Genomic DNA, 509751 nt, shown 5'->3' on the forward strand with positions numbered 1-509751 from the left:
GCGGTTGCCGGGAGGCGCGCGCCGCGGATATAGGACCTCCCTGCCTTGGAGGTGGCTGCGGGTGACAGGGGGAGTGCCCCTGCGGCCTGTCGAGGAGGAAGGAGAGGTGGCGCTGGATAGGGGGGCCATCGACGGTCTCGCTGGGCCTCCCCCCCTCCCCATGCTAATTAGTGGGTCTGGCTGGACGTCGCACGGCTGTGAGGCCTTCCCGCCTTGGAGGTGGAGACCGGTGGCAGAGAGGCCCGATTTGGAGGAGGTCCGTGGAGGCCCTTAGGGTGGTGGAGCCTTTGTGGTGCAGGGCCCCGTGAGATGCAGGCTGGAGAGGGCCCACCTTCTGTGGCCTAGTGGGAAGCGGCATTGAATTGGACCTCGGGCGGGGAGCCCCTGCTGAGGGGGCCTGCACTTCATTATCACTGGCCGGGTCGGGCCAGAGGGGAGCCTAGCGGGGGCCTTTCTTCTGTTTGGCCCCGCATTTGGAGGTGGTGTGTTCACTGCTGTTGTCCACTGCTGCCTATTGCGGGTGCCGGAGAGCTGCTGGCTCCCTTCTCTTTGGTGCTTGTGGGGAGCTGAGGAGGCACTTCGGTTACCCCGCGTGCACTTGAGAGGACGACTGTTGGTGCTGTGATTGTTGGACACTTACCTCCGGAGGAGTGCGGCTGTCGGAGGGGGTGATCTGATCAGTGACTGGAGAAGTTCATGTGCGTTGTCGGTTGCTCTTTGCTTGCTGCGGGCCCGCCTGCCTTTGGGTACCTGGTGGAGTGTCTAGGGCCGGGCCTTCAGTGGAAGCTGTAATGGGTAAGGCGGAGCAGCGACAGGCCAAGATCTCCTTTGAGGGTGATAGGCGGAAGGGAGGTGCTGCCGCGCTGCCATCTGGTCAGTTGCAGATGGAGGATGGGCCTCCTGAGGCTTCTGTCAAATCCATGTTCATGGATCTTAAGAGTAGCTTGGCCGGAATAGACGCTAAGTTGGACCATTTGGCAGAGCAGATGGACCGCATCAAGGCTCGGGTGGATGAGCATGCTGCTCGGTTTGAGCAGCTGGAGTCATGCACTTCGGAGATGGAGGATCAGCGGCACGGGGAGAGAGAGCACTTGTTGCAGATGGAGCGAGTGCTGGAGGTCATCAGGGCCAAGAACAAGGACTTGGAGGCGCGGTACCGGCGCAATAACTTTCAGTTGCTTGGCCTCCCTGAGACCACGGACATGGGCAGGATGGAGGACTTTGTGGAGCAAATGCTTGCTGATTTGTTTCCTGGTGAGCTTTCTCATATGCCAGTGGTGGAGAGGGCTCATAGGTCCCTGGACCCCAGGCCCCCTCCTGGGACCCCACCGCAACCTGTTATCTTTCGTCTCTTGAATTATCGAGACCGCGATGCTGTGCTGCGTCTGGGTCGGGACCGCCGCCCGGTGGTGTATAGGAACACTGAGCTGCAATTCTTTCCGGACTACACTCAAGTGTGCAGCGGTGCGTAAGGCGTTCTTGACGGTTAAGCGCTCTCTGAGTTTGACTGCAGCTCGTTTTTCGCTTATCTACCCGGCTAAGCTTCGGATACAACATGGTGGAACATTGCATTTTTTTACGGATCCGAAACTGGCGGCCAAGTTTGTCAAGACGCTTCCTCGGCATTCTGCAGCTGAACAGTCTGGAGCTTCGGGCTCGGAGCAGGCACGCCTTAGTGACACTGATTGACTGCTCTGCGGTTGTGATGACGGCTGGCCCTGAATCATGGCGGGTGTCATCTTGGTGGTGCCTCTGACTTCCTTTTTGCAGTGCTTCTGAATCAGTTTATCTGCCTTTTTATTAGCCCTTTGTCCCTTCCAGCCTGTCTGTTCTTCGGATGGGCTGGATGGCTAGCCTTACGACCCCTGGATGAGTCCTTTCTTCTGATGTGGGGTTGAGATCTTCTCTGTTTGGGGGAGGGGAGGTGTTCTGCTTTGACCCATTTGGGGGGTCCGCATGGATGGGGGTGGGACTGGGTCTTGTTTTATTGTATTTGTGATGTTAGACTTGTATTACTGTTCTGTTGTGCTGGACGGAGCTGGCTGGGAGTGGCGGTTGGATCTGTAGCGGGGCGCCTGGAAATGGTGTTGGGAGGATGATGGGGGCAATGACGACGGTCAGTTGCCTTACATGGAATGTGCGTGGTTTGAATGATCAGCGGAAGGTGCGTCGGGTCTCTGCTTACATCCAAAGGCATCGTATAGATGTGTGTTTCCTTCAGGAGACTCATTTGGTGGCGCAAACTATGAAGCGGCTGAGGGCAGGGTGGATTTGAGAGTGTCATGGAGCGGTGTTTTCGAGCTATGCTAGAGGGGTGGCGGTTTAGCTGCGCAGGGGGCTGCAATGGCGCACGCATCGTGTGATAGTGGATCCGAAAGGGCGGTATGTGCTGCTGGGTGGGACATTGCTGGACAGGCCCTGCCGGTTGGTATCAGTGTATGGGCCAAATGTGGATGACCCTGGCTTCTTCTGCGAGGTGTGGTGGTTGGTGGAATCATTGGGCAGTGGCGCTATGATCTGGGGGGAGATTTTAATGTGGTTTTGGATCCGGGGGGGAAATGAGAGAGTTCGACTAGGCCTAGGTATTCTACTGCTGCTGCTGCTTTGAAGAATGTGATGAGTGATGGTGCTTTGGTTGACTTATGGAGAGCTAAGCATGGAGATCAGAGGGAGGGCACATGCGTTAACTATGTCCATAGTAGCTGGTCTCGCCTGGATCGCTGGCTGGGGACCAGGGATGTGGAGATGTGGACCCTTTTGGTGTAGCATCTGGCCCGGACCCTTTCGGACCATTCACCGGTGAAGCTGCAGCTGTCGGTACCTGGGGCCCTGGATGCCGCGTTTGCTTAGCGCTTGCCGCAGGGAGCTCTTCGGGATGAGGTATTCCGTGAGGAGGTGCGGGAGGCCATTTTGCATTTCTGTGCTGAGAATCATGGGTCGGTGAGATCAGCTGGAACGCTTTGGGAGGCCTTTAAAGTGTTTATTTGAGGGGTGTGCCTCTCTAAGCAGCATGGTGTGCTTCGTGCCTTGGTCGGGAATTGGCTGAGCTGGAGTCTCAGATAGTGGAGTTGGAGGTGAAATTGGCGACGGGCTGGGCTGGTGGGACGTTGGCGGCTTTGCGGGATGCGATTACCCGATATGAAGAGGCCTCTGATCGCGAGGTGTGTTGTAGGAAGTTGGCTCTGTATATACTATTTCAAAGTAAGAAATAGTGTGCAAGGAGTCCAAGGGCTCCCTCTAGAGGTAAGATAGTGGCAAAAAGAGATAATTCTAATGCTCTATTTTGTGGTAGTGTGGTCGAGCAGTAGGCTTATCAGAGGATAGTGTTAAGCATTTGTTGTACACACACAGGCAATAAATGAGGAACACACACTCAAAAACAAATTCCAGGCCAATAGGTTTTTACATAGGAAAATATATTTTCTTAGTTTATTTTAAGAACCACAAGTTCAAGATTTACAAGTAATACTTCAAATGAAAGGTATTTCACTCAGGTAATCTAGGAACTTTGAATATTCACAAGAGAATGTAAATTTTTGACAAAAATGACAATAAGCTATTTTAAAAGTGGACACTGCAAAAATCAACAGTTCCTGGGGGAGGTAAGTAAATGTTAAGTTCACAGGTAAGTAAAACACTTACAGGGTTCAACGTTGGGTCCAAGGTAGCCCACCATTGGGGGTCCAAGGCAGCCCCAAAGTTACCACACCAGCAGCTCAGGGCTGGTCAGGTGCAGAGGTCAAAGTGGTGCCCTAAACACATAGGCTTCAATGGAAATAGGGGTGCCCCGGTTCCAGTCTGCCAGCAGGTAAGTACCCGTGACTTCGGAGGGCAGACCAGGGGGGTTTTGTAGGGCACCGGGGGGGACACAAAGTAGGCACAGAAAATACACCCTCAGCGGCACAGGGGCGGCCAGGAGCAGAGTGCAAACAGGCGTCGGGTTTTCAATAGGAATCAATGGGAAGACTCGGGGGTCTCTTCAACGATGCAGGCAGGCACAGGGGGGGTTCCTCTGGGTAACCACCACCTGGGATAGGTAGAGGGCCGCCTGGGGGTTGCTCCTGCGCTGGAGTTCAGTTACTTCAGGTCCTGGGGGCTGCGGGTGCAGTGTGTTTTCCAGGCGTCGGGGTCCTTTTAGCAGGCATTGCGATCAGGTAGAGCCTCTGGATTTCCTCTGCAGGCGTCGCTGTGGGGGCTCAGGGGGGTCAACTTTGGCTACTCACAGGCTCGCAGTCGCCGGGGAATCCTCCCTGTAGAGTTAGTTTTCCACATGTCGAGCCGGGGGCGTCGGGTGCAGAGTGGAAAGCCTCACACTTCCGGTGGGAAACATGTGGTCTTTAAAAGTTGCTTCTTTGTTGCAAAGTTGCAGTTTTGTTGAACAGGGCCGCTGTTCTCAGGAGCTTCTTGGTCCTTTTAGATGCAGGGCAGTCCTCTGAGGCTTCAGAGGTCGCTGGTCCCTGTTGGATGTGTCGCTGTTGCAGTTTTTCTTGAAGTGGGGAGACAGGCCGGTAGGGCTGGGGCCAAAGCAGTTATCATCTCTGTCTTCTCTGCAGGGCTTCAGGTCAGCAGTCCTTCTTCGTCTTTAGGTTGCAAGAATCTGATTTCCTTGGTTCTGGGGTGCCCCTAAATACTGAATTTAGGGGTGTGTTTAGGTCTGAGAGGGCAGTAGCCAGTGGCTACTATCCTGGAGGGTGGCTACACTCTCTTTGTGCCTCCTCCCTGAGGGGAGGGGGGCACATCCCTATTCCTATTGGGGGAATCCTCCAAAATCAAGATGGAGGATTTCTAAAGGCAGGGGTCACCTCAGCTCAGGACACCTTAGGGGCTGTCCTGACTGGTGGGTGACTCCTCCTTGTTTTTCTCATTATCTCCCCTGGACTTACCGCCAAAAGTGGGGGCTGTGTCCATGGGGCAGGCATCTCCACTAGCTGGAGTGCCCTGAGGCATTGTAACACGAAGCCTGAGCCTTTGAGGCTCACTGCTAGGTGTTACAATTCCTGCAGGGGGAGGTGTGAAGCACCTCCACCCAGAGCAGGCTTTGTTTCTGACCTCAGAGGGCACAAAGGCCCTCACCACATGGGGAGTTTATAAAACATTTATGACACCCATTGGTATGTATTGGTCACAATAACCACCCGCCACGGCGTAACAGTGAAGCATTAAATGTGACATTCTAGACCCATTCATCGAGCTGATCATCTGTTACATTTAAAAACTTTTGCCATTTGTAAAATTTTGCATGGGCAGGAATATGGGCACATCCAAATCCTTAATCTTTGCTAAGCCTAAACAACTTTTGTAGTACTTTTTCATTAAAAATATCATTTGAACAGGTATCGGGCATACTCTAAATAAAGCTTCCTTCCCCCTTATTTGCCAATTTATAGTTCCCCACACACTTTTTAAGTCAATCGACTTCAGCCAATTTTCATAGCCTTCTATAACCAACCGGGAAACAAAGGAATACGAATATATGAATTTCGTATCTGTTAATAATATGTGTACATTTTCCATTGATGGCAATTTAAAATAATATTACTCAGCATTTTTAACATTGTGCCCAGAAAAATATGCAAACTTTTCCGTCTATGTTTTAGAACTCTCCTGTGGTGGAGTCGGACAATGTTCCCATTGTGAGTAACTAAAAACAGTCTTTGAGGTACTTGCTCTGTGAATGAAAAGGTGCCCATAGTAATTATAGCAAATCATATCACCATAATTCTCTTTAATCCTGTAATTCAGTCGTCATGGAATCAACTGTTTTCACATCCCGGTCATCAGAAACAACTCTGGGTATTATTAGATCATTCATTGAAAGTTTAAACACATATGGTATTTGAATGGCCTCTGTCGGGCCGTATGTATCAAATGCTACTTTATCCCAAACAATCCTATCAGGAATTGGTATGGCAGAAATGTTCACAAAAGACAAGTCTCTGCGGACCTTGTGAGAAGAAAAATTGGGTTTTAGGACCTCATCCACCAGTTCAACGATTGATGTTTCAGGAAGAAAATGACCATGTATTAATAGAAAGAATGTTATGAGAAACCCAATCCAAAGGAGGAAAGGTAATATAGTCAAGGAAAGCCACAGATAGCTCCATGGGAAAATAAAGTAATTTTTTTTAAGTCAGTTTATCAGCTTACATGTTTTTGACAGTTCAGATGTAGAAGAGGCAAATGAGTCTGACAAAGTGTCGTTGATGTCGGCCAAGTATCCAGAAGCAATCCGTGCCAAAGCTGGAACCGTATTTGTCAGAGAACTGGTAGGGTTCTCCCGCGGTGGTTCATAGTATATGTCGGCATCCGTCTGTGTTGAGGTTGTGTTAAATCGATCAATTATTCTTTATTGTTTGTTGTAACAGATGTTAGTCGAACCAATGCAAGATAATTTTCCACCCTCCCCAAGTTCGGAAAGGTGTCAGCGTTGCTGCTCACAACTTGTAGAGGGACTTCTTGACCAGTATTCAGAGGGATTCTGGAACTACTGGCTGTTCCTCTTGGTCTGCTGTGCAGTATCAGCCACAAAGTGTAACTTGACATTGTTGATAGATGCAAGGCGGTTTTCTTTAGCACCAGCCAACGGTGGCAGAATGACAGTTCTGGTACTGTGTATTCCCAAGACTGGGACTGGTGCACGATAGGAAGGACCAAACTCCTTTTAAACAGCAACTTTTTCACTTACTAGATCCCCAACTTTAAGATTCTAGCCTGTAGGTGTTACTGGAACATCCTTAATTCTTGTGGAAGCAGCTCTGGCAGAAGCGTGGTTGTCACGGAACTGTTGTAATTCCTGCAAGACAGTGACACGTTCATTTATGTCAAAGGGTGTTTCTTCTGCCTCCTCGCCAGGGCCATCAAGATCTGGAACATACATTTGTGTACCGAACAGGCAATTGTATGAAGTATGACCCCTCAGGGACCTTTTTGGCAGATTGTTAAGTGCTGTCTGGACCCCATACAGTTGGTGAGGCCAACTACGACCCGTACCTAAGACTTTGACTATTAAGGACTGCTTTAAATCACAGTTTTGTCACTCCACAACCCTATTTCCCTCGGGATGAAATAGAGACAAGTAATGGAGTTGGACCCCTAATGAAGCCATGGCGTTCTTGAATGCCCTTGAAGCGAAAGCAGGGCCCTGGTCCGAGTGGAAAGCCACAACTGCATATGTACCGATAAAGCGTCACAAATATTTAATAACAGTCTGAGCGTCAGCCGAGCGTTGTGGCCACACCCATATAAATCTGGAGCAGGAGTCGACAGCGACTAAAACGTATGTGTATGCACTATCCGGTGTTAGGGGACCAAAATGGTCCTAGTACAGACTTTGTAATGGTTTGTTGGAAATTAGGAGGGGTGTCTGCGGTGGGCGTTTGACGGTGGAGCCCTTATTTTGTTGGCAGATGTCACAACAAAGGACATACTGCTTGGCCTGTTTGTATAGACCTGGCCACCAATAACGTGCTTGCAACAATGATATTGTAGCCGCCACACCAGCATGGGCAGATGCTACCTCCTCATGTGCTGCTTTAATCAACCCTGATTATATGTCTTTGTTGGGAATTACTCAAACCCCCACACCTGGTATTTTTACTTATAATAGGAAGCCTCCCATTCTGTAAGAATATTTAGCTGGAAATGCTTTTGGATAAGGCATGCCTTCAACCATATCTTTCGAGGCAGCCTATAAGTCTTCGTCCGGTTTCATTCCAGAGCGGGCTACTGCAGCAACAGTAGCCGTTGCTACTGCTGATTTCACGGCTTCATCAGCCAGTGTATTTCGAGCAACGTGTAATCCAGTAGCGTTTCCTTCAGACCTACTACTTTCCCCCACAGGAGTCTGTGTTCAACGGTGTTGCCTTTAGAATCTCTGAACCCATTCTGGTGCCGGTAATGCAGGTATTCATTGAAGGACTTGACACAATAACACGAATCACAAAACATCAGTGTTAACTGTGCAGAATCCGTATGTTCGAGTGCCATCACCAGAGCATTTAGCTATGCTAATTGTGCTGTTGGGGACAGAAGTTATTATCCTCCATGTCGCCACTCATGACTGCGCAAGCAGCAGAGTACTGATGTTTTGTGCCTACTGCAGGTTGTGCTGAGCCATTGGTGTACATAACTCTTTCATATTGATCAACAGGCAGTGTATTTTCTGGTAATGGGTATTCTAGTTCATATTGCATAAATTCTTGAGTTTGTAATTTTGGGTCAAAAATGTAGCCAATGTCAGTGGCCATCAAAGACCTTGCCCATTGACTCCAACGTGGATGTAATGCTTTAGCGTTAGCAATGCTGGCTTTGGTAACAGCCTCAAGGGCTGGAATTGGAGAGACGATAATAATGCGTTTGCTATGGGCTAGTGGTCTTTCTTTAATGACCGCCATCTGAACAGCAGTGAGAATTTTCTCAGTGGAAGCAAAGCCTTGTTCTGCTGCTGAATACAAATGTGATTTGTAGGCAATCGGGACTGTCTCACCCTCATTGAAATTTACCTAGGTGATACCAATGGCACCAGCAACTACTCTGATAACCAGATGTGTTTTGTTGTCCCTTGTTTGTAGGTGTTGTGCTGCAAGCATGTCTGTTTGCAAAGCTCTGAGAATGCGTGTGTGTTCGACTGTCCAAAATTTACTTCAAAAGTCAGGACGTATTAAGTCATATAAAGGTTTTATGCGTGACACATAATCAGGAATGTAAGTTCCGCCAAAATTTAGGAAACCCAATAGGAATTGGAGTTTTTTAATTGTATTTGGAAGTTGTAACTGTGAGCACTTTTCCAAGAATTGTGGTGCTAGGCTCTTTCCTTCACTCTATAGCTCATATCCCAGAAAGGGAAGGCTATTTTAGTTTTTTTAAAATTGAATTTATAGCCAAATTCGGCAAATCCCACAACAATGCAGGCTACCCATCTTATATGTTGCTGTAATTCATCATCCATGAGATAGATATCATCTACATAGGACAATGCTTCAGGGTCTATGTCGTGCAATATTGAGGTCACACAAGCTGCGAACAATCCTGGACTATTCTTGTATCTCTGGGGTAAACAACAGAATTATTTCTGGGAGCCTAGTGCGCTGAAACTTGTTAAGACTCTACTCTCAGGCGCTATATTTTGGCAGAAGAAACCATTGGAAATGTCCAGTGATGTTTTGTATTTTTTTGCGCACTATCTTGTCAATGAGTGCTGTGCTGTGTGAGTTTTGTATAGCATATGTGCGTGTATGACTGTTTAAATGTCTGTAGTATAAGACTATTTTGTATGAATGGTCCAGTTTAGCTACTGGGAATAATGGATTATTCATTGGTGAGAGACAGGGTTTGAGTACGCCCTTGTACTCTAGTTGTGTGAGGATTTCCCTCACGGGTGCATCAGCATCATGTTTTATTGGATATTGGGGTTGAGGTTGATTTTTAATAGGAATTACATGATAGACGGAATCTTTGTCCCATCCTACATGGTTGTGATATAACGCAGGCGCCTGCGCCAATGCCCAATCAATGGCGTAGGATTCTGCGAGCTCCTCAGGAACAAAGGGCGAGAAAGAAGGTTTAATAACATCTTCCCCATATGGGCATGTACGGACAAATTCAGGTCAGTAGAATATCATATATGTTTACGACACGGTCCCAAAAGATTGCACCTCCAGATGTTCTAGAAGATTCCAGGAACTATTGTGACCTATATCGCGCTGTCTAATAGCGCTTGTACCCACTTCTTGTTCTTCAAGAGAGCCCTCTTCTTGAGTGGCATGACGAACTGCAAACGGCTGCCACCTTTTTCTTTTTGAATTGTGGTTTTTGTTGAGGAAGTTTCTCTTCTTTTTTAATAGAAACTTCTGTTGAGCGTTGTGATTCCTGTCTCAGTTTCACGTACTCAGTTCTTCGCTCTGTCTGCCCACTTCTCTCATTGCGTTTTTACGATGAGTCCTGAAAGGAACGAGATTGGCGTGTATCAGTATATTGATATCTTTCAGGCATTTTTATATTATCTCTATTTCTGAGATTATATCTATTCTGTGGGGTCTCCGTAAGTGGAGATTCTCCCCTTTCTTTTTTAGGTGTTTGTTTTTTATCCCAGCTTTTCTTAGTACCCTCAAGAGCTTGCTTGGTAGAAGCTTTATTAGATTTACCTTGAAACTGTGGTTTTGTTGATCCGGCCCCCAGAATATCTCAAACAATGCTAGAGTACGTCTCTGCGATAATCTTTGGCAGCTCACTTTCTTGATCCTGTTGAGGAACCTCCTGGAGCGGCATGCTCACCGCTAGTGCGACCGCTTCCCATTTAAGGTTACTTAATATAATTGAGGATACTGTGGCAAAGTTGCCCATTAATTGCATCCCCAAGTCCAGGGCCGGGGCAGCCCCGTATTCATCTTGAATTTGTTTCAACACTTCCGGTAAATTGGCAAGTGTCGGCGTACCATGTGCGGTAGTATAGAGTGTGGCAAATACCGTGTCACATATATTACAATTATCTACAGTAGGAACCCTCCCAAATAGCAAGCACATGGTTAATAATCTATGTTTATCCTAAGGTCCCGTATGGGGAAATACTGCTTCCAGTGCATTTATTTTTTGAGCTAACCAAAACGGAATTTCTTCTTGTTTGTCTGGTACTTTACCAATGATCGAATGTGCAGCTGCAGGGTTAATGCCTGGCGTTACTGCATGTGGTAGCACCGGAGCAGCACGTGCTGGGTTTGTGTTTAATGTCTGCATTACAAACTGTACTAAGCGTCTGTATATTGCCGTCAGATCAGCGTATAAGCTATGGATTTCAGCTACCGCTAGGTTCGCTGCAGCAGGGTGAGGTGTATAAGTGGACAATAAACGCCAGGTAGGACCATCATTACTTAGAGGACCTAACCTTACGTGTAAAATTGTGTGGGGTAGGGCGCCATCAAGCTAATTATTATGTTCTTGATAAGATAGAGGTATCACTAAATATGCATATGCTCTGTATTGTGCAGGTACGTTTGCAGGTGTATAATGATGAAATGTATTTGTGTTCCCATCAACTGCTGGAAATGTGACCCAAGAATAAAAGTTCTGTTCTATAGGCTGGGTGTGCATCAACAGCAAATGTGACTGGACCCCCCTTAGCCGTTCGGCCATTTGCCAGTAAATGTGCATTACGGGTTGGTTGCATATTGACTACAATTGCTACCTGTTGTGGATTAGCCATCATAAATAGTAAATTTGTTCAGAGATAAGCATACCAAATGGGGATTATCCAGTTAGAGTTCAAGCTTGAACAACCTACTGCATTAGTTAGGTACTCCCTACTTAGCTGAGGAGGAAAACCCTCAATACCACAGACGTCTCCGTATATAGCACTGAGGTGTCTTTTTATGTAGTGAGACAGAGATACTCAGGAGGACCCGAAAATTAGAGCCTGGCCCCACATTGGGTGCCATGTCGCATAAGCTCCCATTGTTCTAATGAGACTGCTGGATCTGAGCGGCAGAATCGCCTGTGGTGTGGGGGACTGAGTCTAACCCACTACAGGTGACACCTGTCAGCCTAATCCGGGTTTTGCTACGACTAACTAGCAGAGCCTCTTCTCCACCTAAGAGCAGGGATGATTGGGCTTCCGAGAGCATGACACAACTGACTCCTCAGGGAAATCGTGGTCACTCAGATCTTATCCGTTTCTCTCAGTTACATTAGTCTCACATATACAAGGACAAGCAGAGGCAGTATATGTCTCAATAAAGCTTTTAATGAAGCAACTGCATCTTAGATGATAAAGCATGTACTGCAATACCCAGGACGATAAAGCATGACAGGATTAAAATTGTGACAAGGAGAGTGAAGCATGGAAATAACGCTACCATATTGTCACTAGAGTCAATAGACTAATTCCTACCTAGGCTATATTAGAGCACAGCTCCGCACCGATCCGAGGACCACTCTCAGAGGATCCCTCATCTACCGTCCTCCCGGGCCACGCGCCCCTTTCAGCGACGCCATCGCCGACTTCATCTCCCTGCACACCCTCGCCTCGCCGGACTACATCCTCCTAGGTGACCTCAACTTTCATCTGGAACAAAACAACGACCCCAACACCACCACCCTGCTCGACAACCTCGCCAACCTCGGCCTCAAACAACTGGTGAACACCGCCACCCACATCGCCGGACACACGCTTGACCCCATCTTCTCTGCCAGCAAACACGTCTTCTTCAGCCACGCCTCCGCCCTACACTGGACCGACCACAGCTGCGTCCACTTCACATTCCGACGCGAGACCCGCCACCTCCGCACCCAACCCATCCCTCGTCGACAGTGGAACAAGATCCCCGAAGAGCAAGTCCTCTCCGCACTCGCCGCCAACCAACCCACCCTCACCACCGACCCCAACGACGCAGCCCTCAACCTTGGTATGGCAGAAATGTTCACAAAAGACAAGTCTCTGCGGACCTTGTGAGAAGAAAAATTGGGTTTTAGGTCCTCATCCACCAGTTCAACGATTGATGTTTCAGGAAGAAAATGACCATGTATTAATAGAAAGAGTGTTATGAGAAACCCAATCCAAAGGAGGAAAGGTAATATAGTCAAGGAAAGCCACAGATAGCTCCATGGGAAAATAAAGTAATTTTTTTAAAGTCAGTTTATCAGCTTACATGTTTTTGACAGTTCAGATGTAGAAGAGGCAAATGAGTCTGACAAAGTGTCGTTGATGTCGGCCAAGTATCCAGAAGCAATCCGTGCCAAAGCTGGAACCGTATTTGTCAGAGAACTGGTAGGGTTCTCCCGCGGTGGTTCATAGTAAATGTCGGCATCCGTCTGTGTTGAGGTTGTGTTAAATCGATCAATTATTCTTTATTGTTTGTTGTAACAGATGTTAGTCGAACCAATGCAAGATAATTTTCCACCCTCCCCAAGTTCGGAAAGGTGTCAGCGTTGCTGCTCACAACTTGTAGAGGGACTTCTTGACCAGTATTCAGAGGGATTCTGGAACTACTGGCTGTTCCTCTTGGTCTGCTGTGCAGTATCAGCCACATAGTGTAACTTGACATTGTTGATAGATGCAAGGCGGTTTTCTTTAGCACCAGCCAACGGTGGCAGAATGACAGTTCTGGTACTGTGTATTCCCAAGACTGGGACTGGTGCACGATAGGAAGGACCAAACTCCTTTTAAACAGCAACTTTTTCACTTACTAGATCCCCAACTTTAGGATTCTAGCCTGTAGGTGTTACTGGAACATCCTTAATTCTTGTGGAAGCAGCTCTGGCAGAAGCGTGGTTGTCACGGAACTGTTGTAATTCCTGCAAGACAGTGACACGTTCATTTATGTCAAAGGGTGTTTCTTCTGCCTCCTCGCCAGGGCCATCAAGATCTGGAACATACATTTGTGTACCGAACAGGCAATTGTATGAAGTATGACCCCTCAGGGACCTTTTTGGCAGATTGTTAAGTGCTGTCTGGACCCCATACAGTTGGTGAGGCCAACTACGACCCGTACCTAAGACTTTGACTATTAAGGACTGCTTTAAATCACAGTTTTGTCACTCCACAACCCTATTTCCCTCGGGATGAAATAGAGACAAGTAATGGAGTTGGACCCCTAATGAAGCCATGGCGTTCTTGAATGCCCTTGAAGCGAAAGCAGGGCCCTGGTCCGAGTGGAAAGCCACAACTGCATATGTACCGATAAAGCGTCACAAATATTTAATAACAGTCTGAGCGTCAGCCGAGCGTTGTGGCCACACCCATATAAATCTGGAGCAGGAGTCGACAGCGACTAAAACGTATGTGTATGCACTATCCGGTGTTAGGGGACCAAAATGGTCCTAGTACAGACTTTGTAATGGTTTGTTGGAAATTAGGAGGGGTGTCTGCGGTGGGCGTTTGACGGTGGAGCCCTTATTTTGTTGGCAGATGTCACAACAAAGGACATACTGCTTGGCCTGTTTGTATAGACCTGGCCACCAATAACGTGCTTGCAACAATGATATTGTAGCCGCCACACCAGCATGGGCAGATGCTACCTCCTCATGTGCTGCTTTAATCAACCCTGATTATATGTCTTTGTTGGGAATTACTCAAACCCCCACACCTGGTATTTTTACTTATAATAGGAAGCCTCCCATTCTGTAAGAATATTTAGCTGGAAATGCTTTTGGATAAGGCATGCCTTCAACCATATCTTTCGAGGCAGCCTATAAGTCTTCGTCCGGTTTCATTCCATAGCGGGCTACTGCAGCAACAGTAGCCGTTGCTACTGCTGATTTCACGGCTTCATCAGCCAGTGTATTTCGAGCAACGTGTAATCCAGTAGCGTTTCCTTCAGACCTACTACTTTCCCCCACAGGAGTCTGTGTTCAACGGTGTTGCCTTTAGAATCTCTGAACCCATTCTGGTGCCGGTAATGCAGGTATTCATTGAAGGACTTGACACAATAACACGAATCACAAACAATCAGTGTTAACTGTGCAGAATCCGTATGTTCGAGTGCCATCACCAGAGCATTTAGCTATCCTAATTGTGCTGTTGGGGACAGAAGTTATTATCCTCCATGTAGCCACTCATGACTGCGCAAGCAGCAGAGTACTGATGTTTTGTGCCTACTGCAGGTTGTGCTGAGCCATTGGTGTACATAACTCTTTCATATTGATCAACAGGCAGTGTATTTTCTGGTAATGGGTATTCTAGTTCATATTGCATAAATTCTTGAGTTTGTAATTTTGGGTCAAAAATGTAGCCAATGTCAGTGGCCATCAAAGACCTTGCCCATTGACTCCAACGTGGATGTAATGCTTTAGCGTTAGCAATGCTGGCTTTGGTAACAGCCTCAAGGGCTGGAATTGGAGAGACGATAATAATGCGTTTGCTATGGGCTAGTGGTCTTTCTTTAATGACCGCCATCTGAACAGCAGTGAGAATTTTCTCAGTGGAAGCAAAGCCTTGTTCTGCTGCTGAATACAAATGTGATTTGTAGGCAATCGGGACTGTCTCACCCTCATTGAAATTTACCTAGGTGATACCAATGGCACCAGCAACTACTCTGATAACCAGATGTGTTTTGTTGTCCCTTGTTTGTAGGTGTTGTGCTGCAAGCATGTCTGTTTGCAAAGCTCTGAGAATGCGTGTGTGTTCGACTGTCCAAAATTTACTTCAAAAGTCAGGACGTATTAAGTCATATAAAGGTTTTATGCGTGACACATAATCAGGAATGTAAGTTCCGCCAAAATTTAGGAAACCCAATAGGAATTTGAGTTTTTTAATTGTATTTGGAAGTTGTAACTGTGAGCACTTTTCCAAGAATTGTGGTGCTAGGCTCTTTCCTTCACTCTATAGCTCATATCCCAGAAAGGGAAGGCTATTTTAGTTTTTTTTAAATTGAATTTATAGCCAAATTCGGCAAATCCCACAACAATGCAGGCTACCCATCTTATATGTTGCTGTAATTCATCATCCATGAGATAGATATCATCTACATAGGACAATGCTTCAGGGTCTATGTCGTGCAATATTGAGGTCACACAAGCTGCGAACAATCCTGGACTATTCTTGTATCTCTGGGGTAAACAACAGAATTATTTCTGGGAGCCTAGTGCGCTGAAACTTGTTAAGACTCTACTCTCAGGCGCTATATTTTGGCAGAAGAAACCATTGGAAATGTCCAGTGATGTTTTGTATTTTTTTGCGCACTATCTTGTCAATGAGTGCTGTGCTGTGTGAGTTTTGTATAGCATATGTGCGTGTATGACTGTTTAAATGTCTGTAGTATAAGACTATTTTGTATGAATGGTCCAGTTTAGCTACTGGGAATAATGGATTATTCATTGGTGAGAGACAGGGTTCGAGTACGCCCTTGTACTCTAGTTGTGTGAGGATTTCCCTCACGGGTGCATCAGCATCATGTTTTATTGGATATTGGGGTTGAGGTTGATTTTTAATAGGAATTACATGATAGACGGAATCTTTGTCCCATCCTACGTGGTTGTGATATAACGCAGGCGCCTGCGCCAATGCCCAATCAATGGCGTAGGATTCTGCGAGCTCCTCGGGAACAAAGGGCGAGAAAGAAGGTTTAATAACATCTTCCCCATATGGGCATGTACGGACAAATTCAGGTCAGTAGAATATCATATATGTTTACGACACGGTCCCAAAAGATTGCACCTCCAGATGTTCTAGAAGATTCCAGGAACTATTGTGACCTATATCGCGCTGTCTAATAGCGCTTGTACCCACTTCTTGTTCTTCAAGAGAGCCCTCTTCTTGAGTGGCATGACGAACTGCAAACGGCTGCCACCTTTTTCTTTTTGAATTGTGGTTTTTGTTGAGGAAGTTTCTCTTCTTTTTTAATAGAAACTTCTGTTGAGCGTTGTGATTCCTGTCTCAGTTTCACGTACTCAGTTCTTCGCTCTGTCTGCCCACTTCTCTCATTGCGTTTTTACGATGAGTCCTGAAAGGAACGAGATTGGCGTGTATCAGTATATTGATATCTTTCAGGCATTTTTATATTATCTCTATTTCTGAGATTATATCTATTCTGTGGGGTCTCCGTAAGTGGAGATTCTCCCCTTTCTTTTTTAGGTGTTTGTTTTTTATCCCAGCTTTTCTTAGTACCCTCAAGAGCTTGCTTGGTAGAAGCTTTATTAGATTTACCTTGAAACTGTGGTTTTGTTGATCCGGCCCCCAGAATATCTCAAACAATGCTAGAGTACGTCTCTGCGATAATCTTTGGCAGCTCACTTTCTTGATCCTGTTGAGGAACCTCCTGGAGCGGCATGCTCACCGCTAGTGCGACCGCTTCCCATTTAAGGTTACTTAATATAATTGAGGATACTGTGGCAAAGTTGCCCATTAATTGCATCCCCAAGTCCAGGGCCGGGGCAGCCCCGTATTCATCTTGAATTTGTTTCAACACTTCCGGTAAATTGGCAAGTGTCGGCGTACCATGTGCGGTAGTATAGAGTGTGGCAAATACCGTGTCACATATATTACAATTATCTACAGTAGGAACCCTCCCAAATAGCAAGCACATGGTTAATAATCTATGTTTATCCTAAGGTCCCGTATGGGGAAATACTGCTTCCAGTGCATTTATTTTTTGAGCTAACCAAAACGGAATTTCTTCTTGTTTGTCTGGTACTTTACCAATGATCGAATGTGCAGCTTCAGGGTTAATGCCTGGCGTTACTGCATGTGGTAGCACCGGAGCAGCACGTGCTGGGTTTGTGTTTAATGTCTGCATTACAAACTGTACTAAGCGTCTGTATATTGCCGTCAGATCAGCGTATAAGCTATGGATTTCAGCTACCGCTAGGTTCGCTGCAGCAGGGTGAGGTGTATAAGTGGACAATAAACGCCAGGTAGGACCATCATTACTTAGAGGACCTAACCTTACGTGTAAAATTGTGTGGGGTAGGGCGCCATCAAGCTAATTATTATGTTCTTGATAAGATAGAGGTATCACTAAATATGCATATGCTCTGTATTGTGCAGGTACGTTTGCAGGTGTATAATGATGAAATGTATTTGTGTTCCCATCAACTGCTGGAAATGTGACCCAAGAATAAAAGTTCTGTTCTATAGGCTGGGTGTGCATCAACAGCAAATGTGACTGGACCCCCCTTAGCCGTTCGGCCATTTGCCAGTAAATGTGCATTACGGGGTGGTTGCATATTGACTACAATTGCTACCTGTTGTGGATTAGCCATCATAAATAGTAAATTTGTTCAGAGATAAGCATACCAAATGGGGATTATCCAGTTAGAGTTCAAGCTTGAACAACCTACTGCATTAGTTAGGTACTCCTTACTTAGCTGAGGAGGAAAACCCTCAATACCACAGACGTCTCCGTATATAGCACTGAGGTGTCTTTTTATGTAGTGAGACAGAGATACTCAGGAGGACCCGAAAATTAGAGCCTGGCCCCACATTGGGTGCCATGTCGCATAAGCTCCCATTGTTCTAATGAGACTGCTGGATCTGAGCGGCAGAATCGCCTGTGGTGTGGGGGACTGAGTCTAACCCACTACAGGTGACACCTGTCAGCCTAATCCGGGTTTTGCTACGACTAACTAGCAGAGCCTCTTCTCCACCTAAGAGCAGGGATGATTGGGCTTCCGAGAGCATGACACAACTGACTCCTCAGGGAAATCGTGGTCACTCAGATCTTATCCGTTTCTCTCAGTTACATTAGTCTCACATATACAAGGACAAGCAGAGGCAGTATATGTCTCAATAAAGCTTTTAATGAAGCAACTGCATCTTAGATGATAAAGCATGTACTGCAATACCCAGGACGATAAAGCATGACAGGATTAAAATTGTGACAAGGAGAGTGAAGCATGGAAATAACGCTACCATATTGTCACTAGAGTCAATAGACTAATTCCTACCTAGGCTATATTAGAGCACAGCTCCGCACCGATCCGAGGACCACTCTCAGAGGATCCCTCATCTACCGTCCTCCCGGGCCACGCGCCCCTTTCAGCGACGCCATCGCCGACTTCATCTCCCTGCACACCCTCGCCTCGCCGGACTACATCCTCCTAGGTGACCTCAACTTCCATCTGGAACAAAACAACGACCCCAACACCACCACCCTGCTCGACAACCTCGCCAACCTCGGCCTCAAACAACTGGTGAACACTGCCACCCACATCGCCGGACACACGCTTGACCCCATCTTCTCTGCCAGCAAACACGTCTTCTTCAGCCACGCCTCCGCCCTACACTGGACCGACCACAGCTGCGTCCACTTCACATTCCGACGCGAGACCCGCCACCTCCGCACCCAACCCATCCCTCGTCGACAGTGGAACAAGATCCCCGAAGAGCAAGTCCTCTCCGCACTCGCCGCCAACCAACCCACCCTCACCACCGACCCCAACGACGCAGCCCTCAACCTCACAAACTGGATCTCCAACTGCGCAGACATCCTTGCTCCCCTCAAACGCACGCATCAACAGACCAACACCAAAAAACCTCTCTGGTTCTCTGACACCCTCAAAGAATCAAAGAAAACTTGTCGCGCCCTTGAGAAAGCCTGGCGCAAGGACCGCACCACTGACAACATGACCGCCCTCAAGAACGCTACCCGCGAACACCACCACCTGATCCGCGCCGCCAAAAGGAACTTTTTCACCGACAGACTGGACAAAAACAGACACAACAGCAGAGAACTCTTCAGCATCGTCAAGGAGTTCTCCAACCCCAGCGCCAACGCCAACGCCGTCACGCCCTCACAGGATCTGTGCGAATCCCTCGCCACTTTCTTCCATCGCAAGATTAGCGACCTCCACGACAGCTTCGGACACCAGACCCAACCAAACACCACCGAACCGGCATCCACGGCCATCACCCTCAACAACTGGTCCCACATCAACACGGAAGAAACCAAATCCATCATGAACTCTATCGACTCCGGCGCCCCTTCAGACCCCTGCCCGCACTTCATCTTTAACAAAGCCGACGACATCATCGCCCGCACCTCCAGACCGTCATCAACTCTTCTTTTTCTTCTGCTACCTTCCCCGAATGCTGGAAACACGCCGAAGTCAACGCCCTACTAAAGAAACCTACGGCTGACCCGAGCGACCTGAAAAACTTCCGCCCCATCTCTCTTCTGCCTTTCCCAGCCAAAGTAATAGAGAAGACCGTCAACAAACAGCTGACCACCTTCCTGGAAGACAACAACCTGCTCGACCCCTCACAAACCGGATTCCGAACCAACCACAGCACTGAAACCGCCCTCATCTCAGTCACTGACGACATCAGAACCCTGATGGACAACGGTGAAACAGTTGCCCTCATTCTGCTCGACCTCTCGGGTGCCTTTGACACCGTCTGTCACCGCACCCTAATCACCCGCCTCCGCTCCACCGGAATCCAAGGCCAGGCCCTGGACTGGATCGCCTCCTTCCTCTCAAACCGTTCCCAAAGAGTTTACCTCCCTCCGTTTCGCTCAGAACCCACTGAGATCATCTGCGGCGTACCCCAAGGCTCATCACTCAGCCCGACACTCTTCAATGTCTACATGAGCCCCCTCGCCAACATCGTATGCAAGCACAACATCATCATCACCTCCTACGGCGACGACACCCAACTTATACTCTCCCTCACCAAGGACCCCGCCAGAGCCAAGACCAACCTACAAGAGGGTATGAAGGACGTCGCAGATTGGATGAGGCTCAGCCGCCTAAAGCTGAACTCTGAAAAAACGGAAGTCCTCATCCTAGGCAACACCCCGTCCGCCTGGGACGACTCCTGGTGGCCCACGGCCCTCGGCACCGCACCGACCCCCACAGACCACGCCCGCAACCTCGGCTTCATCTTGGACCCTCTTCTCACCATGACCAAGCAAGTCAACGCCGTGTCCTCCGCCTGCTTCCTCACCCTCCGCATGCTCCGCAAGATCTTCCGCTGGATCCCCGCCGACACCAGAAAAACCGTGACCCACGTCCTCGTCACGAGCCGCCTGGACTACGGCAACACCCTCTACGCCGGGACCACAGCCAAACTCCAAAATCGCCTGCAACGCATTCAAAACGCCTCGGCCCGCCTCATCCTCGACATACCCCGCAGCAGCCACATCTCCGCACACCTGAGACACCTGCACTGGCTCCCAGTCAGCAAAAGGATCACCTTCCGACTTCTCACCCACGCACACAAAGCCCTCCACGACAAGGGACCGGAATACCTCAACAGACGCCTCAGCTTCTACGTCCCCACCCGCCTCCTCCGCTCCTCTGGCCTCGCACTCGCTGCTGTCCCTCGCATCCGCAGCTCCACGGCGGGTGGGAGATCTTTCTCCTTCCTGGCGGCCAAGACCTGGAACTCCCTCCCCACCAGCCTCAGGACCACCCAGGACCACTCCGCTTTCCGGAGACTCCTAAAGACCTGGCTGTTCCAGCAGCGATAACCCCCCCTTTTTCCCCTAGCGCCTTGAGACCCGCACGGGTGAGTAGCGCGCTTTATAAATGTTAATGATTTGATTTGACAGCATGTTAAGCTCTAGTTCTGCCCTTCAGGTTCCCTTGGGAAGACATCATCCCCCATACCTGAGCAAGGCCTGAAGTCTGCTTTAGCAGCTGTAGAAAAGCGTTCAGCAATCAGCATACAGTCATGGTCATCTGGCTGGAATCTCCCTCTAACGTGTATGGGACAGGGAAGTGTTTTTATAATAAAACAGTTGATGCTCTGAGAAAATGTCACTACGTAAGGATGTGTATGTTTCTATGAATGCCAGAGACAAAACGTTATCATATTTACTGGCAACCTATGTTACTGCAGCCTTGAGAGAAACACAGAGTGAAAGAAATGTCTTGTTTAAGAACACAGTGCTGGCCTAGGCAAAGAACAGCTAGATAGAGAGAAATAAAACAAGACTGCAAATGTGGCTATTGTTAAAATAATAAATGAATCTGAATAAAACATATCTATGTTAAAGTGCACAGCGGCAGGCCTAGTGTGCTAAAAAAATTGTGCATCGAGCTATAACTAAAATGGCCGACAACAATAGCAGCACCTTGCATGATACCCCAGGGATCTGAGGGATAAATATCAGAATGTGCTGTGCAGCTAATTTCTAAATTATAAGACATCTCCAACAGATATTAATTGGGAAATTAATTGCTGTAGACGGATTCCTCACCCTTAAATATCATCATTGGCTTTGGTAGAAAACCATGGTTAAAGTGGCGAACATGTTACCTACGACAGTGAGCCTGCTACTTTACACCACAGCAGTGTTATAGGCTTCTTACACAAGGTGTGCACACAGATGGAAACGTGATGGCAGAGTTTTATATGTTGGAGCCCACCCGTATTTCAAAACTCTACCGCACAGTATGTGGATGCTTTGCACAATTTGTTTTTATTTTCATGATCAGACCTGCCTTGATTTTCAGTCTATAGCAAGGGCCTTTATCCAATGACACCCTTCAACTTTCTGATGTGAAGCATGGAAATACAGCTACTTCAGGGAGCACCGAATTATGGGAAGTTTAAACAGCTAGAACGCCAGCAAGCAGGCTCAGCGAGTTAAGCGCTCACTGCTGATATGTAGTGTGATTTCCAGAGCATGTTTCTTGATTCGTAGAAATGCCATGTCAACGTTGCAACCTTCTAAGAATGTAAAATTCAGTATTATTACTCTGGGTAGTACTTAACCCCTGTTATTTACAGCGTTCAAAAAAGGAAACAACTGTTGTATTGCTGTCTACATAAAAACATATTGTACTATTGCTATCAACAATAGCAGTATTGATAAATAGAGAAAAAGTATCCTGTACAGTGAAACAATAACGTAACCATGCTGCTGACAATATAGTACTGATCCCCTTTCCTGTCCAATCATTTTTGATAACAAACTTTATTACCTTTTCATCATAAACCAATAGATTATGCTAGCAAAGCTTAGCACAAACCTGTTACCACTTATTACAATGAATAACAAACATGGAAGCACCAAATAGTCAACCCCCACCGTTGATAGGTGGAGTCCTAGGGAACCATTTCACCCACACTTGACCTGTTGGGCACACCATGTCAATTTCTCAGTGCCAATGGGCAAGGGTGGGAGGGGCTTGGGCTTTCCAATAAACTGCAATGTCTCACTTAGTGATTAGGAGGGCAGTACCCAGGAACGCTTGATCTGCTCTTGTACCTCCAATGATGTCTTGGACCCCCAGAAAAAACATGAGGGAGACATGCAGACCTCCTACCCCAGTACTTCGATGAGCTCACCCACTTTGGTGGACCAGTATTTGTTTTTGTGAGGACACACCCAAACAATATGGTAGAAATTGGCTGGGGTAAATCCACAGCGGGGACAAGCAGGCTCTGTAAGATGATGTGCTTGGTGCAATTTTTAAGGGGAGAGGTAAGAACTGTGCAGATAATAGGACTGGACCAGTTGCAAGCACGAGGAAATAGTAAGAGTCCTTAGTGCCATTAAAGTGTCTCTAGAATCCACCTCCTTGAAGGGGCCTATCCAGTTCTGCCAATGGCTTCTGAGGTGGCACAGAATGTCCAGTGTATTTATGATCAATATCCAGTAAAGTTGGGATATCTTTCCTTGGCCTAGTCCTCCCACAAGGAGTTTGGCTTCTAGGAGGCCGAATTCTGGAAATGAGTCACTACGGGGGATCTGAACGTGGGGGGCGTGAAGTAATTGAAGGTATTTATAAAACTGTGAGGTTGTAAGTGTGTATTCATATTGAAGATCTTGGAATTATCTTATGTGTGTCCCTGACTAGACACCCCCCAGCCGTGACAGAACGATGAGGTCCAATTTCTCAAATCTCTGTAGTCTTGCAGATTCATGAAGCCAGGTGCAGTGAGAGAGAGGTGTTTGTTGTGTATGTTTATTTATCCATTGTGTATGGGGCAGGGCAGCTCTACAGGCTAGTAAGACTATTTGGCTGAAGGGACAGTATCTTGAGGAATCGCAAAGCCATAAAGTATAGCCAGGGTTTGGGAGAAACCGATTAGGGACAGCTCTAGGCCTTAAACGGGTCTGACCAGCCTCTGTTAATGGGAGAGACTGACATTTGGTGAGGTCTTCCTTGGTTTTCTTCATCAATCGTTCCAGGTTTAAATTCTATGTAAGTTCAAGGAGAGTCACCCAGATGCCTATGTTTTTGATGCTAAGGTGATGGATAAGAATATCAGTTTGCCGTTTAAAGCAGTCTCAGGACTGGGCCAAGGGCATCAGCACTGATTTAGAGGCGTTCATTGACAGGCTTGAGGCCTCTTTAAAACAGCAGAGAATGTTGAAACATCGGGGACCGGTAATGTCAGGGTTGGCCAGGAGGACGTCATCTGCGTATAAAGAAATACGGTCCCCATTTCCTTCCTTCAATTTCAACATTGGAGCTGAGCATCTCTGCAGATCAGGCATGCGAGGTGCTTAATCATGAGTGGAAAGAGAAGGGAGATACAGGGCAACCCTGTCTGGTTTCCTTCCAATAGGGAAAGCATGTGATAGGGTTCCATTAATTTGCAACTGTGCTGTAGGGTTAGAATAGAGGACCGGGACAAGTTTGCGAAAATGGGGTCCCATCCCATCATGCACCAACATGGCTCCCAGGTAGCCCCAGTCCACTGTATCAAATGATTTCTCAAAATCAAGGGAAAATTAGTGCTAGATCAGAAGAGAGACAATGTTGGTAGGCCAGTGCCATGTGAAGGCGCTGTGTGTAAAGCCTTCTGCTACAAGCCAGTTTAATGCTGCATTGATCAGGGTGTATCAAGGTGGGAAGAACACTTTTAAGTTAAACCAAGCACCTGATATGATAGCAAATATGGTAACCTCACAATTAATTAAAGAGATGGGGCAGTAAGTTGTGCAAGGGGGATGTTATTTTGGGATCACAACAATTGTAGTTGTGTCTAGTTCAGGTGCGAAGGCACCTTTATGTTCTACCTCTTTATAGAGGGCTAATACTGTAATATTCAGGCAGAAAGCCATCAGGGCCGGGTTTTTCCCAGAGGGCATTATGGATCGTCCGTGGCCATTTCTGAGACTGAGGTACATCCAACATCCGAGTCTCTCTCTGGGATAGTCGGGGGATAACTAAGTCTGTGAGAAATTGTGTGGAGTAATCAGGGTAATCCTTGTATAGCTTGTGGTAGTAGAGGACAAAGTTGCACACCACTTCTCGTAGGGTGTGTACTTTGTTGCCTCAGTCATCAACAAGTTCAGGCATGATCCTAGTAGTCTGGTGATGGGAGGCAAGTGAGTACAGAAGTTCACCATTCTTTTCTCCCTAGCCGTATATTTTAGCCATTATAGCACGCCATATATGTTAGGCAGCTGGACAAACCTCTCCCTCTCGCCCATGGGCAGGGCGTCAATAGTCAAGATGCTGGTCCTTCCAGGGCTCAAGTATTTCTATGTGGTGCTACCCGTGATACCTGCAAAAACTTTCTTTCGGACTCTACGGGGCCAGGCAACTGAACTCATATGGGGAACGGGACACAAAACTTCAGCGCCCCTTGCTATGGATCCTGATATGGAAAGCTATTTTGTGGCATCCTAGCTGCAATGGCTGGTGCATTGGATAGCTGGGAATAACACGATGGAGGGTGCTATGATTCAAATCGACCCAGGTGGCAAATATATACTTGAGTGTCTCCTTTCCTAGGATTCACCCTCCAGCACCCTCGGACTGCTCACACGTACCGTGAAACTGGTATGGAACCATTTTATCTGACCTAGAAGGGCACCGACCATGTACTTCCCACAGCTCCCTTTGTAGAGCGTACCCCAGCTGCAGCACCTCCGACACGTACACAACTTCACACTGTGGAGAGAGGTGGGGGCTAACCCTCATAGGAGACCTAAATAGTGATGGCTCTTTACTGTCCTTTCAGAACCTTACAGATTTACATGATCTGGGACAGTTTCTCACACATTACGCCATTAGAACAGTGATTAGGGAAGTTTGGAGGACTGGCCCAGCCAAGCAATTGCCCCACCGAGGGCTACATTGTATACTGACTCATGTCTTCGTCAGGAGTGCATTTTCAATGCTCTATATGGCCTTGCAGGAGGTCCACAGTACCCCCTACCTGTGTAGTAAACCCAGGTGGGATGACTGCCTGGGTTTCATTTGAACAGATAAGCAGTGGTCAACGGCACCCTGGAACGGTTGAAATACATCTCACGCAATGCCAGACTAAAATTCTCGCAGTTTAATTATACCCATCAAACACACCTCACCTCATCGCCTACACAGAATATTTCCTGGAAACTGTCCCTTTGCCCAAGATGTGGCGATGATGATGACGCCTCCTTTATTCACATGACATGGGTATGCCCGCCACTCCAAACCACCTGGTCCCATTTGATGAAACATGTCTCAGAGATAATTGACACCCCCTTACCCCGGATCCACTCCTTTGCCTGTTAGGGATCACAAGCAGAACTAAACAGACCAAACACTACTTAAAATTTGTAGACCTCGCATTATTATTGCTTACACAGCTGATTTTCATGTCTTGGAAGGAGCCCCAGCCTCCCACAATTGATAACTGGTTATGGGTGACCTCACGTTGGGCCTCTGACACATGATCATAGGCTTTAGGGAGGGGGCTGGGTGGCCATGCTCTGGGACACATACTTGTTGAAGGTATCGGATAAGCTGACCTCCTGCACCACAAGGGATACGGGTGCAGGTAACGCATCCCTGGCTACTGAGGTGCGGATTCCGTCCCAGCCACAACTCCATCACCACTGAGGGTTTCGCACTACTTCCTCTTTACCAGACTGTGCCTGGGAGGGATCTGTCGTTGGAGGCCCAGGTAACCCCAGCCGCACAGCTGAGTGTACTCTCTGATATCCGCCACCACCTGCTTCCCACTAACTGAGATCCATCCCTGACACAGATTATCTCATGCGATACAGCACTGATATAATTTTACAGGATAGTGCCGTCTGAGACACAATTAGCTGTTAAATACCGCTCTTGTTCTTTCCCCATCTGCCCCTGTATATTTGACGGGGTTCTCCTTAGGCATGCTATGTTACATGAACGTATTCTGATCACAAGCATTAAGGCTCCAAATTGGGCAGAAGCCATCTCTGGGGGGGGCCGAGTTGAAGGAGGATTGGGGCATGATCAGATATGCCTCTTGGTAGGATTTGGATCTGAGTGATGCCTCGACAGTCCAGGGCCGACATAAAAACCAGATCTATTTGTGAGTGTGATGTGCTGAAGATGTATGTGTAAATTGCATGTGTCTCGGGTGCCATGTCGGCCACACATCACATAAGCCGAGCGAGGTGGTCCAGTCGATAAGGTGGCGTACTTTAATGCATCGGGATGTGGAAGGAGGTTTTGAGACATCAAGTTCTGGACCAAGGACCACATTGAAGTCGCCACCTATCAGGGTCAAACCCTGTTAGAGATCTAGTAGGTGTGTAGAGAGATTCTGAAGGAAGGTATAGCCAGCCACAGGAGGGGTATATATGCTCACAAGATTAAGGATGCGTCCCTCAAGTGATCCTGTGAGGGCCAAAAAGCAAGCCATGAGGGTCTCTCACTTCATGGGAAACCACCATGGGAAAGGACCGTCGCAGCAATGTTGCTACTCCTCTGCAGCCCCTGGCATATCCCATATGGGAGACCCTGTGATATTCTTTACTAGCTAATAAAGAACAGTGATTGCCCAGGAGGTGAGCCTCCTGGAGTAGTGGGACCACTGAGGAGTGTTGGCGTGTGTAAGTGAAAACTGCTGTACATTTCACCCTGTCTAACAGACCCTTAACATTCCAGGATACAGCTCAGAAGATTGCAACAGTGGGAGTGGTGTAGAATGTGGTGGTATAGTTTGAGGAGATATGGCATACCTCCATTTGTCCAGCGAGTGGTAGACAAGGCGGGTAGTATGTGTCACCTGGTTGCACCTGGACTGCATCTTTCAAAGTATGTATTAGGAGTAGTGTGCCTGCATGCAAATAAGTCCTATAAAAACAGATGATGAGTAAAGTTGAACTAAGAACAGATGGAACATTAAACATTTTCTGAATCCCAACCCCCGACACCCACCCCACACTTCCCCCTCAGAGGCATCTGCCGCCCTCCTCAGAACTGGAATGTAAGAAACAGAACACAAAGTGGAAAGGGGAGAGTGGTGGACCCATCCTCTAGAAAGGATAAATGTTGGCCATTCCACTTAAAAAGGTTTTCGGTTAGAGATAGTTTTCTGCGCCTCCAAAGATGGACCACTGCAAGGGGTCATAGTGTAGGACTGCGAGAGAGATCGGATTCATCATTGCAATCCATTGGTACTGGTGGTGTTTCATTAGGGATGTCCTCACGTGATGACTGGTGCTCCTCCATTCTGGGAAGTTGGTGGATGAATGAGGGGAATGGAAGGTTGCCATGGTTCCTGGGGGACCATTGGAGGAATTCAAGTCTGAATCACACTGCCGCTGCCATGAGTAGGTCTTGTGGCACTGTGGCTTAGGCTTTGGTCCCTTGGTGGCTATTGTTTGATTGATGGAGGATTGTTCAGGAATCTTTGCAGAGGGATGTGTTGTAACCATCTCAGGAAACACCGAAGTAAGCGTTTTGTGTTTTCTTTATTTGGCAATAAATCAATCATGAAGAGCGCAGAAAACGCGTCTCTTCGTCAGCTTCACCTCCGTTCCACTGTCACTCTGCCTCGCTCGAGCCGCCAGACGCGACCGAGGCAGAACGGGTTCGGCACGCGGAAGCGCGCGCCGAACCTGAGCATAACATATTATCTCCCTTTTTTTTTTTAACAAAAAACACTTACATAAATAAGAGCAAAAAACATAAGCGCATTGGACAAAAACCTATGAGCATTAGATAACCTATGCATTACATAACATTTAACATGAGGAATGTTCCTCCATGAGCCATTGCTAGGCCGCCTCTGGGGAATCAAAGAAGTTAGGTTTGTTTGCATGGATTGTTCTAAGCCTAGCAGGGAAAAGGAGATGATATTGGAGCCCCATTGACCTCAGTTTTCGCTTGACCTCCTTGTATGAGAGGCCTCGCTGTTGGACTCCGCAAGTATAGACAGGGAAGCGGTAGACCCTGGTATGTCCAAGGCGAAGGTCCAGGTGAGTACAGGCCTCATGAATCATGGCACTCTGTCACAGAAGTTGAGAACATCAGCTATCATTAACTGAGGAGGTGCACCAGACGGGGCCTGAAGGTTAGAGCTCGGTGGGCTAATTCAACTGCAAACCACGGAGAAAGATGATCGGATGGCATCCAGACTTGAATCCAGGCTTCCAAAAAGTCAGCAGCTTACTGCTGTTCCGTCCCATCAGGTATGCTGATCACTTGTATATTATTGCACCTGGACCGATTCTCTGCATCTTCAGCGCAACGATGGAGCTCCACTGTGCATGTGAGAAGGCTGGTCACTCCAATCATTTTAAAGATGTTAGTGTTGAGAAGGATGAATCAGAACCAGCCCAAACAGCATTTGGGATTTTCCAGGTTTTCACTGTAGCACCCTTTTGTTTGAACTTTGTACAGTTTATGTTTAGAATGGCAAAGTTAGCAAAAAACATGGACCTGAATGGGCACGGTAATTACAATTGACTGAGACTAATTCAAGAATGCCACCCATCAATTTTTTGTTTTTCTTACCTTTACATGGAGGCAATGAGAAGGGGTAACATGGCTCCTGCAGCCCCCGTTGTAGGGTGGGAGGCCCCCCTCATCTTACCTTGAAGGCAGTGGCATAACGCAAAATGATGCCCCCTGTAGAATGTTATGAGGGATCCCAGAGTCTCCCAGATCATACAGGTTTTCATTGGTCTTGGGCTCTATGGGGCCCCCCTGAAGCGTTGGGCCCCGCTATGCTGCAGGGGTCAGGTTAGAGAAGCAGAGTGGCTTTCCTGAGTGTTTAACAATTTCTTATTCCAAAGCATAGCATGCATTCTGCAAGGTATGCAATGGCGTTGCTTAGGCAGTGAGGTGGCCCTCTCCAAAACAAGGAACCCTAGGGTTTCCCTGCACTGAAGGAGCTGCAGGGGCCACAATTATTCCCCTGATTGAAGGGGGTCCATTACATCACAAGTAGTGGTATAACAGCCCTCGGACAATCATGTTTTGCACTTCACTAGATTTGAATAGTCAGAAAGCCACTAGTAGCTCAGGACTTTTAAAGTTAGAGAACTTAGCATGCATCCAAGTACTTAATGCATTTTTGTGCCAAGTCAGAGAAATGCTACGAATAAAATATCAGGAAAGCATAAGGCTTCTATCCTGTAGATGTTGTTTGAGTTTTATTCATTTTATTTAATTTTATCTGTTTTCTTGCAATGAACAGATTTGAATTTACATTTGATTTTCATTTCGACTGATGGGTTACTCCGTCACAATGAGGACAGATATCCATTCTGCTGAAATATAAATCCCATAGGAAAAAATGGGTTTTCTATTTCAGCAGACGGGATATCTGTCACCACTGTGTTGGAGGTAATAGTCTTTGGAAATCTAAATCAGGCCCATAGTCTCCTATTTTTGTCAGTTTTGCTTTAGGGAGGCAGTTTGCCTTCTTTGATTTTACTAGCTAAGTCATTCCTTACCCCAGCATAGTCTATTGTAGCCTTTTTAGAGTTCTTCCTGACCTCTTGATAAAGTTCAGAAGCACTTTTTAATTTGTTGAGTAAAAATACACTTCTTTTGCTGTTCCTCAGTGTGGTAGCAAAACCTTCGCCCCTGCAAAGTAGAGTGGGGTCCCACAGCATGCAGTGACCCTGCTAACTGACATGTTCAATTTTGTTCTAACAGGCAGTGTGCATAATGCACTTTCAGTGCAAGGGGTCTATAACGTGCCAGCCCACCTCGCACAAGCATTGGCTGCCTTTCCTAGCAGCTGAAAATGGGGCCCATCCAGCCCTGCTTCTTCACAAACTTTGCTGACCACAGGCTCTTAAGAACTGTGTTCTGTGCTACATCATTGTGCTTCGAAAGGGGGCATAAGATGGGCCCCCAGGGGCACAGAAGCCTGGATGGTGCTGCATTGCTGCAGCTGAGGTGGCCTGTGTTTTGCCCCTGAGGTAGGAGCCCTGGGACCTGCTGAGCAGTGACAAACTAAACCACCTCTTCTTCATGCAAACCTCGGTCAACTCCATGTCATCACCCTACATTGCCATGGCAATCTCAGCGGGCTACAAGACTGAATGACAGGACCGCCTTCACAAGCCAGTCAGAGGACTCATAGTCATTTACTAAGACTCCATCAAGTGTTCAATGTTCACAGAAAGCACCAGCCCATTCATGGAACCCCTGCACTTCAAGCAGCTCCGAAAACTTTAACTCAAGTAGAACGCTCGTCTACTGAACACCTGGACCACAAGCCACCATCACCCACCTCATCACCGACTTCATAACCACCCCCCACTGTCGTCTTTAGAGCCTTATGACTCCTTGGCAACATCAACTTCCACCAAGAAGAGAGAACTGACCCCCGCTCCATTGCACTCCTCAAAAGCAAACACATTGGACTACCCCAGCTTGTCACAGAACCAACGCACATCACAGGACACATACTGGATCCCATGTTCACCACCAATGCCACCATCAAGTGCAACTCCACATCACATGAACTGACCACTCCATCATTCACTTCCACATAAACACACCGCAAGTCAACATGCCCACCAGCGTACCCAGCTACTACTGGGGCAAACTCTTAGAAGCAGACTGGCTCAACATCCTCAGCACACAGCAACTGAACCTCAAGAACAACCTCAACAAAGTTACTACTAACTTCAACAACTGGAGCACGAACTGTGCAGACTCCCTACCACCCATCAAACACAACAAGCAGAGAAGAACCAACAGGCAAGCCAGCTCTTACACAAAGCAACTTCAAGATTCCAAATGGCACTGCACACAGCTAGAAAGATATTGTGGAGCCCGTCACAAAACCACCAACAGAACCACCTACAAGTCTGCACTCAGGCAGTACCACCAGCAACTGAGAGACAACAAGAAACAAGCGTTAGCTGAATGCATCAAGCGGAGTGCCAACAGCTGCAAGGAGATCTTATCAATCATCAAGGACTTCACCACACCTCTGGCCTCCACCAAAAGCACCACCACCTCCCAAGAATTCTGCGATGACCTATCAAACTTCTATGACAACAAAATTGCAAGCATCTAGAGCAGCTTGACACACCAACATAGCCCTAGCGATCTCATTGCCAGCCTGCTATTCACCAAAGGAGACAACCATATAACCAAATAGGAAACTCTCACCAGAGAAGGCACAGTGATGATCATCAAGTCAATGTACTCAGGAGCCCCTACAGGTTTCTGTCTACTCCACATTCACAACCTAGGGGCAGCACCAATCAGACCACCTTCACCAGCATCATCAGTACTTCCACATTTCCTGAAGACTGGAAGCTTGTAGGGGCCAATGCCCACCTTCAGAATCTGTCAGCTGACCCGAACCAGCTGAGTAACTTGTATATGATCTTCCTGCTCCCCTACCTAGCCAAAGTGACAAAAAAGGTTCACCAACAATCAACTCACAACCCACATCGAACTACATCACCTGCTGGGCAATAAATAATTAGGATTCAGAAAAAAGCACAGCACCGAAATGGCTCTCTTTGGGGGCACAAAACGACATCTGAACCATCGTGGACTTAGGAGAAACAGCCACCCTCATCTTGCTCTAGCAGCTTAGGCTGATAGAGGTAGCTATAGCAGAGCAACTTAGGCTGAACTAGGAGACATGCAAAGCTCCTACTATACCACTTATATCATATAGCACTATATCATAAGAACCACAGGGCCAGATGTATGAAAGCTTTTTGCTTTTGCAAACGGTGCGAATGCCCGTTTGCGAATGCAAAAAGCCATTTCAGAATGTATGAAAGACATTCTGAACGCAATTTTAAGGAATCGCTAAAATAGCGATTCCTTAAAATTGCGACCCTGATTAGAGAGTTGCAAATTGCAACTCTCTTAATAAGAAATCACAAATAAGGATTCCTCATTTGCGATTTCTTAGCACATGTATGAAGCAATTCCTAAATGCGAATTGGGCATTTAGGAATCGCTATTTACCACCAGGTTCAACCTGGTGGTAACCATGTGCAAATTTTAAAAATGCATTTAAAATGCATTTTTAAAATGTACATGCAAAGCACACATGCCCTTTTGCCATGTGTGCACGTTACATGTCCTAAAAAATTATTTTGGGGTGCAGCAGAGGGGGCCTTAGGCCCCAAGCACCCTGGGCTTTTGCATTTCTAAAATTGCGATTTCTAGTTAAGAAATCGCAATTTTAGAAATGCAAAAAATGTGCAGATATGGGCCAACAGTCCAATAGGTGCGAATGGGGCTGGTATCGCAATTTGCGATTCGGTAATAGCATTTGCGATTTTTAAGAAATCGCTATTACTGATTCGCAAATGTGACACATTGCATTTTGCGAATCAGATATAGCGATTTCTTAAAAATTGCATTTCCGACTTGCAAAATGCCTTCTTGATACATCTGGGCCACAATACTCAGAGTTACTAAAAATAAAGGTACTTTATTTTAATGACAATATGCCAATAGTAGCTCAGAGGATATACTCCCTTAGGAGGTAAGTAAAATACACAAAATATACACACAAACCAAAATCAGTCAAGTAAACAGTTAGAAAAGTAGTGCAAACGCTGTAGAACACAATAGAATGCAATATGAAACAATAGGCCTAGGGGCAACACAAAGCATATACTCCAAAAGTGGAATTAGAACCACGAAATGGACCCCAGACTTAGGCCCTCATTCTGACCTTGGCGGTCGGCGGAGAGGCGGCGGTCGGACCGCGAACAGTCCGGCGGTCCAAAAAATGGCATTCTGACCGCGGCGGTCACCGCCGCGATCGACCGCCACTTTCCCACTCCGACCGCCACGGCGGTCATGACCGACGGGCTGGAGTTTGCGCACTCCGGCCCGGCGGTCGACCCAAGACCGCCAACCGTATCATGACCCTGCTTACCGCCGCGGTTTTTGGCGGTCGGGAACCGCCATGCGAACCATGGCGGTAGGCACTATCGGGGCCAGGGAATTCCTTCCCTGGCACTGATAGGCGTCTCCCCCACCCCCCACTACCCCCCACGAGTCCTCCCCCCACACCCTCCACCCCCCCAGAGGTGGTACGAACCCCCTGCCCCCCCACCCCGACATGCACATACACGCACCCCGACATGCACGCACCCCCAACATGCACATATGCACACCCCCTACACACACACATACACAACGGGGGCACATACCCGCACACATACATGCCAACATGCGCACCCGCCGAACTACACACATTGCCCATAGGCACAGCAGCACCCCCCGCCCGCATGCACGCACTCACACACCCCCTCTACACACCCCCATGCACGCACACATCACACAACACCCCCCCACCCCCTCCCCTCACAGACGATCAACTTACCTTGTGCGTTGGTCATCCGGGAGGCGACGGGAGCCATAGGGACGTGACCGCCAACAGAAGACCGCCAACAGAAGACCGCCACACAGAAATGTGGGTCGTAATTCTGGGGGCGGTGTTCTGCTGGCGTGGCGGTGGAGGTTGACCAGTCTCCACTTTCCCGCCGACCGCCAGTGTGGCTGCTGGCGGTTTTCCGGCAGAACGCTCCCAGCGGTCAGAATACGCGCAGCGGCATACCGCCGCGGTCGGCGGTCTTTACCGCGGCGGTAACTCGGCGGTCTTGCGAAAAGACCGCCAAGGTCAGAATGAGGGCCTTAGTGTAGTGTGTATGGGGTCGCTGGGAGTGTAAGAAAACACTAAGGGTGTCCAAGATTCCCCACCCCAAGACCCTGAAAAGTAGAAGTAAAGTTACCATACTACCCTAGAAAGACAGTAAAGTTGAGGTAGGGGATTCTGCAAAGGCAACAACTGACTGCAAAGCACTGAAGACGGATTCCTGGACCTGAGGACCTGCAAAGGAAGGGGACCAAGTCCAAAGGTCATGCAAGTGTCCAGGGGGGGCAGGAGCCCACTAAACCCCAGATGAAGGTGCAAAAGGGCTACCTCCAGGTGGAAGAAGCCGAAGATTCTGCAACAACGGAAGGTGTCAGGAACTTTTCCTTTGGTCAGAAGATGTCCCATGGCGTGCTGGGGGACGCAGAGTTGTTTCCACGCAGAAAGACCACAAACAAGCCTTGCTAGCTGCAAGAGTCACGATTGAAGATAATGGGTGCTGCCTGGTCCCAGGAAGGACCAGGAGGTCGACCCTTGGAGGAGGAGACAGAGGAGGTGCACACCAATAGAGACAGCCCACGCAGAAGCAGGCAGCACCCGCAGAAGCACTTGAACAGGTGTTCAAGAAATCTGAGAATGGCAGTCGTCTCATCACAACAAAAGAGGGTCCCACGAAGCCGGTGGTCAGCTCAGCACGTTGAGCAATGCAGGACGGAGTGCTGGAGACCTGTGCTGTGCTGTGCATGAAGGAATCCTTGCAAAAGTGCACGGAAACCCTAGCAGCTGCAGATCACGCAGTACACAGGATTACTGTCTGGCGTGGGGAGGCAAAGACTTACCTCCCCCAAATTTGGACAGAAGGACCACTGAACTGTTGGGGTCACTTGGATCCAGCTTCTGTGTTCCAGGGACCACGCTCGTCAAGATGAGAGGGGACCCAGAGGATCGGTGATGCAGAAGTTTGGTGCCTGCGTTAGCAGGGGGAAGATTCCGTTGACCCACAGGAGATTTCTTCTTGGCTTCCAGTGCAGGCTGAAGGCAAACATCCCTCAGATCATGCACCACCAGGAAACAGTTGAGAAAGCCGACAGGATTAGGCGCTACAATGTTGCTGGAAGTCTTCTTGCTACTTTTTTTGCGGTTTTGCAGGCGTCCTGGAGCAGTCAGCGGTCAATCCTTGGCAGAAGTCGAAGAGGGAAATGCAGAGGAACTCTGGTGAGCTCCTGCATTCGTTATCTGAAGAGGAACCCACAGGAGAGACCCTAAATAGCCCTCAGAGGAGGATTGGCTGCCTAACCAGGTAAGAATCTATCAGGAGGGGTCTCTGACGTCTCCTGCTGGCACTGGCTACTCAGAGGTCTCCATTGTGACCTCACACCTCTGCATTCAAGATGGCAGAGGTCTGGGACATACTGGAGGAGCTCTGGGCACCACCCCTGGGGTGGTGATGGACAGGGGAGTGGTCACTCCCCTTTCCTTTGTCCAGTTTCACACCAGGACAGAGGCTGGGGGATCCCTGAACCGGTGTAGACTGCTTTAGGCAAGGAGGTCACCAGCTCTGCCCTTCAAAACATTCCCAGAGGCCAGGGGAGGCTACTCCTCTCAGGACCTTCACACCTATTTCCAAAGGGAGAGGGTGTAACACCCTCTCTCAGAGGAAATCCTTTGTTCTGCCTTACTGGGACTGGGCTGCCCAGACCCCAGGAGGGCAGAAACCTGTCTGAGGGTTGGCAGCAGCGGTAGCTGCAGTGAAAACCCCAGAGAGCTAGTTTAGCAGTACCCGGGATCCATGCTGGAGCCCCAAGGATGCATGGGATTCGCACCCCAATACCAGATTTGGCATGGGGATACAATTCCATGATCTTAGACATGTTACATGGCCATATTCGGAGTTACCATTGTGAAGCTACATATAGGTATTGACCTATACGTAGTGCACATGTGTAATGGTGTCCCCGCACTCACAAAGTCCGGGGAAATTGCCCTGAACAATGTGGGGGCACCTTGGCTAGTGCCAGGGTGCCGTCACACTTAGTAACTTTGCACAGTAATTTTGCACCTAACCTTCACTAAGTGAGGGTTAGACATATAGGTGACCCATAAGTTACTTAAGTGCAGTGTAAAATGGCTGTGAAATAACGTGGATGTTATTTCACTCAGGCTGCAGTGGCAGTCCTGTGTAAGAATTGTCTGAGCTCCCTATGGGTGGCAAAAGAAATGCTGCAGCCCATAGGGATCTTCTGGCACCCCAATAACCTGGGTACCTAGGTACCATATACTAGGGAATTATAAGGGTGTTCTAGTGTGCCAATGAGAATTGGTGAAAATGGTCACTAGCCTGCAGTGACAATTTAAAAAGCAGAGAGAGCATAAGCACTGAGATACTGGTTAGCAGAGTCTCAGTGACACAGTTAGGCACCACACAGTGAACACATATAGGCCACAAACTATGAGCATTGGGGTCCTGGCTAGCAGGGTCCCAGTGAGACAGTAAAAACACCCTGACATATACTCACAAACAGGCCAAATGTGGAGGTAACAAGGCTAGAAAGAGGCTACCTTCCTACACTCATTAACAGAGCTCGCTCCTTATTATCTACATGCACAAATGTAGGCTCTTTGCAGTTCACCCAGAGACAGAATAGGGTCAACATAAGACAAATCACCCTTCCCCCATGGTAGTAGGTCTTTAGCCACCAAAAAGTGGAAAAAAGAAAACCCATTGGTAGTCAGTGTGATTCAGTTACCTGTTGAGTGAACAAAAAAGGGATAATATTAGGAATATTTAGATAACAGATGCTGGAGAGGTCAAATGAGGGAGGATGAACAGAACAGGGAGAGTTTCTGGCCCAATATCCATTCCTGATCCTTACAGTTCCCAATTGGTTAATCACTACAGGAAGTTGCCTATAACCTTTTCAGACTTTACCTGAACGCTTTGGCTAGATGTCTTTAGAAGAGAGGTGAAAGAGGGTCACAAGGGGGGAAGGACTGTCTACTGTCTATGAGGCAAATTGCGTTACCTCCTGGGTGCCAATGAACTCCCACAACAGTCTGGCCTCTGGTGGTGGCCAAGGAGAGGAGGGTTAGGAAAAGCAAAAGGAACTACAACCTCCAAGAGCAATACAGGGCAAAGGCAACACTAAACAAAGCAAACAGCACAATGCAAATGATGAGCACGTCGAAAAAGTAACTGTATGGAATCTCTTTGGATGCTGGACAATCAAAATTATCTCTCAGGCTCTGATTCTTGCCAATCACACTGTTTGTAGATTGTATATTCTCTGAGACTTTTGCTTTACCTGAGGAAGACATTCTTTAATTCCCACTTGGAGACACCTACTAGTGAATGTGAGGAATGGTGGAGTATTTGAAGAAAAAGCTAGTATACGAATATTAGTGGGCACCAATTGTATGGCTAGGTATTTCAAATGGCAATACCAGAATTCCAATAGCTCAGAAAATTCATTCCAGATGGTAGCATATTTGTCAAACTGACACATTTGACATAATAATGATTTATCTAAACTCAGTAATGCTAATTAATGTAGCATCTAGTCTTTCATCTTGGCAATTATTTTCACTTACAAAGGCACCACTCGTTTAGCATCAGGTTCTTTGTGTTTCAAGCAGATTAGCGCCGATGATCTATCAAAATAAATTTACTTTGGTCTTCAATCATTTCTATTCACTCTCCTTAAAGAAGTCTGACCACAATTAGTCACATAAATAAACATATACCTAGACAATATCTTTTTCTGTCTTATAGGATCAAAATATATCACTCTCCAATAAAATCCAAAATACATTCAAATGGATCTACAGTATTTTCTAAATAATATACTTTATCATGAATATTTTAGGTGTGGGTCCAAATTGTATCCACAGCTGTTTTTTTGATAGTTGACCAGCACACCTTTATCATTAGCCCATGTAATTATTCAGTCTAAATAGCATTCATTCCTTTTATTCTCATCAACATTTGACTGGTTTACGTGCATCTTGTAAAATCCAGAGGCATACACAATTTCTAAGCCATTGGGAAATCTGACAGAACTAGAGCTGCAGGGTTCTTAGGAGGGGTGTGAGAATGAACGGCCAGGGTTGCATGAATCCAATTTGTCACATGGAAGTGAGATTACACACCCTTTGACCCCCACCCAAGACATCAAAGGGTTCATTCCACATTATTAAACACCACAGTCGCCTTGTATTTGCTGCTGAGAGTTTAGTGGAAGGACAAAGAATAGAAATTACTGAAGGCACGTGGCTCTTATAGGCAGTCGCAACGGCTACCAGAAAGGGTCAGGGTAGCACGCAGAGCAGGGATCATGTGGGGGCAGTAAAAATATAAATAAACATACCTGCCCCTCTATGATCCTCCGCTCGTCTTCTTCCCTCCCCAACTAACTCTGACCCTTCTCTCATGCTGTTACACAGAATGAAAACAGTACCGCAATTGGCCTGAGTGGGCAGAAATGCCGCTCAGGGAGGGAGTGGAGCACTGCGCTGGGTCTCCACCCGGCTGTTAAATACGGCCGGGTGAAGAGTTTCTAAGTGCGCATGTCAGTTTGGCCGGCCAAACTGACATGCGCACTCAGAAGCGCACCACTACTCCTCCTCCACTTGTTGACGTGAAGGAGACAGGCCCAGCCCTGCCCTACGAAAGCGGAAAAATAAAGAGATAATAAAATATTTTTACTATCCATTTTTTTCTGCTTTCAGCAGCAGGCCGAAGCTCCTCCCCCATGGCAGAGGAGCCACCCCTGCTTATAGGCAATTTTACATTTTCATCCTGCTGCTGCCTTCATGATCTCTCAGAAGCATAGGCAGTGCACATTACCAAAATGCATGTGACATGTGACTGCTGCCACCCGTGGCTACTCCAAATTGATGTCTGTGTGGATTTGATCCCTTAATGTTAGATTTCAAAATTCCCTACAATGATGAATACTGGGAGAATGATTCAATATGTTGCTTGAATATTAGCTTTTTGTAAGTGTAGAATGGACAGAGAGGTTGTTCCTGAAAGTCTTTCAATTGCCAGCGTAAATCTTTGATGCATTTATCCTGCCTCACAAGTAAGTGCAGTCTCTTATATGCTCGACATATGTGCCATTAAGAAAGTATTTGCACTTGTTTCTGCTTCTCATAGAACTCATAATTTTGTTCTTTATAGGTCTAATTCCACGACATACATAGCACGTTTCCAACAGTTTATGGTTGCATTGGAAAAAGTCAATCATATTTATTAGGGTGTCCAAGTTGTATGAAAATAAAATACATTTAATTTCTAATCCAATCTGTCTAAGGTGTAAGATTGTATTTTCTGAATTTGTTAAGTCCCCAATATAAAAGTTGAAGGAGGACGGGCAGAGGCTGTTCTCTCGTCTGACTCCCTATTTTTGTTTGGAGATCCAATCATGTTGCATGTTCATTGCGTGCACCTTACTGCTGATTGTGGCATGTATAGGTTGTATTATATTGCACATGCCTGCCTTATTTTTATATCACATGTTAATGTGTAGTCCTACCTACCTAACTCTTTTTGAAAGTTAATAAAGCATCTATGGTCCGCTGTTTATGTTCTTCAGGTATTTGTTTATCTAACACTTTAATGTGAAGGCCTGGCCTGTGTTTTTGTGTTTGGGCATGAAATCTTTCTATCTCCTAAGTAAATAGTTGCTGTTAACTTAGAATGTCTGAATTTTTGGTCCAAGAGTTTTAAGACAATATACTTATGTTACTGAATTACACAGATTTTACTGGAGTTGTTAGATTCGAAGGCATCCCCATTTTTATAGATAAAAGTGACATGTCCATCACACAACGTCTGCCCTTAGGTTGTACATTTTACTTCTACTTCTTGAATTAGGAATTCATTTATAATGCCCTCCTCTAATTTGTCTACAGTTACTAGCTTGCCTATATGTTCCCCTTGGTCTTAAGTGTTTCCTTCGAAGACCTTCAGATACGTCAGTCATTTTTCTAGCCCTCTGTGCGATTTTTGGTTGTAATGTCTTGGAATATGTTTCCAGTAGGGCCCTATGAAGAGCTGGACGCAGCTTCACGGGAGCTCTTGGGTTGGATGCAGACGGGCATGGAAGGGTTCTCTGGGGAGGGTATAAAAGGGGGTTGTGCTGTAGGATCGGCCTCTTCGGCGCCAGTTAGTCACGCTGCGTAGAGGTTAGAAGAGGAGAACGTTGGATCCGGTGTGAATGTGTATGAGGGGGGTGGGGACTTTCGTTGCCAGTTTTAGGGCAGGTTTCTCGGTGCGGGCAGTAGATGGGGGAGGGTGGAGAGTCAGATGTGGGCTTGTCCACCCTTCCAGGGGTGAAAAAGAAGCAGGTGAAGGATGACAGACTGGGGGAGGCCCGAGTCAGGAAGGGGATAAAAAGAAAAGGGGGATGTGTGGGAATGGAAGTGGAAATTGGGTGAGCGAAGGATAAGTGGTGGATTGATGTGAGGATGGAAGACGGGGAGTCACAAGGTTAAAGATGAAAAGTTGTTCATTTAAAGTTCCGGTTATGTTGATGTATTATCAGGATGAGCAAGCCTGTCCTAATAAATGGCCTTTTACACTAATCAATGGTATCGGAGTCCATGTCTCGAATATCTGCCCACATCTGGCTGTTTCTGAGAGCTAGATCTGATTTAGTACATATTTTAAATGTTTGCCATAGTTCCCAGCATCCAAATAGATAATATGTTTTTTCCTATTATCGAGTTATAGTGTTTGAATGTGCTGGGGAGTTTTGATTATGGGTTACTACTTCCTGGTTCCTTGTGCCTTCGGCTGGGCAAGGTTCAAGGTTTACTCAGGGTTATATGTCGGAACCACGGATGCTTCAAGCACCCGTGGTTCAACAACGAGGTCGGAACAACGACCTCGTTCTAACCACTAATGCCTTCACCACTGTTGGAGCTTAGCTCTTGTAATCAAAAGTAAACGTTAAGCTTTTGCTAGTTAATCACTAAGACGTAGTTAGCATGAGTCGGGCCTAGCTGCCCGGTTGTATATTAAATGTGTTTTTCTAACGTGCAGTGTGCTGACTTGCTGAAGGACATGTAGTCGTATTTTTCCAGAAGATGAGTGTAACTGTAGTAGATCCGTTCTCATGAGACTCGACTTGCTCAAGGAAACATTCTTGCTGAATGCAACAGTGTAAACTTGCAACAGGAACAAGGTCGCCTAAACCGGTATAGACAATGGAACTACTGACTGGGGGATGTGAGAGGACCACAAGAACATGAAATCATACCGGACATTCTACCCGTTGGAGACGTCAATCACAAGAACCAATAAACTACGTGAGAACTGTTATGAGGTGACAATTTTGATGGGACGATCAGTAAACTATTGGATGGAGATAGTGGTGCGCCAAACCTACCCAACTTGAAATTAGGGGACTGAACAACAGAAAAGGGATAAAATCCTTTGACACAAGGAACCTTGAGATGCCATTGCGAGCCATTCTTGCTATTACCCAGCCACTTTGTCATTCTGCCTAAAGACTTTGCTGTTTGACTCTTCAAACCATCCTCACCCTTACCTTGCCCGTTCTATTCTTCTCCTCCTTATGAGGGAAGTGTCCCTTCTTACCCCATCTTGCTGAACTTTGCTGTGTTTCCTGGCTGATGGCGAATCAACTGATGTCCTGAGGACGAAGACTGACTCTGCATGCTGACCCATTACGGAGGGTAACTATATGATGATGAAATTGTAATTGTCTGTTTGCCTTTCCTTTCTAGGTACCAACTGCTTCTTTTGACAGAGACCTTGTTAGATGTTTTTCAAATGTGTGTTGCTAAAACGTTTTGCATAAAGCCCAACATGCTAATGCTAATTTGAGGTTAGGTAAGGAATTCACTAGACGGACGCAAATAGACAAATGACTGAATCAATGCTTTGTTGAATAATGCGTTAATGATACTCTGCTAAGATTAATCCATGCTGACATTGTGCTATGTTCTAATGTTTATGATTCTTGCTTTGATGAAATCTTATTCGAGTTGCCATATTAGAACAGTGTTGATGTGTTTTATGGTTTTGAGACTAATAAACTTGCTGGTAGATTGTAATGATTAGGGAATAAAAATCAAATCCTTACAAATTTGGTGTGGTTATTCATGACTGAAAGGTCATGATGTGTCCTGATTCTCATTAATGTCATTGAATTAATTTGTTATGGTGAATATTGATGACGTTATTAACTTATTGATTGACATGTTGATTAGTTATCTCGTCTTAAGGTGTCTTCAATCAGGGTCAAAAGATTCATGGGCCTAAAACGAGTCCCAGAGTGAATAAATTATCTAGAAAGGGACGCGTTAGCAGTTCTGGTAGCAGAGGACGGTTTAGGCCCTTTGGGGCCCTAGGACAAGGGACCATTGTTTAAAAGTATTTTCAAAATAATGCAAATTGGAGGTATGATGTGCCCCTAAGTCCCAAATGACTTTCCCGGAATCTCGGAGCTTGCCTAAGTGAGTTGGGTATGTTCTCAGCATTCTAGTGATAGCATGTGTGGTGTAGAATTTGCGCTTGCTCAGCTTTTGCATATTGCAGGTGATTTGTGAAGTTTGTGTGAATTTAGGCCAGGTACTGTTTTAGTAGGAGTGGGCGTGCTCCTCAGTATGAGAGTAGGGAAGTCAGCGAACTTCATGTGAGTGTGGCGCTTTGTGCAAAAAAATTGTCCACGTGGTTGTTGGTGATGTGCGGACCCGTCGTGGTCTGAGACTCCAGAGTATATTGAGAAGTGTATGAGACACTTGGTTTATGTTGTAATTTGTGCGGTTTAAGAGGTCAATCGGGCGTGGTTGACAAGTCGGGTTTGAGTCAAAGTGTGTGAGTGAAAACCTTCGATGGAGATTTGGCAAGTTCTAAAGTGCACTAGAACGAACCATTGACAAGTCGAGAGTAGGATTTGCGGGTCGAATTCTGCTTGCGAGTGCAGGATCTGAGAAGGAGAGAGTAGCAGCCGAGGCTTCAAGTGAAATCTCCGTAAAGTTCTGAAGCAATTGTGTTACCCTTCCTGTAGTAAACTAGCAAATTTGAGTTTATTGTTAAGGTGCTCGCAATATATTGCTTTGTCAGCCGCAGTGTGTGTGAGTGTTAAGTCATTGGAGCAGTGCTGGGATAGGTCAGTTGCCGAGAGGGGTCGCGCACGGATTGGCAGCCGTCCGTGAGAGGCAATTGGTTGAGAGGGTAGGCGAAGAGTGTTCTGGGAAATAAAGTCACTTGATTGATTAGATTCTAAACAAAATAAAAGACGCAAAAATGAAGTTTTTCAAGGCTCTAAAGAGTGTTGGGGGAGACACATATATTACCGCAAGTGTGGGGGAGCCTACACCGCCAGAGGATACTCCGGCTTATACCGTAATGGAGGAGAAGGGAGTCGCGCCATGTCTTTGGCTAAAGCAGTGTGCAAAATGACAGAAAAGGAGGGATGTTTGGCGTTTCCGGAGTACGGAACGTTCAATATAAGAATTTTGGAAAATTTGCGGAGGGTGTTAGGTGAGAAAAAAACGCCTCCGAGACCAGCTCAGTTTGAGGCATTAGCGATTTGGGATTTAATGGCCATGCGACAGAGGCAGCAGAAATTTTAGAGGAGAATGAGAAAAGCAGAAAAGACTCTAGCGGAGGCTAGGTGGGATAGTGAGACCAAGATGTGGAGAAGGGGAATAGTAGACGGAATTAGGATGTTTCCGGCAATAACTCAAGAAGCCGAAACACAGGGAAAGAAGGCCACTTATAAAACAGACAAGGGCTCTAGTTAGCCAAAGGAGACTCAGAAGTCTTGGGCAGATGCAGATGATTCAGATGATGATGAGTTTCTTCATCAGTTGTTACATGATCGACCGCCACCATATGCCATAAATGATAATGGACAGAGTACTAGTGCGGGTCCTGAAGATTCAACACAAAATCAGGGAATCATGAATACAGTACAGACAAGCAATGCAGTTCTGATACAGAATGGTGCCAGTGTATCCACTGCACCAGAGACGCAGATGCAGTTGCAGGCACCACCAATTCAGAGGCTCTACCCTGATGTCCCAGTACTAGAGACAACTACGAATTTGATGGTGCTGCCTGATCTGGTATACACGAGATCAAAGTTAGTGCAGATCCAGCTAACTCCACAATTGCTGCCCCAGCCGCAGCAACAGGTGGTTCCGAATTACACTTCGGTCGCAGGACCGCAGTCAGCAGCTACAGCACCCATGATGAATCAAGCTATGGGAGTTAATGCTCCACAGGGCTTGGGAACTGGACAGACACCAGCTGCTATATCATTGCCAATTACTGTTGGGCCGCCAGTACCGTTGTATGCGCAAGCAAAGCCTAACGTATGCGACCAAGGGGTAATGACTCAAGAGGCGATAAGAGGAGGGTTCGCAGGAGGCTCCCAAGTGATGACGCAAGGAGAACAGACAGCCGAAAGGTCTAGATCCTTGTTGGACTTCAGTCCGATTGGGGTTCCTTTAGAGACAATGAGGCAAGCAGGGTTGGGTACACTAACCCCACAGGTAATGAGTACAAATGCGTCACAGACACCAATAATGCAGTCTGGAAATGTCTTGTTGCAAGGCTTAACAGCGCAACAATTGAACGAGTGGTTAAACAAACTCAACACTCTGCAGACTACTTCAGTGACTGCAGAGCGATCGGAAAGAGAGGAATACCTGAATTTTGTGAGGCTGGGTGTGGAAGCCACAGAGTTAGTAGAAGGAACGATTGGGGTGAACAGATTAGAGTCATACACTGAAGCAGAATTGAGGTTTCTGTGCCCCAAAATAACCAAAGAAGTGAGCAGGGTGCATCAGAGGTTGGCAAACCTAGCGGACAAATACAGCATAGACTTAGACAATAATAAGCATTTGAAGAGGAGTTATAGGTTAGACCTTGAACCTAAAGATTTCGATCACATGAGATCCACTGGAATGAAGGCACACCTCAAAGAGATATTGGGGAGCATTAGAGAAGTGGGAAGGCAGATGGGCAAAGAAGAGAGATAAATGGAAAAGTGACAGCCTGGAACCGCAGCAGGCAAAAGCTGCACCAGATACAGGAACAATAAAGATTTTACCAATGAGAGAAACAGTTGGAGGGGTTCTAGTCCATGTACCGTAGTCTGGAGGTGACATTCTGTCATTCACAAATGACTACCCCAGGTTGAGGGAAAAACCAATAGAGTGGTATCAGCAGAAGGACAGGTTTGTGAAGCTTGCGAAATGTCTTTGGGAAGACTTGAATACATTGTTTGAGATTATAGTCCCAGCTGACTTATGGCTTGAGTGCAAGAGGGGTGTGGATTGGCTGACAGTTGAGCCGACAAGGCTACTGGAGCACCGTCTCCTGATGTGATGAGGTATTACCACAAGGTGATTGAGTTTTTGAAACAGAAGGTGTCGCCGAAAGTTACTGATTGGCAGAAGATTGATTGAACAGCACAAGAAGGAAAGGAGTCGATACATGCTTACTATGAGAGGTTGTTGAAGGCATTCAAACACTATAATGGCACTGAGGTCATAGAACCGAAAGACATGAATCACCTTGTGTTCAGATTTGTTGAAGAGTTGAGGCCAGAGATTAGCCAGATGTTTAAGAATCATTTGATCTGTTGGCAAGCGAAGATTGATGAGGTGGTGCAGTATGCGAAATACCGTGGCGATGAGATTGAATTGAAGCAGAAAAAGCTGAAAGAGAAGGTGATGGTGATGCAAATTAGAGCAGCTCAAGCAGGGATGTAGGGAAACGGATTACAGCAGATGGTACAGCAGCAACCGCAAGGAAACAGGATGTTTCAGGCACAACGAGAGGATGAGGTTGAGGAGGTTTTGTGAACCGTGGTCCAGATTTGAATACTGTTGTGGTTCAGAATGATGTGCAAGGGATGAAAAAGATGTCACCATGCCATGCATGCGGGGGTGTGGGACACTGGAAGCGGGAATGCCTGATGGTGGTGCAGGATGGTGTTGTTCAACAAAGCAATGATGTCGGTACATTTCAAAATGTAAGGGGTCGAGAATGAGGGGTCCAAATCCAAACTTTCAGAATAACATGGTATGGATGCAGGGTCTCCAGCCTATGCAACAAATGCAAATGCCACGTATGCAACCAGCACAGATGCAGCAGGTGCAACAGCAGATTCCCATGGTTGGTACCTAGACAGAAAAATGCAGTTATCATTAGCTCCAATGGGACAGCAACAGGTGATGCTTCCTCAACAGGTCACAGGCCAAACAATGAGTCAAAATAATACAGTACAACAGTTCGGATGATTGTTCAGATAGTGAGGAGTGCAGGCTTGCAGCGTCCCTAGAAGTAGATCAGAGGGGACCTTACGTGCAAGGGAAAGTGATGGGTCACAAGGTTTCGTTCCTAGTTGATACAGGAGCTACACGCTCAATAAGTCAGAAGTGCAGAGGTTCCGAAATTGCCGCTTTTGGGGCGTACCATAAAGGTGGTAGGAGTAGCAAATCAGCTTTTGACTAACCCGATTACAGATCCGGTCCAAGTTGAGATTGGTACCTTCCAGGGATTCCATAGGTTTGTAGTCTGTGACTCGAGTCCCATATCCCTACTGGGAAGAGACTTAGGGCCTAATTCTTACCTTGGCGGACGGCGGAGGCCGTCCGCCAAGGTACCGCCGTCAGAACACCGCACCGCGGTCGAAAGACCGCTGCGGTGATTCTGAGATTTGCCCTGGGCTGGCGGGCGGCCTTTTGGCGGCCGCCCGCCAGCCCAGGGCAAATCAACCTTCCCACTAGGATGCCGGCTCAGAATTGAGCCGGCGGAGTGGGAAGGTGCGACGAGTGCAGTTGCACCCGTCGCGTATTTCAGTGTCTGCAAAGCAGACACTGAAATACTTTGCGGGGCCCTCTTACGGGGGCCCCTGGCACCCCCTACCGCCATCCTGTTCATGGCAGGTTTCCCGCCATGAACAGGATGGCGGTAGGGGGTGTCTGAATCCCCATGGCGGCGGAGCGCGCTCCGCCGCCATGGAGGATTCAATGGGGCAGCGGTAAACCGGCGGGAGACCGCCGGTTTACCCTTTCTGGCCGCGGCTGAACCGCCGCGGTCAGAATGCCCTTAGGAGCACCACCAGCCTGTTGGCGGTGCTCCCGCGGTCATTCGCCATGGCGGTATTTACCGCCAGGGTTAGAATGACCGCCTTACTGTGTAAAACGAGGTGTTCAATTACCTGTTCCAATGGAGGGATTGAGGTGCAGACAAACAGTGATGATGAAGGGGAGGATAGTCAAATCTCAGAACCGGAGACGGAAACCGTAGATGAGGAGTACCCTTTGATAACCTTCTTCTTGATGTTCACAATGACTGATTTGCCAACCGAATTACAGGGAACAGTGACAGAGAAAGTGTGGGACTTGACAGGAAAGGAAGTGGGACTAATAAAAGGAGTAGAACCAGTCAAGGTAGAGGTGAAGCCAAATGCAGTGTTTCCCCAAATACCGCAGTACCACATGGCACAAGATGTCCTTATACAGGTGACGCAGATAATCACAGACTTTGTGAAGCAAGGGGTTCTAAAAGAAGTGATGAGCGGCCCGTGTAATTCACCAATAATGGGTCTGAAAAAGCCTTGTGGGAAAGTTCGAATTGTCCAAGACCTGAGAAAAGTTAATGAGATTGTGGTAAAATGTTACCCCATAGTGCCAAATCCAGCCGTGATTATGTTTCAGGTTCCGTGCGATGCAGAGTGGTTCACAGTCGTGGACCTGTCTCAAGCATTCTTTTCGGTGCCACTTCATGAGGACAGCAAATTTCTCTTCAGTTTCAAATTCCTGGACAAGGTTTACAGTTGGTGTCGAATTCCTCAAGGGTTTTCAGAATCACCTTCCATCTTCAATCAGATATTGAAAAAGGACTTGGAATCATTAGAATTGCCTTTTAGTTCGACTCTATTACAGTACATTAATGATTTGTTGATAGCGTCCAAAACAAAAGATGACTGCAGGTACGATACTATTGCCTTACTGAATCATTTGGGAAAGAACGGACATAAAGTGTCCCCAAAGAAGCTACAGTACTGTCAGAAAGAGGTGAAGTACTTAGGCCACCTGATTGAAAAAGGGTCGAGGAAAATATCCAAAGAAAGGGTGACAGCCATATTGCAGATGAATCCCCCGACAACCAGGAGGGACGTTAGGATGTTTTTGGTAATGGTGGGCTACTGTCGACAGTGGATTCCCAATTTTCCGATTATCTCTAAACCTTTGGTGAGGTTGACTGTCAAAGAAATTAAGGATGGCCCGGGTGCCATAACCATGTCTGAGAAAGAGATGAGGGCATTCATTGAAATGAAGGAAAGCATGTGCAGGGCACCAGCTTTAGGTATGCCTGATTACACAAAGCCTTTTGTCCTTTTTTGTCATGAACGTGATGCTTGTTCTTTGTCTGTCCTGACACAGGTCCATGGAGGTGCAAACCGCCCAGTAGCATATTTTTCAGCTACTTTGGACCCAGTCGCAGCAGCCTTACTGGGTTGTTTTCATGCAGTTGCAGCAGTTGGTCAAAGCCTCACTCAGTGTGAAGGTAAAGTGATGGGACATCCCTTAACAGTAATGGTTCCACATTCAGTTGAAATTCTGTTGACCCGAACAAAGACTCAGCATATGACGAATGCTCGCCTGACTAAATATGAAACAATTATACTGGGGTCACCAAATGTATTTTTGAAGAGATGTACTGTGTTGAACCCGGCAACTTTGCTTCCTAATGAAAATGCAGATGTTGATGATGCTGAGGAGGTAGAACATGATTGTCTTGAAGTAACAGATCTGTGCACCAAACTGAGACCCGACATTAAAGATACCCAATTGGAAGAGAATGATTACATTATCTTTTTTGATGGTTCATGTCTGAGAGACTCAGTAGGAGTACTGAGAGCCAGATATGTCATGTGTACAATCTCTGGTAACCTAGAAGCATCCTGGCTCGAAAGAGTATACTCTGCTCAAGTGGCTGAATTGGTTGCTCTTACTAGGGCATGCCATGCTGCTGAAAATTTGAAAGTCACTATCTATACTGACAGCAGATACGGATTTGGAATTGTCCATGATTTTGGCCAGCTACAGTCACAGAGGGGTTTCCTGACCTCTTCTGGTTCTCCAGTGAAAAATGGGGAAAGAATTAAGGAATTGTTGCATGCGATTCAATTACCTCTTGAAATTGCCGTGGTGAAATGCAATGCTCGTGTTAAATCACAAGCCTTCGTGTCAATGGGAAATGGATATGCAGATCAAGTCGCAAGGTTTTGTGCATTGAACTGTATATCATTTCAAGACCAGTGGGAATTGTTACATGAAACTGAAAATGAAACATGCTCAGGTTATGCATTTAGGGTGGTTGACACACTGGAAGAGTTAAAATTGTTGCAGGAACGTGCCAGCAGAGAGGAGAAATGCTCTTGGCTCAAAATGCAATGTGTACAGAGACCTGATGATTTATGGGTTTCAGATGGGGGGGGAAATGGTTTTGCCAAACAGCCTTTTGTCACAATTTGCGAGGTTTTACGATGGTCAAGCACATGTTGGGAGAGACGCAATGATCAGGTTGTTCAAAATCGATTGGTTCAATCCAAAATTCAGACAAGCTGCAGAAGTTATCTGTCACAGGTGCATTATCTGTCAGCAGATGAATGCGGGAAAAGGGACCGTGGTGAATTTGAGCAACATTGGGAGAGCAGGAGGTCCATTTAGCAGAATGCAGATGGATTTTATTGAGATGCCTGTGTGTGGAGGTCTAAGGTACGTGTTGGTGATTGTGTGTATTTTCAATCACTGGATTGAACCTTACCCTACACATAGAAATGACAGTCACACAGTGGCAAAGCTGCTGCTTAAGGAGTTGATACCACGTTTCGGGTTTCCGAACTCTTTAGAATCAGATAGGGGAAGTCACCGCCCTTAGTGCTAATGTCAATGAGAAATACAACCGACAAGAAAACAGGACTGTCTCCTCATGAAATTCTCATGGGCCGAGCTATGAGATTGCCTGCAGTGCCTGCAGATGCTCTTGTGAATATCACAGATGATATGGTGTTGGACTACTGCAAGGGTCTGGCTGACGTGGTCCGCTCTTTCTCTCACCAGGTGGAAGCCACCACACTGCCACCGATAAATGATCCAGGTCACCCCCTGAAAGCCGGTGACTGGGTTGTTGTCAAGAAACACGTGAGGAAGTCGTGTTTGGAGCCACGTTGGAAGGTGCCGTATCAAGTGATACTGACAACTACTACTGCTGTAAAATGTGCAGGACTTCCAAACTGGATCCATGCCAGTCACACCAAGAAGGTAACATGTCCAACTGAAGAGGAACATGAGTTGTCGAAAGCAACAGCTGCAGAGAAAGAAGTCTCAGGGCCGGAGAGTAATCAAAGGGGAACTGAGACTGAAGGAGAGCCCGTTGAGGACGGCTTGGTCACTCAACCAGCAAACGAAATCCAGAGGGGTGACGGTGAGCCTGTCTCAGCTGAGGCGCCATGAGGACTGACCCAAAGAGAGGTTCTCCCAGAAGCAGACGGATACAGGTTTGAAGTTGAACCCTTGACAGACCCTGAAGGCGAAGGAGGTGAGGTAGAAGGAGGTCAAAGTGTTCTGACTTCTCCTGAGCTGCTTGCAGATCCATCAAGAGAAAACACCATAGCACAAGAAGAGGGCACTGGTCAACATCCTGAAAAGCCGAGCGGAAAACACTTAAAGGAGATAACTGGCCGGAACCACAAGCTGCAAAAGAGAAAGTGGTCATTAACGAAACAATAGTGGAAGAAGTTGACACAACAAGGAAAGAAGATCTCAGTGAAGGAGAGTTGCAGGGTGATCGCAAACTGAAAAGAAAGAGAGTTGCAAACAGGAGGTACGCATGTCCTGAATGGGCTTACGCGACATCAGCTGAGTGGCAACAAGAATTCTTGGCATTTTGTTTTGATCGTGAAATTCCAGGTCAATATTATGGTTGCCCACAAATAAGAGACTGTTAAGCTGAAATTGAATAGAGAGAGAAACATGAGAAAAGAGACTGATAAATTACCAGATGTGACACTGTTAACCTGAATTGACTCTGAAAAACCGATTATGACAAGCTGCTAACCTGATTTTACAAAGGGTCCTGGGAGTGAGTGAAACACTGTAAATACTTGCTAAAGAAATGCTTTGCTCAAAAATAACAAAAAAAAGGGGCTTTAGACCTTCCTCAAGTTGATTGTTTGCTTTATATTATTCTGCTCTCTGATTCTTTACAGATCATGAGTAACATTAGAGATAATGATAATAGGGGTAGGATTCGTAGATGGTTGAGTGTTATTTTGGGTGTTGTGTGTGCAATAGTAATTATAGGTGTGATTGTGGGAATGCCATTGGTGGATAAGAGTGCGATTAACAATGCTTCAATTCCTGAGAATGCTACACTAACACCATGGGAGAGGTTTGAGCAGGATATGAAATATTTGCATGGGGGAACTAACACAAAAAGGGAACTATCTACTAATGTTTTCTATGGCTTGTTGAATGAGTATGTTAAAACAATGGATGCGAAGAATTGTTATGTGTGCACGAAAATTCCTTTGTCAGTACAAGAAGGGTTTACTTACCATAGTTTGCCACTAACCTACGGCATAAGTTGTAGTTTGCTATTAACAAGGCTTTATAATCAGGAATGTATTCAGTACTTCTATTCTAATCTAGATGTAGTGTTTTCCTTTGTGCCTATAAATGAATATTTGAGTAAGATAGCTAGAGATCATAGTATAAAAATAGTTAGGGGTTTCTTTGAGCCTACATTGACGTTTGGCACAGCTTATGCACATCACAATAATCTAGCCTGCTTACTAACACCTGTAGAAAAGAGCTTTTTACATCACACTGATGATAGAAGAAAAGCTTTAAAGGAAAAGCTAGAAAAGAGATTAGAAAAACAAACGTTTGCAATTGATTATGCTTATAGTGCAATAAAAACGCAAGGCAAGTTAGCTATAGACGCATTACACGTAGGAAAGATTTGTATATATAGGCCAAAATCTGATCATGACACTTTATTTGTAGGAACGAGTGAGCGCAGACATGTGTTTTGGTTTCAGAGTAAGTGGACATTCATGTTAAATGTACAGGATCCAGCGATCCCTGGGATCTATTACATATGTGGACTTAATGCTTATTACTGTCTTCCTAAGGGATGGTATGGGACATGGTTTTTGGGAATAGTTTTTCCAAAGATTTACCAATTTGATGACTTAAGAAAGTTTCCTAAAATGTCTGAATTACGTCATACTAGACAGAAGAGAGAGACAGCGGCTGCTGTCGTAGGTGATATATTTGGAGCCATAATTCCTTCAGTGGGGGTTATCTTAAACTCCATAGCGATTCAAAAGTTGTCTACTATTGTGGATAACATGCTGACAAACTTCACAGGGGCTAAACTTCTGATGGATACTAAACTTGCTGCGGAGAGGGCTATGACTCTTCAAAACTGGCTTGCTTTAGACATGCTCTTAGCGAAAAGTGGCAGAGTCTTTAGGATGCTTAATTAGCGCCACTGTTGTTCATTTATACCCAACAATAGTAATAAGATTAGGAGTATGCTTGCTAACCTAACACGAGATAGTACAGATTTGAAAGAGCTGAAAGAACCTGGGGTTTGGGAAAAGGTTGGAAAGGGACTTGCCAAAGTAGGAAGTTGGTTTGGTAGTATTTGTAATGGGATACTTGCTAAAATAATACAGGGAATATTGATTGTTTTAGCTTGTTTATTTGGACTATGGTTATCATATACAATTTGTAAAAGAGTTATAGAAAAATTGGCAAAACGCAATAAAAGGAAGAGGAAAAGAAAAAGGAGAAAATATTCAAAGAAATTTATGAAGAGTCAAAAAGGGGGGAAGAAATTGAAATGCGTGAATTAAGAAAGTGAAAGGTTGTGAAGGGAAAGGTTTTGTGTGATGACAAGTGTCTTCAGAGGAGGGATTGTTGGAGCACAGCTCTTATAATCAAAATTAACATGAAAAGTTAATGCATATTAATGCTGAATTGAAAATATATTGCTGTGTTTTACTAAATGTGTGTTTGAAATGTGCCCACGTGGAGTGGCCGCCAATATATACGGTGACTAATAAAATTGACTAATAATGAATTATTGATGTACTAATGTATGACTTTGTATTGAGTATTAAGAATTATACGTTAAGGTTTTGCTAATTAATCACTAGGCCATAGTTAGCATGAGTCGGGCCTAGCTGCCCGGTTGCATATTAAATGTGTTTTTCTAACATGCAGTGTGCTGACTTGCTGAAGGACATGTAGTCGTATTTTTCCAGAAGCTAGAAGATGAGTGTAACTGTAGTAGATCCGTTCTCATGAGACTCGTCTTGCTCAAGGAAACCTTCTTGCTGAATGCAACAGTGTAAACTTGCAACAGGTACAAGGTCGCCTAAACCGGTATAGACAATGAAACTACTGACTGGGGATGTAAGAGGACCACAAGAACATGAAATCATACCGGACATTCTACCCATTGGAGACGTCAATCACAAGAACCAATAAACTACGTGAGAACTGTTGTGATGGGACGATCAGTAAACTATTGGATGGAGATAGTGGTGCACCAAACCTGCCCAATTGGAAATTAGGGGACTGTACAACAGAAAAGGGATAAAATCCTTTGACACAAGGAGCCATGAGATGCCATTGCGAGCCATTCTTGCTATTACCCAGCCACTTTGTCACTCTGCCTAAAGACTTTGCTGTTTGAATCTTCAAACCATCCTCAGTCTTACCTTGTCCGTTCTATACTTCTCCTCCTTATGAGGGAAGTGTCCCTTCTTACCCCGTCTTGCTGAATTTTACTGTGTTTACTGGCTGATGGCGAATCAACTGATGTCCTGAGGACGAAGGCTGACTCTGTATGCTGACCCATTACGGAGGGTAACTATATGAAGATGAAATTGTAATTGTCTGTTTGCCTTTCCTTTCTAGGTACCAACTGCTTCTTTTGACAGAGACCTTAGTTAGATGTTTTTCAAATTTGTGTTGCTAAAACGTTTTGCATGAAGCCCAACATGCTAATGCTGATTTGAGGTTAGGTAAGAAATTCACTAGACAGACGCAAATAGACAAATGACTGAATAAATGCTTTGTTGAATAATGCGTTAATGATACTCTGCTAAGATTAATCCATGCTGACATCGTGCTATGTTCTAATGTTTATGATTCTTGCTTTGATGAAATCTTATTCAAGTAATATTATAACAGTGTTGATGGGTTTTATGATTTTGAGACTAATAAACTTTCTGGTAGATTGTAATGATTAGGGAATACAAATCAAATCCTTACAAATTTGGTGTGGTTATTCATGACTGAAAGGTCATGATGTGTCCTGATTCTCATTAATGTCATTGAATTGATTTGTTATGGTGAATATTGATGACGTTATTAATTTATTGATTGACATGTTGATTAGTTATCTCGTCTTAAGGTGTCTTCAATCAGGGTCAAAAGATTAATCGGCCTAAAACGAGTCCCAGAGTGAATAAATTATCTAGAAAGGGACACGTTAGCACCACGAATGCGTTTACAACTATTTTACTGTTGTAAACACATTCCTGGTAAAGGCATTAACGATGAGCATGCACGGTTCCAGCATGCTTCCACCCCTTCCCCCCAACCCTAATCACCCCCAGCCCCCCACCCCACCCCAAAAACTAAAAATACCCTGAGTACCCTCCCCGTCCCTAAAACCTAAACACCCCATTCCCCAACCCACCCCTTAAACATAAACCCTGCCCCCTAAACCCTAATCACCTGAGCCCCCAACACCCCTACCCCTCCCAAAAAAACAGCCCAAGTCCCAGCCCAACTTACCTCCTCCTTCACCGCATCGACTCTGACTCCCTCCTTCTGTACCTTAACCACGCATGTACGTTGTTCAGACATGCGTGGTTACGGTACCAAAACCAGGAAGTCGTGGAAAACGAAAGCGTTTTTTTGCTTTCATTTTTCACGACTTCGTGGTTTCGGAGTCGTTGTTCCGGGTGTTTCCCTTTACTCGGTTCTCTTTAGACTACAAATCCGGCTGTTCGTTGTGTCTTGCATATTTTATCTGTTGTTATATCTGTAGTGATTTCACTGCTTCTCTGCAGAAAGTGTTTAAATCCTCTGACACTGGCTTCCTCTGTTTGGGCTGAGGTCTAACTGTGTATTTGTTGAGAATGCCACTGGTCATGATTCCTAGTTTATTCATGTGGCGGGCGGACATGAACTTTTCTCTCCTTTCCACTCTGCAGAGGAAAATAGGCTGGAAATTGTGAAGGGCCTTTGAGGGGGTTGTTTCTCTCGTCTAATTTAATGTAATAACTATTTGGAAAGAGTCTGAGAGTAGTAACTGCAGTTTGATTTAAAAAATCTAAATCTTCGAGAACGCTAGGTCGCTGTTAGCACAATCAGATGTGCTGCAGCCCTGTGATGATGTGAGTATACACTGGTGAAAGGATTCACCTACCACACCCTGCCATCAAGAACATGAAGGCCGCATCTTTTGCAAGACTGCAGTACATTTTCCCGTTTGAATGAGTGAAGTTTTCATAGATATTCATTTGTCATTGTGACATGTCTCCTTTGTAGAGTTAATAGTGTCTGAGTGTATGACAGCTCCTCTGATTCTGTGGAAGTATTCAAATGGGTGACGGTTTCCTGTCTTTGAGAAGCAGTATGTCTCAACAAGGTCTTTATTGCAAGATCGGGGGCAAAGTAGACGGAGTCCACAAGGGCATGTCGATTGTAAAAAAGGCATGGGGCTGTAAATGTTTAGATATCTTGATCTAGATATGTGTTTACCTTCCTCAGTGATGGTGAAAATAAAACTTATTTTATCTCTGTATCACATGAATAGACAATCCTGCACATCCAGCGGATGTCTATGTGACTTTTTAAGTATCGGATACAGAGAGTTTTCTGTCTTAACATGCCACGAGTTTGCTTTTGCTATTGTTCCCTAGCGCTATATAAAACTTATGAGCCAAACAAAGTGTCCTATTATTTTCAGCCGATTAGATGTGCCTAGGTCAATGCCCTTGCAAATCCTGACAAACGTAACAGAAGGTGTACTGTCACAAAGAGGGATAATCATATTATATGGATATGGTGCAGGTACCCGCTGTAGTCACATGTTGACTTCAGAATCACATGAAACAATCACCATTGTTATGAACTAGAACACCCCATGACAGATGCCAAAAAGCAGACCTGCCAACTCATACGGTGCCACCGAGTGTCAAACGATTTGAGCTTTCTTCACATGGTCATTCGGTAAAGAACCACACGGTGATCACCTGGTGAGTTGGAAACCCAAGCAAAAAGTTGATTTCCACGGGTTTCTAAATCATTTTTGGAGGCTCTTCACATCTGATTGTGTGTGTTTTATAACTCACAAATCCCCCACCATGAACAGTCTTCTCATCAATAATGTTACTGCAGGTGTTACAGTGATATTATCAATGATGTTATCAGAGATGTCATGAGTGTTGTAATATCTGGGGTAATTAGCAGTGCATGGCGAGGGCGTGAGTTATTGTTACATTAGGGCACGAGTTCTAGTTACTTGAAATAACTATAATTATAAAAGCTGGTTTTGTACATTTAAAATGTGGGCATAACTATAAAGTCCCTGTAACCTCAGTTTTTTAAGTGAATTTCTATGTTTTAAAAATTTTGCTTCCCAACTATAACGTCTCTGTAAGTTTTGTTTTTTTCAGTGAATGTCTATGTTTTTTTTTAACATAAAGTAATTTTAATTACTTTACTTTAATACAGCCACAGCCGTGCATGGCTCTGCAGCCAATCTCCTAAAACCACTCAACACAGCGCCACGCCGGGCCTTCAGTGTGAGTGGTGCCAGGCCCTTCAGCCAGCCCCCATAACCATCCAACCCCATGCCACACATGGCCTTTGGCCATGCTCAGTGATGGTTAGCCACAGGGCCTGGCCCTGTGGCCAACCCCCTATCACCACCCAACCCCACGCCACACATGGCCTTTGGCCAATCCCATGTAATTGCCCAACCCCATGCATGTGTTTGTGAGTGGGTACATGAGTGCTGAGGGGGGGTCTGTGAATGGGTGCATGAGTGTCTGATTGTGTCTGTGAGGGGGTGCATGAGTGTCTGAGTGGGTCTGTGAGTGGGTGCGTGAGTGCCTGAGTGGGTGCATGAGTGTCTGAGTGTGTCTGTGAGTGGGTACATGGTTCTCTGCGTGGGTCTGTGAGTGGGTGCATGAATATCTGAGTGGATTTATGAGTGGGTGTATGAGTGTCTGATAGGGTCTGTGAGTGGGTGCATGAGTGTCTGAGTGTGTCTGTGAGTGGGTACATGGTTGTCTGCGTGGGTCTGTGAGTGGGTGCATGAGTGTCTGAGTGGGTCTGTGACTGGGTGTGTGAGAGTCTGAGTGGGTCTGTGAGTGGGTGCATGGGTATCTGAGCAGGTCTGTGAGTGAGTATATGGGTGCCTTAGTGGGTCTGCGAGTAGGTGCATGAGTGTCTGAGTGGGTCACTCATAGTCTGATTAATGAATTTATTAAGGCACTTCCCAGAGCTCAAACAAAAGTATACAAAATATTAACATGAGCATTTGACTTGAATGCAGCAAATCACGTGCAGCTACTAAAATAATCACAGCAGTTGAATAATAATAATCAGAAAAAATGCAAGATATCAACAATGATTATGTATGCAGTGAATATATATATATATATATATATATATATATATATATATTTATGCATGCAAACAGTAAAGCTAGATAATTAAGAATTACTATTGCATCACCATGGGGATCGAATCCATCATCATCCTTGTCTTTGCCAACGTCAAGCTGTGGAACCCTGGACAACTGAGACAGGAGAAATTTTTCTCAATGGGACCCAGATTGTTCCAACCAACATGCTAACTTGTTAGCTTGAATATTATAAACAGCTAATCCTGGAACTCCTACTGCAGAAATGCTTAAACTCACATATTCTGTGATTTAGATGAAAACTGAATGTCAGAGTAACAGTCTTTGCTTAATTTAACTGTTTCCCTTGTACAGCGAGTATGTACAGAGTGAAATGGAAACATCATGATTCCTAACCACGTAAAAGCACACAGTCGATGAGTTATATTGGCAGGAATGTAGGTGTAAGTAGTATTTCCACAAGAGAAGAACCACTCTACTGGTACTTTGACATACTTGAAGTGGCTAGCAGCAGTCACAATAAGTTGGCAAAATATGCTATTGTCCATAATCATTTCTATGCTGACACAGTACTCAGTGTTCCCACAGGATCTCTTGAGGAGACCCCATTGTTGTTTCCTGGAGCATTTGAGCACATTTTCCAATTTTGTGAGAATCACAAATTAAGTTATAGCAGACATCACCGGTAGTACTATTGTAAGTAATCACATGGTTTAGATTATCTCATTTCTCATCCTTTACCTACTGGCAAAACCTGCAGTATTCTTACAGAGAAAAGTGTGACGACACATCACTTCTCCATCTTTGTTGATGGTATTAAAGATTTGCAGCAAAACACTGGCAGGAGATGGTATGGTGACCAAACAAGTAGTGTTGAGATGAATAGTACTTTGCCGGTTAGACATGCAAAAATCCGATCTGTTGAGCACGACTCGTTCCAGATGACTCAAAACATTTTCGGTCAAGTCCAGTAAAGGTTTCAATCAGTGTGGTCGGTCAATCATGTCGGAGCTGGGGGCTTTCGGTCCCACCAATCCCACATGCACACGCCCGAAGGGAGACCATGTAGAACAGTTAGCACAAAGACACCTCGTAGTATGATCTGTAAAAAAGACAGGTATGATAATTCTCACAAATAATATTGATCCGCTAGTATGTATTCCCATTTCTCATGCCATGGTTTCATGACTGTTAGACTTTTCATCCTTGGCGTGGTCTCCCTTAACTTTTTGCCTATGTTCTCCAGGTTGTTGATGTGTGCTGAACTCTGTTTTTGCTGTTTGTGTTACTCTGGGCACTTTACCACTGCTATCCATTGCTAAAGTGCAAGTGCTCCTGTACAAAATGTGTATGTAATTGGCTTTCAATGATTGGCATATTTGATTTACTGGTCCCTATTACAGTGCAGTAGAGGTGCACAGGGCCTGCAAATCAAATGCTACTAGTGGGCCTGCAGCACTGGTTGTGCCACCCACATTAGTAGCCCTGTAAACATTGCTCAGACCTGCCACTGCAGTGTCTGTATGTGCAGATGTTAACTGCCAATTCGACTTGGCAAGTATACCCACTTGCCAGGCCTAAACCTTCCCTTTTCTTACATGTAAGACACCCCTAAGGTAGGCCCTAGGTAGCCCAATGGGCAGGGTGCAATGTATGTTTAAGGTAGGACATATACTAACGTTTTTTATATGTCCTAACAGTGAAATACTGCTAAGTTTGTTTTTCACTATTCAAGGTCTATCCCTCTGATAGGTTCAGATGGGGGCTGCCGTTAAAAATGATTAAAGCTTAGATTCCCTTTGGGAGCGGATAGACATGTGGAGTTTGTGGTCTCTGAGCTCACAACTTAAAAACACATGTTTTATTAAAGTTGATTTTAAGATTGTGTGTTTGAAAATGCCACTTTTGGAAAGTGAGCATTTTCCTGCATAAACCATTCTGTGACTCGGCCTGTTTGTGGATTCCCTGTCTGGGTCAGTGTAAAGAAATGGCTCCCTGTTGCAGTTACCCCCCACTTTTTGCCTGATACTGATGCTGACTTGACTGAGAAGTGTGCTGGGACCCTACTAACCAGGCCCCAGCACCAGTGTTCTTTCACCTAAAATGTACCACTGTTTCCACAATTGGCACAACCCTGGCACCTAGGTAAGTCCCTTGTAACTGGTACCCCTGGTACCAAGGGCCCTGATGCCAGGGAAGGTCTCTAAGGGCTGCAGCATGTCTTATGCCACCCTAGGGACCCCTCACTCAGCACAGACACATTGCTTGCCAGCTTGTGTGTGCTGGTGGGAAGAAAATGATTAAGTCGACATGGCACTCCCCTCAGGGTGCCATGCCAACCTCACACTGCCTGTGGCATAGCTAAGTCACCCCTCTAGTAGGCCTTACAGCCCTAAGGCAGGGTGCACTATACCACAGGTGAGGGCATATGTGCATGAGCACTATGCCCCTACAGTGTCTAAGGAAAACCTTAGACATTGTAAGTGCAGGGTAGCCATAAGAGTATATGGGCTGGGAGTCTGTCAAAAACGAACTCCACAGCTCCATAATGGCTACACTGAATACTGGGAAGTTTAGTATCAAACTTCTCAGAATAATAAACCCACACTGATGCCAGTGTTGGATTTATAAAAAAATGCACACAGAGGGCATCTTAGAGATACCACCTGTATTTTACCCAATTGGTCTGTGTAGGCTGACTGGTTCCAGCAGCCTGCCACACTAGAGACATGTTGCTGGCCCCATGGGGAGAGTGCCTTTGTCACTCTGAGGCCAGTAACAAAGCCTGCACTGGGTGGAGATGCTAACACCTCCCCCAGGCAGGAGCTGTCACACCTGGCGGTGAGCCTCAAAGGCTCACCCCTTTGTGCCAGCACCGCAGGACACTCCAGCTAGTGGAGTTGCCCGCCCCCTCCGGCCCGGCCCCCACTTTTGGCGGCAAGGCCGGAGAAAATAATGAGAATAACAAGGAGGAGTCACTGGCCAGTCAGGACAGCCCCTAAGGTGTCCTGAGCTGAGGTGACCCTAACTTTTAGAAATCCTCCATCTTGCAGATGGAGGATTCCCCCAATAGGATTAGGGATGTGACCCCCTCCCCTTGGGAGGAGGCACAAAGAGGGTGTACCCACCCTCAGGGCTAGTAGCCATTGGCTACTAACCCCCCAGACCTAAACACGCCCTTAAATTTAGTATTTAAGGGCTTCCCTGAACCTAAAGATTTAGATTCCTGCAACAACAAGAAGAAGGACTGCCTAGCTGAAAACCCCTGCAGAGGAAGACCAGAAGACAACAACTGCCTTGGCTCCAGAAACTCACCGGCCTGTCTCCTGCCTTCCAAAGATCTCTGCTCCAGCGACGCCTTCCAAAGGGACCAGCGACCTCTGAATCCTCTGAGGACTGCCCTGCTTCGACGACGACAAGAAACTCCCGAGGACAGCGGACCTGCTCCAAAAAGACTGCAACTTTATCCAAAGGAGCAGCTTTAAAGAACCCTGCAATCTCCCCGCAAGAAGCGTGAGACTTGCAACACTGCACCCGGCGACCCCGACTCGGCTGGTGGAGGACCAACACCTCAGGGAGGACCCCCGGACCACTCTACAACTGTGAGTACCAAAACCTGTCCCCCCTGAGCCCCCACAGCGCCGCCTGCAGAGGGAATCCCGAGGCTTCCCCTGACCGCGACTCTCTGAAACCTAAGTCCCGACGCCTGGAAAAGACTCTGCACCCGCAGCCCCCAGGACCTGAAGGACCGGACTTTCACTGCAGAAGTGACCCCCAGGAGTCCCTCTCCCTTGCCCAAGTGGAGGTTTCCCCGAGGAAGCCCCCCCTTACCTGCCTGCAGCGCTGAAGAGATCCCTTGATCTCTCATTGACTTCCATTGCAAACCCGACGCTTGTTCTAACACTGCACCCGGCCGCCCCCGCGCCGCTGAGGGTGAAATTTCTGTGTGGGCTTGTGTCCCCCCCGGTGCCCTACAAAACCCCCCTGGTCTGCCCTCCGAAGACGCGGGTACTTACCTGCTGGCAGACTGGAACCGGGGCACCCCCTTCTCTCCATTGAAGCCTATGCGTTTTGGGCACCACTTTGAACTCTGCACCTGACCGGCCCTGAGCTGCTGGTGTGGTAACTTTGGGGTTGCTCTGAACCCCCAACGGTGGGATACCTTGGACCAAGAACTGAACCCTGTAAGTGTCTTACTTACCTGGTAAAACTAACAAAAACTTACCTCCCCCAGGAACTGTGAAAATTGCAGTGTCCACTTTTAAAATAGCTATTTGTGAATAACTTGAAAAGTATACAAGCAACAGAAATGATTCAAAGTTCCTAATGTACTTACCTGCAATACCTTTCAAACAAGATATTACATGTTAAATTTGAACCTGTGGTTCTTAAAATAAACTAAGAAAATATATTTTTCTATACAAGACCTATTGGCTGGATTTGTCTCTGAGTGTGTGTACCTCATTTATTGTCTATGTGTATGTACAACAAATGCTTAACACTACTCCTTGGATAAGCCTACTGCTCGACCACACTACCACAAAATAGAGCATTAGTATTATCTCTTTTTACCACTATTTTACCTCTAAGGGGAACCCTTGGACTCTGTGCATGCTATTCCTTACTTTGAAATAGCACATACAGAGCCAACTTCCTACATTGGTGGATCAGCGGTGGGGTACAAGACTTTGCATTTGCTGGACTACTCAGCCAATACCTGATCACACGACAAATTCCAAAATTGTCATTAGAAATTGATTTTTGCAATTTGAAAAGTTTTCTAAAATTTTTAAAAGACCTGCTAGGGCCTTGTGTTAGATCCTGTTTAGCATTTCTTTTAGAGTTTAAAAGTTTGTAAAAGTTTGAATTAGATTCTAGAACTAGTTTTAGATTCTTAAAAAGTATTCCAACTTTTAGAAGCATAATGTCTAATACAGATGTGAATGTGGTGGAACTCGACACCACACCTTACCTCCATCTACAGATGAGAGAGCTAAGGTCACTCTGTAAACTAAAGAAAATAGCAATGGGCTCCAGACCTTCCAAACTACAGCTCCAGGAGCTGTTGGCAGAGTTTGAAAGAGCCAACCCCTCTGAGGATGGCAACACAGAGGATGATGATAGTGACTTGGAGGGTGATTCCCCCCCACCAGTCCTATCTAGGGAGAACAGGGCTTCTCAAGCCCTGACTCCACAAATAATAGTCAGAGATGCTGGTTCCCTCACAGGAGGGACCAACAACTCTGAAATCACTGAGGATAACTCCAGTGAAGAGGACATCCAGTTAGCCAGGATGGCCAAAAGATTGGCTTTGGAAAGACAGATCCTAGCCATAGAAAGGGAAAGACAAGAGATGGGCCTAGGACCCATCAATGGTGGCAGCAACATAAATAGGGTCAGAGATTCTCCTGACATGTTGAAAATCCCTAAAGGGATTGTAACTAAATATGAAGATGGTGATGACATCACCAAATGGTTCACAGCTTTTGAGAGGGCTTGTGTAACCAGAAAAGTGAACAAATCTCACTGGGGTGCTCTCCTTTGGGAAATGTTCACAGGAAAGTGTAGGGATAGACTCCTCACACTCTCTAAAAAAGATGCAGAATCTTATGACCTCATGAAGGGTACCCTGATTGAGGGCTTTGGATTCTCCACTGAGGAGTATAGGATTAGATTCAGGGGGGCTCAAAAATCCTCGAGCCAGACCTGGGTTGATTATGTTGACTACTCAGTGAAAACACTGGATGGTTGGGTAACTGGAAATGAAGTGTATGACTATGTTGGGCTTTATAATTTGTTTATGAAAGAACACATTTTAAGTAACTGCTTCAATGAAAAGTTGCATCAGTATCTGGTAGACCTAGGTCCAATTTCTCCCCAAGAATTGGGAAAGAAGGCAGACCACTGGGTCAAGACTAGGGTAACCAAAACTTCCACTGGGGGTGACCAAAAGAAAGGGGTTACAAAGCCTCCCAGGAGAAAGTGGGTGACACTAGAAACAAAGAAAAAGAGTCCCCTGTAGGCCCCCAAAAACCAGACCAGGTGGGTGGGCCCAGAGACACAACCCAAAACAAAGGTGGGTACCAGGGTAAGAGCTGGGATGCCACTAAGGCATGGTGCCATAACTGTAAACAGACAGGGCACCACACCAAGGACACTTCTTGTCCCAAAAACAAACCCCCTAGCAAAATCCCAGGGGTAACCAGTGTAGCCATTGGAGATGACTCCTCAGATGAGGAGGTCTTCATAGCCTTCAACTGGAAAAAGGGCCCAACAGGTGAGTTGGAGATTCCAGAGGGAAATAGACACTTCCACCACCTACAGGTGAATGGAATCCCAGCCACTGCCCTGAGAGACACTTGTGCCAGTCACACTATTGTGCATGACAGGCTGGTGTTCTCAAACCAGTACATCCCAGGTGAGATGGCCAGAGTAAGAGTTAGCCCAGACAGGGTCACTGATAGGCCTGTGGCTTTTGTGCCCATAGAAGTGGGTGGGACTTTTAGCTGGAGAAGGGTGGTAGTCAGTACAGACCTCCCCCTTGATTGTCTCCTTGGAAATGACTACCCAGAGGTTAGTCAGAGCCCAAGAGAGGAACTGGTCCAGTGCCAGTCCTCTCCCAAGGATTCTGGAGTTCCTGCCTCTGCAGTAGATGCAAGTAGGCCCCAGAAGAAAAAGAAAAGAAAACAGTGTAGGAAGGGTGGACAACCTTTAGCCAAGGTTCCAGCCAGCCAAGGAGATTCTGCTCCAGTAGGGGAGAACTCCAAAAGTGGCACTAGTAAAGTCCAACCTGACCCACAAGAAGTCCTGGCTAGTCAGGCAACTGTTCAGCCTGAGTGGGTGGCTCCTCAGCTAACAGAAGAAAGAGTGGAAGAAGGGTGTTTACTACAAGATGTGGTAACCCCCCATTCTAATACAGCAGACAGGCACCCTGAACCCAAAGAAACCTGTAACTTAGCCCCTTCCCTTGTAGGTGAAGAGCTAAAGGTGTGGTTCTGGGCACTGACAGCTGTCAGTGGCCTCTGCTGGGTGTTAGCCTTTATGGCTGCACTATCCTTGGCATGGTGGTCTGACCCCATGCCAAATAGCAAGTTAGGCCCCCTGACCCTGTTGGTCATGGTGGGGTTACTCCAGCTCTGGGTAACCTCTTTGGGTAAGCTAGGGGTGACCCTGGCTAAGATAAGATTAGCAGAGGTGGATACCTCTAACCTCAAAATAGAGAGAATGGGTGGAGACATTAAAGACACAGACAAGAGGCAATTCAGACTAGGTCCTATCACTGTGGAAGTGGGTCAGTTCCCCAGAGGGAATGACCTGAACAGGAGGATGTAAGGCAGAGTAGACCCTGCAACAAACCAGCCTATTTCCTCTACTCTTCCTCGCCTGACAGACTAGGAAGACTCTCCCAGCTTTGGCTGAGTCTCCTGGCCTGTGGGCTGGGGGGGGCTTGTGTAAAGAAATGGCTCCCTGTTGCAGTTACCCCCCACTTTTTGCCTGATACTGATGCTGACTTGACTGAGAAGTGTGCTGGGACCCTGCTAACCAGGCCCCAGCACCAGTGTTCTTTCACCTAAAATGTACCATTGTTTCCACAATTGGCACAACCCTGGCACCTAGGTAAGTCCCTTGTAACTGGTACCCCTGGTACCAAGGGCCCTGATGCCAGGGAAGGTCTCTAAGGGCTGCAGCATGTCTTATGCCACCCTAGGGACCCCTCACTCAGCACAGACACATTGCTTGCCAGCTTGTGTGTGCTGGTGGGAAGAAAATGACTAAGTCGACATGGCACTCCCCTCAGGGTGCCATGCCAACCTCACACTGCCTGTGGCATAGCTAAGTCACCCCTCTAGTAGGCCTTACAGCCCTAAGGCAGGGTGCACTATACCACAGGTGAGGGCATATGTGCATGAGCACTATGCCCCTACAGTGTCTAAGCAAAACCTTAGACATTGTAAGTGCAGGGTAGCCATAAGAGTATATGGGCTGGGAGTCTGTCAAAAACGAACTCCACAGCTCCATAATGGCTACACTGAATACTGGGAAGTTTAGTATCAAACTTCTCAGAATAATAAACCCACACTGATGCCAGTGTTGGATTTATTAAAAAATGCACACAGAGGGCATCTTAGAGATACCCCCTGTATTTTACCCAATTGGTCTGTGTAGGCTGACTGGTTCCAGCAGCCTGCCACACTAGAGACATGTTGCTGGCCCCATGGGGAGAGTGCCTTTGTCACTCTGAGGCCAGTAACAAAGCCTGCACTGGGTGGAGATGCTAACACCTCCCCCAGGTAGGAGCTGTCACACCTGGCGGTGAGCCTCAAAGGCTCACCCCTTTGTGCCAGCACCGCAGGACACTCCAGCTAGTGGAGTTGCCCGCCCCCTCCGGCCCCGGCCCCCACTTTTCGCGGCAAGGCCGGAGAAAATAATGAGAATAACAAGGAGGAGTCACTGGCCAGTCAGGACAGCCCCTAAGGTGTCCTGAGCTGAGGTGACTCTAACTTTTAGAAATCCTCCATCTTGCAGATGGAGGATTCCCCCAATAGGATTAGGGATGTGACCCCCTCCCCTTGGGAGGAGGCACAAAGAGGGTGTACCCACCCTCAGGGCTAGTAGCCATTGGCTACTAACCCCCCAGACCTAAACACGCCCTTAAATTTAGTATTTAAGGGCTTCCCTGAACCTAAAGATTTAGATTCCTGCAACAACAAGAAGAAGGACTGCCTAGCTGAAAACCCCTGCAGAGGAAGACCAGAAGACAACAACTGCCTTGGCTCCAGAAACTCACCGGCCTGTCTCCTGCCTTCCAAAGATCTCTGCTCCAGCGACGCCTTCCAAAGGGACCAGCGACCTCTGAATCCTCTGAGGACTGCCCTGCTTCGACGACGACAAGAAACTCCTGAGGACAGCGGACCTGCTCCAAAAAGACTGCAACTTTATCCAAAGGAGCAGCTTTAAAGAACCCTGCAATCTCCCCGCAAGAAGCGTGAGACTTGCAACACTGCACCCGGCGACCCCGACTCGGCTGGTGGAGAACCAACACCTCAGGGAGGACCCCCGGACCACTCTACGACTGTGAGTACCAAAACCTGTCCCCCCTGAGCCCCCACAGCGCCGCCTGCATAGGGAATCCCGAGGCTTCCCCTGACCGCGACTCTCTGAAACCTAAGTCCCGACGCCTGAAAAACACTCTGCACCCGCAGCCCCCAGGACCTGAAGGACCGGACTTTCACTGCAGAAGTGACCCCCAGGAGTCCCTCTCCCTTGCCCAAGTGGAGGTTTCCCTGAGGAAGCCCCCCCTTACCTGCCTGCAGCGCTGAAGAGATCCCTTGATCTCTCATTGACTTCCATTGCGAACCCGACGCTTGTTCTAACACTGCACCCGGCCGCCCCCGCGCCGCTGAGGGTGAAATTTCTGTGTGGGCTTGTGTCCCCCCCGGTGCCCTACAAAACCCCCCTGGTCTGCCCTCCGAAGACGCGGGTACTTACCTGCTGGCAGACTGGAACCGGGGCACCCCCTTCTCTCCATTGAAGCCTATGCGTTTTGGGCACCACTTTGAACTCTGCACCTGACCGGCCCTGAGCTGCTGGTGTGGTAACTTTGGGGTTGCTCTGAACCCCCAACGGTGGGCTACCTTGGACCAAGAACTGAACCCTGTAAGTGTCTTACTTACCTGGTAAAACGAACAAAAACTTACCTCCCCCAGGAACTGTGAAAATTGCACTGTGTCCACTTTTAAAATAGCTATTTGTGAATAACTTGAAAAGTATACATGCAACTGAAATGATTCAAAGTTCCTAATGTACTTACCTGCAATACCTTTCAAACAAGATATTACATGTTAAATTTGAACCTGTGGTTCTTAAAATAAACTAAGAAAATATATTTTTCTATACAAGACCTATTGGCTGGATTTGTCTCTGAGTGTGTGTACCTCATTTATTGTCTATGTGTATGTACAACAAATGCTTAACACTACTCCTTGGATAAGCCTACTGCTCGACCACACTACCACAAAATAGAGCATTAGTATTATCTCTTTTTACCACTATTTTACCTCTAAGGGGAACCCTTGGACTCTGTGCATGCTATTCCTTACTTTGAAATAGCACATACAGAGCCAACTTCCTACAGTCAGTTTGACAGTTGGGCTGTTTGCACCTCTCTCTAGACAGTGACACAAAGGGAGCTGGGGTGTAGCTTTCATATCCTGATGAGCCATCTGTGCTAGGAGGGAGGAGAGGAGTGGTCACTCACACCTGAAATGGCTGTGCCTGCCCTCACACAATGCAGTCTCCAACCCCCTGGTGGGTGTCTGGGGCCTGGCCTGGGCAAGGCAGGATTTCAGAAACAAGAGAGACTTTCCTTTGAAGTAAGCCTACTGCAAAGGCCAAAATGGGTATAAGAAGAGCATCCAAAACCGGGTCATCAAGAGGAACCTCTGCCTGGAGAAGAGATGAAGAGCTGAGGAGAAGTGCTGCCCTGCCTGAGACTGTGCTTTGTGGAGCTATTCTGCAGTTGCTGCTTCAACCTGTGCAAGAGGACAAAGACTGGACTTTGTGTGCCTTCCTGCTTGTGAAGAAGTCTCCAAGCTTGCCTCTTATTGTTGAAGTCTCAGGGCCATCAAAGACTTCTCCTGCCAGCACCTGGACTCTCTGCTGAGACTCCTGCCCTGTCAAGTGGTGCCTATCCAGTTCCTGTGGCCTTGGAAGGTGAAGCTGGCAGACCAAGACTGAAAATCCATGCACAGACCGCCGTGTGGGGAAAATATTGACGCACCTTCCGAGACGCGGCTGTAAAATGACATGCCACCGGCTATGCTGCAGAAATCGACGCTCCACCGGCATCGCGGCTGGAAAATCAACGTACGTAGCAGGAAGAACGACACGCAACACCCGCTGACCGAGGCTGATAACGTCACATTGCGCAGTTCTGCTGATACTGTGCAGCAGGATTTTCTATGCAAACCTTGCTGGGTGCGGGAAAAACGACACAATGCCTGTCCGGACCCGAGTGCTGCACGGATTGATGCATCGCTCCTCTGCGGGGAGGAAAAACGACGCACGCCCACCCGACCGGAGAAGGAGAAACGATGCATGGTCTCACTTGCAGGTGAGAAATCGACGCACTGCTTACCTTTTTTGACGCACACTCGGCCGTGCCTGTTATTTTAACACTACCCAGGTACTTTTCAACGCTAACAGTGTTTTAACTGTTTACCAAAGGATTTAAGACTCTTTTTACTTTTTGATTAATAACTTGACTTGTGTATGTTGGATTATTGTCGTTTTGCTCTTGTTTTGTTTAGATAAATATTTTCCATTTTTCTAAACCTGTGTTGTGTCATTTTGTAGTTTTTTCATTGAGTTACTGTGTGTGTTGGTACGAATACTTTACACATAGCACTCTGAAGTTAAGCCTGCCTGCTCATGCCAAGCTACCAAGGGGGTGAGCGGAGGTTAGCTGAGGGTAATTCTCCTTTACCCTGACTAGAGTGAGGGTCCTTGCTTGGACAGGGGGTAACCTGACTGCCAACCAAAGACCCCATTTCTAACAATGACTAACAGACATTGGGGGTCATTCTGACTCCTGCCGGCCGCGGTAACCGCAGGGCCGGCGGGAGCCGCCGAATGACCGCACTGCGGTAAAATGACCGCTGCGGCCATTCTGGCTTTCCCGCTGGGCTGGCGGGCGACCGCCAGAAGGCCGCTCGCCAGCCCAGCGGGAAAGCGCCTTCAACGAGGAAGCCGGCTCCGAATGGAGCCGGCGGAGTTGAAGGCGTGCGACGGGTGCAGTGGCACCCGTCGCGATTTTCAGTGTCTGCTTGGCAGACACTGAAAATCTTTGTGGGGCCCTGTTAGGGTGCCCCTGCAGTGCCCATGCCAGTGGCATGGGCACTGCAGGGGCCCCAAGGGACCCCACGACACCCGTTACCGCCAGCCAGGTTCTGGCGGTAGAACCGCCAGAACCAGGCTGGCGGTAAGGGGGTCGGAATCCCCATGGCGGCGCTGCCTGCAGCGCCGCCATGGAGGATTCTGCAGGCCAGGGGAAAACCGGCGGGAAACCGCCGGTTTCCCTTTTCTGACCGCGGCTTTATCGCCGCGGTCAGAATTGGCCTGGATGCACCGCCAGCCTGTTGGCGGTGCATCCGCGGTGCCCGGCCCTGGCGGTCCATGACCGCCAGGGTCGGAATGACCCCCATTGTCTTTGCCCTTTGCTGTGATTTCTGCTGGTTGAGGACGATTTGAGGATTCTACCCACACCTTAGCACCAGGGTTTTTGTCAGTTGAGCCAAAGCCTCCCTTCCCACGCACTGCAAGAAGGCCTGGGGAAGTCCCCTTTTTTACTATTCCGCAACACACTGGGATAATTACAAATTGAGCAATAGTATCTCCAGGTTCTATTATCAAGTCAGTAGCTCCACTATTCAGGATTGATCACTCCCCCCAAGTTCTGAATACCTTTGAGTGCCAACCCAGATCTGGGAGCTATCAATCCGAAATGCTCCGTGGAGTCTGTATTCCAACACCTCTTTCTAGAAGTGCCATGTCTCTTGGTTTCAATAAGTGGGTTTTTAAGGCATGTAGATCAAGACCTGCTAATTCTGGTGTGGCTCATTAAGGAGCTAAGGCTCCTGGTTTTATTTCCCAATACATTATGGTGTTGGTTGCTACATGGGGTTGTATGTGTAACGCTGAGGTCAACATTCGCATTAAAGGGGTCTCTTCATTTGTCAATAGTCTGTTATTCAAAATTTGGCGGGCTTCATTTAAATGCTCTCCCCAGTTTCTCAAAGTTCCATCTGATAATTTTCAGAATTGGGCTTTCAGTAAGCCGTTCACTCTCTAAATCAGTCTTGTGGATAATATGGAATATGATAAATCCACTCAATATTGTGTTATGAGCAATATTCTTGCACCAATTTTCCTTTGAAATGTGACCCTTTGTCACTCTGGACTTGGAGTGGAACTCCGTAAAACAACATTAACAAGTCTAGAGTTTTAATGATATTATACTGAGTGGCACATTTACAAGGGATAGCAATTGGGTAACCAGAATAAGTGTCTACTACTGTGCAAGTATATTGGCACCCGCGACTAGTCGGTAGTGGCCCAATGTAATCAATTTGCATATCTGCCCCAGCAACTTCCCTCTCCCCAACTGACCTTTGATCATTTGCATGACAGATCTCTGTTCTGTGTGTTGACAAATAGGACACTGCTTGATCATGGTTTTTATCAAATCTAGGGGAATGTGCATCCCTCTAATCTCTGCCCCCTGTTATTGGCCTTCTCTACCAGATGTCCACATTGTTGGTGCTTCTACTTAGCAATCCCCACCAAGTCAGAATCCTGTGCAACCACTTCTGCCTCTGAGATTTTGGCTTTGTCGTCTGAAAGGGAACTAAACCATTGTTCCATTGAGTCGGTGGGACAGTGGGCATCTACATGATACAAAGTAACAGTACTTTGCTCTAGCATGTCCCAAATTTCTTCCACAACTCTTTGCACCCCACCTCCTTAGAATACATTTTCCAGTTCTGTGCATGCCATGTGGGAAGCCAGGTGGCTAACCCATTGGCGGTAGATCAAGAATCAGTATAAATTTGACATGTCCCAGGCAATTCTTGTTTCAGTGCCTGACATACAGCATGCAATTCCACATATTGACTACTCTTCCCTTCTCTTTGGATAACAACTTCTTGGAGACTGAATTATATGACACTGCCTTCAAATGTCTTTTGGCCCATCGGTAAACCATACATGCTTCCTATCATCAGGGGACAAGGATTCAAATGGCTCACCCCACCTCTCTGGTGACTCTTTTATCTCTGGTACCTCCTGCACCCTATCCTGTATGTACCACTTCCATAAAATTGTACTGGCCTCTTGTGCATGTCCTATGCTGTGAGTTTTAGGTGAACTTATCACCAACTGCATTATTGGAATCTCAGGTCTCAGAATCACATTATGACCTAGGGTAATTTGCTCAGTATCCACTAGAGCTGAGTAACAAGCAAATAACTGTTTTTCAAAGGGTGTATATAGCCCTCCAGCATCAGGTAACTTTTTGGTGCAGAAACCCAGGGGCACCCTCTTTCTTCCCTGTTTTTGCCACATGCTTCAATTTGCATATTGCCCCTGAACGGTTCCATGTAACTCAAAGTCTCCTTCATGTACTGGCCAGAAGTGTAAAGTCTGTTGAATCGCCTCCTTTGCCAAGTCAAATGCACACTGCTGCTGCTCTCTCCATTCAAACTCGTTTCTTTCTTGTCACTGTACAAAGCAGCCAAAATCTGACTCAAGTGAGGGATATGCTGATTTCCAAAAACCAAACAATCCAATGAATCGCTGAGTCTCCTGCTTAGTACGGGGAGTGGGAAATTCTAGGATCTTTTGTTTTACCTGCGGCATTACCTCTCTATGTCCTGATTCCACTGAATTCCTAGAGTCTTATCTGGAATAATCATCCATCCTTTGCTCTGCAAGAATGAAGCAACCCTGTCCAACTGAGTCTGAATCTGTTCTAGTGTCTCTCCCTGAATCATCTCATCATTAATATAATGGGACAATTGCACCCCTGGAATGACAAATACTTCTTCCAGGTGTTCTGCTACCGGCCGGTGTCAGATGGTGGGGCTATGTACATACCCTTGAGGGAGTCTTAGCATTCAGATTTGTCTGCTATTCCACAGAAAAGCCAATTGCTCCTGACTCTCATGGGCCAATTGTATAGAAAAGAAAGCATTGGCAACATCAATGTTTCTATACTAGGTCCCTTTATATTTTTTTATTCTCTCAATCAAACTGATGGCGTCGGGGACTGCAGCAGTCAAGGGGGTGTGTATGTATGTTCAGTTTGTGGTAATCAATAGTCACTCTATAGCACCCATTCGATCAGCACACAGGCCACAGAGGATTGTTCCACTTAATGGTGACGGGAGCCATCACACCTGCCTCCATTAACTTTTGTATAGTCTCACTTATTTCCTCATGCCATCCTGGAATACAATATTGTTTCAAATGAACCACTTTGGTTGCTGGGGCCACCTTCACTAGGGGCATCTTCAGATGACCCACCATCACTGCTGCCACTGAAATGTATCTCTTTGATCCAAACTGGTAGCAACCTTCATCCAAGTATAAAGTCATCCCCTTCAGAATCTCACTTCCCTATATATACTCTAGGACGGGCACAATCAAAACAGTATATTCTGTTTTTGGTGTTCTCCCTATTTTCATTTAAACAGTAGTCTGCACAGCGGGGGTTTGCTGTCCACCCAACCATGTGATGGTGTAGTGCTGACCTGTAAGCATTTTTGGATTTCCATAAATTAAAGATTAAAGAGGCCTCCGCTCTGGTGTCGATTAATGCCCGGACCCTCTGAACAGTTTTGCAGTTCCAGTGAATTTCTAAATCAACATGGGGCCTGTTATTTTTACGAGCCCATCCCTGTACAGGAGCTCGACCTGTTTCCTAATCTGATTTAAACCTGTCAATGTTTGCCCAAGTAAGGTCTGGATATATGCTCTCATATCTGTGAGGAGATTCTTCTCCTTGCCTGTTCTCAGCAGTTAACCAATTGCTGTACAAATCTTCCTCCTCTTTCTCTCATGAAGAAACATTTTTCTCCCTCTCCTTTCCTTCCTCCTGAGCCTGTGGCTGGCCCAGATTCACTCTTTTATTATCTTGCTAGTTGATTTTCCTGCTGCCCTCCTTTCTGCTCCTTTTTGACACTATCCTTCAGTAATGCCATAAATATGTCTCTCCTAGATCCCGTGCTTCCCATGCCACTGGATTCAAGCTAGCCTGGCTGATGAGGGGTGAAACCCCGAAACCGGTCCCAGGATGCTTGTTTCCAGTCCAGGGAAGACATGGCCTGGCAGTTCGGGCTGGACTTTTCCCATAGGGAACAGGGTCAAGACTGATTTGCATATGGCTGGGTCCAAACTGGAATGGCATGGGCAGCAAAAAAACGATGGATTAAACCCAGATCTGTGACTGGGGGTGAGTGTTTGCATTGTCAGCACTCCGTCCATCATCATTTTGTTTTGCTAATGTCGCCCTAAGTGGGAAGGGTATGCCCAGACGTGGGTCCCGTGCTTCCCATGCCACTGGATTCAAGCTAGCCTGGCTGATGAGGGGTGAAACCCCGAAACCGGTCCCAGGATGCTTGTTTCCAGTCCAGGGAAGACCTGGCCTGGCAGTTCGGGCTGGACTGTTCCCATAGGGAACAGGGTCAAGACTGATTTGCATATGGCTGGGTCCAAACTGGAATGGCATGGGCAGCAAAAAAACGATGGATTAAACCCAGATCTGTGACTGGGGGTGAGTGTTTGCAGTGTCAGCACTCCGTCCATCATCATTTTGTTCTCCTAGATACTCTGCAGTGGTCTGTTATTATCTGTGCGACCCTCAGACCTCGAGGCTCTCTCAGGTTTTGTCCAGTCTCCAAGCTCTCCTAACTCGCTAACTGCCTCTAATACATCTTTTAATGCCTGCCCTGTCTGATTAATTAGGAGAGTCATTATTATCTGCTTGCAAGCTGGAAAAGGAAGGTGGATAATTTTATTTCGCACTGACACAGAGAGCAGTCCATCTAACAGACGGTGAGCTTAACCCAGGAAAATAGCAGTTTTCATTCCCTCCTCCTCAATTTTCTGCATTGCATCTCTTAAAGTATACCAGGGCTTGTAATTTTGTGACCAATCTGATTCTACTGGATACTTATGGTTACACCCCATGACTGCTAGCTGCAGTAGGGTGATCTGTTGTTTACCCTGGTAACCCTCAAACTGTTCCTGCATTATGGGGTCAGTGCTAAGAGTACAAAACTTAGGAGCATCTCCTATTTCTAACATTATTCCAGAGACTCCTTTGTCAAATAATCGCGCCATCCATGTAAGTAATGTTTCTCCAACTCTCTGCTTGAATCTGTCTATAATATCATTGACTCCCTGCTGGGTGTAATCCAAGACAGAGCTGACCTTTCCATGCTATAAACATTCTCATCCTTGTACAATCTTATCATCATTGCATCGCCCATGTTATGTTCCCTTCCCTGTTGAGAAAAGCAAAAACACGTTCAATGCAGAGAACAAACTGTGCGAGAAAAAATACCTGCGCTGCCGGTGTGATTCGTTTTGAGGCTAGGCTAAGCACAAAATGGAGTCAGTGATCAAGATGGAATCGGTGATTAAATACACATAGCATTACAGAAGGTTAAGGTGATTTTGTCTTGTATTTGCTGGTGTACGTAGCGATATGACTACACACAAGAGCTACTGCCAGAAAAAAATCGAACCACACAGCACATCTTTGTCCAAGACCACATTGATAGATAGATTCAGCAAGGTATGCAGCTCTTCATTATCAAGGAGAGGCTCTTAGCTCATCAGAGGCCACCAGGAGGAGATGTATCCATGCAGACTTTTTATACTAGGAGATTTGCATAGTGCAACACACCTGCCAGGACCTAATACAACTAGGTGGCCCCTCTTTTCCCATATATTGTACTCAGTGTAGGGCCAGATTCAACTCCACAGCATTCATTTATCCCTGCGCTTTTTATTCAAGAGGAGTCCATTTAATGGGAAAGTTGAGACATGCAGAAAATCTACTCTACATATGCTGCAGTAGTAGTCAGTTGACCTTCCTCTGGGACCTGGCTTTCTTGGCTTCAGGCAAGATGCGAAGTGAGCAGCAGTAGGTGAGTCTTTTTCTGGCAGAACGACAGCCAATAATCTGGACGAAGACCTCTTCTGACAAGTGGTCAAGTAGTAATCCTTATACAGTAAATATTATCAGAAATTGTTTACCAAAGTCTGACATAGGTCATGTGCATCAAGGTACACATCCCAGACATTTCCTTATGCACACATTGGGTAAAAGGGCATCAATGTAGGCTACACTATTGTGGTTGTATGTATTTGTCTTTAACTTTGACATGGTGAAGAGTAGGCATTTGACCCAGATGAATGTAGCAATAATTGTTGTATCATTGTCATCAATCGAACGGCTTTAATCTTTCACAGTTCTTAGAAACATAAAGTCAGGCAACATCTGCATCTAATGGCAGACATGACAATGAATCTGCAAAAATCAAGAAAGATGGAGACTTTCATTTTTTAAAATATATTTATATTTTTATTTGCAGTTTTAGTATACCAAGCAAACAGTTAACATTGATAACATCCAGTCCCACCTTCTACACCTCCTGGGTCCCGCCCACCAAAGTTGGTCAGTCTAGTTACTTCTATATATGTGTTTCCTCGTGTCTTTTCCGCTGTTCTTAATTCCGTCCGCTTTTGTGTTTGTTATGTTTAAGGATTATGGTGGTCATTATGACCCTGGCGGTATTACAACCGCAGGGCCAAAACGACGGGAGAACCGCCAACAGGCTGGCGGTGCCTCCCGGCGTATTTTGACCGTGGCAGTAGCGCCGCGGTCGCACCGCCGGGGCCGGCGGTTTTCCGCCACAATGGCCCCGGCGGATGTAGTCCGCCAGGGCAGCGCTGCTTGCAGCGCTGCCCAGGGGATTACAAGTCCCCGACCGCCAGCCTTTTTATGGCGGTCTGAACCGCCAGGAAAAGGCTGGCAGTACGGGGAGTCGTGGGGCCCCCTGACAGGGCCCCATGCGGCTTTTCACTGTATGCTGAGCAGACAGTGAAAAGCGCGACGGGTGCAACTGCACCCGTCGCACGGCCGCATCACCGCCGGCTCCATTTGGAGCCGTCTCCTATGTTGCGCCCGTGATCCCTGCTGGGCCGGCGGGCGGAAACCAGGTTTCCGCCCGCCGGCCCAGCAGGGATCTCCAAATGGCCGCGGCAGGGGTGTGGCCGCATTGGCGGACGCATGGCGGTCAGATATTGGCGGGCAGCTGATGCCGCCCGCCAAGGTCGTAATGACCCCCTATATCTTTCATAGGCCTGCATCCCTACATGTTTCCACATCCCATCCTCCCCATATTTTTTTATATTTATTCATGCATCCTCTGACTTTATACACTTCTTTTTCAATAATCCTACAGTATTCCCTTCCCATTTCCCAATTCTGGTGTGTAGGGAGCGAGCCCGATCCCCGTCTCTATGCAATATTGATTTTTGCCACCATACATCCCAAATTGATAAGTGTATGGTGATAGCACGTGTGATATGAAGCTTCCGATATGCAGTAGTGCTATTCTTGGTGTCAGACATAAGGTTGTGCCTGTTGCTCCCCTGAGCCCTTGAATGCGGGGGCAGCTCCATAATATATGTATAAAGGAGCCTTCTAATCTGCAGCCTCTCTTACCTCAGTCTGGGTGTACTATAATTTTAAACATGGCTGCTTTCCCTAGCAAGGAGAGTGGCAGTGACTGCCAGTGTTCCACATCTTGTTCAAGATGATGCAGAAGAGGTGCCAGATTCACCTCATAATATTCACCTGAGGAGTGTGATATCTATATCCCTAAGTTTTTAAATTTGGTTTGCTCAATCCGGAGTGGTAGTGCGAGTTGGGTACCTAGCTGACCGTCTACAATGGGAAACACTAATGATTTATACCATTTAATCGCAAATCCAGGAGGTGCTCCAAATTTGTCAAATATCTGTCGGAGGCTGTCCAGTGTCCGTGTCGTGTTGGTTAAGTACAGCAGAATATCATCGGCGTATAACGAGATACAGTCGCCTTCCCCCTCCCCGTCTGGCCAGCGCCATACTTTTGTGTCCACTCTAATCCATGCTGCTGGTGCCTTAATAGCCAACGCAAATAGCATCGGAGATAGGGGGCAGCCTAGTCTGGTGCCTCTCCGGATACTAAACTTCTGTGAAGTATGTCCATTTACCTTCACCCTTGCTGTAAGGCGGTCATGAAGGAGTCTGACCCATTGCGTATATTTGGGCCCAAATCCCATCACCTCCAATATTCCAAAGAGGTAGACCCATTCTATCGAGACAAATGCTTTCTTAGCATCCAGTGAGATAATTACTTTCCCCGCTGGCGACTCCTAGGCCTTAGCTAGATTATAATGTAGGTCCCTAAGATTCAGCCTAGTCGAGCGACCCGGCAAGAATCTGTTTTTGCCCTGATGCACTAAATCTGTTATTAGTATTTTAAGTCTAGTTGGCTCACCCTACCTCTCTGGTGACTCTTGTATCTCTGGTACCTCCTGCACCCTCTCATTATCCTACACAGGGCCCTATCCTGTATGTACCACTTCCATAAAATTGTACTGGCCTCTTGTGCATGTCCTATGCTGTGAGTTTTAGGTGAACCTATCACCAACTGCATTATTGGAATCTCAGGTCTCAGAATCACATTATGACCTAGGGTAATTTGCTCAGTATCCTCTAGAGCTGAGTAACAAGCAAATAACTGTTTTTCAAAGGGTGTATATAGCCCTCCAGCATCAGGTAGCTTTTTGGTGCAGAAACCCAGGGGCACCCTCTTTCTTCCCTGTTTTTGCCACATGCTTCAATTTGCATATTGCCCCTGAACGGTTCCATGTAACTCAAAGTCTCCTTCATGTACTGGTCAGAAGTGTAAAGTCTGTTGAATCGCCTCCTTTGCCAAGTCAAATGCACACTGCTGCTGCTCTGTCCATGCAAACTCGTTTCTTTCTTGTCACTGTACAAAGCAGCCAAAATCTGACTCAAGTGAGGGATATGCTGATTTCCAAAAACCAAACAATCCAATGAATCGCTGAGTCTCCTGCTCAGTACGGGGAGTGGGAAATTCTAGGATCTTTTGTTTTACCTGCGGCATTACCTCCCTATGTCCTGATTCCACTGAATTCCTAGAGTCTTATCTGGATTAATCATCCATCCTTTGCTCTGCAAGAATGAAGCAACCCTGTCTAACTGAGTCTGAATCTGTTCTAGTGTCTCTCCCTGAATCATCACATCATTAATATAATGGGACAATTGCACCCCTGGAATGACAGATACTTCTTCCAGGTGTTCTGCTACCGGCCGGTGTCAGATGGTGGGGCTATGTACATACCCTTGCGGGAGTCTTAGCATTCAGATTTGTCTGCTATTCCACAGAAACGCCAATTGCTCCTGACTCTCATGGGCCAATTGTATAGAAAGGAAAGCATTGGCAACATCAATGTTTGTATACTAGGTCCCTTTATATTTTTTTATTCTCTCAATCAAACTGATGGCATCGGGGACTGCAGCAGTCAAGGGGGTGTGTATGTATGTTCAATTCGTGGTAATCAATAGTCACTCTATAGCACCCATCCAATCAGCACGCAGGCCACAGAGGATTGTTCCACTTAATGGGGATGGGAGCCATCACACCTGCCTCCATTAACTTTTGTATAGTCTCACTTATTTCCTCATGCCATCCTGGAATACAATATTGTTTCAAATGAACCACCTTGGTTGCTGGGGCCACCTTTACTAGGGGCATCTTCAGATGACCCACCATCACTGCTGCCACTGAAATGTATCTCTTTGATCCAAACTGGTAGCAACCTTCATCCAAGTATAAAGTCATCCTCTTCAGAATCTCACTTCCCTATATATACTCTAGGCCGGGCACAATCAAAACAGTATATTCTGTTTTTGGTGTTCTCCCTATTTTCATTTAAACAGTAGTCTGCACAGCGGGGGTTTGCTCTCCACCCAACCATGTGATGGTGTAGTGCTGACCTGTAAGCATTTTTGGATTTCCATAAATTAAAGATTAAAGAGGCCTCCGCTCTGGTGTTGATTAATGCCCGGACCCTCTGAACAGTTTTGCAGTTCCAGTGAATTTCTAAACCAACATGGGGCCTGTTATTTTTACGAGCCCATCCCTGTACAGGAGCTCAACCTATTTCCTAATCTGATTTAAACCTGTCAATGTTTGCCCAAGTAAGGTCTGGATATATGCTCTCATATCTGTGAGGAGATTCCTCTCCTTGCCTGTTCTCAGCAGTTAACCAATTGCTGTACAAATCTTCCTCCTCTTTCTCTCATGAAGAAACATTTTTCTCCCTCTCCTTTCCTTCCTCCTGAGTCTGTGGCTGGCCCAGATTCACTCTTTTATTATCTTGCTAGTTGACTTTCCTGCTGCCCTCCTTTCTGCTCCTTTTTGACACTATCCTTCAGTAATGCCATAAATATGTCTCTCCTAGATACTCTGCAGTGGTCTGTTATTATCTGTGCGACCCTCAGACCTTGAGGCTCTCTCAGGTTTTGTCCAGTCTCCAAGCTCTCCTAACTCGCAAACTGCCTCTAGTACATCTTTTAATGCCTGCCCTGTCTGATTAATTAGGAGAGTCATTATTATCTGATTGCAAGCTGGAAAAGGAAGGTGGATAATTTTATTTCGCACTGGCACAGAGAGCAGTCCATCTAACAGACGGTGAGCTTAACCCAGGAAAATAGCAGTTTTCATTCCCTCCTCCTCAATTTTCTGCATTGCATCTCTTAAAGTATACCAGGGCTTGTAATTTTGTGACCAATCTGATTCTACTGGATACTTATGGTTACACCCCATGACTGCTAGCTGCAGTAGGGTGATCTGTTGTTTACCCTGGTAACCCTCAAACTGCTCCTGCATTATGGGGTCAGTGCTAAGAGTACAAAACTTAGGAGCATCTCCTATTTCTAACATTATTCCAGAGACTCCTTTGTCAAATAATCGCGCCATCCATGTAAGTAATGTTTCTCCAACTCTCTGCTTGAATCTGTCTATAATATCATTGACTCCCTGCTGGGTGTAATCCAAGACAGAGCTGACCTTTCCATGCTATAAACATTCTCATCCTTGTACAATCTTATCATCATTGCATCGCCCATGTTATGTTCCCTTCCCTGTTGAGAAAAGCAAAAACACGTTCAATGCAGAGAACAAACTGTGCAAGGAAAAATACCTGCGCTGCCGGTGTGATTCGTTTTGAAGCTAAGCACAAAATGGAGTCAGTGATCAAGATGGAATCGGTGATTAAATACAGATAGCATTACAGAAGTTTAAGGTGATTTTGTCTTGTATTTGCTGGTGTACGTAGCGATATGACTACACACACGAGCTACTGTCAGAGAAAATCGAACCACACAGCACATCTTTGTCCAAGACCACATTGATAGATAGATTCAGCAAGGTATGCAGCTCTTCATTATCAAGGAGAGGCTCTTAGCTCATCAGAGGCCACCAGGAGGAGATGTATCCATGCAGACTTTTTATACTAGGAGATTTGCATAGTGCAACACACCTGCCAGGACCTAATACAACTAGGTGGCCCCTCTTTTCCCATATATTGTACTCAGTGTAGGACCAGATTCAACTCCACAGCATTAATTTATCCCTGCTCTTTTTATTCAAGAGGAGTCCATTTCATGGGAAAGTTGAGACATGCAGCAAATCTACTCTACATATGCTGCAATAGTAGTCAGTTGACCTTCCTCTGGGACCTGGCTTTCTTGGCTTCAGGCAAGATGTGAAGTGAGCAGCAGTAGGTGAGTCTTTTTCTGGCAGAACGACAGGCAATAATCTGGACGAAGACCTCTTCTGACAAGTGGTCAAGTAGTAATCCTTATACAGTAAATCTTATCAGAAATTGTTTACCAAAGTCTGACATAGGTCATGTGCATCAAGGTGCACGTCCCAGACATTTCCTTATGCACACATTGGGTAAAAGGGCATCAATTTAGGCTACACTATTGTGGTTGTATGTATTTGTCTTTAACTTTGACATGGTGAAGAGTAGGCATTTGACCCAGATGAATGTAGCAATAATTGTTGTATCTTTGTCATCAATTGAACGGCTTTAATCTTTCACAGTTCTTAGAAACATAAAGTCAGGCAACATCTGCATCTAATGTCAGACATGACAATGAATCTGCAAAAATCAAGAAAGATGGCGACTTTCATTTTTTAAAATATATTTATATTTTTATTTGCAGTTTTAGTATACCAAGCAAACGGTTAACATTGATAACATCCAGTCCCACCGTCTACACCTCGTGGGTCCCCCCCACCAAAGTTGGTCAGTCTAGTTACTTCTATATATGTGTTTCCTCGTGTCTTTTCCTCTGTTCTTAATTCCGTCCGCTTTTGTGTTTGTTATGTTTAAGGATTATGGTGGTCATTATGACCCTGGCGGTATTACAACCGCAGGGCCAAAACGACGGGAGCACCGCCAACAGGCTGGCGGTGCCTCCCGGCGTATTTTGACCGCAGCAGTAGCGCCGCGGTCGCACCGCCGGGGCTGGCGGTTTTCCACCACAATGGCCCCGGCGGATGTAATCCGCCAGGGCAGCGCTGCTTGCAGCGCTGCCCAGGGGATTACGAGTCCTCGACCGCCAGCCTTTTTATGGCGGTCTGAACCGCCAGGAAAAGGCTGGCAGTACGGGGAGTCGTGGGGCCCCCTGACAGGGCCCCATGCGGCTTTTCACTGTCTGCTGGGCAGACAGGGAAAAGCGCGACTGGTGCAACTGCACCCGTCGCACAGCCGCAACACCGCCGGCTCCATTTGGAGCCGTCTCCTATGTTGCGACCGTGATCACCGCTGGGCCGGCGGGCGGAAACCAGGTTTCCGCCCGCTGGCCCAGCGGGGATCTCCAAATGGCCGCGGCAGGGGTGCGGCCGCATTGGCTGCCGCATGTCGGCCAGATCTTGGCGGGCAGCTGATGCTGCCCGCCAAGGTCGTAATGACCCCCTATATCTTTCATAGGCCTGCATCCCTACATGTTTCCACATCCCAACCTCCCCATATTTTTTTATATTTATTCATACATCCTCTGCCTTTATACACTTCTTTTTCAATAATCCTACAGTATTCCCTTCCCATTTCCCAATTCTGGTGTGTAGGGAGCGAGCCTGATCCCCGTCTCTAGGCGATATTTCTTTTTGCCACCATACATCCCAAATTGATAAGTGTATGGTGATAGCACGTGTGATATGAAGCTTCCGATATGCCCAGTAGTGCTATTCTTGGTGTCAGACATAAGGTTGTGCCTGTTGCTCCCCTGAGCCCTTGAATGCGGGGGCAGCTCCATAATTTATGTATAAAGGAGCCTTCTAATCTGCAGCCTCTCTTACCTCAGTCTGGGTGTACTATAATTTTAAACATGGCTTCTTTCCCTAGCAAGGAGAGTGGCAGTGACTGCCAGTGTTCCACATCTTGTTCAAGACGATGCAGAAGAGGTGCCAGATTCACCTCATAATATTCAGCTGAGGAATGTGTTATCCATATCCCTAAGTATTTAAATTTGGTTTGCTCAATCCGGAGTGGTAGTGTGAGTTGGGTACCTAGCTGACCGTCTGCAATGGGAAACACTAATGATTTATACCATTTAATCACAAATCCAGGAGGTGCTCCAAATTTGTCAAATATCTGTCGGAGGCTGTCCAGTGTCCGTGTCGTGTTGGTTAAGTACAGCAGAATATCATCGGCGTATAACGAGATACAGTCGCCTTCCCCCTCCCCGTCCGGCCAGCGCCATACTTTTGTGTCCACTCTAATCCATGCTGCCGGTGCCTCAATAGCCAACGCAAATAGCATCGGAGATAGGGGGCAGCCTAGTCTGGTGCCTCTCCAGATACTAAACTTCTGTGAAGTATGTCCATTTACCTTCACCCTTGCTGTAAGGCGGTCATGAAGGAGTCTGACCCATTGTGTATATTTGGGCCCAAATCCCATCACCTCCAATATTCCAAAGAGGTAGACCCATTCTATCGAGACAAATGCTTTCTTAGCATCCAGTGAGATAATTACTTTCCCCGCTGGCGACTCTTAGGCCTTAGCTAGATTATAATGTAGGTGCCTAAGATTCAGCCTAGTCGAGCGACCCGGCAAGAATCTGTTTTTGTCCTGATGCACTAAATCTGTTATTAGTATTTTAAGTCTATTTGCTTCTACCTTTGCGAGTATTTTTATAGCTCCGTTGATCAGTGATTGGGGTCTATAAGAATCACAGCTATCCAGCGGTTTCCCTGCCTTTGGGTTCAATATTATCGTTGTAGTGAGCATGTCCTCTAACAGTTTACCTGCTTCCATTAGGGCAGCATGAAGTGGGGCAATTGTTTATTTTTGCAGTCTTTTGAATAGTTTAATTGGGAATCAATTCAGTCCGGGGGCTTTCCCTGTTTGCATCTGTCCCAAGGCCAATGCAATCTCCTCCACAGTAACATCTGCGTCTAAGGCCATTGTGAGAAAACAGGGCTGACTGCAAAGGCCCCCTAACTTTTTGCCCCCATTTTTCACATTTTGCCGGTGTCTTCCTGCCTCTAATGATGCCCTGATTACTGCTAACCAGTCCCAGGTCAGGACCTGTGCTCTGTATACAATAAGTATGCAAATTAGCCTAATTATAATTGGCTATGTCAACCTACCTATAAGTCCCTAGTATATGATAGGGCATGTAGGTTTAATGACCCCAGAATAGGTGGTACAACCATAGGTACACTGCTGAGGTGCCCAATGTCATTTTAAAGACAGGCCTGCCTTGCTGGCTGCTTTTAAATTAAAGTTACATGCAAATTCGACTTAGGAATTAAAAGCAGTTCCAAAGTCTAAAACAACCTTATTTTTACATATAAGTCACCCTTAAGGTGTGCTCTATGTGCCCCCAGGGTTGGGTGCCATGTAACTATAAGCAGGAACCTTATAAAAATAGTTTTATGAGCCCTGGTGAGGTAAAACAGCCAAATTTGTTTTTCCCTCATTGTAGTGAATGGCCTTCATAGGCTAAAATGGGGAGACTTTATTTTAATTTACAAAGTCCCCTTACGTGTCAGATACCTCAAGTTTGGTATCAAATGAATTGTTATAATGAATCCCACAACTTACAATTGTTGGAATAAATATAACTTGTTCAGGTAAAGAGTTTTAAACTTTACCTAAAAAGTCGCCAACTTCAGCCCTGTAGTGCTCTTCTCTGATTGGCCAGCCTCTTGCAGCCTGGCCAGGCTGCTTTGATGAGGTGTGAAGTAGCCGGGGCTGAACACAAAGGAATGTGCCTGTGGAAGGAGAACTCCCCTCATCAGATGGAGAAGCAGGACTGAGGAAGGGCTGCCAAACTGGTCTTCAGTGGCAGGGAAGGACATTTGGTGTAGCCTAGGACCTCCCTTAGATCCTGCAACCTCAGGTAATTAAGTGCCATCTTGATTAGATTAGGAGAGGGCAGGCAAGGGGTGTGTTTAAGATTTTTAGCCGCACCAGTGGGTGGGCTCAGCCAGATGTAACCTCCAAAAATCAGTTTCAGCCATGATGGATTTTTTAGGAATATTGGGCCAGATGCAGGAAACACTTTGCGACTCGCAAACGGCAAAATTTGCCGTTTGCGACTCGCAAATGCGTGTTTCCCATGCAGAAATGCATTTTGCGAGTCGGGACCGACTCGCAAAATGCATTTCCGAATCGCAAATAGGAAGGGGTGTTCCCTTCCTATTTGCGATTCGCAGTGGAATGCAATTCCATTTGCGACCGCATATAGTCGCAGTTACCATCCACTTGAAGTGGATGGTAACCCACTCGCAAACGGGAAGGGGACCTCTTCCCCTTTGTGAATGGACCCAAAACTATTTTTTCAGGGCAGGTAGTGGTCCAAGGGACCACTAGCTGCCCTGAAAAAATACCGAAACTAAAGGTTTCGTTTTTTTTTTTTAAGTGCAGCTCATTTTCCTTTAAGGAAAACGGGCTACACTTAAAAAAAAAAAACTGCTTTATTTAAAAGCAGTCACGAACATGGAGGTCTGCTGACTACAGCAGGCCTCCATGTTTGCTAGTGCCTATAGTCGCTATGGGGCCGCAATTTGCGACCCACCTCATTAATATTAATGAGGTGGGTCTTTGCGACCCCATAGCGACTCGCAGACGGTGTCTGAGACACCGTTCTGCATTGCAAATTGCGACTTGCAATTTGCGAGTCGCTCCGACTCGCAAATTGCAAGTCGCAATTAGCAATAATGCTACATCTGGCCCATTGCTCCCAGGGATTGATTTTTGCCACACTTCCCAGGAAGTGGTCATGACATGGGTAAGGACCCTGCACCTGGTTGGAGAACCAGGACCCCCCCTTCTTTTCACCCAGGAGCAAGGATAAATATAGCTGAGCTGCACACACACCTCAGATCCCTAACATATACCTAGAGGGAATAACTAAAGGAGAAGAAGGACTGCCCTGCTGGACCCCTGACCTGCACCTGGACACTGCACTCTGGAGGACTGCACCAGCTGCACATTTGGGCTTCACCACATGAAGGACTTTGCCTGGCTTCAACTGGTTCAAGGAGGGACTCCCTGTTTGCTACAGGTTCAAAATTGCTAACCAGGGTCCCCTGCACCAACTCCTGAAGAAACTGACCAGCTGACCACTGTCCAGTGGCCAATTTGGAGTTTGTGCTAGGTGCATTCTGGGGGTTGTAGTCCACACCCTCAAGGAGCATCTGAGAGCTTCTAGAACTTTGGGGTGAGCTGTGGACCTAAAAAAAACATTAAAAGAACATCTAGGAGAAGATCTAGAAGTTTGGAGAAGTTTGAAGAACTTTTGGAAAAAAGCTCCATAAAGGGACAGACTTGCAGGTTCAGTCCGGTGAAGAAAATCGCTGAAAAAGTGACTAAGTCAGAATGTAGAAAGTTGACCGTGACCTTCCAGGCAGTATATCCGAAGAGGGCTCCAAGGACGTAGGATAAAGATTCAGGTTTGCCCTGGTCAAAGAATTTTCCTCTCGGAAAAACAACCAAGTTCGAAGGGAAAAATCTCCACGAGGGCTCCTGCAACGCTTATCCGAGGAAGAGTTCAAGGAGGTCGGATTGGACTGACGACTTGGCCCCGCTGAAGGAAACCTTCAAGAAAACGACTAAGTCTGAAGGTAAACTTTTGACCGAAGCTTCCAGTGGGCTGTAGTCCAACAGGGCTCCATCGCGGTTGGCCTTAAACTTTGACTTTTCCCTGGTCGAGGTGCGACCAGGTTGGCGCTATTAGTTTATAACCGCTAAAAAACATTGGGGGCCTCATTACAACCCTGGCGGTAAATCCCGCTTTCCGCCGTGCAGAAGACCGCCAACATACTGCTGCGGCTGCGGAATTCCGCTACAGGTATTACGACCCACAGCTCGGAATCTGCCACAATACAGACACCCACGCAAGTCCGCCACACCAAAGGTCAGTGATAAACTGGCAATACCAAAACCGACACCGTCACGTCAACAAGAATACGCCCACACTATCACGACCCACGAATCAACGCGACGGTCTTTCAACCATGGAAATCCATTGGCGGTACACACCGCTGCACTCAAAATACACACAGACTTACAAAACACAACCACATTGGACAATTCGAAATACACACACCTGATCCACATACACCCACCACACCCACCCACCCAATCCAATATAAAGCACACACCCACAAGCCCTTACAACCAAAAATTTGAAAGAAGGCTAGAGGGAGAGACTACCTAAAACAACACCAGCATCCACAGACACACAACACCATCACTTACAAAACACCCACACACCTCAAACAACACACACCAACACATCCCCTCACACATCACAACAGACACCACCTCACACATCACCCACACCACATCATGGCACCTCAAAGACACCCCAGGTTCTCTGAGGAGGAGCTCGGGGTCATGGTGGAGGAAATTGTCCGGGTAGAGCCACAGCTATTCGTGTCACAGGTGCAGCAGACGTCCATTGCAAGGAAGATGGAGCTATGGTGCAGAATTGTTGACAGGGTTAACGCAGTGGGACAGCATCCAGGAACACGGGATGACATCAGGAAGAGGTGAAACGACCTACGGGGAAGGTGCGTTCCGTAGTATCCAGACACCAGATTGCTGTACAGAGGACTGGCGGTGGACCCCCACCTCCTCCCTCACAACTAACAACATGGGAGGAGCAAGTGTTGGCAATACTGCATCTTGAGCGCCTCGCAGGAGTAGCAGGAGGACTGGGCTCTGGTAAGACATATCTTTACTACTTTATCCCCCCACACCCCACCTGCATGCCATCACATACCACCACCCTTGCCCTCACACCCATCTCCCCAACAACCCACAGATGCCCCACTAATACAACCCACACATCCCAAAACCAAGCCTTGCATGTAACACCAATGCATGGACGCCCATCACCAAAGCATGTCCAGTACAGAGACTCACTCATGCCCCAAAATCACCAATCACACAAGGACCAAGTCAATAATGCAAGCACAGGAGTAGAGGGTCACTCACCCATTGCACAAGATGGCACACACAGATACAATAACTATGCATTTACACCCCAACAGGACCCATACCCAACGTCACCGGACAGGAGGTGCCAGACATATCCAGTCCCCCCACAGACGAGACCCACAGTGATGACAGCAGCTCTGCACGCCTGGATCAAGATGACCAGCCCGTCCCATCAGGGACCTCGGGACAGTCGGTTGCCCTGACACAGTCACAAACCACCACTGAACCTCCCCCCTCAGGAAACACCACCACAGCACCCACCCAGCAGGACCATACCTCTGTCCTCAGGACACGTCAATCAGCAGTGTGTCCACCACTACAGGGAACCCAGGCAACCTCACTAACACAGGACGATCAGGGACCTGAGGGCAGTGGCAGTGGGCACATGGTTCAGGGGACAGATGCACAGGATAACAGGGAAGCTGGGAGGACTGCTGTGCGACAGGGGGAGGACAGACCCAGGGAACCCACTCTCCACGGGGCACTCTCCAACATCATGGGAGCTTATCACCATTCCCAGGAGACCATGGGCACGGTACTGGCCAAGTTTCAGGAGACCCAGCCGCTGCAACAGTTTCATACCACACACACCTACCGCACCCCCCCACCCATCCAACATAGACTCCCCCTCAGACCCCCCCAACCTACTTATCACCTGGGCCCCAACCACCAACGAAGAAACTGAAAAAACAATGAATTCCATCCAATCTGGATCCCCCTCTGACCCCGTCCCCCATCGCATTTACAACAAAGCCAGCCCAACCATCGCCCCCATGCTTCGCGACATAATCAACACCTCATTCAACACTGCCACCTTCCCAGACCTCTGGAAGCACGTAGAAATCACTGCACTCCTAAAAAAGCCCAAAGCGTACCTGGATCACCTCTCCAAGTACCGCCCCATCTCTCTCTCCTCCCTTTCCCCCCCAAGGTCGCTGAGAAACTAGTTAACGCCTGCCTATCCCACTTCTTTGAGGAAAGCAACACACTCGACCCCTCCCAATCTGGGTTCCGCAAGAACCAAAGCACGGAAACCGCCCTCATTGCATGTACCGATGGCATCAGAACCAGAGTCAACAAGGGCGAGACCGTCGCACTCATCCTCCTGGACCTCTCTGCGGCCTTTGACACTGTCTGCCACCACATACTCCGCACACGCCTCCACAACACAGCAATTCGACACAAAGCCCTTGACTGGCTCACCTCCTTCCTCACTGATAGAACCCAAAAAGTCCGCCTCCCACCCTTCCACTCCACTGCCACCAAAATCATCTGCAGAGTCCGCCAAGGGTCCTCCCTCAGCCCCACACTCTTCAACATTTACATGACCCCAATCGCCAACATCCTACGACCACACGGAATCACCATCCTCTCCTACGCAGACGACACCCAACTCATCATCTCCCTCACCGGCAACCTCACTACCGCCCAAACCAACCTCCACGCTGCACTCCTTGATACCGCCACCTGGATGACAACAAATCACCTCAAGCTCAACTCCAACAAAACCGAAATAATAATCTTTGGCCCCAACAAAACCATATGGGACGACTTCTGGTGTCCCACCGCCCCAGGCCCCGCACCTACCCCACAAACCACGAATGCAACCTCTGCATCATCCTGGACCACCCCCTCTCCATGACCCAGCAAATCAATGCCGTTACCTCCTCCTGTTTCAACACACTCCGCACGCTGAAAAACACCTTGAAATGGATTCCCACAGAGAATAGAAAGACCGTCACCCACGTACTCATCAGCAGCAGGCTAGACTACGGTAACGCCCTCTATGCTGGCACCACACTCAAACTCAAACACAAACTCCAGAGAATCCAGAACACAGCTGCACGCCTCATCCTGGACCTCCCTCGCCGCGAACACATCTCACCACACCTCAAATCCCTTCACTGGCTCCCCATAGACAAGAGGATCGCCTTCAAAATCCTCATCCACGCACACAAATCCCTCCACAACACCGGCCCAACCTACCTCAATGAAAGAGTGAACTTCCACACTCCCACCTGCCACCTCCGATGTGCTGACCTCGCACTCGCCACAGTCCCCGGCATCCAACGCACCACCACAGGAGGAAGTTCATTCTCCTACCTCGCCCCCAAGGCCTGGAACTCCCTCCCCACTAACCTCCGCAAGACCGAAGACCCAAGACCTCATGCTTTTCAGAAAAACCTCAAGACATGGCTGTTCAAACAGTGATCCTCCTTCACCCGCCCCCCTATTTACTCCCCCAGCGCCTTGAGACCCTCACGGGTGAGTAGCGCGCTCTATAATTTTTTTTTATTTGATGTGAATCCACAGGCTCCACAGCTGCCACAAGACCACTATCTGGCCCATCCTCCTGCAGAAAAGGCACCTGGCGTCGCAAAGCCAGGTTGTGCAGCATGCAGCAGGCCACGATTATCTGGCACACCTTCTTCGGTGAGTAGTGTAGTAAACCACCTGTCATATGAAGGCACCGGAATCTGGCCTTCAGAAGGCAGAAGGTGCGTTCTATTATCCTCCTAGTTCGCCCATGTGCCTCATTGTAGCGTTCCTCTGCCCTTGTCCTGGGATTCCTCTCTGGGGTCAGTAGCCATGACAGGTTGGGGTAACCAGAGTCACCTGCAAATGTCGAGGGACAACTGTTAGACACACACTAACCCTTAGGGACAACCCCATACCCAGACACCTATGTCAACTGTATTGGGACCGTGGCCTCACCTATTAGCCACATACGGTACCTCAGGAGTTGCCCCATCACATAAGGGATGCTGCTATTTCTCAAAATGTAAGCGTCATGCACAGAGCCAGGATACTTGGCATTCACATGGGAGATGTACTGGTCTGCCAAACACACCATCTGCACATTCATCGAATGGTAGCTTTTCCGGTTTCTGTACACCTGTTCATTCCTGCGGGGGGTACAAATGCCACATGTGTACCATCAATGGCACCAATGATGTTGGGGAAATGTCCCAGGGCATAGAAGTCACCTTTCACTGTGGGCAAGTCCTCCACCTGAGGGTAAACGATGTAGCTGTGCATGTGTTTCAGCAGGGCAGACAACACTCTGGACAATTCATTACAGAACATTGGCTGGGACATCCCTGATGCCATGGCCACTGTTGTTTGAAAAGACCCACTGGCCAGGAAATGGAGTACAGACAGGACCTGCACTAGAGGGGGTATCCCTGTGGGATGGCGGATAGCTGACAGGTCTGGCTCCAACTGGGCACACAGTTCCAGGATTGTTGCACGATCAAGTCTGTATGTGATTATGATGTGTCTTTCTTCAATTGTCGACAGGTCCACCAGGGGTCTGTACACCGGAGGATGCCGCTATCTCATCACCTGCCCCAGCAGATGTGCCCTATTGAGGAGAACAGCGAGCAGAAAGTCATCCAACACTGAGGTATCACAATGTGTTATTTGCAGAAACGTTAGTACTCAGCCATGTGCTGGTATCTGTCTGTATTCCCGGCCTAGATAGGGGTGATGCAGTTTTCATCCATCCCATGTGGCCCCCTGAAATGGCGGCTGCCTGACCTGTAAGGTGGGACAAGGGGATATGAGGTAACTGCGCTGGCGTTGTACACCGTCGCGGTGGACGCAATTCTGCATTGGTTAACATTGGGCCCTATGGGTCCCAGGAGCCAATGACGATTTACGACGGGGTGACAGTACGCACCGCCGCAGACGTGACTGCCATTTTCTGTCTGTTCACTCACTTGATACCTGACCTTCAACAGGAGAGGACCTACACTGCAAGTGCAGCTGTGACCTGTGTCTGGAAGCGACAATGGCTACAGAGTTTGGGGAAAGGGCCCCTGCCTTCACTTCAGAGAAGCTGGAGAAACTAGTGGATGGGGTCTTCCACCAGTACACGCAACTGTACGGTCCTCCAGACAAACAGGTAAGTACACTGTGAGCATGCTGCATGGGCAATGCCTGCTTTGAGTGGTGTGGATGGAAGATACATGGGGGGAGGCTGAGGCCTGCATGTGTGGATGGTAAGTGTATGTGCGTCAGGGCATGGGTGGAAACTGGTGGGTAATGAGTATGACGGTACGGACGGGTGAGTAATTTTCTTTCCCCCTGTACCATTTCTCTAGGTCAGCGCCCACCAGAAGAAGGGTATTTGGCATGCCATAGCCAAGGACGTCTGAACACTCGGGGTCTACCACAGACGGAGCACCCACTGCCAGAAAAGATGGGAGGACATTCGCCTCTAGAGCAAGAAGACAGCGGAGGCTCAGCTGGGGATGGCCTCCCAACGTGGGAGGGGTACTCATCGCACCATGACCCCGCTGATGTTCCGGATCTTGGCGGTGGCGTATCTGGAGGTGGATGGGCGCTTGAGGGCATCACAGCAGCCACAAGGGGGTGAGTACACTCTCATTCTGCTGATTCAGCACGCATTGTAGGTGTCTGGGTGGGGGAGGTGGGCTGTGGGCTCCCCTAGGCCAGGGCGAGTTTAGTAGGCAAGGTCCCTTCTTAAGGCAGACCATGTGGCACCCCACCCCACCTGTGTTCAGAGCCAACTACACCAAGTCAGGCTCCTGTTACTTACATGTGTGCAGCAATCGGGCATAGGCCTTGTACCCCATGTGCCTGTGATTAATTAGGGAACTCAAAGTGCACGGCGTAGTGCAGAGGGCTTCTGTGTCTGTAATGTCGCTAACGATAGCGGTATTGCATGCACTGAACATGTTTTTCTTCTGTCTCCTCCCCCCTCTTTGTGGTCTCCCTGTTCTTGTGTGCATTAGCATCATCAGGCGGAAGAGCAGTGGCACCGGAGCAGGAGGGAGCTGCATCCCACATGGCCCTGGAGGGCGAGACAACGGAGTCTGAAGCCACCAGTGGGACGGAGAGCGAGGGGAGCTCCACGGCGGGGACAGGCGCTAAAGCCAGCCACACGGACTCCTCCTCTGATGGGAGCTCCCATGCGGTGGCGGGCCACTCTGTGCCCCCGCATCTACAGGTACAGCTGCCACCCCCCCTACCAGCACCACCCTCCCAGCAGCCCCTTAGCGTGTGCCCAGTGGCCGCTCACCCAGGAGGGTGGGAATCTACTTCGCTCTCAGCCCCTGCCCCAGTCAGCCCTGCTGCCCTGAGTGAGGAGGCCATTGACCTCCTCAGGTCCGTCACTGTTGGGCGGTCTACCATTTTGAATGCCATCCCAGAGTGTAGAGAGGCAGTTGCAATAGACCAATGCATATCTAGAGGGCATTCATTCTGGCCAGGCAGCCCAACAGTGAGCTTTTCAGACTCTGGCCTCAGCACTGATGGCAGCCATTGTCCCAGTGTCCAGCCTTCCCCCTCCAGCTTCCTCCACCCAGACCCAAACACCTGTACCTCAGCCTATCCCAAGCACACCATCAGACCAGCATGCACACACCTCAACACACAAGTGAAGCTCAGGCAAACATAAGCACCACACATCCCACAGTCACTCACGCAAGCATCATACCCATGCACACATACCAACATCCACTGCCTCCACTGTGTCCCCCTCCTCCTCGTCTCCCTCCCAGTCTCGTCTCCACTCACACCTGCATGCACTACATCTTCAGCCACTACCTCCATCACCAGCACACCCACCCCCACACCCCGTTCACTTGCACTCACCACCCCCACTACCATTCACACATCCCCTGTGTCCTCTCCCAGTGTGTCTGTGAGCCCTCCTCCCAAGGTACACAAACGCAGCCACACACCCACCCAACATCCATCCACCTCATGACAGCCTCCAGGCCATGCACCTGCACCCAAAGTCAGCAAACATACACCTCCTACAACCACCACCTCTTCCTCCACTCCCAAACCCCCTCCATCTACCAGTCCCAGTGTGTCCCAAAAACTTTTCGTGTCCAACCTTGACCTCTTCTCCTCACCTCCCCCACCCCTTCAGTCCCCTAGGGCCCGCATTTCCAGGTCCCAACCCAGCACCTCATCCACAACATCTGCAGGAACAGTGGTGGCAGTAGTAACCGGCTTCTGGAGTGCGCCAATGCAGCAGGGCAGCCAGTGTGCCAAGGAGCCAGACCACGGACAGTCCCCCACCTCAAAAGCACAAAAAGTTGGCCACTGCCCGGCGGGAGAGAGGCAAAACATCTACCACTAAAGCCTCTCCCAGGAGTACAGTTGGGAGGAGGAAGACAGCTGCGCCACCATCCAAGGTGGGGAAGGGGCACAGAAAAACAGGCAAGTCGCTGAAAACCTGCACAGCGGACAAGACCGCCACCAGCACCGAAGAACAGGACACTGCCGCCACAAGCACCGCTGCCAAGGACACCGCCGCCACAAGCACCACTGCCAAGGACACCGCCGCCACAAGCACCGCTGCCAAGGTCACCACTGCCACAAGCACCGCTGAACAGGACATCCCGCCGCCAGCACCGCTGAACAGGACACCGCCGCCACCAGCACCGCTTAACAGGACACCGCCGCTACCAGCACCGTTGAACAGGACACCGTCCGCCACCAGCACCGCTGCCAAGGACACCGCCGCCACAAGCACTGCTGAACAGGACACCGCCGCCACCAACACCGCTGAACAGGACACCGCCGCCACCAGCACTGCAGGCCAATGAGCGCCAAAAGCTCTGACGCTACTGAGGCCGCCACGAACAGGATGTAGCACTCTGGGCACAAAGCCCCCTCCAGAACCAGTGGAGATGTACATCCACTACCTCAGGCCTTGGCAGGATGAAGCACTCTGGGCACAAAGCCCCCCTCCAGAACCAGTGGAGATTTACATCCACTACCTCAGTCCTTGGCAGGATGAAGCACTCTGGGCACAAAGCCCCATCCAGAACCAGTGGAGAAAGGCATCCATTACCTCAGTCCTTGGCAGGATGAAGCACTCTGGGCACAAAGCCCCCTCCAAAACCAGTGGAGACTGTTATTCACTTGTGAGACTGTGGCTTTGCATTCCCTAGGATAGAGCAGTGGGCAAACCACCCACTGTAAAGACTTGAGAGACTGTGGCTTTGCACTCCCCAGGATAGAGCAGTGGGCAAACCACCCACTGTAAAGACTTGAGAGACTGTGGCTTTGCACTCCCCAGGATACAGCAGTGGGCAAACCACCCACTTGAGAGACTTGTGAGGCTGTGGCTTTGCACTCCCCAGGATACTTCAATGGGCATGGAGCCCCCTCGTGGATCTGGTGTCATGCACTCATCCAGCTGAGGTGCCCCCCCTCCCCTTCCCCCTGAGGTGCCTGTTGTACTTCTATCTGATGCCCCAGCAGTGTTCTCTCCGTTTAGATTGGGTATTGAGTGTGGGCCTCGCCCATGTATTTTGGGCTCAGTGGTCCATGGACTTTAGTGGTGGAATACCTTGGACTTGTATTCTTGGTGTATATATTTGTTTATAGTGTGTATATATATATTTTTTTATTACTGTATTTTAATAGATTACAATCGTTACAATAATTTCCTTTTGTCCTTGTATTCTTACGGGGGGATGGGGGTTGGGGCTTGTAACTGTAATGTATCAACATGTATTGGTGTGTGTGTTGTAGTGGGTGAGGGTGGGGGGGGTGTTGCGTGTTGCGTGTGTGTGTCACTCTTTTTTCCCTCCCCCCTCCCCTGTGTCGTAGGTGCAGTACTTACCGTGGTGTTCGCCGCCGTCTTTGATGTTCCTGGTAGAGGAGTAGGAAGACAAAGGCTGGGAGTATCTGGAGCTCGGGTTCCATGGCGTCCTGGTTCCTCGTGGGGTTTGTAGAAGTGAGCGTTTTCCCTTCCAAGTCCGGTTTCTGCCGTGTTTGTTTCGCCGGGAATCCGCCCCGGAAAAGGTGGCAGATTGGAGTGTTGTAATACAGTGGGCAGAACCTTGTCTTCCGCCTGTCTGTTGGCGGTTACCGACGCGGTGTTTGTTTGTACCACCGTGGCAGTCGGAGTGTTAAAGTGGCTGTCTATGTTGGCGGTTTCCGCCACGGTTGTGATTCCATTTTTTTTACCGCCGCCCTGTTGGCGGTTTTAACGCTGCTTTAACACCGACCGCCAGGGTTGTAATGACCACCTATGTCTAGTTTTTGTCTATTAAGCGTCCTCTCGATGAGGGCCCACTTTATCCTGCTTCCAAAGCCATTGTCATTCCAAGTCAATATTGATATTGTTTGCAGACGTGTCATGGTGGATTTAACCTGTGCAAAACCTCCTCTGTGGATTGATCGGGATCCTTGTTTCGCGTTTCTGTGCATCCTGGTGAACTGTAACTCCTTATAACTCACCCCCTCCTTACCTTACCATTGTGTGATACCTGAAACAACCACCCCACAAACTTATGGTATGTGTTTACCCCGAACTTAAACCATAACAAACATTTTGTGCAATTTCCACCAGGGCGTGGTGGCCGGCCTTTGGCATCCTTCGTTTGAGGAGTGACCCTCAAATCGTGCATTCCGTAGTGATTGTCTATGTAGAGAAGCAGCTCCTGGGGTGAGAGACTAGACCCTGATGCAGTTCCCTTCCTTTCCAGCCTGTTACTCCCTCTTTTCACCTCACTTCAAGTGTTCTGAAGTCATAGGCGTCACTTCTGGCAATTGTTCACCTTCTGTTTACTGCCCTATTGCCGTGGAGTCCAAATTGCTTTTGTCACCCTCAACAAGTAGTCCTATCCATCTGTTATCTGTTAGAGTGTTCATGGGTTGTTTCAGTTCTTTAACTGCCTGTTCCTGTGTCTCCTTCATCTGCTCTTTAGTGGGTGTTGCAGCGCTTTCCCCCCTTTTTGTTGATGCGGGTTCCCAGTCGCTCTTTTTGATGGAGAACCCAACCACAGTGCTTGGTCTTCCATCCATGCCCAGACCTCGCAAGCATTTTGCAGAAAATATGTTTTCTCTTTCAGTTCCACCCATAGTTTTGCTGGGTAGATGAGTGAGTACTTTAAACCTAGGTGTTTTAGTACTTATTTTATTGGTACAAATGCTCCTCTTTGTCATTGAACCAGGTTTGTATAGTATGGGTTTCATTGCTCTCAACGAACCATGGGCCATGTTTACTTGCCATCTGGAAAATCACATCCCTATCTCTGAAGTTCATCCGCCTTGCAATTATTGGTCTAGGGTGGGTCTCATGGGTTGGAATTCTATGTGCTATTTCCACTGATGAGAAATGGGAGGGGTTGCCTTGCAGTATATTGTTCGTAACCCAGTCTTTAATGAATATTTCGATATTATGTCCTTCTACTTTTTCAGGTACCCCCCACTAGCCTCATATAGTGGTGTCTCAACCGTCCCTCCGCATCTTCTAGTCTGTTTGTCAATTGCTGCAGCCCTTTCTCCAGGGCAATACACTGCATCAGGGATTTGGGGCAATGCTATCTCTGTTTATGCCTCTGCTTCTTTAACGCAATCTGTTTCGGTGGTCATCGCGCAATAGTCCTACTTCGATCGTCACTTCTGCTATTTGAGTCTCCAAGGACTGTTTTGTGTCCTTAATCGCTTGTAGTATAGTTGCTGTATGCATTTCCAGTAAATAAGAGTCTTTTCCTTATCAGTCTCTTATGCGCCCGGGGGAATGCCTTTTCCTCCAATTCGAGGCCTCACCATTTCGTTGGTTGGTGTGTTAAATATTCTATGGGAGGTTATCCTCGATCACTGCCTTGGTAGAGACATATTGAGCTGTCGGTAGCTAGGAGTTCTTAATGGGAGTTGTGGAGGGTCTCTGGGACCGACCCCCCCCCCACAGTACCCGTGCAGCACCGCGCTGCCCTGGAACCACCGACGCGGAGGGGCTTAATGCCTCTGTTCTCACACGAATGCCTTCGGTGCCCCTCAGCTGTGTTTCTTTGAGCAGTCTCAATCTCCCTTGTTACCACCACTCCGGTGGTTATCGAGCTTTCTCATGCATTCCCATCAGAGCCTCAGGCCCAGCCGAGCCATCTGCTTCCCTTGTGGCTCTGGTTCCACCAACTATGGTTATTACTAGGAGTTCTTTTTCTGGGAGATGTGATACCTTTCCTGTCTGTCTTTGTCTCACTCTGCACTTTCCCCAGTACTGTTTTCCCCCTCTAGTGGGCCGCTTCTGTATCCCTCTACTGCAAGTCTTCTGGGGTTCAGCTGGTATTGCAGGGGGTGGAGGTCATCTAAATTATGGGGTCTGCCTTCCGGGGGTCTGTTTGTCTTGATGTCTCCCCAGACACCCCCGAGTCCACACCCGCCGAAGTGTGCAGCCTGAGGGGGGAGGAATGCTCTCCAGAGGTGAGGGTCAGGGTCTCCGTCTTAGTGTTACCTCCATTATGTGGCCTTCTTACGCGGGGTACGCGACTTCTCCGTCTGTTTGGGTTCGCCCCGGCAAACTATCTGCCCACAGTCTTGTGCATGCTCACTGCCCCTCAGCGCTGCTCCCCACAAGTCAGTCCTGCAGCTACCCCCCAATCACGGCTCTCACCTTCGATGCGACTGCCTGCCTGCTCCCGCTGTTCCTTCTGTTCCTGTCCTCTGGGCTGCCCTGTTTCTCCTGTGCCTCCTCAGTGCCTGATGGCGGCTGCCATCTTGTTGCCTTGCTGCAGGGTTTTTCCCGCTCAGCGACCGCAGCTCTGTTTTATTTCACAAGGTGCAGGTTTCGACTGCGTACTTCGAGGGAATCAGAATCTCTATTTTGTGGGGCTGGAAGTCTTGCTTTCTCAAGATAAATGGGCCTCAGGGCTCCGCGTCTCTCAGGAGCTTCGAGAGCTGCATGCTACACCATGCACAGTCAAGCCACATCCCTCGACTTACACTTTTGAGAGAGGGAAGATAGCGACCCCCATTAGTCAGGATGAAGTCATGACCTACATCAAAATGGAGCTGAACCTTGGGGGTTTTAACTCAATATCATCAAACTATTTAATCATTGACAGGTATAAATAAAACAACATCAAGTCAAAAACATATAAAATCTGAAATGTTAGAATTCATACAAACTGATTGTAGTTTAGATAAATAGGTTGATGAGGACCACACATGCAGTGTGCTGTATGGCCAATTCAAGTATTGTACTTCTGCATAGCATTGTTTGGGGTTTGTTCTCGGAGAGATAGCTTTCTATTCTTTTTGAATAGGGACATAACCTTAATTAGTGAATAATAGGCATAACACAACGAAGGACACTACTGCTTTCGGTGCCCCACAACAGATATTAGCTGATTCTTTTCCAGGGGGAATTTCAGGCAGCGCAATGAAACTACTAGCACTGGTGGATGTTTAACACCATCTTACAGTTACACAGTAGGTGATGGAGGTTAGGTACTAGGAGTGACATAAATCGTATATTTTTCTATGCAAAATACATTTACTTTCCCTCAAAACATGTGTATTCTACAAATTGTTCATGGGCGATGTATGCCTAAAATTGTGTTTCGTGCATCCTATACTGTGAGGAACGGAACATCTGGTTGCATGACTCCTGCAAGCAGTGGCGTAGCGTGGGGGGCGCAGGGGGGGCGGCCGCACCGGGCGCAACATCTGGGGGGGGGGGGGGGGCGCGCTCGCACTCGCAGCTCTCGAGTGCTAAAATCCACGGGTTAGGGGGCGCAAATTACTTGCCTTGCCCCGGGTGCTGACAACCCACGCTACGCCACTGCCTGCAAGACATTTTTCTCTCAAACTAACCTCTAGAGAATGAAACTTGCACAAAAAGCATGAATCTGTGAAATACAAAAATTAAGATAATAAGTGTATCACAATATGTAAATCTCCGGTAAGAGAACTTTCACCAAGGCCTTCTAAAACTCAACCAGCCGCTGGTTTGGCACAGCACTGCACATGAGCAGTGGACATTCACCAGAATTTTTCTACTTATGTTCACAAACATTGGAAGCAAAATAGAAAATATATTTTCAAAGCAACATAACCGGCGAGTCAATGCTGCATTATTCATAAGTGTGTGGGCAACCCCGCACACCACTGAACATCTCTCGTTGCGGTCTTTGGAAGGCCCTGGAGAGATCTTTCAAAGGCTGGATGCTGAGACTTGTCCGGGATCTTGGTTGTGGTAGTTCTGAAATTAGGTCATCATACCTGGTAGCAATCTTGATCCTGCACCAAATATACCATGATATACATCACCTGTCTGCGCTGAAATGTTTCCTATAGCAAATCCTTCAAAGAATTGTTGTCAGTTGCCTTAACTGAATCTGTGCAAATTCGTAAACATAATTTTGCTGATATCTTTTTGACAAACCAACATTTTTTCTTGCAGCACAAAGAGACTTTGGCTGTGCTATTCCTACCCCTCCTGGTGCAATTGTTCTTTATAGAATAATATAATGTTGTTGGGGTGATAAATGGGTGTATTTACCTTGCCTGAGTGTTTGAGTAGTATATTTGGCATCCTAGATCCAGAAAAATAACTGAACAAGCTGTCTCAAGAAGGACCAGCTAAAGAGGCCAAGACTAGACAGAAGTACAGGATCGAACTGGAGCAAGAAATGTCCTGATAATGACAAAGAAACTCTGACTTTGTTCTGACCGGAAGCTTGAACTTCATTGCAACTATAAATATGTGGCAAGACAGCAATTACCTATGTAAACAGGTAATGCTGCCTCATGTTAGATGGGGCACCTCCGACCAGAAGCTCTAGCATGAATTAATATAAACTAATTAAATAGAGAGCCTAGCCTGGGAAACAGTCTTGAGACAGGGAAAGTTGTCTGCTGTACAATGATTTTTGAATGTGCAAGTTTACGTTACAAATTAATTATGCAAATTAGTGATTTGGAATATAGTTTATGGTCATAACCGATGTATTAGTGATGTTGCACATAAACTGACTGGATTATTTGATTAAAAGTGTAATCAGTAATGTAGTATAGTCATGCCACATATTCATGTGAGACAACGTTTATTTAAAATGGATGCAGTTTCTGGTCTTCTGCTCCTATTGCTCCTGCTCATTATCTCTCCTAATCAGAGACCTGCTGCAACTCTTCTCTCCTCACACTTTACACAGAGCACTGTGTGCTATGATGAAAAAGGGCAATTGTGTTAGAAATCATGTATTGTGAATTAAACTTTTCATTGTGTACTTGATGTATCATTTTGAAGGATTTCTGTTGGAAATTCTGATGCAGGCATGGAGAAGAACGTAATTCTATGACCTGTTGGTGGAGAAATGTTTCATATTATGTTGAACATCTCCAGAGTGCAGTTGCTGAGGAGGCAAGGGGAAGATTTCTCTTACCTTAAGAAATGGGTTAGTACTAAGTAACTTTAATACAAAGTTGTTCTTGCAAACTAACCTGAATCTCATCTGAATTGACAGTTTTTCTAATTGTTATAGATTGATTATGTGCAAAAAAAAACTAGTTTTCAAGGTTCAGGGACGACTTCTCATTTTCCTCCCAAGACTGTCCAATTATTTTAGACTTTCTTTTCCTCACTTAGGATGCTGTCAGTACTCTTCATGAGTTTGACACTTGGAATCTGGAGAGATTTAACTGCTTGAAAAGGGATGTCATTATGATTGTATGATTCTGGATTATGGATCTGAGCCTTTTTAGGAAAATTATGCATTTATTCTGTAGAGTTAATTTAGCAATTCTGATTAAACCTTTTAAACTTAACTCTGATCTAGAACTTCTTGAGTGTTCCCAGGTGCTATTCATAATTCTGCTCTGCTAAATAATTGTGTCACAAATGGGGAGGGTAGTGTCTTGCTGCTAGATCAACAAGAGATCCCAGAGCTGGGCTGCCTGAGGTAAAATTGGAATCCATGCGCTATTGGGGTTCAGATATTTGTTGGGGTTTGGCTCTGACACGGGAAAGCTGTCAACACTGGTCACCACCCTGAATGCCCCACAAAGTAAGGCTGCCAAGGAATGCTGACCTCCAGCAATCTAACATGGCATAGAGACCAAGTGTAATCACCCACCGGACCACACTGTAAGCCACCATTGTAAGGAATTAAGGATTGTGTGCCAAAAGGGCAGAGAATATGACAACTTACCCAGGACATGCAATGTAGCAAGAAACAACGGTGATGATGCATCTGGAACCAAGCCTCACTGAACAGTAAACCAGCGCCTGTCCGAGGCCAACAGTGTCAAGAGAGGTGTGGTCATAACAAGTTTAAAATAAAAAGGAGCTTTAGCCCCCCCTTCCAGTCTGTACAGGACCAGGGGGGCTATACACCCCCACCTTGCCCAATGTTTGGGATATTTGATTAATTTCCTCCCTGCCTAGGGGAGTGACGGATTACCCCTCCCCCATACTCTTCTGCTTTGCACAAAGACGAGATGGTAGTTTAACACTGTATGTGAAATTTACACCCTCCCTCTCATCTTGTTCATGTGCAGCGGAGGCAAACATTTCTCACCTCCTCACATTGTCCAAGATCTGGAGTTGACTTTGGACGGTCTTCCCCAAGGGTGTGTCGAGAGCTGTAAAAAAAATCAACACATGTGGTGGATAGTAATTGCCACGGCCCTCTGTGGAGACACACAGTCGGGTGCCAGCTGATCTCATCCTCCACAACCGGCATAAAGATGTTGGCCAAAGAGAAGGGAATCAAATACAACATGTCCCACCAGTGGGTTGAAGTCAGTGAATATGCATCGTATGGGGCACAGTCTTCAGACATGATAGTGAGAATAAGAATTTAACACCTTCTCAAGAAGAATTTAAATACGTGAGTCAGGAGAAGTGTTTGGTATCATGTTACATTTTTGCATAAGTGACATGGGAAAACAACTGTGTAGGAAATACACAAGGAAAAAAGGAAAAAAAAGAAGAAGAAAACAAGGAAACCCCCCCACCACCCTGTCCCTCTCTCTCACCCTCCTCCCTACAACTATCGAACTGAGAGGAACTGATGACGAAGAGCATCCATCCTCCAGCGGGGAGCATTAACTTATGTCAGAACCTGTTCAACATGAAGTTAGATGTATAGAGAACAAGAATCCGGTGAACTGAGTAGATTTTCTGAAAACACTAGAGGAAGCATATACAACTTTTCTTGGCTGGGTGCATTATAGAGGAAAGACTATTTGACATACAAAAAGAGAAACCACCTCTCAAATGATCCGAACTTACATAAGCTGTGTAAATATTGTAGTTAGTTTTCTGTATGAGGTGGGTCATGATCAAGTCACGAGACATGATATAAAAAGGAAAGAAGAGGAGAAAACTGAAGGTGTAATATGATAAGGCAACAGTTTTACCTTCTGAAATAACAGAACAATAAAGTCCAAATGGATTATAGTGTCTGGAGCAGTATGCTAACAGGTAACAAGGCCATACATCTTACCTAGATATTGGTTACAAGCAACTGCACAAGGCAATGATTATGAGTGGTCAGACCAAGCAGTATGTTAAGTAATATATGAACCGGAAGGTATAAGATATACTTATTCAATTTATAAACAAGTAGAGTTTGTAAATGACAGGAATGTGCACGAGTCACTTATGATTTTCTTTTATTGGATGACGATCAGGAGGTTTCCATTTTTTGTTCCATGATCTTGTCCAGAAAATTCGACAGGTCTTTGGGATCTTCAAGGTTATGGATTTACCTTATACCAGGATTTTGAATCTTTCTTGTCTGTAAAGGAGAATTGGAGTTTCCTATTTTTCAGTCTATCTCACACAGCCATGAATCCTTCCCTGGTTCCCACCATTGTTTTGGAGTAGTCCTGAAAGATATGAATTTTGTGGCCGTTCCAAGTGATATGGTTGTTCTTGCTCATGTAGGACAGTATTGTTTCATCATGTTGGTAACAGAGAGGCTTGCAGTCTATTGGTCTTGTTGTGTGACCATTTGATGGCTTGAAGGGTGGGACTCTATGACCTCTATCAAGTTCAAACTCTTTGGAGAATTTGAGACTAGTGACTTGTGGTAGCCAGATCTCGAGGAAAGATATGCAGGAATTAGAGGCACCCTCAGAGCCTTCAGGAATACCAGAAGTTCGTAGATTCCCCCTTCTGTTTAGATCTTCGAGTTCAGCAATGTCTTTTGTCATGAGTCTTTTCGATAGGTGGTGTGTCAGTAGATCTGTGCTTGTTTGGTAGATTGAGTCTTCTACAGTACCAATCCTTTATTGTGCATCTGTTGTTCAAAGTATTGATGTCCGCCCTTATTGCCGTCATTTATAGTTTTTTTCTAGTTGCATAGAGTCTGCATTTTGTTTTGTGGACTTCGCTAGATTATGTACTTCAGCTAGTTTTTTGAGCATCATGTCCATCATGTTATTGATGTCCATCTTGTTCTTGGCGGGTGAGTCTAGAGAGGGCGGCTCCCCCTTTGATAATTTAAAGTGAAGTTTAGGTTATTTATCCGACATCTTTGTTATCATGATGGACAGTTATGAGTATGACCTGTAATCACAAACTTTCTTTGGTGATGGATGAAGCGAGACTGCTGGTTTGCGATTTATTAGGAGGAGCTTGTATCCTCCAGTGATAATAGTGTCAATGTCTTCACTTGTTGTCAGGTATTGACAGTACTACTCCATCAAACCAGTAGGATGGGTGAGATTAAATTAGGACAGAGCTGGAGAATCTCTGAATGTATTGGTGTATCTTGGCAAGCCTCTAACAGAAAGTCTGACCTTGTTAAGCTTGTGTAACCTCTATTCCTCAACTGCTATGGTATATTAAGATGACATTGAGATCATATGGTCAGGTTTAGATCTAAATACGGTGTCTTCCAGCCACCATTTTATACTCAGGCAATGCTGATGGTAGGTCAAGACAAGGTGAAGCTTTAGCATATTAGTGGTTGACCATAAAATCTTGAGCAAGACAGTACCTTCAGTTTTATCAGATAAGGGAGACGCCCAGAAAGTAATTGTAAATTAAGCCTCTTGTTGTGTACCACTAGTGATGTTTATTACTACATTCACCATTTTTCAGATGTGGTGGTATGGTGGTACAAAACCTCTGAATAAGATGCATACTCACCGACTTACCCACACTGGTGAGGCCCATAACCCTTTAAACCTATTATCAAACTTAGGGACCATGTAACACAATATAATCCATTCTCTAACTACGCATTTGATGTCCCAAATGCACTTACTCAGCACTCTGATTCAATGTCAATCACCCCAGAATCATGAACGTCAAGGAGTTAAACCATACAGTTAAAAGATGTAAAATAATGGTTTACCTCTATAAATCCAAAGGAGACTTCATCCACTTTCAAGAAACAAAATTTACGGACAAAGAAGCCACTTCTCTTAAAAAGAATTGAACCACTGAAGTCTATTGCTCCCCCCCACAGTGCACAAAAAAATTGGGTTATTACTTTGATTCCTAAACGCTCCAACATTACACTTAAAACTAGTTCTGTAAATGAGGAAGGCAGCTTGATCATCACTACCCTACACAGAGGGGAATCGTTGTTTCATGTAATCAATATATATGGCCTTAATTAAGACAACACCTCCTTCTGGACTAAACTAGTCGATAACATAACACGTTTACCCCCCCCAATTAACTTATTGTTGTAGGCTGTTCAATCTCCTGCTCAACACAACCCTGGATTGTCAATCCACTTGTAGGTACCACCCACCTAAATCTCACCAAATTCTAAAAAACATATGCTCTAAATACGATCTCAAAAACACCTGGCTCCTGCAACATCCTGACTCAAGGGATTATACCTTCTACTCTACACCACATAATTCATACACAAGAATTGATTACATACTCATTTCTGACACCTATACACATTTGATAGATCAACCAAATATTTCTTCGAGACTACTCTCTGACCACTCCTGTATTAACACAGTGCTAGCTGGTACCGATCCCAAAACCCCCACTAAGATTTGATGCTTCAATAATGACTTTCAAATCAACCCAGACAACATAACGAAAATTGAGGAAACCATATAAAAAATGACAAACCCTTATAGACAGGATAGCTAAAATCAACAAATAAAATAACTCACTACTACAACTTAAGGAAGAAATTAAACAACTTGAAACAACACACATCAAAAATCTAGATAAAAATACTCTCTCCATACTCACACACATAAAATACGAATACAAAGAAATCTTAAGTGAAAAACCTTGTGTGTGGATTAACAGATTCAAAGTCCTCAAACTGTGTGAAGCTAACAAAGCCAGCAAAATGTCAGCCTCATACCCCAAACACAAGCAAGACCAAAAGAGAATAACCGCAATTCAGGATAATAGAAATGTAACTCATACTAACCTCTAGTTTTTCCTGGACACTTTCAGGCAATTTTATGAAACATTGTACTCTGATGCTCAAAAGTGCACTCCAGATCAATGTACCAATTATCTAAACAAACTGCATTTACATTGTTTATCTGAGGAAAACAAAATTTCCTATCCAAACCGATGACCCTAATGGAAATTACTGATGTAATTATAATCTTAAAGAAAACAAAGCCCCTCTTCCAGACGGCTTTACAGCCAAATTTGATAAAACATTTGCTCAATCACTCACAATGACCATGTTAGATATTTTCAAACATCTTGCACTATTGGTGGTTCCACAGCAGAGGCCAACATTGTAATGATTCCCTAGGGAGGGAAAGACCTATTATTCCCCAAAAACTACAGACCTGTCTTATTAATAAACCTGGACTGTAAAATATGCGTAAATATTCTTGCCAAACATCTTAACCCTTTTTTATCAAAACTAATAAGCAAAGCACAAGTCGGTTTCTTAAAAAAACACATGTCCAACGACAACACCCGACTCCTGTGCCATGTCCTGGATAAGGCGAAAACATCTACTTCAGCTTCTATAGCGATAGTATAAGACGCTGAGAAAACATTTCATTGAGTATTGAGGGCCTTTTTTTAACAATCCCTTAAAACATTTAACTTGGGAAACATATTTATAAAAATGATTATGGCCCTATACGGTAACCCACGCACCTGCATTTATACTAATGGATCCCTTTCTTAACCATTCAAACTCGAAAAAGGTACCAGACAGGGTTGTCCACTCTCCCCATCCCTCTTCTTGTAGGCTCTTGAACCTTTATGCATAGACATAAAAAACAACCCTGATATATCAGGAGTCAATTTTCACGGAAAAGTGGTGAAGCTGTCTGCATATGCAGATGACATATTAATTGTCATGGACAATCCTGAGTCCTCCATCCTTGCTCTTATGAAAACTATTGAATAACATTTGAAAGTCTCTGGTTGCAAACTAAAGAGGGACAAGTCAGAAGTTAAATCCCTCAATTCCTATGGTACCAAGGACATAATGGGAGACTGAGGTCTGTCTGGGCAACCCCATTATATTCAATATTTAGGCATCGAGTTCGGATCTGGCTTGATAGACAATATAAAGCACAATGAAAAACTCACACTTCAAAAAACATAAACCTATTAGAAAAGTGGTTCCCCAAATCCATCAGCTTGTGGGGCCGAATCAAAACTACACAAATTATGATTACCCCCAATAATCGCCTACTTAATCAGTATGCTACCTTTATTACTCTCAGACGACTTCCACCCTAAATTGGATAAATTAATCATGCATTTTATATGACACAGTAAAGAAGCTAGAGAATAGCACTGAAAAAACTCTGTGTACCCAATTCACTAGGTGGAGTTAATCTCACCAACTTTAGAGACTCCCAGACAGCCTTCTTAGCCAAACAAGGATCATTCTGCTTTCGCACACCTGACCATTATACTCGCACTTGGCTAGAAGTTGAGAGAGCCATCTTGAACAACTTAGACCCGGCAACTCTGCTGACCATCAACGGCAGACATCTCACCAATCTCAAGTACAAATTTAATAGCACTAGAAACGCCCTGCTAATTATTGATAAAAGAATGACCTTCATGAATGATTCTTTCTAACTAGCCTCTGTCTGGCACAATCCGAATATCACATATGAAGGTCGCACCCTCTATTGGGAATCATGGATCTCCAAAGGTATTTTTTTTCCACAGCAGCTAGGCTCCAACACTTCTTCCCTGACTTTCTTGAACTTACAAACACAATTTCAATTAGAAGATCAGGAATTCTACATCTTCCTTAAAATTAAGACGGACATTACCAAATCTAATCACCTCTACAAAGAACTGTCCCTCGCATAACTCATCTACAAGTTTAAAGTTACCAGGTTTCTAAAAACTATCACCTCCTACAACCTAAAACATTGAAAATAAATAACAAAATAACAGATTATTGGGACACCTACTCCTCTGACCACACACCTGAGACAGACTGGAATGCAATTTGGAAGTCAGTCACCTCACATAAAATTTCACCTGTACTTTCCCAGGCAAAATTGTGGTTATTACACAAAGCCTTCAAGCTTACATATGCAGAAAATCCTGGAAATCCCATCTGCTGGAACTGCAATAAGGAAACCGGAGACCTTGCATATCTAATCTTCCACTGCAAATCAGTAAGCACTTCCTGGGACAATGTTTTTTACTTCATCTCAGAACTCATTAACATACACCCCAAGAAAGAATTTTCATTTCTAATCACCCGCTGATCTTTTCCTACTTGATCTCTTATTGTCATCTGCATTCAAAACAATCACCTCTGATTGGAAGACCACTCATAAGCCTTCATTCCATACCTGGTTAAATTGGGTATCTCATATTAGGAGGTGCTGATAATGTTGCCCTCCAACATATCCCCTGGAAACCACAACATAGATCCATGTAGAGAACCTTAGATAATTACTTTGCTTCCAACAAACCACTGTAAACTGCTGGTTCTTGGTCCATATCCTAAAACTTGATATGGCTGACTCTCACTCGCCTTACTATGAATGATATGGAATATCCCATTAACATGGTTGACCTTTTCAAGTCTCTCCTTATCTTCCCTTTTCTGTATATATTAAATCCCACTATTTACCCACTCCGATGCAATATATGGAACAACATCTACGTTATTTACATTAACACATCTTACCGTCTATGTGACATGGGAACCATGTATGATTCAAAAACCTTGTCTGCTCTTTTTATTTATTTTAAGTTTTGTATTGTTCTTGTTAAGTCCTAAAAAAATACATATCATTTTGAAAAACAAATGCCACATGTCCCTGCACCTTATTTGGAAACATGAAGTGGGCACACAGACCAATAATACTGAAGAGCCTGGCATAAAGGGTACTATTTTTGGGAAGCCCATTGTTGGGCAACCTTAATCCCTCTACAATGCGGATTGGGCTGATGATGGTAAAATCATGTGTTGAATGACTTAGTGTGTCACACCTTGAAGAAGAAGGTGAATTGTATCTCCCTTGCTCTTAATAAGGAGAAACGGTAGCCCAAGAGAAAAGTCTGAGTGGGTAAGCAACTTGGAATTCTGATAAGGGGTCTTTAATGCTAGCCTGTAAGGGAAGAAAGAGGAATTGAAAGGGAATATTCTTGCATCTGACCCCTCTCTTTGGAAACACTTTTGAGGATGCTGTTGACACCTCTGGAAATGTTGGAGAATGTACTTATTTAAACAAAAGAACATAATAAATATATAACACTCCTCACTCTCTTCCTAATGAAATTAAGGCCTTGAAAGATTCCGAATGTGTGGCTCCAAAGAAACATGGAGATTTAAAGGTATTTAAATCAAGGTATGTGATTGCGGCGTCAACGTCCTGCATAGGCAATGCACAGAGTTGCCCGCAAACAAGTAATAAAGGTCACTGTGCTGCTGTTTTGTGGACTTTGGTGCAGCATTTGACAAAGTGGACAACAGATCGAGGAGATTCTATAGGAGTATCTGAGGATCCTTGGGAAGCCCACTAGATAGTTTGAGAATTCTCCCGTCAGCAGTGCACTCTTAAACAGACCTGCAACTTTGCTTCAGATCTCTCAAGTTTCTTTAAAATGGCCCAGCGTCTTTCCTTCCAGTATTGGATGCCACCAAAGTAAAGCACGGAATTGCGCAGATGATTTAGTAGTAAATTGCACATTGTCCTTCAGAGATAGCCTGATGAATTGAACACCTATTGTGCGGAAAATAGATGTATTCTCAATGATGACAACAATGATGAGGTGTTCTCAAAGTATAAGGTTACTTTTGCGTGACATATTATCAGGAAAAAGCTGTAAATTATGGAAGTTTAAACCGATTTTGGAGTTGTTTTTCAGCAATTTGTGAGTTGTTTGAGAGCTGTCATGGAAAAGACATCCAGTACTTAGAAAGCAGCAAACCGTTATAAGATGGTAGTAAGGAAATTAGATAATGTGTAGAGGGCATTGTGTGCTACCTCTGAAGAAAGCATATCAAGGAAAAGTAGTCCAGGAACACTTTCTGGGTGCCTATTGCTGCCTCCCAGTCGAGAAACGAATCACCTTCAAGCTACTCACCCACACGTACAAGGCCATACACAATGCAGAACCAGCCTACCTGAACCACTGCGTCTCCTTCCACACCCTTGCCAGATCCCTCCGCTCCACTGAGATGGCCCCGGCCACCATCCCTCGCATCCGCAAAACACTGCCGGAGGACGATCCTTCACCTACATCACAGCAAAGAGCTGGAACAACCTCCTCCTGCACCTCAGATAAAGCCTATCCCTCACCATCTTCAGGAAGAACCTCAAGACGTGTCCCTTCGGATGAGGCCTCTCCCCATCCCCACCCACGCCTGGAGACCCTTACGTGTGAGTAGCAGCGCTTTACAAAAACTGATTGATTGACTGATTGATTGGTTGATTGATACTGCTCACTTCAGATTACAACTTTAAATTAACACCTTGGAGTGTACATGTTGGTAATCTGCCCTGATCTTACCGAAAACCTCTGAATTCAGTCTATTAGACTTGAACTTTGCCTGAAAGCACTGCAAATAGAAACAGAGATACATTAGTATTTCTAGGTGCACACTGGACTACTGGTAGGGGCGCAAGTGTTGATGAATGTACTTATGAATTAAGCATTTGTTATTTAAAAGATCACCTGATAGTTAATGATTCATTTTACAGAAGAAGGATGTGTTTTTGGCCAGAAAGCGAATGTCCCTTTGATTCATGACGTTCAAGCCATGGGGGCAGCCTCTAGGTGATGAGTAGTTTAATTTGGCTGGTCCTGTTGTAGGTGTGGCACCTGTACTTTATGTTTTGACCCACGAGCAAAAACGTATAAGGCAGTTAAACTTGTGTGAAGACAATACTTGGTCCTGAATAATGATTTTAATAGAGGAAAAGATGAGTAATGATGCATAAAGAGAGAAATTGCAGTGGGTTATGTTCCAAAGACTGAAAACTCTAAATAACTAAATTAACTTTAACACTGATACCATTAAACTCTAATAGGAAAAATTAGACCTACAAAAAATGTAGGGTGTAGAAAAGTCCCAGAGTGGGATTTTCATCTGCACTGGAACCAGAAGGTGGGCCGCACCGTGAATGGACTTGGCCGGCCTAACTTTGGTGGGTGGACCCGGTAGGAAAAGTGACCTTCAGATTATTACGTGCAATGTGGCTCTAAAATGCTCCCAGCTGGAATAAGCTGCAGGCGCTGCTCTCGGATACTCTTAGCGTGGTCTCTGGTGAAGAAAACACAATCTCTGAAAGCTCATTGCGGGAAACAGGGCTTCTCTGCGGCCAGTAGTCAATGGGGGTTGTTAAACTGCTGCGATGGCATTTTTCCCTATTCCGTGTTCTGTTTCTTCAGCTGTAGAGCTCTTGCTGAGGCAGCAGCAACGGCCGCAAAGGTGAGGCTTGCAGGTCTCCTGGAGTCAATATCAGCGGAGCACGTGCTTGCATTCCAGAGTTGCTACAGGGCCAAAACGCTCTGCACGGGACGAATCAGTCCAAGAGGCCGAGAATCTGTCTTTTTCCGACTGAGGTTGCAGCTCCTGCCAGGCCTATATGCAAAGGCCTCTGGATCGTATTTATTCACCACTAACTAATTAGGATGTATTTCAATCACATAAAGCGTAGGATGTTATTAATTCTATTTATCATTTCGTCTCTAGCGCAATTCACCGAAATGCCTGGGGTAGCGGAAGTGACATCACACGCCTTTTGACCTCCACTTTCACTCTCACACAAATACATACACTCAAATTCACACTTTATCTCTTTTACATAAACACACTCTCACCCACAAGCACGCACGTAATACACACGTAAACGCATTGTTTACTTATCTCAGGTACCTTGGAATGGTGTATTCCAGCTAATTGTATTCCATTTTTATTACACTGATAGTTAATAATATATTATTATTCTCTATTAGTGTAATAAAAAATGACAGAAAACAAAGAGAGTGGAGCCCCAACTGACCTCCTTAAAGGCCAGCTGAATTTGCTACCTCTGAGGCCAAGGGTCTCAAAGGCAGCGCCAGAGGTAGCAAAGAACAAGCCAGACGACCCCTAAATGACGTCCATGCAGGCACCATTCCACATATTATTAGGGTGCATTATACAGATTGGAGTAGTCACAGCAGGCACCATTCCACATATTATTAGGGTGCATTATACAGATTGGAGTAGTCAACAGCATTTGTTGTTCTCCGTAGGTTACATGAGTTTGTGCTGAAATATTTCCATGAATTAGAGGAGAGTTGAACTTGACATTACAGTTTGCAAATACACTAGTTTGTAGTGTTATAGATAGTTAAAAAGTTTAGTTCAGAAGAGAAATATTAAGTACAGGTCAGTGCGTGATGTAAGGCTGGTAGAAGTTGACAATGAAGAACAAGCATTTGCAATGCAATGGATCTCGCGTTTGCTCGAGTTAGAGCAGTTAACAATGTTAATTCCTAATTGGACTTTTCTTGCAACTTAATGGAAAATGAAAAGTAAAACAGCTGACATAAGCGAGCCGATACAAAGCACCATGGCAGCCATGACCATGAGTGCGAAGGAGAGACACAAAAAGAAAAAGAAGTTCGCTCGCAGTCAAACGTATCAGCAATCCTGCAATTATCCATGTAATAGGGTTGATGTCCAAGGCAGTAACCAAACCGCCGTAAGGAGGGACAAACATAAAGCATTTACCAATAGTTACAAAGGATTTTTGAAAGGCAAGCCCACGAACGAGTGATAATGATGGGCATGCGGTGGGTGTGGTTAAAAGTCCACAGATACATTACAACAGGTCAGAGCGCTTGTGTGATCGACCTAAAAATGGTAAATGGAAAGCAAAATGGGGTTCTTGAAGAACGGAAGGAAGTGAGTGGCGTTGTGACAGCAGTGTATCCACGAACCCACTGTATTCCCACCAGGCTGTGCCCCGGAATATCGGAGACAGAATATCATTGTATGGAAATGTTGAGGACAAAATATCAAAACCAAACCACTGAAAGATAAATAAGTACAGATTTTCTATACCTAATATATATATCTCTTCAAGGTATGTAAAAGTGGAGTTAGGAATAGTAAGTCCTGGGCCAAGTTATCTGTTATCGGAAGAGGCTACATCCTCTATTTGTAATGGGTCTGGTACATTTGTTCTATAGTGGCTGTACCTCATCTCTGGGCCTTATATTGTCGGAGTGTGGAAGTAAAACATTATATATCACACTATCCGACCAGGTCCATGTCCCCCTCATGGGACACATCGACTTCCCACAGTTCCTTAAGGCCACCTGAAAGGAAATGAGAGACGCTGATGGACAGACACATGTTAAGACACTCTCACGGTCCTCTCGGCAAGCAGACGGGCAGCTGCAGCATGGATGACAGCAATAACATTATACCATCAAAATTGATTTGCACCAGAAATCCTGGTGTAGGTGCGCTCAAACCCTGGTGCCTCCAGGGGCTTCCAGAAATGTTGATGAAAAGACTGGGAGTGGAATTGTTCTTACTAACTTAAAAATGTGGGTTACAAGCCCTTATCCAGACTGACTAGAGTGTGCTGAATATTTTTAAAAAAATGCACACAATGTTTGAAGTACAAATATAGAAAGCTGCTGTCGCAGAAATGCCATAGCTCTGCATGGCACAAACATTAATTCAGCAACATATGGAAGAAACAAAATAATACTATCTGAAAAAAGGACGGTGCTAACACCTCACTGGGCTGGTGCCAGAACCACAAATATTCTTGCATCTGCCAAAACAGCACACCACAAGCACGCCCTTTGCAGTCCAGCCGATAAAACAAAGCAGGAGCTTATAAGGGTGCAAAGTGTATTTACTAAAACTGCACTAGCAAAACAATGAAAAAAGAAATCTTTATATGGACTGTGCACATGCTAAATTAACACAAGGTGAGCACATCCTATGCATTCCTGCCAATGAAACAATACAGCAACCTATAACGGTGGAAAAGTGTACTAAATAAAACAACAGTAGCAAAACTGAAATAAAATTTTATGTGGACTGTGCACGTGCTAACTAAATACAAGGCAGCCATATCCTATACATTTGTGCCACCGATGCAAAACAGCAACATATAACGGTTCTTAACTCTATTTAATAAAACAGCACTACATAGAAATAAAACAAAATCGTATTGACTGTACACATGCTAAAAAAACACATGACAATCACATCATGTTCCACTAAGAATAGTGACAAAGAAGATTGGATGGTGCGAGATGGTGTTAACGTCAATCATTGTGCAATTTATCGCTGACAAATTAAAATACCATTGCAGCTTTTACTACTGAAAACACTGCAGACACAAACCTATTCAGGACATAGACTCTGACACCCTTAGTTGTAGTGTAAAAGGCCATTTATTAGGACAGACTTGCTTATTATGATACACAACAGTATAACCATAACTTGAATGATAACTTTATCTTAAAACTTGTAACTCGCCTTTGTACATCCTCACATTAATCCACCAAGTATCCTTGCTCACCCAATTTCCCCTTTCATTCCCACACATCCCATTTTCTTCGTACCCCTGCCTGACTTGGGCCTCCCCCCTGTCTGTCATCCTTCACCTGCTTCTTTTTCCCCCCTGGAAGGGTGGACAAGCCTGCCTCTGACTCTCCACCTTCCCCCATCTACTGCCACCCAGCACAAATCCATTTGGCGTTTTGCTGCCCCACCAGCGAACCCAATGGCTCTTCATTCCTTGCACAGTGCCAAAGCCAATATTTTTCCCCCCACAAGTTAGTCAGCATGAAGCTCAATTCCATCAAGTAATGTGCATTCCCCATGTCCGAGAGATGCACACCGTTGTCCCTGAAAAACACGTGCGCTTCTTCTTTTAACCCTTCATGTGTCAATACCTTAATGCCCTGCGCCCAGCAGAACACCCTCATAGCATTAACCTTCCTCCGGGCCCTCTCAATGGCCCCATGTTTCTGTGCTCCCCTACATTTCCTTCTTTGCACAAATTCCGTCCATACTAAGCAAGTCCCATGCATGTTGCGCTTCATCAGTACCAAAACACGTAGCATGTGTTGCAGAAGGGTGAGCCCAGAGAGACGCACCAGGTCATTCTCTCCCAGATGTAAAACCAACACGTCAGGACATCCCCATGTTGGTAAAATTGATGTGAGAAAAGGAAGCAAATTGCCCCACCTCATGCCTCTCTTTCCCCACCACAGCACCTCATGCCTGCTGCTCGGGAGTCCCAAAGATCGTCCATAGACCTGTCTCTCCGCGAACATCGCTGCCCAATGAATGAAAGAATGTCCGACCAACCATGTGATCGCCTTATGTTTCTCTGGGCCACCAACGCAACCCTGAAAAGAAAGAAATGTCAGGAAGTAAACAAAGCTCCCCCCCCTGACCCTTCCGACAACATCACCCCTTAGGAAGCATTCTCTACTCCAAAATTCCATCCCTGTCCCCTCAACCGTTCAAGCCCTTACATATCTCTCTCAGCACTTTGAACGACCAATGTGCCTGATCCTACCTCAATCCCACCCCAACCTGGCAGCTTCTGTCTCCGCGCCAATCCTAAAAGAATGCTTACCAAAATTTCCCGCCTGTCTACCCAGTCATCTCAAACCCATTCTCATCACAGACAAAAGCTGAAAAGATGTAACCTTCGTACCATTCACATGAATAAACACACCATCCTTTGTGTCCAACCTGGTTTCCCTGAACTTGTCCCATTCCCGTACTGGGCATGCTTCTGACACTCCCCCTTGTTCCAACAATTTCCACTTACTCTTACCCAATTGATCTGTCTTTGAGCGCCGCAACCAGATACCTAACCTTTCACTGTGACGATGAACCTCACTAATTTTCAAACTGACCCCTTTCCCCACCCCCAACAGTTCAGACACACGAAACGCACCAAAAAACATCCACATCATACATAAACGAAACAATACCACTTCATTGGCCTTAAAACAGCAAACTGGCAACACGTGTAGTATCTCCAAGAGTAACTCAAATGTAATAGCTTCACTAACATGAACTACTTCTGCGCAAATTCTCCCCCACCCCTTCAATATCTTGCCCAAGATATCGTTCCGAGCAGGATCCCATCCAAAAAACAATTTCCCATAAAATACACTCCTGCCAACTTTCCCCCGATCGTGGCGGGCGATAGCCCCTTCCGAATCAAAAACACCACAAAACGCATCACCCTAGCCTCTAAGGTTCCCTGTTTCTGATTCCAAAACTTCCCCTTGTAAACTTAAAAACCCTGAAATTCCAGGCATGCCAGTTGGTAACTCCTGAGGGTTGAATCTGCTAGTGAACTCCCCACCAGTCGCATGACCGTCATGTGCCCCACTCCCAAATGTCTGCTGGGACCGCTGTCTTGTGTTATTCTGAGCCAGGCGCCAACTGCCAGAAACGCTGCCACTGTGAACGAGACAGGGAATCTGCAAAAGAATTGTTTACCCCAGGAATATGCGCAGCCTTAAATATAATATTTAAAGTTAAGCAACGTAACATAAACCTGAGCAACCGCAGCACCCTCAGATCCTTAGCTCTCTGTCTGTTCACCAATTCAACCACGATCAGATTATCAACATGAAACATCACTGACCTGTTCGCCAGCTCATCCCCCCACACCGCCAATGCCACTAGCAGAGGAAAGAATGCCAGAAATGCAATGCTCCTCCCCGCCTCAACCACTGCGTCGGCCATCTCTCCGCACACCAGCGACCATCCCAAAATAGTCCAAAACCAGCTGCACCTGACGCGTCCGAAAAAATCTGCTCCTGCCAAACTGTGTCCTCTTCCTGAAAAGACATGGAGACGCCGTTGAACTGCATCAAAAACAGGTCCCATACATTAATGTCTTCCCGCAGACCAATAGTCAGCTTGATCCTGTAATGTGGTAGAGATGCACCTGACATCGCCTACAAAAAGTCCTGCTGCCCCTGACCACTCTGCATGCAAAATTCAGAAAACCAAGCAGCTGCTGCGCCGCTCGCAGTTCGATTTTATGCTTCACCCTGATCCCCCTCAAAAATAGCAGAAGCGCCTCCACCTTTGCTGCCGGCAGGTGTGCTATGAGTTCTTCTGTGTCCAGTTCAATGCCCAAAAAGGTAAAAATGCAACTCGGGCCCTCTGTCTTTTTCGGGGCCAAAGGCACCCCAAAATCCATAGCCAGCCGCTCAAACTTCCGCAGAGCCTTGCCACAAGGGCCCGTCTGTGCTGTACCTACAAACAGGAAATCATCTAAATAGTGTGCTAAAAGCCTTAAACAGAGCACAAGAACTCACACACCCCAAGGGAAGTACCCTGTCCACATAAATAACCCCCCCCCAAACTCCATCCCCAGGAAAGAAAAATCATCGGGGTGAATGGGGAGCAGCCGAAAAGCTGACTTAATGTCACACTTGGCTAGTTCTGCCCCTTTTCCACAACTTTGGATGAGCCAAATAGCATCATCCACTGTGGCGTATACCACTTTGGTATCCTCCTGCGCAATGAAGTTATTCATCGACACCCCTTCCAGCCATTACAAATGATGTATCAGCCTGTAATCTCCCTTGTTCTTTTTCGGTACTACCCCCAGAGGTGAGATTGTTAAATTCTCACTCGGCCACTCATGAAAGGGGCCCAAGATTCTACCTTCTGTCACTTCCTTGCTCAATTTCGCTGCCACCACCTCTGGCATGGCTTTAGCGGACTGTAAATTTTGAGCCCATCTCCTTTGTCTTGGTCCCCGGAAACCATCTCTGAAACCCCATTCCAACTTCAGCGATGTGTCCGTATCCGGGTACACACGCAACCAATAAAGTAACCTCTCCAACCTAATTGGAGTAGGTGCCCTTTGGCCCAGTAGGTCCTTGTCCCCCCCTGCCCCTGGTAGACCTCCATTGCTCAGCCGGGCTGGCGAGGGAAAAACATTTAATGACTGGGTGCTTTCCCCCACATTTAGAACACTCATGTTTGAACTTACATGGGTGCCTGGAGAAAAACCCCTTGTTGAAATTCCAACACGCTCCCAAGGTGGATACCTGCACCCTCTGAGACATACCCGCCCTTCCCTTCCCCCCCCGGAGCGGGATGCTGCTGAAAAAGCTTATAGACTATCGGAAGACCACTAGCTGTGTGGGTGGAGGCAGCAGAATGTGATGAAGTCGTCCATTGCATCCACAGCTCCAAATCCACATCCCCCTAAGGTTTCTCAGGGTTTATGCTAACTCGGGCCTGAAACTCCTCATCGTAATTTAACCATGCAAACCCCCCAAAATGTAATTGGGCTTTCCTGATAATGTCCATATATTTAAACATGACAATGGCCCTGTCAATATATTTCTCACAGTATATACTGGCATAGAGCAAAAAGACAGACGTCTCTCCCACTCTTCTTCCTTGGACCCTTCTTTTGCCTGGATGTCCCTATGCAATAGTTTAAAAACATCCACATATTCATGTTTCCATATTTTCGCCTTGGTCTTGTCAGCGACATGTGACCCCCAAAGGCATAGCGAGACCCTGCCTCTACCGCACATGTATCAGGCTGCACGTATATGGAATCTTCCCCCACACCAATGGATTTGTATTGTGCTGCACCGGCCTTAGCCTTCCGTTCACCCCATGGTGCCCACCATTCTCCCTTATCTTGAACGCCACTACCAGCCTCTTCGGCTTCCAGCCTTGATCTACGCCTGCCTCCATCCTTGCGGGAGACCTCTTGTCCCTGGGCGGTAGACGTTGAAGCCTGCAAAACATTAACGAATGATGGTGTTGCGCCGCTCCTGCGCCCCTGCCCCTTCCCTGGTCCTGCATGCACCTCTTTCTTCCTCAGTTCTTCCCACTCGTCCAGTTCCTCCTCATAATCCAGCTCAACCATTTTGTCCTCATCCACACCCATACCGTCATCAGCGCCAGTTGTATCTGCCATACCATATTCATCATCCAACCTAAAAACCCCTTAGCGCAAACCAGTTGTGGGCTTCGTGTGATCCCACAGTGTAGAGAAGGCCGCCGAAGACCCCTCTATCGTTTCCGACCAACGTCCTGAGGCCGTGTTGCACCCCGTTGACTTCGCCACCTTTCTGCCATCCTCTGTCACTGGCATTGACTCTCTGTGTTGAACCTGGCCATATGCGCCAGGTGCCGCTGTCACACTGCCAGGCCCACCAGCAGCACTATCTTCCTGTCCTGCCTCCTGCTCATGTGAAATCCACACCAAACTACCCTTGTCTGTCCCACGCCCTTCGTCCTGGCCCCCACCAACCCCAGATGACTTTCTCTTTGCCTTTCTGGACTTCCCCTGAGCCTCCCCCCTTCTCCCTGCACAGCTTGGCCCACCTGAGTTCTGTCTGCGCCATCAGTTTGCACTGTTCCTGTATCCTTGCATCTATATCAATGGACGCCCAATCCGTGGCAAGGGGGTGCCGTGACACCACCCCGCTAGCCCCACTGCCCCCTTCTGCCTGAACCCCCTCCCGTATTCCAGATGCCTCAGCTCTGCCTGGCCCTGCTAACCCAGGGGCCACCACCCCAGCACTGACCCTCTTTCCCTTTGGGCCACCCAGCCCTTGTCCCTTACTCCCTTTGTGACCCTTGGGTGGGGCCCCAGACAAGGTAAGGTCCAGGGGCTGCTTTAGCCACCAGCTGTCTCCTTCCCCCTGTTTTGCTAGAATTTGAAGGTCCCCCTGCCCATAAAACTGAGCCAGGAGGCCTGTGTCGCCTCCAGATGGCCCCCCTGCCCCCAAGGCCTCACCTCCCAGCTGCTCGGGACCTCGAGGTTCCCCGTGTGATCCCCCATCTATAAAAATGGGACAGGGTGGACGTGCTCTATTAGCGAATTAAGCAGCTAAACAAAGTGGCCTGTGTTTGCAAATTGGAGCCGTTTTGAATGTGTAAAGATGCACCGTATCAGTGTTTTCCAAAGTATGAAGCCTGCTGGATTTGAGCTAGCAGCAGGCAATGTTGTTTTAATATCAGAGAAAGCAATAGTAAAGGAAGCAATTGCAATGGAACGGGTCTTGCGTTTGCTCAATTAGAGCTATTAGCATTGTAAACTCCTAACCGCACTTTTCTTGCCACAAAAACTAATAATGAAAAGTAAAAATGTTTCACATATGCGAGCCAATTGTCGCCATGAGTGTGAAGGAGACACAGAGAAGAAAACAGAACTTTGCTTGCAGTGAAACTTATTGGCAAAAGTGCAATTATCCATGTAACCAGCAAAAGTGCAATTATCCATGTAACAGGGTCGATGTTATGCAAAGCGCTCGACTTCTGCCCAGCGAGATCGCGCTGCGCAGAAAATCAAAAGAGAAAGTAGTCCAAAAACCAGCTGAAAACATGGTGCCTTGTAGGTTTTCAATAGTTGGTCGGTGTGCTCAAGGAGGGCTAAACACCGGAAAAGGCATGACGTAGGCATGCCTTTCACAAATGCAATCAATTGATTTTTTAAAGCAAGCCCATGAACTAATGAAAGTGACGGGCGTGACATGGGCATGGTTAGAAGCCCACAGAGAGATTACAACATGGTCCAGAGCGCTTGCGCGCTCAACCCTAAAAATGAAAAGTAATAGTTTTACATAAGCGAGCCGATTTAAAGCGTCACCCATGAGCATGAACAGAAATTCACTCGCAGTCAAATGTTTAAGCAGTTTTGCAATTATCTATATAACAGGGTCAATGTCATGCGAAGCGTTCAACTACTGCCTTGCGAGATCGCGCTGCCTAGGAAATAAAAAGAAAAAGTAGTCCTGAAGCCATGCGGAAAACATGGAGCCTCATGTGTTTTCAGTAGTTCACTGTTGCTCTTGTGGAGGGCTAAACAACAGAAAAGGCATGATGTATGCATGCCTTTCACAAAAGAAATCAAATGAACTTTAAAAGTCAAGCCCAAGAACCAATGATAGTGATGGGCGCAACATGGGTGTGGTCAAAAGTTAATGGAGAGATTACAAGGGGGGCCAGAGCGCTTGCGCTTGACCCTAAAAAACAAAGTTAACATGAGAACTTAGAAAGAAGTAGAGGATTGATGGAGAAAAAGGTGAAGGGTCTCAAAATTTCTAGCAATGAGATTGTCCTTAAGGCGACATTGAGAATTAAAAGGTCTTCAGAAATGGTCTCCAGAAATCCAAGATCCATGCACAGCACTCTGTCAGCACCGCTGTGGATGAACCATAGTAAATCCTGTAGTTGCAGATATCGATGTGTGGGTAATGACATGGGGTGAACTTCACTCCAATGTTATGGAGCACTGCAGCAGGGGATTCAACAGATAGTTAAACGAACAACAAAAAGGAAGAAGGGGGTAGCAGGAAGTGTATTGAGAGCTACCAAAGCTGAAGAGGATTAAAATAAATATAACATAAGCACAGAGAGGAAAGGGGGGTGGAGAATGGGTAAGGGCATTAATATATGACTTCTTACGCCATTGACAATTTTTATGCTGTGCTCCTCTTTGCAGTCAATTCCCATAGTATTCAGGTACTAAGCTCTTTCAATAAGCTTTCTAGGTACTAGACACTGTTATAAGTGAAGACTGAAGTGTCCAAAACCCTCTGAAACAAGACAGGGGATCATACGCAGTCTTTTGTTGAGCCATTAAGCCAGGCCTTTGTTGCAGGAAAGTAATATAGTTTCGAAATGGGAAATGTAAATCACACAAAGGTGATGGGAGGAATGCTTGCAACAATCTAATCACTGCCAATCGCTAGGGGGTAGCATTCCAGCCTACCATTCTTTTGTCCACCATGCCATCTCAGTTTGGACCCGGCTGTATGCAAATTAGTTTCAACCCTTCCCCAATAGGAACAGTACTGCCTGACTTCCAGGCCAGGTATTCCCTGAACCAGAACACAAGCAACACAAGGCAGGATTCGCCTGGATTGGGGCTCTTCAGTTAGGTGTAGTTTGGTTCCATTGGCACAGTGAGCACGGAGCCTGTCTGGACACACCTTTGCCACTTAGGGCGGAACATCAAACACACAAAAGGTGATGGGAGGAATGCTTGCAATACATCTATCCATCCATCACCTTTTTATACTTAGGTAAATTTGAAAGGCACAATATTTGACACTTTATAGCACATGAGATAACATTTTTTAACTGGAAAGTTTGAGATTTTGAAAAAAAATCAGAGGAATGTATTTTTCAGAATGGTTTATATTGAAGCGGCAACGTTAGGAAGAAGACTCCTAAAATAAAGGTATTTTTGCTTCATAAATCAAATCAGGAATCTCCCACCTGAATCGAGTTTACTGGAATGTATGCTTTATAGTATATTCTGGCTTTAAGAGTGGCCCAGATGTCAAGTCGTGAAGAGATTGGTGGGATTTAATGTGGCCATTTCCTGTCATTACAATTTAACATCTTACAATGAGAGAGATGTGGGTGATGTCACTGGGAAATATTACCAGAAATGTCATGTAAAGAAAAAATGGCTTATGTATGCCTTGCTGAACAAGAGCTCTCCCTGGTGGAAATTCAAAGTGGTTGGGGCCAAATGGTACTTGTTTGTCCTTAGATTGCTAATCAGTCCCATGTGGCTCATTCTGGCTTCAAAGTCAGGCATTCAGGGGAGGGGTATGCACCTGTATACCATGCAGAGGACATTCTTGTTCTAATAGACATCCCTCGCAGATCAGACTACCTGGAATCTTATTCCATCGTTAGAGAAATCCATTGTTGGATTGGCAAACCAGCAGAAAAGTTCATCTGCATTCCCATGGTCATTCAGGCTTTGTGCTCTACTGTGAAATCTAGACCATTTAGTGAGATAGAATGTCTCACTAACTTCGGATTTTCACCCTTAATTGACATCAACTGTTTTAGAACTCTATGCAGACCACAAATGTGGTACCAAACAGATACAGCAGGAACCATCACAAAGCACACACAATGACAAAGCATACTATCTCCAAAGGCCATTCCGTTCTGCTCCCTGGATAGTAACCTGCAACTAATAAAGATTACTGAATGTTCTAAACTGTTGTCATCGAGCTGAACCAGTACCACTCCAACTCCCTTGACTGAAGCATCCTACTGCACTATGAAGGGTGGACCGTACCCCAGGGCAATCAGTAATGGTACATTGCATAGTGCTCTGTCTGGCTCTCAATTTTATTTTGACACTGCTTAGTTCAAATCACTTTCTTGGATCTCAACGTTGTCAAAGGGGAAAATATGGTCCAAGTGTAAAACTGGTTCAAGTACAACTCTTTCAGCCCTTGACTCTAAATGGTATTGATGGGAAGCAGCCACTGTTTTCTAAGGGAAGTAGTGTAATGGTGTGCAAACTCAGAACTCAACAATCACCCAGCAGCAACATGATAACTGATGGCCCAACCCAGTGCTTTACTTTAGTAAAAGGAAAAAACGTAATCTACGCACTTAAAGAGTGACAGTCCACAGGACACATAACAGATACAAATAACACATCAGCACTTGGGATAGTGAGGCTTGTATTTGCCCCACCTTACCCCCTCTCCTGGGTATTCTGTCACTCTGGTATCTAGACGGGTATCCCCCTGGCAGGTTTAGAGTATTTCCTGGGGAGGCATCAAGGATCAGGTGCAGATTACCCTTTATTTCTGTAGATAGCTCTCAATTAATCAAAAAGACCCTTTTCAGCACAGTTTCACCACAGCACAAAGATCAGACTCCTTTCTCTCTTTGTTCCCTCACGTGAAAGAAGGCATGTCAGCTAGAGGTAATGCCTGTGATAGGGAGAAGTGCTGCAGCAGAACAACAGGGGGAAGAGGAAGTGCCATCTGATGTCCTTGCAGACAGTGTCTGATTCTAGATGGTCGATGGACCCGCTTATGGGTCTCAGGTGACATGTGGCAGATGGACTGCCAAGGGAACGGGATCACAGAAGCATGAGGGATATAATAGTGGGATTTTTGGTTGCAGTAGCAGAGGCCATCACATATATAGTTCTTGGTTTAGGCAATGCAATCCATCTGGGACACAGTTCTTGATAGTGGTGGAAAGGTCTGCCTCAGTCACAGTTTCTCGGTAACAACACAATGCACCTCAGGCACAATTCTTGGCTACAGCAGCACAATCCAACTTCGGCACTGGTCTTGTCCACAGCAGTGATGGCTGATTTACCCGATTCCTGTGCAGTATAGTTAACATAGAATAGGCAACATTCATGCTCCTCGTTGCACCCAGATCTCTCTCCACAGTCTTCCTTCTTCTAGCATATTCATACAACACCAAGGTCAACCTGCTTCTGGCACTAACTGGCTAGCCCCTTGTCTGCTGGGGTGCCATGCTCCTTACCTCACTGAACAGGTAAGTTGGCTTGAAGTCAGAGGAACAGCTTTCTAGAAAGGCAAGAATTCACATGATGTCTACTCTCTTCTGGAAAGTTAGCTGGCAGGTATACCTCAACTCTGGCTGCACAGCAGCCCTCTGAGTACTCCATTAAGCATGCCCTTCTTTGACAAAGATAGTTTGGAACTGGAACATCAGGTGGATCAATAGCTGACACATTTATACATTCAAAGCAGTCAGGAGATGTGGATTAACTGTATGCAATTTTTGAATCAATTTGAGTGGTTCTTCTTTCAAGTGTTCTGTCCAAGCTACTTTCCAGACACAACCTTTGTGTTGAGTGATGCTCCTCACAGCAGAGTAGTCTCCAGTCTAGAGTATCCACAACAGAGGTCCAAAGAAAGGGTGTGCGTTATGCAGCTGACCAGCAAGAGTCACACAGAACACTGATCAGGGGAGAGACAAAAGGCTGGCCTCATCTAAGGAGACTGCAGTCCCCCCTTCACACCCAGTAAGTACCAAATGGCAGTGTTAGAGGAAGGGTAATCAGCATCCCATCTCAGCAAAAGTCCTAATTGAATTTCTGAAGCAGCCTTGTCTCCTCTGTCTCCACTTCAGTATCTAGGTCTCCACCCTCCAGCTTCAAGAACGTCAGCAATATACTTCCATTGTCTGAGAAAAGAACCTCACCTGCATTTTGTGCACAGGAACAGACCAGGCTTCCAAACTCTGGTTCACTCACACACAATGCATACACACTAAAGTCACACTTACAAACACCACAAAATGCACCTGGAATGCTGATGCAAGGATCTGATCTGGACTAGCGCATATAAGCAGAACTTTACATAAGTGGGCCAGTAGGCCTCCTCTCCGGTGACAGGGGTGAAAAGCTCTTGTCACCTCTATGGATTCACAAAACATAGTATGCTGCTGCCACTGGCATACCTGCTAAACACCTGAGCACTAGTCCACTGTCAGTACAATAAGGGCATGCTAGGTGTTCCCTTAGTGGTTAAAAGACAGGTTTAGTTCCGAATGCATGTTAAGAGACAGGCCTAGGCTTCTGCACACACCAGAGATGAGGCCAGGGTCAAAATAAAAAAATAGGATACCAGATACTCACAGAGCAGGGACACGCAACTGAACACAATTCAGAGGACATTCCCGTACCAACTGACACTCTCTCAGATCAGACTACCTGGAACCTTATTCCATCATTTGGGAAATCCAGTTGTTTGATTGGCAAATCAGCAGGAAAGTCCATCTGCATTTCCATGGTTTATTCCAGCTTTGTGCTATACTGTGAAATCCCGACCTTACAGTGAGATAGACTATCTCACCAACTTAGGACTTTCACTCTTCATTGCCTCCAACTATTTTAGTGATCTGTCTAAACCACAAACATAGTATCAAACAGTTACAGGTAGAACGGTCTCAAACACCACACAATAGCAAACCATTCTATTTGCAAAGACCATTCAGGTCTGCTCCTTTGATAACAACCTGCAGGTAAGAAAGATTAGTGAATGTTCTCTACCGTTGTCTTCTCTGTTAGATCTGATGGGTATTGTCTAATTGGGGCAGATCACTCCTTTTTGCGTCCCTCTCACAATTAACTGCTTAAGGGAATATAAATCCCTGGCCTCCATCACCTTCCCACCCTCATGCCAATCAAGCAACACACCATGAATCCAGGTATCAAATAGAACACCATCTGTTCTCTGCTTCTTTAAATGTCCGCAGATACTGAGCTGGTTTCAGTCCCAACCATGTAATTAAAACTTCTTTTATCCGCTCATAATTAATTTGGTCAGCCACCAGTGTCCTTCTGATGATCGCTGTACATTCTATAGACAAGCAACTCAGTAAAGTAGTTTCCTTAGACACATCATTCAATGTTCGAGCTCTACAAGCAACTTCAAAACTTATAAACTCCTAAATATCTTGTCCTTCATATACAAATTCATAGGTACTTTTGGGACCTTCTCAAGTACTCCTAAAGAGTTGAAAATGAAATCACTTTTCCTAGACGTAGCTGTCTCCACTGCCAATATGAACACTTTCTCTAAAGGTATCCTCACTTCCTTCAATTCTCCCTCCTGTGCTTTTTCCTGCCCTTCTCTTCCCCTTTCCTTTTCTTATGCTCCCTCTTTGTCTCCTCAATGCTCATTCTTTCTGTTTTTTATCAGCCTCCTTTCCTCTTGGTAAGCTAATCTCAGCTGCTCTCTCTCAAACTCCCCTCTTCCTCAGTCTTATCTTTCTGGAAAGCAGGTTCTGGGCTCAACTAGATTTAACCCTCTCTGGAGAAAAACTAGTGGAGGAGTGACAACAGTACCCTAGAAATCGGTGGCAGTCATTGCCTTGGCAGAACATTGAAAAGCAAATTTGGTAATACATATGGGCTAGGTAAACCTGTGCTAGGGAGCTAAGATATCCTGACACCTCAGCACTCTCTCTCTGGCTTTCTATGATCATAATCTCCCCAGAGTCCATCACATTTTCCTTCCTCCCCATAGTTATTTTAATTGGTCTCAGATGTAACTCACATGGACCTCCCTATCCATGCTCCTAGGGACCCCCCTCCCTCTGTCCAAACACACATCCCTTAAATGATCTTGTTTTTGACTGTCGGAACTGATTTTTGCATGATCTCATGTCTCTTGCTACTAATTGTCAGATCCCACTCGGGGGGCACTGAGCAAGTAGGGCCTAATGAGCCTCAGACATGGGGACTGTGTGTTTTGCCTCTGATGTCTAGGGTCTGTTGTACTGTAGCTTTACAAAACTGCTCCAAGTGTATTCAACTCTCAGTGGTGGTGAGCAGGCATGGGTTTCTCAGGGAGGTAAAGTGGGGTGTGCATGCTCAGGATGCACCAATCACCTAGCAGTACAATAGCTGCCAATACAGAGATTTACTTTAGTAAAAGAAAAATACTTAATACACGCACTTACAATGTAATACTCCACAAAACAGATAACAGGTGTAAATGACACACTGGTGCTAAGGCTACTATGTCTTGTAGTCTGCCACTCCTCACCATCCATACTTCACAATGTCCCACACTTTGGTACCACATCTCCCCTGGGGCTTTACACTTCCTCCTTAGTAAGTATCAAGGCTCATGTTCAGATTACTCTTCAATTCAGTACGTAGAGCTCAGTTGATCAAATAGTTCCCTTTCAGCACAGTTTCACCACAACACAGACATGAGAGTCCTTTTCCAACTGCCAGCAGGGACCTACAGCACCTGTTTCTCTTTGCTCTCACTTCTGGGAGAAGATGCAATGATTGGAGATATTGTCCACAATCAGAAAAAGAGCTGAGGCTGTTGTCTGACATCCTCCCAGATGACCACTGTCCTTGTGGCAAGCTGAGGTTTCTAGTGGTTGGTGGACCCGCTTCTGGATATTTGGTGAGGTACAACAGATGGACTGCAGAGGTTCAGGACTCACAACAGCCTGAGAGCAGGCTATGGTGGGAACTTTGATTAAAGTGGCAAGATTCACCTGGGTGCAGTTCTTGAGTGCAGCAGCACAAATCGCAGTACAGCCCTTCAAGGAACTGGTATAGTCCACCTCTAGCATAATGTATTGCTGGCAACACATTCTGCCTTTGGCAAAATTCTTGATTGTGGCATAACAACCCACTTTGGACACAACTATTGTTCACACTGGTATTGACCCCTGTCCATGATTACTGCGAGAAACGCTAGCACAGAGAAACTGCACCGTAGCTCCTCATGGCATACAGATCTCTCTCTATAGTCTTCTTTCTTCTGGTGGACCCACACACCAGTGGGGTTAAGCTGCTTCTGGCACTCCCTAAATTTGCATACCTTTTGTAGTGTTGGCAGGTGTAGAAAAGTAAAAACTCCAGGATTACCCAAGCAGGTTCTTTATTCAAGAGCACCCCATTCACTGGTCATGTACTATGCAGGTGCAGCATAAACTGACTACAATAGAACTATGGGCAGATCAAGATATAAGAAATGCAAAAACAAGGGTGAGAGCACAACCTTTAAAATGAAATATTTTCTTTGAACGCCACCACTCTATTGAGATTCCAGACCCTCTAGTATTCTATTTAAATGGCGTTCTGAAACAGTTTCATAATTCTTTGAAGGCCTGAAAACTTGGAAATATCTCTTGATCTCACAGGCTTATTAATGATAACTAAATCCCCCACACTGAAATTGAGTCACACCCTTCTTAACATCATAGTTTTCCACACATCTCAATTCTTTTGCACAACCATCCTTCAACAACGTGCATTGTACACTGTTGTCTCTACCCCAAATGCAACCACCCAGGAGATAACTCGGGGTTAGCCTTCCTTCACCTGAACAACTCAAAAGGTTATTTTTCTATTGAGTGCAAAGAAAATATTTATACATATACAAAACTCCTCAAACCTTCTTTCCAGTTTCTTCCAGCACCCAGCTCTGACTGGGCACATTCCTTTACAGCTCTATTAAACCTTTCTATTGTGCCATTTCCCCATAGGTGACTCCTCCATCTTCACTGAGACAAATTGCAGCCCACTATCAGTTACAAGGTATTAGACAAACCCTCACGACTGAACATCTTATTAAGGAGATCTGTGACTCTTTTGGCTTCAATCCCGCTCACAATTTCAATTTCAGCCGAGTGAGAAAATTGATCCACTAAAACCAATAGATAATTGCCTATTCTTCTGTAATATAACGGTCCAACCATATCCACAGCAGCTTAGAGGGCATGTCTCTATAAGCCAGTGATATTCAAAGTATAGCCCGTGGGCCGCCTGCAGCCCTCCTAACATTCAGATGCAGGCACTGGGTTAAAAGCAACACTAGGCCGCTGTTTACTTCAGAAAGCACTATAATTCAGGAAGATGCTAAATAAATGGAGAATCTTTTATTTTCAAGTTAACAGAAGTAAAGGAAAAGAAGTAAAAGTATCCTGCACCATTTAACCACCTAAAAAGCCTCCCTCCCTCTTTGTTAGCATCAATGTGGCCCTCAAGCCCACCACAGACCATACATTGTGGCCCTTGGGAAAATGTTTGTGAGTATCTATGCTATAAGCCATCTGGGAATTCCTGACCCTGTAAATGTTGTCGTTCCTCACACAATCCAGACACTCTCTAATCATTCTGTCAATCAGGGTATCCATTCCAGGCCACCAATAACTCAAACTCACTCTTCCTTTGGTCTTACTCATACCCTGATGCCCCTCATGACCCATTCACACACTGATTGCCCTCATGACCCAACTTCACAATTTTCTCTCCAACTCCATGGGAACAAATAACCTCAAACTATGCAAAACAATACCATCTTCACTGGACAATTAATTTCTCACCTTCCTATACCACTCTAACACAAAATATTTTCTGAACTCTGGTTTCCAGCCATTTTGCAGAGCATCCAACACTTTCTGCAAAATGTTATCCCTCTCAATTGCATCCAACCAATCCTCCTGTGATACCATACCTTCTTTGATGCTTCACACTTTCAGACTTTCATTCTCGTCACAATCTTCCAGCTCCACCACCAAAGTGAGTCTCTATAGACAATCTGCAACTTTGTTACATGACCCCTGGAATATAGCACTTTTGGAAACTACTGGCCTCATTTATGAGGTTTAGGTGACAAACGAAAGTGACAAGAGGCGTTTTCCTTTTTCTATGTCTGCTGCAGAATGTGTTTCCTCCTGGGGAGGCAAAGGCTTTTGATGCATTCCCAGGTTTACAAAACCTTGAAAATCTGGAAATGTGGTAAATGCCATGGGTGGGTTATATGAGAACCAGCACTGTAATACCCATGGCATGCCTCCCTGTGGCCGGGTGAGACAACACAGTGACTTGCGCTTGGTTGCCTAAGTCATATTTACAAGGCCATGAAAAGTCACGCAGTGTGGCTTCATGTGGCCTTGCAAATATGGCCCTGAAGTGTGCACTGTCGGACCTTCAATAAAAGTGACGTTCCTGTGGCACACTGGTGCTTGTGAAAAAGCCCCTAACTTCTTGCAGTCTAATAATCCATTGCTAACCTGCATGGAAATCATGCCCTGTTCCTTCTTACTCAATAACTCCACTAAAGGCTTGTGGTTTGTTAAAATGATGAAACATTTTCCCCACACAAAATTCCTTAATTTTGTTACAGCCCAAAACACACTAAGCACTTCTTTTTCAGTCATGGAATAATTTGCCTCTGCTCCTCACCAGGATCTAGGGATATGAGCAAGGGGTTTTAATTCCTCCTCACCATCCTCCTTCTGCAATGGTACAGCACACAGACCCCTAGTACTGGCATCCATTATTATATAGCATTGCTTCAAGGGATCAAAACACTTTAGATTATTTATATTTTCAAGTTCTTTCTTCAGGTCTCTCTCTCTCTCATTCATCATTCCATGCAAATTCTCTCCACTTCTTGAGCAACTGCCTAATGATAAGCATGCTAGCAGCTAAGTCATGTATGAATTTATCATGACATTCCAACATACCAAGGAAAGATATCAATTCTTCATTTTGTCCTGGGCTGTGTAACCTCAAGATGTTATCTACTAATTCTCTCTTTCTGAATGGGTAGCTACTCCTGATTCCCTCCTGAATACATTGCTTTTCATGCATGTCAGCAACAACTTGTCAGATATTTTGTCCCATGTACTCGATCACCATCTCCTCAGCTGCAATGGGCTCCATGACGAAGAGACCTCATTAAGGGATACAACTGCTACCAAATCACAGTTTCTTCTTATGGAACTTCAACTGATTCAGTTTCAAGTGGTCACTGACCCTTAAGGCTGATAACCCCATGGAATTCACCAGCCTGCGCTGCTCTAACCGTCACTCCGATAATACATAGGTAGTCCCCTGTGAGTTCAAAACATCCAACTGACATGGGACAGTTGTTGAGATGCTTGCCCTTGTCCTTCTTGCTGATTGTGTAAAATCCTTTGTTGTGAGCACGGACATGCAAGCATGGACAAGAAAAAACAATTCTGTTTATTTCCAGAAGTTTAGGGGTGCTGGAATTAAGTATTCGGCCTTAGAGAAAGAGGCGTTGGGAGTTTAATGGGTGATGAGAAAGTTGAGGACATTTTATGGCGTTCTAATTTTGTGATCAAAACAGATCATGAACCACTGAGAGAAGTGTTCAAGTCTAAAAGGATTGATGCTTTTTCTAGTAGGAGATGTAAATGGGTAATTGCATTGCAAGATTTTGATTATGGGGTGATTCATGTTTCCGGGGATAAGAATATTTTGACTGATTGTGTGTCCGGCTTGGGTAATGAGGCTGAACAATGTGAAGGAGAGGATGATACATTTGGAGGTGAGTCTTATGAGGAGGAGCAAAAGGCGTGTTAGATGACAGTTGGAGCCATATCAGAAGATGAATGGATGGAGGAATTAGAGAAGGATGAAGAGCTGCAGCAAATTATGAGATTGATGTCTTCTTGATGGACAATTTTACAAGGGCATGGTTCGATAAAGAAGAGCTACTGAGAAGTGAGGGAAGAGTTAACAGTGATAGGTGAACTTATCTTAAGGGGTAATAAGTTTATTCCCCCCATTGTTTTGAGAGATCAGATAATTTCTTTGGCTCATGAGAGTTCCCTCTGTATTTCTAAGACAAAGGTGAGAATTCGAGCTGATTTCTGGTGGCTAGGAGTAGCTATGATGATGGAGAAGAAAGTGAGTGATTGTTTGGAAAGTGATATGATATTGAGGTGTAGAACGTAGCCCCTGGTTGCCAAAATATTACCTGCTGAGCCTTAGGAGGAGATTTCCTTGAATACTGTGGGTCCCATTCACCTCTTGAGTATTGATTATTATTTAATAAGCTGCATGGATATTTACTCAAGATGGCTGGAAGTGGCAATTGTGATGTCGATTGAGTCACATGTGGTTATACAGTTCCTAAAAACATTGTTTGATCAAGAAGGTTGTCCTTTGGTTCTTCTTACAGACAACGGGGTCCAATTTACTTCAAAAGAGATGGAGAATTTCCTTAGGGAAAAGGGTATGCAACTGTATTATTGAGAGGTTCAATAAAGTTCCAAAGGCAGCTATACAACGCTCAAGGGTGAGTGGCGAATCATGGAAAGATGAAGTGAGTGATAAAGTGAATGTATGCAGGCTCCCTCTACATTCAACTATGGGGTTGACGCCTTTTGAGCGATTTAGGGGCAGAAGCCCCAATTGTTCAATGTGCCCATGTTGGATGAAGAAAAGGAAAATTGTTGGAGTGGAAGGGTAAGTGGATGATGCTGAGTGGAGAGAAAGAGTTGAGGAGAAAATGAAAAGAGTTTGACAACTGTGAGTGTGTGGAGGTAAACAGTATGAAGGTAGGTGATTGAGTTAAGATCAGGCTTCCAAGTGGGGGAATGGATGAGACGCTGATGTTGCCTTCCGAGACATACGGAATAATTGCTTTGCAGACCATCATTCACCTGTTTTCTCAGGACAAATGTCTGGTCACACTCAACCGCCGGGATGCATATTTCCACATCCCAGTTCATTCTTTCATGTCACTGTTGCCTATGCTTTGTAGTGGGAACAGACCATTTCCAATTAAAAAAAAGATTGTTTGGCCTTACAGCCACTTCCAGGGTGTTTATCAAGGTATTAGCACTGGTTGTTGCCTATCTACATTGACAAATCTTGGCAATCCAGCAGATTTTAATACAACTTCTTTATCTACTGCAACAGTGAGAACTTGGCTGAGAGTTCAAGGCTTGTTGGCTGCATCTGTGGCTGAAGTACCCTGCGCTTGCTTTCATCTCAAGCCCCAGGAAAATCATGTCCTCCAGTATTAGTCTCCAGCCTCAAAGACTTTCAAATCTATGATTCCTATTACTCTAGAGATAGATCTGAAGCTTCAGTGGGGGATGGTGATGGCCAATCTTTCAAAAGGGGTACCATTCCAGTATCCTCCTCCTATACAACTGAGAACAGAAGTGAGTTTGTCTGGTTGGGAAGCTACTCTGCGGAATTTGAAAAAGAAGGGAACTTAGGGCCAGATGTAGCAAACGGTTTTACCCATTCTGTGTCTATGGGAAAATGTGTTCGTACATATGGCCCTTAGTCCGAAGAAGACAGGTGCAACTCTTTCAACTGAAGGGAACTGGCAACAGTGGTTTAAGCATTGCAGGTATTTTCCAGTCAGCTGGAAGGACAACGTCTTTGTTCGCACGGACAATCAGGTGACTAGATGTTACATCAGTCGACAGAGAGGTACGAGGAGCAAGTCCTTAATTCTCCAAATGGATCAGATTCTCATTTGGGCAGAAGCTCATCTCCTTTCACTGGGGAGCAGGTTATAAATAGGTCAGAACTTTCAAGCAGACAGTCTCAGTTGGAATCTTCCATCTTTTGCATTTTATCATCTAACGATCAGGGCGTTTAGATGCATATGTGCAATCTTTGGGACTCACTGGATGCACATGTTTGTATCCCCAATGGATGCTGTGCTCCCAATGTTTTGTTCAGCAGCACTTTGATCCGGGCCTGGGGAGTAGATGCTCTTGAGGTCAGGTGGTCAAAGGGTATTCCATATGCCTTCCCTCTGATTCTGCTACTCCTGGCGGTGCTTCAGAAGATTTGGGAGGAAAAAGCCAGAGTGTTCATGGATCTTTTTTGGCCCTGTCGCCTCTGGTTCTCTCTACTAATAAACATGTTGAAGAGTTGCTTTCTCCATCTTTCTGTGCATCCTCTCTCTCTTCAATTTGCTCAATTGCTGCCTCCTCACCTCCAGCAGCTCAGGCTGACAGCCTGGATGTTGAATGGGTAAGACTTGAGCAAATGGAGCCCTCTGAACTAGTTGCCTTGGAGATTCAGGCATCCAGAAAAACTGCAATGTTGGTTTCATATACGGAACATTGAACCCCATTTTGTAGGTGGTGTGTCAGAAAAGATTTTACCACTGTATCCATTGATCCCTTTGAGATTCTGGCATTCTTGCAGGAAGGTTTTCAAAAAGGGTTGGCCCCATTACCTTTGACTTAAGAGCTAGGCTGTCCCTGTCCTACCATTCCCCCTTTAGTTGTCAGGTTACTAATTGTCCTAGCCCCTTGATATAGCTGTGTAAAAAAACTGTTTTCACTTTTGATTAGTGTTTTTTCATCATTAGAGAAGTAATTTAGCTTGGGTAGACGTTGGTAATCCGGGCTGATATTTTCTGGATGACATTTTTTAAAATGGCAGATGTGTTGCAGTGATGATACAATATTTCAGGAACCATGAGACCTATATACTTCATTTTGGTGTCAAAACATAGGTTTTAAGGGTCAAGTAGTCTTATAGAGACAGAAGATAACTCCTTAGAGCAACTCTTCTGCCATCTTCCAAAATGGCAGCTCTATAATGATGTATTTTAGCAATCATTTAGGTTATTTATTTTAACATTGTTTTTGTTTCAGGCTTCCCGTCAATTCAAATCCATAAACATGAGCGAAGCAGGTAGTAGAAGAGGATCTTTATCTCCTGACTGTGTTGCTAACTACAAAATCTGAGGACTCCTTCAACAAAGAAAAATGTGTCATATGCTAAACTAATCTGAAAGAAAAGCTAACATCAACTGGACAGAAGAGAGTTTGAGGTGCTGCAGAAATACAGCAAGACAAAGTTCACAAAAGATTGAAATTGATGGGTGAAGACGATCAAATATTTTAACATTATAACAGGTGCTACTATTGGTATACAATGGAAAAAAGTCTGGATTTTTTTTAAATAAAATAGTAGAAACCATTGAATCACAACAAGAATCTGTCTTCTGAGAAAGCGACAACAACCAAACCCAATGCCCACCCACTTAGAAGATCCATGGCTACCCCTCGTCCACCTCCAACAACTGATCAGAAAGAAGGGGCTCTTCAAAGTGTTATTAGGGGCTTAGCCAGAAGAAGGGCCAAAGGAATTGACAAAATAACAAAGTACAGAGTGTGTGAGTCTCAAAGGGCAAACACGTTTTTATGTGTAGTTAGTTTCTTCCAAGATGAAGTTTTCAGCCCAATACCTGATCTAAACAGTGAGTTGAATGTATTTGCAGTGGATGTGTATGACCACCTGAACTGCATGTGTGGATACATTAAAAAATATAAATGTACAATGAGCTCCCAGCAGCAATGTAACCACCAGCCTTCAGTTAAGTTTACACTCTTTGAAAAAGCAAATTAAGTTTTAAAGCCATTCTTGAGTGCTGGCCACGGGTTCACACTCAGAGAGATCAGAGAAATAATGGCCTATATTGATCAATAATAATGAAATTAAGATTTGAGAATAAACAATTACAGAATTCGTTTTTGCCAGTCTAACAAAAGAAAGGAGCCACTTATGGTATTCTCAGCTGATTTGACCCCTGAAGTTCAGTTCTTGCTGCTAAAATAAAATCACAGGATGCAGTAAAATCAGTAGCAACCATTTTAAGAAAAGTCCTGAAAGATTTTGGACTTAATGACAAATTTTGTGATGCCCCAGAGCTCCGCAAATCCTGGGAGTCAACAAGAATGTCTGATGTTGTCTTAACATTTGTTACACCATTGTTTAATATCAGCAAATCAAAACTGTTACAAACTAGAATTCTTGAGTTCAGAACAGAAGCTGACAACATTGATGATGGCTTTTAATATATAAGCAAAGAGGTGAAAGACAATCCCATGAACTGACTGGCTTATGCGGTGCAAATAAATCAATCACTCAGTTTTTGTAAAGCACAATTACTCTCCCGAGAGGGTCTCAAGTCGCTGGTGGTGGGTCTGAGCCTCACTCGAAGAGCTATGCTTTGAAGTGTTTCCTGAAGATGGTTGGAGATGGGCTTTGTCTGCGGTGCGTGGGCAGGTTGTTTCAGCTCTTGGCTGCGAGGTATGTGAAAGACCTTTCTCCGGCTGTGGTTTTCCAAATGCGAAGGACGGTAGCTAGTGCCTGCTGGGCGGAGCGGACAGGTCTTGCAGGGTTGTGGAAGGAGATGTAATGTCTTTTCCAAATCATGTTTTATTAATTACATCATGGCAAAAAGAAAACTCTGCTACACATGATGACTGTCCACGCAATCTATGACAAGTGATAAGTAGAGAGATAACCACTTCAATTAATAAAATTGGCGTATCAACAAGTTATAGTGACATAGTACAAAGCAGGAACTTGTTAGCAGCGCATGCTGTAAAACAGTGGCTTCCAACCTTTTGACTCCTCAGGACCCCTAGGCAAATTGTACGATTTAAATTTTAAACATTAAAACAGTAATTAATAAAAAAATATACATACAAGTAACCACTAGAAAATACTCTAATTACTAAAGATATTATTTTAAACTGAAAAAAATGCAAACATCAAAACGTCTTAATGGGAAGAATGGCGCTGCATCTCGGTGACTAACTTCTCAGTGTTTGGTTTTATTTAGGAAAGCTGGATCCTCAGATCAGATTCTACATTTCCTGAGCAATTTCTATTTCTATTTTGTAGGTACATAACATATGAGGAAGCTTTTTCACATAAACATGCGGTGGGGAAGGAAGTAAATCCATAATGGGCTCTCATTGCTCCATATCCTCTCTGTCACATGTAATTAATTTGTTTTATAGCACCTCTCCTACCAGTGTAGGGTGTCAGGGCACTTTACAGGGGAATACAAGGTGTAGGATTCACATATCATCCATACTGGTAGGCATTTTCTAAAAGTGTTTGGTCTGAAGACGCACAAACTCAGCATTCAGAACATAACACAGTGGGTAGCGTTGACTTTAATAATAAGAATGTATTTCTGCACAAGCAAACCTTTTTTAGCAGCATAAGAAAATGAAAGTTTGGGAAAAATACATAACTTTCTAATTTGTGCCATGCAATTTTCCATGCAGCCGTTTGATGGCAGTTCATAACTCACTGTGCTAGATTATGAGTGTAACTTATGAACAGCACAGTAACAAAAGAATCTCTGTAATAAAAGCAGCAACATAATGTGCTATGCGCATAAAATACTGTTTTTTGCATGATATATGTTCTTTGCAGCAGGCATATTAACCATCTGCGCTAACTTAGATGACTCAAAACTGCCAGTAGACAAATCTCCCTTCTCTCTCCAGCAGGCACATTAATCACCTGAGTTATCCTGATACTTGTTTTTGTCTGTAAGCTGCTGAATGTACAAGGAGCTATGCAGTGCTTTTTGAACAAAGGAAGTTAGAAATATAAAAACATGGATGTTTTTCTGTCAAAGGCCCCAGCTGCCGGCCCAGTGGATCCCCTGGGAATGTGTCACGGACCCTTGGGGGGCCCCGTACCACAGGTTGGGAACCACTGCTGTTAAGTCTTGTGAATCTGACAGGACAGCACTTCCAAATCACATTACCAGGAAAAGGGTTTACAATTGCTGCTTTTGATTATTTTTATTTTGAAGACAGCTCCTTTTTGTCTGGAACATACAGCACACATGATACTGCCCTTGTGCTTTTTCAAGACTGTACTAATGAAGTAGCTGCTGGAAAACAAGCTGTGTCAGCTGTAGGTATAAACAAATGAAGCTCCAAATGTATAACTCAAATGCCTTGCCAACGTGTGCAAAATCAACACAAGCCATCAACACGTCCCAGTCTACCAGAAAGTTTCAAAGTGGCTGAGGACATGGATCTTCTTATACCTGATGCTGAGGTCCGCAAATCTGATTTAACTGAATTCCTCATATCGCTTATTAAGTGCAGACTGAAGGATGGAGAAAAGCCTGTTCCTCCGTGGGCTGGAATTCATGTTGTGATCTCCCAGAATACTGTCCCACTGAAGATAGTTGGGTTTTACCATCTTCAGTTACAAACTAAACAACACTATACAGTATACATAGCTATACAAGAATTCCAAAATGTGCATGCTCAGTTTAAAGGCCAGTCTGTCCTGCCAATTTTCTGTGATGGTGTTTTCTGTATTGTAGCTGACATTTTTATGAGCAATCCAGTAGAATTTGATGATTTTTATCCAATGATGGGTGTTTTCCACATAACATAATTTTCTTTGCATTGTTCAGGAAGTTATCTCATTGGATGCGGCATAGACAATGTACTTATTGAGGCTTAAATCTTTGGAAGCAAAACTGTCCAGTCACTATTGAGGGTACTCATTACGTTCATTTGTTACAAGATATGCTCATCATATCTCAGGATAGAAACATTGTGTTGGAATGCTTTCTGGAACAAGAATGATAAATTAGGTTTGCATATCTTATCTCAGCCATGAACAAGGCACAGAGTGCACTTCATTCAAAAGACATAATGCAAAGCCAGGCAATGTTCAATACACTCAGTTCAAAACCTGAAAACCAAGTTCGCAGAGTTTGTCAAAGAATGCGAAGAAAAATCAGAACTTTGCTAGAAGTGGGGAAAGATTTTACACATGATACCTCTAGTGAAAAACTTGGTACATGCTGATCGGAAAAGTGATTGGGAGCTGCACGTGAAGGCTGTAGAGTCACTGTGGACTGTGTTTTGTGAATTTGATTGCATAAACTTCCTGAGATATGGATCCTGGTATTTGGAAAGAGTGAAGAAGCTAGAGGTGAAAAAACCATACCAAATACATTTTGTGTAGAAAGACAGAGAGAAAAGGTTCAATGCTGTGGCTCGAAGTATGAAACTAGAACAAACGATCCAGAGATCACAGAAAAGCTCCAGGGGAATCATTGGTCAGACATGTAAAAGTGAATAAGTTACTCAATGACAGCTAGTTTACCATGAAGTCCTTTCTATTTGCCATGTTTTCAGAGAGATGACAAATTCAAAATTAATGGACCATTGTGAAACTGTTCCTCACCACGAACTTGTGGGAAAGAGAGGGGAATGTTTTATTAAACATGTTGACAGCCTTCCTTATTTCATGCAACAGCAAGCAAACCCCTTTGAAATGACCGAGCCTTTGCAACTACACAACTGTGTGACCAAACAATTTGTGGGTAATAATATAAAGATACATCTACTAGATGTCATGAAATATGAATCGAAACCATATGCAGAATTGAAGCAGGAGAGATTTGTATTGAAAGAGAAAAAACTGTTTGACATGATCACTAAAACTAAACTTCCACGCTATAATTGCCATAGTAAGAGTTTCATTCAACCAGCCACTAAAAAACAGGTTACAAAAAAATAACTTTTTCAATCACATAGATGGATGAAGCAAAAGAAAGGGGTAAATTTATCAAGGACATTCTGTTGCATGATCTTCTTCCAACAAATGCATTGTTTGATGGAGATGCGGCAACCAAACCAGTGAAACACAAACTCTTACAAGAACTCGAACAAAAACTTTCACCGAAGAATTTCAATTCGAAAAGGTGTCCTCATTGAAAACTGCTGTTGTTGTGGACTATATGTCACACTTGTGAATGGTCAAGATTTCATCCATGTAAAACTTCGTAGAGGTTGTTCAGACTGTTCCACAGATATTAAATTCAGTGTGCACCTTGCAAGAAATGCACATTGTCTTTGACAGTTAACTTGAAGTATCTGTCAAAGTATGTGAGGGAATCGAGACACATATCTACAAGTGGAACAACTGGTCTTGCCTGCATGAAAAATTCGACACCCATACCGGTGCAACTTGATCAATTCTAGTCATCAACATCGAACAAAATAAACATGGAGATGTTAACTTGCCAAAACATTGCTGATGCTTAAGTGAACACCAAATTTCCAATTATTGGAGGTGGAATGATTGTCAATGAGGAGATATATTTAAAAGGTACGGGTCATATTGTTCAAGAAACAGCAAATTGGAGGAAGCTGACCTTTGTGTTGTGCTCATGTTGAGTGGGCTGTTCGAAGTGGTTCCAATCGAGTCATTGTACCGTCAAGTGACACAGATATTATTATTGTTGCAATGTTCGTAACTCAAAGATTGTCAGAGTTATGGATATGCTGTGGAACAGGCGAGAAAAGACACTTAGTGTTACGACTCGGTCGTCCCATTTCCAGGGGGCGCTGTAAGGGGACTGTCAGAAGCCTGGGAATCACCTTGAACACCTATCTAGAGTCCCTTGCTGACTCCTGTTTGTTTCTCTTTTCTCCATGGTACACTTGTGTAGGACTACATTTGCTTCTTGGGACTGCAAATCCCATAATGCACAGCTTGGTAGTCAGGAAAACCCGGATTCTGTTTCCCATTGTTTTCAATGGGAGAAGTCCAGTTGCTCCTTTTCACTGGATCCTCTCCTCCAGGACTTGCAAGTGTCCGAAACCACACACACCTGAAACCTCTCCTGTGCAGCCCAGCTTGGAACTGCTTATAAGCAGCCATTTCCTCAAGCTCCCCGTCGTGCATCGGACTTCAATTCCTTTGTGTTACAGACCCCTTGTCGGATGGTGTCCCAGTTTTGTTCCTGTTCTGTTCCAGCCTGAGCCTGATCCTGTTTCCTGCTTCTCTGCCCTGCTCCTGATTGTTCCAGCCAGAGTCTGCTCCCTACTTCTTAGCCTTGTACCTGTTTGTTTCTTCCAAAGCCTGCTCCCTGTTTTTCTGCCCTGCTCCTGCCTTGTTTCAGCCTGAACCTTCTCTCTGTTTCCCAGTCCTGTTTACTGCTCATTTCCTACTCCCTGTATTCCAGTCCTGTCCTTGCCTGTTCCAGCCAGAGCCTGTTCTCAGTTGCCCAGTCCTGTCTCTGTCTGTCCCAGACAGAAGTTTGGGCCTTTTTTTCCAAGTCCTAGTCCCGCCTTTGCTTCAGCCTGAGCCTGTTCCTAGTTCTTGCCTCTGCCTCTTTGTTTGTTCCCTTCTGTTTCTGTTTCTTCTTGGTTCTTTGTGTCTGGTAAGTGTTCTATCAGTCTTCACCAGTGTATACGTGTCCTCCTGTGTACTGGGGTTGGCTCCTGGTTTCCAGGAGGCAATTCCAGCCCCCATCCTTGTCCAGTGTTATACGTTGTATTTCGTGCCTAACAGTGACAGTGTGCTATTGCTGTTTTCTCAGGAATTGCCACTGTGTTTCGAGCTGGACCCACAAGAGCGTGTCCTGTGTATGTAAGTACTATCCTTGTTTGTGCTCTAGGGTCCAGAGACAGAATCACTTCTGCTGCCTCCTTTCTATGGGGCTGGCAGGGTGACTATCTGTAAGAGCAAACTGCACAGAGGCATTGAGATTCCCTGTCACTGTGGGAGGTTCTGCGCCTTACTCTGTGTACAACCCCAGCGTGTTTGTCCACTGGTAATCTGTTTCCTGTTTGTTCGCACAAGGGTTGCTCTGCTTTTACTTTCCTGTTTCCTGTGCCTATCCATTAGCTGTCCTTTCCGTGTATGCCTTTAGCTGCTCCTCTGCCCCAGTGTACTACCTCTTTAGGATATTCGGTGACCTCAAGGGGTGTCCCAACCAAAGTCCTGATCAGCCCCGTCCGAAACCGTGACAGAATGCACGACCCAAACATTTCAAGCTCCCCTGGCAGTAAAGGCACACACAAACCTAAAGGGCTTTCCTATCATGTTAAGACACCCCTTTCTAAGCCTAAACATTCTCTGAAATCCTCTAAAAAAGACCTTAGTTTAAAGGATAGACTTGTTAAAGAAAACCGTAACTTGCAAGTTCAGTACTATACTGAGTGGCTTGCTAATCTTTCAATGATAGACTATTATGTTATTTGTGGCTATGACCCCCAGTCCCTGTCTGTAGAAGAATTACAAGGACGTAATGAGTTTTTGCAATATCTATTAGCTGAAGCCAGTAAGAATGTTCGTAACCGTGGAAGTGCTTTTGCTACCTCTGCACAAGACACTCACACTCAAGAAAAACTGGTTAATTCCTTGCCTCATGCTAGCGCATCCCAAATTCACTTCCAGCACTCTGCCAAAACAAAGAACCCTGACACTGTTCAAGAAGCCACACTAGGGATTCCCTTGTTTTCTGTTGAGTGCTTCAGCCCATCTAGGCCAGTTTCTCAGAATTCAAAGTGCAGTGCTGACTCTTATAAAGACCTTTCAGTCCCTCAGAGCTTTCAAGTCAGCAGGCTAGACCCTGTATCAAATGGATCAGTAAAGACTGTGGGATTCCTTAGTTCCACTCATAAGGCTTGTGCTCTTCCCAAACTAGATGATAATACACCAGTCTCAATCCCTAAAAGCTCTGCTAAACCCTTTTCTATTCTGAGTGGGTTTGATAACAATATGGACATACACACACTAAAAGAGCAGTTTTGGCAGATTAAAAGGCAGATATTGGACTTCTATGATGAATATGTTATAACATACACTGGAAATCTTGCCCGTGGGCTCTTTTCATCAATGTATATTTCACTGTTGCCAGAACCAGACATTCTGTTTATCTGTAAGGTAGAAGAAGTAACAGAGCAGCTGATGGAAACTACTGCAAGGCAATTTGAAAACCTGAAAAAAGAAAATGATCACCAGCTTTGGCTTAAAGAACAGTATGCTACTTTGTGCGCCTCTCCAAAGACTTCTATAGAGCAGATTTTCCCTGCTATGAATGAATGTCAAGAGACTGCTCCAGTTATAAATATATCAGCCTCTTCCTCAGACTCTCTCTCAGCCTGTAGTTCTCCAGAGAATATCCCTGTGCAGTTGACTGAATCTCTGACATCTCTGAGAGATTTGACACCTCTTGATTCAAAGGATAGATCAGAGTCTTCAGAAGGAAGTGTCTCAGCCCCTCTATCAGAACAAATAAAGCCAAAGGAAGAAGAGAGTTCTGATGCAGACTCCAATAGCTGCACCTTAAGAAACCAAGATATGACTTTTCTGGAGATTAATGGCAAGTTGTGCAACAGTGTTGAAGAATCTGAATCTAGTGATGACAGTGGTTCCTGCCTTGCCATGAACAAACCTGCAGATAGTGGTGTTCAAATGGCGCACACATCAGAATTTTCAGATTGTGGGGATACTCCTACCCTTTCAAACAATATCATAGAATTTTCAGATAATGAAGAGACAGTTCCTGTTTCAAGTGAACTAATGGATTTTTCTGACCGTGAAGAAATACCCGCAGTTACTAAGAATGTAATGGACTTGTCAGAAAGTTTAAAAATCTCTTCTGTGTCAAAGCAAACCGTGGAGATTTCAGAAAAGGAAGAAAGCCAGCAATCTGAAACTAAACAGCCTGCCATAAGAAATGAGAGCCTTCTCCTAGACCAGGACACAGTTGCAGCCTCAACCACTGATTCTGAGTTGCTGTTCCCTGCCACTGCGTTTCCTGTTTCCAGTTCAACGGTTAGTGAAGAACAGATCTCTGATCTACCGGTATCTGATTTTGATGTAAAATCAGCCACACCAATGCCACCTGCTGTGTCTCTGAAATTAAAGACTCCTGAAAACCAGCAATCTGAAACCGAAGCTCAAGTACTGAAAGATATAATATGTCCCACTAAAACTAAAGACTTGAATTTGAATCTTGTATTCGAAGATCTGATGATAAGTACTGTTCTTAGTGTTTTATTGCAAGAAACCATCATCAATTCAAAGGCTAGAGCTGAAAATTTAGGTAACAGTGTAAAGGTGATTTCTGAAGAGACTCCAGTTCTATTTCTTTCCAAAGAACAACCTTTCAATGTTAACAGAGTTGAAGATCAACTACCTGTAGTAGAAACACCTTGCAAAGAAACCATTTCTGATACCACGAACACACCACAGAGCACTTGCAATGAAGAAATCCCAGTCTTGTCTGAAGATCACCCTAAAGAATTAGCTTATGGAACTTCTACATTTTCAGATGTTAATCCAGTTTCTAAAGACATGAAAACTCCTGTTGCTCCTGAATTTGATACTTCGAAGTCATCCAAGACGAAAGAAAATTCTGACTTTTTCATGTTTACTTTGAGAACACCAGTTACCCATGTTTCCCAAGTCTCTATGCTTTGCAAGCCTCAGACCACAATCAATGTAAATACTGCTGCAGAAACAGACAAATCCTGCTTGTCAGAAGATGTTACAGACCTTACAGTTACTAATACACCAATCAGCTCCTCCAAAGAGGAAAGTATTGAACAGGAAACTAATGTCATAAAAAATACCGCCCGTAATGCCATTCCAGATCTCCTTGCTCCTGAATCTACTTCACCAGAAACCAACTCCATGCACTCCTCCCATATAAATCGAACAATAGAGAGGAAAGACATCAGAGCCCATATGGGTATTAATACATGCTTTGCTCATTGGAAGTTTCACCTATGGCAGGACTGTAAACTTATCCACCAAGGTTGGTGTTGGATTTTCTTGCTGTGGCTGTTCCTCTTCAACTTTTTTCAGCCAAAGGATCGCCTTCTCTTCTTGAGCAGACTGGTGGGAGGGGGTATACTGTTACGACTCGGTCGTCCCATTTCCAGGGGGCGCTGTAAGGGGACTGTCAGAAGCCTGGGAATCACCTTGAACACCTATCTAGAGTCCCTTGCTGACTCCTGTTTGTTTCTCTTTTCTCCATGGTACACTTGTGTAGGACTACATTTGCTTCTTGGGACTGCAAATCCCATAATGCACAGCTTGGTAGTCAGGAAAACCCGGATTCTGTTTCCCATTGTTTTCAATGGGAGAAGTCCAGTTGCTCCTTTTCACTGGATCCTCTCCTCCAGGACTTGCAAGTGTCCGAAACCACACACACCTGAAACCTCTCCTGTGCAGCCCAGCTTGGAACTGCTTATAAGCAGCCATTTCCTCAAGCTCCCCGTCGTGCATCGGACTTCAATTCCTTTGTGTTACAGACCCCTTGTCGGATGGTGTCCCAGTTTTGTTCCTGTTCTGTTCCAGCCTGAGCCTGATCCTGTTTCCTGTTTCTCTGCCCTGCTCCTGATTGTTCCAGCCAGAGTCTGCTCCCTACTTCTTAGCCTTGTACCTGTTTGTTTCTTCCAAAGCCTGCTCCCTGTTTCTCTGCCCTGCTCCTGCCTTGTTTCAGCCTGAACCTTCTCTCTGTTTCCCAGTCCTGTTTACTGCTCATTTCCTACTCCCTGTATTCCAGTCCTGTCCTTGCCTGTTCCAGCCAGAGCCTGTTCTCAGTTGCCCAGTCCTGTCTCTGTCTGTCCCAGACAGAAGTTTGGGCCTTTTTTTCCAAGTCCTAGTCCCGCCTTTGCTTCAGCCTGAGCCTGTTCCTAGTTCTTGCCTCTGCCTCTTTGTTTGTTCCCTTCTGTTTCTGTTTCTTCTTGGTTCTTTGTGTCTGGTAAGTGTTCTATCAGTCTTCACCAGTGTATACGTGTCCTCCTGTGTACTGGGGTTGGCTCCTGGTTTCCAGGAGGCAATTCCAGCCCCCATCCTTGTCCAGTGTTATACGTTGTATTTCGTGCCTAACAGTGACAGTGTGCTATTGCTGTTTTCTCAGGAATTGCCACTGTGTTTCGAGCTGGACCCACAAGAGCGTGTCCTGTGTATGTAAGTACTATCCTTGTTTGTGCTCTAGGGTCCAGAGACAGAATCACTTCTGCTGCCTCCTTTCTATGGGGCTGGCAGGGTGACTATCTGTAAGAGCAAACTGCACAGAGGCATTGAGATTCCCTGTCACTGTGGGAGGTTCTGCGCCTTACTCTGTGTACAACCCCAGCGTGTTTGTCCACTGGTAATCTGTTTCCTGTTTGTTCGCACAAGGGTTGCTCTGCTTTTACTTTCCTGTTTCCTGTGCCTATCCATTAGCTGTCCTTTCCGTGTATGCCTTTAGCTGCTCCTCTGCCCCAGTGTACTACCTCTTTAGGATATTCGGTGACCTCAAGGGGTGTCCCAACCAAAGTCCTGATCAGCCCCGTCCGAAACCGTGACACTTAGGCCCTCATTACAACATTGGCGGTAAAAGCTGCGTACCGCCGTGCAGAAGACTGCCAACACACAGCCGCGGAAAACCGCCACAGCTATTATGACCCAAAGCACGGAATCTGGCAAAATTCAGACACCCACACAAGTCCGCCACACCATAGGTCATTGATAAACTGCCGATAAAAAAACCTCCACCGTCACGCCAACAGAAATATGCCCACACTATCACGATACACAAATCCACGTGGCGGTCTTTCAACCGCGGTATTCATGGTGGAGGAAATCGTCCGGGTATAGCCACAGCTATTCGGATCACAGGTGAGGCACACCTCCATAGCTGGGAAGATGGAGCTATGGCGAAAAATACTGGACAGGGTCAATGCAATGGGACAGCACCCAAGAAATAGTGAGGACATCAGGAAGAGGTGGAATGACCTACGGGGGAAGGTGCGTTCCATGGTCTCAAGACACCACCAGGCGGTTCAGCGGACTGGCAGCGGAACCCCACCTCCTCACCCACAACTAACAACATGGAAGGAGCAGGTCTTGGCGATTATGCATCCTCAGGGACTCGCAGGAGTAGGTGTAGGAATGGACTCTGGTAAGTCAAAGCTTAACTATTACATCCCCCACCCTACCTGCATGCCATCACATACCCCCACCCTCACCCTCACCCCATCACTCCTACTCCTCACAAATGTCCCACTATCACAACCCATACATTCCAACACCAAGCCCTGCATGCAACTACAAAGCATGGACACCCATCACTAAAGCATGTCCACTGCACATACCCATACAACCCCCTAAACCACCATCACACAAGCTCCCACACAGGAATGCAAGCACCGGGGTACACGGTCACCCACCCATTGCACACCTTGGCACATACAGATGTAATAACCATCCTTTTATACCCCTGCAGGACCCTACCCAACGTCACCGGACAGGAGTGTCCACACATGTCCACACCACCAACAGAAGAGGCCCACAGTGATGACAGCACCTCTGTCCAACTGGATCTAGATGACCAGCCCGGCCCATCGGGGACCTCAGGACAGTCGGCTCTCCAAACCAAGTCACAGGCCACCACAGACCTTCCCGCCTCTGGAAACACCAGCACAGCACCCACCCAGCGGGCCCATACCTCCGTCCCCAGGACACGTCAATCAGCAGTGTGTCCACCACTACAGGAAACCCAGGATAACCCACCACCCCAACAACAACAGGGACCTGGGGGCACTGGTAGTGGGCACACGGTCCAGGGAACTTGGCATTAACATGGGAGATGTACTGGTCGGCCAAACATACCATCTGTACATTCATAGAATGATAACTCTTCTGGTTTCTGTACACCTGTTCACTCCTGTGGGGGGGGACCAAAGCCACATGGGTCCCATCAATGGCACCTATGATATTGGGGATATGTCCCAGGGCATAGAAATCACCTTTCACTGTAGGCAAATCCTCCACCTAAGGGAAAACGATGTAGCTCTGCATGTGTTTCTGAAGGGCAGACAACACTCTGGACAAAACGTTGGAAAACATAGGCTGGGACATCCCTGATGCTATGGCCACTGTTGTTTGAAATGACCCACTTGCAAGGAAATGGAGCACTGACAGCACCTGCACTTGAAGGGGGATTCCAGGTCTGGCTCCAACTGGGTACACAGTTCCTGGATTGTGGCACGGTCAAGCCTGTATGTGATTATGACATGTGGCTCCTCCATTGTCGACAGGTCCACCAACGGTCGGTACACTGGAGGATTCCGCCATCTCCTCACATGTCCCAGCGGACGGTGCCTATGTAGGACAACAGCGAGCACAGAGTCAAACAACTCAGAAGTACGCACCCACAGTTTACCCAGAACACCAATCATACACAAAAGGTGGCCTGTATGTGTGTTGAGTCTAGGCCTAGGTATGTGTGACGCAGTTGGAAATGAAGCCATGTGGGCCCCTGAAATGGCGGCTGCCTGACCTCTAAAGTGGGACAATGGGATGTGAGGTAACTGCGCTGGCGTTGTACACCGTCGCAGTAGGCGGTCGAAGACCGCGGCGCAATGCTGCAATGGTTAACATTGGACCCTATGGGTCCCAGGAGCCAATGACGATGTGCGCCGGCGGTGATGGTACGCACCGCCGCGGACGTGACCGCCATTTTCTATCTGTTCAATCACTCGATACCTGATGTTCGACAGGAGAGGACCTACACTGCAAGTGCTGCTGTGACCTCGGTCTGGAAGAGACAATGGCTCGAGTGTCTGGGGAAAGGGCCCCTGCCTTCACCACGGAGGAGTTGGAGAAGCTCGTGGATGGGGTCCTCCCCCAGTACACGCTACTCTACGGTCCTCCAGACAAACAGGTATGTACACAGGGAGCATGTTGTATGGGCTATGCCTGTGTGGAGAGGGCTGGATGTAAGGAGGAAGGGGGTAGAGTGCTGCGTGCATGAAAGACGGTGAATGCATGTGCCACACGGCAAGGGTAGGGATGAGGGCCAATCACTTTGATGGTGCAGTTGGTGATAACTTCTCTTTTTCGCCTGTACATTTCATGTAGGTCAGCGCCCACCAGAAAAAAGATATTTGGCGTGCCATCGCCAAGGATGTGGTAGACCTGGGGGTCTACCACAGACGGAGCACCCACTGCTGTAAAAGATGGGAGGACATTCGCCGCTGGAGCAAGAAGACGGTGGAGGCTCAGCTGAGGATGGCCTCCCAACGTGGGAGGGGTGCCCGTCGCACCATGACCCCCCTGATGTTCCGGATCCTGGCGGTGGCCTACCCAGAGTTGGATGGGCGCTTGAGGGCATCACAGCAGACACAAGGGGGTGAGTACACTCTCATTCTGCTGACTTTGCGCACAGTGGAGGGGTCTGGGTGGGGGAGGTGGGCTGTGGGTTTCCTTAGGCCAGGGCGAGTTCTATAGGCAAGACCCCTCCGTAAGGCAGGCCATGTGGCACCCCAGCCCATCTCTGTAGAGTGCCAAGTACACCTAGTCATGCCCCTGTGTCATCTATGTGTGCAGATGTCGTCCATAGCCTTGTATGCCATTTCCCCGGAATTGAACAGTGGAGCCCAAGAGCGCAGCGTAGTGCAGGGGGCTTCTGTGTCTATCGTGTCCGCCAACGGTAGCGGTAATGCATGCACTCAACATGTCTCTCTTCTGTCTTCCCCCCCCTTTTTGTGGTCTCCCTGTTCTTGTGTGCACTAGCATCACAAGGCGGAGGAGCAGTGGCACCGGAGCACGAGGGAGCTGCATCCCACATGGCCCTGTAGGGCGACACTACGGACTCAGAATTCACCAGTGGGAGGGAGAGCGAGGGTGTTGGACCTGGCTTTTTGACAGGGACATCCCCAAACTTTTTGCCTCCTTCCTCCTACTTTTTCTGACCTGTTGTTGTGGCTTTTGACCTCTGGGCACTTTCCCACTGCTAACCAGTGCTAAAGTGCATATGCTCTCTGTGTAAATTGTACTACTGATTGGTTTATCCATGATTGACTATTTAATTTACTTGTAAGTCCATGGTAGAGTGCACTACATGTGCCTAGGGCAGGTAGATTAAATGCTACTAGTGGGCCTGCAGCACTGGTTGTGCCACCCACCTCAGTAGCCCCTTAACCTTGTCTCAGGCCTGCCATTGCAAGGCCTGTGTGTGCAGTTTCACTGCCACTTCGACTTGGCATTTAAAGGTATTTGCCAAGCCTAGAACTCCCCTTTTTCTATACATAAGTCACTCCTAATGTGTGCCCTAGGTAACCCCTAGAGCAGGGTGCTGTGTGGGTAAAAGGCAGGACATGTACTTGTGTGGTTATATGTCCTGGTAGTGTAAAACTCCTAAATTCGTTTTCACACTACTGTGAGGCCTGCTCCCTTCATAGGCTAACATTGGGGCTGCTCTCATACATTGTTGAAGTGGCAGCTGCTGATCTGAAAGGAGCAGGAAGGTCATATTTAATATGGCCAGAATGGTAATATAAAATCCTGCTGAATGGTGAAGTCGGATTTAATATTACTATTCTAGAAATGCCACTTTTAGAAAGTGAGCATTTCTTTGCACTAAAATCTTGTTGTGCCCTTCAATCCACGTCTGGCTAGGTTTAGTTGACAGCTCCTTGTGCATTCACTCAGACACACCCCAAACACAGGGTACTCAGCCTCACTTGCATACATCTGCATTTTGAATGGGTCTTCCTGGGCTGGGAGGGTGGAGGGCCTGCCCTCACACAAAGGACTGCCACACCCCCTACTGGGACTCTGGCAGACAGGATTGAGCTGAAAGGGGGCTTGGTGCATTTCTTAGAGACTCTTTGAAGTCACCCCCACTTCAAAGGCACAACTTAGTATAAAACAGGGCCTCTGCCCTACCTCATCAGACACTTGCTGGAGAAGAAACCTGAACCAGAAACTACATCCTGCCAAGAAGAACTGCCTGGCTGCTCAAAGGACTCACCTGTCTGCTTTCTACAAAGGACTGCTGCCTTGCTGTTGCCCTGCTGCCTTGCTGAACTCTTGTCTGGCTGTGAAAGTGCTCTCCAAGGGCTTGGATAGAGCTTGCCTCCTGTTCCTGGAAGTCTCAGGACCAAAAAGACTTCTCTCTTCCTCTTGGACGCTCCGTGCGCCGATCATTTCGACGCACAGCTTGTTCCGCGGCAAGAAAAATGCCGCACACCAACGCTGATCAACGCGACGTCTTCGGGACGACTGAAACTTTGACGCACGGCCTCGCAAGGACAACGGCGCCCGACTTCCCGGGAGAAATCGACGCGACGCCTGCCGTGAGACCAAAACTTTGACGCACGGCCTCGCAAGGACACCGCCGCCCGACTCCGCAGGAGAAATCGACGCAACGCCGGGCGTGAGATCGAAACTTTGACGCACAGCCTCGCAAGGACAACGCCGCCCGACTCCGCCGGAGAAATCGACGCAACGCCTGCCGTGAGATCGAAACTTCGACGCGCAGCCCCGCAGAACGACGCGCAGCCGGAAAACAAGCAGGAAAATCCACGCACAGACCCGGGACATCTGGTACTCCCCGCAAACCACAGTAAGAGACTGTCCGCGCGCCGGAAAACGACGCCCGACTGTCCGCGTGGAAAATAACGACGCAAGCCCGTGTGTGCTGAGGAGAAATCGACGCACACACCAGTTTTCCACGCACCTCTTCTCCTGTGGCCCTCTGAGGAGATTTCGCACCAGAAAGCAGGTACTTTGTGTTTGAAAGAGACTTTGTTTACTTTATAAAGACTTAAGACACTTTCTATCACTTCTCAGTGATAACTTTACAAATTCGTATTGCAACTTTGATCGTTTTGACCTGAAGATACCCAGATAAATATTATATATTTTTCTAAATACTGTGTGGTGTATTTTTGTGGTGTTATGCTATGGTGTTGTATGATTTATTGCACAAATGCTTTACACATTGCCTTCTAAGTTAAGCCTGACTGCTCGTGCCAAGCTACTGGAGGGTGAGCACAGGCTGATTTTGGATTGTGTGTGACTTACCCTGACTAGAGTGAGGGTTCTTGCTTGGACAGAGGGCAACCTGACTGCCAACCAAAAACCCCATTTCTAACATTGGTGATCAGCGGTGAGGATAGGACTTGTGTTTGTGCAGTGACATACAGTAGCTAAGTATTTCACTACCTACCCACAGTTGAAGGTCAACTTGATTTTTGATCTTTTTTTTGGCTTTTGGTTCTCTGATGTCCTCCTGGATATACTATTGATATTTTGGACTTTGGATTTTGTTTTTTGCTAGTAAGATCTTATCAGAATGGGATTGCTTACCTACTCATTCTTTGTTCGTACTGACCACCTCACTAAGGCTGACCTAAGGAAGCTTTGCAGACAATGGGGCCTTCCTGTAGCAAGGAGATCTACTAAAGCGGAGATGCTACATACCTACATAGTCTGGGGGGAGGAAAGATGGGCAGAGAGAGAGGCAGCAAGAAACCAAATGACTAAGTACCCCTCAGATGAGGAGGAGGACTACGCACATGAGGAGGAAGACTACTCAGATGAGGAGGAAGACTACTCAGAGTTGGACAGTGACCCAGAAATAGATGAATGGCTCCGAGGTCAAAGGCGACAGGAGCAACAATTAGAGGAGTATCTTGCAGAGGTTGAGGCAAAAAGACTCTTAGCCCTGGAAGAAGAAAAGATTGCAGCTCAAGAGCTGAGCTGTAAAGAGCTGAAACTGGAGGCCGGAAGGGCTGAGTCCAGTTCAGATGGTGGCAGCAAAAATCTTGCATCTAGTACTGCTGAAGAAGGGCACAAGCCCAGAGATGTGGTGCCCAACTTGAAGAAGGGAGTTGACACACCCCAGGCAGTTCAAGGGTATGAGGTAGTTCCCGTTATGCACAGGGTCCCTGAGAAGGATTGGGGAACTGGCACAGGGAGTCATATTCCTACTGGGGGGAGGGACACTTTACTGACTCTAGCAGAGAGTGACAGAGAAAAGAGTTCCTCCCTGGTGGACGTCCTGGATATAGAGTGTAGAGACATCCCAGAAGAGTATGGGTTGAGTGTCAGGGACAGACAGATACTGTCTCACCAGTCTCAGGAGGGTGGAGTAGAGTGCTTTTCCAAGGTTGAGTTACTGGGTGGTTGGGTGAAGGGTACTGTGGTTAATACATGTGAAGGGCAGAATGATGTAATTGCTGGAGAGCATATGTCAGGTCCTTATTTTCCAGAGCTACGCCAACACCAGGTGGAGTGTGAGTTCTCTGACCCCAGGGAACTTAGAATGGAGGCAGACTTCTGGGTGAGTACCAGAGAGTCTGAAGAGGCATTTGGGGGTGCTCCTGAAGGGAGTGGTCTAGGTGGTTCCCAACCGAGTGAGGTGGGAAAGGATTGTAGTGTCCCAGGTAGGTCCCAGGTCCTAGAGGGTTCCATGAGGGAACACCAGGAGGGAAGCCTAGCCTGTACCGTAGGGCCATCTTTTGAGGGAAGCCCCGCAGTGTCAGAAGAACTTGGGGGGGTGACTGTAGCCAGCATCCCAACAGTTCTGGTGTCTGGCAGTACCCCTCCTAGTGAGGGGGTGCAGAAGTCCAGACATAGGGTTGAGAGGGGGCTGCAGACCCCAGTGGAGGACCTTGAGAGTCAGGGGACAGCTCTGAGAGCAGAGCCCCCCAGGAATGACCCAGGTGAAACCGTTTCTGGTTTGGGGGAAACCCAGACTCTGCCGGATGGGCAGAGGTCGGGAGACCTGCGCCAACCAGACTCTTGTGTGACCCTTGGGGACGGTATGTCCCTTGTGGGGGGTGAGAGTGCCCCCCAGGAAGTCCTGGCATGCCAGGCAAAAATTCAACCTCAGGATGGTGACTCTAGGTTGGATACCCAGGTTCAGAGGTTAAACTCTGACCTGGTGGGAGGTAGATGTGCCTCCCAAGAAGTCCTGCTGTACCAGGCAATTGTCCAACCTCAGGGTGTTGACTCTGGGTTGGATGACCAGGTTCAGAGGTTAAACTCTGACCTGGTGGGGGGTAGGTGTGCCCCCCAGAAAGTCCTGGCGTGCCAGGCAATTGCCCAACCTCAGGGTGGTGACCCTGGGTTGGGGAACCAGGCTCAGAGGTTAAACTCTAACCTGGTGGGAGGTAGGTGTGCCTCCCTGGAAGTCCTGGCCTGCCAGGCAATGGTTCAACTTCAGGGTGGTGACTCTGGGTTGGATAACCGGGTTCAGAGGTTAAACTCTGACCTGGTGGGGGGTAGGTGTGCCCCCCAGAAAGTCCTGGCGTGCCAGGCAATTGGTCAACCTCAGGGTGGTGACCCTGAGTTGGAGAACCAGGTTCAGAGGTTAACCTCTGACCTGGTGGGAGGTAGGCGTGCCTCCCAGAAAGTCCTGGTGTGCCAGGCAATTATCCAACCTCAGGGTGTTGACTCTGGGTTGGATGACCAGGTTCAGAGGTTAAACTCTGACCTGGTGGGGGGTAGGTGTGCCCCCCAGAAAGTCCTGGCGTGCCAGGCAGCTGCCCAACCTCAGGGTGGTGACCCTGGGTTGGGGCACCAGGCTCAGAGGTTAAACTCTGACCTGGTGGGAGGTAGGTGTGCCTCCCTGGAAGTCCTGGTGTACCAGGCAGTTGTCCAACCTCAGGGTGCTGACTCTGGGTTGGATAACCGGGTTCAGAGGTTAAACTCTGACCTGGCGGGGGGTAGGTGTGCCCCCCAGAAAGCCCTGGCGTGCCAGGCAGTTGCCCAACCTCAGGGTGGTGACCCTAGGTTGGAGAAACAGGTCCAGAGGTTAAACTCTGACCTGGTGGAGGGTCAGTGTGCCCTCCAGGAAGTCCTGGCGTGCCAGGCAATTGTTCAACTTCAGGGTGGTGACTCTGAGTTGAATGGCTAAATTCAGAGGTTAAACTCTGACCTGGTGGAGGGTCAGTGTGCCCTCCAGGAAGTCCTGGCGTGCCAGGCAATTGTTCAACTTCAGGGTGGTGACTCTGAGTTGAATGGTCAGGTGCAGAGGTTAAACTCTGACCTGGTGGGGGGTAGGTGTGCCCCCCAGGAAGTCCTGGTTTGCCAGGCAGTGATCCAGTCTGAGGGTACAGACCCTGGGCTGGAAGACCAGGTTCAGGGTGTCCCCCCGGACCTGGAGGGAGGGGCTACTGATAACAGTGCCCCTACCATGTTGTCTTCTGAGGAGGCCACTCCTAGTTGGAGGGTGCTGGACCCCAGAAGGGAGGGCAGGGGGAGGGAAGCCTCACCCCGGGCCCTAGCCCAACCTGAAGGTACCGGCCCCAGGTTGGAGGGCCAGTTGCAGGTTAACAGCCCTGCACTGGTGGAGGAATGGTACTGGGCGACTTCTGTAAGCACCCTGACCATGTTGGACTCTGGGGGTACCGCTCCAGGAGGGAGGGTACAGAGCCCCAGAGGGGAGGACCAGGTTCAGGCTGTCATCCCTGACCTGGTGGAAGGGAGAGTGGTTAAAGGGTGCCCAGCACCTGGGGCTACCGCCCCCCACTCTCCACAGCCACAGTGGTTGGAGAGCTTTGAGAGGCCTGGGGCCTGGCTCTCATCCCTGGCAGCTGTCAGTAATCACTGTGGCTTGCTGTCCGGGTGGACAGAGTTATCCCTGGGGAGGGGACAAGTGTCACACCACGGAGGTAGAGTGGGCAACACCACTGTGTTGGTCATGGTGGTACTATCCTGCATCTGGGATACATTTGTGAGCAAAGTAAGGTTAGGTGCTACACAGATGGGATCCGCAGGTAAGGAGAAAGGTTCCCCATGGGTTGGCTTAGGGGGCCCTGAGAGTATGGACAGAGTGATCCAATTGGAGTCAGGAAGGCGAAGAACTGGAGCATGCCCCTGCTGTTGTGGGCCTGGGTCCTTGTTCTTTCGCCTCAAACAGGGAAGTACATCAGGATAGTGATTGTTCTCCCCTGGCTTTAGGCTGGTAGGGGGTCATGTTGAACCTGGCTTTTTGACAGGGACATCCCCAAACTTTTTGCCTCCTTCCTCCTACTTTTTCTGACCTGTTGTTGTTGGCTTTTGACCTCTGGGCACTTTACCACTGCTAACCAGTGCTAAAGTGCATATGCTCTCTGTGTAAATTGTACTACTGATTGGTTTATCCATGATTGACTATTTAATTTACTTGTAAGTCCCTGGTAGAGTGCACTACATGTGCCTAGGGCAGGTAGATTAAATGCTACTAGTGGGCCTGCAGCACTGGTTGTGCCACCCACCTCAGTAGCCCCTTAACCTTGTCTCAGGCCTGCCATTGCAAGGCCTGTGTGTGCAGTTTCACTGCCACTTCGACTTGACATTTAAAGGTATTTGCCAAGCCTAGAACTCCCCTTTTTCTATACATAAGTCACCCCTAATGTGTGCCCTAGGTAACCCGTAGAGCAGGGTGCTGTGTGGGTAAAAGGCAGGACATGTACTTGTGTGGTTATATGTCCTGGTAGTGTAAAACTCCTAAATTCGTTTTCACACTACTGTGAGGCCTGCTCCCTTCATAGGCTAACATTGGGGCTGCTCTCATACATTGTTGAAGTGGCAGCTGCTGATCTGAAAGGAGCAGGAAGGTCATATTTAGTATGGCCAGAATGGTAATATAAAATCCTGCTGAATGGTGAAGTCGGATTTAATATTACTATTCTAGAAATGCCACTTTTAGAAAGTGAGCATTTCTTTGCACTAAAATCTTGTTGTGCCCTTCAATCCATGTCTAGCTAGGTTTAGTTGACAGCTCCTTGTGCATTCACTCAGACACACCCCAAACACAGGGTACTCAGCCTCACTTGCATACATCTGCATTTTGAATGGGTCTTCCTGGGCTGGGAGGGTGGAGGGCCTGCCCTCACACAAAGGACTGCCACACCCCCTACTGGGACTCTGGCAGACAGGATTGAGCTGAAAGGGGGCTTGGTGCATTTCTTAGAGACTCTTTGAAGTCACCCCCACTTCAAAGGCACAACTTAGTATAAAACAGGGCCTCTGCCCTATCTCATCAGACACTTGCTGGAGAAGAAACCTGAACCAGAAACTACATCCTGCCAAGAAGAACTGCCTGGCTGCTCAAAGGACTCACCTGTCTGCTTTCTACAAAGGACTGCTGCCTTGCTGTTGCCCTGCTGCCTTGCTGAACTCTTGTCTGGCTGTGAAAGTGCTCTCCAAGGGCTTGGATAGAGCTTGCCTCCTGTTCCTGGAAGTCTCAGGACCAAAAAGACTTCTCTCTTCCTCTTGGACGCTCCGTGCGCCGAACTTTTCGACGCACAGCTTGTTCCGCGGCAAGAAAAATGCCGCACACCGACGCTGATCAACGCGACGTCTTCGGGACGACTGAAACTTTGACGCACGGCCTCGCAAGGACAACGCCGCCCAACTTCCCGGGAGAAATCGACGCGACGCCTGCCGTGAGATCAAAACTTTGACGCACGGCCTCGCAAGGACAACGCCGCCCGACTCCGCAGGACAAATAGACGCAACGCCAGCCGTGAGATCGAAACTTTGACGCACGGCCTCGCAAGGACAACGCCGCCCGACTTTCCAGGAGAAATCGACGCGACGCCTGCCGTGAGATCAAAACTTTGACGCACGGCCTCGCAAGGACAACGCCGCCCGACTCCGCCTGAGAAATCGACGCAACGCCTGCCGTGAGATCGAAACTTCGACGCGCAGCCCCGCAGAACGACGCGCAGCCGGAAAACAAGCAGGAAAATCCACGCACAGACCCGGGACATCTGGTACTCCCCGCAAACCACAGTAAGAGACTGTCCGCGCGCCGGAAAACGACGCCCGACTCCCTGCGTGGAAAATAACGACGCAAGTCCGTGTGTGCTGAGGAGAAATCGACGCACACACCAGTTTTCCACGCACCTCTTCTCCTGTGGCCCTCTGAGGAGATTTTCCACCAGAAACCAGGTACTTTGTGTTTGAAAGAGACTTTGTTTACTTTCTAAAGACTTAAGACACTTTCTATCACTTCTCAGTGATAACTTTACAAATTCGTATTGCAACTTTGATCGTTTTGACCTGAAGATACCCAGATAAATATTATATATTTTTCTAAATACTGTGTGGTGTATTTTTGTGGTGTTATGCTATGGTGTTGTATGATTTATTGCACAAATGCTTTACACATTGCCTTCTAAGTTAAGCCTGACTGCTCGTGCCAAGCTACCGGAGGGTGAGCACAGGCTGATTGTGAATTGTGTGTGACTTACCCTGACTAGAGTGAGGGTTCTTGCTTGGACAGAGGGCAACCTGACTGCCAACCAAAAAACCCATTTCTAACAGAGGGGAACTCTACGGCGGGGACAGGAACTGAGACCAGCTACACGGACTCATCCTCTGATGGGAGCTCCCTTGTGGTGGCGGCAACATCTGTGCCCCCCGCATCTACAGGTACAGCCGCCACCCCCCCTACCAGCACCGCCCTCCCAGCAGCCCCTCAGCTTTTGCCCCGTGCCCGCTCACCCAGGAAGGTGGGCATCACCTTCGCCCCAGGCACCTCAGGCCCTGCCCCAGTCACCCCTGCTGCCCTCAGTGAGGCGGGCCATTGACCTCCTCAGGTCCCTCACTGTTGGGCAGTCTACCATTTTGAATGCCATCCAGGGTGTAGAGAGGCAGTTGCAACAAACTAATGCATTCCTGGAGGGCATTCATTCTGGTCAGGCGGCCCTTCCCCGAGCTTTTCAGACTCTCGCCTCAGCACTGATGGCAGCCATTGTCCCCGTCTCTAGCCTCCCCCCTCCAACTTCCTCCACCCTGACCCAATCCCCTGTACCTCAGCCTATCCCAGGCACACCTACAGACCAACATGCACATATGTCAACACCCAAGGGTAGCTCAGGCAAACATAAGCACCACACATCCCACAGGCACTCACGCAAGCATCAAACACATGCAGACACACCAACATCCACTGCCTCTACTGTGTCCCCCTCCTCCTCGTCTCCATCCTCCCTCCCAGTCTCATCTACACTCACACCTGCATGCACTACCTCTACAGCCACTACGTCCCTCTCCAGCACATCCACCACCACACCCGGCTCACGTGCAGTCACCACCCCCACTACCATTCACACGTCCCCTGTGTCCTCTCCCAGTGTGTCTGTGACGCCCCCTCCCAAGATACACAAACGCAGCCACACACCCACCCAACAACCATCCACCTCTCGACAGCCTCCAGTGCATGCACCTTCACCCAAAGTCACCAAACGTACACCTCCTACAACCACCACCTCTAACTCCACTCCCAAACTCCCTCCAGCTACCCGTCCCAGTGTATCCCAAAAACTTTTCCTGTCCACCCTTGACCTCTTTCCCACACCTCCCCCACCCCATCCGTCTCCTAGGTCCCGAACTAGCACCTCAGCCACAACATCTCCGGGACCAGTGGTGCCTGTAGTCACCGGAATCTGGAGTGCACCGGCCACCAGGGCAGCCAGTGTGGCACGGAGCCACAGCACAGACAGTCCCCCACCTGTCAAGCATCAAAAGTTGGCCAGTGCCCGCCGGGAGAGGGGGAAGACTCCAGCCACCAAATCCGCTCCCAGGGGTCCCGGTGGGAGTGTGGAGTCAGCTGTGACACCTTCCAAGGTGGGGAAGGGCCACAAGAAACCCGGCAAGTCTGGGAAGAGCAGCACGGCTGAGAAGACCACCATCATCCCCGCTGCCCAGGAGGCCACCGCCAGCACCATCCCAGCTGCCCAGGAGGCCACCGCCAGCACCATCCCCACTGGGCCATGAAGGACCACCAGCAAAAGCCCCGTTGGGCCATGAAGGATCCCCAGCAAAAGCCCCGTTGGGCCATGAAGACCGCCAGCAGCTGAGACCGTGAATGGAGACCGCCATCTCAAGCACCGCTGAACAGGGCACGCCATCTTAATCACCGCTGAACAGGGCACCGCCATCTCAAGCACCGCTAAACAGGGCACCGCCATCTCAAACACCGCTGGCCCATGAGTGGTAAGGGCACTGACGCAACTGAGTCCGTCACTGGGTGAATGATGCACTCTGGGCACCATGCCCCCTCCAGAACCAGTGGAGAGATACATCCACTACCTCTGTCCTTAGCAGGATGAGGCACTCTGGGCACAATGCCCCCTCCAGAACCAGTGGAGTAAGGCATCCACTACCTCTGTCCTTAGCAGGATGAAGCACTCTGGGCACCATGCCCCCTCCAGAACTAGTGGAGTAAGGCATCCACTTGTGAGACTGTGGCTTTGCACTCCCCAGGAGTTAACAGTGGACAAGCCACCCACTGTAAAGACTTGAGAGACTGTGGCTTTGCACTCCCCAGGAGAAAGCAGTGAGCAACCCACCCACTGTAGAGACTTGAGAGACTGTGGCTTTGCACTCCCCAGGAGAAAACAGTGAGCAACCCACCCACTTTAGAGACTTGAGAGACTGTGGCTTTGCACTCCCAGGATTGAACAGTGGGCAAGCCACCCACTGTAGAGACTTGAGAGACTGTGGCTTTGCACTCACCAGGATTGAACAGTGGGCAAGCCACCCACTGTAGAGATTTGTGAGACTGTGGCTTTGCACTCCCCAGGAGAAAGCAGTGGGCAACCCACCCACTGTAGAGACTTGCGAGACTGTGGCTTTGCACTCCCCAGGAGTAAACAGTGGGCAACCCACCCACTGTAGAGACTTGAGAGACTGTGGCTTTGCACTCCCCAGGATTGAACAGTGGGCAAGCCACCCACTGTAGAGACTTGTGTGACTGTGGCTTTGCACTGCCCAGGATGTGACAGTGGGCATGTGGCCCCCTTGTGGATTTGGCGTCGTGCACTCAAGCAGCTAAGGTGCCCCCCCTTTCCCTCCCCCTGCGGTGCCTGTTTAGTTGCTCTCTGATGCCCCTGCAGTGTTCTCTCCATCATGGTCGGGGATCTTGTGTGGGCCTCGCCCATACCGTGTGGTCCCAGTGTTCCACTGACTTTCTTAGAACACTACCTGGACTACTATGCTTGGTATATATTATGTACATGGTGTATATATATATAATTTCTGCCTACTTGCTTTTAATATATTACAATGGTTACACTAATTTTCTATTGTCTTTGCATTCTTCCAGGGGGGTTGGGGGTGTAACTATAATGTATAGATATGTATTAGTGTGTGTGTTGTAGTGGGTGAGGGTGGGGGTGGGGGCGTTGCGTGTTGCGTGTTGCGTGTCCCTGTTTTTTGCCTCCCCCCTCCCCTGTGTCGTAGGTGCAGTACTCACCGTGGTCTTTGCCGCCGGCGTTCGTGCTCCTGGTAGAGGAGCAGGAAGACTATTGCATTTAGAATTTGGAGTTCCGGGTCCTTGGCGTCCTCGTTCCTCGTGGGGTGTGTAGAGGTGAGAGTTTTCCCTTTGTGATTCCTGTTTCCGTCGTGTCTTTATCCGCTGTGAATCCGCCCCGGAAAAGGTGGCGGATTGGCCTGTCACAATAGTGTGGGCGGTACATTGTCTCCCGCCTGTCTGTTGGTGGTGACCGCTGCGCTGTTTGTTTGTACCGCTGTGGCGGTCTGAATGTTAAAGTGGCTGTCTTTGTTGGCGGTTTCCGCCACAGTCGTGATTCAATTTTTTTTACCGCGGCCTGTTGGCGGTCTTACCGCCGCTTTAACACCAACCGCCAGGGTTGTAATGGCCACCTTAATCCCATTTCATATTCTGTAGAAGAAATGTGACACAGAGATACCCAGTGTCCTTTTCAAGGCACATATTCGTACAGGTGATGACACTATGAGCAAAATCGGAACAAAGCTTGGAGCTTTAACTGCTCAACCTGTGAAGTTTCTAAAAGGATTTGTGAGACAGAAAAAGAATATGACTTTAAAGACGTAGAAAAATACCTTGTGCATGTGTGGCAAATGAGTTCTGACTGTCATACATTTGACGATCTTCGGTACAATGAGTTCAAGAGAACAGTCCCGCTAAGTGACCTTCCACCGATGTCATATTCTGTGCATGGACAAATTAATAGAGTATTCTTCTTGATCAAAAGATGTGTAAATGTTTTGGATCATGCATATGCAGAGGAAGATCCGTGTGAATTTGGTTGGGAAGATATTGATGGGATGCTAAAGCCTATTCAATTCCTAAAGCCTCTACCCACAGAACATACACACACATATCCTTGCCAAACATGTGCTACAAAAAGATATCCCTGTCGATATGCTCTTTTGAAATGTTCAGCATTCTGCAAATGTACCACGAGCGATTGCTGAAACAAATAAATAAAGTGAACTACGAAAATATGTCTAAAAGTGATAAACATTATTTTTTTCATATTCTGATCATCACCTTTGTTTGGTGTATACATAAAAGTATTAAAAAACGTTATTAATTGTTTCATTTCTATATATGTCACTTCTTTCTCTATTATAGTTGCCATTTTGGAAAATGGCGGAAGGGTTGTTCTGAGGAGCCATTTTCTGTCTCTATAGGATTACTTAACCCCGAAAACGTATGTTTTGACACCAAAATGAAGTATATAGGTCTCATGGTTCCTGAAATATTACATCTTCGCTGCAACACATTCGCCATTTTTAAAAATGTTGTCCAGAAACATTTGGCCCTGGTCAGCAGTGTCTACCCCCCAAACTAAATTACTTTTCTAATGATTCAAAAACACATTTAAAAAATGAAAATAAAATCTCTGGACAACAATTTTGTTTTACAGAGGTATATCAGGGGACCGGGATCATAAGGAGTTTGCGTTTTCAAAAGCCTAGGATTTGTCATCCATTTCCTACATGGGACCTATTAGCGTTTTTCAGAGGTTTACAGTTGGACCCGTTTGAACCTCTAGAACATGCAGATTTGTCTGGCTATCCCATAAGGCATCCTTTTTGCTTACTGTTATATCTGCAACGCAGTTGAGCAAAGTAGGTGCAGGCATGACCTCTTTTCCTAATACTAGGTTTTTCCCAGATCTTGTTGTTTAGAAACTAGATCCCAAATTTGTTTTGAAGGTTCAGTCTCAGTTTCACCAAGCACAAGAAGTGGTGCTTCCTGTTTTGTTTTTTTCAACATTTGGTCTTGATGTCCCATATCTTTTGAAGTTAATAGGATGTTGTCCATCTATCTTGACTGCACTAAAGACATTGTCACCCGTTTACGTTTTTGTTTCTTTTGGGGTGGACAGTAAGGGGAAGAAAGCTTTGACACAGTCGATTTGCCTTTGGGTTCGTCAAGCTTTTGTTCAAGCATACAAGTCATTAGGGACTGAAGTTCTGTCTAATACTGAAAATCGTTCTACCAGGGCAGTCTCAGCATCACTTCAGAGAATGCAGAGTGGCAACATGGTCCTCCCACCATACCTTTATCATGCACTAGATGCTTCATTTGTCTGATTCCCAAGATGGTAATTTAGGTTGATTGATTGTGAAATCAGCGATGAAGTAGTTATTGATCAAATATTTAGCATCATTTGTTGTTGGTGAAATGTTTTGTTTCACTGCTTTGCAAATCCTCATAATGTGATTACAGTTACAAGGATGACTGAGATGAGGGGGTAATGGTTCAATTGCTCACCATAATATTCATTACTCTGATTCGTAGTCCTCCTCACCCCAGTATGCAACTCACTCTCAGTCCGTCCCTTGCACCTCTAACTTCTTGCTTGTAAAACAAAGAATGTTCTGTTGGAGGGAGGGGTTATATGAATTGGAATCGACATAGGACATTCTATAAATCTGTGAGCTACAGGAATAGTTAATCTCTCTGTCAGAGGAAGAGACATCTCATCATGGGAATACTGGGATGAGGAGGACTTAGAATTGTGGTAATAAAGATTACCGGTAAGTAACTGAACCATTCCTGTGGTAAAAATGTGGAAGTGGCAAAGAGAAGTGACTGAAAAAAATGAGAATATATCCTCTAAAATGAGGAAAAGAAGAAATCGAGGTGGGACACTTGGATGCTCATGCTAATACCAAAAACTACCAAATTATAAGTATGGCTCAATTCACAAAGGTGACTTTCCCATCTATTCAAACCGCACTACAGGCTCAAGATCACTCCAGCCACTCATCGATACTACAGTGGAATCACTACGAAACACTGGAAACAGATATTAACACCACCAGAGCAAAGGGAAAAAATCCAAAATAAAGGAATTAAATAGCAGTTCTCGCAAGCGAGCATATTACACAATAATAAGATGTAAACACACAAGAAACATTTATCCAAATTATAAAATTAATAAAAATGAAAAATATTATTACAGGAGATATAATATGTGACATCAACCAACAATAAACACACAGAAAATAAAAAAAGGCATACTACCTAAAATATTTACAAGCTCTTAGGCTCATAGGCATATAGTCACTCAGCACAACGTTAACAAATAAAAGAAACACAGCTGACTTAAAAAAAAACAAAAAATAATCCTCCGGAGACATTTTTCATTGAAAGCACCTGCTATTGACGAAGTCTATACCATACCATGCTGAGGTTCATCACATTATCATCCAGATACATAAGAAAGCAAGTCAGTTGCCACCAGCTTTTCTTGTAATGTCAGCAAATGTGTTTGTTACACTGCTCATTCTGAGGGACAATTAGTTCAGGAGGATGGGGAGGATACTTGCACAGAGGACCACCCTCCTTTGATTTGTCTGAGAAACAGCTAGCGAGAAGATATGGGTTTCCCCCAGAATGATCTTGGACATTGTTTCAAAATGGGAGTAGGAGCTCACTTCACCTAAAGTCTGCTACCATACTATTCTGCCTATATCAAAGTACTGGTTGCACTCCATTTCCTGGGCTTCTGATCGTTCTGGAGACCAGATGCAATATGATTGACATCTCACAGGCAAGCCAATGCACACCCTTGCACTAGGTATTGAGGCACATCACCAGTGAAGAGCAGCAGTAAACGGCCATGTCGCAGTCACAGCAGAGTAGGCATGCTGGGACACCATTTCTATGCCACTGCTCGTTTTGCTCGGGTGCTGAGTGCCATTGATTTCACTCATGTGGCACGTTAGCCAACCTGCACAGGGAAAGACATTTACAGAAAAAGATACCACTAACATTCCTTCCATGCCTATCTGTCTATGACACATGCATTTGTTTCCCTTATTAATATGCTGCCTTTCGTGGCCGCACATATGGCAGCTTCATCTTCCGTCAGCAGTGCATTGCATTGCACGCCAACTGTTTACAGTGACATATGGCTACACCTCATGTACAACTAAATAACACTGGATCTGCATGTGTACCTTGGGCATAACACTGTGTTTTGAGCACACATCACATTACCCTTCTTAACATACCCACAGTGTACACACCTGAATAGAATGTCTGAATCATTGTCTGGGCACCTATTGTAACCTGACGCGACAAGGCTTTTTTTCATGTGATGCTGCTTCTGGCCTCTCTCTCCATCTTCTCACTCCCTGCCAATGTAAAGTAAGAGACATAAGGCTTCACTGAGTGTATATGTGACATCTACAAGTAGCACTAATGATGCATTGTGTGGACAGAGTTTGACGCCAGTCTCATGTAAACAAAAGTTAGACAACAAACGTGCATGTCACGATTCGCTCCCTGCCCCCCAGTGCCCATCACCAGGCGGCCAAATTGTGGGACTTTCCAATGTTCTAATAAGGTTCCTTGCCCCTTCCCTTGGGGTAGGTCGCTCCCCTGCTCACGCAGCGCCACCAGCCCCTGACTGCCCTCCTCACCGTTCTCCTCCTGTGAGTGTGTGCGAGTGTGCTCCTTCTTTACCCCTGTACCCCGAGTGCTTGTGTTGACGGACTGACCGGAATCCTCCTTTTCCCCGTGTATCCCGTGTGTGTGCCCCTGAGTGCCGTGTGCCCCCTCCCGCCGCTCTTCCTCTTTTCTCAGCCCCTCCCTTTAGAGTTTTCTTGGCCTTCTCGCCGTTTTTTGCCGCCGTTCTTTTGCCGCCTTTTTTGCCGCTTTTTCTTTTCCCGCCTCCAGATTCCCCCGCCCGCCCGCCCGCCTCCCGCCTCCCAGCTGACCCCTCCTCCCCGGCTACCCTTAAATGGCGGCCGCTGCGAGGCCGTGCAGCGGGCGCGCCGCTGCCACGCCCAAGGCGCGCCTAAGGCAAGCCCGTCTGCGCCCGTCCGCGCCTGGACCGCGCCTAGCGCCACAACCCCTGGCCCCCGCAACCCCCACCTCCCCCGCCTGACCCACAGCTCCGCCGCCCTCACCGCTCTCAACCCCGGCCGCACGCCGGGCTGCTGCCGTGCCACCCCGAAGCGGACCCACGGACCCTTCACCTGCCGCAACTGCCATTTCACCTGCCTACGAACCCACACCACACCCAACAGGAACGACTTGCCCGGAAACAACCTCGACTGCATCCTGGTCAACACCAGATCCGTCCACAGGCACGCCATCGAACTGTGGAACCTCATCGACTCCACAAACCCGGACATCGCCTTCCTCACCGAGACCTGGATGAACCCCTCCTCGGCACCCGACATCGCCATAGCCATCCCCGACGGCTACAAAATCATTAGGAAAGACCGCACCAACCGCACCGGAGGAGGCATCGCCATCGCCCACAAGAGCTCCATCCGCATCACAACCTACACCGACAACTCACTACCCGACGCCGAGCACCTCCACTTCTCAATCAACAGCGACCCCAAGACCACCCTCAGAGGCACCCTCATATACAGACCACCAGGACCACGCACAAAGTTCAGCGAAGACATCGCAGACTTCATCAGCCCACACGCACTCCCGTCCACCAACTACATCCTCCTAGGGGACCTCAACTTCCACCTGGAGAATCGCACCGACAACAACACCACCGCCTTATTGGACAACCTCGCCAACCTGGGACTAAAACAACCAGTCAACACCCCCACCCACTACGCCGGACACACGCTCGACCCCATCTTCTCCTCCAGCAAACACATCGCTTTCAGCCGCACCACCGAACTCTCCTGGACAGACCACAGCTGTGTCCACTTCAGCTTCAAGAAGACCAACGTACACCACCACGCCCAACAACCACCAAGAAGACAGTGGAACCGAATCTCCTCGGAACAACTCGCATAGACCCTCTCTCAGAACCCTCCCACCAGCACTACAGACCCCAACGAAGCCGCCAACAACCTCACGAGCTGGATCTCAGACTGCGCCAACCTCCTGGCCCCCCTGAAAACCCAAGCAAACAGAAACAGCCACAAGAAAAACTCCTGGTTCACCCCCGACCTCAAGGACTCCAAAAAAGGATGCCGCACCCTCGAGAAAACTTGGCGCTTCAACCAGACCGACGAGAACATGTCTGCTCTCAAAAACGCCACCCGCAAACACCACCAACTCCTCCGCGCAGCACGAAAATCAGCCTTCCAGAACAGACTAGACAGCAACGCCCACAACAGCAAGGAACTATTTGGCATCGTCAAAGAGCTCTCCAACCCCGACGCCGAAAACAACTCCATCCCTCCCTCACAGGACCTCTGCGACTCCCTCGCAGCCTTCTTCCACCACAAGATCACCGACATCTACAACAGCTTCACCACAACCAACACGAGCCTTCCACCGGAACCCGCCACCGACAACAACACCATCCACACCTGGAACCCAACCTCCACAGAGGAAACCACCCGCGTCATGAACTCCATCCACTCAGGATCACCTTCCGACCCCTGCCCGCACCACATCTTCAACAAAGCCGACAACATCATCGCACCCCACCTCCGAGACGTTATCAACACATCCTTTTCCACCGCCACCTTCCCAGAGAACTGGAAGCACGCCGAACTGAACGCCCTCCTAAATAAACCAACAGCAGACCCCACCGACCTCAAAAACTTCCGGCCCATCTCGCTCCTACCGTTCCCCGCCAAAGTGATTGAGAAAATAGTCAACGCTCAACTCACCACCGCCCTGGAAAACAACGACTCACTCGACCCCTCACAGTTCGGCTTTAGAGCCAACCACAGCACCGAGACCGCCCTCATCGCAGCCACGGACGACATCAGATCCCTGACCGACAAAGGAGAAACCGTGGCCCTCATACTCCTGGACCTCTCTGCAGCATTCGACACAGTCTGCCACCGTACCCTGATACGTCGCCTCAGCAACGCCGGCATCAGAGGCAAGGCCCTGGAATGGATCACCTCCTTCCTCTCCGGAAGAACCCAGAGAGTCCGCCTCCCCCCCTTCAGATCCACAGCTACGGAGATCATCTGCGGCGTCCCCCAGGGATCCTCCCTCAGCCCCACCCTCTTCAACATCTACATGACCCCCCTGACGAACATCGCACGCAAACACGGACTCAACCTCATATCCTACGCAGACGACACCCAGCTCATCCTATCCCTCACCAACAACCCCGCCTCAGCAAGAACGAGACTACACGAAGGCATGAAGGAAGTAGCGAACTGGATGACAGACAGCCGGCTTAAACTGAACACAGAGAAGACGGAGGTCCTCATCCTCGGCCCTACACCAACCGCCTGGGACGACTCCTGGTGGCCTCCCGCCCTAGGCAGCACTCCCCAACCCACCGACCACGCACGCAACCTCGGTTTCATCCTGGACTCTTCCCTCTCCATGACCAGACAGGTCAATTCGGTGACCTCAGCATGCTTCAACACCCTCCGCATGCTCCGCAAGATCTTCCGCTGGATCCCCACCGACACCAGGAAGACCGTCACCCACGCCCTCGTCACCAGTCGCTTGGACTATGGGAACGCTCTGTACGCCGGCATCACCATCAAGCTACAGAGGAAACTTCAACGAATCCAGAACGCCGCTGCACGACTTATCCTGAACATACCCTGCCACCACCACATCTCCGGACACCTGAAGAAACTCCACTGGCTCCCAGTCAACAAGAGGATCACCTTCAGACTCCTCACCCACGCACACAAAGCCCTGCACAACCTCGGACCAAAACTCATCAACCACCGCATCTCCTTCTACACTCCTCCTCGCACCCTACGCTCAACCGGACAAGCCCTGTCAGCCGTACCTCGCATTCGCAAAGCCAGCGCCGGAGGCAGGTCTTTCTCTTACCTAGCAGCAAAGACCTGGAACTCTCTCCCCAGTCACCTTCGTGCCATACAAGACCACCTCCCCTTCAGAAGGCAGCTCAAGACCTGGCTCTTCGAGCACTGACCCCCCCCCCCAGCGCCTTAAGATCCTTACGGGTGAGTAGCGCTCTTTATAAATGCGACTGATTGATTGATTGATTGCATGCATATCCTAAATACCATATTGCCTCAGTGGCTTTTCTGTGTGCGGGTGCTGCACCATACATCCCCTGGGAAAGCCTGGTTGCAGACGGCGACTGGTACTGATCTTGCTAGGTGGAGTGAGAGGCGAGGGCTGAGTGCATCACAGTGTGCCTATGACACTTTCAGAGTGAACGCAATCACGACTGTCACACATTCACCTGATTCCAACAGCAGGGACATCACTGGAGCTGATGTTTGACCCCCACTCCTAATCAGGAAGAAGCTGTACCCAGTAAGAGTACTCCTACTTCCAGATGACTTCCAAAGGGGATAGGGGGAAGGGACAAAATAATAAAGGAACACTTGTGGTACTGTTTCTGCTCAGTGACAATGCTGCTCAGAAGGATCGTCACTTCTGGGACATTCTGGTTTAGGTGAAGGTGGATGTTTATGAGGCAGCACTTCTAGTTATTGTAAAAATGCAATACGCTGAAAAAACAAAAGGCAATTACCATCAATGCATCAACTCCTCTACACAGGTTACAATACAATGCTTCAATATTTCACACTTACAGATTTCTTAATAATCATAGCGGGAAACATCAATTAACCATGCGGTCAATGCAATGCTATGCATTGACCACACTGCCATTACTACGCATTTGCATTTACTACGCATGCGTTTAGCATGCTTGCCTTTACCACACATATACGGGTACCGGCAGAGAGCGCAGTCCGGGCGCAACAGGAAGGAGCAGCGACCAGAGGAGAGAGAGGTAAGTGGGCCCAGGTTTGGTGGGTGCGGGGGATTTGGGTAGTGTTTAGGGCAGGGTCAGTGGGTCGGCGTAGTTTTTAGGACAGGGTGGGGTAGGCTTTAGGGTTCAGGGTGGGGGCGTCGGGTAGTATTTAGGACAGGCTAGGGTTTAGGGCAGGGGGATCGGGTTAGTTTTTAGGACAGGGCGGGGTAGATTATAGGACATGGTAGGTTTTAGGGTTTAAGGCAGGGGGTCGGGGTAGCATTTGGGACAGGGCAGGTAGGTTTTAAGACAGGGCAGGGTAGCTTTTTGGGTTTAGGGTGAAGGCGGGGTGAGGGGGGTAGATGTTAGGACAGGGTGGGGTAAGTTTAAGGGTTCAGGGTGGGGGCAGGGTAGTTTTTAGGACAGGGCAGGGTAGGTTTTAGGACAGGACAGGGTAGCTTTTAGGGCTTAGGGTGGGGCATAGGATCAGGGTAGTTTTTAAGACAGAGCAGGGTAGGTTTTAGGGTTTATGGCAGGGGCTCAGGGTAGTTTTTAGGACAGTGTGGGTAGTTTTTTGGGCACAGTAGGTTTTTGGGTTTAGGGTGGGGGGCAGGGACGTTTTTAGGACAGAGCAGGGTAGGTTTTGGATCAGGGCAGGATAACTTTTACGGTTTCTGGCAGGGGATGGGTAGTTTTTAGGACAGGGCTGGGCAGGTTTCAGGGTTTAGGGCAGGTCAGGGGGTCAGAACAGTTTTTAGGAAAGGGCAGATTAGGTTTTAGGACAGGGTAGATTTTAGGGTTTAGGGGCGGGGTTGGGGTAGATTTTAGGACAGGGTTGGTTAGTTTTTAGGACAGGGTAGGTTTTAGGGTTTATGGTGGGGAGAGGGTCAGAATAGTTTTTAGGACAGGGCAGGGTAGGTTTTAGTACAGGGCTGTGTAGCTTTTATGCTTTAGGTTCGGGGTCCAGGTATTTTTTAGGACAGAGAGGGGCAGGTTTTAGGACAGGGCAGGGTAGCTTTTAGGGTTTAGGGCAGGGGTCAGGGTAGTTTTTAGGACAGGGTGGGGTATGTTTTCGGTTTCAGGGCAGGGGTCGAATTTTGGACAGAGAGCTGTAGTTTTTAGGACAGGGTAGTTTTGACGGTTTAGAGCTGGGGCGTCAGTGTAGTTTTTAGGGCCGGCCAGGGTAGCTTTTGGGGTTTAGGATGAGGGTGGGGGTCTGGGGTACGTTTTAGGACAGGGCAAGATACGTTTTAGGGTTTAGAGTGGGATCAGGGTAGTTTTTAGGACAGCGTGGAGTAGTTTTTAGGACAGGGTAGGTTTTAGGGTTTAGGGCGGGGTGAGGGGTCGGGTAGTTTTTAGAACAGGGTGGGGTAGGGTTTAGGACAGGGCAGGATAGGGTAGGGTTAGGGCTCAGGGCAAGGGGTGGAAGGGGTAGTTTTAAGGGCTGGGGGTGGATTATGGTGTCAGGTGTAGGGGGGATGGGGGTAAATTTACCATGCATGTTCCTTTACCAAACATGATTTTACAACAAAATTTGTTGTAAAGGCAGGTGTCAAAAAGGCATGCGTGGTAAAAAGGTGGTTGTTGTAGAGACTGCGTGATATACGCATGCATTGTTCCATCCTACATCCATCAGAGCATGAGAGCAGATCAACCAGATACTCAAATGGAATCTTGTGGAACTCTTGAAGAAGAACTTGAAGTACTGGGTAGAGTTTAAGCTACTCCACATGTAAAGTCACAACATAGAATAGAGTTAATGACACTCCAACAACTTCACCCGGTACATAGATTGTAATCGGTAAGATTCACAAAGAATTAGAAAACAGGTTACTCTAGGCCCATAGGTTAGAAGTTACATAAACTCTCAAGGTATGTTAGTACCCAGGTTACTCTCTAAATGGAATACACTTGAATTAGGTAAACTCGGAACAAGACTGTACATGGCACAAGGGTGGAGTTACTGACACTCTCAAGTTTTTACTCTGTATATGCACTATACTCAGAAATTAGACTACACACGAAACAATATTATTCTGGGCATAAGGTTGGAGTTACGTACTCAGTACATTGACTAAACTCAGAAACATTGCAATACATGAAACAAGGTTACTTCTCACCACAAGGTTGGAGTTACTGACACTTCCAAGGTTGTGCTTGAAACATGAATTGGAGTTAGAGACACTCTCAAAATAGGCTAGACACAAGGTTACACTCAATATATAACTTGGAGTTGTGGGCACCCACAAGATCTGATAGAAAACACTGTTACACTCGGTAAAAGGTTGGAGTTTGGTGCACTCCCAAGATCTGCCAGAAAAACAGATTACTCTGAGTACATAAGTTGAAGGCATGAAGCTGGTTCAGGAGACAGTCTGTAGTCCATGAGCAACACAGTTAAGAAGCCAAGACTTAGAAAGATGGTCCTGAGCCAGGGCGAGCAAGGAGACAGGCCTGCAAATACTACTAAGGATTAGTGCACACTAACCTGGGGGAAGTACTTGGCCTGGACTAGCACTTGAAGTGGAGTTTAAAGGAGGCAGGCGGTTGTTGCCAGAAATTTGAGAAGAGGCAGAATCATAGCTAATGGAGGGGTACACTGGAAGTGTTGCAGAAATCAGGATCTCAGAGTCATCAGAAAGAAACTTGGAAGACTAGAGTCCTGGAAAGTACCAGGGTGACTCAGAAGATGAGTGCAGGGATGAAGTTGTGCAGGAATGAACTTCCAGGCGACTAGGGAGATGAGTGCAGGGATGAAGCTTGCGCTTGACAGGATCACATGACGATCCAGGCAACTCAACGGATGAGTACAGGGAAGCTGCTTGTGCAGGACTTCACAGGTGTGGGTCCGGATATAGGCATGAGGCCAAGCCCCAATGCAAGTCCAGAGAGGCTATTTATACAAGAATCCAAGAGTGTTCAAGAAGGGCATGTGTCTCATGTCAAAGCTTCTAAAGGAACCTGGGAAAAGTCACATGTTATGTACAAACACATATGACTTAATAGGGAGCAGATGCAAATGGTAATTTACAAAAACAAGTACAACAGAACCCAAGTGAATCATGGTACAATCCAATGATTCAGGCAATGGAAATGTGACTACCACACTCACCAAACATGACACACAGATCCCAGATGTAGAAAAGTGAATCTCCCCCATTAAAGATAACACAGCAAGTATGAATGAAAAACATTTGGACACATCTAAAGCACTTTCAATCATTAAAACAAATATGAGGACCTAAAGGCCTCGTCAAGGTATAACAATCTGGGAGTAATTGGAATTTCAGAATTCACAAACACCGGGAACATAGCTGACTTTGTTGAATCCCTCCTCACTGATCCTTTGGTGCTGATGCTTTTTCCTCCCTATTTGCTGTTGAGCAGGCACATCTCTCCCTGAGATCGGGGCCTCCACCGGGGGCCTCCCGTAGACCCATCATTGGCTGTCTATTTAATACTGAGACAGAGACACTGTACTGCAGCTTCCATGTGTGCAGCAGTCATTGACATATGAGGGCACTCCCTTTTCCATATTCCTGGACTTCACCCTTGCTGTCCAGGAAGCGTGCCACTCAAACGTAAACTGCAAAATGCAGGTATTCCATATGCCATGCTTTACCCGGCCCGACGTAAGCTCATCCACTGCAGTTCACTGGCTGATTGGGGCTTCTTGCATGGGTGGGAGAAATGTTACAAATGCAGTAGTACCAGCACTATATCAGCAGAACACTATTGCTATAAGGTGGGCTTCAGCTCTGTTCTTTCATATTGTTAGATTCTCTGTACATGGGACCGCAATATAACGTTGCTCAGAGCATCAAGTTTCTAAGATGGAATGTTTGTGGACCTAATAGTCCATGTAATCGAGGCATATGTTGACATATTTAGACCAATTCAAGATTGATGATGCCTTTTTACAGGAGACACACATTGTCATGCAGAAAACCCCCCTGTTTACTTCACAATGGAACTGTCATAGATCATTTACGAACTACTCCACATATGCACAATGTTAGAAATGGGGTTTCTGGTTGGCTAGGTTATGTACCTAAGCTAGGCAGAACCCACCCACTCAAGTCAAGGCGAGGGAGTTACACAACCAAGATAACCCCTGCTCACCCCCTTGGTAGCTTGGCACAAGCATTCAGGCCTATCCAGAGGCAATGTGTGAAGCGTTTGCACTAAACACCCAACACACATTATGCACTATCCCCACCACAAAGGGAACACAACACCAAGTGATATAAAAATAAACTGTATTGTACACAAAATTATTAGACCAAACACAACATGTCATTAATACCCTGCTACCCAAGCAGTTGTCTGAACACTGCACAGTACTGTTACTCTGCAGAAACCAACAGTAGTCACAGATAACACACAGGTTACTTATTATTCTGCAACATAAGCAGTAGTCAGGAAAAACATTACTACAATAATGCACATGTCACAAGATCCTCATAAATTCCCATACTAGGAACATCATGAAAGCAAGTCATGGCAAGTCATGAAAACATATTAGCATAGAATGCCCATAACAGGAACATTAGGAAACGCATGGCAAGTCATAGGAATCATATTAGCATACATGCATAGGTCATAGAAGCCTTACTACAAGAGGCACATGCCCTAGCAAGACATATCATCAGAAATGCACATATCACTATAAAGCCCATGTCATATTCACCGTATTGCCAAAGAAAGATACTCACCCATTATCAGCAGTACCCCATCCACTATATTAAATCAGGGGTGGTAACACCATCCCACAAAGGAACGCAGGAGCTCCTGTGCTCCGTTAGAGGCACCTGCTGTGCCCAGCGATGACGGGGGACCTCTGTCGAGATTTTCCCACCGTTCACGAGCCCAAAACCATGAAGATGGGGCCCAGAGACCTCTGATGAGGATTCCCTCTCCACCCATGTTCCCAAAACTCAGGAGGAGGTGGCCCAGTGGGACAGGAGACCTCCTTCAAGGTTTGCCTCCTGTCCCAGAGCCTTTTGAATCAGCAGGGGGCCCAGCAATCGGGGGCCCCCTATAACCACAGGGGAAGGGGCCTGGCGGCAAGGGGAGCCTCTGATGAGGCCTCTTCCCGGCCGCGGACCTCAGTAACACCGGGGGACGGTGAGGTCTCTGCCTCCTGGGCAACCATGCTCCCCCCAGGTGACACGCCCACACCCGACGTGGTGCACAAGTTCTTCCAGGCCGCAGTGGTTTTCTCTGGACAAAGATGCCGGCTGGTGTCCCGCGGGCACTGCTAGGAGCGCTCTTACTCCAGGCCTCACTCCTTAGTACCCGGGGTGGCACAAGACACAGCACTATTTCGACGTGCTCGAGAACCATGAACGCCCGGGTTGCGGCAGAGAAACGGAAGCGCTTTTAAGGTGCTTAAGGAATACAACAAAGGTGCTCTGAAGGCGCTTCAGCAATTAAAGGAAGGACCACAGCACCGAGCCCCTGTGGACATCAAAGAGGAGCACAGGGCAGCAGGGCGGCAGGGCCCAGCAACAGGCCAGCACAAAGGGGATGCAGACAGTGGCAGTTCCTCCTGGTGACCCAGCAGGACACAGGTCAGCACAGCACCAGCAGTCCAAGGTGGGTCCTGGTGAGTCCCTCCAGCAGCATTCTTTGTCCAGTTCCAAGCATGTTAAAAGTGTTCCAGTGTCTCCTTTTTTCATGGGGAAAATCCTCTGTTCTTATACTCAGTTTTGCAAAGCACTAACAAAGAGGGGGTGAGGAAGTTCCAACCAGTTACAACTGGTTCTAGGAGTGTCCCCTCTCTCCTCCGGCACAGGATCCAGACAACAGTTTGGGTAAATGAGCCCTTTGTGTGAGGCCAGGGCCCAGCCTTTACAGATACAAGTATGCCCCGCCTCCTCTTCTCTGAGCCCAGGAAGACCATTCAATATGTAGATGCACCTCTGTCACACCTCCACCCTCCCTGTGTACAGGCTGTCTGAAAAGTATGCACAGAGCCCATCTGTCACTCTGGCCAGACGTGGATTGGAGTCAAGCTGAAAAACACCATCAATAAGCACAGATAAATGCTCACTTTCTAGAAGTGGCATTTCTGCAATGATTATAAAAATCCACCTACACCTCTAAGCAGCAATTCTCACTAACATTACAACCATACCAAACATGCCTAAGCTACCCCTCATTAAACAGACTATACTTCCTAGTCATAAGGCAGGGCATTTCCAAGGCAATCCTATGAGCAAGGCAGCTCTCACAGCAGTGAGAAATCAAATAGGCTGTTTGTCACTACTAGGAAAGGCCACGCAACCAGGCCCATGTCCTGCCTCTAAATACATAGCACCCTGCCCATGCTGTATGACCAATGTTTAATGCATACTTATAGGGCTAGCTAGGGCCTACCTTAGGCGTGGCGTACATGTAGTAAAAGGGGAGTTCTGGGCCAGGCAAGTACATTTAGATGCAAGGTCCCTTTGGCCTAAAACTGCGCATGCAGGCCCTTCGTTACAGGTCTGAGACAAGTCTGAACGACTAATTCAATGAGTGGCGCAAGTAGCGCTGCAGGCTCACTATCTGTATTTAATTTCTAGGCCCTGGGTATAGAAATACCATTGTACAAGGGACTTACAGGTAAATTAAATGTGCCAATTAGGTAAAAGCCAATCATACCAATTTTAGAAGGGAGAGCACCTGCACTTTAGCACTGATCAGCAGTGATAAAGTGCTCAGGGTCCCAGAGTCAACAGCAAGAAGTCAGAAAAAATAGGAGGAAGGACGCAAAAAGTCTGGGGATGAACCCACAAAAAGGGCAAGGCCCAACACACAAGGAGCAGTCATCTTGGTTTATCGGGCCTGCCCTTCACCCTCATACACGAGGACAATGACACCCTGGGTAGATACAGCTTAGTATGCAGGTGATCCAGAATTTTTTCAGAGCATTTGTCAGAAACGCTTGGCCTTATCACCAAATACAATATTATGGGAAGGCGACCTCAAAGTAGTCATGAGTAAGCACCTAGATATCTCACAGACACGCATGGATCACTCCTCAGCAACAGCCCTACAAGCCACTAAGGTTGTGCATATCTGGTTGCTCTCTGGATAGATCATTACCCAGATGGATGAGAAGGTATACACATCTTTACAGCACATAATTCCTGGGCTAGACTTGACTATTAGATTGGATCCCGGGAGGTTTGTGATTGGCCAAACATATCTAACACCTCCCATGCACATTTCCAGATTACCCCTCTGTTAGCCTCTCAATAGTAACACCTGCACCCAAACACCATGCATTTACCTGGAGAGTCTCACCGCTAGCACAGTTAAATGATAGCTACAGGGGAAGAAGTGCATGCAGAAAAAGAAAATGTCTGCCAACTCAATAAATAGTCAGTCCAATTTTCTGGGTCTCCTGTAGGTTATGTTTAAGACTTACATAAGGGGTATCTATTGTGCAACAAGATGGAATATGAAAAAACCTTTGCAATGGATTGGACAGATTGAAGCAAGAGTTCCATGCACTGAAGCAGTGCTAAATGTGCTCCCTGTATGCTCACAAACTAGCAGACCTTAGGGCTAAACTTTCAGAGTTCAAAGGGGACAATGAATGGGAGGTTAAACACTTGCATAAATGCACTACTGCTACATCAGACAAAGAAGGAGACAGGCCAAGCAGGACTCTTGTTCTCCTGATGCACCACCCAACCTCAAACCAGACTATAACAAAGCTGACAGGAGACACATGCAACCTATTACATGACATATTATAGGACTTAGACGAAACGTTATCAGAGTTTGTTAATCTCTATACTAGATTGTGCATGACTCACACAACCCTTTTTCCTGTGGCAGACCTGGACTTGATAGTCCTGGCATGGATGGTGGGCCAGATAGACAGTTTCTGGTAGAACCCATTATGATTGACAAAATCAGTATGTCAATATCTGGCCTCCCTACCAGCAAAATTCAGGGTAGAGATGGGATCTCTTTCTAGTTATATAAAGGGTTTTCTCCCTTACTAGGAACAAGACTCCAGTTGGTATTTGAGGAGGCACTACAGTGGGGCTGCCTTCCTGAATCCTTCAGGGAAGCCGTAATAGTCACTGTAAAAAATGGGTTCTCTAGTTGGCAGAGGTATACACCCTTCCTACTCAGGGTAAGTCACAATCCAAATTATTGTGTGCTCACCCTTTGGTAGCTTGGCACAGAGCAGGAGGCCCATCCCTTAGCAGAATCTTTTCAACTGGTTAACACTGTATTCCTCCAGCTTAGCCAGCTCAAACTCCATGGCTCCACTTGTACTACCAACCAGGGACATATTGTATAGTATGAACTAAAGAATGTGAAGCATTAAAAACTTGCAGAAGAAAAAATCAAAATGGTCTTTAAATGTGGGTAACTAATGTACACGTAGCTATTGCATAGCACTGCACAAACATAATCCCTATCCTCACTGCTGATCACCAGTGCTAGAAATTGGGTCTCTAATTGGCAGAGGTATACACCCTTGTCCAAGTAGGGACCACAATTTTAGGGTAAGCCACCACACAACCTAAATTATCCTAAGCTCACCCCATGGTAGCTTGGCACAGAGCAGGCAGGCTTAACTTAGAAGGCAATGTGTAGAGTATTTGTGCAGTAACACAGTGAAAACACCACAAAAGTACTCCACACCTTGAAAATATTTAGCTGAATAAAATAAGACCACTATGACAAAAATCCAATATGCTCAAGTCAAGACATCATGTTTTAAAGGAATAAATGAGTTTCAATCCTTAAGAACAGTGGAGGAGATGCGTTGAAAAATAAGCCACTGCATCTGATTTTCCGGCGCGGCACAGAGGATGCGTTGTTTCTTTCCACACTGCAAGGTGGTGCGCTGATTTCCAGCAGCACAGCCTTGGTTGCTCACTGCAATGCAGAGGTATTTTGACACCCAGGGATGATGCGTTGAAAATCCTTGATGCGCTGGTAAGAAGGAGCAGGTGCTGCGTTGATCCTGTGGGTGCTGTGGTGATTTTTCTGCCGTGATGCAGGCGCTTTGCTGATTTCTGCAGGCGTTGCATCGATTTTCCGAAGCACAGGTATTTTCTTTACTTTCGTGAAGTCTTTGTGGCCCTGAGACTTCAGATCAGGAGGCAAGTTCAATCCAAGCCCTTGGAGAGCACTTATGGTAAAGGCAGAGTCCGTCCAGCGCAGAGTCAGGAGCCAGCAGGACAAAAAGCATGGCAGCAGTCCTTCCAGCAAAGCAGTCCAGATGAGACCTTTGGGCAGCCAGGCAGTCCCTTTGACAGAGTCCAGTCGTACATCAAGAAGTGTCTAATTTTGGAGGGTCACAGACCCAGTATATATACCCAAAAATGCCTTTGAAGTGGGGGAAACTTCAAAGAGTGGTTTTGAAGTGCACAAGTTCCCTTTTCTCCAGCACTGTCTCCTATAATCCCTGCGGGGGGTATCAGTCCTTTGTGTGGGGTCAGGCCACTGGCCTTTGAAGTGTAATTGAGAGCCCCTCCACCCTTCCTGCCCATGGAGACCCACTCAGTATGCAGATGGATGCAGATGTGACTGAGTATCCTGTGTTTATGCATGTCTGGGTAGAATGCACAAGGGGAGCTGTCAACCAGCACAGCCCAGACGTGGCTTGGAGACAGGCTATAAGGCACAGATGGCAGTAAAGTAAGTGCAGAGAAATGCCCACTGTCTAAAAGTGGCATTTCTAAAAATACTAATATTAAATCCAACTTCACCAGTAAGCAGGAGTTTCTATTACCGTTCTGGCCATACTAAACATGACAGGTCTACTCCTTTCAGATCAGAATCTACCACTTAAACGAATAAAAGGGTTTTTCCAATGCTGGCCCATGAGAGGAGCAGGCCTCACAGTAGTGAGAAACAAATTTGTGAGTTTTTCACTACAAGGACATGTCCTGCCTTTTACTTACATAGCACCCTGCCCAATGGGTCACCAAGGACCTATCTTAGGGTCCACTGCCCTGGGGTTTATGACCGCCAGGCAGAATCTTGGCGGTATAGTGGAGGGCCAGCAGTATGGCCGTGGCTATTGTGCCACGGTCATAATAGCTGGAGGAACACCGCCAGCCTGTTGGCGGTGTTCCCACCAGCTTACCGCCGGCCGCCAGGGTCGTAATGAGGCCCATAGTATAGCATGATCCCACTTGTGACCTATATGTAGAAAAAGGGGAATTTAAGGCTTGGCAAGCAGTTTTAAATGCCAAGTCAAAGTCACAGTGAAACCGCACACACAGGCCTTGCAATGGCAAGCGTGAGACATGGTTAAGGGGCTACTTATGTGGGTGGCACGATCAATGTTGCAGGCCTACTAGTAGCATTTAATTTACAGGCCCTGGGCACATGTTGTGCACTTTACCTGGGACTTACAAGTAAATTAAATATGCCAATTTGGTGTGACTCAATGCTACCATGTTTTTAGAGAGAGCACATGCACTTTCGCACTGGTTAGCAGTGGTAAAGTGTAAAGAGTACTAAAGCAATAAAAATGAGGTCAGAAAAGGAGGAGGAGAAAGGTGAAAGGTTTGGGGTGACCCTTCAGAGAGGGCCATTTTCCAACCATCACACTTCTAAAGCCTGGCAAATCACCCAAGCAAAATGACTCTTACCAACCACTCTCACTAATAAATACCAATACTAAAATCTTCTCTAAGATACTAGCAAACAGAATACCACTCCTCCTCCCAACCTGGTCCTTCTGGATCAGGTTGAATGTATACCTGGCAGATCCACATCACACAATTTAAGGACACAGTTCGCTCTTCACCAACTAAATCTGGACCACCAGGCAGTGGCAGTCTTTCTGGACACCTCCAAAGCATTTAACTCTTTGAAATGGCACTTCTTATTTGTGGTATTAACTTGTATAAGGATTCCCCAAAATGTTGTTAAGCTCATACAACTACTATACTTCTGACCCACTGCCAGAGTTCACCTCAATCCTTAATGGGCAACAATCTGAACCATTCACTATCCAGTGTGGTACCCGCAGGGCTGACTTCTGACTTATGGGCCTCTGGCTTGTGCAATTCGCCAGCTCCACTGAGTCAGGGACCTCACCTTTCCCCCCCACAGCATAATTGTTTCATTATGTGCAGATGATTTCATTCTATGTTTATGTGAGTCAACCCGAAACCTCACTCCGGTGATCCGGGAATTTAGCGTCTTAAAGCCACTCTCGGGCATATCGATCACTCAGCCCCAACCATTGGAGTTCCTGCTCCCCCAGTGCCAGGCATCTGTTAAATTCTTGGATAGCTAAGTAAATCGAGATAGGGCTGCAATGATTCCGGGACATTATAGAGTAGTCATGTCGAAGCTGGATTATCAAGTTCACAAACAGATAAGACTGTCCCTGACTTTACACGCAGAATAGCCCTCTTGAAAATTATTGTTTTGCCTAAATTATTGTACCTCTTCTACAACATCCCAATTTCTCTCCCAGAACACTTTTTCAACACACTTAAGTCACTGACGACAGTACTGGTGTGGGAAGGAAAACAACTTTGTAATAGATGGGAGACATTAATACTACCAAATGAGCAAGGGGGTTGGCAGTGCCAGAATTGGGACTGCACTATTACTGCATCCAAGCGCCATTTGCACATTACTGGCTGCCCCCTCACGTGAGTCATCTGGCTGTCGAGTATGAAACTGCACATCCCACACCACTAGGGTCCCTCGTAGGGCAAATACCCCCCACTAACTGAACAGAGATAAACCCAGTGACAAAAACACAGCTAGCATGGGACAGCCTCAGAAGGTGGCAGAGATGACTTATATTATACTCCTCGTGAATAGTCTCACACACATCACTCACTATTGCAACTCACATGCAAAACACATTTCTTCCCGCACCTGGTCAAGTGGGGGATGAAGAGAATGGGTGATTTATTTCCGAATGCCTTCTTTATTGACATTCCGTTGGGCACTGATGTGCCAAACTGTACCGCGCTTGACATTTTCCTATTTCTCCCGCACAGGGCACTATGCAAAGCTATATATCCATCTTTACCCCTGGATCCGGCTGCCTCTAGAAAACAAACAGCACTCATCACTGCTCCATCATGCAAGCAACAAGTGAGCAGGCTGTTCTGAGAAATGCAATCAGAAGCCCCCATAATGATGCCCAAGGCAAGGTTACTGTGGGGGAGACTTAGGTGAATCCATATCGGCCAAAACGTGGTCATACTGTTGTGGGCAACTCAGAGCCCTTTCCCAAAATGGTCGCCTATGGCTTATAATTGGAGAAGCGTAAATTTGACTCCACCTTACTTGTTGAAAGACACAGTATAAATGTGCACTTAGCACCATATATTTTGTTTGATCTAATGTTATTAATGTAAAGTGTTGCACTTGAACCCTATACTGAAGTGCATTCACTGTAGAACTAGAGATCCATTTATACTGCGTGTCTCAACCTTATTAAATGCAATGCATTCTTTATAAGATGGAATAAAGCCATCCTCATATTATTGAAATATATTAACTCTAGAAATGAGAAGAATTCATGTAAACGTGTGCACTAATGCCTTCACATTGGAATATATAATGTAGTTCTCAATTCCATTTATGCTCATCTATTTCAAATTTGCATTGCTTTTACATAAACTGTAATGTGAAATTAATTGAACTTATGTACTGACATTTTAATTTATTTGAACTTAAATGTGCACAATGGCACACATATTAAATGTGCACAATTGTGCGGTACATTTAAGTTGCCCTGACTAGGCCTAAATTTCTCTCTACATGAAATGTTGTTTACATTTCTGCTTGCATATCTTTTTCTTTACAGGAATATTCACATGAAATGTTAGCTTGGGAACAGATGTTACAACTGTATTAGTAATAGTGAGCGTTGGAAAAGGAGCTTGATGGAAGAACATTGAGAAACAGAGTGTGAGACTGTATCCAGAGTTGTTTCAGATGTTCAAGGACCATATCATTCTCAGGGCTGCTCTGGGAAAAACTATAGATGTTGCAGCTTACAACATAAAAATGGAAAAAGACAATGGAGCACCTGATGATGGGAAAAGGAGTGTTGTTTAGAAGGATTTGTGTGATATTAACTAGTGCTCACTTTGCTGATTGTTAGACAGGATTTTCCTTTGGCGTTTGAGAGCATAGACCTCTATCTTTTCCCCTTCATTCTGTCTCTTTTTGCTAAGTGTGGCTTTGGCTCACACTTAACTTCTGATTCTACAAAGAATCTTGAACGAGCTTTTGAGATGCTGACTCCTTCCCATTATGCATTGGCATATAATTTTCCCCTTTTCTAGTACTTTCCCGACTTTTGAGATTTCTCCTTTGCTTAGAAATCCTTATTTATCCTTATACATTTAGTTCCTGAGGTAGATGACTTTAGCTATTACTCCTGTTAAAGCGAGAGAATTGAACACTGTTCTCTGAACAACAAATGTAATTGCTAATTTTCTGTATTGCTGTAACTTAACTTCCTGTATGTCTTTTGCTGATACTCCTAAACTTCTTCAGGAGATTTGGTTATCGTGTTTTTAACTTGTATCTTTACAGCATGTTTTTGAGATTTTTTTACATTAATTTGACTGTTAACTTGTAATAAAATGTCTTAACCTTATTCACAATTCCTGGTCCTCATTGTTTAGCCAAATGTGGTACATTGTTAATTGCAAATTGTTGTGACTGATGCTAACTCCCAACATCTTTCACATCGACTCAAAAAGGCCCATTGGATGACACATTTTAAGTAAGTGGCACAGACATTCCATCAGCTTATACACTTCTACACATTATGGCCCTCAGTATGACCCTGACGATCGGCGGTAATATGGTGGAAAGTACTGCCAATAGGATGGCGGTACTTTCCACCATATTATGACATTGGCGGTTTGGCCACACCAACCACCACAGCGGTAACATCCAGCGGGCTGGAGATAGCAATCTCTAGCCCAGCGACCGTGACTGTACTGCTGGCAGGATTATGACCCCGCCTACCACCATGGTTTTCGTGGCTTCCTTACCACCACGAAAACCATGGTGGTAGGTACTATCAGTGACAGGGAATCCCTTCCCTGTCACTGATAGGGGGCTTCCCCACCCCTACACCTCTCTCCAGGTCCCCCCATCCCCCACCCCCTTCCTCTCCAAACCCTCCCTACATTCACGCCTCCTTCACACACACGCACACACGCATACACACACCTATACCCACATGCATCCACGCATGCATCTATTCATACACACATCTGCACACACTTTCATACATACACGCAGACACGCATTCACAGAACACAACATACACGCACTCACGCCGACATACATGTACCCACATTCAACACGAAATGCACACCCACATCCACGCACACAGAAACATTCACACACACACAACACCCCCCACTCCCATGCCCTGTCGGAGCACCCACTTACCTGTGTTCAGGGGTCCTCCGGCAGGAGACGGGATGGGGCTCTGCTGCCAGTAGCAGCGTCCGCCAGCAGAATACCACCAGGCCATATTATGGGTCATAATAGGGCTGGCGGCGGTCTACTGGTGTGGCGCTGCTGGTGGCAGCAGCATCACCTTACTGCCATCCACTGGCATGGCCACACCGGATTTCCGCTATCCTTCTGGTGGAAATCCGGCTATGGTCATAATACAGCAGACGGCTGGAAGCTTCGGCGATGGTCTTTTGGCGGCCGTCAGACGTTCTTTACCGCCAATGTCATAATGAGGGCCTTTATGTCTCACCCCATCAAACTCTATAAATGGAAACTGCATGCACATGATGCACTGTGCTAGATGCAGATTTCATCCACCCAGCATGATTATGCCTGCCAGTTGCAGACTACTAGTGGAAGGTATTTTGACTTCTATCCATAATGATTGAAATAGACCTGGTGCCAACCCCGAAAACAGCCCTCCTAAAAATACATTAATACTGTCCCAGGCACAGTACGTAAATTCACCTCTCTGGCACTGCTGTTAGCGAAATGGCCCATAGCCTGCACTCGGGGTAGTGACCGAATCCCAATGATTAAGCTGTGACTGCGGGACCTATCAAACTGTAATGACAACTCAATAAATTGGCCCTCATTACAACTTCGGCGGTCTTTGGTAAAGACCGCCGAAGCTGCGGGCGCCAGGATAACGCCAGTGCTGGCAGTATTTCTGGCTCCCTATTTCAACTTTTCCGCTGGGCCAGCGGACGGTAACAGTGTTACCGCCCGCCGGCCCAGCAGAAACATCACATCAACATTGCAGCCGGCTCGTAATAGAGCTGGCGGCAATGCTGATGTGCAGCGGGTGCAGTAGCACCCATTGCGCATTTCACTGCCCAAAATTCGGGCAGTGAACTGCACAGTGGAGCTGTGCCTGGGGGCCCCTGCACAGCCCATGCCTAGTGCGTGGGCAGTGCAGGGGCCCCCAGGGGCACCCGAGTCCCCCTTACCACCAGCCTTTCCATGGCGGTGTTTACTGCCGTGGCCAGGTTGGTGGTTGGGGACTCATAATCCCCACGGCAGCGGTGCCTGTCTGGCGGTATAGTGGAGGGGCCGGCAGTATGGCTGTGGCTATTGCGCCACGGTCATGATAGCTGGCGGAACACCGCCAGCCTGTTGGCGGTGTTACCGAGCTTACCGCTGGCCGCCAGGGTCGTAATAAGGCCCATAGTATAGTATGATCCCACTGGCTAATAGGCTCAGGAACATCTGGGCTCCACTGCACTTCTATCATTTACCCATGGCCCAACTGACCCCTCCTTTAGTGCACTAGACCAAATACGATAACTTACAATATCTCAGAGAATGGAAGAAAGAGTTAAATTGGCGTAGTGCATGACAGTACCTCCGAATACCTGACTATGTTGGCTTTTGTGACAGTCAAATATGTGTTCTCTGTGACCTGGCACCTCTTGTTTCCGACGTAAAGATCTATCCATACTGTGACGCATCGCATTTTGTATGGTACTCTGTATGGTTGATAGAACTAATGTTCGATATGTATTACAAAACTAACTAAGAATAAAAAAGAGGCTGGATTGAATTTTGGCCATACTGAGAATTTAACTATGATGAAAGCGTGATATTGTGATATTTTACATAGCTTCTAACCCTTTTTATCTTTACATTTTTAGGTTCTGGTGAGGATTCTATGGAGATTAGTTCAGAGTTCATGTAGAATTGAAAATAATTGATCTGGTTTAGAAGTAGACATAAAGGGAATGTTTAACTTGATCATAACCAAATGAGCTGTGGTGGTGCACTGTTTAGTAAATGTGACCACCTTGCCAAATATAAGGTTAATTGGCAAAAGTAAGGGCACTTCTACTTTCACCCTAGACCCATAGGTATTACCTCTTGCCCACCACCAACTGTTGTGCAGGCTCGGTTAAAGACAGCAGGGGGCTCACTAAATGATCAGAGTTGATAGCTTAGCTTTAGTGACAGACAACGACAAGAATAGGTAACTTCTCAGCTACAGCTAAGAAAGCCATTCTGTGACCGGATTCCCTACAATTGCCACCAGAAGCAACCCCGTATGTGATTGTCCCTTTAAGGTGTTCCTCCGTTATGCCCCTAACAAAGAAAGGAGGACTTACAGCTTAAAAATAAGGAGCATCAACAGTTGAACAAGCAGGTTGGGAATTGGTGCTGCTTGCATGATGAAATTATAATGACAAGAAGAGTTTCTTGGGTGGGCAGAGGGAGCAAACAAAGAGTTGGGATTGCATCTTGATCATTTTCTGACATGCAGTGCTTGTAGGGCACCTCTTGAGCAAATTTGAGCACACTCCTTTATGTACCAGGATTAAGGCACTTACCTTGGCATATTTTTACAGACCAACAGGTTATATATTTACTTTCACTTACAACAGGCTCTGACTCGCCCTCAGTATGTACCATACTGTTAAAATGTGACAATTCATCATATAGTTCTCTCACTGTATTCAGTAGAACAGAGTGAGTGACCTAATAAGGATATGATTGAAGTTACAAAGATTCTGTGACCAATCACACACCCTGAATTAAGAATTTCTGAGGGGGAGCAACAAAATGATATTAAGGGTGATGTTGGGAATAGGCCAGGGAATTATTTTATTAATTTTATTGTATGGAACATTGCAGGGTTTAAAAGCAAGACAGATAATACTGACTGGATTAAATATGTATACACCATAGTTTCATTTGTTCACAGGAGATGTGAGCACTTGACGACTTTCACATTTATGGATCCATCTCTTATTTTACACCAGTCATTAGATCCAGATCAAGGCAGGCCACAGAGGACTATTGATCTTGGTCCCAGTATTGCTTTTATACAAAATAGTGTGATTTTGTTTGGAGTTTCCAGACATTCAAATGCTTTTCCTAAAGGCAAGAGATTGCCAAAAAATATTAATGGTTCATTTTTATAACAATACTTTTAGAAAACAGAATTTGTAACCCAAAGCTCACCTCAAGAAATCGTTAGAGGCCTGGTGTGGCATTGACAAGGGAATTGTGTCAATTGTGTGGGCAAGGGATTTCAATGGCTACCTCTGTCAGGCATATGCAAGGGTCGGCTGTGGAATACATGAACCCACTAATTAGAGTTTCTCTCATTTTAGACATGATTTGCAAGGTGAAACATTGAATGGTATGCTATTGATGTATAACATGTTTAAGGTGGTCATTACAACCCTGGCGGTCGGTGTTAAAGCGGTGGTAAGACCGCCAACAGGCCGGCGGTCAAAAAATTGCAATTACGACCGTGGCGGAAACCGCCAACATAGACAGCCACTTTAACACTCTGACAGCCACGGGGATACAAACAAACAGTGCGGCGGTCACCGCCAACGGACAGGCGGGAGACAATGTACCGCCCACACTGTTATGACAGGCCAATCCGCCACCTTTTCCGGGGCGAATTCACCGTGGATAAAAACACGGTGGAAACAGGAATCCCGAAGGGAAAACGCTCACCTCTACACACCCCACGAGGAACGAGGACGCCATGGATCCGGAACTCCAAATTCTCCCTGCCATAGTCTTCCTGCTCCGCTACCAGGAGCACAAAGGCCAGAGACGAAGACCACAGTGAGTACTGCACCTACAACACAGGGGAGGGGGGAGGCAAAAAACAGGGACACACACATGCAACACCACCACCCCCACCCTCACCCACTACAACACACACACTAATGCAAATGAATACATCACAGTGACACCCCCCAAACCCCTGGAAGAATGCAAAGACAATAGAAAATGAGTGCAACCAATGTAATATATTAAAAGCAAGTAGGCAGAAATATATATATACACCATGTACAAAATATATACCAAGCATAGTAGTCCAGGTAGTGCTCTAAGAAAGTCCGTGGAACACTGGGACCACACGGTATGGGCGAGGCCCACACAAGATCCCCGACCATCAAATCATTAACATTTATAAAGCGCACTACTCACCCGTGTGGGTCTCAAGGCGCTATGGGAAAGGGGGGGGGGGCTACTGCTGCTCGAAAAGCCAGGTCTTTAGGAGTCTCTGGAATGCGGAGTGGTCCTGGGTGGTCCTGAGGCTGGTGGGGAGGGAGTTCCAGGTCTTGGCTGCCAGGAAGGAGAAAGCCCTCCCACCCGCCGTGGAGCAGCGGATGCGCGGGACGGCAGCGAGCGCGAGGCCAGAGGAATGGAGGAGGCGGGTGGGGACGTAGAAGCTGAGGCGTCGGTTGAGGTATTCCGGTCCCTTGTTGTGGAGGGCTTTTTGTGCGTGGGTGAGACCATGACCATGACGGAGAGAACACTGCAGGGGCATTAGAGAGCAACTAAACAGGCACCTCAGGGGGAGGGAAAGGGGGGGCACCTCAGCAGCTTGAGTGCATGACGCCAAATCCACGAGGGTGCCACATGCCCACTGTCCATCCTGGAGAGTGCAAAGCCACAGTCTCGCAAGTCTCTACAGTGGGTGGGTTGCCCACTGACATATCCTGGGGAGTGCAAAGCCACAGTCTCACAAGTCTCCACAGTGGGTGGTTTGCCCACTGTTCAATCCTGGGGAGTGCAAAGCCACAGTCTCTCAAGTCTCACAAGTGGGTGGGTTGCCCACTGACATATCCTGGGGAGTGCAAAGCCACCGTCTCACAAGTCTCTACAGTGGGTGGTTTGCCCACTGACATATCCTGGGGAGTGCAAAGCCACAGTCTCTCAAGTCTCACAAGTGGGTGGGTTGCCCACTGACATATCCTGGGGAGTGCAAAGCCACAGTCTCACAAGTCTCTACAGTGGGTGGTTTGCCCACTGACATATCCTGGGGAGTGCAAAACCACAGTCTCACAAGTCTCTGCAGTGGGTGGTTTGCCCACTGACATATCCTGGGGAGTGCAAAGCCACAGTCTCTCAAGTGGATAACAGTCTCCACTGGTTCTGGAGGGGGCATGGTGCCCAGAGTGCTTCATCCTGCATGGATTGGGGTAGTGGATGCTTTTCTCCACTGGTTCTGGAGGGGGCATGGTGCCCAGAGTGCTTCATCCTGCCAAGGATTTGGGTAGTGGATGCTTTTCTCCACTGGTTCTGGAGGGGGCATGGTGCCCAGAGTGCTTCATCCTGCGAAGGACATAGGTAGTGAATGGATCTCTCCACTGGTTCTGGGGGGGGCATGGTGCCCAGAGTGCTTCATCCTGCGAAGGACATAGGTAGTGGATGGATCTCTCCACTGGTTCTGGAGGGGGCATGGTGCCCAGAGTGCTACATCCTGCCAAGTATTGGGGTAGTGGATGCTTTTCTCCACTGGTTCTGGAGGGGGCATGGTGCCCAGAGTGCTTCATCCTGCCAAGGATTTGGGTAGTGGATGCTTTTCTCCACTGGTTCTGGAGGGGGCATGGTGCCCAGAGTGCTTCATCCTGCGAAGGACATAGGTAGTGAATGGATCTCTCCACTGGTTCTGGGGGGGGGCATGGTGCCCAGAGTGCTTCATCCTGCGAAGGACATAGGTAGTGGATGGATCTCTCCACTGGTTCTGGAGGGGGCATGGTGCCCAGAGTGCTACATCCTGCCAAGTATTGGGGTAGTGGATGCTTTTCTCCACTGGTTCTGGAGGGGGCATGGTGCCCAGAGTGCTTCATCCTGCCAAGGACTGGGGTAGTGGATGCTTTTCTCCACTGCTTCTGGAGGGGGCATGGTGCCCAGAGTGCATCATTCACCCCGTGACTGACTCAGTTCAGCGGTACTTGAGATGGCGGTGCCCTGTTCAGCAGTGCTTGAGATGGCGGTGCCCTGTTCAGCGGTGCTTGAGACGGCAGTGCCCTGTGCAGCGGTGCTTGAGACGGCGGTGCCCTGTTCAACAGTGCTTGATATGGCGGTGCCCTGTTCAGCGGTGCTTGAGACAGCGGTGCCCTGTGCAGAGGTGCTTGAGACGGCGGTGCCCTGTTCAGTGGTGCTTAAGACGGCGGTGCCCTGTTCAGCGGTGCTTGAGACGGTGGTGCCCTGTGCAGTGGTGCTTGAGACGGCGGTGCCCTGTTCAGCGGTGCTTGAGATGGCGGTCTCCATTGCAGGGTCTCAGCTGCTGCCGGTCCTTCATGGCCCAGCGGGGCTTTTGCTTGCGGTCCTTCATGGCCCAGCGTGTTTTTTGCTGGCGGTCCTTCATGGCCCAGCGGGACTAGTGCTGGCGGTGGTCTCCTGGGCAGCTTGGCTGGTACTGGCGGTGGCCTCCTGGGAAGGTGGGCTGATGCTGGCGGTGGCCTCCTGGGCAGGAGGGCTGGTGCTGGCCTCCTAGGCAGCTGGGATGGTGCTGGCGGTGGCCTCCTGGGCAGCTGGGCTGGTGCTGGCGGTGGCCTCCTGGGTAGCTGGGCTGATGCTGGTGGTGGGCTCCTGGGCAGGTGGGCTGGTGCTGGCGGTGGCCTCCTGGGCAGGTGGGCTGATGCTGGCGGTGGCCTCCATGGCAGGTGGGCTGATGCTGGCGGTGGCCTCCTGGGCAGCTGGGCTGGTGCTGGAGGTGGCCTCCTGGGCAGCAGGGATGAAGGTGGTCTTCTCCGCCGTGCTGCTCTTCCCAGACTTGCCGGGTTTCTTGTGGCCCTTCCCCACCTTGGAAGGTGTCACAGCTGACTTCACACTCCCACCGGGACCCCTGGGAGCGGCTTTGGTGGCTGGAGTCTTCCCCCTCTCCCGCCGGGCACTGGCCAACTTCTGATGCTTCACAGATGGGGGACTGTCTGTGCTGTGGCTCCGTGCCACACTGGCTGCCCTGGTGGTCGGTGCACTCCAGATTCCTGTGACTACAGGCAACACTGGTCCCGGAGATGTTGTGGCTGAGGTGCTAGTTCGGGACCTAGGAGACAGACGGGGTGGGAGAGGTGTGGGAAAGAGGTCAAGGGTGGACAGGAAAAGTTTTTTTGACACACTGGGACGGGTAGCTGGAGGAGGTTTGGGAGTGGAGGAAGAGGTGGTGGTTGTAGGAGGTGTACGTTTGGTGACTTTGGGTGAAGTTGCATGCGCTGGAGGCTGTCGTGAGGTAGATGGCTGTTGGGTGGGCGTGTGCCTGCGTTTGTGTATCTTGGGAGGGGGTGTCACAAACACACTGGGAGAGGACACAGGGGATGTGTGAATGGTAGTGGGGTGGTGACTGCACGTGAGCGGGGTGTGGTGGTGGGTGTGCTGGTGATGGCAGTAGTGGCTGTAGAGGTAGTGCATGCAGGTGTGAGTGTAGACAAGACTGGGAGGGAGCAGGGAGACGACGAGGAGGGGGACACAGTGGAGGCAGTGGATGTTGGTGTGTCTGTATGTGTGTGATGCTTGCGTGAGTGCCTGTGGGATGTGTGGTGCTTATGTTTGCCAGAGCGTCCCTTGTGTGTTGACGTGTGTGCATACTGGTCTGTAGGTGTGCTTGGGATAGGCTGAGATATAGGGGATTGGGTCTGGGTGGAGGAAGTTGGAGGGGGGAGGCTAGAGACGGGGACAATGGCTGCATCAGTGCTGAGTCCAGAGTCTAAAAAGCTCGCTGAAGGGCCGTCTGACCAGAATGAATGCCCTCCAGGAATGCATTTGTTTGTTGCAACTGCCTCTCTACACCCTGGATGGCATTCAAAATGGTAGACTGCCCAACAGTGAGGGAGCTGAGGGCTGCAGGGGTGACTGGGGCAAGGCCTGAGGTGCCTGTGGCGAAGGTGATGCCCACCCTCCTGGGTGAACGGGCACAGGGCAAAGTCTGAGGGGCTGCTGGGAGGGCGGTGCTGGTTGGAGGGGGACGGCGGCTGTACCTGTAGATGCGGGGGGCACAGATGCTGCCACCACCACAAGGGAGCTCCCATCAGAGGACGAGTCCGTGTCCCTGGTCTCAGCTCCTGTCCCTGCTGTGGAGCTCCCCTCACCCTCTATCCCACTGGTGAACTCTGAGTCCGTAGTCTCGCCCTCCAGGGCCATGTGGGATGCAGCTCCCTCGTGCTCCGGTGCCACTGCTCCTCCACCTGATGATGTTAATGCACACAAGAACAGGGAGACCACAAAAGGGGGGGGACGGCAGAAGAAAGACATGTTGAGTGCATGCATTACCGCTACCGTTGGCGGACACAACAGACACAGAAGCCCCATGCACTGCGCCGCGCTCTGGGGCTCCACTGTTCAATTCCTTGGAAATAGCCTACAAGGCTATGGACGACATCTGCACACATAGATGACACAGGGGCATGACTAGGTGTACTTGGCACTCTACAGAGGTGGGGTGGGGTGCCACATGGCCTGCCTTACGAAGGGGCCTTGCCTACGGAACTCGCCCTGACCTAGGGAAACCCACAGCCCACCTCCCCCACCCAGACCCCTCCACTGCACGCAAAGTCAACAGAATGAGAGTGTACTCACCCCATTGTGGCTGCTGTGATGCCCTCAAGCGCCCATCCAACTCCGGGTAGGCCACCGCCAGGATCCTGAACATCAGGGGGGTCATGGTGTGACGGGCACCCCTCCCACGTTGGGAGGCCATCCCCAGCTGAGCCTCCGCCGTCTTCTTGCTCCAGCGGCGAATGTCCTCCCATCTTTTCCGGCAGTGGGTGCTCCGTCTGTGGTAGACCCCCAGGGTCCGGACGTCCTTGACCATGGCACGCCAAATATCTTTTTTCTGGTGGGCGCTGACCTACATGAAATGTACAGGGGAAAAAGAGAAGTTATTACCAATTGCACCGTCAAAGTGATTGGCCCCCATTCCTACCCTTGCCATGTGGCACATGCATTCACCGTCTTTCATGCACGGAGCACTCTCCCCCCTTCCTTCTTACATCCAGCCCTCTCCACACAGGCATCGCCCATACAACATGCTCCCTGTGTACTTACCTGTTTGTCTGGAGGACCATAGAGTAGCGTGTACTGGGGGAGGACCCCATCCACGAGCTTCTCCAACTCCTCCGATGTGAAGGCAGGGGCCCTTTCCCCAGACACTCGAGCCATTGTCTCTTCCAAGCCGAGGTCACAGCAGCAGTTGCAGTGTAGGTCCTCTCCTGTCGAAGATCAGGTATTGAGTGATTGAACAGATATAAAACGGCGGTCACGTCCACGGCGGTGCGTACCGTCACCGCCGGCGAACATCATCATTGGCTCCTGGGACCCATAGGGTCCAATGTTAACCAATGCAGCATTGCGCTGCGGTCTTCGACCGCCTACCGCGATGGTGTACAACGCCAGCGCAGTTACCTCACATCCCATTGGCCCACTTTACATGTCAGGCAGCCGCCATTTCAGGGGCCCACATGGCTTCATTTTCAACTGCGTCACACATACCTAGGCCTAAACTCTACACACATACAGGCCATCTTTTGTGTATGAATGGTGTTCTGTGTAAACTGTGGGTACGTACCTCTGAGTTGTTTGACTCTGTGCTCGCTGTTATCCTTAATATGCACCGTCCGCTGTGACATGTGAGGAGATGGCGGCATCCTCCGGTGTACCGACCGTTGGTGGACCTGTCGGCAATGGAGGAGCGACATGTGATTATCACATACAGGCTTGACTGTGCCACAATCCAGGAACTGTGTACCCAGTTGGAGCCAGACCTGATGTCTGCAATCCGTCATCCCACAGGAATCCCCCCTCAAGTGCAGGTGCCATCAGTGCTCCATTTCCTTGCAAGTGGGTCATTTCAAACAACAGTGGCCATAGCATCAGGGATGTCCCAGCCTATGTTTTCCAACGTATTGTCCAGAGTGTTGTCTGCCCTTCTGAAACACATGCGGAGCTACATTGTTTTTCCTCGGGTAGAGGATTTGCCTACAGTGAAAGGTGATTTCTATGCCCTGGGGCACATCCCCAACATCATAGGTGCCATTGATGGGACCCATGTGGCTTTGGTCCCTCCCCACAGGAGTGAACAGGTGTACAGAAACCGGAAGAGTTATCATTCGATGAATGTACAGATGGTATGTTTGGCAGACCAGTACATCTCCCATGTGAATGCCATGTTCCCTGGCTCACTGCATGACGCCTACATCCTGCTAAATAGTAGCATCCCTTATGTGATGGGTCAACTCCAGAGGCACCGTGTGTGGCTATTAGGTGAGCACCTGGAAGCAAGTCAGTGGGAATGGTTGTCTGGGTCTGGGGATATCCCTCCAGGTTAGTGCGTGTCTAACAGTTGTCCCTCGCCATTTGCAGGTGACTCTGGTTACCCCAACCTGTCATGGCTACTGACCCCAGTGAGGACTCCCAGGACAAGGGCAGAGGAACGCTACAATGAGGCCCATGGGCGAACTAGGAGGGTGATCAAGCGGACCTTCGGCCTCCTGAAGGCCAGGTTCCGGTGCCTCCATATGACAGGTGGATCCCTATTCTACTCACCAAAGAAAGTGTGCCAGATCATCGTGGCCTGCTGTATGCTTCACAACTTGGCTTTGCGACGACAGGTGCTTTTTCTGCAGGAGGATGGTCTAGATGGTGGTGTTGTGGCAGCTGTGGAGCCTGTCGACAGTGAAGACGAGGAAGCAGAGGAAGAAGACATGAACAACAGGGACTCAGTGATCCAGCAATATTTCCAGTGAGACACAGGTAAGAGTACAGACCTGCCTACTACATGTACTTTAGCACTAGTACCTCTCTACTGTCTGTCGTTTTCACCCAGTGTATGGTCACTGAGTTGTCACTTTCCCTTACGATTTCACAGATGTGGGTCCCACTGTGTGACATCTGCTTAGATTCCTCATGGACTACAGCTGTGTGACATAGGTATGTTGACATTACAATTGAAAGAGCATTTTGTCACTGTAATTGCTAATACACTATTTCGAAATCACAGACAGACTCCAGATTGTTTTGTGCTTTAGGTGTGTTTATTTAAGTGCTCAATATTGGAGGGGGTAGTGAAATGGTGAGGGGTGATGGCGGAGTAATGTCCATGGCAGAGTCCAGTCCATTAGTCTCACAGGTACATTGCCCATATGGGCATAGGAAGTGGAGCTGGGGCAGTTTAAGTATGGACAGGGTGACAAAGTGGGACAGTAGGATGACATTCAGGGTGGTCTCATTTCTTGGCGGGGGTCTTGGCATCGTTTTCTGTCTTTGTCCTGGATCTCAGGGACCGTTTGCGGGGTGGTTCTCCCTCTGAAGGGGGTGGGGTGCTGGTGTGGTGGTCCTGTGGCGGGGCATCCTGTCCACTAGCGCCGGCAGAGGTGGTGGGCAGTTCATCGTCCATGCTAGTGTCAGGGGTCCCTTGCTGTGCCACAGTGTCCCTCCTGGTGTTGAATACTTCCTTCAGCACCCCTACGATGGTGCCCAGGGTGGAGCTGATGGTTCTGAGTTCCTCCCTGAATCCCATATACTGTTCCTCCTGCAGGTGCTGGGTCTCCTGATACTTGGCCAGTGCAGTTGCCGTTATCTCCTGGGAGTGGTGGTAGGCTCCCATGATGGAGGAGAAGGCCTTGTGGAGAGTGGGTTCCCTTGGCCTGTCCGCCCCCTGTCGCACAGCAGCCCTCCCAGTTCCCCTGTGTTCCTGGGCCTCCGTCCCCTGGACCGTGTGCCCACTGCCACTGCCACTGCCCCCAGATCCCTGTTGTTGTTGGGGTGGTGGGTTAGCCTGGGTTCCCTGTAGTGGTGGACGCACAGCTGATTGACGTGTCCTGGGGACAGAGGTATGGGCCTGCTGGGTGGGTGCTGTGCTGGTGTTTCCAGAGGGGGAAGGTCTGTGGTGGCCTGTGACTGGGTGAGGGGAACCGACTGTCCCGAGGTCCCTGATGGGCCCACTGGTCATCTAGATCCAGTTGGACAGAAGTGCTGTCATCACTGTGGGACTCTTCTGTTGGTGGTGTGGACATGTCTGGACCCTCCTATACGGTGACGTTGGGAAGGGGTCCTGCAGGGGTATAAAAGGATGGTTATTACATCTGTTTGTGGCATGGTGTGCAATGGGTGGGTGACCGTGTACCCCAGTGCTTGCATTCCTGTGTGGGACCTTGTGTGATGATGGTTTAGGGGGTTGTATGGGTATGTGCAGTGGGCATGCTTTAGTGATGGGTGTCCATGCTTTGTTGTTGCATGCAGGGCTTGGTGTTGGGATGGGTGGTTTGTGATGTTGGGACATATGTGAGGAGTTGTGGTGCTGGGGGTTAGGGTGGGGGTATGTGCTGGCATGCAGGTAGGGTGGGGGATGTAATAGTTAAGATTTGTCTTACCAGAGTCCATTCCTCCACCTACTCCTGCGAGGCCCTCAGGATGCAGAATCGCCAAGACCTGCTCCTCCCATGTTGTTAGTTGTGGGGGAGGAGGTGGGGGTCCACTCCCAGTCCGCTGAACCACCAGGTGGTGTCTTGAGACCACGGAACGCACCTTCCCCCGTAGGTCTTTCCACCTCTTCCTGATGTCCTCCTGATTTCTTGGGTGCTGTCCCACTGCGTTGACCCTGTCCACTATTCTTCGTCATAGCTCCATCTTCCTTGCTATTGAGGTGTGTTGCACCTGTGATCCAAATAGCTGTGGCTCTACCCGGACGATTTCCTCCACCATGACCCTGAGCTCCTCCTCCGAGAACCTGGGGTGTCTTTGCCGTGCCATGGGGTCGTGTAGGTGATGTGTGGGGTAGAGTGTGTGGTGATAAGTATGCTGATATGTAATGGTGTGTTGTGTGAGGTGCGTGGAAGTTCTGTGGGTGATGGTGTTGTGTGTTTTATTTTGTAATGGGTGTGTGGGAGTGGTGTGTGTATGTGTATCAGGTGTGTGTATTTCGAATTGTCCAATGTGGCTGTGTTTTGTAAGAGTGTGTGTATTTTGAGCGCGGCGGTGTGTACCGCCAATGGAATACCGCGGTTGAAAGACCGCCGTGTGGATTCGTGTGTCGTGATAGTGTGGGCGTTTTTCTGTTAGCGTGATGGTGGAGGTTTTGTTTTTGCCAGTTTATCACTGACCTTTGGTGTGGTGGACTTTTGTGAGTGTCTGAATTTTGGTGGATTCCGAAATGTGGGTCATAATAGCTGTGGCGGAATTCCACCGGCGCAGCGGTGTGTTGGCGGTCTTCTGCACGCCGGTAAGCGGCTTTTACCACCAATGTTGTAATGAGGGCCTTAGTGTTGTGATTGAGCATTTCCTTATGGTCTAAGTTGAGGTCGACACCCTAGCAAAGGGTTAAGAATTTGTAATACATAAAAGTCACGAGAAATCAATCTACACTGTAGCCAATTCGACCACACAATGAGAACTTAAATCAAGAATAAAGCTAAAGCGTGTTATTACAAAATAATACTCAGGTGAATGTAAACAATTCCTAAGGACAAGCTGTAAAGATACAAAATCCCATAGGGTGATCGAAGCGACGGAAAAAGTTTAGATGGACTAACATAAGACAAACTAAGCATTCAATGACTGTGATGCAGAATAACAACAAAACTTGGAGTTCCAAGAATAGGCGTTGTCCTAATCTTTTACGCTTTAGTGCAAATAAAAGTCATCTAATTAAACTAGCCAGGGCCCATGGGGATTCTCCTTATTCACAGGGCATGAGGACAGAAGTTAAAAAGCAAAAACAAGAATAAAAGGACATCTGGGGCAAAAAGAAACTAACTAAAGTAGGTAAAAAGCAGTTTAAAGGGGAAGGTGTCAGCATACCAGAGGCTCGGTCAAGAGTCTTCTGATGGGTCAGAAAAAATCTAAAAGTTCTCAGCAAGCACTGTGCAAATACGGGGCAAAGGAAAAGAGGTCTGTACCTCTCAAAGTCCAAGGGAATCTGCTGCAACTAACTAAATCAATCAGGGAGAGTCCTAGTTAAAACAATGATTAGTCCATTGGTAACGTCCAAGTACTGCAAGATAACTTAGTCCAATCTTCTCACAAGTCTATTAGATTACCAAGAGCATCCTGGGAAGGTAGCTCTCCTTGGTCTCCTGCATGACGTTTGCAACATAATGAAAGGTCGGTCGTCACATTCTCGGTCTCTCCATGTACCTCTTCCAAGGTTACTTTCTCAGGCTCTCACACCTATTTCAAAACTAACATTTCAAGTGAAAGTCACCTTAAAGGAATAACATATTAGCGAAAATGAAAAACACTTTTCCACATTATGGAGACTCTGGCCAAGCAGGCCTAACATGGCTAAATTAATACAGAATTAGAATTACAGACTTTATTCATGGTAAGCAGAACATATTGACTTTGCAGTTATGAATTGACAGTAATAATTCACAATTAAACTCCATGTTACAGTAATTGAAAACAAATAAACTTTTTAATATATATGAGTGAATATGATGGAGAACTACATTTCTCCAACATTACTTTTTGCAGTCAAGTTAGGTATAGGGTGTGACGATAGGGGAAAGAAAAGGCGCTCAAGGATAATGTATAGTGCATTGAATGGAAACGGTGCACTCACAGAGGAACACCCCAACCCCCAAACTGGTTTACTTAGTAAACACACACAAAAACAAAAACAAGTGTGAGGCACTCATAACTAGTCATTGAACTAATCAAGAACATATAGAAGATATAAAAAATATAACCATCAAAGCATGTAAGCCCATAAGTAACAATACTGAAAGTCCATACAAAAATCACATATATAGTTCTTTAGTGTTGTCCAGTCCTTTTGAATTTATTCATGGATGCTCCTGGTTCCAACAGGCAATGACACTTCCTCAGTGCGATGTGTTTCAAATGGATTTCCCAGTACTCTGTTGATGTGATAATGGATACACAGCCGTTGATATGGTTAATGGACACACAGCCAACACGTGTTTTGTCTCCGGGATTACCCCAAACGACTTCTTCATGGCTGAAATTTCATCCAACAGAGCACTTGAAATAAATATGAGGATTTGTTGTATAAAAAACCCATACCGCCGTGCCTCTTAAATACTGAGCCAAAAGATAAGTAGAAAGAAAAGTACCAAAAAGAAGAAAATATAATAGAATAAAAAAGAAAGAGAAACATGCCACAGGTGTGCAAAAGACCTAGACGCCAAGCTGTAGAAAATCCCAATAAAAGGAGCAATTTTAACAAAGCTGCCCAATAACTGAAATAATCACCATTAATTATAATAACTGAAGTCCCAATGGACAAAATCCTCTGAATCAATAAGCCAGAGTTGTAATTGCAAACCACTGTGTCCAAACGACTACAACACCACACAATAGTTGTAATTACAAATCACCGTGTCAAAACAACTTTAACACCACAAGTGTCCCACACTGTCAAATAAAGGGGGAACTAAACCTCTAATCCAGTAACGAACGGCGTAATATCTGTGATCCTCCAACAGAACACTCAATACCAAAAATGTCCGAATCAAGAGTAGTAAAATACTGTGGACACGAATGAAAAATACCATCAAATTTAGTAATCCATTGTGATGCAGGACTTTACACAATCAAATCTGTTATTAATAACCCGATAACTGAAACGCGGTAACAAACTTACCTGCTCGTTGAGAAATATCTGGTCTTAACACACTGCGAGTACGCTACCGTCACGTTGAGACAGGAGTGCCCAAATAAGCTGTGCACTACTGTCACGTTGAGACGGAAGTGCCCATATATGCTGCATAACATAAATGATGGACTATGACGAGATAAACAAACACCAATGACGGACCAATATCCGTAATTCTCCCGAAATCAATGGGCACCTTTCTGTGCTGTTTTATCCGAAAACGTCAATAAATAAAGATAGTAACAAGCTCAACATGTATATAATCAAGCGACCACCATGAGTAAACTCGAACCATTAAGGAGAGTGCCAGTCAATAACTCTCGCGGGTAAGGCGAAGAACAAAGTACCTTACCACAACATTAAAAAGAGAACAATAATAACTACCTATTTTGAACTAAACAAACAAATAAAAAAACATGTTTAAAAAAACCACAAATTAATATTCATACCTAGGAGAGGTCCCAAATAACAATGAATAAACTGAAACAAAAATAAATTAAGAAACCACCAATATGACCCCCAAAAACTTTTTTTTATAACCAAACACAATACAAAATTGCACATTTAACTTAACAATTTTTTTTTTAACATGTTTTTATTGATTTTTCAAGAGAACCATACGTTGTACTACATACAGGTGTTATCAATGACAGGATGTTGATGGTTTCAGTAGATCGTTAGGTTCTCACAGATTAAGGTTAACAAACAACTAAAGACATTCCTACACTTCCAGGTCTGCACAGTCTAATCAGTATTTTTGGGTTTTGCCGATGCAAATGTTTAGCGCATTCTATTGTGGAGGGGCTTCGACGACGCCTAAGATGGGGCCCGACCTCCATGCGGGGAGGGGAGGGGAAAGGAAGGAAGGGGGAGGGGAGGAGGCGCGAAACGCCAGGGTGCTGGTGTCTATTGATTGGGCGTACTGGCCTGTGGGTACTACTTGACGTGTGTGCGCTTGGGGTTTTGGTGTATTATCAGTAAAGTTGAGGTATTGTTGAAGGGTGTGTGTGCATCCCCTGATAGAGTGCTGCATTGTAGCCGGATCCGAGCCTGCGACCGCCTGGGTAGTCGCAGCTGTCCACGGTTCAAGGGGGCCTTTCATCGTTTTTTGCCTCTAGCCTAGAAACTAACGTGCTCCAAGTTTTGCAGCCCGCGTGTCGCAGTCCCCCTTGCGCTAGGTTCATTAGTAGCTGGTACTCAGCGTGGGTCCAACGTAGCGTGAGGGTGAGCCAGGCTTTCAGGTCGGGTGCATTGGGGGCCTTCCATTTCATGGCTATCAGTCTTTTGTACATTGCATAAGCTAGGTCTACGAACCTGTGTAAGTGTTTGTGTTTTTTCGTCCTTGTCCTGAGGCCAAGTAGGAAGGACTTGGGACTCGCGTCCAGGTCGAGACCCGTCATTTCTGTTAATGCTTTAACCACCCCAGCCCATTCCCCTTGTATCTGTGGGCACTCCCAGACCATGTGATAAAACTGTGCTACTGGTGTTTTGCATCTGGGGCAGGCCGGGTCCGTCCCGGGAAACATACGTTTGATCCTGGCTGGCGCAAAATATGTCTGATGTATGTAATTAAACTGTGTGTATCGGAATCTGGGGTTTCTTGAGACCTGACGGGTGTGGCTCAGGGCTTTTGGCCATTCTGCCCTTGAGATTGGGGTAGGCAGTACGGCGTTCCACCTCTCCCAAGCTTTTTGCAAGTTGGAATCCGGGGGCTTGTTCAGGAGTTTATATGAGTTTGAGACTGCTTTTGCTTGGATATCGCAGCTCAGCATATGATGCAGGGTAGCTGAGGTGTCTGGCTCTAGATCACCAGACACCCATGTTTTTCTAATTGCCTGGCATATAGCGTGGTAGGCCAGGAATTGCCCCGGGCTGACCGCTGTGAGGGCCTGCATGGATTCAAAGGACATTAATTTTCCTTCTTCGAAGCAGTCTCCCACTGTACTTATGCCCGCATCTATCCATGTTGTGGGCAAATGTGATCCAGTATCCGCCCACCCGGGAAGCCGTTCTAGCAGGAGAAGCGGTGAGTAGGGAAGTTATTTTGCGTCTTTTTGAATATACCTCTTCCAGCATGCGTGTGCCGCTGCCATCAGTGGGTTTTCGCGTGGGCTTTTGGCTTGCTTGTTCGTAAGCCATACAAGCAGGGGGATTCCCTGAAGTCGGGATTTCAGCCAAATAGATTCCGCTGAGCTGGGTCTATGGATCCAATTCAGTATCCACTGCAACTGTGCGGCCGCGGAATAGAGCTCAAAGTTTCGGGCGCCCAACCCTCCCGCAGTCACCGGATAATGTAGCGTGGTGAGTGCGACCCGCCTTCTGCCCTCTCCCCACACAAGTTGCAATAGGATACTGTTCAGACTGTTGAAAAAGCTTTTGGGAATAATGATTGGCAGGGCCGCGAAGTGATACAACAATCTAGGTAGTATCAGCATGTTTGCTAAGGCCACCTTGCCCAATGGTGAACATTTAACTTACCATAATGTATTTCCGTTCAGAAAAAAATGAAAAAAGAAAAGTAATCTATCACATCTTGAATCCAAATCAACCCAACAAACTGTGGCAAATTCCTGACATTATCTATTTCAACTGCACTGTGATGAAATATCATCATATGGTGATTAGTATAAAAACCAACACAACAATCACCAAGAAACAATTGCAAAAATAACAGAGTACGAAAATTAATTGCATGCAATACAATCACAATTGAAGTGATAAAGAAACAATAATGAAAAGTAAGTATCCCCGGTATCATTAAAAATGTAAGATCAATAACAAAAACAATGGAATTACATTACAATCATTATAAATGATACACAAATCAAGTAAAAAACAAACAATTATTCCCCCCAAAAATATTCTAGTTCCCTATCCTTATTAAGGCAGAGTAAGTTCCCTATTACCCCCACTAGGGTCTCTCGGAACATGTTGATACACAAAGAATTCAAAATTCTTATGATTGTCCTGTGAATCACAGGCCATAATGTATGCCAGTATAGGGTATCTTATATCACCATTTTTTAGTGCCCTCACATGCTCACTAATTCTAGTTCTGAGAGGGCGAATAGTGCTCCCAATATAAAAGCGAGTACACTTACAACGTATCATGTAGATGACAAAAGAAGTGTTGCAATTGATATCTGACTTTATTTTATATGCACGGTCCATTGTTATGGAGAACTCTTTAGTCCCATGGCACGCCCAACGGCATACCCCGCATTGTCCACATCTGAAAAAACCTACCCTACACATGAATAGCCAGGTATTTGAGGGTTTTGATGCCGTGAAACTAGGACTAAGAATACTTTTAAGGGGCCTACCTTTGCGAAATGTAAACACTGCCTGATCAGATATAAAACTCCTTAAGGCCTCATCTTGATATAAAATATCCCTGTACCTGTTAACAATTCTTCTGAGAGCCAAAGACGTGCTAGTATAATCAGTAACAAGTCTAACCTTGTCCTTCTCCTTCTTGGGTTTACCCTGGTTTTTAGATTTCAATGTGTCACTTCTAGAAATATATCTAACTCTTTCCTGCGCTCTTTTGATCATATGTTTAGAATAACCTTGTGCCTTAAATCTCATACTCATCTCATTAATACAGTTAATAAAATCATCCTCTTTACTGCAATTGCGTCTTGCTCTCACCAATTCTCCATACGGTATTGACCTAATCTGATGTTTCGGATGCGCACTTGCAGCATGGCTTATTGATTCAAAGGGTTTTGTCCATCAGGACTTCAGTTATTATAATTAATGGTGATTTTTTCAGTTATTGGGCGGCTTTGTTAAAATTGCTCCTTTTATTGGGATTTTCTACAGCTTGGCATCTATGTCTTTTTGCACACCTGTAGCATGTTTCCCTTTCATTTTTATTCTATTATATTTTCTTCTTTTTGGTACTTTTCTTTCTATTTATCTTTTGGCTCAGTATTTAAGAGGCACGGCGGTATGGGTTTTTTATACAACAAATCCTCACATTTATTTCAAGTGCTCTGTTGGATGAAATTTCAGCCCTGAAGAAGTCGTTTGGGGAAATCCCCAGAGATGAAACACGTGTTGGCTGTGTGTCCATTAACCATATCAACAGCTATGTATCCATTAACCATGTCAATGGAGTACTGGGAAACTTATTGATTTGATTATCCGTTTTGAGACACATCCCACTGAGGAAGTTTCATTGCCTGTTGGAACCAGGAGCATACATTAGTAAATTCAAAAGGACTGGATAACACTAAAGAACTATATATGTGATTTTTTATGGACTTTCAGTATTGTTACTTATGGGCTTACATGCTTTGACGGTTATATCTTCTATATTTTCTATATGTTCTTGATGAGTTCAGTGACTAGTTATGAGTGCCTCACACATGTTTTTGTTTCTCCAGCATTAGCCTATAACATTAATACACACATAATACAATATTTGCTGTCATTTTAAAGGTAAACACTCTCTATTAATATAAGGATTACTGTAAATCATAATCAATGGTTGCATTTCAATAATATGGTTACACCACACACATTTATTTTCTACACTACAGTGAATGCACCTCAATATGGACTTCAAGTGCACCACTTCACAATTAGTTTGTCTTAATTTCACACATTACACTTTCAGTATGGTCACATATAGATCAACACTGAGACGTCAAAGGTAGCAGCTATTTCTCTGCCGTACTAGTTGACTATTGTTAGAATCCTCCAATTACAAAGCTAAGTTACATTGGGAGGGGTATAGGTAACATAGTTAATTTTATAATTATGGTTTGTTGGGAACAAGTTTCACAGTTTTGGAAAATAATTTTGGGGATCAAAACCCTCTTAGGTTAATTCAATTAGCGGCAGATATTTGTCACTCCCAGGAAGACTTGAAGAGAAGAGGTTAACAAGAATAAGGGTGTGTTACTCAAATGGGATAGGATTAATGGTAGTCTTCTATTCACCAATGTATTTAGCAAGATTATGTCAGATTATTTATGCTGTCTAGACGAACTGGCTGATCCACAAAGAGCAATGAATTCCTTTGATTCAGTGTGTGCAACATCAAACAATTTTTGACAGTCCCAATAAATAACTAAGAAGCAAAACTCAGTGGCGGGCGGTACATTTCGGAGGGAGGGGGCAGGACTCATGCACACTCACACTCACTCTCTCATTCATTCACACACACACACCCACACACACACACACACACACACACTAAAGTCAGCCAATGAGGGAAGGCAGCAGTCCCAACTTAGTCACGGAGTGGGATGGGGTCAGTGAGTCTTTTGACCCCTTCCTACTCTGTTACAATGTGTCACTGATTGACACTCACCCTGGGTGCTTCAGGGATTAAACCTGAAGCACCCAGCTGGGAGTCAACAGGTCACGCTTCCCCTTGTCACCTAAGAGGAGGGTCTCGAGGACTTTTGCTGAGCTGAGGAGGTCACACCAACAGAAGCTGTGACCTCTTCAGCATAGCAAGTTTCAGCTCAGGCACCCGGGAGCCTGCACAAATAGCGCATGTCTAGCTCCTGGCTGCCCGATCTGAAAATGAAGAGTGTCTGTCAGGCTGGCCTTTGCTCAGCCAGACAGGCACTCTTCTTGAGGGGCAAAAGGTGGGGGGGTTGTGGCCCCTCAGCCCCAAAGGACAGGCAGCAGCTGGCAAAACTTAAAGGATGGTTTGATGGTTTATGTTCAGTTTCACACAATAGTTAATGACTACATTGAAAAATAGGCAATGCAACCGAAGAAATACGCCCATGCAGACAAATTTATAAAAAGACAATTGAGACTAGGAAAGCTGGTAAAAGAAAACAAGCTTGGGAGAACCTAAGGGAGACGAGCACTAAAAAGGAAAAATGTGCATTCTGGAGGAAAATGACCTCGAATTTTTTTTAAAGATTCCGATGCACACACTATGGCTACAAATATTCGCGCAGAGACATGGATCACACTTTTTGGGAGATATAGTCCTCTTTTTATGAAGCTGATTTATGCATCTATCAATTGGTTGAAGCAAGGTGAAATTACTCTACTGCTCTGCACCTGGGGTTCGTTGAAATTATTGGGGCAATAAAAAGTAGTCCAAGGTGAAAGGCAGCTACCACCGGTGGAGAACAGATGAACATTTTTAATGTTGATTTGTCGGCTCCATCCCTGACGAAAATGACGAATAACTCCATCATATGCAGGTTCTCCTCTTCCTGGTCTAAATCAATCATTGTGCCCATTTTCAAAAAGGGTAACAGGGACGATACTAAGTTCTACCACCCTATCTCTCTACTGTAATCAAAAGTTAATAAAATTGGTAGAGTCCTGATGGAGAAATTCAAAATATGGCCTGAGTATAATTCTATCCTCCGAATTACACAATATAGCTTTGAGGGGTCTTGGGCATGATAGAGCAGTGTCTGAATTATTATCTGTTAGGAAATAAATATGCACCAGTAAAGGCAGTGTCGCTCCACATGCCATTCACGGAGTTAAACTCTGCCTTTGACTGTGTCTTACACTCAAAACTCTGGAAAATGATAGCCTCAGTAAGTGTTAATGTAGAAAATATCATCTTTTTCTTTAGAGTTCTCTACTTAAGCAGTGAAGCAAGCATTAGATATGGCCCAAATGGAGAATATTCAGGATATGTTCTAATTAGAGGCGGTGTATGACAGGAGTGAGCACTGACATCTTTTTTGTTAACACTGCACACAAATGACTTAGACACGTTCCTCTCAACTAAATGTGATGCACCACAGATAGTGACACGTCTGATCCCATTCTTACTTCAGGATGACAATGCAGTGTTGATAGCCAGAACAGCCAATGGGTTTCAAAAACGTTTTAAGGGTTTTGTGACTTTTATGTATCAATTAGATTTAAGAACCAATTAGCCAAGGTATTGGTGATAGTGCACGGCCCTGTGGCCACAAAAACTAGACTGAACATCATATATGATTTTCAGATCAATAAACTGTCCATTTTTACCTATTTGGGTGCCACTGAATTATTCACTGAATTGGAAACACCTACAAAAAATAGGATTTTGCAATTTAGGAATTCAATCAAATACATTTTCAAGATTTGCTGCAAAATTGGGGCCAAACCAATAAACAAAATCTGGATATCTATTGAAGCAAAGTCACAGCGGTTACGTATGGAACAGGAATCTGGGGATATTCGTATATATCTGAATTACAAAAAGTAGAGTGTCATGTCTGCCTTCAAGCAGACCCACTTTTGTCTGTCATCAAAATTGAGGATACATTTTTTGGGAAGACACTGTGGGGGTCATTCCAAGCCGCCAAGCGGGAACCGCCAGAAGACCGTTCCGCGGTCAAAAGACCGCAGCGGTCATTCTGGGTTTCCCACTGGGCTGGCGGGCGACCGCCAAAAGGCCGCCCGCCAGCCCAGTGGGAAACGCCCTTCCACGAGGAAGCCGGCTCCGAATGGAGCCGGCGGAGTGGAAGGTGTGCGACGGGTGCAGTAGCACCCGTCGCGAATTTCAGTGTCTGCTAAGCAGACACTGAAATTCAAAGTGGGGCCCTCTTACGGGGGCCCCTGCAGTGCCCATGCCATTGGCATGGGCACTGCAGGGGCCCCCAGGGGCCCCACGACACCCCTCACCGCCATCCTGTTCCTGGCGGTCGAAACCGCCAGGAACAGGATGGCGGTGAGGGGGTCGGAATCCCCCATGGCGGCGCAGCAAGCTGCGCCGCCATGGGGGATTCCTCAGGGCAGCGGAAAACCGGCGGGACACCGCCGGTTTTCCCTTTCTGACCGCGGCCATACCGCCGCGGTCAGAATGCCCTTAGGAGCACCGCCAGCCTGTTGGCGGTGCTACCGCCGACCCCGGCCCTGGTGGTCAAGGACCGCCAGGGTCGGAATCAGGCCCTGTATGGCTTAGGCCTCAGTTGCTTTGGCTATCTGTTTAGGCAAAATCAGAAACTCTATTTAATTGTATGGTGATGTCAGACCGTTTGCGACTAGACCAGGAAATTAAAATACCTTGACTTAAGTATGTAAAGTCCACATGTACTAGCTTGGTAAACAAGAATTGTTTAATGACCCACATAAAAACACAGTAAAGATAAGGGTTTTGCAAAGTAGCTTCTTTACAAGTTTCTTGATTCATTTAAATCGACAGTCAGTTCATAACTATTGCCGTCGACTGCATACTATATAAAGCCCTACGTCCTATTTATAGAAAATCCCCAACAAAAGGTGTCTTTTAAAGCTTTTATGATTTGGCGATGTACAATATTTGATAGGATTCTCAAGAGCTGGGCAATGATCAGATACTTTTATGTGCTGTCCATGTGATAATTACTTAGCACAGTCATTGATGCATTTCATATTATTCGTAAATTTTATAAAACTTTAAGGAAACGTTACTTGATTCCTTTCCTTAGGAATCTAAAATGTATGCATCTTTTTTATGTCTTCGGATATTACCCTCATAATGTGTCTGTATGCGCTTAATTAATTTTCTCAAAGTGTGATTCACGTCTGGCATCTTTGTCTCACTAGTGAGCCAAATAATTCTGTTTATCTTAGAAATAAACCCCGCAACTCTGTCTTTATTGGGTCGGGTCGGCGTGGCTGGGTGCGGCCTTGGAGTGAGAGGAGCCCAGCAGCACGGGTCTCCGTCTTAGCATCGCGGCTCGGAAGACCCTACGCCACGCCTCTCTTTATTTTTATAGGCCCGGGCCGGAGGCCACGGAGCAAACCAGTAATCAACAAAAGAGAGGCGAAACCCCTCGGAAACATCCGGGGATTTCACCCGGGGTGTTACACAATGTCAAACACCCCTTCCTGCCACAGAGTGTCGACTGGCCAGTTACATCACTGGCCAGCGACACTACATTCCTCCACAAAATACAAAAACAGTCACACCATCCAAAATAATGAATCCTTAGTCACACAAATGATCACGTAGACGTATTGAGGGACATGGATTGTTCCGCAAACCATATCTGGTAGATCCTGATAGTTGAGATACCATCTCCGGGGCCGGACCACCAGTCACTTGTTCAATCGGGGTAGACACAGGAGCACCAACAGCTCGACTCTCAGAACCAACCGGTGACACGTCCTCCTCAGGCCCCAGACACACTGGACCAACACCATCAGCATCTCCCACACCTTCTTCTCCTGAACCATGGAACCTCTTAAACATCGACACATTGCAGGTCACCGTGTCACAACCACCCTGGGCAACAACAGCAGATCCATTCCTTTGGACAATTCTCCACCGGACCGAAGAAAACGGCATACGAAATTTACTACGAGGCAGGGTCTGTTTTAGCAGTACGTGATCACCCACTTGCAGATCAGATACGGTGGCTCGTCGAGCACGGCTGACCCGTTGATTAGACATCCGCCGTTTCTCCTGAACCAAATCTCTGGCCATATCGGGAGGAACCCAGGAAGAATGATGAGGAATAGCATCAATAGACGCCCTTCCAAACGCAACATGACTCGGTGCTCGGCTAGTGGTGGAATGTGGCGTCTGTCGATAGTTCCGTAGAAACGAGAAAATTGCATATTCAACAGCTTGGCCACCGGCCACCGCGATTCTAATCACCTTATTCAAAGTCTGCATAAACCGCTCTACTTCCCCGTTAGCTTGAGGCCAACGCGGGGTAATCTGGCGATGATGTGTGCCGGTAATCTTCAAATACTCAGCCAGTTCCTTGCTTTGAAAAGGTGGCCCATTGTCCGTCTTAATCTCGGCGATAAGACCATGAGTGGCCATCGTCTTTTCTAACCCAGAAATCTCCACCTCCGCCGTGAGGGCAGGAATGATTTCGACCTCAGGATACTTTGAGAAATCATCAATGATGACCATGGTATGGCGACCACCAGGCAAACTGCCAAAATCCAGACTCGCTGAGACCCAGGGACCTGTTGGGGCCGGTTCAGTTTCGATTGGAACAGGCCTGTTCGACTCACCAGTAGCCTGACACCAACGGCACGACCTAACTAAACGCTCAACCTTTTCGTCCATCAGGGGAAACCACACCTTGGACCGGAGGCAGCTTTTCGTTTTGACCATCCCTTGTTGGCCATTGTGGGCCAATTCAATGGCTTTGGTAGTAAGAGATGATGGAATAACCAATCGACTTCCCCTCAACAGACACCCTTGAGAATCAGTGGTGAGCTCATCCTTCACACTATACAGACTTCCGATGATGCGTTGAGACTCAATGTTCAACAAAGGCAATTGCCCTTTGATACGGTGCCACTGATTATTCTGGATGGCTATCATGACTTTCTGCAGGCACTCATCAGACTTGGTCGCTTGTATGATCTCACCCATAGTCATGGGCAAAGGCCTGGATCGATCGGTTACATATCTAACATACTCCTCAGTCTCTTTCGCTTCTTCAACCTCCACATCTGAGGCACTTCGGGGATGTTTCGACAAATAGTCAGCTGGGTTTTCAGATCCCGGGCGATACTCTAGCTGGCACCGATAATCTTGCAACTGTAGCATCCATTTTTCGATTCTCGGCGGGGGCTTGGAAGCGGTTCCATTGAACAGAGGAAGCAATGGCTTATGGTCGGTGGTCACAATAAACGGGCGGCCATATACGTAAATATGGAAGTGCCTGCAACCCCAGTGTACCGCGATCGCCTCCTTTTCAATTTGTGAATAACACTGTTCTGTGTCAGTGAGTGACCGGCTGGCATAGGCAACAGGAGCCCACACACCTTCTCCCTGCTCCTGCAGCAACACAGCACCTAAACCCTTTGGCCCAGCGTCGACAACAACTTTGGTGTTCTTTTTTGGATCGAAATATCTCAACACAGTCTCGCTGGACAAGGCCTCTTTGATATTGTCAAACGCCAGCTGTTCAGTAGACCCCCACTTCCACGGCTCAGAGGCTTTGGTGAGATTCCTTAGAGGCTGTGTCAAGTTGGATAGATCTTTAATAGATCGGCCACAATAGTTCACCATTCCTAGGAAACTTCTGACCTCCGTGACGATGGTGGGCGGGGGCGCATCCTTAATGTCATTTACCTTTGCTGGATCTGGGGCAACCCCACTCGGCAAGAACGTGTAGCCAAAATTTTTTATTTTATCTCTTAGAAATTCACACTTCTGGCGATGCAATGTGAGCCCAGAATCTTGAATGCGTTGTAGAACCTTCTGTAGTCAGGAGTGGTGTTCTGCAATAGTAGGGGCATGGACAAGAATATCGTCACTGACATTTATGGTTCCAGGTAATCCTACCAACAGCTCTTGGATAACATTTTGGAATACTTCCGCAGCGCTTGATACCCCAAAACTCAGACGTTTATATCTCCGGAGCTTCACATGAGTAGAGAAAGTCGTTATGTAACGGGACTCCGGGGCCAACACCAGCTGGTGGTATCCAGACCAGAGATCGAGCTTCGAGAACCACCTCGAGTCACTGAGCTTTCCCAAAATGTCATCAATCGTAGGGGTCAGGTGTCTTTCTCTCTTGATGGCAGCATTAGGGAGACGCATGTCCACACAGATTTGCACCTCGCCTGGTTGTTTGGGCTTCCTAGCGACCACAATGGGAGAAACCCAGGGGGTGGGCCCAGACACCTTCTCAATAATTCTGGCTTTCTCCAAGTTGTCTAACTCTTTCTCCACTTGGGGTCGAAGGTGGAACGCTACTCGCCGATGGCGGAGTGCTACCGGTTGTACTGTGTGATCAATGTGGAGCTTAATCTCTCGGCCTCGGAGACAACCAATGCCATTGAATATTCCTTCATATCGGGCCACCAGCTCAGTCAAAGATTCTTGGTGAATGCTGAGCGCGAATGTCACGATCTCTAACTCCTCCGCAGCTTTACAACCTAAAAGCATGCAAGTTCCTCCCTCTGTCACATAGACCTTCGCAGATATAGAGTGCATTCCATGGGTGATGATGATCTGGAACGTGCCGTTCAGGGAGAGAGGAGTGCTCTGTCCATATGCATATACCTTGACATTTGTCTTGGTCAGTGCTGGAGTCGGCGACATTTGGCAGTGTTCTTCCGCTGCCAGTAAGTTTATGGACGCTCCCGTATCCACTACTGCGACCACTTCATGTTGGCCCATGAGGATCTGGCATTTTTGAAGTTGCGCTTGACGATGGCCGGTAGGTCTGACCACAAATAAGGAGTGGACAACATGAATAACAGTTTCGTCATCATCCATGTCACTCCCTCGCTCCGATTTTTCGGGCGGGGCGCCTTCGAGTGCAATGTTGACAGCTGCCCCTCGAGTGCTTTTGGATCTGCAAATCTTTGCAAAGTGATTCATCTTTCCACAGCCAGAGCATATTTTTCCCCTTGCCGGACACTCAGATGCTTGGTGTGGCACTCCACCACAATACCCGCACTGTCTGGGGCGTGGACTATTCACTTTTTGTGGGGTTTTCTTCCTGGGTACCATGACTGCATTGGTTACCTCTTCTTTTATGGGACGCTGTAATGCTGCCTCCATGTGCGAAGCCCTGGCTTTTGATAGCTCTTTTGTGCGGCCCAGCTGTAAAATGTCCGGTAATGATTTTCCGGATTCCTCTAGGATGCGTTCCCTGAGCGGGAGGGAGGCACACCCTTGTATTAATTGTCCTCGGACTTCTTCAGTCTCATCATTAAATCTGCACGTGCCCGCTAATTCTCTTAGCCTTAGGTGGAAGGCATCTAACAACTCCTCCACCTGTTGCCTTGCTTGTCTAAATATAAATCTCTCGTAATTAGTATTGACCATTGGTTCAAAATGGCGGTTGAGGGCAGCTATGAGTGTCGCATGTGTTTTGGGCGCATCTTCCACGAGGTTTTTTTAATATCTTATATATGTTCTTCCCTCCTATGTGGATGAGCATGGCATGTTTCTGGTCATTTGCTACCTTCGTGGCCTCAAAAAATAGCAACACTCTCTCTACCCATTCTCTCCACTTTGGTGCTTGCGTAGAGGGAGCACCTTCTACCACAAATGGTTCTACTGGAGGTATTGCAGACATTGTGGCTAGGGTGATGCCAGATAGGTCTCTTGCCGCAGTGTCTGTATTAAGAAGTAACTATTAGTGTTCCGTGCCTTGTTACAGGCTATGGGGAGGGACACTTGTACTCACTGTGTCCTGATATGCTCCTTTTATGTTCCAGTTTCCGTGTGGATTCTCCTTCCTATGTTCAAACGTGTCCTCCAATGTTTGCCAGTTCTCTTCTTCAAAGGATGAAGAGGAAAAAAAAACTTCAGTGTGGGCGCTTTGTCAGGTGCTCTTCTTCGCTGTTCTTATTTATATTCTATTTTATTTTTCTCTTTTTTTTTTTTTTATTGGGCTGCCCGCCCGCTGCACGAGCACCGCGTTTATCACACGGCCGCAGCGGAGCTCAAGCCCAGAGGCATGGGGTCGCCTGCCTCGTCGCCAGTTTGTTGTGTCTAAGCCCTGAGAAGGGCTTAGACACGTGCTGTTAGTTGTTGTGTATCTGCGAAATAAACCACGCGACTCTGTCTTTATTGGGTCGGGTCGGCGTGGCTGGGTGCGGCCTTGGAGTGAGAGGAGCCTGGCAGCACGGTTCTCCGTCTCAGCGTCGCGGCTCGGAAGACCCTACGCCACACCTCTCTTTATTTTTATAGCCCCGGGCCGGAGGCCACGGAGCAAACCAGTAATCAACAAAAGAGAGGTGAAAACCCTCGGAAACGTCCGGGGATTTCACCCGGGGTGTTACACAATGTCAAACACCCCTTCCTGCCGCAGAGTGTCGACTGGCCAGTTACATCACTGGCCAGCGACACTACAGTAAGGAGAGAAGTGAGGTTGTGAATGTGAATTATGCGAAGTAGGTCCTGTGAATAAAGTGAGCTCTGGAGGTTATGAGCAATAAAGTGAGCTTTAGGATCATGTGAATAACGTCAGTCTGGGGGCTCTCGAGGTGAATAGGATGGCCGTTGTGGCTGTGACTGAAGTGAAGATCTGACCCTGATTAAACAGTGAGCTCTAAGGGCTGTAAGTGTGAATAAGAAGGTCACCGGGACTATGAGTGGCAATACAACGAGGGCGAAGAGCTGTGAATATGGGGAGCTCTGAGATAAATATGAGTTGTGAGGCAGTGATTGTGAATAAAGTGACATTTCTTATGTTATGTGGTTATATGTATATTGCACAATTCACCCGGGAGGGTATCCTGGCCCTGAAGCAGAAGCTGTTTTGGCCGAGCCAAGGTTAAGGCTAAATGAAGAGCCAGGTCATCTGTTTCTTGTGGTTCGGAAGAACTGAGGAGGTGGCCCGGAAGGGCAGGGGCGGGCAGTACCAGGCTTTAGGAGCACGGTAAGAGAAGGCGTGACCACCTGATCTGGCGCTACCTGTGCTGCGGGTGTGCACGAGTAGATGTCCTATATGTTTGGGAAGGTTCATCCAGTTGTTGATGTACATAGGCCAGTGTTGTGTGTGTATTTATTACTATGAAAGGTATATCGGTCGTAACAAATATAAAAGTACAATACAATCATAAAAATCACTTTAAAAACACATCATGTTAGATACAATCAAAACATCTCATATTGCATGTTTTAAATATCACTTTACAATGGAGGAAAACCATTCAGCTGCAAGGTATCTAGATAATTAATTCTAACGCACAATCCTTCAGAATGTGAAATCAAGTGCAGCTTTCTAGTAAAATTGATCCGGTGCCGAAACACATTTGGCTTACCTAACCACTTCATAGTGCAAAATAACACGTTGCAAAAATTCAAAGGCTGAAACAGGCATCCTAATATGGGATTCAGAGGGGTATATATAAAACGTATTTAAACCGAAATATCATGTATAAAATATCACAATTTCCCAAGCTACATAAAAAAGCAAAATGTTAATCAGCTACGAAGTGTCTAGTACGTTTGAACCTCTGTGCAAGTTTGTGGCACATACAAAGACTCAACTTTAATAAAAATTGGAAGTGCAATTCTTAGGGAAATATCCGATCACATTTAGCCAAAATAATATTCTATAATGCGATGTGGAACATGTTTAAAAATATATGGTATGTATAAAACTTGACTTCAATCATATGCAGTCATGTGCAAAGCTCAACGTCGGTTTTAACAAACATTTAAATACATAAGTGATAAAAACATTGCAACACAGCAGAGAACAAGACAGAATTGTATGTATTAAAATAGGTCCATATGGTTAACCATAGATAATTAGTTGATACAGAGGTATATAGCGGGAAGCAATCTCTGTGTCATTTCTAGAGAGAACAAATTCTTATTGCCCACTTTAAAAATCGTGACAAGGAAAAATCAATTGGTTTTGAAGTATCATACTATAGTATAGGAAAGGCCTCTAAATGCCTTTTTAGGCATAGCAGAATAATCCACTTTGCTCTCCGATTTGTGTATCTAAAAGAAATAAATAAAAACGTGTGCCTCTATCTCCAGAGTATTGTATTTTGTAAGTTTGTGCCGTTTTTGTGTCAAAAAGTGGCGCAAATGCGGCGCTAAAAAACTATAAATATGGGCCTTAGTCTCTGAAGGAACAATTCTGTCAACGAATAATTCAAAGTGCGGACTGCATTTGTGCGTTAAAATATGTCAATCCGACCATCCGACCTTGATTGGTGCCAAACTTCTTGGAGAATATGGTCCCAGTAAACTCGCTTAATCCAAGTAGTTAATTTTTTCCTCATTTTGCTGGACTCTTTCCAAACCGCCTCTATTTTAGAGAGCTACACAAAGCTTTCACAGCATTAAGCCATGGTGTGATATGCTGCATGTACACAGTAATTAGCTCCTCCAAGCCAGCTCTGTAGGGTGTCAGAGCAGCAGGTGTTATCCAGATTCTGACCCAATAAATCAAGATTTTAAGCCATGATGTGTGATCAATTCTCTTTGGACTCAAGTCCCACCTTAAGGGTATATGAGAGGTGTAATAGCTGGGAGGTTTAGAAGAGATCTCATAAATTTGTTTTCTGGGTGAATCAGCTGAATACATGTGCCCAATCCTCAAATTTCTGCCCCATAGAGAGCTCCACTCCAAGATTGACAACTCTGTAAACCTCCAGTGCTGGTGAGACTGACTGGCTAGAAGTTGACCTAATTTTCTTCGCAAGGGATGCTGAGTTATGCAGAAGAGTAAGATTGCTTTTTTTGCCAGCTGGAAATGCCAAGAAAATGTATCTGTAAGCCTAACCCCCCTAAGTAGTCAAAGTTACTGACCTGCTCAATAGAGGCCACATCCACTACCATTTTATTCCTAAATGTATGGTGTGGATTTAAGGTCATGAAGTGAGATTTGCCGAAAATGATCTCCAGATCCCTAAGTTTACTGAAATGCACAAAGCAGTTGAGCAACTCCTGCAGCCTCATGGGTGTGCATGACAAAAGCAAGGTATTGTCATCAAACAGCAAAACTGGGGTGCTGACACCAGCTAATATTGGTTGGTGATGCTGGCATTCCTTTAATGCATCCACCATGCCATTAATGTACAAAGAGAATTTGTAAGGGCCAGGATATGCCCTTGCTTCACCCCCGCTTCATAGGGATCCTAGTAGTCAGCTCTCCTTTATCATTCCACCTGACCTGTGCCTAAGTGGCTGTGTGTAATCTCACTGGGATATGAAGGAGATCTCAGTGACTCCCATATAATTTTCCTGGGTATTAAGTCGAATGCAGCCCTCATGTCCATGAAGGCCATGTACAGATAATCTTTCTTGATTGATATATATTTCCAGCAAATGGTCATAAAGTGAAAGACCTGATTGACAGTACTTGTTTTCTCACCAAAGCCTGCCTGGAAGTTGGACAGGGTCTGAAACACAGTCATCCAGTTCTGTAGCCAGGAGAGAACTTGCCTGCAGAATATCTTCTGGGTATTATTATCAATAAGGCTAAACAGCCTATAATTTACAGATCAATCTTTTGCCCCCTTCTCATAGATAGGGGCAATTATGGCACCACACTATGACTCAGGTATTTCCTCCCCACTAGCTAGTGCATTGGTGAGCATGTTTAAGTAAGTAATCCATATATCTGGCTCTGAGTGAAACAAGTCATCTGGTATACTATCTAGACCAGGAGCGTTTTCTTTTTTCATGTGCAGGAGTGCAGCCTAAGTTTCCTTGAGAGTGAAGACAAGTGGAGATACCACTGGACTGGAAGGATTTCTCAACGAGGATACAGAACTAACATCAGGAAAACTGGATGGACCTGTCCTAACATTGTCCATTGTATTGTATAAAGTAGAGAAGTGTGCCACTATTGGTCTGCCTGAACAAAAACATCTGGTGTACTGGTTCCAGAGCGGCTGCCAGTAGCAATGATTCTCCAGAAAGCTCCAGAATCCTTCCTATGCAAGGCTTCTAATAACTGGGCTCACTGTTCTTCTTCCCATTTCATTTCAAATTTGAATACAAATTGTTTATAGGCCTTCCTGGCTCTTGTTATACCCAGTTTATCGCCCTTTCTTATACCCTTAATCATGCACTCCTTTTGGCATTCTAGAATCTTTAGTATCCCAAGGAAAAAAAGTATTTTTACTTGTAGCTTCCTGCCGTAGTTCCTGAAAACAGACTTTAAGGCCTCAAAGAAGCCAATATGTGCTGGAATAAATCTAGCAGTCCAGATTTAGCTTGCTCAAACAACTTGCCGTGTGCCAGGAATAATTGGTAGATCTTAGCCTTGGCATATTCATTATCATCCATGTTAGCCCATTTTATATTCCTGCAATTATTTATGAGAGCTAACAAAGATAGAGGAACATCATTGTTGCTATGTTCCTGGGTCATGCCGAACAGATCTGCATCAAGATCGTTATGATCGCTATCCGAGCATAAAGCACCTTTCATATTGATCATACAGTGACAAACCCTTAGGTTGTACAGTATATAGTTAATATGATTACTGTATTGTTCTTTTAACAGTAGATTGTGTGCAATGGTCAGATTTAGTACAGCCATTTGCCGCTCTCAAGCCATATTCCAAACAAAGATAGCAAGGCTGGCAGCCACATTTGAAAGTTTCCTAATGGGTTTGCTAATAAGCTCAGGTATGCTCCTCTCCTCATCCTCCTCTATCATTAGGAGAGATAAAGCTTTTGTGTGTGTCGTTTTTTGTGGGTGTGTGGAAAAAAGAGACAGAGAATGTGTTCATTTGGCTAGTCATGGTTAGTGAGTTTGTCAATTACTATTCTGAGCTTCTTTGCATGAGTTGCTGGGATGGGTGTGGATTTGAGTTTGGTAGGTCACCAGGTGGAGTGTCAGAGCGTGGTGTCTTTGCCAAGGGTTACTATGTACTTTTTGTCTGTGTTGAGCTTAAGGTAGATGGTTTTCATCCACATGGTGACTCGTTTTTCGTCAGCACAGGACGTGCTGTTGATTCCATGAGTACGAGTGATGCTAGTAAGTGAGGTCATGTCCGCACTGAACAGAGTGGGGCTCACTGAGGATCTTTGTGGTACACCACGCATGATGTTGACACCATCCAAGGTGAAGGGGCTAGGCTAGCTGACTGGTTGCAGCCTGCCAGGAAGGAGCTAATTCAGTGAAGAGTGGGACCTCGGATGCCAGCTTTGTGCAGTCATTGTATAAGGATGGGGTGGAAGACGGTGCTGAAGGATGCCGACACATCCAGTAGGATGAGGGCCACAGTGCCACCTCTGTTCATGATCATCTAGGTGTCATCCTGGGCAGACATGATAGTGGTCTCTGTATTGTGGTTGGGCCTGAATCCAGATTGCAGTGTTGAGGAGGTGATTGTCAGTGAGGTGGGTGGCTAGGTATTTGTTTATCATCTTTTCCATGATTTTTGCTTGGTAGCGTAGCAGGATGGCTAGCATCCTAGAATCAACTAATAGTTTCTTGAGAGGGGGGGGTAGTATATGGCATGTTTCCAGGCACCAGGTAGGTGGCTGTTATGATTCAGTTGTTTAAGATCGGGATGAGGGCTGTGCTGATGGTGGACCAGTCCTTTGGTAAAGATGTGGTAGGGATGGGTCCAAGGGTTCTCTGGAGTGTATGGACTACATGACTGTTGTGATTTCTAGATTGGTGATGGTGGCCCACGTGGTCGGGTGGCCCTCTGGGTGTTGGTAGAGATGGGTAGGAGGGCTTTGAGGTTGCAAGGGTTTGGTTAGGGCTCGAGGTTTTCTTAGAAGCTGGTGATCTTGTTGCTGAAGAATAGGGACACCTGGGTGCAGCGGTCCTAAAAGGGCGTCATGCTGACAGAGCTTGGCATCTGAAAGGTGATGTCTTTCATTATGAAAAAGAGTTCCTTGGTGCTGTTTTCAATGCAGTTGGTGGGTACTGGTGTTTGATAGCTCTGATTTGCTGATAGCAGCGCTTGAGGTTTGCAGGTGTTCTTGTTGGGGTTGTTCTAACTTTGTATTCATCTGCGTTTAAGTTGCTTTTGGTGAGTCAGAGCTCTTCCTTGAACCAGCTCGCTTGCTGTCTGGTTCTTGTTGCTTTGTTGGCTTTTGGAGAAGTCAGGGTATTGAGCATGGGGAAATCCATGTATTGAAGATGTAGATGGACTCTGGGAAGATGTTGTTGTGTTGATGCCAATGGTGTAGGAGTTTGAAAGACCAGGATGCTTCTGAGATCTTATTGCAGTCCCAATATGAGATTGGTGATGGTTTTTCTGCAGTGGTATGGGATGGGTATGCTGAAGTTGACGAGGAAATGGTTGAACCAGGTGCTGTGTCTACTATGAAGCTACTGAAACTGGTGAACATGGGGTGCAATAGGTGTCTGGTAGGGTATATGGGCCCTTTCACTTGCTTGGGTGATGGAAAAGGTCTTCCCCATAAGCTGTAAATGAGGTGAATGATGGAACTGTGAGTGTGAATATGGTGAGTCCTTGTAGATGTGCATATGAATAAACTGGGTACAGGGGATGTGAATGAAACTTTGAAGATATCAGTGGAGATATGGAGACTCTGGGGACTAACAGATATGTAGGAGTTATGCAAGTACTTGGAATATGCATGTGAAGAAGGTGCACTCTGGCAGATCCAAGCATAAATTAGGTTACCTTTGGGAACTGTGAATAAGGTGCACTCTGAAAGATGTGAGTGTGAAAAACGTGAGCTCTTAAAGATGGAAGCACAAATGAGATGAGTTTTTGGAGCTGCAAGTAACAAAGCTATAGGGCTGCGATTGTGAGTAACAAATGCATTTAGGGCTGTAAGTGTGAATAAGGTGAGCTCTGTTGGATAGTGTGAAAAGGATTAACTCTTGGGGATGTGAGTGTAAATTATATGAGCGTCTGGGGGTGATTACATGCTCTATGGGAATGTAAGTGTAAATAAGATAAGTTCGCGGAGCTGTAAATAAAGTGAGCTCTGAGGGCAGAGAGCATAAATAAGGTGAGTACTGTTGTTATTGTAAATATGGTGTGCTCCGGGGTAGTGACTGTGAATAAGGCGAGTGCTGTTGTGAATAAGGTGAGCTCTGGGGCGGCAAGTATGAATAATTTGAGCTTTAGGAACTGTGAATAAGGGAGCTCTGGGGCTATGTCAGTGTGTGAGGTGAGCTCTTGGGAACGTGAGATGTAGCAGCTGTGAGTGTGACGAGCTTTGGGCCTGTGAATAAGGACCTCTGGGGGTATAATAATGAGTTGTGTGGCTCTGAGAGGGGTGACTGTGAATAAAGCGAACTTTTGAGGCAATGAGTGTAAATAAAGTGAGTTTTCTTGTTGTTAATAGGTGCACAAGGTGAGCTCTGGTGACAGTGGGTGTGAATAAGGAGATATCTAGGCGCTGGGAATAAAGGAGCTTTTTGAGTGAGTCAATGAGTATGGTAAGCTCGTGGGGAGTTGAGAGTGAATAAGGTCGAGTTGAGGCGCTATGAGACTGGAGAGCATTGGAAGGTGTGAATTAGGGAGCTCTGGGGTATGAGAGTGAATAATGGGAGCACTTGGCCAATTAAGTGCACTCAGGATGAGTTGTTAAACTGTAAGGTCTTGGGGTTGTAGGTGTGAATAAGATGAGCTCTGGGAGTTGCAAATAAGAGTTGTAGGTCCGTTGCAGCGATTAAGGTGGGATTGGGAAGGTGAGTATGAATAAGGTGTACTCTGGGGGGGGGGGGGAAACCTAAGACGTGGGAGCTGTGAGAAGGGTGAGCCTTGGGAGCTGTGAGTGTGAATAAGGTGAGTTCTGCTGTTGTGAACCGGGTGAGTCCTGACACGTTAAGTGATGATTCCTGTTTGCTGCCACAAGCAGTGGCAAGACAGCCTATTTGTGCAGCTGTAGTCACGGTCACCGTACACTGGCAGCCTGCCAGGAAGGCGTAGCGGGCAGGTGCCTGGAACGTGAACAGTTAACTCGTTGTTTATGCTGCACCATAAACTAATCTCCGTTCATTCGGTCCCGGACTCCTTGCTTCTTTCTTCCTTGTCATCTCACTTTGAGGCTGTCAGCAACGGGGATGAGTTCCAGGCACCTAAAGTAGCAGCCGGCAGGAGAGCTCCCGGGGTCTCCGGCTTAACCCACTTCAATCGTTCTCTACTCCAAGTGGCAGCACTTTACCCGGGTCAGAATGGCGTCCTGCTGGAGAACCCTGCTGGCCTATCGGAACTACCTGATTATCTACCTGGTACCCCTGCTCTTCCTGGCCCTGCCGCTGGTAATCAATTCCAAGGTACCGCCTGTCCCAGCTCAGCTGGCGGCCATTTCATTTCCTATTTTCATGTGTTTTTTGCAGCAATACCAGTGTTTGGAGCAATGAAAGCATTCGTTCTCAGTGCTCTGTTTAACTGTAGCTTCTTCCTACCCAGAAACACTGGTACTGTTCCCTTTGTAGTAAAACTGCCCCTTTAACAGAAAAGCTGTCCTTCAGAGAAGTGCTGATACTGTCCCATTAGATATATCACAGACTCCCTTCCATTAGATTATATCAAATAACCCCCCAGGAAAACAGCTGGCACACTGGCACTATTCAAGTAATTGTACATAAGTACTACTAAGACACGTTGGTATTGTACCATTTGAAGTATTGTGAACTCCCGAAAAGTGGCGCTACTGTCCTATTTAAATTGTCAGTTGCTGCTGGGCGTTGTTCAACTTGTTAAATTAATGTTTTGCAATCTTGTTAAGTGCTTTTGCTGCCTTGTTGGAAGTATAAGCACTTCATTTAAGAAGAACTAGTGTGATCACTGCCCAATTAAAAGATAGCAGTGCAGCTGAAATTAAAGTGCTGTACCATTAAAAGTGAAGCAGCCATCCTGAGAATTGCTGGTACTCCTCCCTTAAAATTCTAGCAGCCATGAGAAAAGGTGCTGGCACACCCCATTAAGCAAGACGTATCGGCGCTACTCCATTACAAGCAATGCAAAACAATGTTGGCACTACTAAAGTGTAGCAGCCCATACTGGATTATTCTGTTGAATATGTGGCAGCCAGGAGAAAACGTGCTGGCACATCCTTCAAGTAAAGCAGTCCAACAGAAAGGCTCTGGTACTATTGCATTGAATGAATACCAGCCATGCTTTGAACAGCTGGTAATCTACCATTACAAGTCTAGCAGACAGGCTGAAAATGCTACTACTCATCCAGTAAGTACTATTAGCTTGCAGGGAAGTGCTGGCGAAGTCCTAGTAAAAATGTAGAAGCCCTGATGACATCTGTTGATAAAATGTTATTAGAGTTCAACGCTGCAGCACAGAGGTATCATGTTAACGTATAGCAGTCCTAGTAAGACGTGTGTTTATTGTCTTACTGAACGTATAGCATCCCTGGTGAGAAACTCTGGTACAATTGCAGTCTAACTAGAGGTACAGGAGCACGTCTCAGAGGTACCGGCACAATCTGATTAAAACTGTATTGTTTGCCCTCAGAAATATCAGTACAACACTATTAAAGAACAGCAGCCTAGCTGATAAATCCAGTAATGTCCCACTAAAAGTATACCAGTCCAACTTAGAGGTGATGGTGCTATCTTTACTATACAGAGAAGTGCTGGCGCTATAGATTAATACTATTCTGAAGCGCTGGACTAGCCTTAAAAATGATGACGCTGGTCCCCCTGACTACTGTCATGGTGCACTTTAAATACGGCGCATACATGGTGGCATAAGGGGGAGCTGAGGAGCGCAAGAAAAGTGGCGCTGCACTAGGTGCAGCACCACTTTTCATACATCTGGGCCTAAGATTAAAAGAGCCTTGTTGAGGAATGGAGTTACTGTTTTATGAAAAGTGAGGAAGCCCTGTTAAGAAATTCTAGTAATGTCCTACGGAAAAATGGCAGGCCTGTTTAAAAGTGTTGTCCCTGCCTTTAGGTACCAGTGAGAAGTATTATCCCTTTGAAGAATAGGCGCCCGCCATAGGTGTGTTAGTGAGATTACTGCCCTATTTAATGCCCTGATCTTGGTAAGAAGTGCTAGTAATGTACTGCTCTGAGCAGATCACCCTCACAGACAGGTGTTGGTACTCCATATAACTCGTATAGCGCCCCTGAACATTCCTGAACTCAGCGGTTAATCCCACGGAATTTCCTCTGTGGAGTTTGGCACTGCTTATTAAAAGTGTGAAAGGCCATCTGAGAAGTGCTGACATTCTTTAATTTTTCCTACTTCTACTTGTATAGTTAATTATTTAAAGCATATCTCATTGCTTCCGCTCTTCGCCTTGCTGTGCAAAACTAAAAAAAATATAACACGTGTAGAAACTAAACAATTAAATCGGCCAGGCTACCCCCATCGCTGGAGTGTCGGGTGGAGTGCCCGAACGCAGGTCTGTGGACGACCAATGAGAAGAGATTAAATGCTGCTCTGTTCACAAGGTAACTTTTCCTGAAGCAGGCACCAGGTCTTGGGGGCCCCTGGATTCAGGAAGTTGAATCATTGCTCTTCTGTGGGTCACAGCCTGCTCCTTCTTCATTGCTCCATGCTGCCTCAAGGTGGCAGCCCTTTCACTTCACCAAGGTCCCCGTCCTGGCATAGCAGGGATCGTAACTAGTGGCACAGAGGGTGATGGCTCATTCAGGTGACTGCACTGCATCAGGGTGATGGTCTTCAATCTTCTCTGTGGCGCCATCTGGCATACTTACATCACAAATAGTACCAGTAAGGCAATTGCCCTCCTCAGGTTATGGTGTTGCATCCTGTTGTGTCTACGTAGCACCGAGGGCGAAGACCCTTATTCTTCCGTGCAGCCCCAACCTGGCATATCAGGATAACAACAACTGTACTGATGGAACTGAATCTCATACTCTTCTCTTGGATCCACTAGGCAGGATCCCCACTGGACCACACTATCTCCAGGCACTCTCCCTCTCTTCACAGGGGTCTCTGGGCTCGGCAGGCAGGCCGATGCCGGTTTCTAGGCTTTAGGGGGCTTCAGGCTCTTGGGTGATGTCATCCACCCAACACGGGAGACTGGCAGATCCTTAGTCCTAGTCCTCGTCACAACAGACATAACTCGTGCTGATATTTTACACACTGATACACAGCTTCAGTTTAATGATTTAGGAGTCTCCAACTCCCTTTTTATAATCCATTTCCAGACACAAATGTGATTTTGTGTATCTTCCTTTGAAGTTCCTTTGCTGGGGGTCAATCACTATGAAGTGCCACCTCTGCTGTTATGCCCTGCCTCCAGAGAACAGTCTATCACAGCAGGACAGTTTCCATTCTTGAAAGACCCAAATGCAGGCCATGGGAATAACTAGAGGTTCACCCCTGGATGCCAGCCTCAGTGAAATGTACACCAAAAGGTTACCACAGGGCTCCAGCCCTGCTCTTTATGATTCCCTTAACAGCCCAATCTCTTTCCTGAGATGTGTCCAGGATCCTTTGATGAGTGGCCTCTTTCAGAATCAAAGAGGCCCTTTTAAAGTCTATCGGCAAACCTAGCTTTTTCTTCCTTCAGTGTGTTTATGACTCAGCTCTCAGGAAAGCAGCAATCCACACATTTATATAGGGGGAATCCTCTACCTCCACATGTTACTCAAGCCATCCCTGGGATTCCCGGTTTAGACCCATAGGTATCTTGCACTGCAACACTCACGGGCACTTATGCATCCTTAGCACTGCATGCACACCAAAGTGTAGCGTTCCATGTAATGCTGCCACGGACATACACACATAACAGTGCACCATGTAAAAACACATGCACAGGGCTCTTCTGGTATGGCCACACACACATGACAGGGTGCAGTGCAAAAACATGCAAGCAGGCCTCCATGCACTGCTGTCATGGACATACATAAATAACAGTGCACTGTGTAATGCTCACATTATTCTGGCTCCCCATCCCTAGTGAGGCCAAGAGCAAGCTAAGCACACAGCAACAGAAATTCAATTGAGTTGGCCAGTAGGCCTCAATTCCATGGCGCAGGTAAACAGGCCTGGTCATGCTACTGACTACTCATTAAAAATGCTCTGCTGCCACCACCAGGCATGTACTACTTAGCTCTTAGTGAAGGCTGCAGTTCACCTCTATGAGGGTAGCATATTGTGCATCCTTCCCTGTCCAACCAGTCCGAAATTTGTGAGATAGGCCTATGTACTGGCACACACGCATGATCCGTGATCACTCATGACCACAATTAGTTAACAAGGATCCAGACACCACCTCACCCGGAGAACTCAGGGCAGGGGCACATGTTGATTACCATGCAAGGAACCTTTCTATCCCAACAAATGGTATAGAGGTCCTGCAGAGAAGTGCCATATTATGCTATTAATAGCATAGCTCACGAAAACGTCTGAGAAATATCAGTTGTGTCCCTTCTGAGAAGTGTGTGTTCTGTCCCAACTAAACTATAGCAGCAATGCAGAGAAATACAATCCTTTGGGCTATTGGCCTTACTAATGCCCTGATAACAATTTGGCCGAAAAGCACTAGGATATGTGCAGCATGTGGTAATTTACATTACCCGTGTTGAGGTATTTGCCAGGTGCAGTAACTACCCACTATTCCCATGAAACATGGAAAATTGCATGCAAAAGTTTCTCACCAACTTCTGCATGTATCTGCACATTTTTGGTGTTTACCACGGGTTTCACCAGCCGAAATTTACCAAATTTACAAATTGCTGGGGGTCCACTGTTTGCCACACAATCTATAAGTCTTATCCTCGTTGTTAGAAATGGGGTTTTTGGTTGGCAGTCAGGTTACCTCCTGTCCAAGCAAAAGCCCTCACTCTAGTCAGGGTAAGTCACACACTATCCAAGATTATCCTGTGCCCACCCTCTGGTAGCTTGGCACGAGCAGTCAGGCTTAACTTAGAAGGCAATGTGTAAAGTATTTGTGCAATAAATCATACAATACCACCATATAGCACCACAAAAATACACCACACAGTGTTTAGAAAAATATATAATATTTATCAGGATAATTGTAGGTCAAAAAGAATAAAGTTGCAATGGAAAATTGTAGAAATATCACAGGGAAGTGATATAAAGTGTCTTAAGTCTTTAGAATGCAATACAGTGTCTTTCAAGCACAAAGTACCTGGTTTCTGCTGGAAAATCTCCTCAGAGGGCCACAGGAGAAGAGATGCGTGGAAAAAGGGGTGTGTGCGTCGATTTCTCCTCAGCACACACAGACTTGCGTCGGTCTTTTCCACGCGGGGAAGTCGGGCGTCGTTTTCCGGCGCGCAGACAGTCTCTTTTTGTGGATCGCGGGGATTACCAGATGTCCCGGGTCTGTGCGTGGATTCTCCTGCTTGTTTTCCGGCTGCGCGTCGTTCTGCGGGGCTGCGCGTCGAAGTTTCGATCTCACGGTAGGCGTCGCGTCGATTTCTCCTTGGAAGTCGGGCGGCGTTGTCCTTGCGAGGCCGTGCGTCGAAAGTTTGGTCTCACGGCAGGCGTCGCGTCGATTTCTCCTTGGAAGTCGGGCGGCGTTGTCCTTGCGAGGCCGTGCGTCAAAGTTTCGCACTCACGGTGGGCGTCGCGTCGATTTCTCCTGGAAAGTCGAGCGGCTTTGTCCTTGCGAGGTTGTGCGTCGAAGTCTCGATCGTCCCGAGGGCGTCGCGTCGATCAGCGTCGGTGTGCGGCGTTTTTCTCGCCGCGAAACAAGCTGTGCGTCGAAATTTTCGGCGCACGGAGCGTCCAAGTGAAAGGAAGAAGTCTTTTTGGTCCTGAGACTTCAAGGAACAAGAGGCAAGCTCTATCCAAGCCCTTGGAGAGCACTTTCACAGCCAGACAAGAGTTCAGCAAGGCAGCAGGGCAACAGCAAGACAGCAGTCCTTTGTAGAAAGCAGACAGGTGAGTCCTTTGAGCAGCCAGGCAGTTCTTCTTGGCAGGATGTAGTTTCTGGTTCCGGTTTCTTCTCCAGCAAGTGTCTGATGAGGTAGGGCAGAGGCCCTGTTTTATACCCAAATGTGCCTTTGAAGTGGGGGAGACTTCAAAGAGTGGCTAAGAAGTGCACCAGGTCCCCTTTCAGTTCAATCCTGTCTGCCAGGGTCCCAAGTAGGGGGTGTGGCAGTCCTTTGTGTGAGGGCAGGCCCTCCACCCTCCCAGCCCAGGAAGACCCATTCAAAATGCAGATGTATGCAAGTGAGGCTGAGTACCCTGTGTTTGGGGTGTGTCTGAGTGAATGCACAAGGAGCTGTCAACTAAACCTAGCCAGACGTGGATTGTAAGGCACAGAAGGATTTAAGTGCAAAGAAATGCTCACTTTCTAAAAGTGGCATTTCTAGAATAGTAATATTAAATCCGACTTCACCAGTCAGTAGGATTTTGTATTACCATTCTGGCCATACTAAATATGACCTCCCTGCTCCTTTCAGATCAGCAGCTGCCACTTCAACAGTGTATGAGGGCAGCCCCAATGTTAGCCTATGAAGGGAGCAGGTCTCCCAGTAGTGCAAAAACGAATTTAGGAGTTTTACACTACCAGGACATATAACTACACAGGTACATGTCCTGTCTTTTACCTACACAGCACCCTGCTCTAGGGGATACCCAGGGCACACATTAAGGGTGACTTATATGCAGAAAAAGGGGAGTTCTAGGCTTGGCAAGTACTTTTAAATGCCAAGTCGAGGTGGCAGTGAAACTGCACACACAGGCCTAGCAATGGTAGGCCTGAGACAAGGAAAAGGGGCTACTTAAGTGGGTGGCACAATCCGTGCTGCAGGTCCACTAGTAGCATTTAATCTATATGCCCTAGGCACCTGGAGTGCACATGACTGGGGACTTATAAGTAGATTAAATAGTTCAATCAGGTATGATCCAAAGTTACCATGTTTACAGAGAGAGAGCATATACACTTTATCACTGGTTAGCAGTGGTAAAGTGCGCAGAGTCTAAAAACCAGCAAAAACAGTATCCAAAACGAGGAGGGAGGCAGGCAAAAAGTTAGGGGTGACTACCCTAAGGCTGTCAGGTCTAACATGTGTCCCCCCCAGCTGAAAGTGGGGAGAGCTACCCGACCTCCTGGGAGCTCTCATCGCTAAGGCGGAAGTACCTGGAGAGACCATCAGCATTGGCGTGGTCAACCCCTGGGCGATGTTCCACCGTAAAGTCCATCCCCTGTAGGGAAATGGACCACCTCAGAAGTTTTGGATTCTCACCCCTCATCTGCATGAGCCATCTGAGGGGCCTGTGGTCTGTCTGAACTAGGAAGTGAGTCCCAAACAGGTAGGGCCTCAGCTTCTTCAGTGCCCAGACCACAGCAAAAGCTTCTCTTTCAATAGCACTCCACCTCTGTTCCCGTGGTAATAGCCTTCTGCTAATAAAGACTACCGGTTGATCTTGGCCCTCCTCATTTAGCTGTGCTAGGACCGCCCCTATGCCATGCTCTGAAGCGTCTGTCTGCACGATAAATTCCTGGGAGTAGTCAGGGGCCTTGAGCACGGGGGCCGTGCACATGGCTTCCTTTAGGGCGTCAAAGGCTTTCTGACAAGCCTCTGTCCAATTCACCAACCTAGGTTGCTTCTTGGACGTGAGTTCTGTCAAGGGGGACACAATGGTACCATAGCCCTTGACAAACCTGCGGTAGTATCCGGTGAGGCCTAAAAAGGCTCTCACCTCAGTCTGGGTTCGAGGTGGTTGCCAGGCCTTGATAGTTTCGATCTTGGCCTGGAGTGGCTGCACCTTGCCACCACCTACTAGGTGTCCCAAGTACACCACGGAACCCTGCCCAATCTGGCACTTACTAGCCTTGATGGTCAGGCCTGCCTGTTGCAGGGCCTGAAGCACCTCCTTGAGGTGGAGCAGGTGTTCCTCCCAGCTGGAACTGTAGACAGCTATGTCATCCAGGTAGGCTGCACAGAAGGCATCCTTGCCAGCCAGGACCCCGTTAACCAACCGTTGGAAGGTAGCGGGGGCATTTTTCAATCCAAACGGCATCACCCGGAACTGGTAATGGCCGTCAGGGGTGGAAAAGGCGGACCTTTCCTTAGCCCCCTCAGTCAGGGCGATCTGCCAGTACCCTGAAGTAAGATCAAACGTACTCAGGAACTTGGCAGCGCCTAGCCTGTCCACGAGCTCATCAGCTCGGGGGATGGGGTGAGCATCAGTCCGTGTGACTGAGTTGAGACCCCGGTAGTCCACGCAGAACCGGAGTTCTGGCTTCGCGCCTGGGGCAGTAGCCTTGGGGACCAACACCACTGGGCTGGCCCAGGGACTACTGGACTTCTCAATAACCCCTAGCGTCAACATCTTGGAGACCTCCTCCTTGATGCTGGCCTTCACCTTATCTGACAACCTGTAAATTTTGTTCTTCACAGGGAGACTGTCACCGGTGTCAATATCATGAACACAGAGGTGGGTCAGTCCCGGAGTAAGGGAGAAGAGGGGGGAGAACTGCTCCAACAGCTCATAGCAGTCTCCTTTCTGGTTTAGAGTCAGGGAGTCAGACAGAATGACCCCGCTTACGGACCCATCACCTTCTTGGGCAGAGAGGAGGTCAGGGAGAGGTTCACTCTCCTCTTCCATTCCTTCATCTGTGACCAGAAGCATGTTGATCTCCGACCTCTCAAAATGAGCTTTTAGTCGGTTCACGTGGAGCACCCTTAGGGGGTTCCTAGGGGTTTGGAGGTCCACTAGGTAAGTGGCCTCCCCTTTCCGCTCCTTTATTTCAAATGGGCCAGACCAGCGGTCCTGGAGAGCTCTGGGCTCTACTGGCTCCATTACCCACACTTTGTCTCCAGGTTGAAACTCTACCAGAGTGGCCTTCTGGTCATACCATTGTTTCATCACCTCTTGACTGGCCTCCAGGTTACTTTGGGCCTCTTTCCAGAAGCGGGTCATCTGATTGCGGAGGGCCAACATGTAGCTGACCACGTCCTGAGGGGGTGTTTTTGGAGCGTTCTCCAATCCCTCCTTGACAATGCTTAAGGGTCCCCTGACGGGGTACCCATAGAGAAGCTCAAAGGGACTGAACCCTACCCCCCTCTGGGGGACCTCTCTGTAAGCAAAGAGAAGGCATGGTAAGAGGACGTCCCATTTACGCCTCATGGCCTCAGGGAGGCCACCAATCATGCCTTTCAGGGTCTTGTTGAATCTCTCCACAAGCCCATTAGACTGGGGGTGATAGGGTGTGGTGAACTTGTAGGTTACACCACACGCATCCCACAGATGCTTCATGTACGCGGACATGAAGTTAGTGCCTCTGTCAGACACTATCTCCTTGGGGAATCCCACACGGGTAAATATCCCCATCAGGGTTCTGGCTTCCACCGATGCAGTTACGGTCCTCAGAGGGATTGCCTCTGGGTACCGGGTGGCATGGTCCACCAAAACCAGGATAAACCTGTTGCCTAAGGCAGTTTTGGGGTCCAAGGGGCCAACAATGTCGACGCCCACCCTTTCAAAGGGGGTGCCAACGACAGGAAGTGGAATCAGGGGGGTTTTAACCCTCTTTCCTGCTTTACCACTAGCCTGGCAGGTAGGACAAGCCCTGCAGAATTTGTCTGAGTGTGCCCTCATTTTGGGCCAGTGAAAGTGGGTGACAAGCCTGTTGAAGGTCTTGTCTTGTCCCAAATGTCCTGCCAGGGGAATGTCGTGAGCCAGACCCAGTAGGAAGGCTCGGTAACATTGGGGGACCACCAGCACACGTGCTGCCCCAAAGACCGGAACCCTAGGCTCACTGTAGAGGAGATCATTCTCCCAATATAGGTGGTGATTGCCAGAGGCGTCACCTGCTGCCTGGTTTAAGGCTTGTTTCCTCAACCCTTCTAGAGCGGGACACTCTTTCTGCGCCTTGCAGAATTCCTCCCTGGTGGGTCCACCCTCAACTTGCCAGCCAGCAAGCTCCGGTAAGTCACCTAGGGTGGCAATGTCTTCCCCAGTTGGCTCGGGAGTCTCCTCCTCAGGAGCCCCGTCAGCCACTGTGGGAACTTCTGGGGCCGGTTTCCCGCGCCCCTCGTCCCTCCTCTTGGCAGCTCCCTGGGCCATCGTTCCAGGCTCCAGATGCCCTTGACTTCCCTCTCGGTCAGCCATGGACCGGGTGGTCATGCAGACCCACTCAGGTAACCCTAACATCTCCAGGTGAGATCTGAGCTCTACTTCTTTCCAAGCAGTATGCTCTAGATCATTGCCTAACAGACAATCTACAGGCATGGCAGGACTCACAGCTACTTTCAGAGTACCAGAGACCACCCCCCCACTCAAAGGGAACCCGAGCCACCGGTAGGTGACTCTCGCGATTGTCAGCGACTATGACCTGGTGGAATGTATTAGGGATTATCTGCTCTGTGGACACCAGCTGACTCTTGATAGTAGTCATACTGGCTCCTGTGTCACGCAGAGCCTCCACCTTCTGCCCATCAATGAGGACCCACTGCCGGTACTTGGAAGTATTTTTAGGCATGTGGACCTTGGACATCATTTCTCCTTCTCCCAGGGACACTAGGGAAATCTCTACCTGCTCCCCAAAGCTAGTGGGGTCCATCTCCCCCCGAGTGCTACACTATTCAACCCAGGTGCCTGTCCGGTAGTGGACGGTGCCCTCTTGGGGCACTGTGGATCGCCTTTGTAGTGACCATATTGGTAACACTCCATGCATTTGGGGCTAGATTTTCCTGACCTGTCAAATGTCCCTGGCTTCTTCCCAAATTTGGAAAAGGAAGGGTTGCCACCCCTCCCTGGGAATTCTTTTGGGGGCCTTTAGAGAGTTCCTTATCTGTAAGTTTATCTCCCCCCTCTTTCTTCTGTTGGGAACCCTGACCACCTTTGTGGGAGTCCCCCCCAGGTACCTTTTTGGACACTCTGGTGCTAACCCAGAGGTCCGCCTCCTCAGCAAGCTTCCTGGGATCAGTCAGCTTACTATCCACTAGGTGCTGGCGCAAATCGGTATAAGTAACATTAAGCATATGCTCTCTCAGGATCAAGTCATATAAACCTTTATAATCTGCTACTTTGTTGCCCCGCACCCATCCATTCAGTGCCTTACTAGAGAAATCAAAGAAATCTACCCATGTTTGTGTGGTTTGTTTGGTGCTGTCCCTGAACCTCTGACGGTATCCCTCAGGGGTCAGCCCAAACTTGGCAAGTAAAGTGGCTTTCTGGAGTGGGTATGTGTTTTGATCCGGTGGATCCAATGTGAGAAGTGTGTCCCTCCCCAATGGCGGCACATAACCCCACATAGCTACCCCCCATTGCCCTTCAGGAACCTCATGAGCCCTTAGTGCAACTTCATAAGCAGCTAACCATTTATCTATGTCATCTCCCACCACAAAACTGGGCACCACATTTTTGGGTATACGAACCTTCTTTTCTCCAGCAGGTCCTGTCTGTATGCTGCCACCATTATTGCTGGATTCAGACTGTCTTGCCTTGATCTCCAGCTCCTTGAGACTCAGTTCATGAGCCAACAATAGTTTCTTTTCAGCCAACGCTCTTTCAGCTTCCACTTGTTTGGCTGCTCTTTCAGCTTCTGCTTGTTTGGCTGCCCTTTCAGCTTCTGCTTGAATCTGTTTGGCTGTTCTTTCAGCTTCAATCTGTTTGGCTGCTCTTTCAGCCTCAGCTTGTTTGGCTTCTCTTTCTGCCCTCCTCTCCTCCTGTTGTGCCTCAATTTTCAGTTTTGCCATTTGCAATTGGAACTCCCTTTCCTCTCTCCTTTCCTCTGCGGTCAGGCTTTGCATGGAGACACTGCTCCCTGGTCTGGAAGGGTGCACAATTGCAGTGGTAACACCATCCATAGATAGTGAAAATCCTTCTGAGGGGCCATTTTCTGGCTCCTCTTCCTCATCATCCTCTAAATGGGCTTCTGCCCAGGCCCTCAGCGCCACTTGAAAGTCCTCCTTTCTGGAGGCCCCTTGGGTGGGTACCCTTAATGCCCTGCAGAATCCTCTTAGTTGTTTGACCGTGTATGTATCCAACTGGACTAGGTCAAAGTCCCCTGTCTGAGACCCAGTCAGAGACATGTTGAGTGAGGATTTAGTTTTTGAAAATTGTCAGGAAAAAACGGATTTTCAAAAAGAGATAAAAACCAAGTTGACCTTCAACTGTGGGTATGTAGTGAAATACTTAGCTACTGTATGTCACTGCACAAATACAAGTCCTATCCTCACCGCTGATCACCAATGTTAGAAATGGGGTTTTTGGTTGGCAGTCAGGTTACCTCCTGTCCAAGCAAAAGCCCTCACTCTAGTCAGGGTAAGTCACACACTATCCAAGATTATCCTGTGCCCACCCTCTGGTAGCTTGGCACGAGCAGTCAGGCTTAACTTAGAAGGCAATGTGTAAAGTATTTGTGCAATAAATCATACAATACCACCATATAGCACCACAAAAATACACCACACAGTGTTTAGAAAAATATATAATATTTATCAGGATAATTGTAGGTCAAAAAGAATAAAGTTGCAATGGAAAATTGTAGAAATATCACAGGGAAGTGATATAAAGTGTCTTAAGTCTTTAGAATGCAATACAGTGTCTTTCAAGCACAAAGTACCTGGTTTCTGCTGGAAAATCTCCTCAGAGGGCCACAGGAGAAGAGATGCGTGGAAAAAGGGGTGTGTGCGTCGATTTCTCCTCAGCACACACAGACTTGCGTCGGTCTTTTCCACGCGGGGAAGTCGGGCGTCGTTTTCCGGCGCGCAGACAGTCTCTTTTTGTGGATCGCGGGGATTACCAGATGTCCCGGGTCTGTGCGTGGATTCTCCTGCTTGTTTTCCGGCTGCGCGTCGTTCTGCGGGGCTGCGCGTCGAAGTTTCGATCTCACGGTAGGCGTCGCGTCGATTTCTCCTTGGAAGTCGGGCGGCGTTGTCCTTGCGAGGCCGTGCGTCGAAAGTTTGGTCTCACGGCAGGCGTCGCGTCGATTTCTCCTTGGAAGTCGGGCGGCGTTGTCCTTGCGAGGCCGTGCGTCAAAGTTTCGCACTCACGGTGGGCGTCGCGTCGATTTCTCCTGGAAAGTCGAGCGGCTTTGTCCTTGCGAGGTTGTGCGTCGAAGTCTCGATCGTCCCGAGGGCGTCGCGTCGATCAGCGTCGGTGTGCAGCGTTTTTCTCGCCGCGAAACAAGCTGTGCGTCGAAATTTTCGGCGCACGGAGCGTCCAAGTGAAAGGAAGAAGTCTTTTTGGTCCTGAGACTTCAAGGAACAGGAGGCAAGCTCTATCCAAGCCCTTGGAGAGCACTTTCACAGCCAGACAAGAGTTCAGCAAGGCAGCAGGGCAACAGCAAGACAGCAGTCCTTTGTAGAAAGCAGACAGGTGAGTCCTTTGAGCAGCCAGGCAGTTCTTCTTGGCAGGATGTAGTTTCTGGTTCCGGTTTCTTCTCCAGCAAGTGTCTGATGAGGTAGGGCAGAGGCCCTGTTTTATACCCAAATGTGCCTTTGAAGTGGGGGAGACTTCAAAGAGTGGCTAAGAAGTGCACCAGGTCCCCTTTCAGTTCAATCCTGTCTGCCAGGGTCCCAGTAGGGGGTGTGGCAGTCCTTTGTGTGAGGGCAGGCCCTCCACCCTCCCAGCCCAGGAAGACCCATTCAAAATGCAGATGTATGCAAGTGAGGCTGAGTACCCTGTGTTTGGGGTGTGTCTGAGTGAATGCACAAGGAGCTGTCAACTAAACCTAGCCAGACGTGGATTGTAAGGCACAGAAGGATTTAAGTGCAAAGAAATGCTCACTTTCTAAAAGTGGCATTTCTAGAATAGTAATATTAAATCCGACTTCACCAGTCAGTAGGATTTTGTATTACCATTCTGGCCATACTAAATATGACCTCCCTGCTCCTTTCAGATCAGCAGCTGCCACTTCAACAGTGTATGAGGGCAGCCCCAATGTTAGCCTATGAAGGGAGCAGGTCTCCCAGTAGTGCAAAAACGAATTTAGGAGTTTTACACTACCAGGACATATAACTACACAGGTACATGTCCTGTCTTTTACCTACACAGCACCCTGCTCTAGGGGATACCCAGGGCACACATTAAGGGTGACTTATATGCAGAAAAAGGGGAGTTCTAGGCTTGGCAAGTACTTTTAAATGCCAAGTCAAGGTGGCAGTGAAACTGCACACACAGGCCTAGCAATGGTAGGCCTGAGACAAGGAAAAGGGGCTACTTAAGTGGGTGGCACAATCCGTGCTGCAGGTCCACTAGTAGCATTTAATCTATATGCCCTAGGCACCTGGAGTGCACATGACTGGGGACTTATAAGTAGATTAAATAGTTCAATCAGGTATGATCCAAAGTTACCATGTTTACAGAGAGAGAGCATATACACTTTATCACTGGTTAGCAGTGGTAAAGTGCGCAGAGTCTAAAAACCAGCAAAAACAGTATCCAAAACGAGGAGGGAGGCAGGCAAAAAGTTAGGGGTGACTACCCTAAGGCTGTCAGGTCTAACACTCGTGCACACAGAAAAGTTAATTCTGTACTCAGAATGGGCGCCATATAAGTGTTTGTGGTACTGAGGGAATCTACTGAGAAGTGTGTACACATTACTTTCTATTTAACTAATCTCATGAGTGTGATCCAAGAGTGCAGACAATTCAACTTCTTCAACTCTAGTTCAGTTTTGAGAAGCCATGTCATCTCAGCAGTGGAATGAATTGAACAAACAATTCTTAGACTCCTTAATTTTTCTACACATAAATAATAATGTTGCATAGCAATTTGACATTTTGGGGGTCATTCTGACCTTGGCGGTAAAAGGCACTTACCGCCGGTCAGAAGACCGCCATAACACCGCAGCGGCCGCGGTAAACCGCCACGGTCATTCTGACCCGCAACTGGCAAACCGCCAAAAACCCGACATCCACAAAAGTCCGCCACACCAAAGGTCAGCGAAAAACTGGCGATGACCAAACCTCCACCGTCACACCAACAGAAAAACGCCCCTGCCATTACGACCCACGAATCCACGCGGCGGTCTTTCACCCGCGGTATTCCATTGGCGGTACACACCGCCGCGGTCAAAATACACACACCCTTACAAAACACAACCACATTGAACAATTCAAAATACACACACCTGAGACACATACACACACCACTCCCACACACCCAATACAATATAAAACACACACCCACATCACCCATAAACCCCTTTGAAAAAAAAAATCTACAGAAAGCCAGAGATAGACAGCACTGCTTAGACAACACCATCACACAGAGGCAAACCACACCATCACCCACACAATGTCCACGCATAAAACACCACACATCACCACACTCACCACACTCAACAACACATACACCACCCCACACCCCATCCACATCACCCTATGGCACCCCAAAGACACCCCCGGTTCTCAGACGCCGAATTCCGGGTCATGGTGGAGGAAATAGTTCGGGTAGAGCCCCAGCTCTTCGGGACACAGGTGCAGCACACCACCATTGCCAGGAAGATGGAGCTATGGCAAAGGATAGTCGACAGGGTCAATGCTGTGGGACAGCATCCACGAAATCGGGATAACATCAGGAAGCGCTGGAACGACCTACGGGGGAAGGTGCGTTCCATGGTATCAAGGCACAAGATTGCGGTGCAGAAGACTGGCGGCGGACCCTCACCTACTCCCCCAGAATTTACAGCATGGGAGGAGGAAGTCTTGCACATCCTGCATCCTGAGGGCCTCGCAGGAGTATCTGGAGGAATGGACTCTGGTAAGTCAAATCTTAACTACTTCTTCCCACCCCCACCCCACCTGCATGCCAGCACATACCCCCACCCTCACCCCCACCCACATCACACCTACTCCCTGCAAATGGCTCACCATCACAACCCACCCATCCCAACACCAAGACCTGCATGCGTCCACAAAGCATGGGCACCCATCACCAAAGCATGCCCACTGCACAAACACATCTCCACCACAAGCCACCCTCACAAACACCCACACACAGGAATGCCAGCACTGGGGTACACGGGCACCCACCCATTGACCGATATGGCACATACTGAAGCAATAACCATACCTCTATACCCCTGCAGGACCCGAACGCCACCACACCGCCCAGGAGGGTCCAGAAATGTCCATCCCACCCCCAGAAGAGGCCCCCAGTGATGACATTAGCTCTGTCTCCCTGGACCCAGATGACCAGCCCGGACCATCGGGGACCTCGGGACAGTCGGTTCCCCTCACACAGCCACAGGCCACAGCAGACCCAACCCCCTCTGGAACACCAGCACAGCTCCCACCCAGCGGGCCCATGCCTCTGTCTCCAGGACACGTCAATCACCGGTGTGTCCACCACTACAGGGCACCCAGGTTAACCCACCACCCCAACAACAACAGGGACCTGGGGGCAGTGGTAGTGGGCACACGGTCCAGGGGACAGAGGCACCTGGAAACAGGGGAACTGGGAGGGCTGCTGTGCGACAGGGGGGGGACAGGCCCAGGGAACCCACTCTCCACGAGGCCCTCTCCTCCATCATGGGAGCATACCACCGATGGCGACGGTACTGGCCAGGTTCCAGGAGATCCAGGTCATGCAGGAGCAACAGTACATGGGGTTCAGGGAAGAACTTAGAATCATCAGTTCCGCAATGGGCACCATCGTAGGGGCACTCAACCTGATTGTCACCACATTGCGGGACCATGTGGCACCACAAAGGGCCCCTGTCACTAGCATGGACCAAGAACAGGCAACCACCTCTGCCGGCGCTAGTGGACAGGAGGCCCCCACACAACAACAGGCCACCAGAACCCCACCTCCTGCAGAAGAAGAACCACCCCGCAAGCGGGACCTGAGATCTCGTAAGAAGACAGAGTAGGATGTCAAGACCCCCGCCAGCTAAGGATACCCCCTGATGTCATACCACTGTCCCACATTGTCACCCTGTCCAACCTTTAACTGCCCCTGCTCCACCTTCCACAGGCATATGGACAATGCACCTGTGAGACTGAAAAGCTGGACTCTGCCATGGACATTCCTCCACCATCACCCATCACCGATTTCCCACCATGTCCCTAAATTCAGCATTTTAATAAAAACACTTATTGCACAAAAACAAACTGGAGTCTGCCTGTATTGTGAACAAATGTATTGAACATAATGCTGCCAAAATGTCCAGTTACATAGTGATGAAAACATACCAATGTCATACAGCTGTAGTCCATGGGGAAACAAAGCAGAGGTCACGCAGTGGGGGCCACATCGCTGAAATTGGAAGGGAAAGTCACAACTCAGTTAACATACATTGGGGGAATAGGCCAGACAGTAGAGAGGCAGGAGATTGTAAGGAATTGTAAAATGCCGGTGTTGAATCTTACCTGTGTGTCATTGAAAATACTGTAGTATCACTGTGTCCCTGTTGTCTGTGTCGTCCCCGTCGTCTTCCTCCTCTTTACTCTCCACAGGTTCCACCGCTGCCACAACACCACCATCTGGACCATCCTCCTGCAGGAAAGGCACCTGGCGTCGCAAAGCCAGGTTGTGAAGCATACAGCAGGCCACGATGATATGACACACCTTCTTTGGTGAGTACATTAGGGATCCACCTGTCATATGCAGGCACCTAAACCTGGCCTTCAGGAGGCCGAAGGTCCGCTCGATCACCCTCCTAGTCCACCCATGGGCCTCATTGTACCGTTCCTCTACCCTTGTCCTGGGATTCCTCACTGGGGTCAGTAGCCACAACAGGTTGGGGTAACCAGAGTCACCTATTAGCCACACACGGTGTCTCTGAAGTAGTTCCATCACGTAAGGGATGCTGCTATTTTGCATGATGTACACGTCATGCACTGACCCCGGGTACTTGGCATTTACATGGGAGATGTACTGGTCTGCCAAACAGACCACCTGGACATTCATCGAATGATAACTTTTTCTGTTCCTGTACACCTGTTCACTTCCTCTGGGGGGTACCAAAGCCACATGGGTCCCATCAATGGCACCAATAACGTTGGGAATATGTCCAAGGATATAGAAATCACCCTTCACTGTAGCCAATTCCTCCACCTCAGGGAAAACAATGTAGCTCCGCATGTATTTCATCAGGGCAGACAACACTCTGGATAAAACCTTAGAAAACATAGGCTGAGACATCCTAGATGAAATGGCCACTGTTGTTTGGAATGATCCACTAGCCAAAAAATGGAGTACTGACAGAACCTGCACTAGAGGGGGGATCCCTGTGGGTTGGCGGATGGGTGACATCAGGTCTGGCTCCAGCTGGGCACACAGTTCCTGTATAGTGGCACAGTCAAGTCTGTAGGTGAGTATGACATGTCGTTCTTCCATTGTCGACAGTTCCACCAGCGGTCTGTACACGGGAACAGCCCTCCATCTCCTCACAAGTCCCTGTGGACGGTGCCTAGGAAGGACAACATGGAGCACAGAGTCAATCAACCCACAGGTACATTCACACAGCTTGCACTGTACACGATTCTCTATGCATTGAATGGCTTGTATGAGTGGCAATGCAAGGCCCAGGCCTGTGTGACGCAGTAGAAATTAAGCCATGTGGGCCTTTGAAATGGCGGCTGCCTGACCTGTGAAGTGTGACAATGTGATGTGAGGTCATTGCGCTGGCATGGCACACCGTGGCGGTAGGCGGTCGAAGACCGCGGTGCAAAGCCGCATTGGTTAACATTGAACCCTATGGGTTTCAGGAGCCAATGAGGATGTGCGCCGGCGGTCGCGGTACGCACCACCGCTGTACGCTCTGCCGCGGCCGTGACCGTCATTTTCTATCTGCTTAATCACTCGAGACCTGATCATCCACAGGAGAGGACCTATACTGCAAGTGCTGCTGTGACCTCGGTCTGGAAGTGACAATGGCTGCTGCGACTGGAGAAAGGGCCCCTGTCTTCACTTCAGAAGAGTTGGAGACACTTGTGGATGGTGTCCTCCCCCAGTATGCGCTACTGTACGGTCCTCCAGACCAACAGGTGAGTACACTGGGACCATGCTTAGTGGGTAATGCCTTGGTTGAGTGGGGTGAACGAACGATAGTGGGGAGGGGCGCGAATGAGGAATGCATCGCACGACAGATGAGAGCATGTGCCACATGGCAAGGTTGGGGAGGGGGGACACTCACATCGACCATGCAGAAAAGTGATGATGTTTCTTTTCCCACCCTGTACATGTCACATAGGTCAGCGCCCATCAGAAGATCGACATTTGGCGTGCCATCGCCAAGGACGTCCGGGCCCTGGGGGTCCACAACAGACGGGGCACCCACTGCCGCAAGAGGTGGGAGGACATCCGCCGCGGGAGCAGAAAGACCGCCGAGGCTCTGCTGGGGATGGCCTCCCAACCTAGGAGGGGTGCCGCACGGCAATTGACCCCCCTGATGTCCCGGATCCTGGCGGTGGCCTACCCCGATTTGGATGGGCGCGTGAGGACATCACAGCAGACACAAGGGGGTGAGTACCAGCACATACTGCTATCTTTGCGCGCAGTGGAGGTGCCTGGGTTGGGGAGGAGGGCTGTGGGTATCCCTAGGCCAGGGCGAATTCTGTAGGCTAGGCCCCTCCGTGAGACATGGCCCTGTGCCCCCACCCCCCACCTCTGTAGGGTGCCTAGTACAGCTATTCATGGCCCTGTGTCATCTATGTGGGCAGTTGTCGTCCATAGGCTTGTAGGCCATTTCCCACTGATTGAGTAGTGTACCCCAAGTGCGCGGCGTAGTGCAGTGGGCTTCTGTGTCAGTCCTCTCCGCCAACGGTGTCGCCAATGCATGCTCTCAACATATCTTTATTTGTTCTCCCCCCCTTTGTTTTGGTCTTCCTGTTCATGTGTGCATTAGCATCATCAGGCGAAGGAGAAGTGGCATCGGCGCACGAGGGAGCTGCATCTCACATGGCCCCGGAGGGCCATGCAACCGACTCCGAGTTCACCAGTGAGACGGAGGGCGAGGGGAGCTCCACAACGGGGACCCGTGGAGACGTCAGCGACACCGACACGTCCTCGGAAGGGAGCTCCCTTGTGGTGGCGGCAACATCCGTGCCCACCGCTACAACAGGTACAGCCGCCACCCAGCGCACCAGCTCCGCCCTCCCAGCAGCCCCTCAGCGTTCGCCCCGTGCCCGCTCGGCCAGGAAGCCGGCCATCTCCTTCGCCCCAGGCACCTCAGGCCCTGCCCCAGTTACCCCTGCTGCCCTCAGTGAGGAGGTCATTGACCTCCTGAAGACCATCATTGTTAGGCAGTCTACCCTTTTGAATGCCATACAGGGTGTAGAAAGGGAGGTGCATCGGAGCAATGCATACCTGGAGGGCATTCATTCGGGTCAGGCTGCCCATCAGCGATCGTTCAACGCTCTGGCCTCAGCACTGACGGCAGCCATTGTCCCTGTCTCCAGCCTCCCTCCTCCAACTCCCTCCACCCAGTCCCACTCCCCTGTTCCTTTGCCTATCCCATCCACACCTACAGACCAGCCTGCACACACCTCAACACCTAAGGGCAGCTCATCCAGACATAAGCACCACAGATCACACAAGCATTCACCCAAGCAACATCCACATGCAGACATGCCAACAGCCACTGCCTCCTCTGTGTCCCCCTCCTCCTCGTCTCCCTCCTCCCTCCCTGTGACGTCTCCACTCACACCTGCATGCACACCACCATCAGCCAGTACGTCCATCACCAGCACACCCTCCAGTACAGTCCGCACACGTGCAGTCACCACCCCCACTGCCATTTACACGTCCCCTGTGTCCTCTCCCAGTGTGTCTGTCACCCCCTCTTCCAAACCACACAAACGCAGGCAGCCACCCACCCAACAGCCATCCACCTCACGACAGCCTCCGTCACAAGCACCTGCACCCAAAGACAGCACACTTGACTCTCCTACAACCACATCCTCTTCCTCCACTCCCATACCCACTACACCTACCCGTCCCTGTCTTTCTAAATTGATTTTCCTTTCCAACCTTGACCTCTTTCCAACAACTGACCCACCCCCTCCATCTCGTAAGAGTCCAAACAGCACCTCAGCCACCACAAGCCCTGCATCTACTAGGACCATAGTTCAGGGCTATTGGAGTCCACCAGCTCCTAGGGCAGGAACATCGGCCAGCAGCAAGGGGACAGCCAGCCCACCCCCTGGGAAGAGGACCAAAAAAGTGAAGGGCCGGCGCGACAGGCCTGAGACGGCTGCCCCCAAGGACACTAGCCTTGCCCCGTCACCTGGCACATCCACAAAGGGAGGCAAGGGCCCCAGAGATTCTGCGAAGGAGGGCAAGGGCAGCAGGGCGGACAAGTCCGGCAGCAGGCGAGCTGCCCAGGAGGGCCCCACCAGCCCCATTGCGGGTGTGACGGAGGACACCCACGGGCCCAGGACTCCAGCACAGGAGGGCCCCGCAAGCGAAAGGTCGGATGGCGACTGAGCGGGAAATATTGGCCAGATCTGGTTCCCTAGGAACACAAGACCAGCACCGCTGAACAGGGCCCGCCGTGAGAAGCACCGCTGAACAGGGCCCCGCCGTGAGAAGCACCGCTGAACAGGGCCCCGCCAAGACAAACATTGCTGAACAGGGCCCCGCCGTGAGAAGCACCGCTGAACAGGGCCCCGCCAAGACAAGCACCGCTGAACAGGGCCCGCCGTGACAAGCACCGCTGAACAGGGCCCGCCGTGACAAGCACCGCTGAACAGGGCCCCGCCAAGACAAGCACCGCTGAACAGGGCCCGCCGTGACAAGCACGGCTGAACAGGGCCCGCCGTGAGAAGCACCGCTGAACAGGGCCCCGCCAAGACAAGCACCGCTGAACAGGGCCCGCCGTGAGAGGCACCGCTGAACAGGGCCCCGCCGTGACAAGCACCGCTGAACAGGGCCCGCCGTCACAAGCACCGCTGAACAGGGCCCGCCGTGACAAGCACCGCTGAACAGGGCCCCGCCGTGACAAGCACCGCTGAACAGGGCCCCGCCAAGACAGGCACCGCTGAACAGGGCCCCGCCGTGACAAGCACCGCTGAACAGGGCCCAGCCGTGACAAGCACCGCTGAACATGGCCCCGCCAAGACAGGCACCGCTGAACAGGGCCCCGCCGTGACAAGCACCGCTGAACAGGGCCCCGCCGTGACAAGCACCGCTGAACATGGCCCGCCAAGACAAGCACCGCTGAACAGGGCCCCACCAAGACAAGCACCGCTCCGCTGGGCCCTTCCTCTCAAGCACCGCTCTGCTGGGCACCGCCGTCTCTGAACTGCTCTGCTGGGCCCTTCCTCTCAATCACCGCTCCGCTGGGCCCTTCCTCACAAGCACCGCTGGGCCCTTCCTCTCAAGCACCGCTCCGCTGGGCCCTTCCTCTCAAGCACCGCTCCGCTGGGCACCGCCGTCTCTGAACTGCTCTGCTGGGCCCTTCCTCTCAAGCACCGCTCCGCTGGGCCCTTCCTCTCAAGCACCGCTCTGCTGGGCCCTTCCTCTCAAGCACCGCTCCTCTGGGTCCTTCCTCTCAAGCACCGCTGGCCCATTGGCAGGGCCGGATCTGTGTCGGGCAGGACTTTACGAAGCACTCTGGCCACCATGCCTCCTCCATAACCAGTGGAGTCTGTAATCCACCTGATGGACTGTGGCTTTGCACTTCCCAGTATGTAACAGTGGTCAACCCACCCACGGTTTAGACTTGAGAGACTGTGGCTTGGCACTCCCCAGGATGCAGCAGTGGGCAATCCACCCACTGTTTAGACTTGAGAGACTGTGGCTTTGCACTCCCCAGGATGCAGCAGTGGGCAATCCACCCACTTGTGAGACTTGAGAGACTGTGGCTTTGCACTCCCCAGGATGGTACAGTGGCCATGGAGGCCCCTCGTGGATCTAGCGTCGTGGACTCATGTGGCTGAGGTGCCCCCCCTTCCCTTCCCCCTGAGGTGCCTGTAGTTTTATTATCTGATGCCCCAGCAGTGTTCTCTCCAATGGAATCGGGTCTCGTGTGTGGGCTTTGCCCATGTGTTTATGCACATTGGCCCACGGACAATGGAAGGTTGCCAAAATGTGCCGGACTTTTGCCATATGTATATATTGTTAATGATGTTATTTATTTTATTTATATATTTCATATTTCACATTACTTAAAATTTGCTATAATATACTTCAATTTTAATGATCATTTTATTTTGTCTTTGCATTATTCCGTGGGGTTCGGGGGGTGTCACTCTGACTTGTTGCTCTGCATTGGTGTGTAGGTATTTGGGGGGGGGTGGTGGGGTGGGTGTATTGCGTATGTATGTGCCCGTAACCTTTCCTCCCCCCCTCCCCTGTGTCGTAGGTGCAGTACTCAACGTTGTCGTCTGCGCCGACGTTCGTGCTCCTGGTAGAGGAGCAGGTAGACAATAGCTGGTAGGATGTTTAATTCGGGTTCCATGCTGTCCTGATTCCTCGTGGAGTGTATAGAGGTGAGCGTTTTCCCGTTCGTAGTCTGTTTCCGCCGTGTTTTTATCGGCGGGGCTCCCGCCCCGGAAAAGGTGGCGGATTGGTGAGTTGTGATAGGGTGGGCGGTACATTGTCTGCCGCCTGTCTGTTGGCGGTGACCGCCGCGCTGTTTGTTTGTCCCGCCGTGGCGGTCGGAGTGTTAAAGTGGCGGCCTGTGTTGGCGGTTCCCGCCAGGGGCAGAATTCCATTTTTTTTACCGCCTGCCTGGTGGCGGGTTGGCCACCGCTTTAACACCGACCACCAGGGTTGGAATGACCACCTTTATGTCATCAAAAACTTAAACATTAAAATAGGCCATTTAATGACCTACCATTTTTATGTAGTGGGCTATACTTATATATCTGAGACAGTGAAAACAATATTTAGAATTAATGAATTAACAATTTGATATTTAGAAAACTGTTTGGCTGCATTTGGGTGTCACTAAATAAAGTGGCCCACTAGGAACTTATTGGGAATAGAGTGGCATTCTGAAATCGTGAGTTGTGATGGCCATTTTAAGCAAACAGCACAGTTCATTAATTACTACTACTCATTAATGCAGGATCTCTCTTAGAGGTTTGGATTCTAGAAAGGACAGAGAGGTAGAAATTATGATCGATATCCTCATTATTAATTTCTCTAGGACCTAGGAAAAACAAAATACTTCATTGCGGATTGTAAAAAGAATACAAAGAAAGAGGCTATGCTGCCTCTTTTAGTCATTGTTTAGTGATTGCACTATGTCTCAGTCAATTATGAAGCAGGCTACCATTGCAGACCTTTAGTCGGCACCAGGCCCTCTTCCTATTTGCGGCTGGAATTATTGTTCCTCTACGTCTTGTGCACCTGAGCTAAAATGGCGAAACTGCAAATTCCAAAGAGAACCAATTAGGATGTAACCAAATCCCTGATAATTCATTCTCTTTTTAGTGGTTGAGAGGAATAACATTTACGTTTGTGTCTTCAAATGAATCTAAACCTTCGCTCGTGTGTCTGAGCTCTATAAGAGACTAGAGGCTCTATTATGATATGTTTAAATCACTTCATTGATGTTCTGTGTTACAGGTTGCATTAAAATGTCCTGCAAGTGGACCGATAAGACTATGCTACCACCTTTTAGCTCTGGCCTAAAGACAGCTTTAACTGTCTTTTAGCCTCATATTTTCCAAAAAATATCATATGAAATATAGATACACATAAAGGGGCTTCCAATTAACACTCTTTCACCATTGGTCTGTTGACATGTCATGTAAATTATTCGCACTCCCATCACAGCAGAAGGTATAGATCAACAGACCAGCTCACTCAAGCCACTGGATGCTTTCACTTAGAGTGACTGCATTTTACTATTGCACATGTACACACACACCTAAAAATAGAAATTGTTAGACACTCGCACTTCCCAATGACTGATAGTCCCCATATATAGTAGGGTTATACCAACTATTTTCATAACTCTCAAGACATTTATTGTAAATGACAATGTTGATTCCTCACTATAAACCAGTTTTAATATATTAATTTTTCGAACTGAAATTGAGCACAAGTCATTAGAGTAGCTACAGTGTAAATGCAGATTTCTAGTTTGAAGCCACATTCCCCATGGCATTGTAATTGACATTTCAACTACTTGTGTCTGACTCTGACTTAATTACTTGCGGGAATGCATCTGCCCCCTAGGAGTGTTGTACATGCACTTTAAGTATGCAGAAAGCACTCATTTGAAATCAAAGACTAAGCTTACACCCACCAAAACATAAGCAGTCAAAGTAAGCTATCTACTTTTACTTGTTCTTACCAATAAATTAAAGTTCCTATAAACAGGAGGATGTGGTCACAAACTTTTGCAATTTTGACTCATTTCCATGAAACAGCTTTGGTAAATAACTAATCCTATGGAAAACAAGGGCAAATTGTTAAAATAGAAAAAGTGTGCATACAAAATTATATACTAAAAACACACACCCTTGGCATGGTACAGGTCATATGAAGCAGTTGCTTTTGACTTGAGTTGTACCTCTTTTAAAAACAAGTGGAACTGCAGCTTCCTGCAATTATTTCCATGCTTTTGCAGTTGATGCGTGGGGGACACCAAGTAACAACTAGTGAAACTGCAGCCTCATATAAGAATTTCAAGGCTTTTGCATTTGGCTAAAAATGGACACCTAGTAAGATTTGTGGAAGTGCAGCTTCATTAAAGAATTTCACTGCTTTTGCATTCAACTTTTGAGGGAAACCAAGTGATGACTAGTATTACTGCGGCTTGATGTAAGAATTTCAATACTTTTGCATTTGACTTGTGAGGGACACCTAGTTGCGACTATGTAATTGCACCTTAACGAAAGAATATCAATACATTTTCATTTTTCTTGAGGGACACTTAGTAACAACTAGTGGTACAGAGGCTTCATGAAAGAATTTCAATGCTTTTGTATTTTGAGGGACACTTAGTAACAACTAGTGAAACTGTGGCTTGATGTAAGAATTTCAATGATTTTTCATTTGACTTCTGATTTCTAATTACTATAACTCACGCCCTAACTCCAGTGCAACTTTTGAAACAACATAATTGAGGACAATACTCTGCATGGCGGGGCCACTACCAGCATTGGGGCCAAAAAATATACTATAAAAGGCATGCCCCCCCACAAGACTGTAGGGTTCTGGGTCTCCCATCCTCACTGCCAATAAATCCTATATTAGGGGAGGGGCCCCCCTCCCTGAGCCTAAATAAGCCCCAGGGACCCCATCCCCCTGGGTCCAAGTTTAATTATTGGGGAGGGGCATGAGGCCCTTCTCCCCAAACCTTAAGCGGTCCAGAGGACCCCATCTCTAGGGGCCTAATTCATTATAAGAGAGTGCTTCTGTGACCACACAGGCCATGCACAAGAAATAACATTGGGACAGCCGGGGGAGACCTTGGGCCCCCAAAGCCCCAGTAGTTCTTACACAGGAGCCGGTATAGGTCCCACCCGGTGGGAGCAGCTTCTTCAGCTTACTTCCAACAGGCAGAATCAATAAGGGAAACAGAAGTGTGCTCCCGTTTGGCAGGAGCATTTTGAAAGTTCCCATTGTGTGGGAGCACACTCCTTTACCTGCCTATGCTCCTTTGGGCAGGGAAAACTAATGTGTCCCATGGTGGGCTCCAGAGGTTGTGGTCCCTAAGGCCTTGTAAGGTTCGGGAAGGTGAGCCACATGCCCATTCCTCCCGCATACTTATTGTTCAGCCCAGGGGGATGGGATTCTTGGGGTCACTGGAGGCTGGAGGAGGGGGGTACTCACCTCTCCCATTTTATATCAGTTAGCCCAAAGGGCTGGGGTCCCCAGGGTCCAAAATGGGCTCAGGGAGGGGAGCCCCACTCATGCCCCCTACCCAGATTTTTATGAAAAAATGGCAGGCTGACATTTTCTCTTTTTTTGGCACAGTTCTGTGGGAGTCCCACAGGACTGTGGCAAACACGCCCAATTTATTTTTACTACTTTTTGGCTGCGCCTCCCCACAATGTCTAAAGGGGGAGGGTATCCTTACCCAGCTTCCTTGTATGGTTGTTTAAAGGAAATTGCAGGACAGGGGATTAAGTCCCCAAGTCCTGTAATGGTTGTAGGCAACATTTTTCTTCATGTTGCTGGTAGCTAATCAGAGCCTAGCTCCTACAGAAGCAAGCAAGATGGTCCAAGGGTAAAAAAGGACCCTTGGGTCAAACAGAAGCTCTATTTTTCTGAAACAGGGTTTGAGGCACAAAGCCAGAGAACTATTTTAAAAGACTGCTTTGCCATCGATCATTCTTTTAAAGTCACTTGGCTAAGTAATATTAGACATGTCTTTCATAACTCCGGATTGCCAGAATTGATATAAATACTGGAATCAGTAGCCCTTTATCAGAAAAATGAATAAAAGGCTTTGTTCTCTGATTTCAGAGAAGGCCAGAGATCATCAGCAGAAACACAAAAATCAGTCAGAAATTATTTATCAGTGTACCAGATAGGGGGACTACATCCCTATCGCTTTAATGTAACAAATATGTATCATGCATATATTTTCATATGTTTCCATTTACGTATAGTTCATCATATTTTGGTATTGCCTAGAATGGGGTAAAGGAATAATGGAAGGTGCCGTGGTTTTATTCTGCCAATGTTATTCAGCGTTAACAAGACATTTATTTAAACCAATATTTGTACATATTAATTGTATTAAGTAAAAGCCAGCTTTTTCATATTTCTGGTTACTTGAGATCCTTTCTCATGACACACAATAAACTAAATCAATACTTTTCACATGAGAACTTTATGTTTCCTGTACTGTTCGACAGCTAGAACATTGTTGCTTCGAAAATATGTCTGTTGCCTACATAGGACATTCAACTTTCACATTAACAGCCTAGGGAAAGAACTTAGGTCAGAGGGACTAGAATAAGCAAGTGATTTTCCATTAATGCTGTAAAATGAACCTTTTCAGGCCTAGCCAAGCTAAGAAACCTTAATACACATTAATACATTTAATACATTAACCAATCTACTGCACACCTTACAATTCATATATGCAAAGCAAACTATTTAATTGCAAACATTATTTATATCATGTTAGAACTAATATAAATGTGCATTTATTTTTCTGCATACATATAACTTGCAATAAGAAAATTAATTTAAATCAATATAAGTACGATTATTTCACATTCATTTAATATGTCAATGACTTTTAAAATTAATTCATGTTAGTACTTTGTTTAATATGAATGCAAACCTCCCATGTTAGAACATGGTGTTAAATATGAGTGATGGCTACATGGTTCACCATAACTAAAGCGTGCACATTTTACAACTCATGTTGTTTTCTCGGTTAAACCATTACATGTAGGTTTATTCATCACCATATGCTAATGTCTATGCCACTAATAGGACAATACATTTGATCTCTCTCAGTATTGAGAGAGCAGTCACCAAATAAAAGAATAATTAAACATACACTCACGAAAAAGTGGAATAAAGCACAATAAATCTGGCTTGCTATTTTCATAGTAGGCAATCAGAGCAAAATATCTCTTTACTAACTCTCTACTATGACAGGTGTCTTCCTGTCTCACTTCTCTAGCAGCAAACAAAAACTAAATGCATTGAATAAGAATGAAAAAAATACATTGGAAAGAATTATGCCTTTATTTTCCATTCTGTTGTTTCTCCTGCAGTTCAGTAATGTCACTGCTTTTAACCAGTCCCTTAGCAGGCTGCCTTTTATGACCTTCAATCTGCACAAGAACCTCCTTTTCTTTGTTGCTCTAGCAGATTAGGTTCAGGGATTGTGAAACGTGTTTCATTTTCTCATTTTGTTTGTTGTCTTTGTGCATACAAGTGCTAATGTAATTAGTATTTTGGATGAAGACTCTGCTTGATGTTTTACACTGTTAGCAGCAGCTGTTGAGTCTTTGATCCTTTATAACCTTTTTCTTCCCAGCAGCCCTTCCTGCACTCATGGGCAGGGTTCACCTCACAGTGGAGGTGAGCAACATGTGGCTCCCTATCTCAGACCCTCCAAAATGGCTTCAACTACGGGGCTTATTTTGAAAACCATTTATGAATATGTAAAGTAGTACTAAAGGAGTGTTCTTTTAAGTACTTATACATGCATTTGTGAATCAACCCTGAAATATTAAACTTCCTATTAGTAAAACTGCAAAGAAGGCACAGTTCTTTCTATTTGTACTAACAACATTGGAATATTCCCATTTTAGTTGTTTTGAGGCCAGTTCACAAAAGTATGTAAGAGAACACGCATGAGTACTACAGAACTACTACTGTATGTGCACCAAAATGCAAATCAAAGAGTGGGTGACTCACCAGCCAATTTCTGATTGAAACAGTGTTGCCTTGGGCAAACACAGAGGTAGGAGCTACAGTGCTTCCCCTTTTCTTTAGATATTTAGGTCAGACCTCTCAACTCAGAAAACGTTTTCACCATGTGGAAGAGGGACCGACTTTGGAGAACCGGTAGGGCTTTCAGCCTAAAGACTCTTGGAGAGGCAATGGAAGGGGCAGGACAGTGGAGAGTGGGCAGACTTTGGAGTCCATCATGGCTGAGGAAGTCTCTCCTATCCTCTCAAGTATACAAAGCAAACGCTTCCAAACCCATCCTGTTCCCCATGTCCTGGGGACATTAAGGGTGCAGAGCCTCCAACACAAAAACTCAAAACTTACTCAATGTTGGAGTTTTTAGCTCACTGTGTGATCACTGTGTGATATCCACTCTTCACCAGGAGACCATGTAAAGACAGACAATTTATTGCAACATACAGACATTGTGTGAGTTGGGAGGTCTGACTCAGCCCTTGTATACATAGTATGAGTCAGTTTATTGGTTGCATGTTTCATTCATTCTTACATGTATATGAAGCAGATAAACAGATAAAACATCTATGTAGGAGCCCTTGTTAGGTGGGAGATTGTAGGCTGCTTACCTATTGAATTAATATCCATCTGCTTACCTTGACAGCATACTTGGCATAACTTTTTAAGTGCTGTTAACTATAAAGTTATTTTTCCTTCAGCTATAAATTTAGTATATCATGGAGGAACAGGACCACAAGGCATAAAATTTACTAAAAGGCCAAAGAGCATTTGATAATTTGTTCTGGATGGACTTGGTTTGTTGGTGCAAGGTCAGACCATGATAGATGTCCAGTCCACAATTCAATTTCTGCTTTGGTCAGCCATCAATTCAGCTTTAAGGTTTACTAGTAATTAGATGTGTTAGGGATGCCTTATTTTGATCCATCAAGTATTATAGGTCATCACTATTGTGCTACATTCGTAAGGTTAATAGGAATGGATTAAGATCTGTGGCCCAAGACCTGCTCGTCCTAATAGGTTAGCTGAGATTCCTGAGACTGACACATCTATGATAATATTTGTAACAAAAGGGGTAAAGACCTACAAATGGTATTTTCAAGGTTCTTAAAACTTGTCGAGATTATTAAGCATTTTGACCACCATATTCCAACTGCAGGAGTTTACATATGAATCAGCAGACTCAAGTCAAACTCACAGTTTTGAGGTGTTGACGCCAGGGCACTGTTTTCTTCCCAGGAAATAAAAATGCAGCCTTGATAATGGAGAACTATAGTGCTCTCATAATGAGGACTGGCCCCAGACTGGCAGAGGTGCAAGACAAAGAGCTGGACAGCACAGAAAAAAAGCATTTGTTTGGTGACAAGTTAACTGGCAAGATTTCTAGCTATATTCAGACTTTCGCTGCTCTGGAAAGATTCTAACAGAATCTTAGAAGGTTTTTTACCTTTGTGTTTTTCCATAGACATTCATGGGAATCATTGTTCATCAGCAGTGATTTGTGTGCTTTGTCAACTCAGGCAACTTTTAAATATGAATGAATCCCTAAATTGGCTGATGTTTCAAATAGTAATTTAATCCTGTTCATGCCCCTCCAGCAGTAGCAGAAATGTTTTTGTTTACTTGGGACAAAGCCTTGTATGTTTAAAATGTGAGCCTAACTATAACGTCCCCATAACCTTTGTTTTTTAAGTGAATATATATCTATATCAATATACATGGATTTTTGGGATTTTTGTTCCTTTATAACTTTGCACCCATTTGGAAACTTTGCAGGCCTGCTGCCCCATTTCATTTTGGGAGGACTCAAGGTTTTGTGGTGTTAGGTCAAGGGGGTGCTAAGTAAAATGATAGGGAGGTCCCAAAACAGGCTTCAAATCCATAACCTTTTGAATTTCTCATAGCGCAAAACCCGCCAGCTGGACTTATATGACAATTTGGCAGTATCTTACATGTCAGGGAGTGCAGATGATTCAGGTAAGTAGAGTAAGTAAAGATTAAGTTATGTTTTTCAACTTAGTGATATCTTATAGCACAATACCACTAAAAATAGCAAGGAAGGCCAACAAATAGACTAGACTGCATCTGTAAAGGTTCAGATTTAATACATAAACACCTGAAAGACCCATTTATGGCCACATGACAATATATAAATCCGTCCCTAAGTGTCCTGTCATAAACTTTCTTAAGTATATATATAAATAAGGGGGCATGGTAGGGATACCCTAGCCATTGGACCCTTCCTCCTCAGAGCCAAAATTAAAAGGCAATAAAGGTTTTCTGCTGCAATCCTGTGTTACTCCCAAAGGACTGTGGCAAAAAAATGGCAGCTGCTATTTTTATAAAAGTGTAATGACCCCTGGAGTGGGCCAGGGCCAGGGATTCAATTGAACTTTATATTGGGAGCAGTAATGGCTGGGATTTCCCTCGTTGAGCCGATTATGGCCCCGGGGAACACATATCCCGGGGCTAGCATAATATTTAAAGGGGAGGTGCGGTATGCTGCCTCCCTCCCTGAGCTGATTGCAGCCCCTCAGAAATATGTATCTTTGGGCCCAGCATACTATTGAAAGGGGAGGGGGACACACGATCACAGCCCGGGGAGCCCATCCCCCGGACCTGTCATAGTTATAAAAGGAGAGGGTGTGTGCAACCCCCTGACCCCAAGCTTCTTAATGCCCTGGGGCCACATCCCCTGGGGCGGGCTCACACACTGCCTGGGTGAGCTCACCCCAGGATACTGTCTCCCTGCCTGCAAGAGCACAGGCAGGCAAAAACTGCATTCTCCCACTCTGCAGGAGCTGCAAACATACTATCGCCAAATGGGAGAAAAGAATTGTTTCGCTTCCTCATTTGTTTCTTGTGGGCAGGAAAATGTACATTGTTCCTGCCCAACTGGAGTAGTGAAAAATACCTGCTCCCACCGGGTGGGAGAAAATGCCAACTCCTGCTGCAACCAGGGTAGGTGCATGCGGGGAGTCAGCAGGGAAAAGGGGGGCCCTGGGCCTCCCCGCAGCCCCCAACATTATGGGGGTCATCATGACCCTGGCGGTTAATGTGGCGTTAGTACCGGCAACAGGCAGGTGGTACATACTGCCACATTATGAGTGTGGCAGGTTAGCTGCAGCCAACCTGCACTTCTGCACTCATACCACCATGGCGGTATGAGCCGCTGGGCTGGAAATACCAATCTCCGATCCTGCGGCCCACAGAGTACCGCCGGCGGCATAATGAGCCTGCCTGCCGCCATGGTTTCCGTGGCGTTAGCAAAGTCACGAAAACCATGGCTATAGATCCTACCGGTGACAGGCAATTCCTTACATACAATCATGCATACAACACAACACACACAGACGCATTCACACAAGCACTCACACATGCACTCACACACAACACCCCCCACCCTCCCACCCCTCTCCCCTGTGAGACGCCCGACTTACCTTGGGCAAGGAGGTCTTCCGACAGGAAGGGGCACTGCTACTGCCATCAGCGCCCCACCAGCAGAACACTGCCAGGCTGTATTTCGGCTCAAAATACGGCTGGCGCATTGTACTGGCGGAGTGGTGCTGGTGGTAGCAGCGGCAGGTCACCATGTCCACCAGTATGAACACTGCCCTTATTGTGGCGGAAGTCAGGCAGTGCTCATAATCTGGGGGACGGATGGTCGCCGCCGCAGTGGTATGCTGGAGGCCATCACCGCGGCAGTAGGTGGTAATAACCACCAATGTCATAATCAGCACCTACGTCTTGTGGGTGCCCCAGTAGGGCACTGAGGCACCAACCAAACCTCAGGTTGAGGGGGCTGCACCCTCCCCTTCCCTAAAAAAAAGTATCTGGGAATGGGGTCTCTGGGGCCTGTGGAGGTTAGAGGATGGGGGCCATGCACCCCCTTAACGTAAAAAATAAAACTGCCCAGGGAGATAGGTTCCGCAGGGCCTGTAGAGGTGGGGTGAGAGGAGGCCACCCACCACTCCCCATAAAAAACAAAATAGACCCAGGGGATGGAGTACCTAGAGACCATAGAGGCTTGGGGAGGGGGCCGCATTCCCTGCCACTTAATAAATGAGTACAGTCCATGGGGATTCGGTCCCTACGGCCTGTAAAGGCTCAGGGAGGGTGGCCACATGCCTACCTCCTCAATAATTATTTAATAAAAGGTGTTTTGAGTGGGCACAGGGACGCCCAAAATAAAATGAACATAAAATGAAAAATAAATGAGCGGCAGAAGCCAATCATTTATTATTTACTGCTCCTTGAGTGAACGCCCCATAATGCCCTGTGAGGGCACTTTATACTTTTTATTTGTACTTGGTTATGTCCCTAAAATGGTCAGGGGCACCACCAAAGACTTCTTCAGATGTTGTGAGAGGGCTGCAGGGAAAGTAGCAGCAGCCCCCAAGCAACAGTAAAAAAATGAAGGGGCTCATTACGTGTTTGGAGGTCGGACATGCCAACCACCAAACTCACAGGGATGAGGTGGCCGTCAACCCTGCTGCCTCAACCCCACCCCGTATTACGATGTTCCCACCGGGCTGACTGGTGGGAACATTGTACTAAGACATTCTCACCGATAAGCCTGATGGGAACAGTGCCACTGTATTGGTCTCAGCTCCCTTAAGCCAAGGCCAATACCAAAGAACAACAGCACCCTTGGAATGTGCATTGTCTGCAAAGGGAACTGGGTAGTAGGGCTCCGGCACTGCCCACGACATGGTTGTGGACAATGTAGGCCCCCCGTGTCTCCCTCCACTGTGTTTCCACCAACCTTTTCATGGCGAGGTCCCTGCCATGAAAAGACTGGTGAAAACTGGACATGTGATCAGCGCGGTGGTGCTGAACTCAGTGCCACTGGCGCTGACCAGGACTCTGACTGCCGTCAGCCCATCGGGAACCAAGTTCCTGGTGGGGATGGCGACCCCCTGGTGGTCAAACCACCAGGGTCATAATGTGGTGGTCAGACCGCCTGGAGTGCAGGGACTGCCAATGTTGTAATGAGGTCCTAAGTCTCCTGGGTCATTAAATCCATGACCCCAGGAGAACTTACCATATTTTTCAAAAACACTCCTAACTGGAGCAGTATGTTCTTTAGCTGGAGTGCACGTTTTGTGGGCTGAAAAGTGTTAAAAAGAAAGATTCAAAGACATGTTGGTTTTAGTTCAAAAAAGTCACTTACTCTAACTTTTAATATTTTTCATCCACAAAATGCAATAACAAATACTGTGCAAAAAGACATTTTTGTTTTGTATTTTTTTCATTGGAACTCTATAAAACATTTTTAGCATTACCAGTATTATTGAACATTGCATTGTGTGAATTACTGAGTTATACATTTGATTACAACATTGGTGATTTTTGGAGTAAGATGACAGCTCTGCTTTGTATATACCAATTAGCTCACCCACTGATAAAGCTAGTAGGCCCACTTTTTATATTTTGGTGTTGTGACTCTCTGACAAAGTCAGTAAGTCTGCCTGAATGCAGAGCAGACCTACGAGACTTGGAAGATTAACCTCACTGTGCGCATGATATAAGGCATGATGTTGGCTGGTTATGAGGGGTTGGATGCAGGGCCTTGCATGCAAGGGAAGGGACACATCTGCCAACCCCACACCATTTTAGGTGTGGGGTTGCCTTCCCACGGGGGATTGGATGCAAGGCCAGGGCCATGAGCAGCATGGGCTTGGTGTTACATATGTTAATAAAATATTACTTTACAATAAAAAAGTTAAAGTGATGCTATGGGGTTAAAATTATATCTTACTTAAAAATTCACAAAAAAAAACAAAGGTTAAAGTAATGTTATACTTAGGTTACAATTTCAGTGACATCATGGCACTTTAACCATAAATTGTGCCTGCGTCATGCACTGCTAATTACCCCAAATATATATAAATCATGAGATGACCTATGACATCATTGATAACATTACTGCAACATCTGAAAGAACATCAATGATGACAAGACTGTGCATGGGGGTGCACTTATGTTTATGCTGACCACATATCTTTCTCTTATAGGAGAGTCACTTAAAGCAGAAATGTCACAATGGGGAGTTATGTGGTAAAAGTACGCAAGATATTTTTTTCTTGAAACAGATGATGAAAATGGAGATCTTGCAATAAAAAGCATTCCAAAAGTACTGCTCTCCATGCTGGCAGCCCATTCCACCCTGCATAACAGGCTTGAAACCTGTAGCTCTTGTTAGAATTATGTACACTACTTGAAAAAAGACAATAAAGCTTGGTACAAATCTACACACAAGTTAACTTTCAATAACGAAGAAAGTCCTTCCTGAGGTCTTTTCTTTGACAAAGAATATCCCTTTATTGTACCAGTAGAACACGTAGCAAATACAACATGAACACGTTGCTGAACCTGACAAGCATAGAACGTATGTTTGTATGCATTTCTCCATGGGGCCTGCCCTAAACTCAATTAAACGGTAAGTCGAAGGGGCAGGTTTACAAACACGAGGCTCAGGTTTTCGGTTCATCCTTACAGGTAAAACTCCTCAGAGCTACCTCATTAAAAGGACCTTAATCGAGCGAGGTCCAATTATATTCTTGATCAAATAAAAGAGTCAAATTATGAATGCCTGGATTTATGAGGAATGGTCAAATGAACCACTTTCTGCAATAACAACTTAAGCTCCATTAAAGAAAAATCAGGAAATGCCCATTGTTTAGACATAAAGCTACACAATGTAGACATTTGTGATTTGTCCCTATTCATAAACGTCCCAGGAGTTCAGTAAAAGAACCTGCCTTTCTGGTATATTTCCACTGGTACACTACTTTTCTCTAAACCTGCTCCTGTGCAATGTCTGCACTTTGGTAAATCTGCAATTCTAGATTATGCATTTACACAGCTGTTTTATTTCTCTTCTGTTCTTCACACTCAAAATATTTCCATGTGAACAATTCCCTTACCTTAGATCCCTTCTAAAATGCGAGGGTTAGTGATACTTTCGCAAACTTGCCACAACACTTACACTGCTTATTTAAAAGTAAGTTACAAAGTGCTTTAAATGTGGGTAGGTCATTGCAGATACTTGTGACCATCCATAGATAAGATTTGATGGGTATTTAGGACAGTTTTCTGGCCCTCTTCAATAACATTTTCCATGGGAAAATCCATTTCACATTTCTCAGTTACACTGCAGATAAAACCAAGGCCCATATTTACAAAAGTGTGGATGGACACTTTCATACTGCAACACAATTAAACGCTGCATACATAGGCCCTTTAAGATGCTAAATGCATTCACACTATCTTTTGCAAAGCATTGCGTAGAATTTAGTTTTTCAAAGTTTACAATGAATTTTCAAAACATTTGTATAATTGAAACAAATGCATTTTGTAATTATTCTTTATACAAGATATATTTTACAATAAAAGTGCTCAAAAATAATATTTATTTTTAAAAATGAAATATGTAATTTACAAAAAATTGATCAATTAAAAACAGAAAATATCTTTATTTTTTGTAACCATCTATTTAGGTAAAATAGAAATAAAATGAAATATCTTCACAAATAAATGTTTCTCTAAAACATACAATTTTTAGTCAATCTACAAAAACATAAACAATTTTAATTTTATAACATCTTGTATTCATAAATTTACATTCATTTAGGAGGGTCACGTTTACTATTCATAATCTTAACCACCTGGAATTGGTAAAAGTGCATCTATTTGAGGGCAGGTAGATTTACCATTCTAAGTACAATCTAACTAACACTGGAGCAAATGCATATATTTAGGGAGCATATTTACTATTCTAACTTCAGTCCAACTATTGTTGGGGAAAATGTATATGTAAAGGGTCTAATTTACTATTCCGAATCCAAACTAAGCAATAGTGTGGAAAATGTTAGACTCTAGGGTGGGGGCTAGGGTCAAATTAGCTATTTCAATCTATGTAACATTTGGGAAAGTATTGGACTTAGACGGGAGGAGGAGGGTCAGAGTTAGCATACCTACTCACATCTAGGCAACACTGGGGAAAAAGCTGGGCTCGGGGTGGTGAAGGAGATCTACTAGTCCTACTCCAAACTAAGCAACACTGGGGAAAGCGCTGGACTCTTGCGGGGAAGGGAGGTGTCTGATTTACTATTCTCACTCCAAACTAAGGAACCTTGAGGAAAGTGTATGACCATGGTAGGTGCAAGGGAGGTTTTAGGGGGTCCGATTTACTAGTCCCATTTCAAATTAATCAACTTGGAGAACGTCAGTGTTGAACTTGGAGGTGAGGGTGAAATATTCCCAATCCAAAATGAACAATATTGTAGAAAATATTTGTCTCTCAGGGGATCACATGTACTATTCATAATCCAAATGAACCAGCATTAATGAAAAAAAAAAAAGTATTTATAAATAAATAGAAAATAAATGGCAAAAAATGTATCAGTAATGCATTACTTATTAAAGTCTAAAGATAGAAAAATACAATTAATTAAATAAATAAAACTTTTAAAAGTAACCTAAATATAAATATCCTAAATATTTGATTATATCTAACACATACATTTATTGTAACACATTATTTTCATTATCAAAATGTAATTTTACTTTTACAACAATTATTTAAAATTAAAAAAAACATTCTTAAGTGAACCAACGTAACAGATTTAAAAAAAATATAAGCATTATTTCTTTTAAAATCTTATTTTTAAAAATAATAATAAAACCACATTATAACATTTTGTTACAAAAACAAAAAATACACAAATATTTGAAATAAGAACATTTAAATATATAGATTTTAAAATACTACGAGGTTAAAAAACCTGTAAAACCCATTAATCCAAAATGTTTAGTTTTGCAAATCTTATTTAAAATAAGCTAAATAAATGTAACAAAAAACAAATAACGACATTCAAAAAATGAAAGAACAATTACAAAAAAAATCATCAAAACAATAATTAGATAACTTGAAAATTATTAACATAAACACCTAAAACTGTCATAACAAAATCACAATACTATAGTAATGGATATTTATAACTTAATTGTAATTGTTACAAAAAGAAAAACAGTATACTTAGCATCAATATTCAAAATTTCAATATATGAATACCTAGGATTTATGACTTTTGTATTAAGCATCATTGACATTCTGGAATCGATATTAAGAAACCACGTGATTTAATGAGGTAAATGTTACAAAAGGTATACCACTTCATGGTGTGCCCAGAGGGCTAGTACTCTGAAGTGGCCGCAAGGCAACATGTTAACATGTTAATGCTCTGAAAAGAAATACTGATACTATCAAGCTGAAAGGAAAGAAGGAAACGGGGTAGCTTGCACCCCATTTCCCTCGATTCTGCCATCTCGAAACAGGTGGTTTCCCCACCAAAATGGGATCGACGGAAAGGCACTTTGTAATCTGTATAGCAGGAACCTTGTCTGTACCACCCTCTGACAGCTTCTTTCTCCTTGCTGCCCTTGAGACATTTGGCGAATGGCTGATGGAGTCGTGGGACTCCGGCGATCTCTCGTTCAGCAACCCACCAACATCGTAATTCAGCGGGCAGTCCGCCTAGTTTGCAGATGGGGATTTCAATGCCATTTAGACAGTGGAAACCTTTCCACCAAACTCGTAACCAGGCCCAATATTTCCAAATAACAAGCTGGCAGAAAATAAGGAAAACATGCAGAAATCATTGCTGAATACTGATTGCTGCATGCTATTTCCAATTATCTTCTGATGAGGATCAATGCCTGCCTCTCAGATATACTATTGTCTGTGGTACACACATATTGTACAAATATTATTTAAGGGAAATTGTTGCTAACGGCTATTAGTTGCAGGAGGTACAAAGGGACCCTGGTCTGAAAGGTACAAAGGGACCCTCTACACCTGCTTCTATAATTTTTACATTCTGTTAATTTATGATCACTAGTGTTCTTACATCTGCAGTCATATTTTTACATGAACCTTGCTCTAGTATTGACTTAAGCCCTCATTACGAGTGTGGTCGTCTGAAGACTGCCACCAGACTGGCGGTGCAGACCGCCGTATTATGACTGCAGCGGTTTGGCCGAAGGCAAACCACTGCAACACCACCAATACCACCAGAGCGGTCGGACTGCGGGGCTGGAGGTGAGTACCTCTGGCCCGGAGGCAGCCATAAGATAGCCGGTAGGGTTGTATGTCAGAACAACAAGTGCTTCAATCACCCATGCCTGAACAACGAGGTCGGAACAACGACCTTGTTGTTATCACTAATGCCTTTACCACGAATGCCTTAACAACAATTTTTTGTTGTAAAGGCATTCCTGATAAAGGCATTAGTGATCAGCATGCATGGTTCCAGCATGCGTCCCCCCTGACCCCCACCCCTAAAAATTACCGCAGCCCACCCACCCCCACAACCACCCCACCCCCAAAATGACCACAACCCCAACCCACTCCCCTAAAACCTAAAGCACCCCAACCCCCACCCCTAAAACCTAAACCCTGACCCCCCTCCCCTGCCCCTTAACCCTGATCACCCCGAGCCCCCCACCCAACCCCCAAAAACTAAAAATACCCGACTGCCCACCCCGCCCCTAAAACCTAAAGCACCCCAACCCCCACCCCAACCCTAAAACCTAAACCCTGACCCCATCCCCCGCCCCTAAACCTTACTCACCCCGAGCCCCCCACCCCACCCCCCAAAAAACAGCCCCACTCCCAGCCCAACTTACCTCCTCCTTCATCGCATTGACTCCCTCCTTCTGTGCCTTACCACGCATGTACGTGGTTCACACATGCGTGGTTAAGGCCCTGAACAAGGAAGTCGTGGAAAACAAAAGCGTTGTTTGGCTTTCATTTTCCACGACTTCGTGATTCAGGACTCGTTTTTCGGGATGCTTCCCAGCCAGTAGTTTTACGAGTCGGCACACCACATGGCGGTAACACAACTGGTGACAGGAATCCCCATTTCTGTCGCTCGCACACGCAAACCCACCCATCCACACACCGCCCCACCTGTCCACAAACTTTCAAACATCCCCCACCCATCCACACTCTTGCAAACACCCCCCACCCAACCGCACACTTGCAAACACACTCCTCCACCTGACCTCACACTTGCAAACACACACCCCCAACTGACCGCAGGCATACATACAAACACCCCAACCCCTCTCATCCGCACACCTTCATACACATACCCCCACTCATCCACACACCTTCATACACACACACCCACACCCCCACTCATCCGCACACCTTCATACTTGCACACCCACTCATCAACACACTTGCTCTCAAAATGACATGCACACACCCCCACTCATCAACACACTCACTCTCATACTGACATACACACACCCCACTCGCTCTCTGACTGACATACACAAACCCCCACTCATCAACACACTCCCTCACATACACCCTCACTCGCTCGCATGCACTCATACAAACACCCCTACTCACATGCATCCCAACACACACACCTACTCACTCGCACCCTGACACACTCCCCTCTCCTCCGCTTCCATTCAGATACACACACCCTCCATACACACATACATACACACAAGCACTCACACACACCCATACCGCTACCCATACACAATCACACCACATACCTGCACACAACACCCCACCCCTTTCGGACGGTCACCCTACCTGTCTGGGCAAGTTGGTGGTCCGAGAGGGGATGGGTGTCGGTGTGTTCATCACCAGCACTAAACTGCCGTGCAGGAACCGCCATGCCATACTAAATCTCGTACTACAGCGGGGAGGGTCCTTTTGATGTGGCGGTGCTGGTGGTGGAACCGCTCTCACCCGCTGTCAGTCGGGCCAACGATGTTGGATTTCGCCCTTAACTGGGTGGAAAACCTTGGGTGACTCCAAATACGGGGGTCTTCTGACTGCCAACACTGGCGGTCTTTGGGCTCCCGCGACTTTGACGGTCTTTCCAAAAGATGAGGTATGGATTCCTTTAGTGTGTGCACTTGGATGAAAATTGTGCAAGTAACTCGAAACAATAAATCAAATACCTGTCTTTTGCGATGCAAATTATGTACTAACCTGACAGGTTTGTCATGTATCTAGCACACATTCTCTCCAGGTAAGTTGATAGAAAAATGGGTCATAATTTGTCTATAGTTCACGTTCAAGCTGGTAAATTGATATTTGAGGGCCCAGGGGGTTTTACTTGGTTGATATCAGTGAAGACCCTAATAAAGTAACAGTTGGGTTCTAGTAGATTTTCTTTGTTTAAGAAACATTGAAATTGTGAGTCTTTGCTTGAATGGAATTTAAGTAAACAATACAAGGCACTGGAGAGAGACCTGCACAGTGTCACACTGTTCTGGATACACTTGGAAGTAAGAGTAACTTGCTCAGGACAGTAAGTGACAGGGCAGGTACTCACACCCAGAGATACGAAAATCCTTTACACACACATTTCTCTTCAGTAATCAGAGTTAGATTTTATAGGTTGCAGCACGTGACTTTCACGATTCATTTTATTGCACAAAAGTGTGATAAACCATGCTTCAGCATCCTTCTTTTTCTGAACTAGTGTGCATATTCACTATCCTTGACCAATCATTGCTTGACCTCTCCCTAGAAAATTACCATGTACAGATGAGAGACGAGTTCAGTTTTAGAGCCCATATGTTCTTACTTTATCAACCTCAAAAATGTGAAATCGTTGACTGGCCCAACAGAATTTGATTCTGTTACCATGGGGTCAGTTCTCCACAGTAGATGCAGTAGTCCACTGAATCATCAGACATAGATGTTTCTGTCCAAGCTGAATGACCGCAGCAATATTGGCACTGCCACCCTCACCAAGGCCAGAAATCACACCTTCACAACTACCACGCCTATCATGACTCAAAGAGACAGATGACCTTTATTCATAGCAGTGGCAGCGCCTTTGGAGTTTAGAAGTCTGGCGCTCAGCACGTTACACCTCTTGTTGGCATGTTCTATGCAAGACTCTTTGGCCTGCATTTACTAAAGCTGTGGAATCAAAATGGGCTCTGCCTGCTGAGACTCTACTGGGTTTGAATACATGGCGGAATCCACAATGTCAACTTTACAGTTCCCATGCTAAGCTCAAATCTCATACACAGAAAAACCAAATTTACTTCAGGTTGAGAGATTCCTCCATCCAGCTGCCCATTCTTTCAGGCTGGCATTTCCCCAGTGGGCCTCAGGCAAAGAGGCTGCTTTCAGGGAAGGGTGGGCTGCCATGCCCCAACCATAAAAACTCCAGGCATCATTATAGTTGTGCCTCCCATGGGGCTGTTTAGGATTTCCAGCCAGGTCCCATTTCTAAGATTAGTTCTACATGTGTACTATTTCCATATGATGTTTGCCAACAGAATGCAAAAACACTGATCAAAAGCTAGCAAATATTTCACGTTAAACATTCCCAACTTTCCTTTCCCATGAAATCATTCCACTGGTTTTCAGTAGAGGAACGTATGATATTCAAGGTGCTATGCATCATACAGAAAGATTTTCAGAGGGGAAGTCCAGAATTATCTTGAGAACCTCACATCCCATTATGCTTGCACCCAAAAACGGATCTTCAGGCAATCTTTCCTGATCTGGCCAAAGAGAGTGTGAAGGAAGAAGGGTGGCATAAAGAACCTCAGCGATCTTCGGTGCATTATGGCAGACATTTATTCAGCTTCTGGCTAGCTTTGACAGGACCCCTTTACTCCTGCATTGAAGGACTGGGCCTTGCTGACAGCCTCAACCCAGAAAGAAGCTGCATGTAGACGAAGAGTTGTTCCTGAAAAGGGATATTGATTCACTAAAAGGCCAAAGGTAACGAAATGCTCTCATCTATTTTTTTTAACCAGAGGGCTGACCCAATCTTTTTAGCTCCCATCCAAAAGAGCTTCCTATTTTCTTCTTAGGATCTCAAGCAAGGCAACTAGGGGACATTTGAGATAGTAAACAAGTTCATGTGACCACATGAAGGAAAACCCTTTGTGCGATTCGAAAAATCCTTTCAGAATCGCAAAAAGGATTTACTGATTCATTCCTAATTACAGTTAGAAACTGGTATGAAAGGAGCATCCCCTCTAAATTACTAATCACAATGAAATATGATACCCAGATAGTACAGCTTCTCTTTTGAGAATTGTTGATTGTTCTCGTTCTGCGACCCCCTTCAAATAGAGATTTTGGGCTACATGTACGTAGCATTTTGCATGTCGCAAACAGCGAATCGGGCCGTTTGCGACGTGCAAAATGCACTTTAGGATGTTCAGACCAATTTTTGTGATTCAGTAAACTATTTATCGAATCGCAAAAAGGGTGTTCCCTTCCTAATTGCGAGTCGCAGTCCCATGTATGATTATTTTGTGACTGCGAATGCGGTGGCAAAACAATTGCAGTTAGCACCAGTGTCACACTGGTGCTAACCCATTCGCAAACAGGAAGGGGTCCCCACGGGACCCCTTCCCCTTTGTGAATGGCAGTAACCTACGGACCACTGCCTGCTCTGAAAAAATGAAAAGAAAACTTTTCATTTTTTTGTTTTTGAAATGCATCTCGTTTTCCTTTAGGGAAAACGGACTGCATTTTTTTTTTAAAACTGCTTTATTTAAAAGCAGTCACAGACATGGTGGTCTGCTGTCTCCAGCAGGCCACCATCCCTGTGAGGGCGGCCATTTCCAAGGGGGTAGCAAATTGCAACCTACCTCATGAATATTCATGAGGTAGGTCATATGCGACCCCTTTGCGAATCACAAACAGTGTCATTGACACTGTTGAACATGAGGTTTTGCGACTCGCAGATTGCGAGTCACGCTGACTCACAATTTGTGAGTCGCAAAACCTATGTTTCGTACATGTAGCCCTTTGTGAGACAACCTGTTAGTACATAAGTTGCATTGCAAAATTGCATACACATCACAAAAAGTTGGTATAAAATTTGTGATCACTGCTTGCAGACTATTTACATCTGGCATTTAGGCCCTTGTCTACTTTCAGCTCCTGCCACAGCTTTCATCCCCCCGAGATCAGCAATAGCAGGGGCAACACTAGGCACTGGTGTAACAAAGGTCCCTGCAGCCCTTGCGATGCAGGAGGGTGGCCCCTGAGCTCCAGGGAGCCCCCTCACCACAGTACACTGTGCACAGGTGGCAGGCCCCTGACTAAGTACAGTGGGGAGGGGGTCCCCTCTAGGTACTTTGCAAGTGGGGGCCCTCAAGTTTTGTTACACCACTGGTGATAGGGGTGGCAAAGGGCAAGCAAGAGGTAACAGCTGCTATCCATCTGGTTGATGTCCAGTTAATAGGGTGACATCATGTGTTTGAAGAGGGGTGCTTACTGTGACCATCAGCAACACCACTGACATTGAGCACGGAGTGGTAGAGTAATTGCTTGCATAACACGTTTTATAAATCTACTAAGTATTTGTATACGCCTCTTTTTTATTCTCATCAACTCCATCGTTCTTTTACCACGTGTTTATTCTGACAGGTCTCCCTTTTTTATTTCTCTCTCTTTGTATCGTTGCTTTTAAATGTTTTTTCTCTCTCTCCAAGTGGCTCGCTTCCTTTGTCCGTCTTGGTTTCCTTTACACCTCGCTCTGACTGTCCCTAAGCCCTTCGTTCCAGTTTGTGAAAATTACGTCTTTCAATTTACCTCTCCTGAGGTGAACTAGCAGATCCATTGATTAATTGATCAAAGGGAAAGAAGGCGGAGGGGTCATTGGGGCTAGGGGCCTTCTAACGATCGTAAACGGGAAATACACTGCTGACATTTCGAAACACCCACATTAATTTATCCTGTGAAGACACTTATTGTATTTCACAACACACATGTGACACCTCCGGCTAATGTAAATGTGTCACCAGATCCAGGAAAATCAGTCATTTGAAGGGTAGGTCCAATTCCCATGTGGGGGCATTTGGTGAAGGCATTTGGGCAACTCTAGCAGAGGCGCAGCTACCAGTGGTGCAGCTGGTGCTATGCACCAGGGCCCAGAGGCGAGAGGGAGGTCCATCTACAACAGCTCCTTGACCGTGAGAGGGCACTAGGCCCTGGAAGTAAGCCATACAAGGAGGAGGTAGGGGTTGCCGCAGCACCCCTAAAATAGGCATTGTGGTGTTCCAATATGAATGTGTTTTACACATTACTTTAAATTGTATTTTTATCTTGTCATGCTTGTGAGTTTAAAGAGAGATGTCATATGTCATTCTAGTCTTCTGGGAAATTGCTGCTTACACTTTTAACATGAGTACTGGTGTTTACTTTCCTTCCTCTTTATGCCAAGTATGAGTACTTTGTAAAGTGAACTATGTGACAATCTTGTAGATGTGAAAGGAGAGACTGTAGCATGGCAGTATCTCCTAACACTCAACAAAATGTGAATATCTATAAACAGTACAAATGTTTCAAAGTAACTAACAGTCAGGAAAGCACAACTGAAGTGCTTTATTTCTGAATCCAAGTTGTGATAGAAATAAAGATTTTAGTATAACCAAACCAAATCAGGATACTTTACTTGGTGGTGGGCATATGACAAATATTTACTGAAACACGATTTCCCATGTTATTGTTTATGCGCTATATAGGATTATCAATAAAACTGTGTGTTTGTGCATATTTAGTGGTCTTTTTAATGTGAATTGCGGTGTCTATAAATGACAGTGTGCTACCACACATGCTTTAACCATATACTTGTGACAGTGTGCTCATAAATGCAAGACCATCTATATACTACACACTTACCACTCTCCTGCTTGCGACACTTGTTCTTTTATGATTCTTGGATTTTTCAGAATCTCTATACGTTCAGTGATGTAACACTGATGGCAGCACTCCCAGTCTGAAATATATTCTAGCACCACTGCCAACCAAAGCCACAGGAGCTCTGTCAGCACTGGGAGCTTGCTGGTAGCGCCGTCCGATTCCCTCAAGTGTTGGAGTCAGACTCCAAGCAGCAGAATCCACTTATGTAGCAGCAGGCAGTGCTTTAAATGGGCCGGTACTCTCCGGTACTGAGTACCGGCACTTTTTTATTTTGAGAGGGAGAGTACCGGCATATCTCAAGATAAACCTAATACTTTTAATTGGAGAGTACCGGCACTTCTCAGAAACAAGCAGGTACTCTATCACAGAGTACCTGCACTTCTATTTTTCCATTTAAAGCACTGGCAGCAGGGTCACTACAAAGGCTTCATTGTGTGCACTCTGAATGACCCAGCAGTGCCCATGCTCAATTCTGTAAATTCAGAGTGTGCCATGCGGTCCAGGCTGCCTCAAAGAAGACGTTATGCCAATGCTGCTGCATGGCTTCTAAAGAAAAAACAATCACAGTAATCACTGCATCCAGCCTGACAGGTAGAGGGCAGGCAATGGTGGTTTATAAGAAACAACATAGAGGGCCATATGTACGAACACTTTTTCCCATAGACACAGAATGGGTAAAAACCTTTGCTACATCTGGCCCAGACTTACTTAGGGCCGAGTGCTGGGACTGGGAAAATCAATGATTTGAGTGCTGTATGTTTCATTTTATGCTACAAATGCACAGGTAACTTTAAAACAACTTCTTGAGGTTGCCAATGCACAACTCTTCCGTGGAAACCAGCCAGAATCTCGTAAAAAAATATGTTGCTCCTTTGTGTGAATAGTGTGAATACTGAAAGACTGGGAACTTGATGAACTGGTATACACAGTACTGTAGTACAGGTGGGTGTGCCAACAAATCAACAGCAAGAGCCAAGCCAAGACTCTGCCACTGGAAGATTTGGCAGGGAAATTGTGCAACAAATATTATGTAACAGTATGATAAAGTGTCTTCAAAATTCAAAAAAATATATTTCTTTAACAAGCATTTAACCATAGCAGATCCAATTATATTACTGCATTGAGTGGCCTTTATTAAAAGTGATAGTTTTTAAACATCAGCTTAGAAGCATTCATACCACCACCCCAATGACAGCCCAACTAGTGAACTAAGGGGCAAATCAGCTGCCATGGGCACCCTACATCTGTGATATTTTTATTTCACACAGAGAACCATTTAAGTCCCTTGAGGGCAACATAAAAAAGAGTGATTTTTGTTCTGCACACATCCTCCCAAATTTCCTATACAATAAAGAAAACATTTGTGGCACATTAAAATAAAACAATTGCCCAGAATCACAGAATTGTGTCAAATGGCCAACCTGGCGTTTATCCCTGGTTTTCTAATTTAACATTGTGTAATTCAACCACTAAACAAGTATCCCTTTCTGGCTCCTGTTTGACATCAAAGTTTAATGATTTGTATTTCATTCTTGGTGCATAAGGTTAGAGGTTGGACGCAGACAGAGGAGGCCATATGAAAGGCCAGCTAATTTTGGGCTAAAGGGATGAAGAGCTGAACCAGAGCCAGGCATCTGACTTGAGCCTCCAGTGACTCACTCACCTCTATACTTTGGGGATTGTCGATACTCTAGGTATTCTGAGTTGGAAATAAGCATAGATGCTGCTCCCAGTGTAATGCCTGTTTTTTGGATGGCAGAATATCTTATACAAATACCACTTTCATACATACATACATATGCCCCTTTCGAATCATAAGTAGGACGGTCACACCTTTTTCATGCTCCCTCCAGTTGCAATGGCTCACAATTTGCTTTTATACAATTCGTAAAGACTTTTATTATTAAGGGCTTCCATACATTATAAAAAGGTGTTTTGTACTCACAAATAGTATGTCAGTGAACTGCGGGCTATGTGAGGACAAAATAATTTAGCGAATGAGGCTCGATGTTATATATATATTTACTGGAAGCTTGCAGTGTGCTTTATCACCAAATCTGCACATCACTCTAGTAACTGGTTATACTGTTACCCAACTCGAAGGTGCTCACCTTCTCAACCCAAGAAGGATGAGAGACTGAGGGGCATATTTACAAGCACCATGCACTGCCGGCGTGTCACTTTTTGTGACACACCAGCAGTTCATAGTGCAGTCCCATATCTACAGGCCGACACAAAGCCACCTTGTGTGGCTTTCCATGGCCTTGTAGATATGGTGTAAAGCAATGTAGTGAAAGTCGCTGTGGTGCCTACACTGTGTCAGGCAGGCGTACCATGGGCGTTGAGGTGGGTGATCCAAAGCAACACCCATGGGTTTTGACTCATTCCCAGATTTACAAGAATCTGTAAACTTGGGAATGCATCAAAACTGTAGGCCTCCCAAGGGCAGGCGCAACAAGTAGAAATATCTTTATTCTCCTTATTGTTTCCTCTTCCTATGTGTGCTGCTTTCTGCAGCACACATAGGAAAAGGAATATGCCTCCCTGGATTGTTTTGTGCAGAAAAGTGCCACTTCCTGCACAAAAACAATCCTGCTGACAACACAGACACCCTTCCTGCACCATGGTGCAAGGGTGCCTGTTTGGGCTCTTGGCAGCAATCTGTGCGCCAGCGCAGGGGGAAAGAACACAAATGCACTGTATTTTGTCACTACAGTGCATGTCTGCCCTGCACCATGAGGCTTGTAAATATGCCCCTAAGGTCACCTGGTGAGATTAGAACAAAGACGTTGCCCAAAGGTCTCTGTATTAGGCCATAGACCGATCTCTTCTACTGGGGGCACACTGGGGGTAACGTTTGAGACCCAGTGTGAAGAGAGAGAAAAGCCTGACTGTCTGACCGGTCTTCACCTGCTATGAAAGTTCCTCTTTTCATGATCACCTTTCTCTATGTAACATGTCTGGATACTCTTCGTAGCCTTGTATGCCTTGTGTGTTAACCTCAAGGTGTTTAGCCCTGTGCATGAGCTGTCTTTCATGCAGCATCTGTGAGTGTGTGCATGGTATCCTGTGCCTACCAGTGATTGTGTAGTACCACTCTGTGAGGCGTACGCCTCTTGAAGTTACTGTCTTCTGTGTTCCTTCATCCCTGTGCTCCATTTCAGTGCTACCATCTCCCTGTTATCATCCAGTTTTGGTCTACCACGTACTATGTCTTTGATACCCTCTCTGTAATGGTCTCTGTGTTGCCTTCTTTTTGCCCCCTCTGTCTGCAGTCCACCACATGTTATTTTCTGCACTCTGTGTGTGGCACACTCTGTATACAAGCCTAATTCTAGTTATCTATCCCTCGTCCCTTCTGTGTCTGCAGGAAGCCAGCTGTGCCTTTGTGATTATCCTGATGGCGCTTTTCTGGTGCTTCGAGGCCTTGCCGCTGGCCGTCACGGCGCTGCTGCCGGTGTTGCTTTTTCCCATGATGGGCATCATGGATTCCACTTTGGTAAGGCCATGTGCAGAATTTGCTCTCCGAGTTCACTGAATGAATTAATCAATTTTATGTGTATATGATTAATTAAAATCATACCAGAAATGTTTCCCCAGTAGTTCGCTTTTCTTGATAAAGTCACGACTTGCGTCTTCAGAATTGGCTTTACTGCAAAAAACAGAACGAGCAGAACTTTGAAGCTCGTTGAGATCCAGGTCCAAATTGAGTATTACCATATCTAAATATGCGGCCCAGATGTTATCGTGCGCTTTAAAGATTTTTTTGTAGGACAAGCTTCAGCGAGTCCACTTTGGCTTAAATTACCTCACAATAATATTTGATAAATGATGAATTACATACCATGTATTGTCTTAATAGGCCAAATTCTAACCATAACTGGGTGAATCGAGTGTACTGGCGTAAATGGAAGATACGTCTGTTTGTGTTAACTCCATTTTAGGGAGAAAGGCTTAGTGCCCATGTTAAACTGTGGGTATCAGTTTTGCCTTTGATACCCTTATGGTGGCCTCTACTGATGGACTGTATAAATGTGCATTTAGGTTACTGGCATGCTTCTGAATTGATGTTAAGTGGGTCAACGCCCTAGTCGTGTTTCATAGCCAAACCCCCAGTTAGTTGTAAATTGTGGTGTATTTGACTTTTTCCAGACTTAGGGCAGGATTACGAGTCTGGCAGTCACTAGACTGCCAGATACACGGTGGTGGTCAGCACCGCCACTGCTGTGGCGGTCGGACCGCCACATTATGACCCTGATGGTCACACTGCTAGGGTTCCGCCATCTCTGCTGGGATTGGCAATCCCGACGGGTTGATGGTGGGTGCAGGCCACAATCAGCCAGGGCGACGATGCATGCAGCGCAGCCCTGCTGATTACGACCTGGTTCTCCGCCAGCCTTTTCATGGCCATGAAAAATCTGGTGGAGAGCAGGTGTAGGGGACCACAGGGGGCACCCTGCACTGTCCATGCACTTGGCATGGACAATGCATGGGACTTCCTTCCCAGCACGCTCGCAATGCTCACTGTCTGTGTGCTGTGCAGACAGTGAGCATTGCAAGGGTGCTTGCGCCCCCTGCGGGTAGCAGCATTGCCACCGGCTCGAATTATGAGCCGGCAGCAAGACTGGTGCCACTTTCCCTCTGGGCTTGGTTTCCACACGTCAGCTCAGCGGGAAAGTCATAATAGGTCTGGCGGGGACTACAGCGGTGGCCACCCTGTTGGGAGTTTGGCAGACAGGTGTTCCCGTCTGCCAAACACGTAATTAGGCCCTTAATCTCATCAAGATCTGTCATTTATTAATAAGTTTTCCAAAATCCATTGGTTTGCTTTTGTTAGGTTGCCAGTATCTAATGGCACTCATTGTATGTTTGGAGCTTTGCCAGGGAATGCTGTAGGCCTATTTTGTTCTGATATAATACATCAGCATATAGTAAGTTCAGGACTTTATACTGGCCAGTTCTTGCTGGGAATGCTTCTACTCTGTTTATTGCATTACCCTAGTCTGCTATGTACAGGTTCAACAATATGGGGACCAAAACACACCCTTGTTCGATGCCCCTAGTTGTGTAAATCTTTACAGAGATTTTATCTTCATATCCCAATGTAATCTGCAGACATGTGTCTGCGTATACTACCATGCCAGCTTTCGGTAGTGCTTGTTAATGCCCTAGTCTGACAGTTTCCTCCAATATATATATATATATTGATCCACACCATCATAAGCAACCGAATAGTCCACAAAGCAGGCAAAACCTAGTTGCTGTAGAGAGCAAGTGGTGTGGTGGGCCAGATATGATAGCACAACTAAGTTGTCTACAGTTAAAGACTTCTGTCTGAACCCAGTTTGATAAAAAGGTATTAATATTTCCTTTTGTGCCCATTGCTCTACTGCTCTTAATAAGATTGTGGCATATGCTTTTGTCTCCTGTAGTCCCTTTTTTCTGTATAGTGTGTAAAATGGCACCTCACCATGACTGAGGACCTTGTTTGCAAAGGAAAGCAGCCTGATACAGTCGTGTTAATTGCCTGGGCCAGATGTTAGTGTCTGAGTTAGATAAGGAGCCTGGCAAGCCGTTTGGCCCTGGTTCACCATTGGATCCTACCTACCCTAGGGCTTTTTGGGGGACAGGGCAATTAAATACATCCCCATACTCTATCTCTGGCCTGCATTTATTCTTAATAATGTTTTTATCTCCGTTGACTGTTTCTTCCAATTTGTATATCGTTTTTAAATGTACCATTCATTTTTTCCACGATATGCAGTTTCCTTTTGTATAAGTGGTGCTATGTAATGAAGTGATGTAGTTCCAGAATTGGGCTTGTTAATTGCTCCCTTAAACTGTGTGAACTTGACGCCATTGTCCTCATGATAGCTTCTCTTTGTCACCCAAAGATAATGCTAGTAAGTTTTTTGTATTTCCTTCAAGGATCATTCTGCTGCTTGATTTGTCTTAACTTATTTATAGACTTTGCATGCCTTTCTTAAGACTGATTTATGTCTTTTGGCCGCCTCACTGTACCAGGGATTTCTTTTGACAGGAGCAACTCTTCTAGGTTACTAATGGTACTATACATCTGTTTCCTGTTAAGCACCTTTATCCAGATGTTATTGTGGTGACCCATCTTGATATCTGCTCCATTTCACTATTCACCTTTGGCACTGGATTCGCCTCCATCTGCTGGAGTTGCCAATTTTTAAACCGTTTGTGGATGATCTTGCTCCATTTGAGTTTCTTGATGTTCCTACAAGCTTCTGTCCCTTCTGGGATAGTCACCACTTCAAGATCCCTTCCTGTTTCAAATTCCATTAGGAATCTTGCTATCAGAGGTAGATGGCCACTTTCCGTCCATTCCAGAATGGCTAATTGTATATGGGCTGAACTTATGTTCGTTGAGGTGTAGTTGGAATATTCTTTGGTCCCACCTTTATGTATGCTGCAATAGTTTACCTCCAGATATTTGCTGCTGACTACTTGATGGAGAGTAGCTTGTGGGCCTGAAGAATATCTCTCACTGTGTTGCCCTGCGTGACATTTTCCTTCTTGTAAGTGACCACATCACTTTCATGGGTGAGCCCTTGATTTGTCACATTAAAGTTGCCACCAACTATGATCTCACAGCCTTCATAGCTGCAAAGCCTGCCCTCTAAGGGTTTCTACTGTGCTTTTGTAATCCTTGTTGAGAAGGTTCAGATATATGTTAAAAATAAGTATTGGTTCAGCACAACTACCCAGGTTATATTATTTCAAGATCATTAATTGGTTTGTTGAATTTTGTTGCTCCATTATAATGCTAGCATTGACAGCATTTGCAACATTAATTGTTTGTCCTCCTGATGGTCTGCCAAAGGTGGTGTTTCACATGCCGGGTAATAAATCTCCTGACACCCTTCTATTGCAAATGAACCCGTGGATCAGGTTTCTTGTAGACACATGATGTCCCATGCCCTAATCAGATTTAGCATTTCACTTTGTGTGGTTGGTTGTCTGAGACTTGCCACATTCCTTGAAGCCAATTTGAGTTGCGTACTGTATGTCTTGGTTCTTTCCTTTTATATTGACTCCTGTTAGGAATGAGACAGGTTGTTAACTGGTGAGGTTGAGGCCATCCAGTGCCAGTATGCTTCTTCCCTCGTAGCCTGTTGTCCTACTATTATGTATTTTCTCTCATTATTTGCTTTAAGGTGAATTTGCAGTTGTGTATTCAGATTTTGTGTCTCCCTCGAGGTGCTGATAGTCCCCTTTAAGAAACTTTTCCCCTTTTGATAGATTCCATCGTTCATTCTGGAAGAACTAGTTGGTATCTCTCTGTCTCCCTATGCATGACCTCGATTCCCCACTGAGCATAGCTTTGTTTTTTCCTCAATACCTAAGTTGCCTTTGCTTCAGAAGACCATGGTGGTCATTACGAAGTTGGCGGTGTGGCCCGCCATGCCGGCAGTGGAGGGTAAAACCGCCATCCGGCATGGCGGGCCACACTTCCACATAAAGAACCCCATGAGGGCTGCCATCGGTAGCCCTCACTCACCACCAGGCTGCCTCCGTCAGGCAGCCTGGTGGTGGTCGGAAACATTATTTGACAGGGCAGCGGTGCTGCCCCTCGGATAATGATTCCTCCGCCCCCAGCCTTTCCCTGGCGGGTTTCCCCGCCAGGGAAAGGCTGGTGGAAAGGGTGCACCGGGGCACCCCTGGGGGCCCCTGCACTGCCCATGCACTTGGCATGGGCAGTGCAGGGGACCCGGTGCAGTGCCCCATCGCGCAGGTCACTGCCCGAATTTCGGGCAGTGATCTGCATGATGGGTGCAGCTGCACCCGCCACACAGAGGCATTGGCGTCGGCTCTATGTGGAGCCGCCGTCAATGTCCCAGCCAGGCATTCCTGTGGGCCGGCGGGCGGAAACAATGTTTCTGCCCGTCGGCCCACAGGAATGCTCCTAATGCGGCCGGCGGGGATCCAGGGACGCTGTTGGTAGTGTTTTGACCACCACCATGAACCCTGCAGTTGCGACCGCCGTGTTCATAATGAGGGCCCATGTTTTGAACTCAGTCCCTGGTGTGTTTTTCATTGCCGCAAAGCGTACTCTTGTAATATTGTCAGATTTTAAGTGAGTTAATGATGGGACATATTAAAATAAGCATAGGGTAGAGGAGCCGTCTAATGTGTCTTGCCTTCCTTGTTAATTATCTGTTGGGGCTAATATTAGTTCATGAGGTTCCTCTTTCTTATGCCAACCAGTGCCTGCTGGAGCTCCATGATATTGAGTGTATACATACCCTATGCCACTTATTTGTCTGGTAAGAGAGGATTTATGATTTGGGGTCTTTGTGTATTGCAGAACCCCTGTAGGAAAGTGCCCCTTTTTACATGGTAACCCCCCACCCACGCACACACACTTTTCACCTGATATTGATGCTGACTTGACTGGGATTGTGCTAGGATCCTGCTAACCAGGCCCCAACACCAGTGTCCTTTCTCAAAACTGTACCATTGTTCCCACAATTGACACACCCCTGGCAGACAGGTAAATCCCTAAAAGGTACCCATGGTACCAAGGGCCCTGTGACCAAGGAAGGTCCTCCAGGGCTGCAGCATATATTATGCCACCCTGGGGGAACCCTCACCAAGCACATACACACTGTCATTGCAGCTTGTGTGTGCTGGTGGGGAAAAAAGACAAATTGACATGGCAGCCCTCCCAGGGTAACATGACCACAAACCACTGCCTGTGGCATAGGTAAGTTACCCCTCTAGCAGGCCTTACAAGACCAAAGCAGGGTGCACTATGCCATAGGTGAGGGCATTGTCGCATGAGCAATGTGCTCCTACAGTGTCTAAGTCCATTCTTAGACATTGTAAGTGCAGTGTACCCATACTGCTCCATAATGGCTTCATTGAAGTCTGAGAAGTTTGTTATCAAACCTTTCAGCACAATAAACCCACACTGATGCCAGTGTTGGATTTATTGAAAAATGCACCCAGAGGGCATCTTAGATATGCCCCCTGTATTTTAACCAAACTTCGAGTGCAGGACTGATCAGCCTGCCACTTTCAGATGAGTTTCTGACCACATGGGGTGAGAGCCTTTGTGCTTTCTGTGGCCAGAAACAAAGCCTGCACTGGGTGGAGGTGCTTCACCCCTCCCCACTGCAGGAATTTAACACCTGGTGGTGAGCCTTAAAGGCTCCAGGCTCTTGTTACAGTATCCCAGGGCACTTCAGCTAGTGGAGTTGCCCAACCCCCAGACAAGGCCCCACTTTTGGTGACAAATCCGGCAGAACATTTTGGGAAAACAAGGAGGAGTGACCACTTCAGCTGGGAACACCCCTAAGGTGTCCAGAGCTGAAGTGACCTCCTCTTTGCAAAATCCTCAATCTTGTTTGGAGGACAGGGACCAATAGGGTTAGGTCTGTGTCTCCCTCCCCAAAGGGAGTGGACACCAGAAGGGTGAAGTCACATTCAGGGACAGTAGCCATTGGCTGCTGCCCTCTGACCCCCGTAACACCCCTAAATCCAGGATTTAAGGGCTCCCCTGAACCTAATTAGTCAGATTCATGGCAAGCTCAAGAAGAAGAAAGAAGAAGGATTGCTAACCTGGCCTCCAGCAGAAAAGACTGAAGGCACCAACTGACTTGGCACCAGCCCTACAGGCTTGTCTCTAGCTTCTGAAGCCCTGCTACAAGAATGCAATGCACCCTGCAGGACCAGCAACCTCTTAAAAGCCTCAAGTTGACTGCCTACACCCAGAGGACCAAGATCTCCTGTGGACAGTGTCAAAAGAAACTCCAACAAAGGGTTCCAGAACCGCCCCGGATCCATGAGTCCTGCCCACTCTGCACCCGACGCCCATGGCCCATGACTAAGTGCCCAATAGACTAGAGCTAGACCCCAGGCGATTCTGAGCTAGTGTCCACCCTGGGTTGACCCCTCCTGTTCAACACGATGACACCTGCAGCCTAAACCCAGAGTGCCCCCGACCGCGAGAGAACCAGATGAAGATACTCAATGCCCAAAGGTACCTCTGCACCCCCAGTCCCTGGCGTTGGAGAATCCGACCACTGGTCCAGCAACGTCCAGCAGGCAGTCCTCCTCCTTGTTCAGCCTTTTGTTTTCCGGAACTGACACCCTAGACGTAGCCTGCAGCATCTTTGTGACCCCCCTCAGGGCCCTCCTGCTGGAAAGCATTGGGAGCCCGACTCTGTGTTTGCACCCTGCACCCAGCCACCCCTGTGCCACTGAGGGTGTGTGTTTGGTGCCGACCTGTGCCCCCCCTGGTGCTCACCTAAACCCCACAGGTCTGCCCACCGAAGACGCGGGTACTTACCTGCAAAGCCTGATTTCAAGTGCCCCTGTCCCCTAGGTTCTCATTATGCTAATGAGGCTACTGGATTTGGGAGACAGGACCACATAGATTGTGGGTACTAAGTATGATTCCACACTGCATGACGCCTGTCAACCTAATCTAGGTTCTCTGGTTAACTAGCAGCGCCTCATCTCTGGCAGAGATGATTGTGGCAACTGGGCGCATGACAAGAAAGACTCCTCAGGGGAATCGTGGTCGATCAGATCCCATCCCTTTTTCTCAGTTACCAAAAGTCTTATGTAGGCAAAGACAACAGAGGCAGAATTTAGTTCAATAAGGATTTATTGAAGTAACTGCATTTTAGACAAAAAGGCATGTATTGCAATAACTAGGATGATAGAACACAATAAAAGCAAGCAGGTGACTAACAGAGTAAAACACAAGAACAGTCCTACCATACTGTCACTAGGAGTGATATATATATTTCTCCTAACTACACTGTGTTTGAGCACAGCATAATCTGCTCTTCGGGTTTCTCCCCTTGAGGTACATCATCCCTCATATCTGGAGGAAGAAGCCTGTAGTCTAAAGAGACACCATCCCCATGTGGATCGGGTATTCGGCCGTCTAAGCGAGTAGCTGCAGAGAAGCGATCAACAATCAGCATACAGTCGTGGTCATCTGGCTGGAATCTCCCTGTAATGAATGTATGTTGGAACCACGCCTGCTGAAACAACGCATGCCTGAACAACGAGGTCGGAACAACAACCTCGTTGTTACCACTAATGCCTTTACCACGAATGCCTTAACAATGATTTTTCGTTGTAAAGGCATTCCTGGTAAAGGCATTAGTGATAGGCATGCATTGTTCCAGCATGCGTTCCTCATGGCCCCCCACCCCTAAACATTACCGCGACCCACCCCCCTAAAACCACACCAACCCCCCACCCTTGCCCTTAAAACTATCCCAATGCCCACCTCCTCCCTAAAATTACTGCAACCCCCACCCTACCCCCAAAACCTAAAACAACCCCAACCCCCATCCCATCCCTGAAACCTAAAGTACCCCAACCCCCACCCCTAAAACTACTCTGAGCCCCTTACCCTGCCCCTAAACCTAACCCCCAACACCCCTACCCCGCCCCTAAAATTACCCGACCCCCAACCCACCCCTAAAACCTAAAACCACCCCAACCCCCACCCCTAAAACAATCCCAACCCCCACCCCATCCCTAAAATCTAAACTACCCCAACCCCACCCCTAAAACCACCCCAACCCCCACCCCATCCCTAAAACATAAACTACCCCAACCCCCGCCCCTAAAACCACCCCAACCCCGCCCCTAAAACTAAAAATCCCCCGACTCCCCACCAATGCCGCTAAAACTAAAACCGAACTCCCAGCCCCCGCCCGCCCCTAAAACTAAAAATACCCTGACCCCGACCCCTCGCCCCCACCCCTAAAACTAAAAATGAAACCCCCACCCCCGCCCCTAAAACTAAAAATACCCTGACCCCCCACCCCGCCCCTAAAACTAAAACCACAGCCCCCTCCACCCCCACCCCTTAATCTAAAAATAGCCCAACCCCCACCCCCATCCCGCCCCTAAAACTAAAAATACCCCGACTCACCACCCCCGCCACTCTTACCTGACCTGACCCCCCCACCCGGCCCCTAAAACTAAAACCCCAACCCCGCCCCTAAAACTAAAAATACCCAACCCCTCACCCCACCCCTCTTACCTGACCCGACCCCCACCCCCGCCCAGCCCCTAAAACTAAAACCCCAACGCCCCACCCCTGCCCCTAAAACAAAAAATACCCCAACCCCCCACCCCGGCCCTAAAACTAAAACCCCAACCCCCCACCCCTGCCCCTAAAACTAAAAATACCCTGACCCCCCACCCCTGCCCTTCTTACCTGACCCGACCCCCACCCCGCCCCTAAAACTAAAACCCCAACCCCCCACCCCCGCCCCTAAAACTAAAAATACCCCGACCCCCACCCCGCCCCTAAAACTAAAACCCCAACCCCGTGCCCCCTCCCTGCCCCTAAACCTAAAACTACCCTTACCCCCCACCCCTAAAAATAAAACCCCAACCCCCCACTCCCGCCCCTAAAGCTAAAAATTCCCGACCCCCCGCCCCTAAAACAAAAACCCCAACCCCCCACCTCCACCCCGCCCCTAAAACTAAAAATACCCCAACCCCCACCCCGCCCCTAAAACTAAAACCCCAATCCCCCACCCCACCCCACTTACCTGACTCGTCGCGTCGTCCTCCTCAGCCGACTCCCTTGCTTGTGCCTTAACCACGCATGTGCGTTGTTCAGCACATGCGTGGTTAAGGCACAAAACAACTAAGTTGTGGTTAAGGAAGCCGTAGTCCCGCTTTCGTTGCCCACGACTTTGTTGTTCCGGAGTCAGCCTTCAGGGCGTTTCCTCCCATAACATGTCTAGGACAAAGGGGTGTTTTTATATTAAAAGAGCTGACATTCCAAGAAATAGTCCCCACATATGCATGTGTGTTTTCTATGAATGTTGGAGATACAGCATACCACGTTTGTCGGCACCCCTATCTGACTGTAGTTTTGGAGAAAGCACAGAGTGAAATAAATGTCCTACTAAGAACTTGATGCTTTTGTAGGCGAAAGTACAATGAGATAAAGAAAATAAAACAGCACCGCAAATGTGGTCATTGCTAGAAAAATAAATCAATGCTGAATAAAATGTAACTGGATTAAAGTGTACAGCGGCAGGCCTAGTTAGCTAAAAAAACATGTCTAAAACATGGCTAAAATAGCTTTACAACACCCTCCATTTGTCGGTCAAAGGTGATTTAAAAGCTCAAGGTAAAAGAAATCTAATAAAACTCATACTAAAAAACATATATGTCAACAGTGACAAGTTAAGAGACACAGAGGCAGGAAAAGGACAATTTGAACGAGCAATGAAAAAAAAAAAAATTCACTAATCAGTGTCACTTTGGTAATCACCAATTACATCCAGGATAATTGAAGTCAGGAGACGTTCTACTTTGGCAGCTGGTAAAATATCCAGATCATATCCAAGGAAAGCAACAGAGCACTTGTGTTACAAAGCCAGAGCTCCAGCTGCAGCACTCTGTGTCATGCCCTCCATAGAGGTAAGGGTCGCAGAATCCACAAAAGGCAACTCATAAACAGCTTCCCAGAGCAAATGCACCTTCAACGCGCATGTCTGATAATGAGCCCTCATCGAGATCATCAACATATCAGCGTCCAATGAAAGTAAGCACTGTGTGGAAAGACAGACTTTCAGTGCACATTCAAATAGGCAACTGTGGCATCAAAACACAGGCTGCACACAATCCAAAACCGTTTGGAATGACAAAGACCAGTCACACCCCAGTTGTTCCAGGAGTGGTGCTCCGAAATGCTGCTTTATGCATTCACGACACAGTTGCGCTGGTGGTAGCGCTTTCAGTACTCCTTGCCGTATCGGGACAGCCATTGCTCAGAAAAAGTAACAATAGCAGAATGCCACCTATTATAGGCAAAGTAATCGGAAATCCCCAGAAAATACTCAAAAATATTGAATGTATGGCTGATGGTGTTAAACCAAATATAAAGGAGAAGGTGTGAACAAAACCAGAACCAACAGCTTTAAAAAAGTGGGTGATTCCAGTAGTACTGGACGCATAAAAAATGTGTCTCTCAAGTTCACCAAAGTGTTTTGGAAAGTTTGTAGTTATAGGGACTGAACCTGCGGCGATGACCTTGCAACCGGAAGCGCATAGGTCTTGCGTGCAAATGTAAGCGCCACGTTTTTGAAACAATAAAACCTTTAGTCTGTTCAACTTGTCAAAATTCACATCAGAAGTAGCAATGTGAGGCCAAACGTCCGCTACTCCCTGAAGCCGTGTAGGGAAAAAAAAAGGACATTCCCACAACACGTAACAATTTAGAGACCGAAATGACATAAGCTATTCCGGCTCACATTCCACAACAGCTCTCACTGTTAAGGAGCACATAGCTGCCATTTGAGAGCACCTGGAACATAGGTCTAACCAAGGGGAATAGGACTCCCTTTAGATAACAAGCCAAATTTGCCACAGAGACATTACATGCCCTGTGCAAGGACAGCTGTTTACAAACCATGAAATGGCTCACAGCAGTCTTGCATTTACTACTGCTAAGAAAGACCTCTTTATGCCATTAAAACATTTGTACGAGAAAGGAAGTTCCCACACGTCTTGTATGTGACTATCTCACAACCTTTTATATCTGCCCACTGGAATGTGTTTCAAACAGGACGTAAATTGAAGTGTTCAAATGGGAAGATGTATAAAACCATGTATTAGCCATTCAGCAGATGGTATTTAAGCCACCGTAAAAGGCAACTCTTCTACCTTTTCAATATTCAACATGACATATGTTGCTTCTTTCTTAGCCATTATTTGTTGTTGTCACGTTAAATTAAATGTTGAAACAATCTCCCTTGCGCTCATGTGTTGCCAGGGAACGCGACCTGCTTTCAATGTCTGTAACGTGCAACGTAACTGCATGATGGATCTTAGCTGACTTTTTCCATGCTGCAAAAATTATACATCACTCTGTACTATATTCATTGCAGACAATACAATATTATTTAAAATATATATTCAGTTGGACAAGGTGTTAATCCCATTATCTACATTGGCTAATGCTTTCTGTAAATTTTCCTGATCTATTTGTCTTAACAGGGCAGCCGCTTCTTGTTGGGAAAAACTTCCATATTTGATTATATGCTGCATATAAGAAGAGTTTTCTGGAGGGGAGTGGACAAGCTGGTGTTAATGGCGGAAGCGAGCTGAGAGAGCTCTGTGTCTCGCCCGGCTTATCCGACGCCACACAGGGGTTCGGAGGCTGGCGGTGCCTGTTTGGAGGCAGTGCTGGGCAACGGTGGGGCCCCAGGCCGAGGCGGGGCTGGGCGCTGGCCCTTGAGAGCGGCACAGAGCAGAATCAGACAGGGCCCGTGTGGATCTGAGGCCCGCCGCGCTTGGGTGAGCAGTGAGCGCGGATTTGCCTTGGCGCGTGGGCACGCCGCGGTTGGGCCCGGTCAGGGGGCCCTGTCTGGAGGAGGCCCCTGGAGGGACAGTGCCCCATCGGGGGTGAAGAGGAGCCCGAGAACTTTGCAGGCGCGTGGTGGGGGGTGCCGGCCTCCCGTACGGGGCGCTTAGGCACTGAGGGGAAGGGCTGGGCCTGACGACCGCATGGCCTGGAGTGCTGGCCTGCCCATGCCCACAATATTTGACTGAGGCCTTAGAGTCCTGAAGTTGGTGCCCAGAGGCCTGGAGGATGGCGGTAGGAGGAAGGCACTGGAGCAATTGTGGGCTGGGCTGCTCGTGCTGCTGTGCAGCGCCGTCCTGGGTGCGCAAGCAAGCGGGCCCAGCCCTGTTTGGAGATCTGGTGAGGTGCTGGTCTGATCGACATCGGAAGCGACTGGGTGGCGGATTTATTGCTGGCTACGAAGTTGGCGGTGGGGAGTCGTTCCCCCTTGGTACCCGGTGCTGAGAAATCAAGCCAGTGTGGTGGCTGACTGTGAGGAGCTAGAGGTTGCCCTGGAGGGCCCACTTTGTCGAGTGACTGCCGCATTGGCTGCAACGGTCTCCTGGCCTGGTCTTCCCGCGCAAGTTGGGTGCGCCGGGGGGCTCTAGGCTGCTGGAGCTGGTGGTGTGTTGGCTGGTGAGCAGAGTGGCGCTGGCTGGAGCCCAAGTTGGCCCTGATCATGGCGGGGACAGGCTGCCTTCGTTCTGGCACTGGAGCTGGGAGGTCGCAGGATGCTGCGGTGCAAGACAGCCAGAAGTTAGATGCTGTGCTGGCTGCGGTGGAACGCATCGGCGACTCGCTGAAGCTCACTCGCACATCCTTGGAAGCTAAGATCGACAAGGTAGGCAGCGACCTTGTCTTGCTACACGCTGACCACCACAAGCTGGCGGATAAAACAGGTATGGTAGAGGCGCGAGTGGATGAGCTGACACCGGTGACGTCTCGCTTGGAGTCTACGATGGGGGATGTTCTAGCACATGTGGCGGAGCTGGAATATCACGTGGAAGACACGGAGGGCCGCACCAGAAGAAATAAGATACGGGTGGTTGGCTTACCGGAAGGCGCGGAGGGGCGTGACATACTCTGAGAGTTGGCTTCGGGGACTGGTACCGGCTGGTATGCTAACCCCCTTTTTTTCGATGGAGAGAGCTCATCGAATCCGCACGCGGCCAAGGCCTCCGGGAAGTGGCCCTCGTCCTTTTATAATTCGCTTGCTCCACTATGCGGATCGAGATAATATACTCAGAACTGTGAGATCCTCCCCGCCGCCTAGAGTGGACGATGCGCAAATAATGCTGTTTCCAGACTATACTCTGGCGGTACAAAAGGACCGGGCCTCCTACTTGCCCTTGAAGCGTAGGGTCTGAACTCTGAGCCTGGAATACTCTCTACTATTCCCCGCCAAACTCCGCATCGTGGCTGAGAATAAATCTCACTTCTTCACCACGCCAGAAGTGGCGTGGGAGTGGCTGGAGTCAACAGGACGCGTTTCAGGCCGTGAAGGGGAGAGAAACCCACCCGCATCGAGGAGTAGGCGCAGCCGGGCGAGACGTGGCCGTAAGGGAAGTGGTGCGAACACAGAGGCTGCGACCCATGCTCCCGACTTGGAACAGCTCCTACAGGAGCGGCGTGATGCAGTACAATCAGCTGCGGCTATCAGTGCCTCCCCAGCGGCGTCAGAATCGGAAACTGACATTTCACAGCCTCCCAGTGACCGGCCTGCCACATCGGATCGGCTTTCGGAGTTGGGCTTTCTGGAGTGCTCGTCTGTAACACCTGCCACTGTGGACGAACTTTTCTAGGCCCTGCAGCAGCCGATTTGAATGGCCCGGCAATGCTGTAACCCTCTGCTTGGAGTAAATGGGGCACCTGGACTATAGTGATGATATATTACTTAATATGTGCTGATAGTTGGCCCGACTGCCAGGCATGAGAAACTCTTATGGGTAGTCTGAGCAGGTTGTCGCTGGTACTGTAGCTGACCCCGATTGCTGTTTAAAACTGCAGTTAGCCGCTGCCCCCCCCCCTTTGTTATCCACTATAGCCGGGTCGACTGGCTTAGTGAGTGCTTGCTTACTTGTGTGATTTGGTCTACCCCACTCTCCTGCTAACGGAGAATTAAAATGTGTGATTATGTTGTTGAATGTTCAAGTTGTTCAAGTTGTTAGGTTTGGGCGGAGACCGGTTGTTTATCTGCTCTGATGGTATTGGTTCTGTTCTGGTTATGCTGGAGGCTATTTACAGGGCGTCTGACCAGGTGCTTGGAATCTGCTACTGCGCGCGCAGAATTACGCTTAAATGCGGGTCAGGGGTGGGCAGGCGTGCCAGACTGATGACGCCATGAATCCATATATCGCAATCACTTGGAGCGAGCGCGGCATACACACGCCTAGGCGCAGGTACTCCATATACTCATTGGCTGTTATCGTAGGTCCCTGCGCCTCACCAGGGGGTAGTCCCATTTGCTCCATTCTAGGCGTTGCTGGGTACTCCTCATGGTCCTAAGATTACGTCAGGTCCCGAGCTGCATGCGTGGCATGCGGCGGACTTATATACACTGGGTGACATCTATGATGATGGTAAGCTGATTCCGTTTCCTACACTGGTCCAGGAGTCGGGGCTGCCCACAGGAGAGTTTCTGTTATATAACTCACTTTTGAGGTCTTTAACATCCAGGTGGGGTGACGTGTCAGTAGCTCCTTCCACGCATTTGCTGGTGCAGTACATAAAAGTGATGTGGCAGGGGCGGCACCTGATTAGATGGTTCACTGATGCCTTGCGCATACACACAGCCCTGGAATGCGATGCGCTGCGTGTGGTCTGGGACAGAGATGCGACCACTTCAGTCACTGATACGCAGTGGAAATCAGCTCTCTCCGGCCACGTTAATGTACCCCACAACTCTAGATTTCGCTTGATCCAATTCTATATCATTCACAGGGCCTACCTCACTCCAGCCCAAGTGGACAGATATTTTGCTCGTCAAGATGCAGCCTGCCCCGTTGTTCTTATATAGATGCAGACATGATACACATGCTGTGGTCCTGCCCATCCTTGCATCGCTTCTGGAGGGCAGTGGTAAGCTGCCTATCGGAGTGCACGTCGAGTTCAGTTTCAGTCACCTGGGAAGTCTGTGTGCTGGGCCTTTTTCCCAGGGGCGTGCGGCATAGAGCTGCGGCGCGATTTCTGGATCTGGGCCTGATAACGGCTAAGCGGCTGATAACCTGCAGGTGGAAGTCAGCCGACCCACCAGCTGAGCAGGCCTGGAAATATTAATTTGAGATGTGGGCAAATGCGGAGGTAGTGGCGTTGGGAAGAGAAGATGCGATGGGGCTACGCAAGTATCCGTTGTCGGAAAGCTGGGAAGAGATGTTGTCATGTCTGCGGGGTATGGGTCGGAGCTCCGAAACGGAGGAATCAGTTTAGCTGCTGAGGTGGATGCGCACCTGCTCACGGTGCAGGAGCATGAGGGTGGTGGTGCTGGTGTCTGGGTGGCCGGTCCAGTCTCAAGTTTGGGGATGGAGCTGGATGTTATCAGGGTGGCAGGTGCTTGTGGCTTGCCTGTACCCCCGTCCTACACTGGTGCGAATGGATACTGCAGTGAGGTTTCCGCACCTACAGTGGCGCGCTTTAATTGCAATCTATTGACTGTATTAATAGTACTCCAGCGGTCGTTCATGTTTTTATTGTTATCTGTGATTTGCCTAAACTATATACCTGCCAGCAAAAAATTGTATGAACACGCTGATCCTCAGGTATGGTTTGCAGAGATGTGGAGTTTTTGTTGTCCATCTAATTGTTTGCAGGCTTCAAGACTCTATTATATGAACCCTCTCTTTAGACTTTGCATGTCCGTTCATCCTGAGTCATGTGAGTTCGGACAAACTATGGTTAAATACTTTAACTGGAGGTCTAGTTACCAACTGGTTTGACGCCTACCTTCTTCTGATGTGCGTACTCAATTAACGTGTAATTGCACAAACTTGTTATCCTAATGCTGATGTAAGTCAAAATGTTGCAGTATGCTAAAAAATAATAATAAACAGATTTTTGAAAAAAAAAAGAAAAGTTTTCTGCGTTGTCTACTGGGGCCTAACAGAAAATCCTGCAAATCTGTGTTATTGGACAGGAGTCTAAGATGTTCTTTGATAGCATCTAGTGAGGAACCCTTCAACCATTGTTGGCATGGTTTCCTTACACTATGGGGGTCATTCCAACTTTGGCGGGCGGCGGAGGCCGCCCGCCAAAGTTCACCCGTCGAAAGACCGCTCCGCGGTCAAAAGACCGCGGGGGTCATTTCGACTTTCCCGCTGGGCCGGCGGGCGACCGCCAAAAGGGCGCCCGCCGGCCCAGCGGGAAAGACCCTGCAACAAGGAAGCCGGCTCCAAATGGAGCCGGCGGAGTTGCAGGGGTGTGACGGGTGCAGTGGCACCCGTCACGATTTTCACTGTCTGCAAAGCAGACAGTGAAAATCTGTATGGAGCACTGTTAGGGGGCCCCTGCACTGCCCATGCCAGTGGCATGGGCAGTGCAGGGCCCCCAGGGGCCCCACGACACCCGTTCCCGCCATCCTGTTTCTGGCGGTGAAAACCGCCAAAAACAGGCTGGCGGGAAGGGGGTCGGAATCCCCATGGCGGTGCTGCCCTTGGCCAGGGGAAAACCGGCGGGAAACCGCTGGTTCCCCTTTTCTGACCGCGGCTTTACCGCCGCGGTCAGAATAGCCCTGGAAGCACTGCCAGCCTGTTGGCGGTGCTTCCACTGCCCTCCGCCCTGGCGGTCACAGACCGCCAGGGTTGGAATGAGGGCCTATATGTTGTCACTACACCTGAGTGTTTGGAGGACACTTAGCGAGGGTCAGGCCTATTCATTCTAAAACCGATCGAGGAGTTAACAAAACTCGTATGGCACCCATTGGTGTCTACAGGCCACAATAACCACCCACCACGATGAGAAAATGATGTGTTAAATGTACCATTCTGGGCCCTTTCATTGAGCTGATCTTCAGACGCATTTGAATATTTTTGCCATTTGTAAAATTTTGCAGGGGCGGGAATAGTAGGCGTATCAAGTCTTTAATGTTTGCTAAGCCTAAACAGCGTGGTTGTTGTACTGTTTCATTTAAAAATATCGTTTGAACAGGAATCATACATGCTCTAAATAAAGCTTCTTTTCCTCTTACTTGCCAATGTTTTGTTCCCCACACACTCTTTAAGTCAATTGACTTCAACCTTTAACTCATAGCTTTCTATAGCCAATCGGGAGACAAAGGAATCAGAATAAGTACATTTTGTATCTGTCAATAATACATGTTGACTTTCTATTTCTGGCAGTTTACAATAATATGACTCAGCATTTTTAACATTATGCCCTGAAAAATATGCAACTTTTTCAGTATACGTTTTAGAACTTACTACTGGTGGAGTCGGGCAGTGTTCCCATTGTGTATATTTAAAAATATTATTTGGGGTACTTGCTCTGTGAATGAAATAATGTCCATAATAATTATAACAGAACATATCTCCATAATTTCCTTTAAACTGGTACACATCTTCGTTTTCAAACACTGCATAATACTTTAGATCAGACATCATGGCATCAACAGTTTTCACATTCCAATCATCAGAAACCACTCCGTGTGTGATTACATCAGTCATAGAGAGTTTGAATACATATGGTATTTGAATGACCTCAGTAGGCCCATACATATAGAATAATACTTTATCCCAAACAATCCCATCAGGAATTGGTATGGCTGGAATGTTCACTAGGGACAAAGAGATTTTTGTGTGATGAAAAATGTGGTTTTAGGACCTCATCCACCAATTCAACTGTAGAGCGTTCAGGAAGAAAATTACCATGCATAAGGAGAAAGAAAACAATAACAAACCCCATTCAAAGGAGGAAGGCAAGTACAGTCAATAAGAGCCATAGATAAATCCTTGGATGAATGAAATAGTTAATTTTAAGCCAATGTATCAGCTTCTGTGCTCTTGACAGTTCTGTTGCAGTAGAGGCAAATGAGTCACTGAAAGCGTTGTTAACGTCGGCAAAATAACCAGAATCTGTTTGTGCAAAAACTGGGGCTGCGTTTTGAAGAGGGGAACTTGCTGAAGACTCCCTTGGTGGTTCATAGTGAATTATGACACCAGTATGTGCAGAATATGTAAGAAATTACTGATTATCATCATTACTAATTGTAGAAGTAGTTGTTAGCGGAACCAATGAAAGCTCATTTTCCCCCCTCCCCAAGCTCGGAGAGGTGTCAACTTTGCTGTTGAAGACTTGTAGGGGAACATCCTAGTCTGTAGTGGGGGGGATTCGGGCACTACCCAGGGGTCCTCTAGGTCTGCTGTGCAGGATGGGCCACATGGTGTAACTTGATATTGTCGATGGAGACAAAGTGATTTTCTTTAGAGCCAGGCCGCGGTGGTAGAATCACTCTTCTGGTACCGTGTATTCCCAGGACTGGAACCAGTACACGATAACAAGGACCAAACTCCTTTTTCACAGCAATCTTTTCATGCACTAGATCCCCAAGTTTAGGAATCCAGCTGGTAGATGTTACTGGTACATCCTTGATTCCAAAGGAGGCAGCATTGGCAGATGCGTTGTCATCACAAAACTGTTGTAAGTCCTGTAAGACAGTGATCCATTAATTTATGTTAAAAGGTGCATCTGCCACCTCCTCGACAGAACCATCAAGATCTGGAACATACAGTTGAGTTCCAAAGAGGCATTCGTATGATGTACGCCTCCCTCAGGGACCTTCTGGGCAGATTGTTAAGTGCTCTCTGGACTCCATACAGGTGATTAAGCCAACTACGACCGATGCCTACTACTCTAGCTGTTAAGGATTGCTATAAATCTTGGTTTATTCGCTTTGCGGCACTATTTCCCTCAGGATGAAATGGAGACAAGTAATGCAGTTGGACCCCTAACGAAGCCATTGTGTCCCTTGAGGCAAAAGCAGGGCCCTGGTCCAATTGGAAAGCTTCAACAGCATATGTGCCGATAAAGACTTGCAAATCTTTAATAACAGTTCAAGTGTCAGCCGAGCGTTGTGGCCAAACCCATAGATTTCTGGAGCATGAGTCAACAGCGACTAAGATGTACTTGTATGCACTATCTGGTAGCAGGGGACCACAATAGTCCAAGTACACACATTGTAAAGGTTTGTTGGAAATCAGGAGGGGTGTCTGCGGTGGGTGTTTCAAGGTGGACCCTTTTATTTTCTGGCAGATGTCACAACAAAGGACATACTGCTTGGTTTGTTTGTAGAGACCTGGCCACCAATAGCCTGATTGTATTACTGAAATTGGAGCCGCCACACCAGCATGAGCAGAAGCAACTCCCTCATGCGCTGCTTTTATTAATTCAGGTCTTAGGTCTTTGTTGGGAATTACTCGAGCTTCCACGCCTGGTATTGTTACTTGTGCATCAAATATTCCTACCATCTAGTAGGAATTTTTAGCAGGATATGCTTTAGGTAAAGGCGTGCTGTCAGCCGAAGCTTTCACAGCTACCAGAGTTTCATCATCCATTTTCAGCTTAAGATGAGTTACTCCAGCAACAGAAGCCAGGGCTACTGCTGATTTGGCTGCTTCATCAGCCATTGTGTTGCCTTCAATGTGTATTCCAACACGCTGATGTCCTAGTGTATGCACAACATGGACATTAGGTAGAGTTTCTTTCAGCTCCGCTAGTAGTCTGTGTTTAACGGTATTGCCTTTTGAATCTCTGAACCCAGTAATGCAGATATTTATTGAAGGACTGGACACAATAGTACGAATCACAGACAATTCATGTAATCTGCTCAGGATCCGTATGTTTCAGTGCCATCACCAGAGCCTTGAGCTTTGTAAGTTTGCAGTGCAATCTCCTAGAGTCTTTGTGTAAGTATTTTGTGGATGGAACTTGCTATCCTTCATGTAACCACTCACGACTGCGCAAGGAGCAGAGTATTGATGTTTTGTTCCTAGTGCTGGTTGGGCTGAACCATCAGTGTACAAGATTGTAAGATATTGTTCAATAGGCAATGTATTTGCTGGAACTGGCTATTTAAGATCATATTGTAAAAATTCTTGGGTCTGTAATTTGGAGTCAAAAACATAATCAACATCAGTGGCTGTCAGAGAAATTGCCCATTGAATCAAATGTGGATGCAATGCTTTAGCGTTTGGAACACTTGTTTTGGTAACAGCCTCAAGGGCTGGAATTGGGGATATGACAATAATGTGCTTCCCCTGGGCAAGAGGTCTCTCTTTAAGGACTGCCGTCTGGACAGCAGTGAGGATTGTCTCAGTGGGAGCAAAGCGTTTTTCAGCTGTGGAGTATAAGTGTGATTTGTATGTAATTGGGACAGTCTCACCCTTATTGACTGTCACAGAGGTGAAACCAATGGCACCAGCGTTTACTCTGATGACCAAATGTTTTTTATTGTCCCTTGGGTGCAAGATGGGGTTGTCCTGTTTGATACTAGGTACTGTAATATATAGCCGTTGCACCGGCCTGTTTGAAAATTCGATTCTCCCCATACAGAACATGGGGGTATGATATATTGTGTGTGACAACAGCAAAAGTTTGAATATAAAAAGATAAAAGAATTTTACTTTACCTCCTCCCCAGTTGCAAAGTGCTTGCTGCTACCACCACCCACAGGCTGCCTCATGATCCTCATAGTCTTGTCCCATTGCTCCAGTGCTTAATAGACTTTTGGAGCTTTTTGGATCACAATTTGTGACTTGAAAGCATATCCCAGAGCAGATCCCAGCTCTGCAAGGGAGCCAGGCCTGACACCATCTGACAGTACTCCTTGCAGTTCTTCTTGCACTCAGCCCCTTTGACTCCCGCTAGAAGCAAACAGGGGGAGTGATCCTGTAGGCACCTGCCTTGCCCGTGGCTCAGCTTTGTATTCCCCCCCTACCGCCCAGGGTGCATGGTGTGAAGGGCTGGCAGGTAGCCCAGTGGCACCCAACCAAATAGACAGGTGTCCAACCAAGACATGCTCACCCCGCACGGCCTCTCTTAATAGCCTAGAAACCTTGCAGTCAGACCTGTCAACAGGAGCCAGCAGGAGCCGGGAGCTGGAGAAGCAGCAGCTTGGAGAGGCAGAAAAGCATCTGGTGGCCGTGACCTCGGTGCAGAACAACCAAGCATCCCAGTAACAATGTGGAAGGAGGAGGTGCTAGCATACCTTGATACAGTTTTTAGAATTACTGAACATCATGCATCACAGTTTTGATGTTCCTCTCACTTGCTCTGGTATTAATCACAACAGAGTTATTGCTCAATTCCTAAGACTGCAGAAATGCAGCTCAGAGGGTTCACAGCCAGGTATGAAATATACATTTAGTTTTTGTAAAAGATTTAAGATTGTTTTGGTAGACCTCTAAATGCCATTTTTCAGCAATGTACACATGCTACATAACATGATATTTTCATTCATTTGGCTTGAGGAAAGGTGACCCCATAGGTCATTGGCAGATTTTGGGGTGAAGGCCCGTACCCACAGCGGGCTGGGAAGGCCTGAGTGGAAAACCCATTAACATCCAGACAAAGGGCATGCCTGGGAAAGGGTGTGATAGAAAGCAGGAAATAGCACCTCACCTCCAGTTGAGGGGGGAAGGTGAGGGGTGCAAAGGGTGCCAAAAACAAAGGAAGGGCACAAACCCCAATCAGACAATAGGAGGCAGAAGCTATGTTTCAATTCTGCATCTGACACGGTTTTGAGGGCTTAAAGTAAGCTGCAAACGCTGGGACCCCAAACACTCATCGGGGTTGTCGGGCAGCACGTCGGAATAAACCTTACCAATTTCTGTTAGGAAACAGGACCAGCCGTAGGAGGAAGTGCAGAGCAGCGGGTGTTGCTTCATCATGGGAGCCATGTTGCTGCCAGTTGGAGAAATGAGTCGGCAGGAAGCCCAGCAGACACCACCACAATCCAGGAAATCAAACAAAGTCAGGAGCCAGCCGCATGTGAGGAACACTGGGACATCCAGCCGAGGGGAGAAGTTGGCAGCCAGAAGTGCAGCACGTCAGAGAAGCCCTCCAAGTGGGAGAAACACTGCGCCACGAGGGGACACAGGAGAGGAAGGAGGTGACCCCCAATGATCCCGCCGCATGGACCAGTAAAGGTGAAGGAGAAAGGCCCCCCACTCGATGATGGGCAGGGTCCGGGCAAGCTGCTGGCAGTCTCTATTTTCTCAAAGCTAAACCCTGCCTTCGAGCCTTTCCAATTGGGCATTTCTGGTATGTGGAATTAAAGCTATTTTTGGCTGGAATGGATGACTGTGGGGGGAAAATCTGAAATTCTTGAGGACACAGTGAAACAGGGGCAGGGGAGCCTTAGGTACACGGGATTGAAACAATTAAATGCAGCATAAATCCTCTTGTGGAGGCAAGCCGCAACAGTAGTACAACATAAATCATAACCCGCAAGGGTTCAAGGCACACAAGCAGACTATTTTCTGAATTACTGTACCATAGATCATCCCAGTCCAAGGGCACAGGAGCAGGAGAAATCATACATTCAAGGTGCTCCATTAGCAAACTAAAGCAAGCAAAGAAGCAGGAGGGGGCAGAGGCTGGGTGTAGCCTGTAGGGGACAATGTAACCCAGCTACAAAAGGAAACAGTTAGAAAGTAATCAGGGTGAGCCCGCAAGGGTGATGTGACCAGGTTGAGGTACACAACAGCCCAGGCAAAGAACAGCCTGAGGAGCAGTCGGGAACAGTTTGCAAGAGTGAAGTGACCCGAATGTAAGACAAGATCAGCCTGCACTCAGCCCGGGATCAGCCTGTGAGAGTGACGTGGCCCGGCTGCAGAAGTAAGCAAGAAGGCCATGGTCAACCAAAGCATCAACATTGAAGAGCAGGGCAACAGCAAATAGCAATGTGATGTGGACGAGATACGGAAAGTGGCAAGGGAAGGGGCATCCACACTAGACAAACTGTGGCTCCTATGGCAGCTGAAAGGCAAAGGAGCATAGGGGCGGCCTGCACCCTACACACCCAGCGAAGATGGGGACGACAATGCACCCAGCAAGAGGACCAAGGCCACTAACAGTGAGCACATTAGCGCAATTGTTCAGGACTGTTGGGATCATTTGAGCCTTTGCAGTTTGCTAACAAAGGTGGGGTGGACATGGCAGACAGGGCCTAAGGCAGCAGTGCACCAATACCTCCCCTGGAGTCACAAGTAGGTGAAGGCCCACCTGCAGAGAAGGTGTGGAGTGGTCAAGCAGTGGCCAACAAGACATCACTACCCACAGAAGGGAAAAAGGGCAGAGGTCAGGCAATCCAATCATAGTGGGTGTAGCACCAAAAGTGTATAAAAGAGGCACGCTAGTTCAGAGTTACATGGATACCAGAACCATGGGCTTCGCCAGCCTAATTCCGCTGACTTATAAAAGAGCACATATGGTGCAAAGAATTCATTGACATATTTTCAGAAGGAGAGAAATTTTGACAACTGGGTCTAGACGCATTCAGGATTGTGGCTTGCATTATAGGGAAGAAGTTCCCTCACTGCCCAAAAGAGTTATGGTTGTATGAATTAAAGATACAAGAAGCACAAAGCTAGAAGAATGGCTGGATTATGACAAAGGGTTCAGGATAAAAATGAAAACTTATCCGGATATGGAATGAGATAAGAAGTATGTGTCCGGTTATATGCATAAAATGATGATAGCCAGGGAGGCCGGTAGCTGGTCTGGGAAAGGGGCACAGCCCTGAAGGGACACAGGAGAAACAGAAGCCCTTCTAAAGGCAATCATTTTACACACACTGGAAGGGAACAGCGACTGGGAAAAGTGCATCATCAATATGTTTTAAATAAAACAAGGACGAGTGCACATGGGGACCAGCGTGCAAGTTTAGGCATGTGTGTTCTATTTGCGGGTCAAGGGGCCTCCAGCAATGGAGTGCAAGAAGTGCAGGGGATCCATCCACAAGAGGGAGAAAGAGAAAGAGAAGTAGCCCAGACAGACACAAGGCATTAAAGTGGTGGGGGAATGTAGAGTTGGCTGGGTCCCCCATAAATACCCAGAGGTTCATACAACTAGCCAGCAAGAATGACAACAAGGTGGATGCCAGGATGCTGATCTAAGTATTTGAACAAGGCATTAGAATATCATTCAGTGGGCCCATTGCTCCTAAAGAGGCAAAGAACCTTCACTTAGCACTCAAGAACTTGGAAATTGTCAGAAAGAAAATCAAGAAGGAGAGGGCGCTAGGGGCAGTAAAATGCCTCCTACAGACCAGAGGCCCCCAGGACCTGGTCATTTCACCACTCAGCATATTGTCCAAAAAAGAACCACGGCACTTTAGGCTAATCCACCGTCTCTCTTTCCCTGATGGGGGCTCAGTGAGATAGTACGTACAAAGGGACAGGGGGATTTGATGGCAAAAGCAGACACTGAGTCTACATTCAAATTGCTCCTGGTACACCTAGAAAATTATCATCTCAATGGGGTTCGGATTTGAGGGAAAACATTTTGACAAAGCATTACTTTTGGGGTGTTCCATCTCATGTGCTTACTTTGAGTGGTACAGCACGTTCCTAGAGTGACCACTGTACATAAGTGGCACCCAAAAGAAGAGAAGCTACACTATTTAGATGATGTCCTGTTTGTAGGAAGGCCCAGGAGAGCAGAGCGTGAGGAGTTACTGGGAGCCTTCAAGCACGTAGCAGCCAAGTTAGGCATCACCCTGGCAGCAGACAAATCAGTGGGCTCAATGACAAAGTTAGTGTTCTTGGGCATCAAACTAAATTCAACAAATAGGCACATCCAGCATGCCGGAAGATAAGGTGCAGGATGTAAGAAAAAACATCAAAGCACTAGTGGGGAAGGAGAAACCCACACCCAGGAAGCTCCCGGAGCTCATTGGGAAATTAAGCTTTGCAGCACCAGTAATCCCAGCAGGGAGGGTGTTTGTGAGAAGGTTCATGCATTTGATAAGGGAGTCGCAGAAAAAAATCACCACCAAGACTCAGGGATGATGCAGGAATTCAGAATGTGACTGACATTCCTGGAAGAATTCAATGGGATCCTCTTCTGGGGAGAGGGTTGGGTCTCTGACAGGCAGATAGAGCTGTATATAGATACATTTGTCAGGCTAGGTTTCAGGGCTATCCTCAAGAGCAGATAGTGTGCGAAGAGATGGTCTCAAGAGTGGGCTAGTGCAGGCCTCACCAGGAACATTACACTCCTGGAATCGTTACCCATAGGTGTGACACTAACTATGTAGCGGGAGCAGATAAGAGATATGAGATTGACTCTTTGGGGTAGTAGTACACACCACCAACAAAGGGGCAGCCAGGTGCCTGCAGGTACTAAAGCTGCTCTAGTACTTGGTAAGAATGCTACTGAACAACCTAGACATGAAGGCAAGGCATGCCATGGGGGTGATTAATGCTCAAGCAGATTCACTTTCTCGCTTCCAGACGGATAGATTCAGGAGCCTGGCACTGGAAGCAGAGCAGAGAATGACCCCATTCCCAGACAGCCTGTGGGGATTGGTGGATGTGACCTGTCAAACTTATTAGAGCAAGCATTAGACCCCAAAGACAGCAGAGCGCTATGCAACATATGCTGAAACGGTAAAGAAGGTGACAGGGCTGGCAGCTTTCTACAATCACGAGGCAGCATTCAGGGTGACTGAAAGTTTCATATGATGGGCATTTAACTAGAAGAAGTCAAAATCATGGGCACAGGTGCAGCTAATAGCAGTGGCTCACCCGACCACAAATGGAGCAAGCCATAGCACTTTCTCCCCATACAACAACAGGCCCACCTTCCATACACGAACAAATCACAAGTAGGGTGGAGGTGTGAGGCCCTGACATTTCTGCACGTGCCTTAAAACAGGTACGGAGTACAACACGGTATGGATGTACAGACACTCTTTCATCCGCAGGATCCAAGACTGGTGGAGGCAAGATTGGGCAACAAGTGGCAAATGCCCATGCCAGACAGACAGTGGTTTGGGCTGCCGTGAATGCGATGGGAGAAACTTGGGCCTAACCCAAAGAAAGTGCATGCCATCGAGGCGCGCATGTTGATAATACACTTGGAGGAAAACAACCTGGCACAGCCGGGCAGAAAGGAGCTCCTGGCTCGCATCAGGAGAGATTTGAAAACGCATCAAGACTGTTTAGCAAGACTGCACTGGTCTGGTCAAAGATCATTCCAATGCAGAAACGGAGGATCGCTTGGTCTGCAGGGGCGCTGGATAAGTCACAAAATAAATTGAATGTGGCAGTGAAAGAATTCTGCATGGCTAACTGGTGTGAAAGCATCAGAAAAGGCCTTATGAATCTGCAAAGGTCAGGATACTTCCACAGCGATGGAGGGGACAGAGGTGTTCTGGGCCAATCGAAGGGCAGCCATGAGACTAGCAGGCTGCAGATGAAGGGACCGAAATATCTGGGGGGGAGCTGCCCCCATACATGGGCCCGCAGGCAGCGTGGCAATAAAGGAGACGAGCACAAGGATGATTGGTAGGCCACACTCGACATGGCAGGTTGGCAGGCCGGATTGCTTAACTTGAGATGCCTTACGGGAGGGTAAGATAGTCGGAGGAAAGGATACATGTAACACAGAGCTCACAGCCCAAGTCCAACGGGGGCCAGCACGGCCAAACGTAGTGACATACGCCTACAATGGTTAAAAGGAGTACCCCCCAACACAAAGGGATAATGGCAGCTCATATGCTCCATAATGATTTATGGCACTTACATTTATGACTGGCCGGCTATGACATATGATGTTGCATTAAATTGATTGACGGTTTGTACAAATTTAGCGTATCATAAAAATGTCAGAAGTGATTTAAAATAGGTCTATTGTGAGTGATTTATGGCCCCTAACAAAGTACATGGAAGGGGCACATGCTGTAAATCAGTGCTTAATAAACTGTGACCTCTACTTCCAACTTACCAAAAGAAGTATGTGTATCATTAACTGAATTTGATCAGTGTGCAATGGTTTCATAGAATTGCATGTGGTAGCTGGGAGTGTTATTGGGTCATGGAGGTTGAAGAATGCAGAATGGCAGCATGTCCTGGGACTTTTGCAGAGATGGCAGCCCCACTGTGGACTATTTTGGTAAACATATGTTTGGCAAGGGGACGAAACGGTGGGATTACATGATGCGATAGCTGGATCTGTGAACTCAGTGGCTATCACCTACACTTTCACTTTTTTCCTAACAGCCAGGACATACAATTGCAGTGGAACATGCTTTTGAATCTCCGTCTGCTGGAGCACAGGGCATTTAGGATGATATACTCATGTCTTGGTCAGGTGCAAGTTGGTCCAATTGAAATAAAGGGGTTGCCATACCTTTGCACTGAGCAGAAATGTTCACTTTTTGGGTACTAACTGCTGCAAATGGGCTTCTTGTAACTAGTACAGTGAAAGTCATGGTTTTGTAGGCTTCCCTTACCACTTTGTAGTTCCCAAGAAAAGTAAACTGTTTCTAGAAAATGCCTCTGAGTAGGGGCCTTTCTCTTGCTAGTCTTCATCAGCTGCTTCCAGTATTGAAGATACTTCCAGCCAAGCAAACCAACGATCCCATCCAAGAATTCTCGTGCTTGGCTTTTCACTCAGGAGGAGGAACATTATTTTAGAACAACCAGATATGAAACCGAATCCTAGGCATTTAGAAAAAGCCTGAAGATCTACTCTCTAAGCTTTACCTCTCTGAAAAACGTTCTATTATTCTTAACTCGGTTTTTTACTGTTGACCTGTTAGCTTAATGTATTGTAATGTGCTACGCTGCACTTGCCTGCCAGGTTTCTGCTATATAAATTCAATAAATATATAAATAATTAGGATACCACACTTAGTAGTCCGAAGTTGGTTACCAATGAAGACACTCCACCAGTTAAACACTGTATCAACTTGTCGTCACCCAAAGAATACCATCATAGTGAGTCTCAGCAGGCCAAGGATTAGCCATAATAGAGGGAGCATTCTGTAATTGTTCAAGCCATCCTATCAGGGGTACCGTCTTTCCTTTAGGTAAAGTAAGGTGCAGCAAGAGTGTGGGTTGTCTAGAGAACAGGATTTATGCATAGGGATATTTAAGTTCTGCTTACCTGATCTACCTGGAATCCACCATGTTGTGAACGGACAGTGACTTCAACTCAAGCAAATCTAACCCCGTCCAGCTTCTCATCTTGGACCAAAGACAACTGAAGAGAGGTGGCGTTTTCTCTTAGGGGAATCTCCATTAGTTCCCACACACACCAGATGTGCATCCTGACTGCTGCGTGTGACCTAATGCCCAAACCTCTGCATTCATTTCTTTACGTGACAGGCATCATCATCATCACCATCGTCATGATTATTATTATTATTATTATTATTATTACCCCACATTTATAAAGTGCAACATTCACCTGCCAGGTATCTTGGGGCTAAGAAGCACTATAGTAAAAACACAGAGAATTAGGTACCGATCTTTCATCTTACCCCTTCTCAGCCGCAGTGCCTGAGATCATTGGTGATTAAACACCACTAGGAAGGCTCAGACAACGTGATTCGATTCAGACTTATTGTATCTAAACTTAAACGCCCATTGTGATTTGGACCACTTTCGACCCCATTTTGATTCCTCTGTGATTTTTGATATCTTTCCTCCACACCTTTTTTTAAAAACAAATGTCTACCATTTCCGTAGCGTGAGACACATTTTCAGCTAATTCTTTTAATCATTTGCTGACTTGATCTGAAACTTCGAATTCTTTATATCAACTGTATTGTTGCATACTTAGTTGTTTTACATCCTTTATTCACACACACTTTTTTGGAAAACATCTTGATGTCCACGCTGACCTACCAAAGGTGAGCCAAGGCACTCTCTTATCGAACAAAGTTCACCTCTGTGTGCTCTGCTTGCGCCTTGTGGAAGCTGTCAGGGGCAGCTTCAATACAGCGACCTTTCCCTTATCTCCCACAGCCCAGCACTGCGACCCCTAAACAGGACGGTGTAAAAAGATGGGTCCTGACAGTGGGTGTGCCTAGAGTTGACCTTTCTGTAGAGCTGTGCACTGAGCGAGCCATTTTACTGCAGTTATAGGTTAACTTGCCAGTGAGGCGCCCTCAAGGAAGTCTTGAGCAAAGGTCTGTAAATAATGGAAAAGCACAGAGGATGTTGAAACTATTCAGATTGAATACGAGGTTACTACTGGTTATTGGTATCTCATTTGTAAGGTTGCCCTAAACATCTTTATCGTGCTGCGGTTCTCCTGCCACGGAACAAGGAAGCCATCCAATCTTCCTATCAAGAGATCAGAAACAATAATTGATCTGTCACCTTGAGCCTGCACTCTGAGACTCCGAAGTCTCAGAGTGCTGATAACAACTGGTACTGAAGGGCTGGCAGGCGTCCTGGACGCCAAGTCCCAAGAACACGCGAGATACATCGAAACAAATTTTATGAAGAGCAATACGATGTTATGCTGTTAAGGACTGGGCGTTAGAATATACAGTTGCCCTGTTTCATAACGTCATTTTAAATGTTATTTACTGGTACCAAAGGCAGAAAAAACCCATAATATGACAAATAATACCAAAGCAGGTGGAATCCTGAGCAAATAGTTACAATGCTTCACAACTATTGTAAACCCCTGTAAAGATGACACAACAGAAAGTGTTTTTTGTGGGGGTCGGGGAAAAGGGAGCAAGCAAATGGCAAGAAAAAACAATTAAAAGCACAGAATCCCCCGTGCAGATCGTGTTTTCTCAGACTCATGCTGGGGTTCCAGGCCGGGTCCTGACATAACAACCGGCTAATCAAAGCAGAACCCTTTAAACTCCTGAGGCACAACTGAAAGGCAAGAAATACTTTTCACAGAACTGCTGATTTATTCTCCTGAAACCGGAAAGAAATAGTCAGAGTTCATGTTGAAACATGGCATCTAACAAAGGAGCCTTTCTGTAAGAAACGTATTATTCTCAATCCTACGGGCTCAACGAACACACCTCATACAATGATACCAGTGTTCTGCAATTTTCTGGAACAACACTGTGTGCTGATCTGTACAAGGGATTTGTGAGACCAGAAAAGCTTCCTGAAATACATTTCCCTATAAGCATGACAAAATTAATTAGGTTTTCGTCTGCTACACACAAACACGATTATTTAGGAGAGGTTCGCTCAGAATGCAGTGCAGAGATTTTTCAGATGTTCACATGTCCATTTAAAAAAATACCAGGGCTGTCTACTCTTGATTCCATCTGTTTTCTCTTTCATCCACCATTATACACTCAGCCCCTCATTATGAGTCTGGCAGTCCTGGGACCGCCAGACTTGCGGTGCAGGTCGGACCATCACCAAAGCAGTGGTCCTGCCTCCACATTATGACCCTGGCGGAGCTGCCACGGTCCAACTGCCGGCACCGCCAGTTTGCCGCCAGTGGACAGCCTGGTGGTGCCAGCATTCTTAATCCACCAGGGCAGCGCTGCAAGCAGCGCTTCCTGGGGATTATGAGTCCCCTCTCCATCGGCTTTTGCATGGTGGTCCTACCGAATTACGGGCAGTGAATCACACAACGGGTGCTATTGCTCCCGATGCACAACAACATTGTCGTCAGCTCGTTGTGATGAGTTGTCCGCTGGGCCAGCAGGCGGAAAAGCTGTTTCCGCCCGCTGACCCAGCTGAAAACTCCTATTCAGGTCATCAGGCGGAAAAGCGGAGTGGCAGTTTTCCGACCCAAAGTGTTTAAAGCTCTTAATAAGGGCCTCAATGTCCTTCATCTAACTCTTGCAGATTTAAATTTTATTCTTGCTTTCTCACTTTTTCACTGTTTTTCCATCTTTTCCATCCTCTTCCTTTCTCCCATCCCTGCCTTTCTCTCTCTTGCTCTGGGTCAAAGTCTGATGATGTATAATAAGTATTGATCTCCAATTTACCAGTTTAAAATAAGCATGTGTATCGAGTTACTTTGGAGAAAACCCTCCTTTTTTATGTCTGGCTTGACAGTTCACCTCTAGCTGCCCCATTCTTTACAATATTCATTAAGATGCCTTTGGGCCAGCCCTCTTCAATCATTGGTTTGTGTGGGCCAGCCTCTAATGCCATTGCATTGAGATGGCATTTATCACATCTTGGGTAAGACTAAAGAGCATACGTCTCTCACCTCATGTTATTGGCTATTTATTATATCATTTTACATCCTATGAAGTAATTTCTTTGCATTGCAGCACTATTTTATGTCTGAAAGTTATGCTCACTCATCACACGTTCAATGCTTTATCTCATGCAAGCATAATGCCATTTTAGTGTTATCTGCTTTCAATGCAGGTTCAGTTCAGGGCTAGAGATGCTAAAGGTCCATTCATCCCAGGGAAACCGAAGGACCCATCCTATTTTGACACACATTAGAAGAACAACTCTGTGACATGCCTTGCAACATAATTCTGTCACGGATAAGATTCAGAGTATGAGAAAGGCCCTCTGCTCTTGTCACTTCTCTGCTTCTGAAATACAAATTTAGTGCACATTGGGGTTTTGGTAAGGCCAATAGGTCTAGCATATAAGCTACACTTTTTGAAATTTCTAAAGCAGATTGTAGTATATGTGCCCAATCCTGCATTTGTCATTCTAATAGCTGCAGTCATTAAAGATTGCTGAATCTAATCTTTTTTGCATCTAACAAAAATTTCAGATTTTGTTAGTTGCAGCCAGCTCCTGTCTATGTAAAATTTAAATGAGCTGATCTGCACATGTTCTTCAGTCCCATGTCCCCGATCACTGTTGAAGATGGTCCCTGTTCCCACATGACAATGAAACTGATCAATGAAGAAGTCTCTGACCAGGAGCATACCACATCTGCTACAGTTCAAACCAAAGATGGATTCAAACCTGAGCCTTCAGTTGAAATGATGGAGTACAGTTTCTCTGTAACATCTTGCAGTAGAAAGCCTGCGGGATACAGCTTACTAAACGAATGGTGTACCTCCTTGTGAGACTAACCAGCAAAACCTTTGTCTCACTTCTCTGCTGCCATGAAGGATGGAGGTTCAGCACAAAGGAAGCCACAGGATAAAAAAGCCCAGGCATCCAGGAGTGCCATCAAAACAACAGATGTATAGTCTGGAAATCTGGAAAATACAGGGCTCCTGAAGGCCATACTGGTGTTACTTTGAAGCTGCCCAGTGAATCTTAAGCTTCATGACTCTATGTCTACCTTTGGGCTCACAGAGCTGAAGGCAAATGTTAGACCTAGCATTCTTGGTGTGGTTCCCCCCTAATTTTATGCTTCAGACCTCCTGTTTTTGCTGGTCTTAAGACTCTGCACACTTTACCCCTGCTAACTAGTGCCAAAGCGTATGTGTTCTTTCCTTAAAACATGGTAGATTGGCTTACACTCAACTGGTATATTTAATTTACTTGTAAGTCTCTGGTGAAGTGACACTCCCTTGCCTAGGGCCTATACATTAAAATGCTAATAGTGGCCCTGGAGCACTGATTGTGACGTCTACTTAAGTAGCCCTTTAAACATGTTTCAGGTCTTCCATTTCAGCCTGTGTGTGCAGTTTTTAAACTGCCATTTTGACCTGGCAAAAAAACCTTTCACCAGCCCCAAACCTTCCTTTTTAATACATGTATGTCACCTCTGCGGTAGGCCCTGGACCGTCCCCAGGGCTGTGTGTGCAATGTATTTAAAAATTGAGACATGCACTTTTCAGATTTCCTTGCCCTGTAGTGAAAAACTCTTCAATTTTTTTTTTTTACTACTGCAAGGACTGCCTCTCCCGCAGGATGACATTGGAATTACCTTAGCCATTTGGTGCTTGCAGACTGTCTCTGGGTCGCATGACTGGGTGTAGCTGTCAGTTGAGCTTTCTGTATTCCTTCTAGACAGTCACACATAATGGGGAGCTTGGGTGTGACTGGATGGGCCATCACTGACAGGATGGGAGGAAGGAGCAGGGCCCATCCCCACTAATACTTAAATAGGCTGTGTCCTACCTCCACACAAAGGACTGTATACCTCCTATGGTTAGTCTGGAGCCTGGGCTAGGAAAGAAGTGCACATGTGCACTTCAAACACATGCCTCTAGACGCTTCTCTCCACTTAAAAGGCACAAATAGGTATAAACACTGGACCTCAGACATCAACTCTTCAGTACAAGTCTGGTCCTGTGGATAATCATCCAGTAAGAAGGAGTGCTGTGTTCCTGGCAGGACTGCCGCTCTGCTGGACATCTGCTTTGAAGGACTGCAGCCCTGCTCTGCTGACCTGCTGACCTCTTGCCCGGCTGAGAAGCACTGGACCTGCATCTCTTGAACCCAGAACCCAGAGTGACTCCATGGGATAGTTGGCTGGCTTCCTGATCTGAACCTCAGGGACTCAACAGGTTTCCAACCACCTTTAATCTGCAACTGGACTCTGCTATCTGTGAGCCTACCCTGCCAAGTGGTGCCATCCCAGTCCTGGACCCCTAGAAGTGGACTAGTCCTGGACCCCTCTGTGGATCTAGCAGAACCAACACATCTTTTCTGATGCATGGCGCAAACCCAAGCCGAACCAACGCATTACTGCTGCTGCAATGGTTAAACCTGTCTCAAAGTCCTGCATCGCATCGCAGCCCATCGGAACCGCCACTGCACGACTCATCCTCAGTGAAGGCCCTTGCGTCCCTCATCTACGGCAGCCTTGTCAAGGACTCCAGATTCCACATTGCAGCCTTGCAGCTCTTTGGAACCGAAGCATCACCCCAACTGTGCGTCGCATCCTCGACTCCGGACTTCACATCTTAGCCTCATTGATGGGATCCTCGATGACGACGAAGGCCCTCGCATCACAGGTCAGCTGAATCTCAGAACTGATGCATAACTTCAGTTGCACAGTGCAACTTCAATGCAGATTCTCACAGAGGGATTGCCTAAGAGAGAATTAAATGAAGTGCCTTGGAATATTCTATTTGCTGTGTGGCTCAGAAAGGAGGGAAAGTCTGCAAACGAACTGCCACTGGAGCCGACCAGTGTATCTCTAGCTGTGTCATTATGGGGGATGGGAAAAGAAGATCTCCTTTGGGGGAAAATCTGCCTCTCAATAGGTTCCTTGGACAGGACCTATGGGGACCCAGGAGATGGACAGCTCAGCACAATGCTGGAGTCAGGCTACCAGGCAAATTATCCAACATTATCTTGGACCCCTAGAAAGTGTCTAGAATGCACATGTTTGTGGGAGACGCAAAGAAGCATTTACAGGAAACTCAAACCCAATAGCCTCTAACAGGATCAAGGCCAGATTTACAAGGCCCTTGTGTCCTTTAGCACCACATTTGCAGCAAATGTGATGTTAATGGGTCACTACCATAGCAGCATATTTACAAGGTGACGCAAACTAGGTTTGCGCCGCCTTGTAAACCCTTTGTACCACATCATGCATAATATATGCATGATGTATACAAAGGGGTGTTCCCTCATTAGAGGGTCACTAAAAATGATGCAATGGAAACTAAAAGATTCCATTGCACCATTTCTAGTGCCATTAAAACACTATAACACTGGATGAGCAGCATTTTTTTACGCTGATCCAGTATAGCATTACAGTAGCATAAAAACAATAATAATATCGCCCCTAACATGCACTATGATGCACCTTATTGTAAATATGGTGCTACCAGGGAGGCATTAGGGGGCAAAAGAAAAGTGGCATCACTAGTGATGCCCCACTTTCTTGTAAATATGGCCCCAAGTGTGGTGCTTGGTAAGGGTCATTGCTTGAAGGATGTTCAACCCCAGTGGCTGGGTTAAAGCTTCACTGTCCAGGTGTGTGCTCTTCTTCAGACATGCCCCTTAGCTAATTCACAAAACCACATTTCCTATCCAAGGACCTGAGGCATCTTCATCTTAGGTATTTAAGAGAACACAAACACTGAGTGAAAATGTGGATATTTATGTAAGTGGTCTAAGTAAGCCTAGTTCTCAGTGTCAGTTTGCTAATTTTACAGACTAAGGGGGTCATTCTGACCCTGGCGGTCATTGACCGCCAGGGCCAACGACCACGGAAGCACCGCCAACAGGCTGGCGGTGCTTCCTGGCCAATTCTGACAGCGGCGGTAAAGCCGCGGTCAGAAAAGGGAAACTGGCGGTTTCCCACCGGTTTTCCCCTGGCCAAATGAATCCTCCATGGCGGCGCTGCAAGCAGCGCCGCCATGGGGATTCCGACCCCCTTCCCGCCAGCCTGTTTCTGGCGGTTTTCACCGCCAGAACCAGGCTGGCGGGAACGGGTGTTGTGGGGCCCCTGGGGGCCCCTGCACTGCCCATGCCACTGGCATGGGCAGTGCAGGGGCCCCCTAACAGGGCCCCATAATGATTTTCAGTGTCTGCTTTGCAGACACTGAAAATCGCGACGGGTGCCACTGCACCCGTCGCACACCAGCAACTCTGCCGGCTCCATTCGGAGCCGGCTTCATCGTTGCTGGGGCTTTTCAACTGGGCGGGCGGGCGGCCTTTTGGCGGTCGCCCGCCCGCCCAGCGGGAAAGTCAGAATGACCGCCGCGGTCATTTGACCGCGGTGCGGTCTTTTGGCGGTCTCCGCCCGGCGGGCGGGGGGTCGGAATGACCCCCTAAGTGATCAGAGACCAGTTCATTGGTCATTGCAATGATAAACATACCCAACAGAAACTACTCATTATGAGTAATCTTACATTAGATGAGGTTATTAAAGTGCAAAAGGCATAGAGCTGCAACAGATTGTTTTAAAGGAATGTAATGAAGCACAAAAATAAGTTGTTACGGCTGTACAGAGCAAACCCTCTGTTAAGAAAGATATGAAACATAGCGATAAATGTTACCAGGTGTGGTAATTTTCCTCATGGTAGAGGAAGCAAGCCATGTCCAGCCAGAAAGGTAACATGTCATGTTTGCTGAAAAGTTGGTCATTTTGCCAAAGTATGCCAAAGTAGTAGCAACTCTGTTCCCAAAGTGTCAAGTGTGATTGATGATGATAGTCAAAACAATCCCATGCCACAGGTTTCAAGAACTGATCACAGTAGTGTCAGATGATGCTATAACTAGATGTGATTCAATCAAGTCTTTGGACCCATATTTTGATGTCTTAGTTGGCAGTAAAAGCTTACATTTATTTTGGATTTTGGGGCAAGAATTATGATGACTACTTCAGAACTGTTTTGTAATACATGGGATAACAAAAAATGATTTCCTCCAGACACATCTCCAGTTTTGTATGCAGGTAGGAAAATTGGGTTTGAAGGCTACATTGAGGATATGCTAGAATTTAGAGGATGTAAAATTCAAGACAAGTTTATTTTGCAGTCAAAGGTTTTAATTTTTTAGGTTGGTTCCACTAATATTTGTTTGGTATGGTGTTAAGACCTGGCATGAATGAACGTTTTTTGTAACTGAAGATCACCCAGCAGCAGATGAAGTGGCACCAGAATTTCCAAATGTTTTGTCCTCCAAGCTGGATAGGATATTGGGGTTTAAACACACAACCAAAGTGAAAAAAGCTGCTCTCCCTGGGAAACCCAAGGTTTGGGCTGTTCCATTCAGTTTGTGAGAAGATTTGGAATGAAGTTAAGGCAATTGCAGGAGAAGTTGTGGAATCGTCTTTATGGTTGTCTCCTTTGATGGTAGCCCATAAACGCAACAGGGGTATGAGACTTTGTGTAGACTTACATGGTTTGATTAAAGAAAATAAGAGATTTGGGTGGATTCACATCCCATCCCAGAATTGGCAATCTTTTAGAAAAACTGGGTGGTGCAGAATGGTTCCTGAAGATTGACTTAGCTTCTGCTTGCCATCTGATGGTGTTGTATGACAGCATTTTGCAGCCTTTAATCCTCCCTTTGGTACCTTTCAATTTCTTCTCATTCCTTTTGGCCTTGCGTCAGTTTTCAAGCATATAATGTATCATCTGTTAGGTAGTGTCCAGGGACCAGAGGTGTTCCACAACAAAGTTTTAATTTGTGCTAAGAATCTGGAAGAACATGATACAATTCTCAACAAGGTTCTGAATTTTTTTTTGGGATAGAGGTGTTGTAGTAAAAAGACAAAAAATGTGAGTGTTGGAAAAAACCATTGACTTTCTAGGCCATCAAATTTCATGTGAGGGTGTTAGATCTAGGCCGGGTTAGCAAAAGCACTTGCTGATTGCCCTTCCACAAAGGACAAAGATGAACTTTGTTCCTTTATTAGTGCTCAGTAACTTTGCATTGGATGAAATTTGCCAGGAAAAATTTGATCTGGTAAAGTTAGAAATTACAACTACAAGGAAGGGGAGGAGCCAAAATGGCGGCCGGGATGGACGCCTGAACGAGCGCTCCGTTCAGGGTCCGCCAGTAAACATCCTTCAGGGCGCCCCCCGGAACCCCACACTAGGACTGTGAGGGGTGGACCGCCCGGGGAGCATTGGAGCGTCCTGCGGGGGCTCCGCGCTGCCCGGACTGTGGCTGCGGCATCGGAGCTCGAACGCGGGCTTGGGAGCCGCGGGGCACAGGTCTTTGTCTGGCTGGAGCAGCTGAAAGGAGGAGCCGCGGCAGCTGACTCGGGCGCACCGCGTCTCGGCGGCGCCCGAGCCCACCTGGTCTCGGCTTACTTCGCTGGACGCCCGTGCGCGCTGGGGGCATGGGCCTCCGCCCTCGCTCACCGATCGGAGCCCGCCGGGCGGGCGCTAAGACCTAGGAGCTGCACACCGCGCCCCTACGGTGGCGGGGGCTCCTGACGGGGCTTGCGGGGCCTGAGCCGCCCCCCCGACGAGGGCAGAGAGAGAAGGCCCACCCCCTCAGACGGGCAGCATTGCCAGAGGGTGGGCGGCCTCGGCTCGAGAAGAGGACAACGGCGGCCACCGCGAGATACCGAGGTGAGGGGGAGAGCTGTTGGGGGAGACGCGGCCCAAGCGGGGGGAGCCACCATTAACTCCCCCCGCGCTTCTTCTCCTGCCGATGTGAGACCCCAAAATGGCGATGAAGCCCGCCTGATCCCGGGAGGAGTCCCACCTCCGTGGCCCCAAGCAAGGACACCACTGATCCTGCCCCGCAGAGCCGTTCTGCTCCGAAGGAGTGCCCGCATTGGAGGCAGAGGACACTTACCTGGGCCCCCCATGGCGTGACCCCCATAAAGCGTGAATAGTTTCCTCTTGCTCTCTCAAATCTCTGCCAGTGATTACAAGAGGGACCTCGGAACCCGCCCAAAGGCCAAAAGAAAAAAAAAAACATTCGCCCCCCACCGGTGATTCGCCCGGTTGCGCGCTCCCCATTGTCACCGCGCCCTCCCCACTGGGGGCGCCGCCGCTGCCTGGTCCTGCAGCCGCTTTTGTAGGAATCTGAACCCTAACTCAACGCGCAATGGACTCACCTTCACGGAAGGCGCAACACCCTGCTCTACGGTGGCCCGGCGCCGAGGACGGTGGGCGCACTGACGCCCCACACACCGTACCGCGAACACATGGTCACACGTGCTGGGCACTCAAAAGTTAAGAATAAGCCCCGCCCGGGCTCCACTAACTAACGTCACAACTGGAGTAGAAACGGACATGGCTCACTGAGAACAGTAATCAAGAAGCCGATCCCCCGAGCAATCTGCGCCAAGCCGCACGCAATCACATCCTACAAGGTAATTCCTAATTAGTCATAATGGCTGGCAGGGCCAAATCATCCAAGAACCTGGACCGCAACACTCTTGGGTCAACACTAAATGACCAGCAGACAAACCTGTCCCTACAATCCTTGGAGAACACCCTCATGTTGCACTCAGCACAATTCGAGAAAGTGTTACAGGCGATAATGGACACTTAGGGGGTCATTCCGACCCCGGCGGTCAAGGACCGCCGGGGCCGGGGTTGGCGGGAGCACCGCCAACAGGCTGGCGGTGCCCCGCAGGGCATTCTGACTGCGGCGGTTTGGCCGCGGTCAGAACAGGAAAACCGGCGGTGTCCCGCCGGTTTTCCGATGCCCTGAGGAATCCCCCATGGCGGCGCAGCTTGCTGCGCCGCCATGGGGGATTCCGACCCCCTCACCGCCATCCTGTTCACAGGATGGCCGTGAGGGGTGTCGTGGGGCCCCTGGGGGCCCCTGCAGTGCCCATGCCAATGGCATGGGCACTGCAGGGGCCCCCGTAAGCGGGCCCCACATAGAATTTCAGTGTCTGCATTGCAGACACTGAAATTCGCGACGGGTGCAACTGCACCCGTCGCACTCTTCCCACTACGCCGGCTCCATTCGAAGCCGGCGTCCTCGTGGGAAGGGGTTTCCCGCTGGGCTGGCGGGCGGCCTTCTGGCGGTCGCCCGCCAGCCCAGCGGGAAACACAGAATGGCCGCCGCGGTCTTTTGACCGCGGTGCGGTCATTCGGCAGTTCCCGCCAGGCGGGCGGCGGACCCCCTAAGTCCTCATTGGAAAATAGAATAGACGCAGTCTCACAAGACTTGAACCTATTACGAGTGGACCACCGCAGCCTAGCGGAAAGCATGAAAACGGGCGAAGAAGGGCTAGCCGAATTATCCCCCACAGCCCAAGACAATCGAAAACAGATCCAGCGCATAGACGCAGAGTTGAAAGTGCTCTGGAGGAGATCTGAAGAGACGGAGAGTAGGGCGCGTCGCAACAACGTGTGCTTTCTAGGGTTTCCGGAAACCATGCGGCAACCTAGTGCGGAAATCTCTCTGGAACAATGGCTCATCAAAGAGGTGTTGAACGGAGCCCCATCAAAGTTCTTCTCTGTTGAACGGGCATACAGAGTACCGGGCAGACCCCCAGCCCCAGGCCAATCACCTAGACCTCTGATCGCCAGATTCCTTAACTACAGGGATCGGGACGCAATATTACAACAGTTCCGCAACAAAGGCCCATATAAGTATGAAGACTCGGCTATCAATGCCTATCCAGATTTTACACAAGAGGTGCAGAACCAACAGAAATCCTATGCAAAAAATAAACTGCGCCTGCGTGAACACAACATAAAGTACGCCTTGCTATTCCCTGCGAAATTAAGGGTGGTGTTGGAGGACCGTACCCACATATTCACCACTCCTGAAGACGCTTGGACCTGGCTGCACGCCAAGGGCCTTGCCCGCCCAAGGGAAGACTTGGAAGGAGACGAGGAATGGCAAACATCTGCCTCAAGAAAACGGACCAGGAGGCGCGCCAGGGGCCAACCCAATGACCAACAAGTAGCAGAAGAAAGAGCAAGAATACTGAAAGAGACTCCCCTGCTCATGCAGAGCAACTTCGTACCGGCGAGGAAGCCCCCTGAGACGGGCACGGACTCGGACGCGGCAAGCTCCGTATCCACAATACCAGGCGAGCTGTTTGGGCCGAGGATCACCCCCAGATCTGCGGACGAACTTTAATCGAACTTAACTGCTCCTACGAACCGGCGGCACCAACATTGGCAGTTCTATGGAGCCAATGGGGTCCCCAGGGCGACGGCAGAGGCCGAGACGAAGACACAATCAGCATTGAGTAACTTTGGTATAAATGTATAACTAACTGGGGCGGGCGGCCTGGGGGGCGACACACGGGGGCTGGGACGCAATGCGGAGCGCACACGGGGGGCGCCCAACGGTACTAGCAGACTCAGTCTGCGGAAAGATGTGAGCCCCGCAAAAGAGCCACATCTGGTAGAAATGATTACTCCACCACGGAAATCCAATCGGATACGGGTTTTATCACACACTTATAGGTTTAGTAGTTGCGCACAAGTTGTTAGAAGGGTTGGGGATCCAATTGGGGTGGTTGGGGTTAGTAGTTTAGTATATGTACACATGCCGGATTCACTTAAAACACTGAGGAAACTGCTGCACATGCCCCCTTTAACAAATAGCTATGCTAAAGGGGCAATGATCAAGTGGGCCAAGCTCAGGGACCAGGACCCATGCACAGTGGGCTAACCCAGACACTCTGATGGCCCCACACAGGAGAAATAACACAGACCAGTTTGTCATGGTAACATGGAATGCGAGGGGACTGGGAACGTCGAGTAAACGGTCCAGAGTACACGCACGCCTTAGGCGAATAGGAGTACCCATTGCCATCCTGCAAGAGACGCACATATTAGAGGCGGACCTGCGGGAGCTACGCGCGAGATGGGGGGGCCAGCTCATAGGCACTACATACTCGGCTTTTGCGAGGGGGCTGCTGATATGGATCGCACCCGGGGTCCCATACCTCCTAACGGCTCACAAGATAGACCAAGGAGGGAGATACGTGATAGTAGAAGGCCGACTGGATGGCAGACAGCTGGCAGTAGTCGGAGTATACGCTCCAAACACCGGGACTGCAGGATTCCTGGGCTCTCTCACACCGACACTATTGACAAACCCAATGGCCCGGCCCTTTGGGGAGGGGACTTTAACAGCACTCCAATTTCAGCACTAGATAGATCCCACGCCCAAGCGAGCTCGATGGTCAATAGGAAATCCCCAGGCCCACTGCAGGAATGGGCAGGTGCTATGAGACTACATGACCTATGGCGCCTGGGCCATCCGCAGCAGAGGGAATACTCATTCTACTCAGCCCCACACAAAACATACACTAGAATAGACATAATATGGGGCACCCAGGATATAGGAGCACTGCTCGGTGAGTCAGAATACCTAGCAAAGACACTGTCGGATCATGCACCACTGAGAGTAACACTGAACTGGGGCAGGACGCGGCAGGCGATTCCCACTTGGCGATTGCAAGTAGAAGCCCTACAGGACCAAGCATTCGCTGAAACACTGAAATCCACACTAAGCCAGTATTGGGAGGCAAATGCCATGACCGCAACGTCACGAGCTATAGAGTGGGATGCACACAAGGTAGTGGTCCGCGGACTATGCAAATCATCCACGTGGGGAGCAAGACACACTCTACAGATGGAAATTGGCAAACTAGAAAAGGAGCTTAGAGCGGCAGAGATAGCAGTAGCACGAGGAGAAATTCCCTACACAGTTCTAAAAGAAAGGCGTACAAAATAAAACGATGCTGACAGCAAACTCCGCTGCCACGATTATAACTATCACCTAATGCGTCTGCAAACAGAAGGGGACAGATCGAGCAGAATGCTGGCGTGGTTACTACGTGAGGATAGACAGCAGCCCCCAATTGGGGCTATTCAAACCGACACACAGGGCATGGCCACCGCACAAGCAGAGATTAACGGAATGTTTAGAGAATACTACTCACATTTATATTCCAAAAGCACATCATGCACCTCCACGCAACTCAAGTCCTTTCTCGCTGGATCCTTCCTACCACAGCTCACACAAACCGACAGGGAAACAATAGAAACCCCCCTAACAAGGGGAGAAATAGAATTAGCCCTAGCGCAGATGCCCAGGAATAAAGCGCCTGGTGCAGACGGCCTCCCATTGGAATACTACACTACCTACTCGTTCTGCCTAAAACCCCACCTGCTGAAGGTGTTCGAAGAAGCGTGGGCTAATGAACAACTGCCCACATCACAGAGAGAAGCTTTGATAGTGGTGCTCCCCAAACAAGGTCGCGACCCCACAGATGTCAAATCCTACAGACCACTATCGCTCCTAAACTTAGACTGCAAAATACTAGACAACATTTTGGCAAATAGACTAGCCCCTATCATGCACACTATAATACATGACGACCAAAATGGCTTTATACCAAGGCATAACACCTTCTTAAATATCCGTAGATTATTGTGCATAATGGGAGACACCCCCCCAGATGCATACGAAGAAATGGTGCTCTCGCTGGATATTGAAAAGGCGTTCGACACGCTTGAGTGGGACTTCCTGCTGTCCACAATGAGCCGCATGGGAATAGGCCCCAATTACATACGCTGGGTTCGGACACTGTACTCTGGCCCACAAGCCAGGGTGAAGACGGGCGGGGTGATCTCCAACAGCTTTTCGATCACTAGCGGCACGAGACAGGGCTGCCCATTATCCCCGCTATTGTTTGCAATAGCAATGGAACCACTAGCGGCAAGAGTACGTTCCATGGCACACAGCTGGGGAATAGTCAGAGGCGGGGTTTCACCACACAATTTTGCTTTATGCAGATGATGCATTAATATATATCCGGAAAAGGCACAAGGCTGTCCCCTCAGTAATATCTCCACTCACTGAGTTCGGAGCCCTGTCGGGCCTGGTGGTGAACTGGGAAAAGTCATGTGCGTTCCTGCTTGCAAAGTGGCCGCCCGAAAGACAAGGGGCCCCCTTGCTGGGGCGCCTGAAATGGTGCTTTGCAACGTTTAAAAACCTCGGGATAAATATATACCATAACGCAGAGGATCTCAGAGACGGGAACCTGGGCAGGGCGCTGGCTGCTATAAAAGGCTCGCTGCAGTTCTGGAACAAGCTACCGCTCTCTCCACCAGGGAAGGTGGCGATCGCGAACATGCTGATTCTGCGCAGACTATTATATTACTTCGCGGCTCTACCGATCATTATCCCCAAAATCTTCTTCGTCAACTTGAATACAGCCCTGTTGCAACTCATCTGGGGCGGGGGCAGAGCCCGGGTGGCTCTGACCACGCTGCAGCGGCTGGTAGAAGTGGGGGACCTGGGGGCCCCCAACTTTGAACTCTACTACACAGCCGCACAGCTACAGTGGGTTCAGAATTGGATCCACAGACCGGCGCTGACGGAAGCCACGCGGTTGAGGACTTGGTTAAAAGGAACCCCCCTGTTACAATGGCTGGCGTCCAAACATTCCAAGGCAAACACTGCTAACCCACTGCTGGCAGTAGCGCACGTCTGCTGGGTTAAATATGTGCAGAGCAGGGGTTTCAGGCTCCCCTACTCCCCATATATTCCATTGGATCACCTCCCGGAGTGGACCGGGACGAGCACGCAAGTGACGGCAGTGTGGACAGAGGCGGGGGTGCAGACAGTGGGCGACTGCTTTGAAGACGGCAAGCTAATGTCGTTCAAGGCCTTACAGGCACTCACCGAGATAAATACTGGTCAATTCCTGACATATCACGCCATATGCCACGCAATTAAAAAAACTTGGGGGGAAGGTATCATAGAACCAGAACCCTCTCCTGTAATCCACCATATTCTACAATATGATGCTCAAATAAAAGTAATATCTAGCCTATACAAAATCCACAACAAACCCCCGAGCCGCATGCGGAGAAAGCCAGGGAGAGATGGAATTCCGTCCTCCCTGGCCCGATTACACAAGCCGAGTGGCCGAATGCCTTGCACCATGCCCGTGGAGTGTCAAGGAACCCCAGATTCAGGTACACCCAGTTCAACTACACACACCAAACATACTTGTCCCCTGCTAGGATAAAGCGCATGTTCCAGACTCTGAGACGACATGCCCTAGATGCAAAGCACCGCTAGCACACTTCTATCACATGGTCTGGGAGTGCTCTAACATACAAAAAGCATGGATGGAGGTGGTCCAGGAGATCTCCGAACTAACAGGGCTTACACTGACAGCAGAACCCAAATCCTGCCTACTGGGGCTTAGGACAAGATCTACAAAACAAAGACACCTGCACAAATTCGTAGACCTAGCCTGCTTAATGTACAAAAGATTAATAGCTATGCATTGGAAGGCACCCACAGCACCCGATCGGAAATCTTGGAGCACCTTAACATTACGCTGGGCCCGCACAGAACACCAGGTATTAAAGAAGCTGGCGCGAGAGGGACAACAGCACACAGGGTGTGCCGCTTGGGATACACTGGTAACTTAACTCGAGGCTAAAAATGATGATAAACCCCCATGAACCGGGAATGCACAGATTGAATAAGCAGCACATATTCTCCTACGCACCTTCCACAAAAGCACAATTCACGTGCAGCACACAAACGCCGAAATGGCTCGTACACCCTTCCCCTAATACGCTAACAGTCCACTAGCTCACCGACATGAGAACAATTACAACATACAGGGCTAACATCCAATCTGCGGTATTATTAGTATTGGCAGGACCCACCCCGAGCCATTACCGGGTGACATGCGGCATGGATCCAGCAGCAAAAGGCCCACACTAGTTACAAGCGCGACCCCCCCCATTAGCTACTTAGCATACGCTAAAGTTTTCAGCTAAATGCAGCAAGCAATGACATTGAAGGTTAAATAGTGATCCGAGACGTGTTTGATGTGTGGGGGTTGGGGTTGTCACATGTTTTCTTTTAAGCAGATAAATGGAATCCTGTGGGTGACAAATGAACAGCTTGTAATGTGTATCTGAAATACAAAACCAATAAAACATTTTAAAAAAAATAAAAAAATTACAACTACAAGTGCTCTTAAATACTATGATGCTATTGTCACGTAGGCTCTCATTATTCTAATAAGACTACTGGATTTGGGTGGCAGAATCACTTGCACTGTGGGGGACTGAGTCTGAAACCGCTACAGGTGACACCTGTTGGCCTAATCCGGTGTTTGTTCTGGGCAACCAAGCGCATGACACAATTGACTCCTCAGGGAAATCGTGGTCACTCAGATCTCATCCATTTCTCTCGGTTGCATTAGTCTCACATATACAAGGACAATCCCAGGCAGAATATATTTCAATAAGGTTTTATTGAAGTAACTGCATCTTAGATAATAAAGCATATACTGCAATAACTAGGACGATGAAGCATGACAGGATCAAAATGGTGACAAGGAGAGTGAAGCATAAAAATAATGCTACCAAATTGTCACGAGAATCATTAAAATAGCTCCTACCTAGGCTATGTTGGAGCACAGCATGATAAGCTCTATTTCTGCCCTTCAGGTTCCCCCTGGGTTAGACATTATCCCTCATACCTGAGCAAGAGGCCTGTAGTCCACATAAACAGCTGCAGTGAAGCACTGAGCAATCAGCATACAGTCGTGGTCATCTGGATGGAATCTCCCTCTAACGTACATGGGTCAAAGTAGTGTTTTTATGATAAAACAGCTGATGTTCCAAGAAAGGATCCCCACATAAGAGTGTGTGTGTTTCTGTGAACATTAGAGGCAATGCGTGCCACTTTTACCGACAACGTATCTTACTGCAGCCTTGAGAAAAGCACACAGTGAAAGAAATGTCTTGTTTAAGAACACAGTACTGGCCGAGGCAAAGAACAGCTAGATAGAGAAAACAAAGAAAGTAGCAGTTGTTTACTATGTTTTCTGGTTTTATATTCAACTTTTTGTCTATCTTTAGATGCAACCACTCTTCTGTAGACTACATCATTCATATCTCCAACTACAAATGCCTTACCCAACCATAAAGACATCCAGGTTGGAAACAAGACAGAGGTCGGCTTATGGCCCCCTAGCAATTCAAATGGCACTACTTTATAGACTGAGTGAGAGGTGGTACAGTAGAACCTCAACATGAATGTGACTGCATCTTCAGTGAGACATCCATTGTTTCTAGATCACTTAATACAATCAGTCAACACTCTATTAATTCTTTCCACCAGCCCATTGAATTGAGAGTGATAAAGCAAATGTCTTAAGTGTTTAGCACCTGATTCCATCAGAAATCTCCCATGTCAACACCAACACAATGGACTCCATTATCTGAAACAAAACATTCAGGGATACCCTTCCTTGACCAATTGTCTCTCAAAATAACAGCATTACTAGAAATGGGAGTTGAACAAAATCATACTTCAAGCCACTTACTATAACAATCCAAAACATAAGCATAACATTGATGCTGAGGCAAAAAAATTGAAGATGAAGGGTTGGTCTAATGTTTTTTGCTTTGAAACTTGTTTTTTTTTTATTATTTTTTTTTTTTGTTGATGTTAATAATTTTGTTGTTTTGTTTGAAAAAAAGGAGATAATATTTTGCGATTTGTAATTTTCCCTTTGGAACTCTCTTGCACAATTGTTCCACTGCCTTTAAGTATATGTGAGCGTTTCAAAGGTTGACAGTTGATGTATCCTCTGCTGAAGGCTTGTCCTCCAGCGGCTTCTCTGTTTTGCTATGACTTGGAATAAAGTCACTTTTTAATTTATCTCATTCATGTGGGTATCTCATCACAACAATGTCCTACCTAAGATGGAATTTTGCAAAACATTTCCGGTCTGTGAAAACACTGCGTCTTTTCCTTTATGGATACCTCCTGGTTGACGCTCCTTCTTTACCTCACATCTCTTACATGTGGGTCTGCCAGATAGTGTTGCATGAATCAGCTTAGAAATGGTCCACGGGGTGCATCTTTGTCCTATAGGTTGATCTTGGGACCACAGCTATTCAACCTGTATATGGGCTTACAGTTGTGTTCATTGACATGCATGACTGTGCATTATAATGCTGTGATATGAGTTTTTTTCAGGTTTACCATGCTCTGTTGCTATTATTCACTTTCATAAATGTGGTCTGTCACTTATTGTCCATTTTTCCTTCCCCGAAATAAAGACTGTGCATTTCACATGTTTTGGTTTGCTCATGGTAAATATCTTTGTGTGTTTCTGTTTCTGGGTGGGCATGCTCTGCAAACTAGTTTTAAATGCAACACGCAGCTTCTAGTTTTTGATTAGCAAAGGCTGAGTCATTATCCATGTTTGCTTGAAATTTGTATTTGCTTTCGTTCTTCAATTTGGTGGGATTTGTGATCTAGTTTGCAGCCCACAACTCCTAAATCACATTTTGAACTGATTACTTTGCTCAGCTGGACCATTTATGATTCCCTTCTCATATATTGTCATCAAAAATTGAAAACATCCATAAGGACATTAATGGACAATTGTCAGTTGAAGTAGGAGATCTTGCTGTGCAGTTTAACACTCCAACAGCTGTGCTCTAGGACCTCCCTAAATCTCTTAGATAGTTCTGTCTCGCTCCTGTCACCAAAACCTGTCTACAGAGACAGGCTTTTTCTAATTATTGAAAATTAAAAGTGCTCAGACTGGGTTGTCCATACCTGTCTTGCAGCTTCACTTAAATTATTAGACATCTCACCTCTGGGAAACATTTTTGTGCAGTTTCCAGCACCAGACTGCTTACTCCCATCTTTAAAGTTGCATTGGTAACACACACCCTCACGAAACCTTTAGCTGACTCTACAGGCATGACAAATTATCAATCCTTAGCAAATATTCTACAACGTCTGCACAATATGAGACATCCATAGTCATAGTCAATCATCATCTCTGTCCTTGATGAATTAAGAAAGAAAGTGGATGAGATGTTTCCTCCAAAAACAACAGAAATATTGTGAGATAGAGACAGACATGCTTCAGCTGCAAAGAAACTGGGAAACAAGAATTAAGGGGAGACTGTTTCCATTAGAATCGAGATCAGGAGCAATACACCTTAAATCTGAAACAAAAGACCCACAATCACTGTACTAGGGAGGCTCTTATACACAACCACCTAGGTCATTTGGAAAAACACCAAATTGTTGCCCATACACAACCATACTGCAATAGCTGACTTAGTCTAGGCATAAGACTGAGTAAACAAATCACATTTATACAGGTAAGACTGGAAGGCTGCAAGACCTATCCTGGCATTATGAAACACTTTGTGAGGCTAACTCACAGTCACATGACCACTAATGTGCTCCAGTATGGTTCAAGAATGAAATCTCCAATGGAGATCCTTCTCTGAATCAATCACAGGCTGATCTCTGCACAATGTGTCAAAATGCTAAGAAATTGCCAATCTCTACTATTCTTAAAAAGTCTATAACATAAAATAACATAACAACATAGCATTAGGCCTGGGCGGAGTGCGTTAAGTAATGCCGTTCACACTGATTTTTAGTGCCGGTTTTTGTCCCATGCTGCACAATCAACGTGAAACGGCACCATGTGCAGCGCAAGATGGCGTTGCTTCTTTTTTTGCTGCTTGAGTAGATTTTCCACTCGAGCGGCAGCTTCCTAAACGCGAATGGAAGATTTCTCAATGCAGGAGGTAACGACCATCCGCGACTGCCTGCGTTTAGAAATCTTGCTGGGAGGTGGTGATTTTCCTCGCTTGTACTCGCCAACTTCATGTTTTTAGGTCTTACTCGCCCCCATTCTGACGAGTTGATAAGAAACAGGTGTTCTGTTCAGTCAGTAAGTGGAGGGACAATAAAAGATGTCTTTAAATCATGTTCTTATGTCACATTTGCTCTGCGTACACAGACAGAGGTCAAAAGTCAGTTTGTCTTACAATTAATTTTCCTTCTGAATGCAGAGATCCAGGACTTTGTAATGTGAACTGTGTGACCTTCTGTTTAAAGTGTAAAAAAATAATATAGGGTGTCAGGTTTTCCCTAAAACACAACATTTAAATGGCTAAGTTAACTGTACAAACATTTTAAAATATGTTTCAGTGGTTGTGAAAGCTTATTTTTTGTATTTCTGTGTGATAAAAAAATATTTTAATAGGATGAAAACAAATCAGCATACTTAACCTGTTGATGTGCAAAGGATCTGATTTCTGAAACCCACATTTTACAGATTGTTAATACACTATATAGTTTTATCACTAAAGCTGCAAGTTAGTGGAAAGGTTTTTGGACATTCCTTGGAACTTTACTGTGTGTAGATGACAATGTGCTACCACATCAAGCTTTAGTAATATATTTTTTTAAAGTGAGTGTTTAAACATAAACTGAGAAACACTTCTGTCCTGATGGCAATGCTGTTAGTAAACTAAAGTCATGGGTCATGTGTCCCCTCTATGTGGACTAGATTGTTGTGATGCATGCAGCAAACGTTAGTCTACTTAAACAAAAGAGGTTTTTTGTACTGCAGAAATGCTGAGCTCACATATTTGAAGGTGCAACCATATGTGAGAATGAAGAAAAAGGCAACTCTGTAAACTATTGTCTAGGATCACACAATCTGAGACTCACTTACAGGTCAAGTACATTACAGTTAGGTCAAGTAGATAATTTAAGTTACTCGACCTGCAGGTCAAGTAACATTTTTATGATTTTTCGAGGCCTGATATAGCGCAACCTCGGTCTGAGGAGCACTGTACAGGACTACCACTTAACAAGTTTAGCAGTCGAAAAATATACAAACTGGAGCATTTAACACAGAAAACCCCCCAGAAATCTTTAAACCGACTTTCCCGGCACATCGATACTGCAATATTCATTCACTTGGCAAACTCACCCCATAATGCTTTGCAGGGCATTTCTTTTTTAAAACATTTTTGTCCATAACTCAGCCTGCGGTAGTCCTAGACAATGAGACCACCACCAAACCATTTAGCATGACAGCATGACACGCTCTTTCTGTCTAGGTCCTCTCTGAGTCCCCACATTAGGCTGAGGGGTGGGCAAAAATAGCAACTTCTCCCATCATTCAATGTATTTTCAAGCTCTCTCATGGCTGAACCACCTTTTGTTTTATAGCTGGAAGTAGTTTGTTCCTTAGGGGGCTTGTTTGTAAAAGTATTACAGTAAACCTTCTAGTCCCGAAAATGTGTAAGGCTACGCTCTCTAGGGGCTACATATATGGTTGCACTGCAATATTTACTGCCATTCTGTTTTTGTGTCATTATGTCTTCTAGGGACTAACTATACAGTATGGTTACATTACCATGTTTCATACAAATGCTATTTTTATTGTGGTGTTCTCTACGGGATGTTCTGAGTATCACAGTCAAGATACTACAATATGCGCTGCACTAGGAAACTTGTCCCATAATGCTTATCGGGGCATTTCATTTACAGAACATTTTTGCCCATAACTCACCGCACATTGTGCTCTTTAGCACATTTCTGGGTCCCCACACTAGGTTAGGGGAGACCGCAAAATAATGATATAAAAATATATAATAAATAATGGCAATATTTTCATTTTTTGATGCAGATAGAGGAAGAAGGTAAATTGAAGTGCTTTAATTATATGCAGGGCCACTAGAATTATATGGCAGGGAGAACCAAATTATGCAGCAGGGCTGACCAATTTATGTGGCAAGAAAAGTCCAAGGATTTACAAAGCCAATAGCTCTAATTCAAGCAAATGCGAGACCTATTGCATTGCAAGTGCTTGCTTTTCCCATTGAAATGCCTTGACGATACTACTCTGATACTCAGGAGGAGCAGGTCTCTCAGAAATTGCCCTCCCTTTTTAAGTAATAACATGCTGTAGAGCAGATCCTGTATTCAAAAAGCACTGAGCAAGACAATAGGTCTTGCCTATGTGATATCTATTGACTTTGCTGGTGTGGAGAATTGATGGTGTGAAATTAAATGGAGCGGAATAGCGTGGCATCAATAAAAGTCACAGTGTTATGAAAGACAGAAACAGTGTATCCAAACACGCACTGGCCTGTTTATGTTTTATTAACTATTGTAATTGCTCCCCAACTGTAAAATGTCTTTGAAAATAATTGGTGTGCAATGGAAACAAACATGTGCCGCCTAATGTGTGGGAACACTGCATTTGCTGCTAGGCTGTGTTGTTTAGCTGTTTAGTACATAGCATAGTAAGTTAAGATAGGCAGTTTCAGACAATGTCAGAAGTTCTATTATGGAGAGTCTCCAGTCGTTCATACTTGTAGTAATGAGATTTATTAGAAGACATATTTATGTGAATGAATTGTTGATGGACCAATGTTACAAATGAACCAGCCAACACATGTTTCGCCCCCTAGTTGGCATTGGCTTTTTTCCAAGGCAAAAAGGCTTAATGTATTTCATGTCTGATAATCAGAGTAATTAGTAGAGTCAGCTGAAAGACATCAAGCAGTTAGCCTGACAGCTCTCCACCTGTGCATTCACTGTCAATCTAATGGATGTAGATGAAGTCATTCAGCTGTCTCGGCTGTCGGTAGTTAAATGCAGTCTTAATGTTGGTCTTATGGACCAACAATAACTAGTTGAAGTGAATTATCTGTAAGTGGTTGTTTTTAAAACATATTGCAAACCTTTGTATTGTTTCTATAACCCCTTTAATAATGTTTCATCCTAAAATGTGAGGTTCTGTTTAACATCAAGTACAACTACAAGTCAGGCAATTATCTTGTAGTTAAATCCCTCTGCCTTATTCTGATGTTTGTATTAGCAGTTCCAGTGTTAAGAAAAATGGGAATAATGTATCCAAATATGCACTATCCTATGTGTGTTTTATTTGAATATTGTAATCGCTCTCCAGCTATTTCATTTCTATGCAAAGAATTGGTGGGAAACTGAAACAAAAGGGTGCCACCGGATGTGTGGGAACACCGCATATGCTGTTAAGGAAAAGGAAGAACAAATAGTGACAAAAGGGACATGAATGAAGTAACAAAACAGTTGAAGAAAAATATCTGTAAAAACATAGGGGCAGATTTAAGAGCCCTTGCGCCATCTAACAACACATTAGTTTCATTTTTTTACGCTAATGCGGCATTAGATGGCCAAAAACACTGTGCCAGATTTACAACCCTTTGCCCGTTAGGAAGGCCAAAAAAATGTTGCAAAGAAATCTAAGAGATTTCTTTGTGTCATTTGTTTCGCCATTTTTAGTGCTTGCTCAGAGCAGCCATTAAAAGGAGGCAAATTATAATTCTTAATGGGCCACAATGGGCTTTGCAGTATCCTGCAAAGCTCTGAACTAGCTTCAAACTTTTTGAAGCTAGTTCCCTAACTACCGCCATGGTGTGCCGTATCATGGTTACATTAGGGGGGGGGGCGCTAAGGGCTCAAGAAAAGTGGTGCTGCACTGGGTGCAGCGTCACTTTTCTTAAATCAGGCCCATAGTGTAGTGCTAATGTTTGCATTGTTTCTACAACTGGTGGGTACGTTGTTGATCTGGTTAGTGCTCATTTACTTTCAAAACCACACACAGCTAATTTCCCTCAGTGCTTTGGTATGTGTCGATTTTAATGAGCTGAATTTTACAATCCTCCCAAAGCTATCTGAAGTGAACAGCAAAATGAAAGTGGCTGCCACTAATGAATGAAACCCAAAAAAATTAGAGTGTCCAGGAAGCCAACCAATGGTACATAGTGGCTGGACTACTAAGCCCTTTTTAGATTTTTTTCAAGAACAATAGACTTGTAAGCAACAATACATGCGCTGTTTCAGGCTAGACTTAAAAATGGGCACGCGACTGGCTGTTCTGCAGGGCCCCTCTACCATAGGCATTAATTGAGCTCATGCCAGACTCCTGCATATGAATGAACTGTGATGATGTGGCTTCTATTTATAACTGTGACGCCACGCTTAAGAGGAGCATCTCTTTTTCCGACCACGCCTCCGATTGTCAGAGCGCTGGCCTCTGCATTTTTGCCCAGTTTTTACAACGAGTCCCAGGAAGCATGTTTTATGCTCCCAGTCGCGTCGTCCTTACCTATTTTTGTGATATTTCTTTTGCCTGTCGGTGGTGGACTCCTTTTCTTTTCTTTTTCTTCTTCTCCTCTGTTTTCTGTCCACTTGTTTTTTTCCCTTTCTTCCTGGGTTCCATGCTGTCTTCTTGCAGGGTTCCATGTTGTCTTCTTCTGTTCCTTTTTCCCGGCATGCATTTTTCTCTTACACTGCTACTTTTTTCCCATTATTTTCTATGGGCTTTCCCCAATCCAAGATGGTGCTGTTTCTGTTTCCTGTGTTGTCACTTCCTGTCTTCCAGTATATAAGTCACTAAGTCCTGATCTGCTTTGCGTTGCAAACACTTCCTCTTGGTGGTGATCTTCGCTCCGGTTCGTCATGTTTTCTCCAGTTCCTCTTGCGCTGATTGTGATTTTTTTCTCTTTTTTCCTTTTTTCAGTCCTGTTTTTTCATCCTTTTCAGCAGTTCCTGTTTTTGAGGTTTTTCCCATATTTTTTTTTTTTTTTCCTCTGGGACTCCTATTGGAGGGTACGGTCTGCTTAGGCGTTTCCTGTCAAGCACCACTGTGGCTAATAGAAAGGGTCGCCCCTATCTAGGTCTATCCAGAACCAGCAGAAGACGAGGTGCTCTTTCAAATCCTTCAGTCAAAAGTGAGAAGCATTGTGCAGATCGTGACAATAAAATTAGAGCATAAAATACCAGTAGAACACCTTTGATGGGTGTAAAAAAACTTGCTTATAGCTCACAGCACAGTAAATACCATTACCTTCCCACTTCATGTAAAATCACTCAGAATCGAGACAGTCACTCGTACCCATTGATAACTTACCTTAGTTGGCACTCCTACTGTACTTGTGCAGCATAGCTTTCCAGGTTTTGGGCACCTTTTTTTAAATATTGCCTTTGGCTGAAACTCCATAGTATTGAACGGTAACATGCAGTAACACTTTTATAGTCATTCTGTGGTTTACATTTCAATATCCCTTTCTATCTCTGCACTCAGTTTCCCTCCCTCTCTACTTGAAATTCCTGGGTTGTCAAGCCGTCATTAGCCTCTCCAGGCTGGCTGCCTTGGACTTTATTGCACTGGATATCCTGTGAACTTATTACATCGAGACCATAGGCAAGCAGCCTTTGCACCATTGAAAGGCATTCTGAGACTTGATGTGCACACTAACCTCCTTTGATATGAATGGTCAGCAGAAGGTGGTGAAAAAAATCTAAAATAAATCACAGGCCTCTGGCAAGTGCTCCTCCTAACTGGTGTCACTATATGCAGTGTAGGAACAACTTGACACACTATATATTTGACTGGCTACTTATTCTCTGTTTTGAAGACAGAGAGTTAACTTGGCTCTGTCAGTGATGGGTGGATTATTAAGTCTTTCACTTTTTTAGGTCGAGCCTAACCAGTGCATGTGCTGTCTCTTTGAGACATGCTGTGTTCACTCTGTGGGCTTAGAGCCTACTCATTGTCTTTTTATTGGTTACTTTGGCTGTCGTTTAAAAAGGCTTGTTTGCTTGTGGGTAATCTTTGCTCTTCATCCCTCCTGGTGGTCGTTTGTTTAATGCCACGGAACAGTGCCTAACTACTTGTATTTTTTCACTTTAGTGCTTATCTCTTTGTTCCTGGGACTATTTTTTTCTTTCTTCCCTGCTTATCTTTGTTGTGGCAGCTAAAAGGCATCCAGCTGCTACTGTGCCCCCTCATCCCTGCAGCACTCATTCTAGTGACAGCACATCTCTCAATGCCAATAGTCTTTCCAACAGGATGCATTTGTTGGCTCTTAACTAGAAATAGTACTTTATTTTTACCCTCCACCCCACCCTAAGTAACCAAATTCCTTGGATCAAAGTTAAGAAGCTCTGAGCAAACCAGTTTTTCACAACCCTGGAGACTTAATGATACAGGTTCAGAACTGTTATCCATCTTTATCCTTGCTTTTCCCACTCTTCTCCATTACCTGCTCAGGCACCAAAGCCTCACCATCCTTCTTGGGCTCCTTGGCTCCAAAAAAAGGGGCTAAAGCAATCTTCACCATGCTTGCGAATGAGGTGACAATTGCACTGCACGGGATCTTGGTCTGTGTACAACAACCTATGTATTCTGTCCTGCCTGTGGCAGTTTCAGCAATGGCTCCTGATTTACCCATCCTCAAAACTCCTCCTCTGTCCTACAGGATAGAGATTGGGCTCGCAATCAGCTAGCAGCGAAGAAGGAGGCCTTGTTTCAGTGATACAAAATTGTGCTGTAAGATCCTGAAACCACGATTTAAACAAATATTATCCAAAATATTCTAAAAGTTTAGTTACTTTTTTTATGACAAGCAGTGATTGTATTAAATACTTGATATTTAAAATTTTAAACAATTTCAACATTTTGTGAATGAATGGCAGAAACTGCTAACAATCCAAAATAGCAATTAAAATATAAAACCACTTGTTTATGTACTGTTACTTTTCTAGTTTGCAACCTTTCTTTAGTAGAAAATCGTGCAGTCAAAGATGGCAACATCATTTGTTTTTTCAAAGCACCAATATGGTGCCAACCTTTTTTTCCTCATTTCTTTGAGTTTCCCTGTCTTAAGGATCTGTCTCATGACCCAGAACAAGGGTACACCCCACAGCAGGTTTAGTGAAAAGGGAGGTAACCTAGAGGAGCCTCTTTCTCTTCTCATGCAGCAACTTTTGTGCTATTTCTTGGGTGGACACTTTTGCCATACCGAGACATCCCACATCCCAGATTTCAATCAGCCTATGGTGGCAGTGAGTCAAAGTAGTAGCGTTGTTTTGTTTTTCTCTTCATTACATTTTTTTACTAATGTTGTTATTTTCGAATAGCAAACCTGGGGCTGTATTTATAAGCCCCTAGCGCCACAGGAGCGTCACTTTTAGTGATGCTCCTGTGGCGCGAAGCAAATTTCCGTATTTACAAGGTGGCGTTAAGCCACTTTTAGTGGCTTAACGCCATCTTGTAAATACGGACCCTTCCCACACAGCACTGTGCGTGGAAGGCGCGTGCAATTGGTGTTGCTGTGGGCGTGCCACAGCAACACCTGTTGCATCTTGATGCTGCCTCAGATTTATGAAATCTCGTAAACCTGTTTTACAAACTTCTTTATTAGATTTTTATCATTCCACAAGACAAAGACATAGATATAGGGGTACAGTGGTGTTCAGCACACCATTTGTAATATTCTTAACAGGCAATGCACGGAAATCCGAATTTGTTCTGATAACCCAGCCATTATTATTTTCATATTCTATACATGCAGTTTGTTAGCAGCCTTTTTGTTATCCTTTCTATGCATGTGTTATGTTCAGTACAGCAAAGCAGACTGTAAACAATCCATTATTCATAGGGTGCTCTTAGTGCAGTCAGGCATAGGCCACACACACTGGGATAGCGTACTCTGACACACACTGAATAATGTGCTGCATGGCTACACACTCATTAAGTCCAAATGGCGAGACCTATTGGCTACGCCAATGCTTGTTTGGCCTTGTTATGGTAGGGTCACCGGGGAATTCCACAGTGATTGGCTCTACCCTTGGTATTTTTGACTATATGCCTTCTCCATGTGAAGCAGAGATTAATTAAGAAAAACCATCACATCCCTCTAGCCATGGCTACCATCTTGTTTATCTTAGGTAGTAGAAACATCTCAACAATATTATTTGTTAGCGCTCTTAACTCAGTGCATAAATGAATTTTCCCAGTAGCCCATCTGGCCATGACTAAAGGGGCAATCCACACTGTAGCCTCAATAGCCTGTATGATACCAGATTTCAAAAGTTTCTCATCTCTTGTTCGACTTCTTCTCTCATCTCTAGGGGTAGATTTCTCACATTCTGTACTTTTGGTGCAGTCCCTTTTTTTAGGACTATTTTCTGAGAGAAGGCCTTTAAGGCATCAATTTACCCCGCAAGCATGCTCAGAATTTCCTTAAAAACCGTGTCCCCCACGACTACTATCTGTTCCAAGCTATTTGGGTTGAGTATGGTATCCATGCTTTTTGGTCAATCAATGTGACACTTATAGACCTTCTTCAGCTACTTATAATTATTTTTTTTAACTTGGAGGTAGTCCACAATCATTGAAACTCTCCAGGTTTATATTAGGTGGCTAGACTACTCCAAATATTTCTGCCCAACATTTCTATTTACTATTGTAAAGGGAGAATCTGAATCCGCTACTATCAACATTTCAATCCCCCCTACCTTGAAGGAACACACTGGTATATTGCGCAAAACATTTTTAAGGACACAAACATGTTGTTTATTTACTCCCCACATAATACAAAGTCCTTGAAAGATGTAAGCACACCTGATACGGAACCACCAGACTATGAGTCAGAGCCTTTACTTTGTTCATTCAATCAAACTTTATCATAAACAATTGGTCCTCCTTTGTACTCTTGCAAAATGACCACTAATACCACATGCTGCATACTTTTGATTCATAGCTGGACAATCCTTGCTAAATGCAAGGTGTTCTATTCTAACACCTGTATCCCTAATACTTTCCTCCTTAGGTCTCCTGTGGCCTCTAAAAGTGGATAACCCATGTGCTTGCTTCAATGTCCTTTTAAGTCTCCACATTGCTAAAAATCTCTTAAAGATCTCTGCCTTATGAACCACAACAAATACATCAGTCAGTTGCTAATCCCCATATACCCATAACCTGTACATTCTCATTATTTTCATGATAATTGATCCCTTATAGGTTCATTGTGTAAACCACTGAGGCCCATATTTAAGAAAAGTTAGCATCACCGTTGCGCCATTTTTTAAAATGCAAAAGCGGCACTAACCTAATGCCATATTTATATTTGCACAATTAGTGTCATTTTTTGGAAGCACCACCCCACCTTGCGTTGTTTGGAGACAATGATATGCAAGGTAGGCATACTGGTCCCAAAAAATGATGCAAGGTCCCATTGGCGTCAAATTTTAACACCTGGTCAGACCAGGTATTAAAATAAGGCCCACACACTACTAATAAATAAAAACCCACACAGAAAGAGCATTGGCAACCCTTTGGACATGGAACTGTTAATGCTCCAGCTTGGCACATGTCGCAGACAACAGTGACGACAACAGGTCCCACCAGCACCACTGCAGCAACCCCAAACACCACCCCAGCAGCCACAAAGGCAGTGCAGAAAGGTGGAAGAGGATATTTCGACAGCACACAGCCATCCTTGTGCTCAGGGAGCAAGATGTCATCAGAACCTATCGTCTGAAGTGCAAGTCCATTGTACGCCTGCTGCACCACATTGTGCCAGACATCACAGCAAGGGTGGAAAAACCTACAACTATTCCACCCATGACCAAACTCCCAGCTGTCCTCCATATGCTGGCGTCAAGATCATTCCAGGCAACAGGCGCATAAGTTGCTGGTATCTCCCAGCCACCCTTCTCGTCCTTGCTACCAAAGGTTCTGGATGCAATCATCTGCCACACCACATCTGCTTCCCCAACACGCAGCAACTGCAGCGGGAGACCAAGCAAGGTTTCTACCAAATTACTAGGTTCCTGCATGTGCTGGGTGCAATGGACTGTACTCATGTCCAACATGTGCCACCTGCTTCAGCGGAACACCTCTACAGGAAACTCAAACACACCCATTCTATAAATGTGCAGGCCATTGTGGACCACCATGGGCTCATCACAAACATCCTAGCCAAATATCCTGGCAGCGTCCAAGATGCCTACATATTCCAACACTCCACCATCAATGAGCAGTTCCAGGATGGACAATATGGCATTGGGCTACTCGTAGGTAAGCCACCATACGAATCACAAATACACTCACCCTGTAGAACAAAAATACATACACCACACTAAACACACATGGATAGGGGAACACAGATATTCCGACAACAACACATACGTCACATACCACACTACACTGCATTCATTGCACATCACACACACTTGAAACTAAGGAAATAAACAGTGTCATGTCTCAGGCAGGTAGCTGTAACACCACTGCTGAGCAAGTGTGAGAAGGAGGAACACCATTGGCATCAATGGACCCTCATGGACTGTTCAAGGTTAGGGACAAAAAGTTTGAGCCTCACCATGCATCGTATATCAATGGCGTTAGGTACCGTGCCTCAAATACAGCACACACATGGAGTGCGCTAAGGGTCGCTAGACAAGTGAAGCAGCAATGAGTGCTGATCCACTTTCCACACACATGCCCCATAGCCAGAAATTATCAATAAAATAGGAGAATGCACCACCACATGAATGTGTGTGTGGAATGTAGACAGGTTCTGTAGCACTTCCTATGTCCATGTATGACCGAACAATGTTGCAGTAGAAGATGTGTAAAAAGTGTAAACAGCCCAAAGAATGCCAGCAATGAAGGACCAAATAAATTCCAAACAAGATATGCTGTTAATGTTGGAGAAGGTACACACATAGACCAATACTGACTGTGCAACACAACAATGTTACCATGTGATGACCCAACATATGTTCACAGAGGATGTCTAGGTAACCTACATAACCAATTCATGTTTGCAACAACAACAATGATGTAGTTGCCCATTGCATACTATTCTGAAAGAAGGCAGTGACAGATGACATCATCTGTCCCCCTGGTCGGAAAACATAAACAAGTTATTCTAGAGATACATGCCTAACCAAGCTGCATATTGAAAATGCTAACAATGTATCCCCATTTGTGTCAGACCATGCCCATTCATGGGACATGTCCAACACGTACAAGCAGCCAGTACCCTGTAGATGATACGGCAAGCCTGACATCAAGTACCCCAAAGGAAATTGAAAATCCTAGGCCATGGAATCACATTTGTGCAGGTGTCTGTCTGCAGGGGACTGCACTTCGCACTTCTGAAGAACTACCAGGATGAGGGTAGATCCCCTCCCAACACTCCCCAACTCCCATGCTGAGGCTATATTGACTTTTGACACAGTCAGGAGCCTGATGCATGTGCACAGTGGACTGACCTGAGTGGAGCACCATCAACCTGTGTCAAAACAAGCAACCACGGGTCTTTGTGGGCACACAAAGTCCTACAGGAGCAATGATGACTAGGTGCCATCATTGCCAGACTGCAACCCTGCTACACAGTTGTATGCCATTGTATGTAACAGTCATATCAAACATATTGTGGTTGATTCCATGTACCTAGTTTGTGCCTTGCACACATATGTCTGATTTCTCTTCACACATGTACCCCTCCAGTGGTACAGGCCTGGTATTGTGTATTGGAGTATGCACAAAAGTCAACTTTCCACTCATGAAGGTGTATTTGTATCACATGATCATTCATAGACTTAAATGATCTTGAGACATGCTCCACACACGGAAACATAGGTGGCACTGATATGACTACACAGCCATCATACAATGTCCAACATATGTCCATGCAGGAAGATAGATTTGTGAGGTTCCATATCCCATTAACACACCGCTTTGGCATTCATTACACATTTTACACTAGACATGTCTTTCCAAACACACGTCACATACCAACCTTCATCTACACACGTGAGTTCACCATTTCTTGCATTATAGATGCATGGGGAATCATATGTTAAACGTGTAGCATAGCATTATGAGCCCTGAACCATACACGCACCACAGTGTGGACACACATGCACTCACATAGCCATGGGTTACGTGAAATCGACCCAGCCATAGTCCACTGCATCCTCTGAGTACGATTTGGGAAGGGTATCAAATGGATGAACATGTATTGGACCACGCCCATCATATCTAATTACATTTGGAAATCAGATAAGGCAATGTTTTAGAGCCAAACATACATGTTACATCACATATGTACACTCCCAGTACACATGTGGTGACATGTATGTGGAAAAAGTCTACCTACACATGCACATTTGCAAACAATATCAGTCATTGCATGCATCAAACACACATACAAATGTATGGTAACATATTCCAATGTTACCACTACAATATGAATGCACACATCAGTAGCCATACCATACTGGCTGCATACATGCATAGCCCCTGTGACAAGGTATGTGAATCCGGGTGCACCGTCAGCATTTCCAACAAAAGTTTTAATGCAGACAGCAATACCCCATACTACGCTATTCCAAAAAATGATGCCTGGGGGGCAGGGCCAACCAACATGGCTGATCGGATGTGAGCTTTGGCGGCTCTATCAAAAACCCCCTCAGGCCATGTGTGAAGGCGCATCGAGGAGGAACACCATGACCCCCCCCCGGCCCGGTAGAGCTGCAGTGTGTCATAGGGAGGGGAGCGACCTGCCAGAGACGGGCCCCCTGGGTGTCTCATGACGTGAGGCGGGAGCCCCGGCCGGGCGACCGGTCCACCTCATGGTGTGTGCCCGGAGGTGATTGGATGAGGATCGAAGTGGGTGAGGCCGGGGACTGGAGCCCCGTGAAAGAGCTGGGGACTGCCGATGCCGCTCGGCGGAGGGGGGGGGAGCCGGCACCCGCTGGGCGGACAAGGATCTGCGGCAGGCTCCGCTGGGACGGCACCCCACGCGGCGAAGAAGCAGTGCAGCCGGGCCCAGATGGTTCGAACCCGGCGATATCTGGGGCTGCGGCCCAAATGAACCTGGAGGTTGCAGCCCGTTGATAGATTGGGGGCCGCGGGTGGCACCCTAGGGGAGGGGGTGCTGGCCCCCTTGCGTTCTGGAGGTACTCTTGCGGGCACACCTGTGGTGACGGGGGCCCGCGCAGCAGCGAAGCGACGAAGCCGTGTCCTGGAGGGTGCAGAGGCCAGGAGAGACCGGTTGCTCCCAGGAGGTGGGAGCAGAGGAAGCCATCGCGGGTGAGGTCGCCCGGTGGAGCCCAGGCGCAGCACACCAGGACACGATGGTGAGCCCACGGGCAGCTAGGGGAGAGGCCCTTAGGAGATGGGAGCTGAGCCCTCAGGATAGCACTGGGTGGCTGACCTACGAGGGTGCTGGCGAGGTCATGAGAGGAGGGAGTGGTGCCTGTCTCCCCCCTCACTACATGTGCAGAGGCCCTGGTGGGGGCCCCCTCAGTGAGCTGAGACACCTCTGCAGGGGGAGCGAGCCTGTGGACCTACGCAGAACGGTGGCAATGTGCATCTCTGAGTGATCAGTCCCCGTGGGGGAGCATATGCCTCGGCAGAAGGTGCAGGCCAACAGGGTCTCCAACTATTTTGCACCAGTTGGAGTGGGAAGCGCCAGCTTGCCACAGGAGGGAGAGATGGCGCTCACGAAGGAGGACTTCCTGTCCTCCCTTCGCATCTTCAAGGCTAAACTCTGTGAGGAACTGACAGCTAACATTAAGGTGACGTTGGACACGTTCCAGGTCGACTTTAATGGGAAATTGTCCTCACTTCAGGCTGATGTGGACTCGGTTGGGGCCTGCACTCTGGATGTAGAAATGCAGGTGCAGGAACTGCAACAGAAGGTTGCCCCGGTGGAGACTGAGATCACGAGTATTAAAACGCAACTTCACCTCGCCATGCTCAAGTGCGAAGATCTAGAAAATCATGCGCGCAGGGTGCGGAGTCTGGAGGAGGGATCCGACGGGGCAGACCTGGAGGCCTTTGTGGTTGGCCTTTTCTCCACCCTCTTGGGAGAGGATCAGCCGGAGGTTCAAGTGGAAAGGGTGCACCGAGTGGGCAACCGGGCCACCAGCGAAGGGAGACTGCCTAGAGATATTTTGGTAAAGTTGAGCTTGTTTAAGGTCAAGGAATCCATTCTATTAGAGGTGCGACAACAGGACACGGTCTCCTTTCAGGGGGCACACTGCACTCTTTACCAGGACATTGCGCAGGCGACGCTGGCCCGAGGGCAGCAGTTCTGCCCTGTGACAGAAGCCTTAAGAGCGAAAAACATAAGGTACCGTTGGACATTTCCCTTTGGTCTGGCTTTTAAACTCCATAGCAAGGCTTGCCACTTTGCGGCCATCGATGAGGCGGCGGCTGCATTGGGCCTACAGACAGAGAGAGCGGGTGGCAACACCGCCACCGCTGGAGCCGTGTGCAGAGGGGATGCCCCTTCATCTTCGGCGGAGCAATGGAAACAACAGAGAAGGGGGAGGAAGACTCCCAGGAAGTGACATTATCCAACTGTCTGGCACCTGCGGTGGTTCCGGCGAGGTCCTGGGGGGGCCTCTGGCGTGACCCCAGGCAAGGGCCTTATTGGAGGCAGGGTGGCGGGGGGAAGGCTCCCCCTCGTGGAGGGCAGTCTGACTTTGAGGAGCCCGGTATTGACTTGCCCTCTGGTGGTCTGGTCTGGTCTGGCATGACTCCGCACCTGTTGCTTTTGAAAGATGGGGGTGTGTTCCTCCATTAATGCTGACTTGGGAATGGTGAATGGTCTGGGGGGGAGGAGGCTGTTACATACCCCATCCAAGCAATGAGGAAAGTAAGGAGGTTTGCCATTCTGTGTTTTCTTGTTCATGAGTTTGTTTCTCATATGGGATGGCTTTTCTGTTTGATCTTTGTTCATTATCCCCTTTTGTCGTGTGAGGGCCTGGGGAACACTTGGGGCACCGGGTGGGGGAGGGCGTGGGATGGGGTGTGGGAAGCCGGGGATGATATGGATCGCTTGGTTGAGAACATTTGGGTTACTGTGGTTTAATGTTGGAAGTGCTATCATGGAATGTTAACGGGTTGAACTCCCCCAATAAGTGGTCGCAGCTGAGAAAGTATTTCGATGATCACCATTATAATATTGTGGCCTTTCAGGAAATGCATCTGAAGAGGGGGGAGGGACACCGTCTACGCCACAAACACTACCCTCAGATTTTTTCGGCTTCAGTGCCAACAAAACACTGTGGGGAGGCCCTGATGTTCCACAGGTCTATTCACTTCCGGAGAGCGGGATCCAAGCAGGATAAGAAGGGAAGATACTTAATGGTCAAGGGCAGCCTGAGGGGGAGACATTGTACGTTAGTCACTCTGTACGAACCTAACAGTGGTCAGACACACTTTTTCTGAATTTCCTAGGAGAGCTGGAGGGTTATGCAGAGGGTGAGATAATTTTATTGGGTGATTTCAATCTGGTATGTGATACGGCTCTAGACACGACCCACCCACAGAGATCACAGGCAATCGCTTTTGCCAGATCAGTGAAATCCACCTTCAGCCGTTTAGGTATCTTTGACTCCTGGCGCGCCCTCAAACCCACAGAGAGGGATTACATCTTCTTCTCACATTCTCATTGATCCTACTCAAGGATAGATTATATATTTCTGAGCAGGCCGTTGCGGCAGACTCTTTGATCTGTGGCCATCCACCCGATTATTATATCCGACCATGCCCCTTTGGAGGTTGTCCTGGAGTGGTCACTTCCGCACTCGACCGCCAGGCGCTGGTACTTCCCTAATATCCTGATCCGTGACTCAGCTTCCCGTAATGATCTGCAGAAAGCTATCAGAGAGTGTTTCCAATATAATAAGGTGGGGAACAAAGCCCCCCCATTTTGTGGGATGCCTTCAAGGCGGTCATCAGGGGCACATGCACCCTCTTGGCGTCCGCGCTAAATCGGTTAAAATCTGAAGACCAGCGACTCTTGGAAAACAAACTTAAGTAGCTGAACCGGCCCATAAGCTCTCCCCGACCTGGCAGGCCCAGAGGAGGGTGGTTACCATTAAAGGTAAACTGCAATCCATCTACACAAATAGGGCGGAAATGGCACTGTTGAGGCTTCAGAAAACTCATTATGAAAAGGGCAATAAAATAGGCACCCTACTGGCGAGATAACTACAAGTCAAACAAACTAAGGACTATATAGGGCAGGTCAATGACGAGCTCGGGGACCATTTCACTGAGGAGGAGAAGGCATTGGCATATAGAAGGTTCTATGCCCGTCTCTATCAATCAGATCAACCGCCTGCCCATATTCAGGAAAGCTATTTACAAAGTTCCCAGCTTCCACAGGTCACTAGTGAGACAAATGAAGTGCTGGAGGCACTGTTTCCAGTGGAAGGGGTCCACGCGGCTATTGACACCCTCCCCCTGCATAAGGCTCCTGGCCCAACGGGTTTACTGCCCACTTTTACAAGTCCTTCAGTGTGGAGTTGTTAGAACATCTCACTGCACTGTTTAATTATGTAAGAGGAGAGGGGTCGGTGTCCCCCTCTGTGGGAGAGACTCTGGTCACACTTATTCCCAAGGTAGGGAAGGATCCTCAGCTATGTGCCTCTTATAGGCCTATTGCCCTACTTAAACCCCGATACCGAATTATACTCTAAAATTCTGGCGAGGAGACTGGAGGATGTTATGCCGGAGCTGATACATCTGAACCAATCGGGCTTTATTAAGGGCCGCCAAATCCATGACAATCTGTGATGTGTCATCCATCTGATGGAAAAGGTATCTAAGAAAAGGATGCTTTTGTTGGCGCTCGATGTGGAAAAAGAATTCGATAGGGTGGAGTGGTCATTCCTGGTGGCAAAAATGCAGCGTTTCGGATTCGGGGAACAATTTATAACAATGGCGATGAGAAATTATTCATGCCCCTGGTCCCACATTCTGGTCAGCTGTGTTACCTCTGATTTTTTTTATTTGTCGCGGGTGCGAAGAAGGGATGTCCTCTTTCCCTGCTCCCCTTTGCGCCCAGTGTTGAACCCCTGGCAGCACGTTTAAGAGCATGCCCTGGCTTCCCAGGCATCCAGTTTGGCTCCGACCACCATAAAATCTCCCTGTTCGCCGATTACATTTTACTGTTCGTCACTGAACCCTGCACGTCTCTTTTGGCAATTCGGGAAGAGTTGATGCTCTTCGAGCAGGTGGCAGGCTTTAAAGTAAACACGGGGAAATCATATATCCTCAACCTGACTGTGCCCACCGCTTCAATGGCCCAGATAACTTCCTTGTCTCTATTTATTTGGGCTAAAAAAGGAATCACATATCTGGGAGTTAGGCTTGCCCTAAGGTGTCTGATCTGTTCCAAGCCAACTACCCACCCTTACTCAAATCATTGCAGGAGGACTTTAAGAGGTGGTCATCGCTCTGGCTTTCCTTGCTGGGGCGAATCAATAGCATCAAGAGGATGGTGCTTCCTCGCTTCCTTCAGAGCCTACCCATCGACATCCCGACAGAATTTTTTGCGGAGGCCGAGCGGTGTTCACAAGGTTTATTTGGCAGGGGTCCAGGGCTAGATTATCATATAAAGTGCTTATGTGCCTCAAAGAGGATGGTGGACTGGCACTCCCCGACCTCCTCCGGTATTATAGAGCTGCACAACTCTGTGTCCTGGCTGAGTGGTCCCTCTGAGAGTCGGATAAGTTGTGGCTTCATATGGACAGGGCGGTGACAGGATGGACTTTGTGGGATGTCCCTTGGAGGCCCAGAGGGGCACGACCACAGAACGCATACCTCAGTACCCCCACCGCCACTACCTTTAAGGTGTGGGACAAGGTGACAAGTGGTTATAAGATTACATCCTTTCCTTCACCACATACTCCCATCCATTTCAACAAGGCTTTTCCCCAGGGGGAATCAGCGGGGCCTTTCGATAGATGAAGGGAAGGGGGGTGCTTGCGATTGCAGATCTATACCATGGAGATCAGCTTTGTATGTTTGCTAACTGTTGCAGGGATTTTTATCTCCTGTCATCCGAACACTTCCATTATATGCAGCTAGTGCATTGGGTCACACAGCCTCACGTGCGGGAGGCAGCCACCAGGGATCTTCTCCCAATGGAACATGTTGTGCAGCGGGGAGGAGAGGCGAGGGGCAGTACATCTATGCTGTACAAGATATTGGCCTCAGCGCAAAGGGTGCCGACCCCTCGACACATCCCCTTTTGGTAACAGGTATTGGGCACCTCGGTGGGTGAGGACTGTTGGCGACACCTATTTCATGACATATCCAAACATAATCGCTCGATGGACGCCAGGGAAGCACACTATAAACTACTCTACAAATGGTACCTCTACCCAGAGAAGCTTAAGAAAATATACCCCAGGCATCCCACAGGTGTTGGTGAGGCTGTGTCATGCTGGGGGACTTTAGGGACATTTGAGGGACTGCCCTGCGATCCGCCTCTATTGGAACAAAATCCTCTCCCACTTAAAAGAGATATTGGGTTACCCCATACCGAGATCACCAGAGCACATCCTGATGGGCCTTCACGCCCCAGGGCTGAAACATCAATCGTAGGGGGATCGCGCAATTCTGTGATTGGCATTGGGGGCTGAGAAGACAACTTTAGCGTCCTTCTGAAAGAAAGTGGACTCACCCCCCATAGCCCTGTGGTTCATGAGATTGTGGTGGGGTCTCTCCATGGAGCGTCTGGCTGACAAAATGGACGGCTTGCAACCGTGGTTTTGACTTTATCTGGGACCCCCTGGTCAGGTTTCTCTCACAGGGCCTACCCCTTACAGCATGTAGTCCACATCTTCAGGCACTGCACCTTTTCCACGTATAGGAGTCAAGTGCAGAGGGTCATTGAGTGTGATTGGAACTGTTCTCTCTGGCTCGGGGCGGGGGGCTCTCAGCCCAATGGCCTCTTAATTCGCTTCCGACACGTAAAAGGGATAGGACACTTGTTGTGTTGTAAGTTTTTTTTCTTCATTTGTTTGAAGTACTGGAAGCTGATGGCTGTGTTCACCATTTGCAGGGTGAAAGCGATGTCCTAAGCATGTGTTTCTCTCTGATATTTGTTAAACTTGCCGTGGGATAGGAGGGACAGGGAGAAGGCACAGACCATGTTGGGAAGCCTGAAGTCTTATGTACATTGGCATGTTCATTTTATTGTACCGAAATATCAATAAAAACAATTTTACAAAATATTACCCCTGTCCTCTGCGCGCAATCGCAAGTCGACAGGCCTAGTAAGCCTTCAAGGGAAGGAGTACCACATATTCTCGTTATGTGTCAAAATATTTGACGCAAATGGTAATACTCCATACTACACTATTCCAAAAAATGATGCCTGGCTCTTGCACGTCAATCACAAGTCGACAGGCCTTGTCAGCCTAAATGGGCAAGAAACCCCGCATGAACATCATGTGTTAAAAAAAAAAACGACGCATATCAGAAAACGTGACTCACACGGCCCAGGAAGTGATGAAACAGGACTTTCATTTCTGCATACATGGTACAGTGATTTAACTTTCACTTTTACTTTACAATCTTTTTGTCTGTGATTGTGAGAAGGAGTGTGGAGCTGGTGCTGGTCGAGGAGTGGTGGTTATTGAGAGTTTTATGCTGTGTCCTGTTGCTGTTCTGAGCATTTTGTGATTTTCATGAGTCTTGTGTAGTGCTTTTGTCCTGTTATTGTTATTGCATTGTGGGGTGTTTGCCTTGGGGTAGCATAGTCTGTTGGGGTATTTAGGGTTGGGGGTAGTTTCTTATTTTATTTGGGGGCTATTTCATTTGCAGTGAGGGGCAACTACAAAACGTCTGGGAAAGGGAGAGCAGATATGAAGAGCGCTGATGAACTGGGAGGGTTCATCTGGCTGGTGAAACATTACCTCCCCATGATGTTGACTTTGGGTGACTGGGTCAGACTGGGCTACCCAACAGAGGCACGGAAGCTGCGGTGGGGCAAGATGCTCCACCAACTACGACGGATATTTGGAGTAGTGTGCACTGACCACCAGAACAAACACCATTGGGCAGACCTGATTGCATTAGAGCAAGATCTACTGGATCACCTGGGGATTCTGAGTGGTGGACCAATTGCATTGCAACATCCTCATTTGTATGTGCATGACAGGGGGACATAAGATTGGCTGCAGCATGTTTTGTCAAGGATCAGGACAGGAGGTTTTGAGGCAGATTTAAGAGTCCCTAGCAACAACTTAGCCCACCATAGCGTCATTGTTTGTGACGCTAAGGCGGCGCAAAAGTGGCATTTTTCCCGCCACATATTTACATAGTGGCGCCACGCATGCATTGTCCCACTTTGTAAACACTTGCACCACATAATGCTGCACCAGCCATGATGTATGCAAAGGGGCCATTCCCCCGTTAGCAAGGGGAAAAAATGGTGCAAGGAAATCTAAGAGCAGGCATTAAAAGGGGACATGCCATTAATTATAATGGGCCCCTATTTAATCTACAGGAGTAGCGCCAAATGTTTGGCACCACTCCTGCAGAGTACATCAATAGCGTCAAAAAAGAATGACGCTATTGACCCTACCCTGCACCATGGTGCTCTGTATTGTAAATACGGCGCACACATGGTGGCGGTAGGAGGGTGGTGGGGGGGTGCAAGGAAAGGGGAGATGCACTAGGTGCTGCACCAGTTTTTCAATCTGATCCTTTGTGTCTTAAGCAAATAGCATTTAAGTGAGATTAGCTATGCACCGGGTGCAGACTACTTGCACATTCCTATTTGTGTACATTGTGTATCACATTCCCACCATAAAATATCAAATTACTGACACACGTGTGCTGAAATGGTTGCACAAGCCTGTCCCGTATTACCAAGAGTACGTGCCAGGCTTGCGTCTGCACCAGCACATAACTCAGCAGCCTGCGCCAGCGCGGGCATATTTGGACCACAGTGCAAGTTTGTCTGTGTTGAGGGAAGTGTGTATGTGCAGGTTGGTATCCCTTCCAGGACATAAACAGTCTACTGTGGCGACAATGGCTGCCCACAAAGAAGTGGCAAGACATCCATTATGTTATTTTGTTAATGTGCAGGAAGGGACACCAAGTGCACACAAGCAAAAATCCATGGCATTTTGGCTCTACTGTGTGTGCCTTCAAAAGGTGCACACATTTAAGAAGCAAGAAACAAGGAAGTATCAATGCTTTCCTTAACACTTTGCTATGCTGATACCACCCATGGGCAGTTGTTAGCCTTTTGGCGCTGATGATAAGTTAGATGTCTCCAACATCTGGGGCAGCGTCAAAACCAATGGGTGTTACAGTGTAGCCTTAGTTTATGTTGCCCTACTGTCCTACTTGTATCCGGAAGGACAATGTTAAGTGTGTGGAGTTAAATGTTTAAGATAAGTTTAGATTATGACAGATAGCTGTAGAGGTAAGTTAAGATAAGTCATTATAGATTAGTTTACTGTAGGGTAGTGTCTAGGTTAGGTTTAAATAATGTGTTCTTTTAATGTTTAAATAAATCCAGTTAGTTTAAGACAATTATGTGTCCATGTTGATTGAGTGTCTGGGTGTTCTCATGTGTGTACTGGTCAAGTTAGAGGAATGCCTTAGGGTATGGTTTCTGTATTGATTTACATGTATGCAAATGTGTATCCCCTATGAACAAGGAGCTGTTAGATTGGCTGCAATATGACATCAGCTACTCAAAACATTTGCCATCCTCAGTTCTAGACATTTACATTGTATATGTATACAGAATCTTTGACAAGTAAAGTATGAAACTTCAACTGCCATCGCTGAGGTGTGTCAGAAATAATGTTGGAAAGTGTGGCACATATCAACTAATTTAGGGTATGTATCCTGGCACACTGACTGCTGTATTTCACTGATAAAAATGTACCTCTTCTGTTCCACATATATTAATTGTACTGGTGCTCTCATATGGGAAAATTCAAGACACTTGGTTCTGACCCATACACGCCATACGTCAACTTGCATGAATCTCAGTTCAATACATGTTTTAAAGCTCTGTAAGTTGGTTGTAGCCCACAGCACCATCAGTCACCTTTTTCATGTTACAGTCCTAGTGCGTGGCATTGTGTCTGACAGTAAGCAACACATGTAATTAGGTTCTTTTCTCATTGACACAGCTTCACACAAAGCATACTTTTTGCATGAGTTGATGGACCACAGTAGCAGTTGACATGATGCATGTGAATATGGGGATTTATTTACATGTACAAGTGTATTTTCCAATGCAATACAATGTCCAGTTCTTAGACCCTATGAGAGATCCTGGGACATTTGTTATACATTAAGAGTCCAATAGTGAGGGACTTGTCATGAAACATGGGTAGTAGGAGTGTGGATTAGTGAGGAGGTATCCAAATTGACAATAGGTAGGAATTGAGATAATAATGAGAGTTTCTAGCAGATAAGTCAACAGTGGTTGAGTGAAGAGGTCACAACACTTGCATGATGTTAAGCTCAGAACTAAGGAGATACTGTCCGTATTGCACTGACCTGTGCTACCAGGAGGTTTTCCATGTGAATGTTCCTTCCACATCTTCATCCTTAGGTGTGTGTGGTGCCTCCTGTGCCATGGGTGGTACTCTTATTGAAGTTGAAGGGGCCACACACACATCAGGGGATAGAGATGTGGAGTCAGAGGTCTCGGCAGCTGCCATTTGTGGGAACAATTAAGGCATCACTGCAGCAAGGAGGAACTGCTGATTTCTCAGCACGGCAGCAACATCACGTGGTAGGCAGCCATGTTTTCCCTTAAGGAGGCCACTTCCCGTTGTATGGACTTCAGTGTATTCTGTATAGCCCTCAGCCTGTTTTCTGTCATGCTGCTGCCATTTTGAGAGGGCAATTGATGAAGCCCTCATGACAGCAGCTATGTCAGCCAGGGACTGCTGGAGTCCTCATAGCGCGGAGTGGGTGCCTCTGATGGCATCGGAGTTGTCCTTATTTGGAATGAGGTCCCTCTGCACTTCCTCCAGGCTTCCTGCCATGGGCTCCATCCACATCCACTCCTGCTTGGCCAGCTACTGCTGGATTCCTACCACTGTCCTCTGAAGGGTGATGTCTGGGTCCTTGGAGTCCAAGGCTGTGGCAGGATTGGTTGGTGCTCTGTGTTGGTAGCTGGGTGGTTCATATGGAGACCCCGCAACTATATGTGTCCTCCCTGCGACTGGAGGTTGTGCCTGGAGGGGACCTAGGACATCCTGGAGAGTCTCTTCATTGATGGAAAGCAGCTGGACATCCATGTCATCTGTAAAATCCAGGATAGGCAGGTCGGCAGGAGGTAAGCCATCATCCTCTGTAATGAGATAGTGAAATGTCAATCTTTGACTGTAGTGGTTATTGACATGGCTCATCATTTACTTGCTACTGGAGGCTCAGTGACATGTTACAGACCCCAGGTTACAGTTATAAATTATGTGTTGCATTGTGCATCACACATGGGGCAACCTTTCAAGGTATTTTATGCATTGATCCCACACCGCCATCTTCCTTGTAGGCCCCTTGCCCCTGACACCATGTTAGCACATCATTTACCTTCCTATTCACCATTGTGGACATTATCACAGTAGTGTAATGTGTGCTGTCACTCTTTTGGTGCTTTACTGCATTGGCACCGTGAATGATGGCACTAGTGCAGCAAAGCACAGTTAGGTCCATTGCTTACAATGCTTGCCTTTAGCAGGACCGACACATGTGCTAATTGGATGGACAGCGCAATCGTTATGGATTGTATGCTCGGTTACTTCGGCCCTCTATACATTTGGGACATTTCCTTGCATACAGCATATCTGCCACAGCCATATGTGGGTGTAAGGATGTAGAATGTGGATCAATGCATTCATTTTGAGACTTTGATGATGTGGCACAAGGGAAATGGGCTGCTTGGATCCACATGGGCAACTATTTGAATGATGGTACAGATGCATTATGGGCTAGTGATGTTGTGCCAGTACTGCAACATTGATGCCACTTGTGCCAGTTCCTATGCATGTAGATATCCCTTTATGCAGAACACCAACCAATCGACAACACAGACAATCTTGTTACATGGTGACATTGAAGCTACTTGTGCAGCAGCACAAATGATAATCACAGATATGCCCCATGTGTTGTGTGAGTTCACTTTTGTGCCCATTCCCATATGGCGCATGTAGGTGTGTGAGAGTTGTTGTTGTGCCACCCTGTGTGGGTTACTTTCCACAGGTTGTACGGCGCTGCGCCACTTTTGAAATGCTGGGATGCGCCATGTTTACTGGAATATGGCACACCCCTCCTTTTCCACCAGCACCTGAGCAGATTTGTTCTCCCTGCACCAACAAAGGCATCCTTGCACCATAGTGAAGGGGTTCCTGCGTTGAGGTGGATAGATTGTTTGTATGCAGGAAGGTGCCTCTTCCTGCACATAAACAATTCATTATGGCAAGGTGGCATTTCTATGTGTGCTGCAGGAAGCAGCACACATGAGAAGGGCAATGACATGAAGAGGATGGAAAGCATTTTGCCTTGTTGCACCATCCTGACACCACCCCTGGGGTGGTGTTGACTTCAGTTACAGTCTCTGGTGAACATGTTGTCTTGGACCTGGGGCAACAACAACATGCAATGGGTGTTGCTCTGGCACAGCCACACTAATTGTACTCCCCTTCCAGGCAGTGTGCTGCATATTTACAAGGTGGTGTAAAACCTCAGTAAGTGGCTTAAGACCACGTTGTGTATATGTTGGAGTGCATTGCACGACCAGAGCATCACTAAAAGTGAAGCTTGGGTGGTGATGGGGCGTTTTGATTCAGGCCCTATGTGTCCTGAAGCAATCCTTTAGCATGCATTGAGTGTGTCCTCTCTGCCTCCCTCTTCTGCCATTTGTGAGATTCCAGATAGTCCCCCCCCCAACTTACCCTGCATTTGTGGTAGGTCTTGGTAGTCTGCGCTGTCCTGTCCTGCAATTCCAGTGACCAGCTCCTCCAGGATGATGGCTGCCACCATCTCCTCACGCTCATCCAGGTCTTCCTGGTATGCAGGATTTCCACCTCCAGTCTGCAATGCTGCCTTTCGGTTCCTGCACTTGCAATCTTGCAAGGGCTTCTTGCAATTGGTGACAGTCCTTTTCACCTCTGCCAGGCTGTTGACTGTATCTATTATTGCCTGCCATATAGCGTCTCTTCTACCTATTGGCATGAAAAGCTGGTGTTGGTGCTCCGTCACCTCTCTAACCACACCAAAGCAGCACTTTCACTTCCGCTTCACTTTCTCCTAGGACTTTTCTGAGCCCTTCTGGCTGGTACTTGGCTGATTGGGATCTCCCGGGGGTCTCTCCTGGCCTGCATTCTCCATCTTGTCTTTCCATATGTTTTTTTCTTGCTTGTTCGTTTTTTTTTTTTACGATAATGCTGTTAAATATGGCGCTAACCCATTTTGTGTCAAAAACATGACGCAAAACGTTCTAACGCCACTTTTGTAGTATTAGCATCATTTTTTAAATATGGAGCACAGATGGTGCTAGGAAATGGTGTTAGCTTGCGGTAGTTATTTTGGCGCACAACTACACTAGCGCAGTTGAGAGGCATTTTTGTTAAACATGGGCCTAAATTTGCTATTAATATCAAGTTTTTTTAAAGAGGATACATAATCATCAACTACTTGTTTCCTGCTAAAAAAACATTTGTCAATTGCTGTGCACACAAAAAGGGAAAATGAGTCATCGAAATCAGAAGAAACATTTAGAAAATAATCCCTTTCAGTGGGTGGTCTTGTTTTTTCCAACCTATTATACCGTTTGAGACCTTGAGGCCTCAAACAATGCAGTTGAATATTTTTCTCCTTTCTAGACTAATGTCTCCATCATCAATTGTGTCCCTTTAGTTCGTATTCCTTTAACTCGTGCAACTATAAAAGTGAATTTCCCTTAGTACTTAAGAATGGTTGCGAAGGAATCCCCATAAAAGACTGGATGCGCACATTTTTAAGTATTAGTGGATAAAGAATACGTGTGCAAAATTATAAACTTTGACTTTGTGCATCTTAATATGGATGGTATCACTGCAATGAAAGTTTTCACACTATATAGTATTATTTGCCAATACTGAAGTGCAGTGTTCCTATGAAGAGCACAGTTCGGCAATGTAAATGGCTAAATTATTTAAAATATATATTTAGTAAGCAGTATCTTAAGTAAATAACCTGAGGAGTTATTTGCAATGTGAATGTGTCACAAGGAAGGGTTTTAGACTGCGTGATGTCTCTCAAAGACAGTAGCTTCAAAAATGACCATTTTTTTTTAGGTCACAAAGCATGACCTCCACGCGTTGTGCGTACTGTACATAGACGTGTTGCAGCAGATTCCATAAGGACAAGTGGTAACCAGAGCGCAAGACGCATCATGAGAGAAGGTCCTTGGCTCGTGCTCAGAGATCGAGCTTTTAACGGGTTTCCCTCACAGAGACCACCTCAATTTTACCTTAGTATCCTGCAGAACTCCAGATATGATGAACCGTAGAATTCCGTATTCTTTAAATGATGTACTTAAGTTAATTATCTGTTAATCCATATAAATAAGTGAGAAAAATAAGCAGAAATAAAGTTTTCACTTTTGGGTATAGTTTCCAATTACTTGGGATATAATTTGACTAGAACTGTTTGTTATTTCTTATATTGATGTAAAGTAGTGCAGCCTAAGGTTTGTGAAATGTTATTTGTCATTAGGTATTTCTATTTAAATACTGAATGCGGTAGACATTGTGGCTCTGGGATACTGTCACCCTTTACATACAATTAAAGAATGTTATTACTGTGGAAGGAACTTATACCATAAGCTGCAACATTTTAATTGGTCATCCTGTGAGCAACTCCCACAGACCACTGGCACCATGCACAGTGGGAGTGGGATGATCACAGTAGCTGGGGCCAGGCCTAGCTTGGGCAGGCAAAGCCCTGCTGCCAACCACTGCTATGCATGGCTCCACAATGGGATGGGTGCAGGGTCTTGCTTACAGTCCTGGCCATGATGTGAACTTCCGCTCCACATTTGAGTTGACCATCCATAGCCAGAGGACATGAGGCGAAATGGTTGGCCGCCCACGGTGGTTTGGGTGCAGGGAGCTGCTGCATGTGGTGTATGATCAAAAAATCCTAAAAAAATCACTACGAAAAACAAATGCTAATTTGAAGTTATGATTAACTTTGGTTATAACACCGTAATTGTTTTAAAATCTTTAAAAAATATTAAAAAGAGTAAAAGTGCAGTTATGGTTGCAAGTTAAAACTGAACAAAACACTCCAATTCACAGTTAGGATTGCAATCCACAATTTGCACACAAGCAATGCACACCAAATGCATTGCTTATGACCTCACAATATTTATATTAGTAAGTAACAACATCTAAAAGCACCATGTAATTAAATAAAATGCATACTTAAAAAATTATATTAGATTCGTGAAGGCTAGTATGATATGTAATCTCATCTGGGAATTCCATTTGGCACATCATGGGCGAGATCATGAGCACTGACCAACAGACTAGTATAACAAGTCTTTGGGAAATTTAAAATGACAGATATGCATGCTCACCATCAACCCAACTTTGCAAGTCATAATGAATGCTTTTGGCATTTCACTTCCATTCACGGAAGCATACTCTATGCCCAGACACACCTTCTGCATGGAGTGAGGTTAGACATTTCACCAGCAGGTGTCACGTAGTGCGCATTCACTGTCTGAGCTCACATCACCTAGGAGAGCACAACAAGACACAGAGCCCGGATAACCAGGCCAATGGGGGCAAAAGGAATTTAGGAAAAGGAGCAGTCAGGAAAAGAACACTAAGTAACAGGGAGGATACATGGCGAGTACTGACATCAAGACAATAAGTAAAAAGCAGTCCCAGAAAGAGCAAAGTAAGCAACAGCAACATTAGATAGCAGGAGAATCTGTGTTGTCAAAGGTGGACTGTGGGCATTGGCAGATAAGAATAGGGTCTTATTTGTTGTGAGTCTAAAAGGAAGGTCAGATTAAAAACTAAACCTACTCCTGCGAGAGGGCTGCTGAGTGCTTGGTTGTAGTGGATCACAGAGAAAAAGGATGACAGGTGCAGATGTTCATAGATGTGTTCTGATATCAGAAAAAATGAGAAACTATGCAAATCAGAAGCTGGGCCGGTCAGGGAATCTGTAGATGATGTAATAAGGGTGGAAGACACACTGATAGTTAATCCAGAAACTCACCGCACTGTATGTGAGGAGCAGGGAGGTTTGGCGAAGTGTTACATATCTACTAGACCTAATGGCAGACGGACCAGCATTGCCATTCCTACTGTCTCCATCTGTGTCAAATCTTAATTAATTGCCAATTATGCAGATGCGGTCAGGCCCAGTCCCATATATGGAAGCACAAGAAGATCCACCTCCTTCTATATGACATGTTTTATTTCCATTGCCAATTTTACAAAATCTTGGTCAGTCTATGCCTGATCTGGCACAATGCACTACTAGCCAGCTTTACTAAATGGAAACTTTGCCCAATGTCATTTTTGCTGCAATAGGCCTGTCACTGCCTATGCCAGCTGTGCTATATACACTTTTATCTAGTACTGGTTTTCCAAGTGCTGTATAATCCACCCCAGTTCAGCCAGACCAAGTGCCATATGTGCACGGGCAGCTAGCCCCAATAAAATGTGAGGCTTTATGAGGTTAGATATCAAGTGTGCCGGCTCTTCCAGGCAAACATACTTATACTTATTTTCAGGACTTCCATGTCCAATTTGGTTGCAACTATGACTAGCGGCATGCCAAGTGGGGTGCCAAAACAAAAACAGTTAGTGGAGCACACACAATCTTAGTTCAATGAGCCCCTACTATACAAAATACTAGTTTAGTCAAAAACAATCAGAAATACTTATTTCAAAATGGGAACAAGATATAGGGGGTCATTCCGACCCTGGCGGTCAGTGTTAAAGCGGCGGCCAACCCGCCAACAGGCTGGCGGTCAAAGAAATGGAATTCTGACCCTGGCGGGAACCGCCAACAGCCAGGCGGCAGACAATGTACCGCCCACCCTATCACGACTCACCAATCCGCCACCTTTTCCGGGGCTGGAGCCCCGCCGATAAAAACACGGCGGAAACAGACATTTCAAATGGAAAACGCTCACCTCGACACACTCCACGCGGAATCGGGACAGCATGGAACCGGAACTCCACATTCTCCCAGCCATTGCCTTCCTGCTCTTCTTCCAGGATCACGAACGTCGCCGCAGACGACAACGGTGAGTACTGCACCTACGACACAGGGGAGGGGGGAGGAGGAAAGGTTACGGGCACACACATACGCCACACACCCACCCCCACCCTCACCCCCACTGAAATACCTACACACCAATGCAGATTAAAAAGTCAGAGTTACACCCCCAAACCCCCAAAACAAAAATGCAAAGACAAAAGGCAATGATTGTAAAAATAGAACTATATTATAGCAATAATTAAGTATAGCGAACATAGCAATATATAAAGAATTATTACACATCTAGAACTCTACATATACAAGTAGCAAAAGTCCGGCACAGTATTGCAAAGTTCAAATGTCCGTGGGCCAATGTGCAGCAACACATGGGCAAAGCCCACACACAAGATCGAGTCCATTGGAGAGAACACTGCTGGGGCATCACAAAAATAAAATACAGGCACCTCAGGGGGAAGGGAAGGGGGGGCACCTCAGCCACATGAGTCCATGACGCCAGATCCACGAAGGGCCTCCAGGCCCACTGTGCCATCCTGGGGGGTGCAAAGCCACAGTCCATCAGGTGGATTACAGAGTCCACTGGTCATGGAGGAAGCATGGTGGGCAGAGTGCCTCGTGAAGTCCTGCCCGATACAGATCCGGGCCTGCCAATGGGCCAGCGGTGCTTGACAGGAGGGCCCAGCGGAGCGGTGCTTGAGATGAGGGCCCAGCGGAGCGGTGCTTGACAGGAGGGCCCAGCGGAGCGGTGCTTGACAGGAGGGCCCAGCGGAGCGGTGCTTGAGATGAGGGCCCAGCGGAGCGGTGCTTGAGATGAGGGCCCAGCGGAGCGGTGCTTGACAGGAGGGCCCAGCGGAGCGGTGCTTGAGATGAGGGCCCAGCGGAGCGGTGCTTGAGATGAGGGCCCAGCGGAGCGGTGCTTGACAGGAGGGCCCAGCGGAGCGGTGCTTGACAGGAGGGCCCAGCGGAGCGGTGCTTGAGATGAGGGCCCAGCGGAGCGGTGCTTGACAGGAGGGCCCAGCGGAGCAGTGCTTGAGATGAGGGCCCAGCGGAGCGGTGCTTGACAGGAGGGCCCAGCGGAGCGGTGCTTGACAGGAGGGCCCAGCGGAGCGGTGCTTGACAGGAGGGGCCCTGTTCAGCGGTGCTCCTCAGGGCGGGGCCCTGTTCAGCGGTGCCTGTCTTGGCAGGGCCCTGTTCAGCGGTGCTCTTCACGGCGGGGCCCTGTTCAGCGGTGTTTCTCACAGCGGCCCCTGTTCAGCAGTGCTCCTCACGGCGGGGCCCTGTTCAGCGGTGCTCCTCACGGCGGGCCCTGTTCAGCGGTGCTTCACACAGTGGCCCCTGGTCAGCGGTGCTCCTCACGGCGGGGCCCTGTTTAGCGGTGCTCCTCACGGCGGGGCCCTGTTCAGCGGTGCCTGTCTTGGCGGGGCCCTGTTCAGCGGTGCTCCTCACGGCGGGGCCCTGTTCAGCGGTGCTTCTCACAGCAGCCCCTGGTCAGCGGTGATCCTCACGGCGGGGCCCTGTTCAGCGGTGCTCCTCACGGCGGGGCCCTGTTCAGCGGTGCCTGTCTTGGCGGGGCCCTGTTCAGCGGTGCTCCTCACGGCGGGGCCCTGTTCAGCGGTGCTTCTCACAGCAGCCCCTGGTCAGCGGTGATCCTCACGGCGGGGCCCTGTTCAGCGGTGCTCCTCACGGCGGGGCCCTGTTCAGCTGTGCCTGTCTTGGCGGGGCCCTGTTCAGCGGTGCTCCTCACGGCGGGGCCCTGTTCAGCGGTGCTCCTCACGGCGGGGCCCTGTACAGCGGTGCTTCTCACAGCGGCCCCTGTTAAGCGGTGCTCCTCACGGTGGGGCCCTGTTCAGCGGTGCTCCTCACGGCGGGGCCCTGTTCAGCGGTGCCTGCCTTGGCGGGGCCCTGTTCAGCGGTGCTCCTCACGGTGGGGCCCTGTTCAGCGGTGCTTCTCACAGCGGCCCCTGGTCAGCGGTGCCTGTCTTGTGTTTCGAGTGAACCACACCTGGCCAATACTTCCCGCTCAGTCAGCATCGGACCTTTCTGTTGCGGGGCCCTCCTGTGATGGAGTCCTGGGGCCCTGGGTCTCCTCCGATACCCCCGGAATGGGGCTGGTGGGGCCCTCATGGACAGGTCGGCTGCTCCCTGCCTTTTGCGCTTTGCTGCCCTTGCCCTCCTTGGCAGACTCTCCGTGGCCCTTGGCTCCCTTACCCGATGTGGCAGGTGACGGTGCAAGGCTATCCTCCTTGGGGGCAGGCGTATCAGGCCTGTCACGCCTGCCCTTCAGTTTTTTGCTCCTCTTCCCAGGGGGGGGGCTGGCTGTGCCTTTGCTGCTGGCCGATGTCCCTGCCCAAGGAAAGGGCGGACTCCAAAAACCAGGCACGACGTTCTTGGGAGTTGCTGGTCTGGTGGTGGCTGAGGTGTTTTTGGAACTCTTACGAGATGGAGGGGGTGGGTCAGGTGAGGAAAAGAGGTTCAGTTTAGAGAGGAATAGTTTTTTAGGAGCAATGGGAAGGGTAGCTGGAGTGGGTATGGGAGTGGAGGAAGAGGATGTGGTTGTAGGAGAGTCAAGTCTGGTGTCTTTGGGTGCAGGTGCTTGGGCTGGAGGCTGTCGTGAGGTGGATGGCTGTTGGTTGGGTGCCTGCCTGCGTTTGTGTGGTTTGGAAGCGGGGGTGACAGACACACTAGGAGAGGACACAGGGGACGTGTACATGGCAGTGGGGGTGGTGACTGCACGTGTGCGGACTGGTCTGGAGGGTGTGCTGGTGATGGGTGTACTGGCTGATGGTGGTGTGCATGCAGGTGTGAGTGTAGACGTCACAGGGAGGGAGGAGGGAGACGAGGAGGTGGGGGACACAGAGGAGGTAGTGGCTGTTGGCATGTCTGCATCTGTATGTTGCTTGGGTGAATGCTTGTGTGTTCTGTGGTGCTTATGTCTGGATGAGCTTCCCTCGGGTGTTGAGGTGTGTGCAGGCTGGTCTGTAGGTGTGGATGGCATAGGCAGAGGAACAGGGGAGTGGGACTGGGTGGAGGGAGTTAGAAGAGGGAGGCTGGAGACAGGGACAATCGCTGCCGTCAGTGCTGAGGCCAGAGCGTTGAACGATCGCTGCTGGGCAGCCTGACCCGATTGAAGGCCCTCCAGGTATGCATTGCTTTGATGCACCTCCCTCTCCACACCCTGGATGGCATTCAAAAGGGTAGACTGCCCAACAATGATGGTCCTCAGGAGGTCAATGACCTCCTCACTGAGGGCAGCAGGGGTGACTGGGGCAGGGCCTGAGGTGCCTGGGGCGAAGGAGATGGCCGCCTTCCTGGCCGTGCGGGCACGGGCCGAAGGCCGAGGGGCTGCTGGCAGGGCGGAGCTGGTGCGCTGGGTGGCGGCTGTACCTGTAGTATCGGTGGGCACGGATGTTGCCGCCACCGCAAGGGAGCTCCCATCCGAGGACGTGTCGGTGTCACTGACGTCTGCACGGGTACCCGTGGTGGAGCCCCCCTCGCCCTCCGTCTCACTGGTCATGTCGGAGTCCGTTGCATGGCCCTCCGGGGCCATGTGAGATGCAGCTCCCTCTTGCGCCGATGCCACTTCTCCTCCGCCTGATGATGCTAATGCACACATTCACAGAAAAACAAAGAAAATGGGGGGGGGGTGGAGAAATAAAGACAAGTTGAGTGCATGCATTGGGGACACCGTTGGCGGAGAGGACAGACACAGAAGCCCCCTGCACTACGCTGCACACTTGGGGTACACTACTCATTCACTGGGACATGCCCTACAAGCCTATGGGCGACAACTGCCCACACAGAATACACAGGTCCATGAATAGCGTTACTAGGCACCCTACAGAGGTGGGGGACGGGGGCACAGGACCATACCTCACGGAGGGGCCTAGCCTACAGAAATCGCCCTGGCCTAGGGATACCCACAGCCCTCCTCCCCCACCCAGGCACCTCCACTGCACGCAAATATAGCTGAATGTGCTGGTACTCACCCCCTTGTGTCTGCTGTGATGTCCTCAAGCGCCCATCTAAATCAGGGTAGGCCACCGCCAGGATCCGGGACATCAGGGGGGTCAAGGTACGACTGGCACCCCTCCTAGTTTGGGAGGCCATCCCCAGCAGAGCCTCGGCGGTCTTCCTGCTCCCGCGGCGGATGTCCTCCCACCTCTTGCGGCAGTGGGTGCCCCGTCTGTTGTGGACCCCCAGGGCCCGGACGTCCTTGGCGATGGCACACCAAATATCGATCTTCTGATGGGCGCTGACCTATGTGACATGTACAGGGGAGGAAAAGAAACATCATCACTTTTCTGCATGCTCGATGTGAGTGGCCCCCCCTCCCCAAACTTGCCATGTGGCACATGCTCTCATCTGTCGTGCCATGCATTCGTAATTCGCTCCCCTCCCCTCCATCGTACATCCACCCCACTCATCACAGGCATTACCCACTATGCATTGGCCCCCGTGTACTCACCTGTTGGTCTGGAGGACCGTAGAGTAGCGCATACTGGGGGAGGACCCCGTCCACGAGCTTCTCCAACTCTTCGGAACTGAAGGCGGGGGCCCTTTCCCCAGTCGCAGCAGCCATTGTCACTTCCAGACCGAGGTCACAGCAGCACTTGCAGTATAGGTCCTCTCCTGTGGATGCTCAGGTCTCGTGTGATTAAGCAGAGAGAAAATGGCGGTCACGCCCGCGGCGGTGCGTACCGCGGCGGTGCGTACCGCGACCGCCGGCGCACATCGTCATTGGCTCCTGAAACCCATAGGGTTCAATGTTAACCAATGCTGCTTTGCGCCGCGGCCTTCGACCGCCTACCGCTACGGTGTGCCACGCCAGCGCAATGACCTCACTTCACATTGTCACACTTCACAGGTCAGGCAGCCGCCATTTCAAGGGCCCACATGGCTTAATTCCTACTGCGTCACACATGGCTAGGCCTTGCATCGACACTCATACAAGCCATTCAATCCAGAGAGATTTGTGTACTGTGCAGGCTGTGGGAACGTACCTGTGGGTTGATTGACTCTGTGCTCCATGTTGTCCTTCCTAGGCACCGTCCGCTGGGACTTGCGAGGAGACGGAGGAATGTTCCCGTGTACAGACCGCTGGTAGACCTGTCGACAATGGAAGAACGACATGTCATACTCACCTACAGACTCAACAGTGCCACTATACAGGAACTGTGTGCCCAGCTGGAGCCAGACCTGATGTCACCCATCCGCCAACCCACAGGGATTCCGCCTCTAGTGCAGGTGCTGTCAGTACTCCATTTTTTGGCTAGTGGACCATTTCAAACTACAGTGGCCATTTCATCTGGGATGTCTCAGCCTATGTTTTCAAGGGTATTGTCCAGAGTGTTGTCTGCCCTGATGAAATACATGCAGAGCTACATCATTTTCCCTGAGGTGGGTGACTTGCCTACAGTGAAGGGTGATTTCTATGCCCTTGGACACATTCCCAATATCATTGGTGCCATTGATGGTACCCATGTGGCTTTGGTCCCCCCAAAAGACAATGAAAAGGTGTACAGGATACGAAAAAGTTATCATTCGATGAATGTCCAGGTGGTCTGTTTGGCTGACCCATACATCTCCCATTTAAATGCCAAGTTCCCAGGGTCAGTGCATGACGCGTACGTCATGCGAAATAGCAGCATCCCTTATGTGATGGAACAGCTACAGAGACAGCGTGTGTGGCTAATTGGTGACTCTGGTTACCCCAACCTGCCTTGGCTATTGACCCCAGTGAGGAATCCCAGGACAAGGGCAGAGGAACGGTACAATGAGGCCTATGGGCGTACTAGGAGGGTGATCGAGCGGACCGTCGGCCTCCTGAAGGCCAGGTTTAGGTGCCTGCATATGACAGGTGGATCCCTAATGTACTCACCAAAGAAGGTGTGTCATATCGCGGCCTGCTGCATGCTTCACAACCTGGCTTTGCGACGCCAGGTGCCTTTCCTGCAGGAGGATGGTCCAGATGGTGGTGTTGTGGCCACTGTGGAGCCTGCGGAGAGTGAAGAGGAGGAAGACGAAGAGGACGACACAGACAACAGGGACAAAGTGATACTGCAGTATTTCCAGTAACACACAGGTAAGAATCTACTCCTGCATTTTATTATATCTGTAACAGTACTGGCTCTCTACTGTCTGACCTTTCACCCCAATGTATGGTAACTTAGTTGTGAATTTGCCTTCCTATTTCAGTGATCTGGTCCCCACGGAGTGCCCTCTGGTTTATTTCCCCATGGACTACCGCTGTGTGACACTGGTATGTTGTCATCACAATGTAATTGGACATTTTTGGTTGGTTATATCGAATAAATTTGTTTAAAAAAAAAAATAGCAGACTCCAGATGGTTTTTGTGCAATAATTGTGTTTATTGAAGTGCAAAAATTGGTGTATAGTTCAAAAAGGGTGATGGATGATGGTGGAGGCATGTCCATGGCAGAGTCCAGACTCTCGTTCGCACAGGTGCATTGTCCATATGCCTGTGGAAGGTGGAGCAGGGGCAGTTCAAGGTTGGACAGGGTGAACAAGTGGGACAGTGGGATGACATCCGGGGGGATCCGTGCATGGCGGGAGTCTTGACATCCTACTCTGTCTTCTTCCTAGATCTCAGGCCTTTCTTGTGGGGTGGTTCTTGTTCTGCATGGGGTGGGGTCCGGGTGGCCCGTTGCTGTTGTGTCGGGGCCTTCTGACCACTAGCGCCGGCGGAGGTGGTGGGCTGTTCTTCCTCTATGCTAGTGGCAGGGGCCCTTTGGGGGGCCACATGGTCCCGCAATGTGGTGACAATCTGGTTGAGTGCCACCACGATTGTACCCATTGCGGAACTGATGCTGCGCAGTTCTTCCCGGAACCCCATGTACTGGTCCTCCTGCATGGCCTGGATCTCCTGGAACCTGGCCAGGACCGTCGTCATCGTCTCTTGGGAGTGGTGGTACGCTCCCATGATGGTGGTGAGGGCCTCTTGGACAGTGGGTTCCCTAGGCCTGTCCTCCCTCTGTCGCACAGCAGCCCTCCCAGTTCCCCTTTGTTCCTGGGCCTCTGTCCCCTGGACGGTGTGCCCACTACCACTGCCCCCAGGTCCCTGTTGTTGTTGGGGTGGTGGGTTGCCCTGGGTGCCCTGTAGTGGTAGACACACCGCTGCTTGACCTGTCCTGGAGACAGAGGCATGGGCCCGCTGGGTGGGTGCTGTGCTGGGGTTTCCAGAGGGGGGTAGGTCTGCTGTGGCCTGTGGCTGCCTGAGGGGAACCGACTGTCTAGAGGTCCCCGATGGTCCGGGCTGGTCATCAGGTTCTAGGTCGACAGAGCTGCTGTCATCACTGGGGGCCTGTTCTGGGGGTGGGATGGACATTTCTGGACCCTCCTGGCCGGTGTGTTGGCGTTCGGGCCCTGCAGGGGTAAAAGAGTATGGTTATTGCTTCTGTGTGTGCCATGGCGTGCTATTTGTGGGTGCCCTTGTCCCCCAGTGCTAGCATTCCCTTGTGGGAGGAGTTGTGAGGGTGGTTTGGGGGGGGGATGGGTATGTGCAGTGGTCATGCTTAGGTGATGGGTGTCCATGGTTTGTGTTGGCATTCAGGGGTTGGTGTTGGTTTGGTTGGGTTGTGCTGGTGAGACATTAGCAGGGAGGATATGTGCTGGGGGGTTGGGGGTGAGGGTGGGGGTGTGGGTTGGCATGCTGGTGGTTGGGGGGTATGAAGTAGTTGAGATTAGACTTACCAGAGTCCATTCCTCCGCCTACTCCAACGAGGCCCTCAGGATGCAGGATGTTCAAGACCTCTTGCTCCCATGCTGTGAATTCGGGTGGAGTGGGTGGGGGTCCGCCGCCAGTCTTCTGCACAGCGATGTTGTGTCTTGACACCATCGTCCGCACCTTCCCCCGTAGGTCGTTCCAGCGCTTTCAGATGTCTTCCCGATTTCTGGGATGCTGTCCCACAGCGTTAACCCTGTCGACGATCCTTTGCCATAGCTCCGCCTTCCTGGCTATTGTGGTGTGCTGCACCTGTGTGCCGAAGAGCTGGGGCTCTACCCTAATTATTTCCTCCACCATGACCCTGAGTTCTTGGTCCGAGAACCTGGGGTGTCTTTGGGGTGCCATGGGGTGGTGTGGATGAGGTGTGGGGGTGGTGTTTGTGGTGATGAGTGTGGTGGTGTGTGGTGTTTTGTGCGTAGATGTAGTGTGGGGGATGATGTTGGGTTCCTGTGTGTGTTGTGGTTTGCGTTCCCTGTGCTCTCTCTCTGTGTATTGCGCCTTGTCTCTGAATTTCGATTTGTGGGGGTTTGTGGGTGATGTGGGTGTGTGTTTTAAATCGTATTGATTGTGTGGGAGTGGTGTTTGTATGTGTATCAGGTGTGTGTATTTGTAATTGTCCAATGTGGCAGTGTTTTGTAGATGTGTGTGTATTTTGAGTGCAGCGGTGTGTAAGGCCAATGGGATACCGCGGTTGAAAGACCGCCGCGTGGATTCGTGTGTCGGAATGGCATGGGCGTATTTCTGTTGGCGTGACGGTGGAGGTTTGGTCATCTCCAGTTTATCGCTGACCGCTGATGTGGCGGCCTTCAGTGGAGGTCGGGTTTTTGGCGGTTTGGCAGTTGTGGGTCAGAATGACCCTGGCGGTTTACCGCGGCCGCGGCGGTGTTATGGCGGTCTTCTGACCGGCGGTAACTGCCTTTTACCGCCAGCCTCAGAATGACCCCCATAGTCAGGATCAATAGTCACTACATATAAGTAAGGGCATAAAGCAAATCACTATGTAAATTGGTTTACCAAAATTACTTATTTCAAAATAGAATATAAGCAGGATCAATGGTCACTAAATATGAATAAGGGTATGTGGCAAATTACTATATAAATTAATTTATTAGACAATAAATGTCCCCAGTACAAAATTCTATTTTATTATCACAATTCTAATACATATTTAAAAAAGATTAAATACGAATACAAAGTCCAGCCTATTCTTCAAAGGTTCATAATGAAACATCCGTCTGCAGGTACTTTCGCAAATGAAGGCGGGATTCAGCCGACACATGTTTCGTCCTGTTATAGGACTTTTTCAAGGCTTCTCACAGTTGAAGGAATCCATTTCAGTCCAAAAACCACTTATACTTTTATTGAATGTAAACGTAGAATTCCTATGAAGCGCATAGCTTTCACAAAATGTTTTCCAAGGTAAGGTTCACATCTGTCAATGTCAGTCTATATTTCAAAGTATCCCGCATGTATATATCGTCGTAGTCTATGTCTGACCTTAAGTAAATCTGGCATCCGCAATACCCGCCGACCAACAGGTGGGGTGCCCATGCCAGAGAAATGCTAACTATGAAAGTCATCTTTGACAGCTTTCTGTAGCCTAATATTAGCTACGTAATCTGTTGCCTTCTCATCAGTTCACCTGTTACAGATCATCTCTGACTCCATTTTCTCTTTTTTCAGGTCTGTGCCCAGTACCTGAAGGACACCAACATGCTCTTCATTGGAGGGTTATTGGTTGCTATTGCTGTGGAGCACTGGAACCTACACAAGCGCATCGCCCTGCGCGTACTGCTGATCGTCGGAGTCAAACCAGCTCTGTGAGTAACACTTGGGCTTGGGTTCTGTTTCAGGTATTGGAGCCCTTGTATGCAGGTCTTGATAGTCTATGGTTATAGTTTTGTATGCAATGTCTACATGTTTCCTCTCTGACTGCCAAGACACTCAGCCAATCTGAGGCCATAACTAGCCCCTCCCCAAAACTATTATTATTATTATTTCTCTAAATAAAGCATATTTAAGATCCTCTTGCACCACCTTGGTGGCATTTGTTTTTATGCTAAGGTAGCACAAAGGTGGCCTTTCCCCCACTCCCTCCATATTTATAAAGTGGCGCAATGCATGCATTACACCACTTTGTAACTCCCTGTGCCACATTGTGCCTGCGCCAGGCATAATGTATGCAAGGGGAGCGTTCCGGCGCTAGGAGGCTGGCAAAAATGGTGCAGTAAAACTTAACAGATTTCACGGTGCCATTTGTGGCGTAATTTTTAATACCTAGCCAGAGCAAGCATTAAAATGACGCACCCATAGAAACCTATAGGCCTCCTAGCACTTTGCTACACTAGCGTGAAACGTTTTGACACTAGTGTAGCAAAGCACCACAATAGCATCAAAAATGTTGACGCTATTGTGCAAACGACTGCATGGTGCGCCGTATTATAAATATGGTGTAACCCTGGTGTCGTTAGGTGCTAGTGCAGGGTGCAGAAAAAGTGGCACATCAGTTCTGATGTGCCACTTTTTCATAAATATGGGACTCAGTATTCTGCTTGAATGCCATCTATACAACCAGTCTTCAGTTTCAATTAATTTAAAATCATGCAAATAATGCTCATGTTTTATTCCGCCATAGTTAATTCATCTTCATCGATATTTCATTGTGTAATATTCTTCTATCTTTTATCATTACATTTTTTGTTATATTGTTCAATTTTATTAAACAAACTATATACCCATTTTCAAATAGAGAGTGCATAGGTGTTTGATCATGCCTTCAAGGCTTTCATTCCGTATGTCGTTCTTCTTTAGGGGATGTAACAAACTATTCACATTCCTTTTTCAATGTAATCTTAAGTAAAAAAAACACTATATTTCTGTCCTTTCTGTCTCGGGAGAACATTCACCCATGCCTCGTGTTCTCAGTGTAGTAAATGTTGGCCTCAAAGTGCCCAGTAATTGTGTAAGTATGCTGAGGACTCAATGTGGCCTGCAGTTCGCCCCAGGGATATTTTCTTTGGTTTGAAGGACACATCGACTGCACCCCTCTTTCTGAGTATGACTATACTCACATCATCGAGCTGTGGAGAACTAATAGTAGTGGCAGCAACTAATTGTATGTACAGTACAGGCATTGGTCCTGTTGTCTGCACGGCGAGGGTTGCCTACTGGCCTCTCCTGTTTTAGATTCCCTGCCAGTCCAGTGCAACTAGGTCCTCTGCTTGATCCAGGTGGGACATGGATGTCAGATATTAGTTTACCTTTTATGTGTGTAGCAGGATGAATGTGGTGTGAATCTTCAGCGCATTAAATCTGTTTTGCATCACTAAATAGAACCTTTCTGACTGCAATATGAATTACAGGGGTTTTCTCAAGTATTTTTGAAGTCCTTCGAACTGGACCAGAGCTTTGGGTGTGAACGGTAGTAAACTAAGGGTCACTTTGAAGTACAGGAACAACACTTGCTCCCTTCTTCCCAGATGTTTTATGCCCATCAGTGTGAGAGAAAGATCAGTGAGTAAGCCTATGTCTCATTTGAATCTTTTGTTATGTGTTCTCATGACAAGGAGCTCCCAGTCCCAACCCTCTTTCCTACTCACAGTTGAACAGAAAGACTGTAGCTTGCTTGACCAGTTTGTGAAGAAAAAGCAAAATTTATGAACTTCCTGAAGCAGGTCACTGAGATGGACCTGTGGAATACACATACTGTGTCTGCAAACTTAGTAGAAGTATGGACCAGCAACCACCAGTCAGTGCACCAGTACTTCCTATCAGCCAGTGCCAGGATACCACACCAGTGGGAATGGCTTAGGGAAACAGAAGGGGTGATTTAATAAAGAGTGTTCAAGTATTCATTAAGCGCCCGGGTATGCTCTTCAAAAAAAACCTTGATCACCACAAGAGGTGGTCCAGTGTATGAGAGCATACAGGAGGGCAATAAAGGCCAATCAAAACAGTCTAAAAATGAAAGCATGGAAAGCAGGTCGCAAGAAAGATCTCAAAGCTTTTTGGGACATTGTGAACAAGACAATTTTAAAGGAGGTCGAAGAGCCTCCATTGAAATTGCCATATCAGGGCAGGAATTGGATTTTTTTTTGGGTGGTCTATGCTTTCAGGGCTGGGGATGAAGGGATGAGAGAGTACAGGGGGAGGCTATGCAACATCGATCCTTGTGCAGCCTCCAAGGGAAAACACCAGCCACAATATTTCTCTAACCTAGACGAAGTGTTGGAGGCCCTTAGATCAAGTCCCAGTTGCAAAGCTTCTAGCCCAGGTGGGTTCCCATTGGACCTCTTCAAGATCCCGCTAGAGCCTTGGCCCCACTGGTAACTAATGTTTTACAGGCGATGAGTATTTATAACAAATTACCCACATGGTCGGAATTGATCATCGTCCCCATATTCAGAAAGAATGGGTGACAAATGTTAATGCCTGATTTTACTCCTGGACTTGATGGTGAAGGTCTTGGGCAATGTCCTTTTGTTACATATTGAGGCATGGGTCAAGGAGACCAGCAGACTTTCAGATATTTATTAAGGGTACAGAAGGGGTCTCAGCGCGAAGGACCAGTGCCTTAATCTCTCCCTTTTGCTCGTCAAGCATACTATTGCTAAACAGGGATCCCTATTTGTGGGGTTTATGGACCTGTTCAGTGCCTTCATTTGTGTGTCCCATAGTAAATTGTGGAATATTATGGAAGATGCGTCATGGACAGGCCTATTAGGTAAATATATTGCAACTCCAGTACTTCAAATAGGTTTGGCCCAGGAGGGAACTGCTCGGAGTCGTTCAGCATCCATAGGCGTGCCTGGCAAGGTTGTGTCCTTGCACCCTTCTTCATCACTCTTTACCTCAACCAGCTGAAGATGGAGTAAATTTCAACATGCAGGGACATGCCTCAGATTGGACTGCGCCCAGTACAAGCTTTGCTTTATGTGAATTACACCTTATTTATGGGTCATACCCCTGTGGCACTTCAGCTCCTCCTAGACAGATTCTCAGACTTCATGGATGGGCTGGACATGAAAGTTTATATACGCACAACCTTTGCCAGGTCCATTAACTCAAAACGTATTGTTACACCAAAATTTGTCTTGAACTTTAAGCCTATTCAAGGTATGAGTGACTTTAGTTACCTTGGTGTGGCTAATAAGTGTCCTGGTACCTGCAACAGGAGATTAGAAATAATCAGCTTGCTAGGAGTTTCAGTGCTCAGTTCTGCTTTGTTGCAAAATTGGGCAAAAGATCTAATCATCACATGTTTGCAATCTATCAGGCAAAATGTACAAGCGTGGCGATTTAAGTGTTGGGGGTCCGGGGAATTTATAAAGCAACCTTATTGTAGGCTACTGAACGTAGGTTTGTTTGCTGTTTGCATTCACTCTTCCTAACTACTGCTACCTTCGTCTGCCATAAGGAGTTAGGGCTATTTCGCTCGGAGGATAAAATACGAATATGTCCATTTTTGTTGTGGCAAAGAGTCTGGACCAGTGAGGCACCAGCATACAACAGATCGATAATGGAGGACTGCCTGTCTATGGACCAGTGATATTCCATGGCTGAGAGAAGTTAGGGACACAGCCACAACCCTGTCCAGACCGGATTTATTTGAAGACCCCACAACTCTATTCTTCCTAAGCAAAAGGGAGGTTAGGGATGTATGTTACACATTGTATTGGGCAGCAAGGTGGGCAAAAGCCGGAACCTTGCCATGTGTCATTTCCTACGTCTTGCTGGCCCCCATTGATCGCACCCAGACCTTTTTGCTACTTATTGAACAGCACTATCAGCACTTTATCTTTTAGCTACCTTCTTCCATTGTAATAACACATGTATTATAACCAGAGATCTTTTTTATGACTGTTATGTCTTTTATGACTTGGTGAAAGTCGAATAAAGATTTTGTACTGCTACTAACTTGAAGCCTAATCTCGATTTGTGCCTCTGCTACCATGTTACTGTACAAACCACTTTACATATGATTTTGTTTTGCAATTTTTATTCTACACCCAGATTTTGCACCATCAAAGCCCTCATGAATAAACATTCTATAAGACATTTCACACAGGCATTTTATTTCCTTCAACGCTTCACATCCGATGAAACAATAGCAACAGTTTATACCTGTCTCAGATTTGTGACCAAGACCAGGAAGACTCATGAGCATGATTCTAGGTGATATGTCTGGTTTTTTTTTATTCGTGGTGGTACAGAGGTACTTTTCTCGACCCTTTGCACTATCTGGAACACATAACGGATCCATACAGTATATGCGAGGTTTTTGTTCTCTTCTCATTGCACTTATTGGTTGATTAATGTGATTATCCATGTAGGCAGGCCTTCAATTTGCACTTTTGAACATTGTTGCATTTTACTTTTGATAATTGATGAATTTTGGAGCTGCCAAAGCGTTATGTTGTTTTTAATTGTAACATTTGTAACTACTTGTATTGTTTTTCCATCCTTGGTATTATTGCACTGCAATGTATTATATTGTACTTTTATAGGCTAGTCTCAACTAAATCGAACAAAGTTATGTGATGACGATGATTAATACCTTTTAGCTCCACATTTGGGGTCTCTAGATGTTGGCCCGTTGGTCGCTGTGCCACAAGATTCGAACTATGACACATTGACAAGCCCTATTAAGTGTGAAACCAGTCTGGGGTCCCTTGTGTTCCCTTTCTGGAGTTGCCTTATCCTGCAGTTCAGTACTCATTTGCATAAAGTGGATGTTTTGTGGTACAGTGTATGAAAATCAATGGCTTGGAACGCTACCAAGAGCGATTGGCAGTGGTGTAGACTAATGGCAAGCATTCCCCTCATCACATTGTGTCTGTGTGATGCCAACTCTCCTTGCCATGTTCTGAAACAAGAACGTGGACTTGCTCCATCCTGGTAGGAAGGTACTTTGCATTTAAGTTGAAGGAAGGTGCCCTGTGACTTAAGAAACGGGGTATTGAAGGTATTCTTGAATGAAGGAAGGAAATGCTTCTTCAAAGAGGAAGGCAAGAAGGAGCTGAGCAGGTGGAAAGGAACGTTGGCCTCTAAACAACGGACGTTTATGCACTGCCAGCCATGTAGCGAGGCGTTATGACCCTTTTCCCCCTGCTGTATGCTCTGCAGTGAAATGACTCATCCCCAAGTCTGTACCTGCATATAGACACTGTGATCTTCTCCCCCAGATTGTAAGGCGGCCAGGAAAAAGCACAAAGTGGGGCCGGAAGCCAGAATTACAAAAACAGCACCTGAATGGCTTTGTGCTAATGAAAATCACAGCTGCATTCAGCCATTTAATTGGCAGATGCACCTGTGACAGCTTGGTCCTTGAAAAATTCATAATGGGATTTGGTGGTTTGTTATTGTAGACCCTAAACAAGAAGCACTGCTGTGACCTGAGGCGGGCTCTTTATTTGTTTGAACGGTGGGCTTGAGTCTGGGCTCAAGGAAGATATAGGAATGAAGATGTATTTTCTTGTGCCAAACAACCTCAGCCTCTGCAGACCCGTATCCTCATGGCCTTTTATCCAGGACCGGAGGTGCACGCATTCACACAACCGCTCCACCAGAGGCTAGCACTTGAGTCAGTAGGGCGAAGATAGTGTAGCACTGCTGCTCCCCAAAGACCATGGGCAGCGGAGTAGCCTTCCACGTAAGTCATCTGTGAACAATGGGGCCACCGTATTGATCACTTACGAAGTACAGTGTAGTAATTGAGACACTGTGGGGACTACAACGGACATGGAAACATTTCATCTTGCTTGATAACAGGTTCATACTTATTTTAGGAGGCTGGAGAGGAAAGAGAGGTTGGATGCATTCCCAGAGGAGAGTCAAAAGATTATCCCTCTGCAGTGACACTGGGGAAATGCGTATGTTATGACTAAAAGAAGGCAAACCCCACTAAAAATTGGATCATTCACTGGAACATGACAGCTTCTTAAAGTGACAGTTTCATTCTGCTTGGCTCCCTTATTCTATGTACAGTCAAAGAAAGTCACTACGCAGTACTCATGATTGGCCACTGACTGCTTCTTCCCCCTCCATTACTCCCAGCTCCAGGCTTTTTTTTAGCCATCAGTCAGGTGCTAGGGGCTGAATGAGAGTCAGTCAGCGTGTGCAGGGAGGCACAGTTCACAGCTTCCAAACTTCACAGAACCGCTGTGGTGGGGTCTCTGAATTGCATCTCCTTGACAGACACTCTAGTGTCTCTGAATCCAGAATCACACCAGTTACAATGACTGGTTTGCTTCATAACAAGTATATATGGGTGCTCTTTGGCGGTCAGGTTGAGCCAACCTTGGTATGGGTCGGTCACGCTCCCACCCACAGCACAAGCCGATTCAATTCGCTCCCAAGTGGTGCACCACACAATCCAGTGTGGGTATGTCTGCCTCCTGATACTGCCAGCTGTGTTCTAGCCTGGTCACAGTAACTACCGACACACACACAACCTTCATCCTTCCCTTCAGTTCAGGGGCCTGCTTCTGAGGTTTGTATGCAAATGACAGACAGTAGCAGCATGACTGTCCGCAGACCAGCCAATCCCGTACTTCTCATTGAAAGACCAACAGATATAGCACCTAGCAGAGGTGGAAGGAAACTCCCCATTCGAATTCCCCACATGCACAACATATTACAGCCTCTCCTTTACAGCAAAGTCCCGGCTACATGAGTGATCACTTCAGGATGTTACACTGGTAATATTCAAAATGTGCTACTAATGTCTGTGTACCCCATCTTACAAATTCTTCTGGCCATCATACAAGCACTTTGTCATATACAGATGTACCGATATCGTGGACACATTTCTGTACTTCAATGTATGCTTGAGAGTCGTGACTGAGATAGCACTAGTACCGATGTTGCACAGGAATTCAAAATCTCCAGATGACTGTGATGTGTATTACAGGTGAATATTAGAAAAAGACAAAGTTCCTGGTAATTAGAACCTCTGCCCACTCCCCCCTTTGCCAGAACAGCAGGGTGCATCTCTTCCAGCACACAGATAATCAAACTTCTTGGGGTAAAGTTTACCTCAGAGCTCTGTTTTCTCGAAAGCTCATAGTCAGCAAAACAAACAACAGCTACTAACTCATGAAGATAAGAAGTGTCCTCCTCCTCTTCTTATACTCGAGCAGTGGCATCAAACTTACTAATGCCTCCGTATTATTCTCGAGGGCAAGTGGTCAGACTGCACCTTAATAATAAGAAAATACGACAGATAGACCAAGATGTGAAATAATTGTTCTAACTCCCAGTGGCTCCAATAGTGTAAATCAAATCGTTCTGTCTTTAAAACATTTAGGAGCAAGGATCCAAAATACATTCAGACATGGAGAGGTCATTGCACTCTTGATTTCGGCCATATGGAACCACCAAAGTAATAAACTAAAATAAGATTTAATAGTAAGAAACACCAGGGTTGAGCAATTGGCATAAAGGGTATAACTCAAGAATCATTTTAAACCCACATATGATAAACCAAACCGAACTGCAAGCCTGCCTTGTTAAAGAAGCTTCTACATTTCTTCAAGACAAAAGCGGGACACTACCATTCCTTTAGTAAGCAACCATGCTCTGGCAACAACAACGAACACACCAATACACTTTGAGTCCCTACACCAATCAGGTAAGTAATGTAAAGTTAATTATATATAGTTCTACTAAGAATAAAAAATAAGAATTGCAGTGTACCGTGCCCTTAAATTAATGATAATCCATGCAGAGATGACATTATATGATTGTGCTGCAATCTTTCCTTTCATGTCACAAGATTAGGTTTCAGCATAGGCAAAATAGTTCAGAATTTATGTGAAAGACCTGATTACAGACGGCCAGTTGCTCACTGGAGATACTATCAGTCAGCCAATAACTGAGGCAGAAATGTGGTACCAATTTGCTTATTTGCAACTAACTAGTGTGATGAAATCCTAAAATCCACTTAAAGAAATTTCAGTGATCGAAGGCATGACAAACGTTATGTACCCAGAGTCAGTTTAATGGCATTGGCAATTGTAATAGATACCTAAAAGACCATTAAGCATCAAATCAATGCAGTCACCTCCTCCATGATGCTCTGCAGAATCTCCCAATGTGTGCTAGTCAACACCAGGAAACCATCGCCCAGACCCTCGTCACCAGCCGCCTCGACTATAGCAATGCACTCTATGCCGGAACATCCACCAGCTCCTCAAAAGGCTCCATACCATACAGAAGGCTGCAGTCACTCTTGTCCTGGACCTCCCTAAACGTACCCACATCACCCCCACCTCAGAAACCTCCTCTGGCTCCCCATGCAGAAAAAAGTCCAGTTCAAGCTCCTCTTGCATACACCTACAAAGCCCCACATGATCAAGGACCATCCTACATCAACCACGTCTAAACTTCCTGGCCCACCAGACACTTGTGCTCCTTCTCACTGGCCCTCACACCCACACTCAGAATCCATCACAGCTGCAGCAGTGTCCACTCCTTCTCCTACATAGCCTCCAAATCTTGGAACAGCCTGACTCTCCACCTCCCCTTCAGAACAGCACCCTCACTAGTGGACTTCAGAAAGAGACTCAAGACAGCAGGCATACGCGGCAAGACCCTTCGATGGATACACTCCTTCCTGACAAGCAGAACACAGAGAGTCAGGCTCCCCCACACCTGTCTGAACCTAGAGAGGTCAGCTGTTGAGTACCCCAGGGATCCTCATTGAGCCCCATGCTGCTCAACATCTACTTGACCCCCCCTCGCCCCAATCGTCGGGAACTACAGTATGAACATCATCTCCTACACGGATGACACCAAGCTGATCATCTCCCTGACTGAAAACCCCTCAACAGCCAAGAAGAATTTCAAAGACTGGATGGAAGCAGTCGCTGCCTGTTTGAAGGAGAGCTGCCTTAAGCTGAACTCCAACAAGACTGAGATCCTCTTCCTGGGACGACTCCTGGTGGCCCTCAACACTCAGCAGCCTCCCCACACCCACAGACCACGCATGAAACCTCTGCGTTGTCCTCGACTCCACGCTCGCCATGACCAGGCAGGTCGCATCCACCTGCTTCCACACCCTCCAACTTCTACAGAAGATTTTTAGATGGATACCAAGTGACTCCACAAAACCGTGACAAACACCTTGATCACAAGCAGACTTGACATACTGCAACAAATCCAGACCATTTGACAGTGCTGTGCTCTACAAATACTGATGGATTGATTAGTTAATTGATTGATTGATTGATTTGCTGTTTGATTAGGGGAGAAAATTTGAACAGGATGAAGTTCTACACAAAATGGTAACTCTAGCATACATCGGCCCAACTTCAGACATTCAATGACCAGATTTCAGATAAGTGACAAAGGTGCCAGACTGGCAACATGGGCAATTGAAACCATATTTTATGACATCTGCAATTGGAACACGGCTGATACAGAATCTGTCTACACATTAGCTCATGTCATGACATGACATTTCTTTTGAACCATAACAAATAATTAGCTTAATGAGCTATTCAGACACATATCCAGCTTGCATCTAAATCTGGATAAATTTGTATCTGTCTTGATTGCTAGCTCAATCATAACTCACTCTGGGAAGACAGTAGAGTATAGAGTTGTGGAAAACTGGAATTAGGGTTTACAAATATGAATCTTTAATGGGATGAGAAATGGCTCTATGAATACGTTAGGAAGATGTTGCCTAGGTTTGAAAGTGAATTAAAGGAATAGAGTATGCTCAGTAAGTGCTCTGCGCCTTACACTGCGCACAATAACAATCTACAGGAAGAGTCTCCCAACAAACATACAGCTGCAATTAATCCTAAAGGTAGTAACTCAACAAATTAAATACATATCACTTGCACGTTTGCCTACATCAATCGTTTTCACTTTACATAAACTCTACACATTGCACATGTGCCACTTCTTACATGATGGGTCCTTTCCTTACATACTACCCTATCTTACATGCAGGTATATCATCTGCACGTATGCACCATCTTTCGTAAGTTCTATCCTTTGCAGTTTGCACATACACTCCCATCATACACACACCTTTTTGCCTTTGTGCATTTATGCTGTTTTCATTTTTTTTCTGTCATTTACACAATTATTATGTTTTATACAACTTTTATACACCTCAGATGTTCCCCAACTTACACTTTTCTGTTGTCTGTACATGTACACTAGTCATATACAAAAATCTATCCTTTGCTCACGTTCCTTCGCCTTCCATAAGTCTCTTTCCTTTACACATGTGCTTCATATTAAACACACTGCAATAATTTGCACAGGTACCCACTGCTCTACACATTTCTAACCTTTGCATGTTACCCTATGTTATGACATTGTATACTCGCTTCTACTTTCTGCGCTTGTCCCCATCTTATATAAGTTCCTTAGGTACCTGATTCCCATCGTTAACAATATTCAATCTTTTGCTCAAGTACAGTCTCACAGACATTTCTTTCATTTGCAAATACAGTAATGTTGCACGCTTCACTCCGACTTAAACAACTGTGTTTCCTTTCACATGTATCACATCATATGTAAGTTTCTGTCATTTGCACATGTGTGTTTCCTGCACGTTCCCAATCTCAAGGACAATCCTACTCTAGGTGCATCACATCTCACACCAGTGAAAGACCTTTTTCTCCAGGTCCTGGGGCAGATGGAGAGCTCTTAGCAGGTATTCATGATTGTTACAGTATTTTCTCTTCACCACCTCACACACAGACTTCACTTGTTTCCCTCCTGCACAAATGTCTATAATTTGCTGAGGTACCTATGGCTTGGACAAAAATCTATGCTTTACACTCACACTCACACTCCCAAATTACAAACACCTCAGTTCTTTTTAAATGTACCTTTTAAATCTCATATAAAAATTCATTCCTCTGAGAAACGCCCAATCTAAAAAAAAGTTTCTTTCATTTTTACCTGAACTTCGTATTGCTTACACTTATGTCCTCTGTACAAGTCACACCTTACTTGATCTTACACCCACTTCTGTCCTCTGCTTGAGTCGAATCTTACATGTTTTTTTAATCATTTTACATGTACCCCATTTTACACATGCTCCTGTTCTCTGCACAAGTGTAGCGCTTTAAAAGTCTTTCTTTCAATTTCAAACGTCTCCCATCTTACAAACGTCTGTCCTCTACACAAGTGCCACATCCTACCCCATCTTACAGACACACTTCTGACCTCTACTGAAATGCGCCTCTCTTACATGGCTCTTTCACTTTTACATGTACACCATTTCCACACACTTCTGTTCTCTGCACAAGTACTGCATCTTAGAGACACCTTTTGCTGCTGAACAAGTTTCACATCTTACATGTTTTTCTTTCATTTTCACGTTTCACATCTTCCACACATTTCTGTCCCCCTGTACAGGTATCACAATTCAGACATACTTCTGTGTTCTCCAGAAGTGTCACTTTTTAGATGTCTTTCTTTGATTTTTACACTTATCCCATCTTACACACACTTCTGTACTCTGCAAAAGTGCTGCATCTTACCTCATCATAGAAAAAACGTCTGTGCAGCGTATTACGACTTCCTTTCATTCTTACGTGTACCTAATCTTACATACATTTCTGTCGTCTGCACAAGTGAAGCATCTCACCCCATCTTCTGCTCCATTCTCCCTTTTGCACAAGTGCCCCATATTACCTCATCTAGCACACACTTCTGTCCTCTGTACAAAAGCCACATCTTACCCCATCTTACACAACACTTCTGTCCTCTGCACAAGTTCCACACCTTACTACATATAACACACACACTTCTGCACAAGTGCTGCATCTTATGTTCACTTCTCTCCTCCTTTCCACAGCTTCACAAGTGCTGCACCTTACATGTGTTTCTTTAATTCACACACTGTTAGACCTGGCATCCTTTGCATGGTTCCCCCTAACTTTGTGTCCCTCAGACCACCTGTTTTGCTGACCTCGTTTTTGCTGGCTTTAGGATTCTGGGCACGTTAGCACAGCTAACCAGTGCTAAAGTGCATGTCCTCTTTGCTTAAAACATGGTAACATGGGCTTATCAATGATTGGCATATTTAACTTACTTGTCCGTTCATAGGAAAGTGACCACATGTGCCCAGGGCCTGTAAATTAAATGCAGCCACTAGGCCTGCTGCACTGGATGTACCACCCACTTCAGTAGCCTTTCAAACATGTCTCAGGTCTGCCATTGCAGAGCCTGTGTGGGCACTTTTAAACTGCCATGTCGACCTGGTAAGTTAACCCTCTTGCCAGGCCCAAACCTTCCTTTTAAAACATATAAGTCACCCCTAAGGTAGGCCCTAGACTGCCCAGGGGCAGGTGCAGTTTAGATAAAAAGCACAACAAGTATTTTTAAGTTTTACATGTCCTAGTAGTGAATAACTTTAAAATGTATTTTCACTATTTCAAGGCCTATCTCTCCAATAGGAAAGAATTGGGATTGCCTTATTACATTTTCTAAGTGCAATTTCCAATTGGGAAGGGATGGAAACCCCCAAGCTTTGTGTCTCTGGAATCACAATTTAAAATCACAACTTATGGTGAAGTCAGATTTAAAATTGTAATTCTGAAAATGCCACTTTTGGAAAAGTTTCATTTTTGTACTTTAACCATCTAGTGCCTTCTGTCTGTTAGAAAATACATGTCTGGGAGGGTGACAGCTGGGCTCTTGTGCATTCCCTCCAGACAGCCACACACAAAGGGAGCTTAGGTGTCACTGATGAGCAATTCTGGGCAGGAGGGGAGGGAGGAGCTGACACACCTGAATGGGCTGTGTCCTGTAGTGAGACTGGAGCCAGGGCAGTAAGGGTAGGGATTCAGTGTACTTGAAAGACCTATCTATGATGTCTTGCCCACTTCAACGGCACCACTGGGTATAAGAAATGGACCTCAGACACCACCAACTTAGTTCACTTCTGGACCTGTGGATACTCTGCCAGGAAGAAAGGCTGCTATGCTGCTGGAACAGCTGTCACTCTGCTGGACACTGCTGGACTCCTACTCTGCTATGCTGACCTGCTGCCCTGGTTACAAGAAAGACTGGACCTGAATCTCTCCAACCCAGAACCAAAGTGACTCCAAGGACTTGCTGGCTTCCTTCCTGTTCGTCTGGAGTCTCAGGGACATCAAAGACTTCTCTACATCCTGCAACAGCAACTGGACTTTGCTTGCAGCAAGTCCTGTCCTGCCAAGTGATGTCAATCCGGTCCTGGGTCCATGGAAGTGGGTATAAAGTGCTGCAACTGCCAGAACCTGTGCATTGATGTTGTTGTGCTGATCGGAACTAGCACATCTCCATCAACACCAATGCATTGCTGCTAATGCAAGAATAGAGGACTCTGCACTTCCGTTGATGCAGCTCATTGCTGACTGCGAGGATTGAGAGCACCACATTGCCAACTTTGTGACACATCGCTGCCATTCCTGATGCATCTCCAACTGCGCGTGTCAGAGTCGACGCATCGCCTATATCCGTAGGATCGACACCAGCGCATCCTAGCATCTTGTTCTCGATGCCGCGCAACTCCGAACCAAGGTATTGTTTTTAGAACGCCAAGGCTGGTCACTGTATCTAACCCATGCTCCATCATGGTTGGTCTCACTTTTCAAATTTGACCCGGTCTACTGCAACCAGAAAGCCCAAGTTGGCGCTTTATGCTTTTAAGCACTACAACTAAGTTAATTCTTTAAAATATCAGAACTCGACTTCTACTAAGTAGATGTTTGTCATTTTGGTCTTGTTTTGTTCATTAAATTAAAATCTATTTTGACTAACCACATGTGGTATCTTTCTGTGTGGTGTTTTCACTGTTTTATTGTTTGAAGTGTTACACAAATACTTTCCACATTGCCTCTTAAGTTAAGCATTCCTGCTCTGTGCCAAGCTACCAGGGGGTGAGCACAGGTTAATTTATGGTGTGTATCTGACTTACCCTGACTAGGATTGTGGTTTTTGCCTGGACAGGGTGTATACCTCTGCCAACCAGAAACCCAATTTCTAGCATACACACTTCTGTACTCTGCTCAAATACTGCATCTTACACACACTTCTGTCTTCTGCAAAAGTGCCACATCTTAAGTGCCATATCTAACCCCATCTTACACACACAACTCTGCACAAGGGCCACATTTGACCCCTTCTTACACACACCTCTGTCCTCTACACAAGTGCCACATCTTGCATGTGTTCCTTTTATTTTTACATGTACTCCATTTTATACATGCTTCTGTCCTCTACAAAAGTGTCACATCGTACCCAATATTACTCACAGTTCTATTCCCTGTACAAGTGCCATATCTTATTCCATTTTACATACTTCTGTCCTTTGCACAAGTGCTGTATCTTATCCACACTTCTCTCCTCTCCACAAGTGCAGCAATTTACATGTGTTTCTTTCATTTTTATATGTATCTTGTTGTATGCACACTTCAGTCCTTTGCACAAGTGCCATATCTTATGTTTCTTTAATTTTCATATGTATGCCATTTTACACACACTTTACACCCCTTGCACAAGTGTTCTGTCTTACAAAATGCTGTTTTATTTGCAAACACAACCCAATGTTATTTTCTTATTTTCCTTATTCATATCTGCTCCCGCCATACACGCTTCTATCCTTAAAACTTATGCCCTGACAAGCTTCTAAAATTCGCACATGTAACCCATCTTATGCATGTTTATGTCCTTTGCATATGTACTCATTTTACACACATATACACAGAGAGAATTATTTGAGGACATTCATGCTACAAAACATTATTTTCTTTGAATGTGTGCAGCGTCTGACACAAGTTTCTAACCTTTAAACGTCTTACATGTCTTACACAAGTTTCTATTTATTGCCTATCTTATGCATTTTACACAAGGTTCTATCCTTTTAAGCCACAGCCCACCTTATGCACATTTATATCCTTTATTCATGTTCCCTAATAAATCGATACATATACCTTCCACATGTGTGAACGCTGAATTTCTACTAATAATTATCCATGTATCATGACTTATGAATCTGCTTAGAATTTGACTAATATAGAAAATAATGTGTGAACTTATTAATTGCTTGTTAATATAATTTGATGTACTTCCGTTTAGGATAATGTAGTAGTTTGTTATCTTAATGATCTCAAAGCATGTATTGCTTTATTAATTTGTAGGCCTTAAGTTAGCGAGGTTTGGGCCTAGTTTGCACAGCCTTATGTTAAGCTGCACTGTTCAAATATTGTCAAGAGAAATGTATGCTTGAAAAATTAATGCATTCATTGTTTTCCTACCACATTGACCAAATGCTAGCAGACATCTTAAACTTTTCCATGAGAACCGCTTGCTAGAATATTTTGTAATAGTAGGAGCAACATTGTATAGTTTAATATGTGAGAGAGTAATGTTCCCAGGAGCAAACAATGGATGTACTGACTAGAGGACGGAGTCATACAAAATTGATACCTGACAAGCCTGACGGTGGTAACAGACAAAGAGGAGCCAATCATTGACATGTGAACAATAGTCTAGTTATATCTTAGATTTAGAAATGAGCTCTTATTGGACTAATTGTAAACGTACGATTTTCTGACCAATGGCAATGTGGGAAGTTCTTTGGGCAATTTTAACTTACCCCCACTACATAGCAGGAATGAAACCACTTCTGCTTACGCCATTCTTTTCTAATCTATTTTGCTGAAGGAGCTGATGTGTTCCTAGAGACTTTATTGCTTAAAATTTCGATATGGAATACTGATTCCTAGACTTTGCCTTGTGATGGTTCAGGTAGCTTAGAGCCCACTTTTTAAATCATTCTTTTCATTCGTTGATGCTGATGTGGACAGAAATGATGTCTAGCTGACCATAGATAATCGCAGCTTACTGATCCATATTGAGGAGAGATATAACAAATGCTATTCTTCTTGTTGTAATTTGTCTTTTCTCCTTAGGTACCAACCGCTGTTTTGATAGAGCCATAGCTAGATGTTTTCCAAATGAATGTTGTCTAAATTGTTTTGCAGGAAGTCCAAACATGCTAATGCTAATTAGAAGGTTAGTAAGGGAAGTCCCGAAACGCTAACAAGTTGCTAATTACCAAAGGATAACTGATATTGCTCAGATGCTGAATTTTAATGTATTCTATTTCTATTGTTCAGTTGCTCTTGGTATTAATTTGTACTGTAATTCTTGAATGCATAGTAATCCATGCTTTAGTTAAATTGAGATTTTTTAGAAGATTTGGTCAACCACTGGTGTTTTTATTTGTGTATCAGGTTGTGTTGAGATTGATTTACGTGACTTTAGTGTTGTTAATATGGGGAAATAAACATTCTAATTTTACATAAATGTGTGGTTATTCATGACTGGAGGAGTCAGGGTGTATACTAATTACTGACTCCATAGATAAGAACATTTGATTGTTGATGTTTTATGGTTGTATTAGGGTTACGCGAATGTTAGAAATGGTTGGCTAGGGTACGAGCCTAAGCCAGGCAGAACCAACCCACTCTAGTCAGGGCAAGAGAGTTACATGTCCAAGATAACCCCTGCTCACCCCTTTGGAAGCTTGGCACGAGCAGTCAGGCCTAACTCGGAGGAAATGTGTAAAGCTTTACACGACACACACAACACACGTGACGCACTATCCCCACCACAAAGGAAATACAACACCAAGTTATATGAAAACATACTTTATTATACACAATGCAATTATTAGACCAAACATTGCATATCAGTAATATCCTGCCACCTTAGCAGTTGTCAGAACGTTACACATTAGTTACTCTGCAAAACTAGCAGTAGTCACATATAACACACATGTTACCCAGTTTTCTGCAACATAAGCAGTAGTCAGGAAACACGTTATTACACTAAAGCACTTGTCATAAGAATATCATAAACGCCCATATTAGGAACATTATAAAATGTATGGCAAGTCAGAAAAACATATTATCATGTTATGCCCATAAAAGGAACATTTACACACATATACGAGAACATCATCAAACAGGTGGGCAACATATAAATCAATAAAAGTCTCTAAAAATAACTTTTGGTGTACTTATCGTCTTTTAGTAGTACCTGGTTTAGGATGAAGGCACCCCCAGTGCCCAAAGAATGAAAAAGGGGCCCCTGGTGCTCCTCTGCACAAAGTGAGGGCCTCCTGAGGTATCTTGGTTAGAGGGGGGTGGCACTCACCCCCCTCTGCATTACTGATTGGCCCCTTCAGGGGCCTGCAATTGCAGGGGACCCCCCCGGGCCTCCCTGGCCCTCACAAGGGGGGCTAAGGTCAGCAATTATTTTTAGAAAGGAGGGGGGGCCCTATGCACCCCCTCCTCTAGAAGGACGGGCCCCACCTGGGGCCTTTCTGATCACTGGGGCCCCCGGGCCTCCTCTGGCCCTCACCGGGGGGGCAAGGCACACCAAAAACGGATAGGGGAAAACGGTAGGGACCACCACCCATCTCTGGGGGGGCCAAACAGCCGGTACAGGAATGCAGGGTGTGGGGAGCCTCCGGCGAGGCTTCCACCACGCCCGCATCCTGTGAATGGCAAGGTGGGGTTCCGCTGGGGTTGGGGGGAGCCTCCAATGAGGCTTCCTTCCCCCAGGATGACCAACACGAAACAGAGGGGCCCGGTGGGGTGGGGGAGCCTCGAATAAGGCCTCCTTCTCCCGCCCGGCTCAGCATAGATGTCGAGGCCTGCCCGGGCCGTAGCGAGCAGCAGGCACCAAAGTAGATGCCTGCTTGTGCCCCAAGGGCACTCCACCGAGCACGCTTCAACCCCGGGAGCACAATAGGACCACCCTCGCTCCTTCCTTAGCCTGATTCATACCCCGGGGCACCTTCCAGAGCACACTCTCAATGCGCTCTGTTTTTTAACACGCCCGGGTCGCAGCGGTGATCTCAGCTGGGACAACGCGCTTTTCCAAGCGCTAAAAGAAGGAAAGGAGCAGCGCTTTCGCCACAAGTGTTTAATCCTGTAGAAATGTGAAGCGCTTTCCAAAGCGCTAGTTCTGGTTAAATATTGAAGCACTCCTCGTGCTTCACAAGGTTACAGGGGTCAGGGGCCACAGCACTGTGCCCCTGGGGAGCAAAATTTAAGAAGCAGGTGCACAGGGGAAGGTGGCCAGCAACAGGCCGGCACAAAGAGGATGCAGGCAAGTGGCAAGTCCTTCCAGTGACCAAGCAGGTCAAAGGTCAGCGCAGCAGCAGTCCATGGCGGTTCCTGGTGAGTCCTTCCAGCCTTTTGTGTCCAGTTCCAAAATGATTCCAAGAGTCTCCATATTGTGGGGAAAACTGCCCTGTACTTATACTCAGTCCTTACAGTTTGGTTCTGGGAGTGCCCCTCTCTCCTCCAGCGCAGGCTCCAAACATCAGTTGGGGGTAAACTACCCTATTGGGTGAGGCCAAGGCACAGCCTTTACAAATATAGGTGTGCCCCACCTCTCCCTTCTCTCAGCCCAGGAAGACTATTCAGTATACAGATGCACCTCTGTGACACCTCCACCCTCCCTGTGTACAGGCTGTCTGAAAAGTATGCACAAAGTCCCCCCTGTCAATTTGCCCAGAAGTGGGTTGGAGTTAAGCTGCAAAACACCAGAGTCATAAGCACAGAGAAATGCGCACTTTCTAGAAGTGGCATTTCTGTAATAGTAATAAAAATGCACCTACACCAGTAAGCAGCATTTATTATCACCATTACAACCATACCAAACATGCCTACGTTACCCCTTATAAATCAGACAATTCCCCTTACACATAAGGCAGGGCATTTCTAGTGCAATCCTATGAGAAGGCAGCACTCACAGCAGTGAGACACCAAGTTAGGCTGTTTGTCACTACCAGGACAGGCCACACAACCTGGCACTTGTCCTGCCTTCTAAATACATGGCACCCTGCCCATAGGACTAGCTAGGGCCTACCTTAGGGGAGACTTACATGTAGTAAAAGGGGAGTTCTGGGACTGGCAAGTAAATTTAGATGTCAGGTCCCTGTGGCAGAAAACTGCGCACACAGGCCCTGTGCCAACAGGCCTGAGACAGGTTTGAAAGCCTACTTCAGTGGGTGGCGCAAGCAACGCTGCAGGCCCACTAGTAGTATTTAATTTACAGGCCCTGGGTCTAGAGATACCACTGTACAAGGGACTTACAGATAAATTAAATATGCCAATTAGGTATAAGCCAATCATACCAACTTTAGATGGGAGATCACCTGCACTTTAGCACTGGTCAGCAGTGATAAAGTACTTAGAGTCCCAGAGCCAACTGCGAGAGGTCAGAAAAAAATAGAAGGATTTAGGCAAAAAGTAAGGGGTGAACCGTCCACAAGGGCCAGGTCCAACAGCGAACATTATTGCAAAGATGTAGTAGGCTGAGGACCCAGTAAAAATATTGCCAATGAGAGAGATTCCAGGAGCAGAAGTGACATTCTTTCATTCACAAATGATTACCCAAGGATGAGAGAGAAGCCAGTAGAGTGGTACCAGCAAACAGACAGATTTGCGAAGCTTGCAAAATGCCTGTGGGAGGATTTGAACACCCTGTTAGAGACAGTAGCTCCAGCAGATTTGTGGCTCGAATGCAAAAGGAGTGTAGAATGGCCAACAAGAGATCCCAAGAGAGAACCAGAAACAGGTGCACCATCTCCTGATGTAGTGAAGTATTACTATAGGGTGATTGAATTCCTGAAAACAAGAATTTCACCCAAGGATATTGACTGGCAGAGAATTGACAGGACAGTTCAGGAAGCAAAAGAATCATACATGCATACTATGAGAGATTGTTACAGGTGTTCAAGCATTACAGTGGGAAAGAGACAATTGAGCCAAAAGACATGATTAATTTTGTGTTCAGATTTGTTGAAGGAGTGAGACCTGAAATTAGCCAGATGATCAAGAGTAATTTGATTTGTTGGCAAGTGAAGCCGGTTGACGAGGTATTGCAGTATACAAAATACTGTAGCGATTAGATTGAGTTGAAGCAGAGAAAGTTGAAGGCGAAGGCAATGGTGATGCAGATTAAAGCGGCACAAACAGGGATGCAGGGAAATTTTCTGCAACAGCAGCAGAAGAGAAACGTGGTATTTCAGAATCAGGTAAGAGGTAGAGGTCGAGGAGGAATGGGAAATGTGAATCATGGTCCTGATTTGAATACAGTGGTCATTCAAAGTGATGTGCAGGGGATGAAAAGATTGTCGTCATGTCAAGCTTGTGGAGGCCTCGGACATTGGAAAAGGGAGTGTCCGATGTTAGGTCAGGAAGGTGTTGTTCAACAAACGAGCTAAATCAATTATTTTCCAAATATGAGAGGACCAAGAATGAGAGGTCAAAATTTAGATTTTAAAAACAATGTAAATCCAATGCACAATTTTCAGCTCATGCAACCAGTGCAAATGCCATGTTCGAAGATGCCTCAATCACAGCAAATGAAACCTCAAATGCAAATGGTACATGGACAACAGATTCAAATACCTCAAGCCCTAGTAGAGCGGCAGCAGGTCGCGAGCTGAGGGTTCAATCAGAGTAACAACACAGTACACCAATTCCTAATACACAGTGAGAATGGAATAAACGATGATTAAGCAAGTGAAAGTTCAGATGAAGAGGAATGTGTATTAGCTGCTTCCTTAGAAGTAGATCAGAAAGGCCCATATGTGAAAAAAAAAGTAATGGGTCCCAAAATCTCATTCTTAGTTGATACAGTAGCTACACGCTCAACAGTGAGAACTGCAGAAGTCCCGAATTTGCCACTATCAGGGAAAATGGTCCAAATTGTAGATGTTGTAAATCAGTATTTGACAAACCCAATCACAGAACCAGTTCAGGTACAAATTGACAACTTTAAAGGATTACACAGATTTGTGGTTTGTGATTCAAGCCCAGTGTCCCTACTGGGAAGAGACTCGTTGTGCAAAATAAGATGTTCAATTACGTGCTTAAGCAATGGAATTGCCAGTCAGACAAACAGTGATGATGAAGATGACTTGTCCCCAGAACCAGATTGTGACACTATGAATGAAGACTACCTCTTGCTTAGTAGAAACCTTACTTTTGACTTACAGGGAACAGTTAAAATGAGGGTGTGGGATTTTACAGAAACATACATTGATCTAATAAAAGGAGTTGAGCCAGTTAAGGTCCCAGTAAAGCCAAATGTGATTTTTCCGCAGATACCCCAATATCTCATGACACAGGATACAATTGAAGGGATAGCTACGATTATTGCAGAGTTTGTGAACCAAGGTGTTTTGAAAGAAGTGTTGAGCAGCCCAGGTAACTCAACAATAATGGGATTGAGAAAGCCATGTGGGACATTCCGAATTGTTCAGGACTTGAGAAAGATAAATGACATTGTAATTGAATGTTTTCCCACTGTGCCAAACCCAGCAGTGATTTTGTTTCAGATCCCATGCGGTTTACTGTAGTTGACCTGTCACAAGCATTCTTTTCTGTATCTCTTCATGAGGATAGTCAACTTCTTTTCTGTTTCAAATTTTTGGATTGAGTTTACCATTGGTGTATAATTCCACAAGGATTTTCAGAATCACTGTCAATTTTTAATCAAAATGCCTTTCCAATCAACATTAGTCCAGCACATTGATGATTTGTTGGTGGCATCCAAGACAAAAGAGGCATGCAAGAACAATACTATTGCCTTACTGAATCATTTAGGGAAAAGTGGACATAAAGGGGGTCATTCTGACCCTGGCGGCCGGTGACCGCCAGGGTCACCGACCACGGGAGCACCGCCAACAAGCTGGCGGTGCTCCCGAGGGCATTCTGACCGCGGCGGTTCAGCCGCGGCCAGAAAGGGTAAACCGGCGGTCTCCCGCCGGTTTACCACTGCCCTTGTGAATCCTCCATGGCTGCGGAGCGCGCTCCGCAGCCATGGGGATTCTGACACCCCCTACCGCCATCCTGTTCCTGGCGGGTCTCCCGCCAGGAACAGGATGGCGGTAGGGGGTGCCGCAGGGCCCCTGGGGGCCCCTGCAGTGCCCATGCCCATGGCATGGGCACTGCAGGGGCCCCCGTAAGAGGGCCCCGCAAAGTATTTCAGACAGACAGAAACTGAAATACGCGACGGGTGCAACTGCACCCGTCGCACCCCTGCAACTACGCCGGCTCAATTCTGAGCCGGCGTCCTCGTTGCAGGGGCATTTCCTCTGGGCCGGCGGGCGCTCTTTTGGAGAGCGCCCGCCGGCCCAGAGGAAATGTCTGAATGGCCGCCGCGGTCTTTTGACCGCGGTGCGGTCATTCAGCGGCGGTACCTTGGCGGACGGCCTCCGCCGTCCGCCAAGGTCAAAATGACCCCCAAAGTGTCCCGGCTAAGTCACAGTATTGCCAGAAAGAAGTGAGATATTTGGGCCACATAGTTGAAAAAGGCATTAGGAAAATCTCCAGAGAAATGGTCACAGCCATACTGCAGATGAATCCCCCGGCAACACAGAGAGATGTCAGGATGTTTTTGGGAATGGTGAGCAATTGTCGCCAATGGATCTCCAACTTTTCAGTCATTTCAAAGCCATTACGAAAGCTGACTCACAAGGAAGTTACCCATCCCTTAATGTTAGACCAAGCATGCATGAAAGCCTTTACTGAGTTGAGAGAAAGCCTGTGCAAAGCCCCAGCTTTGGGAATGCCTGTCTACACAAAACCCTTCATGTTGTTTTGTCATGAGTGTGATGCATGTTCTTTGTCTGTCTTCACTCAAGCCCATGGTGGTGTAAACCACCCAGTAGCATATTTTTCAGCTACTTTGGACCCAGTCGCAGCAGCTTTACCTGGCTGTTTGCGTTCCATAGCAGTGGTTGGACTGAGCCTCACTCAGAGTGAGAGCATTGTGATGGGACACCCTTTAACTGTTATGGTCCCCCACTCCGTTGACGTTTTACTCACCCGAACTAAAACACAGCACCTAACTAATGCCGGGCTGACTCGTTATGAAACGGTCATCCTGGGGTCCCCAAATGGTTCACTTAAAAGGTGTACAGTGCCTAACCCAGCAATTTACTTCCAAATGAGAACATTGAAATTGACAAGCTGAAAGAAGTTGAACATGACAGCCTAGAAGTAACTGATTTGTGCACTAAACCAAGACCTGATGTTAAAGATACCCGATTGGAAGAAAATGACCAAATAGTTTTTGCCAATGCTTCCTGTTTAAGAGGCAGTTGGGGAACATTGAGAGCAGGCTATGCAGTGTGTACAATTTCCAGTATATCTGAAGCGTCCTGGGTTCAAGGGGTGTATTCTGCACAAGTTGCTGAATTGATAGCCCTTATCAGAGCATGCCATGTTTCTGCATGACTCAAAGTAACCATTTATATGTGCAGTCAGTATGGATTTGGAATAGTCCATGACTTTGGCCAGCTATGGTCACAGAGAAGATTCCTTACCTCTTCTGGTTCACCAGCGAGAAATGATGAGAGAATACATGAATTGCTACAAGCCACTCAAATGCCTGAAAAGATTGCTGTAGTGAAATACAGAGCACACTTGAAATCAGAAGATTTTGTGTCAATGGGAAATGGAAAAGAGGATCAAGTCGCAAGGTTTTGCACATTGAACTGTAAATCGTCAAGGACAAATAGGAATTGTCACCGGAGGAAGAGGGAGATTGCACTAGTTATGCTGCCTTACATGTAGTGGACACTTTGGAAGAACTGAGAGCGTTGCAGGATAATGTCAATAGGGAATTAAAACGGAATTGGTGAAAATTGAAATGTGTCAAACTTGACAATGAACTGTGGGTTTCAGAAGAGTGACAGTTAGTGTTACCAAATAGTTTGTTGGCTCACATGGTGAGTTATTACCATGGTCAAGAACATCTTGGGAGGGATGCAATGGTCCGTACCTTAAAACAGCTCTGGTTCAAGCCAAAATTTCGGCAGGGGGCCAAAGCAATTTACCATCACTGTGTCATCTGTCAGCAGGTGAACGTAGGTAAAAAGACTGTGGTCAATTTGAGCCACACAAGAAAAGCAGGAGGTACAGTGAGCAGAATGCAGATGGATTTCATTGAGATGCCTGTGCATGGATGATTGAGATATGTGTTGGTGATTGTCTGCATCTTTAGACACTGGAAAGAAGCTTATGCTACACGAAGAAATGACAGCCTCACAGTAGCAAAATTAAGGCTTAGAGAACTCATACCATGTTTTGGGTTTCCGATCTCTTTAGAATTAGATAGGGGAAGTCACTTCAACAATGAAGTAATCAAGGTGCTATGTTCAGCTCTAAACATTGAGCAGAAGTTGTATTGTAGCTACAGCCCTGAAGCATCAAGACTTGTGGAGCAGATGAATGGTACCTTGAAATTAAGGCTTGCAAAGATGTGTGCGTCCACAAATCTGAAAAGGCCTGATGCACTGCCATTATTGATGAGTATGAGAAATTTTCCTCACAGGAAGACTGGATTGTCGCCACACAAGATTCTCATGGGCAGACCAATAAGATTGCCAGCAGTTCCTGCCAATACTCTTGTGAACATAACAGATGATATGGTGTGGGACTACTGCAAAGGTCTGGCTGACGTGGTTCGCTCTTTCTCTCATCAGGTGGAAGCCACCACCCTGCAGCTGTCTCAAGACCAAGGACACAACCTGAGAGCTGGTGAATGGGTTGTGATCAAAAAACACATGAGAAAGACGTGTCTGGAATCTCATTGGAAGGGTCCCTACCAAGTAGTATTAGTTACTACTACAGCTGTGAAGTGCGCTGGAGTTCCGAACTGGATCCACGCAAGTCATAATCGAGAGTACTGTGTCCCTTGAACAATTAAGAAGAGTTGTGGAGAGTACCAACAACCTCCATGCCAACTCCAGAATTGGAGACAGGAGAAGGAGAGACAGAGACCGAATCTGAGCAAACTGAAAGAAATTTTGCCACTCCTGTGAGATACGAAACAGAGGAAATGCAAGAGGGGAAAGTGAACCGACCTCAACTGAGACAGTAGGAGAGTCTTATCAGAGGAGGTCTCTCCCAGAAGCAGACGATCTTGAAAGACAGACACAGCAACCAACAGACATTGAAGGTGAAGGAGTTGAGGCGGATCAAAGCCAAAATGATCTGACTCCTCCTGAATTAATCGCAAGTACTCGAAGAGAAAATCCTGCAGAAGTTGCAAATCCAGTACTGAAAAGAGCATTGATAAAAGGCCCACTGAAGTGGCTGAAAGCACAATCAAAAAGAAAAGAGGCAATTATAGTGACGTCAATTGAGGAGAAAGAAGACACGATAAGAAGGGAAGATTCGAGTGGTGGAGAACTGAATGGAGATCGAAGGTTGAAAAGAAAAAGAATTGCCAATAGAAGGTACGCTGGTCCTGAATGGGCGCATGCAACTACAAGTGAAGGACAAAGTGCATTTTTGTCTTTTTGTTTTGATCGAGACATTCCAGGTCAATATTTTGGCACATGAAGAAGATCAATTAACTCAACTGTTGTTAACCTGCAAATTAAGAAAGGAAAAGAGACAATTGAAAGTAATCGGAAAATACTTTGATAACCTGATTTGATAAGCTGCTTAACAGATTTTGGACAAATTTACCTATTTTTGACTAAGGGTCCTGGAAGAAAGACTGAAAGCTGTAAATAACTGCTAAGGAAGATTGAAGATTTTGTTTTTGATTTTGCTGCACAGCTATACATTTTCAATTCTACTTTCTGATTCTTTACAGATCATGAGTAATCCTAGCCAACAGGGTAGAAAAGATAGATGCTGTCGATACATGAGTATTGGTTTGGTGACTGTGTGCATGATATTGTGTCTGGTGTTGATTGTGACAAGAGTGTGGCCAACCATACTTCAGCTTTAGAGACAACCACTGTACTCACAGAAGTTTAGGTTGGATTATAAATATTTGCATGTGGATAATGCAAAGGGAGAACTTTCTTCTAATGCTTTCTATCGCTTATTGCATGAGTATGTTGAAACGAATGCGAGAAATTGTTATGTCTGCATGCAGATTCCTTCATCGGTGGAAGAAGGAGTTACTTACCATAGCTTGCTGATTACTTATGGGATACGTTGTAGTCTATTACTAACCAGATTTTATAACTAGCAGTACATTCAGTATTTCTTTTCTAATCAGGATGTTGTATTTTCGTTCATCTCTATAATAAAATATTGGAATAGAGTAGCTAGGGAAAACAACATAGAGATAGTGAGAGGATTCTTTGAGTCTACATTAACATTTGGTACTACTTACATGCATAGGAATAACCTGACATGCTTGCTAACACCAGTAGAAAATAGATTTTTAGATCACACAAATGACAGAAGAAGGGCACTAAAGGAGAAGATAAAAAAGGGTCTAGAAAAGAGGATGCCTAGTAATGATCATGCATTTACTGACATAAAGACATAAGGAAAATTACCTTTAGATGCACAACACGTAGGAAAGCTTTGTGTATATAGGCCTAGATCCAAAACTGATACATTGTTTGTGGGAACGAGTGAATGTAGACATGTGTTTTTGTTTCAGAGTAAGTGGATATTTATGTTATGTTAAATGGACAAGACCCTGCTGTTCCAGGAGTATATTACATCTGTGGACCAAATGCATATTACCGTCTTCAAAGAGGATGGTATGGTGTGTGTTACTTGGGGATAGTTTTCCCAAAGATTTATCAACTTGAAGACTTAGGCCCTCATCAAGGACCGCCAGGGCTGTTTCGTCGGATTGCACTGCCAACAGGCTGGCGGTGCAATCCTGTGTATTACGACTGCAGCGGAAGTGCCGCCGTTGTACCACCAGGACCGGCGGTTTACCGCCACGTTGGTCCCGGCGGTTGTAATCCACCAGGGCAGCGCTGCTTGCAGCGCTGCCCAGGGGATTACGAGTCCCCCTCCCACCAGCCTTTTCATGGTGGTAGGAACCACCATGAAAAGGCTGGCGAAAAGGGGAGTTGCGGGGCCCCCTGCCACGGCCCCATGGAGCTTTTCACTGTCTGCAAAGCAGACAGTGAAAAGTGCGACGGGTCAACTGCACCCGTTGCACCGCCGCAACACTGCCAGCTCCATTTGGAGCCGGCTCCCATGTTGCAGCCGACATCCCCGCTGGGCCGGCGGGGATGTTGTGATGGCCACTGCAGAAGTGCGGCCGCATTGACGGCCGCACTGTGGTTACAACTTGGTGGGCGGCGGTTGCCGCCCGCCAAAGTTGTAATGAGGGCCTTAATTACCTAAAGTGACTGAATTGTATCATCTTAGACAAAAGAGAGAATCTTCCGATAGTGTAATAGGAGATATTTTTAGAGCAATGATTCCTTCAGTAGGAGTTATTCTAAATTCAGTAAAAATTCAAAAGTTGCCTACTATTGTGGATAACATGTTGACAGAATTTTCAGGAGCCATGATTCTAATGGATACAGAAATGGCTGCGGTAAGATCTATGACTCGTCAGAACCGCCCTGCATAGACATCCTTTTAGCAAAGGAATGCAGAGTTTGTAAAATGCTGAATTCGCAACATTGTTCCTCATGTATTATACCTAATTATAGTAAAGAAATTAGAGGTTCAAGTACTATTCTGACTAATGAAAGCACTAACTTAGAAGAGCTAAAAGAACATGGAGTTTGGGAAAAGGTTGGCAAAGGCATTGCTTCTGTGGGAAATTGGCTTAGAAACGATGGGAAAGGGATAAGCCTGAAAATAATACAAGTGATACTGATCATTGTGCTTTGTTTATCTGGCCCATTGGAAATAAGTAAATTGTATCATGTGATAAAAATGAGAAAGATTAAAAATTATCAGAGGAGGGGAGAGATTAGAATGGAGACATTTTAGGGGAGCAAAGATTTGTGTGGGAAGATGTAAGTGTGTTGACATATTTAGTCATCAGAGGAGGGATTGTGAACGCTGAATTTCTACTAATAATTATTCATGTATTATGACTTATGAATCTGCATAGAATTTGATTAATATAGAAAATAATGTGTGAACTTGAGTGATCACCATAATTCACGAAGTATCTATTAATTGCTTTTTAATATAATTTGATGTGCTTATGTTTAGGATATTGTAGTAGTTTGTTATATTAATGATCTCAAAGCATGAATTTGCTTTATTAATTTGTGGGCCCTAAGTTAGCGAGGTTTGGGCCTAGGTTGCACCGTCTTATGTTAAATATTGTGTTCAAATATTGTCAAGAGAAATGTACGATTGAAAAATTAATGCATTCATTGTTTTCCACTGCATTGACCAAATGCTAGCAGATATCTTAAAACTTTCCCATGAGAACTGCTTGCTGGAATATTTTGTAATAGTAAGAGCAACATTGTATAGTTTAGTTCGTGAGAGAGTAATGTTCCCAGGAGCTAGCAATGGATGTACTGACTGGAGAAAGGAGTGATACAAAATTGAAAACTGACAAGCCTGACGGTGGGAACAGATGAAGAGGAGCCAATCATTGACATGTGATGACAGTCTAGTTATATCTTAGATTTAGAAATGAGTTCTTATTGAACTAATTGCAAATGTTCGATTTTCTGACCAATGGAAGTGTGAGGAGTTCTTTGGACAATTTTAACTTAACCCCACTAGAGAGCAGGAACGGAGCCACTTCTGCTCATGCCATTGTTTTCTAATCTATTTTGCTGAAGGGGCTGATGAGTTCCTAGAGACTTTATTGCTTAAAATTTTTATATGAAATACTGATTCCTAGACTTTGCTTTGTGATTGTTTGGGTTGCTTAAACCCACTTTCCGAATCATTCCTTTCATGTCTTTATGCTGATACGGACCAAACTGATGTCCAACTGATGAAGATAATCGCAGCTTGCTGATCCATATTGAGGAGATGCTATTGTTCTTGTAATTTGTCTTTTGTCCTTAGGTGCCAACCACTATTTTGATGGAGCAATAGCTAGATGTTTTCCAAATAAATGTTGACTAAATTGTTTTGCATGAAGTCCAAACATGCTAATGTTAGTTAGCTGGTTAGTAAGGGATGTCCTGAAAAACAAGTTGCTAATTACCAATGGATAATTGATATTGCTCAGTTGCTGAACTTAAATGTATGCTATTTCTACTGCGCTGTTGCTTTTGTTATTAATTTGTACTGTAACTCTTGAATATAATAGTAATCCATGCTTTAGCTAAATTGAGAATCTTTAGAAGATTTGGTCAACCAGTGCTTTTCTTATATGTGTATCAGGTTGGATTGAGATTGATTTACGTGACTTTAGCGTTGTTAATATAGGGAAATAAACATTCTAATTTGACATAAAGGTGTGGTTATTCATGGCTGGAGGAGTCATGGTGTGTGCTAATTGCTGACTCCATAGATAAGAACATTTGATTGTTGATGTTTTATGGTTGCATTAGGGTTATGGTGGGAATACTTCTAAGCAGTCAAAATGTCCATCGAACCTCTAACGTGTCCCCTTATAAATTAGAGATAGGAAACCAAATAAGTTCAAACGACCTCACACATGCACCACCATCTACCTCACTTTTCAAGCACCCACACTCTCACTGGTTACCTCCATCTTTTCTGCGACTTCTCATAGGGGGTATTTGTCCACTTCAGCACTAAACTCAACTGACTCCACACCAAGTACACTGTACATGTGACAGACCATATTTTTCATGTTTCATCCACCACAGGAAGAACCCATCAGCAGCTAGAAGCCATGTGGAGTCATGGATACTTCTAGCCTTTCCTACTGCTACGTCACAGGTTTTTAAGATGAAATGGTTTTCTTAACACATAAACCTTGACTATACTTACGTTTTTATCTTACTGATAGGATGAACAGTGTGAGAATGCTGCACTGTGTTTTTATCAATTGGACATACTAAGACAGAGTTAGCCAAGCAACAAGCGGCAGAAGGCTCTCTGCACGTCATGCCTCACTACAGTAGGTGAGACTGAACCAACTTTCTCTGCGTGAGATACAAAGTCTAGCAGGTGGCGTCTCCCGGTGTTCCATGAGGCAGAGTACTGACAGCGTCGTCATGATCAGAGTTCCGTGACACACGACTGCGGTTGCCCCCCTTTTTTTTTTGTGGGCGAGCTCAAAGTGCTCCGTCCCCTGCAGTAATCTCTCTTTGGGCTTCTAACCACGGCCATGTCACGCCAGTCACTTTCATTGGTTGGTGGGCTTGCCATTTAAAATCTGCTTGCTTTTATTTGTGAAAGGCATGCATATGTCATGCCTTTTCTGGTGTTTAGCCCACCTACACAGCACGTGTAAACTACTGAAAACATTTTACATAGCGCAATCGCTCTTCATTTTTTTCTTTTAATTTGTGTGGCAAGATTGGTTAGGAGTTTACAATGCTAATAGCTCTAACTCAAGCAAATGCGAGACCCATTGGATTGCAAATGCTTGTTTTAACTCATGCAAAATTATTGTTTTCGTTCCATTTGCCCCAGATATTGCTCCTTTGTTTGGCCAAATTAGATCGAGCTTCATATAAACCGGGTGCAATTTCCATTATGCAGGCTTAGTCTAACATAATTTCGTATTTCGTTTGTTTTATGAAATTCCGAAGATCATGCTGTTATACAACGCAGCGTAATTTCGCTTTTCTCGCAGCAAAAATTTAGCGTGAACTTATTGAAGCAACATTATCTACCACAACATGAGTGGCTGCTGTTTGCGGTGCGTGTGCTTTTTGTACTCTATTTTAGCCCACTTTTCGCAAAAGCAAGTTCCACAAACTTTACAGAACACTAGTTACATCTGCAGAGAAGCGAAGAGACTGGTAGGGAATTTATCAGGAGGCAGAAATGCACACACCCATCCTACTGTGTGACTGCTTGAGCAGGGGCGTAGCTTTGTCAGTATGATTGGGGGGTGGGTGTGAGCTTCAGATTTCCCGACAATCACACTGCACACATGATGTTACCGCGCATTATATGAAAAGCAAGGCGCACGAGAGAGGCTTAAGAGATAGTGGAAAAGCAAAGCAATAAGGATTCGTAGGTGTAGTAAGTGAGGGAAACCCTATTATTTTGTGAAATAACCAGCATTTTTTAAATCTTTCCAAACATAGAGGGAGAGAGTGTGTGTGCGTTTTTGTCTGTGTAAAAAGGCCTAGAGAAATCCGACAGACATTTTACCATACTCAACTGAACGCACCTGCACCAAATTATCACAAGATGCATTTTTTTTATGGGGGTGTAAACCCCCCCTGCCTCCCCCCCCCACCTACTCCCCTCGAAGCTACACCCCTGTGCTTGAGGCAGCCAAGAAACCTCCACACAGATGGAATGGATGACTCACCTGTCAATCTGGGGGTATGTAAAGTAGATTAACTAAAGTTTGTGCCAACATAGGAGCTTGGTAGCCCTAAAAAGTGTTAGAAGATTTGGGAAAATTGAAAGGCTTGGAAACATTCTTGTACAATGATATTGGATTAAGGTGTGAGAGGGAACTAGGGAAAGGTGTGAAAGGAGAGAAGAGCTTAGGCATCCTGAAGATGGGTGTGTTCGGGATTCACACACACGCGACAGCAGATTCCTAAAGCAGACCACCTGTGACACACAAACGCATCATGTGGCTGTGCTCAGAGAACACAATTAATCTACTTGTGTAGAGAAAAGCATTATATTTACGGCACATAACATCTTCAGCCTTGAACAAAGTGTAGTGCATCAATGTGGGTACAGCCACTTCTTTAAAAGAACACAGGAGCACCTCACTCAAGCGATGTAACTTTTCCAAGGTTATTTTAGTGGAACCTATCACCTAGGGGTTTAAAAACTCCCACCTGTAAAAAAGCGAAAGCTGTCATAACTAAGCCACATGTTACACCTGTTAATCAGAGCATATAGCCAATTGGCTTAGTGGAGTGTGTTATGAAAGTATACTGAATATTGGTATCTTAGCATGGATACCCATCACTGTTCTTTTAAAAACAAAATAGTTTGTCATAACTTTTGGATGGTTTTCTACTGTTTTTAAAATTCCCCATGTTAGATCATTTTCATTATGACTTTGGCGTTGGCATTGGATGGTACAGGAGCAAAAATAAACCTTAGGCCCAGCACCTGTGTATCCTCTTGAGGCAGAAAGTATTCAAGGACGACCTATTGAGCAAGCGAGTGAGTGTGTTTGGTCCTATACTTCTCAGTGATTGATGCCTATATACTCCACTGCCTGTCTAGAGAGTGTGACTAATAGACCACCAAGGTGTTTTTCCAAGGGGGGTAGCATTTCAGGGTTACACGCCGACCATCCATGCTCATTATACAGTTGTATAGTAGCGAAGATAAATGTGTGCTTGTCTGTTCATTAAGTCCTTGATTGATTCCCACAATCATAATGAAGTATGATTTGCACGGCCCACAGGTGAATATGACATTTGTTTTGATAAAATCAGAGTGCGTTGGCTGAGGTTCATTCTTGGAACATTTCAAATATGATTACATTTCATTCTTAATTTACAAGTCCAAAAATACTCTTAGGGATCAGGCTCAGTGAAACCATACCTTTACCTGCATGGGTGTGCTACTGACATTATGTATATTTTTGCCCATAAATCATTGAGCTCTAAAATATACACCTCACTAAATACCGACAGGGAAATACTTTTAGATTAGATTAAACCAGTAACAGATGTCCTGTAGAATGGCAATGACCCGTGAGGGCACAAAGGCAGAAACAAGTCAACTCTTTTCTAGTTGTGGACTTTTGGAATTATAATTTCCCACAAGAACATACATTGCTTTTAACCTTACCGTAGATAGAGCAAATTAAAAAATGATAAAGTCCCTATTGTTGTTATACGTATGTTTGTCCATAAAATGTTGAGCTCTACTACATACACCTCTCTAAATACAGACATGACAATACATTTAGATTAGGATAAGCCAGTTCTGCCAATGGCCAATGAGGGCACAAAGACAGAAACATGTCGACCTATTCCTAGTTGTGAACTTTTGAAATTATAATTTCCCACAAGACCATAGATTGCTTTTAATCTCACCCTGGATAGAACACATTATAAAATAATAAACTCCTTGAAACCTAACTACTGGTAATTTTAAGTTATCACATAAGCCCTATCTAAAAAAATAAACGCCTGAAGGTCCCTCAACTTTAGTGCCCTTTGGTCTCTCTCCAAAAACAATTTCTCCAAAAAGAGCTCAATAATTGGGTAGTGCACACCCCACCCAATGAGGAGCATGACCCGATGCTGAAGCCTTCTTTATTGAACTCAACATTTGGATGCAAAACATATATTGTGTACTTTACATGTAATTTAGTTTTTAAACACTGCTGCATGGAGTCCTTACACTAATAAAATAAAATAAAACTGCCAGTGATATATAGATAGTAATTTCACTAGTTTTCTAGGATAGAAAAAAATCCCTCTCTTTTTTGTTTCTTATACATCACTGTCTTTTCTCTTAATTATCTTATGATGGAAGATTAAGGTCTTTCCTTTTATTCAAGGGTTTTGCAGTATACTCTGGGGCATATTTACAAGAAAGTGGTGAATCGGTCCCGATGCGCCACTTTTTTTGCGCGACCCTGCCCCACTTAACAACACCGTTGTTGCGCCGTATTTACAATACAGCACATCATTGAGGTCATTAGGACAATAGCGTCAACATTTTTGACGCTACTGTGGCACTGTGCTGCACTAGCGTAAAATTTTTTGACACTTATGCAGCAAAGCACAGGGAGTCCCATTGATTAAAATGGGTGTGTCATTTTAACGCCTGTTATAAGCAGGCAATAAAAATGACGGGAAAATGGTGCAGTGAGATATGTAAATTCTTCTGGACCATTGTTTTGGGCCTCCCTGTCGTAGGCATAATGTGGCACCAGGGTTTACAAAGTGGTGGAATGCAAGTATTGCACAATTTATGGTGTGAGAGAAAGGCCTCCTTAGCGTAATTTATTTTTGGCTAGGGCAGTGCATGGTGACGCTAGGGGCATGTTGATATGCCCCTGTTTCTTTTGAATGAATGGGGGAGTGATAGCGCATTCAAGTGGAGGGGAAGAGAGTATTAGGGTCTGTACTGCACACTACCTCCCTAATGTCATAACAAAATGTAATCTCCTGATGTGCAGTTCCAAAATAAGGTCCAAATAATCTCTTGAAATAGGATAACTACACTAGGGCCAAACATTATATCCCATGGAACATTATTTCCTCAAGATCATCATTTTATTTAACCTTAACACAGGCCCAAAAGAATTAAATAGTCTGTTTAGAGTATTCTTTAGTTATTTTAAGTTTTCTTTATCCACTTCTTCAGCCAATCCACTCAACATAGTGGGTCATTGACCGTCGACTTTCAGGCTTATTAAAAAGTGATCTGTGGCAAAGTGTCCCTTTAGGGGGCTGTAGAGTATTACAGCCCCAGACGTACGAGGAACATATGCCCAATGATGAAACATGCCATTGATTTAGTGGATGAAGGCACCTGCTCCTAAACATTAATGCTGTGTTGACCTTAGTGTGGTCCTATTACCACAGGAGATAATTTGGACCTCATTTCAGAAATGCACACCAGAAGATTTGGTTTGTGGAGTGATAACAGAACATCACACTTCAGAGTTGAATTCTCCAAAACTTTCACTTTTGAATGTTTTCTGCTTATTTTAATGCGAAAAGGGTGATAGGGTAAAGAGTGTATCTTCAGCTAGAACAGAAGTATTATGATTACAATAGAGGTATTTCTATCTGTGGTGGTCATTGAACGGAGGAGGGCCTTTGAATGGGCCTATCCAAGACAATGGAAGACCTTGATACCTCTTCCTTCTCCCATGCTATCTTGTGCTGAGCAGATCTTCTCTGTCAGGTGTTGGCTTCTGAGGTTAACACACTGTGTTTTCTGGTTGCAGCTTAATGCTAGGCTTCATGCTGGTCACTGCTTTCCTCTCCATGTGGATCAGCAACACTGCCACCACAGCCATGATGGTGCCCATAGCGCAGGCTGTCCTGGATCAACTGCACACTTCAGAGAAGATGCTCAATGAGCAGAAGGCCCAGAAGATGAAGGAAGCCCAAGAAAGCAATGAGCTGAACGGGAATGTGAACAAAGCCTTTGACCTGCAGGAGAAAAGCCCTGCCCAAACCAACCTTGTCTGCGAGGTCCAGTTGAAACCCAAGCCAGGGGACAACACTCTGAAAGAGAAGCAATCAATGGAGCTGCAGGAGAGGATTGTGCAGATTCCTGAGCTTGGTGAAGACCAGAAAGAAAGTGAGTAGCTGCCTGTAATAATCCTTGCCTGGTCTCCAGCTTCATTCTAATTTCAATTGTATTGTATTGTTGAGGTATTTTTGTGTGGGTAGGACTGCGCAAGTCTTTCTGCCCTACTGACATGAATTTTCACAAAAGGCCTACTTTTTTTCTTACAGTAGCATAGAGAATTTGAGGTAAAATGCATATATCCAGTCATCTAGCATTTATTTTTCTCCATATTCTTGAAACAGTGACATGGTATTCAGATTTACTCATGGTTTTCAGACAATTTGTTCCCCTGTGTATAGGTGGTCTTGTTTGATCTATTGACTATTTGTGGCTCCATCGGTTGCATTTGTTGCCTTTTCTATTATACACGGTTACGTCCGCTTCTAGGAATACTCTTCTGCTTTAATATGCTTAACTTTTGTGCTGTAGTATCTTCCCGGGATCTAAGTCACAAAGTAAGTAGTTATTTCTTCTGTCTTAGGCTTACACCTACAATATGTATAAAGTTACTTCTTTTATTGCATTCACAAAACTTGCAGCACGTATGCACATAAGTCCAGTAAAAATGTAGATGTATTTTCCTGTTCTTAAAGTTGCACCTGGGGATTTTGAAAAGGCTATCTGTCAGTTGACTGTTGTGAGTTAATGAACGCTTCATTTTCTTCACCTGAAATTTTTTTTTCAGGTGGATAAATCCCTTCTCCTACACTCTTGAAAAATTTAGATATGTTTTGGTGTTAATCAGCCCTTTATGAAGTTAAATATTGTTATCTGTCTCATCTTTCTCCTCTCTAGTTTACACCAGCTTACAACATTTAGGCCCTCATTATGACTTTGGCAGTCTTTTTCGCAGACCGCGGAAGTCACGCACGTTACTTGACCTCCAGTGCTGCCGGTCTTCAGAGCGCCATATTATGGCTGCTGGCTGCTCTCTGCTACTATTTGGCAGGGAAGCCGCCAGCAGCCACACTGGCGGTTGGGGGTCTAGTGGAGCCTGCTCCGTCGCCACCACCACAACGCCACCCGCCGTATTACTATATTGTAGATGGCGTGGCGGTGTTGTGCTGGAGGGACGCTGGCGGCTGAGCAGGCTCCATGGACCCTATTCCCTCCCGGACGACCACCAGGTAAGGTGATCGACAGACAGGGGAGGAGGGGGGTGTTGAGTGTTGTGTGCGTGAATGGGTGTGTGTGTGTGTGAATGGAGGGGGTTGGGAGTGTTGTGGGTGTTTGTGTGCGTGTATGTATGTGTGTGTGGTGTGTGCATGCATGAATGGGGGTACAGTCCTGGGATGGGAGGGGGGACGTTGCTGCATGGGGTGAGGGAGGCTTCTGATGGGGTCAGGGGTAAGGGGGCTCCTACATGGAGGGGGGGTTGGGGAGTCCTGTAGTGGCAACAGGAATGAGTATTCCTGTCACCAGTATCCTTACTGCCAGGGATTTTGTGGCAGGGCTGACGCCACAGAATCCCTGGCGGTAAGGATACTCAAAATACTGCAGACTAATTTAGATGGACCGCCGTGTCGAAGGTGGACTACCTTTGGCCAGGCGGTCCTACCCCCCTGGCAGTACAGGTGGTGAACTGGCTGCAAGGCAACCAATTCACTACCCTTGTCATGATTTGGTGGTCCTGCACCGCCATGCTTTCGGCGGACTGGCCACCACTGCTAATGCTAATGACCCCCTTAGACAATTTATAAAACAGGCCAATACTTAGCTGGTTTTATACTTCCATAAAAGAAATCTTAGTTGCTGCCTCCCACAGTCCTCAGCCAGCGCCGCTAGTTCATTTCCCCTTTTCCACATTCCAACTGGATATGAAATGTACGGCAGATCTTGGGATCAAGTGCAGGTAGGCATCCCTTGCCCATCAGCTCATCTCCATGCTCACTTTGAATGCATTGAAAAGCAGTGGAGTTCGGGTCGATCCCTAACACTGGTACAGATGCTAGGTGGCCTTAATGTCACATGGTTTATTGTCATGAGCAGTATATTTATGTGAGGGATGATAAAAAAAAATCTGGGCAAAATGTGTAAAAGCTGTTCTTTCTTTTTAAGTGAAACCTAAATTCAAACTACAAATACAAGAAGTTACTTAAAATTATGTCAAGATGTCTGACTTATTTGTTAATGATAATTTAAAGCATAAAGAGTCAAAATTGATGTGGATAACTGTAAAACAAATATTCTCGTTGACTGTTCTCTGAAAGTTACATCCTCTCGTTGCTTTTTCTCTTCAGGCAATGGTTACATCAGCAGCAATGATAAAGGAGTGGTACTGTCAGAAGAGGAGAACCGTCTGAAGGAGGAGAACCACCTGAAGCTCTGCAAGGGCATGAGTCTGTGCGTGTGCTACTCTGCGAGCATTGGAGGCATTGCCACGCTCACGGGCACTACACCCAACCTGGTGCTAAAAGGACAGATGGACGAGTAAGTGGTGAAACTACCTGTGTAATGGAAAGCATTCTGCAGTGTTTCCCAAAGGCAGTAGCAGATGTATGAGGTGCCTCCCCATTGGGAGGATATACAGCATTCTTTGGATGAAAAGTAAAGTAGAAACACCGGCAATCCTGCGTCCTCATGTACCCCCGCACTGCTCAGATGTAATTACATTAGGAGGGAACAATAGTAAAGTCATTCCTTTGCTCTTGTTATCAATTGTGTATATTATAAGATTCTATTCACCACTCATTATGTTCCTAAGAACATCAGAGTGTTTTATAAAATTGAAGAAAACAAGAAACAGAAGTGTATCCATGCATGAAACCTCACAACCAAACAATCATGTACTAATGCAATGGATCCCTAGAAGTGAAAGTCTTTGAATCTCTGCAAATTCGTTGAGTGGACCAGCTTTAGAAGGTAAGACTCTGTATCCTGGGGCCACCCAGCCCATAGCATCCCCTGAGCCAACCAGCTTTACAATTGCAAGGCTCTGGATCACATCTTATGCCATCATGGTTTCCAATCGTAGGGGTGAAAGGCTCTGCATCACTATGCCCATTCTAGCGGTCAACCAGCTCTAGTGGTGTGAGGCTTTGGAACCATGTTAGCCCCATGACATCCACGGCAACAGCTGAAAGGTAAGCACAAATATGGGTGCTGGTGGTTGTTAGACCTGGCATCCTTGGGGTGGTCTCCCCTGTCTTATTTGCCTCTGCATCCTATGGTTTGACTGTGTGCTGGACTCTATTTTTGCTGTTTTTGGTACTCTGGGCACCTTACCACTGATGACCAGTGCTAAAGTGCAAGTTCTCCTGTGTATAGTGTATGTGTAATTGGCTTTTCCATGATTGGCATATTTGATTTACTGGTACATCCCTAGTAAAGTGCACTAGGTTTGCCTAGGGCCTGTAAATCAAATGCTACTAGTGGGCTTGCAACCTTGATTGTGCCACCCACATGAGTAGCCCTGTAAACATGTCTCAGACCTGCCACTGCAGTGCCTGTGTGTGCAGTCTTGCACTGCCAATTCGACCTGCCCAAACCTTCCCTTTTTATACATGTAGGGCACCCCTAAAGTAGGCCCTAGGTAGCCCCACGGGTAGGGTGCAGTGTATGTTAAAGGTAGGACATGTACTGATGTGTTTTACATATCCTAAGTGAAATACTGCCAAATTCGGATTTCACTGTTGCAAGGCCTATCTCTCTCATAGGTTAACATGGGGGCTGCCTTTAAATATCCTTAAAATTTAGCTTCCCTTTAAGAGCAGATAGAGATATGGAATTTGGGTTCTCTGAACTCACAATTTAAAACTACATATTTTAGTAAAGGTGGTTTTTAGATTGTTAGTTTCAAAATGGCACTTTTAGAAAGTGGGCATTTTCTTGCTTAAACAATTCTGTGACTCTGCCTGATTGTGTATTCCCTGTCTGGGTCAGATTGACCGTTGGGCTGTTTGCGAATCCCCTAAAGACAGTGACACAATGGGAGCTGGGGTGTAGCCTGCATATCCTGATGAGCCATTTGAGCTAGAGTGAAGGGAGGAGTGGTCACTTACACCTGAATGGGCTGAGCCTGCCCTCACACAAAGTCTCCGACCCACTGGTGTGTGTCTGGGGCTAGGCCTGGGCAAGGCAGGATCACATGAACAACAGAGACTTTCCTTTGAAGTTTGTCTACTTCAAAGGCAGAAAGGGGTATAAGTAGTGGACCCAAACCCCCAGATTTTTAAATCACTTCTGGAACCAAGAGGAACCTCTGCCTAGGAGAAGAGCTGAGGAGATTTGCTGCCCCTGCCTGTGTTTCCTATAGTTGCTGCTTCTGCCTGTGAAAGGGGACAAAGACTGGACTTTGTGGTATTTTCCTGCTTGAGAAGAATCTCCAAGGGCTTGTATTGCACTTGCCTCCTGTGTTGAAGTCTCAGGGCCTTCAAAGACTTCCTGTGCCAGCACCTGGACTCTCTGCTGAGACTCCTGCCCTCCCAAGTGGTGCCCTATCCAGTCCCTGGGCCCTTGAAAGGTGAAGCTGGTAGAAAAAGGATGGAAATCCATGCTCAGGAAGCTGTGAGGGAAAGAAATTGACGCACCACCTGCAACGTGGCTGAAAAACAATGCGCCATTTGCTTCGCAGCTGAATTTGATGACGCCACCTGCATCAAGGCTGGAAGAGCGATGCATTGTGGCTGGAGAAACTAAGCAACATCCGCTTGCGGCTGCTGATAATGACGGAAACCCCAAGCAGCACGGTTTTGCATTACTGTGCAACCGAATTTCTCACGCATCTTCTCTGGGCGCCAAAGTCATTGTGAACCTTCACGGATCTGAGATGCCCAGTCTGGAAATTGACACATCACTATCTTGGGGAGAAACACAACGCATCGCCTACCCGACCAGAGAAGAAATGACATGCGGCCTCACTTGCGAGTAAGGAATCAACACATCGCTGACTTTTCTGATCCACGCTCGCCAGTGCGGCTTTATTTTTTATGCAAACCAAGTAAAATCAACGTTTCCATTGTTTTCTACGGAGTAAGATTCTTTTTACATTGAAAATTCATATCTTGACTTGTGTATGTTGGATTTTTGTTGTTTTGGTCTTGTTTGAGTTAGATAAATATTGCCTATTTTTCTAAACTGGTGTGATGCCCATTTAGTAGTGTTTTCACTGTATTACTGTATGTGTTGGTACAAATACTTTACACATTGCCTTTGAGATAAACCTGACAGCTTGTGCCAAGCTACCTAGGGGGTGAGCAGGGGTTGTCTGAGGAGCGTAACTCCCTTACCCTGACTAGAGTGAGGGTCCCTGCTTGGACAGAGTGCAAACTGACTGTCAGCCAGAGACCCTATTTCTAACAGTGGTCTGCACACAATTAACATTTTACGATGAAATAACTCAGATCGTAAGTTTGTAATTTCTTAGCTTTCTTCACCCAATTTCTGAATGTAACATAATGCCTTGTTCCAAGATATGTACAGGTTAAATTCAGTTGTAGTTTATGCTGTTGGTTTAGAGTCTCATATAGATTTTTCAATCCAAAGTTCAACAATTGTGTGGTGCCCTTCTTCTATTCATATCCCACTTGGTGTTATCTTCTAAAGTGAGTGCATTCCAAAATTGATGTTTTCCTGCAATGATACTGCTGATGCATGTTTCGCTCCAGGTTGTGGGATATAATGAGTTTTCTCAAGGCAGATCACTAAGATCAGGGAAAGGAGAGAGATGGAAATGCACCCTAAAATATATACATTTGAATAGAAAGCTATCACAGAACCAACAAGCAACAAGTATTTGATATAATCTCAATACCTTGTGGTTATGAGTTGTACTGGATAATTGCATACCTGTATGTTTTATGTCTTTTTTGTTTTTGTTTGCAGGCTGTTCCCAGATAATAATAATGTGATTAACTTTGCCTCCTGGTTCGGGTTTGCATTTCCCACCATGCTTGTGCTGCTTGCATTCTCCTACCTCTGGCTTCAGATTACGTTCCTGGGTTTCAAGTAAGTAAATAATGCAAACACCAAGACACAAAACCACATGGGAGTCACTTTTATCAATTCTGGAGCAAGTAAATAAAGTATAGATATTCTGCCTCACGGAAGACCAAGCAATAAAATAAATATCCTACAGTCGGGTTATAGTACCATCAACAGGGTGCAGTAGACCCTACTTGTAAATACAACTGTAAAAACATCAGGTCAGATAGCATATGTGTCTGGTGCTCCTGGTGTTTTTGCATCCAATTTACAGGTCTGGGCTAAATGTGTGGCATAATGCACACAACCAGCAATTTTGCCCACTGCTAGTAACCTGCCGCTGGGCAACTCCAAATTCATGATGATAACCAAAATCTTCCAGTTCCTCTTCCTGCAAGTCTGCTTTAAAACCCTATTCCCTGAAGTGTTCTCCATTGATTCACAGGAATAAAGTGCAGGAGGTTAATGACATCACCAGGTCCTTGTCCTCCACCTATTTGACTCTTGGAAGCCAGTGCTAGAACCAGGGGCGGCTCCTTTGCAATGGCGAAGGAGAGTGGCACCCCAGGCTGAGCCAGCAGCAGAAAAATAAAACAATAGTTCACTATTGTTTTATATTTCTGCCACTGGCTCAGCCAGCAGGGAGGGGTGGGTCTGGGCCACAGGAGGGGGAAGGAGGAATGGAGTTTACCTAAGTGCACATGTAAGTTTGGGCCACGTCTCTGGCCAGCCAAACACACATGTCCACTTAGGTTTCTCCAGCTTGGCTGTGTTAAAAAAAATGACGCAAATACGTCACTAAAAATGTATATATATGGGCCTTGGTGTCTGAATTGTACGCCCATGTTCAGTGAATCTGATCTGCCCCTAATTGTCTGACTTCTTCTGTTAAATGTATGCCTGTCATCTTAACTTCGTAATTAATTTGTGTTTTAAACATGTTATCTTGTATGTCCTTTTCTGATTATATATTTATAATCGAATAAAGTTTATTCATTCTTAATTCTTAATTGTACATTTTTTACATTTAAAACCACTGAAAACTATTAAATTGTCTTTAAATCGCTATTTTACATTACAGGTTTCCAGGTTGTCATAGGTTTAATTTTAATATCAGATCTGTCAGCAGTGCCAGGTCAGAAATAACATGTTAACAATCTGTTAACTTCTCTGCACCAGTATTTGTGCCCTCATCTCTTTCACAGCAAGGCCTAGTTGGTAAAGATGCCTTGATGATAAATACGTTTTAATGTTAAACGGGGTTTGACGACTGGAAGCTATTACTCCAATACAGTCCTGTCGTGTTCGTTAACTACGCATACACAAAGAGAGCAATGGACATCTTATGAAAGTTAGTATATTCACATTTTAATAGTAAAAGAACCCTGCTCTTTCGCTATTGTACCTTAGTTTCTGCTTCTGGGTATGTCCCACAATAGCCCATCAGATAAAATGTTTCTGTTGTTGTTTTCTGCTGTCTTTCCCTTTTTATCAAAGCCAGCCACCCAATCCTCTGTCACTTCCAGCTCCTCCTAGATAACAAACCACCCTCTGCACAGCTTGAGTCATGTATAGTACCCCACCCATCTCTCTCAGAGCCGCTGGGTCATAGTAGGCAGTTACAGTGCTTAATTTGTAAATAAAAACGTGCCGGTCCCCAAAGCTCTCCTCTGAAACACGCGGCTGCTGCAATTAAATTTGCGAACACGGAGTACTGATGCAGCGTAATTGTGAAGGCATCTCGGGCCTCTTTAATTCTTTTACAACCAATCCCTGGCCCTTCAGCTCACTCTTACAGCTTTCGGCTCTCTCCCTTTGTGTAACTTTTTCTTTTATCTCTTCCTCCGTCTTTCCCATATGAACGTTTTGCTCGCAGTAAATGCTTGAGGCAGAAAAATAAGTGCCGGTGCCAGGCACCGGAAACAACCAACTCAAATTAAGCACTGAGGCAGCAGCGCTATTAATGAACTACGCTTTCAGGGGCATATTTATACTCTGTTTGCACCGGAATTGCGTCGTTTTTTTTTATGCAAATCCGACGCAAAGCTAACTCCATATTTATACTTTGGCGTTAGACCCGTCTAGCGCCAAAGATCTTGGAGTTTGCGTCATTTTTTAGCGTGGACACCTACCTTGCGTTAATGAGATGCAAGATAGGCATTCCCGTCTAAAAAATGACTCCAAGGCATGTGCGCCTTATTTAAACTCCCGTGCAAAAATGACGCACGGGAGTGGGCGGGTAAAAAAAAATGACGTCCAGCCGCTTTTGCGTAATTTTTTAACGCCTGGTCAGGGCAGGCGTTAAGGGACCTGTGGGCTCGGAAGGAGCCCAGAGGTGCCCTACCATGCCCCCAGGGACACCCCCTGCCACCCTTGCCCACCCCAGGAGGACGCCCAAGGATGGAGGGAGCCATCCCAGGGAACTTAAGGTAAGTTCAGGTAAGTATATATATATATTTTTTTTTGTGGCATAGGGGGGCCTGATTTGTGCCCCCCTACATGCCACTATGCCCAATGACCATGCCCAGGGGACATAAGTCCCCTGGGCATGGCCATTGGGCAAGGGGGCATGACTCCTGTCTTTGCTAAGACAGGAGTCATGTCAATGGAGGGTAGGAGTCAAAAAAAATGGCGCAAATCGGGTTGAGGCAGATTTTTTGCCTCAGACCGACTTGCCCCATTTTTTGACGCCCAAGCTCCATTTTCCCCTACGCCGGCGCTGCCTGGTGTGGGTCATTTTTTTTTACGCACACCAGTCAGCTCCGCCGGCTAACGTCATTCCATAAATAAGGCGCCCGCATGGCGCTTTGGAATGGCGTTAGCCGGCGTTAAAATTTTTGACGCACAACTGCGTTGGCGCAGTTGTGCGTCAAAAAGTATAAATATGGCCCTCAGTGTTTTAAGCAGGGCAGACTCAACGACAGGATGGATGGTCTGTCTCGTATTTAGCCGCTGGAATTCTTTAGCTCCTATTCTGTACTTGATTTCTGACCACTAACCCTTCTGTAAAGCACTCAAGAATTGGCTTTTTTTCACCAGATATGCAAGCCTTATCAGTATGATCCCTCGGTTCGAGGATACCGAGCCTATTGGGTGATGGTCGTGCTCTAATTTCATTAAATTACAATACTGTCCATCTTTACTTAGTCCTGCGTCTTATATATTGATCTGATAATGACTGCTCCACACTTTCCAAAAACTCTCTCTGGAAATAATTCAGTGACAGCTGTTTTAGTGTAAAAGGTCATTTATTAGGACAGGATTGCATAAGCAACAATAAACATTCACTTTTAAACGTAACCGTAACTTTAATAACGCCCTCCCTTTAACATCTCCTCGCTCATCCTTCCCCTTCAAACCCTTATTTTGTTTCCATTCCCCTACGCACTCCCCTTTTCCTTTCATGTCCCATTTGGTTCATGCGTACCCCCACTCAGAGTCTTCACCTGCTTGTTTATTCCCTGGAAGGGTGGCCAAGCCCGCATCTGACTCACCACCCTCCCCCATCTACTTGCCCTCTCACTCCTGCAACCTGCCCTAACTGACGACTGCCCTCCCCCTCTTGATACTCGGCTCTAACTTCCATCCTTCCAATCTCCCTTCTAATTGCCGGGTGGGTGGGAGGCCAAACTAACCGCGCGATGGGCAGCGCGGAAAGAGGCCGGTCCCTCCACCCCCAACCCCTTTTATTCCCATCCCTTAAACCCACCCCCACTTACCTTTCCCCCAATCACTGTCCCTCGCCGTCACTTCCTTCCCGAAATGGCCTGCTGGAAGACTAGAGCGTTGCTCCGGCCTCCCGCGGGCCCCTCCATCGGGAAATAATTCAGTGACAGCTGTTTTAGTGTAAAAGGTCATTTATTAGGACAGGATTGCATAATCAACAATAACCACTCACTTTTAAACGTAACCGTAACTTTAATAACGCCCTCCCTTTAACATCTCCTCGCTCATCCTTCCCCTTCAAACCCTTATTTCGTTTCCATTCCCCTACGCACTCCCCTTTTCCTTTCATGCCCCATTTGGTTCGTGCGTACCCCCACTCAGAGCCTTCACCTGCTTGTTTATTCCCTGGAAGGGTGGCCAAGCCCGCATCTGACTCACCACCCTCCCCCATCTACTGCCAACCAGCACAAACCCATTTGGCGTTTTGCTGCCCCACCCCCTCCAATGCCACGCTACTGCAGCCAGAACTTCTAATCTTTTGTTTGTAATCCACAATTTCTCTCCCCACAACTCCTCAACCAGCAGTCTCAGATCTGTCAGATAGTATGCATTTCCCAGTGTGGACAGGTGAACACCATTGTCTCTGAATAGTGCTACCTCCTGCTCTGTGATGTTCTCATGTTTCAGTATTTTTATCCCTTGCGCCCAGCAAAAAATCCTCATCGCTCTGTTAAGCTTCCTTCGAGCCCGCTCTATGGCTCCATACTTTACTGCCCCTCTCCACACTCTATGGGGAACAAATTTTGTCCACACCAAGCATGTACCATGCAGTTTTTGCTTAAGAATCTCCAAGTCTCTCTGCATGTGCTGCAGTAGTGTGAGTCCTGATAATTTCACCAGGTCATTCCCTCCCAAATGGATGATTAACAAATCCGGACATCCCCAGTTCAATAAGTTAGCAGTGATGAAAGGAAGCAGGTTACCCCACCGTATGCCGCTCTTTCCCCACCATAGCACCTCGTGCCGCCTGCTGGATAGTCCCAGGGCCCGACCATATATCTGTTTCTCCGCGAACTTCGCTGCCCAGTGGACAAATGAATAGCCGACCAGCCATGTAACTGTGTTGCCCTGCGATGGACCCAACGCATCTCCTGAAATGGAAAAATAACTGTAACATGTGTTTTAAATATCAAACCCCCCGCGCCCAAAAACCCTTACAGCTGTCCCTCCTCACATCTCAGGGTCTAAAGTATCGTTCACAACATCTTGATCTCCATCGGCCTATCGCCCTGATCTTTGCCCAGTCCCAACCCAAATGTGCTGTGGCTGCCCCAATCCTGAACGAATGCGTGCCAAAATCCCTGGCCCGGCGGCCCACGTGGCCCAACGCCATCATCAATACTCGTAAAAGCTGAAAACTCGTGAGCTTGGACCCTGATCTATGCACGAAAACCCCGGCTTCCCTGTTCGACATACATGAGGATTGAAACTTGCTGCATTCCGTAACTGGGCAGGCCAACACGTTGCCCCCTTTCTCTAACCATACCCACTTTCCCTTGCCTATCTGGTCGGTTTGCGATCGTCTAAGCCAAATCCCCAATCGATCGCCGTGCACGCACACCTCCCTGTAGCGTATCCCAACCGCTGCCCCAACACCCAACAACTCTGACACTCTAAAAGCTCCAAAAAACATCCACACCATGCATAAGCGGAAAAGTGCTAGCTCATATTCATCTGCGCAACATACCGGCAGTACGTGTAACAATTCCAGCAACAAATCAAAATCGATGGGTTCCCTGGCCGCTCTACCCTCTACCGCTCTGATTCTGCCCCAACCTTTTAACATTCTTCCCAAAAGATAGTTTCTTGCCGGGTCGTGATCAAAAAACAATTTTCCATAAAAAGATACACCTGCCAGTTTTCCCCCGATAGTGGCTGCTGATAAACCTTTCTGAATCATGCACAGCACGAATCGCAACGCCCGATGCTCTAGCTGCTTATCACTCTGTCCCCAAAAATGTCCTGCAAACCGCTCAAAAAACTGAAAATCCAACCAGGCCAGCCGGTAACTTCGCCGAGTGGATTCCGCTAAAGACATCTCCACCAGCCCTGTGATCATCATGCCCCCCATTCCCAAATGTCTGCCGGGACCGATGTCTTGGTCTGTTTTGCTCCTGGCGCCAGGTTGCGGAAACGCTGCCACTGTGAACGAGACAGGGAATCCGCAATCTCATTGAAAACTCCTGGTATATGGACAGCTTTAAAGATCACATTCAAAGATAAGCACTGCAACATAAATCGGCGCAACAAACGCAAAACCCTCAAATCCCTCGCGTTCTGTCTGTTCACCAGCTCCACGACAGCCATGTTGTCGATTCTGAATAAGACTGTCCTATTTGCTAACTCGTATTCACATACTGCCATGGCCACCAGAAGGGGAAAAAATTCCAGGAAAGCAATACTCCTCCCTTGTTGTAACCAAAGTGCTGGCCACGCCTCTGCGCACCATCTGCCATCCCAGAAAATCCCAAAACCATGTGCTCCTGCCGCATCCGAAAATATCTGCACCTACCATACTGTCTCTTCCTCACAGAACCACATGGATACCCCATAGAATTGTTTCAGAAATGTTTCCCACACCCTAACATCCTCTCTGAGTCCCATTGACACTCTTATTCTGTGGTGTGGCAAAACTGCGCCTGACATGGACAACCCTAATCGCCTGCAAAAAGTCCTCCCTCCCCTGACTGCCCTACAAGCAAAATTAAGGTACCCCAACAGCTTCTGGGCTGTTCGCAAATCGATTTTTCGTGCCTCCTTCACCATGACCAAGAAAACCAGCATCTCTGTTACTTTCTGTGCCGGTAATCTGGCCGTCATTGTACTGGAGTCTAACTCAATACCCAGAAAGGTGAGAACCGATGAGGGGCCTTCGGTCTTTTCGGGTGCCAATGGCACTCCCATCTGATGTGTCATGTCCTGAAAATTTGTCAGAGCCTTCCGGCACTCCCCCGAATCCTTTCTTCCTACAAAAAGGAAATCGTCCAAATAATGGGTCACCGCATAATGCCCACTGCTCTTGACAAAGACCCACTGCATGAAGGTGCTAAAGGCTTCGAACAAGGCGCATGAAATCGCGCAACCCATGGGCAGGTCCCTGTCCACATAGATTGCGACTTCAAACTGCATTCCCAGCAAATCAAAGTCCCCTTGGTGTATCGGCAATAGCCTGAAAGCTGATTGTATATCGCATTTTGCCAGTTCTGCCCCATAGCCACACACCCTGACCAATTTAATAGCATCGTCCACCGATGCATACACCACTCTGCTGTCTTCTGCTGCAATGAAATCGTTAACAGATGTGCCCTCTGGCCATGAGAGGTGATGGATCAACCTGAACTCACCCGGGGCCTTCTTCGGCACGACTCCCACGACTCCCAATGGGGAGATCATCAAATTCTGACTCGGCCACTCATAAAATGGGCCCGCAATTCTGCCCAATGACAGTTCTTTGTCCAGCTTTTTCTTTACCACCTGTGGTAGTTCCTTCGCAGACCGCAAATTGTCTGCCCAGCGCATCCCCCGTGGGCCTTGGTAGCTGACCCTGAAACCTTCCTGAAAACCTTCTGCTAACTTCAAAGCAGCTGCCCTATCCGGGTACATGTGCAGCCATGGTAATATAAAATCTTACCTAACAGGCGTACGCCCCCTTTGGAGCAGGAGCGCCCTGTGTGCCTCTGCCTTTTGTAGCCCTCCATTGCTCGGAGGGACTGGAAAGTGAAAAACATTGTGTGACCGGGTGACGGCCCCCACACTTGGAGCAGTCGTGTTTAAATTTACAAGGATGTCTGGAGCAGAAACCTTTGTTGAAATTCCAGCCCGCTCCTGTCGTGCTAGGTGTTGTTTTTAGTCCCACACCCACAAACGTATCGAACTACTGTAGCTGTTACTCACAAGTCTTCCATTTTTGGCACAATATCCTTTCAGGTGACTGTCACCCACACAAATGTAACAAATGTGTCTTTATCCTCCCCCTTATTTGGTTAGTCATGTTGGTCGAAATAGCTTTAGGCCTGGTCATTTTTTTCAGAATAGAAAATTCCAAAAATAGACCCGCATGATATTTAGGTTTAAACAGGATTTCTCACACTAGTGCTTAATGTGTCATGGCGTCTCCCTAAATCAAGATCCTTCTTGTCCAAAAATACGTTAGGGTTACTATGCATGTATCTGAAACCATAACACGTATACCCCCCTGCACATGTAAGGTGTACCTATTGCGAGTTCATCTGCACCCATCAGCGCACCTGCCAAGCCCAAGCCTATGCATTCTACTTCTTTCAAAATCGATCTGCATCCAGCAGTAAGCACAGGCTTTATTTTGTCACTCCTGTAGTTCCTTCTAGTAATGTTAAACTGGATAGTCTCGTAGTGCTACCAAAGACCTTGAAGCTCCTGAGACACAATTATAAATCCATACATTACTTCTCTCAGATCTAAATCTCTCAGTTGAGATGTCTGACAGGCCTGATCTTTACCACCACCAACAATATCACCCAAATGGATTTGTGTTATTATTCATACTCCTTCTATGGTTAAGCACAGCTTAGAAACCTTAGAACCTCATACTAGATTGTAATCTGGACTTGGATTACTGTGACTTTGTTGATAGAGAAGTCAGTCTCAGACATTGCTTTAAAGGTCCCATATGGATACCATATTAAGTTTGTTAACTGTCCTAAATGCTCTGATGATGTTGTTGCAGTAATTTAGTTCTATTTCAGTGTCTCTATTTATGCATTAAACCAACTGAGCAATAAGAAATATCTATACCCGGCCATTATTATTAGTTTTAATCACTCTTTGAAAGGGATACTGGTTTACTGACCTCCTGGAGCGAAGAGCTTTTGCCTTTCTTAGTGGTGTTGATCCCCCATATCTACTTAAATACCAACAATTTGGTTCTCAGGTGATTTTAATGTTCATGCTTATGATATTTTAGGAGATTCGTCACATAAGCTTCTATGCGCTTGCTCAGCTATGCACCTTTAGTCAACTGGTTTGAAGGTTCACCCATTCAACTGGTCGTATCATTGACCTCATTTTTACTCACCCTTCCTTAATCCACTTTATTTAACTATTAGATTTTACCTGGTTGCCATTTCCTTTACAATTTATGATTCAGAGCCCAATTGTAATTGAACCTATCTTGCTTTGTCTGCTCAGCCTTTGTGTTGCCCCTGGTCCAAACTAGACCTTCCTACTTTTATTTCTGTTTTTCACAGAACAAGGCATACTCCACACAGAGATTGAATCACCAACCTGGACGTCTTTCACAACCAGATAGTGGAAGTCCCTTAATTCCATCCTCCTACATAAAGTTAACAAAAAACACACAGGGCATCTCCTTCTGCCCCTTGGTACACGAACGAACTAGCCCTAGCTAAAAGCTCATTGAAGGGAAGAGGAGAGCGTCTGTCAATTCAAAGGACAAAGTACTCCATAAATATGAATAACACTTCTATAAAAAATTTGCACAACATACTCTGGAAAAGTACTCCAAGGAGCTAATCAAATCAGCTAAGAACTCTGCCAAAGAAGACCTCTCCTTTGCTCTAACTTTCCAGTTCCTTTTACAACAAAATCACATAGTTTTTAGTTCCTTTCCACTTGACAAGCACATACCTTCACTGGGGCATACCTCCTTTCCCCAATGGCCTGTCAACCCCTAATCTCCTCAGAGAGTACCTTTACTCTGGTCAATCAAGATAAGGTGACTGCCAAGCTCAATGCACTTGATCATTTTGCCTTTGGACCTGTGTCTGATCAAAGTTGCTAAGACAGCTACCCTTTCAGTTGCTCACTACCTGACCTCTCTCTGTGATATTTCTTTGACATCTGCATGGTAGTGGACTTCTGTAAACCACCTTTCAGAATTTCTCTCTTGAAATAGCCCACCTAAGAATCTGCTGTACTATACAATTACTGGCCTATTTCTTCAATGTTATGTGATTGTGGAAAATCTGCATGAACCAGCACCGTCCAAACACATTGAGGAGCATTCACTCTCAAATAATTTTAATTTGAGATTTGTTCCCAATCTGCGTACTGAAACTATATTTATTGCTGCCAGCTGTGACATCCAGATGACTCTAGATGTGGGACAGCCACCGTCTTCAGTTGGATTAACCCACAGTGTTTGATACCATTTCTCAAGACCTCCTTTTGGACAGCCTCACTGACACGGGTGTAAACGGCACAGCTCACAGGTCTATACTTTTTTTATAAGGATGCTCCCAAGTGGTCCAACTGGTGAGTGTATGATTCACAAAAAAAAACATGAATTATGGGAACACACAGGACTCTTATTTAAGTCATACACTCTGGACCATCTATATGGTCCCACATGATGCTTTTATAAAATGCTTTTATAAAATCTTATGGTTTGGGGTTTATGCCTATGTGAATGATTTAATAATCATCATAAGATCTGAGGGAGATGTTGTGATTCTTCTGGATCAGTTTGAAAAGTGCCTGGATGGTCTGGCTCCTCATATTTGAAGCCATTGTCTCTCTTTTTTAAAACAAAATAATTATTTATCGAGTTTTCAAAGACACCAGAATCCTAACAACAAATAAGCCAAATCTGAACTCTATTAAGTATGAGCAAGGAATATGAGAGACTTTTAATGAAGAAACAGCAGTCTGCAGTGACTCATGTCAGCTCAACTAGTACTTAAGCTATAGAAAAAAACAATGAAAGCTCACACAGTGGAAAAATTATACCCAAGGACATTCTCCTCCTATACCAGAACCAGTACCGTTTGCAACAGTAATGCAGTAATTTGAAAGTAGTGAAGGAGCACTCAGCACTTAGGTATCCAAATTAAACAATTTTAAGCGAGAGATAAAAAGTGGGCGATTGACTCCTGAGGGAAATATTAGTTTAACACCAAGAAATGTTTCTTGTCCAAACCTGCCACTGCTTGCGTCTTTGGGAAGCCTATGGATACTTCTCCATGAGTGGGAAAGTGGAATTGTGTGGGGTGATGCAATGAGGATTTAACACCACTTTTTCAGTCCTAGAGACCATTGTCAGCCCGGACATATTCAAAACGTGAACTGGGTAAATATTCTCCCCTATGAAGTGTCACCAGACTCGCTCAAATATGGGGAGTTGGTTATTTTAATCTGTAGAAGCCTTTTCCACTTTTCTATGTTTTACGAGATGCAAACCAAGAGTGGTTGCAAACTACGCACTCTCATGGGTGGTCAGGATTGGAATGCCATAGGCAACAATGGGAATGCCACCTATCCTGAAGAGGCAAAGTTTATTACACATGATGTTCTTGTAAAGGTTGATATTTGAGTCAGACTCAGACTGGCCCATAAAATGTGTGTTAATCATAGTTCGGTCTCTTAAATCTCCAGCACAGAATTCGACTGATATTAACTTGATAAAGTCAACTGAGGACCAATGCCAACGCAGTAATGTTTTGAAGTAGGGAAACTTCAAAGAAGCTTCTATGTAGACCCTAGCATGAGTATTTGTAGAAGTGCAATCATATAGTCTAAATACCTTTTCTATAAATTCGGCTCATGTGGCCATTAATGGGGAGTTTTTAGTAACCATGGTTTTATCCCAAAATGTGTTTCAAGCATGTAAAAGCGCTGTATATATTTTCAATTTTGTGCAGCTAGAAAACCTTTCTCTGCAGGTTATCACACCCAGAAACGCATTTTAAGTAAGATCACTGCTTTTCTAAGTCCAGATCTAGTAGAAGAATGGGTTGCCACCAAGGAGGAGGCCTAAATTATGTCGGAGGGGTCCATTCAGTTGTGTCAGTCGGTTGATTTTCAGTGGCCCGTGTTATGGTTGCAAAGAGTTAACAATTAGATCATTAGAGTCTTTTTGGGTCGAGCCTGTGTTTTTTTTTTATAACAGTGACAGTCTCTGCATCGATTGATCCACAAAACATATTCCTCTAGTCTTACACAGCTGGATCCCTTCACATTCTTTTGGAAGAGGTAGGACCATCATTGGAATTTGATACATTTTATAGTTCTTTCACAAATTGAAGTTATTGTCTCCTAAAAGATGTATTTATGTTATTGTGTCTCTATAGTTGAGTACATACCCTCTTTAAGCCTCACGACGCTCTGCTTCCATTTAGAATTTAGATACACGTTTGTTTTTCTGTCCACCTTTCATTATAGCTTTGCTCAGATCAGTGAATTGTTCCATTCTGTCTCTCCACCTAATATTAGTAGGAATCAATTTAAGGGATAACATTTCACTCCCTTATTAGAACGCATAACATTGTTCTTCTTGTTCAACAAAATAAATCCATAGTTCGCTACAGACGGTGCACACGTGAACCCCGAATGTGTCTATCAGTCCAGTTCCTAATCATGCAGCTCTGCACAGGTTCTGTTGTCAAGAGAGCCTTTATACTCTCCTATGTAGCATCTGTGCTAATCCCAGAATGAGAGGCGCATTTAGCTGAGATGACTTGGAGAAAGGGGCTATATTAGCTGGACTACTGTCAGCCCATTACAACTTATGGTTGATAGTTATTAATTTTCCCTTCAACGGCCTTACTGCATTTAAATACCGAGACTGAGACATTCTTCTTTGATATACATAATGTACGTGGAAAGTTATTTTAAAACAACCATAACGTTTATTCTGGTTTTCACGGCAACGAAATCAAACTTATTTTGACTCTGCACTTTCAAAATTAATTTATACTTATTAACATTATGTATACAAGCACTGCTTACGAAGCAGTATGAATTTTATGCATTCTTGTGGGGTCGGTAATACTAACATACTGAGTTACAAGCCATAGGCCTTCAATGTGGTTCTTGAATCATGTAGAGTGACTGTTTCAAAATAAATCCACGCATTCTACTTAGATCCTAATTATTAATTGGCCAATAACTGGTGCAATATATACAGCACCCAACAAAATTCAATTTTGCTGGGTCAGAATTTATTGGTTGTAGTAAGTGTCATGAACTTTTCCCCCGAGGAATATCATGCAGATTTTGGTGCTTACTTCACCAAAATCCGCATGCCCTAGTAATTGTCAAGCATGTTTCCCTGGATAAACATCAGCAAGTGCCATTTTGACCTGCTGAAATTTATTCAGGGTGCAATCTTGTTTGGTTCGCCTTCTGTCTGATGAAACATTCACAAGTAGTAAACATTGGGAGGTCCATCTCCAGTATCAGCCTACATCAAGGGGTTCTTCAAGGCGCAATACTCTCACCAACCCTGTTTAACCTTTATCTTAAATCACTATGTGAGATTCTTAGGAGCTCTAAGATGCTGTGCGACCTATCTGATGATGATATCCAGAAATCATTATTCCTTCTAATCTCTTCTAAGAAAGACAACCTTCTTGTGCAAGAGTAGATGGCATCCCTTTCTCAACTTGAGTGCAAAATTGCCTTTGCAGAGAAGCCAAGTTGTTGGCTTCATCTTGGTCAGTCGGCTTAATCTTCAGAGGCAAAGCCCTGCTATCGCTAGGAGCGCTGGTGCCAACAGAGGCTACACTGGGAGATCAGGCATTACATCCCAGAACAGGCCTTAAAATCAGTTGCTCAGATGTTGATTCTCCCCACACTAGACTATTGTCTACTGTCTGGTACCCCATAAGCACATTTACCTCTGCTCAAAGCGGTTCTGTAGAGCAGAACTGCATGACGCTGTCATGGTCTTGTTGCCTGATTTCGTTTTACACTACATTTTGGCCTCAAACATCTAGTCTTCAAAGATTTAGTCTGCCAGTGATAACAACGACCATTTTCACAATGCCTCTGACACAGGAAAGCACCTAGCAGATAGTGCCTTCCAGAAGGAGCCCAAAAGAGGAAAAAAGACCAGTTGGCAAAAATCTTCAAAAACAGTCCACAAATGCTCTATCAAGCTGAGATGACTTGACCCCAGAAAATGTCATGTGGTGAGCTGGAGATAAACTGGACAGATGGATACTGAAATTGCCGTCTTGATCAATGAAACAGAAAAGACAAGGCAGGGAATAGAGGACAACTGGAGTTCAGATGGAATAAGACAAGGGAAACAAGCAAAGGTTCAGGGAGAATCCAGAGTAAAGAATCTGATGAACAACTACTCGAAGAACTGCGATGCAAAGAGTAGAAAAAGACACCACCTTTTATAGGTCAGGAAGCAGTATGTCATGTCATCTTCATATTGATTTGGGAAAGACAATATGTAACTTTGCCGGGCAATGGGCATCTTAAGTTGGGACAGATATCACTTTCTCAAACATCCTCACCAAGGAATCCAAAGGAGGTCAAGCAGACTCATTCTACAGAATGCATTGTCTGCAAAAAGGCCTCACAGAGCAGAATGCTACCTGAGAGGACCGCACCGATTGTCGGCCACTTCCAGGTAGGTTGTAAACAGGAAAGCAGGCAACCTGCTATGCAGAGAAAGAGACACATCTCACCTGAATTAGAAACAGGGCCTCATTACAAGGCTGGCAGTCTTGAGACCAGCAGCCACATTGCAGGCGGTCCGACGGCCACATTATGGCCCTGGCAGTCAGACCTCCAGCGGACCTCCGTCCACACCAGGAACATGGTTTCCAATGAGCTGACGACAATCAGACTTGTGGTCAGCCACGGTGGCGCTGAGTTGAGCGCCACATCGCTGATCATGATTCCTGCTTCTACCAGCCTTTTCATGGCATTGACCTCGCCATGTAAATGCTGGTGGAAAGCCATTGCTGGGGCTAACAGGTGGGCCCCTGGTCTGCACCCTCAGATGGAACACTGTCTGCTACGGCAGAGGAGGAGCCGAGGTAATTGCCGCCTCATGGTTTCCACTGGGCTGACAGGTGGAAAGCTCTGATTTCAGATGTTTCCACTGGTCAGCCCATTGGAAATCTTGTAATGGGGCTGGGGGAAGACCCCCAGCTCCGCAGCAGTCTCCTCCCCACAGGTCTGGCGGTCCGGGTTTCAGACCGCCAGTCACAGAATGAGGCCCACAGTCTCTGCAAAATGAAAGCAGACCTGGTGGCTGACTCACCACAGCGGCATGACAGCAGCGGCCCATTTTGTACTGGTCATGAGAAATCTGACTATATAAAGCCCATCCTGCTAACCCTCCAATGGCTTCCAACTGAGGCTAGCACTTAATTGAAAAGTGCTGCAGCACAGACAAAACCCTAGTACCCCTTTGTCCATCTACCACTTGGACACACAACTTTGTTCGAGAAACACTGAATCCCTCTTCCTGGAGCCTGCCAGCTTCAAACGCAAAAGCTACTTGGACCAAGCATTCTCTGTAAGAACAACAAGAATATGAAACTCCCTTCTTCCACCCCTCCCTATGACACCCTGTCATTCTGTCTCTCACTTCTGAGCATTAGGGAGATGACTGATAGATTCATCCAAGTACCACGTCACCTTAAATGAACCTAAGTCTAAGTGTTTTTGATCCTACAAATAAATTAATGGAATCAAACCCAAATTGCTTCCCTGATATTTCTTAGCCTGGGTAAACATTAATGCCCATTCTACAAGTTGGGTGTTACATTTTGATGTTTATTAGTACAATAATGTAAGGTAATGACATTTGTATGTCAGTCTCTTGCCGTGCACATGACTGTTGTTCCATGCCTCATTTTGGGCTTCATATTCAAGAGTCACCGAAAAGGTGTTTTTCACCAAGCAGGAGATATCTTATATTTACTAATGGCAATGTCAACTACAGACATGGAAGTTAAGGTTACTTTGTACAACTGTTGTAGTTTATATGAAACGAAGATCCTGATGCCTCCAGATAGACACTGGAAAGTAGTATTTGTAATCACAATTTTTATGTGAATGTTCTCCATAGACTCGCGCCCCTCAAACACCTTATGTCTTGCAGCTTCCGTAAGAACTTTGGTTGTGGAGTGAAACCGGAAGTAAAAGCCAAACAGAAGCGAGCTTATCAAGTGATCCGCATCGAGCACAGGAAACTGGGCTCCATGACCTTTGCAGAGATCTGTGTCCTCATCCTCTTCGTGTTACTGGTGCTGCTGTGGTTCACCAGGGAGCCAGGGTTCATGCCAGGATGGGCCACCATCAGCTTCAACCGCAACAGAGAGTGAGTGTCCATTTCTTGCAAAGTGGGCTACTGTGAAGATGCCAATCAGTGTACATTTTATTCAAAGTGTCAGTCACCCATGTTGTATACCCCAAGAAAGTTTTAAAGCAACAATACAAAGGGTGGATTGAGCTAATCATGTCTCAGAGACCCCAGTGACAAAGAAACATAAGGAAACTTTCACTAATAAAGGCGATTAAACGGCCTTCTGTTACAAATACTCCCAAAGGACTCGGTCTTATACTCATGCTACATTGTTGATACCAGCGAGACAATGAGAGATCTTAGCAGCAAAATGTACATAAAGTTAACTGAGGGCTAGACACATATATTTAAAAGTCTAAACACCACGGGCAATCATTCAGAACTGTCTGCGAAGGAGACATATGCTAAAATTCTCAATAATACAGGCTCAGAGTTCTTATGAAGTAAATGTCATTAACGAAAATATCATATTTTCCCTGAGGTGCTTCTGTGCTAGATCCCCGTGCAGTAGTAAATAAAATGCTGGCACAGTCTGGGCAACTGGTATTACCATATGGCGTTCCCCTTTGTACACTGTGCAAATTAATCCACATGCTACCTGTAGGAATTTACTTGTCCAAAGGACCCAAGACTATTTACTCAGGACCCATGATTTTAAAACGCATGTTCCATTACCACCCAACTTTAGAACATACCTTTTGTATTACAGTATAGGAGAGCTACCTGGAAATTCCAGCAAGCGCAGGCTCTTTCACAACTCTTAGGGCCTCATTACGAGGCTGGTGGACTTCAGACCACCAAACCCGCGGAGGCGGGCTGGACCACTGCTGCTGTGTCGGTCTGACCACCACTTAAAGACCCTGGCGGTCAGATCGCCAGGGTTCTGCCAACACCACCGGGATCCATGATCCCAGTGGCCTGGCAGAGAAGGTAATTGCTGAAAGTCCCAGTGCTGTAGATACATACCTAAAAACTTTATTAAGAATGATATACACTGGGAACTTCCGATATAAGTTTGATGGGTGGAAGTCCAAGCACCCCAGTATTACATCCAGATGTCTCAGTACATGTGACATACAGCTGGACCTTTCAGACTCATATTTGTAATGAAAGACTCAGTACCAAAAGAACACACTGGTTTGTGCCTACAATCCTCAGTACAAGACTGCTACATGAAAGTGCAAATACAACATCCATACACAGGGAAATGTAAGTACTGGGGCATACATCTAGAAATGCTAGCATAATGTTGATAAATGAACATCTCAGTACATCAGCCATACACCCATATTATTTAATACTTAATGTATTTCTTCTGACTCCTCACTCAAGGATCTTTTGGTACCTTTAAAACTTTTCATTTCTTTGCTGATCTGTCTCACCTCTCTTGACTCCCCATGTCCATCTTTTCTCCCGGTTCTGATATCCGTCTCCAGAGTCCTCTAGCGCTTCTTTCCTGATTTATATATTTCTCTTGTCTTCCTGATCTACTCCTGCTCTTCAGTCTTCCTCCTCTTTACCAAAATCCCTCCTTTCCTCTTTTTCCTATGTCTCCACTCCAGGGTCTTTCATCTCAGGCTTCTTATGCTAAATATTGATTCTCCTGAATCCTTCTTTTTGTGTCTCCTTCGCTGTCACCTTTCACCATTATTATATATTTCACTCCCCATTATGCCATCTCTTCTGACTGCTTTCAAATCTCTCCTAACTTAGTAACTCCTCAATACACCTGTCTATTTCCCTAATCTTGGTTTTCCCGCTCTCTTTCCTGACTCTTTCACCTTTTATTTACATCATCTCTCATCACTCCACAGTCTTTCTTCTAAGCCTTAATACATTGTCTCAGTCGTCCATTGAATCATGCTTTTATTGATGTTGCATTTGTCACTCACACAGATACGTCACAGATGCCACTGTTGCCATCTTTATTTCAATCATGATGTTTATCTTCCCTTCGGAAATTCCTACTTCCGCCTACAGGAATTCACTGGAGTCAGGTAAAGTAGATTGCTACTTATGATCCTGATCCCATGATTTTTGAAGTAGCAGGTAAACTAAAGAGCTATAGATGAAGCCTGTTGACAGGGAGATGTTTGTGGCAAAAGCTCTCCATTCCCCATATTGAAAAGCTTCAAAGTAGGCCCTATAAATTAGTTCAGTCAATAAGCAAGCGCTCCTAGCAGAAGCCCTCTATTCCCTGAACTTCATAGCAGCAGGTAACCTAAAGATATATGGAGAGACCTTCAGGTGTATGAGGGTGAGCAGCTTAAAATTGGTCTTTTTAAGATTTTGCCACTATTCTCACAGTTCAAGGCTCCAAGTGGCAGTGGGTAACAGTGCTCTCTATACATGATCAGCCAATCAATCAACCAATAAATCAACCAATCCATCAATCAGTCTACTGGGTAAATTGTTAAAATGACAGCATAATTCTGCCAATAAGGCTATTTTAGGAGTGCTGCACTCACAGAATTACTCATGCCTCAAGTAGTCTTACAGGGGTTGCCTTTCCATGGCACCCCTTTTACCCTTCCGTGTCATTGGTCAAATTAAAAACAACAAACACATACAACAAACAAAAATATCTAACCTAATTTAAATGTTAAGATGAGTGTATAAACATACCTAAAACTTACAACTAAATATAAAATCCATACATTTTTTTAAAACAAAATATAAATGAATATGTCAAAAGTTACCTAAATATTATTATTAATAGTAACAAAAACAATGCAATTGGAAAACATATTTTAAACATATAATTAAAGTAATTAAATTACTAAAATAAATTAAAACATATTTTTCTTATAAAGTAATTTAATTTAAAGTTAAAAAAACAAAATATTGAAAAAAGTTAAAAAATAAAATGAAACAGTAACAAAAATAATTGATTAAACTCCAAGTTAATCTAAAATAGGAAAAGTGTTACATTTTGCATACATCACATTTACTATTCTCACTTCATCATAAGCATGGAAATTGTTGGACTTTGGAGAAGTTAGACTTACAATTCCTACTCAAGCCTAAGCAACAGTAGGAAGGTATTAGACTTCGAGGAGTTATATGTGCTATTCCAAATCCACTCTAAGCAAGTATAGGGAAAATGTTAGACTTTGGAGCATTAGAGTTACTATTCACACTCCATTCTAAGCAACAGAAGGGAAGGTGTTGGGCTTCGGAAGGGTTAGACTTACTATTTCTACTCCAATTTAGGAAACAGTAGGGAAAGTATTAAACTTCAGTGGCATTAAATTGACTATTGCTACTCCATTCTAAGCAACAGTAGGGAAAGTGTTGGGTGTTACATATACCATTCCAAATCATAACCATTTTGTAAAAAATATTAAAATGCCTAGCAAAGCAAAATAAGATTATTAAATCATACTTTAAATAAAAATACATACTATATAAATTGATAAAATACAAAATACAAAACAAGTTATCAAATAAATTAAATACTGAAATTAATTTAAATATATTTAACTGCCCTTCCTACTTTCCAAAAATACTACAAACAACAAAGCAAATAAATGTAAAAGTAATAATAAATATAAAATAAAATTTACAAACACTATTATTACATAAACACATCCAAACATTAATAAATATTTGAAATAAAGCTAATAATTTACATAGTAGCTAATTAATTTAATTAATTTACTTCATTAAAAAATGTAATTAATTACAACTAAACATTTAATAAGATAAAAAATAAATTTATAAAAAACAATTATAACTTCCCACGTACTCCCTACAAATTCAACAACCCACTACTAGAATACACATTAGTAATTAAACTATAAAAAATATACACTAAAATTAACAAGTAAACTTTAAAACATAAAATAACTAAACAATTTACATAATTAATAAATCATTTTTAATTTACAAAACATAATTGCTATTAAAAATATATCAACGATAATTTAATTATCTTTCCAGCCTATTTCCTCACAAACCAACCAACCTGCTGCTACATTATAAATTAATAATTAAAATAAAATATACACTTAAATTGCAAACTATACTTAAAAACAGTACATCAATTATACTTAGAATGATAATTAAAATTAATATACTAAGATATATATAGATATATATATATATATATACATATATATGTACATATATATATATATATATATATGTGTGTACATATATATATATATATATATATATATATTTATATAAAATTAAACTATGTAGTACAACTATATTAAAGTCAACAATATTAAATACAACAATATATTTAAAACAATATTATTTAAAAAAAGATATCCTTAGCTTGGATGTTTTGTTCGATAATATTTATGTAGTGATGATATTCTTTACATGATTTCATGTCACATGATATTTTTGAATCTATATTTGTGTGATTCTCCACACAAGGGGTAAGAGAAAGTTGACTGAAAAGATGGCATTAAATCACACACACAAAAATCAAAGAGCAGAAAAATGCCTGATCTCCATAGGTGGGCAAGACAGGGGGTGTGCCTAAAAGATTATTGCACCCTGTGGGTGAACGTTACAGAGAAAAGGCAAAGTGGTTGCGAAGCAGTGAATGGAGACACCAAGAGAAGGCATGTAGAAGTAGAGAAAAGAGCAAGGAGGGTGTCCCAGATTTCCTCTATGTAATCACATAAGGGAGAGAACAGAGGGTCGGATCCCTGCTAGACTGAAGCAGGAGTGCCACTGACAAATGAAGACACTTATGGAGTTCTACCGCACTACCCCTTACCGATCTATTTCCATGGAGAGTAAAAAAAAAAGGCAAGCTTTTAGTAGTCTGAGAGGACTCTTCATCTGCAGTAGTTGCTCGCATAAGAAAGGTTGAACCAAGACTGTTTTGAAGGTGTAGATGCAACTATACCTCTAGTCATCATCCCACAATAGGCCTTCCATGATGCTTTTTCCAATGAGGACTGTGATAATTCTTCTACCTTTCTATGCAATGTGCTATATAAACTTCTGATGCACTAAAGTTTAGGGGCAGAAGAGTGCTAAATGAAATTGAAAGTGAAAGACTCATTCAGGAAGTGAAAAAAGTTAACTGTGAGATTCTAGAGAACATTGTGAAGGATTGAAGCCAGAAGGGGTCTGCTAAGATGATTTTTCGAGGGAGGTTTCCAGCAGTTGTAACAGCTCTAGTAATCCCTTCCAATGAAGATCTTGTCTGCTTGCTGGACTCCTGAAGGCTGGAAACAAAAACAACAGCGGATGAATTACACGGGCATCTGATCATATGTTAATATCCCATAAGAAGAAAGAAGCCTAGCTGCAGCACAAAGACATCTAATGAAGTCATTGTCATGGAGCAAAGAGTAAGGAAGTTTGGTCACGTCTAAAATGTAAAGCTCCAAAGGGAGTGGGGGACAAATCCAGGTATTGAGACAAAGACAGCCTACACCCTAGCACAAATCGAGCTTTCAATATGTGGTATTCAGGGGAAATTTGAATTCAGACAAGAAGCAGTACACTGTGCACTGAATCGTTTTACTCCCACATACCATCCCAGATAAAGTTCAAACTCAAGACCAAGGATCTTAATGAACTATGACAATGAAGTACAGACAGCAGAGGACAATGGAATGCTTATCCAAAGTCTGGTGAGACCAAGAATTTGTAAGAAGAAATGTGGCCATGATATATTAATATTGACAGGCTTCCCACAATAAAACTGTGGTCTCACTTAAAATAGAGTTCAGCAAGAATGGTCCGGTTGTATTTACTGTTTTTCGCTTTTTTTCGCAATGCATGAGCTGTAGTGAATTAATGACCGACTATTACTGTGAAGCGTTTTTGTTCATTGTTTGACCACGTTGCATACTGCTAATAAATTGCAGCCTTTTACCACCACCTAAAGTCTGTGAGTCGAGTTTGTTGCTTTTGCAACAAATGGTAGCGCATAGAGTAACCATACAGGATCCACTTACCTCGACACCAGAAATTGATGATAGACCAATACAAATAACTGGAAGGCAGTAAAGTTCAAACTCTTTATTCCAGTCACAACAAGAGCCTCATCGTTGACTTGATAATGGACTAGGGGCTCAGGCAGAGTGCCCTCTGCTGAACGTTTAGGATGAAAAACACATTAGGTAAGATGAAAGGGGAAGGGAATGGGAAAGCAAAAAGGGTAAGAAACGATAGAACAAACCTCAAATCCTGGACGTTGCTGTCTTCTGTGCTGTCGAATTATACATTTCTACGCTCACGAAAATCTGGTTATCAGCAGGCAGCATTGTGTTTAAAGCCTGAGGCCTTGTCTTTCCATCCTCAGTGTATTTTAAGCACTGCAATAATACCTGAATGTCACCAATTTAAAGGCTGATTCCTGCTCTGGACATGTGTTTCTTTTTAGTGAATAAAAGGCAAAGCAAAATTGACCTTTCATCGCATAGAATACACATCCACAATGACCTCCACTTTATTTTGGACCAAATTAGTATCATAAGTATCAATTTCTTACTAATATCAAAAGGACGCTATCACAATACAATACAATACAATATAAAAGAAAGGCGATCTTTATTTTGCAAAGCAGTAACACCAAACAAGTACAAATAATGCTCCCAATCCGTAAACTTGCTTTTTGTCTTCTGTGCCCCTCGTATATAGTGAATTTTATCATTCTTATAATTGTGATGCAAATTACAGGTATATTAACCAAAGTTCGTGGCATGAGCGTTCGCGTGGCAGGATGCAAAACGTAGCGCTTGATTAACATGCATTATGAAAGCCTATGAATGTAGTGCAATATTGTGAGTGCCCTGTAAACATTAGTAAATATACCCTCAGGTTTTGATTATTTGCATGAATTCCCCTGAGTCCTAAAGGACAACTTAAAATAGCACTTTACTAGCACATTTCTATACTCCCCAACACATCTGTGAACTTTTCTAAGTAGACAAATTACTATTTACTGGTTTTGAAATATATTCGCAACGTACAACTTGAAGCTTCATTTTTTCTTGTTTTTGTGTGATTTTGTCATTATCTGTGTTAATTTTTGATTTATGTCTGTTGAGACATTGTCGTTGATATTACAGTTTACCCAGGTCTCATCTGGGATTATGGAGCCCCCTTTAGTCTGTTTCATGGCATTTTACGACCAGACACCTTCACCCATCATAGTTTCAACGGTACATGTTTTCGTAGATTCTTAATATTCCATATCCAGCAATATCATATTAAAGCCCTTCAAATCAAGATACTTTCACACATGAAGCTGTAGCAAATATACATCCATCAATAAGTACTGCATTGCAGACAAGACCTCTCTTCATGCAGACTCGTTTAATTCAACCTCAAAAGCATTCTATTGGCATACGGCACATAGAGAAGAAAATATAATGAAGGGTAGAATAGGTAGTGTTTTAGTAGATGAGCAACAGGCTGGAACAGGGCTGAGAAGGTATTTATATATCCATACTTCGCTGACTACTGTTGTGAACAGAAGAATTAATCACAAAAATGCCCTGGGAAGATGGAAGAAATCCCCAGCACTCGTAACAGCATAGCCCAAGAGATCTCAGCTAAAGAAACAAGTTTGAAAGGCTTGCAACCATAGGGACTGGAAGTAGGGATGCAGGTGGAGGGAGGGTACTGAAGCACTCCAAAATACCCATACTGAACTTAGAAGGTGAATGAGCAATAAATTTGCATTTACATTTTGCTTTTATCTCGTTGCATTTGCTGTGAGTTCAAAGACAGAGTTTGGTGGTCAGACTGCCAGACTGCCATGTTGGCGGTCCCAAAAAAACACAATATTGGCAATTTTACATACAGGCGCATTACGAGTTATACAGTAGGACCAAAGTCCGTCAACCAAAAAAGGCAGACCGGCAGCGGTGCGGAGCTAGGAAATAGGCAAGCCAACCTCCAGCCCCGAAAGCACAGCAACCAACCACTGACCGTATTACAAGTCCAAAGTCGCAGTGGCAGGCACTGAACCCCAGCAGTCCGCGGTCACCAAAGTAATACACAACTGCACATTGGATGGATTTGGAAACAACACAGCTGACACACATTGCCACACTGGACAATCCTCTGCATTTACAAAGCTAAACACTAAAGCCAGAGCGCATTATTTACCACACAGCACAGATACTAGGCACCACTATTTTCTCACCACCTCTTTTCACACCAAGCACACACTTCATACACAATCCATGTTCACTTCATATGTCGGAATAGCATTGGATACCTGCCAATGTTGCAACTCAGAAATGCCCACATAAGGATGTCAGGAGTATAGGCTTGAAAACATACCTATTACACAAATCGCACAGCAAGTATCTTGAAGGGAAATTACCTGGCAATGAGACTGACACAAACAATGTAGCTATATCAAGGTGGGGATATGTCAAAGACTTACCCTTCGTGCACCCTTTGGATGAATATTGCAAAGCATTAGCACCCCAGTTTTTTCCAAAACACTCCACGCTCTACGCCACACATTCTGACAACTACAGTTCTTCGTACAGTCACAGTCATTACATCACATGACATACTTACACCCATGAGAAGTAGTTATTGATGAGCTCTTCCCGCAAGTCATCTCCTTCCTCCTCTCTACTGTCACCCTCACTTGGCATTTCAGGAGGCTCATCCGGTGGCACTGCAGACTACCCTCCTCTGGGATGTATGGGATATTCCTCCGCAGGGCAATGTTGTGGAGGGTGCGGCATGCCACAGTGATCTGACACACTTTTCTGGGTGAGTAGAAAAGGGCTCCACCAGGGTGGTCCAGACACCTAAATCTGGCCTTTAGGAGCTCAAAAGCCTGCTCCACTACCTGCATTGTTCTTCCATGGGCCTCACTGAAGCATACTTCCCCTGGCATAGTTGGGTTCCTTAGTGGCATCAACAACCAAGGATGGTTTGGAAATGCAGAGTCTCCTGTTAAGGAATGGGACATATGTGCAACAATTAGTCCCTCTAATCAGAAGTGTGGCACCAGACAACCAGCCAGGCCTTCTCTGGGTACAGTTGTGACATCAACTGGGGGATAGTGTTGTTCAGCATAATGAATGACTCATAGACTGAACCCGGATAGCGGGCACAGACCTGTGAAATGTATAGTTCCACCAAACATACAACTAGGAGGTTGATGGAATGGAAGTTCTTTCTGTTGCCGTATACTTGTTCATTGGTATTCAGTTTGGCCAAGCCAACATGTTTGCCATCAATAGTCTCTACCATGTGGCCATGTGGGATGCATGCTAACCATAAAAGTCAGCCTTCACCTGGGTTAAATCCCCATGTTGGGGAAACTAGATGTGGCTGTCAATGTGTTTCAACATTTCTGAGAGGACATCCTCTCACCAGACTGGACATGGGGTGGGATATGCCAGCTGACAGGGCCACTGTACGTTAGAAGGACCCTGTGGCTAGGAAGTGCAATACTGGCATAACCTGTATAATGGGTGGTATGCTGCTTGGACTACTAATAGCTGGATCAGATCTGGCTCCAACTGATGACATAAGTCCACTATTGTTTGCCAATTCAGAACATATAGGATTATGATGTGGCATTCTTCCATGGTCCAAAGGTCCGGCAGTGGATATTAGACAGGTGGTTGACACATCCTCCCTCTCCCTGGGTAACTACAAATGACAAGAAATTAGTTCTGACATTAGTCATTGTGTCCCCAGCTACATACATGATGCATGTCAATGCTAACATGTAACAAGTCATTTTAGATGGGATAGACATGGTAAACAGTACACTTCATAGCTGCTAATAACACAAAGATCACACGCGACCTCCATGGTTTGCCACACAAGTGTCCACATCATGTATCTGGACCAAACTCAAATATGTGCATCACAAATGCCCCTCGAAATGTGACTGGATATACCGACCACAAAAATGACCTTTGACAGAGGTGGACTGTGTTCCACTGTAAAAGGCCTTCTGTGCTCTGCAACATACTACAATGGTGTTTGAGTAGTAGGACCTACATGACAAGACAGGATAAGCATGTTTTTGAACTCCATACTACATTTTCTGAGATGTGATGCAGTTTATAAAGCCCAATACCGCATTTCAGATCTCTTAAATACCTCTGGATGACCTACTCTACTGGACGTTAGGAACCACGACCGCCGGTGGAATTGTCATGGTGGTTGCAACCGTGGCAGACACAGCCAAAGGCGGTTGCAGGCCAATGGCGGTCGTGGGCAAATGGCTGTGTCTGCTGGTGGTGACGACCGCACATGTGGTGGATGTGACCTCCATGTTCTGCAGATTCACTCACTTGACTCCTGACACTGGTGCCAGCAAGACCTCCACTACCGAGCTGCTGTGTACCGTCTCTCGGAGCAATCATGCCATGTCCGGCAGGTGATAGGGCCTAAGCCTTCTCACCAGAGGCGCTGGAGAGGCTGGTGACTGAGGTCCTACCCCTGTATGAACAGCTCTGTGGTGCACCAGAGAAGCAGATAAGTACCTCATTGGCACAGTTTTCTCTGTACTTTACCATACTTTCCCTCCTCACAGGCTAGAATATGCCATGTGTGCCAAAATGACTTCTCATGTGCTTATATGTGCAGTCTGTGTGGCATCAATGGGAGGGCCAGTTTGTAGGTATTGGTGGACAGTGCAATACGGTGAGTTAATTGACATTGTGTTATGCATGTGTTTTGTATTCCTGGATCCTCCTTGTGTTGTATGCACATAACCAGGTGAGGTGCCATTACAGCCATCCACTGACATCTCATTCCTCATGATTTTGTATATATGAGACATCATGTATGTGCATGACAGCATGAGCTGAGTATGCATGTTGTATGTGTTGGTTGTATTTAATGTGAGGTATGTGTATCTTGTCACAGATTTCTTCACACATCTGCTCTGTCTGGACTGCTGTTTGGAAGGCATATCATCACTCTCTCTGCCCTTCAAGTTGCCACACACACACACCACATGACAATTAGCTGGTGGCTACATGATGTGCTGTCTTGCATGGAAGTGATGGGAATGGAGTGTCATGTAGGTTCTGTCTGCTCAGCCGGCAGAGACCAGGACGTGTAACATGTATCTCCCAGTATGGGTCCTGGTCTAGGCTGAGGTGGAGTCACTGTGGCTATGCAACTGTGGCCCTGTGCCCACTCCCTGTACCCCATCAGTTCCTGTCATGTCGACAATACAAGGTTCTGGTGTAATATCCTGCCCAGAATGCCTCATTTCTTTGATTAGATTAGGAATGGGTACAAAGGTGAGTTATTGATCTATTTCACATGTGCACTTAGCATCATTGTCAATGTGTGTCTCAGACTCATGATAGGTCCCTTATTCCCACAGCCCTGTTGTCACCTTCACACAGGTCATATTTGTCATGTGCAAGCTTGTTGCATACCTAACATTCCCACAGTGCAGACAGTGTTTTGATTTATGGGAGGCCATGATGTGTGACACAGTAGCTTGCTCACATAGAAGAAACTGTGCAATGCATGCCTTTTTTCTTTGGATGCCATCTCTGTAGGATGGACACATATGTCCAAAGGAGTGTTCTATGGTATGGGTACATAGCACATAACCCCACCCCCTGAAGTGGGTACATAGCACATAACCCACCCCCTGAAGTGACATGAGTCTGCATTTGTTGTTGTACGTGTCCACACATGGACAGGGTAGACACTTTCTGAACCAACCATGCCAGTCCCTTCATTGTCAACCATGCGTGATGTTTGAGTTTGTACTCTGGCAGTTGCCTGTAGGGACTGCATGCAGGCAGTCATTTTCACAGAGTGTGAATGTGTTGGTCCATTAATGTCAAAGGAGTTTACCCTCAGGGGCAGCTCCTCCACAATGGCAGAGGAGCGTCGCCCCACTGACTGAGCCACCAGATGAAAAATAAAACGATAGTTGCACTATTGATTTATTTTTCATCTGCTGGCTCAGCCAGCAGTACAGGAAGGGGCGGGCAGGGCCATGGGAGGTGGAAGGGGGGAGGAGGAGAGAGTGTACCTGAGTACGCATGTGTGTTTGGCCGGCTGTTTCGGGCTAAGGAAACTGCACAGACCCCAGGGCTGTGTCTGAGCGGCAGTCCGAGCCACTCAGACCAATCCTGGCGCTGATTTCATGCTATGTTTAGCATAAAAGCAGTGCCGGGATTGCTGGGGAGTCTTTTCTGGTATCCCACTGAATGCTGAGACAGCAGAAGGGGATTGAGGTGACAGGAGGCAACGGGAGACGGGTGGCGCAACGAAAATGTAAGTGTTTTTTTTACCCTTTAGAAGATACATAGGAGGGCCCCGAAGATCGCATAGTCCCAGCTGGGGCTGTCCTCCCAATGTGGGTGGGGTGCCCATTGGGCCATGGCCCACCTAATGGCCCGCATCCTGGTGGTGGCCTATCCTGAGCTTGATGGGCGTTTGAGAACAGAACAGCAGCCACAAGGGAGTGAATACACTGTAAATCCCTGCCTGTCCCATTGCCAAGTGATTGAGTGAGGTTCTGACAGCTCCACTTGACAATTAGGGACGAGCCATGTGCCACACAGTAGATGAGTGAGTGTTTGTGTAGCCATGTCATGTGGTGCATACTGTTGTGCCTTGCCAATTGGCCCTGGGACCTAGGGCACAACTGGATGGAATCCACAAACCACTTGCTCTGCAGGGACCACATATGGCTTTGTACATTTAACAATCAAGTACTGTTTGTTGTTGTAGTGGGTGTAATTTCTATACAACAGATCACTACTTCTAAATTCCCCAGGCCAAAAGTAAGTAGGTGATGGGTCACTGTCCTCTACCATGTGTCTGGGCAAATGTGTATATAGACATCTGCCACCTAGAAGCTATTCATCTTCATTGTATGATGGCTGTTGGTGCCTGATTGCAGTCTGTAATGTGAGGATGTCTAACATACATGTGACAGGTATTACATAGGTTTTTGAATGCAGCTATGGATCACTACTTTCCCTTGGTAAGTGGGGAATGTCCATTGACATGATTTATGTGCCATCACTGTTGCCAACATTTCTTATGCCTGCATGTCATCATGTGTCACTTTCTCTATATTAAACATTTGTAAGCTGCAATTTCATGTATGGTCTACCTATTCTGAAGGGATGATGTCTGTATTCCCTCATATATATGTGCATGGAAAACTGTGTGTGGAATAGGACATTTACAACGGAGGTACATTCCATGTTGTGCCACGTACAGGAGTGTGTCACCATTGTTTATTAGCTGACATACCCTCATGCATCATAGCATGTCATTTGGCATGTACAACTGCAGTAGTAATGAGGGACATGACAGGTAGGCCTAGAGTTTAGAGCTACAATGTGAATATCTATGCCCTTGATGTAGCATCATGTAGAAAAGTGCACTGCACATGTGATCTGAGGAAGGTTTGTAACTTGCAGTTATGTAGCCATCACATGTATGTGGGTGCAGGCATTCATCCACAGACAGACATATAAGTTTGTATAACCAAAATGTGCAGAGTGAAGTAGCTTCCAATTAGGCAACATGTTGAGGGCCTTCAGCAAGTGCATGCAAATCTCAGGGCCTCTCCACCATTCAAGGGACTAATGACGTCTGCTAATGCACTCAAAGTATGTCATATTAAGGGGTTCCAGACACTAGAGGTGATTATCCTGGGACTTGCAGATTTATTGTGTTGTGAATTTTGGGGCTATCTCTCCCTTACATCTTGCACATGATGTCTACAGTGTTCATTTCCATGCCACATGTGTGGTCTATCTGAGCAACATTGATACTACTTCCTTGACTCTCAAGGGACAAATATCACTTGGTGAAGTGTACATTGTTGATATGTGTCCAGTGTGACATGGGTATTGTACTGTTGTCATCAACATGGCATGATTTTGTATCATCAGTCCTCATCGTTGGGTCATCATGTATGTGGCAATTAGAAGTGTGCATAACCTTGTGTGGGATCTGTGGAAATGCATTTTGTATTGCCCTACTATTGTATGCCAACAGGTGACCGTGGTTTTCTCCATGGGCCAAAGCTTTGAGGGTGTCTTCTGATGGTTGAATGGTCATTGTGATTGCACAACTTCAGCTATGCAATTGCAGTTGTGTGAGATCCTGATTTTCCAGTTATGATGGCATGCATGCATATGGTATAGCACATGTATTGGCCACTTGGTGTTTGTTGCTGGGGCATACTTGTAATCATGGTAATGTTTGCTAATCAGAGCTTTTGTTCAAGTGTGATCATGGACATGTGATGACCCTATTTCTCTCTGTCTTTGCAGCATCAGCACCGGCAAGTGAAGGAGACGGGTCAGAGCCAAATAGGGAAGCATCTGGCCACAGACCTTGGGTCAAGACACCACTGACACAGAGGGATCCAGTGGCCCAGAGGGCGATGGGAGTGCCACGGGGGGACTGCAAAATCATCCTCATCATCATCGGATTCCTCCTCCAAAGAGTGGTGGCCGACCCATCAGGGCATCCTGCTGTACCATCCGTGTCCACCACCCCCGTTCTATCACTGCCCTCCCTGTTCTCCTCCCCTCCAAGTTGGCTGTGCCCACTCATCAAAGAAGGTGGGCGTATCCTTCGCCGCAGGCACCTCTGCCTCAGCCCCTGTAATCCACGCTGCCCTGAATGAGGAAGCTGTTGAACTCATGAGAACAATCTCTGTGGGTCAATCAGTTATTGTCAATCCCATCTAGGGATTGGCCACCCAACTGTAACAGACCAACGCATTCCTGGAAGTCATTCAGTGTGCGATAGCTGGCCTACAGAGATCTTTTCAGGCTCTGGCCTCCAAACTGATGGCAGCCAGTCACCTCCAACCCTCCGTCCCCCCTCCTTCTCCCTCTTCCCAGTTTAAATCCTCCCTCCCCCTACCTACCCAAAGCACACAGACAGATCCAAACGCATCCACATCAACACACAAGAGGAGCACACACAAACACAAGCACCACAAAACACACAGGCATGCAAGAAAACAACAGCCACCCACGGACACAATAACAGTCACAACTTCCATAGGCACCCCATCACCCCTAGCATCACACACACAACATCAAGCATACCCACAGGCACCACACCAACAGTCACTGACACAACCACTACACCCATCATACCTGCAGACACCACCCCAGCAGACCCCCAGACATCCACCACAAGCACCACACCCACAAGCACCGTACTTACAGACACACAGACATCCATCACCTCCAGCCAACCCACAGCCACCACCCCAACAGCCTCATCCACATGCATCACTCCATCCCCCAGCACTCCACCTCCCAGTGACCCAAGACACACAAACGCACTCACTCACCAACCCAAGAGACACACACCACACACAAGCATGCCTCCCAGAAGCACACACCCATGACATCTACACTAACACAGCATACAACCACTGCCTCGACCTCCAAATCACGACACCCTTCTGCTGACGTCTCCGTGTCCTTAAGAAGGTTTTTTTTGTTTGACCTGGACCTTTCCCCTGTTCCCTCCACTCCCCGCCACAAATCCAAGAGGCCCCCACCCAGCTCCCAGCACCTTCCTTCTACCCCCCCAGGCCTCCCCTGCCCCCCTGCAAGCACCCATACCTCTCCTCCCCAAGAAGAAGCCCACTCCTCCCAAAAAGAAGACCACCCCTTCCAAACTCAAACCCACCGCTTCTAAATGTGACTCCCCCCTTCCCCCGGGATAATACCTGAGGTGCCTGCCTGTCCCCTTGATGCCCCTTCCTGTGGCAGGTACCATTGAAGTTGGGCATCACGTTTAGGCACAACACTGTGCTATTATTGGACTGCATTTAGACTGGCCAATGGCCTTTGGACTTCAAAATATTTACTGTTTATTAAACCCAAACAGTTGTTTTTTTTGGGTATATATTTGTCCTGCAATTCCTTTTTTCACCTTCATGTTGTTCCTGAGTGACTTGGTTTGTGTGCCTACAGTTGTGTTTGTTTGAGCCTGCTTCCTGATCCATTTGCTGTTGTTTGCAGTATCTGACTTTGGAGGCACTGCTAGTGTGCCCCAAGAGAAGGTTATATGTTGAGTGTATGAATATGTGGGTGTAAATGCAATGGTGGTGTCACGGCATTGTGTACTGTTTGGAATGGAATGTATTTAATCTTGTGTTGTCCAATGTAAGCATGTATGGTGTTAGACTTGTCCCTGATATGGCTTATGTATTCATCCGATGTGTGTCAGCTTTGTTTGTGCAGACATAGTGTGTGTTCAGTTGTGTTAGCTTTGTTTGCATTTGACTGTGCATGTGTCCATTTAGGTATTTGTACCTTGCAGATAGTTCCTGTAGAGGTATGTCCCATGCAATTGGAGTAGTATGTGCTTTATTGACTTGCACTCCCACATTGTGCAGATGGGCATGACATTTTGATCTAGTAATGTTTGTCTCTGAGACACATGTAGGACGACTTCCTGTGCACATGTTGTTTTAGGAGCTTGTGGAAAGTGTGGTGTGTCCAAGTGCAGCCTCCTTCCCTGAGTGTTCCTGGTGTCCCTATCCCTATTACTCAGGTATTCTTAGCATGGTGTTCTTTGTCTAATTGTCTCTCTGTCTATTGGGCATGTCATTGTCCTTCCATTGTGCTAGGATGTGTGTGTCCTTTGCAGGGCTGTGTACTGGGAGTGTTGTTTGTGTTCTGTGCCACATTGATATATATGTGTGTTGTATGTGACAACAGTCATTGGCCTGTGTAGAATGTGAGTGTGTGAGTTGTATTGGTAGATGTGATGTTTGTGTTTTGTTGGTGATGTGTGAGACAATGTTGTGTAGCCTTCACTATCCCTGTGCCTGAGATGTGTGGATGTGTGGCTCTCTGTCTATTGGGCATGTCATTGTCCTTCCATTGTGCTAGGATGTGTGTGTCCTTTCCAGGACTGTGTACTGGGAGTGTTGTTTGTGTTCTGTGCCACATTGATATATATGTGTGTTGTATGTGACAACAGTCATTGGCCTGTGTAGAATGTGAGTTGTATTGATAGATGTGATGTTTGTGTTTTGTTGGTGATGTGTGAGACAATGTTGTGTAGCCTTCACTATCCCTGTGCCTGAGATGTGTGGATGTGTGTTTTTGTGAAGTGTTGCTGTGCAGTGTGAGTGATCTGCCCAAAGGGGACTTATTGTGACTGTGAATTTGTCCGTCTTCATATATGATTTGTATTGTGTACACAATGAGACGTGTACTTGATGCCTGTAGCGTGTCCTCCATATGACGTGGATGACGGCACTACGATCTGTTATTCTGGGAAATTACACAGGTAGGTGTGTGTGCTTACCTTCAGTTGTGCCCATTGAAGCATTGATTTTGTGCTCCTTCAATGATCAACAACAGCGGCAGTACATGTGTGATGGGTTCCATGGCGGCATTGGACGTGTGAGGCTGTCTGCCTGTTGAGTGTCTCCCTTTATACTGTCCGTTTCCGCCTTCTGAGATGTGGTGTTTGTACTGCCACAGTCACATTAGCGGTGTGCAACGTCGTAATGTGTCCGGCTTAAACACAGGTTGAGCCGGCCTGTTTGTGCTGCCTTGTGATCACGGCAGTCTGTGCTTCCTGGCAGTGCCAGCAGAACCGTGGCGGTTTTTGCTCTATAAGCCAGCATGACTTGTGATACGGTGGACGACTGCCATCCCCACAGTGGTCGGACTGCCACTGCCACCATGGCATTCGACGGACCACCAAACTCGTAATGAGGTCCTGAGATCAAATGCCAGGCTGCCTCGTGACAAATTGCTGTTTTCTTAACGTGGGGATTTGTGTTTACTTTTTTTCTCTGACTGCAAAGTGAACTGCGCTGCGATCTTGCTGGGGTGTGAAAGAAAATGCTGTAGGATGTCAGTTTTTCTCTGACGTGCTACAAAATTTAAATATCTGTAAATAAACTATTCAGATATTTCAAAATATATCAGCAACTAAGAAAGCACAAATGCTGTTCATTGTTTGTAATTCTGAAGTGTACTTGAAACAAAGATTTTAACAGAATTAAAACAAATGTAGACACTTTACTTGGTAATGCACAAATTATAAATATTTGCTGAAGCTGAAACCCAATTTCTGCAAATCATCCTTTGCATGCCTCATAGTTTTATCAGTAAAACTGCATGTCTGGTCAAATTTAGCAGTGATTTAATTAGAAAATGTGCTATCTATAAATGACAATGTTCCATCACACCATGCTTTAGTAATGTATTTGCAATAGTGTTCTTCAAAACGCACTACCGGCTACGTCCCACATGCTTACCATGCTCCTGTTGATTGGGCATGATTCATTTGCTACACATTGTGTGACACTTGGATTTTCACTATTCCTGTGACTTTAGTGACGTAACATTGATGGCAGCACTCCCACACTGAAAATTGTTCTATCCCAGCTGCTTACAATCAACAGCAAACTGCAAAAAGATGAGGGTCTCATGTTAAATAGGCTGAAGGGCCCTAAAAGTGCCACCATCCATGCTATGTCTGCAAAACTACGAGCATGCCACCTCAAAAGCTCCTCTCTCTTAACGACAGGGACGTGTTGCGCTGCAAGAGTTTACTGTGACTCTAAATTTATATGACAGTGGGGTCCTAGCCTGATGCCAGAAACTCGTATACCGAGGAGAGACTGACAACTAAGGCAGCGTGGTCACAGCACTGCAAGCACAGCAGTGGTGTGTTATACCTCAGCACTAACAGAACAAGGTAGACAGTCTAAGCATTTACCACAGATAGAGTTACAAGTCAAAAAGTATAATTTTAATGTACTTGGTTACCAGGACACTGAAGCCCTTTTTTACCCAAGTCGCACATTTCTGTCATTGTTTATATGGCAATTGCAAGATATGTACAAAACTGTGTGATATGTTTGAGGATGGATAAGGCAGTTCTCTGTTTTCAATAGTTCTTTCATGCATGAAATCCAGAAATTTCCAGGCACGTGTTGTGCAGATGCTGTTAAAATCATTTCTAAGCGTTTCTAAACATTTCTGCTCCTAACGAACACTTCTTTTCCCCATGTCATTGATCTCACTTATCCTTTAGATGGCAAGAGAAAGATTCGAGTTCCTCCTGCTCTGCTGAACTGGAAGACGGTGCATGAGAAGATGCCTTGGGGCATCGTGCTCTTGCTGGGAGGCGGCTTTGCACTGGCCAAAGGCAGTGAGGTAATTTTATGCGTTTCTCTCTTCCCCACTGTCCCCCACTGCTTTAGCTAAATCTGTAAAACCAACAGCTGCACTCTCCTACAATGTGTCCTGGTCTTCTCTATTTTCCACACAATATCAAATCGCAACAGTGACCAATGTCACATTCCCAGTAATGGCGGTGAACTACTGAATCGTTATCCACGTTTTCAAGAGTGAACCAACTAGAAGCTCACCACATAACTCCCAGCCTCTTCTTATGTTACCAGCAGTAACGTTCACGGCATAATATTATTTGTAAATCAGGGACGGCCAAGTGTCTCCCCTTATCTTGTCTTTTGGTACCCATTGTACTTTTTTTCTACCCCTGATCTCAAGAGAGGTGTAGGCAGTGTCAGTAAAAGGAAGTAAATAGTACTTTAAGAGCCCTGTTTTCTTTATGTATTTTCCACTCTTCCTCCTTCTGGAACAATTTTAGATGGTTGGTGGAAATATGTTGGACCAAAGGGAATTGGTCATGTGATACCACTGGTATTTGATATCTCCACTGTCCCTAGAATTTTAGGGGCTGCTTTAAGAAAAGTGGCACTGCACACAGTGCAGCGCCACTTTCCTTGCGGCCCTTAGCACCCCTACATGACACCATGGGTGTGCCGTATTTAAAATACGGCGCACAATTGCGCAGGGTAGGGAGCAATAGCGTCAGCATTCCTGACGCTATTGATGTACTCTGCAGGAGTAGTACCAACATTTTGGTGCTACTCCTGCATACATAGGGCCCATAGAATTTATTGACATGCCCCCTTTTAACGACTGCTCTGAGCAAGCATTAAAAGTGGGGGAAAACATTTTCGGCCCACCTAACGGGGGAACACCCTCTTTGCATACATTATGCCTGGTGCAGGCATAATGTAGTGCAGAGGGTTAAAAACTGGCACAATGCACATATTGCGCCACTTTGTAAATATGGCCCGGCATTTTTGTCCATCTAACACCACATTAGTGGAAAAAAGAAATGACGCTAATGTGCTGTTAGGATGGCGCTAGGGGCTCTTAAATCAGCCCCTTAGTGATTCAACCTCTAAAATACTAAGATGATCCTATGCATTTCCAAAAAATGACTTTAGACTTCAAGAGTTATTGTTCCATACCTTTAGCCATCGCACTAATCCTAAAGTGGTCACACACCTTAGTTCAGCATGACCAAAGGTTTTAAGACAGTCCAAGCCCTAACTTTACCTAATAGCCCCTAGTACAAAAGTGATTTCGTCATATTCTTAAAACTACCCAAACTTCCAAGAGTGACAAGGTTCCTACTATTTTCCCTGCCTATGACGCGTACTGTGGTATGCTGCCTTACACTGATATATGTAACTATCCTGTCCTTATTGTGGTGACATATGCATATGTACAGAGTACTGTTATGTTGCTCATGGTGGTTAAGGATACCAAGTTCAAATAATGTCCAAAATATTATCTATAAAAAAACAAGCAATGGCAAAGTCAGTAGGTCTGGTCTTGGCATTCCGTGATGTGGCCAGTGTGATGTTTTTTATTTCAAAATTATTATTTTTTGCAAGCATTAAGAACAAAAATAGAAGAAACACAATTCGTCTTTTTTTAAAAAAGAGAAACATGCTAACTTCCTAAATGTAGTTAATTCAAAGATTGGTTAAAAATTTCACAGTCATCAGGTATCGATGGATATAGTTCCTTCGTTTTGGAAAACAAAGATGTACAAAACCAAGCCATAACCAAGCCATAGTGGGGAGGCGGGTTGAAGACAATGTCACATTGTGATCATAAGTATTTCGTACTTGATTCACAAAGCCATCTGCACCTGCATCTAAGTTGAAACACAACACATGTAATAATGTGCATCTCCTTCAACAAAAACATTGCTTTAAGGCATAGAGAAACAACAAGTCAAAAAGATAAGCTCAGGGGGTGGGTTCTTCCTTCTTGCAAATATTTAGAGCAATGCTCCTCCATGTTTCTAATCCTAGGAGATCCTATTAGATGTACTTTGTAAAGAACTTCAAAGGAACACGATGTAGCTCTTTTACAGCACAGAATCATAAAATACTTTGGTGTTTGGTGTTGGTGTTTTACTCGAAAGACTTGATTGATAAAATGTGTCTTAAATGTCACCTGGAGAAGAAAGAATAAAACTTCAGAAGGCCCAATGCAGTGCAGCTGTCTTGGCCCATTGATGTCATGGGAGATTTCAAATCATCCCTAAGTATGTAGATATGAGGGGGTGTGGCCAAGATGGCAGCCAGAGTGGTTACATAGAATGGAGCTCTGTGTGAGGCCCCCATCTCAAGATTCCGTGAAACTCCTTTGGTTCCCCCACAGAGTGCTGCTGATGGTGTGAGGTCAAGGCTGGAAACCCAGTGGATCAGCCATGTGGAGCTGTTGGCTGGATTTCAGCTGTTGCATGCTGGTTCGGGGCTTTGGGCTTTGTGGACCCAGATCCAGACAGCCACGGCCTAAGCTGCATCAAGTGGGTGTGCATGGTGGCGATGGCCTACTACCTCCATAAAGCCTACACTGGCAAACCCCTCCCCCACCCAATATTTGACAAGCATGGGATGATTACCAGGATTAGAAATGAGAGCCGTTGACTTTGAATGACTGGAAAACCTTCTGTGTGCCATGTAGGAAAGTACCCTCTTTCTGGCATGGTTACCCCCATTTTATGCCTACTATCAGTGTGCTTAGACTGTTTTTTTACTGGGATCCTTCTAACCAGGACCCCAGTGATTGTGCTCTCTCCCTCCAAATTAGGTTACCTTGGACTTTTGTGCACTCACAATTGGCATGCTCGTGTCCCCTTATATGTCCTTAGTGTAGTAGGCTGGCCTGACTTATAGTGGGTACCTGATGGTACTTATACCTTGTGCCAGGTCCAGTTATCCCTTATTAGTAGATTATTAGTGGTCTAGCAGATTAGGCTGATAAAGGTAGCCATAGCAGAGAATCCTAGGCTGAACTAGGAGACATCTAAAGCTCCTACTATACCACTTATATCATATAGGTACTATATCATAAGAATCACAATACTCAGAGTTACTAGAAATAAAGGTACTTTGTTTTAGGGACAATGTGCCAAAAATATCTCAGAGGATATACTCACTTATGAGTTAAGTAAAATACACAAAATATACACACAAACCAAAATCAGGTAAGTAAAACAGTCAGAAAGTAGTGCAAACACTGTGGAATACAATAGGATGCAATAGGCCTAGGGGCAACACAAACCATATACTAAGAAAGTTGAATGCGGACCATGAATGGACCTCTAGGCTACTGTGGTGTGTAGAGGGTCACTGGGAGTGTAAGAAAATACTAAGGGTGTCTAAGATACCCCACCCCAAGACCCTGGAAAGTAGGAGTAAAGTACTACTATTTACACAAAAACACACTAAACTCGTGATAGAGGATTTTGCAAAGACCATAACAGACTGCAAAGCACTGAAGACAGGTTCCTGGACCTGAGGACCTGCAAAGGAAGGGGACCAAGTCCAAGAGTCGCGAAAGTGTCCGGGGGGCAGGAGTCCACTAAACCCCGGTTGAAGGTGCAAAATGGCTGCCTCTGGATGGAAGAAGCTGAAGCTTCTGCAACAACGAAAGGTGCTAGGAACTTCTCCTTCGTGCAGAAGATGTCCCATGGAGTGCTGGAGGGTGCAGAGTTGTTTTCTTGGCAAAATACCACAACAAGCCTTGCTATCTGCAAGAGTCACGGTTGAAGAAAAAGGGTGCTGGAGGACCAGGATGTCGCCACTTGGGAGAGGAGACAGAGGGCACCCACAGCAATGTGGAGAGCCCATGCACAAGAAGGTAGCACCCGTAGAAGTCCTTGAACATGGGTTCAAGAAGACTGACCACGGCGTTTGTCTCAACACTACAAAAGAGGGTCCCACGAAGCCGTCAACTCAGGGAGTTGAGCAATGTAGGATGCAATGCTGGGGATCTGGGCTTGGCTGTGCACGAAGGATTCTATGGAAATGTGCACAGGAGCTCTAGCAGCTGTAGTTAACGTGGTGCACAGGATTATTGTCTGGAGAGGGGAGGCAAGGACTTACCTCCTCCAGATTTGGACAGTTGGACCACAGGACAGTCTGGGTCAATCAATCAAAAATTTTATAAAGCGTGCTACTCGCCTGTAAGGGTCTCATGGCGCTGGGGGGTTGGGGAGAAAAGATAGGGGGGGGGCTGCCATTTTACTGTTCGAAAAGCCATGTCTTGAGGTGGTTTCTGAAAGACAGGAGGTCCTGGGTCTTGCGGAGGTTGGTGGGGAGGGAGTTCCAGGTTTTGGGGGCAAGGTAGGAGGTGGCGGGTGGGAATGTGGAAGTTCACTCTTTCCTTGAGGTAGGCTGGTCCAGTGCTGTGGAGGGACATGTGTGCGTGGATGAGGACTTTGAAGATGACCCTTTGGTCGATAGGAAGCCAGTGGAGGGATCTGAGGTGGGCGTAGATGTGTTCATGGCGTGGGAGGTTCAGGATGAGGCATGCGGGTGCGTTTTAGATCCTCTGGAGTTTCTGCTGAAGCTTGACTGTGGTGCCAGCGTAGAGGGTGTTTCCGTAGTCTAGCCTGCTGCTGATGAGTGCATGGGTGACGGTCTTTCTAGTTTCTATGGGTATCCATTTGAAAGTTTTTCGCAGTATGCGGAGGGTGTTGAAGCAGGAGGATGTGATCGAGTTGATTTGCTGGGTAATGGAGAGAGAAGAATCTAAGATGACGCTGAGGTTGCGTGCGTGGGTGGTGGGTGTTGCCGGTGGTCCTAGGGTGGTGTGCCACCAGGAGTCATCACATATTGTTTTGGTGGGGCTGAAGATGATGATTTCGGTTTTGTTGGAGTTTAGTTTGAGGTGGCTTGCTGTCATCCATTTGGCGGTGTCTAGGAGTCCGGCGTGGAGGTTGGTCTTGGCGGTGGTGGGGTTCCTGGTGAGGGAGATGACGAGCTGGATGTCGTCTGCGTAGGATATGATGGTGATTCCGTGTGGGCGGAGGATGTTGGCGAGTGGGGCCATGTAAATGTTGAAGAGGGTGGGGCTGAGGGAGGACCCTTGGGAAACTCTGCAGATGATCTTGGTTGTTGGAGATTGGAAGGGAGGGAGGCGGACTCTCTGGGTCCTTTCGGCAAGGAAGGAGGCGAGCCAGTCCAGGGCCTTGTGTCGGGTTCCTGCATTGTAGAGGCGTGTACAGAGTATTTGGTGGCAGAAAGTGTTGATGGCTGCAGAGAAGTCCAGGAGGATGAGTGTGATGGTCTCACCTTTGTTGACTCTGGTTCTGATGTCATCAGTACAGGCGATGAGGGTGGTCTCAGTGCTGTGGTTCTTGCGGAATCCAGACTGGGAGGTGTCGAGTGCATTGTTTTCCTCTAGGAAGTGAGACAGGTGGGCATTCACTAACTTCTCAGCGACCTTGGCAGGGAAGGGGAGAAGAGAGATTGGGAGGTAGTTTGTGAGGTCGTCAGGGTTTGCTTTGAGTTTTTTCAGGAGTGCGGTTACTTCTGCGTGCTTCCAGGATTCTGGGAAGGTGGTGGTGTCGAAGGAGCTGTTGATTATGGTGCGAAGCTTGGGAGCGATGGTTGGGCTGGGCTTGTTGAAAATACGCTGGGGGCAAGGGTCCGAGGGGGAGCCTGAGTGGATGGCGTTCATGGTTACTTCGGTTTCTTTGTCGTTGGTGGGGGCCCAGGTGTGTAGTAGGTTGAGGAGGGGGTGTGTGTTGTTGTTGGTCATGTCAGTGTTGGAGGTGGTGGGTGCTGGTGGTGTGAAGCTGTTGTGTATGTCTAAAATTTTGAGGTGGAAGTGGTTGGAGAGGGATTTGCAGAGGTTCTGTGTGTGAGTGGGGTCGATGTTGCAGGATTTGGGTTTGGTTTGCTCTTTGATGATGTTAAAGAGTTCCTTGCTGTTATGTGAGTTACTGTCGTAGTTCCTTGTAGTAAGCCATTTTGGTGGTCCTTATGAGTTGGCGGTGTTTGCCTATGGTGGTTTTGAGGGTGGAGAAGTTGGTCATTGAGGGTTCCTGGCGCCAGGCTTTTTCTGTTTTGCGACATTCACGCTTGGAGGCTTGGATTTTAGTGGTAAACCAAGGGGCGTTCTTGATGTTGCGGGTGGTAATGTTTCTTCTAAGAGGGGCGAGTGAGTCTGCGCAGGTTTTAATCCATTGTGTGAGGTTATGGGCAGCAAATGTTGGGGTCGTTGGTGTTGGGGGGTGTTTTGTGTGAGCTGGGCATTCAGGTGTTCTGAGGGGATCTTGTCCCACATGCGGTAGGGTGTGGTGTGTTGGTGGTGGTGTGTGGGGAGTTTTAAGAAGGAGAAATGGATGCAGTGGTGGTCAGTCGGTGGTGTGTGTGAAGGTTATGTGGTTGCTGGAGGTGAAAACGCATCTAGCGTGTGTCCTGCTGAGTGGGTGGGTGATGTGACAAGTTGTTTGAGTCCTAGGTTTGTGAGGTTGTCTAATAGGGATGTGGAGTTGTGGTCGTGGTGGTTCTCCAGGTGAAAGTTGATGTCACCAAGGAGGATGTAGTCTGTGGAAGTGAGGGCGTGGGGGCTGATGGTGTCAGCGATGGCATCACAGAAGGGGGGGCGAGTTCCTGGTGGTCTGTAAATGAGGGTTCCTCTGAGGGTGGTGTTGGCGTTTATGTGAATGAGGACGTGCAGGTGTTCTGCGCTGTCAAGGTTGTCGAGTGTGTTGGTGGTGATCTTTATGGTATTTTTATGTACAATGGCGATGCCACCTCCTGGTTTGTTTAGATGATCTCTACAATGGATTTTGTGGCCTTCTGGGATGGCTATGGCTATGTCGGGCTCAGATGAGGGATTCATCCAAGTTTCTGTGAGGAAGGCAATGTCCGGGGAATGTGACGTGATCAGGTCCGAGAGTTTGATGGCCTGTTTGTGTATGGAGCGGGTGTTTAGGAGTATGCAGTAAAGGTGATTGCAGGGGCTGTTGTTGTATGGTGTGTGATGGTGTTGTTGAGGGGGGTGTTTGTGTTGTGTGTTGTGGTAGTGTTGTTGTGGAGTGTTCTAGCGTTGTTGTGGGGCTTGTTGGGGTTGGCGTGGGTCGTGTGGGTGTTTTTGGTGCTGTTGTGCGTGATGGTGTTGCTGTGGGGGGTGTAAGTGATGTTGTGCATTGGAATGTTGTTGTTGTTGTAGAGCGTGGGTCACTTGGGTCCACCACCTGTGTTCCAGGGGCCACGCTCGTCAGGATGAGAGGGGTCCCAGAGTATTTGTGACGCTGAAGTTTGGTGCCTGCTGAAGCAGGGGAAAGATTCCGTCGACCCACAGGAGATTTCTTCGTGGCTTCCAGTGCAGGATGAAGGCAGACAGCCCCCCACAGCATGCACCACCAGGAAACAGTTGAGAAAGCCAGAAGGATTGGTGCTACAATGTCGCTGGTAGTCCTCTTGCTACTTTGTTGCAGTTTTGCAGGCGTCCTGGAGCAGTCAGTGATCGACACCGGTTCACAGAACCACCAGCCCCTGCTCTGGCATGAAACTGGACAAAGGAAAGGGGAGTGACCACTCCCCTGTCCATCACCACCCCAGGGGTGGTGCCCAGAGCTCCTCCAGGTGGCCACTCAATTCTGCCATCTTGAAAATAAGATTTGCAGAGGCCCCTGGGAGTATCTGAGTGGCCAGGTCGGGCAGGTGACGTCAGCGAAAACCTCTGCTAGATGGTCACTGTGCAGAGTAACCAAACCCCCTTTTAGGGCTATTTAGGGACTCCCTTGTGGGTGGGTACCCAGATTCGGTGCACAAGACTCTACCAGGACTACTCTGCATCGTCTACTTCTGCTCCTGGCCACCGGAACCACAACTGGACACTTCAGGAACCGACAAGACTGCAACCCCTGAGACAACCTTGCCTTGGAACATTGTTTCCATGGCTCCTTCCAGCAACTGCAACATTTCCCTTACTGTGCATCCTCTGGGGTCAGCAAGACTTCAACTGCACTAGAAAGCAAGAAGGAATCCTCCTTGGAGTGAAGGACTCACAACAACATCCGGCTGCGTGGACCTGCTCTCCCCTGGAACTGAGTGGATACTGCATTACAAGTGATGTGGTGGTCCTCTTGATTCTCTCTGCCTGCTGTCCATCTTGGGAGATGGTGAGCCCTGGCCTCTCCTTGCAGGAAAGTACCTCTTTGCATCATGACTCTTGCAGCAACCAAGGCTTGTTAGCTCCTGCTTCAAGGGCTCTTAAGGCTCCGAGTAGCCCCGGCCTCCAGCACTTCATCCTTCCAAGGACAGTCACCTCTCTGCTGCTCCAGCAACGTGGGAATCCTCTCCAGGTGTGCTGATTGGGTCTCACTGCAACTTACTGTGCCTGCTGCCAGTGGGTTGCCTGTGGGGGCTACGACTGCTTCTGCTGGCTCTCCTGACTGCTGAGGGTCAACCCGGACTCCTCTCCAAGGGTCAAGTCCCCTGGCTCTTCAGCCGTACAACTCTTTTTTTGCCTCCTCTTGAATTTGCCAAGGCTTGTTGGTGGTTCTCCTGACCACTAATTGACTGCAACTTGGTGACCGACTTGAGACATCATCTGCATGGCTCCAAGAAACTTCTCTTCAGCTCCTGGACTCCATAGGTGATCTTCATCTCTCCTCGTCGACCCGGATCTTCATCCACAAAAGAGTGGGTAGTGGCTTCTGCCCTGACTAAACACTCCATCGTCGACTGGACTCTGTCCCCTTCTTTTGCAGGTTCTTCTCTTCCAGAGTCCACCTTTGAGTTCTGCTGATCTTGTCCTGTTCTTGCACAATCCATTCTCTAAGTTTTCTTGTTAGTCCTTGGAAAAACCAAGTACTTACCTCTGCTCTCCTGGTCGCTGAGGTCTCGTGTTCTCCCAGCTCCCCTCTAATGACTCCATATCCTTGAGTGGGGGACTTCACTTTGCATTCCACTATTTTATTATACGGGTTGGCCCTCCCCTAGGGTCCTAACTATTTTTCACTATTTCTTACCAATGCTTGATGTTTCTGGTGCTAATTCCTAATTGTCTATATAGTCTGTTCTTACATCCAGTTGGGGGATAGCCTATAAGTAATCTAGTTCAGTTTTACCATAATAAAGTACCTTTATATTTGCAATACTGTGTGGTTCTTTCAGGTGTGATAAGCTACTGTGTGTCTGCTGCGGTATTGCAAATGCTTTACACTTCTCCTAGATAAGTCTTGGCTGCTCATACAGAGCTACCTCTAGAGAGCTCTGACTTCCTAGACACTGCCTTCATTCACAAATAGGGGTTTCCTGGACCTGGTATAAGGTGCCAGCACCATAGGTGTCCACCACACACCAGGCCACCTTCCTACAGGCAAGTGCTAGGCCGGGGACCTTCTGTCTTGGGTGCGGGCGATCATGGCCTGCAGACCTTGCTGAGGAGCATTTGGGCAGCAGCCCACTCCTCCATGCAGTGACTGGAGTGCCCCTGGATCACTGAGGTGTGACTACTGTGGCAACTGGGGAAGTCTTCCTAGCATCCCCTTCCCCCTGGAGCACAAACTGTCAGTATGCTCTCGCTCAAGTGACTATGACTGATTCATATAGTGCAGGTGTACAGTACATTACCTGTAGTAAAAGGGATATGCTTATCTACCTGTGTTGTGGACGAATTGTTGCCAAGCTTTGTGTCTACTGCTTGTATTGAATTTATTGTATGGAAATCAATAAAGAAATTAACAATAAAAGTATGTATATATGTAGAAACATTTTCATAATGTTTTAAATTAGAGAGGAGCATGACTGCTATAGCTGGCCCTAGATTAGGCCTAAAACAATTGTCTTGTCACATACTTTTTTTTAATAAGGTCTACATGTTTCCCTACTGTGACTTGCTGGTCAGGTTCATCAGAACCTAGGCGATTTTTACTTACAAGCCATTGTTGAACCTTCTGGTTTTGTTGTCTTGTATGGAGTCTAACCCCAATTTGCAAAGAGAAAGGGGTCGAAATAGGTTACCACTCCAACTTGAGAGTTATGGTCACAAACCATTGATACATGGAGTACCAAACTGCTATTTAGAAGTGACACTCAGAATACACCCCTTCCAAATAGAGATTTGTAAACCATTTAAAAACCCATTTTAGAAGCTGTTAAAACTTTACTAACTCCTAAAATGAGTTTATTATATGGGGAAATACTATTTGTGACTGCAAACCCAGAAAGGTTGTGAATTGCAGGGTTTGCGACCACTCAAAGGTTTTGTATATTTGGTCCTAAGTTACCACCCCAAAATGGCAGCTGGTAATATATCAATGGTTTACAATTAGAATCACGGTCATAAACCATTGATATAGAGGGAACCAAATAGCTATTTGGAAGGGGCATACACAACATGCACCTTTCAAATGGCAATGTACAAACCATTTTTTATCCCTTTTTAGGAAAGGGTAAAACATCTTCTAAATGTGTATAGTGCGTAGCAAAATAGATTTTAGCAGCTGCAAATGCACACATTTAGCAAATAACAGGGGTTGAGACCACTAAAATGTTTTGTACATTTAGGGGGTCATTCTGACCCCGGCGGTCAAGGACCGCCGGGGCCGGGGTCCGCGGGAGCACCGCCAACAGGCTGGCGGTGCTCCGCCGGGCATTCTGACCGCGACGGTACAGCCGCGGCCAGAAACGGAAAGTCGGCGGTGTACCGCCGACTTTCCGCTGCCCATGGGAATCCCCCATGGCGGCGCAGCTTGCTGCGCCGCCAAGGGGATTCCGACCCCCTCACCCCTCACTCACCGGTTTCGACCGCCAGGAACAGGATGGCGGTGAGGGGTGTCGTGGGGCCCCTGGGGGCCCCTGCAGTGCCCATGCCAATGGCATGGGCACTGCAGGGGCCCCCGTAAGAGGGCCCCACTTTGAATTTCAGTGTCTGCTCAGCAGACACTGAAATTCGCGACGGGTGCTACTGCACCCGTCGCACACCTTCCACTCCGCCGGCTCCATTCGGAGCCGGCTTCATCGTGGAAGGGTGTTTCCCGCTAGGCTGGCAGGCGGCCTTTTGGCGGTCGCCCGCCAGCCCAGTGGGAAACCCAGAATGACCGCCGCGGTCTTTTGACCGCGGTACGGTCTTCTGGCGGTCCCAGCCAGGCCGGCGGCTACCACCGCCGGCCGGGGTCAGAATGACCCCCTTAGTCTTATATCCTGTAAAGTCAGTATTTACCTTTCGAAAGGAGGTAAGTAGTTTTCTGTTTGTGCCGCTGGAAGTATAATTAACTAGAGGTTCTGACCATGATTCAACTCTCACCTTACCACTATTGCTGTTTTACTCATTGTTAGACAACCTCTGCTCTACTGAGAAGGAACGAATTGATATGATTTAGCCCATTCCATGCTAGGATTTACAGTAAAGTTTCTTTAAACTTTCCCAGGCAAAGAAACTCACTTGGTGACTGCATTCCATTTGTTTAAACTGTGAGACGTTCACACATTTACTGAGTAGTTGTTGAGAAAGCATAACTTGGCTGTGCTATTATGCATTCCAGAAGTGATGTGAAATCGTAATCAATTATATATATGGCATGTGGTCAAATGTATTCATGTAGATGTGGTGCTCTAAAAAGTCACGTAATCGAAGCACACTTATAACTAGAAATGTAGAAAAGTTGTATGTATATTCTGTAATGACATTTATTAATTGAAGAAACAGCCGTGGATGCAATATTACTAAAATGTATTGATACTATGCTATTTTGGTTAAACATTATATTTTTATAGTTATTCTTCATTCATTGTGCTTATGAGAAATGCACGTTTAGTCATGTATTCAAATGTGCATTGAGTTTTATGTTAAACTGGCAGGAGTTCAGGCCTGAAATGTATTCTGTGTTTAACCTTCAAGATGGAGTTTTGCTCTTCCTGCATATTTCTTACTTTGCAGGTGCACCTGCACACGTCTCCACTAAGTGAAAAGCTTACTGTTAGTGTAGATAAAGTGGTCTGGGAAGATAAGTTGCCAAGGAGGAGGAGTGTTAACGAGGAACTCTGAAGAGGAACTCCCCTCTGGATTCCTGGGACACTGGAGTGAACCAGGGTCATCCTGATACTTGGTCTGAGAGTTGAAAGGCTAATGAGAGTTGCAATTTACAACTGTGCACAGACTCTGGAAAATTATTGGCGATGATGTTACTTAATTAAGGTTCTGCGGATAATAAAGTGTTGTTTTAGCTAGTTAGAGACAGACAGATTCATTTTACCCTTTGACTAGAGCAGGCCCTTAGAAATTTTGAGAGATACAAACCTCCTTACCTTTGCTTTGACTGATGTGGCTTTATGCTATGCACATCTCTCTTCAGAACTTCTACTGAGGTTTCTGTATTGCCAACACTTTTGATTTATTTCGTATTTCAATAACTTGGAGAATCTTAGGTTTCCCTTAGTTTTCTTTGAATAGTTAGATTATTTAGATTCAACGGTTAGGCTGGAAAATCAAAGCTTGGACTCAGATCATCAAATACATTGTCTGATCTTTTGTATCGCTCAATCTGAGGTTTTGGTATGCCTTGTGCTGCTATGATATAATTGATCCAACGCTATAACTCACCTTTGGTGATTCTGTACTTGTATAACATGTTTTTGAGACTCATTTATAAAAGTCTAGCTTTGAATTTGTAATAAGTCTTTGAAGTTCAATGTCTCCTCTGACATTTAGGGCCAGATGTAGGTAAGTAAAATTTTGCGACTTGCAAATTGCGAGTCATACCGACTCGCAAATTTCAACTCGCAAACTTTTATGCAGAAAGGTGTCTCAGACACCTTATGCGACTCGCTATGGGGTCGCAAAGACCCACCTCATAAATATTTATGAGGTGGGTCGCAGTTTGCGACCCCATAGCGAGTCTAGGCACTCACGGGGATGGTGGCCTGCTGGAGACAGCAGACCACCATGTCCGTGACTGCTTTTCAATAAAGCATTTTTTTTTTTCTCTTTGCAGCCCGTTTTCCTTAAAGGAAAACGAGCTGCAAATAGAAAAAATACCGAAATCTTTTAGTTTCGTTTTTTTTCAGAGTAGGCAGTGGTCCATAGGATCACTGCCTGCTCTGAAAAAACATTTTTCTCGGCATTCACAAAGGGGTCCCATGGGGACCCATTCCCTTTTGCGAATGAGTTACCACCCACTTCAAGTGGGTGGTAACTGCGAGTTGGTTTGCGACCGCATTCGCGGTCACAAAGCAACTCAGCATGGCGATGCGGTCGCAAATAGGAAGGGAACACCCCTTCCTATTTGCGAGTCGGAGCCTTTGAGGTTGTGCATCGCGTTAGGCCTTTTGCATGCCGCAAACTGCGTTTTTCGCAGTTTGCAACATGCAAAAGGCTTCCTACATCTGGCCCTTAGTGTGAAGCCTAATGGGTTACCCCTTAGAACTCATAAAAAGACTCATCAGACCTAGAGAATTAGTGAAAGGACCAGATGTTATATCACTGCTCTTATGCACTTTTGCAATGAGCAATCAAATGAGTATACTGATTGATAGATGTGTGTATCCCCAGACCCTCCAAGGAGAGAAGGTCTCAATTGGGCCTTCCATTGTCAGAGGTCTTTCACATTGAATCCCTTTCAGCATTCCCCTAAAGAGACTAAAACACAGGCCCTCTAATAGTCCAGATGACTTCCCAGCTGTAGAAATCTAGTGCACATTTGTGATAGAGTGCTGCTTGATAATGATGCTGTATTGGGTCCCTGTTATGTAAGACTTGTTCCTGTTAAGCCTACCTGAACCATAATTGAAGAAAAAATAATATGAGGAATTAATGCAGATTAATGGGGCCTAATGTATATTTTTGCCTCAATTGTTGCTCTATGCATATTTCCGTTTTTGAACGTGAACGTTAATATGTGTAACTGTCAGATCATGTATTGAGCCCAAGGGTGGGCACTGTTGTGGGTCCCTTTAAGAGCCAGGCTCTCCTCAATGCTTTTTTTTCTAATGTGGAAAACCCCTACATCCCCTTAATCTCAATTCAATGATTATTCTCAATATTTTGAAAAAAACAGCAACATTCATTATGTCTTGATAAAGGATGTGCTACTTGGTCTAATGACTTAGAGCCTCCCCTTAAAGTTTTAAGTGGTCTATCTTTGGTGTGAACATTTGAGTGCTTGATTATCAACATTCGTTTAACTCCTCAGAACCCAGAGCCTAATTTTCAGATAATATTATGATACCAATACTTATGTGTCACTGGGACCTGATAGAAAGGAATATGTGCTATAATTGGAACAATGAGACATTAAAGGCTCTCTTCCATTGGGCTTGTTGTAGACTGCAGATATGCCAATGCAAATTTGGTTTTCAGACGTCTTTGTCAAGAAAACAATCTTATGGCTTTGGAAAATGAGGCTTAAGCAAAGTGGAAACTTGGCTGAACTTAACAAGAGTGGTAAATAAGGAAAAGCTTTTCATCAGCGTAAAGAGAGACTGTGAAAGATTGCCAGCATTTCTAGCATGACTTACGGCCTGATACAGAGTTAGAAGGACAGGTTAGTCTGTCTCAAACTTGACAGATATCTTGTTCACCATATTACAAGGGCCATTGGGCATATTGCACTTTTAATACCACAGAGGGGATATCCATCACAGTTCGGATGGAGTAATCTGTCAGCCAATCAACAAATGAGGCCATAAGTATTACTGTTAGCTATCTTCTGTTTATCTCTTTCCTCCATCATCCATCCCACCTCTTCTTTTCATATAAAAATAAAATATAGGTAAAAAGATAGATAGACAGACAGACAGACAGACAGACAGACAGGCAGACAGGCAGACAGATAGGCATAGAGGGAGGGGTCAGTGAACACGTAGAGGGCCTGCCCCTTTTTATTTTTATTAATATTTTGTTATGTTTTTACCAGGGGGGTTCATGGGCCCTGGTGCTGGGTTCATGAACTGTAAGTGAATTTTGGGGTCACAAACGCAATCACAGCATTTATGATCCCCGCTAAAAACAACTTCTTTCTTAATACCTAAAACTCACATTGCCCAGGTAATGCTCCCCCACTACCTGTGGTTCCTTTATTATTTTTATTGTGTTTTGGACATTGGGCCAATGTTATTACAGCTTGCAAATCAGAAACTGTCAGTTTATGGACCAAGGTTTGGCTCTGAGGCACTAAGAGCATGATGGGAAAAAATGCTCCCTCATCGAGTTTTGCTTGTTTTTTTGTAATTTGAGTTCTGAAATTTCCCTTGAACACAGGTTTGATGACTTAATAGCTGAAATTTACGAAGGTGTGAATATTTTGAAGTCCACCAAGCCCCTTTTTGCAATGCAAACACCTCAGAAATTACATCAACACACAAAACGTCTGCTTTCTGAGTACACTTCTACTTTCATGCAAGATTCTGCATCAGTAGGTTCAGCAGCTTTTTCTGTTGTGGTGCTCAAAATATCATATGTGAGTTGAAAGCTGAAATGGGAAAAAACATATTTTGCCCTGCACTGCATGAAAAATTGTCACGCCAGACCTCAGCAGCGTACACAAAGCTAGTGGCAAATTTTCTGCAGATTTTCCAAAAGAGATTACAGCTACAGGCAAATCAGAAAGTGATTTTTGAATATATGGGCTACTTATTGTGAGAGAAAAGGGCTGATTGCAGAGCCCCCCTAAGTTTTTGCCCCCATTTTCCACTTTTTGCTGGTGTTTTCCTGACTCTGATGGTGCCCTGGGTACTGCTAACCAGTCCCAGGGCCTGTGCTCTGTGTAAAATCAGTATGCAAATTAGGCTAATTATAATTGGCTAAGTCAACCTACCTATACGTCCCTAGTATATGGTAGGGCATGTAGGTGTAGGGACCCCAGCGTAGGTAGTGCACCCATAGCTGCACTGCTGAGGTGTCCAGTGTCATTTTAAAGGCAGGCCTGCCTTGCTGGCTGTTTATAAATTAAAGTTATATGCAAATTCGACTTTGGAATTAAAAGTAGTTCCAAAGTCTTAAACTACCTTATTTTTACTTATAAGTCACCCCTAACGTGTGCCCTATGTGCCCCTAGTGCTGGGTGCCATGTAACTATAAGCAGGGACCTTATACAAATAGTTTTATAAGCCCTGGTGAGGTAAAACAGCCAAATTCGTTTTTCCCTCGTTGTAGTGAATGGCCTCCATAGGCTAGAATTGGGAGACTTTATTTTAATTTTAAAAGTCCCCTTAAGTAACAGATACAAAGAGTTTGGTATCAAATTAATTGTTATAACAAATTCCACAACTTCCAGTTATTGGATTTAATATAACTTGTTCAGGTAAAGAGTTTTAAACTTTACCTGAAAAGATGCCAACTTCAGCCCTGCAGTGTTTTTGCTGCTGTGCTCTGATTGGCCAGGCTGCCTTGATGAGGTGTGGAGTGGCCTATCTTCACACAAAGAGATCTCCCCTCTGCAGATGGTGAGGCAGGAAGGGGGAGGGCTGCCAAACTGGTCTTCAAAGGCAGAGAAGGACATTTGGAGCGACCCAGCAACACCCCCACATCCTGCAAACCCAGAAAATTAGGTGCCCCTTTGATTAGATTAGGAGAGGGCAGGAGAAGGGTGTGTTTAGGATTTTTAGCACATCAGTGGGTGGGCTCAGCCAGACGTAACCTCCAAAAATCACTTTCAGCCTTGATGGATTTTTGAGGAATGTTGCTCCCTGGGATTGATTTTTGCCACACCAGGAAGTGGTTATCACAGGGGGAAGGACCCTGCCCCTGATTGGAGAACCAGGACCCCTCTGTTTTTCACCAAGGAGCAAGGATAAAACTGGCAGACCTGCACCCACACCTCAGATCCTTATCAGATTCCAAAAAGGAAGAACTACAGGAGAAGAAGGACTGCCCTGCCGGACCCCTGACCAGCACCTGGAGGCACCCTGGAGGACTGCACTAGCTGCACACTTGGGCTTCACCACTAAAAGGACTTTACCTGTCTTCTACTGCTTCAAGAAGGGACTCCCTGTTTGGTACAGGTACAAAGGAGCTGCCCAGAGTCCCCTTAATCAAGTCCTGCAAACAGAGCCCAGCTGACCAGCGTCCAGTGGCCGTTTGAGGATTCTGACCAGGTGCATTCTGGGAATTGTCGCCCCAACTCCCAAGGAGCAACTCAGAGCTTCTGGAACCTTCGATCAAGATGTGGACACTTCAAAGACACAAAAAGGACCTCTGGAAGGAGATCCAGAAGTCTGGAGACGTTTGGAGCAACTCCATAAATTGAAGAGGTGCATTGTGGGAGTTGTAGTCCCAGACCCCACGAGGCATACCAGAGCCTCTGAACCCTTGGCTGGTGCTGTGGACCAGTTTCCTGAATCAAACACTTCTGAAAGTAAGTGTGACAGTGTCACCTCGTGGGTGGCCTGAACTCCGGACTTTGTTCCTTTCCAGTGCGACCTTTTTTAACCATTTGAGCGCTAGTTGCTTCTATGCGCTAGAAATCATTAATTCTTAAAAAATTCATATCTCCGGTTTCCCTTATCCGATTTTATTCGTTTTGGTGTCATTTTAAAGACAAAAATGTTTCCTATTTTTATAAATTGATTTTGAATTTTTAAACTGTTTCCTGTGTTTTATTTAATTAATATTTTGTGATATTTGAATGCTTTACGCTTTGTCTCCTAAGTTGAGCCTTGTCGCTCGTTGCCAAGCTACCAAGGGTTGAGCTGTGTTTAATTTACTGAGACCTAACTGGACCTAAGTGGAGGTTAGTGGCCTATTGCTAAGTGTAGGTACTTACCTGCCCTTACCAATAAACCATTTTACAACATGTTTGGTGCACAGTGGTGAGATCCTGTACTTGTGTTCAGTATCACATTACAGTTTTAAGTAAAACAAATTAAAAATCCTTTAAATTGTCCTAGTGCAAAAATTGTTTTTAATTTTTAATTTGGATTAATTTCAATTACTGAATTTTTGTGATTTTTCTAAATTCTTGTTTCCAATTTTTGCAAAAAGTTTTTGTTGACACAAAACTAGGGAACCATGGAGCTTGATCTGGCTAGCCTACCCACACTGACAGTAGTACAGCTTAGGGGGTTGTGTACTGCAATGGGGTTGCCTGCAACCACTGACCTCAGGAACCTTGTCCTGATTAAATCCCTGACAGCATGGGCTGAGGCCCAAGAAGTAAGCTCAGAGGAAGCTCCAGAGAAGGATGATGCAGGGGAGGATGCTAGCTCCAACCATTCAGGGGAGGGAGGGCATCTGAGCCTAAGTGAGGAGGAGGAAGACCGGTCCTCACTGCACACAGTCACTAGTGGCATACCCAAAGCTGGTTGGGGGAAGGGAGGCCCTTCAGGAGGAGAAAACCTGTCCCTCAGGGAAAGAGAGCTGGAGGCCCAGCTAGCAATTATGGCTTTGGAGGCAGAGAAGCTGGCCCTAGAACAGAAAAAGTGGGCAAAGAAAGATAAAAGAGATGGTGGCAGCGACAGAGAAGCTGAGGTGTCCATGGGTGGGGAGTTTTGCCCCAGATTACCCAAGGGGATGGTCCCTGCCTATGTAGAGGGGGATGACATAGACAAGTTTTTGGAGGCCTTTGAGAGGGTACTCCAAATGAGAAGGGTTAGGCCTCAACACTGGGGTTCACTTTTATGGGAGTTGGTCCCCATCTCAGGGAGGGATAGGCTTCTGACCTTAAGTGGGGATGAGGCAGATTCATACCCTAGTATGAAGAGGTGCTTAACCAAGAAGTTTGGTCTGACCCCAGAGCAGTATAGGATGAAGTTCAGGGACACCCAGAAGGTCAGTACTCAGTCTTGGGTTGACTTTGTAGACACTTCACTTAAGGCACTAGAGGGCTGGACTCATGGTAACAAAGTAAATACTTATGAGGGGTTAAAGAATCTGATCATGAGAGAGCACATCTTGACCAATTGTATCCAAGAAAGGTTACGCCAGCACCTAGTGGACTCTAAGATGACCAGCTCTAGAGAGCTAGGGGAGGCAGCTGATGAGTGGTTAAGAACCAGGGTGGTTGTCAAGTCCCAGGAGGGAGACTCCAGGAAGGGGGGGTCAGGTCCCCAAAACCCTAATGAGGGAGGTGGTAAGCCCACCACAGAGACTCCCTCTGTACCCCTGAACCCTAAGAAGGAGGAGAGTAAATCCTACTCCCACTCTGACAAGCAGAGACAGGGAGACCCAGGGATAAAAAAAACTCTTGGACAGTAAGGCTTGATTTGACTGTCAGCAGACAGGTCACTTCAGAGGAGATGCAGCCTGTCCAAAGAAGGTGGTTAGCACTGGGCTGTCCAGTGTAGCCATGGAGGAGGACTACTCGGATGATGAACTCCTCCTAGCATTGGGCTGGGAGACAGGGCCAGATGGGAAGCTGGTGATCCCTGAGGGTGGGAGTAGGCACTTTCACCCCATTCAGGTGAATGGGATCCCTACCACTGGCCTGAGAGACACCTGTGCTAGTCACACTATAGTGAGTGACCGGTTAGTGTCCCCAGACATGTATGTCCCAGGAGAGACCAGGAAAGTCAGGATAGCTACAGGGGAGGTCACCTCCAAACCTGTAGCCATAGTGCACCTAGAGAGGGAGGGTATCCTTGTCTGATTTAGGGTGGTAGTCAGTGCTGACCTCCCCCTAGATTGTATCCTGGGCAATGACCTCCCAGAGGTGAGTCTGGTCCCAGATTGGGCGGTCGCCCAGGGCGCCCCCCCCCCCCCCACAACCCAAAGTCCTGGGGAGTCAGTCCCTACAGTTAGGAGACAGGGGTCCCCAGGAAAAGGAAAGAAGAAAAAGAAGGGTGGAATACTCTTAAAGAGAGTTCCAGGGAGCCAAAGGCGTTCTGCCCCAGTAGGGGGGGAGCCCAGAGTTGGCACTGGTGAGGCCTCAGCTGACCCCAAGGAAGTCCTGAGTAGTCAGGCAGCTGTCCAGATGCAGGGTGTTGCCCCTGCACTGACAGAAGGGAGAGTGGAAGGAGGTTGTCTGCCACGGGAGGTGGTAGCCCCCCACTCTAGACAGCAAGAGGGGTGCCTGGACCCAACAGTTGCCCCTAAAGCAGCTCAGCCACCTGTCAGTGGAGAGCTTAGGGAGTGGTTCTGGGTACTGACAGCTGTTAGTAGCCTCTGCTGGGTGCTAGCGTTCCTGGCAGTGCTGTACTTGGCCTTGGAGGCAGACCCCAGGGCCAAAAGCAAAGTAGGCCCCCTGACCCTGTTGGTCATGGTGGGGTTGCTCAAGTGTTGGGTGACCTCTTTGGGTAAGCTAGGTGTTGCCCTAGCAAAGTTAGGGGTAGGGGAGGTGGGCACCTCACTACCCAAGTTGGCAGGGAGAGAAGAGGAAGATCCCCCTATAGGGAAGTTTCAGTTTGAGATGGGTCCTTTCACTGTTGGGATGGATTCACTACCCAGAGGGAGTGACCATGGCAGGAGGATGTAAGGCAGAGTAGGCCCTGCAAAGGGACAGCCTGTTCTCTTAACTGTCTTCCTCGCCTGACAAGCCAGGAAGACTCTCCCAGGGTTGGGCTGAGTCTCCTGGGCGTGTGGGCTGGGGGGGCTTGTATGAGAGAACAGGGCTGATTGCAGGGGCCCCCTAACTTTTTGCCCCCATTTTCCACTTTTTGCTGGTGTTTTCCTGACTCCGATGGTGCCCTGGGTACTGCTAACCAGTCCTAGGGCCTGTGCTCTGTGTAAAATCAGTATGCAAATTAGGCTAATTATAATTGGCTGAGTCAACCTACCTATAAGTCCTTAGTATATGGTAGAGCATGTAGGTTTAGGGACCCCAACATAGGTAGTGCAGCCATAGTTGCACTGCTGAGGTGCCCGGTGTCATTTTAAAGGCAGGCCTGCCTTGCTGGCTGCTTTTAAATTAAATTTATATGCAAATTCGACTTTGGAATTAAAAGTAGTTCCAAAATCTTAAACTACATTATTTTTACATATAAGTCTCCCCTATGGTGTGCCGTATATGTGCCCCTAGGGCTGGGTGCCATGTAACTATAAGCAAGGGCCTTATAAAAATAGTTTTATAAGCCCTGGTGAGGTAAACCAGCCACATTTGTTTTTCCCTCATTGTAGTGAATGGCCTCCATAGGCTAGAATTGGGAGACTTTATTTAAATTTTAAACGCCCCCTTAAGTAACAGATACAAAGAGTTTGGTATCAAATTAATTGTTATAACAAATCCCACAACTTCCAGTTGTTGGATTTAATATGACTTGTTCAGGTAAAGAGTTTTAAACTTTACCTGAAAAGTTGCCAACTTCAGCCCTGCAGTGTTTTTGCTGCTGTGCTCTGATTGGCCAGCCTCTGGCAGCCTGGCCAGACTGCGTTGATGAGGTGTGAAGTGGCCTATCTTCACACAAAGAGATGTGCCTGTGGCAGGAGATCTCCCCTCAGCAGATGGTGAGGCAGGAAGGGGGAGGGCTGCCAAACTGGGCTTCAAAGGCAGAGAAGGACATTTGGAGCAACCCAGCAACACCCCCACATCCTACAAACCCAGACAATTAGGTGCCCCCTTGATTAGATTAGGAGAGGGCAGGAGAAGGGTGTGTTTAGAATTTTTAGCACATCAGTGGGTGGGCTCAGCCAGATGTAACCTCCAAAAATCACTTTCAGCCATGATGGATTTTTGAGGAATGTTGCTCCCTGGGATTGATTTTTGCCACACTTCCCAGGAAGTGGTCATCACAGGGGGAAGGACCCTGCTCCTGCTTGGAGCACCAGGACCCCCCTGCTTTTCACCCAAGAGCAAGGATAAAACTGGCAGACCTGCAACCACACATCAGATCCCTATCAGATTCCAACAAGGAAGGACTACAGGAGAAGAAGGACTGCCCTGCTGGACCCCTGACCTGCACCTGGACACTGCACTCTGGAGGACTGCACCAGCTGCACACTTCATCACTAAAAGGACTTTACCTGTCTTCTACTGCTTCAAGAAGGGACTCCCTGTTTGCTACAGGTACAAAGGAGCTGCCCAGAGTCCCCTGCATTAAGTCCTGCAAGCAGAGCCCAGCTGACCAGCGTCCAGTGGCCATTTGAGGTTTCTGACCAGGTGCATTCTGGGAATTGCGGTCCCAACTCCCAATGAGCAACTCAGAGCTTCGGGAACCTTGGATCAAGTTGTGGACACTTCAAGGACACAAAAAGGACCTCTGGAAGGAGATCCAGAAGTTTGGAGACATTTGGAGAAACTCCATAAATTGAAGACGTGCATTGTGGGAGTTGTAGTCCCAGACCCCACGAGGCATACCAGAGCCTCTGAACCCTTGGCTGGTGCTGTGGACCACTTTCCTTAATCAAACACTTCTGAAAGTAAGTGTGACAGTGTTACCTCGTGGGTGGCCTGAACTCTGGACTTTGTTCCTTTCCAGTGCGACCTTTTTTAACCATTTGAGCGCTAGTTGCTTCTATGCGCTAGAAATCATTAATTCTTTAAAAATTCATATCTCTGGTTCCCCTTATCCGATTTTATACGTTTTGGTGTCATTTTAAAGATACAAATATTTCCTAATTTTATAAATTGATTTTGGATTTTTAAGCTGTTTTCTGTGTTTTATTTAATTACTGTTTTGTGATATTTGAATGCTTTACGCTTTGTCTCCTAAGTTAAGCCTTGTCGCTCGTTGCCAAGCTACCAAGGGTTGAGCTGGGTTTAATTTACTGAGACCTAACTGGACCTAAGTGGAGGTTAGTGGCCTATTGCTAAGTGTAGGTACTTGCCTGCCCTTACCTATAACCCATTTTCCAACACTTATTTTGGCCACTAAGGGTGTATCTGTCTATTTAGCTATCTATAAATATATATATATATTTATATATATATATATCCTGCACCTTTCAAATTGCGCGATCGTCTGCGTCCTTACGCCAGACCGAGACGGGGTCGCAAACCCCTAAACTTCATATCCTAATGCTTCCTTCTTCATAGAAAAAAACATCTCGGCCACACGATATCCTCTATTTCAAAAAGTTTACTATTGCAAATTAAAACACCCAACGCGTTTCGGGAGTCTGCGCTCCCTTGATCACAAGCAGTGTTAGTCCTTACTTCCCTTTCCATAAATGCTTATTCCTTTTTAATCAACAGCAATAACGGACACAAGTTTATTTTTTACTACAAAGGTCATCTTAGAATATGTTTTTCATACATTTTAAACATTTTAAACATTCTTACCAAGCAAATTCCACACAAACTGTTAACTGAATCTGTCTTTGTGTCATATATATCATGTTCTCTAATCACCTATTGTGTTCATACGATTTTTAATTCACAATACTAAATCTCATATTTTTCTTATTATTATGTATACTGAATAGATTACATTTAATTCAAAATACTTTCTACTGTTTCCACACTTTTTTTAGACAATCTCCTTTTCATATTTCAAAAATTGTCATACTCATTCATTATTACATCCCAAGTGGGCCAATATACATCCTTACATTTCGAAAACATGTTTCTCTCTACTTCCTATCTCCTTTTCCATTTGTTATATCTAAACATCATATACTTAGGCTTAAATCCACAGTATTTATGCGGAAAAGATTATATATTTCGATTCAATTTCTGCCTTGTATATAGTAGCTCCTTTGCTTTTTTGCTCTTTTGCGAACGCCATTTTTTTCATATTTCTACAAAAACACTGTGCATTAAAATCACATTGCAACAAATCCATCAACTTAACACTTAACAATTGTTTTTACACTTATACTACCTCGTCTTGCAGTTTTCTCAACAGTATCTATCATTTTATATTAAAATATTGTCATAATATTCTATGAAATGTACATCCAGTTCCTCATCCTTATTCAATCCTTCAGGTTCCATGGTATTACAATCTATTATTAATCGAGATTCTAATTTCCTCAATTCTAATATTCTATTTCCACTTTTTATATTCAGTACAACTCTATCCAGTACCACAAATTTTAATTTATTAGCATTTTTGTCATGATAGTCTTTAAAATGTCTGGCTACAGGGTATGTTTTATCTTCATTTTTAATAGCTCTCATACATTCTAATACCCTTTTCTTCACCATGTGTATCGTGCTCCCTATATAGAATTTATTACAGGGGCATTTCAAAGCATATATGCTGTAATCTGAATGACATGTCATATGTTTCTTAATTTTAAATGATCTTATAGTCCCAGGGAACTGTATTTCTTTACAATTATCGCTATATTTACATGCTTTACATTTCCCACAAGTAAAGAACCCCTGAATGGATCTATTGTTCTCCATTGTTGGTATCACACATTGACTTAGTGTATCCTTTAATTATCTACATCCTCTAAATGTAAATGTGGGATAGTCATTAATCACCTTTGCTATACTGTCATCCGTTTTCAATACTAGCCAAAATTTCTTAACCATCCTTTTTATTTCACCCATCTTATTATGATAAGTAGTGACAAATCTCATTTGTTGGTCCTCATGTTTATCATTTATAGATGTAGGGCCAGATGTAGGTAGGTTTCCTTTTGCGAGGTGCAAATTGCGAGTCCCAGCGACTCGCAATTTGCACCTCGCAAAAGGAAATGCAGAAAGGTGTCTCAGACACCTTCTGCGACTCGCTATGGGGTCGCAAAGACCCACCTCATAAATATTTATGAGGTGGGTCGCAGTTTGCGACCCCATAGCGAGTCTAGGCACTCACGGGGATGGTGGCCTGCTGGAGACAGCAGACCATCATGTCCGTGACTGCTTTTCAATAAAGCAGTTTTTTTTTTCTCTTTGCAGCCCGTTTTCCTTAAAGGAAAACGAGCTGCAAATAGAAAAAATACCGAAATCTTTTAGTTTCGGTTTTTTTCAGAGTAGGCAGTGGTCCATAGCACCACTGCCTGCTCTGAAAAATATTATTGTGAGCATTCACAAAGGGGAAGGGGTCCCATGGGGACCCCTTCCCGTTTGCGAATGAGTTACCATCCACTTCAAGTGGATGGTAACTGCAAGTTGATTTGCGACCGCTTTCGCGGTCACAAATCAAGTCTACATCGCAGTGCAACTCGCAAATAGGAAGGGAACACCCCTTCCTATTTGCGAGTCTGAAACACATTTTGCGAGTCGGTACCGACTCGCAATATGTGTTTCTGCATCGCATGAGGGCATTAGCGCCTCGCAAACTGCGTTTTTTGCCATTTGCGAGGCGCTTATGCCTTCCTACATCTGGCCCTTAGTCACTAATAAATCATCTCTTTGCAGCTGTCTGCCTTTCATCAATGCCTTCTCTACAATCTTATTTGAATAACCTCTTTCTTTGAATCTTTTAATTATAAGAGTAGCTTCTTTTTTAAACGTTTGATCCAAGCTACAGTTCCTTCTAGCCCGTAGTAATTCCCCATATGGGATGCTTTGAATTAAGTTTTTTAGGTGACTGCTTGTGGCATGAAGTAGACTATTACCTGCTGTATCTTTTCTAAATAGCTCACATTCCAGCTTATTCTCTACCACACTCACTTTCACATCCAAAAACACCAACTCCAAATGATGTATTTCACTACTGAATTTTAAATTTAAAGAATTGTCATTCAGATTAGTCACAAATTCTATAGCGGATTCTTTACTGCCTTTCCAGATGCAAAAGATATCATCTACATATCTCACCTAGAGCACTGCCTGATCTTAAAAACTAGTGATGTTATGAGACTGGTAGGCCGACTGTTGGCCTGCCAACCACGTGAAGCAGAGACTGTAGTGGACCTGGAGGTCTCCCCCCCACCCCAGGCCTATTTTTTAGAGCACTTACCATAATTTCTATGGAAATAAGACATTCTCATTTTTATAATTTCTAAAGGAAATACTTTAGGTATTAAAGCTTTGATTACATCAAGGTGATGTCAGACATGCCACACTTTTGTAATAAATATAGAATGTTAGCAATCTAATTGTTCATTAGAATACTGTGGGGAGACAGCAGTCAGGGCACAGACTCAGATGATTGAGGGCAGGGAGGAGGGTGAAGAGGCAACTATAACTTGCGCCCACTCCAAGCACCGTTTTCTAATTAATAATTTTACAACAAATGTCACAGTGATATTATCAATGAAGTTATAAAAGATGTAATGATTGCTGTAATATCTGGGGTAATTAGCAATGCATGGCAAGGGCGCAAGTTATAGAACATTATTGTTTGAGCTATAGTTACTTGAGATACCTATAACTATAAGTGGTGAATTTGTAAGGTTTTGTATGAGTAAATTCAGAACCTAACTATAACATTCCTGTAACCTTTGAGCTGGCCCTGGGGGATGGCGGTCCCCAGGGCTATCATTGGCTCCTCGAGGGGTGCTGCTCAGTCCCCCTCCAACAATTCAATTATCCCTGGGAGGTGCAGGTACCTGGGGGTCCGAAACGGACACCCAGAGCTGCGCGGAGGCCAGATTGTCCTGCATTTAATTAATTCTTAGCCCTGGGGAGGTGGCGGTCCCCAGGGTTTCAGGGGAGCTGAGTGCCCCCTCCCATTTCAATAGTTGTTAGACCCAGGGAGGTGGCAGTGGGGTGGGAGGCAGATGGCCCCCCCAGCATTTCATTTCAAATTGAGGCCTGGGGAGGTGGAGGTCCCTGTAGCCATGGGGGGTGGGGGCAGGCAGCCCCTCAGCATTTCATTTCAAATTGAGCCCTGAGGAGGTAGCGGTCCCTAGGGATGTGGGGGCCGCATGCCCCCCTCATTCATTATAACTAAAGCCCCAAGGAGGTTTATAACTAAAGCCCCAACGGTCCCTGGGCATACGGGTGCCACGTGCCCCCCCTCATTCATTATAACTAAAGCCCCAGGGAGGTGGTGATCCCTGGGGCTGTGAGGGCTGCGTGATCCCCACACTTATTTTACTTATTTTACTTTATAGCCCCAGGGAGGTGGTGGCCCCAAATCTTCAGGGGGGCACGCAGCCCCTCTGCACTCATTTTAGTTTAAAGCCCCATGGAGGTGGTGTTTCCCAGGGCTGCGGGGAGATTGTGATGCCCCCCTGCATTTCATTGTATGTTCGGCCCTGAAGAGATGGCTTCAGCAAGTCGAGGAGCGGGGGCCCGTGCGCCCCCTCCTTATTTTTTATATGCCCTCGGGGACCTGCCCCACCTGGGGGCTTCATTAAGACAAGTACAAGAGCCCACCACCAGAGCTAAGGGGTCAGGGTTTCCCTACCCTGCCCCTTTTATTTTTCTTAATCTTATTTTTTGGGACTCAGCTGAAGCCGAGTCTTAAGATGGCTGCCAACACTTCCTGGCTGAAGTGCTAGCACCCAATTAGAGCTCTGCATTTCCCTCAACAAGTTTGTTATTATTCATGAACCTTTCACGCCTCTAGCTATATATATTTATTTTTCCTTTAATATCTCAAAAACTACTGAACAGATTTACACAAAATAACAAAAAGCACTTTTTCTGGCAAATTTAATGTAATTCTGTCCAGCGGTTCGGTCTGTAGTCCTGTCTAAAAACCCTTTAGGAATTATAATGGGAAATGCACTTTTTTGACCCCCCTCCTTTTTCTCAGCTCCTGCTTTACGCATCACCCCAAAACTTCCCATGTACAACAGGATTCCCTGGAACACTTTTTCTTGGGGACAATTTTGTGAAGATTTGTCAAACAACCCCTAAGATATAGGCAAGAGAAACACAAATTTTTTCAATGGAAACATGGACCTAACCATAACTACCTACTGGTGACCACCAGTAGGTAATATATATATATAGAAAGTTGCTACAGATATATATATAGATATGGACACATATAGATTTTTACCTAAAGCCAGGATGTTAAATTTGTGTGGCAAGGTAAAAATCACATTGATGAGGCCTTGTGACCATTGGAAGTGTGGTTTACATTTGTAAATGAATTGTAGTATGCAACTGTGAAGTAGTAAAAAATGTTATGTCACGTTTGCTATACTCTGGTTATAAACCTGAATTTTACATTTGCACTGTAGTAATACTTGTGTGAATATGCAATTATTAAGGCAGTTGCCCTAAATAACTGGTTACTAGCAACATATATTTTTACTGCTATGGCATAAACATATATAGGCAGATGTGCAGACTGTAACATTTCACTTATTAACATTTTTGCATTTGAAGAAGGTCCAGGACCCACAAAAGGAAAATCCTTCTGTGGGTGATGGTGTCCCTACCCTGCTCATTGGTGTACATGATTAAAGCTGATGCAAGTCTTGAGGATGAAGCTTGATTGCACTCTACTCCATTTCATGAGATGATGCATATCCCACTTCTGAAAGGGTCACTTCTACTTCAACAAATCAGGGTGACCCCACCACATCCCCCCCAGGACCGGGGGCATCGGTGAGTGACTGCTGCTCCGAGGGGGGGTTCTGTCCTGCTCCCCTGGCCCCCTCCGTCCAGGCTGTGGCCCGGGGGGCCTCCTGGATGACGTGAAGGAGACAAGGTCGGGCCCCTGGGAGGTGGATGGAGCGCCTTTCCCCCTCAAACCCCCGCGACTCATAGCTTGCCAGACGCCGGGAGCCCTGAGATCTGAAATGTGTGGAGGACGGACGGTGGGGCAGGCCATACTGGGGATCCTGGCGTAAGATGAGATAGGGAGCCCCAGTGGTCAAAAGTAAGGGGTGACCCTAGGCCAAGAGACGTCGGAACCGAGGCTAGTGATCTGTGCCGCGGGAGCAGAGGTGGAAGAGTTGAAAATCAAAGGCACACCGGCAGAAGTGAGAAAACCACCCCTCCCCCCCCACTCGGATAATAGTGGACCAAAAAAGACGACGTCTGGAGGTGCAAAAAGCGTTGCACGGAGGTAACTTACAAGCAGGCTCCAGAAGGCAGACTTAATGGGTAAAGACAAACAGACCCACCCTGCCGCGGTGCAGACGCGCATCGACCAATTTGCCACAGGCCCTAGTGGAGCACCGAAAGATGACCGAAAGGCGGAGGGTGGCGAAGGGACACAGGCTCGGAACAGTGACCTGGCAGCCATCCTCCAAGCGATACAGTCATCCCAAGAAGCGGTGGAGGCTAAAATCGGAGAGGTGAGGGTGGATGTGGCCCTAGTACGCCAGGATCTCTGCAATGCTACAGCGACGATTACAGAAGCGGAGTCCAGAATCTCCACGGTAGAGAAAGACCTGGCTGCCCTCAAAACACAGGTATCAACGCTAACAGCCCGCACAGCAGAACTATACTGAAGGGCTGAAGATGTCGAAAACAGATCCCGCTGCAATAATCTCAGAATTCTGGGACTGCCGGAAAACACCGCAGCCTCCTCCTTGCCACATTCCTGGAGGATTGGTTCCGGTCCTGGACGCCCCGGGATCTTCTAACACCCTGGTTTGTGATTGAACGCGCTCATCGGGCCTTGCAGGCCAGACCCCCCCCCAGGCTCTCCGCCGCGGCCTGTGATCCTCAGACTTTTCAACTTCAGAAACAGAGATGCGATACTTCAAGCGCCAAGATCAAAAGGAGACTTGCACTGTGATGGAACCAAAGTCATGGTGTTCCCAGACTACACAAGAGACGTTCAAATGCAATGCCGCTCGTTCAGAAGTAAAACAAAAGCTGAGGGCGATGGAGGTGCCATACCGCCTTCTCTTCCCGGCTAAACTAAGGGTGGTCCATAACAACAGGACCTACTTCTTCGAGTCCCCCGGACAGCCATGGACATGGCTGACTGAAGAGGTCCCGTTGGGCCCTAATGGGAAGGAGTGGCGACGGGCCTTCACTGGTCAGCAGAAGAACAGCCAGACGCGGCGACCGGGGGTGTCCCGCCGGAGAACTCGTTCCAGAAGGCACAAGGAGAGAGGAGGCTCGCCATCGGGCTCCCCCCGGGGATCCACGGAAGGGACAACTCGGGAGTCGGCGGCAGTGGAGGTACCGGGGGACATTGGAGGTGACCGGCGAATCAGAGACTCTGGGGAACTGCTCCCTGTAACGGCAGAGGACACCGACCTCTCCCAAAGCCCAGTGTTGTGAATCCCCTCCAGAGAGGAGAGGGCTGGACCAAGAGGGCCAGTGACCAGGACGAGGTCATGGCGCTTATGTTCAAACGTAACACTTCTTAACCTGCAAGAATGGAGGGGTCCACCATAGCTCGGACACTAAAAGTTATCAGCTCACTATGTTCGGGAGTGAGCTGTTGGTATTGGGCGACAGATGCTTCTGGGGGGAAGTATGGGGTGGGCGGGGAGTTGGGGGGGCATGTTTGGTTCAATCCAGCCAGCAGGCTGCTGTTACTGTTCTTTACAGTTAGTGTAGGTTTATGGTCTCAAATACCGGCTGGAAATAACAGAGGTAGGTCACCCCAGCAGGGAACGCACACAGGATGAGTTGATTTCTGTCAACTCCGGGTCGCACAAAGGGAGCCGGGGGAAATAACAATGAGGTCAGTCCATAGACAAACAAACCGGAAACGACTCACATTATGTCGTGGAATGCTAACGGGCTCCTCGATAAGATAAAAAGGTCAGCGGTGCTTGATCACGTCCACAGACATAATCCCAATATGCTCCTGATGCAGGAGACACATCTCATGGGGAATCAATGCCCCTTCTTAGCCCGTAAAGGATTTGACAGGGTGTTTCACGCAGGGTTCATGAGAGGCTCAAGGGGGGTGGCAATAGTGCTGCATCGCTCACTACCATTGGTGGTGAGACAAGAATGGAGAGATCCGCAAGGGAGATATGTGGCGATCTCAGGTACAATAGAGGGCCGAACAATGAATGTCGTGAGCGTATATGCCCCCCGAATATGGTGCGTAAGACTCTAGGAGATCTGACACGACTATTGGCGGAACTGCCCCCTGGGAACACAGTAATAGGGGGTGACTTCAATGCAGTCCCGAACCCAGGGCTGGACACGAGTGGGGGGCCCTTAGCCCACAGACAGGCCTTGGCCACTAGTTTGTTCGGATGGATGTCATCAACGGGGCTCTGCGACGCCTGGAAAGCTTGGCACCCAAGGTGCAAACAATTCACGCATATCTCTGCAGCTCACAATACACAATCCAGGATAGACCTGGTGTTCATGTCGGCCAGTGACTGCAGTCACCTTTCCCACATCGAGATTCTACCGCGTGGGATCTCAGACCATGCACCGGTCCGGCTCAGAATGGGCCTCGCAAACCCGCTGACCCGCCCCTTATGGAGGCTAAACGCATGGTATCTACAGGACGAGGAATACGTCGATAGCTTGAGGGAGTCGTTATGCGAATACTTTAATATTAATGGGGGCTCGGTGAGGTCGCCCGGGACCCTATGGGCGGCGAGCAAGGTGGTGCTGACAGGGACAGCTACGGGCCTAATCTGTGCACAGGAGCGCACCAGGGACTCTCGAATCGCCCAACTGGAGGCTCGTGCCATTCATCTCGAAGCAGAGCAGGAAGCAAACTCGAATGAACGGATAACCATACAACTCCTGCTGATTCAGGAGGAGATTCGTAGGCTATCCCTAGAAGCGGCCAAACACATGTGGCACGCTTCCACAGCCCGAGTTTATGGTTGGGGTAATAAGACAGGGAAACTACTATATTGGTTTATTTCCCAACAACAGGCTCCCCGAATCGTCCCTGAGATTTGCAATGAGCATGGGGAGCGGCTGGTTGAGCTCCAGGGGGGGCCAAACGTTCGCTGAACACTATAAGGTCTTATATCGAGAGACAAATCCAGAGAGGACGGGCTCCCCTGACCGGTTCCTGGCAGACACTTCGCTCCCAGAACTGCCCACGATGGATGTTTGGGCACTGGAGGAACCGTTCACGGAAACGGAAATTGGTGAGGCTATAGCGGCGATGGGAGTGGGGAAAACTCCCGGGCCTGATGGGTTTCCTCCAGAATACTATAAGAGGTTTAGAGATGACCTGGTCCTGCATCTAATGAATCTCTATGCAGAAGTAGACCAGAAAGGCTCCTTTCCGGATGGGCTAGATGTTACCACCATTGTCGTATTGCCTAACACCCAACCCCCCTCCCTTTCCTGCGCGGATTACAGACCCATATCTCTGATTAACAGTGAAGTAAAGATCTACGCCGTGATACTGGCCTCCTGTCTCAAGAGGGTGATGCCCCTGCTAGTGCACCCGGATCAGTGTGGATTCATGGCCGGACGTAGCACGCGTCACTGTATACAAAGGCTCCAAGTGGCCCTCGCAAGGCGACATCGACTGCCCCAACACTTAGCCGTCCTGTTCATCGACTTCGAAAAGGCATTCGACTCAGTTGACTGGGGGTTCCTTCTTGCGGTGCTCTGGCGTGCCGGTTTTGGACCAAGGTTCTGTCGACTGGTCCGGGCCCTGTATACAAAGCCTACGGCGCGGGTGCAGGTCAATGGAGTCTTGTCCTCGGCCTTTCTGATTCATCGGGGAACCCGACAGGGTTGCCCCCTCTCTCCTTTCCTTTTTGCCCTGGCCATTGAGCCCTTGGCAGGAATGATAAGAGAAGACCCGATTTACCAAGGTTGGAAATGGGGCTCCTCGTGCGAAGACCGAGTGGCCTTATATGCGGACGATGTCCTGTTATACATGGCAAACCCAGGAGTGACCGGACCCCGAGGTTTCTATCTACTACAGCGTTTTGAGGAGGCCTCGGGGCTCAAAATGAACCCGGCCATGTCGGTAATGGTCCCTCTGGCGCGGTCACGAGACTGCTTTGACTGGCAGAAGGTGGTCCCTCTGCGCCGGTTAAGTTTTAAATACCTGGGGATATGGGTTGCGCTGCTCCGTGAACTATCCTGGTCCCTGAACCTAACTCCACTGGCGTCTCGCGTACAGGAGGACCTTAAGCGGTGGCAATCATTGCTGCTGAATGTATTGGGCCGTGTAGCTTTGTATAAGATGATGGTCCTACCGCGTCTCCTATATGTGATCCAGAACTTGCCATTCACGATCCCTCACTCATGGTTTAGAAAACTGGATAGAATTACCATCTCCTTTATATGGGGAGGGGCAAGACACTGAGTAGCGTCTCGGAGCTGCCGGAGAGGGGTATATGATGGGGGACTGGGCATGGCCGATCCGTACCAGTATTACCTGGCGACACAACTCCTGGTGGCTCATGACTGGTTCAACGGGGGTTGGTCAGACCCAGCATACCAGGTGGAATTAGACGCTTTAGGGTATTACCGTATCCTGGATGTGATATACGGTGCACCGACCCCCAGGGAACTGGAGCCTATCACCAAGGCAGTCTTTTTAGCATGGAGAGCGGCCCTAAGACATACTGGTTGGAACAAAGTGGTTACTCGGCAAACCCCATTGTGGCACGGTAGCTGGCTGAGAGAGACAGTCAAACTGGAGCGATTTGGAAAATGTGACACACTGGGCATATCCTTTGTGGGAGATGTGTGGAAGGGAAGTATGATGAAGTCCCTCCAAGAAGTGCAACAAGAGTTCCAATTGTCCCCGAAGCTATTTTTTAGGTATCTCCAGCTCCGGCATGCCCTTGTTATGCACCTGAAAGAGTCGACCCCCGTGCCGGAATTCAACCCAGTCGAGGCTAAAACACTCATGGAAAGTCTGGGGAAGAAAGGCGTCTCGCAGATCCACAAAATGTTAGTTACCAATGCACCGGGGGACCTAGGCCACCTTATGAAGGGATGGGAGAAGTGGGTGGGACCACTTGAAGAGGCAGACCGGGCGGAGGCACTGATGGCTCCCCGAGCGCTGGCGGTGTCGGCAAGGCTGAGGGCGACACAATTCTATTTTCTACACAAAGCATATCTGTCTCCAGATAGACTGCACAAGATGGGTATCCGCTGCTCTGCCCAATGCCCACAATGCAGTGAGGACCAAGCCGACTTCTTCCATATGATATGGTCCTGCCCCGTGATTCGAACGTACTGGGAGGGAGTAAACCAAGAGCTGAACAGTGCTTTGGGAACATCGCAGGTGTTGACCCCCAAAATGGTACTACTGGGGGTAATGGGTGACATGGAAGGGTCTAGAGCGGACAGGACTTTGGTCGGAGCAGCGACGACGGTGCCCAAGAGAGACATTGCGGCCGCTTGGAAAACCGCCGGGGGCCCATCCCTTCAGAAATGGAGATGGGGGGTGGACTGGTGTGCAGCCCAAGAAAAAGTGGTGTATGATTCAAGGGGATGCCCCCACAAATATGAGAAGATTTGGGGGAAATGGACGGGATTGCTAGACTAAAGGGGCTCAAAAGAATGTGTGCACATGCTCCTTCCTTTTTCTCTGTAATATCAAACTATGAAATTTTGGAAATTCCTGTGTATCCCGGGTACAGAAATGTCAGATTAGAATTGACAGCCCAGTCGGTAGCAAACGGACCAGTGCTTGTATGTTACTTGTGTATTTTACCTGTTTTTTTCTTTAAAAGCAATAAAATGTGTTTATAAAAAATAAAATAAAAATTGTGCAGTACGGTATAATAACATTGCCGTCTCTGAAATTTGTTTTCCTCTAAAACGTCATTGCAATATGTGAGGTAGTGAACAATGTTTTTCTCATGTCAGTTTTGCTGTTCTGTGGGAACACAAACTTTGACCTTCTCACTCTAGTAATAAATGTGTGAATGTGCATTTATTAATACGGTTGCTCACAATAGTGTGCCAGGGTATAAATCTATATGTGTGTTATTTATATATTTAATTTATGTTCTTAGAATTCAGTTAGATCAGTTCAGTATTTTATCTCTTTTGTTTTGTGTTATTTTTCTATACTTCATTTGGTCTTCAAAAATTACACAAACTAACCAAAACATTCTGATTGTCCCCACAATCACTTAGAAAAGATAAACAGCAGATATGTCAATAGAGAGCTAACATGTAGGCATTGATGATGGAAGACAGGTCTGAATCTTCTTAAGGATCAGAAGTCATTCAGTCCTTAGCCTGTTTGCTGAGACAATCAATAACTACCTCTAAGTGATGTGACCTGTGATTCTGGTGTATACAAAAGGGTATCCGATGACAACAGGTAACTGTTCTGAGACCAAGAGACCATTTAATAAAGGACAAAAGTGTGCCTCAAAAAGTACATTTCTGTTAATCTATTTTTCAATCTTTATCTGGTTAGCTTTCCCACTCTGGGACTTTATCTCTCTTGTTTAACCGCTTCTGTCTTTTAGGAGTCTGGATTATCACGCTGGCTAGGTGAGAAGCTCACACCCTTGGAGTCTATCCCACCTGCTGCGATTGCCCTCATCCTCTGCCTCCTGGTGGCTACCTTCACTGAATGCACCAGCAACGTTGCCACCACCACACTCTTTCTTCCCATCTTGGCATCAATGGTGAGAGCTGTTCAAAGTCCTAAAGGTGGAGCTAGACTGCACTCTATTCCATGTCATGAGAAAATGCATATTTCACTTCTGACAGGAACTCTTCCAGTTTCTTAAGACAAAAAGATGTTCCAGCAGAACAAGTCAAGAATGTGGGATTCACGGTGGATGAACTCCTTAATATGAAGTTTCGTGTTGACTGGCTCATGATAAATGTATTCTATTATCTTTGCATATTAAGGTCAATCACTTAGCTTATTCCACTAGACTCAAAAGCTGATGTTGTAGGCAGTCTAGTAGTTAATTCCAGTTTAAACTGTGGCAGTTCCCTATATTTGAGGCCTGCCAAGGAAAAATGTAGGAAACTGCAGATACCACAGATCACTAAAATCATGTGGTGGTGGGTTCGAAAAGCTGTGGCAGTGTTGAGAAATACATGGTTTCAAGTGTTGTGTCAATATGTTTCTCAACAGGCCTAAACGTGCTAAATGTACTAAAACTAGAAAAATCCTTCACGGAATGAAAGAACCACAGGTCCTTTAGTAAATGCTTCCTTTGAAAATGTACCCTAGTGTTTTTCTAGAAGAGGATGTCATAACTTACCCACCAAAGAAGTTAGATTTTTTAATATTCTTTCCAGATTAGTTTACATTTAAACCTTCAGCTTCTAAATTTATATCTGCAATCTTTCTGTTTGCACTCGTGGAATTGTAGGCAATTGGCATTTCAGCACCTTCTCTGTCATTGTCAGTGTGCGGTATAAATGTCATCCATACATCTATCCAGTAACATGCAGTTTCCCACAATTAATCTGATATTATCATAACGAGACCCCACAAATTCACCAAAAAAACTGAAAATTCCGCAATTACTGAAAGGAACTTAGGGCCAGATGTAGGAAGACGGCAAATTGCGACTTGCTATGGGGTCGCAAAGACCCACCTCATTAATATTAATGAGGTGGGTCGCAATTTGCGCCCCCATAGCGACTATGGGCACTCACGGGGATGGAGGCCTGCTGGGAACAGCAGACCTCCATGTCCGTGACTGCTTTTAAATAAAGCAGTTTTTTTTTTTCCAAGAATAGCCAGTTTTCCTTAAAGGAAAACGAGCTGCACTTAGAAAAAAAAACCGAAACCTTTAGTTTCGGATTTTTTCAGGGCAGGTAGTGGTCCCTTGGCCCACTGCCTACTCTGAAAAAATATTTTTGGGTCCACTCACAAAGGGTAAGAGCTCCCATGGGGACCCCTTCCAGTTTGCAAGTGGGTTACCATCCACTTCAAGTGGATGGTAACTGCGACTCCATTTGCGACCGCGTACGCGGTCGCAAATGGAATTGCATACCACTGCGAGTCGCAAATAGGAAGGGGACACCCCTTCCTATTTGCGACTCGCAAATGCATTTTGCGAGTCGGTTCCGACTTGCAAAATGCATTTCTGCATAGCAAACACACGTTTGCGACTCGCAAACGGCGATTATCGCCGTTTGCGACTTGCAAATGGTTTGCTACATCTGGCCCTTATTCTCCCACCACTAAACCTGGGCTTCACCATTTAATCTGGGAACCACCCTACGTAGTTCAAGAAGGGTACACATTCTAAAAATTGGAATGAGAGAAAAATTGTCATATGCAGCGTGCAATGAAGTCACAGAAAGTGATGTCAAAAGAAACAATTACAGCACCATATACTCATGGACCTAAATTCACCAAAACTCCACTGGACGTTGAAGTGACATCATATGTCATTTGACCAAATGAAGTGATTTAAAATGGCCTTTAATCCATATTCACTCTCTAAATAGCTGTGTTTATGTCAGTATTTATTGTCCCATTCTTCTGTTTTTGTCTCTGTTGCTTCCATCTTGTCTTCTCCTCTATCTCAACTGCCCTCTCTCTAACCTGTTTTATTTTGCACCTCTCTTTCACCTGTTTCCCATCTCTTTTACTTGCTTGTCTATCTCTTTCTCACCTTTCTGTCTCAATATTACCTCTTTAATTCCCGCATCTTGTTTTATTTACTATCCGATCTGTCTTATCACCACTTTCTCTCACTTTTTTCTGCTTCCCTTTCCCTCTTGGTTATCTATTACTTGCTGTTTCTCTGTCATTTTTGTCACGCCTATCTCTCCCTCTCTTTCTGCCTTCGCAATCTTTTCTCTGTCTATATCACGCCTCTCCTACAGTCATCCCCCGGAACCGGTCCTCTCTTCTCTCTGCCCCTTGACTGTCTCTTTGTCACCTGTTGATGTGCCTATCACTCTCACTTGTCTTACTCTTTTTTACACCTGTCACTTCTTTGATGTCTCTTTGCTCTGTCTTTCTCATTCTCCTGTACTTCGTGCTCCGTTCACATGCTCAGGGGTGCAGAAGACACCCAGATGCACAATGTAGCTGAGGGACACAGGAAGTAAACGAGGCTCATTAGAGCTTTCTTTCGCTTCTGTTTTTGACACTGCCCTTATCACCTCTGAGGCCAGGGGTCATAAGGACAATGCCAGGGGTCGCAGTAGGCAAACCAGGATTCGCAGCTGCGACCCATGGCGACCCCTAAATGAAGTCCATGGATATACTAATGTTTCCCACGTTAAGCATTCACTGCCGATGTCTGCGCTTGAATTGCAGGTCCCAAATTGAGATTTTGGCGTGGTTAACTCGCCATTCGAAAGTCAATAAAATCATCACATAATTAAATTAGATAATAATGAGTGGATATATAAATTCACTTTGGAAAGAATCATCATATAAAGAGTATTTGATAACATTGTTAAAAAAAATGAACCGTTTTTGCAACGCGTAATGCTTCATGCTGACCAAGCATGAATCATTTAATCCCGTCGAGAGCACCCCCTTCCTGGGCTTTTTCAAAGATAAAGGGGGTGCAGCTAGAGTTTCAAAGCACCCACGTTACAAATGTAAATAGCCTTTTCTAGTGGAGTACAAGATGCCGCCACTGCTCCGCCCTCAATAAAGGGAAGTCTTTCCTGACACCCAGGTCTCTGGCTTTGGAGGAGGTCGCGAGTCAGAATATCCTGCAGAAATAAATTGCGCTACAAAAATATTTCAGCGATATTGTCAAGGTCATATATGTAGAGTTCAGGCTAGTACTTCTGTACCTACCTATCTGTAACTACCTTCACAAATTTTGGGTAGTGGACATTCCTGTTGCAATATTTTTGTGGCACCCTATATAACAAGTCGATGTTTTGGTACTGTAGCTATAGGTAATGGGGGACATCCACCACTGGACTCCACACCTCACTAGTGACCTCCTAAGGACTCACTCAGTCCATCAAAACAATTTGGCCTTGTGTTTTGTAACATTTATTTAAAAATAAATATACTTTTGTAGTCTACTTGTAAAAGTAAGAACAGTTCTAGTAAGTGATGATCATTATTAGAGCAGTTTACTTAAATAAGATGACTAATCCATCATTAACACTAAACACGTGTGTGAACGGTCATCAAGTGAAAACGTGAGATGCTTGCGAACCACAAAGCAGGGATGTGTATAGAATCTGAAAACCATCAAAACAAACGGATGCAGAATTTAAGACGGTTGACATCACTGCTCTAGAGGCTATCCCGAATGGGAAAACAGTTAAAGCAAGAGTGAATACAGAATATGACAACTTTGAAAACAGAGATTTGAAAATATAAACTCTTCAATGCACAAATGTATGCAGAATTTGAAATCACCTATAGTATAGGCGGATAGAACTGAAAACCCTCAACACACATATGTAGAAAGAATTTGCAGACTCCTAAATCACAGATGTATAACCTAGAAAGCATAGATGTGCACATAATTTTAATGCACTCAAAGCCTAGATGTGTACAGAATATGAAACACTCAAATCATAGATGTGTACAGAATTTAAAAGCCCTGAAGGTACCGATGTAAATAAAATTGAAAATCTTCAAAACATAGACGTATGCAGAACTTTTGAAAACTTATATGACATAAATCGGAGGAAATCTTCAAATGACAGATGTGCAAGAACATGAAAACCATCTAAGCCAAGTTCTATATATAATTTGAAAAGTCTTGAGATGCAGTATAGAATATAAGACCCCATAAGACATCATATGCCTGTGTTTTGAGAAACCTCAAAACACAGGCATATGACGATTCTGAGAATGTTAAAAACCCAGAGGTGTGTGTAAGGTTTAAGTATCTTCCAAGAAAAAATGTGTGGGCAATGTTAAATTCCTCGAAGTACAGTTGTGCATAGAGGATGGATACTTACAATAAGTTCATAACAAAAGAGTTAGTCACAGTTGCAGGACATTTTTGATATCTGATCAGAAGATCTGTAAGACATTTTGGGGCAGATTTAAGTACAGTGGCGCTGCACTGAGTGCAGCGCCACTTTTCCTGTGTCCCTTAGTGCCGCTACCACCAAGTGTGCACCGTATTTCAAATACGGCGCATCATGGCACACAGTAGGGGGCAATCACATCAACATTTGTGATGCTATTGATGTACTGTTTAGGGTTAGTGCCAAAATGTTGGTGGCAACCCTGAACAGTACATAGGAGCCCATTGGAACCAATGGTGTGCCCCTTTTTACCGACTGCTCTGAGCAGGTGTTAAAAGTAGCCACAAAAAATGATGCAGTGGAATTTCTTAGATTCCACTACGCCATTTTTACGGTCCCTCTAACGGGAAAATGCCCCCTTTGCATACATTATGCATGGCACATGCATAATGTGGCACAAAGGGTTACAAAGTGGCGCAATGCTTGCATTGTCCCACTTTGTAAATATAGTGCTGCTATTTTTGCAGCGTAACACCACATTAGTGGCAAAAAATGGTGCTAATGTGACGCTAGTGCTTCTTAAATATGGGCCATAAGGTCTAGAGAGAAATTTCCTGTCCTGATTAAGTCTACTGTTGTCCTGCCACCAGATATCTTGCACCTGAGCTGATTCATTTGCAGTACAAATAATGTCATATGTAAAATACTTAAGCCCTCGTTATGAGTGACACATGGGTGCCGGTAACTGTGGAGATGAGGAGCATCCCTGAGGGTGTACTAAAAAAGGAATTACTGAGGGAATTAGTAAATCCGGGTCCGATTTACCTGGTTCCTCATTTTGGGCTGGACTTTCACCCAGAGGTTTTGCTTTTAGCATCCAAAATATCTAGCTGAAAGATCTATGATGTTTCCACATCTCATAATTCCTATGTGGTCGGTAACTGCTGTCACCGATCCCATCGGACTTAAGTGACTACTCGAAATGAGGGATTCAGACACAGGGGTCCCCAGCTCCTGTACCTGCTTTTTAGTTGTAATCGAATCTCTGGAAGTGATGAAAGAGGGAAAAAGTGCCTTATTACAGGGAAGTGGATGTTTAACAGAGATACATCTTGCACCATAGGAAATTAAGCCACTGGGTTGCACCTGGTTTCTCCATGGCACATGTCAAATATACTGTGCTTTGGTTAGATTAACTGTTTAAAATATACATCTAGAAGGTTTGATTGTTTAGTCACTGCTATGGGCAGTAGTGCTCTAGCGATACTGTATAGGTACACTGCAGAAGCCGGTTTATGCATTTCAGCAAGAAGGCATACGATTATGTTTGTGTCTTTTGGCGGCTTCCTCGCACAAGTTTTCACTTGTCTTTCTTCTTTCCCTGCTGCCCAGGCTAAAGCCATCCATATTCATCCTCTGTACATCATGTTGCCCTGCACCCTATCAGCATCCCTGGCATTTATGCTTCCAGTGGCAACTCCACCTAACGCCATTGTTTTTGGCTATGGGCAACTTAAAGTCATTGATATGGTGAGTATATGAGTGTTCTTCTATACAAATACCTGTTATCAAGCATGGGTCTTCAATACATGAGATGTTGCAGGCATATCAGAAGGGAGGCCACTTGCAATCTCTGAGCTCTACCATTCCTACTGTGGAGGATCATGAAAAGAAAAGTGCCATTCTGTTTAGCATGAATCACTACTAGACTTTTTTTCGATAGGAGCAAGAAACACTATTATTCATCAAAAAAGAAAACACGCTCAGAGATATACTTATGAAAATCCTAGGCAGCACGTTTTAAACAAGAAAAGCTTGCCTACAACCACCATGAAGATAAACAAGCATGCTACTATCCTTCATTAACATATACACATTTGCTAATACATTCAGAGGTAGCTTTACTAACATTTTGTTTCATAGCTGCTCCACTTTTTTGGTGCAGCCAAAACACAAAGGGGCTCATTACGACCTTGGAGGATGGGATACTCCATCACAGATGTGATGGATATCCCACCCGCCATATTGCAAGTTTCATTATATCCTATGAAACTTGTAAAACCCATAAATCATAGATGTGTACATAATTTGAATGCACTCAAAGCCTAGATGTGTTCAGAATATGGAACACTCAAAGCATAGATGTGTACAGAATTTAAAAGCCCTGAGGATACCATTGTAAATAAAATTGAAAATCTTCAAAACATAGACATATGCAGTACTTAAATGACAGAAATCAGAGTAAATCTTCAAATGACAGATGTGCAAGAACATGAAAACCCTCTAAGCTAAGTTCCACATAGAATTTGAAAAGTCTTAAAAAGCAGTATAGGATACGCCTGTGTTATGAGGTTTCTAAAAAACAGGGGCATATGACAATTCTGAGAATGTTAAAATCCCAGAGGTGTGTGCTAGGTTTAAGTATCTTCCAAGAAAGAATGTGTGCGGAATTGGAAATTCCTCAAAGTACAGTTGTGCACAGAGGATGGATACCTACAATAAATTCATAACAAAACAGTTAGTCACTGTTGCAGGACCTTTTTGCTATCTGATCAGAAGATCTTTCAGACATAGGGGCAGATTTAAGAAACGTGGCACTGCACCCAGTGCAGCACCACTTTTCCTGTGCCCCTTAGCGCCCCCACCACCACTATGGGTGCGGCGTATATAAATACGGGGCACCATGGCGCAGGGTAGGGGGCAATAGCATAAAAACCTTTGATGCTATTGATGTACTGTTCAAGGTTAGTGCCAAAATGTTGGTGTTAACCCTGAACAGTACATAGGAGCCCATTGTAACCAATGGTATGCCCCCTTTTAATGACTGAGCAGGCATTAAAAGTAGCCACAAAAAATGATGCAGTGAAATCTCCGTCACATTTGTGGCAGAGTATTCCATCCGACAAAGTTGTAATCAGGCCCAAAATGTTGTTAGTGATTTACAAAGCCACACAAGGGCTGATTTGTGGCGCCATGTGTGGCTTAGTAAAACAAATCTAATGCAAGATGTTACCTAGCGTCAGGGAGATGTTCCATAGGCGGAGCATAGGCATTCCCACTCATAGGTTTTGATGCAATCCTAGATCTACTAAGGTGAGTAAATGTGGTATTGCACCTACAATGGTGTGTCTCCCAGGTCCAGGCGTAAGAAGGAGAAATAGCATTATTTCTTCTTGTTACTTCAATTTTCTGTGTGTGATGCAATCCCCATCACACGTAGAAAAAGGAAAATGCCTTTGAGGATTCTCTTTCTGCAGGAAGGTTCACCTTCCTGCACAAAACAATCCTACCCGCAACGCAGACACCCTTGCACCATTATGCACAGGTACCTGGTTTGGTGCTAGGCTGCGCACAGTGCACCAGTGTGAGGCTTCAGCACTAATGCACCATAACTTAGTAGATATATGGCACATTTCTGCTCTCTCCGTTTCACAAAACGTAGCACAACTTTGCTTGGTGCCCTACATTGCATAAATCCTTAATAAATCTGCCCCTACATTTAAAAAAAGTGTTACTATATGACAGGAAGATATAAATCTCACACATATTCTGCATTATGACATACAAGCTTACAAATATGCTATATAAACTTATTAATGGTTACTGAAATCTGAAATAAGGATATTAAATCTTGTAGTTGGCCGATATAAAGATATTAAAGCTTGCTAATGCTTAAACGTGAAGATATTAAAGCTTGAAGACCCCCTCTTATGTAAAATAAAGGCTTCAATAGACCCTGATAGACCGTCTGCTGGACCACTAGGGGTGTGCAGGTCATGACCTTGGCTCAATGCTTAGTTTGCAAAATAAAAAGTGTAGGTGCCCACATTTTTTTAAGGAAGCCACTGACGTGGCCCATATCCAATAACTGGGTTGCACAGATAGCAGTACCTTAGGCCTGAGACCTGCTCCTTGCCACACTCATGCCCACCACACCATCTCAGACATAGACAGATCAAAGGTTCCATCTCTACATTGTCTCTCATGCACCCATTGGCATGAGCAGTGCAGCAGGGTGGAACTATATATGCATTTGTTAATGTGAGTCGATCAAAAGTAAGAGCAGAGTGCGAATGTCTCTCTGGTGTCCATGCTGACTGATCCTGACCAAATGTCACAGAGCTCAAAAACACCGATGAGTAATGAAGAGGCTATGAAGGCCTGGTGCAGAGCTCTGTGGAAACCACTGACACTGAAAACTCAGATCGATCCCTCTTCTGCATGCATTGCAGCACCCTCAATACACTTACACCCAGGGCAGAAGTCCTAAAACAAGAAGTGGGGAGACTAACTAAGTTATACAGTATACAAGTTACATCATGGAGCATGATTTCACAGAGTGTGACATCGCAAGTGGCATCACAGGCAGTGCCATTACAACCCATAACCTCACAGGAAGTGACTTCATAGGAAGTCACATCTGATCTTTAGACCTCACACATATATTTAGCAGATCTATCAGGAGTACATTTGAGCAAATTACCAGATTTAACAAATGAGATCTTGCTTTGGGGTTGTGCCAAAAACGTGACACAACCCTGACACAATATCTGGGCCTCAATTTCAAAATGTTTAAAAATCTCTGCCACAAAGAAATTGACACAAGGAGAAACTTGGAAATACATCTGTTCTGCTTAATTGGTTGCACAGACTGCATTTAAAAAATCGTATGGTGTTAAGGCACCTGCTGCAGATAACTATGTATGCCCCGTAAATCTCAGAGACTAAGATAACTCCGGTGGTTAATATGTTTGCTGGAAAGATGTATTTTGTGTCCATTCTTTTTTAATCAAAGTAGCATAGAGGTTAACATATTTCCTGCAAAGAATATCATGACAGGTTTTTATTTTATGCGAATAGGTACATGGGCAACTGTTTTAGCACAGAGATCCTTTTGTTACTTGCAGTTCATAAATTGTAATAATTTTAATTTAGCACAGTGAGCTATGAAGGACATGTGACTCCTACACCTTGTCACTGTTTTATGTAACATCCTCTACATAGATTTATACTTTTATGATTTATTGTCAGTGTATCATGTGTACATATGATGTAAAGCACTCTGACACCCTGCATTGGGATAAGTAGCTCTATAACAGAAATAAAACAAAACAGTGATATTTAAATTGCTATGTGCGTGAATACAGGAAAAGACCAGCATACCTGACATTCTTACTGTGCATGCATATCCCTTAATTACCAGGACTATTCAATGTACGAATTATGCAACTCTTTAGAACCTGTGAAGTGACCACAAACCATGTGCCTTTGTTTCCCCTCCATTGCAGCTAAGAGGGAGGCTCAAGATGGCTCCAACAAGAACAAAAGGAGGCCTGATGGTCACTTAACTATGGCCCTTGTTTGAGCCAAATCTCGAATTTAAAGTAAAAAAGCTCCCTTGCTGCTACCTGCATATTGCTGCTCAGAAGCAAAGCAGACAACCTGCAGGCGCTGCTGAATACATCGCAATGTTTATGTTTAAACATTAAACCGGGATGAGTTCATTGTATTACAGTATGGCACAGCTCCTTGGCAGGGTGGACAACGTCCACCTTGTGAAAATTGTTGGAGGATGCTTTGTACCCATATGTACCCCCGACGTGTGCCCTGCTTACACCATTCGGTTTGACAACGTCGGCCCACCTGATTAAGAGAGAGAAAAAGGTGTTACCAAGTGGTGGCATTGCCCAACCTCAGAAACACCGTTTGAGGGTTTTAGAAAGGAGTGTTTTATGTTGATTGTCATATTTCTGAGTAGTGCTTGCTAAATCTGGCAAAAACAATTCCCCAAAAAAGAAAAACAAGTCTAATTTTACTAACCAGGTCGTGTAATGCCTGGATAGGGGACTTCCAGGGCATCCTCCAGAGCAAGACAACTTTCTTATTAATTATACATTGAGGTGTTTTCTCTGGTGCAAACTTTCACTCTGTTAGCTCAGCCACTCTATGTCGTTCCAAAATGAAAGACGTGTATGGGACCCAGCTGAATGCTAGTGGAGAAGTGCACTTCGGCTCAATCTCCTACCTTCTTCACCTCAGTTACACATCTTTACTTTCCCATAGTGTTCTTAATTTGTGCACTGGAAATGGATGTTGAAAGGACGGTTGGATGCATGAAAATTTAAATGGATGCATGAGTGGATGGATGGAGTGAAAGGCTGGATGGATGGACAGAGTGAAAGGGATGGTGGATGAGTGAAGGAATAGATGTTAGCAGGGATGTGTAAAAGAATGGATGGATGAATGAAAGGGAGGGTAGATGGATGGCTGAATGAAAGGGTGGACGGATAGAGAAGTAAAAGGGTGAAGGATAGACTAATGAGGGAAGTGTGGATGGGCGAGTGAAAGGGTAAATGAGTAAAAGGGTAAATTGATGGATGGATGGGTGGATCGAGGAATGGGTTGAAGGCTGGATGAATGAATGAAAGGGTGATGGATGAGTGAAAGGGAGGATGGATGATAGAGTGGAAACGTGGATGATGGAGTGAAAGGGTAGATAGAGGAGTGAAAGGGTGGCTGAACGATTAAAAGGATGGATGGATAAATGAAAGGGTGAATGGATAAGTGAAGGGATGAATGACTGAGTGAAAGGGTGGGTGGGTGGGTGGGTGGATGGATGGATGGATAGGTTTGAAGATGGATGGATAGGTTTGGGTGTGGCTGAGGGACAGATGGATGGATGGACGGATGGTCAGAGTGGCGACAGATTGCATGATGAGTGAAAATATAATGGATGACAGAATGTAAAGGTCAAATAGTAGATATCGGGGTGGATGGAAGGATGAAACAATGAAAGGATGAATGGATAGATGATTGGATGGGAGAGACAAGAAAGCTCTTTTGCGGAGGGTCCCAATGACTTGCTTCACTTGCTTGGTGCCATAAGAGTACTGGCTGAAAGTGGGGGTATTTTAATTTTCTGCCTACTCCCTTGTCGTATAGTGTCCTTAAGTTTGCTATAACAACCATTTTCCTGAGAGTTTAATGTGGGGGCGGTGCTGATTAGAAGGGAGAATGACTGCTAGACAGCCACACCTTATACTCCTACCTTGGGTGTCCATGATGTTTCTAGAGGAGTGGTAACACATTTTTCCTCCCCCTTTGCAGGATTCGAAAAACGGTTCCTTTTCTTCTTCCCTCAGGTCGATGGATTTGTTTGCCTAGTGAAGAGTGTGGCAACCATTTAGAAACCACTCAAACCCAGACAACAATTTAAACACCATGACCCATGTGGCCACGGAAGAACACTCCAATCAATGAAAGTTTCAAAGCTTTATTTATAATCACAAAGCCAAGGTCTCATTAATTGTGTGCAAAATCAAATTATAAAGATAAATGAACAAACAAGTTTAATCTACTTAGCATCAACACCATTAAACATTCAAGAAGCACAATGCACAATAATAAACCAAAAAGCAATCACTTGTGAGACAGAGACATGTTTCCTCTCAGACAATGAATTTATTAGTCAAGACAATTTGCAAACATTCAGAATTCATGGTTTGGGTCATAAGTTCTCCCTACTACTAACCAAATCAGTACAAGTATGTGTGGGAGCGGGCTACATATGTGCAAAAAAAGTCAAAAAGAAAGACAAAAATAATTTGGAAAATATCTATCTTGTGCTAAGTTAAACTAACTATGAAAAATAAAAGACAGGTGTCAGAATGCTAACTCTACTTAGGAAAGCACGTCAGAGTAAAATAACATTTGCGTTACAATATACATTTCCTAGGTTCAGCATCCAATTCAGTTTCATCAGCAAAGCATATAGATCATCAGCAAAGTCCATTAAAAGCACCATCAGGAGAAAAGTGCAGCACACAGGTTGCACATGGAAATCAGGAAACGTCCAAAGGAACAAGTTCACAAAACAAGATCCAAGAGGGGACTGTCACTGAAACTTATAAATCCTTCCCTGATTAGGAATGCTCAAATTAGTTGGTTAGTCCAGTGGTTCCCAACCTTTTGATTTCTGTGGACCCCCTCTTTGACATTAATGGAACCCAAGGACCCCCACTGAATCATCATGGGAATCCGGGGACACCCGCCTGAGTCATTACTGGAAGCTGGGGACCTAATTTGTCAATATTTGTTAATATGTTTTAATTTTCTAGACTCTCACAGACCCCCTGAGAAGGCTTCGTGGAACCCCAGGGGTCCCCGGACCACAGGTTGGGAACCACTGGGTTAGTCCATTACATGAATCCACATTATTCACAAGGGGTGCTGTCCAATGGGAATTATAACACAAGTCAAATTTGAAACATCAGGAAACTCTCCCTCTCTTTCCGTGTGGCTCCAATAGTTTAGCAATTTGTACATCACTTGTTGCAATCCATGTTTCTTCCCATGGCACAAGACGGATTTCTCCTTTCTCATGGGAACAGTTCCCTTGAACAATAGTACTGCTCTCCTTTCATTCATCATGTTCCAGTGTTGAAACGTTCAAGGACACTGCACTGTAAAACTTACACATAATACAATAGGACTCTTTACTAATGTGAAACAACCTAGTGAAAAAAAAAATCATATTAGAGAAAAATAAATGGTTCAGCATTTCTATGTTGCTGCAAATATGAAGACTTCAGGCCTAGTTATACTAACACAAAAATACAATGCATTAATATTGTCATTAATAAAACACACATAATATGCAAACTTATGAATTCGGCATAAATAATATATCATCAAAATATGCAAAAGCATTTTAATAATAATGGCAATCTTTTTTACGGCATCACATTAAGTATGACATTGTTGTGTATTTATTTTTCTGCTCACACCTAACTTTGTACTAATTAATCATAAATCATTATAAAACATATTAATACCTACTAATAATAATTCATTCTAATTATGAAAATATATTTCAATATTGTTAAATTATGTTAGCACTTTGTCAGTTCTGGTAGGCACAACATCTGTCCTGGTATGCACAATGTCTGTCATGAAGTATAAAAATGAACACTTAAAATGCATGTTAGTGCAGCTTTTTCTCTAGGCTAGGCTTTTAAACAGGAATATAAATGTTATCAAATGCTGACTCCTGGTGCACTACAGACATTACTAAAATGTACGCTCCAACATGCCTGACCAAGTTGTCATAGAAAGCCAACTAGGGACAATTGGCTAAGCTGTTCCCTGGTGTTTGCCTTGTAAATGTAGAATGTTTTTTACAATTTAATATGCTTTGTCCTTAACCTGCCTGTCCTCCCAAAGGGAAATGAGAAAATGACATGCTGCATTTTATTTCACAATAATACAGTATTTTTTAGTATGTTTTGTTATTGAATAATGTGACGTGATATCCTGATTTGCACTTGTTCCCTTGAAGTAAACTTTGCAAAGTCTTATCCCAGCAAAGTGTCCTTGGCTTCGATTCTGGGCAGGCTAATCAGGGGTGTAAATTGGGGGCACAACCAACATCATTGTGCGAGAAAACATACTTTTATTCCTGCAGACCAATGGAGAACTGACTGAGTCCAGCCCGACGAGCTGGTTGAGCCTAGCTGTGAACCTGCGGCGCTAACAGAGTTCCAAGGGAACCTGAGTCAGGTCTGCGTAAGGCAGTGACTAGGACATGAAAATAAAAGGGCAGCTCAGTGAGTCAAGGGCAGGGAAGACTGCACTTAGGACACACAGACATTGTACTCACCTTGGGTTTGCAAATCTCCCTTTGCCTGGAATTTTCCAGAAAGATTTACTCTGCTTCCATATTTAAAATGAAAAAGTGTGAATTCACAGAGTTCCTTGTGATGTTACATGATTTAAGGTGACTTGCTACGGCTGATAACATGTATAAAAAGATAACTGTCTACCTGGGTTTGTGTGCGGGTCCTGAAGGGAGAGCACAGCCAGCATGTATCTTTAATTTAGCATTGTAGTGACAACCACCTGCAAACACTGATTCAAATTAGCCTCTGCCCTTCTGTGTCCTATGTTGAGATCCCCGCTTCACTAGCCTAGGTCTCTGTGCTGCAGGTATGGGCTGTCCCATAGGGCAGTCACTCAGTACCCAATAGGATAGTCTGGCAGGTCAGTTTGTGGGCCTTTTTTGGCTGTTAGTTGGCCTATTTTATGATTTTCCTCATATTAAAACAATCATTGCTTGCAGCAAGCTTTAATTCATGCAGTCTTCCCGATCTTGTAAAACAACTATACAACTTGCCAAAACAAACTGCCCCAATTTGCAAATATGGACCACTATTTTCAGCTATCTAGTTCATTATTGGGGTCAAATTTTATTTTGTGCCCGGGCCTATTTTCTGTCTCAGTCTGACCTTGCTATGCTGTAAGTGGATTCATCACTATAGTAGTTTCATTTACAGCACTGAAGGTTTGGTGAGTGGGCACCTTGTTTAAAGCACCTACTGTGCAAACTTTTTCATTTAGAGAAAAAACAATCTCCCAAACCAGAAGTTTATTTTCTTCGAATAAAAAACAAAAGGCTCCAGCAAACAGTTTTCTCTCCCTGTGTGTAGGGGTCATTTAACATTTTCCAGTAGGGGTGGGCAATAAATTCTGCTCCACCAGGGGAGTTGGCAGAATTTTGGCCACTTTGCGTTACACTTGTAATGCAGATTTCAGGCCACATTCTGCCACCTGCTGGTGATGGAGTTTTTTCTCGCACTCAGCTCACTAACAGTAAGTGAGCAAGCAAGATTTGGCATCCCCAGAGCAATTTTCCATCACTAGGAGGGCATCCGGTGAGATTTCTGCAATACAGGCAGTCGGTCATGACCGTTAGTGATCAGAAAGCTGCAGCTCGACTAGAAAATCCATACGAGTGGCAATAAAGTCAACAAGAGAAGCCGCACCCTCTGATACACCCTGTGGTGCAGCTCATGCTGATCTTTCAGCACGTAACAAGCTCCCACTGCTAAAAACTAGCATGAGCAGCACAACATGCCTATTTCCGCCTGTTCGCGAAACTCTGTGGCATCTCGTAAAGTTTTTATTTAACTCCTCAGAATTCTGCCCATCCCTATTTTCAACCCCCATTTGGCAAAAAATCGCAGGGAAAATGAGTGTTTGTCATACCAACCTAAACATCGTGGAGTGACCACCATTACAACCCAGTCGTCATTTTTTTGGACATGGGTTACCATCAGAAAAGCCAGTACAGGTCTCTCCTACAGTAACCCAAGTAGCTCTAATAACTCTAACTAGAGTGGGGAAACAATAGAATTAGCTGGGCAGAAAGACTGCTTTTTTACATCTTTCTTGAACGTGGAAAAATATTGCTTGGAGTAAAAGTGACAACTGGTAAGTAATTTAAACATTTCACAGCTTTAAATAAAATAAAAGTGCCTAGGATTTGATAGGCATGAACATCATTTGCCATAAATTTAAGGAACTTTGCACTGTGTACCCTGACTAACTGGCATGTTATGCATCACAATTTATACAGCATTGCTGCTCGATAGCAACTTTTCTCAGATTGTCTCTTAGAATCTATCTAGTCTAACTCACACTTCTTCTTTTATGTGTCCACAGGCGAAAGCCGGCTTCCTGCTGAACATCCTTGGAGTACTCACAATCACTCTGTCCATCAACACCTGGACATTCTCTATGTTTAACCTCGGGACTTTCCCATCGTGGGCAAATGCCACAAGCAGCCCATTACCCTGACAGAGATACCAGCATCACAACTCTTTGTGGGTGACCGAACTGAAATGGCACAGGAACTTGAGTCTCGGAGACTAGCAATGTGGCACCAATGCCGTCTACCCATTGGCACAGCCATACAGTGGCAGCATGTCAGAGGACAGACTCTCTACTCAGTCTTACAGAATGCACCAACTCATTACTACAGAAGCCATTTGCAGTGTTTTGCCTGGCAACCATGAGTGGGAGATGTGCTCTTGTTTCTCTGGTAGAAAGCTGGGATGCCAATATAACCCTACTTCTTTAGTGAGTGCAGGGATGGCATCAAAGCTACATTCTGAAATACATTTGGGGGGCCACTTTAGAGAACTTTTTGTCCAGCTATCTATGGCAATTGTGCTAAAACATGCAGATCAGAAAAGAAGTACAAACCCTGGCTTAGATAAAGCTGATATCGCATTGTACCACCTGTTTTTCCGCCCGCATATGTATAGTTTTGATCTGTGTATCATACCAAGGAAATTGAGGCGAGAGTTAGTGCTATATATGTATATATTACTATAATAATAATTATGAATAAATGGATGAGTAGGGTTTTGAAGCCCTACTCACCAAATAATGTGAGATGTGACCCAGAAATGTACAACCAGGCTGATTCCTTAGTAAGGCACATGCAAGACTATGGTGCCAGTCAGTGAGGAGACGTGTAGTAAACTGAAATCAAACCACATCTAAATATAGTGCTCTCAGTAGAGTTAGGGGCATATTTACAAGCCCCTAGCGCCTCCTTGCGCCACACTAGCATCATTTTCTTTACACTAATGTGGCGTTAAGGCCGCGCCATATTTACACGGTGGCACAATGCATGCATTGCGCCACTTTGTAACCCCTTCCGCCACATTATGCCTGTGTAAGTCATAATGTATGCAAAGGGGACATTCCGGTGCTAGAAGGCATGCAAATAATGGCACAGAGAAGTTTGTAAGATTTCACTGCGCCATTTTTGGTGTAATTTTTAATGCCTGCTCAAAGCAGGTGCTAAAATGGCGCACCCATAGTAACCTATGGGCCTACATGCACTTTGCTGCACTAGCGTCAACTATTTTTATTCTATTGGCCTAACGACCGCCATGGTGCACTGTATTGTAAATATGGCGCCCCTATGGTGTTGTTAGGTGCCAGTAGGAGGGCCCAGAAAAGTGGAGCATCATCAATGATGCACCACTTTCTTGTAAATATGCCCCTAAGTACTTTTGCAGGGGAGAAGCCTATTCACACTTGTGAGCCTGCATTTCTTTGTATATGTTATAATTTATGTTACATTATGCATTCATGTTAAATACTGCTTTACATTACGATACTCTGCACCATTAGTTAAATACACAGTCAAGGCATTCATAAATGTGGTGTGTCACCTCTTGACAGACACTTCACCCCTATAATACTCTACTAAAGAAATGTTTCCTGCTTCCTGGATCATTGCGAGTTAAGTCTGCCAACGTGGCTGAGCAAACATTGCCACTGGCAGGGAGAGAAGGGGTACATACTGCACAGGAGGGTGGGAGTAGTAATACCATATTAACGACACATGTGCACAAGTCTCATTTTTCCCAACAATAGGTGCCTCTTTTAGAGTTTGGCGGACAGGATACTCCATCAAAACGTGACTGTCGTAGGACTCTTGTCATGGGTCTAAGACTGCTCAATTCAGGTGGAAGCACCAATGCTTGTAGGGGACTGAGTCAATCCTATGTCACCTGGTAGCTGTTGGCATTAACCCTATTGGGTAGCTAACAGCACTTCACCCAAACCTAGAAAGTAAAGGTGATTTGTGGCATCCTGACACATGGCGCTCTCTGACTCCTCAGGGAAGTCGTGGTTGGCAGAACCTGCCCTTTTCTCTCTTTAGCACAGGTCTCATACTCACATAGATAGACAAGAGATGCAGGACAGTTTTCAATGCATTTACTGAAAATACTGCAATCTAGGATAAAATATATGGGCTGCGATTTTTAGGATAATTAGACAAAGCACTATAAAGATGGTTACCATAAGTGGGAAGCAAATAAACAATCCCAGCATGATGGAACAAGCATATGTCTACAACCCTCTATGGCTCCCTACCTACACTTTTAAGAGAGAGCATAGCAGTGTCAGTCCATCTCTGCCCTTACTTAGTCCATAAAAGGAACACCCGCCACCATACCTGAAAGCAGGCATCTGCACGCCTTCTCCTGGGTTGGTTGTAGAGACAAAGATGGTCAGATAATTGGCAAGGAAATGGCACAGCATAGGACTGCTCCTCTGGCTGGAATGACCTCTCTAACCTTCCTGGGCCTGTGTGATACTAGCTAGATTATCATGTACAGCCTTGGGCAGCCTTAAGCAGAGGTGCACTGTGAAATGCCATGCAAAGAAAGTAATAACAACACTTTCACAGAATAGCAGCTGGTTAGGAAAATAAAACATCCCAGCTGAAATGCATGTTATGCTAAAATGATAAAAATGAATTAATGAAATGAAGCATGTAACTGGGTAAAAGGGCACAGGCCAAAGGCGTAAGCTAAAATGTGTGTACCTAAGCAACGTTCTAAAATGGACCCAAGACATTGGGATGGCTCGCCCACTGTATTACAAGTGCCCGTCTGCAAAACTCTATATAAGGGGTAGGTATGGTATAATTTTCAACTCTTTATAATGAGTCACATGATATATAGAGTTAAGTATGGCAGATACTAGAGGAGGAGAAGAAATACACGGAGAACACAATGAGACGGCCAAATCCTGGATAATGGCAGCCTCCATTTTCAAAAGCGACCATTTTTACAGAGACAATGGACGTTTTCTAATAATAGTCGTGATTACTAGCTGTTACCATTAGCTTGCCTTTTGGTATCCTTGGTAATGCCATCCCTACCTATTGACTCAGCAGTTATTACAGCTGTGGCAGTAACTGAAAGGAGGCAGCATTTTAAGAGCCATGTTTAGTTCTCTATGCTCCACTTCTTGTCCTTCACCTAAACTCTCAGCAATATAGCACAATGTAATTGGGCTCTGGGCGGAACAAAATGTGAGGTCTGTGATGTCAAAAAGTGTGCGATTAAACTTCCACTACCCCTAAACTTCCACTACTGCCTGATCGGTCCTTAAGCAAAGATGGGGTGCCTCTTTTTCTTTAAAGGGCCACTCCCCCTTTACTGAGATTGTCTCCAGCATAGTGGAAATTTCCTATAACATGCTTGTAAAATGAAGAAGGAAAAGTAAAAGTTTCAGTTACCAAATAGGAAGCACCAGTTTCCATTGGCTGCCCCCAGCAATTTGCAAACACCCTTTAAGAGCAATGACTCAGTAACAGCAAGAGCTATCTCACCTGCCCATGCAGTCAGATGCCCATGCCAGTCCCTGCTTCACATCTACCTCTGTCTCTGTCAGGGAATATGGCAGGAATAGAACTCCCCATGCTCCCCCTCCACCACCTTTGGTCCTTTCCTGTATAGCAATCTTATGAACTCAGCAACTGCATTGGTCATGGTTGATAACCACACACGTTTTTTGTGATGTTCTCTTTCATACATGCCTATTTATCAGCAACCATCCACCCCATTGGCACGGCCTGGATGCCCTCTCCACCTTATTTGAATGACTGGTGCCCAGCACAGTAGCTTTTGTGAGTATTTGATGCTCTCTTTACTGCTTTAGCCACGCTTTATTGTTGATATTTCCTCTTGTCTGCTTGCTACTAATTGTATATATGTGATACTCTCTCCATTTATGTGAATGGTGCCTTGCACCTTGCTAGCTTGAATTCTGATTCTCTGCATTCTCCGTTTAACGCACAGTGACACGAAGATCACTGCAATGTGATTTTGCATTGATTTCCCTTCCCCATTCGAGTGTTAGATGTTCTGCACGCCACTCAACAATGCATCTGTCAACTCCGTCCACACATATACTGCCCTCCTTCTTTATAATGTTTACAGAACCACATCACTCATTTAGAACATCCTGCATACTAAATTAACACTGTAAAGATTTAAATTACCCTTCGAGGCTTCCAATCATCAACCACAATGACAAACGTCAGTTTGCTTATGAATACTATAACATATGCAATGCTTCTACTAAAACTGATCTTCCATGTGCCAGAACCCACTACCTTGCTTATCTCATCTTTACAATCTTCTTCACAACTCTGAATGACAAAATTCCTTATGGAAGAAGATTTGCAGTCTTAATATTGTATATGGATTCCTCTTCAGTTAAAAGATGAAACACCCACCTCTGTAATGCCCACTTGTGCTTTCTAATAAAAACTAGGGTATAACCCCTCCCCACCTACCCTTGTCACCACCTTATTCGCACTCTGGGCAAACAGTCCTTCTCCACCATCAACTCATCATCTGAAAATTCCAAGACCCATACACGCTCAGGCATTACACTCAATAAGAAAGCATCCTCAGGGACTTTAAACTTTGGATATGTCTCTTCTCACAAAGCTTGCCTGATACATGAGACAGCCACCTCAAACTGCCTGATACACCCTGCTTGCATGACATATAGATAATTTCCTGACTACTCCACTCACCAGTCCACTTTACAGAGTCAAACAGTGATCTTGCAGGTGGAGATCAAGGCTCAAGACACCTCTAGATGCCAGTTACTCACTATATACCTTGCCAAATAGAGGGCAATCGAAGAATGCATCCAAATCAAAGTTCAATCTAGCTTCCCTGCCTCAACTGCGATCAAAACACCTGGCAACACAATGTTTGTTGCAGCTATTAATGATAGAACAGAGCTGCATCTAGCACGAAGCTCCCTTAAGAGTTGCTCAGAGCTACCTCGAAACCGTAGCACCACCAATGGTTTGCAACTTGTCTCCCCATCTCTGCCACAGTCAGAACACTATGCCAGGCCAACCTTCCATATTCTGAAACCTCCCTGCAGCTATGCCGGAATGCATGGCACGGTTAACTTTATTACCATCAACTCAGTCCCGGTTACCTTCTACTCAATAGTTCACCTACCCTGCATACTCCACACTTGTATATGCATCATGGCCAACTGTGCACCCATGTCAGCAAGCATTTGCAGAGGCATAGTAAACAGTGGCGTCTTAACGTATCATAGACTACTGTGATTGTCCCGCCTGGAGCAAGACAACAAAAAAAGAATGATTTCATGCACAATGACTGTGCCTAACCATCTGCTGTCATCTCCTCAGTTTCACTCATTTCAAAGTCTGATTGTAGCAATGTAATTTGTTTGCTGACATAGTTGAAGTGATTAAGAAGAAGTTGATGCTGCATGAAGAGCTTCCGTCACTGGTATGATAATGAGAATTAAACTTACTCGATCTGGTCACTCCTACCTGACTCAAATTCGCAGGGACCATCACAGAACCATATTCCCACTGTCAAAGTTACATGTCGGCTCAACTAGCCAAAGACAGCAGCCACTCGCTCTTTCCCTTCTGCCTTTCTTTAATCAATTCTTCTCTATTTCAAGGTGCGGTGCCTCAAACACTGAGAATAGATCACATCAAATTATTCTGAATATGTCTAACACTCATGCTGCCAAACTGGACCGTTATCATCCCATCATTAAATGATATTTTCTTGTACAAAGCATCTTCAAAAACCTGTTTGCTCCCATATGAGGAATTTGGGGCCTGATGTGCAAAGCCCTTTTGTAGTCGCATTGTATGGTGCACATCTCGTGCCCTGGGGCTTGGTACATTGGGGATTTTGGCAGCCCTTCACGAATCGCAGATAGGAGGAGGTGTGAAAGATGTGTCCTTCCAATCAAAGGCCCACTGTCTGCTTGCTCCCTTGGATACCTTCTCAAATTGGAAACACTGCTTTAAAAAAAGCACCTGTCCTGTCAATGGACACAGGCTGCTTTAAAAAAATATTTCCATTTCGGAATGGAATACAGGGACGGAGGTCGGCTATATTCTTAAAGGCCTCTATCCCTGCATTACAGCCAATCTCATATTGCAGCCTGACTAATAGACATTTATTTGACAGATCATTTAGTGACCCTCTGCAAATGAACAATTTGTGGTGATACCCATTAGTACGTAGATCACATTACGAACTGCATTCCCATTTGCAATTCAGTCGGTAAGCATACTGCGTACTGTGCACTCGATGGGTAATTTACATCACGCCTGTCATCTCTAACAATGGATTGTTGGGATATTTTAAATTTGATTTCAGACTCAAACACAGTAGTAATGACGGCTGATTACAATGTTCATGGATGATAGCCGCTCACCTTCTGTGGCCTTTGATTCTGCAAGGTCTTCTAGCACCTCAAGAAAGATGAAGAAGGCCCACCAAACAACTTTATTTCTCAGGGTGTGAAGAATTTAGAAGCAAGTAGTTGTTTTAGTTTTCATATGGTTTTGAGTAGGATATGTGTTATAAAGAAGCTGTGCAACATAACCAGATGTTATGCCACAATTGAAAGATGTATATACAAATGTTACATCAGTGCGTTTTCTGACCACTATTGTTCAGAAGGAAACGTATGTGCTTTATCCAGACTGAAGACTTTGAGATCAAAGGTTCGGACATTATCAGCCTGATTACGACTTCGGCGGAGGGGATTACTCCATCCCAAATGTGACGACTATCCCGCCCGCCGAATTACGAGTCCATTATATCCTATGAAACTCGTGATATCCGTCACATTTGGGACAGAGTAATCCCCTCCGCCGAAGTCGTAATCAGGCCCTATGTGTTTCTGTTTGAGAATTGAGCAGTATTTCTAAAAGGTAAAATAAAGCTTTGGTGTGCCAGCAGGTATTGATGCGGGGCATGCACCAATAAATAGCCCCAATTGTAACTGCACATTGTATTTATAAAGCGCTTACTACCCCTGATGAGGTGCAGAAACGCTTTACTACGGAACAAAAAAATTAGAGTTTAATACCTAGTAGATTAGTATTTTTTTTTTCTTGTGGCTTAGGTGCGTTTTGTTTGTGCTATGGATTTCTTTGTGTTTAGTAGAGGCTAAAGTAGGGATAGAATGATGGAAAATGATTAGAAAAGAGGAAATAGTAAGTTGTTTTTGTAATTTTTATCATATGCACCTATTGTGTGAATGGGCTGAAAAGGAGGGGGAAGTTTTAGTGGCTTGAGCAAACTCCTCCAGGGGTGGCTCCACCCCAGTGGCAGAGGGATGTTGCCACCCTAGCTGAGCCAGCAGATGAAAATTAAAACGTTTTATTTTTCATAATTTTTCATCTGGGGAGGAGCAGGGCTGGGCTACGGGAGGAGGGCGGGGAGAGGGTTGGAGAGTGCACTAAGTGTGCATGTGTCTGAGGCAAGTGTCTTACACCAGCCAAACACACATGAGCACTTAGGTTTCTCCAAGCCGGCTTTATACACGGCCAGGCTTGAGAAACTGCATAGACCCCAGGCTTGTGTCCGAGTGGCAGTCACTGATGCTAAGACCAATCCTGAAGCTGCTTTCATTCTATGTTTAGCATGTAAGCAGCACCAGGATTGCTGGGGAGCCTGTGCTGGTGTCTCAGAGAATGCTGGGACACCGCAAGACGAGCAAATTGGCTGGAGGTGCCGGAAGATGGGCGGGAAACAGAAACGGTAAGCGTTTAAAAAAAAAAAGTTGTTTCCCCCATCGTCCTCCCCGCCCCCTCCCGTGACCTATGCAGCGGCCACCGCTGAAAACCTCTATATACATATCCAAATGTATCTTGTGATGTATGAATAGCTTGTCTTTTTTGTGCTGAGAAAATATAGGTGGGGTACTGTGCACTACAAAGCAACAAAGTTACAAGTGTTTAAATGATCCTGTTGCAATAAATTTTTTTGAAAACTGTTGCTAAGAGCATGCCAACGCCTCAGATGTTAAAGGGTTAATAAGAGGCCAAATATTGAGATTTATAATTACAATTCCACAGACACTTGTAATGCGGTTTTATACCGTTTACCCAGTGTGTGCAACCCACAAGCAATTTCCCAAAACTGTCCGCTGTCTGACTCTTAGGCCCATATTTATACTCTGTTTGCACCAGATTTGGCACATTTGTTTTACGTAAATCTGGTGCAGGCTTAACTCCATATTTATATTTTGGCACTAGACATGTCTAGCGCCAACATATTGGAGTTAAAGTAATTTTTTGCCTGTGGAAAACTACCTTGCGTCAATGAGATGCAAAGTAGGTGTTCCCCAGCAAAGGCCCTAAAGGCAAAAATTACGCACGGGAGGAGGAGGGCCTTAAATAATGGCACTAAGCATGCTTAGAACCATTATTTAACACCTGGGTATGAATAAGCGATAGGGGACCTGTGTGCCTTTTTCCATGGTCAGAGACCAAGAAAACAGCCCACAGGTGCCCTGCCCTGCCCCCATGGACACCCCCACCCACCCGCACCCACACCTGGAGGACACCTAAGGATGGGGGTGCAGGTAGGTATTTTTAATTTTTTTTCAAAGTGCCATAAGGGGGCCTAACTTGGGCCCCCCTACATGGCACTGTGCACAATTGCCACAACAACCCCTGGGCATGGCCATTGGGATGGGGGCATGACTCCTGTCTTTACTAAGACCGGAGTCATGTCCTTGGGTGTTGTGCATAAAATAAATGACGCTAGTGAGGTTAAAGTATTTTTTTTTACTCTAACCTGACTAGCGCCATTCTTTCACGTACAACCTACAGTTTTCCCTATGCCTCCCGTACCCAGTTAGAATCATGTATTTTGACGCTAACTGGGCCTTAGCGCCGGCTAGCGCCATTCCATAAATATGGCACCCGGCCGGCGTCTTGGAATGGTGCTAGCTGGTGGTATACTTATTCATGCAAAACTGCGCTAACTGCTAACGCAGCTTTGCTTGAAAAAGTATAAATCTGGGCCCTATTGCATTTTCATCACTTTTAACTCTATCCTCGATGTACATAACTCCTATGCAGTACAATCAGGGCAGGCTTTAGGGCGGTGCGACCAATGCCACTGCACTGGGAGCACTGTGTTTTGAGGCAAGAATAAAAATGTCAAGATAACTCCGGTGACCCTCCCGGAGAGGTTTGTCCAGTGACAGTTTTGACTCATCATAAAGTAGCATAGAGGGTTACTATGCCTGTTGCAAAGAATGTGTACTATACAGATAACAGAAACTTTCTTTATGAAGATAGCTCGGGGGTACCTCTTTTGTCACAGAGATCATTTTGTTACTTGCAGTTCATAAGTATTAGCGCATCTGTCCTTATTTGATCTTTTAAAGTTTAATTCACAAGGAGACGCGTTAAAGGTTTGATGGATCTTTTGACTACACTTACAGTGAATCCACCATAAGTCTCCAATTCACTACAATTTCAACATCATAATCAATAAAAATCGTCAAATATTCTATGGAGTCAATAATCTTTATGCACCATGACCAATTTGGCCACAAATAACCACATGTTTATGTAAAAGTTAGAACGTTTATTTCCCTATATTAACAATGCTAATGTCACTTATAAATGGTAAACATACATAAACAACACTGGTTGACCAAGACTTCTAAAGAATCTCAATTTAGCTAACACATTGATCACTAAACATTCTAGAGGTATAGAAGAAATCAGTAGCAAGAATAACTGCGCATGAGTAATGGCATACATCTGGGTTCAGCAACTGAGCAACATCAATTATCTGTTAATAGCAACCTGCTAACTTGTCAGGGTTTACCTTACTAACTTTCTGATTAGAACAGCATGTTTGGACCTTGTGCAAAACAATTTTTGTTAACATAAATTTGGAAAACATCTAACTATGGCTGTATCAAAATAGCGGGTGGTACCTAAAAACAAAGAACATCACCTACAAGAGCAATAGCATTTTGTTATACCTCTCCTCATATGGATCAGCAAGCTGCGATTATCTTCGTCAGTTGGACATCAGTTCGGTCAGCATCAGCAACAGGCAGCAAAAGGGAATGGTTCAGATATGGGGACTATCTGAACCATTTAAAGCAATGTCTAAGGATCAGCATTCAGCATTAAGACTTTAAGTGCTAAAGTTAAAGATAGAAATAAATCATCAGGAACTATTCAGCTTCCCAAACAGTATAGAATTAACCTTTACGAAGGAAATCAAAGTAGGAAAAGGGTGAGCTCCTCTCTGTGCAGTCGGGCTAAATCAAAATCACCTAAAGAACTTCCCACATTTCCATTGGTCAGAAAATCATATGTTTATAATTAGTCCAATAGAAATAAAGGGCCAGATGTACCAAGAAGGCCTTTTGCGAGTCGGAAATAGCGATTTGTAAGAAATCGCTATTTCTATTTCGCAAAATGCAATGTATCACATTTGCGATTCGGTAATAGCGATTTCTTAAAAATCGCAAATGCTATTACGGAATCGCAAAGTGCGATACCGGCCCCATTCGCACCTATGGGCCTGTAGGCCCATATTTGCGAATTTTTTGCATTTCCAAAATTGCGATTTCTTAACTGAAAATCGCAATTTTGGAAATGCAAAACCCCACTGTGCTGGGGGCCTAAGGCCCCCCTCTGCTGCACCCCAAAAAGGTTTTTAGGACATGTAAGGTGCACACATACCAAAAGGGCATGTGTGCTTTACAGGTACATTTTATAAATGCATATTAAATACATTTTAAAAATTTGCACATGGTTACCACCAGGTTCAACTTGGTGGTAAATAGTGATTCCTTAATTCCCAATTCGCATTAAGGAATTGCTTCTTACATGTGCTTAGAAATCGCAAAAAAGGAATCCTTATTTGTGATTTCCTATTTAGAGAGTCGCAATTTGCGACTCTCTAAACAGGGTTGCAATTTTAAGGAATCGCTATTTTAGCGATTCCTTGAAATTGCTTTCAGACTGCCTTTAATACATTCTGAAACGGCTTTTTGCATTCGCAAACGGTCATTCACACCATTTGCGAATGCAAAAAGCTTGCATACATCTGGCCCATAATCTCAAATCTAAGATAAAACTAAACTGTCTTTCACATGTCGATGATTGCCTCTCCTTCTAGTCTCACTGTCAGGCTTATCAGGTAACCTTTTTATATCCATCCATACTCCAGTCGGTGCATCCATTGTTAGCTCCTGGGAACATCGCTGTCTCACATATCAACCTATACAGTGTAACAATTACTAATACAAGATATTCTGGTAAGCAGTTCTCATGAGAAAGTTAAAGACATCTGCTAATGTTTGGTCAACACAGTGTAAATAATACATGAATTGAATTCCCTGGACATACATTTCCACGTTTTTATTAAACAGTGCAGCTTAATCTGAGGCTGAGCAGAGTAGGCCTAAAACTTGCTAACTTAAGGCCTATAATTGATAAAGCACATACATAACACGTAATCATTAATATAACACACTGCTACATTTCTCCTAATGCAGGCACTTTGATTAATATTAATAACAATTTAATAAAGACATTTCGGAATATAATGATGGCCACTCAAGTGGGCACATTTTCCAAGTCTCACATTATTTTCTATATTAATCAAATTCTATGCAAATTCTTAACCCAAAATACATAAAATTCAATAGTAGTAAATTCAGCATTCACAATCCCTCCTGTGATGACTAAATATGTCATCACACTTTGCGTCATCCCATACAAATTTTTGTTCACCTAAAATTTGTTCTCCCTATAACCTTTATTTCTCCTTTCCCTTCACAAATTTTCCCTAAATAATCTTTCCATTTTAATTTCTTCCCTCCTCTGATCATTTTTGAATTTCCTCATTTTAATCACATCTAAATATTCCCCATGCTCCAATTATACAAATCACACAATAATCAGTATTAACTGTGTTATTTTCAATATTATCCCTTCCCCTAGGTTGCCCAGCTAATTTCCCACAGAAGAAAAACCTTTGCCAACATTTTCCCAAACTCCAGGCTCCTTTAGCTCTTTCAAGTCACCGCTATTGTTAGTCAAATTGTTAATAAGGCTTGTCATTTATTTCCTATTGTTAGGTATATATGAGCAACAATGCTGCCAGGTCAGCATTTCACAAGCTCCGCCCTCCTTTGCTAGAAGGATGTCTAATGCAAGGTTCTGAAGAGTCATAGATCTTACAGTAACCATTCTGTAGCCATCAGGATCCTGGCTCCTGAAAAATTTGTCAGCACGTTATCCACAATGATAGGCAACTTTAGAATTTTCACAGAATTCAGAATAACTCTTACTGAAGGAATTATTGCTCCAAATAAGTTTCCAACTATGCTAGAGTATGATTCGCGCTTTTGTCTAACGTGGTGTAATTCAGTCATTTTAGGTATCTTATTCAGATTCCCAAGTTGATACATCTTTGGGAAAACTATCCCTAAGTAACATGTGCCATACCATCCTCTAGGAAGACGGTAATATGCATTTTGTCCACAGATGTAATAAACCCCTGGAATTGCTGGGTCTTGTCCACTTAACATGAACGTCCATTTACTCTGAAACAAAAACACATGTCTACATTCACTCGTTCCCACAAACTACGTGTCAGTTCTAGACTTAGGCCTATATACACAAAGTTTTCCCACATGCTGTGCATCTAAAGCTAACCTCTCTTGTGTCTTTATGTCTGTAAATACATGATCATTTCTAAATGTCCTTTTCTCTAAGCCTTTTTCTAAATTTTCCTTAAATGCTTTTCTCCTGTCTGATCTAAGAAGCTCTTTTCCACAGGTATAAGCATGCATGCCAAATTGTTGCAAGGCGCATAGGCTGCGCCAAATGTCAATGTAGGTTCAAAGAAACCTCTCACTACTTCTATATTATTTTCTTTAGCTACTCTACTCAGATACTTGTTAGTAAAAGACTACAACTTATTCTATAAGTAAGGGGCAAACTATGATAAGTAACTCCTTCCTCCACTGATGAAGGAATCTGCTTGCAAACATAACAATCTCTCACATCGATTGTCTCCACATACTCACGCAACAAACGATAGAAAACATAAGAAGAAAGTTCTCCTTGGTTATTATCTATGTGCAAATATTTCTCATCTATCCTAAACCTATCTAGTTCTGTGAGTGCAGAAGTTGTCTCTAAAGCAGAGGTATGGTTGCCCCCAATCTTGTCAAGAGGAGTCATACTCACAATCAATACCAGACACAATATCATACATACAATCACCAAACCAATGCCCATGTATTTACAGCACCTATTCTTCCTAACTTGTTGGTTATGGCTACTCATGATCTGTAAAGAATCAGAAAGTAGGAGGAAAAATCATAACTATGCAGCAAAAATAAAACAACAAAAATCTTCAATCTTCTTTAGCAGTTATTTACAGCTTTCAGTCTACCTTCCAGGATCTTTTGTCAAAATAGATAGCTTGTCAAAATCCGCAGTTTGTCAAAATCAGTTTAGAGCTTGTCAAATCAGGTTATTTAAAGTCTCTTCCAGTTACTTCTAAATGTCTCTTTTTGCAGTTTCTTTAGGCTCACAGTTTCACAAGATTCAGTTCATTGATCTCCTTCACATGCCAACGTATTGACCAGATATTTCTCAATCAAAACAAAAAGAAAAAATTCACTCTGCCATTCACTTGTCGTTGCATACGCCCATTAAGGACCTGCATACCTTCGGTTTGCATTCTCTTTCTTTTCAATCTTCGATCTCCACTCAACTCTCAGTCAAGTCTTTTCTTCCTTTGGTGTCTACTTCTTCTTCAATTGTTTTCACTGTAATTGCTTCTTTTCTCTAGGCTTGTGATTTCGGACACTTATCTCCTTTCAGTGGACCTTTTGTCAATGCTCTTTTCAGTGCTGGATTTGTAACTTCTCTTTGTTATGCAGGATGTTTTCTTGACATACCTGCAACTGATTTAGGAGGAGTCAGATAGTTTTGGCTTTGATCCGCCTCAACTCCTTCCACCTCGTGATATGCAGTTTGCTCTGTCTGTCTTTCAAGATTGTCCGCTTCTGGGAGAGCCCTACTCTGACTAGATTCTCCTGCTACCTCAGTTGAGGTTGGTTCACTGCCACTCTCCTGTAGATCTTCTACTTCATCTCTCACAGGAGTATTTGCATTGGTTTCAGTCTGCTCAGATTCAGTCTCTGATTCTCATGTTTCCTTCTCTGAGCCTGGGTTTCGTCTGGAAGTTATTGGTACTCTCAACAACTCTTCTTTCTTGTCCAAAGGACAAGATACTTTCTTCGTATGAATGTCATGAACCCATTTCTTAACTCCAGCACACTTCACAGCTGTAGCAGTAATCATTACTACCTGGTAAGGGCCTTTCCACGAGGCTCCAAACAAGTCTTCCTCACGTGTTTTCTGATCACAACCTAATCTCCCGCTCTCAGGTTGTGGCTTTGATCTTGAGATGGTTGCAGCGTGGTAGCTTCCACCTGATGAGAGAAAGAGTGAACCACATCAGCCAGACCTTTGCAGTTGTCCAACACCATTTCATCTGACATGTTCACAAGACCATTGGCAGGAACCACTGACAAACTCATTGCTCTGCCCATTAGGATTTAATGCGGCGACAGTCCTGTTTTCCTGTTGGGTGTGTTTCTCATAGTCATCAGAACTAACGGTAGTGTGTCGGGCCATTTCAAATACAATGATGCACACAATTGTCGCCATTTTTTATTTCAAGGTACCATTCATCTGCTACACAAGTCCTGAGGCTTCAGGGCAATAGTCACAATGCAACTTCTGCTCAATGTTTAAAGCTGAACATAGTAATTTAATTACCTCATTATTGAAGTAACTTCCTCTATCTGATTCTAAAGAGACCATAAAAAACAAAACAAGGTATCAGTTCCCTAAGTAGCAAATTTCCTACTGTGAGGCTGTCATTTCTTTGTGTGGGGTTAGCTTCAATCCAGTGGCTAAAGATACAAACAATCACCAACACGTATCTCAATCCTCCACACACAGGCTTCTCAATGAAATCCAAATGCATTCTGCTAAATGGACCTCCCGCTCTTCCAATGTGGCTCATGTTTACCACAGTCCCTTTACCCACATTTCTCTGCTGACAGATGAGCATCAATGGCAAATTGCTTGGGCAACCTGTCTAAACTTTGGATTGAACCAAAACTGTTGAAAGGTCTGAACCATAGCATTCCTTCTAACATGTGCTTGACCATGATAATAGCTAGCCATTTGGGTAAACAAACTGTCAGCTAGAACAACTTGTTCCCTGGACACCCAGACGTCTTTCTCACGTGAACACATTTTAGTTTCAACCAGTTTTTCTTCTCATCCCTGCCAACATTATCCTGAAGTGCATTCAGTTTTTCCCAAGTGGCAATTATATGTAGTGCATAATTTGAACACATTTCATCTTCTTCAGGTAACAGTTCCCATTTATCCTTGAATGATATACAATCCAATGCGCAAAGCCTTGCGACTTGATTCGCATCTCCATTTCCCATTGAAACAAAATCTTGTGATTTCAGGTGTGCACTGCATTTCACAGCAGCAATTTTTTTTCAGGCATTTTAATAGCTTGAACAAGTCATGAACTCTTTCACCATTTCTAACTGGTGAATGAGAAGAAGTCAGGAAACCTCTCTGCGACCAGAGCTGGCCAAAGTCATGGATTATTCCAAATCCGTACTGGCTGTTGGTGTAGGTAGTAACTTTAAGCTGTGCAGAGACATGGCATGCTCTGGTAAGGGCTACCAATTCTGCCACTTGTGCAGAATACACTCCTCGAAGCCATGTGCTTTGAGTATACCAGATATTGCGCACACAGCATATCCTGCTCTCAGTGTTCTCATGTTATCTCTTAAACAGGAACCATCAACAAAAATAATTTGGTCGTTTTCTATCAATCAGCTATCTCGGATATCAGGTCTTGGTTTTGTGCACAAACCAGTAACCTCCAAACAGTCATGTTCTACATCTTTTAATTTGTCAACTTCAATATTCTCTTTTGGAAGCAAAGGTGCTGGGTTAAGCACTGTGCACCTTTTTAGCATTACATTGGGGGAACCCAGGATGACAGTCTCATACCAGGTCAACCTGGCATTAGTTAATTGTTGAGACTTGGTTCCGGTGAGTATAACTTCAATGGAGTGAGGGACCATGACAGTTAAAGGATGTCCTATTGCAATGCTCTCACTCTGAGTAAGACTTAGTCCAACCGCGGCTACTGCACATAAACAGCCTGGTAAAGCTGCTGCAACGGGGCCCAAAGTAGGTGAAAAATATGCTACTGGGCGGTGTCCCCCACCATGGACTAGGGTCAAAACAGACAAAATACAAGCATTACACTCATGACAAAACAACATGAAGGGTTTTATGTAGTCAGGCATACTCAAAGCCGGGGCTTTGCACAGATTCTCTCAACTCAGTAAAGGCTTTCATACAGGCTTGGTCTAATATTAAGGGATCAGTAACTTCTTTATGAGTCAGCTTTTGCAATGGCTTTGAAATGACTGAAAAATTGGGAATCCACTTACGGCAATAACTCACCATCCTTAGAAACATCCTAACATCTCTCTGTATCATAGGGGGATTCATCTGCAAAAAAGTTGTGACCCTTTCTCTAGAAATTTTCCCAATTCCCTTCTGAGGTGTCCCAAATATTTTACTTCTTTCTGGCAGTATTGTAATTTTGCTGGGTACACTTTATGTCCATTCCTCCCTAAGTGATTCAGTAAGGAAATAGTATCGTACTTTCATGCCTTTTCGTCTTAGACGCAACAAATAGGTTATCAATGTATTAGACTAACATTGATTGGAAAGGCATTTCCAATGACTCCAGGTTCTTCTTTAGGATCTGGTTGAAAATAGACGGTGACTCTAAAAATCTTTGGGGGATTCTACACCAACAATAGACTTGATCCAAAAAATTAAAAGAGAAAAGAAATTGGCTATCCTCATGAAGAGGTACTGAAAAGAATGCTTGTGACAGGTCCACTACGGTGAACCATTCAGCATCACATGGGATCTGAAACAATATCACTGCTGGATTAGCATCAGTGGGCAGCATTCAATCATTTATATCACTTATTTACTTCAAATCCTGAACAATTTGAAATTTCCCACATGGCTTTCGCAATCCCATATCAGTGAATTACATGGGCTGCTCAACACTTTTTTTTAAAACTCCTTGATTTACAGACTGCAATTATGGGTGCAATCCCTTCAATAGTACTGTTTACCCTGAAAGGGGCAGGTTTGAAATTTCTTCAGTACTCACTATAAAGCGTGTAGCTCCTGTGTCGACTAAAAATTAGACTTTGTGACCCATAACTTTTATGGCCTTTCTGATCTACTTCTAGTGAAGCTGCTAACACATATTCCTTTTCATCTGAAGTTTTTCTCACCCAATCATCATTTGCTTCATCCTCACTGTGTAGTGGGAATTGGTGTACTCTGTTATTGCTCTGATCAAACCTTTGACCCGTGTCCTACTGAGGAACCATCACCTGCTGCTACTCTGTTGGGCCTTGAGGTATTTGAATTTGCTGTCTAGGTACCATTTATACTTGAGGTTGCATTTTCTGCGACTGGGGGCATCTGCCAACTTAGTATTTGCATATGTTGCATGGACTGAAAACCTTGTGCCTGATTCACATCACTTTGGAAATTGGGATTCTGACCTCTCATTCTCGGTCTTCTCATATTTGGAAAATAATTGATTTTGCTTGTTTGCTGAATAGCACCTTCCTGACCTAACGTCGGACACTCTTGTTTTCAATGTCCAAGGCCTCCACAAGCGTGACACGGGAACAATCTCTTCATTCTTTGCACGTCATTCTGAACAACCACTGTATTCAAATCTGGATGAAGACTTACATTTTTAATTCCACCGCGACCTCTTGTTTGATTCTGATACAACATCTTTCCCTGCTGCTGCTGTGGAAAACTTCCCTGCATTCCTGTTTGTGCTGCTTTAATCTGCATCATCATTGCCTTCTCTTTCAACTTTCTCTGCTTCAAATCAATCGCGTCACTACAGTACTTTGCATACTGCAATACTTCATCAATCAACTTCATTGCCAACAAATCAAATGCCGCTTAATCATTTGGATAATTTCAGGTCTCAATCCTTCAACAAATCTAAACACAAAATGAATCATGTCTTTTGGCTCAATAGTTTCTGTGCCACTTTAATGTTTGAACGCCTGTAACAATCTTGCGTCGTATGCATGTATTGACTCCTTAGTTTCCTGGGCTCTCCTGTCTATTCACTGCCAATCAATATTCCTGAGCGAAATTCTCATTTTCAAAAACTCAATCACCTTATTGTAATATTTAATTATGTCAGGAGATGGTGTACCTGTTGCTGGCTCTCTCTGAGGTTCTCTTGTCGGCCAATCAACACTTCTCTTGCACTTGACCCATAAGTCTGCTGGACCCACTATCTCTAACAAGGTGTTCAAATCTTCCCACAGGCATTTTGCAAGTTTCACAAACCTATCTGTTTGCTGGTACCACTCGACTGGCTTGTCTCTCAACCTGGGATAATCATTTGTAAAAGACAAAGGCCCTCATTACAACCCTGGCGGTCAGTACTAAAGCGGCGGTAAAACCGCCAACAGGCCGGCAGAAAAAAATTGAATTATGACCATGGCGGAAACCGCCAACATAGACAGCCACTTTAACACTACGACCGCCACAGCGGTACAAACAAACAGCATGGCGGTCACCGCCAACAGACTGGCCGAAGACAATGTACCGCCCACACTATTGTGACAGGCCAATCCGACACCTTTTCCGGGGCGGATTCAACGCGGACAAAAACACGGTGGAAACAGGACTTGGAAGGGAAAACACTCACCTCTACACACCCCATGAGGAACCCGGACACCATGGAGTCTGAACTCCAAATACTAACTGCAATAGTCTTCCTGCTCCTCTACCAGGAGTACGACCGACGGCGGCGACGACCACGGTGAGTACTGCACCTACAACACAGGGGAGGGGGAAGGAAAAGAGAGTGACACACACACGCAACACGCAACACCCCCACCCCCACCCTCACCTAAAACAACACACTCACCAATACATGCTGAAACATTACATTTACACCCCCTAACCCCCCCCCTAGAAGAATGCAATGACAAAAGGAAATTATTTGAACGATTGTAATCATGTAAAATCCATTAGTCAAAACTTTATGCACACTATAAACAAATATGTACACCAAGAATTCAAGTCCAGGTACTGCACCTATATAGTCCGTGGACCACTTAGCCTGAAATGCATGGGTGAGGCCCACACTCGATACCCGATCGAAACAGAGAGAACACTGCAAGGGCATCAGATCGAAATAAAACAGGCACCTCAGGGGGAAGGGAAGAGGGGCAACTCAGCCGGATGAGTGCACGACGCCAGCACCATGAGGGGGCTCCATGCCCATTGATGTAACCCGGGGAGTGCAAAGCCACAGTCTCTCAAGTCTCTCCAGTGGGTGGGTTTCCCACTGATTTATCCTGGGGAGTGCAAAGCCACAGTCTCTCAAGTCTCTCCAGTGGGTGGTTTACCCACTACTTTATCCTGGGAAGTGCAAAGCCACAGTCTCTCAAGTCTCTCCAGTGGGTGGTTTGCCCACTGCTTTATCCTGGGAAGTTGGAAGCTACAGTCTCTCAAGTCTCTCCAGTGGGTGGTTTGCCCACTGCTTCATTCTGGGGAGTGCAAAGCCACGGTCTCTCAGGTGGATGCCTTTCTCCACTGGTTCTGGAGGGGGCCTTGTGCCCAGAGTGCTTCATCCTGCCAAGGACTGAGGTGGTGGATGTGATTATCCACTGGTTCTGGAGGGGGCATTGTGCCCAGAGTGCTTCATCCTGCCAAGGACTGAGATAGTGTATCTGATTATCCACTGGTTCTGGAGGGGGCCTTTTGCCCAGAGTGTTTCATCCTGCCAAGGACTGAGGTAGTGGATGCCTTTCTCCACTGGTTCTGGAGGGGGTCTTGTGCCCAGAGTGCTTCATCCTGCCAAGGACTGAGATAGTGGATGTGATTATCCACTGGTTTTGGGGGGGACGTTATGCCCAGAGTGCTTCATCCTGCCAAGGACTGAGGTAGTGGATGCCTTTCTCCACTGGTTCTGGAGGGGGCCTTGTGCCCAGAGCGCTTCATCCTGCCAAGGACTGAGGTAGTTTATGTTATTATCCACTGGTTCTGGAGGGGGCCTTGTGCCCAGAGAGCTTCATACTGCCAAGGACTGAGGTAGTGGATGCCTTTCTCCACTGGTTCTGGAGGGGGCCTTGTGCCCAGAGAGCTTCATCCTGCCAAGGACTGAGGTAGTGGATGTGATTATCCACTGGTTCGGGAGGAGGCCTTGTGCCCAGAGTGCTTCATCCTGCCAAGGACTGAGGTAGTGGATGCCTTTCTCCACTGGTTCTGGAGGGGGCCTTGTGCCCAGAGTGCTCCATCCTGCCAAGGACTGAGGTAGTGGATGTGATTATCCACTGGTTCTGGAGGAGGCCTTGTGCCCAGAGTGCTTCATCCTGCCAAGGACTGAGGTAGTGGATGTGACACTCCACAGAGGGTGGGGCAACATCAAAGCTGCCCAGGCCCCTGACCACCAGCCTCATACAAATTACCACTGGGGATGGCAGCCATGTCTGTGGTGGTGCCACTGGCTCAGGATGTTGCGTGGCCACTGGCGGTGCTTGCGGCGGGGTCAGTAGTGGCCGTGCTTGTGGGGGTCATTGGGGCGGCAGTGCTTGCGGCGGTTATTGGGCCAGTGGTGCTGGTGGCAGCCTCACTGACTGCCCTGCTGGTGGCTGGCTCACTGACTGCTGTGCTGATGGCTGGCTCACTGACTGCCGTGCTGGCGGCTGGCTCACTGACTGCCGTGCTGGCGGTGGTGTCAGTAGCGACGGTGCTGGTGGCGGGTCCACAGACTGCGGTGCTGTCAGCGGTGTGAGTAGCGGCGGTGCTGGTGGCGTGCTCACTGACCACGGTGCTGCTGAAAGGCACAGTCTCTGCGGTGCTGGTAAAGGGCTCAGTATCTGGGGTGCTGGCGGCAGTGCCCATGGCGGCAGTGCATGTGGCGGTGCCGGTGGTGGTCTTGTCCGCCATGAAGGTTGGCGGCGACATTGACTTGCCTTTCTTTTTCAGGCCCTTCCCCACCTTGGATGGTGGTGCAGCTGTCTTGCCACTCCCAACTATTGTCTTGGCTGAGCCCTTGGTGGCAGGTGTTTTGGCCTTCTCCCTCCGGGATGTGGGCAACTTTTTCTGTTTTGGAGGTGGGGGAATGTCCTTGGACTCACTCCTTGGGACACTGGCAGCCCTGTTGCTTGGCGCACTCCAGAATCCAGATATTGCTGGCACCACTGTGCCTGGTGATGTGGTGGCTGAGGTGCTGGGTTGGGACCTGGAAAGGCGGGCCCTAGGGGACGGACAGTGGGGAGGTGTAGGGAAGAGGTCAACATTTGAGAGGAAAAGCTTTTTTGACACACTGGTACGGGTAGATGGAGGGGGTTTGGGAGTGGAGGAAGAGGTAGTGGTTGTAGGAGGTGTTCGTATGCTGACTGTGGGTGAAGGTGCATGGGCTGGAGGCTGCTGTGAGGTGGATGGCTGTTGGGTGGGTGTGTGACTGCATTTGTGTACTTTGGGAGGAGGGCTCACAGACACACTGGGAGAGGACACAGGGAATGTGTGAATGGTAGTGGGGGTGGTGAGTGCACATGAGCGGTGTGTGGTGACGGGCGTGCTGGTGATGAAGGTAGTGGCTGAAGATGTAGTGCATGCAGGTGTGAGTGGAGACGTGACAGGGAGGGAGGAGGGAGACATGGAGGAGGGGAACACAGTGGAGGCAGTGGATGTTGGTATGTGTGCACGGGTATGATGCTTGTGTGAGTGCTTGTGGGATGTGTGGTGCTTATGTTTGCCAGAGCCACCCTTGTGTGTTGAGGTATGTGCATGCTGGTCTGATGGTGTGCATGGGATAGTCTGAGGTACTGGGGATTGGGTCTGGGTGGAGGAAGTAGGAGGGGGGAGGCTGGACACAGGGACAATGGCTGCCATCAGTGCAGAGGCCAGAGCCTGAAATGCTCGCTGTTGGGGTGCCTGGCCAGAATGAATGCCCTCCAGGTATGCATTTGTCTGTTGCAACTGCATCTCTACACCATGGAAGGCATTCAGAATGGTAGACTGCCCAACAGTGAGGGATCTCAGGAGGTCGATAGCCTCCTCACTGAGGGCAGTAGGGCAGACTGGGGCAGGGCCTGAGGTGCCTGGGGCGAAGGAGATGCCCACCCTCCTGGGTGAGCGGCCACGGGACACACGCTGAGGGGCTGCTGGGAGGGCGGTGCTGGTAGGGGGTGGTGGCTGTACGTGTACATGCGGTGGGCACAGAGGGGCCCGCCACCAGAAGGAAGCTCCCATCAGAGGAAGAGTCGGTGTCGCTGGTCTCAGCTCCTGTCCCCGCCGTGGAGCTCCCCTCGCCCTCCGTCCCACTGGTGACTTCAGACTCCGTTGTCTGGCCCTCCAGGGCCATGTGGGATGCAGGTCCCTTCTGCTCCGGTGGCACAGCTCCTCCGCCTGATGATGCTAATGCACACAAGAACAGGGAGACCACAAAAAGGGGGGTGGAAGAAAGAAGAAAGACATGTTCAGTGCATACAATACTGCTACTATCGGCGGACACTACAGACACAGCAGCCCTCTGCACTACGCCATGCACTTAGAGTTCCCTAATTAATCACAGGGACATGGGGTACATGGCCTATGCCTGATTGCTGTACATATGGAAGTCACAGGAGCCTGACTAGGTGCAGATGGCTCTTACCACTGGTGGGGATGGGATGCCACTTAGCCTGCCTCACAAAGGGTCCTTGCCTATCAATCAATCAATCAATATATTTGTAAAGCGCACTACGTACCCGTTAGGGTTTCAAGGCGCTGAGGGGGGGAGGGGGTGCGCTGCTACTGGTCGAAGAGCCAGGTCTTGAGGAGTCTTCTGAAGGTGAGTAGGTCCTGGGTTAGTCGCAGGTTGGTTGGGAGAGTGTTCCATGTTTTGGCGGCGAGGTAGGAGAAGGATCTGCCTCCGGATGTCTTTCGGTGGATGCGGGGGACAGTGGCGGGTGCGAGGTCTGCGGAGCGGAGCTGTCGGGTGGGGGTGTAGAATTTGAGTCAGTTGTTGAGGTAAGCAGGTCCGGAGCTGTGGAGTGCTTTGTGTGCGTGGGTGAGGAGCTTGAATGTGATCCTCTTGTCAACGGGGAGCCAGTGGAGTTTTCTCAGGTGGGGGGTGATGTGGTTGCGGCGAGGTACGTTGAGGATCAGTTGGGCAGATGCGTTTTGGATGCGTTGGAGGCGCCGTAGGTGTTTTTTCGGGATGCCTGTGTACAGTGCGTTGCCGTAGTCTAGCCTGCTGCTGACGAGGCCCTGTGTTACTGTTTTTCTTGTGTCTGTTGGGATCCACTTGTAGATCCTGCGGAGCATGCGGAGAGTGTTGTAGCAGGAGGAGGAGACTGCGTTGACCTGTTTTGACATGGACAGGGAGGAGTCGAGTATGAAGCCCAGATTGCGTGCGTGGTCGGACGGTGTTTGTTGGGTTCCTAGAGATGTTGGCCACCAGGAGTCATCCCAGGCGGAGGGGTTGGGTCCGAGGATGAGTACCTCCGTCTTGTCTGAGTTCAGTTTCAGGTGGCGGTTTCTCATCCATTTGGCAACGGCCTGCATTCCCTCGTGGAGGTTGGACTTGGCGGTGTGCGGGTCCTTGGTGAGGGAGAGGATGAGCTGGGTGTCGTCGGCGTAGGAGATGATGTTGAGGTTTTGTCGGCGGGCTACTTGGCGAGGGGTGCCATGTAGATGTTGATTAAAGTTGGGCTGCGCGATGAGCCCTGGGGTACGCCGCAGATGATTTTGGTGGCTTTGGAGCGGAAGGGGGGGAGGCGCACTCTCTGGGTTCTGTCGGAGAGGAAGTATGTAGTCCACTTGAGGGCTTTCTCTTGTATTCCGGCTTCGAGGAGGCGGGTTCTCAGAGTGTGATGGTATACCGTGTCGAAGGCGGCTGATAGGTCCAGGAGGATGAGGGCTGATGTTTCGCCGTTGTCCATTTGGCATCTGATGTCGTCTGTGGCGGCGAGGAGCGCGGTCTCGGTGCTGTGATTTTGTCGGAAGCCAGATTGGGAGGGGTCCAGGATGTCGTTGTTTTCGAGGTGGCGAGTCAGTTGTGCGTTGATGATTTTCTCGATGACCTTCGCGGGGAACAGGAGTAGGGAGATGGGTTGGAAGTTCTTAAGGTCCTGGGGGTCTGCTTTGGGTTTCTTAAGGAGGGGGTTGATTTCGGCGTGTTTCCAGCTTTCAGGGAATGTTGCTGTTTCGAAGGAGATATTGATGACCTTCCGTAGTTGGGGAGCAATGGCTGCGTCTGCTTTGTTGTACACGTGGTGAGGGCATGGGTCTGACGGTGATCCGGAGGGGATGGAGTTCATGATTTTGCGTGTCTCGGTGTCGCTGACGTTGGTCCAGGTGGTTAGGCGATTGGCGCGGTTGGTGTTAGCGGGGGTGGGGTCTGGCGTGGTGGGGGCGGGTGTGGTGTTGAAGCTGTCGTGGATGTCGGTAATCTTTTGGTGGAAAAAGGTGGCCAGAGAGTCGCAGAACTCTTGTGAGGGTGGAATGTCGTTGACGTTGGCGCTGGGGTTGGAGAGTTCCTTCACGATGTTGTAGAGCTCTTTGCTGTCATGTGCGTTGTTATCTAGGCGGTCTTTGAAGGAGGATCTTTTGGCTAGTCTGATTAGTTGGTGGTGTTTGCAGGTGGCGTCTTTGTGGGCCGTGAGGCTGTCAGGTGTGTGTTCGGCAAGCCATTTCTTTTTAAGTTTCCGGCAGATACGCTTGGAGGTCTGGAGCTCTTCAGTGAACCAGGTGGCTTTCTTGGTGGCTTGGGGGCGGCGGGGTGGCTGTAGGGTACGGTGGTGCTTGACCTGTTTCTGGAAGGTGAAGTGATTGCAGTGGTGATCAGTCCAGTGGAGTGTGGTGGTGTGGTTGAAGGTGATGTGGGTGCTTGTGGAGAAGATGGGGTCAAGCGTGTGGCCGGGTGGGTGTGATGACGAGTTGTCTGAGGCCGAGGTTGGCGAGGTTGTCGATCAGGGTGGTGGAGTTGACGTCGTTGTTGTTCTCGAGGTGGAAGTTAAGGTCCCCGAGGAGGATGTAGTCTGTAGAGGCGAGTGCGTGGGCGCTGGCGAGGTCA

At 46.2% G+C, this 509751-nt stretch overlaps 1 protein-coding gene across 1 annotated transcript; it reads left to right on the forward strand.

The window, feature by feature from the left end:
- The first annotated feature begins 220771 nt into the window (after positions 1-220771).
- On the forward strand, positions 220772-487155 carry LOC138285788 (solute carrier family 13 member 2-like). The gene is made up of 12 exons (XM_069226166.1): positions 220772-221051; positions 270036-270164; positions 357407-357543; positions 392513-392871; positions 395103-395292; positions 398686-398808; positions 414356-414574; positions 416456-416556; positions 433562-433683; positions 468625-468786; positions 474428-474565; positions 484535-487155. The coding sequence occupies exons 1-12, from the start codon at positions 220950-220952 to the stop codon at positions 484667-484669; spliced, it is 1917 nt and encodes a 638-aa protein (XP_069082267.1). The 5' UTR covers positions 220772-220949; the 3' UTR covers positions 484670-487155.
- The last annotated feature ends 22596 nt before the right edge of the window (positions 487156-509751 follow it).

The sequence above is a fragment of the Pleurodeles waltl genome, chromosome 3_1 (assembly GCF_031143425.1).
Source record: "Pleurodeles waltl isolate 20211129_DDA chromosome 3_1, aPleWal1.hap1.20221129, whole genome shotgun sequence".
Classification (NCBI taxonomy): Eukaryota; Metazoa; Chordata; class Amphibia; order Caudata; family Salamandridae; genus Pleurodeles; species Pleurodeles waltl.

Coding starts and splice junctions, on each gene's coding strand:
- LOC138285788 (XM_069226166.1), top strand. CDS start 220,950: ATGGCGTCCTGCTGGAGAACCCTGCTGGCCTATCGGAACTACCTGATT. Junction 270,165..357,406: donor GCATCATGGATTCCACTTTG/GTAAGGCCATGT, acceptor CTCTTTTTTCAG/GTCTGTGCCCAGTACCTGAA. Junction 398,809..414,355: donor ATTACGTTCCTGGGTTTCAA/GTAAGTAAATAA, acceptor TATGTCTTGCAG/CTTCCGTAAGAACTTTGGTT.